This window comes from Mustelus asterias, chromosome 5 (genome assembly GCF_964213995.1).
Source record: "Mustelus asterias chromosome 5, sMusAst1.hap1.1, whole genome shotgun sequence".
Classification (NCBI taxonomy): Eukaryota; Metazoa; Chordata; class Chondrichthyes; order Carcharhiniformes; family Triakidae; genus Mustelus; species Mustelus asterias.
In genome coordinates, this window is record NC_135805.1 from 71053593 (window position 1) to 71630308 (window position 576716).

Below are 576716 nucleotides of genomic sequence, written 5' to 3' on the forward strand. Positions count from 1 at the left end.
GGGGAAGAAAACATCTGCTCCCCATGAACGGGAACAGTGTTGGCCTCGCCGGTGGAACCTGAGCCCATTGAGGCCCCCTGGGAGGCTGTGGGCAAGGGGCGGGGTTCCCCTTGGGAAGTGCCAGTTTGGCAGTGTCAACCTGACACCTTAGAACTGCCAACCTGGCACCTGAGCAATGCCCAGTGGGCATCTTGGCACTGCCCACTGGGGAGGGCAGGGCATGAAGGGGGCGGCCTGATTGGGGAGGAGGGGAGGCCTGCTGCTATTCTGCAATGGGATCAGGTCGGGGAGAGGGGAGGCATGATTGGTCTGGGCGGCAGGAGGGCAGCAGGGGCTAGATGCCCGTGTGTTGTGAGACTTGTGATCGGCTGCGGGTCCCTATGATTGCGGGGTGAGGAGGTTGGTTCAGGCTGGCTCCAGCATCAGGGGTCTGCCAGCTCTCTCTGTCTGTCAGACCCTTGCTGCTGAAATTGCTCATGTATAGCATCGGAGGTCTGCACATGCGCAGTAGCTCCCTCTACAGGCTAGCTGGTGAATTAAGCCCAGCCCACTGCCTGAAACAGCTAGAAACAGTTTGCACCATTTTTTCAATAATTACGTATGTAAGATTGGGCATGAAAACTCGCCCAAAAAACGGTTCAGAAACTCTCCCATTTTCATGCTAGCTGGACACTTAGAGTCATTCTTGTAAAATTCTGCTCACTATTCCTAACAAATGTCCCTAACAGACTTTTTATTCAAGTTAAAACTCAGAGTTGAAGACGAATTATTGTTTATGGTTAAGAAAATGGCTGAGCGACAAGAGACAGAGCGCGGATAATGGGAAGATACTTAATTAGCAGGATGTGACTGGTGGTGTTCTTCAAGAATCAATTTTGGGGCCTTTACTACATTGATTGATTGCTTAGACGATGGGATAGTAAGCCAAGTTTGCAAATGACACAAGAATATTTGCATTATAAACAATGTGGCTGGAAACATTGAATTACAAAAATGAAGTGAATGGACAAATTTGATGCAAGTGTATTTTAATGTAGGCAAATGTAAGGTCATCCACTTTGGACAAAGCCTGAATGTTGACTAGTTCTTGTTGCACATTGACACCAACTGCTTTAGTATCCGAGGAGTCACGAATGGCGCTGAACATTGTGTAATCATTAGAAAAAGTCCCCACATCTGATGTTGTGATGGAAGGAAGGTCATTGATGAAGCAGTTGAAAGTGGTTGGGTCTAGGGCACTACCCTGAGGAACACGAGTAGCATATGCCCTTGAAAACTACAGGCCTGCCTTCACTTATTTACCTCTCCAAAGTTCCTGAATACATTTCACTCCCAAATGTGTATTCATCTTTCATGCAAGTTTGTATTTGAATCTTTCCAATCATGTATCTGTTTCTGACAGAGGATCAAAACACACCTGAATCAGTCAAATTAAATCCCTTCTGACTGTACCCACTGAGTATTACCCCTGCTCATTCTCTCTGTAGCTATTTACATGCCTACCATGCCAGGCTCCTCGAGTGACTGTTCTTCTGTCCAACTCAGTGGAATTAGCCTTGGTTAGTTCTACTCTTATTTGATCATGGCCAGAGCATCTCCAGCAACGACTTATAATTCTACATTGCACCATTACCTCTGGAATCATCCAAAGATCTATCATTGGCTCCCACCTTTCCCTCATCTAATTGCTGCCCTTCAGAATCATCATTCAGATATGGGACCCAAAACTCATGGGGAGATGGAAAGATAATGTAAAGGTTTTTTTTCATTGGGTGTGGCGATGTCACTGGCTGGGCCAGCGTTTATTGTCCATCCCTAATTTAAAAGTCAACTACATTTCTGTGGATCTGGAGTCACATATAGGCCAGACCAGGTAGGGGTGGCAGATTTCCTTCCCAGAATGGTTTTACGATCATGATTAGACAATTTAATTCCAGGTTTTTATTGAATTCGAATCTCATCATCTGCCGTGGTGAGATTTGAACCTAGATCTCCAGATTACCCTAGTCTCTGGATTACTAGTCCAGTGACAACACCACTGCGTCATTGCCTCCCATATACCACTATGCCATATACCCACGATATAATTACACCATCGTACATTTGTCTAAAGAGGCAGTAAGAGAACCAAGGAATGTGGAGGAAACTCAGTAGGACCTCATTATCATAGTTTACTCCTACTTGTCAAGCAGCCAGAATAACCTGGGACAGGTGGAATGAGGTGGTGGTGGGGTATGGGTGGGTGTGGGGGGGGGGGGGGGGGGGGGGGTGGGGTGTAAATGGGAGTGCTTGTTGTCACTGAGAAAACCAGTATTACGGATAGCATGGAGGTCCTGCAAAATGTAATGGGAGGACTTTATTTGAATTTTTACTCCCTTTCTCAGTTTGCAGCATGACAGATGAAGGGGTTGAGCGGTGAATGGGAAGGCTATGGCCAGCAAGTAGTAAGAAATGTGATGTGGTGTTTGGGGGTATTACATGGGAAGTAGTTTGAGAGCTTATAACTACTTGAGGTGTATCAACTATTGAAAGTGAAATTTACCTTTGTGTTTCAAATATCCTTTGGCTGTTAATTAATGTTTAAATTATGTTGGTTTTAGTCGGTCTGTTACAGTAAAAGTTTTAAAAAGTAAAATCCTACCCCACAGTTATCTTTCTGTTGGCTTTGTTGGAATTCCTTTTGTTCAAAAGTTATCAGTCTCATGGGAATCATAACACATATTCCTTTGGACCGAACCAGGAAAGTTGAAAGGGGCTTCTGCTACTTAGGAAACCCAGGATCTTCATAAATTTTGCCCAGGCTTCCATCCTGGAGAGAATGCTCCAATTTTGCAATGGGGCATGAATACAAGAGCCAGCACTTATGGGTGATATGCCTAACTTGATTGACATAGAGCGAGGCAATGGCCAAATGGTATTATTGCTAGACTATTAATCCAGAAACTCAGCTAAATGTTCCGGGGATCTGGGTTCAAATCCCGCCTTGGCAGATAGTGGAATTGGAATTCAATTTTTAAAAAAAATCTAGAATTAAGAATCTACTGATGATCATGAAACTATTGTTGGAAAAACCCATCTGGTTCACTCATGTCCTTTAGGGAAGGAAATCTGTTGTCCTTACCTGGTCTAGCCTACATGTGACTCCAGAGCCACAGCAATGTGGTTGACTCTCAACTGTCCTCTGAAATGGTCTAGCCAAGGGCAACTAGGGACGGGCAATAGATGCTGGCCTGCCAGCGATGCCCATGTCCCACAAATTAATTTTTAAAAAGTGCTGTAGGCTGTGGGAGGGATTATTGTGTCCCACTGGTCAGCCAATGTCCACTTCAAGTTGGGTAGCCCCTGCCTAGTAGGATGGTTCCCAGAGGTTCACATATGTGCCAGGTGCGTGGAACTGCAGCTCTTGAGGGACCGTGTTAGGGAACTGGAGCTGCAGATCGCTGACCTTAGCCTAGTCAGGGAAAATGGGAGAAAAATTGACAGCAGTTATAGGCAACTAGTTACACCGGGGCATCGGGAGAATGACACGTGGGTCACAGTTAGGAGGAGTAAAGGGCAGAAGGGTAAAGTACAAGGGAGGACTCCAGTGGTGGTCTCTCAAAATAGGAAGGGCTTGGTGACAGGTGTGAGAGGGGAGGGGAGTGGACAGTTAGAAGAGGGGTCACCTGTGGTTGTCCCACTCCAAAACAGGTATATTGTTTTAGATAGTGTGGAGGAGTGTGCCTCTCCAGGGGTAAGACACAGTGACCAGGTCACTGGCACACAGTCGGGCTCTGTGGCCCGGAAAGGGAAGAGAGGGGTTAGGAGAGCGATAGTGGTGGGGGATGCATCAGTTAGAGGCACAGACAGGCGATTCTGTGGGGGCGAACTGGGCTCCAGGATGGTAGTCTGCCTACCTGGTGCTGGGGTCACGGATGTCTCCGAGCGGATAGGAGGCATATTAAAAGGGGAAGATAAAGAAACGGATGTCATTATACACATTGGTGGAAATGACGTAGATAGGAAGAGTAGGGGGGTCCTAAGAGAGCAATTCAGGGAGTTGGGAAATAGGTTAAAAAGTAGGGTCACTAAGGTGGCCATCTCTGGGCTGCTCCCAATGCCTCGTGCCAGTGAGGCTAAGAATAGGGAGTTGGTTCAAATGAATGCCTGGCTAAAGGACTGGTCCAGGAGGGAGGGCTTTATTTTCATAGAGCAATGGGAGGTTTTCAGGAGAGGATGGCACCTGTACAAGAGGGAGGGGTCACAACTAAGTTGGAAGGGCACAAATATCCTGGCTGGGAGCTTTGCTGGTGCAGTTCGGGGGGGTTTAAACTAGTATGGCAGGGGGGTGGGGATCAAACTATTAGGTCTATAAGTGTGGTGGCTGGGGACGAGCTTGGGGCTGGGACAAGGCTGGCAAAGAAGAAGAGCGCTCTGGGGGAGGACGACCTCACTGAGCCTGGGGGTCTGGAGTGCTTATACTTCAATGCAAGGAGCGTAGCAGGTAAAACAGACGAACTTGGGGCCTTAATGCGCACGAGGAATTTGGATGTGGTTGCGGTGACAGAGACTTGGTTGAAAGAGGGACAGGACTGGCAGCTGAATATTCCAGGGTACAAGTGTCTTAGGCGAGAAGAGGAGGGGCCAAAAGAGGTGGGGGAGTAGCGGTATTGGTTGGAGAGCATATTACAGCGGTGCAGAGGGAGGACAATTCGGAGGAGTCGTGTAGCGAGTCACTCTGGGTGGAGCTTAGAAACAGGAAAGGCGCAGTCACTATGTTGGGGGTGTACTACAGGCCCCCCAACAGCCCAAGGGAAGTGGAAGAATGGATATGTCAGGAGATACTGGATAGGTGCAGGAAATATAGGGTTGTTGTGGTGGGAGACTTCAATTTCCCTGGTATAGACTGGAAATCGCTGAGGGCAGGGACTCTGGATGGGGAGGAATTTGTAAAATGTGTACAGGAGGGTTCGTTGGAACAATATGTGGACAGCCCAACTAGAGAGGGGGCTATACTGGACCTGGTACTGGGGAATGAGCCCGGTCAGGTCTTCAAAGTTTTGGTTGGGGAACATGTGGCAAATAGTGACCACAATTCTGTTAGCTTTAGGAGAGTGATGGAAAAGGATGAGTGGTGTCCCAAGGGTAAGGTGTTGGATTGGGGGAAGGCTAACTTTATTGGGATCAGGCAGAAATTGGCAGCTCTTGATTGGGGGAGGCTGTTTGAGGGTAAATCCACATCTGGTATGTGGCAGTCTTTTAAGGAACGGTTGTTAGGGCTACAGGACAAGCATGTGCCTGTAAAAAAGAAGGATAGGAAGGGTAGGATTAGAGAACCGTGGATAACCAGGGAAATTGAGGGACTGGTCAAAGGGAAAAGAGAGGCGTATGTTAGGTCCAAGCAGCTAAAAATGGAGGGAGCTCTGGAGGAGTACAATGAAAGTAGGAAAATACTCAAACGGGGAATTAGAAGAGCAAAAAGGGGTCACGAAATGTTCTTGGCAGACAGGATTAAGGAGAATCCCAAGGCATTTTATTCATACGTTAGGAACAAAAGGGTTGTTAGGGAAAAAATCGGACCTCTCAGGGACAAAAGTGGGGACTTATGCTTGGAGCCCAAAGAAGTAGGGGAGATCCTAAATGAATACTTTGCGTCGGTATTCACAAAGGAGAGGGATGTGTTGACTGGGAGTGTCTCGGAGGGGAGTGTTGAACCGTTGGAGAAAATCTCCATTACAAAGGAGGAATTGTTAGGTTTGTTAGAGAATATAAAGACTGACAAATCCCCAGGGCCTGATGGAATCTATCCAAGGCTGCTCAGGGAGACGAGAGGTGAAATCGTTGGGCCTCTGACGCAAATCTTTGTCTCGTCACTGGACACAGGTGAGGTCCCAGAGGATTGGAGGATAGCCAATGTGGTCCCGTTATTTAAGAAGGGTAGGAAGGATAACCCAGGTAATTATAGGCCGGTGAGCTTGACGTCCGTGGTGGGGAAGTTGTTGGAGAAGATTCTTAGAGATAGGATGTATGCGCATTTAGAAAGGAATAAACTCATTAACGATAGTCAACATGGTTTTGTGAGAGGGAGGTCATGCCTCACTAACCTGGTGGTGTTTTTTGAAGAAGTGACCAAAATGGTTGACGAAGGAAGGGCCGTGGATGTTGTTTATATGGACTTTAGTAAAGCGTTTGACAAAGTCCCTCATGGTAGGCTAGTGAAAAAGGTTGGATCCCATGGGATAAAGGGGGAGATGGCTAGATGGGTGAAGAACTGGCTTGGTCATAGAAGACAGAGGGTGGTAGTGGAAGGGTCTTTTTCCGGCTGGAGGCCCGTGACTAGTGGTGTACTGCAGGGCTCTGTATTGGGACCTCTGCTGTTTGTGATTTATATAAATGATCTGGAAGAAGGAGTAACTGGGGTGATCAGTAAGTTTGCGGACGACACAAAACTGGCAGGACTTGCAGATAGTGAGGAACATTGTCAGAGGCTACAGAAGGATATAGATAGGCTGGAAATTTGGGCAAGGAAATGGCAGATGGAGTTCAATCCTGATAAATGCGAAGTGATGCATTTTGGTGGGAATAATGTGGGGAGGAGCTACACGATAAATGGAAGAACCATAAAGGGTGTAGAGACGCAGAGGGACCTGGGTGTGCAAGTCCACAGATCTTTGAAGGTGACGTCACAGGTGGAGAAGGTGGTGAAGAAGGCATATGGCATGCTTGCCTTTATAGGACGGGGCATAGAGTATAAGAGTTGGGGTCTGATGTTGCAGATGTATAGAACGTTGGTTTGGCCGCATTTGGAATACTGCGTCCAGTTCTGGTCGCCACACTACCAGAAGGACGTGGAGGCTTTGGAGAGAATACAGAGGAGGTTTACCAGGATGTTGCCTGGTATGGAGGGGCTTGGTTATGAGGAGAGATTGGGGAAACTGGGGTTGTTCTCCTTGGAAAGACGGAGGATGAGGGGAGACTTAATAGAGGTGTATAAAATCATGAAAGGCATAGATAGGGTGAACGGTGGGAAGCTTTTCCCCGGGTCGGTGGTGATGTTCACGAGGGGGTCATAGGTTCAAGGTGAAGGGGGGGAGGTTTAACACAGATATCAGAAGGACATATTTCACACAGAGGGTCGTGGGGGCCTGGAATGTGTTGCCAGGCAAGGTGGTGGAGGCGGACACACTGGGAACGTTTAAGACTTATCTAGACAGCTATATGAACGGAGTGGGAATGGAGGGATACAAAAGAGTGGTCTAGTTTGGACCAGGGAGCGGCGCGGGCTAATTGTTCCTTCTTTCTCGTTTCAAGGCTTCATTCTATGATCATCTTGCTGGTGCCAGTACAGAGCGAGACTGCGGATAGTTGGGAACCTGTCTCGGGGGCAGGGAATTCATATGGTGTTCGTGGAAGTGGAAATGACTAGGGTTGGGAAGCATTTTCCGATCGGGGCCATTGTGATCTTCTGGACTCGTTTCGATCGCCTCAGGGGGTCGGAGAGGAATTTCCCAGATTTTTTTTCCCCATATTGGCCCTGGGGTTTTTCACTCTGGGTTTTCGCCTCTCCCTGGAGATCACATGGTCTGGAATGGGGGGGTGGGGGTGAGTTAATAGGTTGTAATGAACAAAGCATTGTAGCTGTGAGGGACAGCTCGGTGGATAGGATATTGGTATGTAGATAGGCTGGAAAATTGGGCGGGGATCCTGGATTCAATCCTGGACCGGGGAGCGGCACGGGCTTGGAGGGCCGAAGGGCCTGTTCCTGTGCTGTATTGTTCTTTGTTCTTTGATGCTGCCTGTGACAATCCCATCTATCAATGGGTGCTTGGAGTTTAGTGTCTCTGCTCCACAAGTGGACTGAATCCATCGGACCAGGCAGACAAAATAAACAAAAAGAAGTTGCCAACTCCTTGGTTCACAAGCTGGAACATCAAGAAACTGTGCATGGATTAACAGATGAATTGGAGCTGGTCAATAATGTGTGATGGCTGTGAATGATACAGAACCTGATATGCTGAACATTGACATAACTTCCCAACAAGAGACAAGGCTTGCTGAGAGCGGATAACTGAAAGAAAAACATTACCTGTTCCTCTGGCAGAAGAACATGTGAGCAGGGTGCAGGCTTTGCTGTCAGGAATTTGTTACTCTCAATGAAAGAACTTTTCACACATGGTTCAGCACGTGTTCTCTCCATCCACTTCTTAACTCAAACAGGGCCAATTATCCTGACTATCTGTGCTCCACGCAGTGCTCCACTACAGAGGTGAAAGTCCTATGAGGAGCTTGACACTGCTATCAGCAGAATTCCTAAGTCAGAACATCTCTAACTACTGGGGAATTTCAGTGCAAGAATGGACATGGACCATGAATCCTGGCCTTCTTGCCTGCGACATCATGGTTTGGGAAAAATTGTTCTCTATGCCAATCAAGTTAGATATATCACACCAACTCTGCCTCCACTATGTTGAGAATTATCAGGGACTAGTTGGGATTCGCTGCTAACATGAGCTTTGTGTAACAAACATATTCTTTCAGAACAACTCATGCCTCAAGGTGTCCTGGAGACATCCAAGATCAAAGAATTGGCATCAACTGCATCTAACCAGATGCGGTTCTCTCCCCAGCATTCTCAACACCTGCAGCGACCAGATCACTGATGCTGATCACTCCCTGTTGTGCACCAGGGATAGAATGCAACCCGTGAAGTTTTTACATTGAAAACAGAATGCCATCCTCATATCAGGGTCAGCCATACCACCTACCCAGATAAAAACAACTGGTTCCTCAAATCAACTGATCAGACACTCTCTGTCATGCCCACACCGAGTGCACAAGCAAAATGGAACACCATTTATACCACATTGTCAGCATATGAGAAGCAAGAGGAGAAAAATGCTGACTGTTTAAGATTAACATCACTGAATTAAAAATTGTAATTGAAGCCAAGTAACCAGCTTTCATTCACTACAAGGGAAATCCGAACAAGTAAACTCTGAATGCACTAAGAGCTGCTCAAAGTAGCATCCAACATATTGCTAGGTAGTGCAACAATGACTACTGGTTGCAACTTTGCCAGAAACATCCAGATGTCCTCTGACAGAGAGACATGAATGATGGGATCAAAAAGGCAACAGCTCCAGCAAAAAAAAACACCAGCTCCATTGAAGACAAAGGCAGGGGAGGTCATTACCAACTGCAATGACAGTTGGAGAGATGGATGGAGCACTATCTTGAGTTGTACACCAGAGAGAACATAACTAAGGAAGTCTAGACACTTGTGAGCCATGGAAGAGATGAATATTGAACCCATAGAGAAGGAGCTTAGCAAAGTTATTACCTCACTTGCCATTGGCAAAGCTCCAGGTGCTGCTGCTATACGGCCTGAACTCATCAAGGACAGAAAATCGGAACTGCTGCTGCATCAGCATGAACTTCTCTGTCCTTGCTGGAGGGAGGAGGCAGTTCCACAGGACATACCTGATGCACAAATTGTGACCCTGTAAAGAACAAGGGCAACCACAGTAATTACAACAATGATCAAGGCATCTCCCTGCTGAGAATCAGGAGAAAAGTATTTGCCCTTGTCAAACTATATGTCTTGGCTGAATGCATTTATTCCAGATCCCAGTGTGGTTTCAGAATTAGAAAATCCGCAATTGATATGACCTTCTCAGCCTGGCAACTGCAAGAGATATGCCGTGGACAAAGGAAACCGCTATATATTGGCTTAATCGATCTCACTAAGGCAATCAAACATGTGAGCAGAGTAAATCTATTGAAGATGCTGGAGGAAATTGACTGCCCACTGAAGTTGCTTGTTGTGATCTCCTCTTTCCATGACATGGCAGGGGCGTAATTGGAACCCTTTGAGATCTGTGGTAGGGGTAAACAGGATTGCGTTTTGGCACCAGCACTTATTAACTTATTCTTCTCTTTGCTGCTGTCATACGGTTTCAGTTCATTTATTTACTTACTTGCTTATATACCAGGGCTGACAGAAAGCTGTCCGGCCCATCTGAGATCCAAGACAAAGGTGCACCAAGTCCTCATCAGAGAATTGCTCTATGTCACTGCTGCCACACCAACTTCCATATTGAGGAACAGCGGTAAGTGGACAGACTCTCGCACACCCATAAAGAGTTTGGTTTGACCATCAGCATCAGGAAGACAAATGTCATGGTCTAGGATATTGCCATACCACCATCTATAAGCGTTGACAATGTGAGGCTCGATATTATTGATAGTTTCACAAATCTAGGCTCCAAAATCACCAGCAATCTGTCACTTAATGGTGAAATCAACACGCATTGCAAAGGTTGCGGCTGTTTTGTCTGTACTGAGTAAGACAGTGAGGAACAACAACAAACTGAACTGAGAACACGAAACTGCGAGTCTACCAAGCCTATATCCGCAGTGCATTCCTCTACAGTAGTGGGGCATGGACAACATATGCTATGTGGGAGAAAAGGCTGAACAGTTACCAACTTCATTGTCTCAGATGGATCCTTGTCATCTCTTGGCAGCACAAGATCATCAGTTTAGATCCTGGAGCATGCTAATTCCATCAGTATACATTCATTGCTAAGCCAACAATGTCTGCACTGGCTCAGCCACATTTATTGGATGGATGACAGCCGTAAACTAAAATACCCTCTGTAAAGTGAATTGACCAATGGGCCATGACTCGCTGTGCGTCCATACATTCACTACAAAAACATCTACAAGTGAGTTATGAAGTTGGCAGACACTGACAACTGGGAGACAGTCACCCATAGCCGTGATCTATGGAAGCTGATTGTTTAGAGGGGCATTGGGAGAGGACAGGAGAAAGGGAAAGCTCATCCAGTCGAAGCAGAGGGCCCAGAGAAAATAGAGGTTTCATGAGTGAAAAAGGTCAGTGAATGCACCTTCAAAATGCCTATTCACGAACCTGACACACTATTCAATGCACCATGACCCTACCACTCATATAGAATCATAGAATCACACAGTTCAGGAGAGGCCCTTTTGCCCTTGAAGTCTGCACCAACACGTGAGAAACACCCGACCTCTGACCTAATCCCATTTACCAGACCTGAGCCCATAGCCTGGAATGTTATGATGTGCCTAGTGCTTATCCAGGTACTTTTTAAAGGATGTGAGGCAACCCCCCTCCACCACCCTCCCAGGCAGTGCATTCCAGACTGTTACCACCCTCTGGGTAAAATAGTTTTTCCTCACTTCCTCCCTAAACCTCCTGCCCCTCACCTTGAACTTGTGTCCTCTTCTAACTGACCCTTCAACTAAGAGGAACAGCTGCTCCCTATCCACCCTGTCCATGTCTCTCATAATCTTGCACACCTCGATCAGGTCTTCACTGCTCCAACCCAAGTCTCTCCAACCTCTCTTCTTAACTTAAATGTTTCATTCCAGGCAGCATCTTGGTGAATCTCCTCTGCAGCCCCTCCAGTTCAATCACACCCTTCCTATGATGTGGTGACCAGAACTGCACAAAGTACTCGAGCTGTGGCCTCACCAAAGTTCTATACAACTTGAGCATGGCCTCTCTGCTTTTATACTTCACCTGCTTTATGGTATCTTTTTATATTTCAATGAAGGTCTAGTTAGTTAAATAAGCTTGCAGTGGTGGATTTTATTATTTGAAGCACATAGATTTTTAAAAACATTTTCCATATTGCAAATCAATTCATAATCCAGGCTCACTATTGCAGTAATGAGGTAATGCTGTACTGTCAAACGAGGTCTGCTTTGGATGAATCATTGACAGGAAAACAGGATCTTTATTTAGTGATTCATGGGGGGCCATTAAAGATCTTTGCATCTCTATTCAAAGAGAGGCATAATGTTCTCTTGTGGTCTGGCCAACATTCTTACAATTTAACAAAAAATTAATTCACCTCATTGTGCTTTGTCTTGCTGGCACAGAATGGCCATCATATTTGTCATATTGCAAAAATAATTTATCGTGTACTTCTTTGAGACATTTTGATATGACAATTCTTGTTAAATGTAATTATTATAATAAATATTCCATCCAAATCAAGTAATACATGACTGGTAAATATTAAGTTTAGAAGTAAGGCATTACATTTCAACGGTGACAGAAAATTGCAAGGTGGTTAGCCTTAAAACCAGGATGTCATAGGATTGATCATGGTTTATGCTCAGTTAGGCCATTCTAGCTAATTTATGGACAGAGGGGCACTCCAACTGATCTCAGTGGGTGCACATGATAGATTCATAGCATAGTGAGAGAAAGGATAGTGTCCCTTTCATGATAACTAGTAGTAACCTCTGCTGGATGTACACATCTGTTAACAGCCAGCAGGCAAAGACAGGATGATTAAGCTAATCTAATTGAATAGGATGCTAACAGTTTTAAGCGTGCTCCTTTTTAGACAGCCACTTTGAAAATTTATAGGGTAAGGGAACAACATCAATAGAACTGCACACCAGGATAAGTATATTTGAATAATGTAGCACAAAATTTTCCATTAATTTCACATAACAATTCTCTAATTTCAATAATAGAACATAGAAAAACTACAACACAAACAGGCCCTTCGGCCCACAAGTTGCGCCGGTCATGTCCCAACCTACCTAGGCCTATATATAGGCTTACCTATAACCCTCAATCCTATTAAGTCCCATGTACTCATCCAGAAGTCTCTTAAAAGACCCTATCGAGTTTGCCTCCACCACCATTGACAGCAGCCGATTCCACTCACTCACCACCCTCTGAATTAAAAACGTACCCGACATCTCCTCTGTACCTACTCCCCAGCACCTTAAACCTGTGTCCTCTCGTAGCAGCCATTTCAGCCCTGGGAAAAAGCCTCTGAGAGTCCACCCGATCTATACCTCTCAACATCTTGTACACCTCTATCAGGTCACTTCTCATCCTTCATCTCTCCAAGGAGAAAAGACCGAGCTCCCTCAACCTATCCTCATAAGGCATGCCACCCAATCCAGGCAACATCCTTGTAAATCTTCTCTGCATCCTTTCAATAATTTCTACATCCTTCCTGTAATGAGGCGACCAGAACTGAGCACAGTACTCTAAGTGGGGTCTGACGAGGGTCTTATAAAGCTGCATCATTATCTCCCGACTCCTAAACTCAATCCCTCGATTGATGAAGGCCAGCACACCATACGCCCTCTGAACCACCTCCTCTACCTGCGAGGCCGATTTAAGAGTGCTATGGACCCGGACCCCAAGGTCCTTCTGATCCTCTACACTGCTAAGAGTCTTACCCTTGATATTATACTCCTTCATCCCATTTGACCTGCCAAAATGTACCACTACACATTTATCCGGGTTGAAGTCCATCTGCCACTTCTCCACCCAGTCTTGCATCCTATCTATGTCACGCTGCAGCTTCTGACATCCTTCCAAACTATCCACACCACCACCAACCTTCGTGTCGTCGGCAAACTTACCAACCCATCCTTCCACTTCCTCATCCAGGTCATTTATGAAAATGACAAACAGCAAGGGTCCCAGAACAGATTCCTGGGGCACTCCACTGGTGACCAACTTCCATTCAGAAAAAGACCCATCTACAACCACTCTGCAAGCAAGCCAGTTCTGGATCCACAAGGCAACAGCCCCTTGGATCCCATGCCCTCTCACTTTCTCGAGAAGTCTTGCATGGGGGACCTTATCAAACACCTTGCTGAAGTCCATGTAAACCACATCTACCACTTTTCCTTCGTCAACGTGTTTAGTCGCATTTTCAAAGAACTCCACCAGGCTCGTAAGGCATGATTTGCCTTTGACAAAGCCGTGCTGACTACTTTTGAGCATACTAAACTTCTCTAAATGTTCATAAATCCTGTCCCTCAGGATCTGTAAACTCAATAATCCAGTGACTCCTTTCATCTACCTGTGGAATTTTTTATTTATCTTTTTTGCCATACAGTGCAAAGCACATAGGCACAGTATTAAAGACAAGAAGAGCAGCAACATCAAACAATACATACATAGAAATCACAGTTTCTGACAAGTCTTCTAAAAGTTGCTACATTTTCAGTATTCACAACAAAATCAGGCAAAGCAATCCAAGTATCAACAACTTTATGTGAAAAACATATTGCAAATATCAAGACGTGAAACAAATTTCTGTAGTTTGGACTGATGACCACGCAAAATACAGTAATTGCCAGTAATGACTTTTTCGCCTTAGAGGTAATAAGGCCATTTACCAACTTATAAACTTCAACTAAATCAATAATCAGTCTTCTCTTCTTTAAAGATCGTAATCCAAGAACTCTTAAATGTTCCTCGTACGGTATTCCCCTCATGCCTTCCATTTTCCCGGTAACACGTCTTTGCATGTATATTTCTCTGAAAGTGTGGATTCCAAACTGTGCATGCATACTCCAGATGTGGGCATACCAGCTGCTTATAGAGTTTAAGATAAAAGCTGAGATTGCGATTCAAATGGATACACTCAGCACTTTTTCTGCTCACTGAGCTGCCTGAGCCACATGATTCGTAAACTTCAGATTACTTGTAACAAGTCACACCCGAATCCTTTTGAATAGTTAAAGGCCGACCATCAATGTTGGACTGTGAATTAGAATTATTGTGACTAAATGTAGAACTGAACACTTTGCCACATTAAAGGTAAGTTGCCACTCCTTGGACAACTGCATCATAGTAGAGCATTCACTCTGGAGAAGTGCATTTGAGAGCCCTGGATTATGTTTCTTAACTTCCAAATGAATTATAATGTCATTCGCATATTTCAAGACTGTACAATGCTGAATCTGGCCATCAATATCATTTATAGAATTCACAAATAAAAGGGGCCCGAAGACACTTCCTTGAGGGACTCCAGAAGTCATCATAGAATCCCCACAACGCAGAAGGAGACCATTCAATCTATCAAGTCTGTACCAACTCGGATCAACTGGCGGGGGTATTCACAGACATCTTCAACCTCTCTTTACAACAACCTGAGGTCCCTATCTGCTTCAAGAAGACGATCATCATCCCGGTACCGAAGAAAAACCAAGCAGCGTGCCTTAATGACTATCGGCCGGTGGCTCTGACATCCATCATTATGAAGTGCTTCGAAAGGTTAGTCATGGCACGAATCAATTCCAGCCTCCTGGACTACCTGGATCCACTACAGTTTGCCTACTGCCGCAACAGGTCCACAACAGATGCCATCTCCCTGGCCCTGCACTCAACCCTGGAACACCTAGATAACAAGGACACCTATGTCAGACTCCTACAGCTCAGCCTTCAACACCATTATTCCAACGAAACTCAACTTCAAATCCGTGGCCTGGGCCTCGGCACCTCCCTCTGTGACTGGATCCTGAACTTCCTAACTCACAGACCACAATTAGTAAGGATAGGCAACAACACCTCCTCTACGATCATCCTCAACACCAGTGCCCCACAAGGCTGTATTCTCAGCCCCTACTATACTCCTTATACACCTATGACTGTTTGGCCAAATTCCCCTCCAATTTGATTTTCAAGTTTGCTGACGACACACCATAATGTGTCAGATCTCAAAAAATGACGAGACAGAGTACAGGAATGAAATAGAGAATCTGGTGAACTGGTGCGGCAACAATAATCTCTCTCTCAATGCCAACAAAACGAAGGAGATTGTCATCGACTTCAGGAAGCGTAAAGGAGAACATGCCCCTGTCTACATCAATGGGGACAAAGTAGAAAGTGTCGAGAGCTTTAGGTTTTTAGATGTCCAGATCACCAACAACCTGTCCTGGCCCCCCCATGCCGACACTATAGTTAAGAAAGCCCACCAACGCCTCTACTTTATCAGAAGACTAAGGAAATTTGGTATGTCAGATACGACTCTCACCAACTTTTACAGATGCACCATAGAAAGCATTCTTTCTGGTTGTATCACAGCTTGGTATGGCTCCTGCTCTGCTCAAGACCGCAAGGGATTACAAAAGGTCATGAATGTAGCCCAATCCATCACGCAAACCAGCCTCCCATCCATTGACTCTATCTATACTTCTTGCTGCCTCGGCAAAACAGCCAGCATAATTAAGGACCCCACGTACCCCGGACATTCTCTCTTCTACCTTCTTCCTTCGGGAAAAAGATACAAAAGTCTGAGGTCACGTACCAGCCAACTCAAGAACAGCTTCTTCCCTGCTGGTGTCAGACTTTTGAATGGACTTACCTTGCATTAAGTTGATCTTTCTCTACACTCTAGCTATGACTGTAACACTACATTCTGCACTCTCTCGTTTCCTTCTCTATGAACGGTATGTTTTTGTCTGTATAGCGCTCAAGAAACAATACTTTTCACTGTATGTTAATACATGTGACAATAATAAATCAAATCAAATCAAACCAAACTCTGACAGAGCATCTTACACCCAGGCCCATCTCCTGCGCTATCCCCATAAGCCCACTAATCCCCCTAACCTACACATCTTGGGACACTAAGTTGCAATTTAGCATGGCCAATCCACACAACGTGAATATCTTTGGACTGTGGGAGGAAACTGGAGCACCTAGAGGAAATCCATACAGACAATGTGCAAACTCCACACAGTCACCCAAGGCTGAAATCAAACCCGGGTCCTTGGCGCTGTCAGGCTGCAGTGCTAATCACTGTGCCACTGCATCATATATGTTGGATTTGATAATTGACCACTAACAGTGGTCACTTCCAAATGGTCCAACATAAATGATTTAATCCACTGGTAAGGTTTGCCTTTAATCCCCAATGCCGATAACTTATTCAATAACCACATTTGTGGCATGGAATTAAAGGCTTTTGAAAAATCTGAATAAATTGCATCACACCATTGGCCTCTGTCAACTATTGCAGTCACATCTTCTAAAAATGTAAGTAACTGTGAGACACATGAACCCCAGGGATGAAGCCAAACTGGTTGCCCCCAAGAAGACCATGCCCCTTCCAAAAAGTCAGGATGGTCGCTGCAACACAAGATTCCATTAATTTTCTAATATGGCAAGTCAAACTGACTAGTCAATAATTCTCAGCTCTCCCTTTTTAAAAATAGGAACGATAAAAGCAATTTTTCATTTTTTTAGGTGTTTCTCTATCTTCCAAACAGTGTTTAAAGAGCAGACAAAGCAGATGCAATTAAAAAAAATTCTCCCTCTTTTCAGAATATAAGATATCTTATCTAGTCCTATAGAGGCAAAATTATTACATCTGACTAGCCTTTGTTGAAGACCATTAGAAGTGAAGTTTTTGGTCTCCAATCAGTCAGCTGTACATTACAAGGCAACCAAGACTTGATCTAAATCTTCAACAGTGCAAACTGTTGAATAAAAATCAATAGATATCTGAGCACATTGTTCGGGATTACTGGATTAAATAGTGGGCCAATAAGGTTTTTAACTTTCTGTTTGGATTTCACACAGTTCTGAGTTACTGGATTAAATAGTGGGCCAATAAGGTTTTTAACTTTCTGTTTGGATTTCACACAGTTCCAGAATTGTTTACTGTTCCCACTTTTGTGATACATTTACAGGTAGGAACATAATACACCACTCAAAATTGGGCAGGCACACTGATATGCTGCAAATGAGGAAATTACATAATACATCAATAATCACAAGTACAAAATACACTTCTGCAGCCCTAAAGTCCCATGTTGCTGGGGACAATTCAGGGACGTTTAAACATTTAAGGTTGTTATCATTACTGAAATTAAATGCAAAGTAATCAATTGTGTTTTGGAAAGCAGTCTTTTTTATTGAACTCCTTTCAAGGACATTGAGTCTAATTATGCTGTGACAAGATGCAGAAGTAAATTCCCTCTTGACTACTATGGAGATTGATTTCCATCTGAGGTATATAATCACAGAATTACAGAATTTTTATTGCACGGAAGGAGGCCATTCGACCCATCATGTCTTACAATGAGCAATTCACTTAGTGTCATTCGCCACCATGTCCCCGTAACCCTGCTCATTCCATTTTAAGCTCTTCAGATGAACCTGCCTCCACCACACTTAGGCAGTGCATTCCAGATCTTAATCTCTTGTTGCATGAAAACATCTCTTATATTCCTTTGCATCTTTTATGAATTAATTTAATTCTGTTCCTTTTCATTCCTGATCCATTCATGAAGGATGGTTTCTCCCCATCTACTCCATACTCATGATTTTAAATATCTCTTTCAAATCTCCTCTCAGCTTTTTTTTCTCTAAGGAAAACAGTCCCACGTCTCTAATCTTTCTTGTAACTGAAGTTGTAAATCTTTTCTGCACTTTCTCCAATGCCTCCACATCCTTCCTAAAGCGCAGCACCCAGAACTGAACACAGTACTCCAGCTGAGGCTGAATGAGTGTCTTATACAAATTCAACATAACCTCCTTGCTCTTGTACTCAAAGGGACATATGTTATTGAAGATAGCAGGGCATGTTGAAGTAACAGTTAATAAATCATATGGTATCTTAGGCTTTATTAATAGGGGCGTTGAGTATAAGAGTAAGGAGATCATGTAAAACACTAGTAAGGTCTCATCTGGAGTACTGCCTCCAATTCTGGGTGCCATACTTGAGGAAGAAGGTGAAGATATTGGAGAGAGTACAGAAGAGGTACACAAGAATGATTCCAGGGATAAACAGCTGTAGTGATGAGGATAGATTGGAGAGATTGAGTCTGTTTCTCTTGGAGAAAAGAAGGCTGAGAGGGGACTTGATAGAGGTATCCAAGATTTTGGGGGATACAGCCAAGGTAAATAGTGAGAAACTGTTCACTCACAAGTGTACATCAACAACTGGAGGGCACAAATTCAAAATAATTGGCAAAAGGAGTAGAAGTGATGTGAGAAAATTATTTTTCACCCAGAGGGGGATTGGATTTGGAACGAACTTCCTGAAGGGGTGGTTGAGGTAAGTTCGATCGAGATATTGGATTGGATCTGAAAATAAATAATGTTCCGGGGGTAAGGCAGGGGAGTGGGGTTAGGTAGAATGCTCTTTCAGCGAGCCAGTGCAGACTCGATGGGCTAAATGCCCTCCTTCTGTATTGTAAAGGTTCTGTGATTCCAGGATACTCTTTGACCCTTTTAATAAATATAAATATGTGCATATGTAATTAAAGGGGGCAGGACAGATTGAGAGCATACATTAATATCCTGAGCATCCTCTTTTTCTTACTTTCCTATTTTATCTGAACACTTTGAATCCAGGAATATTTTACATCCAGTCTTGCCCTTCTTTGAGCCAGGTCCCTGTTACAATCTGTTGTATTTCCACATAGCAATCTGCACCAGTAACTTACCAATTTTATTTACTACACTTAGTGCATTTTACATACATGCACAGTAAACCTGATTTAGACTTTATTACTTCCTTATGCTGACTCCACCTATTAATTTACTGTTCCTTATTTTAATGCTATCTGTAAGATACAAGGTATTTTGCTATTACTATTTAATATTATCTCCTGGTTCCCAAACCCCAATCCCAAAGTTAGTTTAAAACCTCCACAATAGCACTAGCAAACCACCCCTGATTTGTAAATATACCTAATTCCCGAAAACGGGTTTATCAATGACACAATAACAGTAAAATGGAAGACACACACTACTGAGTATTTGATGCCATTGTGGCTGAGAAAAGAATTGGACCTAGGAGCTTATTTTTTATGCCAATTTTTTTGGAATAGTTACAGTCCCGCGATGTCCACACCAGTTCTCTGCAAAAGCAGAGCAGCAAGTCTCACTCTCCAACTTTGTTCCCATAGCCATAGAACCATAGCAATGCTATGGCACAGAAGGAAGCCATTAGGTCCATGCCAGCCTGAGGGTGCCCTTTTTAATCCCAATTTTCTGCACCTGGCCCACAGTCCTGTAGCTTACAGCACTTAAGGTGCAGATCCAGGTAGCTTTTAAAGATAGAAACAGAAAATGCAGGAAAATCTCAGCAGGTCTGACAGCATCTGTGGAGAGAGAATAAAGCTAATGTTGCGAATCTGGATGACCCTTCCTCAGAGCTATGCTTTGTCCTGGATGGTAATGAGCTTCTTAAATGTTGTTACATCTATACTCATCCAGACAAGCGGAGAATATTCCGTCACATTCCTGACATGCCTTGTAGATAGTAGACAGGCTTTGGGGAGTCAGGTGATGAGTTTCTCTCTGCAGAATTCACAGCCTCTAACCTGCTTAATATTGTAGCCATAGTATTTATATGGTTGGTCTTCTTCAATTTCTGGTCAATGGAATGCCCAGGATGTTGCTAATGGGGCTTCAGTGATGGTAATGCCGTTGAATGTCAAGGAGAGATGGTTTGATTCTCTCTTGTTGGAGATGGTCATTGCCTGGCAACTTGTGTGGCATGAATGATACTTGTCTTTTATCTGTCCAAGCATGAATATTGCCAGGTCTTGCTGCATATGGAGATGGACTGTTGCCTCATCAAAAACTCAATCAAACTAGTTATCCTCAGTTTGTCTTGAACAAATCTGTTCTGGCTTTCCTTAATCAATCCACATTTGTTGGGTGATTGTTAACTTTGTCCTGGATTATAGTTTCTGAAGGTTGTCTTACCATGGAGGTTACATTAATTCGTCAGTAGTTGCTGGGTTTATCCTTACACTTTTTTAAACAAAGGTATATCATTTGCAATTTTCCAGTTCTCTGATACCAACCCTATACCTAAGGATTGTAAGATTAGGATCAATGCCTCTGCAGTTTCCTCCCTTACTTTTCTCAGTATCCTTGGTTGCACCCCATCTGGTCATGAAGACTTAACATTAAGTACAGCCAGTCTTTCTAATAATACCTCTTTATCAATTTTCAGCTAATCCAGTGTCTCAACTCTTTCACCATGAATTCGGTAGCAACTTATACCGTTAAAGACAGAAGTGATGTATCTTAGCCATGCCCTCTCTATCAATGCATAGATCCTCTTTCATTTATCCAAATGTGCCTATAGAAAATGTTTGGATTCCCTTTTATGTCAGCTGTTTGTCTCTTCTCATACTCTTTTTGTCTCTCTTAGTTCCTTTTTCACTTCCCCTTTGAACTTTCTATACTCAGCCTAGTTCTCAGTTGATTATCAACCTGACATCTGTGATACATACCTTATTTTTCATCTTACTATCTCTTTTGTTAGTCAGGGAACTCTTGGCTTGCTCTATACTTCCCCCTCATGGAAATGTACCTTAACCGCTCCTGAATTAACTCCTCTTTTGAATTTGTGCCATTACCTTCTAAGCCTTGGAGTTTTTTCCTGGCAATTTTCCTCCTCTGCTTCTGCTTCTGGAGCTTCTTTTCAGTTCAGAATGCTCTTTGAATTTTACCTCAATCTTCCAGCATTTTGGTTTGTCTCTGTATTTTCAGGAGATTTGGGCTTTTTCCAGGAGCTGCCACCATGTTGTGGGGTGTTGGGTTTTATCTCAATAGGTTGATGAAGTCTCTGCAGTCATTAGCAGGTTAATTGTAAGTCTTTTTTAACTACTAGAGCTACTTACAAACACTTAGGGTACAAACTAAGAGCTGTCTCCAACTCTGCTGCACGCAACTCTGTCCAATGCCACACTGCTCTTCTTGCAGATCATGTGCTCTCTTACATGACTGTGTGGGTGCTACTGCATTCAATCTCACAAGACCCTTATTCTACAAATTCATACTCCCATGTGGTTAACTGCCCTGCAGTCATCAATCTTATTTAAAAGGGTTTGTGCATTTAATATGTAGTTATGTCACAGCATAAATGATTGCAGGAATTAGTAATCATCTTTATTTCATGAATATACTTTAAAATCTGTTCTAAAAATATAAATCTGAAAATTAATGTTGGTTCTGGTGGACAAATATTTAATGCATTTGCACCACATTCCTTTACAATTTTAATTACAATATTAACTTTCTCAGTTCAAACTTAAATTGACCGAGGAATGTTATATGAATACATTGAGCAATTGTTCGTCAATTCATGCTAAAAGCTGCATTAATTAGCATTAATAATGAACAGATAACAGCGCTGCTTTTATGTGACTCATACAGACTTAATTACAAAGTACAAATCATTTACAATTAAGCACAGATTTCCATACTTTAGGATACGAGTGCAATGGGCTTTGGCTCCTGCTGCAACTGCATCTGACCCCATTAAATCTCGTAACATCAGGTCTAATAATATATTCCCCAAAATAAGTATGTCATCACAAGCTTACTGTTTGGTGGACGTGGCAGGTTATTGGTCTGGTTGGAGGAATTTGAGGGCTTTTAGTAACAGTTAAAAGGAAAAGTATCCTTGGATAAAAGTAATACAGTGATATAAAACACTGCCTCAGTGAAGTACAATATATGCAAATTCCCTGGTACGCTGATCCATCATGTAAGAATGCTCCTGTAGGATCTGCAGCAGAGAAAAAATAATTTATTTGGCACTGCAGTACAACACAGTTGCACCAAACAATAAATGTGCAAGAGATGATCAGGATCCAAATCAAAGTTTTTGCCACTAAGTTGATGATCTGTCTTCAAGTCTAGAACAGATTGCAGCTAATCAGCCAATTAATACCCACCATGAGCTTTTAACATGGGTGACAGAAAAACACCTATTCCATGAGGAGGTCCTCCCACTCAAATTACCCTGAATACCTTAAAATGCTTACCATGCTTTCAGAGGGCACATTTTACAGTCGCAACTTAAGCCCATTGCTATTGTATGATATCACAAGGCATTTGGAGCAACTAGTGTCTGCTGATATTTATGCTGTGGAGGTGCCAGCGTTGGACTGGGGTAAACACAGTAAGAAGTCTCACAACACCAGGTTAAAGTCTTTAACCTGGTGTTATGAGACTTCTTACGATATTTATGCTCCACATGAATCTCCTCCAGTTCCATCTACCTCATCTCGGCCTTTAGACATTTTTCTATTCCCTTTCTCTTATGTACTTGACTGGGTTCCCTTTGAAAGCGTTAAAGCTATTTGTCCCAATCACTTCCTGAGGTAGTAAATTCCACATTTTAACCAGTCTCTGCATAAAGACATTGTTCCTTACTTTACTATCGGATTTATTAGAAGCTATTTTGTATTTATGATCCTCTAGTTTTGGATTCACTGACAAGCGGAAGAATTCTCTCCACATCTACCATAATTCGAAAGACTTCGATCAGGTATCCTCTAAGATGTTTTTTCGAAAGAAGCAAAGTCTCAATTTGTCCAACTTTCCCATTAACTGCAATGTTGGTTGCAAATCTTTTTTCTTGTCTTGCTCCAGTTCTTCCATGTCCTTATTACGGGATGAAGACCAGAACTATGCACAGTATACAGGAATCTATACAAGTTCACCTTTTGAATTCAATACCTCTAGACATAAATCTGTTTTCTTTTAGCATTCTTAACAGTTTTGTTGACCTGCAATATTACTTTTAATGATTTGTTCATCTGTCTCATTGGATTTCTTGGTTTTTCTACTTCATTTGGCTTCTAATTTTCTAAAGCCTGGCTGATCTTTCTGTTTTTCCGACCAAAGTACATCACCTCACATTTATCTATGCTGATGATTGTACTGTATCACGTGAGAATGATGCGCAATTAGTTCCAAGCGAAGTTTTTGCTGAAGTTACAATCAGGTCTTCTAAGGTCAACGACAGCCACATTTCAGAATGTTGTAAACAACAAAAGAATAGACATCCACCTGATCAACTTTCTTATTGACTGCGTATAATGATGAACAGTGCACTGTACTGAGTCTAGATTATTGATCCTATGTATAACATCATAGTAATTTGTTGTCAGGACCACATAAGCAAAAGGGGGAGTGGATGTTATATATTTAAGATGGTTGCAGGTTATTTTAAGAGCTGATCACAAGATTTGATGGTGACATCATTAGGGTGTTGCCAGCGGCTTCTGTTTTACTTTCAGTTTGCATTCTATGAAGTGCAGAGAACATTTTTCAATGAAACCTGTTATGTTAGTTTAAATCTACGTGTTACAAACCATATTCTTTTCTTTTAGTTAAAACCCACAATCCCTAATGTAGTTAGGGCATTACAAGGCTCCTATTCAGGATTGAGGATTGCTGTAGTGCAGGAGGATAAAAAAACAAAAGCACACATTTATAAAAGGAAAATATTAATGGGGGAGAATTCACCAAGGATTGGTTGCCAATGATCATCACAGAATTTCCCAGTTTTTGCATGTCTAAATCCCACAGGCAATCACTTATAAATATATCTGCTTGATATTGCTGTTATTTCTGATTCATATTTACTTAAAATGTGTTTGTTTAAATGCTATGGAAATTTATGATTTCCAGTTGTTTGGTTTATGCTTGTATGGAGTCAACAATAAATTTGTTTTTGTTGCTGTTATTTGTAAGCCTTGCAGCGTTTTCTATAGAACATAATTATGAAATGTTAATACAACTAAATTGACTCAATTTCAGAATATTCAAAAAACTATCAATACTGACGATTTACAGCTCAATTATCTGAAAATGACAACTTTATGAAATAAGAAATTTATGCAACAAAAACATTTGATCAAAGCATTAATATTAATGGTCGTGATTCTCCCATCCTGCGGCGCTAAAAAATTAGTGCAGCAGGCCGGGAGAATCTTGCGGCGGGTGATGTGCAGGATTCGTGCATGCGTTCCCACCCCAACAGCATCTCCTAGTGCCAGATTTCCGGCGGATTTCTGCACCGGAACTTGGAGGTATTTCACTGCAGTAGGATTTACAGTATCTCCCCACTTTCAGGGAACTAGCAGCCCCCCCCCCCCCCTCCCTCCCGAATTGAAGGGCTGGCAATCTCCCAGAGGGTCGGGCACCGGGGATCAGGGGTTCACCCTGGGCATTGGCACCCTGTCAGTGCCAGCTTGTGCCCTCTGGCATTGCCCAAGGGGCAAAGTACCAATGCCCAGGAGGCATCTTGGCATTGTCCATCGGGCATGGGGCAGTGCAAAGGGGGTGGGGCATATGGGGGGCCTGATTGGGAGGAGCCCAGGGGGTGATCAGTGGGGGTGGGGGGTCCTGCTACCACTCTGCAGCCGGGATTAGTGGGGAAAGTAGGGAGGGCAGCGATTGGGGTGAGCTGGGGAGCAGCCAGCATTTGGATCATGGCGGGCAGAGAGCAGGAGTCGTGCTCTGGAGGCTGGAGACATCGGGAGGCTGTCCATATAGGGCCACTGTGCATGCTCTAATCACGGCACTGACAGATCTGCGCATGCGCAATGGCCCACCCAGCGCACTGATTTCAGCATCTCCAGTGGGGCTAGGCCTCGGCCCGCAGTTTTTAGCGATAGCTCTGCAGTGCACAGAGTGTGGGAGATTCTTCTCTGCACTCCCACTGAAAAAAACAGCATGAATTACTCAATTTTTCACGCAAATTCGACATGTAGAATTTGTTTGGGAGAATTCTGGCCAATATATTTAAACAAATATTCACAAAACAGAGCAATAATGCAGAAGAAACTCATTCCCTTTAATGTGGTTGGAATAGTGATTACTGAGGAATATTCTCCAACAATTTAAATTACATTAATTGGAGGCAGTTCATGTGGGAGAGATTGTGACTCTCTCCCCACAATCCATCAACTCAAAAAAAACTCCTGTACACTTTTAATTCTTAATTCAACAACCCCATATATATTATTTTACACAAATAAAATTTCCAGCCCATTTACAAGTAAAGAGATTCACCGAAGTCACATCAGCCACAGTCTTGCAAGCTTAGATCAATTAACAAATGCCTCCATAATTTCAGCGAAGGTTCATGGAAACTCCCGAGACAACTGTGGAGAACCATCATGAGGGCTGCAAAAATTGAGTCACACTGTGTCCAACATATCTGCTCTCACAATAACATACTACAGAGAAAATGATTTTGGTCAGTCTAAAGCAGAAAAAATTCAGATAAATCCTCCCAAAAATATATTTTATTTAATTTGTCGCAGAAAAATTGAAAGATTATGGTAGATTTATTCAAATCTTTGCAGAATTTCTGATAACATGCTTTTCATTCAATGAGAAGTTGTATTTATTGCACATATAATTAATTATCCAAACCCATACAGCAAGCACGATCCTATAGAGGATGTCATCCACCTCATGTCCAGGTGATTTCCCAGTGATTACTCACCAAGACAGACAATGCGTTGGTGGGCAGGGAGATTGTTTCTTACTCATGTTGCCCACTCTGCCTTCATTCTAGAAGATTCAGTAGTGGATTTAAAAAGCACAAAATGTGCAAATCTGTAACCCATTTACTTTACATTGTTCAAATAAGATATTTTGAAACAATTCAGTTATCATGGTGAAAACATAACACAAATAAGAAGTAAAGATGGTGGAGCTAGTAGGTAGTAAATAAATTTTTAAGTTGTTTTCACCATTTATGATTTAATGTTCTCCATTTCGGTCAGTATAGTAGTTCTGTAGGATCGTTCCAGATTGCCCATAAATTCCAGGTAACTGCCAACATGAAATCCATGGATTGCTTCCTCCTATAGAATCAAAAATGAAAGTAATTGAAAATTATTCTGACAGAATGCTGGAGCAGATAGTCAGGATTAAAACAACATATTTTCTCTGAAAGTATAAAAGCACCAATTGCAAAGGCTTCTGAAAATGTGTAGAATAACTTCAAACACACTTTTTTCTCATCACCACTGCTATTTAATATAGGGGCACAGTACATTACATTGCTGCTTTAAATATCATTATATACTAGTAATTTATGAAGGAATATGCTATAGCTATCTACAAGATTCTGTAAATAAGTTCAAAAGTGATAACTGAAGACTAAAGAAACTACAAATGTAGTCCCCATCCTATCTTACTGCTGGTAAACAAAAAACCCACTGAGTTTTAAAACCAGCACAAGGATCGGTGGGGAAAGTAGGGAGGGCAGTGATTGGGGTGAGCTGGGGGCAGCCTGCGGATCATGGGGGGCAGAGAGCAGGAGTCGTGCTCTGGAGGCTGGAGACATCGGGATTGCAAACTCCTACATGCTGCAATTACAGCACACCATCTGCCTTGCCATGACTGTTTAACTGTATTTATTTATTTGATTACTTAAAATATTTTAATGAATTGATTATTTTAGTTCTCTTAGTAATTGACATTAAATAGCATAACCATCGCTGAATCCACCACTAACAACATCCTGGGGACTATCAATGACCAGAAACTGAACTGGACAAGCCATATACTGTGGCTCAAGGGCAGTTTAGCAACGAGGAACTCTGTGGCAAGTAACTCACGTCCTGGCTCCAGGAAGCCTGTCCACCATCTACAAGGCACATGCCAGCAGTATGATGGAATACTCTCCACTTAACTGGATGAGTGCAGCTCCAACAACATTCAATAAACCTGACACCATCCAGGTAAAAGCAACCCACTTGATTGGCACCCCATTCACAAACATTCACTCCCACCACGACTGATGCATAATGGCAGTAATGTGCGTGATCTAAAAGATGCATGGAAGCAATTCATCAATACTCCTTAAACAACATCTTCTAAACCCACGACCACCAACAACTAGAAGGACAAGGACAGCAGACACATGGGAACACTACCATTTGAAAGTTCATCTCCAAGCCACACATTATTCTGACTTGATAATATTTTGCCGTTTCTTCACTGTCACTGGGTCAAAATTCTGGAACTCCCTTCCCAACAGCATTGTGGTCTACCTACACCACATGGACTGCAGTGCTTCAAGAAGGCAGCTCAGCAGCACTTTCTTAAGAGTAGTTAGGGATGGACAATAAATGCTGGCCTAGTTAGTGATGCCTCATCCCATGAGTGAATTAAAAGAAAACTTGATTTATCTAGCTTCTGCACCAAATTCCTGACTTTAATACTCTATTAACAAAACACTTTTTCAAGACCAACTTGTGTTATATACTTGTTGAATGGAGAATTTGGGTTTGTTAGATAGAAAAGGTGTTCACAGACAGCTCAGCCAGAAATGGGCTGTCAAGGCTGTCTCCTTGCTTCCTCCTCCTGCTCTTCAGTTGCTCAAGTATAGCTGGTGGCAAGAGCTGTGCCCTCATAATGACAAGCTTGTGCAGCACACAGCAGACAACTATGAATCTTGACAACCACTCTGCCAAGTACTGGAGGACACATCCAGAAAGGTACAGGTAAAGAAGCATTTTTCAGCATACCAATGGTTTGCACTATCATATTTCAGGTGGCAGCATGGCTTTTGGTTTATTCATGCTGTGCAAGTGTGAGAATTGTGCACTGACATCATGAGCCATGTTGTCAAACGATAGCCCCTGTTACAAATATGTCCAATTTTTGCCTGGAAGGAACCTGATGCATAAAAGTTCAAGGCCATGGTCACATTCACAACCACTGGCAATAGATTCCTCGTCTTATTCCGAGGTTGTCATTGTGGCTGCAGCAGATTTAAGTTGAGGACATTCTTACTGAAGTACAGATGTCTAATACATTATTCCTTGCTGAGGTTTAGGCAGGAATTAGCTCTTTGGACATCATGGCTGGATATGGCCTCCTGTTGAGAGCCCTTCCTCACTCTTATTCTCCTCTCTTTTCTGGCAGTTTGCGTTGCTCTGTGTGTTCTGCTCATTTTCCCAGTTATGGGGTATTCCAATGGAAATATACCTACTACAATGCACATATCAACACCTGATACACCACTCATTGTAGATTTTAGCTACTTTAAAGAACTGTTTAAGACACCAAACACGAGCAGAATCAGCTATTAGAAACCAATCAGGACCTGACCCCTTTAAATGGCATTTTCTTAAGTGGTCCTTCCTAATGTTAAACATAATTAAGAGAAGGCATTAGATGGAGTTTGACGTCCAAATTGGCAACACTGGCATCACATCCATGTTACAGCTGATTGATGTCATGATCTGTCTACTCTATGTACTTCCAAAAGATATTCACAGCATCATGGACTCCATTTTGAACCACTCAGTTAAACCGTCCAGAAAAAGAGTTATGCACCTGAATTTTGGGAATTAGTTTTTTTTAATTAATGAAAAGTGGAGAGGAACTTTAAGGCACTCCACTATGATAAATGACTTCCTTCCATCTTTTCTTGCATCTCAAATATTCTCCAAAACACAAATATGTAATTAAGTTAAGTGGGCTGAGCCTCAAGTATCGAGTCAGAGAGAAAATTTGAAGATTTTGGTTAATAATAATTTTTTTTAGAAACCACAAATCATTTTACTTACATTTTACTTACACAATGAACAATTCAATGCAGTTGGAGATTGGACTTTTAAGATATTTACAGTTTAGTTACATTCAAATTTAATTTACAGCACTCAACTTTAATTTAGAAAAGCAAAACAAGATTTAAATTAATAATTAATGTTAAATTAACATTAAAAGGAATGGGAATAAACTGGGAGTTATCCATATGCTGTAGATGGATGGTGATCTGCAAGGATTTTTATGGATTAAAAGAGTATTTCAATGAGAAAATATTTTGATACAACTTTAACAAATGTCTACTTCAAGTATATACTTACATTTTTATTCCACCTCGAGTACAACATGAATACCAATACATCTGTTACTGAATATAAAAATATAATACAAGGTATCCAACTTCAATCAGACTTTACTGGTTATCATCTGCCAAAATCAATACTATTCAGGATTAAATTACCGGAAAGGTACTTTGTTTCACCATAAATTGCCGAAACAGCATATTCTCTAAACAGAAAGTCTGCTGAATCCAAGGTAAATAATGAAGTATAGTTACTTTTCTGCTCACGTTTGGTTTATGGCTGTTCAATTACCATTAGTGCCACAAAATTCTGCCATCTGACCTTAACCTCATATTTTGCCATTGCAACTCCATTCTCTGATTAAAAAACTATTGTGCTGTTGAATAATAATACTTATGCCTCAGCGTATGAATGGATGCTTATGCATTTTTCATCCAGTTTATCTTCAGATTTGCAATGCAAGCTACTTGCTTGGAAATACACAATAGGGACAATTTTCTAAAAGCAAAATTATAAAATTTCATGGTTCATCTACCATGTTCTGTATCTAACACATCATGATTTTCTGTGGAAGAAAAACAGACAATGTGTGTCTTATACATCATGTGATCTGTCTAAAATGATACAATGGGCTAGAATTTGCTGTTAAATTAACAGTGAGGGTAATGGCACATGCCATTATTCATGTGCAAATGGCACAACTTCAGGTGAGGGACAGATGCAAGTTTAAAAGTGTAAATTCCCATCGGTGGGACCTTCTGGTCCTGCTGATGGTGAACATCTGCTGCAGGTTCCCTGGTAGTGGGGGTTGTGGGGGGGGGGGGCATGCTGTAATCTTATGGTCAATGTGAGCTAAATATGCCACAAAGCTAAGTCTTGTCCATTTCAGTCTTGAGTAATATTTTGCCGATGTGATAAGTATCAATTACTGCCGGATAACCTCACCGGCACAGATAATTAAGAATCACACATTGGCCATATTTTCAATTCTGCATCAGGATCCCAGGTTCCATCATTATTCTGGGTCCTGAGCATGTGTTGCCTTCATATCATAGATGTGAGGCAATTTGCAAATTTAAGTGAATTGACTGGCAATGAAGGAGGCTGGGTGATAAATCAGAGGTGCCTGAAGCAGCTGAGTGTGGACTTGGTTACCAAGGGACCTTTAAAGAGGCAAGTGGAAGCCATTACTGAACCCCAGATTTTCTAACCCCTCCCTCAGGTGGTCAATGATGGCATGACCAAGAGGCAGGAGATTTTTCTCCCGTTTCTTTGGCTGAAACGGAGTCCACCAGGAGGGAAAAATGGCATCACTTGAGTCAACAGCTGAAGCATCACAAGTGGAGCTGGGCGGGCTCAGTGGTGTAAGCGATTTAATAACCTCCCAAGCCGATGATAAAAAGGGAGGTGAGAATGTAAGTTGTGAGCAGGACACAAAGAAGCTGTAAAGGGATATAGACGACTTAATTCAGTGGTCAACAAGATAGCAGTTGGAGTATCATTTGGGAAAATATGAGCTTGTTTACTTTACAAGTAACAAAAGACAGTGGCTGGAATTCTCTGGCTGTTCATGGCCAACGGGATTCCCCCATCTCACTGCAGTGAACGGAGATTTGACTGAGCGCCGAATTCTCTGTCCTCTCTGGCAGTGATGGCAGGGTGTGAACAGCCGAGAGGTCCAGCCAATACTTCTTTAAAAGGCATGAAACTTGTAAATGTTGATGTTGAGAGAGACTTGGATGTACTCTTACAAGGAAAACAACGTTAGAATGGAAGTAAAGCAAGCAGAGCAAGCAATAAGAAAGGCAAATGGCATGCAGGCCTTTATTGAAAGGATACTGAAGTTTAAGAATAATGAGGTTTTGTCACAATTACATACACCTTTGGTGAGACTGCACCTGGAGTACTGTGTGAAGTTTTGGTCTCGATACCTGAGAAAAGCTGTACCTGCTTTGGAGGCAGTACAGCAAAGGTTCATTAGATTGATACCTGGAATGAGAAGACAGTCCTGTGATCAATGGCTAAGTAAGCAGCGCCTATACTCTCTGGAGTTTAGAAGAATGAGAGGTTGTCTTATTGAAACAAACACAATTCTGAAGGGGCTTGACAGGGTAGATGCAAGTAGTTGGTTCTCCTGGCTGAGGAATCTAGAACATTAGGGCAAAGTTTCAGGATAAGGGGCTGATCAATCCAGGGATCACAGATCCCTTACAGTGTGGGAGAACATTCTGCCCATCAAGTCTGCATTGACTCTATGATATCCCACCCAGGCCTTATTCGCATAACCCCACATATTTAGCCCACTAACCCTCCTAACCTACATCTTGGAACATTAAGGAGCCACCCTAATCTGCATATTCTTGGACTGTGGGAGGAAACTGGAACACCTGGAGGAAACCCATGTAGACATGGGGAGAACTTGCAAACTCCACACAGACAGTCATCCAAGGCTGGAATTGAACTCGGGTCCCTGGCGCTGTGAGGCATTAGTGCTAACAACTGTGCCACCGTGCCACCCAATGGAGAGTAGGCAGGAAAGTGGAATTGAGGCAGAAGATCAGCCATATTTATATTGAAGGGTGGAGGAGATACAAGGGGCCATTCGGTCTATTCTTGCTATTACTTCTGATGTGCATCTCCACCTAAGCCAGGAGTGGGTTTTCTCCGAAAGACGTGTTAGTAGGTGCATTGGCTATGCTAAATTCTCCCTCAGTGTACCCAGACAGGTGCTGGAGACTAGGGGATTTTCACATTGACTTCATTACAGTGTTAATGTAAGCCTACTTGTGACACTAATAAATAAATTTAACCAGTGTGTTCAGTTCCTGCAATTTACCATCGAGGTGGTCACAGAACTCGACCACCTTTTGGAACCAGACCTGCTATCTCACAGACAGAACATCACTGACAGTGTCCATGAAGGAGATCATGGCCCAGAATTTCTTTATGTTGGCATCCTTCCAGGCTGGAATAGGCGACATAGTTAACGTCTCCCAATTTACCTTCTATCGCTGTACGTATCAGAGAGGTGACAGAAACTTTGTATGTTAAGAACAGGGATTTCACGTTTGAACAGAGAGCAACAGGAGGAGATGCATGAAGAAAAGTGAGTTACCCCATGGGGCAGGGTATCACTGACTCTAAACATGATTTTGTTCATTTCACATCTCAATGGTGAGATGTACTGAAACAGTTAAGGTTCCATTCACTCATTATGGAAATAGTGTGTGAACATGCTCAGCACGATCATGCTGGTGAATGCCTGCTATCCTGGCAGCAATCATGATGTGTTCATCCTCTACCAATCCACTATCCATTAACCTTTCAGCCAACACATCAAACCAGAGGGTGGATGATAAGGCCCATCCACTCTACATCTGGATCTTGATTTTCATCTACAACTCAACTTCACCTTGGTTTCTTGCAATGACAGCCATTCCGACAAAAATAATATTATAGAGCACAAGATTTTAGTGCTGAAGCAGCAGTTTTACTATTTTAATCCTCTTGGAGGAAGACTCTAGTACTTTCTGGAGCAGGTGTTCAGATTTGTTGTAGTCTCCTGCGTCCTCCACAATCTGGCCATCAGGGTGGCACAGCCCTTCTCTCCATGATTGCATCTTAGTTAAAGAATGAAGTAGGGAGGAAAGAGAACAAAGAAAAAGATAGGAAGTGGTGGAGGCAGCTGGTACAACTACACTTCGTATGTGAGTGCAACATTCAATTCCAATTCCTTTGAATAAAGCCCGGATTCCTGTTGTTAAACAGTTCCAAACTTTACCATCCTTTTGTAATTGACCACCACAGCACCCTCTTAGTGACAATTTTGAACAAAAAGTCACCAGGAAATAATAATTCCACAGCAACTTTTATCGAATGAATCATCCAATAACCCATGCAATACTCATTTTATTAATTCCCTACGCACAGCTACTTCAGTGGCTGCAGCATGGCTGGTGGAAGGATGCACTGGAAAATCCGGCTTTGGACTGCATCACTTCAGCATGGGCAGAAGCATGGATTGTTGGCTCACAAGCAACAACAAGGGCACTGATGGCGTGGCGGGGGGGGGCAAGCACAACTACTATCAGTCTAATAGAGAACAGGAGTCTTGTGGCCATGTAGTCACTGCCATTCCCCTGAGAGGTTGCTTCAGCAATCCTCGTAATCTGTAGAAAGACAAGTTGTTGAACTCCAGTAAGTTTCTGCAAGCCACTTGGGAACACTGGTTTCTGCAGCTTTGATGAAAGCAGTCTGAGCCTGCACCAAGCTGGTCTTGCATAACAAAAGGTATAGATGTTAGAGACTGGTTAAAAAAAGAGTAGAGCTGCCTTGCTGTTCAATGTAACCATGGCTGATCTTCTGCCTCAACTTCAGTTTCCAGCCTACTCCTCATATCCCTTGATTCCCTGGGAGTCTAAAGATTTGTCTATCTTAGCCTTAAGTATATTCAATTATTAAATATGCAGAATGCTCTGGGGTAGAGAACAAGCTTAGCTTAATCATGCATCATGATTCACATGCCCAATTTTGGGGCTATCCAATTTAGTGTCCTATTTCTATGTCTACACTTTTGGCAAACTTTCCCAGTTCTTCCTTGCATTTTACTCCATAAATTTCACAACCTAGTTTTCTAAGTGAGGGCTTTTTAGAAATGTTAGCTGTTTTTCAAATGGGAGCAAGTGAATCGTGCTTTTAGAATGAGCAAGGGTCTTAATACCTATGAACTAAAATTCAATGATTTTACTGTATTGAAGTAGACTAATACATCAATTATTTAAAATAATTCATTAGAGGCACATAGGTAAGTGGCACAGTCTAAATATGACGATAGAAACAGAGTCCCTAGCGCACTATGTGACACCTCACTTGTGGCATTGGGCCTTGTAAAATTTATCTTTTCATAAATATGCATCTTTTAATCTGTCTACTAATTCAGCTCAGCGAATATGATTCATTCAAGTGGACCAAAAGCTATAAAGAAAATTGTGTACATGACTGTAATCATTTATTAGCAATATGGTATACCTTTCTAGGCATGGACCTGATTACATCGCCGGCAGCCGGTGGAGAAGATCTCAAACCGAGATCTCGCTGGCATAAATCCTATTAGAGCCCTCCTGCAAATAGATCTACTAAATCTCACCCATTATATAATAATTGGGACCTGATAGCAATAACGTTTGAAGTGTTTTCTTGTATGTAGAAGCAATGATCACAACAGTCAATTTCCCAATATGCACATCCATTACTGAACAGGAGTGAATATTCAGAAAATGGAATCTACTATGTAAAATCCTCATTGATAACTTTGCCTCCAAAAACAAAAATTCAGTGTCCCCTAACCTCCACTGCTTTCTCCCCAGTTAATAGCAAAAAATAAAATGATTCTAAACATTTTCTATATATTTATCAATGACCCAACATTGTCCCTGTTAAGATTTCTCATTTAGCAGGCAAGGACAAGGTAGTTTAGATAGCAAACTCCTCAGTAGCCATTGCAAACACTGGGTGGAATTCTCCCATTCTCCCACTGGGGAAATGAATTTGGCTGGAGTCCCAAAAATTGGGCGTGAACCTCATTATGTCAGCAAGAACATCCGGTAGGATTTTCTGCTGGTGTCTGCCATGGCAGATCAGGAAACCCACTAGAGGTCGGCGTGATACTCAGTTGCATCCCATTAATGGGATGCAGATAAAGGCTCGAGTACAATGTTCTGCGGTACCAGTGGGAAAACACGCCGGTGTGAAACACATTTAAAAAACACGGTGTGCAGATGTCGGGGCTCATCTGGACAATGCCTGGGACTGCCTCCAGAGTTCAGGATGGGAGCTGCTGGCAACCCCAGACCCCAGAACTCCACAGCAGTGGGTGGAGGGAGTATCTGAAAGTGGACTTTCCAGATTTGGAGTCCTGCAGGGGATCCACCTTACAGCCTCAGAATGTTCCTGGAACGTTTCCGCCCCATCATTGGACTTAGTCCCAGATGGTAGAATTCTACTGACTATTCAAGTCAAAAATCTTATAAAAGTATGGGACTTACACTGGAATGGTTGTAAGTGCAAGAGGTTTTGAAAAAAATACAGCATCTACTTTCTGTGTTTACCTTGAGAAAAACTTGGAGATCCTGAGTCTGCATGTGGTGAAGAATCTCTTGCTCTAAGTGTTTCAGCAAAGCTATACACATGTAAACTTGATAATCAGGGCCCAAGATAATACAGACAGCAATGTAATGACCGATCTCAGTCCAGTTTAAATAATTCCAGAAGCATTGTGCCAGCCAGTGTTGACAAATCTGTGTAGTATAAAGAGAAACAAACTATTTACACATTTCTACGTCATAATGAAGCTCAATCCTGAATTCAATCAATATACAATGTTACAATCTCGGTCGAGACTAATAACTTATTTTTAGAGAAGAAATCGCATTATTTATTAAACACATGAAGCCACAAGATTCTATGAAAACAGAGGAATTGTTATTATCCAGCAAAGCAAACACTAAATATTAACTCAATCACCTATACTCTAAAACCCCAAAGTCACCATGTGTTAAATAGGAATAGCAGGCAAATTACGGTCAATTATTAGCCATTAAATGGCAGATACAATAAAACAGATCTTACAAATGAGCTCTGCAGCCCATTCAGCATATATGTCATCAATTTCAGCCACAAAGTCATTCAAAACCATGCTTTCCTCACAAAGCATTTCAGCTTTTAATCTTCTTGGATTCAATTGATCCCTCAGCTGACAACAGTGCACAGCCAATCTGAGTTCCACTGCCTTCACCAAAAGTGGCACATGTCTGCAGAACCTCAACTCTGCTTATGACGGTCTAGATGGCATAGATTCATAACTGCAGCAATTGTGGGTGGAATTCTTCCATGCTCCCGCCGGTGGGATTAAAGGTGGAGAATTTGGCGGGAGGCCCAAATGCTGGTGTGAAATCAGTGGGAGCTTCCAATGCTGTCATCATTGTGGATCAGGAATCCCGCTGGAGGCTGGCATGAAACCGCTTTTCATCCCACGAATGGAATGCAGATGAAGGCCTGACTGGAATCTTCCTCCGGCATCTGAATCTCCGTGATACCAGTACAGTCACCAGTGGTAATTGAAGAGTCTTTGATTACTATTTCCAATGTGCTAGATTTTCAGAGCATTTATTCCTGACTATTAGCTCTCAGGTCAAGCATTGTACAATCACTTCTACATTGCTCTTAAAATATGATAGTGATTTAGCCATAGGGTCGTAGGAGATGATGCTGATCAAATATTCAAACTTACAAATAAACACAACCATTATTTTGCACCTTGCCCAGAAATATGAAACATTGCTAGAATCGGTCTTTTATTATGTTTTGTCATAAAATCTTCAATGTGCTGGACTTCTTGATTCTCTATGTTTGAACTTACAATTTAATGCATGAAGATAGGAGAGCTAATGTGGGCAATTGTGGACCCAGAATGTGGGGCCTGATTTTCCCATTGCGACCCGCAACTTTTCTGGTGGGTCCGGTCGGGAGAATCACGTGTCAGCCATTTCACGGGATTCGCACGTGCGCCGGAATGCATGCACGTCTCCCAAAGCCGGAAAACAGTCGCAGTCGAGACTGCGCTGGAAACCAGTGGGAAGAGAGGTAAGTCATTTGAATCTTTTTTTAAATGTAGTTTAAATATATTTTGCATGTGATTATCAGGCCTGGCACAGAACTTGCCGGGCCCAATAGCATCTCCCACCCTGCTAGGAGTATGTCATTCCGGCGGGGTTTAGAGTAGCTCCCTATGTTTGGGGAACTAGCGGGAGACCCCGCCGGAATGAGGGGGGCAATCAGGGCCCCCCAGAGGGGTGGGGGATGGTGCCCCCTGGGCATGGGCACCTTGGCAGTGCCAGTCTGTGCCCTCTGGCACTGCCCAAGAGGCAAAGTGCCCATGCCCAGGGGGCACCTTGGCACTGCCCACCAGGCATCAGGCAGTGCCAAGGGGGTGGGGCCTATTGTGGGCGGGGTCTAGGGGTGATCGGTGGGGTGGGGAGTCCCGCTGCCACTTTGCATGGCGATTGGTCTGGGCTGGAGGGAGGCCAGTGACTGGGGTGGGGGTGGGATCTGCTGGGGTGAAGGTGGGGGATGGGGAAAATCGCCACTGTTGGGGGGGGGGGGGGGGGGGCAGGGCTGACCCGGGAATTGTTGTGGGGGATGCGATCGGATTGTGGGAGGGGCTGGAGGGGCAGCACTGCGGTGGTCCCAGGCTGGCCAGCAAACGAGGAGGCTGACAGATAGGGACCACTGCGCATGCGCAGAGTTCCGGAGCTGTCAGACTCTGACGCGAATAGCGCCCCCCCCCCCCCCCCCCCACACCCCTGTGTTTTAATTATATTCATGATTGTGACCTCTGCATTGCACAGGGTGGGGAGAAGTGGAAGGAGAGTAGGAGGATGAAGATGTGGTGCCATTTGCCAGATATTATAATTACTCTGTTGCATGGGATGCCCTAACATCTCTAATTTCACCGAGTCTGAAATATAACAAATTCAAGCTTCTGGTCTCCTCCCAATATCAACCAGCTACAACTGTTTTGTCAACAACTTCAGCTGTTTCATCAATGACTTTCCTCCATCCTAAGGTCAAAAGTGGGGATGTTCGCTGATGATTACATAAAATTCAACATCATTCATGATGCCTCAGATACTGGGCCTGATTTTACCAAAACTTCACGCCCGAATTGCGGTAAAGTTGGGCGTCGGGCCTTTAACGCGATCTGCACCCGAATCCGAGCAGATCGTGGCTTTACCGACACCTGGTTCGGGCGGGGTCCGGCCTGCGCCTGAATCGGGTGGCCCGACGATTTAAATGCATTTGCATGCATTTAAATCGACTTAATGAACCGCGCGCCCAACTCTACCGCCAAATCCCACTTTACTGTCTTCTGGCCCGATCTGCGTCCGCGCTGTAATCGACCTGCCGAATAAAAGTCCAAAGTCGCCTCTGCAGCCTCCGAAGAGTGAGGTCAGAGACTGCAACGGCTGTGTGAGACCGATCATCCCCTGGGGGGGGAAGGACAGGGTGTGTGACATATCATCCTCTGGTCGGGGGTGTTCCGCTGCCAGTCTGTGGCCAATCCCTCCTGCCAGAGTGGACGTGCGGCCATGCCATCCCACAAAACCTTCAGGATGAAGCGATTCCTCGCTAAGAAGATGAAGCAGAACCGGCCGATTCCACAGTGGATCCGCATGAAAACCGGCTACAAGATCAGTACAAGTCCAAGAGGAGACACTGGAGAAGGACCAAGCTGGGCCTGTAAAGGGATACACCATCACTGGTACACTACCAGCCACAGCCATCTCTTCCGCTCTCTTGCCCCTGCAGGGAAGAGTAATCTGTGGCTGGTAGTGTACCAGTCATGGTGTATTCCTTTACACTGTGGAATCGGCCACTGTGGAATTGCATCTGGGGTTGGAAGCTTAGGTTGCAGAAAGGTGTTGAGGTTGAAATGTTGAAGGGTGTTCAGCTACAATCTTGGACAGTAGCTAGGGAGGCAGATTGAATTGATGGTGAGAGAAATTTTATGACAAGGGTTGAAGAAAACAATTTTGCCATATCCAATATTTAACTGTAATTCACTGTCATTCCTCTTGCAGTTTTCCTTCTACTGAATCAAGGCTGATTGGTTGAGAATTGTTTGGTGCATTGCTGGAGGAGGCGGCTTCACAAATATCCTCATCTTTGATTATGGGAGAGCCCAGCACATCAGTGCAAAATATATTTCTGAAGCGTTTACAACAATATTCAGACAGAAGTGCCGAATGGGTGATTTATTCCGACCTCTTCCAGAGGTCCCCAACATCACAACTATCAGTCTTCAGCCGATTTGATTCACTTTATGAAGAAACAGTTGAAAATGCTGGATAACTGATAACTTGCGCCCTCGAACTAGCTAAGCTGTTCCAGTACAGCTACAACACTGGCATCTATCTGGCAATGTGGAAAATTGCCCAAGTATGTCCTGCACATAAAAAGCAGGACAAACCTAACCCAGTCAATTACTACCCCATCAGCCAACTCTCGATCATCAGTAAAATGATGGAAGAGGTCACCAACAGTGCTATTAAGCAGCATTTGCTTATCAATAACCTGCTCACTGATGCTCAGTTTGGATTCCACCAGGGCCATTCAGCTCCTGACCTCATTAAAACAAGGGCTCAAACCAGGACAAAATAGCTGAACTCCAGAGGTGAGGTGAGAGTGACTGCCCTTGATATCACAGCTGCATTTGACTGAGTATGGCATCTTGGAGCCCGAGCAAAATCGGAGTCAATGGGAATCAGGGGAAAACTCTCCGCTGACTGGAGTCATACCTGACACAAAAGAAGATGGCTGTTGTTGTCGGAGGTCAACCATCTCAATTCCAGCACATCACTGCAGGAGTTCCTCAGTCTAGTGTCCTAGGTCCAACCCATCTCAGCTGCTTCATCAATGACCTTCCTTCTATCATAAGGTCAGAAATCAGGATGTTCGCTTGCACAATGTTCAGCACTCTTCATGACTCCAGACACTGAAGCAGTTGATGGTCAAATGCAGCAAGACGTGGACAATATCCAGCTTGGGTTAACAAACTGCAAACATTCAGGCCACACAGGTGCCAATGAACATCTCCAAAAAGGGAGAATCTAACCGTCACCCCATGACTCTCAGTGATATTCACTAAGAGTTTTAACAACACCAGGTTAAAGTCCAACAGGTTTATTTGGTAGCAAATACCATTAGCTTTCGGAGCGCTGCTTCTTCATCCGATGGAGTGGAAATCTGCTCTCAAACAGGGCACAGAGACACAAAATCAAGTTACAGAATACTGATTAGAATGCGAATCCCTACAGCTAATCAGATCTTAAAGATACAGACAATGTGAGTGGAGGGAGCATTAAGCACAGGTTAAAGAGATGTGTATTGTCTCCAGACAGGACAGCCAGCAAGTCCAGGAGGCAAGCTGTGGGGGTTACTGATAATGTGACATAAATCCAACATCCTGGTTTAGGCCGTCCTCATGTGTGCGGAACTTGGCTATCAGTTTCTGCTCAGCGACTCTGCGCTGTCGTGTGTCGTGAAGGCCGCCTTGGAGAACGCTTACCCGAAGATCAGAGGCTGAATGCCCGTGACCGCTGAACTGCTCCCCCACAGGAAGAGAACAGTCTTGCCTGGTGATTGTCGAGTGGTGTTCATTCATCCGTTGTCGGAGCATCTGCATGGTTTCCCCAATATACCATGCCTCGGGACATCCTTCCTGCAGCGTATCAGGTAGACAACGTTGGCCGAGTTGCAAGAGTAGGTACCGTGTACCTGGTAGATGGTGTTCTCACGTGAGATGATGGTATTCGAGTCGATGATCCGGCACGTCTTGCCAAGGTTGCTGTGGCAGGGTTGTGTGGTGTCGTGGTCACTGTTCTCCTGAAGGCTGGGTAGTTTGCTGCGGACAATGGTCTGTTTGAGGTTGCGCGGTCAAATGGTCAAACAGACCATTGCCACAACTCTGCCACAGCAACCTCTGCAAGACGTGCCGGATCATCGACACGGATGCCATCATCTCACATGAGATCATCTACCAGGTACACGGTACCTACTCTTGCAACTCGACCAACGTCGTGTACCTGATACGCTGCAGGAAAGGATGTCCCAAGGCGTGGTACATTGGGGAGACCATGCAGACGCTACGACAACAGATGAATGAACACCACTCGACAATCACCAGGCAAGACTGTTCTCTTCCTGTGGGGGAGCAGTTCAGCGGTCACGGGCATTCAGCCTCTGATCTTTGGGTAAGCGTTCTCCAAGGTGGCCTTCACAACACACGACAGCGCAGAGTAGCTGAGCAGAAACTGATAGTCAAGTTCCACACACATGAGGACGGCCTAAACCGGGATGTTGGATTTATGTCACATTATCAGTAACCCCCACAGCTTGCCTCCTGGACTTGCTGGCTGTCCTGTCTGGAGACAATACACATCTCTTTAACCTGTGCTTAATGCTCCCTCCACTCACATTGTCTGTATCTTTAAGATCTGGTTAGCTGTAGGGATTCGCATTCTAATCAGTATTCTGTAACTTGATTTTGTGTCTCTGTGCCCTGTTTGAGAGCAGATTTCCACTCCATCGGATGAAGGAGCAGCGCTCCGAAAGCTAATGGTATTTGCTACTAAATAAACCCGTTGGACTTTAACCTGGTGTTGTTAAAACTCTTACTGTGTTCACCCCAGTCCAACGCCGGCATCTCCACATCATCTCAGTGATATTGCCATCGCTAAAACTAGATTAGCCCTATAAATATTTGGCTACAAGAGCAAGTCAGAGGCTAGGAGTAACTCACCTCCTGACTTCCAAAGCCTTCCCATAGTATACAAGACACAGATCAAGAGTGTGATGGAATCCTCTCCACTTGCTCAAATGAGTGACACTCAAACAATGCTCAAGAAACTAGACACTATCCAGGATAAAACAGCTCAATGATTAGCACCCCAGCCACAAACATTTATTACTGTTGCATAGTGACAATAGTATATACCATCTACAGGATGCACTGCAGCAACTCACCAAGGCTCCTTAGACAGCACCTTTCAAACCCACAACCGCTACCATCTAGAAGGACAAGGGCAGCAGACACATGGAAACTACCACCTTCAATTTCCCCTTCAAGGCATTCATCATCCTGACTTGGAACAAAATTGTCATTCCTTCATTGTCGTTGGGTCAAAATGTTGGGACACCCTCCCTGGGTGCTCCTATACCACATCATAGAAACCCTACAGTACAGAAAGAGGCCATTCGGCCCATCGAGTCTGCACCGACCACAATCCCACCCAGGCCCTACCCGCATATCCCTACATATTTTACCCACTAATCCCTCTAACCTACGCATCTCAGGACCCTAAGGGGCATTTTTAGCATGGCCAATCAACCTAACCTGCACATCTTTGGACTGTGGGAGGAAACCGGAGCACCTGGAGGAAACCCACGCAGACACGAGGAGAATGTGCAAACTCCACACAGACAGTGACCCAAGCCGGGAATTGAACCCAGGTCCCTGGAGCTGTGAAGCAGCAGTAACCACTGTGCTACCGTGCCATCCCTAACATGGTTTGCAGCAGTTCAAGAAGTCAGCTTACCACATCTTCTCAAGATCAATTAGTGGTGGGGAATAAATTCTGGCCTAGCCAGCAACATTCGTATCCTATGAATGAATAAAAATAAATACTTTTTCTCCTGAATTCAGGTGTAATATTTGCCACTCTCTATTTCTTTGGCATATCTCGCATCTTGGTTAACTTGGTTTAAATTTCTCTGTTAACGCTGTGGTCACTTTTTCACAACTATTTTAGTTTTCTAATTATCATTTGATTCCGAATATTAATCAAATTGTAGCACTCAAAGCCCCTTAAGATCCATGTTAAAGGTTACGGTGAGATGCAAGATATTGATGAAATTCAGTACTCTCGCATTTATCACAATTATTTATTTTTACACCTGTAGAGTTAGTATTGTACTATTCTATGGAGTTTGATTTCCTCTTATTTTAATTAATCTATGTTAACAGATCTCAGTTGGTAGAGCCCTCATTGTTGGGTCAAAAAGTTGAGAGTTCATACTCAAGTTTTGAACTCTCAACTCAAACTCCAGTGCAGCACTAAAGGAGTAACTGTATTGGTAAAGGTGTTGTGTGCAAGTTGAAACATGAAACAGAAACCTTATCTGTTTCTTTTGGTGGTTCATGTGAACATAAACTTAACACAATTCAAAGAAGAGTGGTACCCAGGCCAACATTCCCTTCCGAATCAATTCCTGCAAAAGGAAACTAGCCAACCAGTCATTTGTCACATTGCTATTTGGGAGATGTGAGCCGGAAATCTCCGGCCGTTCACACCGGTGGGAATCTCGAGTCCTGCCAGCAGTGCACCCCATGTCATGCGACGCGGAGTGGCTTCCATGGGAATTCCCATTGACATCGGCGGCACCAGAGAATCCTGCTGCCAGCGAACAGCGCTGTTTCCCCCCCGCCAAGGAAAACATTGAGGGGAGCTCAGAGAATCTTGAGCATTGTTTGGCACTGATTATCTGGTCATTATCTCATTGTTGCTTGTGGGATCTTGTTGTGCATAATAACAGTGACCACATTTCAAAATTACTTTATAGGTGGCGATGTTCTTTAAGACTTCCAGATGTCATGAAAATCACTATATAAATTGAATCAATTAACTGATTACCTATCTTCTTAAAATAGTTTGAAATTTAACCACTTAAAATAAAACAAAATTGTATAAATTTTCATCTTCTCTGGAACAAGCATCCATGGAGGGTGGGGTTGCATTCCTGGCATGAGAGATTCTCAACCCCACCAAATGTTTGGAGGGGGGCACACACGACTTTCTGCTCCAACTTTCGGGAGGCAGGAATGGTGGAAGGGTGGAGAATTGAGCAGGAGATCCAAAACGGCTTTTACACCGGTAGGATTTCCCCACCCACCACCAATGACATAACTGGGATCCTGACTTTCATTTGCATCTGACTGCATATGCACAACAGGTGTTTGCTCCCCCCCACATTTGATCGTCCATTCACATTGGTGTATTACGACGGTCCCATGACATGCACTTGGCGAACAGAGCCCGCTGGAGGTGCATAGCTGAGTACAGCCCTTGGGGGGGGTGTCAAGCCCGGGCTGTACCGTATCATGGAAAATTATCTAAACATTAGCCTCAATTTTGTGACACGTTACAGTAATACTAATATAAAGCAATGTTCAATCCAGCAAAATTAAAACAGAAGATTGGAACAATCCTATCTTCCATGACTTATTATGAGTCCCTAGAAATTGGTAATGGATGTATTAATTTTATACCCAAACACACATAAGTACTGCAACAAAACTTCTTAGAAATATCATCAACCTATGAAATGAAATTTGAGCCTTTTCTAAAAGTGTGCGAACAGTCCACAGGTTATTAAAATATCATAAAATAAGTTATATCAATAAGCCTTCCAGATGCAGCTATGAAACTTTCACATGCATGCGTTTTATTTAAGTTAACATTTCACCTGTGAAGGAGTGAACCCTGACATGCGGAATGCTGAGAAGACAAGTGGCACCTCGGTCTTCAGTAACATCTCAATGTAATAAGCTGTGCAAGAATACACAGGATGAATACCGGACTCTGCATTTTCCACAGAAAGGTGGATCTGCCAAAGTGACAGCAAAAACAAAATAGGAACGTGAATGAGCATTGAAGAAAAACCAGAGGTGTCCTCCTTCTGGAAAATTTATATAAACATATATATTATCCACTTGATTATCTTAACGCATAACAAATAATCTGCAAATGAATCACCATAATCAAGCCAGAAAGAAACAATAATCTTTTAGTAAGTTTAAAATTCAGAATATGTTTGAAAAATGGCAAATAAAATCCAACTGTGATCATTTTGGAGCAGCAATGGGATGTATAATTCTGTAAAAGTTTAGGGGCCTTTTTGCTGCATTGACATCCCACTTTCACCAATTTAAGGAAAACAACATCCCATGGATTTATGCCACCACAATTCCTTTCTAAGAAACAACTATCCTCAAAATAGTTTGAAGATTCAAAACCATCTGATATTTAGGAGAAAATATCTCTCCATGTTCACTTCCTGCTAATGTCTGTGCACATTGAGCAGAGGGAGGCAGTAAAACCAAAGATTTCAAATTGAAGTAGTTCTGTTTTTTAAGAGTAGGCTTTGGGCTTTATTGCACATGGCTTAGTGTTTGATGCAGAAGGATCAAAATAGAAGGATCAGAAATAAACATAGGAACATATGAAACTGGAGCCCCTTGAGCCTGCTCCACCATTCAGTAAGATCATGGCTGATCTCAATATGGCCTCAACTCCACTTTTCTGCCTGCCCCATAATTCTAGACTCCCTGCGGATCAAGCATCTGTCAAACCCAACCTTGGATATATTCAATGGTTCGGTCTCCAATGCTTAGTAGGGTAGAGAATTCCAAATATAGATGATCTTATTAAGCAAATGAGCTTGTCCATCAAAGTAGCTTGGACCTCTCATCAATGACTCTCCGTGGGAAGCCTAATCATCCTGCCCATTGCCGGATTGAAACATTGCAAAAGTTAAAATGACACCATTCATTTTTTGCTCAGATATGGAGCTAGTCAACCTCTAGTATCTCATCGAAGTAGCCATTATTCGTAGGGAGTTGGTTCACTCAGTTGGCTGGATGGCTGGTTCATGATGCAGAATGATGCCAACAGCACAGTTTCAATTCCTGTACTGGCTGAGGTTATTCATGAAGGTCCGCCTTCTCAACTTTACCCTTGCCTGGGGTGCGGTGATCCTCAGGTTAAATCACCACAAGTTCTCCCTTTTGCGGGGCCCTATGGTCATCTGGGACTATGGCAACTTTATCTTTATTCACGTACGAGTGTTGACAGTAAAGGATGGGTTTTCCAGCACAGCAAGTTTATTGGATGAAGTGTGCCTAGATTACATTTTGACTCAAATGCAGTTTTTTTGGGTCACATTAACTCTAATAGTGAAGGCAGACTCCTTGTACTTGCATCTTTGTCCCAGAGGGAAATCAGCCATATTTTTATACTGAATTAAACTCTCAAAATACAATGATAGGAATGGCCATTATAAGCCAATGGCATAATGCCAATGAGCCCAGCTCTCAAAGTGGACTGTGCCTCCCAGCAGCCTGCTGCTGAAGTCCTCTGGGTGTGGTTGGATGGAGGATCTACCCCAGGCTTTTCAAAAACCTGCCATATAGAATGTCATAGTTAATGCCAGATTTTCCTTCTAAGCAGGAAAACATACAGAAGAATGCAGACGGGGCAGCCAGAGAAATGCAGAGACGAGAAGGCTTGAAAATTGTTGCAGAAATTTGAGAGTTCTCTCTCCATCCCCTGACATTATCAAAAATGCAGTGGAGGCAAACCAGTCATGCCCAACATAACCTCCCTGTAGACAGCCTGTAAGCTGCAGTCAAGGAAATCTGACAGCATAAATCAATTTTTAAAACACATCTTTGCTGTTATGTTTTCAGCACTGAATGTGAATTCGGGTCCCACATCTATTTAAGCGCAAAGCAATTGTGTTACGTAGATCTATAGAATGTATGTTTTTACATCATCTGTACATAACTATGGTGAAAAATCTGGTAAATATTCAGCAGCTTAAGTAATAGAACACGTAAAATATACATGTTCCATTAAGTAATGCATCAACTATAACCTGAATGTTTATCTTAACCTGAAGCATTATGCATCCATTTTCTGGTTCTTATCAAGTCATAGGTTTGAAGGAACTTACAATGTGCTGATATACCAACACAGTTTTAGGCACAATGGGGTTACTGCAGTGCCTCAGCTTGCTGGAGAACCAGCACAACATGTTATGAACTGGTAATGTACAAGTTCTAACCTGTGATCGCCTCACTGGTCAATTTCTGGAGGCCAAGCGTTTTGCTACAATGGGGGAGGAATAACGAGAGTAAAAAATTCCAGGATGCTCGTGTGCACCTCTTTGTCAACTAAGAACATCACAAGCAGAGGTTTGCCAACAGATTGCTTGACTATAATTCTTAGATAGTTTACAGAATACGAAAAAGTGCCTTGTTAATCATTTTTTTAAAATGCCAGTAGGTTAGCACAATGTTAGATTCTCAATAAAAATTATTTTGCACTCGGCATGTAAGGTCCTGATAATAGTATGGATTTCTGAAAGTTACAAGTAAAATGGCTGAATTCTCTTTGTAGCTGGAAGCAATTTTGTGTATTGCAACTGAATTGCATCATAAATTGATTCTTCAAAAATCAAATTCATACTGTATTTGCAACTGTCTAGGTCGAGATGAGATACAATATATATATTTTATATCTATATTTAATATATATAGGTCATCCAAAATATTCTTTTCTCGGTTTTTCAAAATTGACAATTGCTTAGCTGATAAAATGGCTTCAGGAAGTTTCTAAGCAGTTTGAATGGGAAGAAAGGCTCACACTTCACACCTGGAATATAACACTCCTTGTATCGCAAAATCATTCCTGCCAAGCCAACGCAATGGTCTCACAAATGTGATGTCTGTCCCAGCCAGCAATGAACAAAGGCAGCACCAGCAGTTTGCAGCTCCTAGTCTCCAATCTGGTGCCAATAACATAAGTGTAGCCTGTTCCAACACATTATGGCTTTCAACTAGGGGCTTTGTTTAGTCAAGCTGAAACCAGTCTTCTCCAAGAACAAAAGGAATCCTGACTCCTATTTAATACCTCAAGATTTCAGCCCTGAGAAATACATCCTTTGTCTAACATACAAGAGGATTGGTGGGAGGTATGTCACATGACCTCACCCAAGCTGCTAGAACTGGTAATCACCAGTAAGGAGTCTAACAACACCAGGTTAAAGTCCAACAGGTTTATTTGGTAGCAAACACCACTGGCTTTCGGAGCGTTGCTCCTTTGTCAGGTGAGTGGGAGATCTGCTAACAAACAGCAAACAGGGCATATAAAGACACAAACTCAAGTTACAGAATAATGAATAATGATTGGAATGCGAGTCTTTACAGCTAATCAAGTCTTAAAGGTACAGACAATGTGAGTGGAGAAAGCATTTAGCACAGGTTAAAGAGATGTGTATTGTCTCCAGACAGGACAGCCAGTGAGATTTTGCAAGTCCAGGCAAGTTGTGGGGATTACAGATGCTATACACTAGATACATCGATGACATTTTCTTCCTTTGGAGTCATGGTGAGCAATCACTGAAACAACTATATGATGACATCAACAAGTTCCATCCCACCATCAGACTCACCATGGACTACCCTCTGGAATCGGTTGCATTCTTGGACACACGCATCTCCATTAAGGACGGTCACCTCAGCACCTCACTGGACCACAAGCCCACGGATAACCTCACGATGCTCCACTTCTCCAGTTTCCACCCTTAACACGTTAAAGAAGCCATTCACTACGGACAAGTCGTCCGCATACACAGGATCTGCTCGGATGAGGAGGATCGCAACAGACACCTCCAGACGCTGAAAGATGCCCTCGTAAGAACAGGATATGGCGCTCGACTCATCAATCGATAGTCCCGATGCGCCACAGCGAAAAACCGCGCCGACCTCCTCTGAAGACAAACACAGGACACGGTGGACAGAGTATCCTGCGTCGTCCAGTACTTCCCCGGAGCGGAGAAGCTACGACATCTCCGCCGGAGCCTTCAACATGTCATTGATGAAGACGAACATCTCGCCAAGGCCATCTCCACACCCCCACTTCTTGCCTTCAAACAACCTCAAACAGACCACTGTCCGCAGCAAACTACCCAGCCTTCAGGAGAACAGTGACCACGACACCACACAACCCTGCCACAGCAACCGCTGCAAGACATGCCGGATCATCGACAAGGATGCCATCATCTCACGTGAGAACACCATCCACCAGGTATACGGTACATACTCTTGCAACTCGGCTAATGTTGTCTCCCTGATAACGCTGCAGGAAAGGATGTCCCGAGGCATGGTACATTGGGGAAACCATGCAGACGCTATGACAAGGGATGAATGAACACCGCTCGACAATCACCAGGCAAGACTGTTCTCTTCCTGTTGGGGAGCACTTCAGCGGTCACGGGCATTCGGCCTCTGATATTCGGGTAAGCATTCTCCAAGGCGGCCTTCACAACACACGACAGTGCAGAGTCGCTGAGCAGAGACTGATAGCCAGGTTCCGCACACATGAGGACGGCCTCAACCGGGATCTTGGGTTCATGTCACACTATCTGTAACCCCCACAACTTGCCTGGACTTGCAAAATCTCACTGGCTGTCCTGTCTGGAGACAATACACATCTCTTTAACCTGTGCTAAATGCTCTCTCCACTCACAGTGTCTGTACCTTTAAGACTTGATTAGCTGTAAAGACTCGCATTCCAATCATTATTCTGTAACTTGAGTTTGTCTTTATATGTCCTGTTTGCTGTTTGTTAGCAGATCTCCCACTCACCTGACGAAGGAGCAGTGCTCCGAAAGCTAGTGGCATTTGCTACCAAATAAACCTGTTGGACTTTAACCTGGTGTTGTTAGACTCATTACTGTGTTTATCCCAGTCCAACGCCGGCATTTCCACATCAGAACTGGTAATATCATGCTGTGGACCTTAACTCAGGTAGTTATGGATTGACCTCCGAAGAGAAATAGTAGCTCCAGCAGACTGCGTTGTCTACCACCATACCATCATTACTTGACAGCAGATAGAACTCTGGCCTCTCATCAAAACTGCAGACTACTGGAACCTTAGAACTTGTGCCTTCAAGACTAATTCAATTCTATGTGTATCTTTTCCCCTGTGGAAGTCTTCTTTCTGGAAAGATGGGTCATCTTGCAACAGTGAATCTCCCCTCTGAAGAAACATTTCATTAGACTTTTCATTCTGGGGCTGGACACACATAAACCCTAATTGGGACTTTTCTTGTGGTCTGCCCTGAAGCTCCTTCCTTTCCCTTATCCCTTTTGGTATTGTAAAAATGCAAAATAAATGGGGCAGACATTGCAAAACCTCTTTCCATTTGTTATGTGTATTTATGAAATAAACCAACTTCTTTTATTTTCTTTACTTTGAGTTTGCTGTGCAAGTTATTCATAGAGGATTACAACACTCCAAATGTGAGGATTGGCATAAACATGCTACCGTTTATAAAAGGGGGAAATCAAAACACCAGGGTAAGATTCTCTTTTGGAGAGTTGGTGCAGACACAATGGGCCAAATAGCCTCCTTCTGCTCTGTAGGGATTCTATGGAAAATCAGGGTTGTTTAAATTGACACCCTTCTGTCCGAAACACAACATAGTAAAGTACCGATAAGTTAATTTCACTCTTGAAGCTTGTTTCATGACTTGAGCGAACTCAATAGATGTCAGGAGTGTGATAAACATGGCATTACATCCATCATATCAAGTATTTCTTCTTTGTAATTTTCATTATGTATTTAATGTGCCAATTCTGAATGGTGTAGTTCCAATTCTGAATAGCAGAATAAAGGGGATTTTGGGTGAATTACCTATGTAAAGGATATTATTTCTGGCCAATGTGTGAATCAAGTTTTTAGTTTAAAAACTGAACTTAGATGTATCAGCCTGCTGAAGCTACAACACAGGACTACTTGCGTGTCAAGTAGCAGAAGCAGCATGCCATTGTCAGAGCTAAACACTCACAACCAACGGATCAGATTTAAGCTCTGCAGTCTTACCATATCCAATCATAAATGGTGGCGGACAATTAATCAACTCACTGGCGGGGGAGGCTCCACAAATATCCCCATCCTTAATGCTGGGGGAACCCAACACATTAGAGCAAAAGACAAGGCTGAAGCATTCGTAACAATCTTCAGCCACAAGTGCCAGTAGATGATCCATCTCAGCCTCCTCTGGAAGTCTCCAGCATCACAGATACTGGATTCAGTATCCAATGTCTTCAGCCAATTTGATTCACTCCACATGATATTAAGAAATGGCTGAAGGCATTGGATACTGAATAGGCTATGGGCTCCGCCAACATTTCAGCAATAGTCCTGAAGATTTGAGCTCCAGAATTTACTGCAGCTCTAGCCAAGCAGCTATAACACCAGCATCTACCTGACAATGTGAAAAATTGCTCAGGTGTGCCCTGTACACAAAAGAACTGGACAAATACAATCTTGATAATTACCAACCATCAATCTACTCTCGATCACAGCAAAGTAATGGAAGAGGTTGATGATAGTAGTTTCAAGTGACACTTACTCAGAAATAACTCCTCACTACCACTCAGTCTGAGTTCTGCAAGGTCCACTCAACTCCTGTCCACATATGGCCTTGGTCCAAACACAGAGAAAAGAGCTGAACTGAACAGTGAGTGTCCTTAACATCAAAGCTCAATCCCAGTTGGTGTTACTACTGGACAAGTCAGATTCTAGGGTGGAACTATGCCTGATAGATTTTTATTATAAATGGGGAGAGTGGCTACTGAACAGAGTCACTGAGTCCGCTGATGAACTTTTAACAAAGGAATAAAATATTTTTCAGAAAAAATGAACTATATTGCATTAATCCTTCACCCATAACTATATAGATATATACAGATTCATACGGATAACACAAATTACAAAATCTAGCTTATACTCTAATATTTACAGTAAGTACACAGTCCAGTAAACAAATAGGCAACCTGTGGTCAGACATGCCACATTCTAAAACTGTGACAGATGCAACCTCAAGTGCGTCTCTCAGCAATCCCCCCCGAGACGCTTGTCATACAGTGAGCCAACTGGTCTCACTGGTACCCTAGCTTTAACACATTTCCAACCTCAATGCTTTAGAATCTTCTCTCAACAATGCTTTCTTTTGGATGCTTTCCACAAGGGTCCACACCTCCAGGGTTTTGATCTCTCCTTGCGATGTTACTCTCCGCTGGATCACTACGTGTATTCAGGCTTCGCCTTCCACACACTCTCTAAGGTATACAAACATACCAACAGAACACCACTGCTTCACAGCCCCATAGTAAGGAGTTACCCAAATTGACTGTTTGCTTGAATCTCTGGCTGCTCACAGGCCTATTTTGCTTTAAGTCTGCTTCCTGCAGTTTTCTCACTTTAAATTTTGAGCCTTCCTCTGCTCCTCACTTTTAACTTCACGAACAGAATTGGTTCCAAACTCCTGTTCTGGTTCCCGGACTGACCTGTCTTCCTTTAGGCCTGCTCCCTACAGTTCCCTCTCCCAGTAGACTGCTGTTAACTTGGTATCTCCCTTGAGACCAAGAACCGACTCGACATTCACTGTTACTTTAACTTGAGAGTAACTCATCTAAGATTCTTAAACTTATTTTCCTCAATAATCTGTTAGCATACCCAGCTAGAGAGATTTAAACTGCTCCCTTCACCTTAAGAGCATAATCATCAACTGAATTAAAAACTGCTGTTCTGTGTCTATGGGTTCCCCTCTTTGGACCCATGTTGCCAGTCAACAATACAGTTTTTTCTTTGGCCCTTCTGAATTACTTCAAAAGTTGTAAAACCTCGTTAAAATGCAAGTATACCAATAGCTCCAGGCCTGTTGTCTTTACTGTAAAGTGAAACTAGACCCAGGTTTCAATCTTTTTAACTCACAAATTAAGAATATAAATTAAACATAAATTGAAGCTATAAATTATTTCTAATATCCACAAATACAAATATAAGTTATTTAACTATCTCCATTTCCTAACAAGGGAATCAAGGGAAAATGATCTACTGGCTGGAGTCATTCCTAGCACAAAGGAAGGAGGAATGGAGGTATAAACCATTTCCTAAATGGGGAAATGCTTAGGAAATCAGAAACACAAAGGGACTTGGGAATCCTTGTTCAAGATTCTCTTAAGGTTAACGCGCAGTTCAGTCGGCAGTTAGGAAGGCAAATGCAATGTTAGCGTTCATGTCAAGAGGGCTAGAACACAAGAGCAGGGATGTACTTCTGAGGCTGTAAAAGACCTTGGTCAGACCCCATTTGGAGTATTGTGAGCAGTTTTGGGCCCGTATCTAAGGAAGGATATACTGGCCATGGAAAGGGTCCAGAGGAGGTTTACAAGAATGATCCCTGGAATGAAAAGCTTGTCGTATGAGGAATGGTTGAGGACTCTGGGTCTCTACTCATTGGAGTCTAGAAAGATATGGGGGGATCTTATTGAAACTTACAAAATACTGCGAGGCCTGGATTGATTGGACGTGGAGAGGATGTTTCCACTAGTAGGAAAAACTAGAACCAGAGGGCACAATCTCAGGCTGAAGGGATGATCCTTTAAAACAGAGATGAGGAGGAATTTCTTCTGCCAGAGAGTGGTGAATCTGTGGAACTCTTGGCCACAGAAGACTGTGGAAGCCAGGTCATTGAGTGTCTTTAAGACAGAGATAGATAGATTCTTGATTAATAAGGGGATTAGGGGTTATGGGGAAAAGGCAGGAGAATGGGGATGAGAAAAATATCAGCCCTGATTGAATGGTGGAGCAGACTCGATGGGCCGAGTGGCCTAAGTCTGCTCCTATGTCTTATGGTTATGATTGTTGGTGGTCAATCAGTTCAGTCCCATCTTCAGCTGTTTCACCAAAGACCTTCCCTCCATCATAAAGTCTAAGGTGGAAATGTTTGCTAATGATTGCACAATGTTGAGCAACATTCAAAATTCTTTCGATTCTGAAGCAGTCCATGTCCATATGCAGCAAGACCTGGGCAACATTCGGACTTGGGCTGATAAGTGGAAAGTAACATTTGTGCCGCACAGGTGGCAAGCAATGACCAATACTGTTAATGGGATTTCCCTGATTCCACCTCCACTGCCAGGACACTTGCAGGGGATGGGTCCACTGTTGGTGTGACCAGAAGATCCCACTGGCAGGAAGAGCTGAAAGATTACCCCCCATAGAGCCATTATATATTCAAGAAAGAAAGAGGGATGTTATATTGTTACATTATTTGTTATTCATTCTCATGTGAACATATTTCTTGGGGTGCCACGTCTTACTGCTGCACTGCAGTCACATGCCGAGTAATAATGTAGCAATCCGCTAGCCACATGGAGAGATGAAAGAAATACACTTGATGAAACTCCGACAATTTGAATCTAAAGTGCAATTGTTTATAACGTATGGGAACCAGACGACATTAAAAAAAATCTACCTTTTTGGCCAAGCTTTTTGTCATTTTTAAAATGTGGTTCAGTAATAAATATTGTTATATAATAATCAGATAAAGTGCCTTCAGATACTGGCACTATGAAAGTTATTGTAAATGTCAGGTTAATCAGCATCTGCAAAAAGTCACCTTTTTGGTGGGAGGCCTTTTATCAGGACTGGCATGCTGATAAAGAAGATCTCCACCTGAAATGCTGGTCCATCACTTCTATTTTCAGATATTGAAAGGTTTACAAGTATTGCTAGTTCCTATTTCAGGTTTCTAGGATTTTCAGTTTTATCATTACGTATTCAAAATACCAAAGTACAAAACAATGCTGTGAATGGCATTTGCCAACAAAATTACATTCAAAGTTCAGCCAGAAAACTTGATGTCATTGAAAAAAATCAACAATTTGATTTTAAAAACTTTTTATCGAGCACTTTTGTGCAACAGATTATTGAAATTGCAGTGTTACAATTGCGTGTTATGTTGGTGCACTGGAGAACTAGCACGTTATGAAGAGCAAGGTGCAATGTGAAGAAATGTGGGGGGTGATTCTCCCATCCCGACGCAGTGCCCTTTGTGCAGTGGCGCAGGAGAATCGGGTGTGGGCTGATTCGTGCATGCGTTCTGGAGGCGCGCGCATCTCTGAGAGCTGGATATCTGGCACGGTCGGGACCATGCTGAAACTGCCGAGAAGAGCAGGTAAATTATTTTAATTATTTTTAATGTAATTTAAATGTCATAATCGGGTCCGGGACTGGGGGCGTCTGCTGGGGAGGGGGGGGGTCTGCCTCCTGTGGGAGAGGGGGTGGGGCTGGACATCCGAGTGCTCCGGGACAGGGAGGTTTTGGGCTGGCCCACAAATGGATGGCGGGGGGGGGGCGCGATCGGGCCGGTGGGGGGAGGGGGTGGGGAGCTGAGGGGGCAGCACTGTGAGGGTCCTGGATTGGTCAGCGATTGAGCTGGCCAGCAAACTGCAGAATGACAGTTTGGGACCACTGTGTATGCACAGGGCCCAGAACTGTCAGACTCTGGCATGAATAGACCCCACCCCCTGAGCTTTTAATGATATTCACGATTGTGATCTCTGCATTGCACAGAGTATGGGAGATTCGAGTATGAACTCCCACTGAAAAAACAATTGTGATTTACATCAGTTTCCTCGTGAATTCAGCACTTAGAACTTTTTTGGGAGAATCCCTTAATTTATGGCCCTGGTGAGTTTTTTAAAAAACTTTTATTCCATTCTTAAAGTTACAGAGCTAATGCGCAGAATGGACTGGGAAATACAGTCCATTCTTTGCTTGCTCCAAAAACCAAATTCAAAAACCAACTGAATCTAATTCAAGGTCCCTACAAGGGAGGTAAACAGGATCCAAGCTGACAAGATGAGGCATTGCACCGCATTTTGGGCTTGTTCTGATGCTTGATCTTAGCCAAAAGGCCGAGAAGCGATGAGATCCAGAATATACTGTCTGGTGATATAAGTTCATTTGATACACAGCACAACAAAACAAGAGTGAACAAATATAAACAGATTCCTGATTATTATTCCTCTAAATAAACCCACACCACTCTTTACTTCCAGTCACAACATTAAAAAAATCACTGGTTGAGTTATATTCTTGGGACTATTCTGATTAAATATCAAAATACAAATTAATAATAATGAAAAAAAACAAATAACTTGGCTTAGATTTGAAGTGAGATCTAAGATATGAAGGCAGAGTTTTGGGAATCCAAAATAATCAAATTTGTACAGAACATGTAACTCATAGTAATAAAAACAAGGATATAGCTCTACATATGCATTAAAAAGCCAAAGTAACAAACTACACAGAAGGATACAAAGTGAGGAGCTTATGGTAGTTTGTTGCTGTTTCATAAATCTTTCACAATGCATCAGCAGAACTGCAAGCTCCTGGTCAGAATCATCCTTTAGTAAACCAAGGGACCTGCCATATCTGAAACAGAGATTTTTTGAAACATATTCAATTATTAGAGTATTAGCCTCAGCATCCTAAAGAAGTGAGACTTGTGGATTGGTGTTTTTTTTTGTTATTTAAATACTTTGGTTAAGAACACCTATCAAAATGTACTACAGTGAAATCTGGCATGTGCAGGGAATGGGTGTTGCCAGATAATCCAAAATGTTGCTTACCAATGGAATACATCACAATACTTGAAGCATGAACTAATATGCAAATACTCAGGAAGTAAAGAACAGTATTCTTTTTCACTACTAATCTTCAGTGGTACATTAAACCATGAATTAAAGTATAAAATAACACAGTATACCCGTGCAGATAACTTTGTAATCGCTTCCTTGGTAAAGTGATGATTTGTAACAGAGACGCATCAGGAAATCTGTTTAGTTGAGAATTTCAGTTGTCGAGTGCCGGATAACAAGGTTTACTGTAGTTTTATTTGTTTTGTTCTACAAATGGTTAACTACAGTTGAGTGATGATACCAATATTAATTGACCTGTCAATGTGTAATATTATGAAATAGATATACCACTGGCCCATTGTAAAAAAAAAGTTAAAAGTACTAGACTTAAACATTACTATTGAAAATTTTACATTTTTTGTAATGGCTTAGTGCCACCTATTGTAAAAAAATACAGCAACACGACCCTAAAGAATTCAACATTCTACAGCTGAATTATCTGCACTTGTCCAATCTCACAGTTTGTAATTCAAAATGCTTCAGTCTTTGATCTAATAATGTGCTGATTTGAAAAAAAAGTTAAACACAATTTAAAAGATGTATAGAAAGTGCAAAATACCTTACAACCATCTTTATCCCAAGTTGCTGAATAGGAGAGTGGTTGAAATGTTTGACACTAGTATCAGAAGCTATGAAAAGAAAATAAGGAAATATTCAGTGCAACTTTCAGACGCAAGCCCAGCATCTCTACCCCAACACACTACAGCATAATTTCAAAATCCAAACAGCAATGGAATAAGAAAGCAAAGATACTGATCCGACCAATGAATGTCTTACCAATACTATTGCCCTTCCATTACTGGGAAAAAAAATAGAGGGGCAATGAGGAGAATTTTATTTTAGATAACCAAGTGTTTGGACTCAAAACACTTAGAATGCAATGTCTGAAAGGGTGGCAAAAGCTTATTCAATAACAATTTCATAAAGAAACTGGAAAAATATTTGGAAAAAGGAAAATCTGCAGCGTGATGGGAAAGGCACGAAGCTGGAACCAATTCTTTCAAAAGTTGGTACATGATGGGCCAAATGGTCCACTTCCATGATGCATGATTCTATATTCAATTTCTTATATGTAGAACTATTGACATTGTTCCCTATAGTAGTACATTAGATTTTGAGATCATTGACGTCTTATGTAATTTTGCAAAGTTCCATAAATTTGTTTGAGTTTTATTCTTTATCATATATCAAAGCACAGTAGTAGATAAGAGGGTCATATTTTAACTTCCTCCACTTTATGGACGTAAGCAGGAGAGTGACAACTAAAATGAAGGCTTTACTCACTTCCCACTCCAGTCTGGCTGAATGCAATATTAAGTTGCAGATGACAAGGATACCTGTCTGAAGAGGATATCATTGGACTCGATCTTCTATTTTGACCTGAACCCTGATTGGACTGCCACTTCTTGCTGTCCTCCTGGCCTTTTTGTGCAGAAAATTAGCAAATGATAAGCTAATGAAATTGGCCATTAAAATCAGCTAATCTTCCCTGTTGTCATTCACTCCCAGGTGGGCGTGTAGCTTTCAACTTCAAATTCCAAAATTTTGCTCATCAATTATTTGATTAACTCCACACAACTACTGAAGTTCATAGCATAAATTAGTTGTTCACTTGAGAAACGGATGCTGCTAATGTAGTGGTAAAGGAAAAGGCAGCGGTGTTGCTGGATAGGATCAAATTAATGAAGCTTTACTTAAAGAGTTGGCAGTCCTCAGAGTAAAAAGGTCACTGAGTGCAATCTTATCGGCTCGCCACGTTGGTCGATCGGCATGGTGAGCCGGTGTGAAAAATAGGGTTCAGGCACAGTTTCTTGCCTCTCCTGATCTAACTGGCAGTGTTTTACCGGCGAGATCAGTCTCGCGCTCTTTCTGGGCTCACTTAGCTTAGCCGGTCAACGTCCTCACCAGCGAGAATCACAAGTGAGCCCCACCAACAGGTACCACACGTGATGGCGTCACCAGTGGGACCAGAGGCCATTAAAAACCCCCTGGTGGTTGGGGGCAGGGCCGGACTGTGACCATGGGGCAGTACCTGGCATTGCCCACCAGGCACCCTGACAAGGGACAGGACCCAAAGGGGTGGGGCCTGAGGGTATGGGGCCCGAGGCCTGAGAAGGGGTGGAGCCTAACTGGAGGTGGTAGGGAGGCGGGGGCAGCTCCTTTGGGGAGGTGGGGGAGTGGAGGTTGATTGGTGGGGGTGGCGATCAGGGACGGGGGAGTGCGGTTACATCCGGGACAGTGATTGGGGGGGTGGGAGGGGGATGGAGGAGTATACTGGGAGATCAGGCACCTGCACAAAGGTGCCCCGAGAGCCCAGCTGCCTGCTTCACAGGTGAGATGAGGGTGCAACATCACCCTCCCCCCTTCTGGTGAGAATTGCATGACGGTTTCTGTTTTGCACAGAGGGTTGTAAGTTCGCATTATTTACCTCACTGCAAAAAACCTACTCAGTCCAGGTGGGATGCATATAGATTACAGAGGGGTTCTGGTCACAAGTATCCAAACCTCCTTGGATATGGATATGGTAGTCATGATGTGGAGATGCCGACGTTGGACTGGGGTAAACACAGTAAGAAATTTAACAACACCAGGTTAAAGTCCAACAGGTTTATTTGGTAGCAAATGCCACTAGCTTTCGGAGCGCTGCCCCTTCGTCAGGTGGAGTGGAGAAATGCTCACAAACAGGGCATACAGAGACACAAACTCAATTCACAGAATAATGATTGGAATGTAGTCTTACAGATAATCAAGTCTTAAAGGTACAAACAATGTGAGTGGAGGGAGCATTAAGCACAGGTTAAAGCGATGTGTATTGTCTCCAGGCAGGACAGCCAGTGAGATTCTGCAAGTCCAGACAAGCTGTGGGGGTTACAGATAGTGTGACATGAACCCAAGATCCTGGTTGAGGCCGTCCTCATGTGTGCGGAACTTGGCTATCAGTTTCTGCTCAGCGACTCTGCGCTGTCGTGTGTCGTGAAGGCCGCCTTGGAGAACGCTTACGCGAAGATCGGAGGCCGAATGCCCGTGACCGCTGAAGTGCTCCCCAACAGGAAGAGAACAGTCTTGCGTGGTGATTGTCGAGCAGTGTTCATTCATCCGTTGTCGTAACGTCTGCATGGTTTCCCCAATGTAACAGGCCTTGGGACATGAGGCATGGTATATTGGGGAAACCATGCAGACATTACGACAACGGATAAATGAACACCGCTCGACAATCACCAGGCAAGACTGTTCTCTTCCTGTTGGGGAGCACTTCAGCGGTCACGGGCATTCGGCCTCCAATCTTCGCGTAAGCGTTCTCCAAGGCGGCCTTCACGACACACGACAGCGCAGAGTCGCTGAGCAGAAACTGATAGCCAAGTTCCGCACACATGAGGACGGCCTCAACCGGGACCTTGGGTTCATGTCACACTATCTGTAACCCCCACAGCTTTTCTGGACTTGCAGAATCTCACTGGCTGCCCTGTCTGGAGACAATACACATCTCTTTAACCTGTGCTTAATGCTCCCTCCACTCACATTGTTTGTACCTTTAAGACTTGATTATCTGTAAAGACTGCATTCCAATCATTATTCTGTAAATTGAGTTTGTGTCTCTGTATGCTCTGTTTGTGAGCATTTCTCCACTCCACCTGACGAAGGGGCAGCGCTCCGAAAGCTAGTGGCATTTGCTACCAAATAAACCTGTCAGACTTTTACCTGGTGTTGTTAAACTTCTTACTATGGATATGGTGCCAGAGGACTGCAATATTACACCCCTGTTTATAGAAGGGGTAGGGATTAACCTAGTAACTGCAAACCAGCTACAATGATGGTGATTTGATTTGATTTATTATTGTCAGATGTATTGGTATACAGCAAAAAGTATTGTTCCTTGCGCACTATACAAAGCATACCATTCATAGAGTACATAGGGGAGAAGCAAAGGAGAGGGTGCAGAATGTAGTGTTACAGTCATAGCTAGGGTGTAGAGAAAGAACAACTTAATATAAGGTAGGTCCATTCAAAAGTCTGATGGTAACAGAGAAGAAGCTGCTCGAGTCGGTAGGTACATGAGCTCAGACTTCTGTATCTTTTTCCTGACGGAAGAAGGTGGAAGAGAATATGTCCTGGGTGTGTGGGGTCCTTGATTATGCGGACTGCTTTTCCGAGGCAACGGGAAGTGTAGGCAGTGTCAACAGATGGGATATAAAAGCCGATTTGCGTGATGGACTGGGCTCCGTTCACAACCTTTGCAGTTTCTTGCGGTCTTGGTCAGATGGACAATAGTTCTACCACTTCTAAGTTAGAGGGAACACAGCATAACTCAGTTTCCAGTGATCTCCCACTAAAGCTTTTAACTGAAAGGGCTGACAGGAAAGTTAGCACTCCTTTCATTTTTTATATCAATTTTCAGAAGCTGGAAAATAGAGCTCTGTGCAAGCATTTAAGCATGCGCTGCTTTACTAGAAAATTCCATGAACAGGCTGATTTAACTGCAGAGTTCTCATTCATGCTCGTGGAAGAGTGGGAGATCGGGTACAGAGGCCACTTTCTAATTGCATGAATTATAGGTATTAAGTTGACTCAGTTTCATGGTTTCACTCTGAATTTCCTGAGTCTTCAATTTTGCCTGAGATTTGTTCTCAGTCTTTCCTACACCCTGGGTGTGCAGAAGGTGAGGGACAAATTGCAAAAGATCTATCACAGCACTTTGCTACTTCCTGATTAGGTTGAGCAGGAGTGTGCACTATGCACCAGATCATGTTCCACAGATAGTTTACAACCTGCTGTGTCCCTCAGTTTCACCATCTTAGAAGGACTGGTCTTTGATATTGCTGGCACGGAGGAATTGGAGTTAGGAATGCATGGTAGAGGGTCATCAAAACCAACAATCAGAGGACACCCCAATGATTGCTACAAAGGATTTTAAAATACATCTATAATAAAGTCCACCTTTTACACCAATATCTTATCTCATTCTCCTCCATTTTCCAATAAAATGATATATTCCTTAATTCACTCCATGTCCTACTGAATTCAGAGTAGAGCAGTTGCTTCAGGCGTCTGGCATCAGGCATCCAAATTACAATCCCTGTCCAATGGAGCTGCTTTTGAGGTTTAAGGTCTTGATGCTGGGCATACTGGCTTTGGAGAGGCTCAATTCCGGCCTTCAGTCACTGTCTGTGTGGAGTTTGCATTTTCTCCCTGTCTGCATGGGTTCCCCCTGGGTGCTCCAGTTTCCTCTCACAGTCCAAAGATGTGTGGCTTAGGTTGATTGGCCATGCTAAATTGACCCTTGTGTCAGGGGGATTAGCAGGGTAAATGTGTGGGGTTACGGGAATAGGGCCTCGGGTGGGATTGTGGTCGGTACAGACTCGATGGGCCGAATGGCCTCCTTCTGTACTGTAGAGATTCTCTGATTCTACTGTTGGATTGCCTTTCTTGCCACTGGATTTGGGGAATCTTGCAAGTGGTACTGCAGTGGCACTTCCCAGTTGTTTGAAGTGCCTGTTTTAGGTTGTTCAAGATTCCAAAGCATGTAGTAGCACAAGGGTCACAGTTACCGGTAAACCTTGGTCTTAGTCTTGGGTTTGACCTTTCTCTCAGTTGGCTGAAGGCTGAGCTGGCACGTTGGAGGTGGTGATGAATTACATTGTCTATGTCTGCCTTTGTTGAGAGGAGACTTCCAAAATATGGAAGGGGCCCACATTTTCCAGGATCTCACCACTGACCTTAATGGATGGCGGGGGTGGGTGGGTCATAGTGTGGGAGCCAGTTGGAAGAGAACTTTAGCTTTCTGGGTGTTTAGTGAAAGACATGTTTTCTCAAATGCTTTGGAGAAGAATTCAACAATTATTTGGAGTTGTTTTTGACTGTGCACACATAAGCTTTATCAGTATACTGAAGCCCAATGGTTGAAGTTGGAGTGACTTTGATTTTGGATTGTCGGTGGCATAGGTTCAACAAGTTTCCTGTCCTGTAAATTATCTGCACATTTGTGGCTAATTTGGTGGAGACAAGGTGCGGAATTGCAGCAAGGGAGATGGAAAAGCAAGTTGGTGCAATGACACTGCTCTACTCAGAACTCAGTCATGGCAGGAGGCTCCCAAGAAGATGATTGAATTGCTTTAAGGATGCCCTCAAAACAACCCTGAAGGTGTTAAACATCATCCATCCTGACTCCTGGGAGTCCCTGGCTTGTGACCAAACAACACGGAGAAGGTTCATTTGGGAAAGCATCAAACAGAGAGACTTTGTCAACAACATGCAGGGGCGAAGTTGTACACTCTGTCTGATGCCTCAAACCTCCCATCAACTCATCTATCTGACCCTCCAAGAACAACGCCCTGCAAGTGGCAGGGTCTTCAGATTGTGCACTGATCAGCCATCTCAGAACCCAGTGAATGAGTGTGGAAACTAGTCATCATGATCCAAAGGGACAGGCTAAGAAGGAAAGCCGCATCCTTTAACATGATAGCACATTAGCTTTCTTTGTCCCTATATGCTTTTGTCAATGACCTGGATGAGATAATACCTACCAGTCACTGGAAACAGTTTCCCTTTATTGACCCTATCAAAACCATAAATAATTTTTAAAACTGTATTTCAATCAAATTTTTTCACCACCTTCTCAGCTCTGAGGAGAGAACCTTCAGCTTCTCTACTCTCTCCACGTAACTGAAGTCTCTTATTTCTGGTCTACTTGTTGGCAAACCCTCGCATCAGGGATGTTTTTCTTACAGATGGCTGGTTGGAAGTGAAATAGTAGTTTTGGCTATTGGTTTACAGATGACTTCCAAGCCCTACCTTGGCCTTGCAAGCTCTCTGACAGTGAAGACACAGTCGCTGGCCAGTGCAGATGGTGGCAGATGTTTGGCTAGAGCAGCTGTCCTTTCTCGCTCAGTCTGTTCTCTCAGCTATTCTTGCTGATTGGATGATCTTGACACCATCATTGATGATGAATAACCATTTACACCAGGATTAGCCTTCTGCTCACCTTGTGTTGATGTTAACAGATTAGATCTTCATGGAGGCTTTGCGGTTGCCTTGGAAACAATTATTTTGGCCCCTGTGTGAGCAGACTCCCTAACATATCGCCTAAAGAGGGCTATACTTGCCTTGAGAAGGAATGTAACGTGATTTATTAAATTGCTTCCTGAGATTAAGTGATTGTCCTCGGAGGCAAGATTCAGTTGACTAGCTGAGAATATATGTTCCCGAGAGTTTAGAGGAATGAAAGGACATCTCATTGAAAGCATAAAAAATTGAGGGAAAATGGAAAATTCCCTCACTTCCCATATCTTGGAAGCTATCTATCCAAAAAATCTGACATCAGTGGAGTGGAATCCCACTGAATCCAACTTGTCAGTTCTGCCTTTGATAAATTACATATTCGAGTTTTTGGAAATTGTCACCAATAACGAGTGGATGAGTCAGTGGTCTGTTCAGCATTCACAGCTGTAGCACATGTAATGCCCATATCTTTCAAACCTTGATCCTGACTATCCCATAGTCTATTATGTCTCAGTGCTTTAATCATGGATGTTGCTAAGATGTTGCCAGGATGTCTCAAAACATATTTTTGGTGGAAAAGAGTGCTATTGATCACAAGATCATGTGCAGCACACAGGATAAGGAGGCATATTATGTTGCAACTGGACTTTCCATCTCCATGGGTGGAACTTTACACCCTTGTTGTGGCAGGTGTGGGAAAATGTGGCAAATTGTTCAGAAATCCTTCAACTTCGGCAGGACCGGAAAGTCCCGCTGGCAGGAAGAGCCGTATAATTTCACCCCATGTTTTCTTGGTAATGTGCTTGCAAAGCTCTTTTTCATCCTCTTTTAGGCCTTGACATAGCTCCTAAAACATGGTGCCTTGAATTGGCTGGGGCCTAGCCAATGTTTCATAAACATTTAGTATAAATCCCTTATTTTTGCCCTCTATTCCTTAATTAATAAAGTCAAAGATTCCTTCTGCTATTTTTGCCTCTTCTCATTTTTCCTATTAAAGTGTATCACTTAACACTTCCCTGAATTAAATTTTGTGTGCCCGTCCATTTTACAATTTTATGTCCTCCTGAAGTATGTTGTTAATCGCATTGTTTAATATATTTACGACATTTCCAAGTTTCATATCATTTGCAAATTTTGAAATGATTCCCTGCAGCCCATCCAGGTTATATATTAATATATATTAAAAAGAGCAGTAATTCTAATACTAATTGCTGTTACTACATCAAAAAACTCTTATCAAGTTAAACATAATTTTGCTTTAATAAATCTATATTGATTTTAATTTATTTCTTCATGCTTTTTAAAATGCTAATTAGCTTTGTTACATAATCTCTTAAGGCGTTCTCATGACCAACTGGTGTATAGTTTATAGCCATTTTAAAAAAAAACAGGGTGTAATAATTGTAATTGTTCAGCCCTCCGATATTAGCCCCATCCAAGGGAAATTGTAATATTGTCTTCCAAACCTCTGAATTCTACCCTTACTTTCCTCAGTACGAAGCCTCCTAACCAGATTAGGTAACTTTTCTTTTTGAAGACAGCAAGCCTTATTTATTTTTATACCATCGAATATTGCTACTGCTTCCTCCTTTACTGCAACATTGCATTAAGTACTCTCTGAACACCACAGCCATGCCCTCTATCTCCACAAGAAAAGCTTCCTGCTTACAGGTTCCATTTTTTGATTACCCTCTTACTATTTGCGTGCTTATGAAAGACATTTGTGTTCCCTTTTATATTTGCTGCTGAACTATTCTTATATTCTCTTTGCCGCCCCTAATTTCTTTTCTTAGATTGCCTCTGTACTGTCTCTATTTAGCATTGTTTCCTACTGTATTATGAATCTTACAATTGTCATAAGTCTCCTTTTTTTACCTCAATTTAACCTCTAAATTGTTAGTTCTTCAGGGAGCTCTGGCTCTAGTCCAGATGACGGGACATTTTCTCAGTAGCGGGATGGGATGTAGAGCCACTTATTCCAACAAGTGAGGCCAATTAGCACAGTTAACTTAAGGGCATTGTTCTGACATCAGGTAGACAACCCACTCATTAGTGCCAAAGACTTGACTGCAAGAGGGGAGTGCATGCATGGAGGGCACCCATGGTGACAACTCTCCCAACTCCAGTGAGGTGTTTATCTCATGACTCTTAGCATCTGGATTTTAATTATTTTTCATGAAAACTTATCCATCTGAGCTCCTGAGGTCTCCTGACAATTGAGTCAGCAGCGTCAGGAGCCTGCTGTTGTCCTCAACTAGAATCTGGTTGCTTATGATTATTAATGAGACTAGCATTTTATTCCAGATTAATTAATTAAGTGAATTTTAATTCCCCTAGCTGCTGCGGTGGAACTTGAATTCATGTCTCTGGAGTTTAGCCCATGTCTCTGGATTACTGGTGCAGCAACATATGTTACATATAATGCCTTTAAAGATTTAGAAAATGACAGATTTAACCCAATAGGATCCTACTCCAAACAAATGTTATTGTATTGTCAACCAGTGGAAAGCATTCAACTATGCCAGAGAATTCACAATTACATCAATACTACAAAATAAACTTTGTGAACATCACAGATGGAATTTAGTTCCAGTGGCAGGAGTATTGCCACGAGTTGAAGACCCAGTGAGAGTCGCCTCTGTCAGGAGGCCTGACACAATTTAAGTGCACTCAGGCACTTACCTGGCTAGTTAGTATTGGAAATCCAATCCCTGAGAGCTGCTGGACAATCAGAGGCTGGCAGTTCTCCATTGCTGACATCTGGAATGCTGGCTGTTACTGGTAATGCGCCTGAAACCTTCATCAGGGTTCACTGCTGGATCTCTGGAGACAGGTGAGTGGGGCAGAACAGGCCCAAGGGGAGAGGGTAGTAGTGGGGAAAGATGGCTGGATGAAAGGGCAGAGGGGACGGTAGGGGTTGGCTTTTAGCAGGCCCAACTCTCTTCCCAATGTAGGGTCCCTTGATCAACCACTGAGGGCCAGTACATGAGGGATCATCTGGAACAGGATTTGATAGCTGGCTTTTGAGAGCCACGAGAGATTGTATGAATCCCATTAAACCCTGAGCCCACCATTAAATTTTAGTGGGCTCAGCATAATTATCTTTAAGTGGCTCATTAATGAGCCTAATTGACAACGACTGGCAGCCGGAGGAATTCCTGTTTTAGCCCATCCCACCACCTGCCACAGCCCCTAACTTGCCCCAACTCCAACTACATTTTCTTGACATCAAAACTTGAAGTGGGTATGCCAGTCTGATTCTTTGGCTTCCCACCATCATGTCTGTTCCACCAGGTTCCATTAAATATTGGCCCATGAGTGTTATTTCCTGCCTAGCATTAAATAGGTTCTAAAACTTATCAAAAATTAGAGCCACAATATTTTTCTCAGCATCAAAAATGTTATTTTCCTGCCTGTGGACTTCAAGCACTGTTACAAAGATGGATGAATTGAAACAGGAGTTAATGAATTGTTGGCAACTGGGACGTGAAGGTTTTCCCAGCCCAGTCTGGTTTAAAGAAAACTGATTCGTGCTCATTGAATTTGAAGAGATTACAAAGGTGGTTGGAATTGTCACTCTTAGAAAGAAGCCAGTCTTTTCTTTTCATTATGTTCTTATTTCTTGCCTCATAGAGCAAAGAAAACACAATCAAACATCCACATCAAAGCCACAATCAGCTGCTACTTTTAAAAAGGTTATTTTTGCCTTCATGAACAAAACGCCAACAATCAAGGAAAATTCATGTCGCCTTTAATGACACAGGTTCTTCACAGCAATAAATGAATCTATGTTGAAATACTATTCCCAGGATTTAATTTGGAAGTGAATGCTTGATAGCAATAGAGTGAGATAGCAATATTGAAGTATGGATCTGTGTCCCTTCTTTGTAACATGTTTCCCAATTATTCCCAGATCCTCACCGACCCAGATTGTAGTCTAGTTAAGGCAATGAATATAATGCCTATCTAAATAATTTTTGAAAAGGCTTTTCTTCTGTGTATTTGCAGGTAGGTTCTGATCCACACAGTCTAGCCACGGTAGCACAGTGGTTAGCACTGCTGCTTCACAGCTCCAGGGTCCCGGGTTCGATTTCCGGCTCGGGTCACTGTCTGTGTGGAGTTTGCACATTCTCCTCGTGTCTGCGTGGGTTTCCTCCGGGTGCTCTGGTTTCCTCCCACAGTCCAAAGATGTGCGGATTAGGTTGATTGGCCAGGTTAAAAAAATTGCCCCTTAGAGTCCTGAGATGCATAGGTTAGAGGGATTAGCGGGTAAAATATGTGGGGGTAGGGCCTGGGTGGGATTGTGGTCGGTGCAGACTCGATGGGCCGAATGGCCTCCTTCTGCACTGTAGGGTTTCTATGATTTCTATGAAATTGTTGTTACAAATCAATTAGTAAAGAACATAACAGGAGCATCTCTAGGTCATTATCATGGCTGATCTTCTAGCTCAATTCAACTGCCCAACACAATGTTTGTATCTTTTTGATTCCCTTAGTATCGAAAAATCTATCAATTTCCATTTTTTATTTATTCATTTCTGGAATGTGGACATTGCTGACAAGGCCAGCATTTTATCCCCCATCCTTAGTGGAACCTTGGTGAATTCCTGCAGTGCATCTTGCAGATGGTACATGTAGCTACCATTGTTCATCGGTGGTGGAGGCATTGAACGTTTGTGGAAGGACTGCTTTGTCCTGGATGGTGTCAAGCTTCTTGAGTGTTGTTGGAGCTGCACTCATCCAGGGAAGTGGAGAGTATTTCATTCAATCTGGCAGCTATGTCGTATAGGACCCGGCTAGCTTGGTCTGCGGTGGTACTACCAAGCCATTTTTGGTGATAGACATTGAACTCCCCCCACCAAGAGTACATTCTACATTATTGCTGCCTCAGTGCTTCCACCAGATGGTATTCAACATGGAGGAGTGCTGATTCATCAACTGAGGGGGGGGGGCATGGTATGTGGCAACAGAAGTTTCTTTGCCCATGTTTGATCTGGTGACTTCATGGGTTCTCAGAGTCAATGTTAAGGACTCCCAGGGCAATTCCGTTCTGATTGTATACCATTATGCCGAGGGAGTGGCACAGTGGCATACACCCCAAAAGGAAATTAGTGAACCAGTTGGTTTTTATGACAATGATTTCATGGTCATCATTAGGTGTTTTATCATTAGATGTTTTATTGAGTTTAAATTCCATCATCTTCTGTGGTGAGATTCGAACCTGGGTCTCCAGAGCATTACCCCGGGTCACTGGATAACTAGTCTAGTGACAATACCACTGCACCATGCCTCCCCCAAATATGCTTAAGGACGAGTGTCTACAACAGCCTGGAGCACAGAATTTCAAAGATTCAAAACTACTTGAGTGAACAAATTTCTGCTCATCATGTTCTTAAATGACACTTAGTCCTAGTTTCCCAGCAAAGGGAAACACTCTCTCGGCATCTATCGTGTTAAGTCCCTCAATTTTTTATGCTTTCAATGAGATGTCCTTTCATTCCTCTAAACTCTAGGGAATATATATTCTCAGCTAGTCAACTTAATCTTGCCTCAGAGGACAATCACTTAATCTCAGGAAGCAATCTCATGTTGTATTCCTTCTTAAGGCAAGTGTAGCCCTCTTTAGGCAAGAGGACAAATTAGTCCATATTAATCTAAAAATGAGATGTCAACAGGACCGAATGTAATTGCAGTAGACTCCTTAAGTGCAAATTTGGAAAAGGCCTATAAACAGGCATGGGGGAATATCACATACATGCCCATTGCCTCCCATACAGGGAACATACAAACTTCATGCTGCCTTGTGCTAAGAGCACTGTTGAGTAGCTGCATGCCTGAGCAGGTGTTGCCAAATAATGAGAAGCTAGCCTGAATTGCGCCAGCATGCACAATTAAGTCAGCCTACATGCCTTAAATATAAGGTAGTTGGAGCAAGTCATCGTTCTAAAAGCTGCCAGCGAGAGTGGAGAATTCAGTGCTTGGCCAAAACTCCATCCACTGCAGCGGCAGTGGAGAACCCCAGCTGTGGACGAGGTCGGATGTTTCTGGCAAATATAAAATAAGGGGTAAAATTCAGAAAGGGATGTGGGAGAAGAGGGATCTGGGTGTATATGTGATGGCAGGACCGGTGGAGAACAGTTAAGATAGCATATAGTATTCTGGATTTAATTAATAGGAGCATAGAGTACAAGAGCAAGGAGGTTATGCTGAACTAATACAAGATCTCAACTGGGATATTGTGAACAGTTCTGGACACCACACTATAGGAAGAATGCATTGGTGAAAGTGCAGAAGAGAGTGCAGAAGGGGTTTACAAGAATGGGAAACTTCAGTCTTGAGTATAGATATGAGAGGTTGGAACTGTTCTCCTTGGAGAGAAAGAGATTAAGAGGAGACTTGATAGGAATGTTCAAAATCATGACGGGTTGAACACTATAGATCAGAATAAACTGTTCCTACTCGTAAAAGGATTAAGAATGAGGGGGAACAGATTTTAATCGTCACAGCTCAGCTCAGAAAGACATTGAGATGAATCTTGAAAAAATTTGGTAAGTACTATACAAGCAGCTATGTAATGTCACAGAATTGGGAGCAGTAGCTGTGAGGTTAGGGGAGATAGAGGCACTAAAACAGGTTGCCTCCATTTTGGAGATTATAAAGTTCTTTGTGAGTTCTCAGTGCTAGTGGTGTGCCTCAGGGATCAGTGTTGGGACCGCAATTGTTTACAATTTACATAGATTATTTGGAGTTGGGGATCTAGTGCAGTGTGTCAAAATTCGCACATGATAAGATGAGTGGCAGAGCAAAGTGTGCAGAGGACACTGAAAGTCTGCAAAGGGATATCGATAGTCTAAGTGAGTGGGCAAAGGTCTGGCAGATGGAGTACAATGTTGGTAAATGTGAGGTCATCCATTTTGGTAGGAATAACAGCAAAATGGGCAATTACTTAAATGGTAAAAAATTGCAGCATGCTGCTGTGCAGAGGGACCTGGGTGTCCTTGTGCACGAGTCACAAATAGTTGGTTTGCAGGTGCAGCAGGTAATTAAGGCGGCAAGTGGAATTTTGTCCTTCATTGCTGGAGGGATGGAGTTTAAAACAAGCGAGGTTATGTTGCAGCTGTATGAGGTGCTGGTGAGGCCACACCTGGTGTACTGTGTACAGTTTTGGTCTCCTAACTTGAGAAACGATATACTGGCATTGGAGGGGGTACAGAGGGGATTCACTAGGTTGATTCTGGTGTTAAGAGCATTGGCTTATGAGGAGAGACTGAATAGACTGGGGCTATACTCATTGGAATGAGGGGAGATCTTATAGAAACATATATGATTATGAAGGGAATAGATAATATGATTCTATGATAATTTTTTGAACAGTAAAGGAATAAAGGGTTATGGTGAGTGGGCAGGTTAAGTGGAGCTGAGTCCATGAAAAGATCAGCCATGATCTGGGCTCAAGGGGCAAGATGGCCTACTCCTGCTCTAGTTCTTATGTTCTTATTATTTGACATGGTCAAGGCATGACAGGCAACAAATGGCTCGGACTTGTGAATCATGCTGCTCAAGCTTATAGCCCTTAGATTTGAGTTTCCTCTGAGGTCTGCTAGGAGTGCTAAATTGGGAGATTATTTGAGAACTGATCAGAATGAATGCATCAAAAGTGAGGATAAGAGAGTTGGGATGACAAAAAAACAGACTAAATTGTATTTATAGTGCCTTCACAACCACCGGATATCATAAAATGCTTCACAGCCACTGAAGTACATCTGAAGTGAAGTCATTGTTGCAATGCAAGTAGTGAAGAAGAGGAGAGGAAGCTGGGTGCTTGAGGATGCTGGTGAGGCAGCTCGGAGTTTTACTCCAAGGACAGAGACTGAAGGGAAATGGGATGGAGGAAGATTAGGGGATGTAACTGCTCAAGAACAGAAAGAAACACTTAGGGAAATTATCTGCTTTAGAGAAGGCTCAAGTGATAAAAGGGCCAAGGGCTATCTTTTTGAATGAGAGTTTGAGATTGGTTTTTCCCTGCCTCAGAGCACCAGGGACCCGGGTTCAATTCCAGCCTCGGGTCACTGTCTATATGGAGTCTGCGTGTTCTCCCCGTATTTTCCATGGCCAATCAACCTAACCCGCACATCTTTGGAGTGTGGGAGAAAACCTGAGCACCTGGAGGAAATCCTCGCAGCCTCTCATGTCCCATGTTCCACATGGGAGTCCGAGGATGCCCAGTAACTGTGATGGACAGAGTACCCGATCCCATAACCCCACCCCACCTCCTGCTTTTGAGCACAGCATTCAGGGAAGGAACAGTGACCAGTAGCAATAATGGAAATCAAGGAAGAAAATTGTGGTCAAGAGGTTGCAAAGATCCCACCACCAAATTTTCCTCATTCACCACTGCTATCCCATTCCACTTTCGGTGGAATTCCAGAAAACAGGCCAGCCCTTGTAACTTGTCATTTGTGAATGTTACTAATTTGCCAATTTCAATTGTCAATTTGACTAATACAATAGAGTTCCATTAATGGTCTGAACTGGTTACACAGAATCACATAATTGTTATGGTGCAGGAGGAAACTATTCGGCCCATTGGCCGGAATTTTACCACCCCTCCCGCCATGGGAATTGGAGCAGGCGAGGGGTGGACAATGGGAAGGTCTGTTGACCTCGGGTGGGGTTTTACGGTTTTGGGATGAGCAAGGCAGTAAAATCCCACCCATTGTGTCTGTACCTCATGTAATCTTGGCACAGTGTTTGCTGATTAAAGAGTGCAACAGTTTTGGGGTTTCTTTGAAAGCATGCTGCTGATATTTAGTCATTCCCTCCACACAAACATGAAGAGCACAAGAAGGATACCTCACTGGTCTATTATAAACTGACTTCAGCAAGTCAGAAAAATTGCATAATTTCAAACAAACATGTCATTTAAAATAAACACTGAATTGTACCAATTTTAATCAGATCAATTGCTTCAGATTTCTAACCATTTCATAACATTTTATATTCTGAACCACAAAGTGTACAGGTGCCATGTTCATGACAACTGTTTTAGAAACATATGAGCCCATTTTGTATTTGCTATAAATTAATCTCCTTTGTAAGAAATTACTCAAAGCATCTGGAAAGAATCTTTCCACAGAAATCACTCCACAGAGACATGCTGGGTATTCTCCTTCCCAAATGTGCAACTGCTTTAACATTAATCCACAGATTTATAATAAGAACAGTTGGGGTAATAAAATTTTGTTTGGAAAGACTTCTGAACAATCAGATTCTTCTCAAGAGTGAAGCGTATTTTAATTATCAATTGATTGATTACTTACCCATCAACTTATGAATTGTGATTTTGATTACATTATTCACAGCATTTTCTAGATCCATGTCAAAAATTGACTCACTGAATTAAATGCCTAATTACTAATCCTAAATAGAATTCTGGGAAAACATTATCTATAATTGGTTGCAGTAAATGTTCTTCTCAAAAAAAATCAGTGTTCCATTTGCACAATTAGCATTTTAAATTCAAAAGATTCTTGTAAAGCATAACAGCTGTCAATATCAAGTTGTGTTGCATTTAAATTATTGGGCAACAGATGAAAATAACTCACCTTCATATGGTGTGAAGAAACACTCTGATGGATTGTCAGAGAGATGATCCACAACTTTTTCCAACAATTCTATAAGAACTAAAATTTGAAGAAATAAATAGGACATTAAAAAGTCAGAACATTTTTTTGTTTGCAATTTTAGAAATTTTAGCCAACTTGGATTTTATCGATTTAATGTTGGAAAATAAAAGTGACCATGTTTTTACTATTTTTATGACATTTCAACAATAGCATTCAATCTGTTCGAGATAGCGCTAGAAAAGCATTCAGTTGAAAAGCAGAACAAATAGAAAAATATAAAGCAATGAAAACAGTGTGGAAAGAAAATTAATTAAAAAGTGACCACAACAAACTAAATAAAGGGAATTGTTTTCAGAATTAAATTTTGTTTACACTTTATCTTCATTTTATTTGGAGGAGTGCATTTTGATCAAAGATCTGTAAGATTAGTTGTTTGTCAATCGTCCTGCAGACTTCAAATCAAGATGTTTTGTTGGCAACGGCCATGCAGGGAATGAAGTACAGGAGTGGAAATCAGGAGCTATCCGAGCTTGCATTGAAGCAGAGCGTGGTTTAATTGGTGTTGTAATGATTCTGGCGTTGACAGACTCTCATCTTCCTTTTAATCTCATCCTTTCCTTAGTTAGAGTGAATCAGGAATTCTGAATTCCCAGAGAGCAGTACAGGTAGAGTCATTGAACATGTTTAAGGCCGAGAGAGATAGATCCTTGATTAACAAGGTAGTCAAAACGTTATGGAGAATAGACAAGAAAGTAGGGCTGAGGCCACCATCAAATGGTGGAGCAGGCTTGAGGTGCCTACTCCTGCACCTAATTTGTATGTTCATATGTATGTACACATTGAAACCAGGGCCAAAGAAAAGACTTGCATTAATATAGCGACTTTCAGAATCTCGGGACATCCCAAAGCATTTCATAGCTAAATAAGTACTTTTGAAGTGTATTTACTACTGTCACGTAGGAAACCTGGCAGTCAATTTACTTATCGAAGTACCACACAAACAGCAATTTAATATGACCAGATAATCTAGTTTTATTATACTGATTGAGGTATTTTTAAGTTTATTTATTCGTGTCACAAGTAGGCTTACATTAACACTGAAATGAAGTCACTGAAAATCCGCTAGTTGCCACACTCCAGTGCCTGTTTGGGTACACAGAGAGAATTTAGCATGGCCAATGCACCTAACCAGCACGTCTGTCGGACAGCGGGAGGAAGCTAAACACTTGGAGGAAACCCATGCACAGGGAGAACGTGCAAACTCTGCACAGACAGTGACCCAAGCCAGTAATTGAACCCGGGTCCCTGCCGCTGAGAGGCAGCAGTGCTAACCACTGTGCCATGATGCCGCCCTACAACTATTAGCTAAGGCATCAAGGATAACTCTTATTTAATATAGTGATCTCTTATGTCCAACTGAGGGGCAAATGGTTTGGTTTAACGTCTCATTCAAAATATGGCACCTTTCATGGTGCAGCATTTTCTCGTTAAAACAATTCTGCATTTAAATAGCACTTTTCATAACCACTGGACATCTCAAAACATTTTATGGCAAATAAAGTACTTTTGAATTGTAGTCACTATCATTGTGATGTATGGTATGCGGCAGCTAATTTGTGTACGGCAAACTCCTAAATATAGTAATGTGATTGTCAGCAGATAATCTGATTGTGTAATGCTGTTTAAGGGATAAAGTTTGGCCCAGGATGGTGGAGATAATTGCCCTGCTGTTCTTCGGAATACTGTTATGAAATCTTATACATACACCAGTAAATGGCGCCTCGGTTTGAGGTCTCCTCTGAAAGGCAAAAGTTCAAAACATGAAACACTCCCTCTGTACTGCATTGGATTATCAGCCCAGACATTTTTGCTTATTATCCTCGAGTGGGACTTTAACCCATCTTTCTGATTCAGCAGCAAAAGTGCTAACTGAGCCATGATTTATAAAGGGTCACCCATGTGTCTGTTTTCAAGTGTTTGCCAAATCAGAACACTTGGTGTAATCTGCAAGAAAAGGAAGTGTCTCAGAGGACAGAGATTACACTTTCTTTGGGAGATACATTCTAGCCATGTTAGCAGAAGTTCCTCTGTGAACTAATCTCCTTTTACAAAGCTACAGGTGTTCAGTAAAGATAACATCCATACTTTTACAATTTAGTAAAATATTGTACTAGCTTTTCAATCCAAACTGACAGATCAAAGTTATTCACTTAAATTATTTTCCTCAATTCTAACTTGAATTCCAATTCATTCTATTTTCCAAATTCAAATTGAAATCCATTGTCTCAATTCAAATTGACTTGTATTGTTAATTCAAACAGAGGTTCCAGTTCGTTTTATAATTCACTGTCAGTTCTAATTGAAATTCTAATCCTTCTTCTTAATCAAGTGCTGTAAAATGGAATATGCTTTTCTATTTCATTACCCACTCTCACCACTGAGCACTCCCAGGTAATATGTAGAATAGGCCTGACTATGCTCCAATGTGCTTTAGCTCAAATCCCGGTAAAGCATCTCTTACTGTGCCATTATGAATTTTCCATCAGCCATCCTTGTAGTTTGAGTAAGATTACTAATTTAGAATGAATTAGGATAATTGATTGTGCATTAACACAAATCACACAATCTATTTTACTTACGAGTTGCAGTGCAATTAGCTGCTTGAGTATCACGATTTTGCAGAAGTCTTTCATGCTCTGAAAAGGCAGGTTTCTGAGCAAGTTTATACATTTAAATTCTTGAATGCATGAAAAGCTGCAAAATGTTAAGTATTTAAAAAGAGAAAGGGCAACAAAAAATCTAGACTTAGAAATTTCAGGGGAAGTCTTTTGGGGATGGATCAGGAGTAAGACAGAACTTGTAGCTGCCCTCATAGATAGTTCCATCCATCACATGTTTTGAAATTTTGAAATCAGATGTATTTGCATACACCTGACAGATGTCAACACCATTTGCACATTGATGAAATATCTTCATTAGGTGGTTATACGAGGATGGTAGAGAGAAGGATTCAGCTGTTGCGCTTGAACACAATGTATATACAACCTTACTACCAGCCCAAGAGGATGGTACTACTTTTGTTTTCCACTAGTTACCGAAATAAAGTCATAGTTCAGCACTGACCCCCAAGGCAAAGCAATGTTTCAAACTGGCAAGCGCTAAAGATGGCATATCAATGGGAATTAATCCACATTTGGCATTAGTCAATGTTGAGGACTTTGAAGCTACCAGCTGAGAAATTTATAGGGAAGTGCTATAGCCAGTGATTTCCTAAGTTGCTGAACTGTTCAGATAGCTTAATACATTTGGAAAGTTGGGTATTGATGGCTAAGTCATGGTAAAACTCAGCGGTCATGTTGAGACCAATTCAAATGGTAGCAAAGGATTTTGTGCTGCAGTACTTATTTAGCTTTTTATCACATTTCTTTAAAAATGGATGCATGCCAACCCAGTGGAACTTTCCAACATTCATTGACTTCCTCTAGATGGCTGTCAGTATTTCATAATTCAATACAATGCCACTTTTAGGGTTTTGATAAGTACTCTGTTTCCTGAGGATTGTTTGTGTGGGACTTAAATTGATGTCAAAGTCTTGAATTCAGTTTGGATTATCTTCAAGTATGGCGGGAAAGAGGCATTTTACTGATATCCTTTTAATGAATATTTGGATAATGTTAGGGTGCTAGACCCAAACCCTCATGGTATATTATGAAGTCAGATTAGATCTCAACATTTTTTTAATTTTTGGCATAAACGCGAGGATAGGATGCTTCGCTCCAGGTGCGATCCTATTTATAAATTAAGATTATTTTAACAAAACAAGTTTTATTCATAACACAGTTTATATATAGCTAAAACAAAATGAAGTACCTTAACTTTTAATAGTTGAACAATGCTTAAAATGAAAGGAAACAATTCTAATTTATCACTATTTCAGTTCCAATTAAGCCATATTTTTCTTATAGACTTAAAACACTTTAACTATACTTAGCAATCACATATTTGCTTGCTCAGACTTGGGTAACAGTCATGAAGGTTCCAGAGAGACTTTTCAGAGTCATACTTTTCAAAGAGAGGGAGAGAGAGCAGCTTATAGACTTCTATCTTTTAACAGTCCCCTCCAGCATTGGAACATAAAATTACTGTTTTTCTGCTACAAACCTAACTCCTTCCACTTCTAGTATCACATAACCACATGACCCTCACATTCCATTACTTTAATCAAAAACACCAGGGCTTCTCTCCAGTTATAAACAAAAAGCAATTAGCTTCATTCTAAGTAAACACTACAGGGCTAAAATGAGTTTTGTGCTTAAATAATAAAGCAAGTTGACACACATGATCACAAAATGTTGGTAATTGTCCAGATCTGCATACTTACTGCTTCCCTTGATGATGTCAGGTTTGGATGTCATGATTTTACAGAAGTGCTTTTTGCAGTTCTCCAGCCAGCCTTGCTGCTTCTCTGAGTTTTTTAGCAACTTGTTAAATTCATTATCTAAATAATGAGAAGATCAGCAATTATTTACACTGCAAAAGATTATCCAAATATAAAAATATCATCCTCATTTGGTTTCAGGCAATATTTGTAGCGGACAGCTAGAATAAGGAACACAACTGCATTTATATAATGCCTTTTACAACCTCAGTGTTCCCAAAGCACATTACAGCCAATTAAACACTTTTGAAGTGTAGTTCATTTTCTAATAACAGAGAACATGGGAGTTGACTGGTCTCACATACAACTCTGAGATAATGATGACAATCTTTTGATGATGTTGGTTAAGGAGTAAATATTGACTATGGTACCTGGGACAACTCCCCTGCTCTTCTTTGAATAGTGCCACAGGATATTTTATGCCTACGTGAGAGGGCAAACAGTGTAGAACTCCTTCTGTTCTGTACTGAGCCTTGATTATAAGCTCAAATCTCTGGAGTGGAACTTAAACCCATAACTTCTAACTCACTGAGTTAAAGTGGAAAACCAAGATAGATACAAATGTAATCAGTCCACAAGGTTACTGAACTAAAAATAATAATTTTGGGAAGTTGACTTCGTTAACTTTTATATGGGTGAATGATATTTTTGATTGCATTATTACCTTTGTGAGCTATTTAAAACAGAAAAGTTCATTTTTGATGCCTCTGCATTCTTTCCAAGTCAGTTCTAAAGGGACTTTGAGCACAAAATATTGGCTCATGACGATGGAAATACAATGTTCTTACATTCAATACAAGGGCAATGAACTTACTAAACATGATTAAACCTGCTTTACTGACTTGGGGCCAAATGTTTAAAGACTTCCAGCTTAAAAGTTACATAAAAATGAGGAAGAATGACTCACCACCTAAATGTCATAAAAGTATGCCTTCTGTCTGATTTTACGCTTGGCTTGATGGCTCAAATTGTTCAGTTCAGAACTTAATTTATATGCAACAGTCACGCTAGACTTACTGTTGTGCACTGAAGGAGAACACTATTAAGTAGCAATTAATATTGTGGATGATTTTAAATTTCCCATCTCTCGTATTTTCCAGGTGTACTTAATTCTCCATTACATTGTGATAAGAATATTAGAACTCTGATTTTAAACAACATATTCAGTTATATAATGCAACACTCAAAAAGTGTGTTTCCATCTAGTTCATGGCAGGGAAGATGAGGTATTTCCACAAAGATGTAGGTTGAAATATGAGAGGTAAAGAATTTTGAGATTATATCATCCTTTTACAGTGGCTGGTAACAGAACAGTAAATCATAGAATCATGGAATGGTTATGGCACAAGAGAACAATATTTGGCAGTTTGTGTCTATGTTGGCTCTCTGAAGGAGCGATTTGTCTCGAGCCACTCCACTTTTCCCCATAGTCCTGCAAACTTTGCCTTTACAGGTTGGCCCAAATCTTCCAATCAGTGTCGGAACTGCTGTGTCTGATGCTGATCAGTCAGTAAACTGTGAATTTGCCTGGTTAGGTTTAAAAAGATCTGACTTTTGATCCATGGTACAGAAGAACTCCCTCAGCACGTGAATCGAGGTATAGGCCTGCAAAGAGAATCAGTGCCAAAGGCACATGCCGTTTTCATGGTATATTCTGTTAAGTATTTAAAGGTCCGGGTGCAGTTTAGTAAATTGATGAGTGAATGGGAGAAGTGAGAGTGGGGTGGTGAGAGAGTGGGTGTGAGAGTAGACGGGTGAGGTGGGCAGGAGGGTTGGTGAGTGGGTAGGTGTTTGAGTGGGTGAGTAGGTGAGTTGGTCGCTGGGTGTGTTAGCTTGGTGGGTTCGGTGAGTGCTTTGGGTCAGGGGTTAATACTCTGGTTGGGGGGGCATTAGTCGGGTTGAGTAAGGGCATAGTCAGAAGGTCGGAGGTAGTCGAGTAGAATCAGAGATGAGGGATGATAAGGGTTGGTGTTGGCGGGGTGGAATAGAGCTAGCCAGGGGCACTAATGTAAGGTCAGGTTTATTTAGGTGGTCTGGAGGTTGTCTGGTTGGGGGTGGCTGGGGAATTGGTTTGGGAGCAGGAGGAAACGTAGTCTGGTAGTCAGGGATAGTCTGGTGGTCCGGGGTTGTTGAGTACAGTCGGGGTATCAAATAGTAGGGGAAATGATTGGGGTGGTCAGGGGAGGAGTGGCAGTTGGAGGGTGGTCAGATGAAGAGTGGATGGGTTAAGGGAGTTATTGTGGGGATGCGGGGGAAATCAGTTGTGAAGTTACACTAGGTTTTAATCTATTCAACATTAGCGAACTAACTTAGAACCAGAGACATTTGCGCAGGGGTCCGGGGAACAGGGAAATTGCCAATCCAAGGTTTAAACCTCCTGGAAATTCCCACATAGTTTTGCATGTCAAGACTTCCACTGGGTTCTGACATGCATCTTTGGTTGCACGCCCACTCTTGGCCTTCGGCAATCTGGAGACTGGAAGATTCAGGCCAATGATCCCTGGAACCATTCAGCTGAACGTTTTCGCCACCTTCTTTCATACCTTTCATTTGGGTCCCAGACCAGAACCCCAAATTACATTAGCAAGCCAGACGAAATCCCAACAATTTTTCTATTTTGCCATAAATGGGAGGAAAATATGCTTCGCTCCAGGAATAAATTCACTAACAAATTAGGGATAATTTATCAAAACAAGCTTTATTCATAACACTGCTTAAGTATAACTCTAACAAAATGCAGCAGCTTAACTCTGAACAGTTGAGAAATCTTTAAACATGAAAAGAAACCACTCTAATTTCTAACTTATCACTATTTCAGTTCCAAAAACGCAACACTTTTCTTAGACTTAAGCCCACTTTAAATATAGTTAGCAAATATTTACAAATATATTTGCTATAATGAGTGTAGATAGCCTTGGAGTTTTCAGAGGTATATAGAGCTTTCAGAAGCCTTCAGAATTCTCCTAACTTCAACAAGAACTGTCAAACTCCAACCCCTTTCTCCAAACACCTGTTTCATTTTTCTACAGATGCAGGACTGCACATAATCCACAACATCACATGACCCTGTCAATCACTCCAATTGGAAATCCCAGGGGAACATAAGTAAACAAAAGTCCAGTAATTCTACTCAACATAACCACTTGCAAGGTTGAAATGAGTAATTATTCTGCTCTCCCAGCATCTGAGGTGCATTCCTCCCAAACATACTACCTGTAGAAAAAAGCTGAACTTTGACTGTTGCAACATTAAAAAAAAACACATTTTATATATATATATATATATTACAGATCACTTGTACACTTTCATCACACTTTGCATCCTTCCTAAAGTGTGGAGTCGAAAACTGGATACAATACAACAGTTGAGGCTAAACCAATATCTATATAAATTTAACATAACTTTCTTGTTTTGGTACTTGATGCCCCTATTGATAAAGCCCAGGATGCTGCATGCTTTGCTAACTGCTCTCAACTTGTTCTGACATCAATAATTTATGCACATATATAACCAGGTTCCTCTGCCCTGCAGCCCCTTTAGAATTTAACCCTTTATTCTATATCGTCTCTTCTGTGTTCTTCCTACCAAAATGAATCATTTCATACTTCTCTGCGTTAAATTTCATCAGCCACTTTTCCACTCATTCCACCAACCCGTCTTTGTTGTTTTGAAGTTCCATACTTCTGTCCTCATGTTTCACAATATTTCAAGTTTATATCATCCACAAATTTTAAAATTGTGCTCTTTACATCAAAGTCTAGGTCTTAATACATATCAGGAAGAGCAGCAGTCGTAACACTGAGCCCTGGGAAACTACTGAATAATTCAAAAGAGGGTAAATTAAAAGTAGGTAAATTGTTGTTGATGAAACAGGGCTATGGGGAAGTTGGTATAGAAGAATTAATTCTGCTCTAGCTAAGAGCTGATGCAAAAGGTAGACAGAAGGGATACATTCCCTCTGTGCTATGAATTTCTATAGTCAATCCTTAGCCCTCTCCTATTTCTCATCTTCATGCTGGTCCCTGGCAAGATCATTTGAAAACATATCAGTTTAATGTATATTGTGCTGACAACATCCAGCTTTATCTCACCCTATTTTTCTCAACTTCTTCACTGTGAATAAATTGTCAGACTGCTTGTCTGACATCAGGTAGTGGATAAAAAGAATTTCCTTGGTAAATATCGATAGGGCCGATGCTGTTCTTTTCAGTCCCTGCCACAAACTATTTCCTGGCCACCAACTCCATCTCTCTTACTGGCAACTCCCTGCAGCTGAACCAAATGGTTTGCAAACTTGGCATTATATTTAACCCCTAGAGGAACTTTCAATCACGTATGAAGCAAGATTGCACAAGTTGGGCCCATTAGTGTACAAAAGAATGAGAGGTGACCTTATTGAAACATACAGGATCCAGAGGCAATTTGATTGGGTAGATTCCAGGAGGATGCTTCCACTTGTGGGAGAGATTAGAACAAGGGGACACAGTTTAAGAATAAGACATCTAATGGTTAAGATGAGATGAGGAGAAATTTTCTCTCTCAGAGGATCACTAGTATGGGGATATCTCTTTCCCAGGAAGCAGCGGAGCCTTGGTCATTGAAGTTATTCAAGGCAGAGTTAGACAGATTTTTAGAAACATAGAAAATAGGAGTAGGCCATTTGGCCCTTTAAGCATGTTCCACTATTTAGTTTGATCATGACTGATCATCCAACACAATAGCCTGATCCCAACTTCAACCTATACCCTTTGATCCCTTTCAACCCAAGACCTACTTGAAAACATACAATGCTTTAGCCTCAACTGTACTTTCTGTGGGAGCAAATTCCTCAGGTTTATCATTCTCTGGGTGAATAAGTTTCTCCCCTTCTCAGTTCTAAAAGGCTTACCCCTTATCCTTAGGCTATGACCTGTACACTCTCACTCACTATTGTAAACATCCTTCCTACATCTACCCTGTCTAGTCCTGTTGGAATTTTATAGGTTTCGATGAGATCTCCCTCATTTTTCGGAACTCCAGCGAATATAGAAACAAAGAAACATAGAAAACTACAGCACAAAACAGGCCCTTCGGCCCACAAGTTGTGCCGAACATATCCCTACCTTTTAGGGCTACCCATAACCCTCCATCCTATTAAGTCCCATGTACTCATCCAGGAGTCTCTTAAAAGACCCTATTGAGTTTGCCTCCACCACCACTGACGGCAGCCAATTCCACTCGCCCACCACCCTCTGTGTGAAAAACATCCCCCTAACATTTCCCCTGTACCTACCCCCCAGCACCTTAAACCTGTGTCCTCTCGTAGCAGCCATTTCCACCCTGGGAAAAAGCCTCTGCGAGTCCAACCGATCTATGCCTTTCAACATCTTTTATACCTCTATTAGGTCTCCTCTCATCCTACGTCTCTCCAAGGAGAAAAGACCGAGCTCCCTCAGCCTATCCTCATAAGGCATGCCGCTCAATCCAGGCAACATCCTTGTAAATCTCCTCTGCACCCTTTCAATCTTTTCTACATCCTTCCTGTAATGAGGCGAACAGAACTGAGCACAGTACTCCAAGTGGGGTCTGACAAGGGTCTTATATAGCTGCATCATTATCCCCGGACTCCTAAACTCAATCCCTCGATTGATAAAGGCCAGCACACCATACGCCTTCTTAACCACCTCCTCCACCTGCGGGGCCGATTTTAGAGTCCTATGGACCCGGACTCCAAGGTCCTTCTGATCCTCTACCGTACTAAGAGTCTTTCCCTTTATATTGTACTCCTTCATCCCATTTGACCTGCCAAAATGGACCACTGCACATTTATCTGGGTTGAAGTCCATCTGCCATTTCTCCGCCCAGTCTTGCATCCTATCTATGTCCCTCTGTAACTTCTGACATCCCTCCAGACTATCCACAACCCCACCAACCTTCGTGTCGTCGGCAAACTTACCAACCCATCCCTCTACTTCCTCATCCAGGTCATTTATGAAAATGACAAACAGCAAGGGTCCCAGAACAGATCCCTGGGGCACACCACTGGTGACCGACCTCCAATTAGAAAAAAACCCATCTATACACACTCTCTGCTTCCTTTGGGCAAGCCAGTTCTGGATCCACAGGGCAGCAGCCCCTTGGATCCCATGCCCTCTCACTTTTTCTAGAAGCCTTGCATGGGGGACCTTATAGAACGCCTTGCTAAAATCCATATAAACCACATCTACTGCTTTCACTTCGTCAATGTGTTTCGTCACATTTTCGAAGAACTCCATCAGGCCCGTAAGGCACGATCTGCCTTTGACAAAGCTGTGCTGTGTATTCTTGAGCATACTAAACCTCTCTAAATTCTCATAAATCTTGTCCCTCAGTATCTTCTCCATCAGCTTACCAACCACTGAGGTTAGACTCACCGGTCGGTAATTTCCTGGGCTATCCCTATTCCCCTTCTTGAAAATAGGAACCACATCCGCAATCCTCCGGTACCTCTCCCATCTCCATCGACGACGCAAAGATAATCGCCAGAGGCTCTGCAATCTCTTCCCTCGTCTCCCACAGTAACCTGGGGTACATCCCATCCGGACCCGGCAACTTATCTATCTTGATGCCATTCAAAGATTCCAGCACAACCTCTTTGTTAAAGTCCACATACTCAATCTTTTCAGTCCACCGCAAGCCCACAGTACATCCACCCATGTCCTTCTCCTCTGTGAAAACCGAGGCAAAATACTCATTAAGCAGTTCTGCCAATTCTACTGGTTCCGTACTGATTTTCCCGCCTTCACCTTTTATAAGCCCTATTCCTTCACGTCTCATCCTTCTACTCTTCACATATTTATAGAACGCCTTAGGGTTTTCCTTAATTCTACTTGCCACGGCCTTCTCGTGACCCCTTCTGGCTCTCCTAATTTCCTTCTTTCGTCCCTTTCTACAAGCTGTATACTCATCTAGATCCCTATCTTCGCCAAGCTCTCTGAACCTTTTGTACGCTTTCCTTTTCTTCTCGACTAGGTCCCGCACAGCTTTCGTGCACCACGGTATATAATCCTAACTAACTCAATCTCTCCTCATCCCCAGTCCCGTCATCCCAGGAATCAGTCCGGTAATCCGTTGCTACATTCACTCCAAAGCCAGAACAATCTTCCTCAGATAAGGAGACCAAAACTGCACACAATATTCCAGGTGTCGCCTCACCAAGGTCCTGTATAATTGCAGCAAGATATCCCTGCTCCTGTACTCAAATCCTCTCACTATGAAGGTCAACATACCATTTGCCTTCATCACTGCCTGCTGCACCAGCAAGCTTACCTTCAGCGATCAGTGTTTGAGGACACCCAGTCTCTTTGCATATTCCCCCTCTCAATTTATAGTCATTCAGATAATCTGTTTTCCTGTTTTTCCCAAGAAAGTGGGTAACTTTGCATTTATCCACATTATACTGCATCTGTCACACATTTGCCCACTCACTTGGCTTGTCTCAGTCACACTGTAGGGTCTCTATATCCTCCTCACAGCTCATCCTCCCACCCAACATTGTGTCACCTACAAATTTGGAGATATTGCATTTAGTACCCTCATCTAAATCATTAACACATATTGTGAATAGCTGGGTCCTAGCACTGATCCCGGTGGTATCCCACTAGTCACTGCCTGCCATTCAGGAAAATGCCTGTTTATTCCTACTCTTTGCTTTCTGTCTGCCAAACAGTTTTCTATCGATCTTAATATAGTACCCCCAATCCCATGCACTTATATTTTCATGCTAATCTCTTATGGGGACTTGGTTGAAAGTCTTCTGAAAGCCAAAAAAAACATACATCCATTAGCTCCCCTGCCTCAACTCTACTAGTTACATCCTCAAATAATTTCAATAGATTTGTCAAGCATGATTTCCCTTTCATAAATCCGTACTGACTCTTATCTGATTTTGCCACTGTTTTTTTATGAGTTATCTTATAAAATCCTTGATAATGGATTCTAGAATTTTCCCCACGACTGATGTCAGGCTCACTTGTTTTCTCTCTACCTCCTTTTTTAAATAGTGGGGTTACATGAGCTACCCTCCAATCTATAGGAACTGTGTAAGAGTTTATAGAATCTTGGCAGATGACCACCAATGCAGTCATTATTTCTAAGACTACTTCCTTAAGTACTCTGGGATATAGATAGATTTTAATAGACAAGGGAGTCAAGGTTTTAAAAAAATATTTTTTTAATTTTTATTCATTCAAGGGGTGTTTGGCTTCGTTGGCTAGACTGTCGTTTATTGTCCATCCCTAATTGCTTTTGAGATGGTAGTGGAGAGCTACCTTCTTGAACCGCTGCAGTCCCTGCGATGTAAGTACACAGACAGTGCTGTTAGGGAGGGAGTGCCAGGATTTTAACCCAGTGACAGTGGAGGAAAGCGATAGATTTCCAAGTCAGGACAGTGAGAGGCTTAGAGAGAAACTTGCAGGCGTTGGTGGTCCCATGTAACTGCTGTCCTTGTCCTGCGAAATGTTAGTGGTTGCAAGTTTGGCAGGTACTGTCTATGAAACCTTGGTAAGTTCCTGTAGTGTATCTTGTACAAGGATCACATTGCTGCTCCTGTGCATTGGTGGTGGAAGGAGTGAAAGTTTGTGGACAGGTCGCCTATCAAGCAGCCTATTTGTTCCAAATGGTATCAAGCTTCTTGGACATTGTTGGGAGTTGCACTCTTTCAGGCAAGTGAAGAGTATTCCATCACATTCTTGACTTGTGCCTTACAGATTGTGGACAGGTTTGATGGAATCAGGAGGTGGATTACTCCCCGCATGATTCCTACCCTCTGACCTGCTCCAGTAGCCACAGTATTTATATAGCTAGTCCAGTTATGTTTCTAGTTAATGGTAACCCCCAGGAAGTTGATGGTGGGGAATTGAGCAATGCCATTGAATGTAAAAGGGTAGTGGTTAGATTCTCTCTCTTTGGGGAAGTTCATTGCCTGGCACTTGTGTCATGTAAATGTTACTTGTCACTTTTCAGCCCAAGCCTCAATGTTGCCCAGGTCTTGCTGCATTTGGACATGGATGGCCTCAGTGTCTATGGAGTCGCAAATGGTGCTGAATATTGTGCAATCATCGGTGAACATCCCCACTTATGACCTTACGACGCAAGGAAGGTCATCGATGAAGCAGTTGGACACAGATGGGCTGAGGACATTACCCTGAGGAACTCTTACAGTGATGTTTTGGAATTGAGATGACTGATGTCCAACAACCACAACCATCTTCCTTTATGTTAGGTATGACTCTAACCGGGGGAACAAAGAACAAAGAAAATTACAGCACAGGAACAGGCCCTTCGGCCCCCCAAGCCTGCACCGACCATGCTGCCCGACTTAACTAAAACCCCCTACGCTTCCGGGGACCATATGCCTCTATTCCCATCTCATTCATGTACTTGTCAAGACGCCCCTTAAAAATCACTACTGTATCCACTTCCACTACCTGCCCCGGCAACGAGTTCCAGGCACCCACCATTCTCTGTGTAAAACATCTGCCTCGTACATCTCCTTTAAACCTTGCCCCTTGCACCTTAAACCTATGCCCCCTAGTAATTGACTCTTCCACCCTGGGAAAAAGCTTCAGACTATGCACTCTGTCCATACCTCTCATAATGTTGTAGACTTCTATCAGGTCTCCCCTCAACCTCCGTCGCTCCAGTGAGAACAAACCAAGTTTCTCCAACCTCTCCTCATAGCTAATGCCCTCCATACCAGGCAATATCCTGGTAGATCTTCTCTGTACCCTCTCCAAAGCCTCCACATCCTTCTGGTAGTGTAGCGACCAGAATTGAACACTATATTCCAAGTGCGGCCTAACTAAGGTTCTATAAAGCTGCAACATGACTTGCCAATTTTTAAACTCAATACCCTGGCCGATGAAGGCAAGCATGCCGTATGCTTTCTTGACTACCTTCTCCACCTGCATTGCCACTTTCAGTGACCTGTGTACCTGTACACCCAGATCCCTTTGCCAATCAATGCTCTTAAGGGTTCTGCCATTTACTGTATATTTCCTATCTGTATTAGACCTTCCAAAATGCATTACCTCACATGGGGAGTTATAATAGGAGTTATGGAGAGTAGCCCCATAACTCCTATTATCTTGTATTGATGCTGTGGGGTGTAATAACAAGTACAGCTGTGCCACGTGAGGGTTTGGAGCAGAAACAGCAAACAGGTTTATTCAAGAGATGGTCACTGTATAGGGATAAAATCTGTAAAGCTCGTAAAGTAAAGTTGATTTATTAGTCACAAGTAAGGCTTACATTAACACTGCAATGAAGTTACTGTGAAATTCCCCTAGTTGCCACATTCTGGCGCCTGTTCGGGTCAACGCACCTAACCAGCACGTCTTTGAGAATGCGGGAGGAAACCGGAGCACCCTGAGGAAACCCACGCAGACACGAGGAGAACATGCAAACTTCACACAGACAGTGACCCAAGCCAGGAATTGAACCCCTGGCGCTGTGAAGCAACAGCCACTGTGCTACTGCGCCGCCCCTGGTGGGGGAACCCTGATGATGCCATGGTGTAACCACATGATCATTCTCTTAAAAAGACTAAACAACATTGTAACTACCTAAATATATAACACCAGTTGACTCCAGTTTTTTTAGAGCTCCTGATGCCACACTCAATCAAATGCTACCTTGATGTGAAGGGTGATTCTCACCTCACCTCTGGAGTTCAGCTATGTTGTCCTGGTTTGAACCAAAGCTTTAAATGAGGTCAGGAGCTAAGTGGCTCTGGCGGAACCCAAACCAAATGTCCACGGGCATGTTATTGCTAAACAAGTGCCGCTTGATAGTACTGTGGATGACCCCTTCCATCAATCACTTTACTGATGATCGAGAGTAGGTTGATGGGGCAGTGATTGGCTTGGTTGTGCTTTTTGTGGACAGGACATAACTGGGCAACTTTCCACATTGCTAGTAGATGCTACTGTTGTAGCTGTACTGGAACAGCTTGGCTAGAGGTCTGGCAAGTTCTGGAGCACAGGTCTTCAGTACTATTGTCAGAATATTAACAGGGCCCATAGCCTTTGCAGAATCCAGCACTATTGAGCTATTTAGAACATAGAACATAGAACAGTACAGCACAGAACAGGCCCTTCGGCCCACGATGTTGTGCCGAGCTTTGTCTGAAACCCAGATCAAGCTATTTCCTCCCTATCATCCCGAAGTACTCCATGTGCCTATCCAATAGCTTCTTAAATGTTCCTAAAGTTTCTGACTCCACTATCCCTGCAGGCAGTCCATTCCACACCCCAACCACTCTCTGCATAAAGAACCTACCTCGGACATCCTTCCTATATCTCCCACCATAAACCCTATAGTTATGCCCCCTAGTTACCGCTCCATTCACCCGAGGAAATAGTCTTTGAACGTTCACTCTATCTATCCCCCGCATCACCTTATAAACCTCTATCAAGTCTCCTCTCAACCTCCTCCGCTCCAAAGAGAAAAGCCCAAGTTCCCTCAACCTTTCCTCATAAGACCTACCCTCCAAACCAGGCAGTATCCTGGTAAATCTCCTTTGCACGCTCTCCAGTGTCTCCACATCCTTCTTGTAGTGTGATGACCAGAACTGCACACAATATTCCAAATGTGGTCTCACCAAGGTCCTGTACAGTTGCAGCATAACCCCACGGCTCTTAAACTCAAACCCCCTGTTAATGAACGCCAACACACTATAGGCCTTCTTCACGGCTCTATCCACTTGAGTGGCAACCTTCAGAGATCTATGGATATGAACCCCAAGATCTCTCTGTTCCTCCACATTCTTCAGAACCCTACCTTTGACCCTGTAATCCACATTTAAATTAGTCCTACCAAAATGAATCACCTCGCATTTGTTAGGGTTAAACTCCATTTGCCATTTTTCAGCCCAGCTCTGCATCCTATCTATATCTCTTTGCAGCCTACAACAGCCCTCCACCTCATCCACTACTCCACCAATCTTGGTGTCATCAGCAAATGTACTGATCCACCCTTCAGCCCCCTCCTCCAAGTCATTTATAAAAATTACAAATAGCAGAGGACCAAGCACTGATCCCTGTGGCACTCCGCTGGTAACCGGTTTCCAGTCCGAAAATTTTCCATCCACCACCACCCTCTGTCTTCTGTTAGATAGCCAGTTACCTATCCAATCGGCCAAACTTCCCTCTATCCCACACATCCTTACTTTCTTCATAAGCCGACCGTGGGGGACTTTATCAAACAAATTTCTTGATATCATGTGGACTGAATGAAATTGGTTGAAGAATGGCATCAGTGATGTTGGGGACCTCAGGAGGAGGAAGAGATGGAACATCCATTTAGAAACATAGAAACTAGAAGCAGGAGTGGGTCATTCGACCCTTCGAGCCTGCTCCGCCATTCATTTTAATCATGGCTGATCATCGAATTCAATATCCTGATCCTCCTTCCCCCTATATCCCTTGATTCCTTCAGCCCCAAGAGCTATATCTAATTTCTTCTTGAAATCAGACAACGTTTTGGCCCCAACTACATTCTGTGGTACTGAATTCCACACAGTCACCACTCTCTGGCTGAAGAAATTTCTCCTCACCTCAGTTCTAAAAGGTTTACCACCCCTTATCCTCAAACTATGACCCCTCGTCCTGGAGACACTCGACACTTCTGGCCGAAGATTGTAGCAAATGCCTTATCTTTTGCACTTATATGCTGGGTTCCCCCATCATTGTGGATGGGGATATTTGGAGCTGCCTCCTCCAGTGAGTTATTTAATTGCTCACCACCATTCACAATCAGAGCTTCGATCTGCTCCATTGGTTGTGGAATCATTTAGCTCTGTCTATCACTCGCTGTTTATGATATATGGTAAACAAATTGTCCTGCATTGTAGCTTCACCAGATTGACACCTTTTTAGGTTTGCCTGGTGTTGCTCATGGCATCTCCTTCTGCACTCTTCATGAATCAGTCCTGATCCCCTGGGTTGGTAGTAATGGTAGAGTGGGATATATGCTGGGCCATGAGGTTACAGGTTATGCTCGAGTATAATTCCGGTACTGCTAATTGTACACAGTGCCTCATGGTTGCCCAGACTTGAGTTGCTAGATCTGTTCAAAAGCTATCCCATTTAGCACGGTGATCGTGCCACATAATGTGATAGAGGGTATCCTCAATGTGAAGATAGGAGTTTGTTTCCACAAGGACTGAGTGGTGATCATTTATACTAATATTGTCAAGGATAGATGCACAAGTGGCATGCAGGTTGGGTGAGGATGAAATCAAGTGTGCTTTTCCCTCTAATTGGTTCACTCACCACCATCTCAGTTAGTCGGGGTACTAGCATGCCACTATTGGTGATGGACATTGAAGTCCCTCCATCAAAAGTACATTCTGTGCCCTTGTCACCAAATAGTGTTCAGCATGAAGGAGTACTGATTCAGGGGGGTGGTAGAGGATAATCAGCAGGTTTCCTTGACTATGTTTGACCTGATGCCATGATTGCATCAGATGAGTCCAGAGTCGACGTTGAGGACCCCCAGGGCTACTGCCCCCCAACTATATATGATTGCTGCTACTTCTGATGGGTTAGTCCTGCTGGTGGGACAGGGTATACCCAGAGATGGTGATGGTGCTGTCTGGGACATTATCTGTAAGGTATCATTCTGAGAGTATGGCCATGTCAGCCTGTTGCTTGATTGGTCTGTGAGATAGCTTTCATAATTTTGACACAAGCCTCCAGATGTTAGTATGGAGGACCTTGCACAGTTGATAGGACTGAGTTTGCCGTTTCCGATGCCTAGGTGGATACCGGGTGGTCTATCTGGTTTCATTCCTTTGAGACTTTTTTTGTGATTTGCTACAACTGAATGGCTTGCTAGGCCATTTCTATAATTCCTACCTATGTTAAGGGGTGTGGGTTTTAAACAAACTGATATGGTTTGCGCCCATAGGTTCAAAATAACAACAGATTTATTGTAGGAGCTGTTGTCAGTACCGGTAGAAATTGAAATGAAGCAGAAGCCTGTGAAATACCCCAGTGACATCGCCATCAAATCAAGTGACCAGCTTTTAAAGCAATCATGCAATCACTTGAATATATAACATTTCTCCCCCTTTACTTCAGTAATCATGATAACAATAATACACATAGTACTATGCATCATTAAACATTAGACACGATCAATAAGAGTCAATCAGGAGGACGTCTATTCCCTTTTGGTTGTATAAAACATTCTGTAATTTGGCTGTCCTTGACCATCGAAGTATGATTTGGAATTTCAGAAAACACTTCTGGTCTTGGAACTAATTCTGCATCATTCTCACATGGTATAGTAGCATAGAAACAATCATCAGGCAATTCAGATTCAACTGAGTTTTCTGTCATACTATTCACTGATATTTCTGGAGATGTTTCTGAGAAACCATTTCAAAATTACAACTATTTGGTCAGCGTGGTATCACCAAACTAGTTCATCCTCAGTTTGAACTGTGTAAGAAATTAGAACAGTTTTTGTTAAACCTTTGACTGGTACCCATTTCTCACTTGAGGCATAATTACATGTTAACCCTTGATCTCCTTGTTGAAATGAGTGTAATTTGGTTCTCACGTCTCATCTAGCAACTTGAGATTGTTGTTGATACTTTACAACTCTGAAGTTTCTGGAGGTAATAACAAATCAAACACAGTTCCAAACTTTGGGTGGTTGCACGTGTAGTTTTTCCAAAAGATACCAAAAAGCCAGTCACAGGACGTGATAACGAACTTAGCACTTTTGAAGCTTTTAAAGAATATTTTGGGGATTGTACAAATCTTTCAGCTAATGCATTGGTTGATGGGTGATGAGGAACAGATTTTATATGCTGAATATCATTTACTTTGAGATAATCCTCAAACTCATGTGAAGTAAACCATGAACCATTATTGCTAATGATCTGTTCCGGTTTACCAAATCTTGCAAAGCTTTCGTCAAGTTTTTCAACAGCTTGTTCAGATGTAGTAAATCTCATAATAACATCTTCTGGCCAGGGTGCATCAATTATGACTAAAAACATGTAATGCTCAAATAGACAGCAAAATCTACATGCAATTGTTGCCACTGCGTTTTAGGTCACTCCAAAGGGTGTAAAGAAGACAAGGGTGGTGTATTTTATATTCGTGTATAGAGTTAACACTATCCAACTTTTTCTTCAATCTGAGCACTCAGACCTGGCCACCAAAAATAACTGCGTGCTAAATCCTTCATCCGGACTATACTAGCTTGTCCTTCATGCGATTCTTCAATAATTCTTTCATGCAGACTAGGAGGAATGATCACTCGGATTTCCCACAATAGACACCCAACTTGGACGGTCAACTCAAGCATATGGTTTCAGAATGTGCTCAAGGCATTCAGCTTTCATTCCTTTTAATACCATATCCATCACCTTCCCTATCATGAGATAATTTCCGGTATGTCTTTGAACTTGAGAAGCTGTCACAGGCAAATTATTTACTAACGAAAAATATTAGAAAAACTAGTAGATGGCATCTGCTCAATATATAATGGTAAGCATGATAATGCATCAGCATTACCATGGCACTCTGATTGATGGTACCTATAAGGTAAGATCAATGACCATCTTTGTAATTGACTAGCAGCTAATGAAGATAAGTCTTTACACAGCCCAAAAATGGCAGTTAAAGGATTTAAGGTTGCCACAAACTGAGCAATGCTTTCACCTTCCACTTGATTCTTTCGGTAGAACCTGAAACATTCCGTGATGATTGGTGACTATTCACGGATCTTTGTCAAATCACTGTAAGTTTTGGTTCCTGGCTTTGCTGGACGAACCAAGCTCTGGAGCAAATTGAAGATTTTGCCTCCTATTGCACTGAGAAGATCTGGTACGAGTAGTTCATTTGCAATTTTATTCGACTGTACCAAATGCTGAAAATGTTCGGCATAGGATCTCCATGATTAATTTTCTTAATTGAAAGGATCCATGGCTCCTAATTGGCCCGCCATTTGTCTTGCAGGCATTAGCAATTTAAGACTCATCAGTATATTACTTTATTTTGTCATCTCAGTACTCCCCTTTTTACCGTGAGATCATTGACATGATATTTATTTTCCAAATGGCCCCAGGCGCACCAGCAGAGCATCCCTCCTTTTCAAGTATGCCTGATAGCGCCTGGAATCTGACCTTTTTATGACCAGAAAAATCCTCTCTTTTGAAACCACGCAGTGTGTTTCCATCCTTTTTCAAGTGTGTAGTGAATCTCCCACTCTGCTGCTACATACTTCAACATCTGCAGCTGAGAGCAATTTACCCAAATTTAAGAAACATATTTTTCCCCCTTTTTCTTCTTACCCGACACTTCAATCATTAATCTTATTGTTGATTTTCCTTATCCTTCTAATATTTTAAGTGCAAGGATCCACAATATTTTTTGCAGATAACAAAACGGAGTTGACACAACAAGAATAGCCACAATCTTACTGAATGATGGAACAGGTGCAAAGAGCTGAATGGGCTACTACTCCTCCCAAGTCCTATGAGAAGATATCAGTACCATCAAAAAGTTCACCTATTTCCATCTCCATTTGCTTCTGAAATCCTCACCCATATCTTTGTTTCTGTACCAAGTCTTGTTCACTCAGCACTCCCATGCTCGTGAATTACAATGGTATCCAGTGAAACAGCATCTCAATTTTTAAATTCTCACCTTTGTTTTCAAATGCCTCATGGCCTTGTCTTCTCCCACCTCCAATGTATTTGTGCTCCTCTAATTCTGGCACCTTCAGCACACCTGATTTCAATTGCTTCACTGAACATTTAAAGTATTTGTCTTGATATTTTTCAGTTCAGATAAATTGGTTAACATTTCGATTAAAGTAGCAGAGAAAATTTTCAGATAAATGATCCCATAACATAATGCCGGTTCATGGGTAAAAGCCAAACATGCACAAGTAAAAACAAAACATAAGAGTCTTGATTCTACTTTTCCCGAACATAATTGACTTTATGTTCATCTGAAAAGCCCACAGAAAAACTGTTTGAATTAGCAAGATGTATTGATGCAACTGCATGTTAATCCTTCCATCATTCCCACTACCTGGTTAGCATCATTTCTTTAGCTGGATTTCTGAATGCTGCCTTGAGAGGGTTATCAGGGCTTGACAAGGTTGTTTCAATGATATGGTCAGTTCAGACTTCAATATTCAGTTTTAGTTATCATTGTAGGAATTTTATCTTAAGATGTGCCTTGAAATCCAAAAAGAATGAAAGGATATCAGAGGCACAGAAAAGCAGACACTTACAATTTAAATATAAAACAAACAAGGAAAATGTAGAACATAGAACATAGAACAGTACAGCACAGAACAGGCCCTTCGGCCCACGATGTTGTGCCGACCTTCATCTGAAACCAAGATCAAGCTATCCCACTCCCTACCATCCTGTTGTGCTCCATGTGCCTATCCAATAACCGCTTAAATGTTCCTAAAGTGTCTGACTCCACTATCACTGCAGGCAGTCCATTCCACACCCCAACCACTCTCTGCGTGAAGAACCTACCTCTGATATCCTTCCTATATCTCCCACCATGAACCCTATAGTTATGCCCCCTTGTAATAGCTCCATCCACCCGAGGAAATAGTCTTTGAACGTTCACTCGATCCATCCCCTTCATCATTTTATAAACCTCTATTAAGTCTCCCCTCAATCTCCTCCGCTCCAGAGAGAACAGCCCCAGCTCCCTCAACCTTTCCTCATAAGACCGACACTCCAAACCAGGCAGCATCCTGGTAAATCTCCTCTGCACTCTCTCCAGCGCTTCCACATCCTTCTTATAGTGAGGTGACCAGAACTGCACGCAATATTCCAAATGCGGTCTCACCAAGGTCCTGTACAGTTGCAGCATAACCCCACGGCTCTTAAACTCCAACCCCCTGTTAATAAAAGCTAACACACTATATGCCTTCTTCACAGCTCTATCCACTTGAGTGGCAACCTTTAGAGATCTGTGGATATGGACCCCAAGATCTCTCTGTTCCTCCACAGTCTTCAGAACCCTACCTTTGACCCTGTAATCCACATTTAAATTTGTCCTACCAAAATGAATCACCTCACATTTATCAGGGTTAAACTCCATTTGCCATTTTTCAGCCCAGCTTTGCATCCTATCTATGTCTCTTTGCAGCCTACAACAGCCCTCCACCTCATCCACTACTCCACCAATCTTGGTGTCATCAGCAAATTTACTGATCCACCCTTCAGCCCCCTCCTCTAAGTCATTAATAAAAATCACAAAGAGCAGAGGACCAAGCACCGATCCCTGCGGCACTCCGCTAGCAACCTGCCTCCAGTCCGAAAATTTTCCATCCACCACCACCCTCTGTCTTCGATCAGATAGCCAGTTACCTATCCAATCGGCCAACTTTCCCTCTATCCCACACCTCCTTACTTTCATCATAAGCCGACCATGGGGGACCTTATCAAACGCCTTACTAAAATCCATGTATATGACATCAACCGCCCTACCTTCATCAACACACCTAGTTACCTCCTCAAAAAATTCTATCAAATTTGTGAGGCACGATTTGCCCTTCACAAATCCGTGCTGACTATCCCGGATTAATCCGCATCTTTCTAAATGGTCGTAAATCCCATCCCTCAGGACCTTTTCCATCAATTTACCAACCACCGAAGTCAGACTAACCGGTCTATAATTACCAGGGTCATTTCTATTCCCTTTCTTAAACAGAGGAACAACATTTGCCACTCTCCAGTCCTCTGGCACCATCCCCGTGGACAGTGAGGACCCAAAGATCAAAGCCAAAGGCTCTGCAATCTCATCCCTCGCCTCCCAAAGAATCCTAGGATACATTTCATCAGGCCCAGGGGACTTATCGACCTTCAGTTTATTCAAAACTGCCAATACATCCTCCCTCCGAACATCTATTTCCTCCAACCTATTAGCCTGTAACACCTTCTCTTCCTGAAAAACATGGCCCCTCTCCTTGGTGAACACTGAAGAAAAGTATTCATTCATCACCTCGCCTATCTCTATTGATTCCATACACAAGTTCCCACCACTGTCCTTGACCGGCCCTAACCTCACCCTGGTCATTCTTTTATTCCTCACATAAGAGTAAAAAGCCTTGGGGTTTTCCTTGATCCGACCCGCCAAGGACTTCTCATGTCCCCTCCTAGCTCTCCTCAGCCCCTTTTTCAGCTCATTCCTTGCTAACTTGTAACCCTCAATCGAGCCATCTGAACCTTGTTTCCTCATCCCTACATAAGCTTCCCTCTTCCTTTTCACAAGACATTCCACCTCTTTTGTGAACCACGGTTCCCTCACTCGGCCATTTCCTCCCTGCCTGACAGGGACATACCTATCAAGGACACCCAGTATTTGTGCCTTGAAAGGCACAGAAGGAGTAATAATAACACAAATTAAAATACTTTGAATAGTAAGTGTGAAAAGAAAGGAGATGGCTGAAGATAGCGTACATTTAAATTATTCAGCTTTGTTGTAAACATATACTTTACTGATCTAACAATAATAGTTATTCTTAACATCTTAGCAGCACTATTATTTTCATACCAAGTTTGATTTTCAGCATCAATATATGTGAGTTGAAGACTTATGTTTGGAAATAGCTGGTCTACCTCTACCCTTAGGATTATTTTTCTAGTTCTATAGTTATGGTTAGAATTCTAAAGCAATGGCAAAGCCAATGGTGTGGCAGTTCTGGTCAATTATGTTTATTCCACCTATAGCAATCCACACCAAATAATTCTCTCCTTTAATAATATGGGAACACCATGGTACCTGTAAAAAGTATGAAAGAATGTTATGTGCAATCCTTAGCTGAAGTGTTTGGCAGTTTGTTTCCATTACTTTAAACACGTGAAATGTGAACTCCATTGGTCACTGACGTACTCATTTCTGGCATCTTACCTTGTTTTAGAGCAAGATTTTTCAATGGCTCTCGAAGGTAGCACCTTGGTAAAGGGTAAGAGGAAAATAGCGGCCAACGATATGGGTCATTTCCCTGGAAAGAAGAGTGCAGTATGAAATTGTAAGAACAGATGTAAAGTAATGATTCCCCACATTACAAAGCACAGCTTATATATTTATTGATATTTTAAAACAGTATCATTGGTCTTTGATGTTTTCAGGGTTCACTACTTTCTCACTGAAGATAGTATATCATAATGCAATGCCACTAAATTGTAAAAAAAAAACGGAATGATAGATATCCTTTTCTTTCTCCATGAATGCAAAAGCTAACATAGTTATCCATGCAGGCACCATTCTTAGATCACACTGATGTCTATGTATAAGATGTTGAAGCCTCAAGGGAAAATAACTACTGTAATTTCAGCAGGATTACTAATATTTCTCTATGACAGTAATTTCCTTGTCCTTTGTATAAAGTTGACAGCTAATAGAAGCATGCAGAATACAAAGGAAACACTGCAGCAAATACTACAACCTGAGCATACTGATGAGCATCATCACAAAATGGGACTTAGTTTGTCTGAAAAATAAACGAGAAGAACAACTGCCACAGAAAGATTATAAACCACATCCATCATGAACTGCACACAGCTCAAATTATTTAATATTTTAAAATCCAGACTCTGCAGTGATGATGTACGTTTTATTAAAAGTGCAAATTCCAATAATTATGAATTGTCATAATTGATCATTAAACCATTTGAAGACTACAATACAATTTCTGTAACAAATTAAAAAAACATACTCGCATGGATCTTCAAACAATGCTAATTCAATTTTTGTTCCTATAATTTCTCAAGCTGAAAATTCATCACTACGATTGCAATCAGAAAGCTATAAAAGGCCCTAAGTGAGAAAAGACTTTGCTGTGGCTGTTGCATCATATCAATAGAAGTTTGAGAATGTTAAGTTCAAAGTAAAATTAATTCTTCAAAATCTTTGAATTGCTTATTTAATGAAATGGGTATTTAACAAAGCTTGTAATAAATATCATGAAAAAAATTATTAGGGAAAATTAAAAGCCACCTGGAAAATATTTTAGCTAATTTATTAACAAGACAAGGAGAAAGGGCATTTCAGTGGCAATGATCTGTTCGAACACTGTCCTTCTCAGTTTGAAGAAATTATGTAACAGCTCTCTCTGATGTTGTTAAAGATTCTAAGTTAAATGAATGTGGACAGTTTTAATCAGATTCCCAGTGAATAGAAATTTGTAACTCATCGTCTCCCCGATGAGGCACTTACTAGCATTAATTCGACAATACTGCTTGATAAGGCAAGATGTTAATAAATTCATGACCTAACTGTAATCCATGATTAATGAAGTTGTGCGTGGGCTGTGTCAGCCTGCTCGTGAGCTGAATATTTTTTCATTCAATAGTTCTCCAATGGATATTCTACTTTTAATACTAAAATGACAACAAAAAAATACTTTAAAAAAAAAATTGGCAATGATGGCAAAAATATATTTCTTTCCTATGTTGACCTGTCTTGATTTTTTTTAAACCAACGAAGCTATTCTAGAGATCATGCATTGTCATAAGTGTGGAAATACAGTGACCTACTGAGGTGACAGTTCCACACTCCTGAAGAGGTTGGATTTTTCAAAACAAAAGTGGTTCAGTGGTTTTTATGGTGATGCCTTTTCTGGTGCCAGTCCATTTTTTCCCCATTTCACAACTTGGCACAGTGTTGTGAATATCTAATTCATATGTTTTGGAATATAATTCCTAATATTAGTAATTAAAACTTTCACTGGAGATAAATGGGTAAGAAACTGATAAGCAACGCTGAAGCAAATGCAATTCAAACAAGTTTGGAGTCAATTACAGTTAAATACTAACCTATGTTTATCTCACAAGGTCATGGGCAGCGTTACAAAAGCAATAAACTAGAGGGGATCTGCTATCTTAGCATAATAGTCAGAAGATCTAGCCTTGCTTCAGGAGAAGACTTAAATTATGTATGTAGCTCACAGATCAAAATAAGGTAAACCAGGTTGTAAACAAGAGAGTTCCTTAACAGGGCCAACAATTCTGGGACAGGGGGGTTGTAAAACTCTATTAGCGATATAAATTATTCATATGGGTTACAGAATCAAAGAGTAGCATGGAAGGAAAATGATTTGTTTACTTTAATGTTTGAAAGCATCCAAGAGCATGCCATGTCATCAGGGAGACGAGATGTTAAGAGTGGAAGGTTCCTTTGTTTAATTTATCTGTGTGCATTTGCTGACAGAAGCAGATAGTGCAGTTTGGGTTTCATAAGTGAAAAGTAGCTGGAAGGTTCATTCTAGCTTGCAGCTAGTGGGACAAAATTAAAATGAACTTCACAGAGCCTTCTGGCAGAAAGCAGGCAGCTTGAATTGTCAGCTTAGAAAAAGCTATATAGAATTTGTGGGAGCAGGTTGGGGAAAATACAGTTTATGTATGTCCAAAGATAGGACAGGACCTCAAAACTTGTGTCTTCAAAGAAAATTTCAAGCTAACAAGAACTAGAGTTTAAGTCCTTATAATTTATCATGCTAAGTTGGCAGTGTTTGTTTTGTTCAGTTTCTCTCTGTCTATATATACAATAAAGTTTGTTTTTGTTAAAAAACATGAAATTTTGTGGCATAGTTCTGTTGGTTAATTGCGGGTTGTTTGATATCTTCAAATATTTGTGATACCTCACAGGATTGTAACAGTGGTGTAAGTTGGAACTCTTAAATTCTGAGTTGCAGGCCCCACAACCATAATGATTACACTATCACATTCCACACATAACTTGGGTGGCCAGGCAAGAGTCAGTCCTAGTTGAAAATCATGTAAGCAGTGATTTTCATTTAAAATGTTTTGTAAAATAACATCGGACGTACCTGTATGTGACCAACCCTATTCCTACACAAAATTATAGAAAGGCTTGCTTTGCCCTCCAGCTGTCCACTCATCCCCAGAAGGCTTTTCCTCAAAAACAAAATTATTCAATCATTTTTATATCTGACCAGTCTTAGGAGTTAGCTGAGTGTGCTCAGGATGTTCTATGAAATAATTCTGATAATGTTAACTAAAGTGGATAATCTTTTTTCTATAGATTGGATGTTCCACACACTGCTGGCGACTGACCAAATAACACCTTGAGAAAAGAGATTAATAATTCCCTCAATGATTACAAGTTTGCTATATGAACATTAGAATAAGTAAGCTATAGAAGTCTATTGAGAGTGATCACCCATGTGGACAGCAGTTAGCCATATGACATGGTATGCCTTGTTTTACAAAATGCTTTTCACAAGAAAGGTTATTAAATTAAGCTTATTTGGTGACTCCACACCTGAAGTATTGTGTACAGTTTTGGTGTTGTTATCTGAGGAAGGATGCTCTTGTTATAGAGGGACTGCAGCAAAGGTTACCAAGCTGAATCCTGGGATGACAGGACTGTCATATGAGGAGAGATTAAGTCCATTAGGATGATATTCATCTGAGTTCAGAAGAGTGAGAGGGAACCTCATAGAAACGTATAACATTCTAATTGGATTAGACAGGGTAGATTCAGAAAGAATGTTCCCAATGGTGGAGGAGTCCAAAACTAAAGGTCATAATTTGAGGATAGGGCGTGAACCTTTTAGAACTGAGAAATTTCATCACCCATTTTCTATGGAATTCACTACCGCAGAAAATAGTTGAGGCTAAAACATTGTGTGATTTTAAGAAAGAATTAGACATAGCTTTTGGGGCTAAAGGGGGTCAAGTGCTATTGGGGGGGGCGGGATCAGGGTATTGAAGTTGATAATCAGCCATGATCAAAATGATTGGCGGCACAGGCTCGAAGGATCAAGTGGCTGCCTTCTGCTTCTATTTTCTATATATGTATGTTGTGGGGGCGTGGGGTAAACCCTGGGAATGGATAAGAAACTGTTGAAGAGTAAAAAAAAGGATGAAATTGATCTACAACAGGAAAACAAAATGAACAATAACAGATTGTCAGCCCGCTTAACATCCCACCCAATTTTCTTTTCCAATAACTTTTATTGGTGTCAGAAGTGGTTCAGTGCAGACTTAATATGATGAACTGTGCATAAACCCAGCGATTATTTTTAAAAAAAATTATTTCATGGAACGTGGCATCGCTAATGTCATGGCAATGGATGATAGCCTCCTGCGATGCTTCCACTTCCCCTACCAGAAGTCCCGTGGGTGCCAATTGGTGCTGCTCTTTAGAAGTTATGGACTGACATTAGCTTAAGTCACAGTTCCTACATTGGCTGGCCTGTTCTAAGGAATGTGGTCACTCAACAGCAAGATGGTAGTGTTATGTTCAAGCCTGAGCATCCTACGGGCTTACTTGTTCGCCTCTGATGGCGCTTGTGCCGTCTCACATTCCTGCTAGCATTAAGCCTCCTATCAACTGTCCATCATCATTAATAATGCAGCTATGTCTTCATCCACAACCTCCAAGTTGGGCTCAGGGGAAGAGGCAGTTGTCGGCATGGTCTGAGGCTTGTGGTCCACGCATACTGAGGTCTCGTCTAGTGCCTCATACAATGGACCACATGGCAGCACTGATGGATGTAGGATGCATGGGGTCGCAAAGTGGCATCCATTTTAACCAGAAAACGAGCTGCTCCACTGCTGAGGAGGTGATGGGAGGCTGCCCCTGGTTGACAGGTCATTGACGACAATAAGGGACGCTGGGCATTATCCATGACTGTGCAAGTTAGATGATAAGAGTAGCAGCCCCTCAAGGCTGTGGTAGGAAATAGGAATAGTAAGGGTTGGGCTGGCTTCGTATGCAGGATGACAAGGGGAGTAGGAAGGAACTGAGGGTCCAGGCCTGAGTGGCCCAGCTAACTCCCCCGTCCTTCTCCATCTCCTCACAGAATTTCCATGAATCTTGCAATTCAGCCAGGCCAGGAGGCAAAATTCCTCATCACTGCTATTGAGGCAGAAAGGAAGCGTGGAGAGGATTCTGGGGCTTATGCTGGTTTCTGGGGTGTTGGATGGTTGTAAGGTGACATGTGGCGGGAGGGTTAATGGTCAGGGCTGGGAATGCTCCCGGGCCAGACAAGTGTGCACTCACCTTTGCAGCTCTAAGGAGATCATTCAACTTCCTGCGACACTTTAAGTCGGTCCTCCTGGTCAGGCCGCTGGCGCTTACTGCCGCCAACCCGCATCCCATGCTGGGTTGAGGGTACTGCCTGGAGGTCTTTTGCCCACATGTGGAAGAATGTGACTCTCCTCTCCTTCACTGCATTGTGCATCCGGTCTAGGTCCGAGTCTAGGAGCCTCGGGGCTGCCTTCCTTCCAGCCATCTTCTTGCCTGCAGTGGCAGGCAGTGCTATGGGGAGTGTATAAGCTCTCGCTCATCATGGGTCACAGCTGATTCTCAACTCCAGCGAATTAGGTGTCTGGGGAATCAGGAAATCAGTGTGGTTCCCATCAGGGAAGTGCTGACCCATGTGCACGTGCTGAATGAGACCACTTCAGCAAAGAACAAAGAACAATACAGCACAGGAACAGGCCCTTCGGCCCTCCAAGCCTACGCCGCTCCCCCTGGTCCAAACTAGACCATTCTTTTGTATCCCTCCATTCCCACTCTGTTCATGTGGCTCTCTAGATAAGTCTTAAACGTTCCCAGTGTGTCCGCCTCCACCACCTTGCCCGGCAGCGCATTCCAGGCCCCCACCACCCTCTGTGTAAAATACGTCCTTCTGATATCCGTGTTCAACCTCCCCCCCCCTCACCTTGAACCTATGACCCCTCGTGAATGTCACCACCGACCTGGGAAAAAGCTTCCCACCGTTCACCCTATCTATGCTTTTCATAATTTTATACACCTCCATTAGGTCACCCCCTCATCCTCCGTCTTTCCAGTGAGAACAACCCCAGTTTACCCAATCTCTCCTCATAACTAAGCCCTTCCATACCATCCTGGTAAACCTCCTCTGCACTCTCTCTAAAGCCTCCACGTCCTTCTGGTAGTGTGGCGACCAGAACTGGGCGTAGTATTCCAAATGCGGCCGAACCAACGTTCTATACAACTGCAACATCAGACCCCAACTTTTATACTCTATGCCCCGTCCTATAAAGGCAAGCATGCCATATGCCTTATTCACTACCTTCTCTACCTGTGACGTCACCTTCAAGGATCTGTGGACTTGCACACCCAGGTCCCTCTGCGTATCTACACCCTTTATGGTTCTGCCATTTATCGTATAGCTCCCCCCTATGTTAGTTCTATCAAAATGCATCACTGCAGCACAGCAAGTGCCAGCAGGAAACACTCCAATTTCCCCACTGCTGCAGCACTTAGCTTTTTTCTGGAGAATTGCGGCCGACAGCAGTGCCACTCAGCAATGCATTGGGCAAAAAACACAATTGGAAGTCCTGGGTGGAAACAGGCACCCAGTGATACAAATCTTCACTCAAGTTTCAAGTTGGTCACGTCTTTCATGCTTGCCCTCCTGGGAAATTAGAGTAATGAAAATCAGCTCTAAAATGCTTTTGAAGAAGTGAAAGGAGCACAAATTTCACTGTCCACTGAACAGAAAGAAAATCATAAATGTAGTGATCCAGCATCACACTGCATGAGGAAAGGTGGCTATTTTCTCTGGAGGATTTTGAATCAAGGATGAGAAAAAGCTTTTTTTTCACTTATAGATCCTGCACTAATACATTAATTCTGTGGCAAAAGCATCAGTCAGCATTTTGATTGTCCTAAATGTTTCTAACTCCACTATTCTGCATGACAATTTATTTAATTTATTTGATGCATTTATCACTTTCAGAAAAGATATTCTTCATAATACTGATTCTTTTTAGACGATTTTAAACATGTTGCTTTCTGTTCTATTCTTTCAAAATTATGTTCTTGATTTCACCTTGACTACCTGATTATTTAATATAGCTTTTTGACACCAGTCTTTTTAGTATGTACACCTCGAGTTTTTTAATCATTCACGAATCATCAGCAAAAAGGATTGGATGATTCATACAGGAGATTATTGATATGGAGAAGGTGAAGTCGTGCAAACCTAATTAGTTGACATGAAAAGGGTCAGGAGATATACCATGAACTGACAGCCATGAGCATAGCTTAGAGAAAGTAAGAATGACTTCAGCATGTGATAAAGTAGTTGGAGCTATTTATTCAGATGAATCTTCAAACTTGTTAACAACTGAGATGATAGGAGCAGCAGTACAAAATAGTTGAAAGCTGGAAATCCAATGCTCTGGTAATTGCAATGAAGATGTGGAGATGCCGGCGTTGGACTGGGGTAAGCACAGTAAGAAGTCTCACAACACCAGGTTAAAGTCCAACAGGTTTATTTGGTAGCAAATACCATAAGCTTTCGGAGCACTGCTCCTTCGTCAGATGGAGTGGATAACTGCTCTCAAACAGCGCACAGACACAGAAATCAAGTTACAGAATACTAATTAGAATGCAAATCTCTAAAGCCAGCCAGGTCTTAAAGGTACAGACAATGTGGGTGGAGGGAGCATTCAACACAGGTTAAAGAGATGTGTATTGTCTCCAGATAGAACAGCTAGTGAGATTCTACAAGCCCAGGAGGCAAGCTATGGGGGTTACTGATAATGTGACATAAATCCAACATCCAGGTTTAGGCCGTCCTCATGTGTGCGGAACTTGGCTATCAGTTTCTGCTCAGCGACTCTGCGCTGTCGTGTGTCGTGAAGGCCGCCTTGGAGAACGCTTACCTGAAGATCCAAGGCTGAATGCCCGTGACTGCTGAAGTGCTCCCCCACAGGAAGAGAACAGTCTTGTCTGGTGATTGTCGAGCGGTGTTCATTCATCTGTTGTCATAGCGTCTGCATGGTTTCCCCAATGTACCATGCCTCGGGACATCCTTTCTTGCAGCGTATCAGGTAGACAACGTTGGCCGAGTTGCAAGAGTAGGTACCGTGTACCTGGTAGATGGTGTTCTCACGTGAGATGATGGCATCCATGTCGATGATCCGGCACGTCTTGCAGAGGTTGCTGTGGCAGGGTTGTGTGGTGTCGCGGTCACTGTTCTCCTGAAGGCTGGGTAGTTTGCTGCTGACAATGGTCTGTTTGAGGTTGCGTGGTTGTTTGAAGGCAAGAAGTGGGGGTGTGGGGATGGCCTTGGCGAGATGTTAGTCTTCATCAATGACATGTTGAAGGCTCCGGAGGAGATGCCGTAGCTTCTCCGGTCCGGGGAAGTACTGGACGACCAAGGGTACTCTGTCCACCGTGTCCAGTGTTTGTCTTCTGAGGAGGTCGGTGCAGTTTTTCGCTGTGGCGCGTCGGAATTGTTGATCGACGAGTCGAGCGCCATCTCCTGTTCTTATGAGGGCATCTTTCAGCGTCTGGAGGTGTCTGTTGCGTTCCTCCTCATCCAAGCAGATCCTGTGTATTCGGAGGGCTTGTCCGTAGGGGATGGCTTCTTTAACGTGTTTAGGGTGGAAGCTGGAGAAGTGGAGCATCATGAGGTTATCTGTGGGCTTGCGGTACAGTGAGGTGCTGAGGTGACCGTCCTTAATGGAGATGCGTGTGTCCAAGTATGCAACCGATTCCGGAGAGTAGTCCATGGTGAGTCTGATGGTGGGATGGAACTTGTTGATGTCATCGTATAGTTGTTTCAGTGATTGCTCACCATGACTCCAAAGGAAGAAAATGTCATCGATGTATCTAGTGTTTAGCATCGGTTGAAGGTCCTGTGCGGTGAAGAAGTCTTGTTCGAACCTGTGCATGAAGATGTTGGCATATTGAGGTGCGAATTCTGTCCCCATGGCTGTTCCGTGTGTCTGGATGAAGAACTGGTTGTTGAAGGTGAAGATATTGTGGTCCAGGATGAAGCGGATGAGTTGTAAAATTGTATCTGGAAACTGGCAGTTGACGGCATTGAGTACTGAGGCCGTTGCAGCAATGCCATCATCGTGGGGGATGCTGGTGTAGAGTGCCGAGACATCCATTGTGACGAGGAGTGCTCCTGGTTCAACTGCTCCATGTGTGTTGAGTTTCTGTAGGAAGTCCGTAGTGTCGCGACAAAAGCTGGGGGTTCTTTGTACAATGGGTTTCAGGGTGCCCTCGACATAGCCGGAGAGGTTCTCGCACAGGGTTCCATTTCCTGAAACGATGGGACGGCCGAGTGTGTTTGCCTTGTGTATTTTTGGGAGGCAGTAGAGATCTCCAACGTGCGGAGTACGTGGGATGAGAGCACGGAGGGTGTTTTGAAGGTCCGGATCAAAGGTTTTGATCAGAGTGTTGAGTTGGTGGGTGTGTTCTTTGGTCGGATCTGTGGGTAACTGTCTGTCATGTTCCTCGTTGTTCAGTTGTCGGTACGCTTTTTTGCAGTAATCCGTTCTGTTCAGTATGATGATGGCCCCTCCTTTGTCTGCTGGTTTGATGACAATGTTGCCGTTGGTCTTGAGAGCGTGGATGGCGTTGCGTTGTGCTTGGGTGATGTTCGGTGCTGTCTTGTGAGTGCGGCTGATGAATTTGGTGTTGACGCACCTCCTGATGGCTTGGGCATACATGTCAAGTCGAGGGCAGCGGCCTTCCGGAGGAGTCCAATTCGACTCTTTCCTCTTCGGTTGCACTGCGGGTCTCTCTGTCTGCTGTTCCGGTTCATTAGCTGTCTCATTGTGTTCACTGTTGGCCTCTTGGGGTTTGTGGAATTGCAGTGAAAGCAGCTAATGAAAGTAGAATGATAAGTCAAAGTGGTATGGACCAGAGAATCACAGAAGTTTGCAATTCGGAAGAAAGTCATTTGGTCCACTATGTGTACCAGCTCCAGAGAAATTCAAAACCAATTTTGCATGCTTCCTCGAGCTCTAAGGTGGCAGCTAACTGGGAGACAAATGCTATGTTTGGATTGTATAGTAGGTCCATAGGTCCACATTAAATGAAAGATAAGAAACAGTGGACAGAAAGCTCATGGAAGGTTATGATTGTCCTCTGCAATTATGGTTGCGATCTTACGAAAAAAATTGGAAGTGCTAAAAAAGCAATAAAATGGGAGAGAATCTCACTGGCTTTTTGGGTGAACTGAGTGTCACAATCTGATGGCACTTAGTGCAAAAAAAAAGCACCAGGATGTGATTCTTGCCAGCAGGGGGTGGGGCAGAGTCTAAGCTCGCTTAACTCTGGAGGTGCCATTGCAATGTACTAGGTCTCCTGCCAATCTTCTCACCCCCCTCAAAATGGACATTGGAACCCTCCCTCTCCCACCACCAATCGTGCCCTGTACCTGCCCACCCCCACCTGTACCACAGACATCAGACCCCACCCTTCACCTACTGATTGACCCCGTCTGCAGAGTTCTTCCCTTCCCCCCGCCGATCGCCCCCATCTGCAGAGTTCTCCCTTCCATCCACAATCACCCCCATCTGCAGTGTTCCCCACCCCCCACCGATTGCAGAGTTCCCTCCCTCTCACCCCAATCGCCACCACTGCAGAGTTCCCTCCCTCTCTCCCTGATCGCCACTCCGGCAGAGTTCAGAGTTCCCGCCCTCCCACTCCTCTGAAGCTCCCCTTCCACACGCTCCCCCCACCCCCCCCATCATTGATTCACCCCAACTCTGGCTTTGCCCCTCTCAGGCCCTACACTGCTGGTACAGTTATGGTGCCTGGTGTGCAGTGCCAGAGTGCCCAGTGAGTAGTTCCATGGTTCCTGGTGGGCAGTGCCAGGTGGACACTGCGCCATGGGCATTGCCTGGCCCTGTCCCCAACCATCTGGGGGCTTAAATGGCCTTGAATCGACATGGTGAGGACATCACTTTTTGTCTCCCGCTGGTGGAGACCATATGTGCTTCTCACTGAAAGAACCCTGACTGACGAGGTGGTTAAGGTAAGTGAGCCTAGATGATGGTGTTGCCATGGCAATGATTGCAAATAGATTTCGCTGGTCCAGTTGAGGCTTACATGTTCTTCGCCATAACTGAGCAGGCCTGAGGATGTTATCACGAGTTATACTACATCTGAGCAAACCACTGAAAAACTTGACAAATTCTTTGCAAGATTTGGTAAACTAGAACAGAATCACCTCAAAATACATTGTATTCAAGCATATAAAATTTGCACCTTATCATCCATCAACCAAATCGATCAGCTGATTGTACATTTGCTCAGGACTTTAAAATACCCATCTAATCCTGTTGCTGAAGCTACTGACATGAGTGGTTCATTTGCCTCTGAACTGCTGCAGCTTTTATTTATTCTTGAAATATATCTATTTATTGCATCTCGTTTATTTATAAGATGTATATATAAAGATTTAAACTGTGCGATCCTTGAAACATTCTTTAAGAGCTCCAAGAGAGCAAGGTTCGTTATCAAGTCATTTGAAGAACTTTTTGGTTGCTGATAGAAACACTACTCATGCTACCCAAAGTTCACTGGCATTACTACTCTTAAAGAGAAAGTTGAGAACTGCATTTAATTTGTTATTACCTCCAGAAAGTTCAGATAGTAGAGCATCAACAATAATCCAAAGTTTCTAGATGAAACGTGCAGGCAAAACAAATCTCATTTCAATAAGGAGATTGATTGTTAGCATGTAATTATGAGACGAGTGATAAATAGGTACCAGCCATAATTTTAGCAAAAATAGATCCAATTTCTTACACGGTTCAAACCAAAAATGAACTCATTTGGTGAAGCCTGCTGACCAATTGTTAACTCGAAATTATTTCTCTGAATCATCTCCAGAGGTACCAACTTCTTTAGTCCCTAGTGTTATGAATACTATTATGGAAGAGTTGCCTGATGATTGTGTCTTAGCTATTATTTGCATAAGAATAATGCAGAATTAGTTTCAATAGAAGAATGAAGTTCCAAATCATACTTCTAGGGTTGAGGACAGCTGAATTATAGAACATTGTATACACTCAAAAAGGAATAGAGGTCCTCCTGATCGACTTTCTTATTGACCGTCTAGAATGATTAATTATGCATAGTATTGTGTCCAGAATATTATTGATCCTATTTGTAACATCGTAATAATTTGTTGTCATGACCACAGGAGGGGTAGGGATGTTATATATTTAAATAGTTGCATGGTTGCTTTAAGAACTGATCACATGATTTAATGGTGATGTCATTAGGGTATTGCAGAGGCTGCAGTTTTACTTCCAGTTTGTACTCTGTACAGGCAAGAGGATTGAGAATAAATCTTGAATCTATGTGTGCTAACCACAGCTTTTCTTCTTGTTTAAAACCCACAATCCCTGACATAAGACATTACAGGAACCTTTCCAAATCGAGGGAATTTTAGCAAATTAAAACCAATGCATTATCTATGGCATTAGCCACTTATTTCAAGACCTTAGGGCAGTGGTTCCCAAAGGGTGCGGCGCGCCACACTGGTGCAGCGAGAGAGGATGGCAAGTGTGGCAGGAAGATTCAAGGACAATCAAAGAAATGTTTAAACATGGTTTAAACAAGCATTGGTTTATACTTTCTGGATGTCCCATGATCATATTATAAAGTAGTTGTGTTCTATGTTATGAATCAAGCACTGCTAGTTGTTTTTTTTTGTTTTTGAATGTATTTCTTATCAATAAAAAATTTGGTGTGGCGCGAGCAAATTTTTATTCCAAAAGTGCGGCCCAGTGAACACCCGGACCAGGTGAATGAGAGAGTTAGTCATTCCCTTCCTCGTATGCCTGAAACATTTTATTCCCTTTGCACCCACCAGCAATGCCCTCTGCGTGTCTTGCTGAGAGGCCACCACCACAATCTGCTCCTACTGTTCCTGTGAGAGCAATAGCAGGCTACTGTCCCACTCTTAGAGGCCTGTTGATGCAGTCTGGTAATGGCCGCCTTGCCCCTCATTTCCATCCAATGTAAAAACAAATGAAGGCAACTATACTGTAGCTGACTTTGACAGACATACCTGAAGGTACCTGAGAAACAACTGACTATAAATGAATTGAAATTACCATTTAATCACTTCAATTGCATTTTCTCCATGGCTTAGCATCAATGCCACATTGGATGTTTTCTGCTGCTGGTAAAATCTGAATCATGCACCCATGGTTCCAATTCAGCAAGGACCCTCACAATTCTCTGCAGCAACACCTTCCCCAGCTCCCTCACTCCTGTGGGTTCATTAAATTCTGCCCTGTATGAGATTCTGACCACGTGGTTCAGAACTCCTTTGGGAAATTCCTGTTCTGATTCAGAGCATGCCCAATACATAGGTGACTTGCAGAAAACTTGGGGATCAAACAAAGAACCTCTGTTTAATGCACTTTAGGTACACATCATCTACAGAATTCCCCTGACCTATTTACCTCTCCAACGGCATTGGGGGAAACATGTAATTTTACCAAGACAGGCCAAGGAATACTTTTTCCAAGTATGATCAAACAAGAGTAATTTAAATCTATATCTCAAATTCAAGAGTCAATTGTCAAATATACTATCAATGGCTGCTGCTGAAAAGGCAGAAAACGAAGTAGTGGAGGGCGAGATACCAACATCCACTGAAACAGAAGCTAGTGTGGCCAGTTGATTTTGGGGACAGGCAGAGACTGGGCATTAGCCTTAACTACTAAAGATCTATGATACATCGTTCCTTCTCTTCGCGTATCTATTAGTTCCACATAGAGTGGAAAGAAAGACCAAGTGTAATCTTTAGATGAAGTAGGGCAAGCTGCAGAGGAATAATTGGATCAGGGCATGCAGATGATATTCAGTCCTTTTAAAAAATGCACATTCGATCATTACAGTTATATTCCCACTATAAATCCATACGTCCATATTTATAATGGAAACTGTATAAACGAATGTGTTATGCTATGCCAGTAGTGACACTATAAGAATATGTAATCGATAAAGTTGATAGGGAAATCAAACAAGTGCAACATATATATTATACCTCTTAAAAAAATGCTGAGTGAGTTGCAATATTCTCTCTCAAAATGCCAGTTTGTGACAATGTGAAAACATATTTTAAAAATGTCAACAATTACTTGATGTAGTTATGCATAGATGTGGTTCTATGATTGAGATTTTCAACTTGAAATGTCACAAGTAAAACATAACGGCAAATTTAAGGTACAGAATTCTGGATGAGTCTGTGTGTAGTTCATAACTGGATGTCAAGTAACACAGCCAATGAAGAACTTTCACACATGAATTTAAATCTATTCTTAAATCTTTTTTCATTCTTGGAATTCTCATTCCCCTGGCTACTTTTCCTCCTAGTACTTTGTCCTTGTTTCAGCCACATTCAATAACTATCACACTACATAGCCTTGACCAAGCCATGTCCTATATCCTGAGAATTGCTGCTTCTGCTGGCATTCATGTACCAGGCCAACTCGATCACTCTGTATCGTAGAGTTCTGCAATCTCTCTCCATTTAGGTAAATACTGTTTTTCTATTCTTCCTGCATAAGTGGACAAGTTCACAATTCCCCATATTATACATCACATGCCAATTTTTTCCCCACTCACTTATCACTATCCATTTACAGATTCCTTGGCCTACATTTTCACCAAGTTGAGATGACTAAAGAGCCCTTTAAAAATGGAGGCATATTCCCATTTTGGGATTCTCAACCCCACTCATGGGCTGTGCGAGTTTTAGGAGTGCCTTTTAAGGGTGCTGGCTAGTTTGGGTCGTGAGCCCAGACTCTGCACTTCTGACCTTGCTGGCTCCATTGTGGAGAAAGGCATGTCCTAGTTCTCAAAGGTGTCAGGAACCCTAGCCTTCACAAGGGGACATTTAAAAAGGTGAGTTCAATGGGTCCACTTCATGACCCCTATGCCAAGCTATGCTCCCACCCACTCCCCTGATTCCTCATATCAAGCCATGTGCTCCAACCACCTCCCCATGGTCCTTCATGGCCCCAATGTCAAAATATGTGCCTCCCCCACCTGCAAAGCCCCTTATGCCCTCCATACCAAGCAATGGCCCTCTAACCAGCCCCATGAACCCTTATGCCTCCTACCCCAATTACATGCCCATTGCTTCCATACAGTGTAAAGTCAATGAACCCAATATTGACAATAGGGTGTTGTTTTAAAAAAAGCCATTCATTCATTACCTTCCAGTATGTTAAAAAAGTCCCTTCACTACAGATTAATAAAGGTGTCATTCATCCAAAACCTTTAAAGTTTCACTCATAGAAACTATAGGCACTTGAAACTTCTTAACCTTGTGTAACTAAACATTGTGAAATTGACAGCAGAAATCAGAGAGCCCCAGTTCTAAATCAAGCATTGTTTTCTTTGAGGCTTAGGTGTTTCATCACAATAATCAATGCATGGGCTCTCAACCAAGCCTCATTACATAATTTATTGGGGGTGGGAGGGGGTTGGAGGGCCATATCCTACCTTCGGAGCATGAGTGGTGGATGAGTGGAGGCCATACCTTGACATTGAGGGCATGAGGGGCCAAAGGGGGTGGGTGGGAAGTAGAGCCTGACATGGGGGGTGCATGAGGTGGCACAAATGGTAAGTGTGCAGGGGCAAGGGGGTGAAGGCTGGAGGGTCTGTTTTTACTTTCACATGGGCAAACTGCCACAGCCCAGAGGTGCACATTTTAAACAGCCCATTTCGGTATTAGACTGCCTGTGTTTACTTCCCACCTCTTTCCTTGGTCAGCTGTATGACTGTAGCCTGCATGCGCCACTCCAGCAATTATGATCCTGTCTTTATGGGCACTTTCTTCCCAGGCAAGCAGGGCAAGCCTGAAATTTTTCCGACACTCGTTACCCACCTCAGTGTTGAAAATCCAGGCCCTTATGTCTGATCAAGCGTTTCATTTCAAGTATCCCCAACATTGCTACATTGCTTCCCAACCTAGAAGTGTCAGTCCGCAGTTTCAAAATTCCTCTATTTCCACTGAATTTCTTGCTGGCTCAGTTTGTTCCTGGACTTCAATTCAATAGGTTTCTTTAAGTTTCTCTTTAGGGTCGATGTTTTAAAATTGTGCTTTACATAGCCTTCCTACTTTGTTTTGAATGCTTCCATTTCCTTTCTTTTTTCTGCCAGGCCCACACTGCTCCTAACAATAGGAGCGACCAAAGATGGAACCTTGGGCATGTCAGATGTGTTTGTGCAGGCATAAAGATATGAGTCAGTGCAGCAATTACAGCAGGGCAGGTAGGAATGGATACAAGATAAAACATTGCTGCGGAGGTGGACCGCTAATGGAAAGTCAATGGAGGAGACTGAGTTTATTGAATATAGTAGAGCGCTAGGAAGATATTATACAATGGTTATAATCACAAGGATGTTCCTGGAAACTTTAACCATTCTCAGTGTATTCTCAATGGTTTCAAACTGAATGTGGTATGACAGGCAAACAGAGAACTAGATGACAATGCTAAAGGAAAGACAACTTAGAGAGATAGAGATAATGGAAGAAATCAAGAGTAGGGTTTTAAAGAAAATGATGATCATAGTAGTTTTGTGAGGGAGTAGGAAAACATCAATTGTTATAATTATGACTTTTATAAGATTTTTATGTTTTGGGACTGTGTCTTTAATTTAGAGTGATATGAAGGGAGTTTTGTGGCCTGTTCTGAAGTCTGCCTGACAACAGATCTGGATGACTCAGCTATTAAAAATAAAAAAGGGAGGCCCAGCTTGTTTTGTTGGAATGGAAGTATAAGGTATTACACTTGGAAACTATAGCATAAGAATCAGTGTTTACAATAGAATCCCCACAGTACAAAAGGAGGCCATTCGGCCCATTGAGTCTGCACCAACCGCAATTCCACCCAGTCCCTAATCCCGTAACCCTGCACATTTATCCTGCTAATCCCCCTGACACTAGGGTCAATTTAGCATGGCCAATCAACCTAACCCACACATCTTTTGACTGTGGGAGGAAACCGGAGCAGTGGGAGGAAACAGGAGCAGTCGGAGGAAACCGATGCAGACACGGGGAGAACGTGAAAACTCCACGTAGACAGTCACCCGAGGCCAGAATTGAACCTGGGTTCCTGGTGCTGTGAGGCAGCAGTGCTTACCACTGTGCCACCCAATAGTTAGACTGCTAGTCTCTGAAGTCCCAGGAATGTGTTGAGAATCTCAGTTATGCTGTAAATTGTACATTTACTTTCAAGATAAGAAAGTTGAGGTCTCAGATACAGCTAATCAGCATTTCTACCTGGGTACAAAGTGCTTCACATTGCCATGGAGATGGACATCGAAAGGGGGAGTGATTCTAAGGTATTCCTGAAACTCTCAGACAGACAGTCTGCCGGGATGTGGAAGAGAGGTAACAGCTAGAGTCTGAAAACCCCACTGGTTCACTGCACAGGAATGCAGGTGGGAAATTACGCTCAGATTAAAAAGATCAAATACGTAAGTATATCAAATGAGGCTTGAAGATCATTTACGCGACAGGAGAATCTACAGAACAAATTTTCATTGTAACAGATTTGTTAAGGGGTTAAAAGTTACCAGGCTGGAAAAGGAATTGATCGGAAGTAAATCCCTAAGGGCCAAAAATCATTTGGAAATTGAAATAACTAATTGGAGTAACTAGTGGGCGGCATGGTGGCACAGTGGTTAGCACTGCTGCTTCACAGTGTCTAGCACTGCTGCTTCACAGTGTCTAGCACTGCTGCTTCACAGTGGTTAGCACTGCTGCTTCACAGTGTCTAGCACTGCTGCTTCACAGTGTCTAGCACTGCTGTTTCACAGTGTCAGGGACCCAGGTTCGATTCCTCGCTTGGGTCACTATGTGTGGAGTCTGCACGTTCTTCCGGTGCCTGCGTGGGTTTCCTCCAGATGCTTCGGTTTCCTCCCACAGTCCAAAAGACGTGCTGGTTAGGTGCACTGGCCATGTTAAATTCTCCCTCAATGCACCTGAACAGGCACCGGAGTGTGGTGACATGGGGATTTTCACAGTAATTTCACAGCAGTGTTAATGTAAGCCTACTTGTGACACTAATAAATAAACTTTACTTAAGGGACAGTGTAAAGTATACCTGTGAAATGGATGTGTTAAAAGGAGAAAGTTTTGTTCTATTGTTTAAAGAAGTCAGAAGTGCTTTTAGTTTCTTTACATTCAAACATACAAATTAAGAGGAGTAGGCTACCGCTCTGCCATTGAATAAGATCATGGCTGATCTCATTTTAACCTCAACTTCACATTTCTGCCTACCCCTGATGAGCTCTGACTGCATTGCTTATCAAGAATCTAGCTATCTACTCCTGCCTTAAATATATTAAAAGACTCTGCCTAAACAACACCTGAGGAAGGGAATTCCAAAATTTCACAACCCTCAGAGAATGTTTTTCCTCATCTGTGTCTTAAACGGGCGGCCCGTTATTTTTAAACAATTGCCCCTAGTTTTAGATTTTCCCACAACAGGAAATATTCTTTCCACAACCATCCTGTTAATTCGCCACAGGATCTTAAGGTTGGTTATGAAGAGCCAGTATGGATTTCCAAAAGGAAAATAGTGTTTAACTAATTTGCTGGAGTTTTATGTGGAGGTAACAGAAAGGTTTGATGAGGGTAATGCTGTCGATGTGTTGTACATGGACTTTCAGAATACATTGGATACTGTGCCACACCAAAAGATCTGTGAGAAAAGTTATAGTTCATGGAATAAAAGGGACAGTAGCAATGTGGATACAGAATTGGTTGAATAATAGGAAACAAAGATATGTTTGGGCTGGAGGAAGGTTTGTAATGGTGTTCCCCAGAGTTCTCTATTGTGGCAGGAAACGGAGGTAGCTTTAAGTAATCTATATCTGTGGGTATTAGAAATAAGATACAAGTTAAGGCTTAATTTGTGTTTCTGTAATTCTATGTAAGGAAAGGTTGAAAATTTATTAGCTTCATGTTAAACAAAGGTGCTTGCACGTCTGTGGGTTTTGATCATTTTAATTGTGACTGCATTGTAATTAAAGGGTTTACGGCACGAAAACACACACGGTTTAAAGAAAGACTAGGCTGTTGCTTAGTAACCTTTAGTAACCTTTACAGGGTGGCACAGAAATATCAGTGTCACCCGCAAGTCGGTCAGGGCCCTCCAGGTCTCGGCCGCCCCAGGGGATGCCTGCCAAGGGCATCACAGGCAATGGGACGTGGATCACAGCTGGACACCTCCACCTCCGATGTGCATCCTGGGGGAGCACCGAGACGAAGCAGTAGGCCGCACAAGATTAGAAAGTTGTAGGGTCACTAAAAGGGCACAGGTGAAAGTCACCAGTAGTCAGGGTTAAGTTTTGGTTAATGTTAACAGCACTATTAAATGTTATTTGCACCTCACAACTGTGATTAATCTGTCTCTGATTCTCCCCAGCATTCTCCGGACCCTTAATCAAAAACCACTCCCTGGCATTTCACCTCCACCACGCACCCCACCCCCCCCCCACCCCCCAACTGGCCCAGGTGCCAATGTGCACTCAGAGAACAGGTAGGAGTCAGACTTGAGTGGCACCAGGGGCAGGATCACAGTGTGCGCGAGTTGTCATCATCCTCCAGCCTTCACCAAAGGCTACCATGGCCAGCCCAGGTTCATTAACCTGTTGTGCTGTTTCTCAAAGTTGGGTGGGTGTGAGAAAGGCTGGGTGCAGCCTGACCAGCACTTAGTAAAGGACCCCACCCCAATGGAACATTCCAGTGGCAGCAGACAGCAGCCTGACTAGCAAAGGACCCCACTCCACCCCACAGAAACGACATGGAACATCCCTGGGCTGGGGGACAGCACTTCCAGCTCTCCAGGAACTTCCCCACACCAAGCAGAAACTTTCCTGGCCCTGCCTCCAATCTCCCCTGCAGTCCAGAGGCTGCAGCTCTATAATACTTACCTCCTGACTCCTGTTCAATGCTGCCACACCAGGTCCCGACTTTTATGGAGCTGTTGTAAACCCTGCCAGCATGATGTCATGCCGTAAAGGGGGGAGACACTAGCGGGGGTGGAGATTCTAGTCCCAGACCCACAAATGGCATGCTAAGGTATGTTAACGGATGCAAATTGCTATTTCGCTGATTTTCAACTTGGACCCATCGATGTGAAAATACTTAGACAGGGAGCCACACAGAGGCCCAGATGTCCAGCGCAAATTCCATGAATCGGACACTGCTGATGTCTCCCGGCCCACTGCGCTACAAAAGCAGCGCAGTGGGATGGGAGAATCACCCTTCACATCTGTTTACATTTGATCCCTTGTCCCCACTATTTATTTCAAAGCCTCTCTATTTCCCTAGTTATGCTGGTTACAACATGGTTCAGGTGTAGACCAACAATACAGCCCCCACTTTCCACAGTAATGGTGCCAGTGCCCCACAAACCAGAACCCACTTATCCCCCACCAGCCTCTGAGCCATGTCTTCATCTTTTCAATTTTATGCACCATGTGCCATTTTGAATATGGCTCAGGTAATAATCCAATAAGTGTATTTATTAAGTTATTATTTATCAAGTTCATACAGGGTGAGAAAGGAAACAAACACCTCCATCCCCTTCTAAATCCCCCATTCAGCAAACTCTCAGGTATGCATTAAATTCTGCATTTACACTCGTCTACACTAAAGATTCCTGAATTTATAGAAAACTGAACTGGGGTTAGAGAAGTGAGAATCAACCAGTTATCTAATCAACTACTCAAATCTCTCAGCAGAGCGTGTTTACCTGTCTAAGGCTGGAAGAAAGAAACATTGTGTACTTATATAGTACTTTCCAGTTATTACTAATTACAGATGAGACCAGATTTATAAGAACAAGTTAAAAATATAAATTCCCCTGCTCACCAAACTCTCAGGTATGTACTCAGTTCCTCAGCTGCATCTGTTTGTTAAAGCTGTACTAAAGAATCGTAATAGTACAATAAAAGTTCTAAACTGAAATCCTGTTGTGTCATTCTTTTAGCTATCAACTGGAAGTTTGAATTTCTATTTTTAAAGTTATCGGTATCTACAGACATCATAACAGAATAGAAAGGAAGCTAGTTATGATGTCTATGAAGGATTCAACGGAGGTGCAGTGTGTTGCTTGGAGATGAATCTTAATGAGGGCTAGATGCCGAAGAGTTGAGTCAGGTAGAAGGGACAGCAGAAGAAGAGGAAGCAGATATTATCAATGCTGGAGTCAGCAGTGATCAGTAAAATGTGCACACATCATTCCATTTGTATTAAGGAAACTACAAATCAAATAGAAGAAAACAATATTTTTCTAACCTTCTGCAAAACTCTTTGAGGTAAAATCCGTTCTGATGGTCCCCCTATCAGATTCATGCGGACAAGTATATGATTCCTCTCCACTGAGAGACCATCAATTATGAAATCTCTGAAATACATAATCATAATTACTTCAGGAAAAAAAAAGTAACTTATTTTTTCAATGTAAATGATATGGAATGTTACGAGTACTACCAGTTCCTTACCCTGGATTTTCTAAGTTTTCTCTAACATTTTCTTTTTGTGCATTCAAGAGAATTTCTGATACATGGTACTGGGATTCTAAAAGTAAAAGAATATCCAGATTGCAGCACATAACACTCAGTAGCCTTGGGGGGGAAAAAAAAACAAAGACAGAGGTTCATCAGTAATAAATGAGTAATACTTGTTTGGTACAAATGAAATGCATGACTAATAAATTTGTTTAAACTTACAGATGAGGAAAAATCACGTGAAAAAAAATACAGCTTTGCCAAGTGGGTACTTGCATCAAGAGTTGTGGGCAGTGTGACCATAATTTTCTGTCTGTTTAAACTTACCTCTGTACTAAAATTCTCAAAATATTCTCCCATTGTTTAAAGCCCTATGTCAGGAATGCAGCAAATTGTGTAATTTATCCTGCATTAAATCAAGATTAAAAACTCCACTGACATTATTATGTAACTAGGTTGCAAATAAGTGTTTCATTTTATAATCAATGTAACAAAATAGATTGTTGGATGATTTTGTTTGCAGTTTTAAAGAAAACTCAGGAGTTGCATCCCTTACACCCTTGCGAAGTGTCAGGAGTTCTTCTGTGACTCTAGGTAAGGCTACAGAAGATATCAAGTTAAAGATAATCAAGCCTGGCAACCTTCATATAAAAAGAATATTTGCTCCTTTAAAGTGTTCATACTTGCCTTTGGCCTGGGTTATGACATTGAGTGGCAGAGATAACTCTCACAAGGGACACCAAAGTACTACTTTGCCTTCTGTGAGCACCATTTGAAGTAAAGAGCCAAGATTTATTAACCCTGAATGGATAAGAAAGAGATACTGTGGAGGAAAACCATTTGCTAAGTCGGCAAATGACTTGGATTCAAATACCTGTGCAATTAATGATTTTATCAAAGAGAGGTGGAACATAATTAAAAATAGAGGGGGGTGGGGGGGCACAGTGGTGGGCAAACTCGCCCCAGAAATTTAATTTAATTTCATTGCCAGCCTAGATTCAGCTGCCATTTGTGGAGATGACACCAGGGTTCTTGGCTAACCTACGCCTTTCTGAAGCGGCAGAGTCTGATGAATTTGCAGGATGACATTTTGAAAGGAGGTGAGAAATGAAGAAAATCTCCAAAGCACTGGGGAATGGGAAGATTGGGGTTTCAGGTCTGTTGTTCATGAAGAAGCTGCTGGTCAATGAAAGTGTGTGTGGGTCCTCATAGAAGCTGTGTGCAGTAAACATAAACTTTATCTCCTTTATGTTTCCTCAAGTCAATCCCGCAAATTTTTTTTTGAAATATGAACAGTAAAGCTTTTGTTTAAAAAGGGAAAAAGTTGGTATCGACACGTTAATATGATAGCTTTATAATCACTGAGTTTGATTTGATTTATTATTGTCACATGTATTGGTATACGGGTGGCACTTGAATCCCAGGGGGACCAATATCCTGGCGGGAAGGTTGGCTAAGGCTACTGGGGAGAGTTTAAACTACATAGGTTGGGGGGAGGGGATCGAGACGAGGAGACTGGGAGCGAGGAAGTTAGCTCGCAAACAGAGAAGGGTTATAGATAGTGCAAGAGGGAGGATGGACGGGGGATAGAGAAGGGGAGAGCTCAGACCAAAGCATTGAGATGTGTTTACTTTAATGCCAGGAGTATAGTGAATAAAAGGGACGAGCTCAGAGCGTAGATCGATGCCTGGAAGTGTGATGTGATTACGGAGACTTGGATGTCTCAGGGTCAGGACTGGATACTCCAGGTGCCGGGATTCAGATGCTTCAGGAAGGACAGGGAGGGAGGCAAGAGAGGGGGTGGAGTGGCACTGTTGATCAGGAATAGTGTCACAGCTGTAGAGAAGGTGTATGCTGTGGAGGGATTGTCTACAGAGTCTCTGTGGGTGGAAGTTCGGAGTGGGAAGGGGTCGATCACTTTGCTGGGAGTTTTCTATAGGCCGCCCAATAGTAACAGGGAGGTGGAGGAGCAGATAGGGAAACAGATCCTGGAGAGATGCAGTAATAGCAGAGTTGTAGTGATGGGAGACTTTAATTTCCCAAACACAGATTGGAATATCCCTCGGGTAAGGGGATTGGATGGGGAGGAGTTTGTTAGGTGTGTTCAGGAGGGTTTCCTGACACAGCATGTGGACAAGCCTACAAGAGGAGAGGCTGTACTTGATCTGATACTGACCAATGAACCTGGACAGGTGTCAGATCTCTCAGTGGGAGAGCATCTTGGGGATAGCGATCATAACTCTATCTTCTTTATGTTTGCATTGGAAAAAGGGAGGATCAGGCTAGCTAGGAAAGCGATTATATGGAGTAAGGGGAAATATAGAACATAGAACATTACAGCGCAGAACAGGCCCTTCGGCCCACGATGTTGCACCGACCAGTTAAAAAAAAAACTGTGACCCTCCAACCTAAACCAATTTCTTTTCGTCCATGAACCTATCTACGGATCTCTTAAACGCCCCCAAACTAGGCGCATTTACAACTGATGCTGGCAGGGCATTCCAATCCCTCACCACCCTCTGGGTAAAGAACCTACCCCTGACATCGGTTCTATATGAAGACATATGGCAGCAAATTAGAGGAGTAAATTGGAAGGAGGTATTCTCGGGGAAATGTACTGAAGAGAGGTGGCAGTTTTTCAAGGAATGTCTGTCTAGAGTTCTACAGGACAACGTTCCGAGCAGACAGGGAGGTGTTGGTAGGTTAAAGGAACCGTGGTGCACGAAAGCTGTGAGGGACCTAGTCGAAAAGAAAAGGAAAGCGTACAAAAAGTTCAGAGAGCTTGGCGAAGATAGGGATCTAGATGAGTATACAGCTTGTAGGAAGGGACTAAAGAATCATAGAAACCCTACAGTACAGAAGAGGCCATTTGGCCCATCGAGTCTGCACCGACCATAATCCCACCCAGGCCCTACCCCCATATCCCTACATATTTTACCCGCTAATCCCTCTAATCTACACATCCCAGGACACTAAGGGGCAATTTTAGCATGGCCAATCAACCTAACCCGCACATCTTTGGAAATTAGGAGAGCCAGAAGGGGTCACGAGAAGGCCTTGGCAGGTAGGATTAAGGAGAACCCTAAGGCGTTCTATAAATATGTGAAAAGTAAAAGGATGAGACGTGAAGGAATAGGGCCTATAAAAGGTGAAGGCAGGAAAATCAGTACGGAACCAGTAGAAATGGCAGAGGTGCTTAATGAGTATTTTGCCTCGGTTTTCACAGAGGAAAAGGACCTGGGTGGATGTACTGCGGGCTTGCGGTGGACTGAAAAGATTGAGTGTGTGGACTTTAAGAAAGAGGTTGTGCTGGAATCTTTGAATGGCATCAAGATAGATAAGTTGCCGGGTCCGGATGGGATGTACCCCAGGTTACTGTGGGAGGCAAGGGAAGAGATTGCAGAGCCTCTGGCGATGATCTTTGCGTCATCGATGGAGACGGGAGAGGTGCCGGAGGATTGGAGGATTGCGGGTGTGGTTCCTATTTTCAAGAAGGGGAATAGGGATAGCCCAGGAAATTACTGACCGGTGAGTCTAACCTCAGTGGTTGGTAAGCTGATGGAGAAGATCCTGAGGGACAGGATTTATGAGCATTTAGAGAGGTTTAGTATGCTCAAGAATACTCAGCATGGCTTTGTCAAAGGCAGATCGTGCCTTACGAGCCTGGTAGAGTTCTTCGAAAATGTGACTAAACACATTGACGAAGGGAAAGCGGTAGATGTGGTTTATATGGATTTTACCAAGGCGTTCGATAAGGTCCCCCATGCAAGGCTTCTAGAAAAAGTGAGGGGGCATGGGATCCAAGGGGCTGCTGCCCTGTGGATCCAGAACTGGCTTGCCCAAAGGAGGCAGAGAGTGGTTTAGAAGGGTCTTTTTCTAAATGGAGGTCGGTCACCAGTGGTGTGCCCCAGGGATCTGTTCTGGGACCCTTGCTGTCCATTCAAAAGTCTGATGGCACCATAGAAGAAGCTGTTCTTGAGGCACTTGGCACATGATCTCAGACTTTTGTATCTTTTTCCCAATGGAAGAAGGTGGAAAAGAGCATGTCCAGGGCGCATGGGTCCTTGATTATGCTGGCTATTTTGCCGAGGCAGTGGAAGTATAGACGGAGTAAATGGATGGGAGGCTAGTTTGCGTGATGGACTGGGCTATGTTCACAACCCTTTGTAGTTTCTTGCAGTCTTGGTCAGAGTAGGAGCCATACCAAGCTGAGATACATCCAGAAAGAATGCTTTCTATGGTACATCTATAAAAATTGGTTAGAGTTGCAGCGGACATGCTGAATTTCTTTAGCCTCCTGAGAAAGTAGAGGTGTTGGTGGGTTTTCTTAACTGTAGTGTCAGCATGGAGGGACCAGGATAGTTGTTGGTGATCTAGATATCTAGAAGCTTGAAGCTCTTGACCATTTCCACTTCGTCCCCATTGATGTATACAGGGGCATGTCCTCCACTGCACTTCCTGAAGTCGATGACTTTCTTCCTCATTTTACTGACATTGACGGAGAGATTATTGTCTTTGCACCATTTCACTAAATTCTCTATCTCTTACCTGTACTCCGTCTCATCATTGTTTGAGATCTGACCCACTACTGTGGTGTCATCAGCAAACTTGAAAATGGAGGAGGAGTGGAATTCGGCCACAGAATCATAACTGTATAAGAAGTATAAGGGGCTGAGGACACAGCCTTGTGGGGCACCGGTGTTAAGGACAATTGTGGAGGAGGTGTCGTTGCCTATCCTTACTGATTGTGATCTGTGGATTAGGAAGTCTAGGATCCAGTCGCAGAGGGAGAAGCAGAACCCTAGGCCAGAGTTTGGAGATGAGTTTTGTAGGAATAATGGTGTTGAAGCCTGAGCTGTCATCAATAAATAAGAGTCTGACATAAGTGTCTTTGTTATCTAGGGTTGAGTGTAGGGCCAGAGAGGTGGCATCTGCTATGGACCTGTTGCAGCGATAGGCAGCGAACTGTAGTGATCCAGGCAATCTGGGAGGCCGGAGTTCATCTGTGCCATGACTTAACCTTTCAAAGCACTTCTTAATGATGGATGTCAGAGTCACCGAGTGATAGTCATTAAGGTGCACTGCCTGGCTTTTCTTTGGTACAGGGATGATGGTAGTCTTCTAGGTCGGGACCTCAGATCGGTGTAAGGAGAGGTTAAAGGTGTCTGGTGAATACCCCCTCCATAGCAGATCCACGCAGGATCTGAGTGCATGTCCAGGTACCCCATTCAGGCCAGTCGCTTTCCATGGGTTAATTTTCAAGAAGGCTGATCTGACGTCTACGATGGTCACCTCGGATATTGGTTCAGCTGAGGTTTCCAGGGCAGAAGACGTTCTTTTGCTGACCTCTTGCTCAAAACAGGCATAGAATGCTTTGTGCTCATTAGGAAGGGGTGCATAGGTGCAAGTGATTCTACATGCCTTCATTTTGTAGCCTGTTATGTCTTGCAGACCTTCCCATAATCGGTAGATGTTTGTGTAGCTAACCTGGGACTCTAGCTTGGTCCAATACTGGTTTGGACACAAGGTGGCGCCGGAGCAAGGCAACTGCTTGAAAACTGCCCTTCATACCCTCTAATTCTACCTTTTCAATGCTTTTAAAACTCTACTCTAACTCCTATAAACTCTGGAATAATGCTTTATTAAATTGATCTTTCTCTACACCCTAACTATGACTGTAACACTACATTCTGCACCCTCTCCTTTCCTTCTCTATGTACGGTATGTTTTGTCTGTATAGCACACAAGAAACAATATGTTTTACTGTATACTAATACATAGAACCATAGAAAATTACAGCTCAGAAACAGGCCTTTTGGCCCTTCTTGTCTGTGCGAACCATTTTTTGCCTAGTCCCACTGACCTGCACTTGGACCATATCCCTCCACACCCCTCTCCTCCATGAACCCGTCCAAGTTTTTCTTAAATGTTAAAAGTGACCCCGCACTTACCACTTTATCCGGCAGCTCATTCCACACTCCCACCACTCTCTGCGTGAAGAAGCCCCCCCCCCTCTAATATTCCCTTTAAACTTTTCTCCTTTCACCCTTAACCCATGCCCTCTGGTTTTTTTTCTCCCCTAGCCTCAGTGGAAAAAGCCTGCTTGCATTCACTCTATCTATACCCATCAAAATCTTATACACCTCTATCAATTCTCCCCTCAATCTTCTACGCTCCAGGGAATAAAGTCCCAACCTATTCAAGCTCTCTCTGTAACTCAGCTTCTCAAGTCCCGGCAACATCCTTGTGAACCTTCTCTGCACTCTTTAAACTCATTTACATCCTTCCTGTAACTAGGTGACCAAAACTGTACACAATACTCTAAATTCAGCCTCACCAATGCCTTATATAACCTTACCATAACACTCCAACCTTTATACTCGATACTCCGATTTATAAAGGCCAATGTACCAAAGGCACTCTTTACGACCCTATCCACCTGTGAAGTCACTTTTAGGGAATTCTGTACCTGTATTCCCAGATCCCTCTGTTCAACTGCACTCTTCAGAGTCCTACCTTTTACCCTGTACGTTCTACTTTGGTTTGTCCTTCCAAAGTGCAATATCTCACACTTGTCTGCGTTAAATTCCATTTGCCATTTTTCAGCCCATTTTTCTAGTTGGTCCAAATCCCTCTGCAAGCTTTGAAAACCTTCCTCACTGTCCACTACACCTCCAATCTTTGTATTATCAGCAAATTTGCTGATCTAATTTACCACATTATCATCCAGATCATTGATATAGATGACAAACAACAATGGACCCAACACCGATCCCTGCGGCACACCACTAGTCACAGGCCTCCACTCAGAGAAGAAATCCTCCACAGCCACTCTCTGGTTTCTTCCATTGATGTGGAGATGCCGGCGTTGGACTGGGGTAAACACAGTAAGAAGTCTCGCAACACCAGGCTAAAGTCCAACAGGTTTATTTGGTAGCAAATACCATAAGCTTTCGGAGCACTGCCCCTTCGTCAGATGGAGTGGATATCTGTTCTCCAACAGTGCAGAGACACAGAAATCAAGTTACAGAATACTAATTAGAATGCAAATCTCTACAGCCAGCCAGGTCTTAAAGGTACAGATAATGTGGGTGGAGGGAACATTAAACACAGGTTAAAGAGATGTGTATTGTCATGGTGAGCAATCACTGAAACAACTATATGATGACATCAACAAGTTCCATCCCACCATCAGACTCACCATGGACTACTCTCTGGAATCGGTTGCATTCTTGGACACACGCATCTCCATTAAGGACGGTCACCTCAGCACCTCACTGTTCTGCAAGCCCACGGATAACCTCATGATGCTCCACTTCTCCAGCTTCCACCCTAAACACGTAAAAGAAGCCATCCCCTACGGACAAGCCCTCCGAATACACAGGATCTGCTCGGATGAGGAAGATCGCAACAGACACCTCCAGACGCTGAAAGATGCCCTCATAAGAACAGGATATGGCGCTCGACTCATCGATCAACAGTTCTGACGCGCCACAGCGAAAAACCGCACCGACCTCCTCAGAAGACAAACACGGGACACGGTGGACAGAGTACCCTTCGTCGTCCAGTACTTCCCCGGAGCGGAGAAGCTATGGCATCTCCTCCGGAGCCTTCAACATGTCATTGATGAAGACGAACACCTCGCCAAGGCCATCCCCACACCCCCACTTCTTGCCTTCAAACAACCACGCAACCTCAAACAGACCATTGTCCGCAGCAAACTACCCAGCCTTCAGGAGAACAGTGACCAAGACACCACACAACCCTGCCACAGCAACCTCTGCAAGACGTGCCGGATCATCGACACGGATGCCATCATCTCATGTGAGAACACCATCTACCAGGTACACGGTACATACTCTTGCAACTCGGCCAACGTTGTCTACCTGATACGCTGCAGGAAAGGATGTCCCGAGGCATGGTACATTGGGGAAACCATGCAGACGCTACGACAACGGATGAATGAACACCGCTCGACAATCACCAGGCAAGACTGTTCTCTTCCTGTGGGGGAGCACTTCAGCAGTCACGGGCATTCAGCCTTGGATCTTCAGGTAAGAGTTCTCCAAGGCGGCCTTCACGACACACGACAGCGCAGAGTCGCTGAGCAGAAACTGATAGCCAAGTTCCGCACACATGAGGACGGCCTAAACCGGGATGTTGTATTTATGTCACATTATCAGTAACCCCCACAGCTTTCCCACTGATCTTGCAGAATCTTACTAGTTGTTCTGTCTGGAGACAATACACATCTCTTTAACCTGTGTTTAATGTTCCCTCCACCCACATTATCTGTACCTTTAAGACCTGGCTGGCTGTCGAGATTTGCATTCTAATTAGTATTCTGTAACTTGATTTCTGTGTCTCTGTGCACTGTTGGAGAACAGATATCCACTCCATCTGACGAAGGGGCAGCGCTCCGAAAGCTGTTGGACTTTAACCTGGTGTTGCGAGACTTCTTACTGTTCTTCCATTGAGCCAGTGTCTAATCCAATTTACTACCTCCCCATGTATGCCCAGCGACTGAACCTTCCTAACTAACCTCCCATGAGGGACCTTGTCAAAGGCCTTGCTGAAATCCAGGTAGACAACATCCACCGCCTTCCCTTCATCCACTTTCCTGGTAACCTCCTCAAAAAACTCTAATAGATTGGTCAAACATGACCTACCACGCACAAAGCCATGTTGACTCTCCGTAATAAGTCCCTGTCTATCCAAATATTTGTAGATCCTATCCCTTATCACACCTTCCAATAACTTGCCCACCACCAACATCAAACTTACTGGCTATAATTTCCCGGATGTGACAATAATAAGTCAAATAAATATGTCTCTCAAGTTCCTTTTGTTTCTGATTTCACTGAAGATTGCTTTTCCCCAACCAGTTTTATTGAGAATAAAACATCTGACCTTTATTTTTAAAATGGGTAAAAATAACCAGAATTAATGCTCCTTTGATCCATCCAATCTATGTCTCATTAAAGTATGAATGATCACTCAAGGACATGCAGTAGCTTGGAAATGAGAAGTATATGTGAATTAAACCACTCATTATCTGATAGTTAACTTGGTGCTAAAGTATTGATTTGTATGTATTCCCCTTGTTGCCTAGTTGGACCTTTGGAAGTCAGTACCCTGATGTGTTTGCCAGCACACACTTTAAATAGAAATATTAAGGGGGAAGAAACTTGAAATTGGGACAACAAAACCAAAGAATGCTGGAGAGTGTTAAATGTTTACAATTAATTTGTAAAAAAGGCCTGCAGATGTGAGACTCCTAAAATGGAATAAGGAAGACTGCTGAGAAACTACAAATTTGACGAAAAAGCAACCAGGCAAAATAATGGTGGAGAAAATTTATTGGACTGGTAGCAACACCTATTTTCCTGAGAATTATGAAGAAAGACACAACAGCAAAAGAGAATTTTAGATAGTGTATTGGCAATTTTACCCCTGAACACAAAACCTCTGAAGTTTCTTATGACTAAGAAACAGCTTGATATTGTAACTCTTGAATTCAAATGCAGCTATGAATATACTATCCAAATGGCTTGAAGCAAAGTAATTGTCCTGTACTCTTATTCAACTTGCAAAGGCCTAACATGGAGCAGAAACCACCTGCATGAAATAATAGTCTTAAATTAGTTATAATCTTTTCTAGCCATACATTTTTAAGAGTATATCTTCATCTTGTCTTTGCCAAGAACTCGATACCCACAAATTGATTTTACCCCTTAATATCAGAGACTGAACCAAACTGTTAGCAACTTTATATGTTCTATTCAACCCCCAAGCTGAGCTTCCAATCCCATGTCCTCATCACCCCAAAAAGCACCAACACTTCCATCTCATCAATGCCTTTTGATATAGGAACCCTAATATCACCACTAGACAGGCAAGGAAAGACAGTGATGAACCCAAGCGTATTAGAGAACATACTCCAGAAAGGTGCAGTTGCCAGATGGCAGATTATTGCAAGCACTGTCAAAGCGAACAACAAAGCGAAGTTTCAGAAACAAACAAACCGCATGCTGCCCAGTGAAAAAACTGAGGCCAGTACCTGATAGTACTATGCAGGTATCCCCTCTTCCAGAGTCAGAGACATTACAACTGAATCGTATCATCACAACAGAAGTTGCCCCAATATTGGTAGAATTACTGATGAATGACCATCCCTTGAAGATAGAGGTGGACATAGGGGCTGCAGTCTGTTATCAGAAAACAGACATATAAACGTCTCAAATCTGGCATCCAATTCCTGAGGTTGGAAGATACAAAGATCAGACTAGCAAGCTACACGGGGGAACCTTTACAAATAAAAGGCACCACAATGGCTCCAGTAACCTACAGGCAGCAATCAGCTTATCTCCCACTCATTATTGTATGGGGGCATGGACCAAGCCTTATGGGAAGAGATTGGCTCCAGCAGATCAGCAGAACTGGTTGGAGATCTTCAGGCTAGGCGCGGGGACTGTACAAAGTTACTAATAGATATCTTGGAGTTTTCCAAGGAGGTCTGGGAAAAACAAAAGGGGCCAACGTCAAGATCTGCATTGACCCCGATGCTACACCTAGGTATTTCAGAGCAAGACCACACCTTTACTGCATGCCAGAGAAGGTGGAAACCGAACTAGAGCGCATTAAAATTTTAGATATGCTAAGGCCAGTGCAATTTGCAGAATGGGCTGTGCCATTAGTCCCTGTTCTTAATCTCGACAAATCAGTTGGTCTTTGTGGGGACTATAAACTAACAGCCAATTGGGTCTCCAAACCCGATGGATACCCCACGTCTCATTGGACACTCATCTAATAGGCAGCAAGACATTCTCCAAGTTGGACATGAGCCATGCCTATCTTCAGTTTGAATTGGATGAGTCCTCCCAGAAATATGTGATGATTGACGAACATAAGGGACTCTGTGAGTATACCCACTTGCCTTTAGGGGTCTCATTAGCATGTGCCATTTCCCAAAGAGTTATCAAGAACATCCTTCAAGAACTACCCAAGGTAAAAAGGTAAAGTTGCCATAGTTCCAGATGACCATAGGCTGCTTTCCCCTTTGAGGGAGAGAGCTGACTAGTTGTAATTTAACCTGAGGATCATCACACCTCAGGCAAGGGATAAGATTGAGAAAGCGGGCCTTCATGAATAACCTCAACCAGTATGGGAATTGAACCCACGCTGTTGACGCCACTCTGCATCACAAACCAACTGAGCTAACCAGCTGATTGAGAAAGAAGGGTTGACGGTTCTATTTGGTGTGAAAAAGTTCCATCAATACGTCTGTCGTATTTTTTTTTATAGTTACTGACCATAAACTCTTATTGGGCCTTTTCAAAGAGGGCAAGGCAATCCCTGGTATTTCCTCTGCTCGGATACAGCACTGGGCCTTGTTATTAGCGGCCTAGGAACATCTTCTAGAACACTGCCCAAGAATCCGGATAGCCAATGCTGAATCGCTGAGTCGTCTCCCGTTGTCCACAAGACCAGCTCCTTTACCAGCATTGGAAGTTGTGATGACTCTAAATCTTTTGGAGACTTTGTCAGTGTCCACAAGGCAGATTAAGGACTGGAACACAAAAAAATCCAACCTTATCTAAAATAAGGTACATGATCCTACATGGTGGATTCCAAGGGCAACCCTCCGAAGAAATGAAACCCTGCCTTATTAAGAAAGATAAACTTAGTGTTCAAGGTGGGATCATTCTTTGGGGGGTCTCAAGTGATCGTTTTGCGCCCTCCCCCTTGCAGAACAACATTCAATATTAACTGAACTAGATAATGGCTATCCTGGAGTATCAAAAATGAAAATGCTGGCGAGGAGCTATGTCTGGTGGCCCAGTCTGGACTCTGACATGAAAGACTTGAAGCAATCTGACCTGTGCCAGGAAAATCAAAAACATCCTTCCTCAGCTGCTCTGCAACCATGGGAGTGACTTGCCAGGCCATGGGTGCATGTACATGTGGACTTTGTGGGGGCCCTTTACGGGCTCCATTTTGTTAATCATGATAGATGCACACTCCAAATGGGTGGAGGTACACCTCGTGGGTTTCACAATTGCTCAGGTTATGACCGAGAAATTATGACAAAGCTTCAGTACACCCAGAGTATCATGTGTCCTGGTTTCTGATAATGGCATGGCCTTTACTAGTGGCGATTTCCAGAACTTTGTGTTTTCTAATGGTATCTGACACTTCTGAATACCACCCAGCATCAAATGGACTGGCAGAATGAGAGTTCAAACTTTCAAAAATGATATGTAGAAACAACTGGTGGCATTCATGGAGAGCAAACTGACACTATCTTTGTTCAATTATAGATCCACATGGCACACAACACCAGGTGTTGCCCCAGCAGAGCTATTATTGGGTTGATGGCTTCATACCAGATTAAGCCTACAATTCCCAAACTTAGTAGGGAGGGTGGAGTCCCAGCAAGAAAACCAAAAAAAGAAATTACGATTCTGCAATGTGAGAAAGAACTTTTGCACCGGGTGATCTTGTACATGTGAGAAACTTTGGGGATGGTCCCAGTTGGGTCTCTAGAATTGTTACGGAGAAAATGGGGTCAGTATCATACAAGGTCAAAATACAGGGTGAAACCTTAAAGAAACACTTGGACCATCTTAGGGCCGGGGTGTCCATGCCTGAGCATGCATCACTACTGGCCATGAAGGTAGCCACTTCCAATGTCAGCCCTCAGGGGGCTCTGCATTAGCCCATCCGGATACTGAAGGTATGGACTTGGAGATGGAGGCTGAAGAAGTCGGTCTCTGGGCTGAAACAGAACCTGAGGAGGAACTCACATTGGTAATACTGTGGCCCTCCCTCCGGAAACGAAGGTCCGCTGTTCGGTTTACACTGCCTGGCCCAGCCCCGCTTTCGACAGACCTTCTTGTGAGCTTCATAGAACGTGAGCTTTCTTATTGAGCAAGCAGAGTTCGCCCAATGAGAAGCAGACAATGGGGGCTCATAAACCTGCTGCTCAACTCAGTCCGGCGTTGTAGCCCCCAAGATGTAGATTGTCCAGCTGCAAGTTGCGTGTGTGGCCCTTCTCTTTGGTACACAATAAAGGGTCTTTGGTGACAGGAAACTGGTGTCTGACTGAATTACTACAGTTGCAATGATCCTTTGCCAAAAACTCAGCTAAAAATGCTGAGTTGCTGGTCGTCAACCTAGGCTTATTCAAGCAGTGCATTCAGAAATAAAAACTGAAAATGCTGCCAGACCTGCTGTGTTTATCCAACATTTTCTATTTTCATTTCAGATTTTCAGCATCCGCAGTGTTTTTCTTTTACTTGAGTGCATTCAGAATGTTTGAATGAAGAGGAAGTAAATTATTCTTTAGAAGGGATAAAGGCAGAAATAATGTTATCTTGTGGAATGATAAAAACAATACACCAATGTATCATGTTGTAAAGCACACTAAACATAGCTAGACTTAGTGAGTAAACTCAGCCTTGAAAAGGAAACATTGTCACCGTTTGATAAAATATGGAAATATTTTAGAAGATAGAAATCCTAGAACTCCCTACCTAATGGCAGTATCGGAATACCTACGCAACATGATTGCCGCGGTTGTGACTTACACCACCTTCTCGAGAGCAATTAGGAATGGGCAATAAATGCTGGCCTTGCCAGCAAAGTCCACATCCCATGAACAAATAAACAAAAAAATGAATGATGCATTCGAAGGAGTATTAGGAATTTATTTTCATTCCACATTGTTCTCTAGGTGACAAGACCAAAAGTGACACTAATCAAATGATCATAAATATTTGAAACACAACGCCTGCTGCACAAACTGAACATTATTTCATACAAGAGATTAACATATCCATAATTGATTGAAATTAACAGTACAACTCAGTTCTCCCCATGGTTCATTTACTTTATCCAGTGAGTGGCTGAATTATATACGTCTCCCAGACGCGGTCCCTTGTGCACGCTAAGTTGTTTGATCTCTCTTGGGATGATCATCAGGATGTTATGATTAGTTTCACCACCCATTTGAAATTAGGGAGGGAGGAATAACAATTAAGGATTTCCAAGGACAGGTTATTATTGAAATGATCAATAAAAAATTCCAGTACAATATTATCTAATATTTGAAATGAACAAGAAAATTGCTTTCAAGAACAGGATTTCAGCTTACCTAACACCAAACATATGGGAATGTTCATAGTTAAACAGAGAGTGTATTTTGGCATTTGAATTCATAATTATCAGTCGATCAATTACATCCTTTAAAGAAAAAAAAGCAAAATACATCAATTTTAATTATTATAAACACTTGTTTAAAAGTATAACTGATAGTACACAATGACTAGGTTCATAAGTTTACTTTATATATTTTGTAGACGTACTTAGGCAAATTAATCTTTCAATGAGTCTGTGGGGAGGATCTATGTACAATCGTAGAATATACAACCACATTTTGCAAATAGTATATTGTTAAATTAGTATTCTAGCAGATAAACACAGCATTGGGGCAAAAGGCAAATAGACCACAGATGCTGGAATCTGAAACAGAAAATGCTAGAAAAACTCAGCAGGTCTGACAGAATCTGTGGAGAGAGAATAGAACAAATGTTTCGCGTCTGGATGACCCTTCGTCCTCTGATCTCAAAGAAACCTATTACATTTCGCACGGTAGCACAGTGGTTAGCACTGCTGCTTCACAGCTCCAGGGACCTGGGTTCGATTCCCGGCTTGGGTCACTGTCTGTGTGGAGTTTGCACATTCACCTCGTGTCTGCGTGGGTTTCCTCCGGGTGCTCTGGTTTCCTCCCACAGTCCAAAGATGTGCGGGTTAGGTTGATTGGCCATACTAAATTGCCCCTTAGTGTCCGAGGATGTGTAGGTTAGAGGGATTAGTGGGTAAATGTGTAGGGATATGGGGGTAGGGCCTGGGTGGGATTGTGGTCGGTGCAGACCCGATGGGCCAAATGGCCTCTTTCTGCACTGTAGGGTTTCTATGAATTTGAACAGGACTAGACAGGGTAGATGCAGGAAGGACTTTCCTGATGGTAGCGTTATTCAGAACCAGAGGTCATAGACTAAGGATATGGGGTGAACCTTTTAGGACTGAAATGAGAGAAATTTCTTCACCCAGAGAGTAGTAAATCTGGGAAATTCACTACCGCAGCAAGAAATTGAGACCAAAACATTTTATGTTTTCAAGAAGGAGTTAGATATTGCTCTTGGGAAGAAGGGGATCAAAGGATATGGGGGGAAAGGGGGAATCAACTGTTCAGCTGAATGATCAGCCGTGATCATAATGAATGGCAGAGCAGGCTCGACGGACCAAATGGCCTACTCCTGCTCCTAGTTTCTTTGTTTCTATTATGGCCACAATAGAAGATCAGAGGCTGGGTATTCCGAGATGAGTAACTCACCTCCTGAATCCCCAAGGTCTTTCTCCCATCTATAAGGCACAAGATCTGAAGGGTGGGGTGGAATACTCTCAACTTGCTTCGGTGAGTGTAGCTCCAACACTCAAAAAATTCCACACCATCCAGGACAAAGGCCCCACTTAATCGACACCCTCCATTACTTTAAACATTCACTTTCTCCGTCAGCAATACACCGTGACCACACTGCGTACTATCTACAGGAGAGCATACCAACATCCCCTTGACAGTCAATGACAATACGATTACCAAATTCCCCACTATCAACCTCATGGACCAGTAAATGAACTAGGTTTGCCACATAAATGTGATGCTTAGATCAGGTCAGAAACTGGGTATTTTGCATCAAGGGGCTTTCCTCATGCCTCTCTATCTGTACAAGGTACATCAGGAATGAAACTGGAGTTCAATGTCACAAAACAAATGAATGACCTGCTATGATTTGCAAGGATAAGTGCCCCTGTCCCTTCTTATCTCCACTTGTCTGGATAGATGTAGCTCCAACCCCACTCAGTAGCCTGACACTGACCAGAACAAAGCAGTCTCTTCATCAATACCACATCCACTGACTTAAAACATTCACTCCCCTTCATCACTAACATTTCATTGTTGCAGTGTGCACTATCTATAGGATGCATTACAAACAACATGCAAGGGATTCTTCAGCAGCACTTCCCAAACTTTTAACCTCCATCACCTGATAGGACAAAGGCAACAGGTGCATGACAACACCAGTGTGTCCAAGCTGCCCTCCAGGTTATACACTATCCTGACTTGGACATACTATTCCTTCATTGTCACTCTGTTAAAATCCTGGAACTTGTTCCTAGCAGCATTGTTCATCATCCAGATTGTGGCATAAAGAGGTTCACCACCACCACCTTGTCCAGGGCAACTACATATGGACAATACATGCCTACCTTTTGCCAGTGACACCGCTGCCCAAAAATGAATTTTAAAAGAAGAAAACTGTCACTTTGACAAAACAAAGCTCCTATTGTTAAAGTTTAAGGTAAACAATTTTATGTTTAAAAATTATTATGCAGATTTTTAATTTGCAATAATAAATCAACAACTATCATGTAATTGCAAGCAAAAGCTGTTACACTTACCACAATTGAGGTAGGCACTTCACGCAAGGAGTATGATGCCTTGTTTGGCAATGGTAGATTGCCAATTAGTTCATATACAGCATAGAAAGATGAGAGCAGGTTTACCAGAGCTAGGAATGACTTGAAAGTACACAAAAAAATTATATTAATATTTATAAAACTTAAACGGGTTTCATAATAATAATGAAGAAAAATTATCTAACATGTAACACAGAACATAAAACCATAAATACTGCATAATGATTAGAAGGGGTTTGGTTCAGATTTATTATTTTGTTTGGAATACAAATTGCAACCTAATATTCAACAAAACCATGACTCGTTAATTGACCCCAGCCTAAATACACCCAGCAGTCATACCTTTATATGGAGAAAAATCCAATGAAAAGTGTTCCTCTTAACTAATCCAACCATTAAGAACTTTTTCCATGGTGATTACAACATCCACAAAAGTGACTACTCTCAAAGTACTTCAGAGGCTGTAAACTGTTTTGAGACATTTAGTAGTGAGAGAAACTATAATAAATGCAAGTCTTTCTGCCCTCAACCTCCCCGGTCCCGCCCCCACCATCTCCACACAAGGCTAAATATGATAACTAGCAGACCTGTATTGGTCAATGGACTGATAGATATTTTAAATAGTTGCTAATATGCACTTATAAAACTCAAATCACCTTGGCTCAGTGAACAGTTCCACCTTAGTCAGGAGGATTTCAGTTCAATCCTCACTCCAGATCTAGATGATAGGCGGAATTTTCCAAAAAAAGACAACGTATCATTTTCGGTCCAGACCGACCGGCCCGGGAATGCGTACCGGTCCCACCGGCCCGGGACGTCGCTCCAGTCCGACCGGCCCGTGACATGGTTCTGGTCCGACCTGCCTGGTAATGCGGTCCGGTCCCACCGGCGCTGGGCAATTCGCACTGGCCCCCAGAGCACAAACCAGATCGCGATCTTGAGACACTTTAACTTTCTCCCTGCTAAGTGATAAACACCACTCCTGAGGCGCAAAGTGTCCAATTTGCCCACCCCAGGAGGTCAGCTGAGCACTGCAATCAAGGGGGCATTGCATTTAAACAGCTCCAGAGCACTCAACTCACTCAATGCAGGAGGTTGGCAGCCAGAAAACCTGCATTAAGATTCTCTGAGGGGGTCCTAATGCAATTATTGAATGCTGTGGAGGAGAGACGGATCACTACATACCTGCGGGTTTGCAGGAGGCCCTCCAATCAGGGTCATCATTCCCGCCTGGGAGGTGGTGGTAACACTGCTCAGTACCAGCAGCCTGATAAAGAGGATGGGAGTTCAATGCCGCAAAGAAAGTGAATGACCTGCTATGATCTACAAGGATAAGTACCCCTGTCTTCCCTTGGCACTCAAAAACCTGTCTGCTATGCTCAAGGTGTATGTCTCTGCGCTGATGGATGGTGCGGGTGATAGCTGTGACACTTCCTCCATATCCTCCTTGGAGAATGCCTCCGAGGCGCTGTCGAGGGTGGAAGAGGGGGCTCTGCTTGTGGAAGGATGAGGCTCTTTGGTTGATATTCCACCCTTGTGTCAACACCGGAATGTCAGCTTGAACCCACATGCTGCCATCTCATGGGTGCCCAGCATCTAGAGTCATAGAGGTTTACAGCATGGAAACAGGCCCTTCGGCTCAACTTGTCCATTCCACCCTTTGTTTTTAAAGCCCCATAACTAATCCCAATTGCCCGCATTTGGTCCATATCCCTCTATACCCATCGTACCCATGTAACTATCTAAATGCTTTTAAAAAGATAAAATTGTACCCGCCTCTACTACTACCTCTGGCAGCTTGTTCCAGACACTCAACACCCTCTGTGTGAAAGAATTGCCCCTCTGGACACTTTTGTATCTCTCCCCTCTCATCTTAAACCTATGCCCTGGGCGATCATAGCAAACAAGCTTTTGAGTCATTCTCTGGTGAGCACCACAGCTGTGAAGCACATCAGGTGGAGGCAGGAACATCCAGGGATTGGACAGTCGGATGTCTGCTGGACCCCAGGACTCAACTGTGACCCAGCGAGGTGCCGTGCCTTGGGAAACATTTGTCCCACAGCTGCTAGTAATTTGTCACTAAAGCACAACTCACCTAATTAACCTTATTGTTGTTCATATAACTGCACACTTTCTTTGATCCTTCTCCCACTGGGATAGGTATTTACCCTATCTGGATAAAACCTTTTCCCACAAACCTGTAAGTTAAGGCAAACAGTAAGGCCCACTGAAATCGAGATGGACATACATCCTGGAAGGACTCTGCCATTAATCACTGAACCCTAGACCTTGTCCCTGTTCCCCCTGTAGAGCCATAGAACAAAGGGACGTGGGCCTCCTCAGTCTCATCACTCCCTGCCACTAATCTCATGAGCCCCACTCTCCCAAGTGGACCACACCACCAGGCCAACAGCAGCTGAAAACTGTGCGCTCATTTTCACTTCTAATTTGATTTGATTTATTATTGTCACATGTATTAACATACAGTGAAAAGTACTATTTCTTGTGCGGTATACAGCCAAAACATACCATACATAAGGAAGGAAGGAAGGGAGTGCAGAATGTGTTACAGTCATAGCTAGGGTCTGGAGAAATACAGGTCCATTCAAAAGTCCAATGGTAGCAGGGAAGAAGCTGTTTTTTTGTTGGTTGGTACGTGATCTCAGACTTTTGTATCTTTTTCTCGATGGAAGAAGGTGAAACAGAGTATGTCCAGGGTGCGTGGGGTCCTTGATTATGCTGGCTGCTTTTCCGAGGCAGCGGGAAGTGTAGACAGTGTCAATGCAAAGGAGGCGGTTTGAGTAATGGACTGGGCTTCACTCACGACCCTTTGTAGTTTCTTGTAGAGTCTTGGACAGAGCAGGAGTCATACCAAGCTGTGATACAACCGGAAAGAATACTTTCTATGGTGCATCTGTAAAAGTTGGTGAGAGTTGTAACGGACATGCCAAATTTCCTTAGTCTCCTGAGGAAGTAGAGGCATTGGTGGGCTTTCTTAACTACAGCGTCCGCATGGAGGGACCAGGACAGGTTAGAGTCATAGAGTCATAGAGGTTTACAGCATGGAAACAGGCCCTTCGGCCCAACTTGTCCATGCCGCCCTTTTTTTAAAAAAAACCCTAAGCTAATCCCAAATGCCCGCATTTGGCCCCTATCCCTCTATACCCATCGTACCCATGTAACTATCTAAATGCTTTTTAAAAGACAAAATTGTACCCGCCTCTACTACTACCTCTGGCAGCTTGCTGCAGACACTCACCACCCTCTGTGTGAAAAAATTGCCCCTCTGGACACTTTTGTATCTCTCCCCTCTCACCTTAAACCTATGTCCTCTGGTTTTAGACTCCCCTACCTTTGGGAAAAGATATTGACTATCTAGCTGATCTGTGCCCCTCATTATTTTATAGACCTCTATAAGATCACCCCTCAGCCTCCTACAGAGAAAAAGCCTCCTCCAGAGAAAAAAGTCCCAGTCTATCCAGCCTCTCATTATAACTCAATCCATCAAGTCCTGGTCGCATCCTAGTAAATCTTTTCTGCACTCTTTCTAGTTTAATAATATCCTTTCTATAATAGGGTGACCAGAATTGCACACAGTATTTCAAGTGTGGCCTTACCAATGTCTTGTATAACTTCAACAAGACATTCCAACTCCTGAATTCAATGTTCTGACCGATGAAACCAAGCATGCCGAATGCCTTCTTCACCACTCTGTCCACCTGTGACTCCAATTTCAAGGAGCTATGAACATGTACCCCTAGATCTCTTTGTTCTGTAACTCTCCCCAACGCCCTACCATTAACTGAGTAAGTCCTGCCCTGGTTCAGTCTACCAAAATGCATCACCTCGCATTTGTCTAAATTAAACTCCATCTGCCATTCGTCAGCCCACTGGCCCAATTGATCAAGATCCCGTTGCAATTGGAGATAACTTTCTTCACTGTCCACTATGCCACCAGTCTTAGTGTCATCTGCAAATTTACTAACCATGCCTCCTATATTCTCATCCAAATCATTAATATAAATGACAAATAACAGTGGACCCAGCACTGATCCCTGAGGCACACCGCTGGTCACAGGTCTCCAGTTTGAAAAACAATTCTCTACAACCACCCTCTGGCTTCTAAGAAGAAGCCAATTTTGTATCCATTTAGATACCTCACCCTGGATCCCGTGAGATTTAACTTTATGCAACAACCTACCATGTGGTACCTTGTCAAAGGCCTTGCTAAAGTCCATGTAGACAACATCAACTGCACTGCCCTCATCTACCTTCTTGGTTACCGCTTCAAAAAACTCAATCAAATTTGTGAGACATGATTTTCCACTCACAAAGCCATGCTGATTGTCCCTAATCAGTCCTTGCGTCTCTAAATGCCTGTAGATCCAGTCTCTCAAAATACCTTCCAACAATTTACCCACCACAGATGTGAGGCTCATTGGCCTGTAGTTCCCAGGCTTTTCCCTGCAGTCCTTTTTAAACAAAGGCACAACATTTGCCACTCTCCAATCTTCAGGCACCTCACCCGTGACAATCGATGATTCAAATATCTCGACTAGGAGACCCGCAATTTCCTCCCTAACCTCCCACAATGTCCTGGGATACACTTCATCAGGTCCCTGGGAGTTATCTACCTTGATACGCTTTAAGATTTCCAGCACCTCCTTCTCTGTAAAATGTACACTCCTCAAGACATCACTATTTACTTCCCCAAGTTCCCTAACATCCATGCTTTTCTCAACAGTAAATACTAATGAGAAATATTCATTTAGGATCTCACCCATCTCTTGTGGATCCGCACATAGATGACCTTGTTGATCCTTAAGAGGCCCTACACTCTCCCTTGTTACTCTTTTGCCCTTTATGTATTTGTAGAATCTCTTTGGATTCTCCTTTGCCTTATCTGCCAAAACAATCTCGTGTCCCTTTTTTGCCCTCCTGATTTCTCTCTGAACTCTTCTCTTACACTCCCTATACTCTTCAAGGGATTCACTTGATCCCAGCTCCCTATGCATGTCATGTGCCTCTTTCTTCTTCTTGACCAGGGCCTCAATATCCCGAGTCATCCAGGGTTCCCTACTTCTGCCAGCCTTGCCTTTCACTCTAAGAGGAATGTGTTCACCCTGAACCCTGGTTAACACACAGGTTGTTGGCGATCTGGACACCTAAATACTTGAAGCTCTCAACTCTTTCTACTTTGTCCCCGTTGATGTAGACAGGGGCATGTTCTCTTCTATGGTTCCTGAACTGCCTGAGAGGGACCTGGGTGTGCAAGTCCACAGATCCTTGAAGGTGACGTCACAGGTGGAGAAGGTGGTGAAGAAGGCATATGGCATGCTTGCCTTTATAGGATGGGGCATAGAGTATAAAAGTTGGGGTCTGATGTTGCAGATGTATAGAACGTTGGTTCGGCCGCATTTGGAATACTGCGTCCAGTTCTGGTCGCCACACTACCAGAAGGACGTGGAGGCTTTGACGTGTAGGAGAGAGTACAGAGGAGGTTTACCAGGATGTTGCCTGATATGAGGAGAGATTGGGTAAACTGGGGTTGTTATGGAGGAGAGATTGGGTAAACTGGGGTTGTTCTCCCTGGAAAGACGGAGGATGAGGGGAGACTTAATAGAGGTGTTTAAAATTATGAAAGGCATAGATAGGGTGAACAGTGGCAAGCTTTTCCCCAGGTTGGTGGTGACGTTCACGAGGGGTCATAGGTTCAAGGTGAAGGGGGGGAGGTTTAACACAGATATCAGAAGGACATATTTTACACAGAGGGTGGTGGGGGCCTGGAATGCGCTGCCAGGCAAGGTGGTGGAGGCGGACACACTGGGAACGTTTAAGACTTATCTAGATAGCCACATGAACGGAGTGGGAATGGAGGGATACAAAAGAATGGTCTAGTTTGGACCAGGGAGCAGCACGGGCTTGGAGGGCCGAAGGGCCTGTTCCTGTGCTGTATTGTTCTTTGTTCTAAGTCGGTGACTATCTCCCTTGTTTCATTGACATTGAGGGAGAGATTATTGTCGTCACACCAGTTCAACAGAGTCTCTATTTCTTTCCTGTACTGTGCCTCATCATTGTTTGAGATCTGACCCACAACCGTGGTGACCTCAGCAAACTTGAAAATCGAGTTGGAGAGGAATTTGGCCATACAGTCAAAGAACAAAGAAAATTACAGCACAGGAACAGGTCCTTAGGCTCTCCAAGCCTGCACCCTAGAACCCCCTACCCTCCAGGGACCATATCCCTCCATTCCCATCCTATTCATATATTTGTCAAGATGCCCCTTGAAAGTCACTATCGTATCTGCTTCCACTACCTCCCCCAGCAGCGAGTTCCAGGCACCCACCACCCTCTGTGTAAAAAACTGCCTCGTACATCTCCTTTAAACCTTGCCCCTCACACCTTAAACCTATGCCCCCTAGTAATTGACTCTTCCACCCTGGGAAAAAGCTTCTGACTATCCACTCTGTCCATGCCTCTCATAGTCTTGTAGATTTCTATCAGATCGCCCCTCAACCTCCGTCGTTCCACTAAGAACAAACCAAGTTTCTCCAACCTCTCCTAACTAATGCCCTCCATACCAGGCAACATCCTGGTAAATCTTTTCTGTACACTCTCCAAAGCCTCCACATCCTTCTGGTAGTGTGGCGACCAGAATTGAACACTATATTCCAAGTGTGGCCTAACTAAGGTTCTATAAAACTGCAGCTGACTTGCCAATTTTTAAACTTAATGCCCCGGCCGATGAAGGCAGGCATGCCGTATGCTTTCTTGACTACCTTCTCCACCTGCATTGTCACTTTCAGTGACCTGTGTACCTGTACACCCAGATCCCTCTGCCTATCAATACTCTTAAGGGTTCTGCCATTTACTGTATATTTCCTATCTGTATTAGACCTTCCAAAATGCATTACCTCACACTTGTCCGGATTAGACTCCATCTGCCATCTCTCCGCCCAAGTCTCCAACCGATCTATATCCTGCTGTATCCTCTGACGGTCCTCATCGCTATCCGCAAATCCACCAACCTTTGTGTCATCCGCAAACTAACTAATAAAACCAGTTACATTTTCCTCCAAATCATTTACATACATTACAAACCACAAAGGTCCCAGCACTGATCCCCGAGGAACTTGTCACAGTCCTCCATTCAGAAACGCACCCTTCCACTGCTACCCTCTGTCTTCTTTGACCGAGCCAGTTTTGTATCCACCTTGCCAGCTCATCTCTGATCCCATGCAACTTCACCTTCTGCACCAGTCTGCCATGAGGGACCTTGTCAAAGGCCTTACTGAAGTCCATGTAGACAACATCCACTGCCCTACCCTCATCAATCACCTTCGTCACTTCCTCATAAAACTCGATCAAGTTAGTGAGACACGACCTCCCTTTCACAAAACCATGTTGCCTCTCGCTAATACGTCTACTTATTTCCAAGTGGAAATAAATCCTGTCTTGAAGAATCCTTTCCAATAATTTCCCTACCACTGATGTAAGGCTCACCGGCCTGTAATTACCTGGATTATTCTTGCTACCTTTCTTAAACAAAAGAACAACATTGGCTATTCTCCTATCCTCTGGGACCTCGCACTTGGAATATAGTGTTCAGTTCTGGTTGCCACACTACCAGAAGGATGTGGAGGCTTTGGAGAGGGTACAGAAAAGATTTACCAGGATGTTGCCTGGTATGGAGGGCATTAGCTATGAGGAGAGGTTGGAGAAACTTAGTTAGTTCTCACTGGAGCGACGGAGGTTGAGGGGAGACCTGATAGAAGTCCACAAGATTATGAGAGGCATGGACAGAGTGGATAGTCAGAAGCTTTTTCCCAGGGTGGAAGAGTCAATTACTAGGGGCATAGGTTTAAGGTGCAAGAGGCAAGGTTTAAAAGAGATGTCTGAGGCAGATTTTTTACACAGAGAGTAGTGGGTGCCTGGAACCCGTTGCTGGGGGAGGTAGTGGAAGCGGATACGGTAGTGACTTTTAAGGGGCATCTTGACAAGTACATGAATAGGATGGGAATAGAGGGATATGGTCCCCGGAAGGGTCGGGGGTTTTAGTTAAGTCTGACAGCATGGTCGGTGCAGGCTTGGAGGGCCGAAGGGCCTGTTCCTGTGCTGTAATTTTCTTTGTTCTCCTCTGTAGCCAGTGAGGATACAAAGATTTCTCTCAACGCCCCAGCAATTTTCTCCCTTGCCTCTCACAGTATTCTGGGGTATATCCCATCAGGCCTTGGAGACTTGTCCACCTTAATGTTTCTCAAGAACCCCAATACCTCCTCCTTTTTGATCTTAACATGACTCAAACTATCTACACACCCTTTCCCAGACTCATCATCCACCAAATCGCTCTCTTTGGTGAATACTGACGCATTTAATACCTCGTCATTTCCTCTGGTTCCATGCATAGATTCCCTCCCCTGTCCTTGAGTAGGCCAATCCTCTCCCTAGCTACCCTCTTGCTCTTTATATATGTATAAAAAGCCTTGGGATTTTCCTTAATCCTGCTGGCCAATGCTTTCTCGTGACCCTTTTTAGCCCTCCTTACTTAAGTTTCTTTCTACTTTCCTTGTATTCCACACTTGCTTTGTATATTCCAAGTCTTCTAGCTTTGACAAATGCTTCCTTTTTCTCTTTGACTAGGCTCACAATATAACTTGTTATCCAAGGTTCCCAAAACTTGCCATAATTATCCTTCATCCTTACAGGAATGTGCCGGTCCCGAATCCCTATCAACTTACACTTGAAAACCTTCCACATGTCAGATGTTGATTTGCCCTCAAATCACAGGTGTATAAGGAGTATAGTAAGGGGCTGAGGACACAGCCTTGTGGAGCACTGGTGTTGAGGATGATCGTGGAGGAGGTGTTGTTGCCTATCCTTACTGACTGCAGTCTGTGGGTTAAGAAGTCTGGGATCCAGTAGCAGAGGGAGGAGCCGAGCCCCAGGCCCGGAGTCTGGAGATGAGTCTCGTAGGAATAATGGTGTTCAAGGCTGAGCTGTAGTCTATGAATAGGAGACTGACATAGGTGTCTTTGTTATCTAGGTGTTCCAGGGTTGTGTGTAGGGCCAGGGAGATGATGACTGCTGTGGACCAGTTGCAGCAATAGGCAAACTATGGTGGATCCAGGCAGTCTGGGATTTGTGCTATGGCTAACCTTTCAAAGTATTTCATAATGATGGATGTCAGAGCCACTGGACAATAGTCATTAAGGCACGCTGGCTGGCTTTTCTTTGGTACTGGGATGATGGCCATCTTCTTGAAGCAGGTAAGGATCTCAGATTGGTGAGAACAGAGGTTGAAGATGTCTGCGAATACCCCTGCCAGCTGTCCGCACAGGACCTGAGTACTCGCCCGAGTACCCCATCTGGGCCAGTTGCTTTCCGTAGTACAAAATATCTGAAGACCTCAAAAACAGGGTTTCCACAGGCAAGATTTCAGAACGCCGTATTTGTAGGCCCTCCACTATGACGCCATCAGGTTCACACCCAGGAAGGGTGAGAACCTGATCTGAGTGAATTTTAATCTCATTAGCAAGCTTGCAGTCGAATCTTCAGACATCATTGAATGTTCCTGCCCCACAGTGTGATGTCACGTGTGGGTGCAAATCACTACTGCCTTTTAAAAATGAGAACCAGCTGCCATGGCCTCCGAGAAGGAGGGGGGAGCTGAATAGCAGTGCCGGATACCCCATCTGGGCCAGTTTCTTTGCTACGCAGCCAGAAGAATTATTCATGGCAGTGAAAAGGTTTTAAAACACAGAGTCTTCCACTATAATATCTCAGGGCAGTGAACAGTTGTGAAATCAGAAAGCCTTTACATTCATTCTGGGATGTGAAAGGTCTATAAGGCAGACATACTGCAGAGTAGCCTGTGCTGTAAAGGGTTTTTAAGACCGAGACACTCTTGAATAGCTCTGGGCTGTGAAGTGTTTAAAAGGCAGGCTGAAGGCTTGAGGACAACACACACCAGCCGCGACTCCCATCCTGAATAGCCCCCCTCACCCCCTCCTCTCCTCCCCTCGCATCCCTGAACTAACCTCCCTCTACCTCTCTCTATAGCTGGCCAGCGGATACTGCCTCCTTGCTTACCATGGTACGAGGTGGAGAGGGCTACTCAGCCTTAAGGGGATTTGTGCCAGGGAGATCACAGAATGAGATCTTTCCCTTCCCCCGCCAGCTATGTAATCGGGTTCACACACAGTGAGGGTGTGAACCTGATTATCATCAATTTGCATGGATTTAAATATTCCTAAACAGCTTAATGCCATAGCTTCTGGGGGCTCAGATGTTCTGTCACACTGGCTCGGTGTTGCTCTTCAACAGTCGGAATGACCGCACCAGTGATGGAGAGGCCAGTGTGGTCTCTGGCATTTTGAGATCGGGGCAGCCTTGGAAAAAGCACCTGAATCTCTATGGTCTTTAGGCTCTGTCCTTCAAGAATGGCAGTGTAAAACATGCTCCCCTGCTTTTTTTTGACGAAGTGTCAGAAAATCTGGAGAGAAAACATGGCTGTTTCTCTGGGGAGAAATATGCCGGTTTTCAGTCAAAACATGGCCAGTTTTTAAGAAAATTCCACCCCAAGTCAGGATATTTCTTAAATGTGAGAGAAGTTGGGAAGTGTTGGGGTCCAAAGGATCCTTGGTGCCCTTGTTCATGAGTCACTGGAAGCTAGCAAACAGGCGGAACAATCAGTAGGAAGGCAAATGCTATGCTGGCATTCATCACAAGGGTATTTGAATCCAGAAGTAAAGATGTCTTGCTAAAATTGTATACAACCTTGGTGAAAACACACCAGAAGTACTGTGTTCAGTTTTGATGTCAGGAAAGGCATGGTGGCACATTATCAAGTGAAGGCATGGTGGCACAGTGGTTAGCACTACTGTCTCACAATGCCAGGGACGCAGGTTCAATTCCGGCCTTGGGTGACTGTCCGTGTGGAGTTTGCACATTCTCCCTGTGCGTGCATGGGTTTCCTCTGGGAACTCCGGTTTCCAGCTTGGTCCAAATATATGCAAGTTACGTGGACTGGCCATGCTAAATTGCCCCTTGGTGTTCAAAGGTGTGTTGATTAGGTGCATCAGCCATGGTAAATATGTGGAGTTATGGGCATAGGGCAGAGGGGAGTGCCTAGGGGATGCTCTTTCAGAGAGTTGGTGCAGATTTAGTGGGCCGAATGGCCTCTTAATGCACTGTAGGATTCTATGGTAGTGCAACAGAGGTTCACTAGACTAATCTGATTGTCTTACAAGGAGAGATTGAGAAAACGGGGCCTATTTGCTGGAGTTTCAAAAAATGAGAGTGACCTCACAGAAATTTACAAAATTCTTACAGGGTGGATATATGTAGGATGTTTCCTCTGGACGGCTAGTTTAGACAATAAGAAGTCTCACAACACCAGGTTAAAGTCCAACAAGACTTAAAGTCCTGTTGGACTTTAACCTAGTGTTGTGAGACTTCTTACTGTGTTTACCCCAGTCCAACGCCGGCATCTCCCCATCATGGTTAGTTTCGAACCAGGGGACATAGTTTGAGAATAAAGAGTAGGTCATTTAAGACTGAGATGAGGAGTGATCTCTTCACTCTAGAGTGTGGTGAATCTTTGGAATTCTCTACTCAAAAAGGTTGTGGAAGCTCAATAATTGAGCATTTTGAGCAGTCCATGTCAAATATAGGAAGACCTGGACAATATCTAGGCTTGGGCTGACAAGTGGCAAGTAATATTCGTACACAGAAATGCAGTCAATGGCCATCTCCAACAAGAGAGAATCTAGAGAAGGTGACATGGTGGCACAGTGGTTAGCACTGCTGCCTCACAGCACCAGGGACCCGGGCGGGAGGGGTGGAGGGCGTGCTGGGTGGGACCTGACTCCCCCAAAGCCTCTCCATAACCTATAAGGCACAAGTCAGATGTAATGGAATATTCTCAGCTTGCCTGGATGAGTGAAGCTTCAACAACACTCAAGAAGCTTGACAATATTCAAGACAAAGCAGTCTGTTTGAATGGCACTCCATCCACTTTAACACTGACAGCCAGTAACAGTAGTATGCCATCTGCAAGATGCACTGCAGGAACTCACCAGACAATCTTGCAGATTATACATCAGTCACTGAAAGTAAGCATACAGGTGCAGCAGGCAGTGAAGAAGACAAATGATATGTTATCCTTCATAACGAGAGCATTCGAGTACAGGAGCAGGATGTCTTGCTGCAGTCATACAGGTCCTTGGTAAGACAACACCTGGAATAATGTGTGCAGCTTTGGTCTTCTTATCCCAAGAAGGATGTTCCTGCTATGGAGCGAGTGCAGCAAAGACTTCCCAGACTGATTCCTGGGATTGTGGGACTGATGTACAAGGAGAGACTGAGTTGGATAGGATTATATTCACTGGAGTTCAGAAGAATGAGGGGAGATCTCAGAAACCCATGACATTTTAACAGGACTAGACAGGGTAGATGCAGGAAGGATGTTCCTGGTGGTGGGGTGCCCAGAACCAGGGGTGATAGTCTAAGGATATGGGGTAAATGGATGAGGGAACCTGGGTGAAACCCACAGACACACGGGGAGGATGTGCAAACTCCACCCAGACAGTCACCCAAGGCCAGAAATGAACTCGGGTTCCTGGCGCTGTGAGGCAGTAGTGCTAACCACTGTGCCACCATGTCACCCTTGTTTCAATATAAATCAAACTGCTATAACTTTGAAAATTTAACATTGTCTTAAGATGTAGAAGAGATAGATTTCTACTTCATGTAAGTTAATGAAAACATTTGTGTTACACAGAATTGCATACAAGATACAATACAGAAACAGGCCATTTGGCCTTATGAGCCCATGCTGGTGCTTATGCTCAACTCAAGCCTCTTCCATCTTTCCTTATTTAACCTCATCAGCATAACCCTCTTTCTCATACTTATAGCTAGACTTCCCTTAACCACAGCTATACTATTTGCCTCAACTACTCCCTGTGGCAGTGAGCTTCACATTCTCACCACTTTGGGTAAACATATTTTTTCTGAATACCCAGTTTGATTTCTTGTTAACTCTTTTATATTGATGGTTATAGTTTTGTTCTTCCCCACAAGTAGAAAGAGTCTCTGGATCTAATTTATCAGATCAGAACCTTTCATAATTCTGACTTTTTGTTTGGTTAGTTCAGTATTGGGCTTTCTGTACTGTAATCTTAGACTAATGAATTGAAAGTTCTTCCTGGCTACAGGGTCTTTTGTAAAATAAGTGTAGACAAGTTAAACAATGTGTATACAGCAGAAAACTCCCTTGGTCCAATTGGAAATTGGCAGTCTAAGACACCAGATAATAGTTGGTGTGAGACACAGAAAGCTTCTGATCAGATTACTGTACTGTATCTATCTAACCTGGAATAGTTTGGCTCTGACATGAACCACCTGAAATGAAAAGCACATCACCTACCTTCTGACAGCTTCTGTCTATGGGTTCCACTGGTGTTGGTTTGGGGTTGATCATTCTTGCATCGTCTCTTCCACATTCCAGAACAGACCACAACTCCATTACAAGGGCTTTAATGAACCCTAAAAGAAAAAATAGATTTTATTGTTCAAATGATGACACACTAAAAGTACAGTACATCAAAATCTGACAGCTAACATGTATCATATTAACTAATCAGATATTCGATGTCAAATAGTTTGTCAGAGCAGCTGAAGTTACTCACATATGACTTACTACCGAGTATATTTTCTTCATCCTGTGGCTAAGACTAGTAATCTCATTACCTGTAGCTTACATTTGTCAAAAATGTGAAAAGCCAATGTCAACAACAGTAGGAAAGAAATAAGACCTGAATATTTGGCAACATTCATTTAACGAAATATACAAAAGTGCTGACAGGAAGAACAATGGGATTTAAAAATATTATTTGCAGTTGGCAAAGCTGGATTCTAAATTTTCAGCAGCAAACTGAGGTTCCCCCTCATTGTTCCACTGGAGCAAGCTATGAGGGAGTGATTGGAGGCAGGAGTGCTGGTGAGAGATTGATTGAATTATTTATTTAATTAGTCAGATAGTGTGTGTTTTTTTTTGGCCTTTACTTTTGCAGTAGTATTTTTCTTAAGTTTAAAGTGAAAACTGGAAGTGGGCTGCTAAGGAGTCTGGGAAGGGTTTTTTAAGCATGCGAAGTATAAAAGGTAGGCTGCAGTATACAGCGGGCAGCGTCGGGAGCAGGCAGTGGAGTGCGTGGGAAGCAGAGTGTGAGCTATAAGGCTTTGGCTCACAGGGCTTAGGCAGAAAGGGCGAGCAGGGGTGAGTTTAATTCATTTTTGCACTTTCTACCTGGTACTGGCAAGGTATCTAGAGGGGATGGGTGTGCAGGCAGTGCTATGTTCCTCTTGCACTATGTTTGAGGTGAGGGACGACGTCAGTGTCCCTGCTGATTACATCTGTGGGAAGTGCACCCATCTGCAGCTCCTCCAAAACCGTGTTAGGGAACTGGAGCTGGAGTTGGATGAACTTAGGATCATTAGGGACGTAGAGGTGGCCATAGACAGAAGCTTTAGGAATACAGTTACTCCGAGGAATGAAAACAAATGGGTGACGGTGAGAGGGGCTGGGAGGAAGCAGTCCGTGCAGGGATCCCCTGTGGTCGTTCCCCTTAGCAACAAGTATTCCGCTTTGGATACGGTTGAGGGGGATGACATACCAGTGGTGAGCCGCAGTGAGAGGATCTCCAGCACTGTGTCCGTCTCTGTGGCTCGGGAGGGTAAGGGGGCAGAGCGGGAGGGCAATAGTTATTGGAGACTCGTTAGTTAGAGGGATAGATAGGAGGTTCTGTGGCAGCAAAAGAGACTCACGGATGGTATGTTGCCTACCGGATGCCAAGGTCCGTGACGTCTCAGACCGTGTTTTCCGGATTCTGAAGGGGGAGGGGAAACAGTCACAAGTCGTGGTACACATTGGTACCAACGACATAGGTAAGAGAAGGGACGGGGATTTAAAGCTGGAATTTCTGGAGCTGGGCTGGAAGCTGAGAGCCAAGACAAAACATGTGGTCATCTCTGGTACGTTGCCAGTGCCATGTGATAGCGAGTTGAGGAACAGGGAGAGAGTGCAGTTAAACATGTGGTTGCAGGGATGGTGTAGGAGGGAGGGTTTCAGATACGTGGATAATTGGAACACATTCTGGGGAAGGTGGAACCTGTACAAACAGGACGGGGTGCACCTGGACCAGAGGGGCACCAATATCCTAGGGGGGAAATTTGATACAGCTCTTCAGGGGGGTTTAAACTAATTTGTCAGGGGAGTGGGAAAAGGAGTTGTAGTCCGGAAGTCAGTGAGGGTGGTGAGGTATTGGGGAAGATATCAGGGTCAAGGGTGGATACCAGTAGACAGGAAGGTGGGTTGAAGTGTGTCTACTTCAATGCAAGGAGCATCCGGAACAAGGTAGATGAACTTGGGGCGTGGATTGGTACTTGGGACTACGATGTTGTGGGGGAGAGGTCATTATGATGCGATTAGGCAAGAATTAGGGGGCATAAGTTGGGAACAGAAACTGTCAGGGAAAGGAACTAATGAAAAGTGGAACTTTTTCAAGGAACAAATACTGGGTGTCCTTGATAGGTATGTCCCTGTCAGGCAGGGAGGAAATGGCCGAGTGAAGGAACCATGGTTCACGAAAGAGGTGGAATGTCTTGTGAAAAGGAAGAAGGAAGCTTATGTAGGGATGAGGAAACAAGGTTCAGATGGCTCGATTGAGGGTTACAAGTTAGCAAGGAATGAGCTGAAAAAGGGGCTTAGGAGAGCTAGGAGGGGACATGAGAAGTCCTTGGCGGGTCGGATCAAGGAAAACCCCAAGGCTTTTTACTCTTATGTGAGGAATAAAAGAATGACCAGGGTGAGGTTAGGGCCGGTCAAGGACAGTAGTGGGAACTTGTGTATGGAGTCAGTAGAGATAGGCGAGGTGATGAATGAATACTTTTCTTCAGTGTTCACCAAGGAGAGGGGCCATGTTTTTGAGGAAGAGAAGGTGTTACAGGCTAATAGGCTGGAGGAAATAGATGTTCGGAGGGAGGATGTCCTGGCAGTTTTGAATAAACTGAAGGTCGATAAGTCCCCTGGGCCTGATGAAATGTATCCTAGGATTCTTTGGGAGGCAAGGGATGAGATTGCAGAGCCTTTGGCTTTGATCTTTGGGTCCTCGCTGTCCACGGGGATGGTGCCAGAGGACTGGAGAATGGCGAATGTTGTTCCTCTGTTTAAGAAAGGGAATAGAAATGACCCTGGTAATTATAGACCGGTTAGTCTTACTTCGGTGGTTGGTAAATTGATGGAAAAGGTCCTTAGAGATGGGATTTACGACCATTTAGAAAGATGCGGATTAATCCGGGATGGTCAGCACGGATTCGTGAAGGGCAAGTCGTGCATCACAAATTTGATAGAATTTTTTGAGGAGGTAACTAAGTGTGTTGATGAAGGTAGGGCAGTTGATGTCATATACATGGATTTTAGTAAGGCGTTTGATAAGGTCCCCCATGGTCGGCTTATGATGAAAGTGAGGAGGTGTGGGATAAAGGGAAAGTTGGCCGATTGGATAGGTAACTGGCTGTCTGATCGAAGACAGAGGGTGGTGGTGGATGGAAAATTTTCGGATTGGAGGCAGGTTGCTAGCGGTGTGCCACAGGGATCAGTGCTTGGTCCTCTGCTCTTTGTGATTTTTATTAATGACTTAGAGGAGGGGGCTGAAGGGTGGATCAGTAAATTTGCTGATGACACCAAGATTGGTGGAGGAGTGGATGAGGTGGAGGGCTGTTGTAGGCTGCAAAGAGACATAGATAGGATGCAAAGCTGGGCTGAAAAATGGCAAATGGAGTTTAACCCTGATAAATGTGAGGTGATTCATTTTGGTAGGACTAATTTAAATGTGGATTACAGGGTCAAAGGTAGGGTTCTGAAGACTGTGGAGGAACAGAGAGATCTTGGGGTCCATATCCACAGATCTCTAAAGGTTGCCACTCAAGTGGATAGAGCTGTGAAGAAGGCCTATAGTGTGTTAGCTTTTATTAACAGGGGGTTGGAGTTTAAGAGCCGTGGGGTTATGCTGCAACTGTACAGGACCTTGGTGAGACCACATTTGGAATATTGTGTGCAGTTCTGGTCACCTCACTATAAGAAGGATGTGGAAGCGCTGGAAAGAGTGCAGAGGAGATTTACCAGGATGCTGCCTGGTTTGGAGGGTAGGTCTTATGAGGAAAAGTTGAGGGAGCTAGGGTTGTTCTCTCTGGAGCGGAGGAGGCTGAGGGGAGACTTAATAGAGGTGTATAAAATGATGAAGGGGATAGGTAGAGTGAACGTTCAAAGACTATTTCCTCGGGTGGATGGGGCTATAACAAGGGGGCATAACTATAGGGTTCGTGGTGGGAGATATAGGAAGGATATCAGAGGTAGGTTCTTTACGCAGAGAGTGGTTGGGGTGTGGAATGGACTGCCTGCAGTGATAGTGGAGTCAGACACTTTAGGAACATTTAAGCGGTTATTGGATAGGCACATGGAGCACACCAGGATGATAGGGAGTGGGATAGCTTGATCTTGGTTTCAGATAAAGCTCGGCACAACATCGTGGGCCGAAGGGCCTGTTCTGTGCTGTACTGTTCTATGTTCTAAACATAAATTTTGGGATGCAGGAATACTTGTTAAAATGATGGGGGTTGAGGAATCTGGAAATTGTATTTGTAAAGTAGTGATGGTAAGGGGAGTCTGAATACTGAGAGTATTGAGAAATTAGTTTTATAAAAAAACAGAGGGGTTGCTACAAGCAGATCAGACCAATAGACTTGAGGTATGAGGACAATGAGAGTAGCTGCAACATGCAGACTGTGGGATGGGCTGGACTGTTGAAGACTTGGGGGGACTGCACCTACTGGAGGGCCCAGCAAGTAATGGAAGCAGTAAACCTGAAGCAATCAAAACTCCCTGTCTTCAATCACCTTCACTACCCCTTCCCATGACCTTTTCATTTCCATTGCCTTCTCCATCCTTTTACACTACCCTTCAACCACTTTATTCTCCCATTTCCTTCACTCTTTTTTTATACCCAACTGAAGAGCATTATCATTGCACTCCAGAGACCAAAGGGAAAGGTAAGAAGCAAAAGAAGGGCTGCTAAACATTTTCTATATGTTGCACTGGGAGCTGAAAGCTGACATTAGGTGAATAGGAAAGTAGGCCTAATGCAGCCCAGTAAAGCAAAGGTAATAAGATGGCCATTGTCGATTTTCGTAAAAAGCCATCTGGTTCACTGCTGCCCTTTAGGGAAGGAAATCTTCCGTCCTTTCCAGATCTGGCCTTCACGTGACTCCAGGTCTGGCCTACACGTGACTCCAGATCCACAGCAATGTGGTTGGCTTTCAAATGCCCTTTGAAATGGAGGCAGTAAGGGATGGGCAATAAATACTGGCCCAGCCAGTGATGCCCACATCTCTGGAATTAAAAGAAAAGGATGTGGAAGAAGCGTAGAGAGAAGGGTTTAAAGCAGCGCTGTTATGAGCTGAGGTGGTAGCAGGAGCTATGAGAATTAGAGAAGCAGCTCCTCAATCTCAGTGACAATTTTAAATTGATGAACATTTGTCACTGACTCCATAAACAGAATAAATAGTTTTAATCAATTTATTCTGTTGAAATCTCACATTAAAAATCTAGTATCCCAAGTCTTTCCTGACAATCAAGTTTATCCTGGTGACACTACTTTTATTGGTTTTAATGATCTTTCTACAATTAGCTGCTTTATATTGTACAAGGTACTCTATGTCTTGTAAAATGTTATTAGCTCCTTTCTCTTCTAGTACAGATGTCTATGTGACAGACCTTTTTCTGTCTTTATATGTTTGCATTTGTACTTTCAGGGAATTGATGTGGCTGAACCTATCTACTCATCCATTTACTCCAGTAACTTTCCAGCAGTTGAATGTTTACTCAATGCATATATTACTTTTTGATTGACAATATATTACTGTATATTTCTGCAAATAAAGACAAATCTCCCAGCCATGTGATAAATTCCGTCCATTAAATGTATTGGCCGGGATTCTTCCAAAAAAAATTCTAAGTTCCCAATGTGTGGGAAAATGGGAGTAAATCCTGCTGGTTTTTTTAGCGTGATTTTCAGAATGAATCTCCAACACTTTCAGAGTGTCCTAATGTGAATTACTCTGGAAGTCTGTGATTGGGGCCTATTCCTGCCCAAGAGGCTGGCAGAACAGCGCTGAGCTGGCCACTGTGCATGCACCGATCTGTCAGAGTGGAGATCGGCTCATGCGCAGTGGCCTCCCGATCGCCTCCCGATCACTGGCCAGCTCTACATCCCCCATTGCTGGCCTTCCAACCCCACAACCACTGACCTCCTGGCCCTCCCCAGCCAGCCCCTATATCCCCCCCTTAACCCTGGCCAGTCCCGATCGCCACCTCATCACACCCGATGTTCAGTGGGCAGTACCAGTTGGTCAGTACTAAGATGCAGGTGACACTGCCCAAGGGGCATCCCCTACCCCTAACCTCCCAGGGGCCTCAATGGCCTCTCTTCAGTCTGGGGGGGGGGGGCGATCAGGCCACCTGTTCCCCTGAAAGTTAGTGGGGTGCAGGAGTAAATCCCGTTGGAGAGAACCATTCCTGGCGGGGTTGGGGAGGTGGGGGGGTGGGGGGAAGGACAGACACTATTGGGCCTGGAGACTTCAGTCTTGGGCCTGCTAACCAGATGCAAATTGCGGTTTCCATATTGCTATCAGTTCTGCGCCGATTTCCGGCACGGAGCTGATGACGCTGAAAAACTTGGTCCCGGAGACGTGCGGAGGCCATGATGTCCAGCGGGAAGCCCGCAAAATGGACCCGCTGATGTCTCCTGGCTTGCTGCAATACTCAAGCAATGGGCTGGGAGATTCACCCCAATTATGTATATAGTCACAGAAGGCTGAATTTTAACACATTGCACCCAGCGGAAACAGGGTAGAGGTGGGAAGTTGAAATGAGTGTAGTCACTTAACTACTTAAATGTCATTGCCTTCTCCCCTCCCCCCCATTTCTTGTATTAATTTTCTTTCTTGAGAAAAGAGGGAAACTAAAAATCAGAAGGAAAATGCCCTTGGGATTCGCACTAAGATTTCTCTTATTTATATAAAATAATTTCTACACAGATACAGCAAGTTTGTTGTGATTCCAAACTGGAGACCATGGCAAACTGTGGGGATGAACTTAGAACTTGTAGTGGGCAGATGCTGTTCAATTTAGAAAATTGAAAACTGGTATATTTCGATAAAAATAACAGTAATCCTAAATGGTAAGATTCTTAACAGGATGACAGACCAGAGATTACATTAAATTTACAACATAGAAACTGCTCATTTGGCCCAACAGATCTATGCTGTGTTTATGTTCCATTATCTGTAAAGGTGGAAGCACAGGTAGAAAAAGTTAGAAAAAGACAATTGAAATTCTATCTTTTATATAAAAGACAAGACAATGAACATAAAGTCAAACTGAGTTTAGACATTAAATACTGTATGACATTTGGGCATTTCAAAGGATATGCCAGTGATGAAAAGCGTATGGTACATAATTGATAACATAATATTATAAATTAGAAGTTATAATTATGAAGAAAGGCTCAAATTGTTGAATTTTACTCACCTGAAAGTGGACAGTTAAGAGTGAATATAGTAGCGATAATCAAAATTAAGAAAAGTTTGGAGAGAGTAAGTGGCGAAAGTTTGTTGCCACTGATTGACATAATGATTACAAGGGAACAAAGAAACTTATGAAAATATTAAGGCAATTATATATTTTAGTCACACAGAATTATTAGAATAATGCAGAAAAGAGAGATGCTTTACCAAAGCTTTTCATCCTGCACTCATCAGGACCAGCTGCATGAAGTAAACCAACAGTAAAGAGAACAATGTATACAACACGAGAAGAGAGCGCTGGGTGGTTGGTAAGTGCTCTCTGATTGGTAGAAGTATTGCCATGGAGAATGCAGTAGAGAATACTTACTTAGCTGTTCACTGCCAAGCTTTTGTTCAAATCAAACCAGGCAGATTGACTCTGATTAGTCAAACATTGCCACGAGGAATTAAATTGGGAATGGCAGTTCAACAAGGTTTTATTTACTTGGACAAGGGGTAATGCTTGGACATGCTCCTTCCGTCTGCAAAGTACAGGTCCTGTGTGCAAATACATGTAACTTCTAGCATGTGTAAATGAGCCATACTGAGAGTTTGACTGATAACCATAAATTGGTTTTCAGTGTAATTCTTAGCACAAGCAGGATTGTTTAGCAAGTGTTGCCCAATTGCGGAACCACATCTAATGTTGGACATTAGATTTTGAGTTTTGCAAGCATGAGCTGATTGAGTACGGTCAGTACTTTGCCTGTTGCAAACAGCCGAAAGGACGTGCTGTTTGATATGATCAGGGTCATTAAAACATAGGCCCTACACACCAGCACCAAAATTCATAAACCAGCTCACTGAATTGTGTGATGGTCAGAAGTCTTCCTGGTTTGATGGTAGCATCCTGTTAGTGAAGAATACCACTCGTGTTGCTAATGCACAGTAACAGCATGCAACGGCTAGCTTCAACCGTTGTTCAAGTATTTGAGACACCTGCCCTTCCAGGGTAATGCAAGATAGACTGGAAACTTTTCAAGGCTGGAAGTGACCACCCGAGACCCATTCATTAGTTTGCACAACAAACAGCAATCTAATAAGGGTATCCATTATTCCACAGAATGCCTTTTTGTGCCCTAAGCTTGCACGGTGAGAAAACGAGGTTGCAGATAGGCTGCTAATAAGACAAATCATATAGCTCATTTGAATGTTCCATTTCAAAGGTGAATTTCAGCATAGGATGGAGTCCATTGAGATGTGTAAGGAAGTTTTTGCACGCAGCTGCACGGACTCAAATGTATCATCTTTGTACTGGAAATATCAGCTCACTTAGACATGCTAGAAGCCACGAATATCCACACTCAGGGTCCTGTCCTTTGCAAACAGAATAATGTATTTCTCAGCTAAAAAAAACTTGGGGACCACCATTCCTTGGTTCAACCCCATGGCAATGCCTTGACCAATCAGAGTCAACCTGCCTGGTTTTAATTCAAAATGAAAGCTTGCTGATTAACTATCCTCAGCTGTATTTTCTATGATAATGCCTCTACTAATCAGACTCCATTTGCCAACCAATTAGCACTCTTCTCATGTAGTATAATTTGCTGTTCTTTTTACTGTGGTTTATCTTGTGTAGATGTCCTGACGAGTGCAAGACAAAAAACTCCAACAGCATGTCTCTATTTCAGCAATACTCAAGCTCTGTACTAACCAATGACTAATTATTAGAATGTGAAAGTTACTACTGAGCTATTGAGCCATAAAAATTCTAATATCATCTGAAAGGGAAAGGGATATGTATTTGGAATGGAAAATATAAAAAGGACAGAGGGAAATCACATAAATATGATATTAAGAGTTGATGGCTCTTTTTGAAGCATTAACAACAGCACAAGTGTGAGGATCAAATAAGGTGCAATTATTATTTTACTGTTACACAAAATTCCTAGCAACGAGTTATAGAAATATTGGTTGAAGCATATAAACAGACCTTCTGTTCACTTTGACATGGGAATTACATGGGAATAGCCTAAATAATAGACTTTTTTGATGATAATGTAAACATATATCAGAATAGTGTTCAACTGTCATTCTAAAGATTAATGTATTACTTATAATGCCTGTATCTTTCACTGTATATTGCAAAAGCAACATATAAAACCATTCTATGGTTCTAAATGGCGAAATATACTCAATTTGGTAGATATCTCTTCAATTAATATTTACCTGAACTTTGCAATGCCACAATGCCAGGAGCTGTGGCAGCTACCTGCGTAACCATTACTCCATATCCAAACTTTTCACATTTGCTGACCTGGCAAGTTAGAGGAAAAGACAAAGTAAGTAAACACTATGCATATAATTCTTGTTTCGCATTATATCACTTACCATATTAATAATGCTATCCAGGCAATGTTAATAGACGATTATTTGAAGAAAACAGGTCTGCTGATTTGTAATTGGATTCCAGTGCTTTTGTGCTGTATTTAGTATCAGAGTTCACGGTGAACACTTCATACCAATATGAATGCCATTTTGCTGGAATTTCAAATGACTGCAATGGTGATTGTGGCAGAGAATACGCTAGTAATTAGTAGCAGTAGAATCTTTAAAATGGCAAATTGTTGTTAATTTGCACACATACAAAATAAAAAAAGATAAATTTACTCTAGCAAGTGTAACCGGATTAAAAAAAGACAGCAATGAGTTCAAGAACGAGATTGTCCTATTGTTTGGATGGTTAAGGGTGGTACACGGCACATTGGTTAGCACTGCTGACTCACAGCGCCAGGGATCCGGGTTCAATTCTGGCCTCGGGTGACTGTGTGGAGTTTGCACGTTCACCCAGTGTCTGCGTGGATTTCTTCCGGGTGCTCCGCTTTCCTCCGACAGTCCAAAGATATGCAGGTTAGGTGGATTGGCCACGCTAAAGAAAAATTGCCCCTAAGTGTCAGAAGGATTAGCAGGGTAAATATATGGGGTTGTGGGATAGGGCCTGGGTGGGATTGTTTTTGGTGCAGGATTGATGGGCCAAATGGCCTCCTTTATACTGTAAGGATTCTATTCTAACTATGAGGCCTTGAAAACCAACAACCAAAATGATGCTAGTTAACCAAGTATCTTTGAGTTTGGGGAGAATGGGAAACCACCAAGGTTCCGCTGGAATTCCTATTTGTAAAAGATGGTTAGGGATAGAACTGATCTTGACTCTGGCAATCTATTCAATTGAATTGATGATTGATATTCATAGTCTGGTCTGACTCATGATGTTTGGCCACATGGATAAGGTTTAGGGCGCAGCACTCATAGGACAATATTTCACAAGTGGCAAGGCTTCTTGCCCTGCTCGGAAAAATCGACAGTGAACACAATCCTGCTACAATGGGCTACTCTGCAGCCATTTAATGCTCAGAGGGGCATTCAGTGGCTAGGGATGAGACTTCTGCCTCCATATGGGAGTGGTGGCCACTGTCAGAACTGTAATTGACCCAGCAAAGAACAGCCAGGAGCCAGATGACAGTTAAGTTGGGGGTTTTGTGGTGGGGCGGGGCCCAGAAGAGAAGGCCTCAGGATGGATGAGTAGGTAGGGAGTGCATCGATCAGCAGACACCGGGAAAAGGGGATTGGGGAAACCTTGGTGGGACTTCTTAACTGAAAAGGGGGCCTGTGAAGGAGGCACTCGACTCTATTCCCACCTTGTACTTGTTGGAGATTTTCTCTAGTTAGCCAAAAGATTTACTTTTAAGAGCCACAATTGGCATGAGGGCAGATGGACTACCTAAATCCTTGACAAATGGCCGTTAAATCACAGCCAGGTCCGGAACAGGCAGGAAGGCAGCAGGAAAGGCATTCACAGAATTTAACGGAACCACAGCCTGCAAATCCATCCGCAGTCTGTCCATAGGCTTGTAGATAAGTTGAAGTTTGTTAATTATTTACAATTAGTAGTTTAATTATGTGTAGTAATTAAGTAGTCGATATATTAACCCAATGTGATATCATGGTGAACTGTGGTACACTAGTACATCACATGACTTGGTCTTGGTTAGCAGTCTCACTCACACTTGATAAGTGAGAAAAGCTACATGGCCCCAAGGCAGTGATGCAAAATCATCAAAATTGAACAGTTCTGGTCTGGGGCCATCAAACTCCCTAGCAATTAAAACTTATCAGTTTATATTTCCTAAATTCAAAGGTCTATTGTGCAAAGGGGAAAAAACAGGTGTTAAAACATTGAGCCTTATTTTAAATTAGTGCAGTTTAACTTGGGGCCAGGACTTTACGTGGTTTGGCTGTTTACACGCCGGACCTGGAAGTGCGTTAAATCAAATGAGAAGACATCAGGAGCATTTCAGGTCGCCCCTCAACCTCCGTCGTTCCAGTGAGAACAAACCAAGTTTTTCCAACCTCTGCTCATATCTAATGCCTTCCATACCAGGCAATATCCTGGTAAATCTTTCCTGTATCCTCTCCAAAGCCTCCATATCTTTCTGGTAGTGTGGCGACCAGAGTTGAACACTATATTCCAAGTGTGGCCTAACCAAGGTTCTATAAAGCTACAACATGGCTTGCCAATTTTTAAACTCAATGAAGGCAAGCATGCCGTATACCTTCTTGACTACCTTTTCCACTTGTGTTGCCACTTTCAGTGACCTGTGTACTTGTACACCCAGATCCCTCTGCCTATCAATACTCTTAAGGATTCTGCCATTTACTGTGTACTTCCCATGTGTATTAGACCTTCCAAAATGCATTACCTCACATTTGTCTGGATTAAACTCCATCTGCCATCTCTCTGCCCAATTCTCCAACAGATCTATATCCTGCTGTATTCTCTGTCTGTCCTCATCCCTATCCGCAATTCCACCAACCTTTGTATCATCCGTAAACTTACTAATGAAGCCAATTATTTTCCTCCAAATTACATATATATTACAAACAACAAAGGTCTCACCACTGATCCCTGAGGATCAGCCCTCCATTTAGAAACGCACCCTTCCACTGCTACCCTTTGTCTTCTATGACTGAGCCAGTTCTGTATCCATCTTTCCAGCTCACCTCTGATCCCATGCGACTTTACCTTCTGGTGGTGGAGATGACCATCAAGTTGCTCAAGATGTGCTTCAGATCCCTTGACCGTGCCAGGGCTTCATTGTAATATTTGCCAGACTGCGTCTCCCTCATAGTTGTTATGTGCTCTGCCCTGCACGGTAACGTGACGCTTGAGGAGGGCTGGATATTCCTTCCCAGCTGAAACTAACTCAGGTTCCGATGGCCAGAGGACACCCACCAAGGCCATCGCAACCATTGTGCTCTGCCCTGCACAATCTAGTTCTAACAAATTGAGACCGAATGGAGGCTGAGGAGAGCAAGGCAGGACCACTGGCCAGAGAGGATGACTCCAGTGATGGATTGGAGGATGAGGCTAGGAATGCACAGGGTGAGGACTTCGAGGCAGACGACAGGAACATTCAGGGAGACAGGGACGCGAACAATGTATTGGTCCACAAATCCTTCAGCTAAGCAGCCATGACATGGAGGCTGGCTCAATTCAATGGCCATGTCTCACTCACAATAGAGCTTAACCCAGAAATTCCCATAGAGCTTAACCCAGAAATTCTGCACCACACCAAGTCCTCCGCTTACAAACCCGTGCAACATCTGGCCAATGTACAAAGCATGCAGCCAACTCAGAAAATGTTTATGTGACTTCACATTAACATAAAAACAGCATACAAATATTCCAAACCTAACAGAAAACCTGAAGTAATGAATGCAAATAATGTCATCTGTGATATGCCCCTGTTGTGCTTTTGGGGTGCATGTCTGCGGTGCTGCATCTTGGTGCCCCCAATGCACTGGCAGCGGCATTGGAGGCAGCATGCTGACTTTGCTATCATGGTTGCGATGGCCTTGGTGGGTGTCCTCTGGCCATCGGAACCTGAGTTAGTTTCAGCTGGGAAGGAATATCCAGCCCTCCTCAAGCGTCATGTTACCGTCAGATGCAGTGTCACAAGCAAAGGGGCGGAGGAGCTGCTGCCCTGTTTCAGAGCACCCTTAAGGGGAACCCACAAAACAACAGGCAACGCATCCACCGGCATGAGGTGCATTCGAATGTCCCAGTTCAGTACTGATGGACGGACACTTAGCAGAGAGCCGAGGTGCCTCATCACCTCCCACACCGGCAGTGACCTTCAGAGGTCCGAGCTGTTGTGCTGGCTTGCAGGTCTGAGGCAACCCCTGGAAGACTTGAGGGTGTCCCTGAAGCTGCTTCTCCACCAGAGTTGCCACTCTAACAGATGAGAATGATGTGAGCTTGATGCTCATGCAGTGCTCATGGTCTGCACAGACCCCTCAATGACAGATGCCATGGCATACAGACCCTCATGAATCTCTGTCACACATCCCGCTGGACATATGACAATTGCCACCTGATGAACGTCTCCAGAGGCTTGTCATTTGCTTCGGACTCAACATGGTCCTGACCTCCAATAGTACTCTCACTGTTGGCGCCCCGCGACCTGTCTGTCTCTGTCTCTTCAGGCAAGTGTAATGTGCCCTCACTACTGTGCACTATTTGTGGAGGTGACAACCTAATGCCTACCAACTTGTGAGTATCTGCACTAGTGTCTGGTACCAAAAGACAATGTGATACAAATGCAGGAGCAAAGTCGCCTGGGGACCTGATGGGGGTCACCTGCAGCTAGTGTGGTTGGCTCATCTACGGCAGGAAGGCACAACATCAGTGAATTCAATCACCATCGTCATTTTACATGCCAGGTGTCCTGCTGAGACAATGGAGAGATGCTGCATGGGGACATCTGAATTGGAGCTTCAATGGGCACTCTGGCTGATAAGCAGGGCCTGTGAACTCTCCCGTACCCACAGCACAACTTACCTTCATCCCAGAGTTCTGTCACACCAGGTGCGGAGCAGTGAGCTAGTAAAGTGGCAATCCAACTCCAGAGCATCACAGAATCCCTACACGGCAGGAGGAGGCCATTTGGCCCATCAAGCCTGCACTAACAATAATCCCAACTAAGCCCGATCCGTTTCACAGCATGTCACCACCTTGCTAATCCTCCTGACACTAAGGGGCAATTTTCCATGTCCAATTAAAGTAACCCGCACATCTTTGGACTGTGGGAGGAAACCGGGACACGCAGAAAAAACTCATGCAAACACAAACAGAATGTGCAAACTTCACACCCGAGGCCAGAATTGAACCCGAGTCCCTGGCTCTGTGAAGCAGCAGCACTAACCACTGTGCCATGTGCCGTCCATTCTCGCTCGTGGTCAGGAGCAGCAGATTGGGGACTCCCCCGACAGTTAGATGGCACTCCTCATTATTGTTACTTGCCTTCTCGTTACAGGGAATGAAAAGACTTATTGGTGTTGCATCATCCTTGAGGACCATTCTAGATGTCTCCTCCCCCCACACGGGCATTTAGCATGCCATTTAACTGTAACACACCTTCCCCTTCCTATGTGTTGTGGCCTATTGTCAGTCCAGCCTTGGTAGGGCAGACTTCAGTGCCAGTTGGCACACACACTCAGATCCGATCTGTAATCAGACACCTGACTACACCTATACACACAGTTCCATGTCATCTCTGCACTTATCATTGCTGACCGCAGAAGATCATTGAATCTTCTACGGAACTGCAGCCAGGTGCAGCATACAATGTCAAACCCACTGACTCCGGCAAGTACCTCAGTTCAGATCTTATTAGTCAAGCGGAATAGCCTCCTCTTCCTGTCCCTGGGTATCAGGGATATTGTGCTTGGCAGTGACATCCTGCAACAACACAGAGAGACACTCTTTGATTCTTGAAATGGGGGACATTTAGCCCATTTGACTTGCCCTCCCACCTTCCATGGCATGGCATCCTGGCGCTGATAATATTCTTGAGACCAGTAAAGTTCTTGGTCTTCAAGTCCTCATTGCACCCAGTGCCCAATGCATCCCTATATCCATCCAGTGAGAGCCTAACAGCATGGCCTTACATGCTTGGCTGGCCTTAATTGGCCACCCCCCGTAATATCATGTTAACAACACAATCTCGGGTGGGAGCAGGCACATCTGCTCCCACCCACACCAACTTTGTGCCCGACCCAAGGGTTAAATTCAGGCCATGGTGTTTTAAAATAAACATTCACTTTCCTTCACATTACGTAGTTGTCTTTGATTCTGTAAGTTTAGAAAGAAGTTTTATAATTAGCTTTTGTAATGATCTAGTTCTCTTGACTTGAATATGGCACGTTATATTTCTAAACAAATCCTGTTGCCTCCAATTTAGCACACCAACACTTTTAAGCATTGATTATATAGACTTTGTGTAATTTCTCATCCGAGTTTTTGTAAGGTTATGCACCATTCTGTATTTTAATTAACTGATACCAAGCATTGGCTGATACAACAAAACCATATAATGGCAAAGCAATACTCTCAACCAAAACATCCTGATAAGGGCCTGTCTTAATGAGAGTTCTACGGTACATACAATATTGATACCTATAATGTGAGTCCAGCGTTGATCATGAGAATTAAATATCATTTACTAGATTTACTGGGATGCTAACAGGACTTGATGGTTTGAGTTATAAGGAGAGGCTGGATAGACTGGGACTTTTTTCTCTGGAGCGCAGAAGGCTGAGGGGTGATCTTACAGAGGTCTAAAAAATAATGAGGGGCATAGATGAGCTAGATAGTCAATATCTTTTCCCAAAGGTGGGGGAGTCTAAAACTAGAGGTCATAGGTTTAAGGTGAGAAGGGAGAGATACAAAAGTGCCCAGAGGGGCAATCTTTTCACACAGAGGGTGGTGAGTGTCTGGAACAAGCTGCCAGAGGTGGTAGTAGAGGCGGGTAGAATTTTGTCTTTTATAAAGCATTTAGACAGTTACATGGGTAAGATGGGTATAGAGGGATATGGGACAATTGGGGCTAGCTTCGGGATTTAAAAAAAGAGCGGCATGGACAAGTTGGGGCGAAGGGCCTGTTTCCATGCTGTAAACCTCTATGACTCTATCATATGCTCTCGTATCTCAGATAAGCAGACAACAAAATTATCCTAAGGCCTGCCATTAAATTTGACAACTTCTAAGATAATGAAATAACAGAAAAGCTTTAATGAGGGACTAACACCATAGAAGGTCAATCAGGAGACAATAGGAAATTATATTAGTAAATGACTAATCACCATCAATAAACCAATTAGAAAGTGATCATGCACCTTAAACCATCAGGGCCTGCTCTCGAGAGTCCGACAGTTTGAGACCCCGTGTTGCCTCATGCCGTAGGTTGAATCAGGAAACAAGAACCATGTTGAGCCGGTAAAGTTGCTTTGCTGTCTAGCTTTATTATGTATAACTTTAGTTGCTTGATAAATGTTTCCAGAGTTACATCACTAAATTGTCTCCTATTGCCTGAAAAGCTAAAGTCTCAAGATTGAATTTGCCAGGCAGAAAAAAAAATAATTGAACTAAAAATAACACAAGAATCTCTCATTTGTCCTAGTAAATGAACTTTCATTAAAATAAAAAATAGGCTGTAGCTAATCACATTTCAGAATTTTTCCAAATGAATTACATGATTGAATTAGCATTGTTACATTAATAAAAGAGATTGCCATTTCTCACACCTGTATATCTCAAACAGTAACGTGATAAATGCAGGATTACAAATTCTTTGGTGTTGGCTGAGATAAAGAGATGGTGGACAGCACAGTGTGAAAATTATCTGCTCTTCTTCACATCACAATCATCTGAACCACCAGACAGGCAGGTGGAGTTATAGGTTAATTTCTCACCTGAGAGCTATTATTCAGGTGTCTGTCAATTCTGCACTGAGGTGTCAGCCATGCACTGGTCCGTCAGCCTAGATTATGGGATGAATTTTCATTTTAGAGGCAGGAATCCGGAGTCAGGGATTTCCCAATGTAACAATCCAGCCTCCTGACCGGCAGTGGCCATCATACAATTTTAACAGCAGGGTAGTGGGAAAGGGCAGGAGTCGAGGATGCCTCCTGCAACAATCTTGAGTTAGGGATGGAAGTTGAAATGGAGACGAATGGATGCCAAAGTGACCAGGTTAAAATGTCCACCTGGTCACTTGCTCATTTCTGGAGATAAATGTGAGGCTCCCTACCTCTGCTATCTATCTCACTCCCTTGCCCACCCTCATACTTTGTTATCCTTCCCTTACCCTCCAACCCTCCTTACATTACTCACCCACTTTATCCTACCCCCACTCACTCAAACACACTCTCAGTATCTACTACATACAGAACTCAGGATAATGACATTGGGAAGTCTTTAGCGGTGAATGCCAAACATAGAACAGTACAGCACAGAACAGGCCCTTCGGCCCACGATGTTGTGCCGAGCTTTATCTGAAACCAAGATCAAGCTATCCCACTCCCTATCATCCTGGTGTGCTCCATGTGCCTATCCAATAACCGCTTAAATGTTCCTAAAGTGTCTGACTCCACTATCACTGCAGGCAGTCCATTCCACACCCCAACCACTCTCTGCGTAAAGAACCTACCTCTGATATCCTTCCTGTATCTCCCACCATGAACCCTATAGTTATGCCCCCTTGTAATAGCTCCATCCACCCAAGGAAATAGTCTTTGAACTTTCACTCTATCTATCCCCTTCATCATTTTATAAACCTCTATTAAGTCTCCCCTCAGCCTCCTCCGCTCCAGAGAGAACAGCCCTAGCTCCCTCAACCTTTCCTCATAAGACCTACCCTCCAAACCAGGCAGCATCCTGGTAAATCTCCTCTGCACTCTTTCCAGCGCTTCCACATCCTTCTTATAGTCAGGTGACCAGAACTGCACACAATATTCCAAATGTGGTCTCACCAAGGTCCTGTACAGTTGCAGCATAACCCCACGGCTCTTAAACTCCAACCCCCTGTTAATAAAAGCTAACACACTATAGGCCTTCTTCACAGCTCTATCCACTTGAGTGGCAACCTTTAGAGATCTGTGGATATGGACCCCAAGATCTCTCTGTTCCTCCACAGTCTTCAGAACCCTACCTTTGACCCTGTAATCCACATTTAAATTAGTCCTACCAAAATGAATCACCTCACATTTATCAGGGTTAAACTCCATTTGCCATTTTTCAGCCCAGCTTTGCATCCTATCTATGTCTCTTTGCAGCCTACAACAGCCCTCCACCTCATCCACTACTCCACCAATCTTGGTGTCATCAGCAAATTTACTGATCCACCCTTCAGCCCCCTCCTCTAAGTCATTAATAAAAATCACAAAGAGCAGAGAACCAAGCGCTGATCCCTGTGGCACTCCGCTAGCAACCTGCCTCCAGTCCGAAAATTTTCCATCCACCACCACCCTCTGTCTCCGATCAGATAGCCAGTTACCTATCCAATCGGCCAACTTTCCCTCTATCCCACACCTCCTTACTTTCATCATAAGCCGACCATGGGGGACTCTTGGAGCTCTTCTGAATTTACCATGCAGGTAAGGAGAAGAAACCAAGCTATAATGGGTCAGATAGCAATGTAAAGACATAAGGATAGTTCCACAGATGGACAAAGCAGAAGGAATCATGTAAAAAGAGTTGTTAATCATGTCAAGTGCTGGAATGGTTAAGAAGCACAAGAAGAAATACAGTTCCATGGTCAAGGCTATTAATGGGTTCAGGATGATACGGGAAAGAATGATCAACGGATAACAGTCCAGAATCCTAGACACAAGTTAGGAACTGAAAAAATAACAGTTTATTGTAAAAGGGACAAAATATACATCCCTTCGTTCTCAAAAGATGTTTTACACATACATACCTGCAACTTTTTAGTGAATCTGCTGAACATGAAAACCACACACTCGTTGAGTGCTCCTGTTTGCTGCAGAAGTAACAACCCTTTTGGAGTAGCAGCAAAGTTTAGCAGATTGTCCAGCAGCATTTCTTCCAAGATCATCCTGACAAGAAAGTTACAGGGTTTCATTTTTTATGATACCTAAGAAATGATGATAATTTATGCAATAATGATGACAATAATATACCAAAATTAGGATCCTTTCTAATGACATTGTAGTACTAAAGACGAGCAAGTGAAAAAACAATAAAACAACATACTCTATTACACTCAAGTAAAAGTCGAATTTCTGTTACCAATTTTTAAACAAAATGTTAAGGGGTCGACTTTTGCACAAGTAATGTTTTCAAGTGGCGTATGTTGAACTAACACACATTCACTTGATACACCTAACATAGTTCAAAAGAATCCATAAGGTAATGGAGGAAGCGTAGCCCATACCAGCTGTTACTCCCCTTCTTACTCTGTGTTTTTATTAAGGAACCTTCCCCACATCTGACCACCAACCCCCACGTTCGGGGAGAGGAACCAGCAACATTCGCTCATCATGTGGTTTTAATGCTGCTCAGGGGTTAAGGAAAAGAATGGGCCCTTGATGGCTCATGCTGATAGTTCCCAGTCCTTGTCCTAAACCTTACTGCAGAGCAATTCCTCTTCTTTGACATTTGCAAGGGCTCGATTGGCAAGACCAGCCGCTTCCCTCCCCAAAAAGGCTGAAGGCGGTGACTGGGGACACAAGACCGAGAGTTCATTTATGAGATGATCCCTACAACTGCTTCCATCTACATTGTTTATTACTCTTTTCTGATCGGTTTGTTTCTTCCCACAAAATTCAAAATCAATCGCCATTCTATCCACCTTAATTGACAAGAATGAACTGGAGGAACTTTGGTATGTGTAACTATTTTAATGAATAATTAATGCAGATTTTTGAAGGATTGTAGAGGTTATACTAGGGCTCTGAGATTTTTGGGCTTTGATTCCTGAAAAAGTAGGGTCAACTTTTACATGAGGATTTTTAGGCCAAAAATCATGAGATTGACTTTTATACAAGTATGTATGACATATAAGGATAAAACATGAATTTGTAAACTTTTTTTTAAACCAACTTCACTAATATGTTTAAGTATATGTAACACTGGCTTTCTCTATGATTCATCCAGTCCCACAAATATACATTTTTTTGTGCCTTAAAAAAAATGTTTTGTGCTGAATTATTCCTTTGGATTCCAAAGCAAAATATATCTTTTCAAGGTAAGGAAAATAATATATAAAACAGGGTTTTTTTGTGGTCATAAACACATACGATTTTCATCTTCACTATCATCCATGAAATCCAGCCAAATTTTACTGTTCAGGCAATGAAGATGAAAATGAAGTACACAATATTAAATCCAATATCTGGCAAGTTAGAAGAGTGGCCAAAAGATATTAGGAAGGGCATTTTATTTTTAAAATTTGGTGAAGATGCCTTATGGGTCAAGGCGAGTACTCCCCCAAGCTCCATAAGAAATCTGTGGGCCTCCAAAGCTTTGGCCTTTCTTCCTATTTACATAACCAGAAGAAGAATCTTTCAGACGTTCTCATCCAGGAGAAAGGCTCATATCTGATATTACCACTTCAGCCTGCTGGCCTGACAACACTTCCATTGTTTTTGAACAGGATCAGTTCTGACACATTAAAGTGAGGCAGAGTTTAGAAATACCTGGGTCACACATTCAACTCAATGCAGTGGCTTTCACCCAACCTCTCACCTAATGTACCCCAATTTTTGTCTATCCTAAGTTACAAGCAGAAGCTTCAAAATCATTGGCCAGGATTATGTCAGGATTATATTTTCGCTCATTGGTTGGAGAGCCCCCATCGGTTCTGTGAAGAAGCCCAAATGGAATCAAGCGCCTTACAGGCACCTACATGGCCATTGTTGGGCCTTTCCTATGATTGTGATTCCCAGTGGTGAAAGCTCTGCCTGGTGCCAGCTCCTCATGTTGCCAACACCAGCGGAAGAAATGGCAGCTGGTAGCATTACACCCATCAAAGGCCCAGATTTATCATGATATCCCAGGACAAAGGTGAGTGAAGGCAGGTAAGAGATTGTGGGGAAGGGAGGTATGGTCACGGAAGGAAGGCAGGGGGCAAAGTAGGTCGGAGCCAAGGGCAGCGAAGTGGCTTTCAGAAGCCACACCCCTGTCCAATGTGCCCAATTTGAGGGATCTGACAGAGTGACTGATAATGAGGAAGGCAGCTAGCAAACCTGACAGGGTTTGCTGGGCAGCCTTTTAAGGAGTTTTAATCCCTGAGCCAGTATGAAATTGTGGTGAGCTCAAGGATAATGAGTGTCAACTGGCTCATTAGTTGGCCTGTGAATCCTATGTCAGCCCCTTCTGCCTTTTCACAGGACTTAATCAAGAGAGGTTTCGCCACTGCCAGGAGACTGATGTGAGGCATCTCCCACAATTAAATGAGACCAGATGCCATGTTCCCTCTTCAATGGGCTGCATTAAATCTAGCCCATTGTCATCAACCAGCATGATCACACACAATTGCAAAACAACAATGCAGGTACACCTACGTATTTTGTAATTCCTGAGCAGTTGAAGAGTCTGATTCAGTTCCTGCTATTGGAGTAGGTATTCGCTCAGAAAGTAAACAGGCCTAGTTCACAAAAAAATTAAAATTGAGTTATGAAAATTACATAATTACAAAGATTTTGTCTAATCCATGTCTTAAAAAATGATAGAGTGCATAAAATATATTTGAATATGAAGTCATACTCAACATCAAACGAAAAATATGGGCAAATACTCATCCGTCCAGAAAACAAAAAAGCTGTATTCATTTTAAGAACTACATGAATATTTTTACAACTTGAAATAAAATCAGCAAGGTCATCATACCAGTGTTTTTCAAACTGTTTTTCCAGAAGCCATTTTGCCAATTGGCCAACCTTCGGGACCCACACCACGTTCCTTTAATAGGACAGGTGAGCCTACTTGGTACTCACAATCTAATTTCAATCATGTTCACAGGATGAGGAGGCAATATGCATATCAGGTGTAGAGTTCAGCTGGTTCCTTTGTGCTGTCTTCACCTTTGTGGGAATGTAAAATCCCACCTTGCTCATGTCAGTCATCATGAAGGGAATAGCACCAAGATGCTTGTTTTACTCAGCACTGGATACTCCTGGGAGATGCTGATTCAAAATGATGACACCCTCATGGACTTATGGAGTGTTTTTAACAAGCTGTCACAGGTCAGGTGTAGCAGCTCAATCTCCTCATTTGGAGTCAACTGTAAATTAATAACTGACTCTGCACTCTCAAACTCAAAGGGATTTTTCACCCACTTCTTCTATTTCAGAATCTGAAACTTCTCCTCTGGAAAATAGTGACAAAAGCTGTCAATCAGTGCAGCCAGATGCGATTAAATATAGCTCGTCAGTCTATTGACAGTTCCCTTACTAACACTGTTTTCTTCGATGTACTGTAGCAGTTTGGGGAACATGTAGTAGTTTTGGCTTTTTACTCGCACTTGCCAAACTTTTAATGGCTTGTGGAAAGCATCTATTTGTTCCTAGTGCCGAAAACAATCATCTTTTCCTTGCAATTTTAGGTACCGTTGGTTCAGAATTGAAAAGATGTTTTTTATTTATTAATATCACAAGTAGGCTTACATTAACACTGTAATGAAGTTACTGTGAAAATCCCCCAGTTGTCACACTCTGGCACCTGTTCGGGTACACAGAGGGAGAATTTAGCATGGCCAATGCACCTAACCAGCACGTCTTTTGGACTGTGGGAGGAAACCTGAGAACTGAGAGGAAACTCACGCAGACACGGGGAGAACATGCAAACTCCACACAAACAGTGAGCCAAGACGGGAATCGAACCAGGGTCCCTGGCGCTGTGAGGCAGCAGTGCTAACCACTGTGCTACCGTGCCGCCCTTGCAGATGTCTGCAAGGTAAGACTAAGTTAGCATCCAACTTTCATCACCAAATGAATCAGTCAAAGGGGACGATTCTCAAGGACAGCATGGATTTCACACCTCAGTTCGTAAACTTTGCCAAGCATCCGACCCCTTGACAGCCAACGTATCTCTGCATGGAATAATAAATATGTGGGCTTGGCCCCCATTTCAGAACACAGAGACTCAAAAAGTCTGGTATTGAGTGCGTTGTGTTTAATGAAATTCACGACTTTCACAGTTCCTTCAAACACCACTTAAAAGATCGTATGGAAGTCCTTTCGATGCCAATGCCTTGCAGTGAATAAAGCAATTATTCCATACAATGTCCTGACCAACTGCTTCCTTAGTCCTTATTATAACCGTGACAAGTATGAAAAGAGAGGTGGTCAATGCAGGACAATGTTGTACCTAAATGCATACAGTATACGGAACAAGGTAAATGAGCTTGTTGCGCACATTGAAATTGGCCGGTATGATGTTGTGGGCATCATAGAGACGTGGCTGCAAGGGGATCAGGGCTGGGATCTAAATATCCAAGGATACGTGTCCTATCGAAAAGACAGGCAGATGGGCAAAGGGGACGGGGTTGCATTGTTAGTAAGGAATGAAGTTAAATCAATAGCAAGAAGTGGTATAGGATCAGGAGGCATAGAATCTCTGTGGGTAGGATTGAGGAATCGCAAAGATAAAAAGACCTTAATGGGAGTTACGTACAAGTCCCCGAGCAGTGGTCAGGATGTGGGGCAGAAAATAAATCTGGAGATAGAAAAAGCATATAAAAAAGGCAATATTACAATAATCATGGGGGACTTCAATATGCAGGTGGACTGGGAAAATCAGGGTGGTAGTGGAGCCCAAGAAAAGGAATTTGTGGAATGTCTAACAGATGGTTTTTTTGGAGCAGCTTGTGACAGAGCCTACTAGGGAACTGGCAATTCTGGATTTGGTGATGTGTAATGAGGCAGACTTGATTAGGGAACTTAAGGTGAAGGAACCCTTAGGGGGCAGTGACCATAATATGATAGAACTTACCCTGCAATTTGAGAGGGAGAAGCTGGAGTCAGATGTAACGGTGTTACAATTAAATAAAGGTAACTACAAAGACATGAGGGAGGAGCTGGACAGAGTTGATTGGAAAGGGAGCCTAGCAGGGGAGACAGTGGAACAGCAATGGCAGGAGCTTTTGGGGTTATTCGGGAGGCACAACAGAAATTCACGCCAAGGATGAGGAAACATGCTAAGGGGGGCGCATGGGATCCATGGCTGACGAGGGAAGTCAAGGACAGCATAAAAGCAAAAGAAAAAGCATACAAAGTGGCAAGGATTAGTGGGAAGCCAGAGGATTGGGAAGCCTTTAAAAGCGAGTAGAGGGCAACTAAAAAAGCAATAAGGGGGGAGAAGATGAAATATGAGTGTAAGCTAGCTAGTAATATAAAAGAAAATAGAAAGAGTTTTTTTCAATATATAAAAGGTAAGAGAAGCAAAAACAGCCATTGGACCACTGGAAAATGAGGCTGGAGAAGTAATAATAGGAAACAAAGAAATGGCAGAGGAGCTGAATAGTTACTTTGAATCAGTCTTCACGGTGGAAGACACCAGTGGGATGCCAGAGCTCCAGGAGAGTCAGGGGGCACAGGTGAATGTCGTGGCCTTCACTAAGGAGAAGGTTCTGGCGAAACTGAAAGATCTGAAAGTGGATAAATCACCTGGACCGGATGGACTACACCCCAGGGTTAGAAAAGAGATAGCTGAGGAAATTGTGGAGGCATTGGTGGTGATCTTTATTGAATTACTGGAGGCAGGGAGGGTACCAGAGGACTGGAAAGTAGCTAATGTAACACCGCTGTATAAGAAGGGAGAGAGGCAACAGATGGGAAATTATAGGCCGGTTAGCCTGACTTCAGTCATTGGCAAGATTTTAGAGTCCACTATTAAAGATGAGATCACAGCGTACTTGGAAATGCAAGACAAAATAGGACTGAGTCAGCATGGCTTCGTCAAGGGGAGGTCATGTCTGACAAATCTGTTGTGATTTATTTAGATTTCCAGAAAGCCTTTGACAAGGTGCCGCATTGGAGACTGTTAAATAAATTAAGAGCCCATGGTGTGAAGGGTAAGATCCTGGCATGGATAGAGGATTGGCTGACTGGCAGAAGGCGGAGAGTGGCGATAAAGGGGTCTTTTTCATGATGGCAGCCGGTGACTAGTGATGTGCCTCAGAGGTCGGTGCTGGGACCACAACGTTTTACAATATACATTAACGATTTGGAAGAAGAAACTGAAGGCACTGTTGCTAAGTTTGCAGATGAAACAAAGATATGTAGAGGGACAGGTAGTATTGAGGAAGCAGGGGGGCTGCAGAAGGACTTGGACAGGTTAGGAGAGTGGGCAAAGAAGTGGCAGATGGAATTCAATGTGGAAAAGTGCGAGGTTATGCACTTTGGAAGGAAGAATGGAGGCATAGACTATTTTCTAAATAGAGAAATGCTTCAGAAATCAGAAACACAAAGGGACGTGGGAGTCCTTGTTCAAGATTCTCTTAAGTTAACACACGCAGGTTCAGTCGGCAGTTAGGAAGGCAAATGCAATGTTAGCATTCATGTCGAGAGGGCTAGAATACAAGAGCAGGGATATACTTCTGAAGCTCTATAAGGCTTTGGTCAGACCCCATTAGGAGTATTGTAAGCAGTTTTGGACCCCCTATCTAAGAAAGGATGTGCTGGCCTTGGTAAGGGTCCAGAGGAGGTTCACAAGAATGATCCCTGGAATGAAGAGCTTGTCGTATGAGGAACGGTTGAGGACTCTGGGACTCTGGAATTTAGAAGGATGAGGGAGGATCTTATTGAAACTTACAGGATACTGCGAGGCCTGGATATAATGGACGTGGAGAGGATTTTTCCACTAGTAGGAAAAACTAGAACCAGAGGGCACAATCTCAGGCTGAAGGGACGATCCTTTAAAACAGAGATGAGGAGGAATTTCTTCAGCCAGAGTGGTGAATCTGTGGAACTTTTTGCCGCAGAAGGCTGTGGAGGCCAGGTCATCGAGTGTCTTTAAGACAGAGATAGGTAGGTTCTTGATTAATAAGGGGATTAGGGGTTATGGGGAAAAGGCAGGAGAATGGGAATGAGAAAAATATCAGCCATGATTGAATGGCGGAGCAGACTCAATGGGCCGAGTGGCCTAATTCTGCTCCTATGTCATATGGTCTTATGGTCTAAGAAGTTTGATATATACTATTAATTTTAATTTGGCAGGCAACTAGTATACTTTATTTTACTAGCAGATTGCCCATAACTCTCCTGATGATTCAAATGATAGCCTGCTTTATAACAACGTATGTCATGAAGCTGGTAAGATCACGGTCTTGTTTCACAGCAAATGGACAAATTAAATTTCATTTTAACAAGGCATTCTGATATTTTTTGCTTGTGCTTTGGGAGTTAAATTCCATCACTCTGTTCATTAGCTATGAAGACAGTAAATGAGTGACCTTTACATTTATTAGTATTCATACATCTGTATTTAATTTTTATTCAGGCTTAAAGCTGAAAATACACAATGGCTAGGATGAACACGATAGAGCAAGATCTTTGGTATTTAGTACTGCTGGATAGAATGCAGTTTCATGCGTTTAGATGAGCACTTGAAACGCCATACCACATGGAGCAAGTGCTGGAAAATGGGATGAGGATAGGTGTTTGATGGCCGGTATAGACACGATGGGCTGAAGGGCCTCTTTCTATGTCATAATACTCTATTACTGGGGTGGGGCTGCTTGGGAATTGATTGTTGAATAAATCATGACTTCTGTTTATATGAGGGAGTACCACTATAATACGATGGTGGGCAATCAATCGTTAGTAAATGTTAACATAAAAGCTTCTTCAGAAATCATAATAGAAAGAAGTATGCTTTGTGGCGAGATGTGCACAAATATGCCAAACCTTCAATCATATACTCGTCGATTGGATGTGGAAGGAAGTAGAGGAATCAAAGGCTATACTGTCTAAAAATGTTTTTAGTTCACATAAAATACATCCTAAAAATATGGATAACAGAAAACACTACAATAGCACAAAGTTGTCAATAAATAATATGAAAATTTAAATTAGAACTAAATGATTTCACACCATACACTTCCAACAGAAATACTGATCTCACAGGTACCAACACAAACTGCATTCTTCACAATTCACTGACATCAAAAAGATACTGATAAATATTACAGTATAATTCAATAGTCATAGAGTCATAGAGGTTTACAGCATGGAAACAGGCCCTTTGGCCCAACTTGTCCATGCTTTCTTAACCCCTAAGCTAGTCCCAATTACCCGCGTTTGGTCCATATCCCTCTATACCCATCTTAGCCATGTAACTGAACATAAAGAACAAAGAACAAAGAAACCTACAGCACAGGAACAAGCCCTTTGGCCCTCCAAGCCTGCACCGACCATGCTGCCCGACTTAACTAAAACCCCCTACCCTTCCAGGGACCATATCCCTCTATTCCTATCTCATTCATGTACTTGTCAAGACACCCCTTAAAAGTCACTACTGTATCCGCTTCCACTACCTCCCCCAACAACGAGTTCCAGGCACCCACCACCTTCTGTGTAAAACATTTGCCTCGTACATCTCCTTTAAACCTTGCCCCTCGTACCTTAAACCTATGTCCCCTAGTAATTGACTCTTCCACCCTGGGAAAAAGCTTCTGACTATCCACTCTGTCCATGCCTCTCATAATCTTGTAGACTTCTATCCCCTCAAAATCCGTCGCTCCAGTGAGAACAAACCAAGTTTCTCCAACCTCTCCTCATAGCTAATGCCCTCCATACCAGGCAATATCCTGGTAAATCTTTTCTGTACACTCTCCAAAGCCTCCACATCTTTCGGGTAGTGTGGCGACCAGAATTGAACACCATATTCCAAGTGTGGCCTAACTAAGGTTCTATAAAGCTGCAACCTGACTTGCCAATTTTTAAACTCAATACCCCGGTCGATGAAGGCAAGCATGCCGTATGCCTTCTTGACTACCTTCTCCACCTGCATTGCCTCTTTCAGTGATCTGTGTACCTGTACACCCAGATCCCTTTGCCTATCAATACTTTTCAGGGTTCTGCCATTTACTGTATATTTCCTATCTGTATGAGACCTTCCAAAATGCATTACCTCACATTTGTCCGGATTAAACTCCATCTGCCATCTCTCCGCCCAAGTCTCCAAATGATCTATATCCTGCTGTATCCTCTGATGGTCCTCATCGCTATCCGCAAATCTACCAACCTTTGTGTCGTCCGCAAACTTACTAATCAATCCAGTTACATTTTCCTCCAAATCATTTATATATATATTACAAACAGCAAAGTCCCCAGCACTGATCCCTGAGGAACACCACTTGTCACAGCCCTCCATTCAGAGACGCACCCTTCTACTGCTACCCTCTGTCTTCTTTGACCGAGCCAGTTTTGTATTCACCTTGCCAGCTCACCTCTGATCCCATGCGACTTCACCTCCTGCACCAGTCTGCCATGAGGGACTTTGTCAAATGCCTTACTGAAGTCCATGTAAACAGCATCCACTGCCCTACCCTCATCAATCATCTTTGTCACTTCCTTGAACAACTCGATCAAGTTCGTGAGACATGACCTCCCCTTCACAAAACCATGTTGCCTCTCATTAATACGTCCACTTATTTCCAAGTGGGAATAAATCCTGTCTTGAAGAATCCTCTCCAATAATTTCCCTACCACTGATGTAAGGCTCACCGGCCTGTAATTACCTGGATTATTCTTGCTTGCCTTCTTAAACAAAGAAACAACATTGGCTATTCTCCAATCCTCTGGGACCTCCCCTGTAGTCAGTAAGGATACAAAGATTTCTCTCAAGGCCCCAGCAATTTCCTCCCCGCCTCTCTCAGTATTCTGGGGTATATTCCATCAGGCCCTGGAGACTTGGCTACCTTAATGTTTCTCAAGAACCCCAATACCTCCTCCTTTTTGAAGTCAACATGACTCAAATTATTTACATATCCTTTCCCAGACTCATCATCCACCAAGTCCTTCTCTTGGGGGAATACTGGCACAAAGTACTCATTTAATACCTCGCCTATTTCCTGGTGTGAAAATTTTAAACTGTCGAATCACTTTAAAAGACAAAATTGTACACCCTCTACTACTACCTCTGGCAGCTTGTTTCAGACACTCACTACCCTGTGTGTGGAAAAATTGCCCCTCTGGACCCTTTTGATCTCTCCCCTCTCACTTAAATCTATGCCCTCTAGTTTTAGACTCCCCTACCACTGGGAAAAGATATTGACTATCTAGCTGATCTATTCCCCTCATTATTTTATAGACCTCTATAAGGTCACCCCTAAGCCTCCTACGCTCCAGAGAAAAAAGTCCCAGTCTATCCAGCCTCTCCTTATAACTCAAACCATCAAGTCCCGGTAGCATCCTAGTAAATCTTTCCTGCACTCTTTCTAGTTTAATAATATCACTTCTATAATAGTGACCAGAACTGTACACAGTATTCCAAGTGTGGCCTTACCAATGTCTTGTACAACTTCAACAAGACATCCCAATTCCTGTATTCAATGGTCAATAATCATCAGTAAAATAAATTAATGCAGCAGTATGAAGAATTCAGGCAACAATTTCACAGTCCTGGATTTTGCAGGATGTGGCATCCCCTGGCTATAAGGTTAGGAGGGAGTTTGCCCATGATTCAGACCACTGTCCCACAATATTACACTTCTGGGAGCAATGCTATTTGCTTTAAGGCGTGATTTACTTCCTCATCTCAGGAGGAAGTCTTGCCTTAGAAAGCTGGCAGCCAATCAGATGGCTGGCGGCGTAGCAGTCCCAACAGCACCAGCCAGGAGTGTTGGCCACAGCTGAGACTAGAAGCACTTCTGCCGCACTGAGGATCCCAGGTAAGTCAGGGGTCTCAGTAGGTAAGAGGGTTCAAGCAGAGGATGATCTTGGGGTGGGGGCAGGACGTACATCCAGTAGGCTGAGAGGACCCGCAAAGGAGATTCCACCCATACCCTTCATCATCCAACACAATCACGTGCAGTTGAAGCTGCTGAGTTTCCCAAATGTGTTGGGTTGACCCCATCATGGTTAAAATACCAACAATAGTAGGATGAGTCCCTTAAATGGCCATTAGTTGGCCCCTTGAGGCCCTCAATAGGCCAAGGGTGGGCAGCCTAATGCCTCCCTGCCTGCAACCACTATAAAATTTCAGACATATCAGGGGTGGACAGGCAAGTGGCAGGAAGGTCAACCATTGGATTTTACATGAGTTAACAACATGGGTCTACAGTCACATGTAGGCCTGCCAGGTAAGGACAGCAGATTTCCTTTCCCAAAGGGTTTTTATTTGAATTAAAATTGACAATTGTTTCATAAGCTTTAGATTTATTAATTGAATTTAAATTCCACCAGCTAATATGGTGGGATGTGAACACCCTTCCCAGAGTATTAGCTTGAGTCTCTGGATTACTAGTCAAATAACATTACTCTTACGTCTTCCCCCTCCCCTACCTGTGTTGTTGGTACCAACCTGGACCACAGCAACTAGACCTTTTTTCTCCCACTCCAAGTTCCTCTCTAGCCATCAGATAATGTCCTTAAGCCTGGCACGAGGTAGGCAACACAGCCTTTGTGACTCGTCCACTCAGCTGCAGAGAGCAATATCTACTCACCTAACAATACGGTTTCCTGCCAGTAACATTCCTTTCACTCCCCCAACTTTAATGGCCCCCTGCACCACTGTGTTATGGTCAGCATGTTAATCCTCCTTGCAGAACCCACTCTTTGATTTGATTTATTATTGTCACATGTATTAGTATACAGTGAAAAGTATTGTTTCTTGCGTGCTATACAGACAAAGCATACAGTACATAGGGAAGGAACAGTAAGAAGTCTCACAACACCAGGTTAAAGTCCAATGGGTCTATTTGATAGCATGAGCTTTCAGAGCGCTACCCCTTCATTAGGTGAGTCATTCACCTGATGAAGGGGCAGTGCTCCAAAAACCCGTGCTTCAAATAAACCTGTTGGATTTTAACCTGGTGTTGTGAGACTTCTTACTGTGCCTACCCCAGTCCAATGCCGGCATCTCCACATCATAGGAAAGGAAATGAGAGCGTGCAGAACGTAATGTTACAGTCATAGCTAGGGTGTAGAGAAAGATCAACTTAATACGAGGTAGGTTCATTCAAAAGTCTAATGGCAGCAGAGAAGAAGCTGTTCTTCAGTCAGTTGCTACGTGTCCTCAGACTTTTGTACCTTTTTCCCGATGGAAGAGAGTACGTCCAGGGTGCATGGGGTCCTTAATTATGCTGGTTTCTTTTCCGAGGCAGCAAGAAGTATAGACTCAATGGGTGGAAGGCTGGTTTGAGTGATGGACAGGCTTCGTTCACGACCCTTTGTAGTTTCTTGCAGTCTTGGACAGAGCAGGAGCCATACTAAGCTGTGATACAACCAGAAAGAATGCTTTCTATGGTGCAACTGTAAAAGTTGGAGTCGTAGCGGACATGCCAAATTTCCTTCTCAGCCACACAGACTACAAGAACCTCTTTCCTGTTGGATTAGGGCAAAGGCTATGGGTCCTCCGCCTTTGGATCCCTATACTTGGCTCACTGATCAATTCTCAAATATTTAATCTAAGCAGTGTTTCCTTGAAGAAAGGATCCAGATAACCTTATCCCTTCCTGGTGCATTGCAAGGCAGAATTTGTTTTTTAGCTCAGGACCAGAGATTGGGTTAAAATGGGTTTCCAACTCTGCACTGTGTGAGGAACTAGGGAGTGATTTTCCCTGAATTGGCTATTCAGTGATCAGAGGACATATAATTGCCATTCGATTAAGGACAGTGGGCGGGCTCTCAAATCTGGATGGTCAATAGGAAGCAATTCACCACAGAAGGAACTTGAGCCTGCTGTTGCAGGTAAGGGAAAAAGAGTGAAAGTGCCTCAATTGTGAGGCACCCTCTCAGCAACTTTAAAATATTTTGGATTAAAAATACTGGCCACAACAGCTGAGCCAGCACTCTGGAAGGGTAATGCCTTTACAGAGCAACCAAAGTCCACTAGCAATGACCAAGCAGACGGGGACAGCCCTGAAACCTGCATGGGGAAGTGGGCACTGATCTGAAGCGAAACTTCAATACTAGCAAGGCCGTGTGTTCATTCTATTTGCTGATCTTTGGAAAGAATGCAACACATTTCCTGTTATTGCAGAGGCCAGTGTCAGTGACTTCCACAACATAACAGCACACAGCAAACTGTAAAAAGTTAGTTAGAGATGTCACCTACTCCAGCCTGGAAGGAGCCAAAAGCATAGAAGATAATGGCTACGGTCACCTTGACAGCCACTGGCAAATGACTTTCTTACTCTGCTCTGAGACTGCAGACATATTTCTGTCAGGACTTACTAAGTAAAACGCAAATATTACACAGTGTTCATCATTGAGGTTGAGATAGGAGAAATGTCCCCTTAAGAACCTGGGTAGATAAGGCTCCATGCTGACAACCCTTCTCTGCACCCTCGTCTTTCCTCCTAAGTCAGTTTAGAACATAGAACATTACAGCGCAGAACAGGCCCTTCGGCCCACGATGTTGCACCGACCAGTTAAAAAAAAAAACTGTGACCCTCCAACCTAAACCAATTTCTTTTCGTCCATGAACCTATCTACGGATCTCTTAAACGCCCCCAAACTAGGCGCATTTACTACTGATGCTGGCAGGGCATTCCAATCCCTCACCACCCTCTGGGTAAAGAACCTACCCCTGACATCGGTTCTATAACTACCCCCCCTCAATTTAAAGCCATGCCCCCTCGTGCTGGATTTCTCCATCAGAGGAAAAAGGCTATCACTATCCACCCTATCTAAACCTCTAATCATCTTATATGTTTCAATAAGATCCCCTCTTAGCCGCCGCCTTTCCAGCGAAAACAATCCCAAATCCCTCAGCCTCTCCTCATAGGATCTCCCCTCCATACCAGGCAACATCCTGGTAAACCTCCTCTGCACCCTCTCCAAAGCCTCCACATCCTTCCTGTAATGTGGGGACCAGAACTGCACACAGTACTCCAAGTGCGGCCGCACCAGAGTTGTGTACAGTTGCAACATAACGCTACGACTCCTAAATTCAATCCCCCTACCAATAAACGCCAAGACACCATATGCCTTCTTAACAACCTTATCTACTTGATTCCCAACTTTCAGGGATCTATGCACACATACACCTAGATCCCTCTGCTCCTCCACACTATTCAAAGTCCTCCCGTTAGCCCTATACTCAACACATCTGTTATTCCTACCAAAGTGAATTACCTCACACTTCTCCGCATTAAACTCCATCCGCCACCTCTCGGCCCAACTTTGCAACCTGTCTAAGTCTTCCTGCAAACTACGACACCCTTCCTCACTGTCTACCACACCACCGACTTTGGTGTCATCAGCAAATTTGCTAATCCACCCAACTATACCCTCATCCAGATCATTAATAAATATTACAAACAGCAGTGGCCCCAAAACAGATCCCTGAGGTACACCACTTGTAACCGCACTCCATGATGAATATTTACTATCAACCACCACCCTCTGTTTCCTATCCGCTAGCCAATTCCTGATCCAATTTCCTAGATCACCCCCAATCCCATACATCTGCATTTTCTGCAGAAGCCTACCATGGTGAACCTTATCAAACGCCTTACTAAAATCCATATATACCACGTCCACTGCCTTGCCCCCATCCTTTGTGTTGCCACTGCTCATTCTCCATTTCATGCTGCAGGTCAAGAGTGACACAAAGCACTGCATTCATATCTGGGAGCAAGTGTTGTGAACAAAACCCTTGAAGTGCGAACGAAGATTTTCAGCATGCGCCGTCGCACTACCTAAAGACGTTAACGAATTTAAATAGCAGTACAAACCTCCAAACACCTTTACCAATTCAGCAAGAGCCAGTAGAAATAAATTAGCAATTAAAGTGAAAGTGATTGATCATTCCTTTCAACACTGCAAGGTTCCTTCCTGCTGCTGAACTCATATTCAGGTAGGCAAGATGAAGAAATGGTGCTAACCGCAGTGGTGAAATCAAAAATGGCACCGCTAGAGTTAAATCAACATTAACCACTGACGAATGTCACAAAGCGCTGACTCTGTGTGCTTTTGGTGCAGGCTCCCAGCGCCATCTTTTCCTGTGAGAAAACAGCCTCTACGTAGCGATGCTTCTGCAGTTGCATGCAGAGCCTAGGCCAAAATAGCACCTGGCATGACCTGGACTAGTAATGTGAGCATTATACACTTGCATCAATTATTTCCGTCTGCTAATTTAACTGTTTTGTTTGCCTGGTTTATAATTTCGTAATAGTTTCTGGATGAAGTATTTTTCCAAGGGCATTAATTTGCACAGAGAAATATAATTAGTACACTAAATGAATAAAGATTCCCTCAGTTCAATCATTAGCTTATCCCTGAAGGATTTTTCATAATGCCTAAACATTTTTTTTAAAAAAGGGTTAGACAATAGTGAAAAAAAGGTGTGTTGCAGCTATTAATGCTCTATTTGTAATCATTACCTTTTTCCATGCTTTCGAGATGGCTTCATGCAAGCCGTAAGGCATCAGTACCTCTAGACCCTCACAAGTATTGTACATCTGACGACAGACAAAGATGAAAGCCCCCTTTAGAGCAGGGGATGGTTCTGTGGAAACTAAAGTAGGGAGCTCCCCATCAAGTAACCTTTTGGTGAACTCAGCAATTACTTGTGCAGAAGAGCTGGAAAGATAAAAACAAAATATAACTCTTATGATACATGGCTCATTCAAAATTCATCTTTTAAATTGTTAAACATTTGAACGTCTTTCTGTTGCCTGGTTACCTACCACCATTCTTCACTGGATGTAGTTAGAGTAAAACTTTGTAATCCAACTGTTTGGGATTGCTTAGCTCTGTATATTGTCTGCTGCCTTTAGTGTTTAGCATGAAGATAGCTCTGCGTAGTTCAGGCCACATCCTAAGATACCCCAGACATGCCACTTTACATTTTGCACTGAATTAGGGTTCATCTCCTGACTTGATCAATAGGGAGGTAAACGATTCTGCTATAGCTAATGGCCCCCAATGCCTCCGTTTTGGAATGCTCGATCAGTCCTTACTTTGTCCCCTTAGCATGATGATAGTGACAGAATACATAATAGACTGGGCGGAGAAGTGGCAGATGGAGTTCAACCCAGATAAGTGTGAGGTGGTTCATTTTGGCAGGTCAAATAGGATGGCGGAATATAATATTAATGGTAGGACTCTTGGCAGAGTGGAAGATCAGAAGGATCTTGGGGTCCGAGTTCATAGGACGCTCAAAGCAGCTGTGCAAGTTGAGGCTGTGGTTAAGAAGGCGTATGGTGTCCTGGCCTTCATCAATCGAGGAATTGAGTTTAGGAGTCGTGAGATAATGTTGCAGCTATACAAGACCCTGGTCAGACCACACTTGGAGTACTGTGCTCAGTTCTGGTCACCTCATTACAGGAAGGATGTGGAAGCCATAGAAAGGGTGCAGAGGAGATTTACAAGAATGTTGCCTGGGATGGGGAGCATGCCTTATGAGGATAGGTTGAGTGAGCTCGGCCTTTTCTCCTTGGAGAGACGAAGGATGAGGGGTGACCTGATAGAGGTGTATAAGATGTTGAGAGGTATTGATCGAGTGGATAATCAGAGGCTTTTTTCCAGGGCTGAAATGGCTGCCACAGGAGGACACAGGTTTAAGGTGCTGGGGAGTAGGTACAGAGGAGATGTCAGGGGTAAGTTTTTCACTCAGAGGGTGGTGGGTGCGTGGAATGGGCTGCCAGCAATGGTGGTGGAGGCGGATTCGATAGGGTCTTTTAAGAGACTTTTAGATAAGTACATGGAACTTAGTAAGATAGAGGGTTATAGGTTAGCCTAGTAATTGCTAAGGTAGGGACATGTTCGGCACAACTTTGTGGGCTGAAGGGCCTGTATTGTGCTGTAGTTTTTCCATGTTCTATGTTTCTAGAAGATGGCCGGAATTCCCCCCAAAAATTTCTAGGTGTTGAATTCGCAGGAAAACTGGAGAAATTCATGCTGTTTTTTTTTTAAGTGGGAGTTCAGACTAGAATCTCCCACACTCTCTGCACTGCAGAGGCCTACAGCATGAATATCATTAGATTTCAGGGGGCAGGGTCTATTCCCGCCCGGGAGGCTGAAATCAGCAGGCCACTGCGCATGTGCCAAGGGCCCGCACTGTCAGCCTCCCTATTGCTGGCCAGCGAGTCTCCCCGACCATTCCCGGGCCAGACCCAAACCCCCCATCCCGGCCCCCCACTTCCCTCTGCAGTGCAGACACCCCCGCAGGCAGACCACCCTCCCTCCAGCTGACCCCCCCCAATCCCCATCCTGCCCCAATTGCTGACTTCCTTCCTGTCTCCTTCGATCCCAATGCAGAGTGGCAGTGGGAGCCCATATCCCCACCGATTGCCCTTAGGCCGCACGCCCATCAGGCCCCAACACACATGGGCCCCGCCCCCTTGGCACTGCCCCATGCCTGATAGGCTATGCCAAGGTGCCCACTGGGCATTGGCACCTTGCCCTTGGGCAGTGCCAGGGGGCCCAGACTGACACTACCAGGGTGCCCATGCCCTGGGCCACCACACCCCCACCACCCGGCCCCCTGGGGGACCCCGATTACCCCCCAGCAGTGTCGGGCCACTAGCTCCCCAAAAGTGGGGAGTTACTCTGAACCCTGCTAGAGTGAAATACTTTGAAGGGGTGGGAGAGGCCAGTGGGCCCGGAGAATTCAGTCCTGGGCCTGCTAATTACATTAGAATTAGATGTAAATAGGGATTTAAATTACTTATTTGTCTTCCTGCCAGTTTCCAGCATGGATCTGATGGCTCCAGAAATCTGGCGCTGGGAGGTGCACACGCAGTGGGAACGCATACGTGAATCCCATGCATATCCGCCCACGAGATTCTCCCATCCTGCTGCACTAGAAAATTAGCACGACAGGGTGGGAGAATCACCCCCCGATATCTTTAGAGAGGTGATGAGACTTTGTCCGCATCAGAAATATGTGTTAGTTGCTAAATTCTCCAGGACTTGGATTGGTAATATGGCCAATCCACTTTTAATGATGGGCATTATAACGTTCCAGGCAGAGTATATTTTGCATTTCGCTTTCCACAATTTCCTCCAAATTACATTCAGCATGGAACACTGCTGATTCTATAGCTGAAAGTGGAAATCTGTTTTTGGGTCTGGAATCACATCAATGTTGACGACTCACACAACTTCCACATGACTATACATTACTGCTCCCCACATATGATGGATCTATCCTACCATTAGGAAAGGGAGCACCAAGATGGTGATGGAAGAGTCTGAAATATTGACTGAAGACTTTAGCAACTAGACTGAAAGCACCATGACTTATTTCACTTGTGAAACTTAGTTGTCAAAAGGGAATTAAAACTTGCGTCCAAGGGATAAAAAAAAACATATTTTAACCACAGGCTAATTATACTCCTTTTATTTTCTCTTGAACTTTAAGTATATTCTCACCAGTTCCTTGCAGCTTCTTTCTTATTTTCACCAAAAAGGAGCAGTGAAAGTCCTCGGTCTGTCGAGGCTATCCTTGCCAAAATATCCGCTGTATTTATCAGCACTGTTTCAATACCAGTAACTATCATCTATTCAATGTAAATAAGTCAGTATGATTATCATTGCACTTTTACTTAAGAGCAAAATAAACTAACTGGTATAGCATTTTCACAAATAAAAATGTTTAACAGATTTATTTGCAAGGGTTGTTTCCAGAAAAATTTCGCTGTAACATTTTGTGACTTTTTATAACTGAATTTCTGCACTTGTCCTCAGGATGAGGGATGCAAGTACTGGGAGTGCCATGTTTGACATAATAAGAGTAGATGGATGGTAAGGCACTCTCTCCTTTATTCCATTGAGGTACCTCAGTGAAAGATCTTAACAGTATAAATTTTGACATGAACTATTCTCATCATTTCTGAATTAGATTACTAACCTCTGTCAAATTGCACACAATTTGGCACTATCCATACACATTCCTACATTAAACTATGTTGCAATTACCCAAATTCATCTCATCAAGGATCCTGACTGTTGATAAAGTCAAGAAATAATCATCCCACTAATCTCATAAATGAAAATTACAGCATTAAGCAGTGTTCCTCTATTTCAAAATTAAACATAAATAAAATAAACCACTTTTGGATATCATATTCTGTATTGGATGTTCCGGTGTAATGCAACAAACTTACTGTAATATCACATTATTACCATTTAAGTAAAAATATTCAATAACTTAATGATATTGAAAGGTACAGACCTCAGTATCACAAGGCCCAGAAATTCAGGCACAAGAGTGTGCAATTTCTCTATCTGAATGATGAGGCTACCAGAATATCGGGCTACAGACCTAACGTTCATGGAGTCAGTGAGCCATGTAGTATTGCTGGCAAATCATTGTTGACCATCAGCTCACTGCTGGCTTCACAGTAGCCCTCAGGCAAGTGAGTTAGGGTGGGTAAATGGACATCAGGCATCAGCAGCTATGAAGGCAGAGCAACAGGATGAAAAGAAGCAATTGAAAGCCTGAGAAGTTCTGACGATGAAAGCAATCAGTGGGACTGATTGTGGGAGGTGAAAGCAGGTATGGAGGGAAGCAGAAGGACAACAACTACTGTTCTCAACATCATATTCAGTGAAGTACGGTGGCCCTCCTGATGGTTCATACCACACTACTGTTTTGAGTTAAGCATGTGGCAAGCGAAACATAAGGGATTAAAAAATTGAAAACAAGTACATCAACAAATACAGCAATTACTCTGCATTTATTCTGCCCAACGGGGGTTCCAACCAGCAGTTGATCCATCCTACCTAATACAATAAGAGGTACCCTTCCAGCTTACTATATTGGGAGCATAGTAAGCCATTTAGTGCCCAAAAAGTAAAATTAGTATAGTACTTTTTTGGGTTTGAAAATGTTCAGGCTAAATGCAAGTTAAAAACACACACAAAAAAGTTATAATTATAACCACACACCTAAAACACTGACAAAATTTGTTGAAATTACCCCACCTGTTCTCCTTTCAGCAATGTGGATATTGGAAAGAGAAGGGAATCTATAACAATGCTTCTGTAGAGGCACTCAGTAGCACATTCTTTTCGGCCACATAACATGCGCAATACTTCCATCACAAGATTTGCAGGAGCATAGGAATCTAAAAGGAAAGTGTTTGATACATATTTAACTTAACAATGCTCAACTGTTGACTTAAAAATTTGATGGAAAACCACAGTAGGTCCAGCAGCACTTGAATAGGGAAGAGATAGTTTTTCATTTCTAGCAAAGTTTTGACAAATGGATTTCTATTTGTATGATGAACTTGACATTTGATGTTGAGACCTTTTGTCAGAACCGCTATGGAAATAATAAAATATCTTCACTTTTCAGATACTGGCAGATCCCATGTGTATTTCTATTTTTATTTCTAATTTTCAATTGCAGTCTTATACCTTTTGGCTGTATGGAGCTTTTGTAAAGATCATATCACAGTGTTTGGTTATTACCTGTTTGTGTAATATTTCCATTCTGTGCTGATTTTGGGTGCTGGTACATCATCCGGATTAACAGTACTAACAAGTCCATTAGAGATACTGGTTCTGGTTTAAAACAAAATATTGGTCAGTTTTTGGAATCATCTTTCCCGAATACATGGCTCTTGGCTTCAATCCTTATTGCATTATACATGAATGATCTATCACAAGAAGTGCATATAAAGTTGTTAATTGGAACCTTGCCTAAAAGACAAGACTTTCTGTACAATCTATGCATCAGAATAGTATTTAAATCAATGCCATTTTCAATTCAGTTGAGGAGTGTAGTTTCAGAGGTCAGAGCAGTATCCATATAAAGAATATAGGAAGTTCAAACAAAGTACTTAATATGCAGTGTAGTTACCATTTTCTGGTGAACAAATAAAGTGGTTGGAGTTAAAATGAAAATTCAAAATATTCTCATGATAGGTGTCAAAGTTTCACTTTTTCTGGATAATTTCTGTTGTTTCCTGGCTGCAAAAGCATATTTCATTATTCATTTAGTGTTTTCTTTTATCTCTAATATTTTTCCAACCTAGCAACTTAGGAATACAAGGTAGAAAGAAAGCTTCAGTGCTTAAAACATCTACTTTGTGTTTAAACTTGAACAAACACTTTTTGACAGAATAGCAGCATGTCACTGCTGAAAGGAATCTACTTCTGAGGTGTCAGTTACAATAATGCTCAATTTGAGCTCAGGGCTTAGTTAAGGAATAACTATTTTGATATCTTTGTTCATTATATCTCAGCATGTTTCTTATGCTCTCCAACACTTTTACTCAGGTTCATAAAACAGGTGCTTACTGATACTGACAGGACATTTAATCCATGCCTAGATACCTTCCCATGGTAATGCAGCTCTGCTTTAGAAAATGTGTTGGTGTGCTTAGATGCAGTACTCTGAAGCCTCAACCTAAACTCCTTTAGGGACATGTCACTAAAGATATGCCAAGCATGACTGATTTCACCAAATTTTGCTGCAAGCAGCAAACATACACTTTCCAGCCTTTCAAAAATAAAATCTGTAAAATTTTAAAATCTGAAAAGGGTTGTTCCTTTCATCAGTTAAATATTCTTCTTCTTGACCAACTCACGGGAAACACACGCCATATGCCCCAGAAACAGAACCAAATAAAGATGGATACACACAGACCAATCAGCATCTGTGGGAAGAACAGGCAGTGTCATCAGAAAAATAAGAGGTGGAAGGTCACGTGCTGCAAGCACGGGAATAGTTGTGTTTCCGTGAGCTCTGGCACCACTCAGCCCATAATCCTTTCTTTTACTGCCTTTACGCAGCTCATACTTACCTAATCTAGGAATGAGAACTCCATATTATGTCCTTGGAAAATTTCTGGTTCGATGTTAGTGATAAATGCCAAGAAATAGTAAGAAAGTCATCGGCAAAAGAGAGCAGTCAGAAGTAACTGGGGTGAAGCCGACTCCTCAACTTGGCAAGTTAATGAACAAATAGGCTTTTGATCTGTCATACTCAAAGGCAATACAACTGATGACTGCTAATATTATTAGGATCATTGATAAGAAACTCGGTCTATCAGTGTAAAATATCAGTGCTCATATTACAGAACTGCAGGATACTGACAAAAGGCTTGATGGAGTGGAGAGAATTGTTACTGTCAAAAATGCAACTTCCTCAGTTGAGGCCTGCTTACAACCTTGACAAAGCAACTGTGTGCTATGTCAGAATTTCTTGACAATCTGGAGAACCAAAGCCAGAGGAAAATATTATTGGTTTGTCAGAAGTTGCTGCGGGCAAGCTCCCAGTTAAATTCTTTGAGAGCTTAATTTAGAAATGAAAGCTGGGCGCATTAAGTTAGAACGGGCACATCATATCCTGTCTCTGAGGCTTAGGGATAGTCATCGACCCCGGCACTCAATCATACGTTTTCATAACTTCAAGGATCACTAAAGCGTATTCGAGACAGCGAGATGTAATGGGGTCTTGCTCAATCATGGAGTGAAGATCTCTTGCTTTCAGGGCTTCTCAGTGGCAATAAAACAGAGGCAGAAGGGCTTAGAAGATGACTTAAGGAGATTGAAGTGCAATATGTCCTACTGTATCGTGCTACACTGAAGGTAACATTTGACAACTCTACAAAGACTTTCGACAATCCGGCTAAAGCCATGGCTTTTGTGAACTCTGTAGAAGGCAATAATTTGGAGTAGCAGACTATCGTTCACTGTAAAATCCAGACTCTATCCCCTGTCATTATAATTCCTTCTGAATCTTGTTGGTATTTATCATTCAGACAGGGTTGATCTAGTATTTGGGCACTACAGTGAATTTTTATCCAGAAGATTGGCTGGGACTTCCATTTGTCCTCAATGGAAAACATTCCTCATTGTGAGCCTTCTAGTTAAAGAATACAGTGTAGATTGTACAACACTATGGTCATGTAAAATTATCCTTCTTCCTTTCTTTACATTTGTACATTTATAACAGTGGTATATGTTTTGTGGTCTCCTTTCCTCCAATCATGAAAAGCATGAATAGTGCCACTGCTGGGAGATGGGCGAATGGCTTAAACCTTAATAGGAAGGGTTAGAATGCAGAAAGGGTATTCTGTACCAGTCCTTTTTCTGGCATATCTTGTCTGTTCTTTTCTGGTGAGAAAGATTCCTTGGTGCAATTATGTAAGGTTTGTAAATATAGCCCTGCAGGGCCTCACATTTGGTGGGGAAACCCTCTTTGTACTAATTGCTTCACTTTTTTTAATTCTGCGTTAAAGAATTGTTAATTAGTTCCTGCAAGGATACAGACAAGTCTCATGCTCTAAAAAAAGACTTTATAATGTGTCACTGGTGCTCCTGGTGTAGCTGGAGATGGGGAAAGTATGTTTTGGTGCACGGGAAATTCTTTGGCGGGTAAACCATTTTCTTTGCGTCAATAGCTACTATGAAACATGGATCCTATTAAAAGAAAAAATATTTTTTTGGACTGGGGTCCTAAAGATGCCGGCAAGGCTGACTTCTTGGTGATCATGATGCCCTTTATCTCCAGTCAACTCTGACACACAACCCCCCTCCCCCTACTCGCTGGCTAAGGGCACTTCCCAGCTATTTCCTCGACCACCTGGGGGCCTCAATAGCCTCCGAACTCCCCCGGCGTGGCCACCACGCCTGGTCTCCGTGTGAAATTGACTAAACGTATTTAAATAAATCAGCAAGAGTGGGAATCAGGTGACGTCCAGGCCAGGGTTGGGGGGGGTTAGGGAGAGGAATCCCAAAGGGATCCTAAACACACAAGGCCCCTCCCCCGCAATTCTCCATCCCCAGTACAGGAGAATCCAGCCCATTAACTTTAAATGCATAACTCTGCACAAATGACATTAATTCCATTGCTCATCTCAAGCCATTATCTGAGGCAAACCCGACTGTTCATAACCTTGCATCTTATTTCAGCCCAAATTGAGCTTGTGACTCCATATTCTCGGCATTGCAAGTTGTCTGTGAAAATTGTTAGAATTTGTGGCACAAGTGAAAGACACTGTATAAATTGAAGTTCTCTTCTAATGCGAGTAAAACCTGACAGTCAATATCCCTAACATTGCACATCTACATTTGTGAAAGATAAATGTAAGCACTTTACAATGGAATTTTCCATAGGGCATGTTGATGCAAATGTTTCATTTATGTTTTAAAATGAAACAGTGTGCATCATCTAACATTGTTAGCATATGATAGATCTTTAATCTTACATTTTTAAAACCCAATTTACAACATCAGCAGCATTGGAAGAGAGTTCCTGGGATGCAGGAGTGGTAGAAGAAATATTTTAAAATCTGGGAGCACTGGTGTGCGTACCTCGGGTCTGGGAGCAGGGAACAGGTGTCCCCATGGTGCAGCAGGATAGGAGAGAGAGGTATTGGCAGCTGATAACAACAGAGTGAAGGACAGAGTATGGTTGCAATGGGAAACTGATGATAGGGGTGGGGCAGAAGTGGGGTGGCTGGATCAAGTTGCATGAAAGGAAAAGACGTGTGAGGATACTGACAGTTTTTGTTTTCTGCTAAATCCAAAATGTTTTTTCTTCCTATTTATCCTGTACAATTTCTTATCCATCAAAAGAAAAATTAAAAGATCCCATCACATGTAGTATGCGTTTAGTAAATGATACTTTAGTGCCTATCACAAAATATTTGCCCATTTTAACAATTCAAATTTCATACAGAGACCAATAAATATGTACATTAAAAGCATAAAGCTGTTGATATGCTAAAGCAGCTCAGAAGAAAGTATCCTGTCATATTTTATAATTCAACTTGGTAACTAATTTTGATATTTATTACCTTTTCTGTTTTTCACCTTGACAGGAAAGAGTTTTCTCCCATGAGTATACATCAACAATCTTCCCAGAAGACAAAGTGAATGCACAAAGTAAATATACTGCAATTCATGTCCTGTATAATATGTCCTCCGGTCACTGTCTTTAGAAACAAAAGAAAAATTAAAATTACTAGAAAGCAACCTGGGAACAAAGAAGGAAAAATAAGTTTTCTTAATGACATTCAGCTTGGCAAATAATCCCTTCATAAAACATAAGCTGGTAAAGGCTTTGAGCGGGATACTCTGGCCATTCACAAAAGTGGGATTCTCTGGTCCCATGAACAGAGATTTGACTGAGTGTTACATTTTCCGTCCTCGTTGGCAGCGGCAGGGCATGAATGGCAAGAGGATTACGGCCATTGTTTTATCTCATGAATTATATGTGAATACTTGACTTAATCTTTTTCAGTGCATCACTGTAAAGATGTGAATACAGCTAGAAAAGCTACTTACTTAGGTGATACAGCATGGTAGATAAATTGTCAGTACCATCATCTTCTAAATTTTTTGAATCAAAGTAATTTAAGCACTGGCGAACTGCAGCATTTATCTGTACAAAAGTATATAATGAATATTTTAAATTTTCCTATGACACTTCATTTTATCTTACGACTTCAGCATTGAACATTTTCTCTGTAGTTATCATATACAGACATATCAAAGAATTACAAAATTGTTACAACACAGATTTGGTACAACACTGGAGGTTGTGTCTGTGCCAGCTCTTGAAATGAGCCTTCTCCCCATAACTTGCAGTTTTGCTTTTCAGTTAATAATGTAATTCCCTCTTGAATCGATACAGTCTTGATTGAACCTGCATGTCTTCAATACACTCAGTAATAACTGAATATATTTTCTTTTCTAATGCCAATTATAAAACAAAACTGCAATATCATATTTGGAACCACACATTTCCTTATTCTTAACAATCTTTGAAGACAGAAAAATGCTAATGATTTTCTTATCTCAATGAAATGCTCTTGGAACTGTTAAAGTGGTAGTAACACAAACATTTTCTAAATCAAGGCCCTTCCAATAATTAAAGAAATGTCACTACATTTCAGGTTTTCTATGCACTAGCTGGTGTAGTTTATTGCATCTGTAAATTGCATCTGTAATTGGAAAAGAATGTGTTGCAAATTGAATCAATAACTCCGTCTTCAGCTTTTTGAAAACAAAAGGGATTCCTTATGAAATAGTATAAGGAACACCTTATACACCGGCCCATATTATAAGCTTTCATGTTTCTACTTTCCAACTGGTCACTGTTATTTAGCAATCATTTATGCCAATATTCCTTCACAATCTCTCTCTCGCTCTATATCACATACTAAAGTACAGTTTTCATGACAATTTCCCAGATATTCCTAGAAATAAAATGTATAACAAGATATTAAAAGCACAAACTTGCCTAAAAATAAACATCACTAAAATCTTTAACAATTTCCTATTTAAAGGTGCTTGATGCATCCTTGCAATCTAATGTATACATCCTCCTCCCAAAATTTAAAACTTAGCCTGTCCATCTTAACACCCTGGGTATTCTGAACCATAAATCTACAACTCCCCTGTGCCATGTGGCTCCACTCCTAACACAAAACACGCACAAAACAACATAGCAATGTTGTGAGGCTGACGTGACCTATCGACAAGTAATCGTACAACAACAGCAGAAGCCATGGTGTATTTCCAGATTCTGGGCATCAATACTCTTTCTATTTAATCCTTCAAAATCCCCAAACTTTCGTGTTACTTCTTAGATGTAAGTAAAAAATTCAGTTTCCAAGTGTACAAAACTTACCAAGGACTTGTATTTATTTTCAAGGAGCCTTAGAACCACAGTTCTGCTGTAGTAACCATGCTATGAAATAGGAACAAATTGTATTAATCTCCTGAAAGATCTAATTGTTGATTCATAAAGCAAAGTTTATACAAATTTTATGCAAATAATGTCTTAAGTATGAAAAAACAGTCGTGAAAGGCAACTTCGTATTATCAACATTGTTCGGCACAGTTGACTTTCATTACTCCCAGCAACATTGAGATCCATAACGTTACTTCCTATTAGGTATAATTCATAGCTGGACCATGACACTTTAATACTGATTGGTTTGAAATTCACATTGGACATGCTAAGTATGATACATTGTTCATGTATATATTCTCTTATCTTAAATTTTATATGTCTGATATTACATATTAATGCTTTGCTCTAAAGGATTATTTTGTTTCCTACAAATCAATGTTGTTGAATTTTTTTTAAATGTTGAACTTCTACACAGTTGAATGCTTTGCAGCATCTTAGGAAATTATAACTTTTGGAAGAGGAGCAGGAGTCTTGGCTAAAATAATATTAAATAACCGCCTAAAGTCGGAGAATGATTGTTGACCCTTAGTTTAGCCAAACTGATCAGAACAGACAACAGTTGGCAAAGTGGGCTCCAAACAGAGGGCAAGTGCTTTGGCTTGTACCTTGTAATGTGTGTTTAGCAGAGAAATAAGGTGATAGGAGCTGCACCCTTACCATTTTTCAGAAATAATGAGATATTATCCTGATTTAAAGTAGAAGATTACCAAAAGAAACCGATTCTGAGAAGGCTAAGCTAAGCATGGGAGATAAACGGGAGGCAAATTTCTTTTAAAAAATCAACAGAAAAACCATCGGGTCCTGGAGTCTTATGGCTTTGTAGCATCTTGATTGCTTGATCTATTTCTAGAATTGAAAGGGGATTACCTATTGTGGACCTATTAACAAGGCACAAGGTTGGAATATCATGCTTCTCAAAAAATGAATGAAAACTAGAATTGTTTGTTCCTCAGAGGAATAGAGGGTAGACTAGAAAGCTTGAAATTGGTTGTTTATACACTTGGGATCTAACGTGGAAGTTCCAAATTCATTGTGAATTTCTGTGATCAGATTCGAGGTCGCTGACTTGTGAAGTTTTTTCTTCATTTCATGGGACATGAGCGTCACTGGCTGGCCTGCATTTATTGCCCATCCCTAGTTGTCCTTGAAAAGGTGGTGGTGAGCCACCTTCTTGAAACACTGCAGTCCATGTGTTATGGGTTGACTCACAATGCCATTAGGGAGGGAATTCCAGGATTTTGGCCCAGCGGCTGCGAAGGAACGGCAATTTATTTCCAAGTCAGGATGGTGAACTTGCAGGTGGTGGTGTTCTCATGTATCTGCTGCCCTTGTCCTTCTAGATGGAAGTGGTCGTGGGTTTGGAAGGTGCTGTCTAAGGATCTTTGGTGAATTGCTGCAATGCATCTTGTAGCTTGTACACACTGCTGCTACTGAGCGTCGGTAGTGGAGGGAGTGGATGTTTGTAGATATGGTGCCAATCAAGTGGGCTGTTTTGTCCTGGATGATGTCAAGCTTCGCGAGTTGTTGGAGTTGCATCCATCCAGGCAAGTGGGGAGTATTCCATCACACTCCTGACTTGTGCCTTGTAGATGGTGGATAGGCTTAGGCGAGTCAGGAGGTGAGTTACTCGCTGCAATATTCCTAGGCTCTGACCTGCTCTTGTAACCACTGTGTTTATGTGGCGAGTCCAGTTGAGTTTCTGGTCAATGGTAGCCCCAAGGATGTTGACAGTGGGGAAGTCAGTGATGGTAACATTATTGAATGTCAAGGGGTGGTGGTTAGAGTATCTCTTATTGGTGATGGTCATTGCCTGACATTTGTGTGACGCGAATGTTACTTGCCACTTCATAGAATTCTTACAGTGCAGAAGGAGGCCATTTGACCCATCGAGCCTGTACCGACAACAACCCCAACCAGCCCCTATCCCCATAACTTCACGTTTTTACCCTGCTAATTCCCCTAACCATCACATTTTGGGACACTAAGGAGCAATTGAGCATGGCCAATCAACCTAACCTGCACATCTTTAGACTTTGGGAGGAAACCGGAGCACCCGGAGGAAACCCACACAGACACAGGGAGAACGTGCAAACTCCGCACAGTCACCCGAGGCCAGAATTGAACCCGGGTCTCTGGTGCTATGAAGCAGCAGTGCTAACCACTGTGCCACCATGCCGCCCTATCCACTTGTCGCACAAACATGGATATTGTCCAGATCTTGTTGCATTTGAACATGAACTGCTTCAGTATCTGGGGAGTTGCAAATGGAGCTGAACATTGTGCAATCATTGGCACATATCCACACTTCTGACCTTATGACGGAGGGAAGGTCATTTGTGAAGCAGCCGAAGATGGTTCGGCCTAGGACACCCAACTTGAGGGACTCCTGCAGAGATGTCCTGGAGCTGAGATGACTGACCCTCCACAACCACAACCATCTTCCTGTGAAGAAGGTATGACTCCAACCAGCAGAGAGTTTGCCTCTTGATATCTACTGATTCGAGTTTTGCTAGGGCTCCTTGATGCCACACTCGGTCGAATGCGGCCTTGATGTCAAGGGCTGTCACTCTCACCTCATCTCTGGAATTCAGCTCTTTCGTCCATGTTTGGACCAAGGCTATAAATGAGGGTCTGGAGCTGAGTGACCCTGGTGAAATCCAAACTGGGCGTCACTGAGCAGCTGGCTGAGAAATAATTTTACTAGCTTTTTCACATGCTCATAGTGCTATTGTCTTGATTTCATAAAAAGTTACTTAGCCTGGTCGGAGGATAAAATATTAAATTTTGTCTGTAAAGTAAGTCGTTCTTAAAAAGCTCAGGAGTTGGAGTAGAAGTGTACTGGCAGTCAATTTGGAGTATAAGGTCAACTATTTCGGTAGGCAATTGGTGCGCTGCTTATTAAAACTTGTAATGGTAATGCCATTGAATGTCAAGGGGAGATGGTTAGATTCTCTCTTTTTGGAGAGAATAATCGTATGGCACTTGTGTGGCAAAATTGTCCAAGCCTGAATATTGTCCAGGTGTTGCTACATTAATACATGAACTGCTTCAGCATCTAAGGAGCCATAAATGTTTCTGAACATTGTGAAATAATCTGTTAACATGCATACAAAGAACAAAGAAAATTACAGCACAGGAACAGGCCCTTCGGCCCTCCAAGCCTGCACCGACCATGCTGCCCGACTTAACTAAAACCCCCTACCCTCCCGGGGACCATATCATAGAAATCATAGAAACCCTGCAGTGCAGAAGGAGGCCATTCGGCCCATCGAGTCTGCACCGACCACAATCCCACCCAGGCCCTACCCCCACATATTTACCCACTAATCCCTCTAACCTACGCATCTCAGAACTCTAATATCCCTCTATTCCCATCCTATTCATGTACTTGTCAAGACGCCCCTTAAAAGTCACAACTGTATCCTCTTCCACTACCTCCCCCGGCAACGAGTTCCAGGCACCCACTACTCTGTGTAAAAAATCTGCCTCGTACATCTCCTTTAAACCTTGCCCCTCGCACCTTAAACCTATGCCCCTTAGTAATTAACTCTTCCACCCTGGGAAAAAGCTTCTGACTATCCACTCTGTCCATGCCTCTTATAATCTTGTAGACTTCTATCAGGTCTCCCCTCAACCTTCGTCGCTCCAGTGAGAACAAACGAAGTTTCTCCAACCTCTCCTCATAGCTAATGCTAATACCTATGACCTTCTGATGGAGGGAAGGTTGATGAAGCAGCTCAAGATATTTGAGCCTAGTTCACTTCCCTGAGGACCTCCTGTAGTGATGTCCTGAGATGATTGACTTCCAACAATCATGAGCATCTTCATCTGCACTAGGTATAACTCCAATCAGTGGAGAGTTTTCCCCCAGATGCTGATTGACACCAGTTTTGCTAGGACTCCCTTATGCCACACTCAGTGAAATGCTGCCTTGATGTCTAGAACAGTCAGCTTTACCTACCCCTTTTGTCCATAGTCGAACGAAGGTTGTGATGAAGTCTGGAGCTCAATGGCCCTGATGGAACCCAAACTGAGCCTCAGTGATCAGGTTATTATTGATGAGTAATTGCCGCTTGATCACACTATCGAAAACACTTCCCATCACTTTGCTAATGATCAAAAGTAGATTGACGGTAATTGGCCACATTAGATTTGTCCTGCTTTTTGTATACAGGACATACCTGGGCAATTTAGCACATTGTCAGGTAGATGAGAATGTTTTAGTTGTACTGAAACAGCTTGGTTAGGGATGCAACTAGTTCTGGAGCACAAGTCTTGAAGTCTTCAATACTATTGCTGGAATGTTGTTAGGGCCCATAGCCTTTGCAGGATCCAACACCTTTAGCCATGGGAGTTAATTGAATTGGCTAAAGACTGGCTTCTGTGATGTTGGGGATCTCAGAAGGAAGCCAGGATGGATCATCCATTCAGCACTCCTGACTGAAAATGGTTGCAAATCATAGAATCCCGACAGTGCAGAAGGAGGCCATTTGGCCCATCGAGTCTGCACCGACCACAATCCCCATAACCCCACTTATTTACCCTTCTAAACACATAAATGCTTCAGCTTTATCTTTTGCACTGATGTGCTGGGCTTCCCATCATTGGGAATGGGGATATATATGGAGTAAGCTCCTCCAGTTAGTTGTTTATTTGTGCACTAGTATTAGTGACCGATAGTGGCAAGACTACAGAGCTAATACCTCATCCGTTGGTTGTGGGATCGTTTAGCTTTGTCTATCACATACTGCTTCCACTGTTTGGCATGGCGGCACGGTAGCACAGGGGTTAGCACTGCTGCTTCACAGCTCCAGGGACCTGGGTTCGATTCCCGGCTTGGGTCACTGTCTGTGTGGAGTTTGCACATTCTCCTCGTGTCTGCGTGGGTTTCCTCCGGGTGCTCCGGTTTCCTCCCGCAGTCCAAAGATGTGCGGGTTAGGTTGATTGGCCATGCTAAAAAATTGCCCCTTAGTGTCCTGGGATGCATAGATTAGAAGGATTAGCGGGTAAAATATGTAGGGATATGGGGTAGGGCCTGGGTGGGATTGTGGTCGGTGCAGACTCGATGGGCCGAATGGCCTCTTTCTGTACTGTAGAGTTTCTATGATTCTTCTCTATGTATTTTAGTTTCACCAGATTGACACTTTATTTTTAGGTATGTATGGTGCTGCTCCTGGTTCCAGCTGAGGGAAACTTGTGACTTGCAACCTCAATCTGAGAGTGGAAGGTAATGGCAACCCATCACTGAGAACTGCCATGAAAAATGGCTCAGGATGAAGAATCAGCAGACAACAGGCCAAGTACGTGCTTTCAGGCAGAGCACACATGAGGAATGAAATAATATATCTCAGAGAAGTGCAAAAGAAAATCAAGAATGAGACTTGTATGCAATGTTGAAGTGGTAACACAGTCTTAAAGTACATGGAGCTAAATAATGTATGTGATTAAAATGGGGAGGGAGTCTTAAAGTGCATTCAAGGAAGAAGTTGCATTGTTAGATTTGGTTCTCAATAATAATGTAAATAAACTAAGTGTCCTGAACTTTGTCCTGTAGTTGGGTAATAGTGACCAAAAATCCAGTTAAATCTGCTGATAATAGTGCAGTCCAAGATTGTGACTGTAAACTCCATTATTCTATTAATGTCAAAAGTCTGCCCTACAGTAGAATTATTACTGCTGTTTTAAGGTTTACTGTTTGCTAATATTATGGTTCTTTTATATTAATTATTTTTACCATCCACTTATTGAACCAGGAAGCTTTTGTATCCAACAATGCCAGAAAATAGATAGGTTCCAGTACATGGCACGAGGTTTCAGTTCTGCGGTTCTGTTCATGAGTTACTGACAGCAATGACAAAGTGCTCTCCACTATCTCCTCCATAAACCTTTAGAAAATTGAAAATCAGAGATTTACAACTGCTGTTAATGCCGTGGCAAATTCTTAGCTGTGAATCACATAGATATGCAATACAGTATTATTCATGCTACTTTTTAAAGTGACAAGCTAAGCAATATATTTTACTTTTGCAGGAAAAGTTGCATAAGCAGAGTATTTCAAGGTTTCTCTTCTGTCAAAATTTTTCTCAGATATATATGATGAAGCTCTCAGCATGATAAACCACAAAAAGTAAATAAGTCTTTAATTATAATGCAAAATAATGCCCATTAGTTCTAACCCATAAAATCTCAACAGATTTTAAAATGTACTTCTCTGGATGGCGTATCCAAAACGATGGAACTTCTTTCTGAAACTCATTAAGGAGGCGAAACTGTAAACAATATTAAATTAATAACAATATTAATTTTAAATATGTTTACAAAAGATTACAAAATATAATTACTACAACTTGCATCAACAAACATTAAGGCTACCTTTTTAAGTAATTGTACAATTTCAGGGCTTGTTATATCTATGCCAGCAAAAAGAGTAGGAACTGGACTTTGCTGTGAAGTAAAGCAGGTCTCCAAATGCTTTGCTACAAGAAAACAGATATAACAGTAAGATACATATTATAAGAATAGCACTGCATTAAGATACAACACAAATTACCAAAAATAATGTGTAATGTAGCAAGTAAATAATTAGTGATAAATTCAAAATTTTAGATAAATTAAGAAGATTCACCTACATTGTGCTACCGAGTCACTCTTGATGAATAGTAAAGTCCCCTACCCAGAACCCATTCTGTGCCCTTGCCACATTCAGTGTTTCCTACAAGTGGTGTTCAACATGGAGCAGTACTGATGGATCAGCTAAGGGCCGAGTGGTAGGTGGTAACCCACATGAGGTTTCCTTGCCCATGAGGCTTCACGGGGTCCAGAGCTAATGTTGAGAATTCCCAGGGAACTTCCACCTGACTGCACACCACTGTGTCACAATCTCTGCTGTGTCTGTGCTGATGCGACAGCATATACCTAGTGATGGTGGTGTCCCGAACACTGGCTTTATTATATATGGTTCTGAGAGCAGGAGCATAAAAATACTGGAGCAGGAGTAGGCCATTTGACCTCTCAAACCTGTTCCACCATTTAACTAGATCATGGCTGACCTTTTACCTGAACACTATCTTCCTGCACTATCCCCATATCCCTTAATATCTTTATATCTAGAAATCTATCGATCTCTGTTATTAATATACTCAATGACTGAACCTCCACAGCCATCTGGGGATAGCGAATTCCAAAGATTTACCACCTGACAGAAGAAATTCCTGCACATCTTGGCCCTAAATTGAATAGCTCTTATTCTGAAAATCACCCCTGGATCTAGACCCCTCCAACAAAGAGAAACATCCCCCCTGCATCTATCCTGTCGAGCCCTGTAAGAATTTTATACACTTCACTGAGATCACCTCTCATTTTCCTAAACTCAAAAGAAAACAGGCTCAATAATCCTTGAGATTAGCCGATGACTATGTCAGCCTGACGTTTGACTGGACTTTGGGACAGCTCTCTCAAATTTGGCACAAGCCCCCCACATTAGCAAGAAAGACTTGCAGGATTGGGTATTCCACTTTCCTTTCCGGTGCCGCTGTCTGGTGATCCATCCAGTTTTATTCTTTTCCAAATTTTCTGCAGCATTTTGGTACAACTGAATGGCTTACTAGGCCATTACAGAGGGTAGTTAAGAGTCAACCACATTTCTATGAGTCTGCAATCATATGTAGGCTGGGTCAGGCAAGGATAGCTGATTCCCTTCCCTGAAGGGCATTCATGAATCGTATGGGTTTTTAATGACGATCAATGATAGTTTCTTGGCACCATTACTGTTACTAACTTTCAGTTTCAGATTTTTCTTTTGGTTAATTTATTTTTAAAATGTATTAATCAAGTTTGAATTTCACCAATTGAACCCGTGTCCCCATGGCATTAACCTAGGCCTCCAGTTTACTGATCTGGAGATCGTCTCCCCTCACGAGTAACTTATGGATTCACAAATAATTTATAAAGAAAGCTAATCCAAAATGGAGACAAGTTCTTCTCTGTCACAAACATACTACAAAAAAGACTCAAAACAGCAGATATTATAATCAAATATCTAAAGAACTGGCCTCAATTTTGAACATCAATAAAGCCTCTGTTGTCTCACTTCCCATCCTATCAAACATACATAGAAAAAACGTGATGGAGATGTAATGAATCACAGAACTGGCTCACAAACAATTTGTCACTTTATGACTCAGTTAACACACAAACGTTACGGTACTCCTCCATATATTTGGTTTCTATATAGTATGTTAGTTAAACAATTAAAACAAAAACTCATTACAAGCTATTTTAGATATGACTATAATCTGGTGATGTCCACTGTAATTTTCCTTTATTCATACCCCTCCTCCATCTTGCTGTTATTTACTCAATTATTTGATTTGATTTATTATTGTCACATGTATTGGGATACAGTGAAAAGCATTGTTTCTTGCGCACTATACAGACAAAACTTCGGATTAGATACTTCTGCATTTATACGTGAAAGAAAGATCAGAGACGTTTCCTTATACAACCCTCTTGTTTGATTTTTTTCTATATGCTACACCTATACAACCCAATATAATCAAGTACAGCAACAGGGATATTTTTGCCACGATTATCAAGAAATTACAAAGGGCGGCATGGTGGCACGGTGGTTAGTACTGCTGCTTCTCAGCGGCAGGGACCCGGTTTAGATTGATTGGCCATGCTAAATTGACCCTTAGTGTCAGGGTGATTAGCAAGGTAAATAAGTGGGGTTACAGGGATAGGGGCTGGGTGGGATTGTTGTTGGTGCAAGTTCATTGGGCCGAATGGCCTCCTTCTGCACTGTAGAGATTCTATCCAATGAAATGCTAGAAATGGTGTTCCATGTAAAAAAAATATAAAAATGAAGGCAGGAACACTGCTAATCACCCTAATTGCTCATTAGTTCTCCATTACAGATACCATGAGAGGTTATGGCTGATGTGTTGAGGAGCAACTTAATTTTTAACGGCTTGATAATTGCTACCAAACCAACTCTTTGGTGCTGAAAATTTATTTTTTTACTTTTGGAATTGTGGAGTCTCATTTCCTCTGAAATTGATTAGTATTTTATCTGTTTTAAATATTCTGTCCCTTCCAATTTTTATTTTGTTTCTGTGCATAATTTCAATCTGAAGAATACATTCTTGTTTGGATTCTGTGTAGTTGTGGGATTCTTTGATTTGATTGTTTGAAGAGTTGCAGTGTTTCTTTCAAACAACAAATTATCTTAAGAGTTAAATCAGAAGTATTGCTTATTCATACTTTCAAACTTGGCAGATGGGCACAACATTTTACACATGCACACAGGCATAAAATAAATGTAGTGGAGGACATGCTCCTGTTTACATCAACAGTGATGAAGTGGAAATGGTCAAGAGCTTCAAGTTCCTAGCTGTTCAGGTCACCAACAATCTGTCCTGGTCCTTCCACGCTGATGCTATAGTTAAGAAAGCCCACCAATGCCTCTACTTTCTCAGGAGGCTAAGGAAATTTGTCATTCTCACTATGACTCTCACCAATTTTTGCAGATGCACCATATGTATCATAACTTGATATGGATCCTGCTCGGAACAAGACCGTAAGAAATAACAAAAGGTTGTGAACACAGTCCAGTCCATCACACAAAACAACCTCCCATCCACTGACTCCGTCACACTTCCTGCTCCAATGGGAAAGCAACCAGCATAATCAAGGACCCCAAGCACCCCAGACATGCTCTCTTACAGCTTCTTCTGTTGGGAAAAAGATACAAAAACCTGAAAACACGTACCAACTGACTCAAGAACAGTATCTTCTCTGCTGCCATCAGACTTTTGAATGGACCTATTACATATCAAGCTGATCTTTCTCTTCACCCTATCTATAACTGCAAAAGTATATTCTGCACCCTCTCCTTTCCTTCTCCCCAACATACTCTATTAACGATATGTTTTTGTCTGTATAGCACATAAGAAACAATACTTTGACAATAATAAATCAAATCAAATCAAAAGAGAAGAAAGAGGTTTTTTAACAATTATGAATACTTTAAAAGAAGTATTAAAAGAAAAAGAACCATAAATATGGATCTTAGTTCCTATGACTACCTAAAAAGTCAGAGTCCAGTGATGGTTCCTTTGCAGAGGATTACAGTTCAGGTGGGTTCAGCCAGCTGAAGCAGGAGTAGCAGAATTCCTTTAAAGTTGATGTTGATGCAGTAAGATGATGGTGGTACTTTGTCTGTTTGGCTGGCATCTCCCAAAGAAGCAAACTATGTGGAGGCTTAGACTGTTGGTCAGCCTTGAATCCTGCTGTGGTGTTTGCAACTGGAGGTTAAACAGTAGACTGAGTTGCAAGTCTAGAAATGTAATATTAATGCTTTCCAAAGACAAGAAGCTTAAGTCATGTGATGTTGCCCATTAATGAGTCAGTGGCAGGCTGACAAACAGTGTCTATACCTCTGGTCAAAATCCATTGTTCACCTTAGGAGGGAAATAGTGGCTATTGGTGCCTCTACAGGTGTAATGCATTTTGATAGCTCTCCCTTTGTTATAGGACTAGGCCAGGATACAGATCACCTACTTGTCCTTGGTTTTGTTGATTGTAATGTGTCCTCATGATGAGGGGTATGAGATTCCACAGAATGAAGGTTGAACTTTTGTCCTGTAACTGCCATTGGAATTTTCCAGCAAGTGTAGCCAACTTGTGAATCATGTGACCTGTAGCAGCCATGTTTTAGCTCAGCAAAATCTATTTTTTTAAATAATCAAAAAAGTAAAGTGTAATTTAAACAGTGTATGATCTCTTTGATGTCTTAGGGACATGCGACATGAAAATTACCTCATGTTTGAGGGTGCTCGTGAGGGAGAGTTGAACTGTTGGTTTGTGGGACTTTGCAATGTAAAAAAAAGCTGCCACTTTTAAACATACGAGTGACTACAGTTCAAAGTTGAATAGTTGATTGTAAGTGCTTTAGAAAGTCTGGGAATCTGATATGGCTCCAAATAGGTGAAAGTTATTATTTCATTAATATTAATTTCTTAAAAGAATCCAACCACTTTTGATAATTTTGCATTAGTTTCCTGAATGAATATGACTTTGACAATGGAATGTTGAGCTGAACCATTTCCACATAAGTCAGACTGTGAATGAGATGAATAACCAAATAATTTTATGCTGTTGGTTGAGAAAAGAGTGTTGATCAAGACTTCAGGACTGCATGCTTTTTATATACCATCACAGGATATTTTACTTCTACTTGACCAAGGAGGCAGAACTTTAGTTTAATGCCTCTACAAATGCAGCAATCCTTCAGTAGAACACTGAAAGGTCTACATTATCTGCTCAAGTCACAGATTGAGACTTAAACTCTCAACACTCAAATTCTGAGAAGACTGTGCTGTGAACTGAGATAAACTGGCACCTCCTAAAGGTTTTCTATTATATAAATTTCATTTTCCATTTGCCATATTTTTCAAGTTGAGAACAAATATCTTCATTTTTCCAGAACTATGCTTATTTCTCTTCCTGTCAGTTCCAGGTTACATTGTTGTTTAACAATTGCTAATTAGAGTCATAGAGTCATAGAGGTTTACAGCATGGAAACAGGTCCTTTGGCCCAACTTGTCCATGCCGCCCTTTTTTTTAAAATCCCTAAGCTAATCCCAATTGCCCATGTTTGGTCCATATCCCTCTATATCCATCACACCCATGTAACTAACTAAATGCTTCTTAAAAGACAAAATTGTACCCGCCTCTATTACTACCTCTGACAGCTTGTTCCAGACACTCACCACCCTCTATGTGAAGAAATTGCCCCTCTGGACACTTTTGTATCTCTCCCCTCTCATCTTAAACCTATGCCCTCTAGTTTTAGACTCCCCTATCTTTGGGAAAAGATATTGACTATCGAGCTGATCTGTGCCCCTCATTATTTTATAGACCTCTATAAGATCACCCCTCAACCTCCTATGCTCCAAAGAAAAAGGTCCCAGTCTATCCAGCCTCTCCTAATAACTCAATCCATCAAGTCCTGGTAGCATCCTAGTAAATCTTTTCAGCACTCTTTCTAGTTTAATAATACCCTTTCTGTAATAGGGTGACCAGAATTGCACACAGTATTCCAAGTGTGGCCTCACCAATGTCTTGTACAACTTCAACAAGACGTCTCTTTACTAAACCTTTTCAATTTCTTTTTCCTTCAGAGTGTCAGAAATCACCTTATAATAGTGTACTCCACCTGTGCTTTCACCAAACTGAGTGCAGCAAACATATGCATTAAATGCTTCAAATCCTAAATGTGTTTAAAGACCAGAACAAATTAAGTGGCAAAACTGATGACAGTTAATCTATGCTAACAAAGCAAATAGAACTAACCAAGGTAACCAAAATCTGTGAACCAGTCAAATGTAACAAATCAAAAGCAGGTACAAGTCAAAGAAGGCATACAGATCAGAGAAAATCAAAAGGATTCATATGATCAAATTAAAATATTGTAAAAATCAAAATGGTTGATTTAAAATGTGCTGTAAATAGCACTGTGTAATGAACTGTGTAAGGTTCATTGCACAAACATTATATATAAAGTGACCAAATGAGATGGCCATATAAACTATTTTATTTGCAGTGGTTGCAAATGAAACAAATGAGAACCATAAGAAATGGCTGCAAAAGTGGTGCCTGTAAGCCAGAGTTCTTTTACCTGACAACTAAAAGATTATTGAAATACACTTCCCTTAATGAAGAATAAATCAAGTGACAACTATAAATCACCTACACCCATCTAAATATATTTAAACGGCTAAGGAAATTATCTTTACATATTCAGTTAAGGTACATGAACAATTTGTATTTTTTGTGGAAATTTCCCCTGATTAGGACAATATTGTGTCATCACACTGTGCAATAGCTTCAACTCATTAACCAATTAACTTTCATAAAGACCAGCTGCATTAAAAACATTTTGTTTTACCGTGAACATCCAAAATTAATCCATTTAAACAGATCATAAAATTGGAACAATAAACAAAAATTAAAAATATAAATACCATAAACTATTCATATCAAGTGGGCTCCAAATTATATACCAGTTAAATAATTGTACATGTGATACAATTACATTATTTTCCCAAAATTCAGTTGGATTTCACTTTACTTCCAATAAGTGAGGCCAGGAAATATACTACTCTTTTAACAATCCTAAGTACCAGAGTTTGTTGTTGTTGTATTTTTTTTTACAAAACACTACAAAGGAAGACGGTTGTGGTTGTGGAGGGTCAGTCATCTTGGCTCCAGGACATCTCTGCAGGAGTCCCTCAGGGTAGTGTCCTGGGCCCAACCATCTTTAGCTGCTTCATCAATGATCTTCCCTCCATCATAAGGTCAGAAGTGGGGATGTTCGCCGATGATTGTACAATGTTCAGCACCATTCCGGACTCCTCAGATACTGAAGCAGTACATGTTCAAATGCAACAATATCTGGACAATACCCAGGCTTGGGCTGACAAGTGGCAAGTAACATTCACGCCACACAAATGCAAGGCAATGACCATCACCAATAAGAGATACTCTAACCACCGCCCCTTGACATTCAATAGTGTTGCCATCACTGAATCCCCCACTGTCAACTTCCTTGGGATTACCATTGACAAGAAACTCAGCTGGACTCACCACATAAACACAGTGGCTATAAGAGCAGGTCAGAAGCTCGGAATACTGCGGCGAGTAAATCACCTCCTGATTCCCGAAAGCCTGTCCACCATCGACAAGGCACAAGTCAGGAGTGTGATGGAATACTCCCACTTGCCTGGATGGGTGCAGCTCCAACAACACTCAAGAAGCTTGACACCATCCAGGACAAAGCAGCCCACTTAATTGGCACCACATCGACAAACATTCAATCCCTCCACCACCGACGCTCAGTAGCAGCAGTGTGTACTATCTACAAGATGCTCTTCAGCAATTCATCAAAGATCCTTAGACAACACCTTCCAAACCCACGACCACTTCCATCTAGAAGGACAAGGGCAGCAGATACATGGGAACACCACCACCTGCAAGATCCCCTCCAAGCCACTCATTATCCTGACTTGGAAATATATCGCCGTTCCTTCACAGTCACTGGGTCAAAATCCTGGAATTCCCTCCCTAACGGCATTGTGGGTCAACCCACAGAACACGGACTGCAACGATTCAAGAAGGCAGCTCACCACCACCTTCTCAAGGGCAACTAGGGATGGGCAATAAATGCTGACCAGCCAGTGATGCCCATGTCCCACAAATGAATTAAAAAAAGAAGACACCTTCTTATCATTAAGCCATAAAGAACAGATTTAAACTTCAGTAAGATTTTAAAAGTTTAAGGAATTTTTAATCCATACCCAGACTTGTGTAGGTTTCTCTTGTAGTGGTGAATGTTGATGATGAAAATGTTTTTGCGTAAAATCGTAGACTTTTGTCCTAAGAAAAATGAGTACAACGCATCATTTTTAAACAATTGAAAATCCCATCACTATTCTGTGTCTAGAAATTTTACGGACCATCCAGTAAAACATGAATACTTAGAATTTGCTCCACTGAACAATTAAAATCAAGCAGTTATGATGTATAGGGGAATGGATTCTTATTAAGACCAAATCTATACAAGCAGTTTTTCTTAAGAAACTAAACTAGCTTTGAACGATAATGCTTTGCAAAAACTTAAATTTTGCCAAATGTCAGATTTTGAAAGTTGGTGAGCCTTTTGTATGTATATATATAGATTTAACGAGCTCATCCACTTTTGATGGTTTACACAGAGACAACACAAGTATCTGTTAAATGTAAATTATTTTACCACTTAAGTCTGATCCACCTGTACCCCAAATACCTTGAATAATAAGCTATTTAGCCCAGGAAACATGCAGCAGCCGCCCATGTGGATAAGTATTTCTACTTTTTGTCTCTGTCACCCCAATTGTTTCTACTTACTCTTTTGCTAGTACAAGCAAAGATCACTAACAGAGCAAAGAGCAAATTTTGAAGCCCCATTTCTCTACGTTATGGCATTACACATGAGACTGTGCACAAAATGCAATTCCCTTTATCATGTAAACGGAATGATAAAATTCTATTTATTCTTAAATCTATAATTATTTTCCTACTTTACACCATTGTTGCTTCCTTCATATTGGGGAGATGGTGGTGTGGTGGTAATGTCACTGGACCATTAATCCAGAAGTCCGGGCAAATATTCTGGGGACAGGGATTCAACCCCACCATGTCAACCAGTGGAAATTTAAATTCAATTAATAAATCTGGAATATAAAACTAGTCTCAATAATAGTGACCACGACAACTGTAAAAACCCATTTGGTTCACTACTGCCCTTTCAGAAGGAAATCTGCCATCCTTTCCTAGTCTGTCCTACATGTGATTACAGATTTACGGTGACCAAGCAAGTCACTCAGTTCAAAGGCAATTAGGGATGGGTATCACATACCAGCCTTTCAGCGACAGCAACATCTCATGAAAGAATAAAGAAAACAAAATCCCATTGCATTTTTTTGCCCCTTCCAAATGCATTGTCATAAGAAACAGAATTAGGCCATACAGCCTCTCAAACTTTATCAACGAATCAAAACTATTATGGCTGATCTTCACCTCCAATTACACTTTTTCTGCCCAATCTCCATACCCTGGATTCTAAAAATCTTCCTGTTTCAGCCTTGAATATAGTAAATATCTGAGCATCCAAAGTCCTCTGGTGTAGAGAATTCCAACCATTCAAAATCATCTGAATGGAGAAATTCCTCTTCATCTCAGTCTCAATTGATCAACAGCTAATCCTGACCCCTAGTTTTAGAATCTCCATACAGGGGCACAAACCTGTGTCTGGCCTGTCAAGCCCCTTCAGAATCTTAAGTTTCAATGAGGTCACATCTCATTCTCCTAAACTATGGAGGATATTGGCCCAAACTACTCAACAAAATCATAGGACGACCCTTTAATCCCAATAATCAATCTAAAGAATCTTAGCTGCGCTGCTTCCAAGTCAAGTATATATTTTCTTAGGTAACATGACCAAAACTGAGCACAGCACTCCAGGTGTGATTACACCAAAACCCTGTACAAATGTAGCAAGGCCTCCTCCTTCTTGTACTCCAAATCCTCTTGTAAAAAAGGCCAACATGGCATTTGACTCCCACAGCTGACACTTCAATTCCCTGCCTTGAGCTCCCTTTCTGGTGATAGACTGACCAGCAATATTCATTACAGACACACAGAATCCCACAGCTACCTCAACTACAGCCCCTCACACCCCACTCCCTGTAAGGACTCAGTACCATTGTCCTAGTTTCTCCACCTCTGTCGCATCTGTTCTGATTATGTCACTTTCAAAACTGACATGTCTGCTTTTTTCCTTTAAGCGAGGTTCCCCCCCACCTGTTGGGTGAGGGGGAACCCCAATGGGTGTCATGGAGGGAGCAGTCGCTGTGGAATGATGACAAGGGGCTGAGGGTAAGTTGTGGTTTGTGGTAGCATCGTGCTGAAGTTGGTGGAAATGACAGAGGATGATCATTGAATGTGGAGGCTAGTGGGGGTTCAATCCATCTGCCCTACTCCATCTCCTTCCTCCCAGAACCATGATAGGATCCCCCTTGTCCTTCTACCCCACTGGCCTTCACATTCAAAGATCATCCTCTGCCATTTCCACCAACTACCACGAACCACACCTTATCCTCACCTATTAGTTATATCCTCAACTCTCCCTAATTTTTCATACACAATAACCCCCAATTTCACAAAACCCATGTTGACTTTGCCTAATATAATTATAATTTTCTAGATCTATTAACACCATTAATAATTGATTCCAGCATGTTTTCAATAACTGATGATATACCAAGTGGCCTGTACTTCAGGTTTCTCCCTCCCCTCTTTCTTGAATAGCAGTTTTACATTTGCTAACTTCCACTGGATCTATTACAAAATCTAGGGAATTTTGGAAGATCCACTCCCTCTGCAACCATCTATTTTAGCTCTTTAGGACATAGGCTATCAGGTCAGCGGGATTTGTTGACTCTCAATTCCATTCATTTCACTAGTATTTCTCCTCGACTAATATTAATTACTTGGTGTTTCATTCTCAATAACCCCCGGCTCTCTGCCATTTTTGGAATGTGTTTTTGTATCCTATGATGGGAAGACAGATGCAATATAATTGTAAAATAATTGAAACTCCCGATAATTTTGTTATCCCCCATTATAATTTCTCCCATTTTAACCTACAACCGACCAACATTTACTTTTGCTGCTTTTACTTTTTTTTTTACATTTCTTGCCAGTTTACTCATTTTATTTTTTCCTCTGATCAATTTTTTGGTCATTCTGGATTCTAAAACTTGATCATCAGGCTTATTACCATTATTCACAACATCTAAGCCTCTTTTAATCTAAAATTATCAATTTTTTCCGTCACACAAGGCTGGATCATTTTTCACATGAGGTTTTTGTTCCAGAACAGAATATGGTTTTGCTGATAATTTGGAATTATTTCTTTAAAGATTTGCCACTGCTTATGCAACTCCAAACCATTTAGTATATTTCCCTCTTTAACTTATCCAATCTGTCCCTAAAAAACACATAATTTGTTTCACTTAAGACTCTTGTTTTGGATTTAACTATGTGATTCTCAAACTTAGTGTGAAATCCTTGAGACTGATTTTGGCAATGGTATAATCAGCCAAAATCAACATGAATTTACAAAAGGGAAATTGTGCTTGATGAATCTATGGGAATTTTTTGAGGATGTAACTAGTAGAGTTGACCAAGAACCAGTGGATGTGGCTTATTTAGACTTTCAGAAGGCTTTCAACAAGCACATGAGATTGCAGGCAATGGCTTGAGATGGACAGAAAGTTGGTTAGAAGATAGGAAGCAAAGAGTTGGCATAAATGGGTATTTTTCTGATTGGCAGGCAGTGACTAGTGGGGTTCCATAGGGATCTGTGCTAGGAACCCAACTGTTCACATTATATATTAGTGATTTGGAAGAGGGAATTGAATGTATTATCTCCAAATTTGCTAATGATACGAAGTTGGGTGCGAGGGTGAGCTGTGAGGAGAATGCAGAGATGCTTCAGCGTGATTTGAACAGGCTGAGTGTGTGGGCATTTGCACAGCAGATTCAGTATAATGTGAATAAATGTGAGGTTATCCACTTTGGTAGCAATAATAGGAAGATAGATTATAACTTGAATGGGCGTAAATTGTGAGAGGTGGATACTCAACGAGACCTTGGAGTCCTCATGCATTAGTAGCTGAAAGTAAGCACGCAGGTATAGCAGGCAGTAATGAAGGCAACTGGTATGTTGGCCTTCATAGCGAGAGGATTTGAGTGTAGGGAGAGGGATGTTTTTGCTGCAATTGTATAGGGCGTTGGTGAGGCCACACCTGGAGTAGTGCGGTAGTTTTGGTGTCCTTATTGGAGGAAGGATGTCCTTGCTATAGAGGGAGTACAGCAAAGGTTTACCAGACTGATTCCTGGAATGGTAGATCTGTCATATGAGGAGAGACTAAGTCGGTTAGGATAATATTTACTGGAGTTAGAAGAATGAGAGAGGATCTCTAGAAATTTATAAAATTCTGACAGGGTAGATTCAGAAAGAATTTTCCCAATGGTGGGGAGTCCAGAACTAGGGGTCATAGTTTAAGGATAAGGGGTAAACCTTTTAGAACTGAGTTGAGGAGAAATTTCTTCACCCAGAGGGTGGTGAATGTGTGGAATTCACTACCACAGAATGTAGTTGAGGCCAAAACATTGCCTGATTTCAAGAAGAAATTAGATATAATTCTTGGGGCTAAAGGGATCAAGGGTTCTGGGAAGAAAGGGGGATCAGGATATTGAATTTGATGATTAGCCATGATCAAGATGAATGGCAGAGCAGGCTCAAAGGACCAAATGGCCTACTCCTGCTTCCAGTTTCAATGTTTCTATCCTATCGTAGTATGATCAGTCTACCCCATAAAATCCTTTGCCAAGAGATTACAAATTAGTACCATTTCATTACTGATACCAGATTCTAAGTCTCCAAGATTTTTAAAAATCAGGCGTTGCTGGCAAGGCCTAATTGTCCTTGAACTGAGTGGCTTGCTAGGCCATTTCAAAGGGCGGTTAGAGTCAATCACATTGTTATGGGTCTGGAAAAACATGTAGGCCAGACCAGGCAAGGATGGCAGATTTTCTTCCCCAAAAGATATTCGTGAATCAGATGTGTTTGCACAACAATTGCTGATAATATCAGGTTTACCATTAGTGAGACTAGCTTTAAATACCAGATTCATTAATTGAATTTAAATTCCACCAGCTGCCTTTTTTAAAAAATTCATTCATGATATGTGGGTGCTGCTGTCTAGGCCAGCATTTATTGCCCATTATTTGCCCTTGAACGGAGTGGTTTGATGGTGCATTTCAGAGGGCACTTCAGAGGACATTTAAGAGTCAATCACATTGCTATGGGTCTGGCGTTACATGTGAGGTGACCAGGCAAGGATGGCTGATTTCCTTCCCTAAAGGACATTAGTGAATCAGATGGGTTTATACGACAGTCGACAATGGTTTCAAGTTCATCATAAGATTTTTAACAATTCAAATTTCACTACCTGCTGTGATGGCGTTCGAACTGGGCCCCCAGAGCATTATCCTGGATCTCTGAATTACAATGATGCCACTATGCTACCAACTCCCCATTTATAATCAGAAACAAGCATCACTATCAATGGTTTATCTTCTTTCTCCCACACTGTTACTTCTCATGTCCCCCAGAATACATCCTTGGCCCCAGCCTATTTCTCATCTACACGCTGCCCCTTGGTGATGTAAGTTTTCACACGTACGCTGATGACAGCCAGCTCTGCTTCACCACCACCTCTTTCAACTCCTCCACTGTTGATTAATTATCAGACTGCTTATTTGACATTCAATAAGCAGACTTTTTTTTCCAATTGAGTATTTGGAAGACTGAAGTCACCATTTTTAGGTTCCTGCTCCAAACTGCATGTCCTACCTACCTGCACCATCCCTCTCCCTGACAACTGTGTAAGATAAAACCGGTCTGTCCAGAATTGTAATGATGGTGCCATGTTTGACACCGAGATGATCGGCCAACTACATATTTGCAACGTCACTAAGATCATCTATTTCCACCACTGTAACATCATTCAGCTTTGCTCCTGCCTCAGCTCATCTGCTGCTGATACCCTGATCAATGCCTTCATTACGTCTACACTTGACAATTCCAGTCTATGCTGGCTGGCCTCCCATATTTGACCTTTCATTAACTTGAGGTCATTCTAAACTCTGCTGTCCATGTCTGAACTTGCAGCAAATCCTGTTCATCTACCACTTTTGTGCTCGCTGACTTACATTTGCTTCAGGTCAAGTAACATCTTGATTTTAAAATTCTAATCTTAGTTTTCAAATCCTTCTGTGACCTTCCAATTCTCCATCTCTGCTTTTGTTTTGGAGAAGATTACAATTTGAGATATCTGCATTCATCAGATTCTGGCCTCCTGAGCATCCCCATCGTTAATTGTTCCATCACTGGTGACCATATCTTCAGATCACTAAACCCTAATCTCTGGAATTCCCTTCCTACTACAATTCTCTATTTTGCTTTTCAAGACACTTCTTAAAACCTGCCTCTTTGGCCAAACCTTTCTCCTTACACGGTTTGGTGTCATAGTTTGTTTTGTAAAATTTTTGTGAAGCATTTTGGGTTTTTCATGTCATAAGGCGTAGTAAGTTGTCATTGTAATATCAAGTCATTTCTCCACATCAGAGGTAAAATGGATTTTCCTCATCCTTGAGTGTCCTTCTGAAGATTTATTTTATATGAGAAATTGTGGACGGGATATGCATTTTTTTTTACAAAAATCCAAGTTTTTAATATTTTGATTTACGTAAGCAGGAGGACTGTATCGCTAATAGATCCCAAATCATCTGAGCAAATGCATGGCAAAGGAGAGAGTTTCTGATCAATAAACACAAAGGTTTAACTATGAAGTCTTACTGTATTCCTAAATCTAATAGTTGCTTAAAAATACTTAGTAAAGTGGAGTGTTTATTATTAATTAATTACATTCAATGTAGGATCTGGGTCTGAAAGAGCCGTTGCAAGGTGCTTGCGGAGAGTAACCCAACATTCACAATTCAGTACATCAGATGGAGGAGCACAGCAGAGTGTCTGCAAAGCCTCTCGTCGAACCTAGAAAAAGGATCAATTTCTGATAAAAGTTTATTGGAAATTCTAACATGTTAAAGATAAAGCAAATGAATGTTAAAAATACAATATATATGTATTAATGACAAAGATCTTAAGATCTCAGAGTAGTGTTACATATGCCTACATGGGCAACTGAAAAACTGTGTAAATAATTTACTGTTAAGTCAGATGAGAACAAAGGGAGTTTGCTAAGAAAAGGTGGCATTTTTCCAGCGCTAAAAAAACTGAACTGCCCATCTTGCTAGTTTTCTTTCCTATTTGTTGAAGCCAGCCAAAACATTCACTTATGCAATTTATTCTTCACCTGCCACTACAACAGAGAACTACAACAGAGAAGTACAACAGAAACATTGGCATCTGCAATAAAATAGTGGACACCAAATAAAACCCACAAAAGAACTCTTACCTCCTTTGGTTGACTTGGATCCATTTTTCCTACAATAATCTGTAACTGTTCCTGATTCATAAATGTGTAGCTCTGCAGTAAAATATTAAATCACACTTATTAATTTTCTATTATTTACAGTTTTGTTAAAGGCGTTAATTAACAAATGCTTATCCGCAACACATGATGCAAAGAAATCTTTCATAGAAAACTTCCATGTAACATGGAATCCATTGATTTGAACATCAACTGGGCTTTGCTTATGTTGATTAAAATCCTCAGCCAGTTGGACACTTGTAAATGCACAACACCTTCTGAATACATTTTTGCTACTGGATTTCATGCAACATAGAATCATAGAAGATTGGAGCAGGAGGAGGCCATCTGGCTCTTCGAGCCTACTCCGCCATGGCTGATCATCCAACTCAATAGCCTAATCCTGCTTTTTCCCCATAACCTTAGATCCCATTCGCCCCAAGTGTTATATCCAGCTGCCTCTTGAATACATTCAGTGTTTTGGCATCAACTACTTCCTGTGATAATGAATTCCACAGGTTCACCACTCTTTGGGTGAAGAAATGTCTCCTCACCTCCATCCTAAGTGGTCTACCCTGAATCCTCAGACTGTGACCCCTGGTTCTGGATTCCCCCACCATTGGGAATATCCATGTACTACATGGTATATTAAGTATATGTTACATATAATAACTCGAAGGGCTGAATGGCCTCTTCCTGCTCCTATCTTCTATGTTTTTATGTTTTGATGTATATATTAGTTACTTCAGATTTGTGTTCCTCTGACTATAAGCTTACTACTAACTTCACGAGTGTCAAAAATGCAGTCATGGGACAAGATGTGCAATCTCCACCCCAATCATGCTTAAATAACACAGCATTGAGAGTTGTGAACTAATTCTGCTACCTTGGGTCCATGATGACAGACAATCTACCCTTTGATGCAGGCATAGGGAAAGCAGCTACCACCTTTGGCTGACTCGTGAAACATGCATGCAATAACATCAAGCCGACCCTTAGGGTCGAGCTGCTGGTTTATAAGGCCGATGTTCTCAGTACCTTGCTCTATGGCTATGAAACATGGACTACTTACAACCAACAAGAAGTTCAAATGCTATGTAGAGTAATTATATTGATCCTTACGAAGTTAATGAGCAAATAACAGGATAAGTGTGCAAATTTTCCAAAGATTCTTGACACATGAAATACTCAATTAGCAGCCACCATCCATTATTATTAGCCGTGTAATACAGGAAATGCAAAATGAGAAAATACCATATACAATTCTCAAATAAAAACAGAAAATTGAGATACGACTAAATCTGTTTTTAATTCCGATTTTCAGCATCCACTGTATATTGCTTTTGCACCCACATAATTCTCATTCGAACAGCCTAATAGATCATAAAATCCCTACAATGCAGGAGTTCATTTGGCCCATCAAGCCAGCATTGACAACAATCCCACCCTGGCCCTATTCCGTAACCCCACATACTTACCCTGCTCATTCCAATGACACTAAGCCGGTGATCTTACCAAAAATATTCTTAAGTGCCGAACGAGCATAAAAACGTGAGTGAATCGCGCCCATTTTTTGGGCGAGCTCCTGGACATAATCAAATAACACTTAGGAAAAAAAAGCTCAAATGTGATTCGCGCCAGCCGGGGGTGGGGGCAGAGCTTATTCAAGGCGGGAAGCCGACTGCTGAGCTCTAGGGGCGGCATTGCGCATGTGCCCCAATGTCTTCCCCTCCCCACTGATATCTCCCTGACCGATTGCCGTTAACCACCCCCCCCCCAATTGCCCCCAGCCAATCCACAACACCCCCCAATGCAGAGTACCCTCCCTCCCTGCCTGCCTCCCAGTCATGGTCCCACCCCCTTCAGGCCTCACCCTCTCCCCTTGGGCTGTCGTTCCACCAGTGAGGCTATCATGTCAGGTTCCTGTTGGTGAAGACCATACATGATCCTCACTCGTGAGGACCTCCACGGTTGTATAAAAGTCAGTTAGTTGGGGGGATAGTCCTCTTTGTTGCTTTGGAGAAAGGCAGAGGTGTGACTGGTGACAGGATTTTTGGGGTAAGATTTAATTTAAAGTACTTTTTCGCGGGTGTTATTTATTTATTTTAAAATTTTGGCGCGAAACCGGCAGTGGCCACGGGGTTTACTGGGAAGGGTCTTTCGAGTTTTTTTTAGTGCACGGGAGGTTTAAAAGGCAGGCCCCACTATCTAACGGGCAGCTTTGGGAGCGGGCAGCGGAGTGAGAGGGAGCTCAGTGAGAACTGAAGGGCTTTGGCTCATCGGGCTTAGGCAGAAAGGGCGAGCAGGGGTGAGTTTCTTTTTTTTTTTTATTTATAATTTACTTTTCTCTGTGTACCTTGGAAGAAAGGGTGAAATATGAGTGTTAAGCCAGTGTGTTGCTCGCAGTGCAGTATGTGGGAGGTCCTGGAGGCACCTGGCCTCCCGGACATCCACATCTGTGAGGGGTGTGTCGAGCTGCGGTTCCTGAGGGCCCGTGTTAGGGAGCTGGAACTGCAGCTTGACGATCTTAGGCGGGTGAGGGAGAATGAGGAGGTGATAGACAAGAGCTATCATCGGAGGAGGCCAAGTGGGTGACAGCCAAGAAGGGTAAAACACGGGTGATTGAGAGCACCCCGGTGGAAGTGCCCCTACATAACAAGTACTCCTGTCTGAGTACTGTTGGGGGGGACAGCCCATCTGGGGGAAGCAGCAGTGGCCGTGTCTCCGGGGTGGAGTCCGGCCCTGTAACTCAGAGGGCTAAGGAAAGGAGGAGGAAGGCGGTATTAATCGGGGACTCGACAGTCAGGGGGACGGACAGGCGATTTTGCGGAGGCAGGCGGGAGTCTCGCACGGTGGTCTGCCTCCCTGGGGCTGGGATCCAGGATGTCGCTGGGCGAGTCCCAGAAATCCTGAGGTGGGAGGGAGAGGAGCCGGAGGTAGCGGTACATATTGGTACCGTTGATGTGGGTAAGAAGGGGGAAGGGAACATGAAAAAAGAGTATAGGGAATTAGGGAGACAGCTGAGGAGGAGGAAAGCAAAGGTAGTAATCTCAGGATTGCTGCCTGTGCCACGGGAAGGTGAGGAAAGGAATGGAGTGAGGTGGAGGATGAATGTGTGGCTGAGGGAATGGTGCAGGGGGCAGGGATTCAGGTTCCTGGACCATTGGGACCTCTTTAGGGGCAGGTGTGACCTGTATACTAAAAACGGGTAGCACTTGAATCCCAGGGGGACCAATATCCTGGCAGGAAGGTTGGCTAAGGCTACTGGGGAGAGTTTAAACTAGATAGGTTGGGGGGAGGGGATCAAAGTGACGTGACTGAGAGTGAGGAAGGTAGCTCGCAAACAGAGAAGGGTTATAGGCAGTGCAAGAGGGCAGGTGGACTGGGAACAGAGAAGGGGAGAGGTCAGACCATAGGATTGAGATGTGTCTACTCTAATGCCAGGAGTATAGTGAATAAACAACTAGCTAAAGGAGGAGAGGGCTTGGGAGATGTTAGTAGCGCTTCAACAAACCGGGTCCAGATAAAGGCTGGCATAAAGACACTTTGCCTGAATGCACGAAGCATTCGAAACAAAGTAAATGAGTTGATGGCACAAATCCATACAAATGAATATGATCCAGTGTCCATCACAGAAACGTGGTTGCAGGGTGACCGGGACTGGGAACTGAATATACAGGGTTATCAGGCATTTAGGAAGGATCGACAGGTAGAAAAAGGAGGTGGGGTAGCTTTGTTAATAAAGGATAATATCAGGACGGTAGTGAGAGATGACATAGGCTCTAAGGAGCAAAACGTGGAATCGTTGTGGGTGGAGATAAGAAATAGTAGGGGGAGAAAGACACTGGTAAGCGTGGTCTATAGGCCCCCAAATAATAACTTAGAGGTGGGGAGGGCTATAAACAAGCAAATAATGGATGCGTGCAAAAGTGGAACGGCAATAATCATAGGGGATTTTAACCTACATATTGATTGGTCTACTCAAATTGGACGTGGAGGGCTTGAGGAAGAGTTCTTGGAATGCTGTCGGGATTGTTTCATTGAACAGTATGTTACAGAACCTACGAGAGAGCGAGCTATCTTGGATCTGGTTCTGTGCAATGAGACAGGTAGGATTAAGGATCTTCTTGTGAAGGATCCTCTTGGAATGAGTGATCATAATATGGTGGAATTTCTGATACAGATGGAGGGTGAGAAAGTAGGGTCCCAAACCAGTGTCCTCTGCTTGAACAGAGGGGAGTACGATAGGATGAGGGTGGAATTGGCTAATGTAGACTGGGCGAGCAGACTGGTAGGTAGGACAGCTGAGGAACAGTGGAGGATTTTTAAGATTTTTTTAAGTACTCAGCAAAAATATATTCCGGTGATAAAGAAGGACTGTAAGAAAAAGGATAACCGGACGTGGATAACGAAGGAAATAAAGGAGAGTATTAAAATAAAATCAGATGCGTACAGAGTGGCCAAAAATAGTGGAGAATTAGTGGATTGGGAAAGCTTTAAAGAAAAACAAAGAACGACTAAGAAAGCAATTAAGAAAGGAAAGATAGATTATGAAACTAAACTAGCTCAAAATATAAAAAATGATAGTAAAAGTTTTTACAAGTATATAAAAAGGAATAGAGTAGCTAGAGTGAATGTTGGACCCTTGGAAGATGAGAGGGGGGATTTAATAGTGGAAAACGAGGAAATGGCTGAGACTTTAAATAAGTTCTTTGTGTCGGTCTTCACAGTGGAAGACACAAATAGTTTGCCGAATATTAGAGATCGAGAGTTGGTGGGAGGGGAGGTCCTTAATACAATTACTGTTACTAAGGAGGTGGTGCTTGGTAGACTAATAGGACTGAAGGTAGACAAGTCCCCGGGCCCGGATGGAATGCATCCCAGGGTACTGAAAGAAATGGCTGAGGTAATAGCAGATGCGTTAGTAGTAATTTATCAAAATTCACTGGACTCTGGGGTAGTGCCGGCTGACTGGAAAATAGCTACTGTTACGCCGCTGTTTAAAAAAGGAAGTAGACAAAAGGCGGGTAACTACAGGCCGGTTAGCTTAACGTCCGTAGTTGGGAAGATGCTAGAGTCCATTATTAAAGAGGAAATAACAGAGCACCTGAATAAGAATGGTTCGATCAAGCAGACGCAGCATGGATTCATGAAGGGAAAGTCGTGTTTGACGAATCTACTGGACTTTTATGAAGATGTCACTAGTGCGGTTGACAGAGGGGAACCGGTGGATGTGGTGTTTTTAGATTTCCAGAAGGCGTTCGATAAGGTGCCTCACAAAAGGTTGCTGCAGAAGATTGGGGTACACGGAGTTAGGGGTAAGGTGTTGGCGTGGATTGGGGATTGGCTATCTAACAGGAAGCAGAGAGTTGGGATAAATGGGTGCTTTTCTGGTTGGCAGTTGGTGACCAGTGGCGTGCCGCAGGGATCGGTGCTGGGGCCTCAATTGTTTACCATTTACATAGATGATCTGGAGGAGGGGACTGAATCTAGGGTATTCAAGTTTGCTGATGACACGAAGGTGAGTGGGAAAGCGAATTGCGTGGAGGACGCGGAAAGCCTGCAGAGAGATTTGGATAGGCTGAGCGAGTGGGCGAGGATCTGGCAGATGGAATATAACGTTAGCAAATGTGAGGTTATCCACTTTGGAAGAAATAATAGTAAATTGGAATATTATTTAAATGGAGAAAAATTACATCGTGCGACTGTGCAGAGGGACCTGGGGGTCCTTGTGCACGAATCGCAAAAACTCAGTCTGCAGGTGCAGCAGGTGATCAAGAAGGCGAATGGAATGTTGGCCTTTATCGCAAGGGGGATAGAATATAAAAGCAGGGAGGTCTTGCTGCAACTGTACAAGGCACTGGTGAGGCCGCAACTGGAGTACTGTGTGCAGTTTTGGTCCCCTTATTTGCGAAAGGATATATTGGCCTTGGAGGGAGTGCAGAGAAGGTTCACCAGGTTGATACCGGAGATGAGGGGTGTAGCTTATGAGGAGAGATTAAACAGATTGGGTCTGTACTCGTTGGAGTTTAGAAGGATGAGGGGTGATCTTATAGAGACATATAAGATAATGAAGGGGCTGGATAGGGTAGAGGTGGAGAGATTCTTTCCACTTAGAAGGGAAACCAGAACTAGAGGGCACAGCCTCAAAATAAGGGGGGGCCGGTTCAGAACAGAGTTGAGGGGGAACTTCTTCTCTCAGAGGGTAGTGAGTCTCTGGAATTCTCTGCCCATTGAAGTGGTGGAGGCTTCCTCGTTGAATATGTTTAAATCACGGGTAGAGTTTTCTGATCGATAAGGGAATTAGGGGTTATGGGGAGCAGGCGGGTAAGTGGAACTGATTCGCTTCAGATCAGCCATGATCTTGTTGAATGGCGGGGCAGGCTCGAAGGGCCAGGTGGCCTACTCCTGCTCCTATTTCTTATGTTCTTATGTCCACTGGCAAGCAGGTAAGGACAAGTGAGCCCAGACGATAGCGTCCAAGATTCACTCTTTAGATTAAAAGAATCCCTTGAATATTTCACCAGGCGGGGCAGGCATAATCGTGAAAGGCGAGAAACTGGGTGCAAACCCGATTTTCCGCCTCCTGTCTGATCTTACCAGCTCGCCATGCTGATCAACCAATGGAACGACCTGGTAAGATTGCCCCCCATTGGTCAATTTAGCATGGCAAATCAACCTAACCCACACATGTTTGGACTGTGGGAGGAAACCCACTCAGACATGGGGAAAACATGCAAACTCCACACAGTCACCCGAGGCCAGAATTGAACCGGGGTCCCAGGTGCTGAGAGGCAGAAATACTAACCATTGTGCCACTATGTCACCCTGCATGATGCATGATATAATGACATTGGAATCGGAACAATTAATTTCTACCAATTAGTCTTCAATAGACGCAGAAATAGAAACACAGAAAATAAGAGTAGGCCATTCAGCCTTCGAGCCTGCTCTGCCATTCAGTATGATCATGGCTGATCATCCAACTCAAGAGCCTGATCCTGCCTTTCCCCCATATCCTTTGATTTCTTTCACTCCAAGAACTATAACTTCTTCTTGAAAATATTTTGTGTTTTGATCTCAACTGCTTCCTGTGCGAGAGAATTCCACAGGCTTTCCACTCTCTGGGTGAAGAAATGTCTCCTCTTCTCAGCGCTAAAATTATCCTTGGACAATGTTAAAGTTTATTTATTAGTCACAAATAGGCTTACATTAACACTGCAATGAAGTTACTGTGAAAATACCCTAGTTGCCACATTTCAGCACCTGTTCGGGTACACTGAGGGAGAATTTAGCATGGCCAATGCATCAGACCAGCACATCTTTCGGATTATGGAAGGAATCCGGAGCACCGGGAGGAAACCCACGCATGCATGGGGAGAACATACAAACTCCTCACAGACAGTGGCCTAAGCTGGAAATCGAACTCAGGTCCCTGGCGCTGTGAGGCAGCCGTGCTAACCACTGTGCCATCATGCCACCCATATGACTCCTGGTTCTGCACTCCTCACCATTGGGAACTTCTTTCCTGCATCTACCCTGTCTAGTCCGGTCAGAATTTTATAGGTTTCTGAGATTCCTCGTCATTCTTCTGAACTCCAGCAAACGTAATCCTAACCAACTCAATGTCTCCTCATACATCAGTCCCGCCATCCCAGGAGTCAGTCTTGTAAATCTTTGCTGCACTCCCTCTACATCAAGAATGTCCTTCCTCAGATAAGGAGACCAAAACTGCACACAATATTCCAAGTGTGGCCTCATCAAGGCCCTGTATAATTGGAGCAAGACATCCCTGCCCCTGTAGTCAAATCCTCTTGCTATGAAGGCCAACATACCATTTGCCTTCTTTACTGCCTGCTGCACCTGCATGCTTAACTTCAGCAACTGGTGTACGAGGACACCCAGGTTTCATTGCACATTCCACTCTCTCAACTTATAGCCATTCAGATAATAATCTGTCTTTCTGTTTTTGTTGCCAATGTGGATAACCTCACATTTATCCACACTATTTTGCAACTGTCATGCATTTGTTCCCTCATTCTGCTTGACACGTGGAAGCCCAGTAGTAGAGAACTTTGGGAATTAAGACCAAAATCACCTTTTGCTTCACAAACATGCACAAATTGTGTCTTAAATTACTCATATACTGTATTCCAAAATTTTATTTTCTGAAATAATCAATCTAATTTGCACTTCCGAATATCAAAAGAGCTGAATATCATGGGGCCTCAAGGTTACACATCATGTCAGAACCATAAATCACGTAATTAGCAGGGTACCTGTGACATTAATTGCTGGTCCAAAATGACTGATTAAGGTAGGATTAATCTGCATCAACTTCATAAATCTAGCCACTTCTTGACACATCATAAACCCATGACTGTAAGATGGTAACCTTGTCAAGGCTAACAACAGAGTCCCACAAATCACCCAGCAATTGGTGGAGAATTGGAACTTGTGGCACATAACTTCTTCACTGCAAATTGATGCAGTTATGAATAAACAATGTCAAACATTATTTTTCTAACAATTACTGGCCAATTGGGTTTTTTGATCAACGTTCTCTTTTTTTCAAGAGTGAGAAAGAGAGATGCGCACAGATACACAAATGCAGACAAGGCAACTTCTTCCTTCATTTCAGAAGGAGAAAATCAAATTAAGGTGATAGGTCACTAGCCTTTGGCATCCACCCTTGGGAGAACTGAGTGGAAATGGATGGAGGATTAAGGATTAGCTGAGTCACCATAGAGTAAGGGAAGAGAAGGATACAACATTGAGTGGGTCAAAGAAGATGAATTAGGAAGAGAAAGCAGTAAATAGGATAGGGTATTTAGTAAGAGTAGTAGTAGTAGTGTGACAGATACTGCGGCTTTCAATTTTGTGGCCGCAATCAGCTCCCAAGATGACTGAGTAAAGAGGCCCAAGCTTACCAGGGTGATTCCCACCCTGTTCCCTGATTAGTTCCCTGGGTTACATGGCTCTTACTCAGCTGATGGATCCTTCAAGGGGCTATCACCATACCCCTCCTGATTAAAGTCCTTTTACACAAATGTCTATAATTAATTTACATAGTCCAAGATAATTAAACATTTATGCCACCAGAGCGAGATGTCTTATTGTGATCTGTCCCCAGCATGTCCTCTAATTTTTTTATTCTTGTTCTATGCTTTTAAAACTGTACTCTACACTCTTGCTATGACTGTAACACCATGTTCTGCACCCTCTCCTTTCCTTCTCCCCTATGTACTCTATGAATGGTATGCTTTGTATGTGAGCAAGAAACAATGCTTTTCACTGTATTCCATGTTATGGCTCAAGTTAGAAACTCCAAAGTGTTTTATGAACTCCGCCTGAATCATAGGTTTTGCATCTTGAATTTGGCTAGGATAAGCATGATATGTTCCACTTCTGTTCTCTCTGGAGCGGAGGAGGCTGAGGGGAGACTTAATAGAGGTTTATAAAATGATGAAGGGGATAGATAGAATGAACGTTCAAAGACTATTTCCTCGGGTGGATGGAGCTATTACAAGGGGGCATAACTATAGGGTTCATGGTGGGAGATATAGGAAGGATATTCAGAGGTAGGTTCTTTACGCAGAGAGTGGTTGGGGTGTGGAATGGACTGCCTGCAGTGATAGTGGAGTCAGACACTTTAGGAACATTTAAGCGGTTATTGGATAGGCACATGGAGCACACCAGGATGATAGGGAGTGGGATAGCTTGATCTTGGTTTCAGATAAAGCTTGGCACAACATCGTGGGCCGAAGGGCCTGTTCTGTGCTGTACTGTTCTTTGTTCTATGTTCTGTTGTGATTCAAAAGACTCACTAGGGAGCTTTTATCAAACAATTTTATTAAAGAATATAGTTAACATATATGGAACGAAAATTAGCAACAACCTTTATCAATTACAAGCAAAAACAAAACAACCACAATAATGTATAACCCTTAACCAATATATATATATCACGTTTGAATCAAAACCAATATCCAATAAACAAAACCCTTTAAACAGATTTATTACTGCACAGGCGAAAGTTCACATGATTTTGGAATCCAGTTCCCTGGGTTGAATGCTGATTTCAAATGATCTTGAAAACTCAGAGCAAGTTGTAGTCAGAACAGTTCCCCAAAACACTAAAGCACAGATTTTTTACTGCAGCAGAGCAACAAGACCTTCTTTCATCTAACTGGTAATATTTTCAAAGCAAAACAGAAAGAGACATATTTTCCAGCTTGCTTTTAAGACTGCTTCGAACACTGCGGCCAAAACAAAACTTAAAGCTGAAAAACTTCAGACACCTGACCTGCCCAGTTTCTTTTTCCTCCTTCCAACAATGACATCACCCAAGACTGTGACCATGATTTAAAAATCCTCTTAATGGTACACTAACTTCACTAAGTACACATGACAATAATAAATCAAATCAAATTTAGTCAATTATAAATTAAGCCTTTCAGGAGGTTTCCAAATCCTTGCTGAACAGCATAATTTTTTTGTCTGGGATGTTTCCACAGGATTGCTGCCAGCCGAAAATAGAATGACAGATGCCTCTTCAGGCACAGGCAGTTCAGTTTTATCAGTTTCCAAGGAGATGTTGGTTGTGCCTATCACAGGATGACCAGGTACTTTAGTGCTAAAACAGTCAGCAACATTTCCTGATGACAATATACTTCCTGATGGCAAAACTGGCTGCTGAGGCATCTCTCTCATTTTCAAATGGTTTATGAATTTTTGGACGATCCTTCCTTCTATGTCCACTGGATAAGACAGGGGGCCAATTTTTGAGACAACGATTCAAGGGACCCAACTCAAACCACTACCAAAATTCCTCACCTACACAGCGTCCTCCAACATGAACAACAGTGTTGACTAACATCAATCATGATTTGCTTTCTGGCTGTTTTGGCATGCCTTTACCCTCCCCGGCAAATTTAGAAACACAAGGCTCAGTCTCGTTCTGAGATGATGTTTCATTAACAGCTTTGCTTTTGGGAATCCTATTGTTCCATGTGGAGTGGTCTGGTAACCAAGAAGGAAGTATGAGATTGTGGTCTCCAGCATTCTCCTTACTGCTTCTTTAGGCCAGATTTATAAGTTTGGATGGCTCACTCAGCTGGTCCATTGGATGCTGGGTGGTAAGGCACAGTCCTCATGTGATTTATTTCACTGAATGTGAAATTTTGAAACTCAGCACTTGTGAAGACTGTTTCATTGTTAGACATTATGAGCCCGATTTTACCATTGTGTTGCGCGTGTTTTTGGGCGCGAAAACTTGGTAAAGTCGGGTGTGAGGTGAGTAGCGTGATTCACGCCCGCCTCCGTACCGGTTCCCTCTTTACCAATGCCCGAAAATGGCCGCGATCAGGACATGCATGCATTTAAATTGACTTAATGGTCTGCACGCCCAACCCTTAGTTAGCCCGCACTTGGAATATAGTGTTCAATTCTGGTCGCCACACTACCAGAAAGATGTGGAGGCTTTGGCGAGGGTACAGATAAGATTTACCAGGATATTGCCTGGTATGGAGGGCATTAGCTATGAGGAGAGGTTGGAGAAACTTGGTTTGTTCTCACTGGAGCGACGGAGGGTGAGGGGCGACCTGATAGAAGTCTACAAGATTATGAGGGGCATGGACAGAGTGGATAGTTAGAAGCTTTTTCCCAGGGTGGAAGTGTCAATTACTAGGGGGCACAGGTTTAAAGGAGATGTACCAGGCAAGTTTTTTTACACAGAGGGTGGTGGGTGCCTGGAACTTGCTGCCAGGGAAGATAGTGTAAGCAGATACGATAGTGAGTTTTAAGGGGCGTCTGGACAAATACATGAATAGGATGGGAATAGAGAGATATGGTCCCTGGAAAGGTAGGAGGTTTTAATTCAGTCGGGCAGCATGGTCGGTGCAGGCTTGGACGGCTGAAGGGCCTGTTCCTGTGCTAGAATTTTCTTTGTTCTTACTGGCACTTTCCCCTTTACCACCACGTTTGCCCATCCAGAATCGCCGAGAAACAGACATGCTCCACAAAAGTCCAATTCGGGCGCTCTAGTTTGTGACGAGCTAGGTGCCTAGTGTCCGACGGCTCTCTGCTTGAGGTCAGTGGAGGGACGTGGGGGTCCACTGCCACTCTGCCTGAGATCAGTGAGGGGGAAGGGGACCCTGTTGCCACTCTGCCCAAGATCAGTGGGCGGGGATGGATCATTCTGCCTGAGATCAGTGGGAGGGAAAGGGGGGAGGGGCCCGCGATCGATTTGGGTGGTGGGGGGTTGGAGGGATAGGGGTGTCAGTTATGTTGTGGGGTGGGGCAATGTCTGTGGAGGCCAGGAAGAAGCATTATCTGGCCCAGGACGGATGTGGCTGAAGAGTGTTATTCTATCATTCTTTTTTCTGCACATGCGCAGTTGGAGGCGCCGAACGGAGCTGCAGGGTTTTGGGTGTGTTAAGCCCCACCCACAGGCTTGTGCAGCACGATTCAGAATCGCTGATATTTTTGTAGGCAGAGTGTGTATGGGGGTATCTGAGAACGGGTTGAAAAGTCGGATCTAAAACACTTTCAAGTCCGCCCAGCACTAGAATCAAAATGGTAAAATAAGACAGATTTCAGGTATTCCGTGGGTGGAAGAATCATTGGCGTAATCTTTCAATGGTGTGTGACATAGGAGACTTCACCTCAATGACTTAATGTGCATCAATGAACAGAAACATTGTGCCCATTAATGGACCAATCAACATGGACTATTATTCATGGCCATTCCCGAAGGTGGAAAGGTAGGCAGCTATGTGCATCCGCATTTGCTATGGGTGTTCAATAGATACACTTACAGTGCAGAAGGAGGCCATTCAGCCCATCATGTCTGCACCGGCTCTCTGACAGTGCATCTTATCCAGACCCTCTCTCCCATGCCCTATCCCTGTAACCTCAGACATTTACCATGGATAATCCATCTAACCTACACATCTTGGGGAAGCGATGGCCTAGTGGTAGTACCATTCAACTGTTAATTCAGAAACCCAGATAATAGTCTGGGGATCTGGGTTCGAATCCCGTCATGGCAGATGGTGGAATATGAATTCAATAAAAAAAATCTGGGATTAAGAGTCTACTGATGACCGTGAAACCATTGTTGACTGTCGAAAAAACCCATCTGGTTCACTGATGTCCTTTTGGGAGGGAAATCTGCCATCCTTACCTGGTCTGGCCTACATGTGACCCAATGTAGTTGACTCTCAACTGCCCTCTGAAATGGCCTAGCAAGCCACTCAGTTGTAACAATCACTGTAAAGTCTCAACAAAGAAATGAAACTGGACGGACCACCTGGCATCAACCTAGGCATCGGAAAAGACAATGGCAAAACAAACAGCCCTGTCGACCCTGCAAAGTCTTCCTCACTAACATCTGGGGGCTAGTGTCAAAATTGGGAGAACTGTCTCACAGACTCATCAAGCAACAGCCTGACATAGTCATTCTCTAGGAATCATACCTTACAGATAACACCCCAGGCACCACTATTACCATCCCTGGATATGTCCTGTCCCACCAGCAGGACAGACCTAGCAGAGGTGGTGGCACAGTGGTATATAGTCAGGAGGAAGTGGCCCTCGGAGTCCTTAACGTTGACTCCGGACTCCATGAAGTCTCATGGCTTCAGGTTAAACATGGGCAAAGAAACCTCTTACTGGTTACCACATACCGTCCTCCTTTGGCTGATGAATCAGTATTCCTCCATGTTGAACAACACTTGGAAGAAGCACTGAGGGTGACAAGGGCGCAAAATATACTCTGGGTGGGGTATTTCAATGTCCGCCATGAAGAGTGGCTCGGCAGCAGCACTACTGATAGAGCTGTTCAGGTCCTAAAGGATATAACTGCTAGACTGGGTCTGTGGCAGATGGTGAAGGAACCAACAAGAGGAAATAACATACTTGACCTCATCCTTACCAATCCGCCGGCTGCAGATGCATCTGTCCGTGATAGTATCAGTAGGAGTGACCACCACACAGTCCTTGTGGAGACAAAGTCCCGCCTTCACATTGAGAATAACCTCCATTGTGTTTGTGGCACTATCACCATGCTAAATGGGACAGACTTCGAACCGATCTAGCAACTCAAGACTGGGCATCCATGAGATGCTGTGGGCCATCAACAGCAGTGGAATTGCATTCCAGCACAATCTGCAACCTCATGGCCCGGCATATCCCCCACTCAACCATTACCATCAAGCCAGGGGATCAACCCTGGTTCAATGGAGGGTGCAGGAGGGCATGCCAGAAGCAGCACCAGGTATACCTAAAAATGAGGTGTCAACTTGGTGAAGCTACAAAACAGGACGACTTGCATGCCAAATGGCAAAAACTGCAAGTGATAGACAGAACTAAGTGATCCCACAACCAATGGATCAGATCTAAGCTCTGTAGTCCTTCCATACCCAGTCGTGAATGGTGGTGGACAATTAAACAACTCACTAGAGGAGGAGGCTCCACAAATATCCCCATCATAAATGACGGAGGAGCCCAGCACACCTGTGCAAAAGATAAGGCTGAAGTATTCGCAACAATCTTCAGCCAGAAGTGCCGACTAGATGATCTATCTCGGCCTCCTCCAATGGTCCCCAGCATCTCAGATGCCAGCCTCTAGCCAATTCGATTCACTCCACGTGACATCAAGAAACGGTTGGAGGCACTGGATACTGCAAAGGCAATGGGCCCTGATAACATTCTGGCAACAGTACTGAAGACTTATGGTCCAGAACTTGCTGCTCCCCTAGCCAAGCTCTTCCAGTACAGTTACAACACTGGCATCTACCCAACAATGTCAAAAATTGCCCAGGTATGTCCTGTACATAAAAAGCAGGACAAATCCAACCCGGCCAATTACTGGCCAATCAGTCTACTCTCGATCATCAGTAAAGTGATGGAAGGGGTCATCAACAGTGCTATCAAGCAGCACCGATTCAGCAATAACCTGCTCAGTGACGCCCAGTTTGGGTTTCGCCAGGGTCACTCAGCTCCTGACCTCATTACAACCTTGGTTCAAACATGGACAAAAGAGCTGAATTCCAGAGGTGAGGTGAGAGTGACAGCCCTTGACATCAAGGCCGCATTCGAGGACAATCTGCAACCTCAGGATCAAGGAGCCCTAGTGAAACTGGAATCAATGAGTATCAGGGGCAAACTCTCCGCTCATTGGAGTCATACCTGGTACATAGGAAGATGGTTGTGGTTGTGGAGGGTCAGTCATCTCAGCTCCAAGACATCTTTGCAGGAGTCCCTCAGGGTAGCGTCCTAAGCCCAACAATCTTCAGCTGCTTCATCAATGATCTTCCCTCCTTCATAAGAGCAGAAGTGGGGATGTTCGCACAATGTTCAGCACCATTCGTGACTCTTCAGATGCTGAAGCAGTCCATGTTCAAATGCAACAAGATCTGGACAATATCCAGGCTTGGGCTGACAAGTGGCAAGTAACATTTGCACCACACAAATGCCAAGCAATGACCATCACCAATCAGAGACATTCTAACCACCACCCCTTGACATTCAATGATGTTGTCATCACTGAATCCCCCACTGTCAACATCCTTGAGGTTACCATTGATCAGAAACTCAACTGAACTCACCACATAAACACAGTGGCTACAAGAGCAGGTCAGAGGCTAGGAATACTGCGGTGAGTAACTCACCTCCTGCCTCCCCAAAGCCTTTCCACCATCGACAAGGCACAAGTCAGGAGTGTGATGGAATACTCCCCACTAGCCTGGATGGGTACAGCTCCAACAACACTCAAGAAGCTTGACACCATCCAGGACAAAGCAGACCACTTGATTGGCACCACATCTACAAACATCCAATCCCTCCACTACCGATGCTCAGTAGCAGCAGTGTGTACTATCTACAAGATGCACTGCAGCAATTCACCAAAGATCCTTAGACAGCAACTTCCAAACCCACGACCACTTCCATCTAGAAGGACAAGGGCAGCAGATAAATGGGAACACCTCCACTTCCCCTCTAAGCCACTCACCATCCTGACTTGGAAATTATCGCCGTTCCTTCGCAGTCGCTGGGTCAAAATCCTGGAATTCCCTTCCTCACAGCGTTGTGGGTCAACCCACAGAACATGGACTGCAGCGATACAAGACAGCAGCTCGCCAGCACCTTCTCAAGGACAACCTGGGATGGGCAATAAATGCTGGCCAGCCAGCGACGCCCATATCCCACGCATGAATAAAAATACTAAAAAAAACTAAGGGGCAATTTATACAGACAGAATATACTCGTTTCTGACTTTGTTCCTTAGAGAGGCATAGCTTAGGGCCTAGGTAGCGGGAAGACACTCAGCCGAAAATAAATTTGCCATGGTGTAGCACACAAGGAGTCAAGTCCAACAGTTGCATTTAGCAGCATGATATGGCAGAGGAATAGTTAGACCAAGGTATGTCAGGCAAACGGGAATGGGGTAAGAGAAAAAATGGGGAGACAGACTGAAGTTAAAAACATTGACGACAAAGGAGGGGAAGAGGAGTGGGATGAGGGGTGAGAGTTACATGGAAGTTACAAATCGGAAACAGGCACTCAACATTGTTGTTCATTCTCCAAATACCTAACTTATTTCTATTACTTTTATCATCAAACAAATCTATTTTTTTTAAATGTTGTCATGTAGTCTGCCTTAAATATATTATATCTAATCTTATATACATTCTAGGTCTCTCAAACACTAGAAAAGAGTCTGTTTGTGTTTAGTTACTCTGTCTCAACCTTCAGTTTTGAATATCACAAATTATGCCGTAATTTTACAACAAATAACATAATGCAGAAGTTGGAAATCTGATATGAAAAACAAAAATGTTAGGAATACTCAGGAGGTTTAGCTGCACCTGTGGAGACAAAAATTCAGTTAATATTTCAGACCCATGACTTTTCAAGGACATTGACAGAACATATTAACTGTTTCTCTCTACAGATGCTGCCAGACTTGGATATTTCCACCCCACAACTTTATCTGTTTTAACAAAAACAGCACCAATTTTTCAATCTTTTTGTATTTTATTCCCTGATATCAGGCATCATTTCAATGAATTCATGATGTACCATCTCTATTGCTTCAACATCCTTTGTATCATGTAGATTGTATACTCTTAACTGTGGTGTTCTGAAGATTTTACGTAGATTCATTTTGGGGGGATGGGAGGTTAGAGAAAGGAAGGATTGAACTGGGAAACATGTTGGGAACATCTAATCACAATGCACAAAATGCTACTCAGTCAGTGGCAGGAGGTGGGGGGTGGTGGATGTGGCTGTGAGATAGGATCCAATTCACTACAAATCAGTTCATGAGGTGAAGGCAAGGAAGTTCTGATATGTCTTCCATTTTCCTCACCAAGGACTTCCCCCTCCCACCAGCCAACACAACCCTACCCGACAACAGGGCTTTCAATTGTGACCCATTTCCTGCACTTCTGCTCTCAATCCTTCCCCTCCTTCCCAAAATCACGGTACAGTTCCCTTTGTCCTCACCTTCCACACCATCAGCCTGCCGTAATCAATAGATCATCCTCTCCCATCTCTACCAGCTCTAGCGTGATGTCACCACCAAACACATCTTCCCCCTTTCCTCCCAGTATTCCAAAGGCACTGTTCACTCTGCAACACCCATTCCTCAAATCAGCCCAAAAAAAACATCCTTTCCTTTTCCCTTCTCTTATCCTTTCTCAGGGAGACTAATATCTATACTAATAATTATGGAGGAGAGTAGTAGCCATATTAACAAATCTCCAGTGAAAGGGTTTAAACAGGCAAACCACAAAAAACCTGCACACAGTTTAACTGTACAGGGGAATTTCACAGTAACTTCATTGCAGTGTAAGCAATAAGCCTTACTTGTGACTAATGAATAAACTTTAAACTTTAGATATGCATATCAGGATAGTCGGCTGATAGTTCCTGACAAAGAAAGACTGTCCAAGTGACAGATCTGACCTTCAGGTGGTATGAGATTGTTTAGGGAAAAGCTATTAAACCAGACATTTGGATGTGGGAGGATTGATTTGTGATCTAAAATTCAGACACAGCTGGCTTGTCAAAAGATAGTTTGAACAATTCGATTCACTCCATGTGATATCAAGAAATGGCTGAAGGCAATGAATACTGCAAAGGCAATGGGCCATGCTAACATTCCGGCAACAATACTGGAGATTTGTGCTCCAGAACTAGCTACGCCATTAGTGAAGCTGTTCCAGTATAGCTACAATATTGGCTTTGCCCCAGTAACATGGAGAAATGCCCAGGATGTCCTGTTGACAAGAAGCAGCACAAATCCATCCTCGCCAATTACCATCCCATCAATTTACCCTCAATCATCAGCAAAGTGATAGAAGAGATCATCAACAGTGCTATTAAGCAGCACCTACTCAGCAATCAGTTTGGGTTCTGCCAAGGCCACTCAGCTGCTGACCTCATTATAGCCTTAGGCCAATCATTGACACAAGAGCGGAATTCCAGAGGGGAGGTAAGAGGCTTGACACAAGGTCACATTTGACCAATGGCATCGAGGAGCCTTAGCAAAGCTATAGTCAATAGAAATCGGGGGAAAACTTTCCACTAGTTGGAATCATGTCTGGAACAAAGGAAGCTGGTTGTGGTTAAGAACATAAGAACATAAGAAATAGAAGCAGGAGTAGGCCATCTGGCCCTTCGAACCTGCCCCGCCATTCAACAAGATCATGGCTGATCTGAAGCGAATCAGTTCCACTTACCCACCTGCTCCCCATATCCCCTAATTCCCTTATCGATCAGAAAACTATCTACCCGTGATTTAAACATATTCAACGAGGAAGCCTCCACCACTTCAATGGGCAGAGAATTCCAGAGATTCACTACCCTCTGAGAGAAGAAGTTCCCCCTCAACTCTGTTCTGAACCGGCCCCCCCTTATTTTGAGGCTGTGCCCTCTAGTTCTGGTTTCCCTTCTAAGTGGAAAGAATCTCTCCACCTCTACCCTATCCAGCCCCTTCATTATCTTATATGTCTCTATAAGATCACCTCTCATCCTTCTAAACTCCAACGAGTACAGACCCAATCTGTTTAATCTCTCCTCATAAGCTACACCCCTCATCTCCGGTATCAACCTGGTGAACCTTCTCTGCACTCCCTCCACGGCCAATATATCCTTTCGCAAATAAGGGGACCAAAACTGCACACAGTTATGGTTATTGGAGATCAACTATCTCAGTCCCAGAACATCATTGCAGGAGTTCCTCAGGATTGTGTCCTGGCCCAACCATCTTCAGCTTCTTCATCAATGACCTTCCTTCCATCATAAAGTCAGAAGTGGGGAAGTTCACTGATAATAGCCTAATATTCAGCACCATCCACGACCCCTCAGATATTGAGGTATATGCAGCAAGACCTGAACAACATTCAGGCTTGGGCTGATAAGTGGCAAGAAACATTCGCACCATACACGTGTCATGCAATGATCATCTCCAACAAAAGAGAATCCAACCATTTCTTTTTGATATTAAATGACAGTACCATCACTGAATCCCCCACTATCAACATCCTATTGGCCAGAAATTCATCTAGACTAGCTATAAAAATAATGTTTAAAGGAGCAGGTCAGAGGCTGTGAATTCTGCAGAGAGCAACTCACCTCCTGACTTACCAAAGCCTGTCCACTGCCTACACAGCACAAGTCAGGAATGTGATGGAATACTCCCCATTTGCCTGGAAGAGTGCAGCTCCAACTGCATTCAAGAGGCTTGACACCATCCAGGACAAAACAGCCTGCTTGACTGGCATCCTATCTGCCGCCTTCAACATCCACTCACTCCACCATCGATGCACAGTGGCACCAATGCATACCATCTCCAAGATGCAATGCAGCAACTCAACAAAGCCCCTTTGACAGCACCTCTCAAACCTAACAACCTCTACCACCTAGAAGGACAAGGGGAACCGATGCATGGCAACACCACCACCTCCAAGTTTACTGACTAGGGGATTTTCACAGCAACTTAATTGCAGTGTTAATGCAAGCCTACTTGTGACACTAATAAATAAACTTAAACCTAAAGTTCCCTTTGAAGCCTCTCATCATCCTGTCTTGCAACTATATTGCTGTTCCTTCACTGTCGCTGGTGGGTGTAACTACATGCACCACATGGACTGTAGTGGCTTAATAAGGCAGCTCACCACCATTTCCTAAAGGCAATAAAACTGGGCAATAAAAATGCTGGTCTAGCCAGTGAGGTCTAGCCCACATCCTGTGAGAGAATGAAAAAAACACTATTTGGATTAGAAAATGAAGCATTGCTGACCTGTAATTCACGATTGCCAGCTCCCATGTACAACCTCATATTATTGGAAATTATTAATGACTGCAGTTTTCTTTTTGAACACTACAGCACCTTTACATCAATTACAGTAATTAAACTTATTGTTTCCAACAGAAAGTTCATTAACAGCCAAGTGTGTGATTCACAAAGTCATGTGATGCATGGTTAGCACTTATACTGAATCAGCAGAGGCAGTAGTCTGTCCCATCTCCTTTAGGAGTTCTGCACAAGATCTAATTTCAACTTCATAATTCTTATTACTGAGCAATTTGAGACAACAAAACAATTCCACAGATTTGCTGACTTTGAGAGTTTGCCAAGAATCACTGATTGCACCAACTGATTGCTATTTGGCTCCTTGTGCACAACATTATGCCTCACGTTATGGATTTTGAACTCAATCTCTTGCTGGTATGCAATTATAATTGAATAATGCAATGAAATGTCCCATTTCTGGGGAGCTCCTCTTCAGGTCTTCATCTTTCCCTTCCTTATTTGAAGGGAAGTTAGTGTAGAAAGAAACATGTCTACTGGACAGAGCAGGGATATGCTTTGTAACCATGTCCAAGTTACCTTTACACCAACGTAAACACAAGTAGGACAAAAGTACAACTAAATTCATGCTACAAAATAATTATTCATGCTACAAACAGATGGATTATCAATTAGGTTACTGATAGACTGATTCACAAATTCAGATCTTGTGGAGGAAGAAGTGAACATCTTAGTACACAACTCTCCATCTGCATGCTCTAATTCAATCTGAAAAGAATAACAGACTGATCAGAAGTTAGTTGTGGAATCAGCAATACAGCAAAATAAACTAATTCAGCAGGCACTAATTCATAATGGCTTCCAACATATGTCACAGCTAAATCACATCTGCAAAGTAATAGCACCTTAACTATCTTCTCTTACCCTTTCAGGTTTGATCCTTCCAATTCGATGTACTGCAATTTCCAAGTTTAACAAAGGCATTGACAAATAGCCAGCGCAATGTTTAAATCAAGTTAAATTAATTTATTTTACCCATTGTATCATTTGTGAATCTTGTCAGCTTAAATTCTTCTTCATTTGCTGGCCCATTGTGAGGGGGTTGTAGCTAATGCTTTAACCCACGTGCTGAATACAGTAAAATCATGTAATAAATGGTCTTTGTAGCCCTTAAAAACCAAAATGAACCTTCAGCTAGCCCCTTCGTAGTACACACACAGCAATTTCCAGAATTTAATACGTAATGAAACATTACTTGGGGAACAAAATGCTTTTGTCAGAATGAAAGTAAAATGATCCAGATATTCAGTTTTTAAAAAAGTTTTAAGTGATTGACAAAGATGATTACTTTTAATTAAAAGTATTATCAAGCAGGAAAAGAAAATTAGAAACCCATCTGTAATACATCTATAGCTGCCTTGGATAATGGGTGCATTTGTCACTCTCTAGAAGAAAAATAACTCAAATGAGTTTTTGATTCATCGAGTAGTTTGAACAGCCATTATACAGGTGATTCCAAAACTCATACACTGTAACAGCTCAATTGGCCAAGACTGCGCCAACTGTCAGGGTACTTGTAACATGATGGAAGAGTTCTGAATGAGAATGGCAGTAAAAATGGAAAAGGCAAATAGAACAGCTGACAGCAAAAAAACTTTGCAACTCTTAAATGAGCTTTTGAAAAGAGAAAGTGAAAAAAAAATCAGTGGATCGGAACTAGCAAAGGGCAAGAGCGGAAGAGAGAACAATGGAGGGGGAAACCAAGTTTGGCACAGGTGTTTTAATTTGAGAATTTAAACTTAGCTTTTTAAAATCTGAAAATTACAAAGCTAGTACCAGTAAAAATGACCTTACTGGAAGTTCCTGGATTGTCATAAAAACCCAACTGGTTCACTCATGCTCTTTAGGGAAAATAAATGCCATCATCATTTGTTCTGATCTATATGTGACTCATCACCAAAATGGCTGGCTCTTAACTCCCCTCTGACAAGGCTTGCACGCCATTCACTGGTATCATGATTTAATGAAGAGTACAGGAGAGCATGCCAGGTGCAACACCATGAATTCCTAGAAATGAGGTACCAGCATGGCGAAGCGACAACAAAGGTCCAACATACATAATGGAAGCAGCATGTGATAGAACTAAGAGATCCCATGACTACTGGATTAGATCAAACGCTGCAGTCCTGTCACATCAAGTTGAGTGGTGGTGGACAATTAAACAATTAACTGGAGGAGGAGGAGGCTCCACATCAAAACAATCTTCAATGATTGGGGAGTGAGCACATCCAAGCAAAAGGCAAGACCAAAACATTTGCAATCTTCCTTAACTAGACATTCCAAATGGATGATCAATTTTGGCCTCCTTCTGGGGTCCCCAACATCACAGATACCTCTCATCAACCAATTCAATTTACTTCACTTTTTTAAATTATCTGTTCATGGGACGAGGGTATTGCTGGCTGGATCATCCTTGAGGGCATTTAAGAGTCAACCATATTGCTGTGGATCTGGAGTCACACGTAGCCCATACCAGGTAAGGGTGACAGATTTCCTTCTCCAAAGGACATTAGTGAACCAGATAGGTTTTTACAACAATTGACAATGGTTTCATGGTGATCATTAGATTTTTAATTCCAGATTTTTATTGAATTGAAATTTCACATCTGCCAGGGTGGGATTTGAACTTGGGTCCCCAGAACATTACCCTGGATCTCTAGATTAATAATGCAGTGGCAAGACCACTACTCCCCTTCCTTCTCTATATAAAGAAAATGATGAAAGGTGCTGAATGCTGCAATGGCTATAGGCCATGACAATATACCCAGTTGTAGTACTGAAGACTTGTGCTCCAGAGCTAGCTATGCCCCAGCTACGTTCATCCATAATACAAAAAATTGTCCAAGTATGCCTTGTCCACAAAAAGGACAAATCCAATCCTGCCAATTACCCCCACACCAGTCCATTCTCAACCAAAGTAAAGGAAGGTGTTACTCAGTGTTATCAAGCAACACTGGCTCAGCAATTACCCAATCAACAATGCTCCATTTGGGTTCTGCCAGAAGCACTTGGCTCCAAATCTACTTTCAGCCTTGGTCCTATAATAAGTAATTAGCCATTGTCCACAAAGGACTCTCCACATCCACCCTGTTAAGACCACTCAGGATCTTCTTGGGAAAATTTAAATTTAAGCAAAGCTGTACAGCCCATCAGACAGGCTGTGGAGCAGAAGCGAAATAAGGCTTTTAAGTTTTAAGTGTAAGTTCATGTATTAACGTCACAAGTAGGCTTACATTAACACTGCAATGAAGTTACTGTGAAAATCCCCAAGTCGCCACCCTCCGGCACCTGTTCGGGTACACTGAGGGAGAATTTAGCATGGCCATTTCACCTAACCAGCACATCTTTGGACTATGGGAGGAAACCAGAGCACCCGGAAGAAATCCACGATCCACACAGACATAGGGAGAGCATGCAAACTCCACAACTGAGTCATCAAGGCCGGAATTGAACCCGAGTCCCTGGCGCTATGAGGCAGCAATGCTAACCACTGTGCCACCGTGCCACCCCTTTGTTTGAGGTGCAAAGGAAATTTACCAAGAATAGCTTGATTTAGTGCCAAAACCATAGTACGGCAGAAGCAGGAAAACGTCCCGAAAAGGTGGCAATCATAATTTTTCAATGTCCCCGTTGCAGTGGGAAGAAACTCCACAAGCAGGAAGAATGACCTGCCTGAACTGTGCAATGCCATAGCTGTGGTAAGTTATGTCATTTTAAACTGATCTGTAATTTCATGTGTTTACAAGACAAAGGAGAACTCTAAAGGAACCTTCTTCCAAGAAATTCAATACCTTGACAACGTGGAAACAACAAAAATTATTATAATGAAACAAAAATTATTTATAATGAAAACCAATCTTGGAGCGCTGATATTGAGATAAGTCGGCATCTATACAAATTCTAACTACACACTAGAGCAAGTGTCTCATTATGAAGTATTGTTATGAAGTGCTTTGAAAGGTTAGTCATGGCACAAATCAATACCTTCCTATCAGACTGCCTGGATCCACTACAGTTGCCTATCGCAGGCAACAGGTCCACAGCAAACGCCATCTCTTGGCCCTACACTCAACCCTGGAACACTTGGCTAACAAAGACACCCATGTCAGACTCCTCTTCATAGACTACAGCTCAGCCTTTCACACCATTGTTCCTATGAGACTCGCCTCCAAACTGGGGCTCCGCTCCTCCCTCTACAACTAACCCTCTCCTAACCCACAGACCACTGTCAGTAAGGATAGACAACATACACCTCCTTCATGATCATCCTCAACACCAGTGCTCCACAAGACTGTGTCCTCAGCCCCTTACTATACTCCTTTAACTGTGTGGCCAAATTCCCCTCCAACTCAATTTTCAAGTTGGCTGATGACACCACCGTTGTGGGTCAGATCTCAAACCATGACGAGACACAGTATAGGAAAAAGATAAGAGAATCTGGTGAATTGGTGCGACGACAATAATCTCTCCCTCAATGTCAACAAAACGAAGAGAAGCGTAATGGAGGGCATGCCTGTCTACATCAATGGGGACGAAGTAGAAATGGTCGAGAGCTTCAGGTCCTGGCCTGGTCCCTCCATGCGAACGCTGTAGTTAAGAAAGCCCACCAGCACCTCTACTTTCTCAGGAGACTAAGGAAATTTGGCATGTCTGCTACAACTCTCACCAACTTCTACAGGTGCACCACAGAGAGCATTCTTTCTGGTTATATCTACTTGGTATGGCTCCTGTTTTGTCCAAGACTGTAAGAAACTACAAAGGATTGTGAATGAAGCCCAATCCATCACTCAAACCAGCCTCCCATCCATTGACACTGTCTACACTTCCCGCTGGCTCGGAAAAACAGCCAGCATAATTAAGGACCCCACGTATCCCGGACATTCTCTCTTCCGTCAGGAAAAAGATACAAAAGTCTTAGATCATGTACCAACCAACTCAAAAACAGCTTTTTCCCTACTGCCATCAGACTTTTGAATGGACCTACCTTGCATTAAGTTGATTTTCCTCTACACCCTAGCTATGACTGTAACACTATATTCTGCACTCTCTCCTTTCCTTCCCTATGTACAGTAGGCTTTGTCTGTATTACATACAAGAAACAATACTTTTCACTGTATACTAATACATATGAGAATAATAAATCAAATCAAATCAGTGCTATCTGACACAGTTTCATGATTGAATGCAACCTTCCTCCAAGCAACTTCAAGGTGGGGGAGAAATCACATTAAGAGTGCAAAGACAGATGTAGGCTCTCCTTCATTATGGGAGAAAGATCATTGGTACATTGTATGTTCTTCCAAATCAGCAGTGTCCTTTATTAAACAGTCACACCTATGTATCTTTGAACGTTTTCTACTCCGGCTGCAGCAGAAATTGGAGCTGAAGCATTATGCAGTGAACCAGTCTTTATTGAAGAAACCACCATCCTTAGGATCACAGGACGATAATACAGATCTTTCACTTTTCTTTGGAAACACACCAGAAGCAACAGAAACAGGATGCACCAATAATGATGGTTGACCACTCACCAAGTGAGATTCTAGACCTTAATTTACACTTTCAGGGACAAGTTCCAGTGAATGAAGCTGTCATAGAGACAGATAATCTGTTAGAAGAAGAGGTCCTAGACCTTCGTGTACTTTTGACTCTACTGCCAACAATTGAAGAGTCTTTGTTGGCTCTTTTGAGGAGAATTAATCTTCTGTTAAAGAAGGCAATAGTGAATGTGTCTACTTATTCCACTGAATCCACTAACATGCAACAACAATTGCAAGCAGCCAACAAAAGGTTATCCAAGGCAACTGAGATGCTTAATTCCAAATTGGATCAAGCCAAGTCAGGACAGCATAGTGGCTAGCACTGCTGCCTCACAGTGCAAGGGACCCGGGTTCAATTCCAGCTTCAGGTCACTGTCTGTGTGAATTTTGCATGTTCTCCTCATGTCTGCATAAGTTTCCCCTGGATACTCCGGTTTCCTCCCACACTCCAAAGATGTGCGGATTAGGTTGATTGGCCATGCTAAATTGCACCTTAGTGTCAGGGGGACTAGCTAGTGCAAAAACGTGGGGTTAGGGGATAGGGTCTGGGTGGGATTGTTGTCGGTGCAGGCTTGATGGGCCGAATGGCACTGTAGGGATTCTATGATAAAAGTTCTGTACAAATGTAAGATGGAGCCCACACTTGAATCTGATCAGCAAGCTTTCTTTGAGCAAACAAGCAGAGGTCCATACTACAAAATATTAAAATTAAGCAAGAGATGGAGAAGTCAAACTATCTAAGAGAATGCTGAACCAGAAACCCAGCTATTAACAGTTACACACCACTAAAAAGCCACAGAGAGGGATTTATACATTAGAAACGATGCAGCAAAAGAAAGTGAGCATACTGCCGTACAGGGGTGTAGAAATGCTGTATCATATCTAAGGAAACTACCACAACATCAGACGAAAGCATAGCTATAGAGCAACCATTTGAAATAGTGGCACTAGCTGTTTTTCCTATTACTACTGAGACTATTGTAGTACAACACTTGATGCGGATGTTGAACTTTCAAGCAAGTCTGCAGACCAGAGTACCATGAAGGATCATCCAATAGATCTATTGTACACACGCGCGTGCACACCTCCCCCACCGCATGTGCACACACCTCCCCCACCACGCGTGCACATGCACACACAGGAGAAGGACTTGGTGAATGGTGACTCTAGAGAGGGTAATGTTATATTCTATGGTGTGTCGATATAAAAAAGCATGTGGTGTTTTGAAAAGCATTAACGTAGACAAGTCCCCAGGACCTAATCGGACCTATCCCAGAACACTGAGGGAGGCAAGGGAGGAAATTGCTGGGGCCTTGTATCGGACAAATGTGAGGTAATGCATTTCAGAAGGTCTAATACAGATGGGAAATATACAGTAAATGGCAGAACCCTTAAGAGTATCAATAGGCAGTGGGATCTGGTGTACAGGTACACAGATCACTGAAAGGTGAAGGTGGTAGTCAAAACGGCATAAGGCATGCTTGCCTTCGTCAGTCGGGGCACTGAATTTAAAAATTGGCAAGTCATGTTGCAGCTTTATAGAACCTTAGTTAGGCTGCACTTGAAATACAGTGTTCAATTCTGGTCGCCACACTACCAGAAAGATGTGGAGGCTTTGGAGAGGGTACAGGAAAGATTTACCAGGATGTTGCTTGGTATGGAGGGCATTAGCTATGAGGAGAGGTTGGAGAAACTTGGTTTGTTCTCACTGGAATGATGGAGATTGAGGGGTGACCTGATAAAAGTCTACAAGATTATGAGGGGTATGGACAAGGTGGATAGTCAGAAGCCTTTTCCCAGGGTGGAAGAGTCAATTACTCAGGGCATAGGTTTAAGGTGCGAGGGGCAAGGTTTAAAGGAGATGTACAAGGCAAATCTTTTTACACAGAGGGTGGTGGGTACCTGGAACTCACTGCCTGGGGAGATAGTGGAAGCAGATACAATAGTGACTTTTCAGGGGTGTCTGGACAAATACATGAATAGGGTCGGAATAGAGGGACATGGTCCCCGGAAGGGGGTTTTAGTTCAGATGGGCAGCATGGTCGGCGCAGGCTTGGAGGGCCAGAGGGCCTGTTCCTGTGATGTAATTTTCTTTGTTCTTTGTGTTCTTTTCAGTCACAGGAAAGGTCCAAGAGCTTCCACTCCAGGGCCCACATTGACACCACCTCCTTCACCCCCACACATTTTGGCTCCCACTTAGAATTATATTTCAAAATCCTCTCTCCCCATCACTCCGCTGTACATGCCACCCTAAACACGTTAAAGAAGCCATCCCCTACGGACAAGCCCTCCGTATACACAGGATCTGCTCGGATGAGGAGGATTGCAACGGACACCTCCAGACGCTGAAAGATGCCCTCATAAGAACAGGATATGGCGCTCGACTCATCGATCGACAGTTCCGACGCGCCACTGCGAAAAACCGCACTGACCTCCTCAGAAGACAAACATGGGACACGGTGGACAGAGTACCCTTCGTCGTCCAGTACTTCCCCGGACCGGAGAAGCTACGGCATCTCCTCTGGAGCCTTCAACATGTCATTGATGAAGACGAACATCTCGCCAAGGCCATCCCCATACCCCCACCTCTTGCCTTCAAACAACCGCACAACCTCAAACAGACCATTGGCCGCAGCAAACTACCCAGCCTTCAGGAGTACAGTGACCACGACACCACACAACCCTGCCACAACAACCTCTGCAAGACGTGCTGGATCATCGACACAGATGCCATCATCTCACGTGAGAACACCATCCACCAAGTAGACGGTACATACTCTTGAAACTCAGCCAACGTTGTCTACCTGATCCGCTGCAGGAAAGGATGTCCCGAGGCATGGTACATTGGGGAAACCATGCAGATGCCAAGACAATGGATGAATGAATACCGCTCGACAATCACCAGGCAAGACTGTTCTCTTCCTGTTGGGGAGCACTTCAGCGGTCACGGGCATTCGGCCTCTGGTCTTCACGTAAGCGTTCTCCAAGGCGACCTTCACAACAGCGCAGAGTCGCTGAGCAAAAACTGATAGCCAAGTTCCGCACACGAGGACGGCCTCAACCAGGATCTTGGGTTCATGTCACACTATCTGTAACCCCCACAGCTTGTCTGGACTTGCAGAATCTCACTGGCTGTCCTGTCTGGAGACAATACACATCTCTTTAACCTGCGCTTAATGCTCCCTCCATTCACATTGTTTGTACCTTTAAGACTTGATTATCTGTAAAGACTGCATTCCAATCATTATTCTGTAAATTGAGTTTGTGTCTCTGTATGCCCTGTTTGTGAGCATTTCTCCACTCCACCTGACGAAGGGACAGCCTGTTCCGAAAGCTAGTGGCATTTGCTACCAAATAAACCTGTTGGACTTTAACCTGGTGTTGTTAAACTTCTCACTGTGTTTATCCCAGTCCAACGCCGGCACCTCCACATCATGCTCATTCAATTAGATTTTTAAAATGCTGCTGAGTTGCTTGTCCAATGTGTCTGTCTCCCAAAGAGCCCTGTGTTCTGCACATCCCTGTATGGAACCCTAATCTAGAGCAAAGATTTAACTCTAAAAAGAGCATACTGAGCATGTGAAAAAGGAAGCTGTGTCAGTGTTGTCATTCTTACAGAATGTCTGAGTACCATCTCAGAGGGCAGCTCTAGCTACACAGTTTGCACACAAAAAAAATATTTTTGAACATATTGCCTCTAGCAAGATGTCTTCTGGAATAAGACGACAACGATTCCCAACTCAAATCCATCCTAACAGGTGCACAAGAGACCAGAATTAAAGGAGCAGTAACATCTCAGTGGATTGTGCAGCTGGAGAAGATTACAGAGATAGTGAGGACTGAGGCCATGAAAGGACTTCAAAAGGATGAGAATATTAAAACCAAGACTTACTCATCCAGAAGTTAATTTAGGTCAGGGAACGCAAGAGTAATATGGGAACAGAAAGGACTTGTTCAAGACATGGGCAACAGGGCTTTGGATTGTATGGATGTGTCAACTATGGCTGAATAAAGAAGGATTTACCAAATTGAAAGAAACACTACAAATCTGCAAGAATAGTGGTAGGTCAGATTTTAAGAACCTGGAAAGAGGTTGCATGCAAAAGAAAAAATAGTGGGATTGTTGATCAAGTGCAGAAATATATAAAGAGATAGAGATCAGGACCAGAGTGAGAGAAAGAATTGGGGATTGTGCTGGGAAGAGGGAAAAAGAAAATTTGATGACAAAGGAAGATGGTGGGCCAGCAAGAGAGACTGGGGAAAAGCATACCAGGCAGATTACAATGGAGGACTTCATAGAGTGAATGAGGGTGCTTGTGATCAAGAGAGAGAGAGAGACAGAGAGAGAAAGATGTAGAGGTAGAGTGATCAGAGGAGAAAGCAAGATTGAGTGATAGTGTACGATCAGAGGACTGAGAAAAATTGGAGAGCAAAAGAGAGAGATCAAAGATGTGAGAGATATACTGGGAGAAAGCCAGAAAGACATAGTTTGAAAGATTCTGTGCAAGTGACAAATTAAGAATAGAGAGAGAGAGAGAGAGAGAGAGATCTGGAAACTGAGAAATTTGGGAAGAATAAATGGTTTCGCGACAGAGAAATATTCATAGAAACAGTGAATGAGAGATGAAGAGAAGAGAAATTGGCTGATTGAAAGAAACCGCAATGGAGTATAGCCAGATTCATGCATTTATCCTTCCAAACAGCTGTTCATAGATGTGATTATAGTACATTGACAAGAAAACTAATAACTCCTGAATTTCTATGCCCTTTTCTTTTGCAATTGATGTTTAATGGAATTATTAGTGCTATTTTGCAAATTTGAATAATTTTCTCAGTTGTTTAAATTGGTTGTTTCTAAGCTTTTTAATTTCAAGTCCTCCCATCCCAGTTTAAGAGCCTTTTACGAGTAATTACATATGTGTATATTAATCTCAAACTTGATTACTGCCTATTCTACATCCAGATCCTTTGCCTCTCCCCTTCTTTTACAAATATCACCTTATTAAACCAAGGCCCATCAGCCCTCCCAGGTGGGCATACAAGATCCCGGACACTATTTCGAAGAGCAGGGGAGTTAACCCAGTGGCCTGGGCAATATCCATCTTTCAACCAACATTACAAAGATCAGATTATTCAGCCGTTAGCATATTTCCCTTTGTGAGAGTTTGCTGTGCACCCTACATTACACCAATGACTGCACTTCCAAAATACTTCATTGCCTGTACAATGCTTTGGGACACTTAATAGTTGTGATAGGTGTTAGGTAAATGCAAGTTTTTAAAAAATCTATTCTTATGCTTACATGTATTTAATTTTTATCTATCGCCATTTTAAGTGGAGAATAAATAGTAAGATATGCAAGGCTATTTGGATATAGGTGGCTCAGAGTCAATCAGAAGATGTGTTGTTTAATACTACATGTACATAGCACTTCCGATGGGATTGGGACATTGATCAACAAAGTACAATATACCATGATTAAATAATGTGATTGGGTAAGTAAAATCATGTTTTACCATAAGCACATGGGGAGTTACTTTCTAGTTCAAATGTGATTGCATCCATTTTTTTGTGACAATTGTATATGCTGCAATTGTATTAATTATTTAGCTATGTTTTTGGTGTTACGTTTTAACTTTGTTAACAGTACAAGATGCACAAAAGGTTATGAAGGATGCAGGTAGGTCAGAGTGTAGCAGATGTAGTGATCTATAGTGTGGTATTGAGTGTAGTCATAGGGTAGTATGAGGAGTGTGTGGTGTGGGAGAAATGAATGGTGGTTTGAGTTTGGAAGAAATCATTGGAGTTTTGAAGAAGCAAGAAGATTTACCTTTTTGCTCCTTCAAAACTCCAATGGTTTCTTGCCACTATTGAGGCAATAGTGCCTCAGGATCAAATTTGAATAAAATCGGGCATCTTCCTAGGGTCAGGTAGAAGTGGTATGTTAGGTCCACAGAAGTGGTGGAAATTCTGGAATAGCAGTTCAAGATGTGGAAGCATTGAAAAAGAGCAGGTTGCTTGTTGTGTGATGCACCAAGAGGATGATTTGAGGTTAATCATACTTAACATAGTGTTGACAGGTTTGGGAATATCGAAAGTAACGTATCAGGCATCTGGGACTAATAAAAAATTAGGTTTATGCTCATCTTCAAAATATTGAAGAATCATAGTATAGAATCCCTACAGTGCAGAAGAGGCCATTCGGCTCATCGACTTTGCACAGACCCTCTGACAGAGTATCTTCCCCAGGCCTTACTCCCACCCTATCCCTGTAATCCCACATATTTTCCATTGCTAATCCATCTAACCTACACAAATTTGGATACTAAGGGGCAATTTAGCATGGCCAATCCACCTAACCTGCACATCTTTGGACTGTGGGGGGAAGCCAGAGAAACCGGGAGAAACCCATGCAAACACGGTGAGAATGTGCAAACTCCACACAGTCACCCAAGGCTGGAACTGAACCCAGGTCCCTAGAGCTGTGAGGCAGCAGGGACGGGGTCTCGGTTTAATGAAGTGCTGTTAGTAAGAGAAGGAGAGAGAGATAAAAGATCTGGATGCAAAACAGGCAGTAATCACACCACAAGGAATAATACTTGGAATGCGTGGGTTGTCTTATGAGGACAGGCTAGGCTTCTTATCCACTGGAGTTTGGAAGAGGTAACTTAATTATAAGATCCTGAGGGGTCTTAACAGGGTGGATGTGGAGAGGACGTTTCCTCTTGTAGATGGATCTAAAACTAGGGGGATTACTTGTCACAAGACAAGTAAAATTAAGAGATCACCCACTTAAAACAAAGATTTGGTGAAATTCTTTCCATCAGAGACATGAGTCTTTGGAACTCTCTTCCTTACAAGATTATGGAAGCGGAGTCTGAATATTTTTAAAGGTGGTAGATTCTTGTTAAGCAAGAGGTGATAGGTTACCAGGGGTAGGCGGAGGGCAGATTTGAGGTTACAATCAGATCAGCCATGATCTTATGAAATGGCGAAGCAGGCCTGAGGAGCCTAATGGCCAGGTCCAGCTCCTTTTTCGTTTGTTCGTACTCATGTTCATATATGACTAGCCACATTTCTGATCATGATCCAGGAACTAGTTTTAACTTTCTTAAAGCTAAAAATTAAGTGATGCTAAGATAATGCAACATTGCTATGTTTTCCTTAGGGATGGGAAGAATGGGCACTGGGGCAGAGACCTTCGAGAAAGCAGTGAATGACTATTATAGAAATCATAGAAACCCTACAGTACAGAAGGAGGCCATTCGGCCCATCGAGTCTGCACTGACCACAATCCCACCCAGGCCCTACCCCCACATATTTACCGCTAATCCCTCTAACCTACGCATCTCAGGACTCTAAGGGGCAATTTTTAACCTGGCCAATCAACCTAACCCGCACATCTTTGGACTGTGGGAAAAAACCGGAGCACCCGGAGGAAACCCACGCAGACACAAGGAGAATGTACAAACTCCACACAGACAGTGACCCCAAGCCGGGAATTGAACCCAGGTCCCTGGAGCTGTGAAGCAGCAGTGCTAACCACTGTGCTACCGTGCCGCCCCAGGGATTACCTTCAGGGATGCCCAGTACAGACTAGAGTATTAGGGAGCTGATGGGTGAGAGGGAAAATAATCACGGCTTGGAGACAATAACTTAGTTCAATGTCCCATCTGATGGAAGGAACTCTAATAATGTAGCACTCCAGTACTGTCGTAGTGATTTGTTGCCATTTTAGAAATCCAAGTTTCAATCAATCAAGCCTCAAGTATGCAAGAAATTTGAATAAGTTAGAATGTGATATAGAAATTAACACAAGAAAAATGCACGCAATGTCACAGGATATAGTTTTAAAAGACAAGATTATGATGCAAACAAGATACATTATACTATTAATGGTAGGTGCACATCACTTCTAAATTAGACTTTACAGGATTTGAAGTAAACATTGGTTGGGTTCACGGATAGGTTAAATCAGACAAATCTGGAGATTAGAACCTAGATTTATTGATGAGAAAGTCAATCAAGAGACTTCAGATTGATGACATGAGTATTTTGTGTTCACTGAAGACTTTTTCTGTAACTTGCAACCTTTTGTTTCCTTTCTTTAAAGTATGACCTGGAAGTAGTACTTCAGGAAATCAACATTGATGTATTTATGGGGAGGCTAGATTATTCTGCTCACCTATCATCATTGTGCAAGTAACTTCATCACATGGACTGCAAGTTAAGAAGGTTCACTACTGTGCTCAGTTCTGGTCGCCTCATTACAGGAAGGATGTGGAAAAGATTGAAAGGGTGCAGAGGAGATTTACAAGGATGTTGCCTGGATTAAGTGGCATGCCTTATGAGGATAGGCTGAGGGAGCTCCGTCTTTTCTCCTTGGAGAGACGTAGGATGAGAGGAGACCTAATAGAGGTATATAAGATGTTGAGAGGCATAGCTCGGGTGCACTCTCAGAGGCATTTTCCCAAGGTGGAAATGGCTGCTACGAGAGGACACAGGTTTAAGGTGCTGGGGGGTAGGTACAGGGGAAATGTTAGGGGGAAGTTTTTCACAGAGGGTGGTGGGCTAGTGGAATCAGCTGCCGTCAGTGGTGGTGGAGCCAAACTCAATAGGGTCTTTTAAGAGACTCCTGGATGAGTACATGGGACTTAATAGGCTGGAGGGTTATAAGTAGGCCTAAAAGGTCGGGATATGTTCGGCACAACTTGTGGGGCCGAAGGACCCATTTTGTGCTGTAGTTTTTCTATGTTTCTTCTACTATCACCTTTTCAGACAACTAGGGATGGGCAGTAAATTTCCAGCTATGCACCCACCCAAGAATGATCATTGTCCAAAGAATATAGTTTTTATTTGGGCCACAAATATTTGTACAACCATTGCTAAATCAATGCAATTGTAATTTCAGAGAATACATATTTGGTTGAGCTCTTCATGACAAAGAAACTTAGGTAAGCTAAAAATGAAATCAACCTTTTTGGCAATATAACTCAGCTCGAAATTGTCCAGCAGCCTGACCAGATTGTGTTTTAATACAACTTTTTACTATGTTCTGGAGTAACAGAGAAACATAGAAAATAGGAGTAAGCCATTCGGGCCTTCAAGCCTGCTCCACCATTCAATATCACCATGGCTGATTCTCTATCAGCACCATACTCCGAAGCTCCCCCCATACCACTTGATGCCTTTAGTCCAGAAACCATCTATTTTCCTTCATATTGATTCAGTGATTCAGCCTCTACAGCCTACTGTGGTGGAGAATTCCCCAGGATCACCACCCTCTGAGTGAAGTAATTTCTTCTCATCTCAGTTCTAAGTGGCCTACCCCATATCCAGGGACTGTGACCTCCTTGTTCTAAGTGCCCCTTCACAGCCAGACGAAACAACAACCCAGCCTCCAGTCTGTGCAGCCCTGTCAGAATTTTATACATTTCAATTAGATTCCCTTGCATTCTTCGGAATTCCAGTGGATAGAGACTTGGTCGACCCAATCTCTCCTCATACGACAGTCCAGAAATCAGTCTGGTGAAATTTTGCTGCACTCTCTCCATGGCAAATATATCCTTTCTTAGCTAAGGAGACCAAACCTGCAATTGATATTCCAGGTGTGGTCTTATCAAGGCCCTGTACAACTGCAGTGCAGCTGCAGTACGGCATCCTTGCTCCTATCCTCTTGCAATGAAGGCCGACATATCATTTGCTTTCCAAACTGCTACTGCACCTGCATACTTGCTTTCAGTGACTGGTGTACAAGGATATCCAGGTTCTTTTGTATGAAAACATTACCTAATCTGGCAGCATTTAAATAATATTGTGCCATTATATTTCTCAATCTGAAATGGATAACTTCAAATTTATCCAAGTTATACTGCAGTGCCATATGTTTGTTCACTCACTCAACTTGTCTAAATCACTTTCAAGCCTCTTAATATTGCCCTCACCAAAGAACAAAGAACAGTACAGCACAGGAAACAGGCCTTTTGGCCCTCCAAGCCTGTGCTGCTCTTTGGTCCAACTAGACCATTCGTTTGTATCCCTCCATTCCCAGACTGCTCGTGACTATCCAGGTAAGTCTTAAACGATGCCAGCGTGTCTGCCTCCACCACCCTACTTGGCAGCGCATTCCAGGCCCCCACCACTCTCTGTGTAAAATACGTCCCTCTGATATCCGAATTATACCTCGCCCCTCTCACCTTGAGCCCGTGACCCCTCGTGATCGTCACCTCCGACCTGGGAAAAAGCTTCCTACTGTTCACCCTATCTATACCCTTCATAAGTTTGTACACCTCTATTAGGTCTCCCCTCATTCTCCGTCTTTCCAGGGAGAACAACCCCAGTTTACCCAATCTCTCCTCATAGCTAAGACCCTTCATACCAGGCAACATCCTGGTAAACCTTCTCTGCACTCTCTCTAAAGCCTCCACGTCCTTCTGGTAGTGCGGCGACCAGAACTGGACGCAGTACTCCAAATGTGGCCTAACCAGCGTTCTATACAGCTGCAACATCAGACTCCAGCTTTTATACTCTATACCCCGTCCTATAAAGGCAAGCATACCATATGCCTTCTTCACCACCTTCTCCACCTGTGCTGCCACCTTCAAGGATTTGTGGACTTGCACACTCTGTGTTTCTATACTCTTGATGGCTCTGCCATTTATTGTATAACTCCCCCCTACATTAGTTCTTCCAAAATGCATCACTTCGCATTTATCTGGATTAAATTCCATCTGCCATTTTTCCGTCCAATTTTCCAGTCTATCTATATCCTGCTGTATTGTCTGACAATGGTCATCGCTATCCGCAAGTCCAGCCATCTTCGTGTCATCCGCAAACTTGCTGATAACACCAGTTACACCTTCTTCCAAATCATTTATATATATCACAAATAGCAGAGGTCCCAGTACAGAGCCCTGCGGAGCACCACTGGTCACAGACCTCCAGCCGGAAAAAGACCCTTCGACCACTACCCTCTGTCTCCTGTGGCCAAGCCAGTTTTCTACCCATCTAGCCACCTCTCCTTGTATCCCAAGAGCCTTAACCTTCTTAACCAACCTGCCATGAGGGACTTTGTCAAATGCCTTACTGAAATCCATATAGACGACATCCACGGCCCTTCCTTCGTCAACCGTTTTTGTCACTTCCTCAAAAAACTCCACCAAATTTGTAAGGCACGACCTCCCTCTTACAAAACCATGCTGTCTGTCACTAATGAGATTGTTCCGTTCTAAATGCGCATACATCCTGTCTCTAAGAATCCTCTCCAACAACTTCCCTACCACGGACGTCAAGCTCACTGGCCTATAATTGTCCGGGTTATCCCTGCTACCCTTCCTAAATAACGGTACCACATTCGCTATCCTCCAATCCTCAGGGACCTCACCTGTGTCCAATGAAGAGACAAAGATTTCCGTCAGAGGCCCAGCAATTACATCTCTTGTCTCCCTGCGCAGTCTAGGATTTGAGCGCGCAAGGGGCCAAGAGAGAGGGGGAGCACGCGAGGGGCCAAGAGAGAGGGGGAGCGTGCGAGGGGCCAAGAGAGAGGGGGAGCGTGCGAGGGGCCAAGAGAGAAGGGGAGCGCGCGAGGGGCCAAGAGAGAGGGGGAGCGCGCGAGGGGCCAAGAGAGAGGGGGAGCGCGCGAGGGGCCAAGAGAGAGGGGGAGCGCGCGAGGGGCCAAGAGAGAGGGGGAGCGCGCGAGGGGCCAAGAGAGAGGGGGAGCGCGCAAGGGGCCAAGAGAGAGGGGGAGCGCACGAGGGGCCAAGAGAGAGGGGGAGCGCGCAAGGGGCCAAAAGAGAGGGGAACGCGCAAGTGGCCAAGAGAGAGGGGGAGCGCGCAAGGGGCTGAGAGGAAGAGTGCGCCAAAGGGGTCAAGAGAGAAAGCGTGCGAAGAGTCTCTCCCTCTGGATCCCTCGCGCATTTAATCATGCTCTCTATATTTAAGTCTAAATCACTGATATATACTATAAATGTGTCCAAAATACTCAATGGGTCAGGCAGCATCTGTGGAGAGGTAAATGAAAAGCTGGCAATGTGGCATAGTGGTTAGCTCTGCTGCTTCACAGCACCAGGGACCCGAATTCCATTTCAGCCTTGGGCAACTGTGTGGAGTTTCCATTTCTCCCCATGTCTGCATGGGTTTCCTCCGGGTGCTCTGCTTTCATCCCTCACTCCAAAGATATGCAAGTTAGGTGGACTGACCATGAAGTGGTGGCGTGCTGTTTCGGTGGTTTGGTGCAAACTTGATGGGGCAAATGGCTTCCTTCTGCATTGTAGGGATTCTGAGACATTCAAGAGAGTGTGCAGGAAGAGTCGAGAGAGGGAGAGCATGCGCAAGGTCGAGAGAAAAAGAGGGAGAGAGCATGCGCGGGAGGTTGAGAGAGAGGGGGTGGAAGGGGCCGAGAGAGTGGGATGTTGAACGAGAGTATGGGGGCGTGTGGTCAGAGTGCAGAGTAGAATATATCCACAAGCCTTGCTCACTTCTAGTACAAGGATTCTCACTCACCTTCACCCACAGTTATCATACACTCTCATCAGTGAGTGAGGGTGACTGAGTAAGCACCCTGAGCTTGGGAGCAAGCTGGAAACACATACCCTATTACACTCTAGTACTCATTCTATTTATTACCCATGCTTTTTTCAGCAAGTTATTTTTTGTCATACCTCTGCTTTTATTTTGAAATTCATGTTTAAGGTTGTACCAAGCTTTATCATACTGAAAGTTGCTCATCAGCCCCTCGAGTGAGTTAAACCTTGAAAAGTGGTCACCCCTCATGAAAAGGTTGGGCAAGAATGAGCTAACCAGTCTGTAATTCCCTGTTCTCTCCCTCCTTTTTTAAATAGCAGGGTTACATTTTCCACTCTCCAATCTGCCACGACTGTTCCAGAATCTACAGAATTTTGGAAGATGACAACCAATGCATCCATTATTTCCATGGCCACTTCTTTTAGTACCATGATTAGGCCCTGGGGATTTATCAGTTTTCAGTCCCATTAACTTATCCAGCACTATTGACATACTTATAGAAGCTTTTACAGTCCACTTTTACGTTACTTGCAAATTTATTCTCATACTCAATCAATCTTTCAGTCCTTCTTTGCTGAATTCTGAGCTGGTCCCAATCCTCAGACTTGCTATTTTTTCTAGCAACTTTACATGACTTTCCTTTGGATCTAATACTATCCTTAATTTCTTTTGTTAGCCATGCTTGGGCCATTTCTCTTGTGTTTTTGCGCCAAAAGGGATGTATTACTTTGGCAATATATACATTCTTCCTTAAATATTAGCCATTGCCTATCCACCGTCATGCGTTTTAACGAAGTTCCCCAATCTATCTTAGCCAACTCACACCTCATACCTTTGTTGTTTTCTTTGTTTAGATTTAGGACCCTAATTTCAGATCAGACTTCTTCACTTTCCAATCTAATGAAGAATTCTATCATGTTATGGTCACTGACCCCACACAACAGATTATCAATTAACTCCTTCTCATTGCATAATACCAAATCTGGGATAACATGTTCCCTAGTTCCTCAACACAGTGGACTCAAAAATTCCAGGAATTCATCCACAACATTAATATTGCTAATTTGGTTGGCCCAATCTATATGTAGATTAAAGTCACCCATGACTATTGTCACACCCTTGTACATGGATCTCTAATTTACTGTTTAATGCTATCCCCTATCTCACCACCACTGTTTGGAGGCCTATAGACAACTCCTACGAACAGTATCTGCTCCTTGTTGCTTTTTAATTGAGTCAATATCCTCTCTCTCTATTGCACTAATTTCATCCTTAACTAACATCAGCCCATCACCTCAGGTTCAGTAGATTAATTCCAGTGATTAAGGACTTGTTTTATGAAGAAAGATTGAGCAGGTTAGGCCTATACTCACTGGAGTTTAGAAGAATGAGAGCTGATCTAATTGAAGTATATATGACTCTAAACAGGATTGAGAAGGTAGATGTCGAGCAGATGTTTCCCCTTGTTGGACATTCCAGAGTAAGAGACCATAGTTTTAGGCTAAGGTGTGGCAGACCTATAACATAAATAAGGAGAAATTACTTCACTCAAAGGGTCATGAACCTGTGGAATTCTCTACCCCAGAGTGCTATGAACGTCAGGACTCTAAACAAATTTGAGGAGATAGATAGGTTTTTAATTAGTTGCGGGATGAAGGGTTATGCGGGGCAGGCAGCAAGATGGAGATGAGACCAAGATGAGATCAGCCATTGAATGGCAGAGCAGGTTTAAGGGGCTGATTTGCCTACACTGCTTCTAGTTCTTATGTGCTTATGTTCTAAGGTTCTTCCTAAATATCGAGTACCTTGGATCTTCAGTTCCAAACCTTGATCACTCTGCAGCCATGTCCCCGTAATCACAATCATATCATACCTGTTTACATCAATTTGCGCTGTTAATCCATCCACCTTATTGCGAATGCTTCACCCATTCAGAAACAGTGCATTTAGACTTGTCTTAACATTCTTACACATAAGTTTTTGTAGTATGGCCCGATTTGTTGCTAGCCCTTGTTTCCTCTGCCTTCCACTTTTGCTTTCTACTTTGTCTTTCATTTCCATCTTTGTTTCCCTCTCTTGTGTCTCTTTGCTTAGGTTCCCACCCCTGTATCACTTGTCCTGCTGGGGTGCAACCCATCCAGCTTGTACCCATCCATCTTCCCTAGAATTGATCCCAATGTCTCAGGAATCCAAATACCTCCCTCCTCCAGCATCTCTCCAGCCACGCATTCTCCTATTCCTGTTCTCACTAGTACTTCATTCTTATAATTATACTTCTCAATATTTAACACTATGATGCAAAATGTGCCGAGTTTGTAAGTTGTAAAGGATATTCTCTACCCAAAAGTTAAAACAGATGATGAGAAAGCCAACTCCGCATATACAGATAAGAGACTGAAATCTTGTGATGAAAATAGCATCCTTCTCTGTCAACACCAAAGGACAATTAGAGTGGATGTGGAGAAGATGTTTCCAGTAGTAGGAAAAACTAGAACCAGAGGGTACAACCTCAGGCTGAAGGGACGATCCTTTAAAACAGAGATGAGGAGGAATTTCTTCAGCCAGAGAGTGGTGAATCTGTGGAACTCTTTGCCACAGAAGGCTGTGGAGACCAGGTCATTGAATGTCTTTAAGACAGAGATAGATAGGTTCTTGATCAATAAGGGGATCAGGGGTTATGGGGAAAAGGCAGGAGAATGGGGATGAGAAAAATATCAGCCATGATTGAATGGCGGAGCAGACTCGATGGGCCGAGTGGCCTAATTCTGCTCCTATGTCTTATGGTCTAACTAGTTTTACTCACTGAAACAAAATAAAAGTGAAACATAACATTATTGTAACAAATTTAAAACATATTTCTTACATCTTGGGACTGTAAAAAGATGCCAGGTTTTGGTGATGCTGTAAAAATCATTGTACAAATTCTCCATTGCAACTACACAGTATTTAAAAGGAAGCATTTCATAGAATAGAATCCCTACAGTGCAGAAGGAGACCATTCAGCCCATTGTGCCTGCACCGACAACAATCCCACCCAGGCCTTATCCGCATAACTGTGTATTTACCCCACTAATCTCCTAAGGGGCAATTTAGCATGGCCAATCCACCCTACCTGCACATCATTGGAGTGCGGTAGGAAACCAGAGCACCAGAGGAAACCCACGCAAACACAGGGAGAATGTGCGAACTCTACACAGTCACCTGAGGCCGGAATTGTGAAGCAGCAGTGCTAACCCACTGTGCCACCCACTTTGAAGTCAACTTGATCTATTTCATCATGTTTGATTGTCATGCTTCAAAAGCATCATTCCTTTCTTTAAAATCAGAATGAATATGGCATCTATTGCAAATTATAAAGATTTTTAATACAACCTATTTGCTTTTGTTTGCTATGCTTCAATTTAAAAGTCAAGCATCCAGTATGCTTTTTATTTTTTTAAAATCAGCTTCATCATCATGTCCTGTCATGTTCACAGATTTCTATGTGAACCACAGATCTTTGTTCCTGCATGCTTTAAAGTTGTACTATTTAGTTTATACTGTCTCTCCTCATTCTTCCTTTCAAAACGCATCACTTAACGCTTCTTGGAAATTCTGTCATGTCTTAGCAATTCACTTGTCTGCCCATGGCAGCTTGTTCTCTAATAAATGGTATCTCCTCTATGACAGCCTTTGTCTATTCTACCAACATTATTTATATGATCCTGGTCGGTCCACATCACTTCCTTCCGTCCTGTAATTTCCAAAGCATTAATTGCCAACTGTTAGCAATTCATTCTTTCCCTATATTTCTCAAAACTACAGAATTCCTTACCTCCATCAGTCGTGCTTCTTCTGACAACCTCCAGGGTTTTAAAATAATATAAATGCTACTTCCTGATATAGCTGTTCTTCACTTACAATGTGTATATCACTATGGGTCTTTGCCTGCCACTGTTATTTGCCAATTATTTTAGTTTATCTCATAGTTTCCAAACTCCCCAAAGAGAGATGTCACATTAGCAAATGGTTTGCATATTATTATTATTTTTCACATTCTACTTTTCCTGTAAAGAAAATGAGAGAGTTCCTGGCTTATGATGAATATCCCTACTATAAGATTTAGATCATCAGAAAAAAACATCTGATTGTGAATAACCAACTTCGCCCCAGCTAGTTTCTCTACTGCCCCAATTTGAAAAGGTTTGAAAGTGGTTAAAGGAGTTTTAAGTGTAATCACAGTATTGAATAGAAACAAAAATCTTTTCAGAGTCAGACCTCATGTCTCCAGAGAACACTAAGTGGTTGGGGGCCAGTGAAGGGGAGAGAGCAGCCACTAATAGAACAAAGAACAGTACAGCACAGGAAACAGGCCCTTCGGCCCTCCAAGCCTGTGCCGCTCCTTGGTCCAACTAGACCAATCGTTTGTATCCCTCCATTCCCAGGCGGCTCATGTGACTATCCAGGTAAGTCTTAAACGATGTCAGCGTGCCTGCCTCCACCACCCTACTTGGCAGCGCATTCCAGGCCCCCACCACCCTCTGTGTAAAAAACGTCCCTCTGATATCGGAGTTATACTTCGCCCCTCTCACCTTGAGTTCGTGACCTCGCGTGATCGTCACCTCCGACCTGGGAAAAAGCTTCCCACTGTTCACCCGATCTATACCCTTCATAATCTTGTACACCTCTATTAGATCTCCCCTCATTCTCCGTCTTTCCAAGGAGAACAACCCCAGTCTACCCAATCTCTCCTCATAGCTAAGACCCTCCATACCAGGCAACATCCTGGTAAACCTTCTCTGCACTCTCTCTAACGCCTCCACGTCCTTCTGGTAGTGCGGCGACCAGAACTGGACGCAGTACTCCAAATGTGGCCTAACCAGCGTTCTATACAGCTGCATCATCAGACTCCAGCTTTTATACTCTATACCCCGTCCTATAAAGGCAAGCATACCATATGCCTTCTTCACCACCTTCTCCACCTGTGTTGCCACCTTCAAGGATTTGTGGACTTGCACACCTAGGTCCCTCTGTGTTTCTATACTCCTGATGACTCTGCCATCTATTGTATAACTCCTCCCTACATTATTTCTTCCAAAATGCATCACTTCGCATTTATCCGGATTAAACTCCATCTGCCACCTCTCCGCCCAATTTTCCAGCCTATCTATATCCTGCTGTATTGCCCGACAATGCTCTTCGCTATCCGCAAGTCCAGCCATCTTCGTGTCATCCGCAAACTTGCTGATTACACCAGTTACACCTTCTTCCAAATCATTTATATATATCACAAATAGCAGAGGTCCCAGTACAGAGCCCTGCGGAACACCACTGGTAGTCATGATGTGGAGATGCCGGCGTTGGACTGGGGTAAACACAGTAAGAAGTTTAACAACACCAGGTTAAAGTCCAACAGGTTTATTTGGTAGCAAAAGCCACACAAGCTTTCGAGGCTCTGAGCCCCTTCTTCAGGTCACCACTGGTCACAGACCTCCAGCCGGAAAAAGACCCTTCGACCACTACCCTCTGTCTCCTATGGCCAAGCCAGTTCTCCACCTATCTAGCCACTTCTCCTTGTATCCCATGAGCCTTAACCTTCTTAACCAACCTGCCATGAGGGACTTTGTCAAATGCCTTACTGAAATCCATATAGACGACACCCACGGCCCTTCCTTCATCAACCGTTTTTGTCACTTCCTCAAAAAACTCCACCAAATTTGTAAGGCACGACCTCCCTCTTACAAAACCATGCTGTCTGTCACTAATGAGATTGTTCTTTTCTAAATGCACATACATCCTGTCTCTAAGAATCCTCTCCAACAACTTCCCTACCACGGACGTCAAGCTCACCGGCCTATAATTTCCCGGGTTATCCCTGCTACCCTTCTTAAACAACGGGACCACATTCGCTATCCTCCAATCCTCAGGGACCTCACCCGTGTCCAAAGAAGCGACAAAGATTTCCGTCAGAGGCCCAGCAATTTCATCTCTCGTCTCCCTGAGCAGTCGAGGATAGGTGCCATCAGGCCCTGGGGCTTTGTCAGTTTTAATGTTCCCTAAAAAACCTAACACTTCCTCTCTTGTAATGGAGATTTTCTCTAACGGGTCAACACCTCCCTCCGAGACACTCCCGGTTAACATGCCCCTCTCCTTCATGAATACCGATGCAAAGTATTCATTTAGGATCTCCCCTATTCCCTTGGGTTCTAAGCATAACTCCCCTCCTTTGTCCCTGAGAGGTCCGATTTTCTCCCTGACAACTCTTTTGTTCCTAACGTATGAATAGAATGCCTTAGGATTCTCCTTAATCCTGCCTGCCAAGAACATCTCGTGACCTCTTTTTGCCCTTCTCACTCCCCGTTTGAGTTCTTTCCTACTCTTTCTGTATTTCTCCAGAGCTCCATCTGTTTTCAGTTGCCTGGACTTAACGTACGCCTCCCTTCTCATTTTAATCAGATCCTCAATTTCCCTGGTTATCCACGGCTCTCGAATCCTACCTAATGTACAAGAATCCCAATTCAGGCAGTTCGATTATCAGGATCCAATGAAAAAAGAGCCAATTCAGGTTCAATGGGCCAGATGTCCTCCTCCTGTGCTGTAATCCTCTATGATTCATGCGGTGCTGTATACAGTAAATCATGAATATAGATTTTTCTACTGTCCCTGTGTTGTAACTTCTCTATTTCCTCTTCTGCCTCTTTCCTTTTCATTTCTGTCTCTCTCTACTCTTGTTTCTCTCTCTGCCTTTCTTTCCTTTCAGGTGGAGGTCATAGGTGACATGTCATAGTGTGAAAAAGGGATCCACCAATGGCTGCAGTCTGCATTCTGTGGTTTTGAGGAAACTGTAGCACTCAGCAACTCCCAGCCCAATACTTCCCTCAATTACTCATGCTTGTCCCTATCCTCTTATTCCCAATGCAGAATCCAACCCTTTACCTTCCCAATATGTTCTTCACTTTACTTGATCAATACCCTCAGTTTTCCCTTGAAATAACTGATGAAACTTCATACTCTTCCCTCATCCTTGCTCAAGCGTCACACTTAATCATCTATCTAATCTATTCCCTCCTTCCACTAACAATTGCTCCTCTCCAAAAGGCAAATGATAAGAGACCGCATCACCCTCAACCTATCAGTTTCTTTCCTAACCTCCCTTCCTATTAGTTCATGAGAAGAAATCAACAGTATGAATAAAACTACTTTGTCAGCTGAAATATATACCTATGAGCCTCCCTCTGTCTAATGAGGTCTATCTCATAGGTGAGCAACTAAGATCGGCTTCATAAGTGTAATTAATTAACAGTTAAAGTGACGAAACATCCACAACCCTCTGGGGTAGTCAAGTCCAAAGTTTCCTCAGTGAAGACATTTTCCCCCATCTAAATGATCAACCCTAGGGTGACCAAACATAAATGATCAATCCTGAGACAGTGCCCCTTGTTCTAGTTCCCCAGCCAGTGTCAACCAACTGCTGCGTGTACCCTATCAAGCATCTTCAAAATCTTGTACATTTGAGGTTACTTCTAATTCTTCTAATATTCTATAAAATTCTAAAAGAAAATGTATGCCCAATTTACTCAACCTTTCATTCTAAATCAATCCCCCTCATCCCAGGAAACAATCTAGTGAACGATTACTGGATGTCTCCAAGGCAAATACATCCCTCCTTAGAAAAGGAGACCAAAATTATGCTGAGTACTCCAGATCAGCTCTCACTAAAGCTGGATACAACTATAGCAAGATTTTCTTGTTCTTATACAGAAGTCCCCTTGTAATAAAGGCCAACAAAAAAATTTGCCTCCCCAAGTAGTCACTGCACCTTGTTATGATCCTAGCTGTTGTTATTATTGGACAAGTCAGATCCCAGAATGGAACCTGGCTTTATATAACTTATTTATTTTAAACTGTGGAGGGTTTTACTGAACAGATTAATCTGTTGAATTTTTAACAAAACGATAAAACATTTATTAAACAAAAAACATTAACTTTCTTACACTAGACAATAAAAAGCTTGGAAAGATTTCAACATAGGCACCAAGAAAAAGGATTCAACTGATGCCATCTCTTTTATCCCAGCAATACCTTTACAGAACCAATACTCCAGTGAAAGGGTACTACTATTTCCACATCAAAGGTAGACTCGTTCAGTTGCAAAGAGGTTTCTTTTCCAGTAGACTTCTGAATATTCACTAAAAATCCTTCCACAACTGGCAGCTCCCTTGAAATCCAGAAAATTCACTCTAAATTTATTACTTTAATTTCACAGTAATACACGCAAGTTCCTTAAACTTACTTCTTTAGCAGTCTGGTGTCATTTTCAACTACAGTCTTAGACCTTTATGGCTTCACTCTTATGGCATATCCATGCTAACTAAAACTGGTTTCCTTGTCTCAACCTGTTTGTGTGTGGATCTTTTCTCTAATCCCCTGTTGTGAGACAACAGTGATGTGGAGATGCCGGCGTTGGACTGGGGTAAACACAGTAAGGAGTCTAACAACACCAGGTTAAAGTCCAAAAGGTATATTTAGTAGCAAACGTCACTAGCTTTTGGAGCGTTGCTCCTTCGTCAGGTGAGTGGGAGATCTGCTCATACACAGCAAACAGGGCATATAAAGACACAAACTCAATTTACAGAATAATGAATAATGATTGGAATGCGAGTCTTTACAGCTAATCAAGTCTTAAAGGCACAGACAATGTGAGTGGAGGGGGCATTAGCACAGGTTAAAGAGATGTCTCCAGACAGGACAGCCAGTGAGACTTTGCAAGTCCAGGCAAGTTGTGGGAGATGCAGATAGTGTGACATGAACCCAAGATCCTGGTTGAGGCCGTCCTCATGTGTGCGGAACCTGGCCTCATATGTGCGGAACTCGGCCAACATTGTCTACCTGATACGCTGCAGGAAAGGATGTCCCGAGGCATGGTACATTGGGGAAACCATGCAGACGCTACGACAACGGATGAATGAACACCGCTCGACAATCACCAGGCAAGACTGTTCTCTTCCTGTTGGGGAGCACTTCAGCGGTCACGGGCATTCGGCCTCTGATATTCGGGTAAGCATTCTCCAAGGCGGCCTTCACAACACACGAGTTGCTGAGCAGAGACTGATAGCCAGGTTCCGCACACATGAGGATGGCCTCAACCGGGATCTTGGATTCATGTCACACTATCTGTAACTCCCACAACTTGCCTGGACTTGCAAAGTCTCACTGGCTGTCCTGTCTGGAGACAATACACATCTCTTTAACCTGTGCTAATGCTCCCTCCACTCACATTGTCTGTACCTTTAAGACTTGATTAGCTGTAAAGACTCGCATTCCAATCATTATTCAGTAAATTGAGTTTGTGTCTTTATATGCCCTGTTTGCTGTGTATGAGCAGATCTCCCACTCACCTGACGAAGGAGCAGCGCTCCGAAAGCTAGTGGCATTTGCTACCAAATAAACCTGTTGGACTTTAACCTGGTGTTGTTAGACTCCTTACTGTGAGGCAACAGCACCATTTTTTCTACTTTTTGTTTGTTTTAACTTCCCCAATTGTTCCTAACAAACTGCATACTAACTTGCCTTTGTTATGCAAGTACACTTGCGTTTCTCTTAACATAAATATTTAAAAGTTGCAAAAGTTTATAAAATAATTGTTTTCCAATTCTTACTGCCAAAGTGAATAACCTCATATTTCCCTCACACGATATTCATTCTCCCACACACACTTGCAGAGTGGTGCTCTTCAAGCTAGATATAAGCAATTATCTCTCTTACTCTAATGAAGAAAGGTACCCTTAGTCCTTCGTGGATTATATCCAATTACTTATCACCTTAATGTTCATCACTGAACCTGTCTATATCTTTGTCGCCTCTGTGTCTTCACAGCTCACATTCTGACCTAGCTTTGTAGGTCCCACATATTATACCTTTTCTAACAAGACTCAAGTGATTTAATCTAATTTAAATGATATAAATTGAATTTCAAAATTCAACTGGTGTCTTTTTTTGAAATTGATCTAATGTTACTATGAAGGCTCTCCCTCACTATTCCTAGTGTCTCTATTTCTTTCTCTCTCTACTTAATATACAGGTGTGTAACCAGATGTTTTCCCTCACTCTTTTACAGACATAGCCTTTGCTTTAAAAACTGCTCAATATAAATGTTCCCTCAAAAACAATCTTCAAAAAATTTGTCCTCCTATTTTGTAAAACTATTTGAAGAAAGCAGCGGTGTAGAAAGTGGAAGAATTTGCCGAAAGGTATTCCATTAGTGCAGCTGCCTGAAATGTGCTGTTACACCCTGGGACACTGTACATACTCTCTAGCTATAGGATATAAATTGAGCTCACAGTGTTACAGCTCTGGGCTAAAATAATGCCTATAGAAGAATTATAATGAAAACATTAATACAGAAAATACAACTCAGTAGATAAATGTAACCATTTAAAAAATATATATATTGTTTTGGAAATTTTATTTTGCTTAAACTCTTATTTTTAACATTAAATGTTTCAGTTACTATGAAAAATGATAAACAAAGAAAATAATAGAAACCATTTAAGCAATTTCCAGAAATCTGGTGACCAGATTATGCATTCACGAAGTGATATGCTATACAAAACAGCAGGGGTTGTGTACCACATAACACTGAAAAGACCTGTCACAGCACCACCTAAAGGAGTAACAAGGAATACATATATTTATTAGATTTTTGAGAACAATTGCTTTGAACAGAATCAGCTAACAGGCTGATTCGTAAATATTTATGAAAAATTCTAACCATTTTATACAGATACATAGAACATGAAAATACTTTAAACACTCCTTTATTTTTCGCCAGTTTTCTTAACTCTTCCTTCTAAAAAAATTTTAATTTCCTTTTCTTATAAAATTTCACAAGTAGGGACAACCTGTAATGTTTCCCAATTGGCCACTCACTACACACAAGTCAGTGTGATTACTGGAAGGCTATTTATCTGTTGTGTTAATTTGTAGCAGATTATGATCTCATACAATATCAAATATGGTGCCGTACTAATCAACTGAACAGTAGGAAGTAGGAATAGAGGACAAATTTCCCCCTCAACTGCTCTCTTATGCAGCTTCCTCGAAGTCAATCATGGTTCAGGGATTGAACCCAGGCTGTTGGTGTCATTCTGCATTTTACTCTAACCACCTAATCAAGTGAGCAAACCGGCCCACTTTTCCCACTCACTAACAGAGAAGAAATCACCTCTAGTCCATTGAACTCACCACCACGAAGATCCAAATTTCACAATGCACAATCTGTACAGCCCCTTGATATATTACATTGATCGGCAACTAACTGGGAGACATTAAGAAAAACTTAAATCATCCAGGATAGGATATTTTTCAGAAATAGTTATATTTTTGTAATTTATGTTATATTACTGAAGTGGATTTTACAGCTAACCACTGCTGATACGGTGAATAATACAAAATGTTTTTAAGCATAATGTGTCAAAAAATGATGGAATTAATCCAGAGAGATATGATGATTTTTAACATTACTTAAAATTTTAAATTATAAAAATCAGACAATGGATAGAAGTATTTTTAAAAATAAAATAGCTCAATAACCTGGCAGATCAGTGCACGACTTATAGTAATGTAGCCAATACATACTAACCAAAAAGGTCCTAAATTAATCTGTTGGTTGGTATTAGTTACATCATTTTTTGACTAATTATGCTTAAAAACATTTTGTATTATTCACCATATCAGCCGTGGTTAGCTGTAAACGTCCATTCATGAGTAATATAACATGAGTTATAAAAATGTAACCATTTCTTAAAAATATCTTATCCTGGATGATTTAAGATTTTTTAAAAATGTGTCTCCTAGTCAGATCAATGCAATATATCAAGGGGCTGTACAGATTGTGCATTGGGAAATTTGAATCTTCATTGGTGAAGAGTTCGATGGACTAGAGGTGATTTCTTCTCTGTTAGTGAGTAAGAAAAGTGGGCTGGTTTGCTCATTTGACTAGAGCTAGAGTGTGATGACATAAACAATGAAACACTTCAATTTGAATATTTTTACTCAGGTTTAAGGAGAGAAAGAACTCGCTAAGGTCCTTGCACTTTATAACGAGCAAACAACCATAATTAGTGGCCAGATTGTTAACACTCAGTAATATGAAACACTCAAAGAAAGCCCACTGAACAAGAAGCATGTTATCTACCTGATTGAATGAGGATCCACTATCAGAACAACTGTCCATGCAGTAACTAGTGTGCTGCTCATGCTGTTTTCTTCGGTGTAGTTCTTCTTTCTTTAGCTGATCTTCTTCAAATTTATTAATCAGAGATTCAACTACTATCATCATAGTATTTTTCAATGATTTCATCATCTCCTTGTATCTGTAACAAAGCATGACAAACTAACATTTTACAAAGTAATAAACTTTAGCTTATTATTAAACCAGTAATACTGTACTTATCCTTTAGTAATTTTACAAAGCAGAAATTTGATCCTGTCGGCTCAGTATGTTGAAAACACCATAAATGAGAAAGTAAATTTAAAAACCAAGCTGATAAAGATGGTCCCTGCCCTGACCAAGACTTAAAGCAACAAACATATATCCAGTTGCACATAGAAAGCTGCATGAGACAGATTAGGATCTCAATCGTCTAAACAGACAACAGTATCCTCGTTCCAGAAGCAGATGGTAGTGAGAGTCATTGGAAAACAGGCATCAAGCTCATCACACAGGCATCCATCCATCACACTCAAGTAAACATGTCATCCATAAAGCCGCACAGTAAGGTAACTGGCAGAAGAATTTATCTCAGCACTGCCAGGAAAGGCACTCTGATAGAGTGGGAGAATTTTAAGACTATTTAATACTTCCTGTGTGTGGTCATGAACTGAGGATGCAAGACTAGAAGTCATTTGGATCATTGCTATTAAATTTTATAAAACAATCTTCTCCCAGAATGCATGCCATTACTGGATTGCAATGAGAGGTATCACAGTCGGCACACAGGTGCTGTCTGTTAATATGAGGCATTTGCAGCCTTCCATTACAGATTACCTGCACATTAAGGAGTGGACTTCCTTTTGGTTTCAAATTCTTAAATGGGAGCCTTGAATTACATAGTAATATGATCAATTGCACTAATTATTGAAAAAGCCAGTCACTCTATAAACTTTGTGGTTTCTGTCTTTGCTTGTCTATCAGATCTAAAGGTGATAATCTTCCAGCCCTATGGAACAGGGCATCAGTCATCCTTTGAATGCATTTTCTTACTGCTACTTAATCAATCAGCACAGGTCCCCACTGGATGTCTGGAATGTTCCACATATGTAGGGATGTGTAGTTGAGGATTTGCTAACATTCATTTCCGTGAAACTTCAGATCATCTCAGAGCAGGTCTAAGCACGTCACACGGTGTTACATCAATATTTATTGCCCATCCATAACTACCCTGAAGAAAGTGGTGGTGAGCCACCTTTTTAAACTTCCGCAATATATAGTGTTTAGATACTCCAAAGGATTGACCTAGCAGCAGTAAAGAAACAAGTCAGCATGATATGCAACTTGGAGGGGAACTTGCAGGTCATGGTGTTTAGATACATTTGCTGCCCTTGTTCTCAGTGGTACAGGTCACAGATTGAGAATGTGCTTTTGGAGCCACCTTGGTAAGTTGCTGCAGTGCATCTTGTAGGTGGTGGACGTTGTTTCTACTGTGCATCAGTGGTAGAGGGCATGAAAATTGAATGTGGTGAATGATGTGCCAATCAAGTGAACTGCTTTGTCCTGGATGGTGTGAAGCTTCTTGACTGTTGATGGAGCTGCACACAGCCAGGCAAGCGGAGAGTATTCCATCACACTCCTGACTTGTGCCTGATAGATAGCCTTTGAGGAGTCAAGAGGTGAATTATTCTCCATAGAGTTCTCAGCCTCTGACTTACTCTTGTAGGCACAGTATTTATATGGCTGCTCCAGTTCAGTTCCTCATCTATGGTAACCCCCAGAATGTTGATAGTGGTCTACTGAATGATACTACTGCCATTGGATGGAAAGGGGAGATGGTTGGATTCTGTTTATGGTCATTATCTCGCACTTGTGGTAGCACAAATGTTATTTGCCACTTATCAATCCAAGCATGGATGCTGTCTCGGATGGACACAGAAAGTTTCAGTATCGGAGGAGTCACGAATGGTACTGAACAGCCTCCAATCATCAGTGAACATCATCACCTTATGTCCAAATACCTACAATCTTTTAAGTTACAAATATTATTCATGTCCTAATTGAGTGTTTTTCTGGGTGCAAATGCAGGAAACAATTTTGACCATAATTTATGCAACTTATTCTTTATACAACTTACTCTTCAGATTCCCGAGTTTTTCTTGTAACTTGTTGAACAAGTGTGTCTTGGCCAGAACCTGGAGATCGGCCCTCTGCAGAAGTACATTTCTCAGTCTCCTCATCAATCACAGAGCCCAATGCAGTGTCTATATAATTCCGCAGGTACTTCACCAGCTCATAACTAAGAAAAAATCAGAAATTTGAAAAGAAGAAATTAAGGTTCTAACTGAAAGAATGAGTGATATGTTCATCAATTTAGTTTAAGCCATTTTACAAATCTGCTCAAAAGGTTTTTTGACTAAAATGTTAAGATGAACCAATGGATGTACAAAAACGTTTCATTTGTTGATTTTCTTCACAAATTTGTTCACTTAGTTCAAATGAAAGCAAAGGAACTGCTGATCATAAAAGTCTTCGGGCTTTAGTTCTTAACTAGATTTCCCCATCTTGTCACTGAATCAGTAAAGTGAATGAGGCATCACAGTCAATTTAATTGCTCAACTATATTCCAAGTTAAAGGTTAAACTTTGAAGTGCATCTGGAGAATAATGGAAACATCTATGGTTAAAGATTTTCACTGTGCTTTGTTTCAATGGAATCATAAATAAATTTTGCACAAATATATTCACAATTTCTCTAAATAGTAAGCAGAATAAATCTGCATTATTCACTGGGAATAAAAATGTAGTCAACTAGAACATAAAAATAAGTAATAGGAGATGTAGGTCATTTGGTCCTTCGAGCCTGCTCCACTACTCAAAAAGATTGTGGCTGAACTTTTACATCAACAACCAAAAATCTATCAATTTTTATTAGAATAGAAAATTAAGTTGGTATAACCAAGGTAGCACTGGCTCATATATTTACATAATAACATGATGGGTTACTACTCTCACCGGCAACATCGAAGTCAATGCAACGCCCACACGGGTCCTCGGGATGTGTGTGCGTGTGGCCTTGGAGAGGCAATGCAACATTTGAGAATCCCCCACTGAACTTTGAGAGATATAAGCTAATACCGACCACTCTCAACTGAGAAGTGGTGCAGAGTGGAGAACATAGGGGAAAAAAAAGTACTTCTGAAATTATTAATAATATGTTGTCAGTGTTTAGGCTGTCAAATTCAGCTGTTACTGGCTAAAGTTTATTCTTAATTTCTTCTATCTTCAGGCAGCATGGTAGCACAGTGGTTGGCACTGCTGCCTCACAGCACCAGGACCTAGCTTCTATTTTGGCCTTGGGTGACTATCTCTGTGGAGTTTACATGTCCTCCCAGTGTCTGTGTGGGTTTCCTCTGGGTGCTCCAGTTTCCTCCCAAATGTCCAAAGATGTATAGATTAGCTGGATTAGCCATGGTAAAATGCATGGGGTTATTGGGGTAAGTCAAGGAGAGGCCTGGGTGGGATGCTCTTTTGAAGAGTCGGTGTAGATTTGATGGGTCGATCGGCCTCTTTCTACACTGGAAGGATTCTATTCTATTCATTTGTAATGTTATTTATAAATGGTTTCCAATACTTTCTTTCTGCTTTTCAATCATTTCATCATCTTTTTCTGATGGGAGAACTTCACAGCTTTGTATTTTGCTGAAGTTCTATACACTGACACCACTGGTAGTTCAGAGAACTGATGTGGTCCAAATCTATCTTCTGTTCTCCTGACTATATATTTCACATTTCTCCAGGTAAGTGTTATGGCTGTTTAGGTGCAATAATACTAACTTCTGGCTCAAAATATTTGTTTGAACTGCATTAAAACCCAGACTAAGTCTTTACAGTCCAAAATGAAGAATCAGAAAAATAGTACACACATAAGCAGTTTAAGTTGGTCATAAAAAGTATTTTGTAAGAAGTTAAGGATAAATAATCACAACAATCAATTTAATTATAAGAGAGAAACTAATATCACGCTTTATAGTTTGGCCTCTAACGGGCGATACTGAAAGTTGAGATCACTACAGTGGCATGTGACAGTACAGAAAGTAAATGGAATGCTCCCAATTATATCATTCAAAGAACAAATTCATTAGAAATTTTTTTGCTTTCCCATATTCTCAAATAACATCCTTTCAATGAAACTATTAAAAACTTTCCCACATTCTGCATTAAAGTCTTTTCAACTTATTTTTGTAATTTTTACACTTCTCACCTTGATCCATGCTATCCTCTATTGTTGGGATAGTAAGTGAAGTTTGAAAAGGCCAATATTGAACTTAATTCATCGATTCCCCTGACGAGAAGTCATACAGAACTATGGGAAAGCTATCAGCTATTTCTTACCACTTTCTAGATCAATTTTGCTCTAGGAAAACCAGTGTGTGAATGCTAGTTGCAACTATAAATTAATTTTGGCCTCTTAATTGAGGATCAACCTCAATTAAGCATCTAAATCAACCAGTGATGGCATTTTCTTAACATACTTATGAAAATTTTCATCAGTTTCCTCCAAGTGTAGCAAGATCTCTTCAGCACATTCAACCGAAGGTGCCCCTGAAATTCTCTCCTTTATGCTCTTCAGTAGTTGTCTAAGCAAAGGCTGAAGTTCTGATTCAACCTTGCTGGAAAGATGGGACATTTTGCTGTAAAGATAATAAGAATGATTAAACTTCAGAATGTGACAATACAGTCTATTCTAGGAAAGATGTACTTGCACTAAAAAATGAATTAATCAACACAAATAAAGGAAATCAATAAAAGGGGACAGTAGCAGCACGGATATGAAATTAGCTTGGTGAAATTGGCAAGGTGTAAAAGTAACAGGGTTGTTGTGGTGGGAGATTTTAACTTCCCCTATATTGACTGGGACTCACTCAGTGCTAGGGGCGTGGATGGGGCAGAGTTTCTAAGGAGCATCCAGGAGGGCTTCCTGAAACAGTATGTAGATAGTCCAACAAGGGAAGGGGCCATACTGGACCTGGTATTGGGGAATGAGCCCAGCCAGGTGGTCGATGTTTCAGTAGGGGAGCAGTTCGGGAACAGTGACCACAATTCAGTAAGCTTTAAGGTACTGATGGATAAAGATAAGTGTAGTCCTCAAGTTAAGGTGCTAAATTGGGGGAAGGCTAATTACAACAATATTAGGCAGGAACTGAAGAATGTAGATTGGGGGCAGATGTTTGAGGGCAAATCAACATCTGGCATGTGGGAGGCTTTCAAGTGTAAGTTGATGGGGATTCAGGACCGGCACATTCCTGTAAGGATGAAGGATAAGTATGGCACGTTTTGGGAACCTTGGATAATGAGAAATATTGTGAGCCTAGTCAAAGAGAAAAAGGAAGCATTTGTCAAAGCTAGGAGGCTGGGAACACACGAAGCAAGTGTGGAATACAAGGAAAGTAGAAAGAAACTTAAGCAAGGAGTAAGAAGGGCTAAAAGGAGTCATGAAAAAGCATTGGCCAGCAGGATTAAGGAAAATCCCAAGGCTTTTTATACATATATAAAGAGCAAGAGGGTAGCCAGGGAGAGGGTTGGCCCACTCAAGGACAAGAGAGGGAATCTGTGTGTGGAGCCAGAGGAAATGGGCGAGGTATTAAATGCGTACTTTGCGTCAGTATTCACCAAACAGAAGGACTTGGTGGATGATGAGTCTGGGAAAGGATGTGTAGATAGTTTGAGTCATGTTGAGATCAAAAAGGTGGTATTGGGGTTCTTGATTAAGGTAAACAAGTCCCCAGGGTCTGATGGGATATACCCCAGAATACTGAGAGAGGCAAGGGAGGAAATTGCTGGGGCCTTGTGAGAAATCTTTGTATCCTCACTGGCTACCAGGGAGGTCCCAGAGGATTGGAAAATAGCCAATGTTGTTCCTTTGTTTAAGAAGGGTAGCAAGAATAATCCAGGTAATTACAGGCCGGTGAGCCTTACATCAGTGGTAGGGAAATTATTGGAGAGGATTCTTCGAGACAGGATTTATTCCCACTTGGGAATAAATGGATGTATTAGTGAGTGCAACATGGTTTTGTGAAGGGGAGGTCGTGTCTCATGAACTTGATCGAGTTTTTCGAGGAAGTGACGAAGATGATTGATGAGGGTAGGGCAGTGGATGTTGTCTGCATGGACTTCAGTAAGGCCTTTGACAAGGTCCCTCATGGCAGACTGGTGCAGAAGATGAAGTCGCATGGGATCAAAGCTAAGCTGGCAAGGTGGATACAAAACTGGCTCGGTCAAAGAAGACAAAGGGTAGCAGTGGAAGGGTGCATTTCTGAATGGAGGGCTGTGACAAGTGACATTCCTCAGGGGTCAGTGCTGGGACCTTTGCTGTTTGTGATATATATAAAAATGATTTGGAGGAAAATGTAACTGGATTGATTAGTAAGTTTGTGGACGACACAAAGGTTGGTGGATTTGCGGATAGCGATGAGGACCATCAGAGGATACAGCAGGATATAGATCTTGGGCGGAGAGATGGCAGATGGAGGTTAATCCGCACAAATGTAAGGTAATGCATTTTGGAAGGTCTAATACAGATAGGAAATATACAGTAAATGGCAGAACCCTTAAGAGTATTGATAGGCAAAGGGATCTGGGTGTACAGGTACACAGGTCACTGAAAGTGGCAATGCAGGTGGAGAAGGTAGTCAAGAAGGCATACGGCATGCTTGCCTTCATCGGCTGGGGCATTGAGTTTAAAAATTGGCAAGTCATGTTGCAGCTTTATAGAACTATAGTTAGGCCGCACTTGGAATATAGTGTTCAATTCTGGTCGCCACACTACCAGAAGGATGTGGAGGCTTTGGAGAGGGTATAGAAAAGATTTACCAGGATGTTGCCTGGTATGGAGGGCATTAGCTATGAGGAGAGGTTGGAGAAACTTGGTTTGTTCTCACTGGAGTGACGGAGGTTGAGGGGCTACCTGATAGAAGCCTACAAGATAATGAGAGGTATGGACAGAGTGGATAGTCAGAAGCTTTTTCCCAAGGTGGAAGAGTCAATTACTAGGGGGCATAGGTTTAAGGTGCGAGGGGCAAAGTTTAAAGGAGATGTACGAGGCAGATGTTTTACACAGAGAATAGTGGGTGCCTGGAACACGTTGCTGGGGGAGGTAGTGGAAGCAGATACGGTTGTGACTTTTAAGGGGCATCTTGACACATACATGAATAGGATGGGAATAGAGGGATATGGTCCACGGAAGGGTAGGGGGTTTTAGTTAAGTCGGGCAGCATGGTCAGAGCAGGCTTGGAGGGCCGAAGGGCCTGTTCCTGTGCTGTAATTTTCTTTGTTCTTAGCTCAGTGACAGGAAACTGGTGAACAGTTGTTTTTTGGATTGAAGGAATATTTATAGTGGAGTTCCCCTGGGATCCGTGTCAAGATCTCCGATCTTCCTGATACATCTTGAATGACAACGGTCTTCATGTCCAAAGCACGATTTCAAAATTTGCAGATGATACATTATGAACCATGAGGATAGTAGAAATTCAAAAGGACATCGACATGTTAGTGGAATGGGTGGACAAGCGACAGATGAAATTTAATGCAGAGAAGTGTGTAGTCATTCATTTTGGTAGGGAGAACATAGAGAATTTAAAACAAAGGATACAATTCTAAACGGAGTGCAGGAGCAGAGGAGTTGGGTGTGCACGAGCATAAATCACAGAAGGTGGGAGAACATGTTGAAAGCACGGTTAATAAAACATATGGCTCCCTGGGCTTTATCAATAGGGACATCAAGCACATAAACACAAGGAAGTTATGTTAAACCTGTATAAAACCTGGTTCAGCCTCAACTGGAGTATTGCGTTTAAATCTGGGCATCACAATTTGGGAAGGATGCAGAAAAGATTCAGGAAATAGTTCCAGAGATGAGGAACTTCAGTTATATAAAGACTGGAGAAAGTGGGCCTGTTCTCCTTGGAGACAAGATAGTTCAGAGATTTAATAGAGGTATTCCAAATCATGGACAGAAGAGATAGAGAGAAATTTTTCCCATTGTTTTGTAGGATCAAGAACCAGAGGGCACAGCTAAGGTAATTCACAAAAGAAACAATGGCACCATGAGGAAAAACTTAAGCATCAAGTGGTTGGGATCTGGAATGCATTGCCTGATAGTGTGGTGGAAGCTTGATTATATTATGTATTTCTAAATGCTCTGCTGTCCTTTATAATGGACTTTAGCATTTTCTCAATGTCAGATGTTAAGCTAACTGGCCTACAGTTATCTGTTTTTGTCTCCCTTCCTTTTTGAACACATTGGGAGTTTTCCAAGCCTCTGGGACTTTGCCAGAATTTAAGGATTCTTGGAAGATTACTACCAGTGCATCCATGATCTCTGTAACTTCTTCCTTTATTATCCTGGGGTGCAATCCATCGGGTCCAAAGACTTACTGGCCTTTAGCCCCATTAGTTTTCTGTAACAGTTACTGTATTTATTTTACCTGCCTCATTCCTGCCCCTTGATCATTTAGTAGTTTTGGAATTTTATTAGCGTCTTCCACCATGATGATTGATACAAAGTATCTGCCATTTTCTGGTTCCCCATTGTTATTTCCCCAGTCTCATCCTGGGATAAGAGGGGCAATTTCAGGAGGGCACTTGTAACTAGTGGAGTGTGGCTGGGGCCACAATTATCTGCAATATATATTAATGACTTGGATGAGGGAAGTGAATGTACAATTGCTAAGTTTGCAAATTACACAGAAATAGGTGGGAAGGCAAGTGGTGAGGAGGACACAGAGTCTAAACAGGGATAAAGACAGGTTAAGTAAATGGGCCAAAAACTTAGCAGATAGAATAAAATGTAGGAAATGTGAAGTTATACACTTTGGTAGGAAGAAGAAAGGAGCTAAATATTATTTAAATGGAGAAACATTGCAGAAAGCTGCAGCACAAAGGGATTTGGGGGTCGTTGTGCATAAATCATAAAAAACTAGCACGTGAGTTAAGCAGGTAACAGGAAAATGTTAGGGACCAGGACCAGAACCCCAAGGTACATTAGGGTACCAGACTAGACCACAACAATTTTTCTATTTTGGCATAAAATGTGAGGAACTTCCATCCAGGAATGATTCCACTAACAAAGTAGGCATCTTTTACAGTAAAACAGACCTAATTTAATAATAGTTTAAATACAACTCTAACAAATGAAGCAACTTTACTAACAGTTGAACAATTTTTAAAAATGAAAAGTAAACAACTTTAATTTATAATTTTTTCAGTTTCAAATAAACAACATTCCTCTTCCGGACTTAAATCATAGAATCCCGACAGTGCAGAAGTCATTCGGTCCATCGAGTCTACACCAACTCTTCGACAGAGCATCCTACCCAGGTCCCATTCCCGTAACCCCACGTATTTACCCCGCTAATGATTCTATGATTCTAATGAATTCTATGATTCTAATGCCTCTAACCCACACATCCTGGGACACTAAAGGGCAATTTAGCGTGCCAATCCATCTAACCGGCACATCATTGGACTGTGGGAAGAAACCGGAGCACCTGGAGAAAACACATGCTGACACAGGGAGAACGTGCAAACTGCACACAGTCACTGAAGGCCGGAATTTAATCCGGGTCCTTGGTGCTGAGAGGCAGCAGTACTAACCACTCTGCCACTGTGCCACTCTATGCTTTACTAAATTCTCTTTTTATTCCCTAGATTCTAGAACTAGCTGCTCTTTAGTTTCTGGGACGTGTTTACTTTCCCATTACTCCATGGTTCTGCTTCTGGCAGAGCTGAGAGAGTTGCCTTCTCTCTCACTACCTAATTCCAAGTGTCTTGGTCCAGTTAAAATTAAACTCAAAAGGTCTTTCTAACTTAAAGGTGGCCCCTGGTTGCTAAGTAACAGCTCAGTCTTTAAGCTCTTCTTTGCTTTTTTCATGTCATAAATCTCTAAACACAATAAAGATACAGCTTGAAATGAAACCAACTACCCATTCAGGCATGAATGTAACGCGAGCGTTACCTTTTCTTACACAGAAACACTAAATGAAACTCACTTAAATCTATGTCTTATTTCTAATATCCAACAATACAAACATAAATTACTACTTCTGCTTCCTGACACACATGAAGATTTTGATCATGCTCTTCCTTAGCAGATCACTGAATGCAATTTCATTCACTAGACATGTGCAACCTGGAACGTTTTTGGTAATCTAATGTTTGGTAATCCATGTTTTTGGAATAGAGCTAGATTTACAAATGGTAACCTCTGAAAATAATATCTCCAAACTAGTGTTCTAAATGTGTTTAATTCCTGTGAGCCTTCTGATAAATACACTGACCACCAATAACCATGTTTCAATCTAATTTAGAAAAATAATTTTGCTCTAGCAAATCTTGCGTTGAGCTCATCCATGGTAGGAACTTTACAAGAATACCTTTGTGTTCATCTTGGATCCAAACACAATAATACCATCTTTATTGATCACAGTGATTATAGAGAGTTATGTATTTAAGTAGGTGCATGATTGCTTTAAGAGCTGGTCGCATGATTTGATGGTGATGTCATTAGCATGTTGCACAGGCTGCTGTTTTAGTTTCAGTTAGTGCACTATACATGCAACATTGCTTTGAATAAACCTGTTATGTGTTACTTTGAATCTACGTGTGCAAACCACATCTTTTCTTTTTGTTTAAAAACCCACAACTCCCAACACAGTTAGGACATTACATAGAGTTGCACAAGTGTGTTGTTAAGCACGACAAATGATTCCATGACATTTCATACTGTCCAGTTAAATCTTCAGTTTGTCCTGGGTGTCTACACTACTGCACTTCCTAGGTGAATCAATTGTAGAATTGCATCATCTTTCAAGTGCAGATTAGTGTCTCCTCTGAAACGTTCCACAACATCAAACCTGTCTGAGTACTTTCTTTAACTGACGCAAATGGGGGAGGGTCATGCTTGGCATTATCTTCAAGTACTGGTGCATTGTTGGCGTCATGAATTAACATGATTCTGAGTTTCCTTCATGTTGGTAATCCAGCTACTGTTGGGCAATCTGTGTTTATTACATAGAAGACATATGACGACCATTTCTATACTTTAGTACTAGTACTCCCACCCAATGGATCGCTGAACCATTAATGAGCTATACATCAATTCCTATTTGTCCAGATACATGTCCTTATATATTCTCAACGGTAGAATATTGGCACTACCTCGCATCAAGATGAAGAGTATGGCTGCCAGTCTTGTTTGAACAGATTATATAAATTATGGTGCATGACTCCAACTGAGTGATCCACACGTTTTGCTGCTATGCCATGGAAAGCCTGTTTGCTTTAAGAGTTCAATAACTTCTTCCTATTTTCTACTTGATCTAGTTTGCTACCCACTTCGTGGATACTTTTAGACTGACCTTTGACTTAGCTTTCTTGTTGCTGTCACTGTGCAATGTCTGCTTCTTATTTGATCGTGGCTTGCCACACTCTTTCAAAGCTAGATATTTCTGCATTATCATGTTCAATGTCCCTTCAGACTACACGCCTTGCAGTAGTCTTGAAATGCTGGACAATTCCGTGACTCATGTCTAAGATTGCATCTCCCACATTTCCTGCCCTGTCTTGGCACTTTGCTACGCCCAGTGCTTGTAGGTGTTGCCTACTTACAACTACGGCTTCATATTTCCTCCATGCTGGAGTTGGGTGTTGATATTATGTCCTTTTTTCTTCTCACAAGTCTTTCTGGAACTCTGATCAGAACGGATGTAATAACAGGCTCCATGATTCTTTCTGACAACTCTGCTTCTGAAAAATCAGTGTCTGCCCTTAATGTGGCACCGACTCACAAATTAATCTATTGACTTGAGTATATTAGACTGTTTTATGAATGCCATTAACTCTAGTTAGTGGATCCTAAAATTCATCTCAACTTTGGACTATGTTTAAAGATCAGTTCTGAGTTTCAAGGATCTTTTCACCTTTATCAGAGCATCCTGATATATTAATGCGATGTATCCTGCGTTGTCAATTGCTTTTTTAATTTTAATCATCTGCCTGTCAGATTTAGTGAATGCCAGATCCAAAAAGCATAACTCCATTGTTTGGCAAAGGGTACTTTGTAACCATGGTGTTAATGTTCCCTGTTCTTCATGGATTTCTCATTTTTTAAACTGAATTTTCCTCAATGGAAAGCAGTGCTGCAAATCTGCTGTGTCTACAGCATAAGCCTCCACCACACCGAACTCTGTAGCACAGAATTTTTGTTAGTTCTGCCCACTAAGCAATTTCGGTAGGAAAATTCATGATGCCCTCACAGTTTTGCAGTCTCGCAACTCTGATCCAAATCAATGCTTGTAGACAAATTCCACCAGACACCAATCTTTTCATTACCCTCTCCTTCAGTTACTCACTTATTTGAGTCCCTATCCCCAAGGGTGCAATACTAAATGAGTATTTTGCATCTATCTTTACCAAGGAAAAAATTGTCCAGTCCTATGGCATCATCCAGGATCCAAGGAGAATTGGGAGAGTACGGCCAGCATTTCCACAATTTCGATCTTTACATCCCTCAGTATCCTTAGATGCATCTTTTCCAGTCATGTTGATGTATCCACTTTAAGCATAACCAGGATATCTAATACTGCTTTATCAATTTTTAACCCATCCAGCATTTGGTATCTTCTTCCTCTTTGGTAAAACTGATGCACATAACTCATTTAGTATCTCAGCAATGCCCCTGTGTTGCTGAGAAGCGTAGTAGAGGTCATGCCCCTGTCTACATCAACAGGGATGAAGTGGAAATGGTTGAGGGCTTCAAGTTTCTAGGTGTCCAAGGCCTACCAACGCCTCTACTTTCTCAGAGGCTAAGAAAATTCAGCATGTCCGCGACGACTCTCACCAACGTTTACAGATGAACAATAGAAAGCATCCTTTCTGGTTGTTTCACAGCTTGGTATGACTCCTGCTATTACCAAGACCGCAAGAAACTACAAAGAGTTGTGAATGTAGCCCAGTCCACCAGACAAACCAGCCTCCCATCCATTAACTCCGTCTACACTTCCAGCTGCCTCGGAAAAGCAACCAGCATAATCAAGGACCCTACACAGCCCGGAGGTACTCTCTTCCACCTTCTTCCATCGGGAAAATAACACAAAAGTCTGAGGCCACGTATCAACTGACTCAAGAATAGCTTCTTCCCTGCTACCATCAGACTTTTGAATGGACCTACTGTATATTAAGTTGATCTTCCTCTACACCCTGGCTATGACTGTAACACTACATTCTGCACACTCTTCCCTTATCCATGTACGGTATGCTTTGTCTGTATAGCGCGCTGGAAACAATACTTTTCACTGTATACCAATACATGTGACAATAATAAATCAAATCCCTCCATGTGGGGCATCCTCTTTCAGGTCCATAGACACGTCAATAGAAGACTTTGGATTCCCGTTTATGTTAGCTGCCATCCCTTCCCTACTGACTCTTTTCTTCTAATTTTCCCATTTCGTCTCTGAATCTTCCATGTTCAATTTGGTTCACAATTGTATTATTAACCTGGCATAATTCAGGTACCCTTTTTCAGATTCATCTTACTCTCTATCTCCTTGGCCATAAAACAATAGGAGCAGGAGTAGGCCATTTAGCCCATTGAGCTTGCTCCATAATTCAAGAAGATCATGGTTGATCTGATTGTAGCCTCAACTCCACTTTCCTGCCTGTTCCCCATAACCCTCAACTCACTCGCCAATCAATAATCTATTTGTCTAAGCCCCGAATATATTCAATGACTGATGGTCTCTCTGGAAGAGAATTCCAAGACTAACACAATATAATATGGATAAATGTGAGGTTACCCACTTTGGTGGCAAAAACAGGAAGGAAGATTATCTGAATGGTGGCAGTTTAGGAAAAGGGGAAGTGCAACGTGACCTGGGTGTCATGGTGGAACAGTTGCTGAAGGTTGGTGGCATGCAGGTACAGTAGGCAGTGAGGAAAACTAATGCATGCTGGCCTTCATAGCAAGAGGATTTGAGCATAGGAATAAGGATGTCTTGCTGCAATTATACAGGGTCTTGCTGAGGCCACAGCTTGAGTAGTGTGTGCAATTTTGGTCTCCTAGTCTGAGGAAGGACATTCTTGCTATTGAGGGAGTCCAGCGAGATTCACCAGACTGATTCCTGGAATGGCGGGACTGACATAAGAGAGACTGGATTGACTGGGCTTGTACTCACTGGAATTTAGAAGAACGAGAAGGGATCTCATAGAAACATAAAATCCTGATGGGACTGGACAGGCTAGATGCAGGAAGAACGTTCCCGATGTTAGGGAAGTGCAGAACAAAGGGTCACAGTTTAAGAATAAGGGGTAAGCCATTCAAGACTGAGATGAGGAAGTACTTCTTTACTCAGAGTTGTGAATCTGTGGAATTATCTACCACAGAAAGCTGTTGGGGCCAGTTTGTTAGATATGCTCAAGAAAGAGCTGGATGTGGCCCTTGTGGCTAAAAGGATCAAGGGGTATGGAGAGAAAGCTGGAGTGGGATATAAAGTGCACGATCAACCATGATCATATTGAATGGTGATGCAGACTTGAAGGGCCGATTGACCTACTCCTGCACCTATTTTCTGTTTCTAGGTTTCTATGAACCTCAGAAAAAATTCCACCGCATCTCCAACTTAAATGGGAGATTCCATAGTTTTAAGCCGTACTTCCTAGCTCTAGATTCACCACGCTTCCAATACAAATATATTTCTCATTACGTGGACTAAAATGATACATAATATTTGGTGTAGTCTCACCAATGTCCTATACCTGCATTCATCTTTTTGTGATTTTCACGTACCAGGGCAGACAGATCACTCTATACTGCAGCATTTTCAGTCTCTCTCCATTTGTTAGATCCCCAAATGACTAAAATTTTCAAACACAATTTCCAGAGAGCTTGGGGTCTGTTTCCCCACTTTGAACATACCAGAGATATCCCCTTTGAAGGTAGTGCATTGTTTCATTTTAGTTTTGCCTGCCAATCCTGACTCCAATTAACCCGGCCCAGATCTATTCTTGCCCCATTAAAGACAGGAACCATCTTTGTTGACTTATCCTGAGCCTATTACACAGTATGGTGCACAAGCAAGCTACCGAATCCACATCCTGGCCCAAATCATCTGCTGTGTGAAAACCCTACAACTAACCAGCTTCATAATCAGCAACTTAAGGTTATGTGTGCATAGTTGGAGATTAAATCAGCTGTCCGAGCATAACTAACAGTGGGCTCCCACAGAGAACAGTTATCGTAACTGTGCTCTTCAACAAATATACCAATGGCCACCCTCCCACAAAGTCACGGCTCTTTGCATTTGCTGACAACTTGGCCCTATCTTTCCAGGCTGAAGACCTTCAAGATATTGAAAAAACACTCCTAAATATCTAGGTTATCTGGAAGCCTACTTCAGAAAATTGAGACTTCAACTCAGCACTACCATGGCTGTCATTTCAGCCTTCCACTTAAACAACTTGAAGACCACAGGAAAACCTCACGGTCAGTCTGTAGTTATTCAACCTCTACCCAACACAAATACCACAGCATCAACTCTTAACCACACATTGATCTACTGGCAAAACCTCAGGAACACGGAGCAAAATTCCAGCTTGTAAAGGGCCCTTCTCCCCCAGAACTGGTCCCAATGTTCTAGGAATCTAAAGCCCTCCCTCTTATACCATCTCTCCAGTCACACATTCATCTGGTCTATCCTCCTATTTCATTACTCATTTACATATTGCACCAAACGTAATCCAGAGACCTCCCCCGCTTGCTAGTTCCATTCCCTAGCTCCCTAAACTCTGTTGTCAGGGCCTTATACCTCTTTCTACTTGTGTCATTGGTACTAATATGCACCACGACCACTGGCTGCTCACCCCCACCCCACAAGCGTGCTCTGCAGCCACTAAGTAACATCCATCACTCTCGTACCAGTGAGGCACACACAATCGTACCAGTGAGGCAACAGAACATCTGGATTCATGTCTGCAACCGCAGAAGCATCTGTCTGTTCCCCTATCGAATCCCCTATCTGCTCATCTCACTATCGAATCCCTCAACATCATTTCTTTTCTAATCTTCCTCCTGCCTTCCTGTAAAAATGAGTCAGCCACGGTGCAATGTACTAGGCTCCAGAAACCAACACAAGTTGCTGGAAGCTTTTGTTAAGGAGGTTATTGCAGGGCAATTGAAAAATCTCAATACAGTCAATCAGAGTCAACATGATTTTGCGTTGGGAAAATCATGTTTGACTAATTTATCAGAGATCTTCAAGGAAATAATTGCAACGTGAGTAAAGGGGGCTCTGTGGGTGTACTGTGCTTAGATTTCCAGAAGGTATCTGACAAGGTGTCACATCAAAGGCTACAATGCAAATTAAGAACTCATGTTATCAGGATAACATATTAGCATGGGTAGAGGATTGGTTAGCCAAAAGGAAACACTAGGAAAAATGGGTCATTTTTAGGTTGACAAAATATGACAAGCAGAATGCCACAGGAATTAGTCCTGTGGCCTCAAATATTTACAAATCATATCAACAATTTGGATGAAGGCACTGAACGTGTGTGTGGTTGCTAAATTTGCTGATGACACAAAGATAGGCAATGTTGCCTGTGAAATATTCTATACAGACACTTCGACCAGTTTATTACATGTACTCAAGTGCCTTTACTTTATGATGTGGAGATGTTGTTAAAACTCTTACTGTGTTTACTTTATGAGACAGACAAAGGACTGTGGTTCAAACTTAGTTTTATTAAAAACACTCATGGAATAAAGAAACAATTCTTACACAATAGGTTGTTAATTTTCTCCAAAGTAGGCTAATTGCCTGAGAAATGTATATTACCTGGTCTGGTGAAATTGATTGGGCTGTTCGATTCAATTCACTAAGCTCATAGCAACAGATGAACTCAGGGTCCTCGAGCACAAAGGTGGATCTTGCACGCCCACTTGCGCGTCCTAGGTCACAGTAGGTTTGGTCGAGTGTTAGCTGGTGTTTGGCTTCAAAATGGCTGTTTTTATTCCCCCCCCCCCCCCGCTTCTTCGAATGTTCTCTGGTTTTCGGCCAATGGTATGACAGGGGGAGGGGGGGGTCTCGTCACAACACCCAATGAGGTTAGGTCAGGTCATCCTAGTTGTACGTATCTCTTTAATAGCATGGAGTCTGGCTGAATCATAATGTCTTCTGGCTGAGTACCTCCTGCTAGGTTTCGGCCCATAACGACTCTTCCATTGTAAAGTTTGAGCCTCCCTATTCAATATGTAAAAGATCTAGGTTCTGGTTTCAGGTCATAATGACTGCCCTATTGTTAAGGTGAAGCACCCCTGTTCAATATGCGAGACAATTCTGGTATGTGTCCCTGTTGGCTTTTGACCTGTGGTATCCTCATATTAGCTATATTAATTTAAAGTGTCCAGTTTTATGTTGGGCCTAATTTTTCTGGCCTTGTCCATTTAATAAGTTGTGAGAGGGACATAATGAATCTGTAAAAGGGACATAGGTCAGGTGAATGGGCAAAGGTTTGATAGTTCTTTTTAGTCTTTCATGGGATGTGGGTATCGCTGGCAAAGCCAGCATTTGTTCCCAATCCTTAATTACCCCCGAGTTGAATGGCTTGCTAGAATGTTTTCAGAGGGCAGTGAAGAGTCAACCATATTACTGTGGGTCTAGTCACATCTAAGCCAGACTAGGTAAGGATGGCAGATTTTCTTCCCAAAGAACATGAGTGAACAAAATGTTTTTTTTACAACAATCAATATGAGTTTCTGGGTCATAAAAACATAGAAAACAGGAATAGGCCATTCAGCCCTTCGAGCCTGTTCCGTCATCCATTATGATCATGGCTGATCATGTAATTCAATAGCCAGATCCCCCCTTCCCCCCATATCATTTGATCCTCTATGTCCAAGAGCTACATCTAGCTCCTTCTTAAAAAGATACAGCTTTGTCCTCAGCTGCTTTCTGTGGTAACAAAATTCCAAAGGTTCTCTACTCTTTTTCCTCATCACAGTCCTAAATGGTCTACTCTGTATCTTAAACTGTGACCCCAGGTTCTGGACTCCCCCACCATCAGGAACATCCTTCCTGCATCTACCCCATCTACTCCTGTCAGAATTTAGAATTTTATAGGTTTAACTTATTGGATTAACTTATGCCTGAAAATGCCTCTGGAAAGCTCTCAAATGCAAATGGATTTCTCAGAAGCAAATTACTAGCTCAATGGAAGAGGTTTAACAAACAGTGACTGCCAGATATGTTATAGCCATGAAATTGCGGTCAGTGAGCGAACCACAGTTGGCACGTTGATGGGCTCTCAATCATTCCCCTATTATGCATCAATCATACTGGAAACATTGAAACTTGCCATCATGTGGCCACAAGCAGCTGCAGATAACAGAACTCTCATCTCAAGAACAATTGGAAACCTGGGCAGTCTGTAAAGAACATCCAGAGCAGAATAACTGTTGCAGAATAGGGCAGTAACACCTCTCTGCCTATTTAATCCCGGGGAGTTCTGTATCATAAAAGTCTCCCAGTTTGATTCATATTACAAGTCCACTTGTAAAGAAACTTGGCTTCTGCAATGTCCTACATTAGGTGTTGTGGATTTTAACCAAAATAGTAATATGGGTTGCATATGTAGATTCAAAACAACACCCATGTTTTATTGAAAGACATGTTCTCTGAACAGAGTACAAACTGAAAGTAAAACAGCAGCCACTGCAAACACCCCAAAGACATCACCATAACATCATGTGATCAGCTCTTAAAACAACCTACATCCTTTTAAATATACAACATCCCTCCCCCTTTACTGCTGTGGTCATGATAACAAATTAAAATGATGTTATACAAAGGAGCAATAATACTCTTGATAGTACAATGCACCATTGATCAATAAGAAAGTCAATCAGCAGGTCTATGGTTGGTTGTATACGACTTTCTGGAATTTGACTGCCCTTGACCCTAGAAGTACAATTTGGAACTTCAGTAAATAGCTTTTCTTTTGGAACCAATTCTACATCATTCTCACATGGTTTAGTAGCTAAGAAAGAGTCAGGTAATTCAGACTGATTAAATCTTCTGGAGTCGTATTCACAATACTCGGGGCTAAAGAATTTGGTACTGCTGGAGATAATTCTGAGAAATCATTTCGAGCTGATAACAATTGGTCAACATGGTGTCACCAAACTAATTCATCTTCAGTTTGAACCGTGTAAGAAATTAGACCAGTTTTTTGAACCATTTCTCACTCACTGCATTATTATGCACCAACATCCTATCTGTTTGTTGAAATGAGCCTTGTTTTGCCCTCACTTCTCATCTAGCACCTTGGATTGTCTACTATCTCTGAAGTTTCTGGAGGTAATTACAAATCAAATATAGTTTTCAACTTTATCTTTAAGAGTGGCAATGTAGGTGAACTTTGGGTAGTTGCATGAGCAGTGTTTTATAAGGTGCCAAAAAGTTATTCACACATGATATCAAACCTTGTTCTTTTGAAACCTTTAAAGAATGTTTTAATGATTGTATGAATCTTTCAGCTAATCCATTGGTTGATGGATGATAAGGCATGGATTTTAAATGCTGAATACCATCTACTTTGAGATAATCCGCAAACTCTTGTGAAATAAACAGTGAACCATTATCACTTACAGTTTACCAAATCTTGCAAAAAAGTAATCAAGTTTTTCAATGGTTTGTTCAGATGTAGTAAATCTCATGATAACTTCTGGACACATTGAACACGTAACCCTCAAACGGACCAGCAAAATCCACACAAGTTCGCTGTCATGTCGATTTAGTCACTCCCAAGAGTGTAAAGGAGACACCGGTGGTGCATTTCTTATTCATGCACAGAACTGACACTTACACATTTCCTTCAATCTGAGCATCCATACCCAGCCACCAAAAATAACTACATGCTTATTCCCTCAGTCAGACTATAAAACATCAAACAAAGGGCTATAGGGCACAGGCAAGAAATAGCTGCTCAGGGCACAATCAGATGATATTGAAAGCAGGCTCAGTGAAGTGAATGGCCTACACTTGCTCCTTTATCTTATGAACTCATGTTCACACCTCCACATAACCTAAAAGGATAAGATTCGTAGATGCACAAGAACAGCACCATATTCAAGCTGCAGATTTGATTTTGATTTTATTAGTCACATGTATTAACATACAGTGAAAAGTATTGTTTCTTGCACGCTATACAGACAAAACATACCGTTCATAGAGAAGGAAACGAGAGAGTGCAGAGTGTAGTGTTATTGTCATAGCTAGGGTGCAGAGAAAGATCAACTTAATGCAAGGTAAGTCCATTCAAAAGTCTGACAGCAGCAGGGAAGAAGCTGTTCTTGAGTGGGTTGGTACGTGACCTCAGACTTTTGTATCTTTTTCCCGACAGAAGAAGGTGGGAGAGAGAATGTCCGTGGTGCATGGGGTCCTTAATTATGCTGGCTGCTTTGCCGAGGCAGCGGGAAGTGTAGACAGAGTCAATGCATGGGAGGCTGGTTTGCGTGATGAATTGGGCTGCATTCACAACCTCTTGTAGTTCCTTTGCGGTCTTGGGCAGAGCAGGAGCCATACCAAGCTGTGATACAACCAGAAAGAATGCTTTTTATGGTGCATCTGTAAAAGTTGGTGAGTCATAGCTGACATGCCAAATTTCCTTAGTCTTCTGAGAAAGTAGAGGCATTAGTGGGCTTTCTTAATTATAGTGTCGGCATGGGAGGACCAGGACAGGTTGTTGGTGATCTGGACACCTAAAAACTTGAAGCTCTCGACACTTTCTACTTCGTCCCCATTGATGTAGACAGGGGCATGTTCTCCTTTACGCTTCCTGAAGTCGATGCCAATTTCCTTCGTTTTGCTGACATTGAGGGAGAGATTATTGTTGACGCACCAGTTCACCAGATTCTCTATCTCATTCCTGTACTCTGTCTCTGCACGGTCTGGATCCTGACCGTTTGACCAGGTATCAGAGGACAGAGTCAGTGGGCACCAGGATCATAGTGCATTTTGCTTCTCAATCGGCATTGCGTGAGGGCATCATTCACATTGGCTGCAACAGAGCCTTAGCAGTAGGAATCATGGTCCTGGTGTGACTGGAAAGCGTCGTAATGCTGATGAGAGCAGGTCCTGTCATGGTAGATTTGGTAGGCTGAAGCATACAGAGTAGTAGCCCGTGTGAACTCCGCGCACGTTTCTCTAAAGAAGATGCTTTGCTGAGCATACCACCTGTTCCACCAAACCGTTTGAACGTGGATATAGGGGTCTGCTCAAAGTCCCATGTACATTCAAACTTTTTCATTTTAGTGGAGACGTATTGGCGAGTGTTGTCTATCATGAGTCTCTGCAGGATGTCATGTATGGCAAAATGCTTCTTGAGCTTGATGACTATGTTACCCTCTAATCATCAAATCAACTAAGACAAAATGTTGTTTATCATTCCACTCGAAGACGTCAGCTGCTCTGCATGACCATGGGAGGTCCTGGCCCTTCTTCAAGTGCAATGGTTCTTTTGCTTGGTGTGGTTTTGGTGTATTGTGTGGTGCACATCTGGAAACTTCCCTTTCCATGTCTGCATAAATGGAGGGCCAATACAGTGCATCCTCGGTTTTGTATCTGATTGCTTCCAATCTGGAGTGCCCCTGGTGAAGTTGTTGGGTGTAGTACCTCTGCAAAGTAGAGATGATGAATCACTGGCCATGCAGTATCAGTCCATCCTGTATGATTAGTTTATCTCCGCTGGTGAAGAACATGCAGAACTCATAGGGTAGCTTCCTTGAGGCCTCTGACCTCCTCAAGATGATGCAGTTGTCTGCATGGATGTTCGCCTATAAGGCTTCTTTGAGTTCCTAAATTCTATGAGAGGATATCACCTCTAGTCATGATATATACGTCTTCCTATTGATTTGCCTGGTTTGTAGTGGGTAAGGTGGCTCTGGAGAGGGCATTGGGCAAGTACAGGTCCTTAACACATTTGTAGGCCACATTTGAGTTTGCAACATTGATTTAGTATCACACTTTGCAGCCGTGTAGATGCAGTGTGGAGAGGCCATTTTAGAATAGTTATAAATGGCTGATGATGTTTCAAGAATTGCAAGGAGACCATATGAAGTCATGAAATTTCTGACAGGCATTCCTTTTCACTTCGTGCCTAACGAGTCTCACAGTGTCAGTGAGGGCCCGTGAAGTAAAGGCTGCGGTCTGCCATTCTAGATGCAGATTGGACCAAGACCATGCTGGGAGGTGTTTGCTAATTTAAGTAAGGGTGTTCAAACATCAAAGTATTGTAGCACGGGGCAGGGGTCTGTCGTAATGCCATTGTCTTGTCTGGATAAGGCTTCACATCATCGTCTGCGAGTAGCCGACCCACATAAGGAACCTGGTTGACCTTGCATCTGCATGTCACAGCTTTAGCTGCATGAGACGAAGATGTGCATCATGTTCTCGCAAAGTACAACCCCAAACCAGGATGTCATCAACAATGATTTTGGGAGGTTGGCCTGTAAAGAGCAACTCCATACATGCTGGCAGACCTCGCTGCCAGTGTATTACCCATAGGGCATATGAAGAAAACAATATTAGCTTACCAGAGATATGAATGTGGTTAATTTCAAGGATTTTTCATTAGGATCTGCCAAAACCCACATTTCACATCGAAGATGCTGAACAACTTAGCATTTAGCATGTCTACCATCACCTGTTCCACTATCTTCATAGGGTGATGAGGTCTGAGCAGCACCTTGTTCAAGTGCAGTAGGTCAGTACATATCTTGACCATGCCATCTTTCTTTACTGTGGCCACCATTCTGTGGCCTCCTCTATCGGAGTTATAACACCTAGCGTTGTCAACCAATGTAGCTCATCTACTACTTTCTGCTTCACAAACTGTTGGTACTTTATTGGAGCACAGAATGTTGGTGGCACTAAATCATGTAGTCTCACGTTGTATACAACTGGTAGCTTACCAATAATGTCACAGTTGAAGAGGTCTTTGTATGCTATCATTCATGGGCCTGGTGTTGTAAAGCATGCACTTTTGGACCAAGTTGAATGAGCTCCAATGTCATTCTGTCCCGAAGACCTAATAATGCCCTTACAATCAGGTCAAGTATATGAAACATGAAACTGTCCTGTGTGAATGCAGAGTGGCCACATCTTTGTGTGGAAGGTTTGTCCACCATAAGCCATAAAGACCAACTGGGTGGAGTCTGGTGCTGCATATGGGTCTAGCTCCCATGATATTCGTCTGGACACTGGTTACACTTTGCTCCAGTGCCAATCTTTACTTTCAGTCTTACGTTATTGCAAATGATGTTCAGGGTGGTGAAGATTTCACCCTTTTTTGTGAGTGTTGACACTCTCGCAGTAGTGTTGTTGGACGCTCTGTAGCTGTGCTGCTTTGCCCGAGCTCTAGTTCATTCACCTTGCTGACACCCATGGACAACTGACCAGCTGCTATAGTGCTGACAGCAGAGGGATGCTATTGTGGTTTCAATCTGCAGCATTTAGCAAAGTGATTCAATTTTCCACATTTGTTGCATATTTTACCATATGTGGAAAAAAGCTGTTCTGCTCTGAGGATGATAGCCACTGCACAGTGGTTAGTACTGCTGCCTCACAGCGCCTGGGACCCAGGTTCGATTCCCAGCTTGGGTCACTCTCTGTGTGGAGCTTGCACATTCTCCCCGTGTCTGTGTGGGTTTCCTCCAGGTGCTCCAGTTTCCTCCTAATGTTCAAAGATGAGCTGGTTCGGTGGATTGGCCATGCTAAATTGACCCTAGTGTCAGGGAGAATAGCAGGGTAAATATGTGGGGTTATGGAGATAGGGCCTGGGTGGGATTGCGGTCAATGCAGACTCGATGGGCCGAATGGCCTCCTTCTGCACTGTACGGATTCTATGATTCTATGCAGTTGAAGTAGGACGTGGCCTGTACGTCAAATACTTCTGTTTCATGCCTAAAATCTCTATTTTTTTCTCTCATTATTTGGTTAACATGTAGATACTAATGGTTGATGTAAATCTTTCTATCGCAGCAGCTGCTTGCGGACTAGATTGGTGTAAATTTCACAAACTATTCGATCCCTAACTAGTTAATCAGCGAGAGCTCCAAACGCACATTTCTTTGCCAAGTTATTCAGGGTTGGTGGTTGCATAAGATTGTATAGACTCAACTGCTCTTTGATTTGTTTAATTGAATGCATGCCTGTAGAGGATATTATTTTTAACTGGAAGACAACAAAGAACAAAGAAAATTACAGCACAGGAACAGGCCCTTCAGCCGTCCAGGTCTGCACCGACCATGCTGCCCTACCTTTCCAAGGACCATATCTCTCTATTCCCATCCTATTCATGTATTTGTCCAGATGCCCCTTAAAACTCACTATTGTATCTGCTTCCATTACCTTCCCTGGCAGCGAGTTCCAGGCACCCACCACCCTCTGTGTTAAAAACCTGTCTTGTACATCTCCTTTAAACATTGCCCCTCGCACCTTAAACCTATGCCTCTTAATAATTGACTCTTCCACCCTGGGAAAAAGCTTGACTATCCAATATGCATACCCCTCATAATCTTGTAGACTTCTATCAGGCCACCCCTCAACCTCCGTATTCCAGTGAGAACAAACCAAGTTTCTCCAACCTCACCTCATAGCTAACGTCCTCCGTACCAGACAACATCCTGGTAATTCTTTTCTGTATCCTCTCCAAAGCTTCCATATCTTTCTGGTAGTGTGGCGACCAGAATTGGACACTATATTCCAAGTGCGGCCAAACTAAGGCTCTATAAAGCTGCAACATGCCTTCTTGACTACCTTCTCCACCTGCATTGCCACTTCAGTGATCTCTGTACCTGTACACCCAGATCCCTCTGCCTATCAATACTCAAGGGTTCTGCCATTTACTGTATATTTCCTATCTGTGTATTAGACCTTCCAAAATGCATTACCTCACATTTGTCCGGATTAAACTCCATCTGCCATCTCTCTGCCCAAGCCGCCAACTGATCCATGTCCTGCTGTATCCTCTGATGGTCCTCATCGTTACCCGCAAATCCACCAACCTTTGTGTCGTCCGCAAACTTACTAATCAAACCAGTTACGTTTTCCTCCAAATCATTTATATATATTACAAACGGCAAAGGTCCCAGCTCTGATTCCTGAGGAACGCCACTTGTCACAGCCTTCCATTCAGAAATACACCCTTTCACTGCTACCCTCTGTCTTCTATGACCAAGCCAGTTTTGTATCCACCTTGCCAGCTCACCTCTGATCCCATGTGACTTCACCTTCTGCACTAGTCTGCCATGAGGGCCCTTGTCAAAGGCCTTACTAAAGTCCATGCAGACAACATCCTACCCTCATGCATGCCCTACCCTCAATCATCTTCGTCACTTCCTCGAAAAACTCGATCAAGTTCGTGAGACATGACCTCCCCTTCACAAAACCATATTGCCTCTCACTAGTACGTCCACTTATTAGAATCCTCTCCAATAATTTCCCTACCACTGACGTAAGGTTCACCGGCCTGTAATTACCTGGATTATTCTTGTTACCCTTCTTAAACAGAGGAACAACATTGGCTATTCTCCAATCCTCTGGGATCTCCCCGGTAGCCAGTGAGGATACAAAGATTTCTCTCAAGGCCCCAGCAATTTCCTCCCTTGCCTCTCTCAGTATTTCGGGAGATATCCCATCGGACCCTGGGGACTTGTCGACCTTAATGTTTCTCAAGAACCCCAATACATTTTTGATCTCAACATAACTCAAACTACCTACACCCCTTTTCCTACATTCATCATCCACCAAGTCTTTCTCTTTGGTGAATACTGACGCAAAGTACAACGATATTCACAAACCTTTTAGAATTATTTCAGGGTGCTTTTTCCTCTGCCATCTCGAAAACAAAAAATTCAAATTTCTCCGTAGCCTCAGGGCCACCTAAGCTTAATGAGGTGTAAACCTGAACCTTTTTTTGACGTGTCAGACAATGCAGCTGCCGTCGTAAATACACCACTCATTCTCAAACTGTTCCCAACTGTCTGCAATGCTTTCATCAAAGATGTACAGGTCGATGCAGCAAAATTCTGTGCCATACTGCCAACTCCTGATACTGTGTAAATGTGCGGGATTTCCGAAACACTGGCAACAAGGATTTCTAACAGATATTACTTTATTCACTAGCTTTGCAGCTACATATTAGTACTCTGCCTGTACTCCTAGGGAGAATTCTCGCCCTTCCGACCCATAGTTGTGTCATCATGTGGCCACGCAGTCAAACTATCGGTGTAAACATAAAATGTAAAGTAAATAAAGTTTATTTATTAGTCACAAGTAAGGCTTACACACTGCAATGAAGTTACTGTGAAATTCCCCTAGTCGCCACAGTCCAGCGCCTGTTCGGGTCAATGTATCTAACCAGTACGTCTTTCAGAATGTGGGAGGAAACCGGCACACCCGGGAGGAAACCCATGCAGACACGGGAAGAATGTGCAAACTCCACACAGACAGCGACCCAAGCTGGGAATCGATCCCAGGTCCCAGTGAGGCAGCAGTTACCGTGTTACTATGTTACCATGCTGCCCATACAAAGTATTATTTACATTCAAGTTAAATCTGAATTTGCTGTGTAAATGTGTTATTTGTTTGTTCCTAGAAAATAATTAAAATGCAAGATAAACACAGTCAAATCAATATTTTCATGTGGGTATATATATAAATAGGCCTTAACTAAAGCAATATACCAAAATTGGCACAACTCCATTAAGTACGGTAAACATGTTGGTTTCCAATTACCAGGTAACCAACAATTAACAATGGAAAGCAGAGAATTAAGACTACTCTGCCCATAGGTCATTTACAACTTGTGGACTGTCCCCACATTTACTCGCTCAAGGAAAGGGTCTACAGAAGTTTCTTCCAGCCTCTGCCCTCAGAAGTAAACATTCAAAAACTTACCTAAATACAAGCGCACATCGCATTTAGATACCTGTCAAAGTTGCCTTCTTTTAGTTTGCCTCTAATCACGGCATCTGATCGTCAGGGCATTTATTTCCTTCCTTCCCCCTGTCCCTGACTGAGGATTCCCTGTATCCGCTGTATTAACCCCTCAGTGTCTGCAGTCTCACGGGGTCCTGGGGGGAGGGGGGAATTCAGTGGCCTGCAGCCGCTCAGCCCCGCGCCGCCGCCGCCAGGTTTCTTTCCCAAAATGGTCGCTAATCGGGGATTCCAGGCACGCGCTCGTGCCGAGGCCGTTAGGACGCGCGCTCTGGGGCGCGAGGCCGTTAGGACGCGCGCTCCGGGGCGCGACCCTGCCGCCTCCGCCGCCCACCCCCCCCCCCCCCCGGCTACGCGCGCGCAGGACATGTGGGGAAAATCCTTCTCACTGGCTGCAGGAGAAAAACAGTTCAGAAAATAAATGGCTCTGGAGTCAGTGTCCTTAAAGAATTGTTTGTTAAATAATCGGGAAATGGTGGTGGTCATTGTGGTCACAGGTGTGGCTGTTGCTGGGATCATTTGTAGAGCTAACTGGGGATAATTGATAAGAGGTCTGGGGTAACTGATAGGAGTGACTGGGGGCAATTCTCGGGGAGGCGATGGCAGAGTGGTATTATCCCTAGACTATTAATCTGGAAACTCAGCTAATGTTCTGGGGGTCCCGGATTCAAATCCCACTACGACAGATGGTGGAATTTGAATTCAATAAAAAATATCTGGAATTAAGAATCTATAACCGTTGTCTGATGGCCTAGTGGTATAATCGTTAGACTATTAATCCAGCAACTCTGTTAATGTTCCAGGGACCTCAGGTTCGAACCCCGCCACAGAATGGCCGGGGGGGGGGGGGGGGGGGGTTGGCGAATGATTGGAGGTAATATATAGGTCTTGAGGTAATCGATAGGAGTTACTGGAGGTAATTTATAGGAGGTCTAGGGATAACTTATAGGAGTGTCTGGGGGTAAGTTACTTAAGATCTAGGGGTAATTTATAGGAGGTGAGGAGGGGACAGAAGTGAAGTGGATCATCCACTGGGCACTTATGGCTGAAGATGCACTGATGTGCTGAGCCCCACCATCATTGAGGATGGGGATATTTGTGGAGCCTCCTCCATCTCCAGTGAGCTGTTTAATTGTCCACCACCATTCATGGTTAGATATGGCAAGACTGCAGAGCTGAGATCATTTGCTCGTGGGATTGCTGAGCTCCATTACTTGCTGCTTCTATTGTTTAGTATGCAAGTAGTCTTGTAGCATCACTAGGTTGACACCGCCTTTTAGGTATGCCTGGTGCTGTTTCTGGCATGTTTTCCTGCACTTTTCATTGAACCAAGTCTGATCCCTTGGCTTGATGGTAATGGGAGTCGAGTGGGGGATATGCCAGGCTATGAGGTTACAGATTGTAGTTGTGTAGAGGGTTGCTACTGCTAGTTCACAGCGCCTTATGTATGCAGTTTTGAGTTGCTAGATCTGTTCAAAATCTACCCCATTTAGCACAGTGGTAATGCCATACAAGATGGAGTGTATTGTTACAATCGCAGTTGATAATACTGAACAAGTCATCCCAGATTAAAACTGGCGAAGGAGCAGCGCTCCGAAAGCTAGTGGCTTTTGCTACCAAATAAACCTGTTGGACTTTAACCTGGTGTTGTGAGACTTCTTACTTGATAAATCTACACATTTTTTGAAACCATGGAGGAACATTACTGAATAAATTCACAGGAATCTGCTGATAAACTTTTAACAAATAATAAAACATATATTAAACAAGAAAAATGAACTATATTACACCAAAGATTGGAAAGATCTCAATACAAAGAGAAGACTATGCTTCAAATATTCACTATTCCTTCACCCAGCTATATATTTACAGAATCATACAACCTAAGATAGATAAAACAATATTCCCTTATATCTTGCACTCTATGCAGTACATGCGAACCAACTGCCGAATTGTCATAAACACTATACTCCAAAGTAAATGACAGATGTGACCAAAGCAGCTTCTGTGGATTTCTCAATAACCCACCCAGACACTTGTCACACTGTCAGCCAACCGGTCTCACTGAAACTCTACCTTTCTCACACAGGTTTCCAACGTCCACGTTTGAAGAACTCGCCTTGGAATTTTTCTAAAACTTGCTCCAACTCGGATGACTTCAACCAGCATCCACTTCTAGGGTTTCAATCTTACCTTCTGAGACTCCTTTCCCCTGGATCTCTGCATATTCTTATGCTTCACATTCCAAGCACACTTTCAGATATTTGGCTGTGCCAAGCAGAATACCACTGCTCCAAAAGGTCCACAGTCCAGAGTCACTGACCTTCGGCTGCCCTCCCTTGAGCCCAGTATTCTTTAAATCTGCTCCCCACAGATTTGGGAGCTCGGAGACCTTTTCGCTGCTCGTGTCATTTATCTTGATTCAATGGGATCCATCTCTGATCCCTATCTTTGTTGTTGCCTGGGACCTCTTTCTGTCTTGATTTGGGATCTTCAGCCTGTCCCTTCCCTGTATCCTACTCTCGGAGACATCTCTCTAATGGCACTCTGACCTGCCATTCTGTGCTGTTTCACTTTTTTTCTTCCATGCATGCGCATAGGGTCAATCCTCAGCTTGAAGGTGGACAACCTATGCATGCTCAGCCCTTTCCCAGCTGGTGCATGCATTGAAGACCCAAGTTCCCAACCTGAAGACAGTAAAAGACACCACCTATGGTGTGTGGTGCAATCTTTAGGCTGACACGTGAGCAGAGGTCCTGAGGCCCAGCAGGAACTGTAGTTCCTGAACCGCAGCTTCAATTTAAACCCAAGGTAAGCATTAGAGTTTGTTACAGTATCTTCAATGAGAAGACAAGTCTTTGCCTTGTCATGAATTTGCCTGGTAACAGCAGGACTCAGAATTAATAGAGCAACTGATCTGCAATCAGTTTCTCCAATCTACCCAGCAACAGGGGAGAATGTGCCTGGTGACAGCAGTAGCCAACATTCAAAGTGGATGATGAGATATGTCCTTTTCTCAGTAATGGGATTAACAGACATCTAGATAAGATCAGATGTAAATTGCCGTATCATCAGGAAGCAATTAACCTAGATGACTGAGAGATCAATGGAAGATCAATGAGAGACAGATTGCCTAATATACAGTAGGCAGAATCAAAGAGAGAACCAAGGTATAATTGTCAACAGGATAAAAGCAAATTACTGCGGATGCTGGAATCTGGAATCTGAAACCAAAACAGAAAATGTTGGAAAATCTCAGCAGGTCTGGCAGCATCTGAAAAGAGCTGACGTTGAGAGTCCGGACGATCCTTTGTCAAAGCTTACAGATGCTGCCAGACCTGCTGAGATTTTCCAGCATTTTCTCTTTTGGTTATAATTGTCAACTCCTGCAGAAGCAGACAGGCCAGTTTAACATCCAATGGAAGGCCAGTTTATTATTAACAGCAGAGGCTCCTTTCAGCCAAACTAGTGCAGAAATCTTCATAAAGGCAGTTTAAATATCTTTGCTGTACCGGGCAAAGATACGTCCCAGATTGGATCATCCTCCTGGTATTATGTGATAACTAAAAGCTGGATTTGACTTATGAATTTGTTTAAGGTGCATGTTGTTTGGGGCACGGGGAACTTATGGAGTTCAGGTATCATAGATATAGTTTGGAACAAGGAGGAATTTCTAAATAAAACTGTGTACATGTTTATTACTTCTGGTGTTTACTTGTCTTATAGTATTATAGTCCTGTTCGAGGGTATTTGTAAATCTTGAGTAACTGTAACACCATGACTGGGCTGCTTATTCTCACAGGTGATTTCATGCAACTCCTCACACAAATCCAAAACAAAGCTATACAAGTTTATGAATACTCGCAGAGTCGCTGAGCAGAAACTGATAGCCAAGTTCCGCACACACGAGGACGGCCTCAACTGGGATATTGGGTTCATGTCACACTATTTGTAACCCCCAAAGTTTGCCTGGACCTGCAGAGTTTCACTGGCTGTCTTGTCTGGAGACAATACACATCGTTTTAGCCTGTCTTGATGCTCTCTCCACTCACGTTGTTTGTTTCTTAAAGACTTGATTAGCTGTAAGTATTCGCATTCCAACCATTATTCCTGTAAATTGAGTCTGTGTCTTTATATGCCCTGTTTGTGAACAGAATTCCCACTCACCTGAAGAAGGGGCTTGGAGCTCCGAAAGCTTGTGTGGCTTTTGCTACCAAATAAACCTGTTGGACTTTAACCTGGTGTTGTTAAACTTCTTACAGGGAGAGAAAACACAGGGCATTTGTAAAATAGACACATCAAGCTATAGTAAAGGAAGCAAGTCAGAGTGAGTTCAGTTATGTTGAGTGTGAAGAGAGGTAAGGCAAGGCTGGATGGTCTTTACTTTAAGGCCAAAAGTATAACAGGTAAAATTGATGAGTTAAGGCGTGGATTGACATATGGAAGCGTGATATTGTTGCCATCACAGAGACATGGTTGAGGGAAGGGCAGGATTGGCAACTCAAAATTCCAACGTATAGGAACTTTAGATGAGGCAGTGGTGGGTGTAAAGGGAGGTGACTGTTGCACTATTAATTAAAGAGACAATTAATGCAATGAGGAAAGATGCCATCTTGGAAGGATCTTCAAACAAGGTTTTGTGGGGAGAACTCAGGAATATAAAGGAGCCACCTACAATACTGCGAATGTATTATCAGCCCCCAAAACGTAGCAGGAAATAGAGGAGCAGATATGTAGACAATTCACTGAGGTGTGTAAGAATAATAATCGGGTAATTATACGAGGGAATTTCAACATCAATAACATAAATTGGGACAGTCATAGTGTAAAGGGTTTAGAGGAGGCAGATTTATTGAAATGCATCAATACTTAGAAGGCCCAACAAGAGATGGAACAGTGCTGGATCTGGTTTTGGGGAACAAAGCCGGACAAGTGTTTAATGTGCCAGTGGGAGAACATTTTAGTGATAGCGACTACAACACTCTGTGGTTCAAGGTTGTTATGACAAGGAAAAAGGTGGCCTGTGAAAGATGGTTTTAATCTCCACTTGGAAAGGCATGGATTGATTAAAGATAGTCAGGATGGCTTTGTCAGAGGAAGGTGATGCCTAACAAATTCAATAGAATTTTTTGAAAAAGTGATCGAGTGTGTGGGTGAGGAAAGTGCAGATGATGTCATTTATATGGATTTTAGCAAAGTTTTTGACAAGATGCCACATGGAAAGCTGATTTAGAAAGTTGAAGCACATGAAATTCAGTGAAACCTGGCAAAATGGATCCAAAACTAGCTTAGTAATAGGATACAAAGGGTAATGGTGGGAGGCTGTTTGAGTGATGGAGTCCAATGTCCAGTGGTGTACCACAAGGTTCAGGTCTTGGGTCCTTTATTGTTTGTTATGTACCAAAATTATACAGATGAGAATGCGGGGGGATTGAGAAGTTTGCAGATGACACCAATATTGGTAGGGTGATCAATAGTGAAGAAGGTTGCAGGAAGATATAGATGGGTTGGTCAGATGGGCAGAGCAGTGATAGATGATATTTAAACCTGATGAGTGCAAGGTGGTGTACTTTGGAAGAAGTAATAGGACAAGGGAATTTTAATGAATCTTAGGGCACTAGAAGCTCAGAGAAACAGAAGGATCTTGGGGTACTTATTCACAGATCCCTGAAAGTGGCAGATCAGGTGAATAGGCTAGTTAAGGCGGCACATGGGACACTTGTCTTTATCAGTTGTGTCATACTGAGCAGGGAGGTTATATTGGAGCGATACAGAACATTGGTTAGGCCACAGCTGGAGTACTGTGTGCAATTCTGGTCACCTCACTATGGGCAGGATGTGATTGTACTAGAGGGGGTACAGAGAAGATGCTGTCTGGGATGGAGCATTTGAGCTATAAGGAGAGACTAGATAGGCTTGGATTGTTTTCTTTAGAGCAGAGTAAGATGAGGGGGACATGTTTGAGGTGAATAAGATTATGAGGGATTTGGACTGGGTGAATAGGAAGCAGCTATTCCCTTTGTTTGAGGGGTCAATCATAAGGGGGCATAGTTTTAGGGTGAGGGGCAGGGGATTCAAAGAGGATTTGAGAAAAAAAATACTCAGGCAGTCAGAATCTGGAATGCAGTGCCTGGGAAGGTAGTTGAGGCTGATGAGTACTTGAAACACCATAACATTCAAGGATATGGGACAAATGCTGGAAAATGGGATCAGTGCAACTTTAGTGGTAGTTACTGTTGGTGCAGACTCAATGGACCGAAGGGCCTTTTCTGCACTATACGACTATGATTCTGAGTATCTCCAGCATTTTCTATTTTTATCACTAGAATGGTGCCTGTTTCAAGGAACTACAAACAAAAGACAAATTTCAGGTGTGTTCCATCTGATTAGTGCCCAAAGGCTGCAGCAGTGTTGACTTCCGGAGGGGAAAGAAGAACATTGTCCCCTTGTTTACTATATTGTGTTCCTCTTCATTATATCTTCAATAGTTTAAAAATAAATCTTGTGAATCTTAATATCTTTTCAATGGATCTTATACAAAATAGGATCAGTTACAAAATTGAAACACTGAAATGTGCTTATTTTTGCACTCAATGTGTATTTTAATATATTCCAGTTATTTGCAACAAACTCCACACCAGAACATCAATAAGATAGAGTTGCAGATCTTTCAGGATAGCAGATTATTTAAAAGAAAACTGTACCATAAAAACTCAAACCATAATAGACCACCTTACCTCACGTTACTTTTAAACACTCAAATTCGACTGAGTAAGACTCAAATGAGCGCAAACAAGTATTTACCTGACATCAACTTGCTTGAGAAGCCAGTAAGATTGGTATTCCAGGAGGATGTGATCAAATGGATTGAAGAGCACACCTCACCAAAAAGTTGTGGCAATGTAATACACAATTTGATTTATAGTTGAACACTCGAGTGTCCTACACAGCATTAACTGTTTATATTCAAAATTTGCGATACCACAAAGTAGTGCAACACCTATGAACATTGTTTATCTGCATTTCAATACTGAAACATTCCCAAATTACTGCTGAAAAATAGTAAATATATAAAACAGTTCATATGCACTATGATGCCCTGGAAAGATAGAAGACTGTTAGCAAAATGAAGTTCACTAATAAATAAAGCCAGCGAAAAAAACATTATGAAACTTACTAACAGTTTATAGCCCAATAACTATTTTTTGGCATTGGTATGGTATATGTAGATAGATAATAAAGGTTAAAACAAATATGGCAAGTGTTTGAATGTAAATTAGAGACAATACTCAATAGTTAATCAGGAGCTTCATGAATTCATGTATATTCAAACAGAATACAAACCCCAATAAATAATTCTTCATATTTTCAAACCACAAGTTTAAAATATATATTTTTAATTGGATATTGCTGGGGATGAATAGAAGTATGGTGTGTGCTCCAATACTTTTTTAATAGTTATCCACAACTTTTAGTTTCTTTCAGAGGTATTTCATGACTGTAATTCTACGCAGAGCAGCTTTTATAGCTGAGTATAATTAGAATTGTTGGGGGAGGGGGAGGGAATTTGGCCCAAAAGGAATTCATATTTTGATTACAAATACTACTTGGAACTTTTCCTCATCAGTATGGTTCATCCATTTACAAGATTAATTCAGTGAGGCGACTAGTCATTTTGTGAATTTAAAAATTAAGTTGTTTATGTGGTTGCGTTAATTGTGGGTGACAATAATGATGCCTGCCCTGATCTTATTGATAGACATACTATTTTGATTTTGAGAGTTTTGAAGATATACAAGTGGCATCAAGTTGTTAGATGCTTGCCCGTGACACTTCCAATTAAGTAAGTTTCAGAGTGAAATGATTAACATTTTATAGCCACAAAAAAAAACACGACATCATTTCATCCTGCTCACAGGGTGTAGGTAGGTTTGCACGCAAATATGATTTGCCGCCAGTCAACGTCTTTGGTTATGATGTGCATGCTGCCTTTCTGCACGATCTGTTGTTCATTAGAGTCGCTCCCCATACCCACAGCCATTCAGGCATGTACTGGGCAAATAAAAACTGCAAAAGAAAAAAAGAAAATCACAAAAATAATTTCACACAAACAACAGACTGCTTTAACTTCACACAATAGATTTCGTTCATTTAAAGATGTTCTGTACCTCTGCGCATATCAAAACAATTTAGCAGCCTAATAAAGTTAGCTAAGTTCATTAGCATTTGCACTTAGCAGTCAGGTTAAGATCATTAAGGAAAATAATTTTATGTCTTTGAAAGGAAATGTAGCACATCAATGATGAAAGTAAATAATCATCCTCAAGTGATTCTGGCTCATTTCTGCATCTCTTAATAACAGTGTCGTGTATTTCCCTCTTCAATTCTGCATACTATTGCCCATTAAAGATAAGGCTGAAAGCATTTGCTACAATCTTCAGCCAAAAGTGGATAATCCATCCCAGCTTCCTTCGGAGGTTCCCAGCACCACAGATGCCAGTCTTCAGCCAATTTGATTCACTCCACATATCAAGGAATGGCTGAAGGCACTGGATACTGCAACTGCTATTGGCCCTTATAATATTCCAGCAATGATACTGAAGACTTGTGTTCCAGAATTTGTAACGTCCCTAGCCAAGCTATTCCAGTACAGCTACAACACTGGCATCTGTCCCGCAATGTGGTATGTCCTGGACACAAAAAATCAAACCCAGCCAATTTCCGCTCCAGCAGTCCACACTCGATCATCAGTAAAGTATTCAACAGCACATTGAGGCAGCACTTGAATGGCAATAAGCTGCTCACTGAGGCTCAGTTTGGGTTTCACCTGGGTCATTTCAACTCCTGATCTCATTATAGCCTTAGCTCAAATATGCACAAATGAGCTGAATTCGAGAGGCAAGGTGAGAGGGACTTCCTTGACATAAAGGCAGCATTTGTGCAAGTATGGCATCAAGGAGCCCTAGCAAAATTAGAGTTAATGGGAGTCAGGGTAGTGTCCTAAGCCTAACCATCTACAGCTGCTTCATCAATGCCTTCCATCCATCACCAGGTTAGAAGTAGGGATGTTCACTGATGATTGCATAGTGTTTAGCACCTTTCATAACTCCTCAGATATTGATGCAGTCCATGTCCAAATGTAGCAAGACCTGGACAATATCCAGGCTTGGGATGACAAGTGGCAAGTAATGTTCATGCCACATAAGTGCCAGGCAATTATTAACTCCAACAAGAGATAATGTAACCATTGCCCTTGAAATTCAATGGCATTACCATTACTGAATCCCACATTATCAACATCCTGGAGGTTACCATTGACCAGAAACTCAAACAGGACGAGCCATATAAATATTGTGGCAACAAGAGCAGGTCAGAGACTAGGAATTCTGTGCTAAGTTACTCACCTGTTGCTCCCCAAAATCTGTCCACCATCTACAAGACACAAGTCAGGACTGTAATGGAATGCTCTCCACTTGCTGGATGGGTGCAGCTCCAACAATATTCAAGAGGCTTGACACCATCCAGGACAAAGCAGCCCACTTGATGGGCATCCTTCCACAAACATTCAATCTCTCAACCACTGACAAAGTGTGACAACCGTGTACCATCTACAAGATGCATTGCAAAAACTCATCCAGGCTCCTCAGGTAGCACATTCCAAACCCATGACCACTATCTAGAAGGACAAGGGCAGCAAATACTTGGGAACACCATGACCTGGAAGTTCTCCTCCAAGCCGCTCACCATCCTGACTTAGAAATATAACTGCAGTTTTTTCACTGTCACTGGGTCAAAATTCTGGAACTCCCTCCCTAACAGCATCATGCATGTACCTACACCACATGGACTGCAGTGGTTTAAGGCAGCTCATCACCACCTCCTCAAGGGTAATTAGCGATGGGCAATAAATGCTGGTCTAGCCAAGGATGTCCACAACACCTAAATGAAAAACAAATGTGGCTCATGTGTATCCTTCTTTTCCTCCTCCTTTTTCTTCTGCCATCGACCTTTCTAACAACTTTTCCCAACATCATGTCAGCACATGCCAATTCAATTATTTTGGCTTTTTCTGATAGCATCAACCAAATAACATTCTTCTTGTACCACTGCCAATATTTCCTTATTTTTCCTATTGTCTCCATGCTTTTCAAAACTATTTTGAAGCCTCTCCTCTTGTTTTGGCATCACACTACATACAAAACCATTCACTAGTTGTTTTTGCAACTCTCTATTCAGTTGGCCACTTAATATCCTCTTCTTTCTATTAAATGCAACATTCAATATGGTAATTCTAGCTCACACCTTCTTGGTACCCCCAGTTTTCATACTTCCCAGGTATTTAAATGGTCTCAGTTGATCAAGCCACTTCTTTATTAAAATGCTCACTCCTGATACCCCATTCCAAGAAACATTCATTACTTAAGTCTTACACACTTTGTCTAGACCTTCATTCTTTAATCCATTGATTACAGCATTCAGGCTATCAACAATCTCTGACATAATTCTCACACTAAACACTTTCATTTGGTGAGAGAGAGAGATAGCTAACCTGCTTTCTTGTTACCAGTTAAAGGGAAGAAACTGGGCACAGCCTGGTAAGAACAGACTTCTCTTTTACATCATATAATCTTTATCATATAATGTAGGCTATACACTTGTGGAAGTTAAAATTGTTAAAATTAAGCTTCCATAAATCTCTGTCAAGCAATGGAAAATGCTTATCAGCATACAGGTCTTCAATGGGGTCAGTGCTTGCGTATTTAGCAGGAATGGCGAATCTTCACCTGCATAAGTCCCATAAACATTCTGTTTTCGGCCTTCACCCCGAGGATAAGAAAAATCAGAGTTTTCCATAACAGAATACCAAAGGCAAGATATGGGGACATGCTATGCAAATGAAGGATTAGCAGGAGACAGTTTTTCATTGAATAAGAAAGGGCAAAAAGCTAGTGTATGAATGGTGAAAATGTATGCAAATGAAGGATTAGAAAAATTGCTTGTTTCTCATTTGCTGTAATTAACTATAATTGCCAAGTTGTTTGTACGTAACTTCAGAAACACTCTCTACAGAGGGCTGCAAGTCTGTTTCTCCTTGTGCACAAGTAATTAAACTTGTAAGATCGACTACTCAGTGTCTAGTACTGTTTGTACCCAAGTCGACTATAGTACCTAATAGTGCCTAATGTTGCTGGTACTCTAGATCTCACACACACATACATACAATAAAAGCAAAATACTGCGGATGCTGGAATTTGAAACAAAAACAGAAAATGCAGAAAAACCTAAGCACGTCTGATGGAGGGTCATCTGGACTCAAAATGTTGGCTCTATTCTCTCCCCACAGATGCTGTCAGACTTGCTGAGATTTTCCAACGTTTTCTGTTTTTGTTGCTATACACTCATATCTTGGTGAGGCTCAGATCCACAAAATGTTGTCTCGCAACAAAGGCTTGTGCACTAGCATAAGCTGATATTGCAAAATAGTCGTAAGAAACCTCTGCACGTCAGGTTTGCCATCTATCAGCTGGGTGTAAAAGGTCTATGGAACTCTTTAAAACGAAAGAGCAGAATTCTTCCATGTGCTAGCCAACATTTATCCATCAACCAACACTAAAATATGTTCTTCCAATTCACTTTTTTTTTGTGGCACCTTGCAATTCAACACATCCCTACATTGTAATAGTGACTGGCAACACTTGTGATAAATTGCATTAGCTGTGAAAAGCTTTAGGATGCTCGAAGGTTGTGAAAGGCTCTATATAAATTTAAGTCCTTTATTGTCATTTTTGGATCTCAACAATTCCAACATTATAATCACCTGTATTGAATGCATCCAATAACCGGAAGTCCTGTGGGAAATTCCAAGGGTAGAAATTGCATGACGTGCATAAACATTAGCTGATGGTGCTATCCAGGAGTAGATGCAGAATCCATCGCTGTGTGAGGCAGAGTTGTTTTTTACATAAAATGGCAACAAGCTCTGAACAAAGATTCCCTTAGATGCATATTCAAAGTGCAAAGCTCTACTAAAATGGTCCAAATATGTCTGAAAAACAATAAAGTTATATCTCAAAATGCATAATTCATGAAAACAGACTCAGACTAATTCTGAATTAACAAAGCCACAAAATTAACTTTTTCATTAAAAGTCAAGATAACAGCCCTGGAATTAGTAAAAATACAATTATTTTCAGCAGTTTATTGTTCCAGTTTTCCTGGTGAGAAATATTGCTGGCAGAAAGTCAAAGGTTGACAAGGCTCTTATGAATCCTGTTAATTTAGCAGTCAAGCCTTGCCCCACCCATCCCTGCTGTGAAGTGCTGTGATGTTTTGCACTGGGTTTCTTGCTATCCTCATTGTAGATAATCACAAAGAGAAAATATTTTTTAAAAAGAGGAAATAATTTGCAATTAACATTCATTCTCATTAAAACCAAAAGGTTCAAATGGGTGATGCAGACAAACAGAAAACCCTGAATATCTAAATGACAATTTCAAGCATTTCTTGTGCAAAATCCCAATATAATTAAACAATTGTGACTCATAACTCACATTATTCTCATTTATAGGGAGACAGCACTTACAATTTTAGATATAACACCCAGAGTTAAACATTTCAGAAGGGTTGTAAACATGGTAGTTTTGAGAAGCTTTCTGAAGCTTCCAGCAAATAATGTTCTCTCCTGTGGGTACACTGTTATAGATAGAGCATACGATAATTGCAGCAATCATGAGAGATACCTGAGTGCTTGAATATGTGGCCATCTGTGGTGTGGGCTTACAACAAGACCCTGAGGAAATGTTAACAATAGCTCCCTTCTTCCTCTGTATCATTCCTGGTAACAGAATGTGGATCATCATGTTGGTTGCAGCGATATTTACATTTATGAGATCCCAGAGTTCATCCTCAGATGCATTTAAGAAAAACCGTGGGTGTTCATAAGGCACATCCACACTATTCACTAGGATGCCTATTTCTTTATCCTTCAAAGCTTCTCGGATTGGCTGGTACATCTCTCGCCCTTTGGTAAAGTCAGCTTCAATTATAATGGTTTCAATATTAAAAGTCTCCGAAATGGCGATGGCTGTAGCTTCCAGCTTGCTTCGGTCATGGCTAATGAGAATCAGATTAATGCCTTGGCTAGCCAATTCCTCGGCATAGGCCTTGCCAATCCCATCTGCTCCACCTAAGCAAATAATGATAAATCTGTTACTATCAATTTAATGGAGGCTGATGGGAAGATTTAACTCAGTCCTACCTACTAACACACAAAAAGTATGAATATGCTTCATAAACATTTTCAAAAACTCATCTGGAATGCCGAGAAACTACCTAGGATTAAACTATGGCTTGAAAGCTTCACTCAATACAATGAACGTCAGCACTTTTGTTGTACAGAGAGTACTTTCAAGATTAGCATAGGCACTGGTTCCACAAAAGCAAAGTAGAGTTCAAAATAGTCAAGAAATGTGTCTAATCTCTGCTGTATCTATGGTTGCCACAGTTATATGCCGCTTCAAGACAGTGGTAATATTCTTTTTGCAGAAGCTTTCAATTATTAAAAACATGCTTTAAATTATTCAAAACATTGTTGGCATAAACTTTGAGGTGGAGATGGTGGCGTTGGACTGGGGTGGGCACAGTAAGAAGTCTCACAATACCAGGTTAAATTCCAGCAGGTTTATTTGGAATCATGAGCTTTTGGAGCGCTGCTCCTTGATGTAGGGATCTTCCACTCCACCTGACGAAGGAGCAGCACGCTCCGAAAGCTAGTGGCGTTTGTTACCAAATAAACCTGTTGGACTTTAACCTGGTGTTGTTAGACTTCTTACCTTGATGTAGGAGTAGTGCTCGGAAAGCTCGTGATTCCAAATAAATCTGTTAGACTTTAACCTGGTGGTATAAACTTTGTGTAGATCGTAAAATAAAAAAGACTCAATTCTCAATTTTGGGAAATAAAATATAAGTGGACAAAATACTCAAAAATCATGCTAGATATGTTCAGATATGTGTTCAAAAGACAATCATTGACAAACATAGCAAATTAGAAGATCATCCCTGATCCAGTGCAATGCGAGTGTTAACGAAGGATCAAGCGATAAACTACTTGGTTATAATGGTCATTTTTGTATGGTAATAGTGGCCAACACATGGTTCACAAGCCATGTGTTCCATTACTCGAGTGTGCCTCTTTCAGGCACTCTTTGGGTTGTTTCAGGCATCTCTTTGGGTTGTTGCCTAAAGCAAGTTATGGGCACACTCAGGAACCAGAAAGCACCATTTCCTATGGGAGCAGAAACTTAAGAGAACACAACCAACATTTAATGCGGTGCATGACCAGAAGATAACCGAACTAGACTGCAGCTAAGAGAGGAATGGTGATCAGAAGTGACCAGCATTTTAAGCAGAGTACAAAGCAGCAAGAAATAAGAGTGGGCAGCAGCACCCAGAAAACAATGGTGTCCACAAGATTTAGGAGCAGAAATGGGCCATTCGGCCTATCATGTCTGCTCCGCCATTTAATACGATCATAGCTGATCTGATATGATTATCCTCAACTCCACTTTCCCACTTGATCCCCACAACTCTCAACGCCCTTACCGATTGAAAACTTGACACAGCCTCTACAGCCCGCTGCGGTAAAGAATTCCACAGATTTACTACCATCTGAGAGAAGAATTTCCTCCTCAGCTCTTAAATGGACAACCCTTACTCTGAGATTATGCCCTCTGGTTCTGGACTTTCCCACAAGGGGAAACAACCTCTCAGCATCTACCCTGTCAGGTCTCCTGAGAATCCTATTTGTCTTGATAAGGTCACCTCTCATTCTTCTAGACTCCAATGAGTACAGGCCCAACCTACTCAACCTCTCCTCATAAGAATATCCCTCCCTACCCAGGATCAACCTAGTGAACCATCTCTTACTGCTTCCAATATCTGTATATTTTTCCTTAGATAAGGGGACTAAAACTGTTCACAATAACTAGTGCCTTGTTTAGCTTTAGCAAGACTTTCCTATTCTTATACTCAATTCCCTTTGAAATAAAGGCCAACATTCCATTTGCCAGTCCATCACATAAACCAGCCTCCCGTCCATTGACTCTGTCTGCACATCCCGCTGCCTCGGGAAAGCAGCCAGCATAACCGAGGATCCTGCACCTCAGCCATACTCTCTTCCACTTTCTCCCATCAGGAAAAAGATACAGAAGTCTGAAAACATGTACCAACTGACTCAAGAACAGCTTCTTTCCGACTTTTGAATGGTCCTATCACACATTAAGCTGATCTTTCTTTTATCTATCGGTAATTGCAACACTATATTCTGCGTCGCAGAATATAGTGTTCCATAAGTTTCCATTTGTTTCCCCTTTTGGGAGAGTCCAGAACCAGAGGGCATAATCTCAGAGTAAGGGTTGTCCGTTTAAGAGCTGAGGAAGAAATCCTTCTCACAGATGGTAGTAAATCTGTGGAATTCTTTACCGCAGCGGGCTGTAGAGGCCGTGTCGTGAAGTTTTTTTTTCAAGGCTGAAATAGACAGGTTTTCAATCGGTAAGGGGGTCGAGAGTTGTGGGGATCAAGTGGGAAAGTGGAGTTGAGGATTATATCAGATCAGCTATGATCGTATTAAATTGCGGAGCAGACATGATGGGCCGAATGGCCTACTTCAGCTCCTAAATCTTGTGGACACCATTGTTTTCTTGGTGCTATATTCCTTCTCCCCTATTACTCCATGAATGCTATGTTTTGTCTGTATAGCTCACAAGAAACAATCCTTTTCACTGTATCCCAATAGATGTGATAATAATAATTCAATCTAATTCTATGACTTGCTGAATTGCATGCTAGCTTTCTGTGATTTATGCATGAGGACCCCCATAGCCCTCTGTGTTGCAGCTTTTAGCAATTTTTCTCCATTTAAATAACATTCAGCTCCCACTAAAGTGCATAACTTCACATCTTATGACGTTATGTTCCATCTGCCAAATTTTGTCCACTCAATCTGTCCATATCCCTCTGCAGATTCTGTCATCCTCACCACTTGCCTCCCCACCTATTTTTGTGTCATCGCAAACTTTGCAATAGTACATTCACTTCCCTCGCCCAAGTCATTAATATATATTGTAAATAATAGTGACCGCAGCATTGATTCCCTGTGGTACTCCATAGAAAAAAGGTCAAATAAAAAGTGATGAATTCACTTTGAATCAAGGTTAAGATATTTCTACCTTCAGAACAATGGCTACGTTTTGGTAATGGTTTCTGAATGTTTCTGATTTAATGCTGCTGAAATACCAAAACTTCTTTGGATGTCATGTGCTCATTAAGTTTATTTTATTTTAATGAAACAAGGACTGAAATCAACCTGCAGGCAGATATAACTTTTCCAAGGTTTGAACTGCCATCTTTAGGGTAATTATCATTTGGGTGCATAGCTTCATACTCAAAATACATAACAGGAGTACGCTCTCTGTCTATGTTAAAGATAATAATGTACCATTTCCTATTCCAGTATTACTTCTCCTTAGAATCGAGATGAGAGAAGGAATGACAAATGGAATAAGGAACACGGAGCATGCCATACAGATGCTTCATTTATTGGTTCAGAGTTGTACCTGCTCTCTTCTAGACTCTGAGGCTCAGGATGTTGCACAATGTCTGAGAATGTTGGTGCTGAGTTAAATTTTGAGAATTGTGCTCTACAAGACTGGACTGTTTTGTGAATACTGAGAATAATATAATTTAGTTCATAAGTTTCCATTTCATTCCAAATTATTCAAAGAGAAAAAAAATGAGGCTGTTTTATCCTAATACCAAGTATCAATGCCACTAATGCGTGTGTGAACTTGATTATTTCTATATATGTATTTAAAAAGGAAAATGGATGAATTCCTCAGTGTGATCAACACTACTGCATGATTGGGGGATTTGTTTCCGAGTTACCGTAGTCTCCTGGAACGTGGTTACCTTCAGACGTTGGAAAAGTTTTTCTTGAGATTTTTTACCAGAATTGGAATAAGATTATTTTTGCTCTGTTTATTTGCCTCTCCTGGGAAATTGCATGGTTGCTGGAGGAGGGGCCTGGAGGAGGGAAGAGAGAGAGAGGCAAATATGCAGGTTATGTCCTGACAGAACAGGATTAATGCAGCTGATCTTTCATTCTTGACTGTTCTAATGCCCATATATGAAAGTACAGCTCCACTATGACTGTCACTTACTTACATGTCTGAGCTGATTCCTGCATAACTACATAGAAACCAGATGTTGGGAACAGAGTGAGAAACAACCTAGGTTAGAAGTCACATTCATTTTCATGCTTCACTGTACCTTCTGCAGTATAAACATTTGTGTTGCAGTTACAGTGAAAATATCTGAGTACATTAATGTTACTCTTATTTTTGGTTTATTGTTGGGATTAGTAGCTTTGGAAACTATTAATTTTTTTAAAAATGACTGGAAAGTGCTCATTACAATTCTCTGCAATAAAGAAATAATGCTGTGGATTACACTGAAATGATCTCAAATAATACGTTTTAATTTAATGCCTCTTTACCATAATGGAGTGCCACGTACTGCAGATTCTTGATTTTCTACACTGTTGACAGAACACTAAATATAATTTAAAATATTAATGAATATAAATGGCTTTATTTCTGGAGAGCCACAGTTGGACATCCCCTACATCCAAAGCTGTGATGTAAATCGCCTGCACATGGGAATCTCAGAAAATTGTTTCTTTCCAGCTCAAGATTTGAAGGTTCAAGTCAATCTACAATGTACAGACTGGATAAGCTAGGGTAGCCAAACATGTGCAGGTTAGGTGGATTGACCATGCTACATTATCCCTTAATATCCAAAGATGTGTAAGTCAGGGGGATTAGCAAGTGTGGTGAACCATCGTTGGTTCACCATTGGGGGTTGTTATTATGTTACTGTTGGGCTAGGGTGTTGTTACTGTGGGGGTTGTACTATGTTGTTGGGTTAGGGTGTTTACCTGTTATAAGTGTTATCATGGCACATTCCAGTGGGGTCCCACCTCCGGTGGCGAGGTATAAGACCCTCTGCTCCGGCAGGACCCCTTCAGTCTGAACTGGTGTATTCGTGTTAGTAGTTCCATTGTTACACAATAAAAGCCTTCAATATCGAAGCCTTGGTTCCACGTGCTTAATTGTCGCGCATCAATTTTATTGTGTAACAGAAAACTCGCAGCTGTACAAAAAAAAGAGTATGGAACAGATCTTAAAACCGGATCGTCTGGCACTGGACCCACGTGCGGTCGGTGCCGCTAACACATTCGACCATTGGTGGAAGTGTTTCGAGGACTACCTGGCAGCCTCTGTAGCTATCACTACAGATAGTGATAAACACCAGGTCCTCCACGCAAGGGTAAGCGACACGATTTATCTCGCCATTCGTGCAGCTCCCACTTACCCGAGGGCCGTCGAGCTCCTAAAAAAACGATACACGAAGCCACCCAACGAGATACACGCTCGTTACCTCCTCGCTACACGACGTCGGCAGTCGGGCGAAACCATGGAGGACTACGCCAATGAGCTCCTGCAGCTTGCCAGGGGTTGCGATTGTAGAGACGTATCAGCCGAACAATATATGTACGACCTCGCCCGAGACGCGTTCGTAGCAGGGGTAGGGTCCTCGTACATCAGGCTTCAATTGCTGGAAAAGGGGAACCTCGACTTGACCCAAGCAATGGAGATGGCTGGGATGCTGGAAGCGGCGTCGAAGAGCTTGGCACTGTACCCCGAGGACCACGTGCAGTCAACGTGACAGGAGCAAGCTCAGCTCCCTCCTCGCCCCGCTAACCCGCGCTCCCAGATCAATCCGACGACGGCGGCAGCTCCAGGTGGCCAGCGATGCTATTTTTGTGGTGGGGCCAAGCATCCACGGCAACAGTGTCCGGCGAGAACGGCAATCTGCAGCCAGTGCGGTAAAAAAGGCCACTACGGCAAAGTCTGCAGGTCAAAGTCTAAAAACGGCAGTGCAGCTTGTAACCCTCCAGAACGGAGACAATCTCCTTCGGCGTTGCAGTACCCACGAGGTCCGACCACGTGCGAACCCAGGACGGCGCCATCGTGGCTGACGGAGGAGGAGGAAGACCACCAGGAGTCGCTGCGTTTGGCGCCCTCGCCCACGTGCGATTCATGGGGGCGGCCATCATGGTCCACGACGACTAGGAGCGACCAGCAGGGGTCCTCAGCATCAACATCGGCGACATGCAGTGACGCCCAGGGGCCAACGGTGGCGTCGATCTCCCTGGACCAGACCAAGCACTACAGGCTTGAGAATTCCATGATGGATATAAAGGTAAGTGGTCGAACTGTGAATTGTCTGTTTGACAGTGGGAGCACCGAAAGTTTCATACACCCTGAAACTGCTAAAAGGTGTGGACTCCGGGTTCTCCCTGCCAAGTAGACAATTTCCATGGCATCACGGTCCCGGTCTGTACCGATCCAAGGACGATGTATGGTAACTCTTGAGGTACAGGGCACAATTTACGAGCAATACAGGCTCCTTGTGTTACCTCACCTTTGTGCGCCAATTCTCCTCGGACTAAATTTTATGGTCCACATGAAGAGTGTGATCCTACAGTACGGTGGGCCACTCCCTTCACTGGCAGTAGGGAATCAGCTGCAGCCTCCAAATTGCCCAAAGCGCCCCGCATGCAATCTATCCACCTTGAAAATCACTACACCGTCCCTCTTTAAGAATCTGGTACCTGGCTGCAAGCCCATCGCTACTAAAAGTAGGCGTTACAGCGCTGAGGACCGGATCTTTATTAGATCTGAGGTTCAGCGGCTCCTCAAGGAAGGGATCATACAGGCCAGTGCTAGTCCGTGGAGAGCGCAGGTCGTGGTAGTCAAAAGTGGGAACAAAGCTCGGATGGTCATCGACTATAGTCAGACCATTAATCGTTATACGCAGCTGGATGCGTATCCTCTCCCGCACATTTCTGATATGGTCAATCAGATTGCGCAGTACCGAGTGTTCTCTACCATAGACCTTAAGTCCGCCTACCATCAACTCCCCATCCGCCCAGAGGACCGACAATATACGGCTTTTGAGGCGGATGGTCGTCTATACCAATTCCTCAGGGTTCCATTTGGTGTCACCAATGGGGTCTCGGTCTTCCAGCGTGCTATGGACCGAATGGTGGACCAGAACGGGTTGCGGGCTACCTTCCCGTACCTGGATAATGTCACCATCTGCGGCCATGACCAGCAGGACCACGACACGAATCTCCAACACTTTCTGCGCACTGCATCTCGCCTGAATCTGACCTATAACAGGGAGAAGTGCGTATTCCGTACGCGTAAGTTAGCCATCCTCGGATACGTGGTGGAAAACGGGGTCATTGGCCCTGATCCAGACCGTATGCGCCCACTTACAGAACTTCCCTTGCCCGCTAGCACGAAAGCACTGAGGAGATGCCTCGGGTTCTTTTCGTACTATGCACAGTGGGTCCCCAACTATGCGGCCAAAGCTCGTCCGCTCATTGAGTCCACGACCTTCCCACTTACGCCGGAGGCCCAATTGGCCTTCAAGGTTTTGAAAAGCGACATCTCGAAAGCCACGATGCACGCGGTGGATGAATCCATCCCTTTCCAGGTGGAGAGTGATGCATCTGATTTCGCCCTAGCCGCCACACTAAACCAGGCAGGCAGGCCCGTCGCGTTCTTTTCCCGCACCCTTCAAGGCCCCGAAATTCGGCACTCAGCGGTGGAGAAGGAGGCTCAGGCCATTGTGGAGGCAGTCAGACACTGGCGCCATTACCTGGCAGGGAAGCGGTTCACCCTGATCACAGATCAACGATCCGTGGCGTTTATGTTCAGCAACACGCAGAGGGGCAAGATCAAGAACGATAAGATCTTGCGGTGGAGAATTGAGCTCTCCACCTATAATTACGATATTATGTATCGTCCAGGGAAGCTCAATGAGCCCTCGGATGCCCTCTCGCGCGGAACATGCGCCATCATGCAGGAGGACCGCTTGAAGGCTCTCCACAATGATCTGTGTCATCCTGGAGTCACCAGACTCTACCATTTCGTCAAAGCCCGCAACCTGCCCTACTCGGTGGAGGATGTCAGGTCAGTGACGAGAAGCTGTCGGATTTGCGCTGAATGCAAACCACACTTTTATCGACCAGACCGGGCACAATTGGTCAAGGCCACTCGCCCTTTTGAGGGCCCCCTTCCCTCAACGGACCGGAATGTCTATTTCCTCAACATAATAGATGAGTACTCCCGGTTCCCGTTTGTTGTCCCCTGTGCGGACACGTCGACTGCCACCGTCATCAAGGCATTCAGTGAGCTTTTTACCCTGTTCGGGTACCCCTACTACATTCATAGCGACAGGGGCTCGTCGTTCATGAGCAACGACTTGAGGCAATTCCTGCTCTCATTCGGGATTGCCTCTAGTAGAACCACGAGCTACAACCCTAAGGGTAACGGACAGGTGGAAAGGGAGAATGCTACAGTCTGGAAGGCTGTCCTACTGGCACTGAAATCCAGGGGCCTTCCAGTCTCCCGTTGGCAGGAGGTCCTTCCAAATGCGCTCCATTCTATCCGCTCCCTCCTGTGTACGGCAACCAATGCTACTCCCCACGAGAGGATGTTCTCATTCCCTCGGAAGTCGTCCTCGGGGATCTCATTGCCAGCCTGGTTGACGTACCCAGGACCCGTCCTTCTGCGGCGACATGTGAGGGCTCGCAGGTCCGACCCCTTGGTCGAACCGGTCCAACTCCTCCACGCCAACCCTCAGTATGCCTATGTGGCATATCCTGACGGGCGAGAGGACACTGTCTCCATTAGAGACCTGGCGCCCGCAGGGGACGTAGCAACTCCTGTCGCTCCTATTCCCCCAGTCACGAATCCACTACTCCTCATTGCTTCCCCAGACGTGGCGCGGTCAGCACCGGGACCAGTGCATAACACTTTTACTCCCAGGTACAGCTTGCCTGAGACTCGGAGATCGGCGCCACCATCACCACCACCACCACCAAAGGTTCCAGGATCCCCTGCACCATCGCCTCACCAGGGCCACCCGGCCCGGGAGTCCTTGAGGGGACAGCCGGACGTTGTTTTGGAGAGAACGCCACCGCAAGCACCTGCTCCGGTTTCGCAACCGGTGTTGAGGAGATCACAGCGTCGGTGCGGTCCTCCAGACCGTCTGGACTTGTGAATTCTGTTTATATGACCTGTTTTTCTTGCACCCCGCCACCTTTTGTTTTTAAAGGAGGGGTGAATGTGGTGAACCATCGTTGGTTCACCATTGGGGGTTGTTATTATGTTACTGTTGGGCTAGGGTGTTGTTACTGTGGGGGTTGTACTATGTTGTTGGGTTAGGGTGTTTACCTGTTATAAGTGTTATCATGGCACATTCCAGTGGGGTCCCGCCTCCGGTGGCGAGGTATAAGACCCTCTGCTCCGGCAGGACCCCTTCAGTCTGAACTGGTGTATTCGTGTTAGTAGTTCCATTGTTACACAATAAAAGCCTTCAATATCGAAGCCTTGGTTCCACGTGCTTAATTGTCGCGCATCAGCAAGCTAAATATGTGGGGTTATGGGGATAGGGCCTGGGTAAGATGCTCTGTCAGAGAATCATGCAGACTTAATGGGCTGAACTGCCTCCTTCTGTACTGTAGGGATTCTATGATTCTACTGCGATCAGAAAAAAAGAAACGCAATTTCATGCATGCAGGCAGCACAATTTGACTGCCCTCTGAGTGAGAGTAAGTAGTCTCACAACACCAGGTTGAAATCCAACAGGTTTATTTGGTAGCACGAGCCACTAGCTTTCGGAGTGCTGCCCCTTCATCAGGTGAGTGGGATTTCAGTTCACAAACAGGGCATATAAAGACACAAACTCAATTTACAAAATAATGGTTGAAATGATTCCAACCATTATTTTGTAAATTGAGTTTGTGTCTTTATATGCCCTGTTTGTGAACTGAAATCCCACTCACCTGATGAAGGGGCAGCACTCCGAAAGCTAGTAGCTTGTGCTACCAAATAAACCTGTTGGACTTTAACCTGGTGTTGTGAGACTTCTTACTGTGTTTACCCCAGTCCAACGCCGGCATCTCCACACTCTGAATGAGACACAATGTTGTTTTGTTCAACTCATTCTTGTTGACCACCTAAAAACAATGAGAAATATATTCTTGAATTGCATCAAAATTTACTATTCATTTAATCGATTTTATAACACTTGATGGAAAAATTCTCCATCCCTTGCTTATTCCACATCACTGGTTCTCAGCTGGAGCAACAATGCGGATATGCAAATAGTTCCAACATCACTAAAACAAAGGTGGAGGACGAAAAGAGGATAAATCCACATGGATACCAATGGACAGAGAGCAACTGGAGTATCATGCAAATATAGCAAAAATAGCTAATGAACTGACACAATATTAAATTTATCTCACGTCAACTGGCAACAGGACTAAAGAATGTATGGACCATAAGTGAAATACTGAAGTTGATAAATCTTTTCAACAGACAACAGCATTTGTCTATCCAATTGATCACAATAGAAAGATAAACATTCATTCATCAAACATGACTGGGCCTAGGCAAGAAAGAAAGTAAACTTCAAAAACTTTCAATGAAAGTTGCAAGTATGGTTACTGATGGTAAAATGGAGTTTGAGGGCAAAATAAATGAAAAAGAAACACAAGAGGTGTCATAACATAATTCCATCTTCCATTAAATTTTTCAGTTTCCAAAGAAAATGAAAACCCACGTTGTAAACGTTCACCTTCTGAACCTCCAGAGCTTGTCCACCATCATTGGGCTGCACGGTGGCACAGTGGTTAGCACTACTGCCTCACAGCGTCAGGTAACCCGGATTCGATTCCTGGCTTGGGTCACTGTCTGTGTGGAGTTTGCACGTTCTCCCCATGTCTGCATGGGTTTCCTCTGGGTGCTCCGCTTTCTGCCCACAGTCCAAAGATGTGCGTGTTAGGCGAATTGGCCATGTTAAATTGACCCTAGTGTCAGGGGATTAGTAGGGTAAATATGTAGAGTTATGGGAATAGGGCCTGGGTGGGATTGTGTTCGTTGCAGACTCGATGGGCCGAATGGCCTCCTTCTGCACTGTTATGACTTAATGATCTATAAGTCAGGAGTATGATTGAATATTCTCCACCTGCCTGTATAAGTGCAGCTCTAACAACAATCAAACAGCTCAACACCACCCAAAGAGAAAGTAGCCCACTTGATTGCCACCTCATTTACGATTTTAAATATTTACTCCTTCCCCAACGTCACATCTTCCAAACCTGTAATCACTATCACCTAGAACAAGGGTAGGAGACATGGGAACACCACCATCTGAAAGCCCCCTCCGCATCACACACAATCTTGACTTGGAATTATCCTTCACTATCTTTGGGTCAAAATCCTGGAGCTCCCTCCCTAACCATGTGATCTGCAGCAGTACATTTTAATGAAATCCTTCACCACAGTGGAACACAATGTCCCCATATTTCTATGCTGATGATATCATCTGAAATTCAGGTAATAATGAGATATGCTAATCCAGTGTCTGCACATTAAAAACATTTGATTTGTCATCAAGATACTATACATTTCAAGGCAAAATGCACTTATTACTATTATGTTAAAGACTTAGAGCTAAATTTGGTCATAGTTCAGCAGTTCATGTCATAGAATCCCTACAGTGCAGAAGGAGGTCACTTGGCTCAAACTCTCCGATTACCTAGGCCCACCGTTCCCTATCCCTGTAATCCTATGGCTTTACCAAGGCTAATCCACCCAACCTGCATGTCCTTGGACAATAAGGGGCAATTTGGCAAGGCCAGTCCACGTAACACGCACATCTTTGGACTGTGGGAGGAAATCAGAGCACTTAAAGGAAACCCACTCAGACACAGGGAGAGCGTGTAAACACCACACTGAGTTTAGGGTCCAAGACCAGAATTGGACCATGTCCCTGGCACCAAAAGGCAGCAGTGCTAACCACTGTCCATAGTGCCATGTCACGTGTGCTTTGTCTATGTGCTGTTTGCATTACCCTGAACCACACATTCACCATCTAGCGAACTGAGCAAACTAGTCCCCATTGCAGCAGTTTGGGGCCAAAATATATCTGATTTTGTGGCACAGACCAGTTCAGCCAGTCTGCTTCCCCACACTCCTCAACCTCCACAAACTGAATCTGTTCATATCAAATTTTATGGATTGATCATTCTCCTGATTGTTTTTAATGGTGTGTCAGTATCGCTATGTTTGCTATATTAAATGCTACTTACAATGAATTGATATAATGCACTGTTACTAGAGTTTCAGTTGTAGGTGCATAACACTTCATATTTAGCACACCCAAAGTGCAATTACAGGTGATGATCTTCCATATTTTGATTATACCTGTCAAAAGAATTTTGCGCAGTGGCCCACAAAGGCAAAGGCTTATTTTTATATTTTACACGAAATAGAAACTATGCAAAATATAACATTGATAAAACTAAATGGTGAAAATGTCTCTTATATGGTGCATTTGGTTTTGGTTTTGCACCAGCATTAAACATTCTGAATGTAAATCACACGTCAAGGCCAAAACGAAAGAAAATGGGAGTGAGATGGAACCAGCGAATCTCGCTCTTTTTCATTCCGATGTCAGTTTATGCCACACTTTTGGATTTAAAAACATGGTTAGGGACATGGTGATGCTTGCAAGACATTCGCTGATTATCTATTCCTAATAGACCTCAAGAGGACACTGGTGGGCTGCTTCTTGAACATCGACATTCCATATAAAGATAATCCCAAAATACTATAAGAATCATAGAATCCTTACAGTGCAGAAGGAGGCCATTCGGCCCATCGAGTCTGCACCGACCACAATCCCACCAAGGCCCTATCCCCATAACTCCATGCATTTACCCATAGCTAGTTCCCCTGACACTAGGGGACAATTTAGCCTGGCCAATCCACCTGACCCGCACATCTTTGGAGAGCACCCAGAGGAAACCCACGCAGTCACAGGGAGAACGTGCAAACTCCACACAATGACCCAAGCCGGCAATCAAACCTGGGTCCCTGGCGCTGTGAGGCAGCAGTGCTAACCACTGTGCCATCATATTAGACAAGGAACTCCAGAATTTTGAACCATGACGACGAAGGATCTGCAATATATGTCCAAGTTGGGATGACTTGAAGGTTATGTTGTTCTTATGCGCTTGCTGTTCTTTCCTGGGTAGTGGAGCATGCAGGTTTTGGGACTTGCTACGAAAAAAGTCTTGGCAACTTGCTGCAGTGCATCCTGTAAATAGTAAACACTGCAGCCAAAGTATGTTGACAGCAGGACAATTGAATATTTAAATGAGCAGATGGGATGTTGATCTAGCCGACTGCTTTGTTCTGAATGGTTTTTAGTTTCTAGTATAACTGCAGCATTAGTGCAAATAAAACTACTTTGCATCACCACTACTGTTCAATTGATCTAGCCAGTGCCATTCACATAAAGACTGAGAAAAGGAACGTACCAGTCACCAAGGCCCATTTGCCGAAGTGTTTCAGCAGATCTCTTCTGCTTACCAGTCTCGGGATGAAATGCAGTCGGACTATGCTGTAGAAATCACAGATAAGGCAGATACTTTTCTTTGTCACATACCATGCTCCCACAACGGCCAGCGCATCTATGTAGGTATTACATGTCCTGGCAATCTGTCTGTACAGTAATTGGAAACTGTCCACTGCTGCCATGGTATACAGTAGAGATGACCTCTATCCTCAAAGAAGGACAGCGTAATAATTGGTCACAGCATGAATTTCTGACTTCAGTGCAAGTGTTTTAAGATAACTGTCTGACTTTCAGAATGAGCTGCCAAATAGAGTTTGCTGGAAAATCATTCAACACAAAATCCAACAGTTAGTTATGGAATAGTGTTTCACAATGCTGCAGTCCTTGAAGACAGTCTGTCTCAATCCTCTCGCAAAGTTTCTGTTCTTTTTACCTGCTGGAAGCAAGCAAACAAGACTGGTTTTTACAGCATACAGAAATTGCTTGCAAAAATGTATTCTTAGCTGCAGCTTGCACTTGGTTTAAACTGTTGATGCAGATTTGTGTTTGTTCATTCTGCTGAACATGTCCTACTACACAAATTTATAGAGAAACTGAAATAGACTCTACCTGAATTCAGTTCACAGGCCTGCTGAAGCGTTACTGTTTGCAAGTTACAGACAGTGACCTCTGAAGGCCCCCTATTAGAGTGTTGAGGAGGAGCTTAAAGAATTTAGGTGTTCAATACTCTGCCTTACAAAAACAAATCCTTCAACCTATTACTGTAATTTTATTTGATATGACAAATAGTAGACAATTTAAGGTAACAAATATGACGATTAAATTTTATTTAATTCCATTGAAATCATGTTTCTAGTTTTGTTTTGTCCTGTGCCTTGAAGAGTCTGATTAAAACTAAAGTCTCCTGTCTGTTGCAATTGTCCAAGTTTTAACAACACCAGTGATGCGCGATATAACACACGAGAGGCAGGATGTACTCGGGAAATAAAGGCTTTTATTGCCAACAATAACAGAGCTACTATATACAGTATACGATCCCAGACTAAAGGGTCACCAGGCAGAGCAGTGACCTTTATACCTCTCCCAGGAGGCGGAGCCAACTGGGGTGTACCATAGGACTATATTAACAGGTAGAACAGCCCAACCCTAACCCCAACAGTAACATATCTACAGACTCATAGTACTGGCCAGACCATGGCTCAGCACTACCTGGTGGGAACCAACAATGGTTCACCACATTCACCCCTCCTTTGAAAACAAAGGCCGGCGGGGTACAAAACACAGAACAATTGTTCATCTGTCTATAAGTTCAAACGGTCTGGGGGAGCCCCTATCGCTTTGGATATAACAGGGGTAACCGAACAGGGTGAAAAGATCACGAAATGCCTTGATAACCGTGGCAGCGGTCATATCAGAACAGGGAATGACAAAAGGGAATCGTGAGTACTCATCAACCACATTGAGGAAGTACACGTTTCGATCTGTCGAGGGAAGGGGGCCCTTAAAGTCCACACTCAGTCTTTCGAAGGGACGAGTGGCCTTAACGAGGTGTGCCCTGTCAGGTCGGTAGAAGTACGGTTTGCATTCCACGCATACCCGGCAGCTTCTGGTTATGGACCTGACATCCTCCACCGAGTAGGGTAGATTCCGGGCCTTTATGAAGTGGAAGAGCCGAGTGACCCCTGGATGGCAGAGGTCATTGTGGAGAGCCTGCAATCGATTCTCCTGCATACTAGCGCATGTTCCACGCAACAGGGCATCCGAGGGCTCGTTGAGCTTCCCTGGACGGTACATGATATCATAATTGTAGGTGGAGAGTTCGATTCTCCACCTCAAGATTTTATCATTCTTGATCTTACCCCATAACGTGTTGTTGAACATGAACGCCACGGACCACTGGTCCATGAGTAGAGTGAACCGTTTTCCCGCCAAGTAATGGCGCCAACGCCGAACGGCCTCCACAATGGCCTGGGCCTCCTTTTCCACTGCCGAATGTCGAATTTCAGGGCCTTGGAGGGTGCGAGAGAAAAAGGCGATGGGCTTGCCCGCCTGGTTAAGTGTGGCGGCCAGGGCGAAATCAGATGCATCACTCTCCACCTGGAAGGGGATGGACTCATCGATAGCGTGCATCGTGGCTTTCGCGATGTCGGCTTTTATTCCTGCAAAGGCTAAGCGAGCCTCTGTTGCTCGGGGAAAAGAGGTAGACTTGATGAGCGGACGGGCTTTGTCCGCGTAATTGGGAACCTACTGTGCATAGTATGAGAAGAAGCCTAAACATCTTCTCAGTGCTTTGACGCTAGTGGGCAGGGGGAGTTCGAGGAGAGGACGCATAGGGTCTGGATCAGGGCCAAGGACCCCGTTTTCCACCACGTATCCGAGGATAGCTAGGCGGCGCGTGCAAAATACACACTTCTCCCTGTTGTAGGTCAGGTTCAGGCGAGATGCAGTGCATAAGAATCTAAGAAGGTTGGCATCGTGGTCCTGCTGGTCATGGCCACAGATGGTGACGTTATCCAGGTACGGGAAGGTAGCCCGCAGCCCGTTCTGGTCCACCATTCGGTCCATAGCACGCTGGAAGACAGAGACCCCATTCATGACACCAAAAAGAACCCTTAAAAAATGGTACAGGCGACCATCCGCCTCAAATGCCGTGTATTGTCGGTCCTCTGGGCGAATGGGGAGCTGGTGATAAGCAGATTTTAAGTCGATGGTGGAGAACACCCGGTACTGCGCAATCTGGTTGACCATGTCAGATATGCGCGGGAGGGGATACGCATCCAGCTGCGTGTATCTGTTAATGGTCTGACTATAGTCTATGACCATCTGGGGTTTGTTCCCATTCTTAACCACCATGACTTGCGCTCTCCAAGGACTAGCGCTAGGTTGGATGATCCCTTCCTTGAGGAGCCGCTGAACTTCAGATCGAATGAAGATCCGATCCTCAGCGCTGTAACGCCTGCTCTTTGTTGCGATGGGCTTGCAGCCTGGCACGAGATTCTGGAATAGGGAGGGTGTGGTAATCCTAAGCGTTGAGAGACTACATGTGGAGCGCGGTGGGCAATTTAGAGGCTGCGGGTCTCCCACTGAAAGCGGAGGGAGTGGCCCATCGTACTGCAGGGTTACACTCTTCAAGTGGCCCATAAAATCTAGTCCTAGGAGTATTGGCGCGCAAAGGTGCGGTAACACAAGGAGCCTGAAGTTCTCGTAAACCGTGCCCTGCACCGTCAGATTGACCACGCAGCTCCCTAGCACGGTGACAGACCGGGACCTTGATGCCATCGAAATTGTCTGCTTGACAGTCCGAATCCGGAGACCACACCGCTTCACGGTGTCAGGGTGAATGAAGCTCTCCGTGCTCCCGCTGTCAAACAAACAATAAATCTGGCGTCTGTTTACCTGTATGTCCATCATGGACTTGTCGAGTCTGTGAGGCTTGGCCTGGTCCAGGATGGTCGACGCCACCGTGGGTTCATGGGTGCAACTGCAGGCAGCTGAGATGGTTGATGACGACCTCTGCTGGTCATTCGCGGTCGGTGCCGACCAAAATGGCTGCCCCCATAGGTCGCACGTGGACGATGGCGCCAAAACCTGCGGCCCCTGCAGGTCGCACGTGTCTTGCGACTCCGTCGTTCGGAATGGCGACGTCCTGGAATCGCACGTGGTAGAAGACCTTGAAGACGCAGAAGACAAGGAGGCCGGCTCCGGGGAGTCACACACCGCACTGCTGTTCTTGGATGGAGGTTTGAACCGGCATACTTTGGAATAATGCCCCTTCTTGCCGCAGGCGGAGCACAACACCGCTTTAGCTGGACATCGCTGCCGGGGGTGTTTCACCCCCCCCCCCCACAGAGGTAACACCGCGGGCCACCTGGAGCTGCTGCCGTCATCAGGTCCGAGGCTGGGAACGCAATCACGCAGTTTTTCGGTCCCGCTGAATGAAGTGGAGTCTGCGACTGCCCCTGCCACACTGTCTCCACGTGGTCGTCGGGGTACATCGCCAGACTTTTGGAGGCCGTTTCTAGAGCATCAGCTAACTCTATGGTTTTAGTGAGATCGAGGTTACCTTGCTCCAACAGCCGAAGGCGGATGAACGACAAGCCGATTCCCGCCACGAACGCATCTTGAGCTAGGTCGCTCATGTACTGGTCTGCCGACACTGACTTGCAGTTGCAGGCTCTGGCGAGCTGCTGAAGCTCGCACGCGTACTGTTCCGTCGTTTCGCCGGGCTGCCGCCATCGAGTGGCTCGAAGGTATCGAGCATGGATCTCATTCAGCGGTTTGTTGTATCGCTTCTTGAGAAGCTCGAGGGCCCCTTTGTAGTCGGTGGCCCCACGGATCGCTAAGTATACAGCGTCGCTTACCCTCGCGTGGAGGACCCGGAGTCTGTCGGCGTCATCGGTGACCACTGTGGAGGCGTCGAGGTAATCTTGGAAACACTTCAACCAGTGGTCGAAAGTGTTCGATGCTCCCGCCGCACGTGGGTCCAACGTAAGCCGTTCGGGTTTAAGCATTTGCTCCATGTTTTCTTTTGTCGTTTTTTTTTCAAAAAAAAGAATTTACTTGTTGGCAATAAAATTGATGCGCGATATAACACACGAGAGGCAGGATGTACTCGGGAAACAAAGGCTTTTATTGCCAACAATAACAGAGCTACTATATACAGTACACGATCCCAGACTAAAGGGTCACCAGGCAGAGCAGTGACCTTTATACCTCTCCCAGGAGGCGGAGCCAACTGGGGTGTACCATAGGACTATATTAACAGGTAGAACAGCCCAACCCTAACCCCAACAGTAACATATCTACAGACTCATAGTACTGGCCAGACCATAGCTCAGCACTACCTGGTGGGAACCAACAATGGTTCACCACAACCAGGTTAAAGTCCAACAGGTTTATTTGGTAGCAAATACCATTAGCTTTCAGAGCGCTGCTCCTTCGTCAGATGGAGTGGAAATCTGCTCTCAAACAGGGCATACAAAGACACAAAATCAAGTTACAGAATACTGATTAGAATGCGAATCCCTACAGCCAACCAGATCTTAAAGATACAGATAATGTGAGTGGAGGGACAATCACCAGGCAAGACTGTTCTCTTCCTGTGGGGGAGCACTTCAGCGGTCACGGGCATTCAGCCTCCGATCTTCGGGTAAGCGTTCTCCAAGGCGGCCTTCGCGACACACGACAGCGCAGAGTCGCTGAGCAGAAACTGATAGTCAAGTTTCGCACACATGAGGACGGCCTAAATCGGGATGTTGGATTTATGTCACATTATCAGTAACCCCCACAGCTTGCCTCCTAGACTTGCTGGCTGTCCTGTCTGGAGACAATACACATCTCTTTAACCTATGCTTAATGCTCCCTCCACTCACATTATCTGTATCTTTAAGATCTGGTTGGTTGTAGGGATTTGCATTCTAATCAGTATTCTGTAACTTGATTATGTGTCTCTGTGCCCTGTTTGAGAGCAGATTGGGTGGCACGGTAGCACAGTGGTTAGCACTGCTGCTTCACAGCTCCAGGGACCTGGGTTCGATTCCTGGCTTGGGTCACTGTCTGTGTGGAGTTTGCACATTCTCCTTGTGTCTGCGTGGGGTTCGTCCGGGTGCTCCGGTTTCCTCCCACAGTCCAAAGATGTGCGGGTTAGGTTAATTGGCCATGCTAAAAAATTGCCCCTTAGTGTCCTGAGATGTGTAGGTTAGAGGGATCAGCGAGTGGATATGGGGGTAGGGCCTGGGTGGGATTGTGGTCGGTGCAGACTCGATGGGCCGAATGGCCTCCTTCCGCACTGTAGGGTTTCTATGATTTCTATGATTTCCACTCCATCTGACGAAGGAGCAGCGCTCCGAAAGCTAATGGTATTTGCTACCAAATAAACCTGTTGGACTTTAACGTGGTGTTTTTAAAACTCTTACTGTGTTCACCCCAGTCCAACGCCGGCATCTCCACATCACAATTGTCCAAACCAGCTCAATCTTATTTATTTGTTTTGCTTTTAAAATGTAACTTATTTGGATGCACGTTGAAATAAAATAAATTATTGTCCTAAGATTAAATGTGTTTTGACATTTCTCTCACTCTCAGAATTAAACACAAATAAATAAAAGTATCAGTTATATTTGAACCAAATAAACATGGTTTTAAGTGGCAAACTATAGGTCACATAGTCTATAGGCATCATGCACGTGGTTTTAATGCATTTTTTCTCCTCATGCTTTTTGCTGTATCTCGTACTAACCATGTAATAATCTCGCCGAGGCCAGTTTTCCATCACATTATCCTTTGTTATGAAGTACCGCTTCTGCGGCTACAGCGTACAGGTCAAGCTCCGGAGTCCTTCAAATGCCAGCCCGTGTAGAGCCAGCTGGTTTCAAACTCCCGCTTTGCTCCTTCCCTATTGGGCAAGCTTCCACTTGCTCATACTCTATGAAGCCCACAGGGAGATTGTGATAGTTAGGTGCTTTGACCTGAACACGTGCCGCGCTGTACCGACTAGGGGAATTTCACTGTAACTTCATTGCAATGTTAATGTGAGCCTTACCTGTGACTAATAAATAAACTTTAAACTTTAAATTGTATGTTGAGGTTTGGGATGCGGAAATGCCCCTTTAACAGTACGGGTCAGGTGACCCCTGGACAATTAGCTCCTCCCAGTGGGGGACCCTGAGGGACAGTGAATCAGTGCACATCGCAAATAAAGAGCTCCCAGTGTTTAAGTTACCAAGCCTACCTTGTGATTCTTTACGCACCCTTAGTCCACAGGGTTATACTTAACAACTGGCGACAGGCCTGATTCATCGCCTCCGCATTGTGCTTGCATTCTGCGCTGGCGAAGGAGAAGGAGATCGAGCAACACTCCAGACTTCATAGGACGGCGCTGGAAAGGAACCGCAGCTTGGCAACCTCACAAAGAGTGGTTAGGAATGTTCCGACTGCCGTTACTTTGTTTTGAACAATCCATTTAGGGGGAGGCTGGATTTGCCTGGGAGCCGGCTGAAGACATCGCGGGAAGTGACACTAAGGGGACTCAGGCTGCGAATGGCTATTGGCGACAACGGAAGGAGGTTTTGAGCCTAGGCACATGCGGATGTAGGTGCTGGGGGGTCTCAGGAAGTGGACGCCAAGGTGACTTGGGCTGCATATGGCTGCCAGAGAGGATATGGACACGAAAGGCCCAGTCGCAAGTGCAAATGAATTGGTCACTCTGCCCAGAATTGCCAGGTCAACTAAGTCCAGAGAGAGGAATAGAAAAAGTCCATGTTGCCAGCCATGGAGAGGACAGGGAGTCAGCCGGGTCTGCAATGGAAGCAAACAGTCCAGAAAAGCAAGAGTTCTGTCGGTACAAGGTGAAGCCAATCAATTCTGAGGGCTCCCTAAACTGGAAGGGAAAGCTGTGAAAATGGAAGTTGATACAGGGGTGGCTATGTCCTTGATACCTGAATCAACATACAGGGAGAAGCTAAAAGCCCTGCCATTGAAGCCTGCAAAGATCACAGTACAAACATGTACAGAACAAATAATTCCCCTCAAGGGTTATGTACTGGTGACGATATAGTTGAGGGACCAATGTGCAGAATTGCCACTATATGTTGTGAAAGGCATTATCTGGAAGCTCTTGGTTACAGAAGTTGAAATTGAACTGGGGCGTAGTTAGTAGGCTGGTGGACGTGAACACAAGAACAAAGAACAAAGAACAATACAGCACAGGAACAGGCCCTTCGGCCCTCCAAGCCCGCGCCGCTCCCTGGTCCAAACTAGACCATTCTTTTGTATCCCTCCACTCCCACTCCGTTCATATGGCTGTCTAGATAAGTCTTAAACGTTCCCAGTGTGTCCGCCTCCACCACCTTGCCTGGCAGCGCATTCCAGGCCCCCACCACCCTCTGTGTAAAATAGGTCCGTCTGATATCTGTGTTAAACCTCCCCCCCTTCACCTTGAACCTATGACCCCTCGTGAACGTCACCACCGACCTGGGGAAAAGCTTCCCACCGTTCACCCTATCTATGCCTTTCATAATTTTATACACCTCTATTAAGTCTCCCCTCATCCTCCGTCTTTCCAGGGAGAACAACCCCAGTTTACCCAATCTCTCCTCATAACTAAGCCCCTCCATACCAGGTAACATCCTGGTAAACCTCCTCTGTACTCTCTCCAAAGCCTCCACGTCCTTCTGGTAGTGTGGCGACCAGAACTGGACGCAGTATTCCAGATGCGGCCGAACCAACGTTCTATACATCTGCAACATCAGACCCCAACTTTTATACTCTATGCCCCGTCCTATGAAGGCAAGCATGCCATATGCCTTCTTCACCGCCTTCTCCACCTGTGACGTCACTTTCAAGGATCTGTGGACTTGCACACCCAGGTCCCTCTGCGTCTCTACACCCTTTATGGTTCTGCCATTTATCATATAGCTCCTCCCTACATTATTTCTACCAAAATGCATCACTTCGCATTTATCAGGATTGAACACCATCTGCCATTTCTTTGCCCAAATTTCCAGCCTATCTATATCCTTCTGTAGCTTCTGACAATGCTCCTCACTATCTGCAAGTCCTGCCAATTTTGTGTCGTCCACAAACTTACTGATCACCCCAGTTACACCTTCTTCCAGATCCTTTATATAAATCACAAACAGCAGAGGTCCCAATACAGAGCCCTGCGGAACACCACTAGTCACAGGCCTCCAGCCGGAAAAAGACCCGGAAAAAGACCCGGAAAAAGGTTGCAAGACATGTTGGAAAAATATAAAGATGTCTTTCAAGGAGCCCTTGAAGAGATGAAGGGTGTCAAGGTCAAATTACGGCTGAAGCAGGATGCTTGTCCAAGGAATTTAAAGGCACATCAAGTACTGTATGCCATTGAGCCTAAGGTGGAGGCTGAACTGGAACACCTGGTGGATCTGGGCACATTGGAGTCTGACACCCAGTGAATGGGCCACCCCAATTGTTCCAATTTTGAAATCAGACGGATTGGTGAGAATCTGGGGATTTAAAAGTGACTGTAAACCCAGCCCCGTGTGTAGACCAATACCCGTATCCTCTCATAGAGAACCTATTTCGTGACCTGGCAAGGGGAAAGAATTCTCCAAAATGGACCTATCGCAGGCCTATTTGCAGATGGCGGTACTGAAGGATTAACAGCCGCCGCTAATGATAGTCACACACAGGGGCCTGTTCCACTATAAGTGGCTTTCTTTTGACATTATATTGGCTCCAGAGGGCCATGGACCAGATCTTGAGTGGATTGACAAGACTTCAATGTTACCTGGATGATATTTTGGTCATGGGTTTGACACAGGAGGAGCATTTAAAGAACCTGGAGGATACCTTAGAGGTAGCAGGAGCACGGCCTACAAGTCAAGAGAGAGAAATGTGAGTTCTTTAAGGACTCCATTGAATAGCTGGGTCATGTAATTGACAGTGATGGGTTACACAAGCCACATAAGAAGATGGAGGCCATCGTGAAGACCCTTAGACCAAAAAATGTGTCCCCAATTGAGGTAGTTTTTGGGATTTATTTATTACTATAACAAGTTCATTCCGGATCTGCCAACAGGAAAAAGGCAGCCAGGGAAGTGGACAAAAGATTGTGAAGAGGCCGACCGGGACGTCTCGCCCTATGGGGCTGTGGCTGCCCTGTCCCATATTATGCCAAATGGGAGGAAAAGAGTCATAGCTTTCACTTCAAGATCATTGACAAAGGCTGAGGAAAAGCATGCTCAGTTGGAAAAAGAAGGCTTGGGCATCGTCTTTGGTGTCAAGATGTTTTAGTACTTCCTATATGATAGGTATTTTGTACTTCTAACAGACTATTGGCCATTGATGTTCATCTTAGGACCATACACTGGGATATCATCCGTGCCAGCAGCTCGATTGCAAAGGTGGTACAAGATCCAGTACCATCAGTCAGTGAAACACGGCAATGCAGATGCTCTGTCATGGCTGCCTTTGCCTGGAGATAAAGGTGACCTTGGCTGGAATCTGAAGATAACGTACTTCACACAGGAAGACAAAATTCCAGTAACCACTAACCAGGTGCGGAATGCCATCCAGAACAATCTGATTATAAGCCAAATAGTGGATCTGGTCCTGAGAGGAAGATCAAGTAGTAGAAACCACCCAGAGTTTTGTCCATATATGTCCTGAAGATGGGAGTTGTCCGTATTGGATGGATGTTTAATGTGGAGTATGAGAGTCGTCATTGCCCATCATTAAGAGGAAAAGTGCTGGAATAGATGCACCAAAGGCACCTGGGGGAGCTGCGAATGGTAGAAATAGCAAGAAACTATTTTTGTTGGCCGATTGTTGACGCACAAATTGAAGAAAAAGCAGGATCATGTGAATGCTGCATTTTGCTATGGAAGGCATCACCCTTGTCATAGAATCCCTACAGTGCTGAAGGAGGCCATTCGGCCCTCAAGTCTGCACCAACCACAATCCCACCCAGCCCCTATCCCAGTAGCCCCACATATTTACCCTGCTAGTCCCTCGGACACTAAGGGACAATTTAGCATGGCCAATCCACCTAACCTGCACATTGTTGGGCTGTGGGAGGAAACCGGACCACCCAGAGGAAACCCACGCAGACACGGGGAGAACATACAAACTCCACACAGACAGTGACCCAAGCTGGGGATCGAACCCAGGTCCCTGGTGCTGTGAAGCAGCAATGCTAACCACTGTGCCACCGTGCCGCCCACGCCTCTTCTTCCATGGGAATGGCCCCAATCACTATGGCAGAAAATCCACATTGACTTTGCTGGGCCAGTAGAAGGGCAGATGCTCTTAGTGATAGTGGATGCCCACTCCAAGTGGCCGGCGCTCGTGGCTATAAAGTCCACATCGGCTGAGTCAACACGAGTCAAACTCGATGAAATACTTGCCCTGTTTGGCAATCCAGAACAAGTGGTCAGTGACAATGGACCCCAGTTTGTGGCTCAAGATTTTACTAAATTCATCGAGTACCATGGAATCAGACACGTGAGGTCTGCACCATATCAGCCGGCAACGAATTATCTGGCAGAACTATTTGAAACAGTCTCTGAAGCCTTCACAAAGGGAGGGGTCGCCAGGGCAGCGCATAAATAAATTCCTGAATATGCACCGCAACATGCGACATGCGACAACCCAATGCTCGCCGACTTCACTGGTGTTCAATTGAAAACTGAGAACCATGTTCTACCTGCTGCGGCTGGAGGAGACCCGAGCGGTGGTTGAACGGAACCAAGAGGGACAGGTGGCCAGAAGAGCAGGAAATATGATGTCGAGGACTTTTCAGAAAGGGGAGTTCGTTCTGGCCAGGAATCATACTTCTGGAGAGAAGTGGACACTGGCTACCATTGACGCACAAAACGATCTTTGTCCTACACAGTACAGACCAGGAATGAGTTGGTTTGGAGAAGACACGCTGACCAGTTGGTTGCAGCACTGCTTCAGAGGTGGGAAGCTCCACAAACAATGGAACTGTCCACATTGGTCCCAGTGACTTTGCCTGAGCCTAATATTTCAGAGTCAGAGTCGATCATCTAAAGGGAGGAAGCAGCATTTGTGGCACCTGCGGTCCGTCAAAGGGAGCATCATGCTGAGCAGCAGGATCTTCCAGAATCCCTGGGACTACTCTGGAAGAGAAATAAGGAAACAAAACCTCCATGCCCCTATGCCCCTGATAGACTCATTGGCCAGAATTCTACCGGCACACCAGCCCCCAGAATCGATGTCGACGAGGCTCGGAGAACGGCATTCACCATTGGCCTTGGGTGGAATTGTACGAATCTTGGGCGGACATGCCGGTAAAATTCCGCCCATTATGTTCATGTGAACTATCTGAAGGGATTTTATGTTGGGGACCGTGGTAGTTTGCAATGCTCTATACAAATTAGTATCTATATCATTATTATGTGTATATATATTTCTTACGTGTTTGTATATATGTTTCAGTTGGGGAACTTTTGGATTTAAAGGGGAGAGGTGTGATGGGGTTTGGGATGCAGACTGTCCCTTTAAGAGTGTGGGTCAGGTGACCCAGGGCAACTAGCTCCCCCTAGTGGGGGACCCAGTTGGGCAGTCTTAGACCTGATTGTGAATCAGTGCACACATCAAATAAGGAACTCCCAGTGTTCAAGTTATCAAGCCCACCTCGCATTTCTTTATGCACCCTTAGTCCATAGGAGCATACTGAACAGAGGTCAATTGATGATCCCCTGCAGCCATCATAACAAACCAGTTGGCTCTATATACAGATTATCAAACAGCACCATTCCATCGATCTCTTTCCAGAAACAAAAATGACCTGTCCTGTGTAGTCATTTACCAGCTAGTGCTTCGACATAATGTTTCCCCTCTGCAGTGATTGGAAGATTGCTGAGCTTAAGGGCACTTTATAGAGGGGCGTGGTAAATGACCGAAAACAGTTCTAAGTCTTGTGAGTCCAGCTTCAGATTGCAGCTCTCAGCATGGTTAAGCTGGTTTTGTGGCACAAATGAGGGTACTGCCGGAGTGGGCGCTGCCATCTTAACAGAGTATCTGCAGCAATTAAAGTGGGAGTAAGTGCATTCACGGTGAATTGTGTCAGCTTTCCTATTTTAACTATTTAAACACACCTCTATACGTTACTCCTGTAATGTCTCTCCTATCTTTTAGGCAGGGGGAGGATGGTAAATTCCCCACCATGGATTAACTTGATGGTTCTTCTCTGCTGCATCTCCATGGTCTGAATGTTCCAACTGTCCTAATTCTCAAATTCAGAGATGACTTTCAAGGTGATTTTTTTTTCAACTACACTATATGTTTCAAACATGACATTTCCAGACCATCTCCAGCGACTAAACAATATGTTTCAGCAATTTATTCGCCTGATTTGTTGCTGCTGCAGATGATTAGATGAGTTAAGTCTGAATATATTATCATTCTAGATTCCTTTCAAACTGACCTTTACATTCAGAATGTTGGCACGAAAACCATGACACTCATTACTTCGAGAGCTTTTGGTCTCAGAAGGACATATGACATTTTTAAAATAGGAAAGGCCAAAGCCTATTTTAATGCAATGAACACAAAAATAGAGCAAATGAATCGAAAATTAGCACACCTCAAATGGCATGTGAGATTAGGTGGGTTTGTTTTCCTCATTTAGGATATCTGCAATGTGCTCCCTGCAAAAACAATTAATCTTACATCGATTCGCAACTTTGAAAAGAGTTGGATTTATCTGCATGGGATTGAAGGTTATACAAAGAACAGTACAGCACAGGAACAGGCCCTTCGGCCCACCAATCTGTGCCGACACAGATGCCTCACTAATCTAATATCTTCCTACCTCTACATGGCCAATATCCCTATATTCCTTACCTATTCACATATCTATCCAGATGCCTCTTGAACGTTGTTATAGAATCTGCTTCCACCACCTCCTCTGGCAGCACGTTCCAGGCATTCACCACCCTCTGTGTGGAAAAACTTTCCCCTTACATCTCTTTTAAACTTTCCCCCTCTCACTCTCAACCTATGCACCCAAGTAATTGAACCTTCCACCCTGGGAAAAAGACTCTGACTACCCACTCTATCCAAGCCTCTCATAATCTTGTAAACCTCTATCAGGTCCCCTCCCCACCCCTCATCCTCCGACGCTCCAATGAAAACAATCCAAGTTTGTTCAACCTTTCTTCATCAACTATATCCTCCAAACTAGGCAACATCCTGGTAAATCTCTTCTGCATCCTTTCCAATGCATCAACATCCTTCCGGTAGTGTGGTGACCAGAATTGTAAACAATACTCCAAATGCGACCTTACCAAAGTCGTATACAGCTGCAACATGATTTTCCAATTGTTATACTCAAAACCCCGACGGATGAAGGCCAGCATGCCATATGCCTTCTTGACCACCTCGTTCACCTGAGTTGCCACCTTCAGGGAACTGTGGATCTGCATGCCTGGATCCTTCTGTATGCTATTATTTCTAAGGGCTCTACCATTTACTGTATACTTTCCTTCTGCAGTAGACCTTCCAAATTGCATCACCTCACGTTTGTCCGGGTTAAATTTCATCTGCCATCTTTCGGCCCAGGTCTCCAGCCGACTTATATCCTGCTGTATCCTCTGACAATCCTCCTCACTATCTGCTACCCCCCTAATTTTTGTATCATCTGCAAATTTACTAATCAGATCACCTACATTTTCCTGCAAATCATTTATATGTATTACAAACAACAGAGGCCCCAGCGCTGATCCTTGCCGAACACTGCTTGTCACAGACCTCCAGTTAGAAAAGTACCCTTCTACTGCTACTCCCTGCTTTCTGTGCCTAAGCCAGTTTTATGTCCATCTTACCAGCTCACCTTGGATTCCATATGACTTCACCTTCCGTATCAGCCTGCCATGAGGAAGCTTATCGGAGGCTTTATTAAAGTCCATGTATACAACATCCACTGGACTGCTCTGGTCAAATTTACTTGTCACTTCCTCAAAGAACTCAATCAAATTTGTGAGACCCGACTTCCCTTCACAAAACCATGCTGCCTATTGCTAATAAGCCTATTTTTTTCCAGATGTGAGTACATCTTGTCCCTAAGAATCTTCTCCAATAATTTCCCCACTACTGATGTTAGGCTCACAGGCCTGGTAATTTCCCAGATTGTCTCTTCTGCTTTTCTTAAACAGAGGAACAATTGAACAATGTTAGCAACTCTCCAATCCTCTGGTACCTCACCTGTGGCTGAAGAGGATACAAAGATTTTGCCCAAGGCCTCAGCAATTTCTTCCCTCGCCTCTCTCAGTATTCTGGGATAGATCCTATCTGGCCCTGGGGACTTGTCCACATTAATGTTTTTTAAAACCTCCAATACCTCCTCCCTTTTTATCTCAACATGTCCTACAATGTCAACATCCTCCTTTCCACACTTACCATCCACCACATCCTTCTCCTTTGTGAATACTGATGCAAAGTACTCGTTAAGGACCTCACCCACTTCATCTGGCTCCACACACAAATTCCCTCCACTGTCCTTAGAAACCCTCTTCCTCCTTATATATGCATAAAAACCCTTGGGATTCTCCTCAATCCTGCCTGCCAAGGATATTTCATGGCCCCTTTTTGTCCTCCTAAGTCCCTGTTTAAGCTCTTTCCTGTTATCTTTGTATTCCTCAAGAACCTTATCGGTTTTCAATTTCCTGAAATTTATGTAGGCCTCCTCCTTCTTTTTCACTAAGCTCACAATCCCTCTTGTCATCCAGGGTTCCCGAATCTTGTCATCTTTATCCTTCATTTTTACAGGGACATACTTGTCCTGAATTGTTAACAACTGACTTTTAAAAGACTCCCACATGTCAAATATTGATTTACCCTCAAACAGCTGCCTCCAGTTTATATTCCCTCGCTTCCCTGGCTGTTGGGAGGTCTGTAGTACAATCCCGACAGTGTGATTGCACCGCTCCTGTTCCGGAGTTCTACCCATAAGGCCTCACTGCATGATTCCACCAAGGTGTCCTCCCTCTGTATAGCTGTGACATTCTCCATAATCAGTAAAGCAACACTCCACCTGTTTGTCACCCTTTTTGTCTCACCTGAAGCATCTAAATCCTGAATGCTAAGCTGCCAGTCCTGCACTTCTTTCATCCAAGTCTCCGTAATTGCCATAATATCATAGTTCCATGTAGTGATCCAAGCTTTAAATTCATCCACCTTACCTATCATGCTCCTTGCATTAAAGCAAACACTTCTTAGACCATCTGTCCTGTCACGTTTTGTACACTCTCCCTGTTTTTTTGTTTCTCTTAGCCTTATTGGACCATTTCACTGGGTTCTCCATGGTCTTTGTCTCTGTATTGTGGCCCTTTTTGATTTTTGTCTTTGGTTTTTCTGCCTTCCACTTTTCCCCTCACTGCCTTTTGTTTTTGTCCCCACCTTACTTCCCTCTGACTTCCTGCATTGCTTCCCATCCCCCTGCCACATTAGTATAAATCCTCTCCAACAGCAAACACCCCCCCCCAGGACATTGGTTCCAATCCTGCCCAAGTGCAGACCGTCCAATTTGTACTAGTCCTACCTCCCCCAGAACCGGTTCCCATGTCTCAGAAATTTAAATCCCTCCTTTTTACACCATCCCTCAAGACATGTATTCATTTTAGCTATCCTGACATTCCTACTCTGACTAGCATGTGGCACTGGTAGCAACCCTGAGCTTACTACCTTTGAGATCCTACTTTTTAGTTTAACTCCTAACTCCCTAAATTCAGCTTGTAGGACCTCATCCCATTTCTTACTTATATTGTTGGTGCCTTTATGCACTACGACAGTTGGCTGTTCACCTTTCCCTCCAGAATGCCCTGCAGCTGCTCGGAGACATCCTTGATCCTTGTACCAGGAGGGAAACATACCATCCTGGAGTCTCGTTTGCATCCACAGAGACACCTGTCTATTCCCCTTACAACTAAATACCTTGTCACTATTGCTCTTCCACTCTTTTTCCTGCCCTCCTGTGCAGCAGAGCCAGCCATGGTGCCATGAACCTGACTGCTGCCACCTTTCCCTAGTGAGCCATTTCCCCCAACAGTATCCAAAACCATATCCCTGCTTTGAAGGGAAATGAACAGAGGAGAACCCTGCACTGCCTTCCTACTCTTCCTCTGTCTGGTGGTCACCCATTCCCTATCTCCCTCAGTAATTTTTATCCGTGGTGTGACCAACTCCCAAAGGTTGGGGAGTCTAAAACTAAAGGGCATAGGCTTAAGGTGAGAGGGGAGTGATACAAAAGTGTCCAGAGGGGCAATTTTTTCACACAGAGGGCGGTGAGTATCTGGAACAAGCTGCCAGAGGTAGTAGTAGAGGCGGGTACAATTTTGTCTTTTAAAAAGCATTTAGATAGTTACATGGGTACGATGGGTATAGAGGGATATGGGCCAAATGCAGGCAATTGGGATTGGCTTAGGGGTTTTAAAAAAAAAGGGCGGCATGGACAAGTTGGGCCGAAGGGCCTGTTTCCATGCTGTAAACCTCTATGACTCTATGACTCTACGTGAAGGAACCAGGGACATCAGAGTTCCCTGAATTCCCACATCGCACAAGAGGAGCATGACACAGTTCTGGGATCTCCTGCCATGACGTAATGCTCAAGTTAACTTACAACAACAACTACAATGCCAAGAGAAAAAAAGAGAAAAAAGTAAAAAAAAACTACTTACCAATCACTTACCTGCTGGCTGTGACGTGATGGTTCAATTTCTCTCTATCTCTCACTTGCCCTCGAGTCTTCCTCACAGGTCCGCCTCTCTATTCCTCCCGAAAATGAGCACCTCTTTCCCCTCAGCTCTGAAGTCCTACTCAGCGCCAAATTTATTTATCTATTTCCGATGCAGAGAAGTGTACAAAGCTGTAATAGAATGTTACGTGGAATATTATAGTTCATGAACTATTTATCATTCATATGTCAGCCCTTAAAGGCATTAATCTAGAAATTAGCTCTGCAGAACCCACTCTTAGACACTGTATGATGTCCAAAACTTTCAGTATGATGGGTAGACAACATGCCCATGTTTCCAGTAGAGGTGCACCACTCACCTTATACACACAAAACACAATCTAAACAGATCCTGTCAACTCCACTGCCATTTTCTACCGATGTGTGAGAATGATAACATCATGGAATTGTGTCAGCAAAGAAGGAGATAGTTTGGCCAGTCCTGTCCATGCAGCTTCTCTTTAAGAGCAACTGAGCTCCCCACCCTGTTCCTTTCCCCACAGCCCGGCAAATTTTCTCTCTTCAGGTGTTTATCCAATTCCCTTTTGAAAGCCACAATTGAATCTGCCGCTACCATGCTCTCAGGCAGTGCACTCCATCCAGATCCTAATCACTCACTGCGCAAGAAAGGTTTTCCTCTTGTCATTTTCAGTTATTTTGCCCATCACCTTAAATTGGTGTGCTTGTTCTCCCATTCTACCAAAGGGAACAAGTTCTCTATATTTACTCTAACTGGGCCCCTCATGATTTTGAACATGATGTGGAGGTGCCTGCATTGGACTGGGGTGGGCATAGTAAGAAGTCTCACAACACCAGGTTAAAGTCCAACAGGTTTATTTGGAATCACGAGCTTTTGGAGCGCTGCTCCTTCATCAGGTGAGTGGTTGAAGTGAAGAGGTCTTGCTCGAACCTGTACATGAAGATGTTGGCATATTGAGGTGCGAATTTGATCCCCATGGCTGTTCTGTATGTCTGGATGAACACCTCTGTCAAATCTTCTCCAAGAAAATAACCACAGCTTCACCAGGCTACTCACATTACTCAAGTCCCTCATTCCTGGAACCATTCTCATAAATCTTTCCTGCACCTCTGTAAAGCCTTGACATCCTTTCTAAAGTGCAGTGCCCAGAATTGGCAGCTGAGGCTAAATTAGAATTTTATAAAGATTCATCACAACTCCTTTTGCTTTTATACTCTATTTTTAAAGTCCATGATCCTGTGTGCTTTTTAAATCACTTTCTCAGCCAGGCCTGCCAACTTTGACGATTTTTGCCCGATAAAACCCAGGTCTTTGTCCTATTAAGGGGCTGCCAATTTGTTATTTTATTTATTTGGTTTGTTAATTTGATTACTTGCTTGATTCAAAAGAGCATAACCCCAGGTCTCTCTGTTCCTGCACCTTCTTTACTGGAAAGACGAAGGCCGAGGGGAGACCTGATAGAGGTTTACAAAATTATGAGAGGCATAGAAAGGGTGGATAGTCAGAGGCTTTTTCCGAGGGGGCACAGGTTCAAGGTGAGAGGGGGAAAGTTTCAGGGAGATGTGCAGGGGAAGTTTTTCACGCAGAGAATGGTGGGTGCCTGGAATGTGCTGCCTGAGAGGTGGTGGAAGCAGGCACTTTACAACATTTAAGAGGCATCTGGATGGGTACATGAATAGAGAAGGAATAGAGGGATTCGGACCGAGTAAGGACAGAAGGTTTTTTTTAGTTTAGTTAGGGCATTATGATCGGCACAGGCTTGGAGGGCCGAAGGGCCTGTTCCTGTGCGGTACTTTTCCTTGTTCTTTGTTCTTTACAATTGTACTTTTTAATATAAAATTTCCTCTCCTCATTCTCGCTACCAACTTCACACTTATCCGTATTATCTGTCACATACCCTTCCGTTTCACAAGCTTGTCTATGCCTGTTGAAGGTTTTCACAATTTTCTTCACAGTTCATAAATATTTCCAAGTTTTGTGTCATCTGAAAATTTTGCAATCTTGTCCTGTATACCCAAGTTGAGGTTATTAATTTAGATCAAGAAAAACAATGGCCATTTGGGAACCATTCCAATAAACAACTGTTCACCATTATTCTTTGTTTCCTCTCACTCAATCAATTTTGTATCCATGCTGTTCCTGTTCTTTTTGTTCAACTTCAACTTTGCTGAAAAACTTATTGCATGCCATTTCATCAAAGGCCTTTTGCACATACATGTATACTGCAGATTATCTTCATCAACCTTTTCTGTCACCTCATGGAAAAACTCAATCATGTTAATTAAACACAATTTGCCTTTAACAAATATTTGCTGGCTTTCCTTAATTAATTTGCAATTGTCCAAGTGACTGTTAATTGAATCCCAGTTTATCATTTCTGAAAGCTTCCCCAGTACCGAGGTTAAATTGACTGACATGTAGTTACTGGGTTATTGTTACTGAGAGTAGAATCTTCTGTCAACTCATTAATTATGCATTAGTGAGCAGCTCAGTGAATCTCATGGCAGGGCAGGCAGGAAGTCACCTACTCCGCCATTACCTCATGGTCATGAGGATCCTATCACCATTTTTAAACAGCAGCCAAACAGTATTCCCTCGGTGCAGGCCAGGAGCTCTGAATTACTCCTCCAGGATCCTTTCAGCCTCAGCCCACACTGGAGAAGCAGGCAATGTGAGAAAACACAGTGGGACATACATAGGCACCTTTGGCATTGCCTTTTGCTCCTCTCGGGATAAGAAAACTGCTTGCGATACACCCATAGCTGGGCCAATGCTCATTGTTACAGTGTACCCTGTTCACCAGAACCTTGACCTTCTTGAGGCTCCATTACCAAGAGCCATTACCAAGGCAGGGTTGCCTGCCACCTACTTCTTCAACGCCTCAGTGGATGTCTGAATGAATTGAATTGAGTGTGTCCTTTACAGGTTTTGCTCCATCTCAAAGACAGCAGGGTTTGCTGGCCACTGTCTAGACATGGCATCCTCTCACTATCCCTTCCAGGTAAAGGACATCCTGAAAGACCAGAAATAATTGTTCCTCCATTTATATGAATGCATATGGAGACATTGGGGGTGATTTTCTGACTCTTCCCGCCAGCAGGATCTTCTGGTCCTGCCAACGGCGAAACCCTGCTGCAGGTTTCTTGGTGGTGGGGTTTGGATTCAATGGGAAATCCCATTGACAGCAGCGGGACCAGAAGATCCCACCACTGGCCAACAGTAGACTGCCTCTGGCCACCAAGAGAAACATCACAAGGGGTGTGGAAAATCCCCTCCAATGCTCATTGACCAGGGTGATGAGAGCTATGTGTGAGATGCCTCACAAGGACACTTTTCTGCTTGTCTTCAGCTCGCTCCCTTCTTCTTTTCATCCCTGTCTCTGACTGCAGCCGATGGTTAATGGCACAGAATGAATGGCAGCTCCACACCTTGCTGAGATCTCAATGTTACGAGACACATGATGTTATGTTTTTGGTCCAGTACCTTTCAAGACTAATAAGTACATGTGTAGGCACAGGAGGTGATTGGCATTGCAACTGTTTTTTATTGTTTCAGCAATGGAACTAACAAGAAAACATGGATCCTGAAAACATGGAGGGCTGTGACAAGTGGCGTTCCTCAGGGATCAGTGCTGGGACCTTTGCTATTTGTAATATATATAAATAATTTGGAGGAAAATGTAACTGGATTGATTAGTAAGTTTGCGGACAACACAAAGGTTGGTGGATTTGCGGATAGCGGTGGGGACAATCAGAGGATACAGCAGGATATAGATCAGTTGGAGACATGGGCGGAGAGATGGCAGATGGAGGTTAATCCGGACAAATGTGAGGTAATGCATTTTGGAAGGTCTACTACAGATAGGAAATATACAGTAAATGGCAGAAGCTTTAAGAGTATTGATAGGCAAAGGGATCTGGGTGTACAGGTACACAGGTCACTCAAGTGGCAATGCAGGTGGAGAAGGTAGTCAAGAAGGCATACGGCATGCTTACCTTCATTGGCCGGGGCATTGAGTTTAAAAATTGGCAAGTCATGCTGCAGCTTTATAGAACCTTAGTTAGGCCGCACTTGGAATATAGTGTTCAATTCTGGTCGCCACACTACCAGAAGGATGTGGAGGCTTTGGAGAGGGTATAGAAAAGATTTACCAGGATGTTGCCTGGTATGGAAGGCATTAGCTATGAGGAGAGGTTGGAGAAACTTGGTTTGTTCTCACTGGAACGATGGCGGTTGAGGGGCGACCTGATAGAAGTCTACAAGATTATGAGAGGCATGGATAGAATGGAGAGTCAAAAGCTTTTTCCCAGGGTGGAAGTGTCAATTACTAGGGGGCATAGGTTTAAGGTGCGAGGGGCAATGTTTAAAGGAGATGTATGAGGCAGATTTTTTACACAGAGGGTACTGGGTGCCTGGAACACGTTGGGGAGGTAGTGGAAGCGGATACGGTAATGACTTTTAAGGGGTGTCTTGACAAATACCTGAATAGGATGGGAATAGAGGGATATGGTCCCCGAAGGGTGGGGGGTTTTAGTTCAGTCAGGCAGCATGGTCAGTGCAGGCTTGGAGAGCCGAAGGGCCTGTTCCTGTGCTGTAATTTTTTTTGTTCTTTGTTCTGCATTCACATAATGCATTGGCTTGCAAAGTACGGTAAGCCAGACAAAACATACAGTATGTAACATATTCCTCCCTGACTACTGGAAATGTAAGTTTAACAAATTATTTTTTTCTGAATCAGATAAAGAAGGTAGACGACCTCAATGAAAATACAGGGGATTATCTTAACTATAACTCAAACACTCAGGAAATCTTCTCTCCTATTGTGGACTTATGGTGCTTTTCGAGTAATATTCATTGGAGACTGATGACAATTTCGGACTTGTGGCCAAATCTGAAGTCGTGTCTAATGCCAGTGAAGGTGAACTGACTTCAACTTCAGTTGAGCTAGACTGAGGAGGTGAAACTGGAGTCAGCATTCCTTGATTTAGAAATGCCTCACCTGAAGTTGTGAAAACAGACTCTTCCATAAAAGGTGTATCCTTGGATTGTGCTAGACTTGGCAAAAATTGGTCAATATGGCTCAGTAAGGGTTTGCTGTCCTTATTCACAAATAATCTCCCAATATGCTGTGATGGGATGGGACTGCTGGCCAAGGATAATTGTTTGCTGGGGGTGGGGTGCGGTGGTGTGAGTGTTGGGTGTGTTTGCTAGCCTGATGGGGGAGCGACTTGTGGTCAAATGGTCAGGCAATTAAGTCTTTGGTCAGGAATAGTGTAGTGGAGGAGGGCTGGGGTCATTGATTGAAGGCTGAGCCAGAGGGCTCACTTGGAAATATATCACAGTTCCTTCATGGTCGCTGGGTCAAAATCCTGGAACTTCTTCCCCAACACCACAGTGGCATGTACCTATCCCTCAGGACTGCAGCAATTCAAGGAGATAACTCACCACCACTTTCTCAAGGGCAACTAGGATTGGGCAATAAATGCTGGCCTTGCCAGCAAAGCCCACATCCCAGAAACAAACTTTAATATATTATGGGCGGGGGAATATTGCTTACCCCCGCACTGCACCCCCCCCCCCCCCCCGCCCCATAATGACCAATGGTGCCCCACAATATTTAATTGGCCAGCAGTGCTAGCAGTCCCAGCAGCACCAGAACTCATGAGTGGGTGTTGCTGGGACTGCAAGTAGGCCCCTAATGATGTGGATCCCGGTAGCTAAGGGATTTCTGAGTGGAGGCAGACATGGCACATGAGGGATAGGGGGTAAGAACACTGGGGCAGGTGGTCTTGAAGGTCTGGCAGGGATACGTAAAAGGTGGTATCATCTTGGGGTGAGAAGTTGCCCCCAATGCACACATTCCCCAAAGGATGTAACAACCCCCCCTTCTTCTTGCTTTTTCAACTTCAGATGGTGAAAAGTAGACTCCTCACTCTCACCTACCTGTCCACAGCAACTGCATTATGGTATAGGCAGTGTAATATGTGGGTCAACAAGTTCCATTGCACATTATTGATTTACTAATATACGGTGTGTGCACCGCTGATGTTGGCTCTTCCCACCTGCCATATTATGGGAAGCCGGCTTATTGAGGTTGGGTTTGCAAACTGACTTAATCACGCAGGATTTAAAACTGCCAAATTAATCCAGTCCACGGTTTTGGGAGAGATTGTGGAGCAGAGTGGCCGCATTCTTGAGTTCTGGTGGATACTCCTGAAATGTCTCCCTGCACAAGGAATGCTATAAATTATTGTCGCTGAACTCCAAATTAGCAAGGAAATCAACGGGGTCACGGATGAACACGCAAATGTTGATAACAGCTTATGGATTTTTATCTCTGAGAGATCCAGCTTGCTTTCATTTACCTTGGCGTGAGGAAGAGATTTTGCTGACACTGTACTCAGCAGAGATAACAGGTTGCGTAGAGTTCAAGATAAAATTTATTTAAGTGAAACATGGAAGGAATTTGATTCGTGAGCCAAATGGATATTCCTCATTCAAGTCCTCCTTGTTTTTGGCCTTGCCCATCCAGTTTCTTTAACCTTTTCTATCTCCTTCAGCGCCTCTTTCTGAACTTTCCTCTAACTCAAATATACACCCACTCCTTCTTTGACACTTTTGGCAGCTGTGACTTCAGCTGCCTAGATCCTAATCTCTGGAATTCTTTCCCTGAACCCATCCATTTCTCCACTTCAATCTTCTCTGTTGAGACTCCTGTTAAAACCCTCCTCTGCAACCAAGCATTTTTCTAACCTCTCTTTCATTGGCTCAGCATTGTGTTAGTCAGATTTGTATGAATCATCCTGGGATAGTCTTTTATGCTGAAGGTGCTCGATAAATGCAAATTATTTTTATGTTCTTATCACGTACAGGGTTGGTTACCTCCAGTTAATAAGGTGAGTGAGAAAATGACCTTGAACTGTACACCATGTACTGAGGCAGGTTTGAGGACAAATGGCTCAGCAGCTAAATTAGTGACATGATAGTTCTTTGACCTGTGGCTCAAATCCAGAAAACACACATGCAATCAAACCACAAACATTCTGGATAAAAGTAAACTTAGTGACCGTTTATCAGCTGTGAAACATCCAGCACTATGCAACAGAATCTCAGTGCCACATAATGCTCATCGTTAAATGTCTAAAAACATTGCAATGTTAATGTAAATTACAACATACAAGGTTGAATAAAATGTGTAATTTATGAAGGACAACAATAGCCAATTTTAGAATAGGCACCAACAAAATAAAAACAAAGCATCCAATCTGTAAACATTTCATGCAAAACAAACAATTTGCATTTATATTATGCCTTTCACATAGTGAGACGTCCCAAGCTCCATCGCAAGAACGTTATAAAATAAATTTGTCACTAAGCCACAAAAGGAGATATTAAGACAGATAACCAAAAGAGGTAAATTTTAAGGATGATTTTAAAGGCAGAAAAAGAGACAGAGAGGCGGAGCGCTTAAGGGAGTGAATTTAAATCTTAAGACTCACCTGATGAAGGAGCAGCGCTCCAAAAGTTCGTTATTCCAAATAAACCTGTTGGACTTTAACCTGGTGTTATGAGACTTCTTATAGAGAAGGAAAGGAGAGGGTTCAGAATGTAGTGTTACAGTCATAGCTAGGGTGTTGAGAAAAATCAACTTAATATGAGGTGGTTGCCAAATCGGTAAGCGATTGTAAGAGAGCATTGTTAGAGAGTTTAAAAGAGTTAGAATGGAGTTTTAGAAGCATGAAATGAGAGTAAAAGATAGAATTAGAAGGTATGTTGGTCACAGCTTGCAAGAAGCCGCCTTGCTCCGGTGCCATCTTGGATCATCCAAGATCAAATGTAAGATGAAGTGCGAGACCAGGTGTAATGCCTGTGCTTGTCAATCTGGATCTAGTATGTCCCTTTCAGGAGAACCATGAATTGAATTCAATTTGAATTTGAATTGATTTTTGGAGCAAGCAAGGGGATGGATTAAGTCTTGCTCTATCTTTGATTTGATTTGATTTGATTTATCATTGTCACATATATTATCATACAGTGAAAAGTATTGTTTCTTGCACGCTATACAAACAAAACATACTGTTCATAGAGAAGGAAACGAGAGAGTGCAGAATGAAGTGTTACAGTCATAGCTAGGGTGTAGAGAAAGATCAATTTAATGCAAGGTAGGCCCATTCAAAAGTCTGACAACAGCAGGGAAGAAGCTGTTCTTGAGTCAGTTGGTACGAGACCTCAGACTTTTTCATCTTTTTCCCGAAGGAATAAGGTGGAAGAGAGAATGTCCGGGGTGCATGGCGTCCTTAATTATACTGGCTGCTTTGCCAAGGCAGCGGGAAGTGTAGACAGTGTCAATGGATGGGAGGCTGGTTTGTGTGATGGATTGGGCTACATTCATGACTTTTTGTAGCTCCTTGCAGTCTTGGACAGAGCAGGAGCCAGACCAAGCTGTGATACAACCAGAAAGAATGCTTTCTATGGTGCATCTGTAAAAGTTGGTGAGAGTCGTAGCTGACATGCCAAATTTCCTTAGTCTTCTCAGAAAGTGAAGAAAGTACTCTGTGCATTAGCTTTGTAACTTTGAGAAAGGATTTTAAAAAAGTTATTATGGCAATCTGGGAATTGCCAGAGGCCAAAAATGGAGGAGTGCAGATATCTTGAAGGCTTGTAGAGTTGGAGGGGGTAAAAGATAGAGAGGGGCAAGACCATGGAGGGATTTGGAAGCAAGGATGAGAAGTTTGAAGTTCACACACTTCCAAAGAGTGAATTAATGTAGGTCAACAAGGGATGGTGGGTGAATGGGACTTGTGGGAGCTAGGACTAGAAATCTTGTTACCCAGGCCATTACTTTGGGGACATAAGTTCAAATCCCACCACAGCAGCTGGTGGAATTTACATTCAATTCAATGAAAAAAAATCTGGTACTGAAAACTAGTACCAGTAATGGTGGCCATGAAACTATCAGTGAGGGTCTGGATGCGATGCTGCAAGATATTCAATGACCTCACATGAGTGGACAAAGTCAGTACCATCTTTAAATGACATATCTTACCCTGTACCAGTAGCCTCAGCCACTGTGCAATCTACCATACCCTCATAACCCGCCTACCAACATCCTCCATAAATCAGGACGAATACCTAACGTTCAACAACAATGACAGCAGCTTATATTTATATAGCATATTTAACAAAATAAAACATCCTAAGATGCTTTACAGGAGCATCATGAAACAAAATTTGAAACTGAATCACTCAGGGAGATATTTGGCTAAATGACTGAGAGCTTGGTCAAAGAGGTAGGTTTGAAAGGAGGAAGGAAAGCTAGAAAGGCAGCAAGAGATAAGGAGTGAATTCCAGAGCTTATGGCTCAGGCAGCTATAGGCGTAGTTGCCAATGGTGAAGTGATTGCTGTCCTGCTCCCACCTTGGCCTGGTCAACATTGCCGGTGCTGGGAACAGCGTCCTGAAACTGACAGGCCGTCTGCCATTGGTATTTTTGAGCCCCTCCCACCTGCCTCTGTTCAAACCTCTGGGGGGCCTGAAAATTCAGCCCATGCTCTCTGACCCGTCTGATGTTTCAATGTACACCACGTCCCACTGATCCAGTGCGTTCAGTTTCAGACCCCTGTGGAACTTTCAGGTTGTCACAAATACTAAATCAGCATGTAGCAACGCAATCATCGTTTGGAAAGAATATTGCACAAGTTTGAACTTTAATCTGCAAATCAGAAAATGAAATGGAACTAATCAATGACAAATTACCAGCAAAAAGAAATTTATGCAAAGGGGAAAGATATGCACAGGAAATCAACTGTGTTAGAAACAACAATAATTAAACTCAGCCAAGAATATTTATATGGAAAACAAAATCAGCTGAATCAAATTGAGAAAGGCACAAAATCAATACTGCAGATGAACTGTCACAAGTTGTTATTGATCAACTTTATCAGCACAAACTACTTGACCCTTGCTCTCTTCAATCTGTCATCAACAATTAAATGACATTTACAACATGAACCAATGAAAATCCCCAAAAGAAAAGTAAAGAACATGCAGCACAATGAACCACAAACGTGCTTGGTGACTGTGTAGAACATACACAGAAAACATGGAGTTTCAAAAGCAAAACAGAAGTGCAGATTGCAAAAATAAAATTGGTTTGATCAATATTTTAAAAGTTAGTATAACTGTAATAATCTTAAAGTAAAGGAAACCAACAAGCTGCTGTACATAATCATGTTACACAAAAACTTAGTGACTAAATGTCTAAGAGAAACAACGCTGAAATGAAAACAGATTTCAGGCCAAAGGAGGAGCAAGGGCATGGTGACAACCAGGCGTAGCCAGTAGATGAGGAGGGGGTGTAAACCGCAGCTGGTAAAAGCAGAGATAGGGGTCAGAAGTTAACTGAAGTTGATCCTCAGGCGCACAGAGGCAGAAAAGCTGATTGAGCAAGGAGAAAGGTTGATCAAGGATGTCAGCGATAGAGAAGAAAATGACCCAAGAATGCAGTGGAGAAATAAAGGTGCACCCAAAGAAACCAGACAAAATGTGAGCCCCAGAGTGTGGGAAAAGTATGGTTGGGGTCAGAAGATGAAAGAAGAAGAAAATGTAGTAACTCAAAACAAAAACAATGGTTGATTCCAGGACAGCAGTGGGAACCAAGGAACCGGGAGTTACGAGTCAACAAAAGAATGCCAGATTAATGAGATCTAACCCAGTTTCACAAGTTAAAGAAGAAATTTGCATTTACGAACATACAAACATATGAATTAGGAGTAGGCCACTCAGCCCCTCAAACCTGCTCCACCATTCAATAAGATTGTGTACAGTTTTGGTCACCTAGTTACAGGAAGGATGTAAATAAGATTGAAAGAGTGCAGAGAAGGTTCACAAGGATGTTGCAGGGACTTGAGAGGCTGAGTTACAGAGAGAGATTGAATAGGTTGGGACTTTATACCCTGGAGTGTAGAAGATTGAGGGGAGATTTGACAGAGGTGTATAAGATTTTGATGGGTATAGATAGAGTGAATGCAAGCAGGCTTTTTCCGCTGAGGCTAGGGGAGAAAAAAACCAGAGGGCATGGGTTAAGGGTGAAAGGAGAAAAGTTTAGAGGGAATATTAGGGAGGGCTTCTTCACGCAGAGAGTGGTGGGAGTGTGGAATGAGCTGCCGGATAAAGTGGTAAATGCGGGGTCACTTTTAACATTTAAGAAAAACTTGGACGGGTTCATGGATGAGAGGGGTGTGGAGGGATATGGTCCAAGTGCAGGTCAGTGGGACTAGGCATAAAATGGTTCGGCACAGACAAGAAGGGCCAAAAGGCCTGTTTCTGAGCTGTAATTTTCTATGGTTCTATGGTTCTATGGTTCTAAGATCACGGTTGATCTAATTTTAACCTCAACTTCACATTGTTGCCTACCCCGGATAACTTTTCATCTCCTTGCTTATCAAGAATCTATCTACTTCTGCCTTAAAGATATTCAAAGACTTTGCCTCAACCTGGGCAGCTTTGGGCAGCATGGTGGCACAATGGTTAGCACTGCTGCCTCATAGTGCCAGGGACCCAGGTTCGATACCCGGCTTGCGTCACTGTCTGTGTGGAGTTCACACATTCTCTCCGTGACTGCGTGGGTTTCCTCCGGATGATCCGGTTTCTTCCCACAATCCAAAGATGTGTGGGTTAGGTGGATTGGCCATGCTAAATTGCTCCTTAGTGTCACGGAGACTAGCTAGGGTGAATGCATGGGGTTATGCGAATAGGGCCTAGGTGGGATTGTGGTCGGTGCAAACTCGATGGGCCAAATGGCCTCTTTCTGCACTGTAGGATTCTATGAACCTCCTTTTGAGGAAGAGAATTCCAAAGTCTCACAACCCTCTGAGAGAAACAAAATCTCCTCATCTCAGTCTTAAATGCCTAGCTTCTCGCACAATTTATTCAATGTTTTTCGCAACCTCAGCATTTTCCAAAGGTTCCATTGCCAAGGAAGTCCCTTTGAAGAATAATCACTATTTTAATTAAAGCAAATGTAAAACGGTATACCCAGTCCTGTCAACCCTGCAAATTCCTCTTTAATAACATAATGGTTTGTGCCAAAATTGGGAGTGCTGACCCACAGACTAGTCAAGCAACAGCCTGATATTGTTTTCTAAATGCTTTTATTCATTCAAGGGATGTGGGCATCACTGGCTGGGCCGATATATTTCCAAGGCAGGATGGTGAGTGGTGTGGAGGGGAACTTACAGGTGGTGCTGTCTAATGCTCTTGTCCTTCTAGATTGTAGTGGTCATTGGTTTGGAAGGTACTGTCTCAGGAGGCTTGGTGAGTTCCTGCAGTGTATCTTTAATGTAGATGGCATCAGTGTATCTTTAATGTGGATGGTACACGCTGTTGCCACTTATTCGGTGGTAGAGGGAGTGAATGTTTGTGGAAGAGGTCCAACCAAGTGGGCTGCTTTGCCCTGGATGGTGTCAAGTTTAGAACAATAGAACCATAGAAAATTACAGCTCAGAAACAGGCCTTTTGGCCCTTCTTGTCTGTGCCGAACCATTTTTTGCCTAGTCCCACTGACCTGCACTTAGACCATATCCCTCCACACCCCTCTCATCAATGAACCCGTCCAAGTTTTTCTTAAATGTTAAAAGTGACCCCGCATTTACCACTTTATCCGGCAGCTCATTCCACACTCCCACCACTCTTTGCGTGAAGAAGCCCCCCCCGAATATTCCCTTTAAACTTTTCTCCTTTCACCCTTAACCCATGCCCTCTGGTTTTTTTCTCCCCTAGCCTCAGCGGAAAAAGCCTGCTTGCATTCACTCTATCTATACCCATCAAAATCTTATACACCTCTATCAATTCTCCCCTCAATCTTCTACGCTCCAGGGAATAAAGTCCCAACCTATTCAATCTCTCTCTGTAACTCAGCTTCTCAAGTCCCGGCAACATCCTTGTAAACCTTCTCTGCACTCTTTCAACCTTATTTACATCCTTCCTGTAACTAGGTGACCAAAACTGTACACAATACTCCAAATTTGGCCTCACCAATGCCTTATATAACCTTACCATAACACTCCAACTTTTATACTCGATACTCCGATTTATAAAGGCCAATGTACCAAAGGCACTCTTTACGACCCTATCCACCTGTGAAGTCACTTTTAGGGAATTCTGTATCTGTATTCCCAGATCCCTCTGTTCAACTGCACTCTTCAGAGTCCTACCATTTACCCCGTACGTTCTACTTTGGTTTGTCAATATGATAGTTACCCAAGAGTTAGAAGTGGTTTTAATTTTTCCAATTTCTTTCTGGGTAACTATTCATGTACAACAGTCAGAACCATCTGAAGACTGCAATTTAATTTCAAGTATTAGATGGTTCCCAGATCCCTTTCATAACATTCTTGGAATGTTGTTGGAGCTGCACTCATCCAGGCAAGTGGAGAATATTCCATCGTACTTGGGGGAGTCAGGAGGTGAGTTATCACTGCAGGATTCCTAGCCTCTGACCTACTCTTGTAGCCATGGGATTTATATGGCTAGTTCAGTTCAGGTTCTGGTCAATGGTAACCCTCAGGATGTTGATAGGAATTCAGTGAAGACCATGCCATTGAACGTCAAGGGGTGATGGTTGAATTATCTCTTGCCGGAGAATTTCATTGCCTGGCACTTGTTTTTTGTGAATATTACTTGCCACGGGATTTTAGAGACCCCAGAGAACTGCAATATTGCTTCACCTACGTCCAGAGTCCAGAATCAAAGTCCAGTGAGTTATATGTTCATGGAGGTCAGTGAGCTGGCAACTGATGCTGGTTACTTCACTTTTCTGGTGCTGTTGATTTCACACAATGAGATAGATAGGCAGAGATGAATCACTCTTATAGGCAATGGTATAGAATTTACAGTGGAACCAACCAGGGCCACTGCTCCTTGTCTGTGATGCTGCTGGTTAGATGGTAAAATGGCAGACTGAGACTCTGCAGTACAGCAAGGCTCCACAAACCAGGGGTTCATGTCACATGACTCCCAACTCTTCACACTGTCTTTGATGAAGAGTATCTATCCCTTGTTTCGGTCCCTGAGATTGTTAAATATCTCAAGCATTAAGAATTGAAAGAAGGTTTCTGAGGTCTGTGGTCCTGGTAGGTGAATAGCCTCCGGTTGACCAGCCTGGATTATAAAATGTAGATGGCCTTTGTATAGCTCTCTTTGAATTTGGGCTGTGGCGAGGGGATCGGACATGGGGGGTGGAGGTCTCATTGGTGTCCCTTCAGGAATAACAACGTGCCAATTTATCCAATACTGCCAGGTCGCTCTTTCTCTTTGGAGTCACAGACAGACATAGATTCAGTTTTGAGGCAGCAATGAGGATATCCCAATATATATTTTATAAAAAATTAAACAGAGTGAACTGTAGGTTCCCTCACACTGCAACTACTTTTAACACTTAAAGCTGCAATTTTGTGAAGCCTGAGGGTACACCACTTTATGGCATATGTTAAAATTGCCCAGGTACGCCCTGTCCAGAAAAAGCAGACAGACACTACCTGGCCAATTACCACCCCATTTGTCTACTCTTGATTATCAGTGAAGTGATGTAAGGGGTTGTTGGCATTGATATCAAGCGGCTGTTACTCAGCAATAACCTCCTCAACAATACTCAGTTTCAGGCTGCCGAGGGCACTCAGCTCTTGACCTCATTACATCCTATGTACTAACATGAGCTGAACTCCAGAGGTGATGAGGAGTGATCTCAAGGTAGGAATTGACTGAGAATGGCATCAAGGAACCTTACCAAAACTGGCATCAATGGGAATCGGGGGGGGGAAGCTCTCCATTGGTTGGAGTCATACCTAGCACAAAGGAATTTGGTTGTGGTTGTCGGAGGTCAATCATCTTAGACCTGGGATATCACTGCAGGAGTTCTGCAGGGTAGTGATCTAGGCCCAACCATCTTCACCTGCTCCATCAGTGTCCTTTCCTCCATTGCAAGGTCAGAAGTGTGAATGATCGCTGATGATTGCACAATGTTCACAGCATTCGCAACTCTTCGGACACTGAGGCAGTCCATGTCCATAAATAGCAAGACCTAGACAACTGTCAGGCTTGGGCTGACAAGTAACATTCATGCCACACAAATGCCAGGCAATGAACGTTTCCAACAAGAGAGAAACTAACCATCTAACCATAACATTCAATGGCATTACCATCTTTGAATCCAACACTATCAACATCCTGGGAGTTACGGGCTGGAAAGTCAGGAGATGGACTGCTAAAATAGATACCATAAAATAGGATACCATGCATTCGGTGGTGTGTCTGCCCTAGCCTGTTCACCCCTGCCTCAATTTTATGAGCAATGGTGAGGCATCAGGTTGGCTTCCCACCTGTGGACAATGGGAGAGGCCTGTGCCTAACATGCAGCCTGACAAGTTTGACCGTGTTGGCTGCTGGCCAGTGAATGGGGGAGGAGGGGGCCTCTTTTCCAGGTCCTCAGTGCCAATTGGAGGTTCTCCTATTGTTTTCCCTCCCCGTGCCCACTGATATCCCCTTCCATGGTCAACATGCCCACTCACCCCTCTCACTAGGCCCTGGAGAGGTTCTGATCTTACTTAGAGTACCAGTCCATCGCTGAACACCCACTCAATATCCTCGGTGCATACTGGCAATGGCCATCGCGCCTTGTTCCCCAAAGATGCACTGAGAGATCACAGACTCCTCCCCCTGCTGCCACCACCAGGGAAACCCCCTTAGGATTGCATGGGAATTGCCCAAGAACTTTAAACTTCCGATGAACAATTCCTGTGCACTGGGAACCATTTAATACTTGAAATTAAATTGCAGTCTTCAGATGGTTCTGACTGTGGTACATGAATAGTTACCCAGAAAGAAATTGGAAAAATTAAAATCCCTTCTAACTCTTGGGTAACTATCATATTGACATCCCCAAAACTCCATGAACACCCCAATTCTACCCTCCAAACCCCCCTTGATAACCCCACCTAACCATCCATCTAACCCCATGAGACCCCCTCAACTACACCCCACACCCCGACTACCAACCCAACCCCTTGACCACCCTGCTGACCTCCCAACTATCCTCCCTCCTCCTGATTACCCACCAATGACCCACTACCTCCCAATTATGCCCCCCCTACCATCCCAACTACCCCATAACCTCTGACTACTCCCTTCCCCTAACTACCATTCCGGCCTCCCAACAATGCCCAGCCTCCCCACACCCTCTCCCCCCCACACCATCCCTGACTATCCCCATGCCCCTAACTACACAATCCCTTCCTGACCACCCAGCTCTCCCTCACCATCCGACTCAGCACACTGACCACCCTACCCCCCTACTGACCACCCGTATCTCCCACTGACCATCCAACCCACCACCTCCCCACCCCCTGCCAGCTCCAACCATCTTGTCCCCCCTTTTCCTTTCTACCCACTTACCTTGCACACTTACTTTCTCCCTGGCTTATCAACATGGCTGGACCTTTAAACTTTTCTGCTTTTCAGCAGCTAGTGCCTGAGTTGGAAGACTGTGCGTGAAAAGTGCGGCTGCATTTTAGTGTTAGTAAGTAGGAGTCAAGTGGCAATCTGATTGTGATTGCCAATCCACAGATATTATGGCCTGAGATATCAGGCCTCTACTTCTTTATGTTCCAGAGGATTTCTGAAGCCCCTGATGAGAGGGGTCCAGCACATTGGATCTTTGGAGCGCTTCCATACTTGAAGGCACCTGCAAGAAAGACAGACAGTACGCTGGCCAGTTCACAGGTTAAATTATGTCACATATAAGCAGTGCCAGTGCTTATAACATATAAACTTCAAGGGGAGGGAGCATTTACACTTAAAACAGGCACGGGCATTGAAATTGTATGCAAATAAGAGTGGCCTGGAAGCAGTTCCAAACTTTCTTCTTACTTTTCTTTGCATGCCCATAAAAGAAGATGTTGCTGATTTGATTTATTATTGTCACATGTATTAGTATACAATGAAAAGCATCATTTCTTGCATGCTATACAGACAAAGCATACCATTCATGGAGTACATAGGGGAGAAGGAAAGGAGAGGGTGCAGAATGTAATGTTGCAGTCATAGCTAGGGTGTAGAGAAAGATCAACTTAGTATAAGGTAGATCCATTCAAAGGTCTGATGGCAGCAGGGAAGAAGCTGTTCTTGAGTTAGTTGATACGTGATCTCAGACTTGTGTATATTTTTCCTGTTAGAAGAAGGTGGAAGAGAGTATGTCTGGGATGCCTGGGGTCATTGATTATGCTGGCTGCTTTTCCAAGGCAGTAGGAAATGTAGACGGAGTCAATGAATGGGAGGCTGGCTTGCATGCTTTCTATGGTGCATCTGTAAAAGGTGGCGAAAATCATATTGGACTTGCCGAATTTCCTTAACCTCCTGAGAAAGTAGAGGCGTTGGTGGCTGGTTGGTTGGAGGCTGTCATAATGTCAGCGTGGTAGGATCAGGACAGTTTATTAGTGATCTGGACCCTAGAAACATGAAGCTCTCGACCATTTCCACTTCATCCCCATTGTTGTAGAGAGGGGCATATCCTCCACTACGCTTCCTGAAGTCAATGACTATCTCCTTCGTTTTACTGATATTGAGGGAGAGATATTGTTAGAACATAGAACAGTACAGCACAGAACAGGCCCTTCGGCCCACTATGTTGTGCCTATTGTTGTTGGAATTATATACCAGTAACAACTTATATATACCAGTAATTGCAATATGTTGCAATTGTATCAGGTGCTGGTGAGGTCACACCTAGAGTACTGTGTACAGTTTTGGTCTCCTTACTTGAGAAACGATATACTGGCACTGGAGGGTCCACAGAGGAGATTCACTAGGTTGATTCCGGAGTTGAGAGGGTTGGCTTATGAGAAGAGACGGAGTAGACTGGGGCTATACTCATTGGAACTCAGAAGAATGAGGGGAGATCTTATAGAAACATATAAGATTATGAAAAGAATAGATAAGATAGAAGCAGGGAAGTTGTTTCCACTGGCTGGTGAAACCAGAACTAGGGGGCATGGCCTCAGAATAAGGGGGAGCAGATTTAGGACTGAGTTGAGGAGGAACTTCTTCACACAAAGGGTTGTGAATCTATGGAATTCCCTGCCCAGTGAAGCAGTTGAGGTTACCTCATTGAATGTTTTTAAGGCAAAGATAGATAAATATTTGAACAGTAAAGGAATTTAGGGTTATGGTGAGCGGGTGGATAAGTGGAGCTCAGTCCACGAAAAGATCAGCCATGATGTTATTGAATGGCGGAGCAGACTCAAGGGATCAGATGGCCTACTCCTGCTCCTAGTTCTTATGTTCTTATGTTGCACCAGTTCACCAGGTTCTCTCATGTACTTGGTCCTTTCACAGGCCTGAAAAGATATGTACTTTTTCTATCTGTACTTTTGCTCTTTGGATCTGGTGTAGCCTGAAAACCTCTCAGCTGGTGATATTTCTGCTGTCATAGGCCTCTGATATGGGAGATAGATAAACACTATGGGTGCAATTTTCCATTAATTTTTAATGCAGACTGTCGCAGTGGGTGGGAAAAATGGTGTTGAAGCCGTTGGCCCTAATAGTGGGTTTCTCTATCATATTGCTAGTGACACTGAAAAGAAATCCAAGGGGCAGGATCCACAACATCAATTTAGTTTGTTAAAGATCAGGGTGCCATTTTTAAAGGCCACTGTGAAACAAAAATGTAAAAGTAGAACACCTTCTTCTCATGTACCCATCCCCCCATGCAACTCCTCCCCATGAAACACACCCCTTGGCGCTGTCCCCGGCACTTCCAGGCAGTGCCAGGATGCAGCTGGACCAAGACTCTCTCCCTGCTGAACAAATTCACTTTGGCGTGAGGGCATGCTGTTGTGAATGGATAGTGTAATGGTGGGGTGGATTATCAGGCTTTGAAGGGTCAGATAATTAGATGCAAATTTATTGTAATTGTTTTCCCAACATTGAACGTGGGAATCTCGTTATGTCACTGGCACAGGGTGGGGACAATCGCATCATGCCTTTATGTCGGCATGAAATACGATTTGGGCCTCTTGCGGAACTTTCTGTTCTCGTTGCCAATCCCGCCTGACAAAAACAGAAAATCCGCCCCCTCCCCCCCATGTGCAACATTTTACATAGAATCATTGAAGTCCTACCGTGCAGAAGGAGGCCATTCACCCCATTGAGTTTGCTCTCTGAGAAAGCATCTTACTCAAGCCCATCCCCGCCCCAGTTTACCCCATGAATCCATCCAACCTACACATCTTGAGACACGAAGGGACAATTTTAGCATGGCCAGTCCACGTGACCCACACGTCTTTGGCCTTTGGGAGGAAACCGGAGCACCCGGAGGAATCCCATGCAGTCATGGGGAGAATGTGCAAACTCCACACAGACAGTCACCCAAAGCTGGAATTGAACCCAGGTCCCTGATGCCATGAGGCAGCAATGCTAACCACTGTGCCATAAGACCATCCTGCAGATCAGTGTAAGTTGTGCATCCAGTCCAGCTGGTGAATCCTTTCACAGGAAAAGTAATGAATGTGCTGAATGTCAGTACAGCATTTGTCCCTTGTTTGGTCGAGGTGTGCGTTATACAGCTTCTGGGACAATTTATAAAGATGAACAGTTGAACAGTCAAAGCTTTGCTAATCTTCACACCACAGGAAGAGCCATCTCCATTTAAAATATTATCTGCTAAAGGGGGTGAAATCAGTCTACACTGGTAGCCCAAAATAGGAAAAAGGGAATTGGCATTTAACACCCTGCAGAATTTCCTCTTCCATTGGAACTGTAAACATGCTACCAATTCATTATATCCCATTCTGCATTATAGCCTTTTCACCCAAAACATGAACAGGCAAATGTGGAGGAGTCATCAAGCGTGTGCCCCAAGGTTACATATGGAGTGCACAAATTGCTACAGATATCAATTAACCTCCATTTGGTGATCCTTCATCAAGTTGTCTTCCTCAGCAGAATTCGATAAGGGTTAGTCATACTCAGCACAATGAAATGCTTAAATAGCTGCAGCAACCAAGAAATCATGGATGAAATTACTGGCAGATAGAATAAATAATCCAACATGCAAAGATTCCTGAGCCTCCAGCAAAAGCAACAAAGGCTTGCAGTACCATTCAGCAGAAACCTTTCAGTGACCACGTTATAAAAGAGGCTGGATAGACTGGGACATTTTTCTCTGGAGCGTAGGAGGCTGAGGGATGATCTTATAGAGGTCTATAAAATAATGAGGGGCACAGATCAGCTAGATAGTCAACATCTTTTCCCAAAGGTAGGGGAGTCTAAAACTAGAGGGCACAGTTTTAAGGTGAGGGGGGAGAGATACAAAAGGGTCCGAGGGGCAATTTTTTCATTCAGAGGGTGGTGAGTGTCTGGAACGAACTGCCAGAGGCAGTAGTAGAGGCGGGTACAATTTTGTCTTTTAAAAAGCATTTAGACAGTTACATGGGTAAGATGGGTATCGAGGGATATGGGCCAAATGCTTAATGGTCAAAGCTGGGCGGCATGGACAAGTTGGGCCAAAGGGCTTGTTTCCATGCTGTAAACCTCAATGACTCTATGACATGAACTTGTCAGGCCCTAGGAACTCTGATGCAACATGTTAAATGGGGAGGTTCACACATTCAACAGTTCAACAACAGTTGACAATTTAGGCAAGAGACCACATAAATTACTCATTTAAATGAACCAGAGCTTACTGGCATTGAAACCTCAATGTTGCAAGAAAGTTTTGGAAGCTGAATTCATTTGCTGTGGGAAGTGATGCATTTTGGAAGAACTAATGTAGGGGGGAGTTATGCAATAAATGGCAGAGCCATCAAGAGTATAGAAACACAGAGGGACCTAGGTGTGCAAGTCCACAAATCCTTGAAGGTGGCAGCACAGGTGGAGAAGGTGGCGAAGAAGGCATATGGTATGCTTGCCTTTATAGGACGGGGTATAGAGTATAAAAGCTGGAGTCTGATGTTGCAGCTGTATAGAACGTTGGTTAGGCCACATTTGGAGTACTGCGTCCAGTTCTGGTCGCCGCACTACCAGAAGGACGTGGAGGCTTTAGAGAGAGTGCAGAGAAGGTTTACCAGGATGTTGTCTGGTATGGAGGGCCTTAGCTATGAGGAGAGATTGGGTAAAGTGGGCTTGTTCTCCCTGGAAAGACGGAGAATGAGGGGAGACCTAATAGAGGTGTACAAAGTTATGAAGGGTATAGATAGGGTGAACAGTGGGAAGCTTTTTCCCAGGTCGGAGGTGACGATCACGAGGGGTCACGGGCTCAAGGTGAGAGGGGCGAAGTATAACTCAGATATCAGAGGGACGTTTTTTACACAGAGATTGGTGGGGGCCTGGAATGCGCTGCCAAGTAGGGTGGTGGAGGCAGACACACTGGCATCGTTTAAGACTTACCTGGATAGTCACATGAGCAGTCTGGGAATGGAGGGATACAAACGAATGGTCTAGTTGGACCAATGAGCGGCACAGGCTTGGAGGGCCGAAGGGCCTGTTTCCTGTGCTATACTGTTCTTTGTTCTTCCTTGGGTGATTCACTTTGTGTGCCAAGTTCAATTGAGGTGCTTTTCAATTAACATTTCATTGGCTTTAGTGTGTTGAAAGAAACTTCCCGCTTTCAGTCCTTAATATTTTATATTTTATGTCTACATCTTCTCATTTTAGACCCTGTACCCATTGAAAACATTTTGGGGGTGATTTTGAGTCTGCATTCTCTGTCAGCGGGGATGGCAGTGTGTGCTCAGATTCTGGAGAGCATGATTCGTGCACGTGAGTTTCTGAGTTCCGATCTGACTGGTCTCTCGCTGGTGGAGTGGTGTGAAACACGCCATGGAACCACAGAAAGCTCCTTTTCATACATTAGCATGTCATTAGTGAGCACTGTGTCCAGTGCTCCACTCTTCACCGGATATTTAACGGGCACTCGCGTGCCCTCATACCAGCACCCTTTATGACAGCTCTACAAAAGCATGAACCTGGCACCTTCACCTCCGAAGGGGATTTTGGAGGAGAGAGTTAAGGCAGCCAGCACCCTCCATGGTGTGCACTGCTCAGAGGCACCGGAGAGGACTTAGGGGACACAGATAAGTTCAATTTGGGGAATGGGTGGGGGTCCCAGAATTGCCATTTCAGGAACAGGGGTTGGAAGGTGACACTTGCTTTAAAGGGATTTAGAAGGCTGGAATGCAGGCAGAGCTTCCTGTGTCCTCCTTCCTAGGTTCCTGTCCATTTCGCAATTGAGGGAATGGTGATTGTGTGAGGGAGCGGGGAACCTGATGCTTGGTGTTAGCAAAGGTCAAGGTGGCTGATTGAGAGAAAGGATTGGGGGTGTGAGCTGTGTGTGAGGGGGTTCATTTGAAGACTGGGGGTGGTTCACTTACCCTGGCTGAGAATAGAAGATCATTCACCTTCTTCTGACACTGCTACCCCTCCTCTTCTGGAGTGCGCTTGTACTGACCAGGGCTGTCACTGCATCCCAGGTGGGGGTGATGACCCTGCTGGAAGGACATGCTCTGGAGTGAGGGTCGATTGTGTCCTGCCTCTGCTGCACTCCATCCAGCATTCTGATGAGGGACCCCTCTGAAAAGTGCAGTGTTGCCTTCTTGATTGCCATCTCTTGCAGTTGTTGTGGAACAAGTGCTGGGGAGCCGTTTATATGGAGCTCCCAGTGCTTGCAGCAGCTAAGTCATTGCAGGTCAGGTGAATCAGTGGGAACACGCCGCTGGAGTGGCATGAAACTCGTGGGAATAAAATTATCACTAATGACGCATAAGATTCAGCTCGAAAACACGCCGGCGCCATTGGCGGGAAACATTTTGTTTCTTATGACAGAACCAATACTTTGCAATTGTTCAGTAAGATTCCACCCTTTGCTTTGAGTTACTCTGGACATTTTTCATAATTTAAATATGCTTATTAAATTAGACCACAATCGCCAAGTGAAAACAATTATTTTTATTTCAGGTCCTTATATTTTTATTTCTTCAATATCTGGGTCACTATACACTGAAATATTTATTTCCACTTCTGTGCAGTTTGCAGTCAAGATTCTGTTATTGTTGCAAAGTCTCTATCTTTCTGTGATATAACTATGGTAAATATGATATATAATCTTTCTCAGTTTATTTCCTACACTTCATCATTTCAATACTTGTACATTATCTTTTAGTTTGTTCACTATTAATGCTGCTCTCTATTTTTGCATATGGTATGTTATGGGAAGAATGTGCAGTTTATCTAGTCCCACCACTCCACAGGTTGCAGTATTAGCTTAAAAGTTTAATTCACTCACCAATTTGGCCAATTATTTACCTTTACCACCATTAGACACAGAATAAAAGGGACCTTAACCAGGCTTCTTTTGATAAACTCATTGATTGATTTCTTATTAAACTTATTTTTTAAAACAAATATTGCAGAAATATAGACACTATAAACACTAACAGAACCTTGACTTCAAGAACTGCTATACACATTTACTCTGTAAGTATAACTATCTATCCCTTTTAAAAAATACCCCAGCACTCAAGTGCGCAACCACACCCATACACACAAACACATGTGCACACATACACACATACAGGCACACACACAAGCAAACAAAAGACAAACAGATAGGGTCTCTGCAGATGGGGCTTTGGAAGATAGGCTTTATAAATTAAAGGATAAAGTTCACAGGGTTTCAATGCTGTCAATCTGGCACTCCCTCATGTGAAGATGGGCCCATTGGTCCCAATAGATGCCTGGGGTTTCAGCACGGAAGAGAATATAGAGCTACATCAATTTTTCTTGTCTCAGTTTTTCAGTTTCCCAAATACAGACAAATTATACGAAGATGAGGATTCCCTGGCTGCAGGTTGATAACCACACATGGAATGTCAGGCAAGGTAGGAAGAGAGCGAGTTAGGGCAGCCTTCCTTCTTGGCTTATCTTAAAACACATGGAGTTAAAAACAAGTCCAAAATGTAAAGCTTGTCTCTATCATGTAATTTCCAGTAAACTGCTTGCTTTTGCCTTCACCAGTTTCTACCCCATCAATTAAAGTGATTGCATAGAAATCATAGAAACCCTACAGCGCAGAAGGAGGCCATTCGGCCCATCGAGTCTGCACCGACCACAATCCCACCCAGGCCCTACCCCCATATATTTACCCGCTAATCCCTCTAACCTCCGCATCTCAGGACTCTAAGGGGCAATTTTTAACCTTGGCCAATCAACCTAACCCACACACCTTTGGACTGTGGGAGGAAACCGGAGCACCCGGAGGAAACCCACGCAGACACGAGGAAAATGTGCAAACTCCACACAGACAGTGACCCAAGCCGGGAATCGAACCCAGGTCCCTGGAGCTGTGAAGTAGCAGTGCTAACCACTGTGCTACCGTGCCACCCAGTTCAAAAAAAAACTCTTTCTCCTCAAGTACCATGCAGATCAGATGATTTCTTCTTGAAAGTTCCAAGGTGAACTTACAACTTTAAAAAAACTCTGGGTCAGGTCTACGTGTCCTTCCATATATTAAAATAAAAATACAGCTTTCCCCACAGCTGAAATTTTGGCTGCAAAATTGAACATGACCTCATTGTTGACGCAGATAGTGGGAATCAGGAAAATTCCTGACTCAGTCTGTCTGCCTTGGGAGAAAACGCCCACAAGGGTGGAATCTTCATTGCCACATGTCAGGCCAGCTGCCCGGAGACAGCCACATGACTACCAGGTGGTACCAATTATTTGAAAGCCCCACTTCAGCCTGTGAGATATTGTCTCACTTAAGATAAAGATGTTTATCCCTCACTGTCCACACCCCCACAAAGTCTCCAGGCCCCATCCATACCACCTCATGGCCCTAACTAACCCACCGTCATGGCCTCTCAAGTCGCCCATCCATTGGGAAGGCAAGGGGCTTTTCAGACAGATTTTGTGAAGGTGAGGCAGCACATGAGTTCTGCTGCAGAAGATTCAAATGAGGGCTTCAATAGGCCAGGTTACAGAAGAAGGTTGATGAGTCCAGACAGCAAAATATTTAGTCAGAGAGCTTATGGTCAATGTCAAGCAGCAAGGAGGAATGCAGCACTGGGCTTTGCACAGAGCTTTTCCAAAGCGATGGCTAATCCACGGATCCAACCATGAAGGTCAGTCTGATGGCTGACATCTCAGTTTCCATTGCAGAAGCCACCTGATGCCTGGGTGCAGCTATGAAAGCTCAGACTGAAATCTGCAAGCTCAGATTACGCAAACTCAGACTACAGATCTCAGACTCAGATGATGAATCTGGGAAAGGGTGTGTAGATAGTTTGAGTCATGTTGAGATCAAGAAGAAGGAGGTATTGGGTTTCTTGAGAAACATTAAGGTATACAAGTCCTCAGGGCATGATGGGATATACCCCAAAATACCGAGAGAGTCAAAGGAGGAAATTGCTGGGGCCTTGAGAGAAATCTTTGTATCCTCACTGGCTACAGGGGAGGTCATGATGTGGAGATGCTGGCGTTGGACTGGGGTAAACACAGTAAGAAGTTTAACAACTTATTATTGAGAGGGGCTTGGAGCTCTGAAAGCTTGTGTGGCGTTTGCTACCAAATAAACCTGTTGGACTTTAACCTGGTGTTGTTAAACTTCTTACAGGGGAGGTTCCAGAGGATTGGAGAATAGCCAATGTTGTTCCTTTGTTTAAGAAGGGTAGCAAGAATAATCCAGGTAATTACAGGCCGGTGAGCCTTACATCAGTGGTAGGGAAATTATTGGAGAGGATTCTTTGAGACAGGATTTACTCCCACTTGGAAATAAGTGGGAGTATTAGCGAGGGGCAACATGGTTTTGTGAAGGGGAGGTCATGTCTTACTAACTTGATCAAGTTTTTTGAGGAAGTGACAAAGATGATTGATGAGGGTAGGGCAGTGGATGTTGTCTACATGGACTTCAGTAAGGCCTTTGACAAGGTCCCTTATGGCAAACTGGTGCAGAAGGTGAAGTCGCATGGAATCAGAGGTGTGCTGGCTCAGTCATAGAAGACAAAGGGTAGCAGTGGAAGGGTGTGTTTCTGAATGGAGGGCTGTGACAAGTGGCGTTCCTCAGAGATCAGTGCTGGGACCTTTGCTGTTCGTAATATATAAATGATTTGGAGGAAAATGTAACTGGTTTGATTAGTGTGGTGAAGCATTGTTGGTTACCACCAGGAGTGCTGAGCCATGGTTTGGCCAGCACTATGAGTCTGTAGATATGTTACTGTTGGGGTTAGGGTTGGGCTGTTCTACCTGGTAATATAGTCCTATGGTACACTCCAGTTGGCTCCGCCTTCCGGGAGAGGTATAAAGGTCACTGCTCTGCCTGGTGACCCTTTAGTCGGGGGTTGTATATTGTATATAGTAGCTCCATTATTGTTGGTAATAAAAGCCTTTATTTCCCGGGTACATCCAGCCTCCCGTGTGATTTATCGCGCATCAATTTTATTACCAACAAAAATTTTTTTTGACAAAAACAAAAGAAAACCATGGAGCAAATGCTGAAACCCGAGCGGCTTACGTTGGATCCACGTGCGGCGGGAGCGTCGAACACTTTCGACCACTGGTTGAAGTGTTTCCAAGATTACCTCGACGCCTCCACAGTGGTTCAAAACGATGCCGACAGACTGCGGGTCCTCCACGCGAGGGTAAGCGACACTGTATACTTAGCGATCCGTGAGGCCCAAGACTACAAAGGGGCCATCGAGCTTCTCAAAAAGCGATACAACAAACCGCCGAATGAGATCCATGCTCGACACCTTCTAGCCACTCGACGGCGGCAGCCCGGCGAAACGACAGAACAGTACCTGTGTGAACTTCAGCAGCTAGCCAGAGCCTGCAACTGCAAGTCAGTGTCAGCAGCCCAGTATATGAGCGACCTAGTCCGAGATGCGTTCGTGGCAGGAATCGGCTCGTCGTACATTCGCCTTCGGCTGCTAGAGCAAGGGAACCTCGACCTCACTAAAACTGTAGAATTAGCTGACGCTCTAGAAACGGCCTCCAAAAGTCTGGAGATGTACCCCGACGACCGCGTGGGGACATTGTGGCAGGTGCAGCCGCAGACTCCAAATTATTCAGCGGTTTCGAAAAACTGCGCGATTGCGTTTCCAGCCTCGGACCTGACGACGGCAACAGCTCCAGGAGGCCCGCGGTGTTACTTCTGTGGGGGGGTGAAACACCCTCGGCAGCGATGTCCAGCTAAAGCGGTATTGTGCTCCGCCTGTGGCAAGAAGGGGCATTATTCCAAAGTCTGCAGGACCAAACCACCTTCCAAACATAGCAGTGCGGCGTGTGATTCCCCGGAGCCGGTCTCCCTGTCTTCAGCGTCTTCGAGGTCTTCCACCACGTGCGATTCCAGAGCGTCGCCATTCCTAACGACTGAGTCGCAAGACATGTGCGACCTGCAGGGGCCGCCGTTTTTGGCGCCATCGACCACGTGCGACTTATGGGGGCAGCCATTTTGGTCGGCACCGACCGCAAATGACCAGCAGGGGCCGTCATCAACCAGCTCAGCTGCCTGCAGTTGCACCCACGATCCAACGGTGGCGTCAATCATCCTGGACCAGGCCAAGCCTCACAGACTCGACAAGTCCATGATGGACATACAGGTAAACGGATGCCAGATTTATTGTTTGTTTGACAGTGGGAGTACGGACAGCTTCATTCACCCTGACACCGTGAAGCGGTGCGGTCTCCAGATTCGGACTGTCAAGCAGACAATTTCGATGGCGTCAAGGTCCCGGTCTGTCACCGTGCTAGGGAGCTGCGTGGTCAATCTGACGGTGCAGGGCACGGTTTACAAGAGCTTCAGGCTCCTTGTGTTACCGCACCTTTGCGCGCTGATACTCCTAGGACTAGATTTTATGGTCCACCTGAAGAGTGTAACCCTGCAGTACGATGGGCCACTCCCTCCGCTTTCAGTGGGAGCACTGCAGCCTCTAAATTGCCCAAAGCGCTCCACATGTTGTCTCTCGACGCTCAGGATTACCCCACCCTCCCTATTCCAGAATCTCGTGCCAGGCTGCAAGCCCATCGCAACAAAAAGCAGGTGTTACAGCACTGAGGATCGGATCTTCATTCAATCTGAAGTTCAGCGGCTCCTCAAGGAAGGGATCATCCAACCTAGCGCTAGTCCATGGAGAGCGCAAGTCATGGTGGTTAAGAATGGGAACAAACCCCGGATGGTCATAGACTATAGTCAAACCATTAACAGATACACGCAGCAGGATGCGTAGCCCCTCCCGCGCATATCTGACATGGTCAATCAGATTGCGCAGTACCGGGTGTTCTCCACCATCGACTTAAAATCTGCTTACCACCAGCTCCCCATTCGCCCAGAGGACCGAAAATACACGGCCTTTGAGGCGGATGGTCGTCTGTACCACTTTTTAAGGGTTCCTTTTGGTGTCACGAATGGGGTCTCGGTCTTCCAGCGTGCTATGGACCGAATGGTGGACCAGAACGGGCTGCGGGCTACCTTCCCGTACCTGGATAACGTCACCATCTGTGGCCATGACCAGCAGGACCACGATGCCAACCTTCTTAGATTCTTACGCACTGCATCTCGCCTGAATCTGACCTACAACAGGGAGAAGTGTGTGTTTCGCAAGCGCCGCCTAGCTATCCTCGGATACGTGGTGGAAAACGGGGTCCTTGGCCCTGATCCAGACCGTATGCGTCCCCTCCTCGAACTTCCCCTGCCCACTAGCATCAAAGCACTGAGAAGATGCTTAGGCTTCTTCTCATACTATGCACGGTGGGTTCCCAATTACGCGGACAAAGCCCGTCCGCTCATCAAGTCTACCTCTTTTCCCCTAGCAACAGAGGCTCGCTTAGCCTTTGCAGGAATAAAAGCCGACATCGCGAAAGCCACGACGCATGCTATTGATGAGTCCATCCCCTTCCAGGTGGAGAGTGATGCATCTGATTTCGCCCTGGCCGCCACACTTAACCAGGCGGGCAGGCCCGTCGCCTTTTTCTCTCGCACCCTCCAAGGCCCTGAAATTCGGCATCCTGCGGTGGAAAAAGAGGCCCAGGCCATTGTGGAGGCCGTTCGGCATTGGCGCCATTACTTGGCGGGAAAACGGTTCACTCTGCTCACGGACCACCGGTCCGTGGCGTTCATGTTCAACAACACGTTACGGGGTAAGATCTTGAGGTGGAGAATCGAACTCTCCACCTACAATTATGATATCATGTACCGTCCAGGGAAGCTCAACGAGCCCTCGGACGCCCTGTCGCGTGGAACATGCGCTAGTGTGCAGGAGAATCGATTACAGGCTCTCCACAATGACCTCTGCCATCCGGGGGTCACTCGGCTCTTCCATTTTATAAAGGCCCGGAATCTACCCTACTCGGTGGAGGATGTCAGGTCCATAACTCGAAGCTGCCAGGTATGTGCTGAATGCAAACCGCACTTCTACCGACCTGACAGGGCACACCTCATTAAGGCCACTCGTCCTTTTGAAAGACTGAGTGTGGACTTCAAGGGCCCCCTGCCCTCGACAGATCGGAACGTGTACTTCCTCAATGTGATTGACGAGTACTCACGATTCCCTTTTGTCATTCCCTGTTCTGATATGACCGCTGCCACGGTTATCAAAGCATTACGGGATTTTTTCACTCTGTTCGGTTACCCCTGTTATATCCACAGTGATAGGGGCTCGTCGTTCATGAGCGACGACTTGAGGCAATACCTGCTCTCATATGGGATTGCCTCTAGTAGAACCACGAGCTACAATCCTAGGGGTAACGGGCAGGTTGAACGAGAAAATGCTACAGTCTGGAAGGCTGTCTTACTGGCGTTGAGGTCTAAAGGTCTTCCAGTCTCCCGTTGGCAAGAGGTACTCCCTGATGCGCTCCATTCCTTCCGCTCACTCCTGTGTACGGCAACCAACGCTACTCCTCATGAGAGAATGTTTTCATTCCCTAGGAAGTCTTCCTCTGGGACCTCATTACCGTCTTGGTTGACGTACTCAGGACCTGTCCTCCTGCGGCGGCATGTTAGGACCCGCAAGTCCGACCGTTTGGTTGAACAGGTCCATCTCCTCCACGCCAACCCTCAATATGCCTATGTGGCATATCCTGACGGGTGAGAGGACACGGTCTCGATTCGAGATCTGGTGCCAGCAGGGGGCTTGGAAACCCCAGTCGCTCCCACACCCCCAGTTAGGGACCCCCCGACCATTATCTCTTCTCCTGACACTGCGCGGGCAGTATCGGGACCACCACTTAATCCTCTTACTCCCGTGTACAGCTTGCCTGAGTCCAGGAGATTGGCGCCACCTCGAGGTGTGCTCGAGTCCAGCGGATTGTCACCACCTCATGGTCTACCGGCCCGTGAGGAATTGGAGGAGCTACTGGACACCGCCTTGGAGAGAAGGTCACCGCGATTGCCTGAACCGGCGTCATCGCCAGTGTTGAGGAGGTCGCAGAGACGGTGCGGTCCCCCAAAACGATTGAATTTATAGACAGATGAACAGTTGTTCTGTTTTTGTGCCCCGCTGGCCTTTGTTTTTAAAGGAGGGGTGAATGTGGTGAACCATTGTTGGTTACCACCAGGAGTGCTGAGCCATGGTTTGGCCAGCACTATGAGTCTGTAGATATGTTACTGTTGGGGTTAGGGTTGGGCTGTTCTACCTGTTAATATAGTCCTATGGTACACTCCAGTTGGCTCCGCCTTCCGGGAGAGGTATAAAGGTCACTGCTCTGCCTGGTGACCCTTTAGTCTGGGATTGTATATTGTATATAGTAGCTCCGTTATTGTTGGTAATAAAAGCCTTTATTTCCCGGGTACATCCAGCCTCCTGTGTGATTTATCGCGCATCAATTAGTATGTTTGCGGATGACATAGGTTGGTGGATTTGCGGATAGTGATAAGGACCATCAGAGGATACAGCAGGATATAGATCGGTTGGAGGCTTGGGCGGAGAGATGGCAGATGGAGTTTAATCCGGACAAATGTGAGGTAATGCATTTTGGAAGGTCTAATAAAGATAGGAAATATACAGTAAATGGAAGAACCCTTAAGAGTATTGATAGGCAAAGGGATCTGGGTGTACAAGTACACAAGTCACTGAAAGTGGCAACACAGCTGGAGAAGGTAGTCAAGAAGGCATACTGCATGCTTGCCTTCATCGGCCGGGTCCTTGAGTTTAAAAATTGGCAAATCATGTTACAGCTTTATAGAACCTTAGTTAGGCCGCACTTGGAATATAGTGTTCAATTCTGGTCACCACTCTACCAGAAGGATGTGGAGGCTTTGGAGAGGGTACAGAAAAGATTTACCAGGATGTTGCCTGGCATGTAGGATATTAGCTATGAGGAGAGGTTGGAGAAACTTGGGTTGTTCTCACTGGAACAACGGAGGTCGAGGGGCTACCTGGTAGAAGTCTACAAGATTATGAGAGGCATGGACAGAGCGGATAATCAGAAGCTTTTTCCCAGGATGGAAGAGTCAATTACTAGGGGGCATAGGTTTAAGGAGCAAGGGGCACGTTTTAAAGGAGAGTCCAAGGGCCTGTTCCTGTGCTGTAATTTTCTTTGTTCTTTGTTTTTGTTCTTTGCTCCCATTATTACTGCAGATAACAGTACTTAGGGAAATTAAATTGTTTAAGCATCTGAATGAGCTGCTCTGTCATATTTTATGCCCTTCCACCATCCAACATTATCGCACATGCCCCCATAAAAAACTGTGGCACTCAGCCCATCCCCCATGGCCCTTCAGGCCCCATTGGGCAAGCCATGGCACTTCCTTGCTCATTGACAGACTGTACAATGCATAGAACCAATTCAGACTATTATGACAGAAGGATTTTTAAAAAGATCTTTAAAAAAGGAATTCGTTCATTACTTTTCACTATGATAAAAAAGTTTAGTTTTTTTATTGCCCTGACTACAGGGCAGTAAAAGTGTCAATTATCCAGACCCTTTTTTAAGTATTAATAACAGAAACCACAAACCCTTGGAACTATTTAACCTTGTGTAAATAAACATTGTGAAATTGACAGCAGAGTGCAGAGAGTCAGAGCCGTCAATCAAGCAATATTTTCTCTGGTATCTTAGCAAGAGTAATGGATTTCTGGGATCTCAGTTAAGCCTCATAAAGTAATGGGAAAGCATTGCATGATGTTGGGTGGGAAGAGGGGTGGATGGAGTGCCATAGCTTGGCATAGGGAGCATGGAGGGCTATGGTGGATGTGTGGAGTGCCATAGCATGGCATAGGGTGTATGATGGGCCATCACACTTGGCTGAGAGGCCTTACTTGGCATAGGGGCAGTTGCTAAAAGTTAGTCTACACGGATTTTGACCTGGGAAAGAGAGAATGACATAACATGGCAAGATTTTTCAGTGCTGCACTGGAAGCTTTGGTACAGGATGTGGGAAGCAGGAGAGACATCTTTTATCTATTGGGAGGCAAGAGGCTCTCCTGACAGATTTTGTGAAGGTGAGGTCGCACATGAGTTCTGCTGCAGAAGACTCAAATGAGGGCTTCAATAGGCCAGAAGAAGGTTGATGATTCGAGACAGCAAAATATTTAGTCAGAAAACCTATGGTCAATGTCAAGCAGCAAGGAGGAATACAGCACAGGGCTTTGCACAGAGCTTTTCCAAAGTGATGGCAAGTCCATGAACAGATTCACAGATCCAACCATGAAGATCAGTCTGATGGCTGACATCTCAGTTTCCATTGCAGAAGCCACCCGATGCCTGGGTGCAACAATGAAAGCTCAGACTGAAATCTGCAAGCTCAGATTACGCAAACTCAGACTGCTCCCATTATAACTGCGGATAACAGTGCTTAGGGAAATTGAATTGTTTAAGAATCTGAATGCACTGCTGTATCATATTTTGAGTAACAGCTTGGCTCTCACAATATTCAAGCTGCCTGAAATCCTTGTAAAGCCATGTGCTCACTTTGCCTGCTCTCTGGCTTGGAATTCTGTGGTGAATAACTCAGCTCCTGACTCCCCAAAGCCTATATACCGTCTATCTACAAGGCAGGAGTGAGATGGAATATTCTCCACTTGCTTGGATGAATGTAGCTTCAACAACACTTAAGAAGCTTGACACCATCCAGGACAAAATAGCCTGTTCAACTGGCACTCCATCAACCACCTTCAACATTCATTTTCTCCACCACCGAAGCACATTGGCAGCAGTGTGTACCATCTGCGAGATGCACTGCAGAAACTCACCAAAGCTCCTTCAACAGCACCTTCCAAACTCATAACCTCTACCACCTAGAAGGGCAAGGGTAGCAGTTGCATGAGAACACCACCACCTGAAAGTTCCCCAAGCCACGCACCATCCTGATTTGGAACTATATTGCCATTCCTTCAGCATTGCTGGGTCAAAATCCTGGAACCTCCATCCCAACAGCACTGTGGATGTACCTACATCAGATGGACTGCATCTGTTTAAGAAGGTGGTACACCAACAGCTTCCTGAGTGCAATTAGGGATGGACAATAAATATTGGCTTAGAGAGCAAAGCATACAACTCATGGAAGAATAAAATTTAAAAAATCACTGTTCTTATCTGAGGTTTAAATAGAATAATTGCTTCATTAACATCCTGATTCCAATTGTCCTGCTGCTGAGTCTTCCTCCTCTCTCTTCCAGTAGCTTGTGCTGCTCTGTGTCACCTCTGCTCACTCTCCCTATTGTGCTGTATCCAAGAAGAATACAAACTATTATATCCATGTCTGCAAGAAATTAGTTTGTGTAGAACCATTGAAGCCAGGACAAGGCCCTTCAATATGTGCCATACCACACTCTGTGTTCTTCAACAACTTTGAACACCTCCATGAAAATTTTACACTTCTACAATTGTAGCAAGAATCATTAGGAATGAATCAATCAGGACCTAATTGATGAAACCTTCAAAGAGCACAGGTGGTGTAGCGATGGAAGTGGCCCTTTCTGCACATATATTTGGTTGTGCAAGAGTAGAAGAGAGCATTAACTGGAATATTGATCTCCAAAATGCCAATTCTAGCATAAAATCAGCATTAGACACTGGTTGATGTCACAATCTGAATCCTTCCAGTGGCCACTCCCGTTACATGCAATTGCCTTGCCTCCATTGTGCCTAATACCAGGGCCTTAATTTTAAGGATGGCAGGGGTTTGGAACACATCCCTGCCAACTCCAGCAGCCCTAATGCCATATTATGCCCTAATGAGCATTATTTTGCAATCAGATTGGCTGGCAACTCTCCAATCCTTTCAGACACAGAACTGTAGAGGCCAGAAGATGCACTAAGGGGAGCAGCCTGGCACTAAGTCATGGAAACCAGAGGATTGGTAGGTGGGGAGGGCCTGGTGGCTGGCGAGGGGGCAATCAGGGTCTCAGGGGATAGATTGAGGTGCAGGGGAATTCCGGAGGGCTTAAGCGGATGGATTCCTCCCCCGGCGCCACCCTCATTCCCACTGGAGAACCAGCTTTGTTTTTGTGTTCTGTTCCACCAAGAGCACTCCCCCCCCCCCCCCCCCCCACCCCCCCCACCCTGTCCACTTGTAGCAATGAAAAAAGATAACAAGCTGGATTTTTTAGGCCTTTTTTTCCATTTACCTTGGTCTTTTCCTTCTTGTAACTGGTTGATTTGATATTTTTCCTTTATTCTCTTTATTTCTGCTTTATGCTAAACTATTTTGTACTAATTTCATCTGTTTCCACCTTCTCAACATGCTTTTTCTAATGATTTTTACTTACCTTCTTGTCTAGTTTAAATAACTCTTACCGTTTGACAGAAAGGTCCCAAGTTTATCTGGCGTTTAAAATGATAAGATTAGACCAGGCATGCTTCCCAACATTTTGTCACTGGGACAACATTCTATGATCCCGATTAAAACAGCCTCATTGTCACAACTGATATTCTCCACCCAAGAAACAAAACCAGCATTATTCAGAAGTTTAATTTTATTTTTCTTAAATAGAATTATTTTAAATATTTATTATAACAGATGCCCAGTTAACATGTTCAATCACTGTTCGGCAAGACTAACCTTTAAAGCAGAGGTAAATAAACTTTGTGATTACAACATTTTGGAACAGCAAACATTTGAAATTCTTACGTAATACCCTGTTTACCAGCATTATTTTTAAACAGCTACATGTTTTAGAAATCGTGCTATGCTGTTCGAAGCTGATGGTCTTCCTTTTTCTCTGAGTTAGTTAAAGCAGGTCAGTGATTCTGTTTCCATTCAATGTTATTCAAATAACGATGCTCTTTCATGAAATGATTCTTATTTGATATGTGGAAGAAATAATTTTGCTCACTTTGAATTTCCATATTGCACCTTTGAAAACATTTATATTGTTCTAAATGTAAAGGCAATTTATGAATCTTTAATAGTCCTAGGAATATTAATTATGTTTCTAAATTGATTATCCTCTCATTTTCTTTTTTCTCTTGCTGATTTTTTTCACTCTGTTAAATACATTTTTTTAATGTAGGGGTATGTGTGAGCCATGATTGGTGGGGATACTGCAATTAACCCTGATGTACAACTTTTTAGTGAAGGTCACTAAATATGGAATCAATCTTAGCTGTATTCTGCTCCCCTGACTGGCTCACTGGGGCCATGTAATCTTGAAATGTTCTTACCATTAAACTAAATGAGATCACCTAACAACAGAGATTGAAGATCAAAGCAGTTGTGTTTAAAATCACTTTCAAATTAACCTAACATAAATTGTACTGTATATGCTATCGTACTAGAAGGGACCAGTGCTTACTGAGAGAGTTTGTCAGCACTGGGTTATACAGACAGGGTCAGTAACATTCTCTAATCTGGAAGGGGAGTGCTATGCATTTGCGCTTACATACACTGCTCACTAGACCCTAAATGCCGGTTGAATTTTAATGTTGGATGAGTCTGCAGAACAGTACTGCTTATCAAATGGCTGACAGGATAGCGGATTTATTATCAGGAGGTTGACAGAAAAGTCAGTTTGTACTAACATTCAAAAAATCGAAACAGCTTTAAAAGGTTCTCAGGTGGCAGTGTTTAAGCTTTGCAGCAACTGCAGTTATATTACAGCATGGATGAAGCTGAAATGATGTAAGCATCCTGGCAAATTACACTGCACATTTTGCTAAATCAATGTTAGACTGATCTGGTTCAGCACAAATTGTCTATCATAGTACAATAATCCTATAGCTACAGGAAAGAAAAAGTTAACTTCACATTGTACCTTTTCAATTAGATTGCTTATACATATATGTCCCGTTTCTTCAAAAATCTGTTGAAGATTGGTCAATTGAAAATTGCTAAACTGAGATTGACAGATTTTTGTTAGATAAGGGGGTTAAAGGCTATGGAACAAAGGCAGGTAAATGGAGTTAAGATTCAGATAAGTCATGATGTAGCAGAATGCAGCACATGCCAAAGGTCCTCAATGGTCTCGTCCTGATCTATGCGCTTCCACATCTTTACCCTTCAGGAATTAACCCCAACTTTAGAGTATGGCAGACAATCTGCTCTTCTGCTTCGCCACTGTTGCTGTAATGGTTACCTAGTGCACAAGCTTGATTGAGAGAAGTTAGACACTTAGAAGCAAAAAAAGTTTCTTGCCATCTTTTAAAATACAACCTTTAAGTGTGAAGTATAAGTGGGAGGATTTCTTCTGTTTGCTATGTGTTAGCAAAATTGTAAACACTTTGAGATGATTTATGTGAGTAATGTTGACTTTGGTGAAATAATCAAATGGGCAATATCAATTCATTTGCACTTATCATTTGACACAGCTAGGAGTTTAACTTTTGCTTTTATTCAGAACAACCATTTTAGCAATGAAATATTGAGTTTATTTCACAATAGCAATGTTTTCTGCATGTTATACACTGTTGATTCTGTTGTGTAGTGAAATAATGGACTCTGTCGAACATAACATTATTTTGTCATCAATTATAGTGAACAGAGTTTGCCAAGTATTTTAATGCCAAGCATTCAGCTAAGTGACCTGGATTAGAATAAATGTTTTCATTTCTGTTCAAGCTTCCTAAAGGGATGAATTTACCAAGTGTCTGGGAGAGGGTGAAACAGATAGATTGACCAGTGAATAATGATCAGACAGTTGACGTTCAAAGACTGGATCCTTTTGATTTAGTAGCATAATAAGGATGCATAATAAGACAGGACAGAACTGGATGTATTTTCGGAATTATTTGCAAAGAGAAGATTGAACAGTGGAATTGTTTGTAGGAGGGAAGAAACCTGTCGGAAAAAAGTTAATCACTTGGTTCAGGGTGAAGCAAATTCAGGCAGGATTCCTAACTTTGTTTGATGTCAAGTGAGCTACACTGGATAATGTGCATGTATGAATAATGGGTAAGAACCAGATTGTGTTTGTTTGTGATGTTTTCCACAACTCAGTGCTATCACTAATGATCCCTTGCGGAAATGCTGGGGGGCTAATCATTGGAACTGCAAAATGTTGCACCTTCAGTAAAGAAAGAATGGGGGAGAATAAACTCTGACATTAATGTCACAGAAACAATGGCTGGAATTCTTCGACCTCACCCGTGACTGGGATTCTCTGGTCCCAGTGCAATTAATGGAGTTTTGGCTGAGCAAGTTTCTTGAGTGCTGTTGGAGCTCAACTTATCCAGGCAAGTGGCCAGTATCCCATCACACTCCTGACTTGTGTCTTGTAGATGGTGAACAGACTTTGGATGTGAGAAGGTGAATTACTCTCCACGGGATTTCAAACCTCTGACCTACTCTTGTAGCCACAGCATGTATATGGCTAGTCCAGTTCAGTTTCTGGTCAATGGTAACCTCCAGGATATTGATAGTGAAGGATTCAGCAATGGTAATGCCATTGAATGTCAAGGGACAAAGGTTAGATTCTCTCCTGTTGGAGATGGTCATTACCTGGTACTTGTGTGGCATAAATGTTACATGCACATGTCAGCCCAAATCTGGATATTGCCCAGGTCTTTCTGCATTTTGACATGGACTGTTTCAGAATTGCGAATGATGCTGACCATTGTGCAAACACCAATGACTATCCCCACATCTGACTTTAAGATGGAAGGAAAGTCATTGATGAAGGAACTGAAGGTAATTAGGCCTAGGACACTCTCCTGGGTAACTCCTGCAGTAATAGCCTAGAAATGAGATGATTGACCTCCACCACCACAACCATCTGCCTTTGTGCCAGGTATCAGGTTTGCTCCCGATTCTCACTGATTTCAGTTGTGCTAGGGCACCTTGATGCCATACCTGGTCAAATATTATCTTCATGTAAAGGGCTGTCACTCTCACCTTATCTCTGGGTTTCAGAACTTTGTCCACATTTGAAGGAAGACTGTAATGAGATCAGGAGCTAAGTGACCCTGACAGAACCCAAACTGAGCGTCAGTGAGCAGGTTATTGCTGAGTAAATGCAGCTTGATCACACTGCTAATGACCCCTTTCATCACTGTAGTCATGATCGAGAGTAGACTGATGGGGCAGTAATTTGCTGGGTTGGATTTGTACTGTTACTTGCATACAGGACATACCTGGGCAATTTTCTGTATTGCTGGGTAGATGCCACTCTTGTAGCTGTGCTACAACAGCTTGGCTGGAGGCATGGAAAGTTCTGGAGCACAAACCTTCAGTACTGTTGCTAGAATATTGTCAGGGCCCCTGGCCTTTGCAGTATCCCGTGCATTCGGCTATTCCTTGATATCACATGAAATGAATCGAATTGGCTGAAGACCGGCATCAGTAATGTTGGGGATCACCAGAGGAGGCTGAGGTGAATCATCCATTCGGCACTTCTGATTGAAGATGTTTCAGCCATATTTTTTTGAACTGATGTGTTGGGCTTCTCCATCATTGAGAGTGTGGATATTTGTGCATCCTCCCCCTTGGGTGAGTTGTTTAATTGTCCACCATCATTCATGGCTGGATGTGTCAGGACTGCAGAACTATGATCTAACATGTTGGTTGTGGAATCACTTAGCTATGTTTATTACTTGCTGCTTATGCTGGTTGCACAGTGGTAATGTGATGGAAAGTACTTTCATTGTGAAGATAAGACTTCTCTACAAGGACTGTGCGGTGGTCACTCCTACTGATACTGTCATCTAGTCAGGATAGGGTCAAGTATGTTTTTCTCTCTTGTTGGTTCCCTCATCACCCTCAATAGGTCCAGTCTAGTAGGGCTTTTAGTCTTTTAGGGCTCGACTAACTTAGTCAGTGGTTATGCTGCCGAGCCACTCTTGGTGATGGATATTGAATTCTGCACCCTTGGCACCCTCAATGCTTCCTCCAAGGGGTGTTCATCAGCTGAATGTGTGGGAGGGTGGTTAGTGATAATCAGCAGGAGGTTTCCTTACCTAGGGATATTTGGTGATGGTGGTGATTCTATTTTGCCATTGTCTTTTCAGGAGCTGAGATTGATGCCATCTGGTTTTATACCTTTTTATTGACTCTGTAGTGGTTTGATACAAGTGGGTGGCTTGCTAGTCAACCATACTGCTGTGGGTCTGGAGTCACATGTAGGCCAGATCAGGTGAGGCAGCAGATTTCCTTCCCTAAAGTGAACCAAATGGGTTTTTGCGACAATTGTGGTGGGATTTGAACCTGAGACCCCAGAGCATTACCCTGGGTTTCTGGACTACGAGTAGAGTGACAACACCATTGTGTCACTGCCTCCCATTATATCAAATATCTCCTTGTTATCAAATGTTAGTGGTTCTAGGATGATGCCCATGACAGGAATTTGGATTCCTCCAGATTTGTAAAATCGCTTGTAGCCAGAGGTCTCTCAGCCATGGTTCCTTGCCTGGGAGGACTGTAGCACTATCAAGTTGAAGATAGCGAGGTGACCGTTTACTGCGATTTCTGCATTCCAAAAATGAAATCCAGGATCCTTGGCCTTAACCGAGAAACATGGTTGGGTGTCTCCCTGGTTTGGTACCTCAATCTCATGGGCGTCTTGGGATGATGCACCTGTCTGCGCGTTGTAGCTTTGCACTTTTCCAAAGTATCTCAGGCAGTTGATGTTGAAGCATTGCACTGAGATTACTGGACATTGCTCTCACCTGTGAGGTTGTTTGGCTTCACAGCACTAACATGTTCATCCACCCTCCTGTGGTCAGTTTGGATGTTGCCTACCTTGTCCTGGAATCTCTCTGCCCCTCTGTTGTATTACGAGCTGGATATTTGGGGTTGTTCTCCACCATGGCTTATTGTCACTATCTAAAATAATTCAGTAACTGTTGGTGGATTTTAGACTGACTATTTGGATGGCTTTTTCTTGAGTCAAATCTTCCTTGGTCTGTAGTATGTCTGAAAGGGCATTGTCTCTGACAACAATCCTATCCCTTATGAGTTCTGATCTGTGGTCACCATAGTCACAGCCTTCAGCCAGTCCGTATAATTTATTCAATTGGTTCTCCAGGTTGTTGGACACATTTGTTGAATTTTGCTCTCTCAAAGTTTTGTTGCTTCTTCGATTAAAATATGCATTAAATGATTTTAGAACGTCATCAAATTTATCTGAGGATTTTGTTTATTCCTTGCCTCATAATATCATTGGCTATCAGACCCATTGAATCACCGTTCAGCTTCTGTTTTTTTCTAATAATGAAGCTGTCATGTACCTTAACAATTTTTTTATGTCAAGGTCTGCAATTGTGTGTGTGGACTGGCCCTCAGATCAGTCCAGATTGATCTGGTAATGTTGATTTATGATCCATAGTTCCAGCTTTGAACGCTGTACATGTTTTAAAGATGTCCTGAATTCTTTGGAATTTAGTGTTTTGCAGAGATTTGTTAAATCAACAATTTGGGGCCTTTCTTTCGATATCAGAGGATTTTATATTTTACAATTGATTCCCAGCTTTGGCTGAGGTTTTTAAACCTTCCGCTTCATTTTTTTTTTGGCATTGAGCTCAGCAGCCATGTGGCATGGTGTCAATTCTGAAACCAGGCTGGCCACTGTGCTTTTGGAAATGGGCTGCTCTGACTTCTATTTTACATCACTGAAGCTTTGTAAACTAGCCCATGACAAGTGAATCCCTAGCTCACTCTCGCCATGTCCTTTGACTCCGCACTCTGTGGCCATGGACAATGAATCTCCACCAGAGCTTGTGGAGTCCTCAGCTGCACAGTGGAGTTTTTTTTTCTTCTGCCTTTCTGCTTCTAATTCTGAAATTAAGTTTTTCTCAGGCGATTCGCCCTCTGTATCTTCACCTCAGCTGCTTTCAGTCAGGCCAGATTTCTGCTCCTTTAGCTTTCAAGCTTTTGAATTTCTTCTCTAGCTTGTTGGTTTTTTCATTAGCTGCCACCATGTTGTATGTTCAATAGGTCTCACACAGAGATTCTGAGTCTTGCAGGTTTGAACATTAATTGTTCATTGATAACACATAACTATGTACATATAGAGTATAGCCCAAGCTGTGAGTTAATTCCATGTTTGCTTCTACACAAGTATTGGACTTGAAACAGTAACTCGGTTTCTCTCTCCACAGATACTACCAGACCTGCTGACTTTTTCCAGCACTTTGTTTTTATTTCAGTTCTCAAGCATCTGTAAGATTTTGCATTTATCTCAGGTCACGTGGCTCTTTATAACGCACTGTGAGCAGTACTGTTTCCCAGACCCACATTAACCCCTGTGCCAGATTCCCTTATACTACAGAATCCTAATTACTGTTAAATGTTGCTCATTTTCAACAAACCCACTCTATGGTGTTCATCCGGCAGGAAGAATACTCCAGCAGCAAGCAATAAAAAAAAACAACTTCACAAAGTAAATTAAAGTAAAGATTTAATAAAGAAACTTGATTACACCATCACTTGGGCCATGTCCTGGGTCACAAAAGCTCCCCATAATCCCCATCTGCTTTCTATTTATACCTGGTCAGCTGACCACCACAGAACGTTAACAATGGTTACATTGAAACATACGGGATATAATCTTTTGCAAGGCATGCAAACTGGTAATATTATTCCCATCCAAAGAATGACTTAATTGCAAAACTGCCGCCTCGAACATGAACTCTGATGTTATGGACTGCATATGTGAACAAGCAAATGATATATCTAGTTGTTTCTTTGTTACCATTTTTTTCCCAAATGCACAGCAATGTACTGTCTGACAAATGTGCAAATTTGGAGAACCAGAATTCCAGGAGAAAATTAAACATCCTGCAACAAATTTATGGCAGGAAAATAATTACGTGAACGAAAATGTCATCTGACAATTTTTGTTTTAGAATCATAGAATCTCTACAGTACAGAAGGAGGCCATTCGGCCCATCGAGTCTGCACCGACCACAATCCCACCCAGGCCCTACCCCCACATATTTACCCGCTAATCCCTCTAACCTACACATCTCAGGACTCTAAGGGGCAATTTTTAACCTGGCCAATCAACCTAACCCGCACATCTTTGGACTGTGGGAGGAAACCGGACCACCCGGAGGAAACCCACGCAGACACGAGGAGAATGTGCAAACTCCACACAGACAGTGACCCAAGCCGGGAATCGAACCCAGGTCCCTGGAGCTGTAAAGCAGCAGTGCTAACCACTGTGCCGCCCCTGTTTTGACGAACATAACTTACAAACACCTGAAATAAAAACAGAAACACAGCAGCGTCTGTGGAGAGAGAAATAAAATGAACGTTTTGAGATCAATGTAACTTTTCTTCAGAACTTATGAGCAATTGAATAAGTTGCCAATACATTTTCAGAGTTTAATGGGGTCAAAATCTAACATTGCAAAAACTTTCCATAAGATGGAACTTGGAATGAACAATAAATTCGATATGAACTGTGTAGCTTGACCCTTTGAATAAGCCACCTTAATTTGCTATTGCTTGTGTTGGAATGGCTAATACTAAAAATCTACTTCCTCATACATAATCACCATTTTGTATCTAAACAGGCTGAATAGATCCTCCATGGACTTCTCCAGCTGGACACTGATGACTAAATGACAGTGATAACTACCAAAATAATAAGGGAAACACTTTTTTAATCACATGGTATTTTAAGATCAACTTTTTAAAAATAAAGCTATGTCCCATGCAAATTAGTATGTAAGTAACTTATATAAAAGTAAACAACCTTTAACATTAGAAAAACAAAATCCCTTTTAATAGTCAAAACTGAAAACATTTTCCTCTAATCTCAAGCATGAGACCTATGCAGTAATAGGTCTTCTTGAAATTTTAAGGTCCTTCCTGTTACTAATTTTGTTTAACTATCCTTAATCTCAAATTAAATGGCACAGCTTCATCTCCTCCACTCAGTTCCCTGAATCAGAAAATGTGTAGCGGTACACATTGCCGATGCATTTTACATTCCCTTGATATCCTGTTTAATATTTGAAATTTACTCTATCGCGATTGTGGATTTAAACTCTCATCCTACAATTTTCACCACACAAACAAAAGCATAACTCTATGTATTTAAGTCAGCAGTTCTTCTTTAAGATTCTATCCTATCTGTTGGCCGGTGATCTGTGGTAGGTTTAAAACATTTGAGCTTGAGGACTACACCTCATTGAGAGGCCATTTCAAGTATAAACACTCATCTGATGTTAATGGAGCAACATCTCTCTGTGTCACAGGTTCTAGTATGATTCAGAATCACCACAAACACATCAGCCTGAGATTCTAGGAATGATTGAATTGTTTAGCAGATTGGTTCATTATGCCCATTAGGTCAAATTTAATCCACCTGCTCCATATTGTCTATGAATGATCTAGAATAAACAGTGCATAAAATGTACAATGAAAGCACAGTACCAGATTTCACTGCTAATTGCCAGAAGCACCAGACAAACATCATTTAGCAGCAAATGAGCCCATTGCAACACATTTTGAAAATATTTTTTAAAGTAACCATGAAATCACATAGAAAATATTATCCGGGGGTTAGGATGAATTTTCTTTTTAAACAAGTCAGAAATAATAATTGAAGTCATATTGAGTCTTGAATACTTTGACTCTGACCTATTTCTCAGGGTGGGAGTTCAGAGGTCCAAGACAAGCTCTGGAGTCCAAGATCACAACCTCCATGTTGCTGCAGTGAGGATGCAAATACAGTAGCAGAAGAACCAAAACTTGACTAAAAGGAGCAAAAGGATCTTGAAGATTCTTCCTGCTATTCTACTGTGGACTGAAACTAAGCCCTTCACCAGGTCTATGCTAGACTGAGTGGGAAAGGAAGCAGTTATGTCTATTCTCACTATGGAGGGGTCAGGGCAGGAGGGAAGGGGTGTGGGTGCGGTTTAGGGCGGACAATGGTGGTACCTCTGGGCTGTTAATGTGGCTTCCCATGGTTAGGTGTTCCAAGCCACTAAACAGTGAAAATGGACACCTAAAGAAAAATGGAGTTAAAATATGTATATAATATATATTTATATATAAAAACAGTCACTTGCTGGTCCAGAAGTAGAATTTTGCTGAGAAGGGAGACATGTCGCTGAAGCCTTTCATCTTGTGCTCATCAGGATGCGTACAAGAATACCAAATTTCAAACAATTTATAATACAGGTTGGAAGTGGCATGAAAATAAATCAGGTCACTTTCCACTCAATTATAATGGCTGCTGTTGTTTTGGTGGAGGCCTTCAAATGTGGATGGAGGCTACCATTGATATTTAAATTATGGATACGAAAGTTCCAGATCGTAAATGACCATGTGCACCTATTCACTTGCACTAGGCATTAAATGACCTAGCCAGCAATCTTTGAAGAGGCCACGGATGGCTATTCAAGAATAGCCCAAAACCTTTTCCAAATGATACGGTGAGTAGCAGGAATTCTTCCCCTGGCCTCAGATAAATATTTGGGTCCAATATTAGCCTCGGCACCTTTCTTGTTGCACCTCTCCATCAACAACGATCATTTGTCTCTTTTTTCCTGCTGACTGCCTTATTGGGGCCAAATGTTAAAATTGGAATTGTAATCCATTGCAATTTTGTTTCAATCCTTTGCTTGAATGTTAGCCAGATTTTCCATACTTAATACACAGCATTACATTTTACTTGCAGCACGGGAACAAGCCCACCCTCCACCGAAGCCTCCTCACTCCTTACTTCACTTACCCTATCAACCAACTGTTAGTTTCATGAGTTTCCTCAATTATTCCATGTGGTGTTAAATTGTACATTCTCACGCCTCTGAATAGAATAATTCTTATGGAATTAAATCATAACTAACTAATAATAATGACCTCTAGTTTTGAACTTTACGACAGGTGGAAATATTTTCTCATTTGAAAATAATACATCAGGAACCTCATGGACTTTGGCGACACCCAGCTCTACCTCACTCCCATAACTGTTGAACCCTCCACTTTCTCTGATTTGTCACACTGCTTGTCTGATATCCAGAATGAGATGAGCAGCGATTTCCTCTAATTAAATATTAGGAACACAAAAGCCATTGTCCTCAGTTCCATCACAAACTACTGACAACCTCCCTCCCTAACTAATGACTCCATCCTTTCTTCTGGCAACTATTTAAGGCTGAATTAGATCCGTTGCAATCTTGGCGTTTTGTCTGACCAGAAGCATTTGACCTCATATCCACTCCATAACTAAAACAGTCTATTCCCACCTCTGTAACATTGTCCCACTTCGCTCCTGCCTCAGCTGAGCTACTGCTGAAATTTATAACCCCGCTCTTGCTACCACTAGAATCTGCTATTTCAACATGCTGTCCTCCGATCTTCTACCCTGCATCACTTGAGCTCATCTAAATCTCTATTGCCCATAATCTAATTTGCCCCACATTCTGTTCACACTTCCCCTTGCTTACTTACATAGGCTTCCTGTCCAGGAACACCTCGATTTTAACATTCTCATTCTTGCTTTCAAATCCCTTCATGCCTTGCCACTACCTCTCTGTAATCTTTTGCATTATTGCAACCTGCTAAGATAATTCTGTTTCTCCAGGCCTCTTACTCATTTCCACTTTTAGTCATTCCACCTGATGAAGGAACAGCGCTCTGAAAGCTCGTGATTCCAAATAAACCTGTTGGACTTTAACCTGGTGTTGTGAGACTTCTTACTGTGCTCCACCATTGGCAGCCCTGCCTTCAGGTGTCTTGGCCTTATGCTGTGGAATTCTCTCCCTTAACCATTCCACCTCTCTCTCCTCCTTTATGACATTCCTTAAAACTTCTCAAATTAACTACAACTTTGGTCATTTTTCCTACCATCTGTGGTTAGGTGCCAAATTTTATTTGATAATGCAAAGTGCCTTCGGACATTTTACTACACTAATTACAAACTGATGTTGTTGTTCTGCATTTCTACCTTATCCAGAACATATCTTTTTTTAAAAACTCTATTCTGTCATTTGCTAGTCTCCTCTTTTCGAGGAAAAATAACCACAGCCTGTTCAGTCTTTTCCAATAGTTGTAACCTCTTAGTTCTGATATCATCTTCGTAAATTTTTTTTGCCCGTTCTCCAGTGTCACGTATAGTTTTTGTATTATTGAAATTAATCTATGATTTCTATGATTTCTATTATGGGTACCGGAATCTATAGCTGGACCTTTCTACTTGGGTTGGATAGTTGCCTTCATACTTGCAAGACATATTACAATTCTTCTTTTGCTTGAATTGTGCACTTTCTCTGGGCGGTATTCAACTTCCATGGGTCCAAACTCAGAGGGGTGGTTGTGTTGCTCACCCAAACCTGGTCCCTGGAGGCCCAAACTATATTTGGGCTTGGGTTCATTTAAATGTAGCTAAAGGAGCACCCTGTTGCTTATTGGGTGTGGGAGAGCAAGAAATCGGCCAGCTTGTCGTACTGTTTTTCAGCTTCTGAGCTTTTGTTTTTCAGGCAAGAAATGGTCGTCAGCCAGATGAAAATTAGCCTCAATGAGATGGTGCTGCAGTTTGTGGTGTTCATAGTGAATCATGGACATTTGCTACTTTAAGTTAGCCCTTGCATAAACCACATTTTAGTTGATGATAAAATGTCCATTAAACTTTCCCATCATCGTGTCATGGCTTTCACTGCCACTGTCTGTCTGTCTGCATCCTGTGAGAATATTGTCTGCTTTATTATCTGTACAGTAAATCATCGTGTTTCCTTGTCTAATGTTCCACTCTATCTGCTCCACTTGACACATTTCCAATGCTCCTTCCAGTTTGGCCATTCCTCAAGCTTGAAAAATTCAATTTCAGTTGAGGAATGACAGGGATATCATCCTCTGTCATATTTAGTTTCGGACATTTAACAAACATTTTAAAGTGTTTTGACAGTATTTCACCTGCATCTCTATCATCTCTGACTTCTTTGCTTGATGCGCACATTGGCTCGTCTCCTTTTGTTTACTGAGAACAATTCCATGTTTAAATTAGAAGCATAATTTTGTTTCTGAATAGATACAATCCACCTTCTGATCAGGGAATAGATTTTCACTGGTTGGTAATCTGAGGGGCACAGGTATATTTTATGTCCTCCATAGAAATGCTGAGCCAAGTCTGACACCAATGTATGCAATGTAACAAAGTGCTGCAAGAATATAGATCAATTTGGATCTCACAGCCCCTAAACAGAAGAGCAATGCATCCTTAGCAGTTCTGTCAGGATTACTATAGAGTGCTACAGGAAGAAGCTTCTTCCAGCTGATTGAAAAAAAATCTTTCAATGTTTAATTTTATTTCCATTACCCTGCAGTACTCCATAGATCACGAAGATTCAGTTCTGTTCTTAGCATAATAATGTAAAAAAATATTTATGGAGGAAATACATAACACAGGCACCCTCATTACTGTCACATCGCTGGATCTTATAGACTGACTTCAATCTTGTTCATTCCTACAGCCATAAAAGAAAGAAATACAAAAGTGCATTTTATCTTAAGTTACAAAAAAATGTTACCAATATAAGAGACTACCCTTCAGTATTTTTGATCATGTATGGGATGTGGGCACCAGTGACAAGGCCAACAGTTATTTTTCATCTCTAGTTACCCTTCAGAATGAGAGGTCACAAGACACCAGGTTATAGTCCAACAGGTTTATTTGAAATCACAAGCTTTCGGAGCTCTGCTCCTTCATCACTTCACCTGATGAAGGAGCAGCACTCTAAAAGCTTGTGATTTCAAATCAACTTGTTGGACTAAAACCGGGTGTCGTGTGACCTCTCATCTTGTCCACCCCAGTCCAACACAGGCATCTCCACAGTATACCCTTCAGAAGCTGGTGGCGAGCTGCCTTCTTGAATCTCTGAAGTCCATGTGGTTTAGGTCCACCCACAATGCTGTTAAGGAAGGAACTCCAGGAATTTGAACTAGTGACAGTGAAGAAGGAACGGTGATATATTTTCAAGTCAGGGCGGTGAGTAGCTTGGAGAAGAACTTGTAGTTGATGTTCCCATGAATTTGTTGCCCTTATCCTTCTAGGTGGCAGAGGCCAAGGGTTTGGAAGATGCTGTTGAAGAAGCCTTGGTGAGATGCTGCAGGATAGTTTGTATATTGTACACACTGCTGCCATTGTGCGCCTTTGGCAGTGAATGTTTAAGGTGATGCTTCGGGTGTCAATGCAGGAAGGTATTGAGTGTCTTGAGTGCTGTTGGAGCTGCACTCCTCCAGGCAAGTGGGCAGTATTCCATCACACTCTTGACTTCTGCCTGAAGTTGATGGACAGACTTTGAAGGGTCAAACAATTAGTTACTCAGTTCAGAATTCCAGTATCTGACCTGCTCCTGTGGCCATATTATTTATAACGGGGGTCCTGTTAAGTTTCTGGTCAATGGAGACCACCAGAGTGTTTTATAATGGGGATTCAGCGATGATAATGCCACTGACTGAAAAGAGGGGATGATTAGCATTACTTTTGTTGGACAAAGTCATTGTCTGGCACTTGTGTAATGCAAATATCACCTTTCTGCCCAAACCTGAATGTTGTTCATGTCTTGTGTAAAACTTTATTTATTAGTCACAAGTAAGGTTTACATTAACACTGCAATGAAGTTACTGTGAAATTCCCCTGGTCACCACACTCCGGGTACACTGAGGGAGAATTTAGAATGGCCAATGCACTTAACCAGCACATCTTTCAGGCTGTGGGAGGAAAGTGGAGCACCTGGAGGAAACCCACGCAGATACGGGGAGAACGTACAAACTCCACACAGACAGTGACTCGAGCCGGGAATCGAACCCTGGCGCTGTGAGGCAGCAGTGCTAACCACTGTGCCACCGCGCCGCCCCTGATGTATGCATGGAGTGCTTCAGTATCGGAGGAGTTGCAAATGGTGCTGAACACTGCAATCATCAGAACCATCCTCCTTCTGACTTTATGTTGAAGGGAAGATCACAGATGAAGCAGCTGAAGATGGTTGGACTTTCGACACTACCCTGAGGAACTTCTGCAGTGATGATGGGATGATTGATCTTCAACAACCAGAACAATACTAATTTATGCTAAGTATGATTAATGAAGTCTGGAACAGAGTGGGCCGAGTGAAACACAAACTGAGCATATGTGAGAAAGCTATTTGTGAGTAAATGCCGTTTGTTAGCATTATCATAATACAAAAACAGATTTAAAGTGAATGTATGCATGCCGGCTACGCTTGGAGATCACCAGATTTATTCACCACACAATGTGTGTTGAATAAATCTGGTGATCTACAAGCACAGCCGGCATGTGGGAATATGGTGCAATAGCAATATTGGAAACATGGCGTAAAAATGATGAGGGCTGGATTCCCAAAATTCAAGGTTACAAAGGGCAGGATTTAATCTCAGTGGCACAGAACCTAGCAGCAGACTGAAAGTGGAAAGCTTTCCTGTTTGGAGTGGAGGTGGTTCACCAGTGTGATTACATGACGGCCAGCCAATTAACAAGGCAGAGGCAGGATTTCCAGCAAATTAAATATCAGGGCTAGGCAGAAAGGCACCGACTGGGGCATCAGGTGATGGCAGCGCAGGTGTTGGCACCATTTTAAAATGGGAGCCAGATCTGAATGAACTGTTTCGGAGCTTCCCACATCATCCTGCCAGCCACTGTGAGGACTCACCTGTTAGAACAGCCCAAAAACCTTCAATGCCCAGGCCAACAGCCTTCACCTCCCAGACCAACAACCTTTGTCTTCTGGGCCAATCTCAATACCTCTCAGAACAATACTCTTCAAAGGTTGTATCTGCAGGGCTTAGGCCAAGGAATGGAGCAGGAGGCAGTTAGCAGGAGAATGTCACAGGGCATTGATGTAACTACTTAAGTAACTTTGATGCAATGTTACATGATTACATAACTGAGGTCTAGTGGGAAGACATGTATAACCTCATGTAGAATACTGTGATGTATGTAGAATCTGTAAATAAACATAGAATGACAGTCTACGGTAGCATTCTTAGGGTAACAGATAAACCCTAAAGAAATCCCATCTAGATCCTGAACAAAACAAAGCATAGAATCCCTACAGTGCAGAAAGAGGCCATTCAGCCCATCAAGCCTGCACCAACAACAATCCCACCCAGGCCCTATACCCCCATATATTTACCCTGCTAATTCATCTCACACTAAGGGGAAATTTCGCATAGCCAATCCACCTACCCCGCACATCTTTGGACTGTGGGGGGAAACTGAAGCACCCAGAGGTAATCCACGCAGACATGGGGAGAACTCCACACGGTCAGTCACCCAAGGTCAGAATTGAACCTGGGCCTCTGGTGCTGTGAGGCAGCAGTGCTAACCACTGTGCCACTGTGCCGGCCATCTTCTATATCTGTTTCTACTGATAGCTTGTCAACATCCTCTTCCTTGGTAAATATTGACACAATGTACTCATTAAGTATTCTAGCCTTACCCATGACTTAGAGATAGAGGATATGATATTAGAAAAAATAATTGGGGAAAAAAATCAACTGGAGCTTGGAGAGGTTTAAGTTGATTAAGTAGAACCAGTACAGACTTGTAAAAGAGAGACCATGCTTGGTCATTCTGATTGATATTTTTGATGAAGTAACAACGAATATTGACAAAAGGAATGCAATGAGTATTTTGGCAGCACGGTGTGGAGGCCGACCATGGGCCTTCCTGCCCAGAACATAATTCTGGTGGAGATGGGAAGGTGACAGGGTCCTGGTATGCCATAATTCCCTGCTAAATACATGCCCTTTCCACCTGAGCTCGGTACCAGTGAGGACACAACATTCCACTTCATGTCTCCAAAGCATTAATCCCGACCTCCAGATCATTACTGCAGTAACATTAGAGGAGGCAATGGCGTGTTGTCACTGGACTAATAATCCAGAGACCCAGAGTAATCCTCTGGGGACCCTGGTTCAAATCCCACCACGGCAAATGGTGAAATTTGAATTCAATAAAAATCTGGAATGAAAAGTCTAATGGTGACCATGAAATCATTGTCAATTGTTGTAAAAACTCACCTGGTTCACTAATGCCCTTTAGGAAGGAAATCTGCAATTTTACCTGGTCTGGCCTACATGTGACTCCAGATCCACAGCAATCTTAAATGCGCTCTGAAATGGCTGGACAAGTCCTCAGTTCAAGGACAATTAGGGATGGGCAATAAATGCTGGCAATGCCCACATCCCATGAACAAATAAAATAAAACATTGCCAATATGCCACTGTGGCATCCACCATTCAGGATCTTTATTAAATATTTGCAATTCATAAGTGAATATCTAGGTCTTGAAGAACTACCGATAGAGCCTTACATTAATAATTGATTCATCCAACCATATATAAATAAACCTTCAAAACAGTGGAAACGTTCATTTGTGTTTGACTCTTTCTGAACACTGATGGGCCCATGACTTTGATTTTATTAAAACATTCTAGCAGTAAAATTCAAGAGGCTTAAATACACATTCCTTAAAAAGATGTTCATGATCAAAGGCTGGGCACAACACCTCACCTCATGCATGCTAAACTGTGATTACAGGAATGACTGCACTGCAGAAACTCCAGGTCTCGATAGTTGTGTCATCCAATTATTAAAATGGCATCTATAGGTTGAAGAACACATATTAATATTAATTTGCAAGTAGTCTTTCCGCCTTTTGTCCTTGATTGTTTTTAATTTTTGTTCACTGCATACCACTCAGGAATACATTTTCACTCTTGCTTTTTAAATTAGTAGCAGTTTTAAAGCCTAATACTAATTGCACAACGTTTAAGAGAAGTGAGATAAACCATGTCACAAATACAATTTTCAGTCAAAAACAATGCTGAGGTAGAATTTTTGCAGAGGTTCTCCTCATCTCTCACAGTTCGCTGTTTTACAGATGGGAAATAGCATCCCCCCCCCCCCCCCCCTGCCCCCCCACCACCACAAGGGCAACCATCAAAAGCTTCATTTTAACAACTATTTAAATATAGCTTTTGATTGTTTTGGTATTAATTTTCTCCCAGACCAAACGTTTTCATTATTTCATTGCAATAAAATTGCTTTTACATTAAAGACTGCATATAAATTGTAATGGTTTTAATATTTCAAAAACATGTTTACATTTTTACGGACAATATCTCGAGGGGTGGGGGGTGAGGGTGAAATTCCATGGAGGCTAAGCTCTTAGCTACTCTCTTGAAGTTAGAGCAAGTAAGTGGGGGTGCTCTGACAAAAATCCATCCTGTGGATTCAGCAGAGCAGGCTGAGGGGTGGACCAGAAAGAAGTGTACAAAATTATGAGGGCATAGATAGGGTAGGTAGGAAGAAACATTTCCCCTTAGTAGTGGGGTGAATAACCAGGGGGCATAGATAAGGAGCAGGTGATTTAGAGGGAATTTGCAGAAAGACTTTCACCCAGAGAGTGGTGGGAATCTGGAACTCGCAGCCTGAAAGGGTGGTCAACGTGGGAACCCTCAGTACATTTAAGAAACACTTAGATGAGAATTTGAAATGCTGTAGCATACAAGGCTACGGACCAAGTGCCTGATAATAGGATTAGAATAGGTAGGTGCTTGATGGCCGCACAAACATGATGGGCCTTTTTCCGTGCTGAAAAGCTCTATTAGGGTGACACGGTGGCACAGTAATTAGCACTGCTGCCTCACAGTGCCAGGGACCTGGGTGCAATTCCAACTCCATGTGGAATTTGCACATTCTCCCTGTGTCTGCGTGGGTTTCCTCCGGGTGCTCCGGTTTCCTCCCACAGTCCAAAGATGTGCGGGTTAGGTGCATTGGCCATGCTAAATTGTGTTAGGGGGATTAGTAGGGTAAATATGTAGGGTTACGGGGATAGGACCAGGGTAGGATGGGCCAAATGGCATCCTTCTGCACTGTAGGGATTCTATGATTCTATGACCCTATGACTCAAAGAATTGGTACATTGTCATTTCAGCAATAACCTAAGTGAATTATTTCAAATTTATAATTCAGTCTCTGTTTAATTTGACAGACATCATTTTTGAAGAATGGGAGACTGGACATTTCTTGGAAGACTCCTGGATAAAGTTCAGTCACAATCTACAGTGATTGGGAAAATCTGGCTCACTACATTGTTTGTGTTCAGGATCTTACTGCTTGGGGCCGGAGCAGAGAAGGTTTGGGGTGATGAACAGTCTGGCTTTGTTTGCAACACGCGCCAACCTGGCTGTGAAAATGTCTGCTACGATAAAGCTTTTCCAATCTCTCACATTCGCTTTTGGGTTCTTCAGATCATTTTTGTCTCAACTCCAACCTTGCTATATCTTGGACACGCTTTACACGTAATCCACAAGGATGGGAAAAGAGAAACCAATGAAACTGAAACCACATTCAGAAAGGTCAAGAAGACGAAGCACATTATAACTCATGGGAAAGTAAAGATAAGAGGGATCCTATTATTCACCTACTTACTGCAAATCTTGTGTAAAATTATATTTGAAGTTGCTTTCATTATGGGTCAATGGTACCTGTTTGGATTTTCTTTGGGTCCCATTTATGTATGTGACAGATATCCCTGTCCACATAAGGTAGATTGCTTTATTTCACGCCCAACAGAAAAGACCATCTTCATTATTTTCATGTTGGCAGTGAGTGGTCTGTCCCTTGTTCTAAATTTATCTGAAATAATTTACCTAATTTTCAAACAAATTACCTTTTCCACACGTAAAAAGTATCACTATCAAATTCATTCTGGAACTGTTCTTGATAAATCTGTTCTGCTTGAAGATGTGTCTCCATCAGGTTCTAAATCTGAGCTTTTAAAAGGAGAGAAACAATGCCAGGACCCTGATTCTCAGAATAAGTTTAACTATAATTTTGAAAAATCTACAGAGAAACCGAAGAACGATCAAGAAAAATCTTCTAAGGGAGAATGAGCGTATATATTATTTCTCAGAAGAGGAAGCCTAGAGAGTGCCAAGAATGCAAGATAGGAACAAGAGTAGACAAAGGTAATAATTATTGAGTGCATTGAGTGTATTAAATGCATCAAAGTGATAAAGTAATTTCTAGTTAATTATTGTAAAACAATTTCTGCTGGCACTGGAAGAGGCAAGAGATCTACATAAAAGACTTCAGGGGCAACTGAACCGAAACATATAACTTTGACAACTAGATCTATTTTTCTCTGACATCCTGAAGATCTCCTAGCTGTAGCAGTGATTTGCAGGAGGTTTTGCCAAATATCATTCAGCACACATGTGCATAGATGCATCTCAATGCAACAGCATTTTTCAAACTGCCACAATGTTTGCCAATTGACAGATGACAGTGCATTGTTACAATCACATAGACAAGTGACGATGACAACTTATACGGATCATATTTCAGATTGTGTGTATGGATGTTATCAGAAACTGATGCTTGCAAGGACGCTATGCTGGATATTGAAATGTATAAGATGCATTCTAGTCATACATACGGTAGATTATAAAATCATAAGAGTTTGACACGAAATGCTATTCACCATGTTCGTCTTATTCATGACTTAAGGACCTGAAAATATTTTTATTGTTAATTAGTATTGCTACACGATAACTCAATTACCTGAATGTTTCAAATTTGCAAATTGGAATAGAGGATAAATAAATGATTTTTAAAATTTAAATGTATGTTATTTATTTTTTGAGAAAGATACAAAAGAGAACTGCATTGGGGCTACTGTTAATGTTTCTGTAACAATTATTTTTTAGAATCTAAGAACACTTTCTGGGACAGAGAAAGGTGAATATTAAACAATAGTTAGGTGCTTTGGCCATGCTAAATTCTCCCTCAGTGTTACCCGAACAGATGCCGTAGTGTGGCGACTAGGGGACTTTCACAGTAACTTCATTGCAGTGTTAATGTAAGCCTACTTGTGAGACTAATAAATAAATTTAAAACTTTAAGAAGTAAAAAAGAAATGGACCATTCAGCTTGAGAGGGATCGAAAGCAAAATCAAAGTAAAGGAGGCTGCATGTTCGACTCTTGGTGATGGAAAAAGTATTCCCTTATAGTGAGGGGTGGGAACGGCCCAGCATGGAAAATCCACATGCTGGCAGTGGGATAGCATTTAGGTTTGTTAACGAGTCAACTAAAATCAATTATTCCTGAGCTCACTGGGGAGTTAATGACTGCCTAGGAATTTGACTGGACCGTATGGGTCCGCCAGTGCCCACAGAAGACTACCGACCAAACGTTGGCAAATTTGGCAGTGGCCTAATGAGGGTCCCTCTTTCACAGCACTCAGTGTCCAATTGAGGGGTCCAGCATAGGGTGAGGGTAGATGCTGAAAGTTCCCCACTTGTCCTTGCATCTGACACCCCACTAGCCACACCTCACTCACGACTCCCGCCCTGTGACTCTCATCCTGACTCATTCACTTCTCTCTCGGAATCCAGTAATAATCCATGGTGAAGTCCTCAGTGCGTTACTGGAAACTACCACTCCTGGGGGCATGTCTGCTAATGTAGAGCTGGTGGTCTCTAATTGGCTGGCAGCTGTCAGGTGCAGGATTTCCACCCTAACGTGGACTTGATCAAATGGGAGGCCGGAAGCTGTCCATGTAAGTGTGCAATTTCCCTGCAATAATGTCCAGTCTCCTGGGAAAGGCGAGACAGGGTTCCTACCTAGTTCTCCAATTGGAGAGAGGGACCTCTGTCACCGGAAATAAACTGCACCCATAAAACTGTTTCAGTGAGCAGAAGGATCATGGCTGGAAGAGTGACCTTTGACATGGAGCAAAGGGTAGAAGGACTGCAGACTGATCTAATGCTGGAGGAGCAAAAGACGGATTCAAGGATATATAATTGGAGGACATTACTGAGATAGATGAAGCAGAAAAAGAAGGCCTGTGATTGAATTTTCAGTGACTCTGAAGGGAAGATGATATATTTCCAAGTCAATATCGAATGTGGCTTGAAGGGAAAGTTGGGAGTGGTAGTGTTCCCATGTGCCTGATGCTCTTAGCCTTCTAGATGAGAATCTAGAATGAGGGGAAACAGTTTCAGGGTAAGGTGGTGATCATTTAGGACTGAAATGGAGATGAATTTCTTCATTCAAATGGTTATGAGTCTTTGGAATTCTTTATCCCAGAGGGTTGTGGATGTGCTATCATTGAGATAGATAGATATTGGAATCTCAGGGAATCCAGAGATATGGGGAACAGGCAGGAAAATGGAGTTGAACCCCAAGATCAGCCATGAATGGTGGCTCAGCTTTGACAGGCCATATGGTCTTCTTCTGCTCCATGTTCTTCGAGAACCTATTCTATGGTTCGAAGGTGTTGTCAAAGAAACGTTGTCAAGTTGCTATGGTGCATCTTGTAAATCATGGACAGTGATTTTCCAGCCTCGCTGAGCTTGACACACATCGTGTCGATCCTGGAAAATTGCATGTGGGTTTCACACCTGGTGCCAAACGGTTTGCAATCTTCCCGATCGCTTTCTGCTGCCGTAAACCGGATCTCACCCAGAAAGGACGCGAGGCTGATTAGCATGACATAGACTTGATTTCAATCTAATCAGCGAGTTTGGCACAAGATCATTCCCCCCTCCCAGAATGTTTCAAACTCCTCAGCAGGAAGTCACACGGGCACAAATCAATACTGGTCCCTTGAGGTATGGTCCAGGCCTCACAGTTGCAAGAGTGAACAAGAAGGTGAGTATGGCTTAACACCAACTTCCAGGGTGCAAAAGGGGGCAAGTCAGCCAGTGTCATGGTGCAAGGTGGGGTGGGGGGCCTTCAAGGATACAAGAGTTTGGGGAGACTCAGGCCAGAGGTCCTCAGATTGGAGCTCACTGTTGGGTTAGGGCTTGTGTGGCAAGTATTCTCCCTGCCTGCTGAGGGGTTTCACATGAGGTTGAGTTCAACCCCACTAATGTCGCACTGGTTACCCACCTACTCTGTCTGATGGAAAGGCTCTGTGGTTTACTGAAGATATTCCATCCCAGGCCCCACTAACACGAACCAGGTCTGGTAGCTGCTGACTCAGTCAATGGAGCTTGGCAGGTGTTCACATGGCTTTCACCCAGTGCTTTCTGGAAGGGCAGCTTTGCACTTCACACCAGTGATTATGCAACTGCACTGGGAGCGCATAAGGCATCATGCTGCATCATGTGAAGGGAGAATACAGCCGTGTGGAAGGCCATTGGTGACCATGAGGGGGCATGGGAAGTGTCCGTAGCCATTGAGGTGGTGATGAGGTCACAGTTGGCAGTCAAATGAGGTGGCGCATGGCACCAGAGACAGTGTTGGGTTGACAGCTTCCAGGATCATGAGCACGTGCGGTGCTGGGATGGATTGAGGGATCTGGGATGGATAAGCTTATGGACTGTCTCTCCCTTTCTCCTTTCCCTCCTGCCAAAGGAACCATGAATGTTGGGATTGAGCCAGTAGAGCTGGCAGTAATCCTCATTGCTGTTGTGGCGGCTGACAGGCAAAGCTGCCTGTGCCAAGGCCAACCCAGGCTGGAGGCCGCACCAGAATAACTGGGGGCTGCTGATCAGGGTCAGGACCCAGCCGTCCATCAGCCCGAGGAGGGGGCGAGAACATGGCGGGGAAGGAGACACCAGCTGTACAGGACTCGCCTGTGCTATAACAAGCTGCCGGACACCACATGCTACTGCAGACTCCGCCTGAGCAAGGTGCAGCACCTGTGCCAAGTCCTCACAGATCTGGAACCTCGTGAGGAGGAGGACACTGCTCTCGGTGACCATGAAGGCCACGACAGCCCTGGACTTTTTCACCACCAGGTCATTCCATGGTTTGAGCAGGGACTTGTGTGGCATCACTCAGTCACCAGCCCACAAGTGCATCAGGAGATAACAGATGCCCTGTATGCCTGGGCATCCCACTACATCCATTTTGACCTGGGCCAGGCCCAACAAGATGCCCAGGTTGCAGGTTTCGTTACCATTGCTTGTATTCGTCAGGATGTGGAGATGCCGGCGTTGGACTGGGGTAAACACAGTAAGTGTTTTAACAACACCAGGTTAAAGTCCAACAGATTTATTTGGTAGCAAATGCCATTAGCTTTCGGGCACTGCTCCTTCGTCAGATGGAGTGGAAATCTGCTCTCAAACAGGGCATACAGAGACACAAAATCAAGTTACAGAATACTGATTAGAATGCGAATCTCTACAGCCAACCAGGTCTTAAAGATACAGACAATGTGAGTGGAGGGAGCATTAAGCACAGGTTAAAGAGATGTGTATTGTCTCCAGACAGGACAGCTAGTGAGATTCTGCAAGTCCAGGAGGCAAGCTGTGGGGGGTTACTGATAATGTGACATAAACCCAAGATCCCGGTTTAGGCCGTCCTCATGTGTGCGGAACTTGGCTATCAGTTTCTGCTCAGCGACTCTGCGCTGTCGTGTGTCGTGAAGGCCGCCTTGGAGAACGCTTACCCGAAGATCAGAGGCTGAATGCCCATGACCACTGAAGTGCTGAACTCCTGGACTTGCAGAATCTCACTGGCTGTTCTGTCTGGAGACAATACACATCTCTTTAACCTGTGCTTAATGATCCCTCCACTCACATATTTAAGACCTGGTTGGCTGTAGAGATTTGCATTCTAATCAGTATTCTGTAACTTGATTTTGTCTCTCTGTGCCCTGTTTGAGAGCAGATTTCCACTCCATCTGACGAAGGAGCAGTGCTCTGAAAGCTAATGGCATTTGCTACCAAATAAACCTGTTGGACTTCAACCTGGTGCTGTTAAAACTCTTACTGTGTATTCCTCAGGTGCAGGGGACTATAGAAAGCATGAATGTTGCTTTGCAAATCCTATGGCATCAGAGACTGCCCTTCATAAACTGCCAGGGATTCCACTCCCTGAATGTACAAATTGTCCACCCACCTATTGAACGTCTTGCACATGTGTGCACTACACAGGAAACATGCATGACAGCCTCATCCCTGGGCACTCAGATATTCCCAGGGTCTTCAAGGACTAACCCAAGGTGCCGGGATGGCTCGTGGGGGCCAAGGGCTATCTGCTCAGGTCATGGCTGATGAAGCTAGTGCGGAGGCCTGAGACCAAGGTGGAGACCGGCTATAATGAGGCACACACTGTCACCCAATCCATCATTGAGCGGTGCATTGGCATGCTCAAGTTGGGGTTCCACTGCCTGCATCACTCTGACAGTGTTCTGCAGTATAGCCCCCAGAGGGTCTCCCGCATCGTGGTGGTCTGCTGTGTGCTCCACAACCTGGCGCGGCAGTGAGGTGATGTTCTGGAGGAGGAGGACCAGGCAGATCCCTGTGAGGATCCCTCAATCATCCAGACTTTTCAAAGTATCAATAACAGAGACCAGGAGCCCTTGAAATCACTTACTCATAAACATTCTGCAACTGACCGCAGTGATCAGAGAGCTAGAGCTGTCAATCAGGCAATATTTTCCCAAGAGTCTCAGACTTTTCAACAAGAGTAATGGAAGTCTGGGCTCTCAGCCAAGCCTCATTATGTAGTCCTGACGAGGGAAGAGATTTTGAACGCTCTGACTATAAATTCCATTAAATTCTGTGGGAAGTTAATTGTGTCAGAAGATAATTGGGGAACAAATGTAACTTCTTCAAAGAAGGAAACAGTGATAATCCAAGAAATGAAAGGCCTTACTTCAGTTGTTGGTAAATATCAGGGATAGAATTCCTTGAGTTCCACTCTATAGCTCCACACTATAGTTAAGAAAGCCCACCAACGCCTCTACTTTCTCAGAAGACTAAGGAAATTTGGCATGTCAGCTCTGACTCTCACCAACTTTTACAGATGCACCATAGAAAACATTCTTTCTGGTTGTATCACAGCTTGGTATGGCTCCTGCTCTGCGCAAGACCGCAAGGAACTACAAAAGGTCGTGAATGTAGCCCAATCCAACACACAAACCAACCTCTCACCCATTGACTCTGTCTACACTTCCCGTGTCTCGGCAAAGCAGCCAGCATAATTAAGGACCCCACGCACCCCGGACATTCTCTCTTCCACCTTCTTCCTTCGGGAGAAAGATACAAAAGTCTGAGGTCACGTACCGACCGACTCAAAAACAGCTTCTTCCCTGCTGCCGTCAGACTTTTGAATGGACTTACCTTGCATTAAGTTGATCTTTCTCTGCACCTTAGCTCTGACTGTAACACTTCATTCTGCACTCTTTCGTTTCCTTCTCCATGAACGGTGTGTTTTGTCTGTATAGCGTGCAAGAAACAATACTTTTCACTGTATGTTAATACATGTGACAACAATAAATCAAATCAAAATCAAAAATCTGCTGGTGTAAGTACTGCACGATTGGACCTCTGTCTCCAGTTCCTGGGAGTGTATCATTTCACAAAGTTATAAAGTGGATAGGACTGATGCCATTAATGACATTCCCTGGAATTCTGGTGGGTTAGGGAATTAAGTCAAAGATGATGGCACATCACATTAAGGGAATTGTTTCCGTATGGATAGGGAGAAGTATAGGATAAAGGATCATTGGGTTTGCCAATGCATAAGCAAGGCGTCAATGTTGAATGTGTGCAAACCCATTAAGCTGCAATTGGAATATTATAAGTATTGTTAGAAAAGACATGCAATAGCTTCACAAACAAAACTTTTAAGAATGGTGTTGAAGAATAAGCAGACTGAAGGAGAACCAATGGCGTCCCCCAGTGGTGAAAACTGGGTTTCAAGCTTTTCTTTATAAAACCTGGTTCATATCAATTGAAATACAATTTTGTCAGTAAACTACCTAGCTGTCAAATTGTTAACAAATAACACATCAAAGCAGCAATTCTTCAGTAAAAGACTTAAATGCAAGACTTGCTAAATAAAGAATGGATGGGCCACACTCTGTCTACCTCTCCACCTGTGCTAATGGGCAAAGAGGTTCCATAGACATTGCATGACAGCACTACGGATGAAGGTGTCAAGCAAATGTGAATAACCCTTCTCTATTTATACTCCCAACGCTCTCATCCTAGTTTTAGATAAAACATTTTTTAAAAATGCTTCATTTTTAAATCTGATGCAGGCGGCATAAAACCCTATCGAAATGTTCAAGACGAGGGTCTGTATGCATCACAAATTCTTTCCAAAATATTTCAGTAGTGAACACTTAATAAAAATGTGAAATCCCACCCCAGTGCCCAGCAGGCTCCAGCTGCCACATTTCACTGCTGATGTCCTCATCCAGCAGCTGATCAACCCCTCAATCTGACCATTGTCAAGTGGGAAATTGAATTTAAAAAGATCGTACAAGCTCCTGCTGGTATATTCAGTAAGACCTCTTGCTTTCCAGTATTTCTGGGTTTCCCAGTCACTGATTGGTGCACCCCTGCCCACCACTTGCCCCAACTTCCCCATAAATATCAGGGCCTTCATGTCTTTTCCCCTCATTCACTATGCTCTTGGCATAGGTGAACTTCCAGGATTCAATACAGTCCATGTTCAATGTTTAGATATCGAAAAAGGGCGATACAAGCAGCACTATTATCCATGTTTGACTGTTCTTGGGGAATTGACGCCAATCTACACATGATCAGCCTGTGTATACTAGTTCATCGAGAAATTGCCAACTAATGCCATCAAGAAGATGCCAGAATGCATGGAAGTGGCCAACTGCTCTGAAAAGCATGGAAGCATCCACTGTAGTGTGAGTATCCAAGCTGATGCAGCCTACATGACAGTTGTGATGGTGCACCCTCAGAGTGAGTGACCTCCTTACGGGAAACATAGAATCATAGAATCCTGCAGTGCAGAAGGAGGCCACACGGCCCATCGAATCTGCACCGACCACAATTCCACCCAGGCCCTATCCCCACAACTCATGCATTTACCCTAGCTAGTCTCCCTGACATTAACAGGCAATTTAGCATGGCCAATTCACCTAACCCACACATCTTTGGACTGTAGGAGGAAACCGGAGCATCCGGAGAAAACCCACACAGACATGGGGAGAATGTGCATACTCCACACAGACAGTGACCCAAGCTGGGAATCGAACTCGGGTCCCTGGTGCTGTGAGGCAGCAGTGCTAACCATTGTGCTACCGTCATTGCTGAACTCCCAGATCACCATCTCCTGCAACACACCTGATGGCCACTGGGAAGATTAAATGCATAACTTAAAGCTGTCAAGGTAAAAATGTTTTTTTTATTTGGCGATGGATGTGAGCATTGCTGACTGGGCCAGCATTTATTGCCCATCACTGAGGGCAATTAAGAGTCAGCTACATTGCTGTGGATCTGGAATCACGTGTAGGCAGACCAGATAAGGATGGCAGATTTCCTTCCCTAAATGACATTAGAGTACCAGATGGGTTTTTACAACAATCAACAATTGTTTCATGATTATCATTTAGATTTTTAATTCCAAATTTTCATTGAATTCAAATTTCACCACCTATAGTGGTGGGATTTGAACCTGGGTCCCCATAGCATTAACCTAGGTCTCTGGATTACTAGTCGAGTGACAACATCAATACGCCACCACCTCCCCTTAATATTTTATGGATCCTGATGCACATGATCATTTTTCACTGGCCAATGGCATCAAATCAATATGACTGAGTGTTGTATAACATGTGTCCGTCTGAGATTAATTCTGTCACTGATCGGCTGGAAGACCCATCTCTGGTGGCCATGCCCATCAAGAATCCATTAATCTCAAGCACCATCTCCTCCGCAGATGTTAATTGTGATACTGACCATCTCGGTCTCTCTCTCTCAACCTCTCCCTGGTTCTGTGGTTGCTTCTTCAGCAAAGAGGGAAAGAAGGCATCTATTGATTGAGAGTAATAGAAAGAGTTGGATAGATGGGCAACATTTGCTGAAGGATCTATGAGGGAGAGGCATGTCATTGCACAAAGATGAGGGCGGGTGGACAGATAGGGATGTGGGGAAGTGCATAGAGAAGGATGGGTGTACGTGCAAGGTAAGTTGGTGTGGGGAATGATGTTCTGGATTAGACTTGAGATGGCAAAGTGAGGGATTTGGGGTGATACATACATTGGAATATAGCTGAATGTGCCATTGTACTCATATGTCCTTGCTGCTTAGGTCATCAAACTGCTTTTTGCACTGAATCCAGAAGCAATGGACCACACGCCTGCTGCTGACTTCATCCAATCCCTCCAGCTATATCTTCTTTCACCTTCTGGCAGAATTCTTGGAACATTGCAACTTCATTCTGATAATTTATTTCTTCAAGAATCCAACTACTCATTTTTGCATTATCCGATTAAGTAATGGAGTTGAAATTGTGCCCATTCGGCCTAATTGTGCAATAAATGAAGAGGTCAGATACGCACAGTGGTTGGGTGAAAAATCCTTGATGATACTGGTTTCCGCTCCACTACTAGAAAACACCCACTTGCCCCGACCCACTTCCAAAATGTTATTAAGTTAAAATACTCCCATTGAATCATAGAATGGTGCAATACAGAGGGCTAGTTCAAAGTATTGCAATGGATGTCTGTAGTAATTATTGGATTTACGGATCTTTTAAGGTATGAGCAATTTCTGAAACAGCAATTGACAAATCGGGATTCACATTGGAGACTTGGCATTATTAGAACTGAGAAATCTAATTATGATTACAGCCGGGAATGTTTCAGTTTGTAGATTGAAAAGATCACTGGGTGATTATAAAGACATATTTCTTGCTTTCTGTTCTGCATTACTTGCAGACGCATACATCTGTTATGGAAGCAAAATTAGGTTGCTGGTTCAGAGGAAGAGGGTGGGGAAAGAGTTCCTCCATCTGCTGAGTGCAATAAAATCATAAACTTCGAATGAGTTTATTTACAATGTTGCCCACAGAGGAAATCATCTTCCTCAATAACGTAATATAGTGGAGACCAGCAGTTCTATCATTAAATATTCAGTGCTTTTTAAATAGGGAGATAAAGATCCTGGCATGAGAAAAACCATGAGTTATATTGTCATAATTAACTTTTTAAACAGCAGATGAGGCAATGAGAAGGCAATGACATAATGGTATTGTCATTGGATTATTAATCCAGAAACCCAGAACCCAGGGTAATGCTCTGGGGACCGAGTTTGAATGCCACCATGGCAGATGTCGAAATTTGAAATCAATAAAAGTCTGGAATTAAAGATCTAATGATTACCATGAAACCATTGTCCCTGATTCATTAACGTCCTTCAAGGAAGGAAATCTGCCACTCTTACCTGGTCTGGCCTACACGTGATTCCAGAACCTCTGAAATGGCTGGGCAAAACTCTCAGTTCAAGAGCAATTAGGGATGGGAAATAAATGCTGGCCCAGCCAGCGATACCCACAGCCCATGAACAAATATGACCAAATGTGTTTTAGGGTACATTTATATTTAAATGATGCATTTTTTTAATTCAGGAGATGTGAGCGTCACTGGCTGGGCCAGCATTTATTGCCCATCCTTAGTTGCTCTGGAAATGACCATATTAAAAGACGTTTAAAATTCAACCACATTGCTGAGGATCTGGAATCACATGTAGGCCAGACCATGTATGGGTGGCATATTTCCTTCCCTAAAGGGCATTAATGAACCAGATTGGTTTTTACGACAATCAACAATGGTTTCATGGCCATCGTTAGACTTTTTAATTCTAGATTTTTATTGAATTCAAATCTCACCATCTGCTGTGGTGGGATTCGAACCTGGGTCCCCAGAACATTACCCTGGATTTCTGGGTTGCTCGTCCAGCGGCAATACCATTACACTACTGCCTCCCCATTGCTGGGGCTTCCTCTTTATATTAATGTTATGTTCGAGTGCAACCAGAGATGTGTCCTCCCATGACTCAGACAGAAGAGCTGTTAGGCTTCTGGGAGAAGGTCGTGTGTGTTGTTTGGGTAGAACAAACTGGTCTAAAAAGTGCTCAGGAGTTCTGTTTGGTGTTAACTTTCCTGGAGTCAATATAAATGTGTGCAATTATACATGACCAGAGACTCCAGGGCAGGAGAATTGCAATAAGGGTCAGGCAGCTAATTAATCTGTAACTTTCTCGGAGTGGCAATCAATGGAGGATTGCCGCTGTGTAGTGACTTACTGCACTTGAATTGTAGAGAGCCTGTCTTGTCCAACCTTCTGATACAGGCTGAAGAAATGAAGCATGCCCCCAGCTCCAGCAGAAAGTGCAAAAGGAGTGGAACAAAGGAGGACACACCATCTTTTTATGGCACTAGCTGAAAGGGAGAAGGTAGATTTCTAAGGTTAGTGCACAGGATGTGGGGGAGTATCCAGACATGAGAGATGGGGGCATGGAACATCGGGTGGAGAGGATCCAGACATTGGGGTAGGGTCAGGTGGATATTTGGTCGGGGGGGGTGTGTCATCCGGGTCAGGGGGTGTTGTTCAGATCATGGAGGTATCACGGCGGCGCGCGGGGTGGTCAGGTCAGAGGGGTTGGGTGAGCAGGGTCAGATCGGGGGATGGGGGTAGTCTGGTCGGGAGGTCAGGTCAGTGGTGTGGGTATCTTGTGTGGGTGGGGGGTTGTCCTTTGTGCGACTCTGTCTGGTAACTTAAAAGTTACTCTGAAGCTAGAAGTGTTTTTTTCCCTTCTGACTCTTTCAGAATACGTATGAGTGTAAAACTGGCAGAACCATCTGAAGTTAGTGATTTAAATGGCTTTGCCGGATGGTTCCCAGCCTAGTGCAATTGTCTAGGGAAAGTTAGCTCTTCTGGACAATTGCTGGGTAAACCCTTACCTGGCAACTTCCTAGAGGGATTTCCCAGGGCATCATTGGGGTACAACTCATATGTGATGCAGGGGAGCCAGGAAGTTTTGGCCCAATTATTATCCTTTCTCATTCAGATGGTCATTCCAGCATTTTGTCCTTCCAGCTTTTGGCATTTATTTCCTTACAACTTGTTTGAATGCCTAAACATGACTGTTTTTTCTTTAATCATCCCATTTATAGTTCTTTCACTTTTTAAACTCAATGTGCCCATGACAGAGAGATCCATGATTTTAACATTAAGAAAGTCAAATTTACAGTTACACTATATAAAGTTTTGCTCTGAAAAAGAGCAATTTTCATCTTAAATAGAATTCCTTCAAAGATTGATAGGCTTCAACATCTGAGACAACATATTCCACTCATCAGCTGGAATAATGACTGGAGGATGTAGTTACATCTATTGTGTTTGTAAGAGGTGAGTTCATGTTAACATTCTGACTGTGCAGAATGGATGGTAGTGTGTCTTTGAGTGAAGGTATCCAGATGCCACTGATGAGAAGGCATTGGCTTGGGGGACGGTGTGGTATTCTTAACTCTCCTGACGATCTTAAATGCCAGTGTGTGATGGATGATATAAGTTCAAGGCTGGACCACTGAATGTGGTGATTATTGAGTTAAGAATGTTTGACAATAGCTGACTTGCTCATAAACTCTGTTTGAACTTTTCCTTAGGTTTCGTATGTTAGCTGCAGCCTTTATCTCCGATGTAGATGAGTCTGCAATTTTATGGTACACTGTAAATTTCTAGTTTATTATGAGATGATTTCTAATCTTTGTGGGGATGAAAAATGGAGTGGAGCTTCTTAGTTGGCATGTGCTAGACTTCTATGCCCACTAACTTGAGTATATTCTGCAATTTATGCAAGGTGGAACCATTGCACAGGATGCTAACTCTTGTCTTAGTGGAAGTAATTGTTATGGAGCGAGAAACTGGTGGGTGGGTGTTAATTTTGTGTGGAGGGAATCCATTGAGCTAAGTGTAGACTTAATATGGCAACATTCTTGTAATTGCTTTTTGTCATTGATGGATGGGCTGTTCTAATGAGGGTGGTGGAAACCAATTGGAAGATGCAGGGATGATAGAAAGATTGGTAATTCAGATAAGTGGGCTTATAGTAGACGATGCAATGGTGTACCACATTGAGACTTGCTGATGAGAACATTAAGAAATGGCAAAGAGAGTTGTCTAAATAAATGGGACAAGTCAGCTATTGTCAAACACATTGTTGCATACTACTGTCTTGCAAGGTGATGGTTTGTGCTATGCTGCTCAACTCCATATTAAACATCAACTGGTGTAGCTCACGAATCCCATTCTGGCGTGGTAATCTCTGTCATACTTGCTGCAGAGGAAGACAATGGACTGAGAAGGTGCTTGATTCAATGCCTCACTATTTTCTCTGAGCTTTCTTCTCGGCCAACTGAGCTTTTTGTTTCTGCTTGCCTCTTCCACTATCCCTCCAGCGACCATGGCGACCACTATCTCCTAGTGGCAGTGCCAATGTCCGCCATCTTGATATCTCATGTGCAGGTGAACTCCTACCGGAGGTATAGATGCCCAGAAGATCATGACCCTGTGGTCAATTCACCATACAGAAGATCTTTTAGCATATGACTGTCATCCATCCAATGATTGTGGCCAGGACAGTGCAGAACTCGCCACTCATGATAGTAGAGCTCCTCCCCCCCCCCCCCCCCCCAATAAACAGTTCAAAACATGTTCTCTCTATCCATCTCTCAATTCAATCAAGGCCAATGAATCTCATGAGTATCTAGGTTCCAACATTGTGCTCCACTACACAGGCAAAAGACCAGTTCTACCAAGACCTTGACACTGCACAGGGCAGAATTCCTAAGTCAGAACATCTTTACATGCTGGGAGATTTCAAAGCAAGAATGGATGCAGACAGTGAGGTCTCACTCATCATAGCCTCGGAAAGATAAATGAGAATGGACAGAGACTACTTGAGTTTTGCTTCTGCCATGAACTTTGGATGGCCTGTGTATCCTTGAGCCAACTGTAGCCCTTAAGTGGCCAATTTGATTGGTGCTAGTTTTTCTGCGCAAATATATTGTAATCAGATCCATGTGTGGATTTCAAAATGTTTGAAAATATGATGTAGCGAGGGTTTGTTACATGCATTGCAGACTGCACTAATATGGTGATAGATGTCCATCTTAGTTGCGAATTGCTATGTTGAGGCTAGGATAATATGCGCACTACCCATTTTTAAAATATTCAGAATGATATTTAAAGTTGACTTCAGTCCTCGTTAATTTAACAGCATAGGATTTCTCTTCAAAGCTGACTTGCTTTGTTTGCCAAATATATAATCTGCCTCATGGCCAAAGTCATGGTGATCATATTTTCTGTATTACTTTGCCAATGTAGACCGAGTGGTCATGTGATGATGTGATGATGTGGCTACTTAAAGGGCGATGTATCAGAAGCGTAGGAGTTCTTCTTGGAGCGCAGGCAGAGTGGGAACATGTAAAAGCTGCTCAGAGTACTTAATAAACTATTGTTGTTAAAATAATAGTAGATGTGTGGATTAAGTTAACAGGCCACGCTAAATTGCCCCTTAGTGCTAGGGGGATTAGTAGGGTAAATGCGTGGGATTAGGGGATAGGGCCTTGGTAGGATTATTGTCAGTGCATGGGCCAAATGGCCTCCTTCTGCACAGTAGGGATTCTTTGATTCTATAATCTGGTCCAACCCAGCATTTAAGCAGCTAAATTAAACAACGTCATTCAAAGCTATAACTTTGTAAATTATTTGCTTTTAGATCGAGAGCTAAAACAATCTTGCACCGGTGCATTGGAAATGTTGAGGCTCCAAGGCGAGATTTTAAATCCACCGATGATGTTACAGGTTTTAAACGAGAGGGCGCAATAACACCACAATTTTGAGACTGTCCATTTCACATCAATTTCAATGCCGGAATATTCCTGTGTAAACCGCTTGATGATTATTCTAGGCAATCTTCGAAAGCCAGAAAACGAAATCCATTGTCGAGGCTGGTTACGTTTTCGGGAAGGCGGAAAACTGCTTCCTATGCGGTCAATACATGTCCAGCGGATTTGACAAGTGGCTGAATTATTGCCCAGGAATATGATGAAATGGATAATTTCATGCGAGTTTAGTCTTCTCCAGCAGATAATGTTCCAGCCATACTTTCCATTAATCCAAAGAGCCACTTAAATGTAGGAATGTAGGAATAGCATTGAATGTAAATTAGCAATTGCCAAGTTTTAAAGTTTATTTATCTTCATTTGGGATTTAATACATATTTATTTCCCTGCGCCTTGTTGGTGAAATTACCCCTATGTTTATGTAAGGGAATCCTTTTGGTCGCTATGATGACTTTACCAAACTGTCCTTTTAGAATGTATTTCGCATGAGCACTACACCTAAACACCAGAGTAATTCTTTCCCATTAGCAGTTAGAGTTTTCACTTTTAACAATCATCGCAAGATGTGATTGTAACGGCATCAGCTCTAAATTACTCTTTACATTATTGGGGAGGGGGGCGAATCTTGAAAAACTCCTGGAATTTTAACATCTCGGGTTTTCTTCTTGGTCCGTAGTTTATTTGCTGGAGCGGGGTCAAAAAAACCACACTTTTTTGTTGGTTCATGGGTCGCTAGCTGGGCCAACATTTATTGCCCATCCCGGAGGACATTTAAGAGTCAACCACAGAGCTGTGGATCTGGAGTTACGATTAGGCCAGACCAGGTAAAGATGGCAAATTGCCTTCCATAAAGAGCATTTGTGAACCTGATGGGATTTTTACAACTATCATTAAGAACATAAGAAATAGGAGCAGGAGTAGGCTATCTAGCCCCTCAAGCCTGCTCCGCCATTCAATAAGATCATGGCTGATCTGATAGTGGGTTCAGTTCCACTTACCCGCCCCCCATAACCCTTAATTCCCTTAATGGTTAAAAATCTATCTATCTGTGACTTAAACACATTTAACAAGGTAGCCTCTACTGCTTCATTGGGCAGAGAATTCCAAAGATTCACTACCCTCTGGGAGAAGAAGTTCCTCCTCAAGTCTGTTCTAAATTGACTCCCCTGTATTTTGAGGCTATGCCCCCTAGTTCTTGTTTCCATTGTAAGTGGAAATAACCTCGCTGCTTCTACCCTGTCTAGCCCCTTCATTATCTTATATGTCTCTATAAGATCTCCCCTCAACCTTCTAAACTCCAATGAGTACAGGCCCAGTCTACTCAATCTCTCCTCATAAGCTAACCCCCTCATCTCCGGAATCAACCTGGTGAACCTTCTCTGTACCCCTTCCAAAGCTAATATATCCTTTCTTTAGGCTTTTAATTCCAGATTATTTTATTGGATTCAAATTTCACCATCTGCCTTGGTGGGATTCGAACCCAGGTTACTGGATTACGACTCCAGTGACAATAACACTAAAATTAAAAATGAGAAATGGGCAGTGGCTTTACTTGTTATTTATGAATCTTTAAAGTTAATGAGATAAGAATACTTCAAATCGTTTTGTGACCTTCCAAAATGTAACTGAAACGTTTGAATCATTTTGAAAGACCCCTGACCAGTCGATATCTTAATGGAAAGGTCAAAAAAAGGTTTTGACCATAAAATCTAGTTTACATTGGTGATATCAAATGACTTACTATTCATCTTCCTTTTGAGATATGTTTCCCCCTTGTAGACTCTATTTGCTCTTAAACTACCTTTTTAGCCGGGTTCTGGTCTGGTTAATTTCAACAAGAAGTCTCACAACACCAGGTTAAAGTCCAACAGGTTTATTTGGTAGCAAATTTGTTGGACTTTAACCTGGTGTTGTGAGACTTCTTACTGTGCTTACCCCAGTCCAACGCCGGCATCTCCACATCATAATTTCAACAAACCATCGCATTTATATCCCAGACAGCAAATGATGAGATTGATGGTTAATTCTCGAGGGATTCTGTTTATACCTTGAACTAACTGTATATCATAACGAAAAGTTCAAGTGGATTGCCACAATGGTGGATCAACTCTTTATTCAATCTCGATGTCTCCAAATATCAGCATGCGTTTATTGGAACTCACCCGTGAACGCTACTTTTCCTGAAAGTTTGTATTATTGATAGATTACAGAGCTTCGCTCGTGGAATCACAAATTCGTGCATTAAAACAACCAATTTATTATTTAAAAATACACTGCTCTTGCCGGAAATCAGAAATCAAATCGGAAATTGGTGGGAAACACTATTAATAAACATATATACCGGGTCTCCGTGTATTTAAATTGCGGATTTCTGAGTCACTAGATAAGAAATCAAAGCAAACAGCCAGTGTGTACTTTAATAGTTCATAGTTTAAAAGTTATTTGAAGTAACTATTGGGTTAGTGGCAGAAGACTGTACATCCCATGAATCGCAGCACTTTTTTTCAGAAACATGCTCAGCAGCTTGCACCATCACACTGTGTCAATGTGCTGGTAACAACTAACCGTACATATGGAAGTTCTGCGTCTCCAGCTGAGATAGACGGGCCAGCCGGAGGCTGCCACAGCCAATCCTTCCATGAGCCGTGAGGACAAGCGGTCGCTTACACCCTCAAAAGTTTCTCGAGTTCATCAGGAACCGTGACGTAAGAGTCAGATGACTCTTTAAAAACTTTTTTTCAGCTAAAAGAGCTTTAAATCGGCCAGCGCTGATTGCACGGGCTGGAGAACGGTTCCTCCTTCACCTAGAAGTGGCAGAACACTCGGCTGATTAGCTTCACTCCCTCCGACCTCACCAATTCCACGGTTTCTTCCAAGACTTCGCTGGTAAGTTGTGAAACTTGTTTTCTCCCTCTCCATCAAAGCAATTCTGAGGAGTTCAGATCCATTGCTGTGGATATGAATTATTCGAACTGTTGGAAGTAACTCTCTCGTCCACGTATCGTGTGTTTTTTAAAGTGATACCGTCCTTTTTAAAAGAGGTTCATAGTTTCAAAACTGTTTTTCACAACAGATATTAAAGGAATGTAAACTAATATGAAAGGATTGAAGGAATGCACCCCAGCTGTACAAGGTAGATAGATCGCTGCTAATATGTACAGAGAAACACATCACAGTTCAGAGGATTAATCATCCAAGGTTTGAACTTAGACAACTTTACTCAGTATTCACTTATCCCAACCAACTTTTGGTTTTGAGAGCAAATGAAGGAGGGAGATAATACTGTTTTTTTGCAATCAGTGGGTGAGTTCCTGGCATTGTATGCACGTAGTTCGATACTGCAGCACCTTTGCGTGAACTACTTTTAAAGTCAGTATGCAAAGCAGCCAGCATAATCAAGGACCCCACGCACCCCGGACATTCTCTCTTCCACCTTCTTCCTTCGGGTAAAAGATACAAAAGTCTGAGGTCACGTACCAACCGACTCAAGAACAGCTTCTTCCCTACTGCTATCAGACTTTTGAATGGACTTACCATGCATTAAGTTGATCTTTCTCTACACCCTAAGCTATGCCTGTAGCACTACATTCTGCACTCTCTCCTTTCCTTCTTTATGAACGGTATGTTTTGTCTGTATAGCACGCAAGAAACAATACTTTTCACTGTATGTTAATGACAATAATAAATCAAATTTAAATAAATTCCCTGAAAACTTCGAAAAGGCAGCTTCCTCCTCTTAAACTTCAGACTTTTCTTCTTAGCTAACCAACCGTTTTATTTTAGTTTGAAATAGCTAGCGGCTACACTAAATTTGGCTAGGTTGAAAAAACAAATCCTCCGTCAGATAAAGTGGTGCAATTTTAACACTTGCGCTGAAGTGAAGTGGAAATTTCACCGTCGCCGGGAAAGGTGTGCGGCAGGTGCAGCCTCAGTGAAGAAAACTACCTTTTCATTCTGTGCTTAGGAAGTCCTAGCCATGTTAGTAAACTCACAAGGAATAAACCGATATTCAAGTTACCTCAGTGATTAAGTACTTACTGTAATACCTGCATATGAATCATCAAAGACATAGCAGGAATACAGAGCACATTATGAAGAGCAGTGCCAAACAGGACATGTATGAGTTAATGTTAGTGAAGAGGTTAGTAACGGGCCGGAGCAGATTTCATATCAGAATCCAGTACGGATCCAAACAGATCTGGAGAAAGAAGTGGTCGGGATTTCACCTCTGGTTAGCGGCAGAAAGTATAACGCCGCAATTTGAAAAGTACACCAAAATCATCACGCGCATTTTGATATGAAGTCAAAAGATGTTATCTTTTAAAAGGATATACCACTTCTTGGAAAACACTTCATAATAGTGTATATGTTGGCAAATCATTTGTACAAATATTACACTGATATTGGGCACGGACTCAGTGATCGGGTTTTAATTACAACACTCATTGTACATTTGCATTATTTCACACCAGGAGTGTCTGAATATCAAAGAAACAAGAAAAAAGGACTTTCAGAATAATACTGTTCACAAAAATGGACTGAAAATGGCAGAGAGTATGGTCACTCAGTCTAGAGAGTATGACATGGTATATATTGAATAAATCAAGCAAGATTTAGTTAAGAAATCGCAGACAGTAAACTCCGGAGCGGAAAGAATTGAATTGCAACTTTAAATCAAACATTCCCAAAGAATGCAACATCAAAATAAAGACTGTAATTCCATCAACAGCGTTCTGGTGACTCTTTAAACCATTTTTTGCATAATGGTTCAGATTTCCTTCCCCCCCTAAAAACCCTTTTTTATATACAAAGGAATATTATTCCCAGTAAAACTGTAAGAGGTATAAAATTTGAGTCAGAAGCTAACACTTCAACAACTAATCATGCGCTTTTAACAGGATGGGAAGTCCCAATGAACTTCAAAATATGACACCGAGCCACATAAAGTGATCGGCTCGGTCAGGAGATAGCTTTTAAGGAGCACCTTAAAAGGAAGAAAGCAATATTGGGGTAATTAAAATCGGGGATTCACACGAGGCCAGGATGGAAGGAGTGCTGATACCTCAGAGGGTTGGTGGGCTGGAGGAGATTACAGAGATAGGGAAGAGCAAAACTGTAGAGGGACTTGAAAACGCGGATGAGAAATGTAAAATCAAAAGGATATTTGACTGGGGCCCAATGTTGTTAGTGAGCATAGGGTTGATAGGGGAATGATGTCTGCTGGAAGTTATGATATGGCAGCAAAGTTTTGGATTATTTCAAGGATAGACTTGGTAGACCAGCCAGGAGTAAAATGATCAAGCCTAGAGGTAACAAAATGGCCAAGTCTAGAGGATCATTATTTGCTTGGAGTTGAGCATGGCCTGGCCTCCAGCAATCACCCCAGTGTCAGAGACCTTGGCTGTCACTTCCTCCGCCAACTGTAAACCTGTGTCAATGATACGCTCACCAGACTGTGATCCCTGAGCCTAGTCTAGAACATGGATCCACCAAGGTGAATGTCACTGTGTTGGAGAAGGGTGCAGCTGAACTCTCAATATTCTGAGTCATCCTCAGATGTGGGGTTGGGGTTAGAGCTGTGGGTAATCTGCCTTATTGTTCTCTCCCTTTTCTTGCTGGTGCCTAGAGTGGAGAAGAGAACCATTTAGTGGACGCCTGAGTAGACTCATTACTAAAACAATGTCTCATTCTGTTGGCGCATCTGACAGCTGCAGAACGGAGACATCCTCCTGGCATTCTGGGAGAGTCCTGTCTCACCTATGGCACAGGAATGGTCCTGGTCTACCTTGGCTAATTGTGTGACTTCCTCCTCAAATGTGGTGAGGACTCTAGCATTTGTAGTCTGCTGCCAGTCTGAGCCCACTCCCTCCTGTTGTGAATGTTTTTGTCGTGAAAGATTGAGGCTGGAATTCTCCCAAAAAAATTCTAAGTGCTGAATTTGCATGAAACTTGGAGTAATCCACGCTGTCTTTTTTCGGTGGGAGTTCATAGAAGAATCTCCCACACTGTGCACTGCAAAGGCCACCAGCATGAATATCATTACATTTCAGGTGGTGGGGCCTACTCCCGCTGGAGAGGCTGAAATCAGCACGCTGAGCGGGCTACTGCGCGTGCGCTGATCTGTCACTGCTGAGATCAGTGCATGCGCAGTGGCCCCGCACTGACAGCTTCCCAATTGCTGGCCAGCTCAATTGTTGACCAACCCCACGACTCCTGCATCGCTGGCCCTCCATCCCCCCACGGCCTGATCACTGGCCCCTGCCAACCATGCCCAGCCCAGACTCCACCCTCCTGGCCCACCCCGATCTCCTGTCCCCCCGACAACGAACCCCCCTCCGCAGTCCTGACTCCCCCCACCCAGCCCGCCCTGATGCTGACCTCTCTCTTTCCTTCACCAATCTCTATGCAGAGTGGCAGTGGCACCCCCCACCCCCAGGGATCGTCCCCTAGGCCCCGCCCCATCAGGCCCTGCCCTTAGCCATGCTCCCATGTGCCATACCCCTTTGGCACTGCCTTATGCCTGGTGGACAGTGCCAAGGTGCCCCCTGGGCATTGACACCATGCCCCTTGGGCAGTGTCAGGGAGCCCAGGCTGGCACTGCCAGGATGCCAATGCCCAGGGGGCACCCCCCTGTGCCCAGCCCTCTTGGGGGTCCTTGATTGACCCCCCTTCCCTCCAATGGGGTCGGGCCGCTAGCTCCCCAAAAGTGAGGTGCTACTCTAAACCCACTGGAGTGAAACACACTGCCAGGGAAGGGAGATTTTAGTGGGCCCAGAGACTTCAGTCCCGGGCCTGCTAATCACATTCAAATTACATTAAACCCCCCCCCCTGCATTCCAATGCTGCTCTGCAACTATTTCTGGTGTGGAGCTGATGGCACCAGAAATCTGGTGCTGGGAGAGGCATTAGGGGCTTGCCGCACAGCGCGGATTGCGCTAATCCGGCCTGGCTGAAATCTCCCGGCATGCTGCACTAATTGATTAGTGCAGCAGGATGGGAGAATTACCCCTTGAGTGTCACCCAAATGGGTGTTTGAGTAGTTTGGGAGTGTGCATGCCCATGCCAGCTTTTGAGCCCTCCATCGTAGGTGATTAACAAGCATGGTGCCCTGCAACTGATAGAAACTTGACAATAAGAAATGACTGCCTTTCAGTACACATGTCCCATCTGCTGCTGAGTCCTGTGACACACACTCCTGTCTGACATCTCTGCACTCACACAATTACACTGCCTGATGCCCTTCTGAGTGCCATTTTGAAATGGCACTCAGATGGGCATCTTAAGGGCACTCAGAAGGGCAGACAGTGCCACTTAATCTTTTTGATTTGATTTATTATTGAGTCACATGTATTAGTATACAGCGAAAAGTATTGTCTCTTGCATGCTACACAGACAAAGCACACCGTACGTAGGGAAGGAAAGGAGAGAGTGCAAAATGTAGAGTTACAGTAATAGCTAGAGTGCAGAGAAAGATCAACATAGTGCAAGGTAAGTCCATTCAAAAGTCTGATGGCAGCAGGAAAGAAGCTGTTCTTGAGTCGTTTGGCACGTGATCTCAGACTTTTATATCTTTTTTCTGATGGAAGAAGGTGGAGGAGAGTGTGGCATGGGGTCCTTAATTACGCTGACTGCTTTTCCAAGGCAGCGGGAAGTGTAGACAGAGTCAATGGATGGGAGGCTGGTTTGCGTGATGGATTGGACTATATTCATGACCCTTTGTAGTTTCTTGCGGTCTTGGGCAGACTAGGAGCCATACCAAGCTGTGATACAACCAGAAAGAATGCTTTCTATGGTGCACCTGTAAAAATTGATGAGAGTCGCAGCGGACATGCCAAATTTCCTTAGTCTTCTGAGAAAGTAGAGGCAGTGGTGGCAAAGTGCAGCGGATCAACCAGCATTTTTCTGCACTATCAACCAGTTCTGGAGCGGGCCTCACAGGCACTAATCTCTACTACAACCTCTGCCCAGGCCACCTTGGTTACATGGGAGGGCCTCCTGCTGACATCCCTGTGAAACAGGACCTCCTATCTTTCCTGAATAGCCTAGCGGAGAACCTGCAGGTTGGCATTGCTGAGTTAGTTGTATGGTCACACACCTGCTGTTTTCTGCAGAACCTAGAATGGTTGCCAGACTGATACTCTCAGTGAGTGGCTGTTCAGGTGCTTTTTAAGCATGATGCTAGGAGCTTCGACCCCTTGAGCCATTGAGGCAGGCATTGTGACTTCTTGACTATCCTCACCACAAGGTTCGCCGGGTCCTCATGCATGCAAATATAATGAGTTGAACCGTGCAAGATCGAATGGAGTCAATGATCCTGCTTGCGAGGACAAGACACTCTCATTTCCACTTTCATCACACAACTTATGCTTAGAATGAAAGATTCAACCTTATCTGATTATTTTAATGCATGAGAATAGTTTTTAATAAAATTAGACTGTTATGATAGTGTAATTTATTTATTTTTATTATTTTCCATTTAAATGTAATTCTTGAATGAATGAGCAGTGTATCCAAAACACATTTCCATACGGACAGTAAAGTGAAATTAAATTGAATTATTCCTTTTCAAGTCCACAAACACAGAAAAATGACTTCAGCTAACAAAACTACATACAACCTGCCGATAGGCCATCTCTTCGAGAGAATCCTGCAATGACTTTGGTATATGACTTCCACTATTAAATTCACCCAACTGCACTTTGGGACTAGAAACCCTCTTCTTCAGCAGGCCTGCACCATCTGTTTTTCAAGATGGGCCAATAGTGTGAATTACAAACCTTTTGCCAATAACTTGTAAAACTGCACTATTCACTTTCATTGTATTTTTCATGTGAGTGTTTTTTTAAATTCATTCGCGGGATCTGGATGTCACTGGCTGCACCAGCATTTATTGTCAATCCCTAATTGTCCTTGAACTGAGGACATTTTAAGAGTCAAACCCATTGAACAAAGAACAAAGAACAATTGCTGTGATTCTGGAATCGTATGTAGGTCAGACGGCAAAAGGACAACAGATTTCCTTCCCTAAAGAATATTAGTGAATCAAATGGGTGTTTATGATGATTGATAATTCTTTCATGGTCATCATTAGGTTTTTTAAAGAATTCCAGAATTTTCCAGATTCAAATGTCACCATCTGCTGTGCTGGGATTCAAACCCAGGTCCCCAATGTGCTTATGTGTGTGTGTGTGGTGTATGTCTCTGTATTTGTTTGTGTGTGTATGAGAGAGAGAGTATGTGAGTAAATGACGTTGGTATTAGATTTTTAGAGTGAACATGTGAATAAATGATCCTGTTCATCATGAAAAGCTTGATGCTGGTTATTCAAATTGTTCACACACTCAGAAGTTAAGAAACATACACCTCTCTCTTCCTTTTCAGACAAACACACTGACTACAGACAACAAGGGAAGGGACCAGGGGTTTTGGTTCTTTCTGATCCCTGTCCGTAACATTAGAGTTGAACACATGTCTATGGAGTATATCTCCAGGGCTTTTGATTACTAGTTCAGTAACATTATCACTATGCTACCATCTCCTTGATTGCAATTTTTCAATAATATTCCTTCCAGTTATTCTTTATCACCTTCCTTTTCTTCACCTTGAATATATTTTTCTTACCTTATTGTCTGTGCCTTCCAAGGTGGGAATCCAATTGCATCCTTCTAGCATAGAAAGCTTGTCTTCTAATTGTCTCAAAATCAGCTTGAGGGATACATTTCTCAGTAGATTTGCCAGTGCTCTATTTGATTGTGTCAGGTTAAATTCTGAGCTGATTTCATAACAAACTGGGAAAAGTTGCTGCATACAAATTATTTTCTCTCCATACAAGCACGCTGATTATAGCATGCTGTAAACTGTTAAACTTAAACCATTTGTGCATACTGAGCTTTATAGGAAAGCATATTGCCCAAATTTTCCAGCCGTTCATGCTTCACCGTCGCTGCAAGCGAGGACGGAGAATTTGATCCTCAGCCAAATCTCCGTTCACTGCAGCGGGACCAGTGAATCCAACTTTCCGGCCGTTAACTTTCATATTAAATATTAAGCCTGTCTATATATCGGAAGATACTTGATTTGATTCTAACAGGTATTTTTGAAATAATAATGAATAATGGTAAAGATTAAATGAAAGCAATCTGCATGAACGTGTTTTGAAAGCTCTTTCATTTGCTTTCTTTGCATCATCAGGCTCTTTTTCTTCCTTTATAAGAAATGGCACAAATACAAACACTGGCTGGAATTCAGCACCATTTTAAATTAGTGTCAGTTGGCTGGACATTAACTTGCGTACACTTATCGATACATTCTTCTTAATTGATTAGACATGTTCAAGTGTTTCAACTATTTACAGTATGATGTGATTTAGAAACAATTGTATTGGGAGGGTATACAATTGTAAAACTACTGTCTTAAAAATACTGATTTACTCAATCTCAAATTAATAGTGGTAATCATAATTTTTGTATCTGTTGTACAAAAACAACTTTATACATGGAATATTGCTCGGGTTTCCAGACACAACACTGGTGGGATAAAGACTTAGAAACATCACAAAGCTCTCAGTTTTCCATCATGGGGTATGGCATTGCTGGCAAGGCCAACATTTGTTCCCCATCCCTAATTGCCCTTGAATTTAGTGACTTGCTTGGCCATTTCAGAGGGCAGGTAAGAGTTAACTACATTATTGTAGATGAGTCACATACAGACCAGACCAAATAAGGACAACACATTTCCTTCCTTAAAGACCATTACTGAATCAGATGGGCTTTTGCAACAATTGATGATAGTTTCCTATTACCATTGCTGAGCTAATAGCATTATTAAAGGAAATACGCAAATGTAAAATAAGCTTTGTTTTAAAATGAATGAAAATCATAAGAAAGTTTGAATTCTCCTTACACAATTGTTGTCTTATTTTTATTGCTAAGGTTGAAGCAGAATGGGTGACTGGAGTGCTCTAGGAAGACTACTGACTAAAGCACAGTCTCATTTGACTCCGGGAGGTAAACTATGGCTCTCGGTGCTTTTCATCTTTCGTCTCCTGGTCTTGGGGACTGCTGTTGAATCTGCCTGGAGTGACGAACAATCTGCCTTCAAGTGCAACACGCTGCAACCAGGTTGTGAGAATGTCTGCTATGACAAATCCTTCCCGATCTCTCACATTCGACTCTGGGTCCTTCAGATTATTTTTGTCTCAACACCCACTCTGATCTACCTGGCCCATGTCTTTCTCATCTCTCATAAAGAAAAAAGAATATCTAAGAAAGAAAAATATTTAAAGCTGCTCCAAGAAGAGGGTGAAGATGTTGGCCTTGCCTTGAAACAGTTAGAACTAAAGAAAATCAAATATGGTCTTGAGGAGGAAGGCAGAATTAAAATTAAAGGATCTCTTATGCATACTTATGCAGTCAGTATCGTCTTTAAAATAATTTTTGAAGTGACTTTTATCTTAATTCAGTGGTGCATTTATGGTTTCAAATTCATGCTGGATGCAATTTATACTTGCGAGAGGTACCCATGCCCACACAGAGTAGACTGCTTCCTCTCGCGACCCACAGAGAAGACCATCTTTGTCATATTCATGTTGGTGGTATCCGTTGGTTCAGCTTTGCTGAACCTGATAGAGCTGTTCTATATTATTTTCAAAACTTTAGCAGATCGAGTTAAACACAACAGCCATTTATTTCAGGGTTCTCAAAAAATGGGCTTGAATCCTCTCAAAGACTCCTCCTCTTCAAAGTATGCCTATTATAATGGGTGCTCCCCACCAACAGCTCCCATGTCCCCTCCTGGATACAAGCTTGCTACTGGGGACAGGAATATGTCCTCCTGCAGAAGCTACAATAAGCAAGCTAATGAACAGAACTGGGCAAATTACAGCACCGAACAAAACAGGATTGGACAGGCTGGTAGCACAATCTCCAACTCCCATGCACAGGCATTTGATTTTCACGGTGAACATCCAACCATACAAAAGCTACCATCGGTAACAGAGATGCAGCCTATTGGTCTAACGGAACAGAGACCACCTAGTAGAACCAGCAGCAGAGGGAGTAGCAGGCCACGACCGGATGACCTTGAAGTCTAGCCCAGCTTATTAATTCAAGATGTTGCCTCACTTCTACAGTATGAATAGACACATTATTTTTTCTGGAAGTGCACCCTAGATGTTGGTACCAAGTAGTTATGAGGTATGCTCAATACCAACTAACAATTCAGTGGCATCTCCTTTTAAACATGACCATGCTAAGACACAAAACCTTTATTTTTGAAGATGTACACTCCAGTAAAATCACTTAAGAAAAACCCAGTTGAAAAATTTCGGAAATCCTTCCAGTGAAGACATTTTGCTGATGTTACACATTCTTTCCCACATTCTCGCATTTTGCCAAAGTATTCCTTCTTAAGCCCCTTTCAAATTTGATCTCGAAGCCCAGTAATAACATTCCAAGATACCATCCTGCACTTTGAAGTTTTCCTTCGTTCAGAATGAAATATCTCTTTTGCAGCAATGGTTTAACACAACAAAATAGTTCAATTCTAGACATACTTCAAAATAATTTGGACAGAGGTTATGTTGCAGAGTTAAATAAAAATCAGAAACCATGGAATTCCATTCCAATTCATACCTATCAGACTCCTCACTGCATTTGGAATTATTTATCCAGTAAAACACTTTTCCATGCACCTTGTAAAAAGTGAATGTTTGATATTTCATCTAACTTTGTGTCAAATCACAAATCTGGCTGAACACTTCTCCAATACTGGCCCATTTTTTGACTGTTTATAAATAAAAATATGCTCAGCTGAATAAAGAGGAACTTCATTTAGTTAACACAATTAAAATCATGATTAATTCTTCGGGGATTTTAAACAATCTTTGTAGATCAAATAAATGTTTTATAGTCTTTAACAAAACTATCAATTATTTTGTTCAAACATCCTTTATTTAAAGTAGATCTTAATGAATAGCAAGTGTTAAGTATCCTGGGAAAACGTTGCATGTTGACAATTCCTAAATATTTGTATGTTTCTGAAGAATTTGTCTGATAATGGAGCCTATTTGGTGTGTGTTTCTTTAAATATGTGTAAGTATGGCAAGTCTAGTTCCACTGTCTGCAATACGAATAATTATGTATCCAGGGAGGATGCTGTGGTTTATCTGAGAAAGGTAAGAATGATTGTTAATTTGTGCTAAGCAATAGTAACTCGGTCCTTGGTGTGAATGGGAAGTTAAAAATATATATATTTAATCATTGCTGTGATAGAGGTTGTAGTACTGTTTTAGTACTTTTGAAGTGAAGTTATCAGTAGTATGAGAAACCTATAGTTAATGTGCTTAGTGCTGGACTAATATTTAGTCAACAAGTAATAAAGGTATTCGCCAATATAGCATCACAAATATCTGTGTTCACTAAACCATATTATTCTGATCTTGTAAATAGCTTATCCATTATGTCACATAAGCAGTTCTAAAATTCCAGTTCTAAGGTTTGACTTGGTTCTCATGCATCCAAGTTTTGTTTATTACTTTAGCTATAATGGCGTTTGCACTGAAACTTTATATTTGCTTAGAATGCACAATGACGCTGAAAGGTGTTACAAGTTGTCAAGTAGTGTGCATGTAACTATTTATTTTGAAGCAGAAGATTCGTGTCTCCTTCCAATAGTTCACCCAAATTACTTAAAAACGGTTGGATCCATTATCAGTTGCATTTATCTTTTTAAGGCAATTATTGGAAGATCCCCAAGTTTTTTTGACCACTTTGTAAATAAATGAGAAAGCTCACTAATTTGTGCTCAGAATGCTGGAGTGTCAAGTGGTCGTTTGTTGCCTGTTTTGGCAGGATGATCCATAGAGTCACCCATGCTACTGGCAAACATTTCTTGGAGGAAAAATGATCATTACAGATGTGCTCACTTACTAGAATTGTTATTATAAAGTGCTGGTCAGTGTTTTCTGGTTTTACATTTAACATTCCATGTTAACACACTGACAAGCAGCCCTACCTGTACTGAGACTTATACAATTCTTGTTACCATACATGTGAGCAATCTCCTGTTCATTAAAACCTGATAACTTAAAACAATAAAGTGACTTTTTCCTACATGGCTGTTTGTTGATTTTGCTTCATGATGTTAATTTTAAGGATGTTGAAACCTTCAAATGTTTTAGTGTGAGATTCACATCATGTTTTTCTGCACTCTCATCCAAATTACAGTTTTTTTTGATTCATTCGTGGGACATGGTTGTTGCTGGCTCGCCAGAATTTATTGCCCATCTCTTGTTGCCCAAAGGTAGTTGAGAATCAACCACATTGAGAGGTTCAAAACCAGTTTGCATCTGCTCATCTAGTCAGGTTTACTTTTTTTTTGCCTCTTCGGGAGATGAATGATGTTTTTTAGCCAGTAAAGTGTATTGTAAGCACTTAGGGCACATATTCCCCTCATGCCATTCGGCAAATTACATACAAAGTTTAACATTTTAAAGATTATTAGTATCACAAGTAGGCTTACATTAACACTGCAATGAAGTTACTGTGAAAATCCCCTTATCACCACACTCTGGCTCCTGTTTAGATACATTGAGGGAGAATTTTAGCATGGCCAGTGCACCTAACCAGAACATCTTTCAGACTGTGGGAGGGAACCGGAGCACCTGGAGGAAACCCATGCAGACATGGGGAGAATGTGCAGATTCCAAACAGACAATGACTCAAGCCAGAAATCAAACCCGGGTCCTTGGCGCTGTGAGACAGCAGTGCTAACCACTTTTATTTTGTAGGTGTTAAGAATAACTTATGAAGCATTATCCACAGGAATCCTCCAAGGTGTTAAAAGATGCCAAACAACAAAGAGAAATGTCACGATAAGAAAAATAATCTTGTCAGTACTTCTTTCTTATTCCCTCATTCATGTAAAACTTTGTTCTTTTCATGAATTAAAAATATAAATCACAATCCAAAGAAGGAAGTATTTCAACATTTTCAAGTAACAGTTAAGGTGTAAGCCTAGGTTTCCTTTAAAGTAATTTTTGTGAAAGAATGTGCATTGGTTTACTTATTGGTGTTGTTGCAGTGCATCTTCATAAAAAGGCATGACACTGAGAGATGTTCCAAGTTGTCGAGTAATGATGCAGGTGTTAATGGTGCTATGTTTAACTTTCATTTCAGAAAACACACAAGTTGCTGTTAAGTATGCATAGGTGTCCTACTTCCAGTAGTTTTTTTTCTTCTTTCATACATTTCAGAAATATAACAATAAATATTAAATAATAACATCAAAATATTAAATATAAATACAACCCATTTTACTACCAACCTTTCCATATTTTCTTCTTGAACTGGTGAATGGCTGAGGGTTGTCAGGGCTTCTGTTGAGGACTGTCATAGACATCTGAACTGAGGAAATGTAACGGAATTTGGATGAAGGTTGCATACATTTACATGAAAGAGAACATACTTGTTTGCTATAAGCAATCAACAAGAACGATACAGAACTTCTCGCAGCAATATCATTTTAAAATTTTTGACCAGTCTAATCTAAGCTCATTTTTGGGTTCTGTATCAGATAAGTGATTAACCACACTGCTCAGGAAATGAAGTCAGCAAAATGGCAAGTGGATCCAAATTGAATGCATTTTGCTTTATGCATTTAAAAGTCTGTCATCCACAGGTGAGAAGCAGAGAAAAAGAGATGACGACTCTGTTATTTATACTCAAATATTCTTAGAAGGAAAATATGGGCCAGAATGACAAATGTGTCCTTTTAATTAATATTCCCGTTTTCTTTGTTTTTGACACCCTACTAGACAAAATTTCAACACTACGAAATTACATTTTAAACAAAAGTCCTTTTTAGTCTTTTAGAAGTTTAGAGGTCATTAAATATTTAGTTTAACACAATTGTTGGAAGGCTGCCATGCATTTTATCGCAGAGCTGAAAAGTGAAATTAAAAGTGAATATTTATATTAGTAACACTACAATAAAGGGAGGCACATTTTATGCATGCTCTTACATTGGCACGTTGTTACAAAGCAGTTTTTATTTTTCGAGACATGAAAAGAGAATGTCTGTGGACTCAAATCCTGCCAAGAATCCAAGGAGAAAGTTGGGAGATTATGTGAAGAAGACAGGTTCTGTATCACTTATGTTTGGCGTTATCTAATTATAGCTCCAGTATCAAGTCAAAGTTAATCTTAAAAAGTGAGATGACTTAGATCTCCTATGTACTTTATCAACTTACAGAGCATTGTTTTGCAAATGTCAAAGCTGCTGCTCACACTTCCAGGAGTGGAGTTTTATATATACGAAGGAACTTGATGTGGAGTTAGGCAGCATAAATTCGGTTTCGTCAGGCTAGAATTGATTTTGTAGCTACTAGTTTTCGACCTGTAGCTACAGTCTAAACACAGTCTAAAATACATAGCCTTTAGTGATTAGCAGGAGAAAAACAGAAGAAAATGTTGTATGCTTCATAATGACTGTAAATTGCAGTGCTTTAAGAATTGGAAAACAGACATCTTCTAAATTTGCATTTTCAAGCTGTTAATCTATATTGCAATGCCTCTTATTCTTCACATGACGTATCCTTTTGATGAATGTAAAAACTATCAACATTAATATAAAGATACACTTTTGGTTGACTATAATTGTTCCACAGTCATTGTTAAGATTTTAAAAAATATCTTTTTTCACGTGCTTTTGGAACATTGGAATCAATCATGGAGTCATCGTGTCATAGAGTTGTACAGTGCAGAAAAGGCCCTTCGGCCCATTGAGTCAGAATTGCCAATAATTACCAGTAAAGTTGCACTAATCCCATTTTCCAGCACTTGTCCCATATCCTTGAATGTTATGATATTTCGAATGCTCGTCCAAATACTTTTTAAAGGTTGTTAGGTTTCTAGTCTCCTTAACATTCCCAGGCAGTGCATTACAGATTCCCACACCCGTCTGAGTGAATTTGTTTTTCTCAAATCCCTTCTGAATTTCCTGCCCCGCACCCTAAAACTGTGGTAATTGACCCCTGAACCAAGGGCAACAGCTGCTTCCTATTCACCCTGTCCATACCCTTCATAATCTTATACACCTCAATCATACCCCCCCCTCAGCCTTCTCTGCTCCAAAGAAAACAGTAAGTAGTCTCACAACACCACGTTAAAGTCCAACAGGTTTCTTTGGTAGCACGAGCTTTCGGAGCGCTGCCCCTTCATCAGGTGAGTGAAGAGTTCAGTTCACAAGCAGGACATATTTAGACACAAACTCAATTACAAGATAATGGTTGGAATGCGAGTCTTAACAGATAATCAAGTCTTTACAGATGCAGACAATGTGAGTGGAGAGAGGGTTAAGCACAGGTTAAAGAGGTGTGAATCGTCTCCAGCCAGGACAGTTAGTGAGATTTTGCAAACCCAGGTGGGGGTTACAGATAGTGTGACATGAACCCAAGAGCCTGGTTGAGACCATCCTCATGTGCAGAACTTGGCTATCAGTTTCTGCTCAGCGATTCTGCGTTGTCATGCGTCGTGAAGGCCGCCTTGGAGAACGCTTACCCGAAGATCAGAGGCTGAATGCAGGTACAACAGGTGATCAAGAAGGCAAATGGGATGTTGGCCTATATTGCGAGGGGGATAGAATATAAAAGCAGGGATGTCTTGATGCACCTGTACAGGGCATTGGTGAGGCCGCAGCTGGAATACTGTGTGCAGTATTGGTCCCCTTATATGAGGAAGGATATATTGGCATTGGAGGGAGTGCAGAGAAGGTTCACCAGGTTGATACCGGAGATGAGGGGTTTGGATTATGAGGAGAGGCTGAGGAGATTGGGTTTGTACTCGTTGGAGTTTAGAAGGATGAGGGGGGATCTTATGGAGACTTATAAGATAATGCGGGGGCTGGATAGGGTGGAGGCGGAGAGATTCTTTCCACTTAGTAAGGAAGTTAAAACTAGAGGACACAGCCTCAAAATAAAGGGGGGTCGGTTTAAGACAGAGTTGAGGAGGAACTTCTTCTCCCAGAGGGTGGTGAATCTCTGGAATTCTCTGCCCACTGAGGTGGTGGAGGCAACCTCGCTGAATATGTTTAAAGCGCGGATGGATGGATTCCTGATCGGTAAGGGTATTAAGGGTTATGGGGATCAGGCGGGTAAGTGGTACTGATCCACGTCAGATCAGCCATGATCCTATTGAATGGCGGGGCAGGCTCGAGGGGCTAGATGGCCTACTCCTGCTCCTATTTCTTATGTTCTTATGTTCTTATGAATGCCCTTGATTGCTGAAGTGTTCCCCGACAGGAAAGGAACACTCCTGTCTGGTGATTGTTGAGCGGTGTCCATTCATCCATTGTCATAGCGTCTGCATGGTCTCTCCAATGTACCATGCCTCGGGACATCCTTTCCTGCAGTGTATCAGGTCGACAATGTTGACCGAGTCACAAGAGTATGTACCGTGTACTTGGTGGATGGTGTTCTCATGTGAGATAATGGCATCCATGTTGGTAATCCGGCACACCTTGAGGAGGTTGCTGTGGCAGGTTTGTGTAGTGTCGTGGTCACTGTTCTTCTGAAGGCTGGGTAGTTTGCTGCGTACAATGGCCTGTTTGAGGTTGCGCGCTTGTTTGAAGGAAAGTAGTGGAGGTGTGAAGATGGCCTTGGCAAGATGTTCGTCTTCATCGATGACATGTTGAAGGCTCCGGAGAAGATGTCATAGCTTCTCTGCTCCAGGGAAATATTGGATGATGAAGGCTACTCTGTCCGCCATGTCCCGTGTTTGTCTTCGTAGGAGATCTGTGCGGTTTTTCACTGTGGCACGTCGGAACAGTCGATCGATGAGTTGAGCACCATATCCTGTTCTTACAAGGGCATCTTTCAGCGTCTGTAGGTGTCAGTTGTGATCTTCCTCATCTGAGCAGATCCTATGTATACGGAGGGCTTGTCCGTAGGGGATGGCTTCTTTAATGTGTTTAGGATGGAAGCTGGAGAAGTGGAACATTGTGAGGTTATCCATGGGCTTGCGGTACAGTGAAGTGCTGAGGTGACTGTCCTTGATGAAGATTCTGGAGAGTAGTCCATGGTGAGTCTGATAGTGGGATGGAACTTGTTGATGTCATCATATAGTTGTTTCAGTGATTGTTCACCATGAGTCCAAAGGAAGAAAATGTCATCAGTGTATCTAGTGTATAGCATCGGCTGAAGGTCCTGTGCGGTGAAGAAGTCTTGTTCGAACTTGTCCATGAAGATGTTGGCATATTGAGGTGCAAATTTGGTCCCCATGGCTGTTCTGTGTGTCTGGATGAAGAACTGGTTGTTGAAGGTGAAGACATTGTGGTCCAGGATGAAGTGAATGAGTTGTAGAATCGCATCTAGAGATTGGCTGTTGTCGACGTTGAGTACTGAGGCAGTTGCAGCAATGCAGTTGTTGCAGGAGATATTGGTGTAGAGTGCCACACACATGAGGATGGCCTCAACCATCACACTATCTGTAATCCCCATGACTTGCCTGGGTTTGCAAAATCTCACTAACTGTCCTGGCTGGAGACAATTCACACTCCTTTCACCTGTGCTTAACCCTCTCTCCACTCACATTGTCTGCATCTGTAAAGACTTGATTACCTGTTAAGATTCGCCTTCCAACCATTATCTTGTAATTGAGTTTGTGTCTAAATATGCCCTGTTTGTGAACTGAACTCTTCACTCACCTGATGAAGGGGCAACGCTCTGAAAGCTCGTGCCACCAAATAAACCTGTTGGGCTTTAACCTGGTGTTGTGAGACTACTTACTGTGTCTAACCCAGTTCAACGCCAGCAACTCCACATCATGACCAAAGAAAACAATCCAAGCCTATCTAGTCTCTCATTATAGCTCAAATGCTCCATCCCAGGAAACATCCAGGTGAATCTGCTCTGCACCCCCTCTAGTGCAATCACATCCTTCCTATAGTGAGGCAACCAGAACTGCACGCAGTACTCCAGCTGTAGCCTAACCAACGTTCTGTACAACTCCAAAATTACCTCCTTGCTCTGATACCCTATGACATTGGCAGATAAAACCAAGTGTCCCATATGCTTTCTTAACTACTCTATTCAAGTGCTGTCGCCTCCAAGGATCTGTGAATAAGTACCTCAACATCCGTATGTTCCTCTGAGCTACCTAGTGTCCTACCATACTCCCTTGTCACATTACTTCTTCTGAAATATTCATCCTGGAGTTCAGTTGCTAGTGGTGTACCGCAAGGATCTGTTTTGGGGCCACTGCTGTTTGCCATTTTTATAAATGACCTGGATGAGGGCGTAGAAGGATGGGTTAGCAAATTTGCGGATGACACTAAAGTCGGTGGAGTTGTGGACAGTGAGGAAGGTTGTTGCAGGTTACAGAGGGACATAGATAAGTTGCAGTGCTGGGCTGAGAGGTGGCAAATGGAGTTCAATGCGGAAAAGTGTGAGGTGATTCACTTTGGAAGGAGTAACAGGATTACAGAGCACTGGGCTAATGGTAAGATACTTGGTAGTGTGGATGAACAGAGAGATCTCGGTGTCCATGTGCATAGATCCCTGAAAGTTGGCACCCAGGTTGATAGGGTTGTTAAGAAGGCGTACGGAGTGTTAGCTTTTATTGGTAGAGGGATTGAGTTTCGGAGCCAGGAAGTCATGTTGCAGCTGTACAAATCTCTGGTGCGGCCGCACTTGGAGTATTGCGTACAGTTCTGGTCACCGCATTATAGGAAGGATGTGGAAGCATTGGAAAGGGTGCAGAGGAGATTTACTAGAATGTCGCCTGGTATGGTGGGAAGGTCTTATGAGGAAAGGCTGAGGGACTTGAGGTTGTTTTCGTTAGAGAGAAGAAGGTTAAGAGGTGACTTATAGAGCCATACAAGGTGATCAGAGGGTTAGATAGAGCCTTTTTCCTTGGATGGTGATAGCTAGCACGAGGGGACATAGCTTTAAATTGAGGGGTGATAGATTTAGGACAGATGTCAGAGGTAGGGTCTTCACTCAGAGAGTAGTAAGGGCGTGGAATGCCCTGCCTGCAGCAGTAGTGGACTCGCCAACATTAAGGGCATTTAAATGGTCATTGGATAAACATATGGATGATATTGGATTAGTGTAGGTTAGATGGGCTTTAGATTGGTTTCACTGGTCGGCACAACATCGAGGGCCGAAGGGCCTGTACTGCGCTGTAATGTTCTATGTTCTATCTTCTAAAATGCATCATCTCGCACTTATCAGGGTTAAATACCACTGCCACTTCTTTGTCCTTCTGACCAACCCATCTATATCTTCCTGTAACCTACGACCTTTTTCTTCATTATCATCCACCCATGGATCGCCCATTGGTTCATAGCTCCAGAGAACCAGGTTCAATTCCAGCCTTGGGTGGCTATCTGTGTGGTATTTGCACATTCCCTCCATGTTTGTGTGGGTTTCCTCCGGGTGCTCCAGTTTTCTCCTGCAGTCCAAAGATGTGCAGGTTAGGTGGATTGGTCATGCAAAATTGCCCCATAATGTCCAAAGATGCATATGTTAGATGGAATAGTCATGGGCAATGTGTGGGGTTATGGGGATAGGGTGGGGGAGAGGGCCTGGGTAAGATACTCTGTCAGAGAGTCGGTGCAGACATGATGGTCCGAATGGCCTCTTCTGCACTGTAGGGATTCTATGATTCTATCAATCTTGGTGTCAACTGCAGATTTGCTTATCATTCCCCCGACATTCTCATCTATATCATGTATACATATATACATATATACATATATAAATACATAGTATGTATATTCCAAACAATAAGGTATCTAGCACTGAACCGTGTAGTATGCCTTCGATAATGGTCTCCAGTCACTGAAACAGCCTTCTACCACCACCCTTTGTGTCCTATTACTAAGCCAGTTTTGGATCCATCTCACCAAGTTTCCCTGAATTCCATGTGCTTCAACCTGCTCAATCAGTCTCCCTTTGCTAAAATTCATATAAACTGCATTTCCCTCATCCACACACTTGATCACATTTTTGAAAAATTCTATCAAATTTGTTAGCCATGACCTTCCCACGACAAAGCCATGTTGACTATCCCTAATAAACCAATACCTTTAGAAATCATAGAAATCTACAGTGCAGAAGGAGGCCATTCGGCCCATCGAGTCCACACCGACCACAATCCCACCCAGGCCCTACCCCCACATATTTTACCCACTAATCCCTCTAACCTACACATCCCAGGACTCTAAGGGGCAATTTTTTTAACCTGGCCAATCAACCTAACCCGCACATCTTTGGACTGTGGGAGGAAACCGGAGCACCCAGAGGAAACCCACGCAGACACGAGGAGAATGTGCAAACTCCACACAGACAGTGACCTGAGCCGGGAATCGAACCCGGGACCCTGGAGCTGTGAAGCAGCAGTGCTAACCACTGTGCTACCGTGCCGCCCGAAAGAAAGAAAAGAAGTTCCTTCTTTCACTTCCAATATTCCTCTAAGGCCACAGTTGAAATGCTTCCTTTCGACTTAATAAAATCAAGCTACTTGCTAATCTGAGCATCACTTTTCTGCATTTATTCTTGTCATTTGAAACCTTTACATAAATCTAACACCAAAACATATGTTTGAAAACATTTTTGTGACCACATGTGGATTTTGAAATCAAATCTGCTGCCTTTCATTTAGTGCTAATGAGTTGAATCTGCAATGATAAATTTAATTTTATCTACTCCATGTTTTATGGGATGCAATTTTGATTAAACCAGGGGCAGAATTTTTCCAAGTGGAGATTAAGGGAATGATTCTCCCATTCTGCTGCACTAATTTATTAGTGCAGCGGGCCGGGAGATTTCAGCGGGGCTGGGTTAGCATGATCCACGCTGGGTGTCCGGCCCTGAGAGTCTCTCCCAATGCCAGATTCTGGCGCCGTCAGCTCCGCACTGGAAATAGGTGCAGAGTTACATTAGGTATGCGGGGGGGGGGGGGGGGGGGGGGGGGGGGTGGATTTTAATGTTATTTAAATGTGACTAGCAGGTCTGGGACTGAAGTCTCCGGGCCCCCTACCATCCCCCCCCCCGACGCCAATCCCACCAGAGTGTTTCACTCCAACGGGGTTTAGAGTAGCTCCCCACGTTCGGAGACCTCGTGGCCTGACCCCGCTGGAATGAAGTGAGATAATTGGGATCCCCCCAGTGGGCCGGGCAGCAGGGAGAGTGCCCCCCTGGGCATTGGCACCCTGGCAGTGGCAGCATGTGCCCCCTGGCACTACCCAAAGGGCAAAGTGCCAATGCCCAGGGAGCACCTTGGCACTGCCCACCGGGCATGGGACAGTGCCAAGGGGGTGGAACATTTGGGGGGGGCGTGGTCCCACTGCCACTCTGCATAGGGATCGGGGAAGGAGGGAGGCCAGCGATCAAGGCAAGTTGGGGGGTTGGTCAGCCGGGGGGGGGGGGGGGGTGGGGGGCGGGGGGAGAGAGTGGGGGTCGGCACTGCGGGAGTGGGGGTGTCAGGACTGTGGGGCGGGGGTTACTGTCAGAGGGGGGGAATTGGTGGGGGGGAGAGCTGGGCCCAGGAATAGTTGGGGGGCCAGCGATCGGGCTGTGGGAGGTTGGAGGGCCGGCATTGCAGGGGTTGTGGTGCTGGCCAGCGATCGAGTTGGCCAGCAATCAGGAGGCCATCAGTGTGGGGCCAGTGCACATGCGCCGATCTTGGCACTGATAGATTGGCACATGCGCAGTGGCCCACTCAGTGCACTGATTCCAGCCTCTCCAGCAGGGGTAGGCCCCACCCCCTCAAATCTAATGATATTCACACTGTGGCCTCTGTGTGCACAGCATATGGGAGATTCTTCTCTGAACTCCACTGAAAGAAAAAACAACGTGAAGTACTCCAGTTTTCATGTGAATTTGACACTTAGAATTTTTTTGGGAGAATTCCGCCCTAATTCTCTCCTTCAGAATTTTCTCCAGTAGTTTCCCTACCACAGATTGAGACTCACCAGTCTGTAGTTTCTTGGTTAATCTCTACAACCCTTCTTGAAAAGTGGAACCATATTAACCATCCTCCAGTCTCTGGTACTTCCCCTATGGCCAGAGAAGAATTAAAAATTTGCATCAGAGCCTCTGCAATTTTCTGCCTCACCTCCAACAGCATCCTGGGATGTAATTCATCCAGGCCTTGGGTATTGTCTATTTTAAACCCTTAAAGTCTCCAATACCTCTTCACTTCTTAAGTCAACTGTTCAAGGTCCACACAGTCCACACAGTCCCTTTTCCTAAATTATGTAACTATGTTCTCCTTTTCTTGAATGAAGATTGATGAGAAATGTTAATTTAACACCCTTCCAATGCCCTGCAGCTTCACACACCGATTGCCCCCTTGGTCTCTAATGGGCCCTATTCTTTCCCTGATTAACCTCTTCCCCTCAATGTATTTATAGAATATTTTAGGATTCTCTCTAATCTTGTTCGCAAATCCTTTTTATGCCGTCTCTTTTCTTTTCTAATGGCCTTCTGTTGGAGAGCCGATGGAGTAGTGGGTATTGTTGCTGGACTAATAATCCAGAGACCCAGGGTAATGCTCTGGGGACCAGGGTTTGAATCCCACCACAGAAGATGACAAAATTAATAAAAATCTGGAATTAAAAGTCTACTGGTGAAACCATTGTCTTTTGTAGTATAAATCCAATTGTTTCACTAATGTCCTTTCGGGAAGGAAATCTGCCATCCTTGCCCGGTCTGGCCTACATGTTACTCCAGACCCACAGCAATGGTTGACTCCTAAAAGCCCTCAAAGATGGGCCCAGCCAGTGACGCCCACATCCCATGAACGGAAAAAAGAAGTTCCTTCTTTCACTTCCAATATTCCTCTAAGGCCACAGTTGAAATGCTTCCTTTCGACTTAATAAAATCAAGCTACTTGCTAATCTGAGCATCACTTTTCTGCATTTATTCTTGTCATTTGAAACCTTTACATAAATCTAACACCAAAACATATGTTTGAAAACATTTTTGTGACCACATGTGGATTTTGAAATCAAATCTGCTGCCTTTCATTTAGTGCTAATGAGTTGAATCTGCAATGATAAATTTAATTTTATCTACTCCATGTTTTATGGGATGCAATTTTGATTAAACCAGGGGCAGAATTTTTCCAAAATTGCAGAGTGCTGGAGCAGCTGAGAAAAACAGTGTGAAACTCGTTGGTTTCGCAGTTGCCTTTTCTTGCCTAATCAAACAGCACTCTGTTCAATTTCAAAGTTCAAAATGCCAGCTGGAAGCGTGAGGCCTAAACCCACCAGCAAAGCTGGCATTTAGGGATTGGGGCACTGCTTTTAAAATGCGCTCTGATCTCAAAGTAAAATGAAAGCCCCCCCACTCCCCAACCAGGACATTGTCTCCCCCCCATAAACACTGGGACCGCCCCATGAACATCGGGATCCCCCACAGAATGGGGAACACTTCCAACCCTCGCTCATGGATGGGCAACCCCCCCCCCCCCCCTGCCCCCATCACTGAAATATCAGAGCAGATCTGCCAAACTAGGCGAGCATCAGAGTGACCCGACCCCACTCCCCCCAAACGTTGGGGCATCCCCCCATCACAGTCTCCATCCCCCACCCCCAATGCAAGCACATGCCTCCTCCCATTATCCATCAGGGGCCCCTCCCCCATAAATAAGATAACCATCAATGGGGTAACACAGAGGTGCCACCCCTGCCAATGCCAGCCTGGTGGTGCTAACCTGGCACTGGCAACTGGAAAATTCCAGGTTCCTACTGCCAGGTTGACACTGCTGGGATGCTAATGGATAGTGCCAGGGCACTGTCCTACCATGTCCCTCACCACCCAGGGACTATACTGACATCCACAATCCTGGTGTGGTCATCATGACTGGTTTTCATTTTTGATGACTCGTGCTGAGGGAGTGCAATTAACGACCTGGAAACAATGGCGTTTAGCCATTTAATCAGAATAAACTGCATTTAAATTCATGAAAATCAGGTTCATGCCCTTTCTGGGTGGGGAAGATCTCAAACCATTGCCAACCTGTGCCACGAGGCAGGCCCCAATGGAAACCTCGTGGCAGTGGGAAGGAGGTGGGGTGGTTAATGCTGCTGTGTTTGCAGGCCGGACCGGTCTGACCAGGTGAGGATACCTGATAAATAGTGAGGTTTTCTCACCCAAAACGATCTTTTTTGGTAAGATTTCACCCAAAGTGTCAGCTTCAGACTGAAAGTCGTTGTTTTTCTCAAAGAAACACAGCCAGATTTTCGCTCCAGACCTTCTGACACTTTGTCAAAACAAAAAGCAGGGGGACGTGTGTTGCAGTGCCAGTCTGGTGGGATGGGGTCTGATAGAGCTGGCAATGCCAGCTCCACAGAGATTGATATCAAAGAAACGTTAAAAGCCCCTTTCCCCCTCTCACCCTCACAGACATCGGGACCCCCAGCAAACAAGGGGAACACTCTCAACACTCAAACACAGGGGGCCAACCTCTCCCTCTGCCACTTAATGGTCAGGTCACCACCCACCCACCCACACCACGCAGGCATCAGGTAACTCAACCCCATCTTCACTGGCATCATGAGGTACCCACTGCCCATTTTCAGTGTCTGACCCTCACCCTCCTGACTTCCATGCAGGCTTGACCCAAACTCCTTACCATCACCCCTTCCCCCCAACATAATGGGAGCCCTCCCACCCCATGGGGTACCCTAGAAGGCCCCCACCTAGCACTGCACAAATGCCACTGCCCTGCCATGTCCCTCATCACCTGTACTTATCTCTGTGCCCCCAGAATGCTCATCATGACTGTTTTTTCAAAAAACAGCTCGCATCTGTTTAATGGTGTGGGATCATCTAACACCCCCAGAAACAATAGAGTTAAGCCATTTAGTCATATTTAAAAGCATTGAAATGCACGGTAATCAGGTTTGTGCGCTGTCTCGGTGTCAACCTGATTACATTGCCAGTGAGTCGGGGAAGATCTTAAATTGAGATCTCACCACCACAAATCCCGTTGTGGCCCTTGTGAGAGTTTGCAGCTGTACCAGGATTTATTTATTGGTGTCACAAGTAGGCTTACATTAACACTGCAATGAAGTTACTGTGAAATTCCCCTAGTCGCTACACTCCAGTTCCTGTTCGGGCACGCTGAGGGAGAATTTAGCATGGCCAATGCACCTAACCAGCACGTCTTTTGGACTGTGGGAGGAAACCGGAGCACCCCTGGACGAAACCCATGCAGACACGGGGAGAATGTGCAAACTCCTCACAGACAGTGACCCAAGGTGCCTGGCGCTGTGAGACAGTAGTGCTAACCATTGTGCCACCGTGCCGCCCAGCATATCCCACTTCTGGGACTTGTGCCCATGGCTGAGAATCACTGCCAAGGTTTGGCAAACTTTACACTGAATTCCAAACAAAAAAGCTGAGGTATTAAGAAACAATGGCCGAGCAAAAATAAAGCATAGGAATAAATTGTTTAGTTAAAAACCGAGTAAATGATAAAAATGACCAGAATGTGAGAGGGTCCAAACATACTCCCAGCCTCAGGGTGCTCAGTCACTTACCCTCACCCAGTGTGAGCAGATGTGTTGTGTGTTGTCATGTGATGGTGACAGTACGTGAGAAACATGAGACTGGGAGTGAAGCAGACACACACTCTAACCCTCTCACACTCTGGTGTGAATCAGCAGCAAATGTAGGAACGGAACGGCCTGTGGTTGGAGGAGCAGCTGCTGACAGAATCTTCCACTCCAGCATCCCTGTTTGACCAGCCGTTTGAAAACGGGCTCGGAGGAGGGTGGGGTGGCGTGTGTACAGAATGGCCACAGGGGCCGCATTTGATGCACGTGCCACCTGTTGGACAAGCCTGTTTTCGAGGTTAGAGGAATGAGAGCTGGTCTCATTAAACGTTAAGCAGCTTGATCCAGTCTCTGGTGATAGTGCAGAAAAGTGGATTTGATGTAAAAGATCAACAAAGATTTTATTGAATGGGGGCAGGCTCAAATGGCCAAAACACTTACTCCTGCTGCTATTTCTTATGTTCATATGTGGTTAAAAGAATTCAGGGTAATCTTGGTCTCGCAAAGACACTTACATCAGACTCCCATTTATTGACTACAGCTCAGCTTTTAATACCATTATTGCTACAAAACTGATCTCTAAACTCCGTGATCTGGGGCTCAGCTCCTCCGTCTGCAACTGGATCCTAGACTTCCTAACCCACAGACTGCAATTGATAAGGATCGGCAACAACACCTCCTCCACAATCATCCTCAACACCAGTGCCCCGCAAGGCTGTGTCGTCAGCCCCTTACTATATGTTTCTTATACACCTATGACTGTGTAGCCAAATTCCCCTCCATCTCGATTTTCAAGTTTGCTGATGACATCACTGTAGTGGGTCGGATCTCAAACAATGATGAGGCGGAGTACAGGAATGAGAAAGAGAATCTGGTGAATTGGTGCAATGACAATAATCTCTCCCTCAATGTCAGTAAAACAAATAAGATAGTCATTGACTTCAGGAAACATAATGGAGGACAAGACCCTGTCTACATCAATGGGGATGACTTGGAAGTGGTCAAGAGCCTCAGGTGTTTAGGTGTCCAGATCACCAACAACCTGTCCTGGTGCCCCCCGTGCCGACACTATAGTTAAGAAAGTCCACCAATTCCTCTACCTCCTCAGAAGACTAAGGAAATTTGACATGCCCTCTATGACTCTCACCAACTTTTACAGATGTACGATAGAAAGCATTCTTTCTGGTTGTATCACAGCTTGATATGGCTCCTGCTCTGTCCAAGACCGCAAGAAACTACAAAGGGTCGTAAATGAAGCCCAGCCCATCACGCAGACCAGCCTCCCACCCATTAACATTGTCTACACTTCCCGCTGCCTCGGAAAAGCAGCCAGCATAATCAAGGACTCCATGTATCGCAGACATACTTTCTTCCACCTTTTTCCATCAGGAAAAAGATACAAAAGTCTGAGGTCATGTACCAACTTACTCAAAAACAACTTCTTCCCTGCTGCCATCAGACTTTTGAATGGGCCTACCTCATATTAAGCTGATCTTCCTCTACACCCTAGCTATGACTGCAACACTACATTCTGAACCCTCTCCTCTCCTCTATGAACAGTATGCTTTATTTGTATAGCGCACAAGAAACAATAATTTTTACTGTATGCTAACACATGTGACAATAATAAATCAAATCAAATCAAATCGGTATGGGAGGTGTGTGATGTTAAATTATTTAGTACCAAGGTATATCTTCAAGAAATCACTCCGCGAACAGACATCAGGGAACACTTATTGCAGATCCTTACTGCAGTCTTACTCACTCCACACTCCAAACAACAACTGCCCTCTCAGGACAGTCCCCGAGTTGACCACCCAACACTGCGGGTCACCTGACCCGTTCCCTTATCGGGCTATGCCCCCAACGTACATAACATTCTTCCCCGCTAAACAACAATAACAGCAACAGCATTTTAAAACTGTTTACATACAATTATACGTTTCTTGCTTTTACATGATTTGAAAATACATTGTGAAGAATCCACTGTCTATTTACAATGTGATACAGTCCATTCTTTAGTTCCACACCCATACATCCATCCCACATTGACATGATCAATCTGTCAGAAGGACGACGGTCCCATGGGAATTGTTTCTTGAGAACTGGAACTGGCCTTTGGTTCCTGTCTGGTGACTGTGGTCTGGACAAAGCCACCATTGGTGACCCTTCTTCCCACACATTGTCAGTCGCCAATGCCAGCCCCCCAGTTTCTTCTGTAGAAAGAGGAGCAATTGATTCCACCCGTCCCTCTCCTGGGTACCTCCACTGGCACTGTCTGGAACACCTCTGAAATTGTAGATGGGGTCCGCACCCCTTGATCTGCATGGCAATGCCAAACTAACTCATGCTCAGTTTCAATTCCCATATGGGACAATAGCCCTTTCTTGGCTACAATTGTGGCCAGAACCTACTTTTCCCTGACACATAGTTCCTGACAAGTACCAGCTCACCATTCTGAAATGCTCATTAAAAAAACGATCTTGAAAAAATTAAAAGAACACAACATTTTTATTATATGAATCTTGATATTTCCTTGATTTTGCACAGAGGGTGACTTGAGCATCTTTGCATTGTCTACAAATATTATCATACTTTTTCTGAGGCAGAAAGTTATACAATTCAACAAAATTATATTGATTTTTTCCTAAGGATTCTTATTATGAATCATTAATAGTCAACTATTGCCAGAGTTCCTGTGAATGTCCATCACGCATTGTGTTTTTGACTGTCTATACAATCCCCAGAATCCTTACAGCGCAGAAAGGCCATTTAGCCTATCGAGTCTGCACTGACTCTCCGACATGGCATCTTAGCCAAGCCCACCACTCCTGCCTGATCCTTGTGACCCCACACATTTACCATAGTTAATCCACCTAACCTACACATCTGGGACACTAAGGGGCAATTTAGCATGGCCAATCCACCTAACCTGCACATCTTTGGACTGTGAGAGGAAATTGGCGAACCAAAAGGAAACCCACGCAGACACGGGGAGAAATTGCAAACTCCTCACAGATAGTGACCCACCATGGGAAGCGAAACTGGGTCCCTGGAGCTGTGAGGCAGCAGTACTCACCACTGTGCCACCATGCTTGCTTTTACATTGCCTAGTTATCTATTGCATTGCAGGTTGGATGCCATTGGCTAATTGAAGAATGAGCTTATCTGTCTTTTTATGGTATTTCCTCCAGACTATTAACTCTCAGAACAGAAACAGAAACCCTTAACACTTTCTTGAGTTGGCTAACATGATCTGGCATTCAGTGATGACCAAGTTACAGGTGGCACTGTCGTCACATGAGCAACTTTAAACAGCTGTCATGACACCATTATTATACATGGGAAAGGAGTGCACTAGAAATAATAATACAACAGGTTAAAGTTACAGTTTTGTATCCGGCAGAATATCCCATTTATCTCAATAGAAATAATAATCACTTCACACGGATACTCAGTTGATTTAGACACTCGGATACTTAGTTGATTTAGACACAAGTTCTTCTTAAGTTTTGGCTCCACAATCACAGGAAATTTAAACCTATTTGAAATGTCGGTTAATGCATGAAACATAATCCAACAATCATTATTCAATTAGTGCTCTTCCACAGATACAGGAACTGCAAATAGTTTTACATTACTCAGCCCATTGTCAAAGTAACATATGTCTTCTAGAGTAACTTCTTAATGGATAAACTAATATGAGCCTTATTCTATTTTTAACGTATTCAAATTTTAAAACGACCAGTAGAGTAATGGTAACTATAAGAATCATTGGGAAATTTGGCTCCCACCCACCCGCTCCACAGTATGATCAAGAGGAGGCAGTGATAATGACACTGGGCTAGCAATCCAGAAGCCCAGGCAAATGCCCTGGGATTCGAATCTCACCACGGTAGCTAATGGCATTTAAATTCAGTTAATAAATTGGAATTAAAAAGCTAGTCTCAGTAAGAGAGAGCATGAATGGATTGTCATTAAAAACCCATCTAGTTCACTAATACCCTTTAGACAAGGAAATCTTGTCCTTACCTGTTCTTGCCTGCATGTGACTTCAGATCCACAGCAATGTGGTTGACTCTTAGCTTCCCTCTGAAATGGCCTAGAAAGCCACTTAGGTGTATCAAATCACTACAAAGTCTAAAAGGAATGAAACCAAATGGACCACTCAACATCAACCTAGGCACTGGAAACAACAATGGCACATCCAGCCTTGTCAAACCTGCAAAGTCCTCCTTATTAATAGCTAAGACTTGTACCAACATCTGGAGAGCTGACATAGTCATACTCATGAGATCATACCTTACAGATGGTGTACCAGACACCAGCAACATGTCTAATCTCACTGATAGGGCAGATTTAGCAGAGGCGATGATGTAGTTGAATACAGTCAGGAAGGAGTAGCCCTGTGAATCCTCAACATTAATTCTGGTTCTCATGATGTCTCAGATCAAACATCGGCATGGAAACTTCCTGCTGGTTACTGTCTACCATCCCCCCCCTTAGCCAATGGAGCAGTACTTGTCCATGTTGAACCACTTGGACGAAGCACTGAGAGTGGCTAGGGCATGGAATATACTCTGGGCGGGGGACTTTAATATCTATTATAAGAGTGGCTCAGTAATACCACAATGAGTTGTTGGATCATTATTTTTAGAGATAGTGCAATACTGATTTAGTTCATAAATATATTTATTTGGATGTATATTTCTATATGCTTTGTGCACTTCTACATGTAAGCCTTTCCAAACAAAAGTAATTTGATTGTGCTATGCAGGTTATAGGCACAAAATTGACATTCTGCATACCAATTCTGTGTTGGCAATTCCTATGCTGAAAGTACATAAGCAATCTGACAGCTGCAGTTTTGGTTAAGGCGCAACTTAGATGTTGCTAATGGCCATTTCAAATGAAACTGGACTCAATAAAATATTTAAACTGGGCCCCGTGCTTGTTATAAGACCACCTTTTTGGAGGAATTGGAATTGGTGCTTGGGATAATTGGGATATGATAAATTTTGAAATCACCCAGAAAGACATGGTGCAAACCCTCATGAAGTATGAATATTTAAATAAATCTTTACTTCTGCTATGATACGTTCCTAGCTTGTTATTTCTGAGTGCCAGGGATTTTTGTAGCTGTTCTTTGGCTGCTTTAGCTGAGTTTGGAAAATCTTTAATATGGAGAGCAAACCTTTGGCTGCAATTGTATTCTTATCACTTAACAGGCAGATGCAGCACTGAAAAGATGGGAATATTGCTGAGATTGCCATTGCAATTGCCACATTAGGGGGAACAGAAGCAGCAAGCACAGCAGCACAGACCTGTAAAGACCAAAAATAAGTGTGGATAAAAGCCTTATAGCATGCTTGCGATTTCCAAATATGAGCTGCCAATAGGTGTGGTGCTCCGCCACAACACAAGTTCAAGGAGAAGGCCTTCATAAGCCAATGTCCAGTCAACATTTCTTTAATTCAACAAGTGGGGTTTCTTAATGATTTGTAGAAGAGGTACGTTATGATAGAATTACCTTTTCTATCATGTGGTACAAAAGGCTCATTGGCAGCAACTGCACATAACTGGACCCTCGTTCCCACATAATTGTTCTGACTAGATCCAGGTGAGACTCTGGAAACATTGATTCAAATGAGGCCCACTCATTAAGATTGCAAGTCCACTCCCCAGACGTATCATCCACTTTGTGACTCATTCGTAACATCTGCACCTTCCCCTTAAAATCTCAAGGCAAATGTAATAACATCTGAATATTCTGATTGCTGTGATAAGATGGCATGCTATCCTTTCCTAGTTTGTATCTTGCTGTAACTGATGAAGTCCACATAGAACCACATCTCTGTTTTATCTTAATCTTCAATTACAGAACGTTCAGTACTTGTCTAAAGGTCTGTTATGTCTATCATGGGTGAAGAAATCCAAAACTAACAAATAACTAACATAGTTGCTGCATTTTGCAGTTCAATGGAAGATGTATGTTTTCATTTTGTCTTTGATGTACATTTACATATTTTAAATACTCTTGGTCAGCATGGTGGCACAGTGGTTAGAACTGCTGCCTCACAGTGCCAGGGACCCAGGTTTAATTCCCAGCCTGGATCACTGTTTGTGCAGAGTTTGTATGTTCTCTCCATGTCTGCATGAGTTTCCTCCGGGTGCTCCGGTTTCCTCCCACTGTCCGAAAGACATGCTGGTTAGGTGCGTTGGCCATGCTAAATTCTCCCTCAGTGTACCTGAACAGGCGCTGAAATGTAGTGACTGGGGGATTTTCACAATAACTTCATTGCAGTGTTAATGTAAGCCTACATGTGACACTAATAAATAAAAACTTAAAGAAATTTAATGGTGTATGTTCAGTTAACAGGAGAGCTTTGTAGATCTCAAAGACTTCATCAAATTGTTGAAACGAAGGTTAACTAATCACTTAGTTTCAAAATATAAGATTTGCCTCAATCATGCGACTAGAATCTTGTTGTAAGCTATATCACCACCTACTCAGCTGTGATTACTTGTCAAAAGAAATAGTCAATAACATAACAACATGGAAAAAAGGCATAATTTTTAGATCCGTAGAATTAAGGGACTTTTCATACAACATTCCCATGATTGGAACCAAAAGAGAAAATGCTGGGAAATCTCAGCAGGTCTGGCAGCATCTGTAAGGAGAGAAAAGAGCTGACGTTTCGAGTCCAGACGACCCTTTGTCAAAACATTGATTGGTATTGAAATGAGGAAATTTTGACTTCACACTATCATCAAAGTTTTCAAATTTCCATTAGGTGAGGTGCTTCACATTTTCAGCAATGGTGGAGATATATAACTACTGATGATTTGGAAAGGTATTTACACAAGAAAGTTTGCTAAACCAGGTCACTTATTCACCCTTTCGAAGAGCCATCTCATAAAGTCTGTGGAAAACAGGTGAACTCTGTTGGACTGCATTGAGTGTAGCTTTTATAAACCCAGTTTTGACTGAAGATTTCAACGTAGAAGGCTAACAACAGGAGAAGCTGGCATCCTTCTGTGACCCAAGCTGGGAATTGAATCCGGGTCCCTGGTGCTGTGAGGCAGCAGTGCTAATCACTGTGCCACTGTGCCGCTCTTTAGATTATTATTTATGTTAATGATGTTCGCAATGTTCAGCGGCAGGAAACGCAATCCACCATTGACAGCTGAATAGCATAATTGCTTCCTCATTTTATATCATCGTAAAACCAATTCTGGGCCTTCTTGCAAGATTTAGCTCTCGTGCCTGCTAGGATGTTCGCTGCGATCAGGAGCAGAAAATCCCAGCAATGTGGAAGAGAAAGAACTGAGCCACAACTATCTCCTTTGAATCATAATGAGGGTGATAAGGATAAGGATATATAGAAAAGATATTATTAAACTAGAAAGAGTGCAGAAAAGATTTACTAGGATGCTATCGGGACTTAATGGATTGAGTTATAAGGAGAGGCTGGATAGACTGGGACTTTTTTCCCTGGAGCGTAGGAGGCTGAGGGGTGATCTTATAGAGGTCTATAAAATAATGAGGGGCACAGATCAGCTAGATAGTCAATATCTTTTCCCAAAGGTGGGGGAGTCTAAAACTAGAGGGCATAGGTTTAAGGTGAGAGGGGAGAGATACAAAAGTGTCCAGAGGGGCAATTTTTTCACACAGAGGGTGGTGAGTGTCTGGAACAAGCTGCCAGAGGTAGTAGTAGAGGCGGGTACAATTTTGTCTTTTAAAAAGCATTTAGATAGTTACATGGGTATGATAGGTATAGAGGGATATGGGTCAAATGCAGGCAATTGGGACTAGCTTAGGGGTTTTAAAAAAAAGGGCGGCATGGACAAGTTGGGCCGAAGGGCCTGTTTCCATGCTGTAAACCTCTATGACTCTATGAACATAAGACCGAGGAGCAGGAGTAGGCCATCTGGCCCCTCAAGCCTGCTCTGCCATTCAATAAGATCATCATGGCTGATTTTTTCGTGGACTCAGCTCCACTTACCTGCCCACTCACCATAACCCTGAATTCCTTTACCGTTCAAAAATTTATCTATGATGAAGAAAAGAGCAATGAAACAGGTGAAGTAAGATTAAAGTTCTTCATCCATAGGTTTCTACAGATATCGCTTGTCCTATGTTTCACTGAACCCACCGATGTGCAACTTGCTTCTTCATTCCTATGTACCAGTTCAGATGCTTTCACATGGGAGGATTAGGTGGTGTTTGTGAAGATATAACACAATCCTATCCCAAAGCTCCCTGCTGCTATTCCTAATGCCATTTCCTCATCTTACCACTCAGAATTGTCAGCTCAGAAACTTCCAATAAGGAGAATTAGATAGTGTTCATAGCATGTTACACCAGGAATTTACAGAATACAAGGAAAGCAGAAGAGGAGACTGTGGCGTCTTCTTCCTAACAGAGACTGAAGTCAAGACTGCCAATGGCTTTAATGTCATGGGTCCCAAAATACATGGGTATTTTCCTGGAAAGATGGATGTTTGGAACACTGCATGTGATGATTTTGAAGACAATTTCCAAGATGTGTTGAGTTTATAGTTCTTATTTATGGTAATATTTTGTCCTGATTGTGAGCATAACATAACCTATTTGGAACCTGCAACAGGTCCCCACCTCAGAACTGGTCAAGGATCATTCAGATCTAAGTATGGACTGCAGTTCAGAAGGCAATAGAGGAGAGAATAAATAGGACATTGTATATGAGCTTCTGGAGCACACATGCTGCTGTTGCTCATAATCAATGGTATCACAGAAACAGGGTCCAGTGGAATGGTGATGGCTGAAGACCACCAACATGATGTTACCATCTCTCTATAGGTACATGTCAGTCATCCAGCTCCATTTGACTTGAAACTGCCAAGGAACAAGCGCCTAAAATATGATTAGCAGCAGCTCCCTGCTAGTAGCAAGCTGCTAAATCAGGAGGACTAATGCAGTATATGACCCATTTTCAGACATAAACAGCCTGTCACAAAATAACCACTCATGTGAAGCACCAAATTAACTGAAAAGAAAGGCATGCGTAGACACCTTAGGGAAGCATGGTGTTAGGAAAGAGTAGGAAGTCTTGTGCTCACTGTCATAAAATTGAATGTGCAATATATGATGATTTGTCATTCACAGAGCTTAGATTCAAAGAGGAAAGAGTGCTCTAACTCAGTGCTGCAATATTCAATCAGGTGATGATTATTCATTGGCTGATGAAGGGCGAGAAATGAAATGCTGTCACATTGTTGGATGGGTAGCTAAGAACATAGAACATAGAACATAGAACATTACAGCGCAGAACAGGCCCTTCGGCCCACGATGTTGCACCGACCAGTTAAAAAAAAAAAAAAAAACTGTGACCCTCCAACCTAAACCAATTTCTTTTCGTCCATGAACCTATCTACGGATCTCTTAAACGCCCCCAAACTAGGCGCATTTACTACTGATGCTGGCAGGGCATTCCAATCCCTCACCACCCTCTGGGTAAAGAACCTACCCCTGACATCGGTTCTATAACTACCCCCCCTCAATTTAAAGCCATGCCCCCTCGTGCTGGATTTCTCCATCAGAGGAAAAAGGCTATCACTATCCACCCTATCTAAACCTCTAATCATCTTATATGTTTCAATAAGATCCCCTCTTAGCCGCCGCCTTTCCAGCGAAAACAATCCCAAATCCCTCAGCCTCTCCTCATAGGATCTCCCCTCCATACCAGGCAACATCCTGGTAAACCTCCTCTGCACCCTCTCCAAAGCCTCCACATCCTTCCTGTAATGTGGGGACCAGAACTGCACACAGTACTCCAAGTGCGGCCGCACCAGAGTTGTGTACAGTTGCAACATAATGCTACGACTCCTAAATTCAATCCCCCTACCAATAAACGCCAAGACACCATATGCCTTCTTAACAACCTTATCTACTTGATTCCCAACTTTCAGGGATCTATGCACACATACACCTAGATCCCTCTGCTCCTCCACACTATTCAAAGTCCTCCCGTTAGCCCTATACTCAACACATCTGTTATTCCTACCAAAGTGAATTACCTCACACTTCTCCGCATTAAACTCCATCCGCCACCTCTCGGCCCAACTTTGCAACCTGTCTAAGTCTTCCTGCAAACTACGACACCCTTCCTCACTGTCTACCACACCACCGACTTTGGTGTCATCAGCAAATTTGCTAATCCACCCAACTATACCCTCATCCAGATCATTAATAAATATTACAAACAGCAGTGGCCCCAAAACAGATCCCTGAGGTACACCACTTGTAACCTGTCTCTTTATTTTAAAAGTGAGGGAGAAGGAGGTAAGGCTCTGGCATCAAAGGTAGATTGTGCTGAACAGAAGAAAAGATTTGCATAATGAAATGTTTTCTGATGGCCCTGTCACCAAGGACTCCTTTGTATACAGGTCATCGTGATGCTCTCTTCCATGTATTTCTGGCTCCAACACAGTCAACAATGTCACCTTCTATTTCTGTCTGTATGATGAAGCTGTACAGGGAAAACTAGGTTACGACAATGTGTAATGCATGCTTTGGAGCATATTTCATGATCTGCTTAGGCAGCAAAAATGAGCCTTTGAAACCCTGAATGAGACCAATCTTGTAAAAGCATATGTCTCATTGCAGCACTTCTCACTAGCCGTATACCACCTGTTTTAGTTTAGTTAAACCAGTGGTTCCCAAACTTTTTTCACTGGGCCGCACTTTTGGAATAAAAATTTGCTCGGGCCACACCGAATTTTCTATTGATAAGAAGTACATTCAAAAACAAAAAAAAACAACTCCTAGCTGTGCTTGATTCATAACATAGAACACAACTACTTTATAATATGATCATGGGACATCCAGAAAGTATAAAACAATGCAGCTACATAAAAATATCTATCCATGTTTAAATGTTTCTTTGATTGTCCTTGAATCTTCCCGCTACACTTGCCATCCTCTCTCGCCGCACCAGTGTGGCGCACCACACCCTTTGGGAACCACTGAGTTAAACCTTGGTGAAATCATGAACAGAGGTGTGTGTGATGTCCAATGGATCGAAGATCAGGTGAAAGAGTGTTTTTCATCTTTTACCCCAGCATTACATTGTGAAGTAGATCTACATAACACATAATGGAGAAGACAATCTCATCTTTGCACATGTTAACATGAGGTATGAGAGGTTCTGTAGCCCAATGGAGGTCTCTAATGTATATAAAGTATGAAAAATCTGATTTTAAAAATCTGATATGCAGTACACTATTAAAGCTAAAACATAGCACAATGTATCTCTGATTGTGATTAGATTGATTTTTATCGCTTTGACCTGCTGTTCACAAATCCACACTGCATTGTAGCTGAAAAGAGACTGATGAATCGGTTTAATTAGCAGACTGTTATTGGAAGAAAATGTTCTAGATAATTATAGACTTCTGATAAAATGTAGATGCCAGTTTGGAAAGTCATACAACAAATTAAATGATAGAATCAACAGATGTTCAGTGTTTTAAAAGTGGAACTGATTTAGTTGTTAAAGTTAAAGTGATAAAATAATCAAACTCTTCTGCTACTTGTGGTGCCGAGAGAACACTCTACATACTTGGATGGTCTAACACTTAGCAGTTACATATCTGCAATATTTTTAGATCTGTTTACATAGTGACACAGTAAAACAATTAACACGTACTTTGGCTCAAAATGGCACCTTTCATTTCTCCATGCTGCCCATACATTCCATTAGTTTTATGTCATGTGCGTACCATATAATTACCATGCAGGACTGATATTTGTCAGTGAATGTTCACAGTGTACAGAGTAACACACATCATAATGGTATAAACTTTAACAATTCAGCACATTTCATTCACACACTTTCCAACTTGAATCTCTCACTGGTTAGTGATGCGTCACATAATTATAAGCTAAATATTTGCTAACTTATTTTAAGAATATAGAACATTTATATGTCATAATGTTGTGCAAAGTGCCACACAGACGCTAATTCGCAAGCACCCTATCTTTATGCTGCAGGCTTTCTCCTCACTGAATCACAATTGAGATTCCAATTATTCCCTTCCTGTGAATGACACATCTACAGTCAAGTATTTCTTCATTTAGATTTGACAACACAGCATGGGTACTTTTGTTCATGTGTCTATAAGTTCTGAAGCCACACTGCTGTTGTATATTTATGGACTGAGAAGAACTTTGCAAGAAGTTGCTCTGAAAGTTCAATTGGTGTCATTCAGATTCAAAGCCAAAGAGCAAGCTCCAGTAATGGAAATATGAGCAACAACAGCATGCACTGCCTAAAAGGAGGATTTTACTTGGGAATTGACCAGAGAATGGTCAGCGAAGTCGATAACGTAAAATATGTCTTTTACTCTTACTGTGTAAACCAATAAACGACTAATATAAAGTTGTTAAAATGAAAAGGTGGCAGCTAGTGATTGATTATTCATGAATTACAAATTGCTTCTTCACTTTGTTAGAAGCAGAAAAAAATGCCAAATTCGTAATTAATGTACCAATCTAACAGGTGAATGAGGGAGAATGGTTACAAATCACAGGTAGGTGCATGAATAAAGTTCCTAGGTCCTTCTGAAATGCTGTCAGACAGGTTTAATTAGGGAGACAATGCAGTGATTGTATTTGATATTAATAAGACACATCTAAAGGTCTAAAGGGCTTCGGACAGATGAAGCCCTTGAAGAATAGAAAGAATGTAGGAAGGAACTTATGAAGGAGTTAGGAGGGCTAAAACAGGTCATGAAAAGTCCTTGGCAAACAGGATTAAGGAAAATCCTAAGGCATTTTATACATTTGTAAAGAGCAAGAGAATAGCCAGGGAAAGGGTTGGTCCACTCAAGGGTAGTGGAGGGAATCTATGCATGGAACTGGAACTAGAGGAAAAGGGCAAGATACTAAATGCATACCTTGCCTCAGTATTCACCAAGGATAAGGACTTGGTGGATGAGGAGCCTAGGGTAGGATGTATAGATATTCTGGATCATGTTGCTATCAAAAAGGAGGAGGTGTTGAGCGTCTTAAAAAAAATTAAAGTAGATAAGTCCCCAGGGCCTGATGGGATCTACCCCAGAATACTGAGGGAGGCAAGGGTGGAAATTGCTAGGCCCTTGACAGAAATCCTTATATCCTCATTGGCTACTGGTGAAGTTCCAGGTGACTGGAGAATGGCCAATGTTGGTCTATTGTTTAAGAAGAGCAGCAGGGACAATCCAGGAAATTATAGGCTGGTGAGTCTGATGTCAGTGGTAGGGAAATTATTGGAAAAGATTCTTAGGGACAAGATTTATTCACATTTGGAAACAAGTGGACTTGTTAGTGATAGACAGCATGGTTTTGTGAAGGGGAGGCCATGCCTCAGTAACTTGATCGAGTTTTTCGAGGAAGTGACGAAGATGATAGATGAGGGAAAGGCAATGGATATTGTACACATGGACTTCAGTAAAGCCTTTGACAAGGTACCTCATGGTACACTGGTACGAAAAGTGAAGTCACATGGGATCAGAGGAGAGCGGGCAAGATGGATACAGAACTGGTTTGGCCATAGAAGACAGAAGGTAGCAGTAGAGGGGTGCTTTTCTGAATGGAAGTCTGTGACTAGCAGTGTTCCACAGAGATCAGTTCTAGGACCTTTGTTGTTCATAGTACATATAAATGATTTAGAGGAAAATGTAGCTGGTCTGATTAGTAAGTTCTCAGATGACACAAAAATTGGTGGAGTTGTGGATAGTGAAGAGGATTGTCAGAGGACACAACAAGACATAGACAGGTTGAAGACTTGGGCAGAGAAATGGCAGATGGAGTTTAATCCAGACAAATGTGAGGTAATGCATTTTGGAAGGTCTAATGCATGTAGGAATTATACTCTAAATGGTAGAACCCTTAGCCGTGTTGACATGCAGAGAGGTCTGGGCGTACATGTCCACCGATCACTGAAAGTGACAATGCAGATGGATAAGGTAGTCAAGAAGGCATACGGCATGCTTGCCTTCATCGGTCGGGGCACTGAGTATAAAAATTGGCAGGTCATGTTGCAGCTGTACAGAACCTTAGTTCGGCCTCATTTGGAATATTATGTACAATTCTGGTCGCCATACTATCAGAAAGACGTGGATGCTTTGGAGAGAGTACAGAAGAGGTTTACCAGGATGTTGCCTGGTCTGGAGGGTATTAGCTATGAGGAGAGGTTGGATAAACTTGGTTTGTTCTCACTGAAATGATGGAGGTTGTGGGGTGACCTGATAGACGTTTACAAGATTGTGAGCGCCATGGACAGAGTGGATCGTCAGATGCTCTTTCCTAGGATAGAAAAGTCAAATACTAGGGGACATAGGTTTAAGGTGCGAGGGGAAAAGTTTAGTGGAGGTGTGCAAGGCAAGTTTTTTACACAGAGGGTGGTGAATGTCTGGAACACGCTGCCCAGGAAGGTGGTGGGAGCAGGTACGATTGCAGCATTTAAGGGCCATCTAGACAAATACATGAATAGGATGGGAATGGAAGGATGTGGACTCCGTAAGTGCATACGATTTTAGTTTAGGCAGGCATCATGATCGGCATAGGCTTGGAGGCCGAAGGTGTCCAGATCACCAACAACCTGCCCTGGTCCCCCCATGCCGACACTATAGTTAAGAAAGCCCACGAACGCCTCTATTTTCTCAGAAGACTCGGGAAATTTGGCATGTCAGCTACGACTCTCACCAACTTTTACAGATGCACCATAGAAAGCATTCTTTCTGGTTGTATCACAGCTTGGTATGGCTCCTGCTCTGCACAAGATCGCAAGGAACTACAAAAGGTTGTGAATGTAGCCCAATCCATCATGGAAACCAGCTTCCTATCCATTGACTCAGTCTACACTTCCCGCTGCCTCGGCAAAGCAGCCAGCATAATTAAGAACCCCAGACACCCCGGACATTCTCTCTTCCACCTTCTTCCATCGGGAAAAAGAAACAAAAGTCTGAGGTCACGTACCAGCCAACTCAAAAACAGCTTCTTCCCTGCTGCTGTCAGACTTTTGAATGGACTTACCTTGCATTAAGTTGATCTTTCTCTAAAGCCCTAGCTATGACTGTAACACCACATTCTGCACTCTCTCATTTCCTTCTCTATGAACGGTATGTTTTGCCAGTATAGCGTGCAAGAAACAATACTTTTCACGTAAATTAATACATGTGACAATAATACATCAAATCAAATCAAAATCCTCTGCTGGACTGTTCTTTGTTCTTGTTCTTTGAAAGACACACTGCGCCGATTTGTGTGCTTGCACACATTCTGGAGTGTGTTATTACTTTGCCATCAATTCATTTTATGGCACACAAGAGATTAAGATGCTCCCTCCCTAATGTTTTCCCCTGAAACTGGATTCTATCAGCATAAGATGATGTGGCTAAGTGTATTTTTGGAGCGTAAAATGTACACCAATTTTGGTCACCCAATGGTTACTTCTCTACAGGTTTGTTCAACCAATGGTGACTGCGCTGCAAATTCCAGTTTTCCATAGGGTATTGTTCCCTTCCTGCTGGAAGACTTTTGTACTTTCATTCATTTTAATGGAGTTGTGGCCATTCCAAAAGCTTTATGAAAAAATTGAATATCGGGTGAAAACAAATCTCCCTAGAATTTCGCACTTTATACAGAACACTTGGGATGAGTCTGGGATGCAAAACTGTGAAATGCATTACAAAAATACAAGATTTGCCCTCCACCCTGGAAGCCCTGGATGAGCCTGTATTTGGGGTCACCATTGCAGATGTCAGAACAGCTTTCTCGAAGGTTAACCCACGAAAAGCGACTGGCCCGGATGGGGAACCCGGACGAGCACTCAGATCCTGTGCGGATCAGCTGGTGGGAGTATTCACAGTCTTCTTCAACCTCTCTTTACAACAATCTGAGGTCCCTATCTGCTTCAAGAAGACGACCATCATTCCGGTACCTAAGACAAACCAAGCAGCGTGCCTTAATGACTATCGGCTGGTGGCTCTGACATCCATCATTATGAAGTGCTTCGAAAGGTTAGTCATGGCACAAATCAATTCCAGCCTCCCGGACTACCTGGATCCACTACAGTTTGCCTATCGCAGCAACAGGTCCACAGCAGATGCCATCTCCCTGGCTCTGCTATCAACTCTGGAACACCTAGATAATAAGGACATCTATGTTAGATTCCCATTTATTGACTACAGCTCAGCCTTCAACATCATTATTCCTACAAGACTCATCCCCAAACTCCGTGGCCTGGGCCTCGGCTCCTCCCTGTGCGACTGGATCCTAAACTTCCTAACTCATAGACCGCAATCAGTAAGGATAGGCAACAACACCTCCTCCATGATCACCCTCAACACCAGTGCCCCGCAAGGCTGTGTTTTCAGCCCCCTACTATACTCCGTTTACACCTATGACTGTGTGGCCAAATTCCCCTCCAACTCGATATTCAAGTTTGCTGATGATACGACTGTAGTGGGACAGATCTCAAACAATGATGAGACAGAGTACAAGAATGAGATAGAGAATTTGGTGAACTGATGCAGCGCCAATAATCTCTCCCTCAATGTCAACAAAACGAAAGAGATTGTCATTGACTTCAGGAAGCGTAGAGGAGAACATGCCCCTGTCTACATCAATGGGGATGAAGTGGAAAGGGTCAAGATCTTCAAGTTTTTAGGTGTCCAGGTCACCAACAACCTGCCCTGGTCCCCCCATGCCGACACTATAGTTAAGAAAGCCCACCAATGCCTCTACTTTCTCAGAAGACTAAGGAAATTTGGCATGTCAGTTACAACTCTCACCAACTTTTACAGATGCACCATAGAAAGCATTCCTTCTGGTTGTATCACAGCTTGGTATGGCTCCTGCTCTGCCCAAGACCGCAAAAAACTACAAAAGGTCATGAATGTAGCCCAATCCATCACGCAAACTATCCTCCCACCCATTGACCCTGTCTATACTTCCCGCTGACTTGGCAAAGCAGCCAGCATAATTAAGGACCCCATGCATCCCAGACATTCTCTCTTCCACCTTCTTCCATTGGGAAAAAGATACAAAAGTCTGAGGTCACGTACCAACCGACTCAAGAACAGCTTCTTCCCTGCTGCCGTCAAACTTTCGAATGGACCTATCTTGCATTAAGTTGATCTTTCTCTACACCCTAGCTATGACTGCAACACTACACTCTGCACTCTCTCATTTCCTTTTCTATGAATGGTATGCTCTGTCTGTATAGCGCGCAAAAACAATACTTTTCACTTATGTAAAAACATGGGACAATAATAAATCAAATCAAATCAAATCAATTTTTCTTTCTTACTTTCTTAATATTTGCTGGTATAATTTGAACTAGTAGAAACTCAGTTCCTTGTTTTTAGCTTGAACTTACAACTTTTTGTAAGGAGCGAGGATACGATCCACATTACTTTATCTCCCTCTCTCATGCTAGTCTTTTGTTGAAGGCAAAACCATCGTAAGATGCAAACCTTTAAGTTGGCACCTATTAAAGACTGAAACCAACTACTTACCGCCAATCATTAATAATTAGTACCGAGAGGTCTGGGAATACTATTTACCCCACCTACACCACAATGGAAAAATGCACAGTTGAAAAGCATTCCATTTAGTTTTCCAGTGAAAACTGATGAACTTTATCAAGTGGAGGAAAGCGTGTTTTCAGGGAAAGCAGGCAGACATGGAGCTTAAATTTACACCATTCCAGTGGAGAGTGCCAATAAAACCAAAAAAATCCATAGCACATTTGAAACGATTCCATAAATTGTCTGCTTCGTTTTAATCTGACACTCAACTATTTCTGTTTTTTAACACACACACACGCACACACACACACGCACACACGATTCATGTTCCAAATGATTGCTTAGAATACAAATAAATGTTAATCCTGTGGAAAAAAGTTACCATTTATAGTAATAAAGGCAGCAGAATTACAAAGGTGCTGAAAGTTTGGTAAAGTATTTGTAACTCAGGGTTGGGCTTTTAATATGATGATAAATGAAAAACAGAAAATGCTGGAAATATTCAGCTGGCCTGGCAGCATCTTTGGAGAGAGAAATAAGAGTTAACAGGAGCAATTTTTTGCAGAGGCAGTGGCCCAGCCTCTGATCTTAAAAGTTGGGATAGAACCCGCCTCCACTTGGTTAGATTTCCCTTTTAATTGGCTTGGAATGGAACTTGTGTCCTCATCCAAGAGGAAGTCCATGCCCGTGAGCTGCCAGATAGTCAGAACAGATGGCAGCTCTCTAGCCCCAGCAATATGACTGGGAACAGTGGTCACTGCTGGGACTACTGCGTCCTGCCCCCAGTACTGAGAAACCGGAACCGGAAACACAGGTAAGTCTGGGGATTTACTGGGGCCAGGCTGGCAGGCATCGGTGAGAGGAATGGGTGTGCTGGGTTCAGGAGTGCAAAAAGGGTTGGGGGGGGTTACCTTGGCAAGGGCCTCTTTATGGCACAGGACACAGGGTGCCTGAACAGGAAGGAACACCTCTTCATCGGCAATAAGACCGCCAGAATTTGCCTTGCCATTTATCCTTAGCATGGCAAGAGGATGTCCTCATGTAGCCATTAATTGATCCAATGGGGAGCAGACATCCTCATGTCTCTTGTGCTGCTGGTAAAATACCAGCAGCGGTGGGTAAGCAACAGGTACGGTGCTGCCGGCAAGGCACGCGATTTTACAAACACTCCCCCACCTACCAACCTGCTCTCATGAGGCCTTGTGTAAAATTTCTCTCAGTGTTTTGGGACCTTTCATTAGAACTGCTAGATTTTTAATCCCTGATGGAGGCAAGTGTGGAGGTGGGTGGGTGGGTGCAAAGAATTATGTTGCCGGTCAGTGTGCTGATTTTCCAACCTATCCCCTGGGCCATTTTCCCAGAGGCAAGATGAGATGACGGAGCTACCTGCCAGAAAACGGGCCTTAATAAACCTTTCATTAAAGTTTATTGAGGACTATAGTCAGAAGCTGACTGGAATTTTCCACTAATCTTCTGAGCCATCTTAAGTGCCAGAAACAGACTGTCTGCCTGGAGACAGCTTCCTGGCTGCAGACAAGGGAGTCAGTGCTTCTGGCAGCTTTTGAGGCTTTCCCTACCTGCCTGTAGCTCCAGGTCTCTCCGTACACTAGTTTTCCTCTTCAGAATAGGACATAAGTTGCTAGGGGCATCTTTTATTTTAAAGTTTGGAAAGGTGGAGGGAGAGCACCTCCTCTCTCTCTCTCACCTCTATTATCTAAAAAAGCAGTCTGGTGCTTCTTCAGCACTGGATGTCCTCCTATTGTTCTCCCAGCTTTGAGAACCTACCTGTGACCCTTAATTGGCCAATTCAGGAAAAACAGCTGCAAGGTGACTGTTTCCTCCACAGTGCAGTGACTGTGATACTGGGTTGACCCTGAAGTTGGGCTTTCAACCCTAAGAGCAAAATTCTGCTACAAGAATTCTCTTTATTGTTTCAAGTTAAGGGATTTTATCAGTTTGTAACCAGCATATAATGATAATTACTGAGTTTAACATACCTTCAAATATACAAGCTGTAGACAATGTGCCTATGTTAATGGTCTAATGGGAACTTGGAGTCCTGAGAATGGTGTCTGATTCATTTCCTGCTAATTCCAACTTGGCCAGAGTTTTGTGATGCTCGTGTGAGAATTTGCCTGACTTAGAAGAACGTGAAATCGGGGGATAAGATATCAGGCACTCATTTTTAAAAATCATTCATGGAACATGGGTATCGCTAGCTGGCCAGCATTTATTGTCCATCCCTAGTTGCCCTTGCAATTTACTTTAGCAGAGAGATAAATGACTAGGGGCATAGATTTGAAGTGATTAGTAGGAAGATGAGGACATTCTTTTCACCAAAAGGTTGTGGAAGCTGGAACCCACTGTCTGAAAGGCCAGTGGGGGCAGAAACCCTCTGAAAAGTGTTTAGCTATACACCTCAACTATGTTATTGGTCCAAAGGGAACTGGGTGGCATGGTCAAGTTGGGCCAAAGGGCCTGTATCCATGCTAACTGCTGTAACCTGCCGGGCTGTGGGCCAAATGCTGGAAAGTAGGATTAGACTGGGCGGCTCGTTTTTCGCTGGCACCACCCTGATGGGCCAAGTGGCCTCTTTCTGTGTTGTAAGTTTTCTATAATTTTATGGAGGACCTCTTGGCCCCCTACAGAAGCCTGAGCTCTCTTCTCCTTTCTAAGGCTTTCATTGCCACATCAGAGAGACTGGGAGTTCTTCCGCTCCCTCTCCTGCTGTTGTAGTGGCAGTCTTATTCCTTCCTTGAAGTACTCATGGAGACAGTCCCACCAGCTGCTGAATCTTAAATGCACCTCCCCTATAGGAGCTGCAGCCATCTAAAAGAAATGCAGCCGGACTCTGCCTTGTGCTAGTGACAAATGCACTGGGCCCCCTGCTGAGTGTGAAAGTAGTCCAGATCACATTCAGTGCCGAATTGCACACCATAGTCATTTATATTAACAGGCAGCACAAAATTTGCATGCTGTCTTTATCACCTTGACCAGACCTGGAACAATCAATTGCAGCTTGAGCTACCCTAATGGGCCTTATCAAATTGTCAAATGATATAAATTCATCTTACATTTCATCAAGACTTTTAAACAATGGCTGCAGAGAATGCAAAATATATTTCTACCTGAGAGAATAATAACATGCTTCAATTTTCAATATTAGTTTCCCATTTTTTCTTTTCCTCTTTCTTTCATTGAGCACTGTTTTGATAAGCTTTGGCAAATATTCCCTTTGCAAAGATCAACACTCCATCTACAAGTGCATTCAGATGGAGGAACAACTGTGGTATTGTGCATGCATGGTAAGTAGTGCTGGCAATTCAAATGAAGTTGGATCAAACTGCTACATCTCGATAATTTGGAGAATTCATTAATTTTAATGATTTTGCCAAATGTATCACAAAAGGCCATTGTCTAAAACAGTATGTTACTTTATAACTCCATAAAATGAATCTATACCTATTAAATTTAAACTGAAGCTAGGATTAAACTTCATTCACTCTCATGCCTGGTCCAATTTTTTTGAAAATAAAGAAACAACATACTTTGAAGAGTGACAGGTTATTAAAGAGTTTTATGTCTATTAACTCATTCCTAATCCTACATTGTGATTCTCCTTGCTGCATTTTACAAGTACTCGGATAGTCACCACAGTGTTAACATCTGACTCCTGCCTTGGAGTGGGGATAGCATCATGAGATCTTTAACAGTGAATAAGTGAAGTTTCAAGTCGAAAGCTTCAGCAGGAATTATCTTCTACTCTGTGAGTATTAAAACTTCTTGCTGGCACAGAATACTTCAGTCATCAATACAAAGTAGCAGCCTTTGACCTGTCCTTTGGGACATTGGCATAGTGTACTCATGAGTTGTGTTAAGGATAGGAAAGATGTTCATGTTTTTTTTTATTCATTTGTGGGACATGGGTGTCGCTGGCTGGCCAGCATTTATTACCCATCCCTAGTTGCCCTTGCGAAGATGGCGGTGAGCTGTCTTCTTGAATCGCTGCAGTCCATGTGCTGTGGGTTGACCCACAATGCCGTTAGGGAGGAAATTTCAAGATTTTGACCAGGGGACTGCGAAGGAATGGCGATATTTTTCCAAGTCAGAATAGTGAGTGGCTTGGAGGGGAACTTGCAGCTGGTGGTGTTCCCATTTATCTGCTGCCCTTGTCCTTCGAGATGGAAGTGGTCAAGGGTTTGGAAGGTGCTGTCTAAGGATCTTTGGTGAATTGCTGCAGTGCATCTTGTAGATGGCAAACACTGCTGTTACTGAGCGTCGATGGTGGAGGGATTGAATGTTTGTAGATGTGGTGCCAATCAAGCGGCTGCTTTGTCCTGGACGGTGTCAAGCTTCTTGACTGTTGCTGGAGTTGCACCCATCCAGGAAAGTGGGGAGTATTCCATCTCACTCCTGACTTTGCCTTGTAGATGGTGGATAGACTTTGGGGAGTCAGGAGGTGAGTTACTCACCGCAGTATTCCTAGCCTCTGACCTGCTCTTGTAGCCACTGTGCTTATGTGATGAGTTCAGTTGAGTTTCTGGTCAATGGTAACCCCAAGGATGTTGACAGTTGGGGATTCAGTGATGGCAACACTATTGAATGTCAAGGGGTGGTGGTTAGAGTGTCTCTAATTGGTGATGGTCATTGCTTGGCATTTGTGTGGTGCGAATGTTAGTTGCCACTTGTCAGCCCAAGCCTGGATATTGTCCAGATCTTGATGCATTTGAACATGGACTGCTTCAGTATCTGAGGAGTCGTGAATGGTGCTGAACTTTGTGCAATCATTGGCGAACATCCCCACTTCTGATCCTATGATGGTGAGAAGGGCATTGATGAAGCAGCTGAAGATTGTTGGGCCTAGGACACTACCCTGAGGGACTCCTGCAGAGATGTCATGGAGCTGAGATGGCTGACCCTCCACAACCACAACCATCTTCCTATGTACCAGGTATGACTCCAACTAGTGGAGTGTTTGCCCTCTGATATCAATTGACTCCAGTTTTGCGAGGGCTCCTTGATGCCACACTTAGTCGAATGCGGCCTTGATGTCAAGGGCTGTCACTCTCACCTCACCTCTGGAATTCAGTTCTTTTGTCCATGTTTGAACCAAGGTTGTAATGAGGTCAGGAGCTGAGTGACCCTGGCGAAACCCAAACTGGGCGTCACTGAGCAGGTTATTGCTGAGCAGGTGCTGCTTGATAGCACTGTCGATGACCCCTTCCATCGCTTTACTGATGATCGAGAGTAGACTGATTGGGCTTTAATTGGCCGGGTTGGATTTGTCTTGCTTTTTGTGTACATAGAAAGCCACAGCACAAACAGGCCCTTCGGCCCACAAGTTGCGCCGATCACATCCCCACCTCTAGGCCTATCTATAGCCCTCAATCCCATTAAATCCCATGTACTCATCCAGAAGTCTCTTAAAAGACCCCAACGAGTTTGCCTCCACCACCACCGACGTCAGCTGATTCCACTCACCCACCACCCTCTGAGTGAAAAACTTACCCCTGACATCTCCTCTGTACCTACTCCCCAGCACCTTAAACCTGTGTCCTCTCGTAGCAACCATTTCAGCCCTTGGAAATAGCCTCTGAGAGTCTACCCTATCCAGACCTCTCAACATCTTGTAAACCTCTATCAGGTCACCTCTCATCCTTCGTCTCTCCAGGGAGAAGAGACCAAGCTCCCTCAACCTATCCTCATAAGGCATGCCCCCCAATCCAGGCAACATCCTTGTAAATCTCCTCTGCACCCTTTCAATGGCTTCAACATCTTTCCTGTAATGAGGTGACCAGAACTGCGCGCAGTACTCCAAGTGGGGTCTAACCAGGGTCCTATAAAGCTGCAGCATTATCTCCCGACTCCTAAACTCAATCCCTCGATTAATGAAGGCCAGTACGCCGTACGCCTTCTTGACCGCATCCTCCACCTGCGAGGCCGATTTAAGAGTCCTATGGACCCGGACCCCAAGGTCCTTCTGATCCTCTACACTGCTAAGAATGGTACCCTTCATATTATACTGCTGCTTCATCCCATTGGATCTGCCAAAATGGATCACCACACACTTATCCGGGTTGAAGTCCATCTGCCACTTCTCCGCCCAGTCTTGCATTCTATCTATGTCTCGCTGCAACTTCTGACATCCCTCCAAACTATCCACAACACCACCTACCTTGGTGTCGTCAGCAAACTTACCAACCCATCCCTCCACTTCCTCATCCAGGTCATTTATGAAAATGACAAACAGCAAGGGTCCCAGAACAGATCCCTGGGACATACCTGGGCAATTTTCCACATTGTTGGGTAGATGCCAACTGTACTGGAAGAGCTTGGCTAGGGGGGTGGCAAGTTCTGGAGCACAAGTCTTCTGTACTAAGTTTATTTATTAGTCACAAGTAAGGCTTACATTAACATTGCAATGAAGTTACTGTGAAATTCCCCTGTTGCCGGAATGCTATCAGGGCCCATTGCCTTTGCAGGATCCAGTGCCTCCAAACGTTTCTTGATATCACGTGGAATGAATCGAATTGGCTGGAGGCTGGCATCTGAGATGCTGGGGACCACTGGAGGTTACCAAGATCATGGAATTTCCCAGAGGCTGAGCTCTGGATTTCCACATGAACATCAGGACGAGGGACCAAATAGATGTCAGACTTTTTAGCAAAGAGTTAAAATCCAACAGTGGCTCAACTTTACTAGATTTGTTTACCAAACCATGGCAGAGACTTGGGAGCAGGTTAATAGTCTTCTTTCCTGCCTGAGAAAAATATAATTAGCCCATTGAGGTGAGCGATAGGAGATGGAGGACAAGTCCAAAAGTTGAAAGGAGCTATGATTATAGTTGCGATGACAGTAGTGCAATTGATACCGATATATGTTGAAAGGGTTAAAAATCACACAAGTCTAAAAATCACATAAGCTGCAAGCTGAATCTCAGTCAAACACAAAAAGCTATGTGCAAATGACAGGTTTTGATTAAATTAAGCCCAGATAATGCTCAAGGACTATCTAATCCAATGATGTGCAGCTGCAGTTCATATCTGCCCATTAGAACAAGGAACAGTGGAAAGGGAGGTTGAGATACCATTGGTCAGAGACATAGCTATCATTTCGTGATGATATAACATGCATAAGTTTTAAGTGGAAATTATACCCTTATGTATGCATGATGTAACCACAACTATGATTGGATAGGGATAATTCTTATTCTGTTATTGGTATATGCTAATTACTTGTAATCAAAACTGAGTCTTTAATTACCTTTGTATTTCTGAATTTTTCACTCTGAATGCCTTCAATGGACATTCAGGATCCTGTAGCTGGCTGTAGTAAGGTCCATCTTGGAACCACTCTGTTACTTTGCTACTTGAGGGGAACAACAGATTTTAAAAACAAGAAAACCATCGTAACAGCCCCTAACATATATATACATATATATATATACATATATATACAATATTATGTTTCAGGGAAATGTTTAAATGTTCAGCTTTATTCTACAGGCAGTTGGTATGTCTGGGGGGAATGCAGCTCAGATGCTGGGAGAGCAGGATAATTACTCATTTTAGCCATGTAGTGTTTACTTAGGATAGAGCTAAAGAATTTTTGTTTATAGATGGAGATTTCCCCTGGAGTTTTTGATTAGGTTGTCTGAGAGGGTCATGAGTTATCAAACAAGTGCTGATGTGGTAATGGGAAAAGCTAGGTCTGCAGCTTTTTAAAAATTCAGTTGCAGCTGAAGCCTCGTTGAAGTTAAAAGGATTTTACTTGGTTCTGGAACTCGACCTCTTTCTGAAAGCAAGTATGCCTGGGCTTGCTAGTTGTATTTATTTAAATTGATTTAATCTATGCATGGATGGGGCTCATTTTGAACTGGAACAGTAATATGCTAGAAAATAAAGATATTTCCTTTCATTTTTAAATATCATTCAATTGTTAATGGTTAGGCTGATTCATTTGTTAAAGTTATATTTAAACTGTTTTATTAAATAAATTTTGTTTTACTATAAAAGATCCATACTTTGTCAGTGGAATCATTCCTGGAGAGTAATATCCTATCCTCACATTTATGCCAAAAATAAAAATTGTTGGGGTCCAGGCTGGCTTCCGAATGTAACTTGGGGTTCGGATTCAGCACCCCAACAAACAATATAGACAAGCAGGAACAAAAAATAGACACCAACCTTCACTGCATTGGAAGCGGCAATGTCAAGGTAGCTGTGTATGGGCTCATGACCCCACAACCTTATCCCATACTGTTCAGAATTGCCAGTGATGGGAATGGGGTGGGAATCCCAGAATCGGCTTCTGTCCATCATTTCTGAAGTCTGCCCAATGCGAGTCGGAGCCGTGTTGGGATTGGAAAATCCAGCCACTTTTGTCATTTTGTTGTTTTTATCAGTTTCATGCACAAATTATTATATTAGCATTACCTTTTGTTATCTTAAGACAAATAAAATTCAGCGTTTTTGTTTACACTTTGCTTCAGATATTTCTATTGCATACTGATAATTGGGCTACAGTGGACTGTTGGGTGGGAGTGGGCAGTATGATTCTTAAAACAAATTCTTTAAAGGGTGTGAAGGAAAGGAGGATTCTATCTTAGAGAGCTGCCCTTTGTTGATCAGGGGACATTCCCCGAAGATAGAGCCATAACCCTTCCTTCCTGTCCATCCACAGCTTTAAATCCGATCCCCCACCCCCATTCCTGACCTGCCCAAAGCCTCCCTGCCCAAGACTCTGGACATACCTGTTTCCAGGATTTGTGGGACTTCTTCCTCCTCCTCTTGCAGTCCCGGCAGCGTCCACTAACTTGATCTTGGCACTGCCAGGTTGCCAGGACTGACGGGGCTGCTGGCCACTGAGGGTGGGACTTACTCCCCAATGAGGGGTGAAAGTCCCACACTGGCCCTGTTGAGCCCACCTGCAGCACTTTATAGGTGCAGGGTGGTGTGGAGCAGGTCATTGCCATGCTACCTTTACTTCCGGGTCAAGTCATTCAGGAAGAGTATTTCAGCTTCTCCCTCAAAAGGTAATGCATATGGCATCAATCACCCTCTGTACCTCCCCCTCCCAAGCCCCACCCATACCCACCGCCCTATGACTTTAGGAATCAGAAGGGCTACAAATCTATCAATGTGCAGTTGGTGTGTGACCATACCAGCGACATCATGTTGGTGATTGCTGCCTATCCAAGCAGCAGCCACAATGCATTCATGTGCTAGTGATGCATATTCACTATCTTCTGACCTCCACAGAGAACCACTGGCTGGTTCCCAGTAAATGTGGCTGATGTATTTTTATCAGTTCAAGAAACATTCCTTCTACATCCTCCTGATGACTAACATTAGAGCTTATTATAGATATAGGAAACAAATGGGGCGGCACGGTCGCACAGTGGTTAGCACTGCTGCCTCACAGCGCCAAGGACCCAGGTTTGATTTCCAGCTTGGGTCACTGTCTGTGTGGAGTTTGCACATTCTCCCCATGTCTGTGTGGGTTTCCTCCCACATTCTGAAAGGCATGCTGGTTAGGTGCATTGACCTGAACAGGTGCTGGACTGTGGTGATGAGGGGAGTTTCACAGTAACTTCATTGCAGTGTTAATATAAGCCTTACTTGTGACTAATAAATAAACTTTAACTTTAAAAAATAGAAATAAGGACAGTTGACCAGATGCTGAACTTTCTTGTGTCATTAATAGCGCAGTTATGTGTTTGAAGATTGATTGCTCAGGTAATATCAATATCGTTGTGCATGTACTCATGCATAAATTAAACCCCTCCAATTATAAATTTTAAACTTATATCATGCATTTCCAGGATCTGAAATTTTTTGTAGTTGTAGGATGCTGCTATTTCTAGTTACAGATGGAATAAAAACCAATGATATTTTAGTAGATTTTTAGAAATGTGAAGTAAATGTTTTACTTTTATTGTCATTTGTGTAAATCATTGTCTACTTTGCAAATTCAAGGAAATGGACAGAACCGGGACCGGATGGAATGTGCCCCAGGTTACTGTGGGAGCCGAGGGAAGAGATTGTTGAGCCTCTGGCGTTGATCTTTGCGTCATCAATGGAGACGGGAGGGGTTCTGGAGGATTGCGGATGTGGTTCCATTATTCAAGAAAGGGAGAAGAGATAGCCCAGGAAATTATAGACCAGTGAGTCTAACCTCAGTGGTTGGTAAGTTGATGGAGAAGATCCTGAGAGGCAGGATTTATGAACATCTGGAGAGGAATAGTATGATCAGAAATAGCCAGCATGGTTTTGTCCAAGGCAGATCATGCCTTACGAGCCTAATTGAATTTTCTGAAGATGTAACTAGACACATAGACGAGGGAAGAGCAGTAGATGTAGTTTATATGGATTTCAGCAAGGCGTTTGATAAGGTGCCCCATGCAAGGCTCATTGAGAAAGCGAAGGGGCATGGGATACAAGGGGACATTGCTTTGTGGATTCAGAACTGGCTTGCCCACAGAAGGCAAAGAGTGGTTGTAGATGGGTCTTTTTCAGCATGGAGGTCGGTCACCAGTGGAGTGCCCCAGGGATCTGTCCTGGGGCCTTTGCTCTTTGTGATTTTTATAAATGACCTGGATGAGTAAGTAGAAGGATGGGTTGGCAAGTTTGCTGATGACACAAAGGTTGGTGGGGTTGTGGATAGTGTAGAGGGATGTCAGCAGTTGCAACGAGACATAGATAAAATGCAAGACTGGGCGGAGAAGTGGCAGATGGACTTCAACCCAGATAAGTGTGTGGTGGTTCATTTTGGCAGGTCGAATAGGATGAAAGAATATGGCAGTGTGGAAGATCAGAAGGATCTTGGGGTCCGGGTTCATAGGACGCTCAAAGCAGCATGCAGGGGGAGGCTGTGGTTAAGAAGGCGTATGGAATACTGGCCTTCATCAGTAGAGGAATTGAGTTTAGAAATCGGGAGATAATGCTGCAGCTGTATAGGACCCTGGTCAGACCCCACCTGGAGTACTGTGCCCAGTTCTGGTTGCCTCATTACAGAAAGGATGTGGAAGCCATAGATAGGGTGCAGAGGAGATTTACAAGGATGTTGCCTGGATTAGGTGGCATGCCTTATGAGGATAGGTTGAGAGAGCTAGGTCTTTTCTCCTTGGAGAGGCGAAGGATGAGAGGTGACCTGATAGAGGTGTATAAGAAGTTGAGGGGTATTGATAGAGTGGATTCTCAGAGACTTTTACCCAGGGCTGAAATGGTTGCCACAAGAGGTCACAGGTTTAGGGTGCTGGGGAGTAGGTACAGAGGAGATGTTAGAGGTAGGTTTTTCACTCAGAGGGTGGTGGGTGCGTGGAATCAGCTGCCGGTAGTGGTGGTGGAGGCGGATTCGATAGGATCTTTTAAGAGACTTTTGGATAAGTTCATGGAAGTTAGTAAGATAGAGGGTTCTCGGTAAGCCTAGTAGGCAGGGACATGTTCGGCGCAACTTGTGGGCCGAAGGGCCTGTTTGTGCTGTAGCTTTTCTATGTTCTATGTTCTAACCCCTGAGGAGTATGGTAATACATTTAATAAATGCACATTAATACATAGAAATTGCATGCCTTCATGACAAACTAACTGCCCATACATTTGCCCATGTTGACAACATGTCTTCAGGGAGGAGGGCATTTGTGACGCAGAATAATGTGTGCTTTTAATATTAATCAATTGTTAAAACTTGATAAAATAGCTTCATGAATATGACTCATACTTGCTTACAAGGATCAGTGTCATATTTTTGTCTGGTAATTGCTAACGTGAAGTGTTTAGGGATGATATATAAACACAAATTGTTATTAGATATGCATTTTGCATTAATTGCTCTGAAACAAAACTGAAAAGAGCAGAGCGAAGCTCCCAGGCATATTGCACAGGGCATAGTCCACATTAGAGGCATTGCTGCACTGGGTTAGGAACAGTAATTCTCATTGAAATTAATATGGGGAAACGCAGCTTCCATGACTTTGATGGAAACCTTTGAGAAAGGTAAATAACATTTGTAGGAAAGAAGGGTATTAAATTGTTTCCTCCAGGACCTGGTCACAATTAGTGGTTAGTGCAGATATTGAAACAAAGTCAACTTCTTGTGACTAACACAGTGTTTACAGAGCCAAACGCTCATTAAGGAAACTGATAGGTTTCATCCCTGGAATAGTTAAGCGCAGTTCTGCCACTGGCAGTGAAAGTCAAGGATGTTTCGAATTTTTGTGTAACAAACTCCATTCTTTCATGTGCAGGAGGTAGTTGTTAGCCAATTTTCAACATGCTCAGGATATGAGGGATTGTCTAAGGATATGAGGTGATGCTCTTTGGACTGAGATGAGGAGAAATTTCTTCACCCAGAGAATGGTGGGCCTATGAAATTCGCCGCCACAGAAAGCGGTTGAGGCCAAAATGTTGCTTGTTTTCAAGAAGGAGTTAGATATGGCCCTTGGGGCTAAAGGGATGAAAGGATATGGAGAGAAAGTGGGAGCAGGTTACTGAGTTGGATGATCAACCATGAGCATAATGAATGGCGGAGCAGGCTCGAAGGATCTATTTTCTGTGTTTCTGTGTTTCACTGCTCCTCCCATTCTGGCCCCAAGTGATTATGACAATCTGTAACATTTCTCTATTTCCATCCTGGCACTAAAGATGCTAACTTCCTGCACCTATTCCCAAATTTGTATCTGAGTACAACTTATCCCACTTGTACCCTCCCAGTGGAGCCATAGTCCTGCAGCTTCTTCCCTTGCCCGGGGCTAGTTGCTTCCCTTCTCCAGTACAGCCCTAGCCCTGCTGCAAAATGCAAGGTAGGCCAACTAACCTTGAAGTGACGAGTGAATTGCAGGTTGGTTGGTGCATGTCGCTTATCTGCTGTTATGAAACATAATTGCTACCGATGTGCCCAGATGACCCAGTGTGGGGGTGATTCTGGTGGGCAGGGCTTATTATGAGATTCAAATATATTAAAATGATGTTCCCGACATGTTGTGGTAGGAATCACAACACGCCATTGATGGCTGGAGTACATAATTGTGGTCTGCTTTTACAATGATCTTACACCAATTTTTTGGCCTTCCCCTGATATTTTTCACTCCCATTCGTCCTGGTGCCGGCCGCAGATGGGAACAGGAAATCCCGGCCATAGACAGATTTACAGCAATGCAGGAGGCCACCTGGTCCATTGCGTCTATGTTAAGGTGTATGCTATGAAAGGAAGAATATAATATGTAAGAAAGAATCCAATAAACAATCCATCAAAGACTCAACAGTTTCTGAGTGCATGTTCATTTGTCCATTACTTGCAAAACAATCAAATTCAGAGAAGACTGACAATGGCCGGAATTTTATTGCCTCGCCCACCACGGGAATTGGAGCGGGTGAAGGGCCGGAACATGGAAAGGCCCACTGACCTTGGATGGGATTTTACTGTTTCGGGACGAGCGAGGCCATAAAATCCTGCCCAATGTGTTAAAATAAACAAGAAAAAGGAATTAACTCTCAATTTAGCAATCATTTTTCTGCTGGTATTAAAAAGAATCTTCGGATGAGGCTACAATGTATGGCAATTATATAAATATTATTCACAAGTAATTTAAAAATACACTTTGGATTTTTCTACTTTCAGGAAAGTGATATTCTTTGAAGTTCAACTTTGTTTTGGAATATTCTGTTCAGTTGACCCAGTTCAATCAAATTCCATTTAAAATTCAGTCCAAAGAACATATTTCTTCTTTGTTGCGACTCAAAACTTTGGCTCACTGACAGATTTTCATCGCTACTATGTTGTTTCACTTTTCCCTCTGCACAATGCTGTTCAAATTTTCATCTTTATTAAGTTGATTTACGTTTACTGTTTGTAGTTCCAAACTTCCAATGGCTTATTTCTGCTGCATGTATTTTTGATTAAAACTCTAGCTGCAATTTTACAGTTCACTTTTTGCCTTTTTTTTAGCAATTTAGTTCTATCTTTACTCATTCCCTCCATTAGTCTGCTGCCGAGTACTGTAACCCGAATTGCTTAAAATATCTGCGTTCCTCTTAAAATATAAGTTGGGCAGGATGTTCAGCCACCCCTCCACCCCTCCACCCCCCCCACTTCCCCCACTCCCTCCACCCCCCCAGGGCAGGAAAATATACCCCAGGGTACATTTTTCAAGACTCTATTCCCATTGCAGAGGTTCACTCAATGGGCGAGTGAATGGAAAAATAGACAGAGTTAGTATAGTATACCTACTCATGATGTTACATTTATTAAAATAAATTCTAAAAGATGTGCTGGTTAGGTGCATTGGCCCGAACAGGCGTCGGACTGTGGCAACTCGGGGAATTTCACAGTAACTTCACTGCAGTGTTAATGTAAGCCTTACTTGTGACTAATAAATAAATAATCTTTAAACTTTACTAAAATCACTGGGACAGGAAATCAGAATTCCATGTTGGGAGTGGAGATTCCCAAAATTTGCCTTTATTAGTTAGTTCTTATTACACAGTTACAAATTATTCCTTTGGTGAGTCTGCTCTGCAGAACGTAAGAACTAAGCTTTTACCAAATAATTTTGTATTACGTCAAATGTAATATGCTCGCATCACCTGTTTTTAACTTTACAGCTGGAGATATGGGAATCTCCAAGTGAATAAGGAGTCAATTTTCCCATAATTAATGCTGAAAGCGTGGTTATTTTTCAGGAACTGAGCACGGGAAACAAGGCAGTGACCTTTGCTGCTAAGCCTTCACCTTGATGTTGCTCCAGGATTTCCAGAGGTTTCCCCTAAGGACAATTGATGACTACTTGCAGCTGTAATTAGCACAGGCTGGAACAATCAACCAAATAAGGCAGGATGGAGCAATCGTGGCTCTCCACTTCATTTCCCCTTTCATAGAATCATAGAATCATACAATCTACGGCACGGAGACAGGCCCTTCAGCCCAAACTAGTCCATGTCAACCAAAATGCTCATCCAGGCTAACCCCATTTGCTTGCATTTGGCCCATAGCTCTCTAAACCTTTTCTATCCATGTATCTGTCCAAATGCCTTTTAAATGTTGTCTATGACTCTGCCTCGATCACTTCCTCCGGCAGCTCATTCTACATATGTACCATGCTCTGCATAAAAAATTGCTCCTCAGACTCCGATTAATTATTTCTCCTCTTAACTTAAACCTATGCCCTCTAGTTCTCGATTCCCCAACCTTGGGAGAAAGATTGAGTGCATTCACCCTATCCATACCTCTCATGATCTTATACACCTCGATAAGATCACCCCTCAGTCTCCTACGCGCCAAAGAAAAAAGTTCTAGCCTGTCCAATCTTTCCCTATAACTCAGTCTCTTGAGTCCTGGCAACATCCTTGTAAATCTCTTCTGCACTCTCTCCAGTTTAATAACATCTTTCCTATAGCAGGGCGACCAAAACTGAACACAATACTCTCGGTGCGGCCTCACCAATGTCCTGTACAAGTGCAACATAACTTCCCAACTCAATGCCCTGACCAATGAAGGCCAGCGTGCCAAAAGCCTTCTTCACTGCTCTATTTATCTGTGACTCCACCTTTTTTAGATAGATAGATACCCTACAGTGCAGAAAGAGGACCTTTGGCCCATCGAGTCTGCACCGACCACAATCCCACCCAGGCCCTATCCCCATATCCCTACATATTTTACCCACTAATCCCTCTAACGTACACATCTCAGGACACTAAGGGGCAATTTTAGCATGGCCAATCAACCTAACCTGCACATCTTTGGACTGTGGGAGGAAACCCGAGCACCCGGAGGAAACCCACACAGACACGAGGAGAATGTGCAAACTCCACACAGACAGTGACCCAAGTCGGGAATCGAACCCAGGTCCCTGGAGCTGTGAAGCAGTAGTGCTCACCACTGTGCTACCGTGCCGCCCATGTTTAGAGAACATTGAACCTGAACTCCAAGGTCCCTCTGTTCCACGATACTCCCTAAGGTCCGACCATTCACCGTGAAAGTCCTACCTTGATTTGACTTTCCAAAATGCAATACCTCACACTTATTTGTATTGAACTCCATTTGCCATTTCATTGCAGCCTGGTGCCCAGTTGACAGACTTGTGAAGGAGGCTGAAAGTCTTACATCAGCCCCAACCTTCAGGGGTATTTTGCCACATGAAGCCTTTTGGTTGCTGTCTTGGAGGTTTTCAGGCCTGCATCAGAATTAACTTTCCCTTCTAAATCCAGGCAGTAGTCTCTGCCAAATTAGGGGGCTATACCAGGAAATAAAACGACTGGTCCACCACATTTACATGTTCAGAGGTTTGGCCAATGTAATAAATTTCCAGCATGCTGAGCTAGAAATTTGTCAGTGATGTGGGGCGCGATCATATTGGCTCACCATGCTGGTCGATCGGCGGGGGAGCCATTAAGCGAGAGGCGAAAAATCAGGTTTGTGCCCAGTTTCTTGCTTCTTGCGACATTGCCAGTCCCGTTTTGCTGGTAGAATCAGCCTCAGGTCCAGGTAAGACTATTTAAATATTGATTACATGTTTTACATGTCAATAACAAGCCCAGGATGCAAGCATTCAGGCTCGCTTAACTTAGTCCCCTCCCCTGTCAAGGTCCTCAGTGACAAGGATCACAGATTGCCCCCACCAATGGGGGTGGGGAGGTGGTGTCAGATGTGATGGCCTCATTGATGGGACTGAGGCCATTGAAGCCCCCTGGTTGGTTGGGAGCATGCTGGCAGTGCCCATGGAGGAGTGCCAGCCTTGCACCCTGGTAGTGCTAAGGGGCTGGACCTGATGGAGGCAGAGTCAAAGAGGGGTGGGTCCTGACAGGGGTGGGGGCTAATGGGCGTGGGGCCTCGCAGGGGGATGTGGGAGCAGAGGGGTTCATATCCTAGGGGTTGGTGGGCTCATGCTGGGGGCGAGGCATTGACCTTACCTCTTTCCACCAGGATGGGGGTGTGGTGGTTGGACTGCCCCCTCTAGCCCTGGCAGACCTGAGGATCACTCCTGGCATGGTGATTTCAGGAAGAAGTCTCACAACACCAGGTTAAAGTCCAACAGGTTTATTTAGCAGCACTAGCTTTCGGAGCCTCAAGCTCCTTCTTCAGATGAGTGAGGACTTGTGTTCGCAAACAGGGCATATAAAGACACAAACTCAATTTACAAAATAATGATAAAATTGAGTTTGTGTCCTTATATGCCCTGTTTGTAAACACAAGTCCTCACTCACCTGAAGAAGGAGCTTGAGGCTCCGAAAGCTAGTGCTGCCAAGTAAACCTGTTGGACTTTAACCTGGTGTTGTGAGACTTCTTACTGTGCTTACCCCAGTCCAACGCCGGCATCTCCACATCATAGTGATTTCAGGCAGCCTTGTGATCAATTTCTGCATTCCTGCTCATCAGCTGTGCAAATTCTGAAGTGGCCAGGTCACTTTAACCTCCATGCATCCGGTCACCTGGCAGAATTTTAAATTATTGCAGTACTCCATTCTGCAGCAGAGATTTCCCTTTCTCCCTTTCAGAAGCTGCAGGTGAGACCAGACCCCTTTGAAGTCCTCTGACAGAGAGGAGATGTCTATTTGAATTGGCGGTAGGGGTATTTTATACTGCACAACTGTGCACTCAACCCAATGTATTTACACAGCTTTGATTTGAAGTTCCTGTGGCTTCCCAGCAAGTTGAATTCTTTGAAACCTTCTTGATTCCAATGGAACCTTTGATCTCTAACGTTCAACATGTAGTGCCTTGAAAGAGATTCACTGACAGCTCAATAGATTTCTGTTCCAGCCACCTGTGTTGATGTTCATTTCCCTTCATGCTCGAATGGATCTTAAGAACCCCATTGCTCCTGACTGCAATGCTGACAGAGTCTAAGCCTGATTGACAATCTGTGGTTTCACTTCCTCGTTTGCAAGCCACAATCGTTTTGAAGAAATTACAGGCTGTTAATGGAATCCCACTTGAATCCCACCTGAAAGACGTTGCCAGCGCCAGTGGGAAACAGTCCCATTTTCTCGCCAGTGTGGGCAATTATTCTTAAAATGGGAGAATCAGGCCCAACATCATCCAATAGACCAACAACTATTATATAGCACCTTCAATATAATAAAACATCCCATGGTCCTTCACAGGAGTATTATTAATTAACATATGACATAGGAACAGAAACATAGAAACTAGAAGCAGGAGTAGGCCATTCAGCCCTTGGAACCTGCTCCGCCATTCATTTTGATCATGGCTGATCATCAAAATCAATCTCCTGATCCCACCTTCCCCTCATACCCCTTGATCCCTTTAGCCCCTGGAGCTGCATCTAATTTCTTCTTGAAATCACACAATGTTTTCACTTCAAATACTTTCTGTGGTGGTGAATTCCACAGATTCACTATTCTCTGAATGAAGAAATGTCCCCTTACCTCAGTCCTAAAAGGTTTACGTCTTATCCTCAAACTATGACCCCTAGTTCTAGACTCCCCCACCATCAAGAACATTCTTTCTGAATCTACCCTGTCAAATCCTGTTGGAATTTTATAAGTTTCTATGAGATTCCCCTCTCACTCTTCTAAACTTCAATTAATACAATCCTAACCGACTTATTCTGTCCTAATATGACAGACCTGCCATCCCAGGTACAGCCTGGTAAACCTTCACTGCACTCCCTCTATAGTAAGGACACCCTTCCTTGGATAAGGACACCAAAACTTCACACAATACTCCAGGTGTGGCCTCATCAATGCCCTGGACAATTGCAGTAAAATATCCCTATCTCTATACTCAAATCCTCTCACTATGAAGGCCAACATCCCATTTCCCTTCTTTACTGCCTGCTGTACCTGCGTGCTTACTTTTAACAACTGATGCGTGAGGACTCACAGGTCTTGCTGAATATCCACTTCTTTCAATTTACACCCATTCAAATAATAATCTTCCTTCCTAGTTTTGCTGCTGAGGTGAATACCCTCACATTTATCCACATTATACTGCATCTGCCATGCATATGTCCACACACTCAACCTGTCCAAATCACACTGAAACAACTCTGCATCCTCCTCACAGCTCACCCTCCCATTCAACTTTGAATCATCTGGAAATTTGGAGAAAATACATTTAGTTCCCTCTTCCAAATCACTAATATATAGGGGCGATTCTCCCAGCCCACTGATTTGATTCAATTTGATTTGATTTATTATTGCCACATGTGTTAACATACAGTGAAAAGTATTATTTCTTGTGCACTATACAGACAGAACATACCATTTATAGTGAAGGAAATGAGAGAGTGCAGAATGTAGTGTTACAGTCATAGCTAGGGTGTAGAGAAAGATCAACTTAATGCAAGGTAAGTCCATTCAAAAGTCTGACAGCAGCAGGGAAGAAGCTGTTCTTGAGTCAGTTGGTATGTGACCTCAGACTTTTGTATCGTTTTCCCGAAGGAAGAAAATGGAAGAGAGAATGTCCGGGGTGCTTAATTACGCTGGCTGCTTTGCCGAGGCAGCGGGAAGTGTAGACAGAGTCAATGGATGGGAGGCTGGTTTGTGTGATGGATTGGGCTACATTCACAGCCTTTTGTAGTTTCTTGCGGTCTTGGACAGAGCAGGAGCCATACCAAGCTGTGATACAACCAGAAAGAATGCTTTCTATGATGCATCTGTAAAAGTTGGTGAAAGTCATAGCTGACATGCCAAATTTACTGCGCTGCGCAGCGGGCCAGGAGACTCAAGCAGAGGCTGTTTTGTAGGCTTCCTGCTGAGCGTCACAGCCTCCGCGAGTCTCTGGCAGCTGGATTTCCGGCATCGTCAGCTCCGCGCCAGAAATCAGCACGGAGCTGTATAAATTATTCACATTAGCATTTAAATATATTTTACATCTAATTAGTGGGCCCGGGACTGAAATCTCTAAGCCTGGTAGTGTTCCCCCCACCACCACCCCCCACCCCCTTTCCCCCACCAGGAGTGTTTCACTCCAGCGGGGTTTACAATAGCTCCCCACTTGCAGGGATCTGGCAACCGGACCCCGCTAGAGCGAAAGGGGGCCATCGAGAGCACCAAGAGGGTCAGTGGTAAGGGAGGTGGTGCCCCTGGGCATTGCCACCTTGGCAGTGCCAGCCTGGACCCCCTGGCACTGCCCAAGGGGCAAAGTGGCTATACCCAGAGGGGGCATTGGGCAGTACCAAAGAGGTGGGGCCTAATGGGTGTGGGGCCTTTGGAGGGAGACTGGTGGGGGTGGGGATCCCGCTGCCACTTTGCATAGGGATCGCAAGCAGAGGGAGGGAGGCCAGAGATCAGGGTTGGGCATTGGAGTGGGATGGGAGGGGGGGGGGGGGGGCTGACCTGCCGGGGAGGGTCGGGACTGCAGAGGGTGGTCGGAACTGCGAGTGGGTCTCTGCCAACTCTGTCCTTCCTATCTGCTAACCAGCTTTCGATCTACCTCAAGACACTACCCGTAATCCCACAGGCTTTAACTTGACACAATAGTCATAATGAGATATTGGGTCAGATGACCAAAAACCTGGTCACAGAGGTAGGTTTTAGGGAGTGTCTTAAAGGAGGAAAGTGAGTTATAGAGGTTTAGGGAGACAGATCACCTTTGGAAGAATATATTGGCCTTGGAGTAAGTACAATACAGATTTACAAGAATGATATCTGGACTTCAGAGGTTGAACAATCTGGAGAGTTTATACAAATTAGACCTGTTTTCTCTCAAACTTAGAAGGTTATGGGGTGATCTGATTGAACTGTTCAAAATACTAACAGGAAAAGACAGGGTAGATAAATATAAGCTATTTCAACTGGTTGGCGATTCTACAATTAGGGGGAATAGTCTAAAAATTAGGGCCAGACCATTCAGGAGAGAAGATTGAAAGTATATCTGCACACGAAGGCTGGTAGAGGTTTGGAACTCTCTTCCACAAAAGACAATTGATGCCAGATCAGTTACTGTCTTTAAACCTGAGCTGGATAACTTTTTGATACGCAAAGGTATTAAGGGATCTGGGCCAAAGGCAGGTGTATGGAGTTAGGCCGCAGATAAGCCATGATCTCATTACATGCTGGAACAGGCTTGATGGGCTGAATGGCCAACTCCTGTTCCTATGTTCCTAAATCAGAGCTTGGGGGCTTAGGCAACTGAAGTCATAGCCACCAGTGGTGCAGCAATTATAATCGGGAATGTACAAGAGACTAGAATTAGAGGAGCACAGATAGCTCAGAGGCTGTGGTGTTGGGGGTGATTACAGGGATAAGGAGGGGCAAAGCCATAGAGGGATTTGAAAACAAGGATCACAATTTTAAAATCATGGCGTTGCTTGACAAGGAGCCAGTGTAGATCAATGAGCACAGGGATGATAGAGGAATGATACTTACGGCGAGTTAGGACAGAGGCAGCAGAGTTTTAGATGGACTCAAGTATACAAAGGTTGGAATGTGGGAAATGAGCCAAGAGTGTATTGGAATTGCCGAATCTAGAGGTAACAAAAGCTTGAATGAGGGTTTCAGCAGCAGATGAGTTGAGACAGGAGTGATATCAAGTTATGTTGTGGAGGTGAAGAAGGGGATCTTACTGATGGCGTGAATATGATGTCGGAAGCTCATCTCAGAATCAAATGTGACACCAAGTTTGCAACCAGAGAGGCATAATCTCAGACTGTTGTCGAAGAGAGCAATAGAGTCAATAGCAAGGGTTTGGTGTGGAGACCGAAACTATCTTCTGAGTGTTTAAATTGGAGGAAATATCTACTCATCCAGTGCTTCAGGACAGATAAGCCGTCTGATAATTTAACAACAGTGAAGGAGATGGTGGTGAAGTAGAGCTGGGTGTTGTCGTACATGTGAAAACTAAAACTGTGTCTTCGGATGATTTGGCCATAGGGCAGCATGTAGATGAGAAATGGATGGGGACCAAATATAGATTCTTGGAGGACACCAGAGATAGCAGTGTAAATAAACAAAGGACAGTACAGCACAGAAATGGGCCCTTCGGCCCACCAAACCTGAGCCAACACATGATGCCTTTCGAAACTAAAGTCCTTTTGCCTCTACGTGGTCTGTATCCCTCTATTCCCTGTCTATTCATGTATCTGTAGAGATGCCTCTTAACCATTGCTACTGGATCTTCTTCTACTACCTCCTCTGGCAATGCATTCCAAGCACTCACCACTCTCTGTGTAAAAAACGTACCTCTCACATCTCCTTTAAACTGGTGCAGGTTGGCTTTGAAAATTGTGGTCCCAGAAGTCATCTCAGAATTCCAACAGTTTGGAAGGACTGGTGGGGGCAGGGGGTGAGGGTAAGGTGTGGATATAGTGAGGGAGGAGGGAACACATTCACCCTCAATTAATGGACCCCGAAGGAGCTTGTTAAGGTGCGAATCCCTACCTGAATGTAGTCTCCAGGTTCTTTTTCTGGCGAGTTGAACAGCCGGTGCACAGTTGCTGGATTTGCCGCAAATCCCAAATAAATTTTTGTGGAGTTGTCTTTGAAACAAGTCTGTGGAGCCAACAAGCTCTAGGACAAAAGCTGGTCCCAATCATTTCAGCTGTGTCCCACCTCCACGGTTTTCTGTGGAGCTGCCTGCTCCAATTGGCAAGCCAGTAACATAACTCCTGCCTTTGCCGTGGGTGCCAGCCAGGCAGCTTCCACCTTCTGCAGGCACTCAGTGAAGCTCACCTCCTGGCCAATTCAGCCATATACATTTAAAAATGGTGCCACAGGCAAAACAAATGTTTGCACCAAAAATAAAACTAAACTCCTTAATCTATTCAATAGCTATGCACTCTTCCAGCAGAAGGGAAAGAAAGATTTAGGCATCTTAAATTATAATCATGGGATATTTGTTAGCAAAATTCCTAAGCTAAGCCTCAGTCACCTTGGAATTGTAAAGGTGGTTCATGCAATAGTTATGTAGTTAGAGATGGAACTCTTTAGATAGGCAAAATGTTTTCTTTTAAGTTGATTACTGATGTTGGATTTTAACGTGCCTTTGCCTTATCAAGAAAATATATATTTTTGTAATTGCTAAATTCTTATAAATATTCACTCTTCTTGTAAAACTTAGGAATAAATTTGTATCAGCGTATGTTGGGTGAACTCCAGTGAACATTATGAACAATTAAACACAAGTTTGTTTGTGCATGCCTAATTGGTTAAGTCCACAGTCCTTAAAGGGAATCGCTGAAGGCTGCCTCCTGGAAGGCAATTTAATATTTATTTTACTTAACTTATTGTGGAGCAGACTACACAGGATGAAAATTACAGGTCGGCTTAATGAGTTAAAAACCAGTATGGTAGCTATTTAGTTAGACAAACACAAATTTCATTTACCTTTTAGTGATTTTACAAATGGGAAAATGACTTGAATAAAGAGTGGTTGCACATCCCTAATGCTGGGATCGTTTAGCTTTGCAAAACAGGCTGACAAAGGAACAGCAGCAAACTGGTATATGTATGGTGTTGTTAAACAGAGTTTCAGAGAAGACAAAATTATGTTTAAAAATTGCAGTTATAGGAAACAGCTGATAAAAGAATGATGACATGAAGTGCGTATTTCAGAGATACTGATCATCACAAGTAGCAACATTGACATTCATCATACTCATTGGAAATGGCAATATGTCTGAAAGAGACTAGGGTGGCTTTTTACATGGTACAGTAGCTAAATTGGCCCAAGTCCATGTCAATGTGTTATTTTTTCCCTATAATGGAAATGACTGAAGAGAAACATTGCATTGATTCTTCCTTCCTCTGTGGCTTGGATCTCCTCCCATGTGCACAGTTAAGGGGATAAAAAGATTTTCTGCCCATTCACTGACACACATTGTTAATGTTTTGCTCAATGTAAGCATTATGTTCTTATTTGGCTGCATTGGCTGACTGCAGAGCACTTAGTTGCAACTTGAGGAATGTGCAACAGATGACAATGAAGGTGCTTACTTAAATCACTGCTCTTGCAGAACGTGTGATTAGATGGACATCAGGAAGAAGATATCACAAAAAAGAAATGCAGCATTGCTGCTTTGCTACTGATTGCTGACGTAAGCAATGCTGTTGATGTGAAGCGAGTTAGAATATGTATGGTATACATTACAAGCGATGTATATACTCTGCTGATTGTTGGACCTTGAAATAATATATTGGCAGTAGCAATTAAGGCAATGCTTGCACTGAGCCCTAAACTAAATATTTAGTTGGGTTTGAGTTTTTACTTCCTTGGGTCTAAGTTGAAAGTATTTACACTGTACTTTGACATAAATGAAAATAAACTGGACTAGGTAGGTTAGCTGTAAACTGGACTTTCACTCACAATAAAAATATACTCCACAATACTGGAATCTATACCCTGACATGAATATTAATCCTTGGCATCAGACAAATCCTTAACCCTTCACTTTAACTCCTCATAAGATCACAAGAGCATAAGAATGGAGCGGGATCAGGCAATTCAGCCCCGCAAGCCTGCTCTGCCATCTAATACAATCATGGCTAATCTCATCTTGGCCTCAACTCCAGTTACCTGTCTGTTTCCCATAGCCCTTCAAACCATTACTAATTTAAAATCTGTCCACCTCTTCTTTAAATTTACTCAAAGTCCCCACATCCACCACACTTTGGAGTAGTGAATTCCACAGACTCACCACCCTTTTAGAGAAGTAGGATGAAATTCTCCGGCCTCCCAGCCACGTTTCCCGCCAGGCATTGTTTGCTAGTGGTGGCCATGCTGGTGGTAAACCCGTGGGCGGGGGTGTGCTGCCAGCAGGACCGGAAAATCCCACCGGCATGAATGGCTGGAGAATTCCAATCCTAGTTTCTCCTCGTCTCTGTTTTAATCATGGAATTATCTGGAGTTTACCACTCAGTTTATGCCAAGGAGATAATGATCTTAACCTAACTTTGGAACTATCTTACATGAACCAACTTTGATTATATTGGCAGTTACACTGCCACCCTCCCATCAGAATGCACGCAGTTAAGCTACTGACTTGATGAATTAACTTTTTATTTCCAATTATCAAAGAAGCGAGACAACAAAATAACAAAAAGTTGTATTTGGCTGATTTTAACTTCTTTAACTGAGCTCTTTCTCTGTTTCTTTCAATTTTACAGACACCCTTCTACATACATGAAACAAAGATCACTATAAAAACTACCAAATAAACCAGAACTAAACTAAGATGTATGAATTGAGGACTGAAGATTGAGCTTGTGTCAAATGTCTCCTCAGTTTCCAAAAAACCTCCTTAATTCTGTTGACCAATCTGAGGGACATGTACGTTAGAAGAGTTTAACATTAGAATCATTCTTAACGGTACTTAAACATTGAGTAAACAAACTGCTAATAGATAGGGTTAATTGAAGAAAAAAGAAGTTTAAAAAAGCATTATAAATTAACGTGAAGATCAATATCTGAGATTGATATAAATTGATACAATTGATTGTGTATTGGACATATGGAGAGTTACCAATTACTGATTTTAGACAACCACTCTGTTGAAGACATGATGGTTTACATACTTGGAGTTAACGATGTTTCCAGAACTTATACAGTTACATCTTGTGAGCTGGTGTGAATGAACTGGTTGCCACAATTTCCTCTTTGAGGATAGCATTAACTTACTAAGATATTAGAGTGATGAAACTCTGTTGGTAGAAATGGCATCTTGATTTTTCTGCTTTTAGATAAGTTCAAATTCCTACTTGTAATTGCTGGCTTAAATTCCATCTCCTGCAGTTTCAGTGAATTTTGTGTTTCCATGTGATGCAGTTATGTCTGCTTATATTTGACTGGTATTAACTTCTTTAACTGAGCTCTTTCTCTATTTCTTTCAATTTAACAGACACCCTTCTACATACATGAAACAAAGATCACTAAAAAAAACACCCAATAAACCAGAACTAAACTAAGATGTATGAATTGAGGACTGAAGATTGAGCTTGTGTCAAATGTCTCCTCAGTTTCCAAAAAACCTCCTCAATTCTATTGACCAATCTGAGGGACATGTACGTTAGAAGAGTTCAGTCTTGTTGGTGTCAACATGGAAACAGAAAGCAGGAAACTATAGGCCAGTTAGCTTAACATGTGTCGTAGGGAAAATGTTAGAAGCTATTATTAAAGAAGTAATGGCAGAGCCTTTGGATAAGTTCAAGGTAATCAGACAGTGTCAGCTTGGGTTTATGAACGGGAAATCATGCTGACCCAACTTATTGGAGTTCTTCGAGGAAGTAACGTGCTGTAGATAAGGGTGGTTGCACTGTACTTAGATTTCCAGAACGCATTTGATAAAGTGTCACATCAAAGGTTATTGTAGAAAATAAAAGTTCATGTTATAGGGGGTAATGTACTGGTATGGATAGAAGATTAGTTGGCTAACAGGAAACAGAAAGTAGGCACAATGGGTCTTTTCCGGGGTTGGCAAGATGTAATGAATGGTGTGCCACTGGGATCAGTGCTGGGACCTCAACTTCTTACAATTTATATAAATGACTTGGATGAAGGGATTGAAGGGGCAGTTGCCAGATTTGCTGATGTCACAAAGATAAGTCAGAAAGTAAGTTGTGAAGAGGAGATAAGGAGGCTCCAAAGGGGCATAGATAGGTTAAATGAGTGAGCAAAGATCTGGAAAATGGAATATAATGTGGGAAAATATGGAAATGTCCATTTTGGCTGGAAGAATAAAAAAGAAGCAGATTATCTAAATGGTGAGATATTGCAGAGCTACTGAGGTGCAGAGGGATCTGGATGTCCGAGTGCATGAATCACAAAAGGCTAGTATGCAGATACAGCAAGTAATTAGGAAAACTGATGGAATGTTATCATTTATTGCAAGGGCCACTGAATACAAAAATAGGGATGTCATGCTTCAGTTGAACAGGGCAGTATTGAGGCCACAGTTGGGGTACTGTGTACAGTATTGGTCACTTTCTTTATGTAAATGCATAGGAAGCAATTCAGAGAAGGTTTACCAGACTAATATACGGAGTGGGTAGGTTGTCTTATGAGGAATGCTAGACAGGCTAGGCTTGTATCTGCTGGAGTTTAGAAGAGAAAGATTGAAACATTTAAGATCCTGGGGGGACTTGACAGGGTGAATGTGGAGAGGATGTTTCCTCTTGTGGAAGTATCTAGAACTAGGGGTCACTGTTTAAAAATAAGGGGTCATGAATTTAAAGCAGAGATGAGATGGGTTTTTTTCTCTCAGAGGATTTGGAACTCTCTTCCTGAAAAGGTGGTAGAAGCAAAATCTATGAATATTTTTAAGGCAGAGTTGGAAGATTCTTGTTAAGCAAGGGGCCGAAAGGTTATTGGAGTTAGACAGGATGCAGGTTTGAGTTTACTATCAGATCAGCCATGATCTTATTAAAAGGCAGATCAGGCTCAAGGGAAAATATAATCTCAAGCTCCTTGTTCATTTGTTCGTATGTCCATGTGGCCGATAGGTCCAGATGCCATAATGTAGGCAGTCACAGCAGAATGCCTTCCAGATGCAGTACAACACACAGGTTATCAACAGCTCCCTGAGGCTCCTCAATATCTGATCCCAGGGAGCTCCCGAACAACTTTTAAAACTCCCACCCGCATTGGGCTTGGCGCCTGAGCTCTTCCCACCCCTGCCGGCGATGATAAGCCTGTCTCAGTGCGTGTTTCATGCAGGCCGCCAGTTAATTGGCCGGACAGAGTGAAATTGAAGTCGGATAACGATAATGTGTGGAAGCAGATTTCACATCTGGGCCCACCGATCATGTTTCTGTGCCACATTGAAAATTCAGACCCAAGTTTTATATTAAAAATTGTAGATTGGGCTAAAACTGCAGGATAAGTAAAAAGACGGTAAACAGCATTTTAAATAACTTAAACAGCAGCATCTAAGATGGCTGAACATTTGCATGTCTTCACCCTACAAACTCTGAAGCCATCAAATTGAAATTAGCCTGTCTAGAGATAGCCTTGGTGAGTGTGAATGGCCCATCTCCTGAATCATTAACAAAACATCCAGACATCAGCTTGGCATTCAGCTGGGTGTGTAACATACCATTAAATTCAATCACTTTGGACAATGTACCCTAGCTGAAAAAACAGATTCCACCAACTATAATTCTACACAATGGACCTGGAATCAGCTTGCTATGGCCTTGTTTAGGTGACTGGTTAGTTTTTCAGGAGAGATCATATGATGAGTAAACTAACCCCCTTTGTGTTTTAAGAAATAGTTTTTTTCCCAGGCCAGGCAGAAGAAGCGAGTGAGGTTAGAGATTCAGGCTAGAAAGAGCCTAAATGAGCACTCTCTCTCTTTCCAGCCACCCTGCATGTTTGTGCCCTGCATATTGTTTGACTAGCTACATGCCCAAGTGGAGCATCTAAAAAAGTCAACCCGTCAGCTGTGACTCCTGAAAAAAAAGATAGAAATTGTCCATAAACATCTTTAAATTCATAGAATGCCTACAGTGCAGAAGGAGGCCATTCGGTCCATCGAGACTACACCTACCACAATCCCACCCAGGCCATATCCTGATAACTCCACTTATTTATCCTGCTAATCCGCCTGATACTAAGGGACAAGTTATCATGGCCAATTAACCTAACCTGCACATCTCTGGACTGTGGAAAGAAAGCGGAGCACCTGGAGGAAACCCACACAGACACGGGGGGAACATGCAGACTCTGCACAGACAGTGACCCGAGGCCGGAATTGAACCTGGGTCCCTGGTTCTGTGAGGCAGCAGCGTTAACTATTGTGCCACTGTGCCGCCTCACGCAGTGAAACCAACCAAGCTATCAATCTACAGGTTTCAAATACAATTGACTTTTAACCTATCTTCCCACTGTTCAACTTACTTCTTTGTAATTGTAATCTCTTGAATGCATATGTGTGTGATAGTTGGTGTGACTTTATTATTTTAATTTGGATCAGATGTTAATTCCACTAAATAATATTTCTTTTCATTTAAAAAACTTAAGAAAACATGTCTTTGTGTCTTTTACAGTCACAGAACTGAAAGAGTTAAACACTCACTGAATTCCAAAGTGAATTTTTAAAAACACTTGTTGCAGCCAACTGAAGGGTGGAAAGAGAGGGAAGCCATGTTATATCACTTCTCACCTGACTGGAAGACTCTGGGAAAGCATTGATTGCGGGTAAAAACTCTGAAATATTGAAATGATTAAGGGACTATTCTATGCTGTCAAGACTGATAAATTGGACCAGATACATGGCGCTCTGATGAAGGGTCATCTAGACTCGAAACGTTGGCTCTATTCTCTCCCCACAGATGCTGTCAGGCCTGCTGAGATTTTCCAGCATTTTCTGTTTTTGGACCAGATACAACTGGAAAAAACAAAGGGTCATACGTATAAGCAGTGCATGCATTGATCTAGATTAGATATCATGAAGTTTCTCTTTAAGCAATAGTTAATTTTTTTTACGTTCTTCTTCTTTCCTGTACATTTTTAACAAAATTGAGAGATAATTTATGTCCAGTGTCATGACTGGCCTTTACCTGACCCTTTCTGCATTCCATAGAATTAACAAAATCAAGTTATAATACGATTTGTATGTTGAGAAGCAATATTGCAGCTGACTCCATGTGCAAAATGTGGAGCTTTGCCATAAGGGAATAGAAAGTTTGACAGCCAGTACTGCAAGGAAAACTGATCCAGTGAGCTATGCTTCTCTGAGGGCTCTCATTTGACATTTGAGAAGCCAAAAGTGTACACCATGACAGCTGAGAAAGTAAAATTTCTGTATGGTTCACAATATTCACTTTAGTCAACAAATCATTAACTTACCTCTCCTGAATTAACTTACTGCAGCTTTGTTGTTTAAAAAAAGGTCAAAATTGACGTACTTATGGATGGAACATCATGATATCAATATTTATATTTTAGGCTTTAAATGACTGTAAAATCATATTTTGGATTTTGTTTTCCCAAGATAAACAGGAGAGTATTTTAAAAAAAATTAAAAGGCACGAAATGTTAAATTCTGAATTAAGAACATGAATGGCAGGAAAAATAAATAGATTATAATCAAAACCAGAAAGAAAAAAATAAATTTACAAGCTATAAAGCTGGGTTATTCTTCATGATAAAGAGCTGAGAATGATGAAAATATTGGCACTGATGTCTACCTCTGTGTAAAGCCTGGACTGAAACCTGTGGCAAGCTAACTCCAATTTGACTGCCTGAACTCAAGAGTGAACACCAAATAGTCCCACAGAGTGTTACAGCACAGAGGGATGGAATTCAGTCCGTTATGTCTGTGATGGATCTTTGCCAGAGCAATTCAGGATTATTCTGTTCACAAGGAGTTTCAGTCCTGTAATGAATTTTAGCTGTGGACAACTTCAACAGTACAGTTTTAGAAAGTGCCAGCATGTGGGAGTGATTAATTAATATATTATCTTGATTCATTAAGTAGTGAGGATCAACAGAAGGTCGAGGAATATAAATGTTTGGCAATGTCAATAACTTGAGGTGAATAAAGACAGTTGTATGTCTACATAAAATAACTGGAATACACAATCTTATACATATTGGTGTCCCTAGTGTGATGCATATGTTGCTAAATAGATCTTCTCTACAATGGAGCAAATGAAACTTTACACAAGAAATGTTGCTCTTTACCTTGTGAAGCCAAGAAAATAAAATGATTGTTAAAAGTACTCTGACTGCAGGAACATTAGCTGCTGTGGAGGCAATAAAATGGGATTCCATTTGTTAAAAGTTTGAGTCAAGTTCTGTACAATGAGTATACCTATTGAATGTTTTGTGGCTAATCATTCTTTATGGGAAAATATATACTCCATGAAAAGTGTGAACGCAAAAGGTTACAATTGACATTTCTGGCTTGATGCAAATGGTAATGGGAAACAAAGTCTCAATAATTAAATTGTTTCAATAAAAAATTAGATGTACAAAGAAATTTATAGCAGTGGGGAGTTGGGACATCTTGCAATATTGGCCTGAATTTTTACGATGGCAGGGTGTCACTTCCTGCCACCTAAAGAGTTGCCGAGCAAAACAATCCCACCACTCTGAGTGCCTGAAACCATTTCATGCTCTTAACAGACATTATGTGACTTCAGGTGGAACTTCCGCCCCTCACTTAGGGAGCTGATGAGCTCTGCAGTCCCTGCAGCAACAGCACCGCAGCAGACAGAACAAGGATTACAGGATGATGCTTGAGACTAAGTCCAGGTAAGTTCAAGGGATGCAGGGCAGGGAGGGAGAACAAGGTCTGGGGGCTGGAGTGCGTGAAGGGTCTACAATCAGGATCTCAGGGGAGAGGCCGAGGGGGGGAGATCTGGAGGTCACTGGAACTTTAGGTGGCGACTTCAGAAGAGAACTACTGATGAAGGCACCTCCTCCCCATCCCGACATGGCCACTTCCCACCTGAGGTGTAACTATATTGATTTTCAGCCTTCCCCCAGGCAAGTTCATTCTTCCGTCAGCCTCAAGAAAGACGCTGAGTGGGAAATGGCAAAGTGGTCATTAATTGGCCAATTAAGTGTCTGAACTGGGGCAAACCAGCTGTGTGGTAGGAATGGGTGGAATCCCAACCCTTCAAATTCATTCTTCTACCCCAGCTAAAAAGCCACAGGTGGGAAGCGCATATTTCTGGTCGTTGTGTTTTCTACAGGATATGGAAATATTAATTTGTTTTTGTTTGATTGCATAATTAACTCTAATTTCTATTTATAAGCCAAGATTCTCTGGGTCCGTTTGCCCAACCATGAGTCTCAATGGCCCATTGAATTGGGCGATAGGACCAAATGGGGATTCCCACCGGGTGGTCAATCCCGTACCCAATTCCACCCACCCACCCACCCACCCACCCACCCCCCCTCCCCCCTTTCCCACCTGCCCCCCATCACCCAGTCACCTCCACTGCTGCCATGGAAATCAGGTTCTCGCTGATCATAAGTTATTTAAATTAATTTTCATGTCATTAGTGGGCTTGAAGCCTGATTCAATGAGCTTCCGCATTCTTCTTTCCCCTCCCACCGCACCCCTAGCTTGAAGTCCTGCGGATGCCAATTACAGAAGCGTGCTCCTGGCGCTGTTTACTCCATGGGGCAGGAGTGCAAGGAGGGAACCCCAACCTCCAACTGTTCCCCTGTGTCCCTCTGCTGCTGCCAGGCTGCAGGGGAGTGGGGGTTGATCCCTCAGAGGGACATGAGGAGTTGGGAGCAGAGGTCAAGTCAGGTCAAGTTGTGGAAGGGAGTCACCTCAGTTGGGTGAGGGGGAAATCCGGTCTTGTTGGGTTGGAGTGGGGATGGGTCAGACCTACCTGTGAGGGTCCCAGCTCGGATCAGGAGTGGGCAGATCGGGGCTGTATGTGGCTGGGGTGGGTTGGGTCCGGCTGGGTTGGGTCAGACCTTTAGTTGAGAGCTGGTCCCATGTGGTGGGAGGAATCCCATGTGGAGTGTGGAGAGGAATACCATGAAGGGGTCACTGGTAGAGGAGGTGGAGGGTGTCACCTGGGGGTTCAGGGCTCTGTGGGCATCATGTGCCGGGGTCAGTCTAGATCTTTACAATAGGTACCCAGAAGCTAGAAGTGGTTGCAATTCTTCTAACGTTTTCTGGGTAACTATTTGTGTAACACAATCTGAACCATCGTATTTTCAGATGGTTCCCAGCACAGGACAATTGCCCAGAGGAAGTTTACACTTCTGGACATTTGCCGTGTAAACCTTTACCTGTGAGGTTCTGAGAGGGATTCCCCAGCACATTTTTGGGGTACCCCCCCTCCTCCGCCAATCAGAAATTACAATAGTAACAGCATAGAAATAAAGAAGCCAATGAGCAAACACATTATTAAGGTGTGTGTGTGTACTACCAGATTCTCCCAGCCTCGTATTGATTTTATTTGCCCTGCATTACAATATCATGCTACATTTGTGCAGGTATTTGCAACTGCCTTAAATACCACTTAACTATTCTATTTTGCATGGACCATTGTTAATCATATGGCAGCAATTTAGAGGCATCATTATCCTGGACAAAAATCACCCTTTGTGTGTTTTTCAACCCTGGTTTCTGAACGAGTGGAGAATCATCGTAAGGGTAAGTTAACCAATGTTATAATCCCAATAATAGGAAGAACAAGTCCTGGCAGAGCAATAATTGTTCTTCCTCCAGGCTTAGCTACATTTTTCATGTTAATATTGACTCTACAGGTAGAAAGTCATATTGAAGCATCAATTAGTAAGTGCACCTAGCTATATGACAACTGTGGTTTATATTGCTCGGACTTTTTAAAAACATGTTGTTATGCTCGACACAGCTATATCAGTTTGATGACTACTTCATTCACCATTTTTCAGAGTTTATTTTGCAGTATTAATATTTACTGCGTAATAAAGAATGCAAAAGAAAGATGATAAAGAAAGCGAATGAAATGTTGGTATTTATAGCTAAAGAAACATAATATAAAGGTAAGGAAGTATTGTTGCAGTTATACAATGCTTTGGTGAGACCACACCTGGAATATTGTGCACAGTTTTGGTCCCCTTATTTGAGGAAAGATGTAGTGCCATTGGAGGCAGTTCAGAGGAGGTTCACTAGATTGATTCCAGAGATGAGGGGTTTGTCGTATGAAGAGAGATTGAACAGTTTAGACCTACACTCTCTGGAATTTAGAAGAATGTGGGGAGATCAAATTGAGGTATACAAGATGTTAAAAGGTATGGATAAAGTGGAGCAGATGCTTCCATTTGTGAGGCATTCCAGAACGAGAGGTCATAGTCTTAGGATAAGGGATAGCAAATTTAAAACAGCGTTGAGGAGAAACTGCTTCCAACAAAAGGTTGTGAATCTGTGGAATTTGCTACCCCAAAGTGCAGTGGATGCTGCGATAGTGAGTAAATTTAAGGAGGAGTTAGACAGATTTTTAATTGGTAATGGTTGAAGGGTTATGGGGGGAAGACAGGAAAATGGGGATGAGGAGCATATCAGTCATGATCGAATGGCGGAGTGGACTCGATGGGCTGAATGGCCTAATTCTGCTCCTATATCCATGAACTTATCACTGTCTGTGGTTTTCAGACATTGTTAATCATTAAAACCTTGCTGATTTTATTTTCCTTTTATTGATGCTTGCTTTCGTTAAATTTACTACTTTAAATGAAACCAAGCTTGGTACATTCAAAATGCTGGTTCTAGAAATCTGGATATACTTAATAAATTAAAGCTGCAATAAATTCAACAAATATAAAATAAGGAACTTTTCTTCTAACTCTATCGGGCTAAATATTTATCATTGGCTGATTTCTTATTATAATTATTTGACTTATAATGTTCACCAGTGCCAATTTTGTGATATTATGGCTGAACTTAATGTTTTAAATGTTTGTAACAGTAGTTCACTCTGTTTTATTTCATCATATTGTCAGTATTTGTAACATGATTTATGACAGTATTACAGCTTTGCATTCTACCGTGGTAATGTCAAATATCCAGAAATCAGACATAGTTGACTCTGATTTACAAAGTAACGCAACAATAACTCTTGATTTCAGTTTTCTTTTTAAAAGTTGATGCTTTAAATTATAAAATCTTTGTGCGCGGAGCCTATTAATCTACAACAAAACGCTGCATTCCTGTATCAATAGGCTTATGCAGCTGAAGCTTGTCTATAAGACATAGTTGAATGTAATTCAAGAAGGCTTTCGAAAAGGAAAAACAATGTTTTCCATATGTATGCACCATTAGGGATATCCATACCCATTGACCCATACCCAAATCTCTAAGGAGTTAGATAATGGTTCAAATACCATTAAACACCATAATCCAGAGATCCTTCTTTGTTGGCAGGGACTGGTTCCTTCTTCCTCTCTGAAGGTTACATTATCCTTTCCTCACTGAACATTTTGGGATAAAATGTCAATTTTGATGATTACAACAGGAGAGAAATTCAGCAGACTTGCCAGCGCATCTGTACACATATGCTGCATGTTACATAAAGGAATGAGCACCTCCAACTTAAAATCTTCAACAGCGAGCTTCTGTTTTGCCTCAGACAAATAGTGAAAGTATTCACATTACCAAATACCCTAACATCTGAAAGATTGGAAACATGTATTTTTGGAACTCGTTTTCGGTTTCAGTTTTTATAACTCATAGTTTATAAAGATCGATTCCAGTGCATTAATCTTCATGTCTGAGTGCTTGAATTTAAAACCACAGCAAAAGACAAAAGGGTTTGATACTTTGTAAATCGGGACATAGCAAAACAGGAAAAGGAGAAAAACTTGCATGTATTGGTACATTGCAATCTTCATGACATCAGAGCATCTCAAGGTACTTTCTAGGCAATTAAGTAATTCTTTGCAATATAGGGGGCGATTTTGAACCCACACTCTCCGTCTGCACGAATGGTGGCGCATGCGCAAAATCCGGAAAGCGTGATTCGTGCCGGCAAGAAGCGAGTTTCTATCTTACTGGCCTCTCGCTGGAGTGGCGCGAAACGCGCTGCGGGACTGCAGAAAACTCATTTTAATACATTAGCATGTCATTAACGAGGACTCGCTCTGGGACTTCCGCCTCACTGGATTTTCAGCGGTGGCACCTTCACCTTTGAAGGGGGCTTTCAGAGGTGAACGCTCAGGCAGCCATCACCCTCTGCGGTGTGCACTGCTCAGGGGGCACCGGACAGGACCCAGGAGACACAGATCAGTTCAACTCGGGGCCGGGGATGAAGGTCCCAGAATCGCCATTTTGGGGAGCGGGGTTGGGAGGGATCACTTGCAGGCCTCACCTTCCCTTCATGTCGGGGAGCCCCTTGCTTTAAAGGGGGTGTGAAGGCTGGTATGCAGGCAGCGCTGCCCGTGCCCTCCTTCCTGGATTCCTGTCCATATCAAAGCTGGGACTGCCCTTTCTTAGTGGGGGCTGGCCAGAGGATGGAAGGACTAAGAGGCTCAGCACTGCGCGTGACTGTGAGTTTTGGGTGAGATCTCATGACAGGCTGAGATGTAAGGGTGGATTGTGGGATTCAGGATTGGGCTGCATCTCCTCTCATGCAGCCTGCACTCAGGAGAGGATGACTGCAGTGTGATTGGAACCCACACTCAGGCAGTGATGTAAGGAAAAGGGAAGAAGCTGTCCAGCAGGCAAAACCAATTGTCAGGGGTGCTTGCGTGTAACATTAGATCTCAATGGATCATGGCAGGCTACATCTCTTGTGACCTGGGGAAACAAGGTGCCCTCTGGGAATGTGCTGGACATGCTAATTGCTGGCCTCACGATTCAGCTGTGCCTTGTCTGCCACAAAAGGCAGATACTTGGCTGAACAGCCACCCCACCTCCCCTTACTCATGGTTAAGCCAACAAATGCTGCACAGCCATTTAGTGGAAGCCACCTTTTAACCCTTTGCAAGCTGATGTCCCAAGCATTGAGCTGACATTCCCAAAAAGGCTTCAGCATCACATGGATAACACTGATGTGCCCCCCTATGCAAGGCATGATGGTGATGTCTACCATCACACAACCAATTGAGGTCATGACTGGGTGCATCGGCGGGGTTTCCCATCAGGAGGCAAACATTGAACCTCTCCCTTAAGAGGTGCACGCTGCCGATAAGTAGCACCAGCCACTCACGATATTGTGCTCAGCTGATCTGTGCCCTGGCTAAATAAATACCCTGGGTAACACTGGCCACACAAAATAAACATATAAAACAGTAGTTGGGATGACCTGTAACTAGCAATTGTACTCCAGCTGTACCAATTTAATGTTTCGCAAGGAATGGGCAGGGAGTAATTGCATATTGTGAGCCACATGCCAGATTTCTGGTGTTTTATTGAAGAAAATTGCAGCCCATCCGGGTGTCAAACAAGCAGTTTGAGAATGGGAACAGTGAACAGGTCAAGAGAGATAGTGGTGAGATAGAGCCGGGTGTCATCAGCATTCACATGGAGCCTAAGGACATGTCTTTGGATAATGTTGCAGTGGGGTGGCATGATGATGAGAAGTGGAGGAGACGAAGAACAGATCCTTTGGAGATTCCAGAAGCAACAGTATAGGGACGAGCAGAAAAGAAAATGCAGGAGGTTCCCTGGGTAGAGAATAATGGGCCCAGACAGGGGAGGATCCATTCAGCTGCAAAACAAAAGAAAGACGTTGGAGGAGGATGGCGTGGTCGACACTGTCAAAGGCTCCAAATAGACGGGGAAAGATGAGAAGGGATAAAGAAGGGATACAGGTATGCAGGATGTAATTTGTGACTTTGATTAGGTTTGTGACAGAGATGGAAATCTAATTGGAGAGCACACAATCCAATTAAGGACCTATAATTAAAAATTAGGAAATGAATCCCAAAGAGCAGATATTAGTACTTTATGTTGCTAGTTTCTTAAATCTTCACGCTCACCTTTAACCACTTTAATGCTACTGAATGTCCATCACAGTTCTTGTATAAAGCAAAACATTTCATTTATTATAATCTACAAGGGTTTCTTTGAATTTTTATGCATAAGTGTGTACTGTGAAAGTGAATTGTAAAAAAACATGCAGAATGATAGAGCACATCTTAATGCAGGGCAAGTTCTCAGTGAAGTCAAACCTGCCATCTGGTTCTATTTTAAAACCTAGCAGATGAAGAGAGCTGTAGTTTTCAAGGTTTTAAATACATAAAACACTGTAGTTTTAATTTAGACTTTCACATGCAAAGAAAGGTCAAACAAGTTTCAGCCAAGAAGTGTTTAATCTCCAACTAGAATGCCGTACATTGGTCACAAGGTGAAACCTTGCCAATTAAGTACTTTTTCAGGATTAAGCTTTGTATTACATTATCAAGATGGCAAAGAAAATAATTTGAGACAATGTTGCTCTGCTTTTAAGAAAACAAAATTTTTCTGTGCTTATCTTTGACCTATTTTAATCACAGAGAACTGTGCAATCTTCAAGAACTAAGGGTTTTCCGCAGAGGTTACAACCATGGCCGCACAGTGGCACAGTGGTTAGCACTGCTGCCTCACAGCGCCAGGGACCCAGGTTCAATTCCAGGCTTGGGTTACTGTCTGTGTGGAATTTGCACGTTCTCCCTGTGTCTACGTGGGTCTCCTCCGGGTGCACCAGTTTCCTCCCGCAGTCTGAAAGATCTGCTGGTTAGGTGCATTGGCCGTGCTAAATTCTCCCTCAGTGTACCTGAACAGGGGCTGGAGTGTGGCAACTAAGGGATTTTCACAGTAACTTCATTATAGTGTTGATGTAAGCCTACATGTGACGCTAATAAATAAACTTTAAAATATCGAGAATATTTTTCTCAGCTTAAACGAGCATTGAGCTATGAAGTGCAATGATTTCTCATCCAAAGCTGCAGTATTTAAAAAAAAATCAATATTTTCTCCTGGCAGAATCCTGGATTTCAATTCCTGGCAAAACGGGAAGACCTTAAACTGCCAATAGAAAATCTTTGGCAAACATCAGTCAAAACCATTCTGGTTATACACACAACCTAGAGAAATATTTATTTAAAACAAACTGTGCCATGCCAGTCGGAATTCATGGAGGATATAATTATTTCTTAACCTCAATTCATTTCACTACTGAGTACTGATTTGTATTATATGTGGATTCAGGGGGACTAATTTAAAGTAACACCATTGTTATTCACACAGATTCACACAAGTGCTTTAATTTCATTTGTTTTACTTGGGTTGTATGTCCGGTGTCAGTCTGCTCTCAGAGGTCAGTGTCTGCAGGGACTGTGGTAGGTCTTGAAGAGTGCCAAAGTCTTCCTGGAAAAGTGAAAAAATATGCGCTTGTGATAGGGCCAACTTTAAAAAATTTATTACCCTCAAATCTTTGGGAGTCAAGGCCACAGTCCTTAGATTTGTGCCACTTCAGTTACTTGTCAGCCAGGTTCATTGAGTATTCTGTTGCTATTGCTCTGCTGATCTTCTGAAAGACAAGGAATATTCATCCCCTCCCTACTCTCCCAGAACCAGGATAGGGTCCCCCTTGTCCTCATTTTTCACCCCATCAGCCTCCACATTCAAAGGATCATTCTTCTCCATTTCTGCCAACTCCAGCATGATGCTATGACTCAACACATATTCCCCTCACTCCCCCGTCAGACATCCGCAGGGACCGTTCGCTCCGGGACACCCTGGTCCACTCCTCCATAACACCTAACACCTCACTCACTACCCATGGCACCTTCCCATGCAATCATAGATGATGCAACACCTGCCCCTTCACCTCCTCCCTGCTCCTTTCAGGTCAAGCAGCGCCCCACATCACCCTGCCCTCTGTAAATAGGACACAGCTCGGGAGGTGGGCAGGAAGGCGGAGGGCAGGCCACATACTGCAGTGTACCAGTCTTCCCGCTTTCAAACCCACCAGCAGTGGCCTGTAAAATTCAGCCCAATGTTTCTGCACAAAACACTTACCCAACCATGCAGTCTTTTCCTGGCCCAATGGGTTACAGTATGAAAAAAGGCTACAAGGCACAGGACACGCTGCTTGATTAGAGAGGAGCAAGAGGCTCTCAACAGGAGGCCATATCCAGCCAGATGATCAAAGAGCAATTCTGTTACCTGAGGAGAATTGAACAGTCTGTCAGACATTTCCCCTTCATTAAGGGGTTTCTCATTGAAATCTGCTGCAGTCACAACTTGGCAAGGATGGCTTTGCCACTGGCTGTAAGTTGACCATGATCTTTTATCGGGATTCTTTGTTCTGAGTGGAGCCGGTGCTTTCTGCAGTATTTCTCAGTTTGCCATCCACTGGCCTGAATGCAAGGACAGCTAATAATTTCATTCCCTTTAAGCAGAGACAAACAGAGGAAACATGCATTTCCATGTTCATGGCAATTAGCCTTCTTCTGTAGGCCTCCCTATTAAAGTGCTCATCTGAATCCTTTGCAGTGTAACTCATATGTGATCCCACCCTCTGGTGAGCAGACATCTGTACTACCCTTTGAACTGCATTGGTTGCAGTACACTTGTGCATGGTGTCACACCATGTGCAGATCCCACCTCCAAGATACCCTCTAAAGTTATGCATGCTGTCAGTATCCAAGCGGGTGGTTGTAAGTGTACGAACAAGTGTTAATGTTTCCACTTCATCATGTCTTCCTGCTCTTCCACTGCTTCCATCAATATTGTTCAATGTTTCAGTAGTGTGGTGAATGACATCTTAAAAGATGTCCTCAAAGTGTCTGTTTTAGGCATTTCTGAAATGTCCACAACTTCACTGATAATACGATGTTTCTGTTCAACTCGCAGAAGGAACTCTTCTAATCACCATCATTTTCAACTTCAAAAATAGCAGTAGAGTCAAAAATGCTGAAAAATGTACCAAAGAAATTTCAAAAATTAAAATTGCCGTTGGGCAAGCTTTTAGGTCTGGTCTTGAGAAAATATATTTTGCACGATCACGGATCACTTATTCCTTAAAAATGTTGAAATCTCCCATTAAATTTGGTACATTTTATGTATTTCAACTTTTTATTTACATTACAATTGATAGAATATTTGGTCTAGGCACTTCTTTAATTCATAACAATTTTACATTCCATGGCAATCCAACTGGAAGTAATTCTTTTCATATGTCATACATGAGACCATTGGTTTTAATTTTCACAGGAAAATGAACTTTATGAAGAATCCTATCACAAGATAGGAGTAAAACTCCTAAAATCCAATAAAATCAAAACTTTAACTTGCTCACTTGCATTACTTGTATTACAATAGGTGAAACCTTAGCAAAAAATGGCAGAGAGTTGATTCCAGTGCGAAAAACGGAATGATTCCCGTCCCCAGCCCCGAGTTGTGTCCCCTGACTCCTCTCTGGTGCCCCTGAGCAGTACACACCGTGGAGGGTGCTGGCTGCCTGAATGCTCACCTCCGAAATCCTCCTTGGAGGTGAAGGTGCCAAGTTCATGTTTCTGTAGACCTGTTGTAAATGGCTTTGGCGTGCTGTTACGCCGTCACCCGCTAAATACCTGGTGAGGGATCAAGTCCCGGAGAGAGTGCTCACTAATGATATTAAAATAAGCTTCCTGCAGTCCCATGGCATGTTTCACGCCACTGCATTGGTGAGGGGCTGGTAAGATCGGTACTCGGAAACTCACTGGCACGAATTGTGCTCTCAAGTTCTTTAGCACATTCCACCATTCCCGCAGACAGAGAGTGCAGGCTCAAAATCGCCCCCAGAAACTTGCAACCCAAAATTGAGTGGAGAATCTGGTAAGTGTCCTATGTTCCACCTCCATAGTGCCCTAGCTACCAGCATAGAATTTATCTTCTTTTAACCAGCATAGGAATTGAGCACAGGATAATTAACAATTTTAAAAGCTGACAAAACCCCAAAAAGCAGAAGGCTCAAAATTAGTTCTGCATATTTCATCATAAACATATGAGATTAAGGAGCTAAACTGGAAGTGCTAGGGGACCAGACACCCTCTTACCCAGAGTTGCAAGTATACCCAATCATTTCTCTTATGGTGAAAGAATATATGAAGTAACAAAGGAACTGTTGATTTTAGAAATTTACTGATACAGAATGTTAGGATTGAAGGTGTGAGATTTATATTCTAAGGATTGTTAGGGACATGACAAGATAGTTTTGTTTATATTTTTGCTGCTTACCAAATATTTTCTGGCACTTTTCGTAACACAATCTTTCAAGCCCAAAATTATTTAAGCTGAAAATACTATATTCTTTTTTATATGAAAATAAAAATGATTTCAAGATTTCATGATAACTGTTCCAACATTCAAATCCTTCAGTTGTAATCTAAGCGTTATTGTAGCATTAGTTCTCCTACTCTTGCTTTTGCATGAACTTGATGCAGAACTCAAGAGATCACCCTTCAACATTTCTACATGGAACCAGCAGTGAGGATATTTTCTCTTTACCACCTGCGGCATCAAGTATTGTTGGAGCGGGTGTAGAGAGGAAGGGTATTGCACGTCACAATCAAGAAATAAATTTTAAAACAATAGACAGGGTTGCATTGCAACTTCACATAACCCAATTCAGGAATTCAGCAGAACCCACCAAGTTACCTGGTTGCACTGGGTAACCATTGATACAGGGATTTCCCTGGCAGCTTTGTGAGGAGTGCTGTTGCCCTTTAAAAAGCCAATGATGTCATGTGTGGCCCTGTAGTTAAAGTCAGAGTAAGAAGTCTCACAACACCAGGTTAAAGTCCAACAGGTTTACTTGGTAGCAAATACCATAAGCTTTCGGAGCAATGCTCCTTCGTCAGATGGAGTGACAGAGACCACTCCATCTGACGAAGGAGCATTGCTCCGAAAGCTTATGGTATTTGCTACCAAGTAAACCTGTTGGACTTTAACCTGGTGTTGTGAGACTTCTTACTGTGCTTACCCCAGTCCAACGCCGGCATCTCCACATCGTTAAAGTCAGAGGCAGGGACTTCCTCTGGTAGGAGTTACACATAATGAAAATCTAGTTTATATTGCTTCATAGCATTGCACATTGTTGGCCAAGAGCTTTCTGTTTGCTACTAAATACTGTATAAGCACATAAATTTTCCTTTTAATGATTCATTTTTGTTTAAACTTGACGCGTGTGTGTACAAGTAACAATAAATGAACAATTGTGTGACTTACAACCATTTGAGATTTAAAGTCCTGTAATGTTAGAATGGTAATTACAAGCATAAAGTAAATTTTCCAACAGGCTAGACATTTCCTATTTATCCCATTATGTGTGCCAGTGAGTGTATGAGTATAACGCATGTCACATAATGAATCATTTTCAGTCTCCACATCCAGTGAACTCCTGCTTTAATAGTTCGGCTTTCAAAGTTGCTCTCATTAAGTGTATTTTACATAATTTAATATAAAAATACACCAGGATAGAAGCTTCAATTGCTCACTCCTGTTAAGTGGAGATAGGGTGGGTGTAACCAGTCGGAAAATGTACAGAGATTTATCATGCTGGATTTCAGTCCGTTTAGTGAACAATGAAACTTTGGGTTGGGCTTTTTTACTGTCTGTTAACTATTTGTCATATTAAACTGAGGCCCTGATGGCATCTTTTGGATTCCCACACAGTGTGTCAATGATTTACTCACTTATATAAACTGGCTATCTAACGTTGTCGGATGCGATGTAAAAAGTCTTGTTGTAAGGTTTGCAGCAGAACTTTTAGGCTCTTTTTGAACAATTTCGCTTGTGATTTTCAGTTTCTTTGCTCTTTTTACTTCAGTTCAACATCTCTTAATGCCAGCCAGCACCACTTCAAGTCAGCTTGTGCCTATTAATGCAGAGGTATCTTCTGGCTGCAGCAGACACAAGAAGTCATTGTGGAAGAATGTCTGACCCTCAGGAAGAGGGAAGATGATTCAACATGGTTGATTTTCTGATGCAATTCTCAAGGCCCTTGTGCATGGGGTGGACAGGAAGAGAAGTGTATTCTATTCATAGAGAGAAGGGAGGTTTCGGACAAGAACTTAGAAGGTAATGGGAGCGGATAGTCACAGAAAACAATGCAAACTGCATCATCCTAAGAACCTAGATGCTGCACGTTTAATAGCTACATAAGAGTCAATAAAACCACTGAATTAAGTTTAAAATGCCATAATCCTGTCAATTCAATCATTAACTTTACACATTGTTTAATTCACCATGCTGGGCCCGATTTTACCATTGCGTCGCGCCTGTTTTCGGGCGCAAAAACGTGGTAAAGTCGGGTCGATCCGTGCCCGTGTCCACGCAGATCGCCACTTTACCGAAACCCGGGAATGGCGGCGATCCACTTCACGCCCAAAACGGGAGCAATGCATTTAAATTGAATTAATGAACTGCCCGCCCAACTTTACCAGCATTTCCCCCTTTACCATCGCCTTTGCCAATCCGGAACCGCGCCGTGATGGACCTGCTGAATAAAAGTCTGAATCGGGTGCTCCAGCTTCTGAAGAGCGCGTTCAGAGATTCCAACGGTTCTCTGACTCAGATTGGTGGTGGGGGGGGAGGAGGGAGGTGGGTCAGATCATTCTCTGGTTGGGGGGGGGGGGGAGTGAGGTCAGATCGTTGTCTGGTTAGGGGGGGTGAGGAGGAGGAGGCGGGTCAGATGTATCTCTGGTGGGAAGGGGGGGAGGGCCGATCGTTGTCTGATGGGGAAGGAGAAGGAGGCGGGTCAGATGTTCCTCTGGCGGGGGGTGGGGGGGTGAGTGAGGCCAGATAGATGTCTTGGGGGGGGGGAGGGGGAGGAGGGAGCCAGGTAAGATGTATCTCTGGTGGGCGGGTGGTGGGGGGAGGCCCGATCGCTCACTGGTGGGGGGGAGGAGGCAGATGGATCTCTGGTGGCGGGAGGGGGGGGGAAGTTGGATATCTGGTGGCGGGGGGGTCAGATGGATCTCTGGTGGGGGCGCGGGGGAGGCAGGGGGGTCTGCTGCCACTCTGCGGGCAAACAGTGGGGGGGAGGGGGGCAGGGGTCGTGATCGGTCTGGGTAGTGGGGGTGGGGGGTGGTTGGATAAGGGGACAGTGATGTGTCTGGGTAGTTGGGGGGGTGGTTAAGGGGGACGGTGATGTGTCTGGGTAGTGGAGGGGTGGATAAGGGGGACAGTGATGTCTGTGGGTAGTGGGAGGGTTGATAAGGGGGACAGTGATGTGTGTGGGTAGCGGGGGGTGTGGATAAGGGGGACAGTGATGTGTGTGGGTAGCGGGGGGTGTGGATAAGGGGGACAGTGATGTGTGTGGGTAGTGGGAGGGTTGATAAGGGGGACAGTGATGTGTGTGGGTAGCGGGGGGTGTGGATAAGGGGGACAGTGATGTGTGTGGGTAGCGGGGGGTGTGGATAAGGGGGACAGTGATGTGTGTGGGTAGCGGGGGATGTGGATAAGGGGGACAGTGATGTCTGTGGGTAGTGGGGGGTGTGGATAAGGGGGACAGTGGTGTGTGTGGGTAGTGGGGGGGGTGGATAAGGGGGACAGCGATGTCTGTGGGTAGTGGGGGGTGTGGATAAGGGGGACAGTGGTGTGTGTGGGTAGTGGGGGGGGGGTGGATAAGGGGGACAGCGATGTCTGTGGGGGCCATCGCTCCAGCTTTTTGCTCCCGGGCTGCTTTCTCTGCTTTCTGCGGCCCGGGAGCGATCTGATTCGATCTTTCTCGAATTCTTTTCTAAGTGCGCCTGCGCAGTTCAGAGCTCCAATCATTTGGGGTGCGCTAAGCCCCGCCCAGAGCGCGAGTGGGACCCGCGATTTATTTTCAGTCTGAGTGTGTATGGGGGCGCCTGAAAGCAGATTTCTAAGTCGGATCTGCATTACGCCCAGATTCAGCACTTAGAATGGAAACGGTAAAATCGGGCCCACTATCTTCATGCACTTACAAACAATCTTTATTAAACACAACTCATAAGTAAGGATGATAGGTTCAATGTAACCTTAAAAAACATACACTGCTTCAAATCTCACACCCACACCTCACTGGCTCCACACACTACCAGCTATTCCAATACGATGGTTACATCAGCCAAACACATTACACACACTTAATGACAATTTCCCTCTTTCTTGCCAGACCAGCATTCAAAGGCAATTTGAATCTCACAGCAGTTGAGTAATCTGACCTTCAGCAGCTTGCAAGGATTTCTGAGGCACTGCCCAGGGTGGTCGCAGTGACTCCATGGGAGCACAAGCATGTTGCCCTCTCTCAGATGACTGTGTTTATCTTCTCACCACTGTCATTGTGCAAGTGATGTTGCCTGTCAGCCAGCCGGCCTACACTACTGCGGCCCATGCCAAGGTAGTGCAGTCTGCTGCTAGGCCTTCACGGAACAGAGCTACTTGATGTTGTTCTGAAAGGCCATCTGCTGTCTCCCGAGGGAAAGTCAGCAGCCTTCCACCAGCCATATGTAGGATCACGAGGACAGACAAAGATATCCGCAAGATAGGTACTGGGGTAATTGCTTAAGTTTTGGATGAAATATTGTATGTTTTGTTGGATAAATTGGCATGGAATGTTTATTTTGTGGTGGTTTTTACAATCAAAAGGACACACCAATTGTCCATCCAAAGGGATATTACAGTGTGGGACTGTTGTACAATGGGAATCCAAGGTTGTGATCATGGAAACTGTAATTGAATAAAGCAATTAAGGTAGCCTGATGTCAGTGTGAATTTTCTGTTTGCTTCCCCATTCCTCCTCCTCTTGAGGTGTTCACTGCATACCTGATTTTGGAGGATAAAGCAGACCACAATGAGTTAGGACACATCCTGTGGAGAGTAAGGAGACTCTTCAGCGCGCCCATCTCCCTACCACTCCCATCACCAGTGGTCTGCTCAATGAGGTTTTGCGTGGTTCTCATTGTTTGCATGCTGACCACACGTGGTTACATTGTGAAGTGGAGTCACAAGCCTAGTGTAAAGCGCATCTCAAACAATGACGAAACAGAGTACAGGAATGAGATAGAGTATCAGCTGAACAGGTGCGACGACAATAATCTCTCCCTCAATGTCAACAAAATGAAGGAGATTGTCATCAACTTCAGGAAGCGTAAAGGAGAACATACCCCTGTCTACATCAATGGAGATGAAGTAGAAATGGTTGAAAGCTTCAAGTTTTTAGGTGTCCAGATCACCAACAACCTGTCCTGGTCCCCCATGCTGGCACTATAGTTAAGAAAGCCCACCAACACCTCTATTTTCTCAGAAGACTAAGGGAATTTGGCATGCCTGCTACCACTCTCACCAATGTTGTGCCTGCCGCACAGTCTGTTTTAACCCTTATACAGTGGACAAAGAATTGCGAGTAGACTTCTTGTTACTACAACAATATTTATTTAAATACACAATCAATAATCACCCACCCAACCAACAATAAGTTATCTTGCAGAAATATTAAAGTTCAAGTCCAATACTAGACCTTGACTTAACTTTGCGTTAATGGCAAGTACCCAGGCAGATATTGGCCTTTATCTATGTGCTGGTCTCTGTAGTCCTCTGTGTAGTCTGGTCCTTTGGTCTGGCCTGACACTCTGGCTCTGGCCTTCTTTCCTTCATGGGTGTGGTGGCTCTCCTCGTGCTGGTCGTTGCTGGCGATGGTCATCTGATCGAATCAGATTGAATCAATCCGGCGGGTTGTAGCTCGTTCGTGGGCTCAGAGAGAGAGAGAGATCTTCTGTTGTGCAGCACCTTTCATCCCTCTTTGGTTTCGTGTCCTTTTGAGTGGTCTCCTGATTCTTGTCAATCAATCGATCAGGGCTTGATCACCCTGATCGATGAGTCCAATCAGGTGCTGCCACACCGATCTCTGGGTGTGTACCCAACGGCCATGCCTGTAGGTGCAGGAGGTACTTAGGTCACATACCGCCCTCCCAAATAAGGGGTTAAGGCTCCCCGTTGTCTGGTAAACAAGTACGTTTGACCAGAGAGTGTCCATTGTCGTTGGGATAGCCTATTTCCTGGGTATTCAGTCGTCTGAGCTGTAGCCTGTTTATCTCTGTCTTCTAAACTGCAGCCTGCTGTTGTCCAATTATCCCTTCATGCTCTGCAAATCGCCATTTTAGGTGGTCCGTTTGGCCACAGTCCCTCCTGTTGATCCTGAACGCGAAGCGCGATGGATCACAGACTCAGGACCAATATCTGTCAGGAATTCCCCAGTCACTGAACAGTCAAGCAAGACCTAGGTATTGGCATGTACAGTAATAACACATCCCTACAACATATTTACATTCCAGAAGCTACAGACAGCAAACATTCTAGTGTTAACCATGAATTACAAATAACCACACATCGTAAAATAAAATTATTATAATAAGCCAATTGCAAACAACCAAACATTAAAAAAAAAACATTACAATAAGTATTCGCGAATCCAGGATACATTCCGATATTACCATTTTCAGCTGTCCATTATTGTCCATTAGTGCAAAGAGCAATCCGGCAGGTTCTCTGTAAACATTGTGCTGATGAATTAGAGGGGACCGTGATTCGAGGGCGGACCCCACATTGTGTCAAACCACAAATAGCCAGGATATGAAAAGTTCATCTTGCTTGTGATGTCCTGTGTGCTTATCCTGATGATGAGTCCAATGAGGTAGATCCTAGGTTGCATCTTTGACGTCGTCCGTCGTTGTCCTGAGGAGATCAATGTAATTTCTGCTGTTATCGCATCTAATATTTGATGTATATACATGTATTTAAACTGTCCATGCCCTCCCCCACCACCCGTTTTTTTTTCTGAAGCTGCATTATATTCAGATAATCCACTGGCAACAGATTTGACTCCCAAGTGGCAACGTTCTGTCCAAAGGACCATGCCAGCTGATGAAAGTATAACAAATGACATTTGCTTTTTAAAAATCAGTATCCAGTTTTCAAGAAATTAGTTTTAAAACAAAAGACCATCAGTTTCCTTCCAAAGAGTCTTGTAATAAGTTACAGGAACAAGCTGCTGTGTAGGGAGATCTTTCATTACTTTTCAGTGGCAAGGAAAATGACTCAAAAGTACATTGCTGGCAATATTCAACTTGCGGTCTCCATCCAGCGACAGATGTTCCATGCCAATTTTCCAAGTGAAGACATTTAAATTTGTTAAAAGCCACAAGGCTTTATTTTTTAATGAAATGTTCAATCCTCATAATGAGTTAACCAAGTCAACAACTGGATAACAAGATTAATCATGGTAAAAATGGTCTTCTAGCATTTTAACATAACAGGCAAATCAAATTTCATCAGAAACTGCTTTCTATGGCTCCAGGAGCCATTTTAGGAACAAGGTGGGAGGTTGATCCTGAATCTGGCAGAAATTCTTCTCTTGCTTTGATCAGTCATAGTCCCTGTATGAGCGGCCTCCGTAACCACCACCACCACCACCACCGTAATAGTATCCACCTTGGCCCTTGTACCCACCCGAATAGCTATCCCGGTCTCCTGTATCGTACTGGCCTTAGCCGTTATAGCCGTCTCTCCTGTCACCATCCCAATAGCCACCTCTTGCTCCTCTCCTGTGGCCACTGTTGCTGTAGCTGCTGTTGTAGCCACCTCCATCATACCTGCGGCCGCCTCCAGACCTTTTCTTGGCATGACCCACCCAGATCTGGCACCCATCAAGGGATATTCCGTTCATCGCCTGCAGCGCGTCCCTGGCGTCCTCTGGGTTTTTGAAAGTGATGAAGCTGAAACCGCGGGACAACATGGTGTCTTTGTCTTTAATCATTTTCACCTCAGAGATCTGCCCGTACTTGGAGAAAACCTCTCCCAGGGATTGCTCATCTGTGTCGGAGTTCAAGCCACTGACAAACAACTTCCCTTCTTCAATCATGGTGGAGGGATTGCTGCGCACTTGAGTGTGTGAAGCTGTAAGATCTGGCCTAACTGGTCAAGCCAGTGTTCCTGGTGGTCTTGGGGACCTTGTATATGCTGGTGGGGGTCTCCTACAATCTCGGGTGAAGTGACCTGGCTGCTGTAATTAAAACATGTCCTTCTATCTCTCCCCGGGGCTGTGTAAGGTGGAGCTGTACCTCTCTGGTGTTGGTGATCCCCTCTATCCTTGTTCCTCCATACCGGACCCTGGCTAGCCTTCATCGGAAGCATTCTCGCTTCCCTATCTAACCGTGACATTGGGGGTCCCTGAACTTCCTGTTCCTAGACTCGAGTTAACAGTCGGAGAACCCATGCTTCATTGTTGTGGTCTCTGCAGGGTCAAAATTAGCGCAGGCTTTCTTGCCTTCCTCTGTGGTGTGCGAGACTAATGTCTGAGCTCATTTGGATGAATCGGCTTCATTTAATCTAGCCCGAACTAGTTCCCCATGTACTCCCATGAAGTGGATCCATAAACGACCAGCAAAGGCAGTCGGATGTTCCCTTTCCCTCTGTCTATATTTATTTAACCCATCTACAGGATCCTCTTTATTAAACCCTACTGCAGTCAATATCGCTTTCTTGATCTCGCTTAAGGCTCCTTCCCTGACATTTTGAGGGGCTGACAGGGCAGACCGTACAGACTTGTTTAAGCACTTGACTTTTAGCTTTACTTCTTCCCTTTCATCTAGCCCGTGCATTATCTTTTGCTGCCTAACATCCTCAAAGAAACTGAGTGGGTCAGCGATGGCTCCAAAGTTGGGATTTTATTTGCGATTTTGGCCAATTGTGCCACCGTAAACGGGGTTGTGTATGTAACAGCTGGGCCCTGAGCCTCTCCGACCCGACCCTACGTTCAGTTGTCACTGGGTGCATCGGTACAGGAGATGAATCTGGGGGCGCGGTGGGTATGACTTCCCCTGGAAAAGATGGTGGTGGACCCCAACCCTCGGTTCGCATAACATACAGTTTAGCATTCTCTTTTAACTCTCCCCAATCCGCATTCTCTATCTCCTTTTCCCCTACTGTCCCCAAGGTACACATAAATCCATTCTGAACTGATAATAGGGATTCCAGCCGTGAAATTTCTCGCTGGCATTTGGAGTGGTCAGCGGTTCCCTGTCTCTGTTCTTTACTGGCTTGATGTAACGCTTTTAGTGCCGCCTGCAGATCAGTGCACTTAGCTTCCAATCGTGCTACCGCCTGCTTGGCTTCACCTATGGCCAAGACAACGCGCTGGGCATCTTGTTCGGCTGTCTCATACTGGGTTTGAAAATTGCCCAGATGTAATAAATTTGCCTGGTTGGCTCCTTTTATTTCATCTACCTCTCTGTCCTTTTCAGCTCTTATTTGTTCTATCCTCTCCTGCTGCTGTTCCTTTAGTTTTTTAATCTCCTCCTCCTTTTCCTCCTGTGCCCGCTTCGATTCCCATAGGGGCCACCCTTTCTTCCTAATGTATTCTCAGATTTTTGTTTCCCATATGGGACACTTCTCTGTCTCTGTGCTGTTTTCTGCCATTCTATGTTCAACGACAAGGGGTAGGGAGTTGATTGGACTGTGGGTACAGCTTTGGGCTATGTTCCGGTCCTAATCCTTCCGAATTCTAATGTAAACCTATGGAGCTTACCCTATCCTCCTTGTTAGTCATAACGCATGCACAATATACAATTTCTCCAAAGCAATAATTTGTCTAATAAGGACTTTACACCTGTTGGCTCTGAGTTTTAAGTAATCGTTCAATATAGATTCTGTGGGAATCGATATCGGAGCAACAAAGTTACTTCTTGTCGATGTCCCATCTGGGGTGCCAATTTATTGTGCCTGCCGCACAATCTGTTTTAACCCTTATACGGTGGACAAAGAATTGCGAGTAGACTTGTTACTACAACAATATTTATTTAAACACACAATTAATAATCACCCACCTAATCAACAATAAGTTACCTCACAGAAATACTAAAGTTCAAGTCCAATACTAGACCTTGACTTAACTTTGCGTGACTGGCAAGTGCCCAAGCAGATATTGGCCTTTATCTGTGCACTGGTCTCTATAGTCCTCTGCGTGGTCTGGTCTGACACTCTGGCTCTGGTCTTCCTTCCTTCTCGGGTGTGGTGACTCTCCTCGTGCTAGTCATTGTGTTTGAATTCTGCCAAGGTAGCTGGAGTGGATTTAAATCAAATTAATACATCTGGAATATAATGCTCGTCACATTAACTATGATCATCAAACTACTGAACTGTCATAAAAACTAATCTGATTTCCTCAGGGAAGAAAACCTGCCATCTTACAACAGTTAACCTACACCCCACGGATTTCAGGCGTTCAACAAGCTGGCTCGTCACCTTCTCAAGGACAATTACAAATGGTCACCTTGCCAGTAATGCTCACACCCCAAGGTTGAAATTAAAAAAAACCTGTCCTCTATTCCTGAAGACTTACTATGATTCAAAATATCAATTATTGTCACATCCTGCAGCTAGGCAGTAAGTATTTCTTGTGGGAACATCCTTTTGTTAAGATCTCACAGCAGAACATAGGATGTGAGTATACAATGTTCTGGCACAGAATGTTGTGGATCAATTGGTCTCCCAGACTACGTGAGAACTGCACTTTACCAAGCTAAGGCATAACTTGTAAACAGGAAGAAATGTGACGGATCAGAATAGCTGACCACTTATGCCAATTTTTCATGTTTAGAAACCTTGTTGCCTTATACAAAAAGCAGGTAAAATACTTCAGCAGAGAAGAATAATTTGAACAACAATAATTTTATATCAATTCTCTGTAGCATTTTTCAGCATTTCTTGTGTACATTTGTGAAAAACAAATTGAATATAATTGTGAGTGGAGAAGTTTTAATTATTATTTTTACCATTAACATTAGGGATGTTTAAAAACTTTTGCATTAATGCAAGAATCACTGGCTGTTTCAAAAGTTTAATTGTTACCAATTTGCTTTTGGCGATGGAGGCTCCTTCAAATTGATGCACTTTATGCACCAGTCTGGAAGTTATTGGGATAACTTCTTCGAGACAGATCTGTGAACAGAGAACAGAACATCAATTTCTCTGTGCATACGTCACTGTCCCTTTCTACTATCCCAATCTCTGGGGTTAGGACATTTACAATGTATGGGTATCTACACCATTTATAGCTCTCCTGGGACACCTGCCTCACTGGGGTGGTGTAGAGGGAGGACGGAGCAATGGTATGAGTGATTTCATTATGACACTTGTCACAGTTCATAAAAAAAAACAAGCAATGTAGACTGATAGACTTTAAAAGTTCCCTTCTTAGCTCCAGAGAAACACTGGAACTCTCATCACTTGTGGTTGTGCCTTCCCACTTGCCGTACCGCACTGTGCCCTAGGACTTAACAGAGTGTTGGCACACAATCAATTTGGAGTGCAGCATGGGCCTCCATCTTCAGACTCATTTCAAAGCCGCAACTCTTTTCATGCCAACTCCTACAGCAAAATCTATTTTCGCATTTTAACTTGAATTGGTAGATGAGGGAGGATATCAATTCAAACAAGAATCTGCCTGGACTGAAGGGCTACTATTGCCGCATTGCGAAAAGATACTTCCCACCTGGTGGATGTGCAGCTACACAAATGAACAAGTATGAGAGCCACAGATGCAGCCTTGCATAGCTGGAGGAGGTGATGAGCTACATAAGTATAGCGTGTGATATTTGAATCCACAACATTTACACAATTGGATGTTGGATCTGTCAGAGCTACAACTGGAACACCAGTGAAGCAACAACCCAAGGTTCGTTTCTGCAAATCAGCAAGATTTGAACCATTCCACGCTGTGCTGATATTGTCCCATAATTTGTTGCTGCTAATTATGTGGGGCTGCAGTGGAGATCCTTGTACTTATTAGTTTCAGCCAATCTATCCTCCTCGTGGCCCCAATGACCTCATCGCACATCTCTCAGGGGAAAGGGTAAGTTCCTGGTTTATGAATTCCTGCCCAAGATCATCTTCATATTCCAAAAATGTGAAATAATTCTTTGCTCCCCAGTCCTTGTTGGATAGTTTGCTTTGATAGCCTGTTGCCACCAGGCAGATGTCCTCTCTGCTGCTGATCTTCTCCACCTTTTTCTGCATCACCTGTTCTGAAAAATGAGGAGGCCTCTGCTGTGACTGCCATTATCAATAACCTTCAGTGGCGATAGCCTGCATTGAAAGTTCACTTTCCCTTTATGGTGTGCAGGTTGCATTTAAATGGAGTCAGCAATATTGATGCAAGACAAGGCGTCAAGGCAAGCAGCCAGTATATAGAACAGCAGGCGTATATGGAACTATTTGGGCTTTAGTTTCATCCACAGCTATGCGTTTTGAATGTGGTAGCCATTCTGTGCCTGGGCACTAACCTATCCCATCAAGCTTTGCAGGTTGGTGGGGGCAGCGGTGTTAAGTGAGTGAGAGTGAAGGTGATGTAATGGTGGAGGTTTGGATGACTTGGAATTGATGGGCAGCAGATCTTGGAATGTCAGTAAGAAGAGCATGGGAAAAGATTCTGGAACTATTAAAACTATGGATAAGGATAAGGAAGACGAAAAATATATGGAACCTCTTTATTAATATTTCTCTGCCAACCAACATAACCAAAAATTGATTAGCCAGTGATTTATTTAATTGTTATTTTGTGACATTTTGCTGTGCTTATGAAGATTATTGTGGTTATCAATATGACACTAACCAGTGTATTTCAAAACAGTTATCGGTTTGGTTGATTCCATGGTTTGGTTCTCCCTTAGAGGAGCAATGTTCACAGGGATCACTGGTCTCAATATAATGGGATGGCTTTGTCTATTAATTTTCATAGGAAGTGATAATGGGGGAACTTGCAGTTGATCGCTCGTCTGTTATGAAAGATATTGCTTTACATTTAATTGATTTAATTGGTGAAAATGAATATCAGGTGACTTCAAGGGGCTAAACTGTGACACTAGCTTTATGACCAGGTGGCATGTTGCAAAGGTACACCAAGAACTGGCGAAAGGTCATTGATCCAAGATATTGGGAGGGATTTTCTGGCCCTCCAAGCTTCAGTTGACTTTTGGCTACCCGTCAATTTTTCCCATTCTGCCCATGTTGATGCCCCTCAGCACATCCTATTTTTATTTCAAGTTTTCCTGCATTTGCATTATTTTTCTTTCAAAGCAATTTGTATAAAAATCTGGCCACAGATAGGGCACTGTGTTGAATTCAGGACACCATAACACAGCAAGTAGAGGCACTGAAGAAAACGACAGTCAAACATCTTAAGCCATTTGAACTTTGTGGAGAGATTGGAGAGTGAGATTACTTGCACTGGAATTGAGGAGATGCAAAGAAAAATATTGGCTTGGAGTTTGCTGAGTCGAACTCTTTAAAAACGGTGTGGATGTGTTTTTACTGTAGTTATTGAATGTAAGTTTCTGTTCTGCAAAGGTAAGTTGACTATTACATTGATCAACATTGTGAAAGTGTTGGGAAGCATTCAAGCACTTTTCTCATTTGTAAAATGCATTTAATGCTATAATGCATTAAAAAAGAAGGGGCAGTATGGTGGTACAGCGGTTAGCGCTGCTGCCTCACAGCGCCAAGGACCCAGGTTCAATTCTGCCCTCGGTTCACTGTCTGTGTGGAATTTGCACATTTCCCTGTGTCTGGTTGGGTTTGCTCCAGGTGCACCGGTTTCCTCCCACAGTCCAAAGATGTGTGTGTTAGGTAGATTGGCCATGCTAAATTGACCCCAGTATCAGGGGGATTAGCAGGGTAACTATGTGGGGTTATGGGAATAGGGCTTGGCTGGGATTGTGGTTAGTGCAGACTCGATGGGTCGAATGGCCTCCTTCTGCACTGTAGGGATTCTATGATTCTATGAAAACAGTGTTTCGGAACTATCATGTCTTGGTCTGCAGTGATTTAAATGTTTACAGCTCTTTAAAATTGAAACATAATTATTACCTGCAGCTTTAATTTAGAGGAAAAACTTACGCCTGCTCCAAGACTGCATTAATTGACAGACCACCTTACTTCTTTTAAAATTTAGTTATTAGTGTCACAAGTAGGCTTACATTAACACTGCAATGAAGCTACAGTGAAAATCCCCTAGTTGCCACACTCTGACACCTATTTGGGTACTGAGGGAGAATTTAGCATGGCCAATGCACCTAACCAGTATATCTTTTGGATGTGTAGCTTAGAAAACTGCAGCCATCTGTTTTTACAGTTTCATTAGACTTCATTGTTGCATTCGTAATAGTTTACTTTGACCATTGGGGCCGTTATGAATGGTTGGCTAAGTTTTAAATGTTACAGAATAATATATCTTAGCAGGGGACTGTTTCAACAGTTTCATTGAGTTTTAAGAGGTTATTAAAGGATTATTTGATGTTGGTATGGTTACTGAATAGATGTTTGATTTTACAATAGACTGACCACTTGAGGGGATTTAACTCTTTTTTTAATGACTTCTTTGAATGAATGTTTTTCTCAGTCCGGTGTGTGTTTGATTCAGAGATTGTCAGAGATTGTTTTCATGTCCATTTCAAAGACATGGCTCCAGAGGACTGACCATGGAGGATATATATGGGGCATAGAAGGGGCATGGAGGAACATGAGAATATGGGGGGAGGGGGGGAGGCAGAGGGTATGGGTGCATGGGAGTATGAGGGAGAATGAAGAGATGTTGGGGCATGTGGGGTGGATGAGGAGTTGAGGGGTGAGGGTTTGAGGGCTTGAAACCCATCATGACAACTAGGTCAAAGCCCCAGTGAATGAAGCTGGCTTTGCTAATTGTCTGCCTCCATTACCCACTTTACATTCATGTCTGGAGGCACCGGTCCTGACTCCATCCCACCCACCTCTGTCTCCCCAGAATGAAAATATTTTAGATGGGGGACTTTTTAAAGGAGATGAACCTGCCAAGTTGGATGGTTTCCCGACTCGACTCCTTTCACAATAACCCAACCCATTCTTCAACGATTCAAGATTTTTCAGGGAATTAAAAATTGAAAGCTAATAATATGGGTGGGATTTCCACCCCTGTCTCATGGCGTGTCATTGACGGGTGCAGAGGCAGCATGTCATTGACGGGTGCAGAGGCAGCGTGTCATTGACGGGTGTCGGGATCTACTGGTCCCACCGCTGTCAACGGGATTTCCCGTTGTTCGCACCTTCTGCAATTGGGGAATGCACCACAGTGGGTCGCCATTGGCGGAACCGGTAGATCCAGCCAGTGGGAATGGCTGGAAAATACAGCCTGTATTTGAGGTTGGCATAAACTCTAGAATCAAGAGACTCAGCTCAAGCTGAGGGAGGGGCGGGGGGGGGGGGGGGGGGGGGAGTGTTACACAGATAACCTCGATTTAATTGAAACTAGAAAATGCTGGAAATATCCAGCATATCGAGGCAGCATCATTGCAGGTAAACACAGAGTTAACATTTCAGTTTGATAACCTTTCATCAGAATACCATTCTTCATTTCTGTCCTGACCACTGAATACTTGTGCCCAATGTTCCATCGTATGCAAATCGCTCAGAGCTTCTAAAACATGTTTCAGGTGAATCATAGAATTGTAGAATCATACAGTGCAAAAGGAAGCCATTCGACCCATCAAGCACCAACCACAATCCCATTCAAGCCTTATCCCCAGAACGCCATGCATTTACCCTAACTACCCTAACACTAAGGGGCAATTTAGCATGGCCAATCCACCTAACCTGCATATCTTTGGACTGTGGGAGGAAACCGGAGTACCCGGAGGAAACCCACACCGACATAGGGAGAATGTGCAAACTCCACACAGTGACCCAAGCCAGGAATTGAGCTTGGGTCCCTGGAGCTGTGAGGCAGCAGTGCTAACCACTGTGCCAACGTGCCGCCCCATGCTGCGACACTCAGTCCTGTTACCCACAGCACTAACATATCCACATGGTTTTTTTATTGTTTGGGACAGTTACCACGGATACCACAAAATTCGCTGGACTCTGGGGTGGTTCCCGCAGATTGGAGAACAGCAAACATGACGCCACTGTTTAAAAAAGGAGGTAGACAAAAGGCAGGTAACTATAGGCCGGTTAGCTTAACTTCTGGAGTAGGGAAAATGCTTGAATCTATCATCAAGGAAGGAATAGCAAGACATCTGGATATAAATTGTCCCATTGGTAAGTCGCAGCATGGGTTCATGAAGGGAAGGTCATTTTTGACTAATTTGGTGGAATTCTTTGAGAACATTACATGTGCAGTGGACAATGGGGAACCTGTGGATGTGGTGCATCTGGATTTCCAGAAGGCATTTGACAAGGTGCCGCACAAAGACTGCCACATAAGATAAAGGTGCACAGTGTTACGGGTAATGTATTAGCATGGATAGAGGATTGGTTAACTAACAGAAAGCAAAGAGTGGGGGTAAATTGATGTTTTTCTGGTTGGCGATCAGTGACTAGTGGTGTGCCTCAGGGATCAGTGTTGGAACCGCAATTGTTTACGATTTACATAGATGATTTGAAATTGGGGACCAAGTGTGTGTCAAAATTCGCAGATGACACTAAGATGGGTGGAAGAGCAAAGTGTGCAGAGGACGCTGAAAGTCTGCAGAGGGATATAGATAATCTAAATGAGTGGGCGAGGGTCTGGCAGATGGAGTATATTTGTTGGTAAATGTGAGGTCATCCATTTTGGTAGGAATAACAGCAAAATGGACTATTATTTAAATGGTAAAAAATTGCAACATGCTGCTGTGCAGAGGGACCTTGTGCAGGAATCTCAAGGAGTTGGTTTGCAGGTGCAGCAGTTAATTAAGAAGGCAAATGGAATTTTATCCTGCATTGCTAGAGGGATGGAGTTTAAAAACAGCAAGGTTATGTTGCAGCTGTATAAGGTGCTGGTGAGGCCACACCTGCAGTACTGTGTACAGTGTTGGTCTCCTTACTTGAGAAAGGATATACTGGCACTGGAGGGGGTGCAGAGGAGATTCACTGAGTTGATTCCGGAGTTGAGAGGGTTGGCTTATGAGGAGAGACTGAGTAGACTGGGGCTATACTCATTTGAATTCAGAAGAATGAGGGGAGATCTTATGGAAACATATAAGATTAATGAAGGGAATAGATAAGATAGAAGCAGGGAAGTTGTTTCCACTGGCGGGTGAAACTAGAACTAGGGGGCATGGCCTCAAAATAAGGGGAAGCAGATTTAGGACTGAGTTGAGGAGGAACTTCTTCGCACAAAGGGTTGTGAATCTGTGGAATTCCCTGCCCAGTGAAGCAGTTGAGGCTACCTCATTGAATGTTTTTAAGGCAAGGATAGATACATTTTTGAACACTAAAGGAATTAAGGGTTATGGTGAACAGGTGGATAAGTGGAGCTGAGTCCACAAAAAGATCAGCCATGATCTTATTGAATGGCGGAGCAGGCTCGAGGGGCCAGATGACCTACTCCTGCTCCTGGTTCTTATGTTCTTATGCTCCGTTCGATGTTCAGGTGAATCATGTTGGTGATCTTGAAGATCAGCTCAGTGTCCACTGGAGCTCCTCACTTGCTTTGAAAGATTTCCTCTTTCAGTCCAAGTGCCAGATCTGGTACTTCATACCGGATCCGGTATCAAGTCTGTGAGCTTTCATCAGAATACATTGAATTACTTTGTGCAGAAGGTGGTGAATGTATGGAATGGTTTATTTAAGGTTGCAATGAATGGGGATAATGTGGAAAAATCTGACAAAGATAAGAGAAATTGAGTGGTTTTAGTAATTGGGACTGGCTTTAAGCGATGCAATCTTTTCTGTTCCTACGCTGATTGAATAGGTTGGGACTTTATTCCCTGGAGCGTAGAAGATTGAGGGGCGATTTGATAGAGGTGTATAAGATTTTGATGGGTATAGATAGAGTGAATGCAAGCAGGCTTTTTCCGCTGAGGCTAGGGGAGAAAAAAACCAGAGGGCATGGGTTAAGGGTGAAAGGAGAAAAGTTTAAAGGGAATATTAGGGGGGGGCTTCTTCACGCAGAGAGTGGTGGGAGTGTGGAATGAGCTGCCGGATAAAGTGGTAAATGCGGGGTCACTTTTAACATTTAAGAAAAACTTGGACGGGTTCATGGATGAGAGGGGTGTGGAGGGATATGGTCCAAGTGCAGGTCAGTGGGACTAGGCATAAAATGGTTCGGCACAGACGAGAAGGGCCAAAAGGCCTGTTTCTGAGCTGTAATTTTCTATGGTTCTATGACCTGTGTTCTGATCTTCTACCAGAAGAGGATATAGAGTCTATCAGGGACAGTGGGTGGGACTTTTTGGCCATGTTCGCCCCCAAAACCGGAAAATCCCACCCAAGGTCAATGGGTCTTTCCATGGTCTGCCCCTCGTCCGCTACGATTCCCGTGACGGGCGAAACGGGAAAATTCACCCCAGTATGTTTTATGATAAAATAGGTGTATGTTTTCTTATCCTCAGAGAGTATTTCACAATTAAATCATTTCAGAAGTAAACTTTTGTGAGTTTTAAAATAAAGATTTTGTTATTCTCCAATACTTTGAATTAAATGCAACATCTCACACACACTCTTCTACACAAAGAGTAGATACAGGTGAAGATAATGTACATTTACAGTTTATAATTATTTCAGCCTTTTATTATTCACCAGCTTCCACTTGGCAGGCCTGTGGTTTCTAGAATGGTTTTGGTGTTTTAAGATTGAAGTGAGGGTCTTTTAAAGGGGAGGATTCTCAGTGGGCTGTGAGTTTCGTGTAGTTGAAATTCTAGGAGGTCAGCTCTCAGGTGAACTTGAAATTGGAACATGCTGGGGGGCATCTTTCCCTCTATTTGGTTCTTCTGCTTTCAAGGTATTGCTGTAATTATCTTGGCTGCTTGGTGACTTGCAATTAATTCATCATCTGGCTTTCTGACCACAGGTTGGTTTCATGCCTTTCTGGTGGAATTGTCTGTAAACAACTGCTAGCTTTTTCTTTAAGGAATCCTGAGAAACAGATGGCTGTCCCACCATGTGACTTTTACAAATTAAACATCCTTTTCAGAATAAAGGCTGGTGTATTTGTCAATTCCAACACCTTAGGATGGGTAAGATGTTTCTTTGGACAGTTAGTGCAGTCTCGATGGGCCAAATTACCTCCTCTGCACTATAGGAATTCTGCAGGATTCTGTGATTTGCAGCGGCCATTTCAATAGCTTGTTGTGTCCAGTTTTTAAAAGTGTTGCCAGAAAGTCCATAATATGATGTCTTTATACTTGACCTGATATGCCACTGGTACAGAAGAATTACAAAGAAGTTACCGGAACTGCGAGGCTATACTGATCATCTTATCTCTTGACAAGAGAAGTCTGAGAAGTGACCTAATAGAGGCCGTTAAAATTACAAAAGGTTTTAATAGAGTAGACGCATCGTGAATGTTTCCACTTGTGCTGAAGAGCAAAAGTAGAGGCCATTAATGTAAGCGAGTGATCAACAAATCAAATAGGGGATTCATAAGGAACTTTGTTACCCAAAGGAAATGTAAAATTTGCTTGCACAGAGAAAGGTTAGGACAAATAATACTGATGCATTTAAAGAGAGGCCAGATACATAGACAAGAGAGAAGAGTAGATGTTTAAACTGATAGAATTAGATAAGGAAGGATGGGAAAGGCTTGATTGGGACATAAACAGGGGTACAGACTGTTGGGCCAGAAAACCTGTTCTATGCTGTATATTCTATGTAATCCAATGAGTCTTTCAGCTGATTCATAATCCTTAACAAAATAAAAATTGCCTTCCACATCCTGCAGATTTATCAGTTAAGTACTAATTAGATTTAGCTTTTCTATGGATTGGTTAATATAGAGCCCTCTTACCCACTTCCACTGAGGGTGTGGAACGTATTGGCTGGTGCTAGTGGAACGTTGCAGGGTCAGGGCCTAAGTGAGAGGACATGCAGGTTCTTGGCTGTGGCACTGATGAAGGAGACCCAGAAGAAATCATAGAACCTTTACTCAAAGTGGGGTAGGGGGGAAGGTCATCACTTTGTCAATTTATCCAAGAAGCACCTTTAGCAATGCCCGCGATTAACAACTCCTTTTTTCCTGGTCACTCCTTGACAGTATCAAATAAACTGCAGCAGCATAGATTTTATCTTTCTTACGTGCTGCTGAAGTGTTGATGATGTCTTGACAAAGTCTCCTGATTTGTTTTGGATGTCCTCTTAACACTCCAGCAGCAATGGCTATGAAATGATCAGTATCCCTTTAAGTGGAATATCCCTTTAAATAGTACTTGAAATCAACATCAATGTTATTGGTCACTGTAAGATAAGGGCATATGTTGAAGTTCTAGCCAACAAAATGCCAAGCAGTCTGCCGTCAGTATTAGCAAACGTTTTGGGCTGGATTTTCCAATCTTGCCCACAGCTGGGAATTCTCTAGTCCCGCTGCAGTGAATGGAGATTTGGCTGAGTGCCAATCCTGAATGGAAGGAACTGGCAGCAGCAGAGGGCGTGAATGGCTGAAGAACAGGATGATGAATTCCAGCCTTTAGGTGGCAAGTGTTTGGTTAGCAAGCCTTCGGGACAGTTGTTCCCAGGGCTAGCTTCGACTACCAAAAGCAGGCTAAACCAGCATTTCAGATTAACACCCTATCTAGGCCATCTCGCCACCTTCTCAGCACCGAAAGCATTCAGTGAAAATCGCCACTCTACATTTAATCCTTTCTAAACATCCTTATGAAAACATACACAGAAATATTTTGAGCTGTGCAGTGTTAAATGTCTGCAAGATAGGTATTTGCTATGCCAACACTTTGGCAAGGAACAAAGATTCAAATTAGGTGTTAAATAGTTGATGCTCTAAATTTTTAGACAATTGCATCACCCACCACTTCCAAGTAAGGAAAACTACTTATTGTTTATTTATAGAATATGACCATAACTAAATAAGTATGAATTCTCGTCTTATTTTCAGGTTAACATCCACAGCATAAGTTTTTATTATATCAATTGTAAAAATAGAAAATATGCTTTTGTTCTGCAAGCTGCTCTAAAGATTAAATACTTAATGGAACAGCAGTGTAAGAACTAGCGATGAAATCTTCTACCCACAATCATTCCATCTCGTCATTGTTCATTTTTACCTTGTCAAATCTTCTACTTTGTATGATTATCTCTCTAGAGATGAAAGATCGAAACACATTAAAATATAAGCAATGAAGAACCCAATTATTTCAGAAATTATCATATACTAGATGTGGTAAGCCATATTTTAAGTATATTTTAATAATTTCTAAAACTAAAATTGCTTACAATTTAACATCAACTTTTGTCAACTTTTATGCTTGTTGCCAAATCCCTAAAGAACAACAAATAACCTTTGACCGAGTCCAAACAATGCTAAAGTTAAGTCATGGCTAACTTCAACAATCCAAGAACAAACTGTATCAGTAAGAGTGGGGAGGTGCATCAATAAAACTCAATAATGTAACTTCTCCCCCATAGTCCTAACAAAGTAGAGTACCAGAGAGTGTAGTTGGCCCTGGTGTCCAGTCTTCCTAAGGGTGCACACAAGAGAAATATGCCATTTGCTGTCTTTCATTTGTTTACTTTGGAGTGTGTTATGCCTACCCCAAATGAGGAGCTTAGGAGCATCCCCAAAGTACTGAAGTTTCCAACAGGACAAAAAAGGATAAAATCCTGCGAGATTTGGGTTTAACCCAAAATTGCAACATTTCCTCCCTGGGAACACTGTTCCCAAATCTGTCTTCTCTGGCCCCCAGAATTTCAAGACCATTGTTTTTTTAATAGTCTTTGTTCTGGGAATTTGCAGTTATAAATTGGTTGGTACTGCATAAAGACAGCAATTATTCTATTGTTATTCAGGTACCTGATGAGAGAAAGTAGATAGCCATGTAAGCAATCATATTTCAGGAGTTATTATGGTTATGACGACTGGTGGAGAAAAAACCAGATTAACACCCTATTGTTTTGACATTTTGAGCACAGAATGAAGTTTGTAATTAATATAAGGATATGCATGTGAATATTGTTCATTACCTGGTATAATGGGCAAAAACTTACCTGGGGGTTTCTAATTTGAACCATAATCTGATAAGTTGTATGTTCTCATGCCAATCAAAGACAAAACAGTCACATTATGGCTTATGATGTGTTCCAGTAAACAAGAGTACAAGAATTCTCTGTGGGATAGTAGGGTTAGAGTTTTCCATCCCAAAGCAGACAGAAAGGGAGGTGAGATGGCAATTTTTTTAAATCTGGGATGCTTTAGATCACAACATGGACTACTAAATGTTTCTGGGAGAACATGTTAACTGTTTTTGGGCCTTTTCTAACCTTATTTGAAGTTATTTGGGTATTTGTAACTTATGACAATTTGATAGGAAATTCCATCCCTTCAGGATTGTCTACTCTTGCCTTGAGACTTAAGTAAGCTTCCATTATATTACCTGGGTAATGAGTAGCATAACCTAACAGGGAATTAATATTAAGCTATTGGAAAATAATATAGATCTCTACAGGGCTCTAAGCGGAACTGCAGAAATTACAATTTCTTAGAGGACTTCAGGAGGACATGGACAGACTGCTGAAATGGAAAGACATATGACAGATGAAATGTAGTGCAAATGAATGTGAAGTGACACATTTGAAAGGAAAAACAAGAGGCAATATATACTAGACAAATACCACAAAAGGTGCAAGAGCAGAAATACCTCCTGGTTTATTTGCATAGACCTTGGAAGTGACAGGAGAATTATTGAGGCCCCCAAGAGAGCATATGGGATCCTTGGTTTTATAAATGGAGGCATAGAGTAGAAAAGCCAGAAGTTACAGTGAACCTTTATTGGATCAGAGGTTAGATCTTTGGTTGGAGAAGTGCACCCAATTCTGAGTACCACACTTTAGGAAGGGTTTCAAGGCCTTGGAATAGTCATGGAAGAGTTTACTGGAACAGTTTCAGAAGAGGAAGGATTACTTACATTGGAGAAGCTGGGCTTGTTCTCCATTGAGAAGAGAAGTTGAAGAGGAGATTTACCTGTAACAGCGATGTTTAAATGATGATGGGTTTTGATGGGCTAAATTAGGAGAAATTGGCAAGAGGATTCGTAACCAGAGGACAAGGTTAAAGGTCATTGGTCAAAGAACTAGAAGGGAGATGACGAGACTTTTTTTGATGTAGTAAGATGTTATGATCCGGAATGTACTGCCTGAAAGGGTGCTGGCAGCAGATTCAACGGCAACTTCCCAGAGGATATTTGATATAAACTTTAAAAGGGAACATTTTCAGGGCTATGAGGAAAAGACAGGGAAGCGGGACTAACCAGATAGCTCTTTCAAAAAGCTGGTACAAAGACAAATGTCTCCTTCTGTGCTGTGTGTTTCTACCATTTTAATATCCAGTTGTTCTGAATCACTTTGAGGTGAAATGAATAAGAAAAGTTCAACTTTTGATCCACTTAGCCCTGGTTTATTTCCAAACAAGACGACAGAGCATGATTGGTGTTGAAGCATTGCTGACGGGAATGGTGGATGTAGGCGTTAAAATTAACTTTGTGAAGAAACTGCTTACAGCACCTGGGATTTTAGTTGGCTATTTTTGCTTTAGAATAAGCACCAAACTCAGACAGCAGGGCTTAATTATATGATGGCAAAATTGGACTCAGGTCAGCTGGATGTATTCGTCATTTTAATTGCAGATCAACAAAGAGACCTGGTTCAATAACAGAAATCCAAGCCAGTCTATGCTCCTGAATAGTATGATCTGAAGCACATCTAACCGGTTAGACACTGTACCCAGAAGATGGCCAGGTAAGTATTATTTTTGATGATATATTTATAGCTTTCCTTGTGGGGTGAGAGGAGTGGGAATGTCTGTGTCCTCAGTTCCTCACCCCTTTTCGCCGGAAATTCTGCCCACCAGCATCTGCGTCATTTCTGCCAGTTTTGGTTGAAGCTTCTTTAGAATCATTCAGGTAGGGCCAGGATGATAAGAACTCCTTTTGTCCTGGCCCCTGTTCACTGCGAGCCTGGGTTCAAGCCAAGACTCATCGTTCAATAAATAAAATCACTCTGAGTTTTGCAAAGTAAAAAAAAATGTCAGCAAGACACAAAGGATTCTTGTGACATAATTCTAATGTTGGCAGTAAATTATTATGCTGTCCTCCGTTGGCCAATGTGTAATAAAGATGATATCTTAATTACAGAAAAATATTTACATAATCAATGCTGCTCAGCTCATCAGAATCCTGGATCTGGAAGAATTTAATTGTTCCAAACATCATGGGAAGTTAAGCTGTGTTGCAGCATGAAAATTACAGTAGATAAAAGCCACTGCCTTGGAATTTCATGCTATATTAGTGACTCTTTTTAAAATTTAGTATTGGACCATGGATGATATGATCAGAGGAAACAAAACAGCAAGATTGGTTGGTCTTGTGGCAGTAGTTGGCCTGCACTCAAGGTTGCCAGCTCTATGTGCAGTCCAACCAACAGTCCTTCAAGTGACTGCCCAACATTAGGTGTGCCTCAGATCATACTATTCAGGAGCACAGACCGGCTTGAATTTCTCGGTAAATGTATTGTAAATGTCAAAGGAAATGAAGTCATATTGTCTTAGAAAATACAATGGGCCCGATTTTATCAAAATTTCGCGCCCGTTTTCAGACCCGACCCAAGGCCAATCGTACCTTTACCAATGGCCGATCTGGACGCCGATCCAGCGCGCACCCGAATCGGCCAACGGGCAGGAGGAGAGGAGAGCGAGGGGCTGGGAAAGGGAAGTGCCAAATGAGGGGTTAGGAGAAGCAGCAAGCAAGGTGGTTGGTGGAGGAAAATGGCGAGCAAGAGAGTTGGCGAGTGAGGGGGCATGTGCTTGGAAAGCCAGACTTAAGCATGTGGGGTTACAATGTAACTCTTGGGATTGGTGCAGTAACTAGGCTTAAATGAAAATGGGAGTCAATGTTAATTGGGTAAGTTCTGTTATTTGCATACTTTTGCAAAAATTGAAATGTGCTATTAGTGCATGTGGTAAATAGGGACCTCTACTCAGCTGTTTAGTTCAAATAAAATAATCTTCTGGCAGCACTGGTCATTGGAGTAGCTGTGAAGCTGCTAGTTAGCAAGTAATAACATTAGGAAGAAGTACACAGAGATGGCAGAATGGGTCATTATACTGTCAAACTTAGGTAACAATGAGGAAGATGTTTGTGAGGGTTTGAATGCTGTTATAGTAAGACTACCCAGCATTTCCAGAGATAAAGTAAATGGGTAAAGTATACAGGCTGTGATTATGCTGTGCCTTTATGAAATGTATTTTTGTTATGTTTCTTGTAAGGAGTTAAGGACTATGTTTGAAAGTCTGCTCTGTTTTATATGGTGCCAATTTGTCTGGGTAGCAAGCAGCTCAAATACTGAGAATGCAGGATAATAACTGATCTTAGCTGGGGATGTGTTTGTTTAAACAGAGTTAATGCATTTTTGTTTACTTAGGCTTCCCTTGGCATTTCAGAGCATCGTTTTGATTAAGGCAAAATACTGCGGATGCTGGAATTTGAAACAAAAACAGAAAATGCTGGAAAATCTCAGCAGATCTGACAGCATCTATGGAGAGCGAATAGAGCCAACATTGAGTTTGGATGACTCTTGAATCTTGTCATGTTTAAGTATGTTTAAATGTTAAACTGATTCATCTGTTATTGTTAAACTGTGTTGTTTAGGAAAGTTTGTTTGAGAAAAGCTTCCTAGTTTGTCAGTAGAAATGCATCTGGAGTGAAACGTCATATCCACACATTAATGCCAAAATAGCAAATAGTTGGGGTCTAGTCTAACTTCACAATATACCTTGGGGTTTCTGATCCCGTACCCTAACAAAACTGAGCTTCTCCAAATCTGTCACATTGTTACTAAAAAGGAGAACCACTTTGCCTCTCTTCACCACCTGAAACAAATTGCCAACTATTCACTCGATCAATGTCTCACTCAGCTGTAGTCTCTTGTTGGCCTGCCCCTTTCTCCCTATAAATTGCTCACCTTCACAGCCAGTGACCTGCTACGTCCCAGCTATTAACTTTGTCTGTCCTTCAAATTCCATCTTACAGAACAACTGAGTCACTACTCGGTTACTACTTCCCCGTAAGTAAAGCCTCCAAAGGCAGTCGTGCCTATGTCTATATGCATGTTTCCAGAGGTAAGGTGAGATGTAATTAATCTACTTCTGGCATAACTGTACCTGCTTCACATCCTTCCTTCTGATCTCCTCCTCTATCTCCAGTAAACTTTAAAAGTATGCAAGATCCTCAAATTATTAGGAGTTTGGCTTCCCCCCATGATAGATCTAGTGGGAGTTTTCAGATACGGTAGCAGAGTTTAGGTATCTGGCAGATCACTGGTTGCCTTTTGAGAGAGGGTATCTCCAACTACCCCATACAATTGATAAATAGCTGTCAGGGTGTAGGGGTGGAAATCTCTAAGCATGGAATTTCTGATACTGATGCAGAACAGAAACTTGGAATCAATGGAAGTTGGCACAGCAGATGGGTGAAGATTCACCTTCCTCTATAGGGGGATATCTGGATCTACCCAAACAGGGGGAGATGAATTTCTAATAAAAAACAACTCATGATCAGCTCCCTTACTCAGGAGGCCAATAGACATATGGTTGTCCTCCGTGTGTTAAAAAATATACTAACAACCAATTTAAGAATGACAGTTGGGTTCGCAGTGTGGCAGCACATTTGCATGTGCTAGAAGCTACATATATTAATACACAGGTCCCTATTGTTTGCAGACAGAAAGAACAAGTACAGTGTGGTATCATGGCCTCTTTAAGGGGCAGGCATTCATGGGTTAGGGGACCCTCCTGGGGCCTATCAGGAGGAAACACGCGAACCGGCACCTATCGTGTGTTAGGGCGCCAGTCCTGATAGGGGAGAATCTTTTGTATGAGACTGGGTGCCAGTGGAACTAGATCTGTACCTGCATTCAGCTTGTTTGTATATAGTTTTATCTTTCCTTCAATAAATCACTGTTGTGATTCAAGGCTTCCTCATGCTACAACATACGCACATCGCGTTGTTTCAGCGAAACAAAATAAATGATAGCCATTCGCTGGTTCATTCTGCAGGGCAATGTGTTGACCAATTAGAGTCAAGTTGCCTGGTTTAAATTTCAAACAATGTTTGGCAGTTAACTATTAGTCACCATCAACTGGTGCATTTTCCATGGTAACAGCTGTACCAATCAGAGCCCACTTGCCAACTGATCATTACCCTCTTCTCATTCAATATAAAATTGCTGTTTCCCCTGCCATTGGCAGGCTTGTGATTGTCCTGATGAATGCAGATAAAAAGCTTTGACAAAATGTCCTTTTTCAGCAATGTATGGCTGTGTTTGTGGAGGAACGATGGTTAAATGATTTCAATAATTTCCAACAGCAATAGGTTGGCAGTATGTGCCCCTAGTGGAAGACATGGTTGTCTGCCCCATAGCTGATCCGATGCCCTTCCACTGACTGAACAAATTCTGTTGGGATCGATACTGGAAGGCAATAGTGAGCATGATGCTATGAAATGTCTAGGATTGCATTATGATTAACCATAGGACGCAGAAATGAATCCAATACCCATTTAAGCCAAAACAATGAGTAATTCAGTAATGCAGCTTTAAGCACTTGAAAGTTGAGAACAAGACTACTCTTTATTTTACATTTTATACGGTACGATGAATAGAACAACATATTCACAATAAGAGCATCTGGAAATCTTGACTTCAGTTCATGTGATTCACACATTTACTGAAGCTCCCATACATTTTACACAAGAGCTCTTTGAGCCAGCCTGGGTATGGATCTGGCAAATGTGTCCTTGCCAGATTATCTGATGTTTTCACACATGCACATTGGAAGATCTCACCTATGCTGTCACACATTACAAAAAATATATATATTAGAAATAGATAATATCTCTAAATGGTACAGGGAAAGAAAACAGAAGTCAATTTTAATAATTGCTAGTGGCAGTCATAGGAGGCTTGTAAATTTGTTGGATGCTTTATCTGTTTTGCTGAGACATTTACTGCAATAGTCATGTTGCCTCTTATCTGCCGCACAGTCTGTTTTAACCCTTATACGGTGGACAAATAACTACGAGTAGACGTCTTTTTGTACAACCAATATTTATTTAAACCCACACAATCACCCACCGAACCAATGATAAGTTATCTTACAGGAAAATACTAAAGTTCAAGTCCAATATAAGACCTTAACTTAACTTTGCATGACTGGCAAGTACCCAAGCAGATATTGGCCTTTATCTGTATGCTGGTCTTGGTCGTCCTCTGCGTAGTCTGGTCCTTTGGTCTAGTCTGGCACTCTGGCTCTGGTCTTCCTTCCTTCTCGGGTGTGGTGGCTCTCCTCATGCTGGTCGTCGCTGGCGATGGTCACTGTTGTTGTAGCCCGTTCATGGGGTCAGAGAGAGAGAGCGAGAGAGAGAGAGAGTGAGAGAGCGAAAGAGAGAGCGAAAGAAAGAGAGAGCTTCTTCTGTTGTGCAGCAGCTTTTATCCCTCCCTGGTTTCGTGTCCTTTTGTGTGGTCTCCTGATTCTTGTCAATCAATCGATCAGGGCTTGATCACCCTGATCGATAAGAGCCCAATCAGGTGCTGCCACGCCGATCTCTGGATGTGTACCCAACGATGTGGAGATGCCGGCATTGGACTGGGGTGAACACAGTAAGAGTTTTAACAACACCAGGTTAATGATAGCCTGTTGTTGGACTTTAACCTGGTGTTGTTAAAACTCTTACTGTGTACCCAACGGCCATGCCTGTAGGTGCTGGAGGCACATAGAGTTCACACCTTCCCCCCAAACAAGGGGCCACGGCGCCCTCATGTCTGGTACACAACCCAGGGTGACCAGAAAGTCTCTTTCATCCTGGAGATGACCCATATCCTGTGTATTCACTCATCAGGGTTGCAGCCTGTTTATCTGTCTTTTAAACTGCAGCCTGTCGTTTTAGTTCTTGCCCAATTGTCCCAGAGTGCTTTGCAAAGCGCCATTTTAGATGGCCCATTTGGCCACAGTCAACATGAATTATAGGATCAACATAACACTGTCTTATGTGTATTTGTACTATTTTTGATTCCACGAGCAATCATTGACAAAAAACTAAATCATTCACTATCAGTTCCCATCGAGAGCTCTAATTTTATTATATCACAAGTGGTTGTATGGAAAGGAAACATTAACACTACTTCAGTTCATGGTTGAGGTATTAAACTGGCAAGCAGCCAAGGATACTACAGTTATCTTCAAGCTTTAAGTGTAAAATCACTTAAATGGGTTGTACTTCACTGTAGGCATGAACTTGATCATGTGCTTTGGCTCTCTGAGATTTCAAGAAAATTCGAATACTTATACTCTGTGCCTGGTGCCTTGGTTTAACTAACCAGACAGGTTTAACAGACCTGGAGTCAAACTCAGACTGGTAAATAAGTAGAGCTGTTTTACAATGCAGGGCATGATGCACATTAGAGCATGGAGTGCTGTTTTGCCTTCAATCTCTGCATGGGATTTAGGACAATGCTGTTCCTTTATCAGTCTATCAGCTTAGCTTGCTAGTGACAGAGCAACTGGACTGGTCTGAGAATTAAATGTTCTATTGTGAGATATTTTCTTTTACTTGAGTTCACTTTGTAATTGCCATGAATTTGGAGCACAATTCAAGTTGAAGCTTGAAATCCTTTCCAAGCTTTGGTCCGTTGCCGTTTTCCAGAGTTATTCCTATAAAGAATTGTGTACGAGCCTATTTTCATGTGTGTTTGCTAATGAGACTGGTTGCTTACTGCTGAGAGCAGCATGTTAGTTTTGGCAGGCATGCTAATTTTAGCACAATTATTACCAGGTTGTATTTTCCACGTAGCTTGAGACACACTATTGTGTTGTTCTATATTGGTTACAAACATTAATTGAGTTATAAGACAGCAAATCTAATTCAAATAACTCAGTCTATGATTTTATACATTTTTAGAGGTGTTAAACATAGGTGCCAGGGGTCCAATTTTACTTTTTGATATTCTTCAGTAGCATACATCAGCACTTTGTATCAAGAAAAAGATAGGATTCTGAAGTGATGAAAGAAAAAAATAACAATTAAATAAATAAACAAAGGATGGTGGAGTAAAAGAAACATAATTAATGGAACAACTAACAAATAAAATAAGAAAGGAATGTAGCTGCCAATATCTGCCTTTTTACTTCACTGTCTGTGTAGCATATGCACGTTCTCCCTGTGTCTGCGTGGTTTTCTCTGGATGCTCCGGTTTCCTCCCACAGCCCGAAAGACGTGCTGGTTAGGTGCATTGGCCATGCTAAATTCCCCCTCTGTGTACCCGAATAGGCGCTGGAGTGTAGTGACGAGGGGATTTTCACAGTAACTTCATTGTAGTGTTAATGTAAGCCTACTTGTGACACTAATAAACTTTAACTTTAAAAACTTTTAAAAGTTGATTTGAAGGTGAATGCTGCTTATGAAGGTTTATGGTTTTAATGTTCAGATATGTCCTGTTAAGGAAATGGGATCCTGTGCTGTATGACTTGATAATACTGAATAACACGAATAACATACAGGGAATGAAAGCTGAGGCGTGAGTGAAAACATCCCCAGCATGACTGAGCGTAATGCAGATTGTCTGGGTGAAACTGTTTAACATCTAAGTTTAGAATGAGCAAGAAACAGCACATAAACCGCAGTGACACATTTGTGCCTGTAACCCACTAGGCTGACCTTCAGGATGCACCGAAGAGCAACATGTAGAGAGCTATTTCTCAGCTGCAGGAAGGATTGCTGATTTCAGACCAGTGTCAGTGGGTAATCAACTAGAAACTTAACCAATTCTAGGAAGTATGATGGAAGCCAGATTGCTGAGTGTCAAAAGCAGTACATTCTGTCCTTGCGGACATTTGTCTGCCATATGATCTGGATATGGAGTTGGCATTGTTGAAGATATTTCCTGATCATTGTCCTTTATGTCCTCTTTCATATTTTCCTTATGGCCAAATGCATGACCATACTTGTGGAAGAAATGACCTATGGGGGAAAATGGAAATGTGGCCACTTTTTTCAGCCATTATTGCACCGTAGAACATGACTGCCTCGTGGTTAGTTGCATCTTGTATTTTGTGATCTTCTGCTGCATCCTCATTAAGTTCTTTCTCCGAAAATCACCAGTCATTCATTAGTGGAAAAAAATGATTTGCAGCATTGTGAAGCACTGGTTTTGACTACATTATCCGAGGAGCTTTTTAACCCTGATTGCAACATAAGCTACGGTATTAATTTTTCCAAATCTTCTATTATACAGATATTATTACAATCTGCCTCATCCAGAGAAAAGGGGTGGGGTTGGGGGTGGGGGGGTGCAGGGGGCAGGGGGCAGGGGTGGTGGGGGGAGGGGGTGTGGTTTTGTGGGGGGTTGGGGTTTTTTCTCACAAGCAATTGAGTGCGATTCAGTTAAAAGTGGATGTTGGTTGATTCCATCCTGTTTCCTGACAAATTGTCAATTTCAGCCCAATTAGCCTCCACCTGCCCGATCGTAAACCTACTTACGCTGTTCGGCTAAAATCCTTCCCAAAGTTTCAGAAATTTTGGGTCATATCACTTCCTTTCTTCAGAAATGCCCAACAATTGAAACACAGTACCTTAAAGGGTTTAAGATTTCCATCATTAGTTTAGCCTGGAGGTTATGCCCTGTGTAATTAACACATCAACTTTTCACACCGTTGGAGGAAATTGCTGGTTTAATAGACGTATTAACCCATTTATTTTCAATGTGTTAACACCTCCATGAAATGAACAGTCACTTCATATGAAAACTTAACCACTTGTATGATATTTCACAGCATGACTGCTAGCTAGGATATGAGAACTTTGTGCAATAAATCAAACTGATTTAAAATGAATAAATGGGTCATATCAGTTTACTAGTGACCTAAATAATATGTTTACAATAATTTCCTTTGATGGATCTTTACTTGTTGCTGTGTAAACAGCTTTGTGGTTATGTAGAAACTGGCAGTCTTATAGATGTGTTGTAAATAAGTATAGTTATGTTGGTTTAATGTCAGTATTTGCCATTTACTATTAAACCAGAAGATAATCTGTATCAAAAGTATGTGCTAACATTTGTTTAGGCATATAGTTCAAACACAGAGGCTGGAATTTTACCGTCCCGCCACGGGAATCGGAGCAGGCGAGAGGCGGACCATGGAAAGGTCTGTTGACCTCGGGTGGGATTTTCCAGTTTTGAGGCGAGCGAGGCTGGAAAATCCCGTCCACAGGCTGGAAACACCCTACTGCCAGTGAGAGTGGAGAATTGGGTGCTCAGCTAAATCTCAACTCACTGCAACAGGACCAGAGAATCTCAGCCGCAAGCGAGGTTGGAGAATTCGGCCCTTAATCTTAGAATTAGAAACTGGGATTCTTCCCCATGGCCTGTTTCTGGTGACAGCGGTGGTTCACCATTGGCTGTCAGCGGGATCATTCGGTCCCGCCAAAGTACACAGTGTTTTGTATGGCTCGCCTACTTTGCTGCCAGGGAATCTGCTGTGGTGGTCGCCTTTGGCGGGGTCAGAAGATACCGCCGGTGGGAAGGCCTAGAAGTTCCCATTCATAGAAGTCCAAAGCATGATGGCACAGTGGTTAGCACTGCTGCCTCACAGCACTGGGGATCCGGATTCAATGCCGGCCTCAGGTGACTGTGTGGAGTTTGCACATTTTCCCCGTGTCTGCATGGGTTTCCTCCGGGTGCTCTGGTTTCCCTCCACATTTCAAAGAGGTGCAGGTTAGTTTGATTGGCCATGCTGAATTGACCCTAGTGTCAGGGGTTAGCAGAGTAAATATGTGGGGTTATGGGGATAGGGCCTGGGTGGAATTGTGGTCGGTGCAGACTCAATGGGCTTAATGGCCTCATTCTGCACTGTAGGGATTCTGTGATTCTGTGAAAGCAACAAAAGAGTTGCTTGGCCCCTCATGTCTGCGACAGCTCTTTGGAAAAGCAGTTGTGCTTAGTCACACACCCTCATAGACCTCTAAACATGTCCACTTCTTACCCTCAATTTTCTGATCAACTTGCTTTCAAAATCATTTATGACTTTCTTCTGAAACTACTTCTAAAATTATGTGCTACATAATACTACGTATAATCAAGAGCAAGTATATTTTATGAGTCCAGTGCAATGCCCATTACCTTATTTTATGGATTACATGACTATCTAATTAAGTATTGGGTATGTTTCCCTGTCCTGAGCAGCTGTGAGTGAAACCAAGAACCATTTATTCAAGCAATTACATTCTTGAGTGGCAACAAGAAATCTACTCATTTCCTGCACTATTAGAAGTGGTGGTTCAATGAGCCTCAGATGCCTATCACATATTTTGTTTAGATGAAAGGTTGATTAAACCCTTTTGTGAAAATGTGTTGCAACGACTGCCATTGGGTCTCAACCACTCTTGTACAGTGTACTTTGTAAGTGAAGCATAGAACAAAGGTAAAACATTTTTTCGGATGGATGCCCTTAATCATTCACTGCTGCATGTAACTCCAATATAAGTGGCTATGTCATTAAAGAGTAAATTAAACTTGCTTTTGCCCCAGCTTGGATTTTTGTTTTCACCATCTGGCCAACGAACTGGAAGAATGAATCATTCATCCATTGAAGGATTTGCATGATTTTCATTTCCATTGCAAAGAATGGGTCCAAAATCAGTCATGTTCAATAAATAGGTGAGCAATCCAGTTGTATAGATTACTACTATCCAAGAGTTGAAGACCAATATCTGTTCATCCATATCTATTCAGCCATTCAATTACACATCAAAATCTGTCAAATCAATAGTCACTAGATTTTGCAACATAAATATAAAAATGGCATGAATGCACTGAACCATGACTACTTTCTGGGGTTGAGAATTCCACAGGCTCACCACTCTCTGGGTGAAGAACTTTCTCCTCATCTCAGTCCTAAATGGTTCACCCTGTATCATCAGACTGTGACCTCTGGTTCTGGACTCCCCCACCATCGGGAACATTCGTCCTGCATCTATGCTGTCTAGTCCTGTTAGACTTTTATTGGTTTCTATGAGATTTCGCCTCATTCTCCTAAACCCCAGTGAATATAATCCTAACCAATCCGATCTCTCTCATTCATCAGATCCATCATCCCAGGTATCAGTCTAGTAAATCTTCGCTGCTCTCCCTCTAGAGCAAGAATATCCTTCCGCAGATAAGGACACCAAAACTGCACACTGTATTCCAGGTGTGGTCTCACCAGAGTCCTCTGCAACTGTTCAAGACATCCCTGCTCCTGTACTCAAATCCTCTCACTATCTAGGACAAGATACAATTTATCTTCTTCACCACCTGCTGTGTCTGCATGTTTACTTTCAGCGACTGGTGTATAAGGTCACCCAATTCTCATTGCACATTCCCCTCCCTCAACCTATAGCCATTCAGATAATAATCTACCTTCCTGTTTTTGCTATCAAAGCGGATAACCTCACATTTGTTCATATTATACAGCATCTGCCATGCATTTGCCCATTCACTCAATTTGTCCAAATCACACTGAAGGATCTCTGCATCCTCTTCACAGCTCACCCTCTCACCCAGCTTTGTGTCATCTGCAAATTTGGAGATAATACATTTAGTTTCCTCATCTAAATCATTAAGGTATGCAGTGAATAGCTGGGATCCGAGCACCAATCCCTGCGGTACCCCATGAGTCACTGCCTGCCACTGCCTATTGAGAAATGTTTGGTTGCTAGTTTTAAAATTTAATGTAAAATATGTTTCTAACTGTGCCAAAACTGCAGAAATGAGCATTAATGGAAGATTGTTAACCAAATGAATGGAACTCCAATGTTTGAAGATGTATTTTTTATAAATTTTAAGCTACACCTTAGTTTAAGAAAAGGAATAATACCTATTTATCACTAAATAATGACCACTCCTACATTGTAGCACTTCATGAATGATTCATTAAAAAACTGTAACAAGTTGTGAATAAGAGTACAGCATCTCTTTGTTGGGAATCAATATCATCGACTCTTTGTTTTGTTATGAGTTTGTGACCCCTGCTTAGCTTTAATCTTGAGAACAACAATGAATTCTCACATTGTCAACTCAGAGACAGGAATTTGAAAATTACTTTTCTATGGTAATAATGCTTTAACTCCCTAAAGATTTTGCTGACGGAGTGGCAGCGTGAACAATGCTATAGCTGTTTTCCCATAGCCGTTACTGTTCCTGACAATTCTGATAGTTACAAAGTAACAAAACATCTGCAGATGAGTTACATCCTGAGGTCTCAGAATTCACTGTTTCATGTTCTTACAAGTAAGGGAAGAATTGTGTGAAACTCCATGGCACCTTTAGTGTTTTACACACTGTGGGAGGCTTGTTGGAAAATTGAGTACCATCTATGTTGCCAGTCCTACCCAATATTTTTGTATCCCAGTATCGCCTGTTCTGGCTTCCATTGGTGAAAATGGATATAAAATTATAGTAAGAGTTTTAACAACACCAGGTTAAAGTCCAACAGGTTTATTTGGTAGAAAATGCCATGAGCTTTCAGAGCGCTGCTCCTTCGTCAGATGGAGTGAATATCTGCTCTCAAACAGGGCAAGCACAGTAAGAAGTCTCACAACACCAGGTTAAAGTCCAACAGGTTTCACGACACACGACAGCGCAGAGTCGCTGAGCAGAAACTGATAGCCAAGTTCCGCACACATGAGGACGGCCTAAACCGGGATGTTGGATTTATGTCACATTATCAGTAACCCCCACAGCTTGCCTCCTGATCTTGCAGAATCTTACTAGCTGTTCTGTCTGGAGACAATACACATCTCTTTAACCTGTGTTTAATGTACCCTCCACCCACATTATCTGTACCTTTAAGATCTGGCTGGCTGTAGAGATTTGCATTCTAATTAGTATTCTGTAACTTGATGTTGTGTCTCTGTGCACTGTTGGAGAACAGATTTTCACTCCATCTGAGGAAGGGGCAGCGCTCCGAAAGCTTATGGTATTTGCTACCAAATAAACCTGTTGGACTTTAACCTGGTGTTGTGAGACTTCTTACTGTGCTTACCCCAGTCCAACGCCGGCATCTCCACACTCAAACAGGGCACACAGAGACACAAAATCAAGTTACAGAATACTGATTAGAATGCGAATCTCTACAGTCAACCAGGTCTTAAAGATACAGACAATGTGAGTGGAGGGAGCATTAGGCACAGGTTAAAGAAATGTGTATTGTCTCCAGACAGGACATCCAGTGAGATTCTGCAAGTCCAGGAGGCAAGCAGGAGGCAAGAACACCATCTACCAGGTACACGGTACCTACTCTTGCAACTCGGCCAACGTTGTCTACCTGATACGCTAATAATGATACGCTGCGGGAAAGGATGTCCCGAGGCATGGTACATTGGGGAAACCATGCAGACGCTACGACAACGGATGAATGAACACTGCTCGACAATCACCAGGCAAGACTGTTCTCTTCCTGTGGGGGAGCACTTCAGCGGTCACGGGCATTCAGCCTCTGATCTTCGGGTAAGCGTTCTCCAAGGCGGCCTTCACGACACACGACAACGCAGAGTCGCTGAGCAGAAACTGATAGCCAAGTTCCGCACACATGAGGACGGCCTAAACCGGGATCTTGGGTTCATGTCACACTATCAGTAACCCCCACAGCTTGCCTCCTGGATTTGCAGAATCTCACTGGCTGTCCTGTCTGGAGACAATACACATCTCTTTAACCTGTGCCTAATGCTCCCTCCACTCACATTGTCTGTATCTTTAAGACTTGATTAGCTGTAAAGATTCGCATTCTAATCAGTATTCTGTAACTTGATTTTGTGTCTCTGTGCCTTGTTTGAGAGCAGATATCCACTCCATCTGACGAAGGAGCAGCGCTCCGAAAGCTAATGGCATTTGCTACCAAATAAACCTGTTGGACTTTAACCTGGTGTTGTTAAAACTCTTACTGTGTTTACCCCAGTCCAACGCCGGCATCTCCACATTAGAAAATTATAGCCAGCATATCCATCACTTTCCAACAAATTACTTTGCTGGTGATGCCATGTGCCTTCCATGCCATTTATCAAATGAACCTTTCATGGATGCCAGGGCCATGAAGAAACATGTAACCTGATCTACACAAGGTTCACTCAACAATAATAGGTGGAATTCTCCCATTTTGTGGCTAAATGCAGTGGCGGGACAGCTCTAGCAGCTCCTTTCTTGCTGGAAAGAATGACAGAATCCTTCACCAGATGCTGCAGTTGGAATCTCATTAATTATGCACAGGTGACTTCCCCTCCAAATCTCCTGGCAGGCCAGCTGCTGATTCACCTGCCCGCTGTCAGGTGGTGGGTTCGAATGTCCTGGTGTCATATCGACATGCCAGTCCAGCACGCTCATATCACTTCCACCAGCCCACCTATCTTCACCAGACTGTGCAGGATGTCAGCAACTCAATGGCAAAAGGCTAGCAGCCTCAAGAATAAGGCAGCACCAGCTTTCAGCACTAGGGTCCTCGAGATCCTTATTTGGGGAGTCAAGGCCCACTAGCTTGTGCTCGAACCAAGGAATTTCTCGAGAAAGCACCCCAACCTCACCTCTTCGACCTGGGACGCCATTGCCCGGGAGGTCAGTGCAGCTACCACCTGCCTGCGATGTGCCATTCAGTGCAGGAAGCGGATGAATGATCTCTCGCTCAGCCAGCCTAAGTCCTCTCTCAGTACTCAAATGGCTACTCTCTTCACCGATCTCACACAGCAATTAGTGAGGGACATGCATCAACACTCACTCTCTCGCCAAGACTTTCACAACACCACCAGCCCATCTGCCTTGTTGTTCACACTCCATTTTCTGTCCCTTCTGGGAAGGGCACATCACACACACAGGAAACCTGCATTTCACCTAACCTCTGCTTCTACCTTTCAATTTTACCTCTCTTCCACCCATCTCCCCCCACCCTCCACATCTTCATCTGTCACAGTTTCCCTCTGATTTCAGCTTCTCTGTTGTTTGGCCATTCGCACCTTCTATTCTCTTTATGGACTGCCATTAGCACCTCTTAGCCTTTCCCCTTGTTTTTGTGGCTATGACATCTTTCATTCCCTCACCTTACAGTATAAATATCTCCCACTTTCTATGCCTTTTAGCTTTGACAAAGGGTCATCTGGACTCAAAACATCAGCACTTTTCTCTCCTTACAGATGCTGCCAGACCTGCTGAGAGTTTCTCTTTTGGTTTCACTCCTGTGGTGACACAGCATGACACAGCACTTGTCCTGTCACAACACCCTAGTCCTATCATTTCACAGAATCTTGCAATTCATACTATGTGTCATGTACTCAGAAATACTGAAAAGACAATGGGCCCTGACAATATTCCAGCAATAGTACTGAAGACTTGTGCTCCAGAACTTGTGACGCCCCTAGCCAAGCTATTCTAGTACAGCTACAACACTGGTATCCACATGGCACGGTTTTTAAACTATCGCTTGTAGCACAGAACTTGAATGTTGCTAAAAAGAGAGACATATTTAGTGGTTAATAGTGGCTGGAGCTTTTCATCTTGTACTCATCAGGACAAATGCAAAAATTCCAAATTTCAAACAATCACAACAATTTATACTATAAGACAGAAGAGTGCTGATCGCTTGGCAAGTCTGATTGGCTGAGGCATTGCCATGAGCAATAGGTTTCTCTAGCTCCATGGTAATTCAAAAAAGGCACATGGCTCGAACATACTCCTTTAGGTGCAGAGAATAGGTCCCACAGCCTGAACTTTAGACCACTATCAACAGGAAAATGTCTTGTCGATCTATCATCATTTCCTGTGGAGAAATTTGTGGAAATTCCAGCTGAAGCAGATTTGAAAATTACTTAATCCACAACAGATATTTTATGATGTCATTTTGATATTGATATGATTTCCCAACATCTGTATTTGCCAAACAGTGAGACAGCTCCCAACCCCTCTGAAATGGGCAATCAGGGATACTTGATATGGTGGAATTTGTTAAAGTTTATTTAAATAGCATTGAAAGAAGATTTCTCAACGCAGGATTTTTATATGACCTAACATTTTTGGGTTTTTTTGCTGCTGTGACTTAAGTTTTCATGAGTCTTTGGCAATTGCTGAACAGCTGCCCTTTCCCTCAACATTTGCAACAATGGCACTATTGGTTTCCCTGTGTGACTCCCTCATATCTGTGCCTTTTAAGAGGAAAGAGAGGAGCATCACTAGTAGGATAGTAGGTAGATCAGGATGTACCGCAGGCTTCCTGCATCCAAACTTAGTATCCCCACACTCGAATTAGCAGCAGATGTCCCCACCTCCAATTTTCAGACCAGCAGAGCTTGCAAAACATATGAATCATGACAGATGCCATGAATGAGTCATGTCACAGACCTCAAGTACATCTGCAACTAAACTCGACACGAACAGAAATTGCCAAGGCCGTAATTGCCATTAGATTTTATATTTTGAGGTAAATTTTGGGGGTGCCAAGAACAAGGATGATGATGTTAAAATTAGAGGTAGACCATTCATAAGTGAAATCTGGAAGCAGTTTCTCACACAAATTGAGAACACTCTCACAAAAAAAGTTTGCTGATGAACGACTGGGATTTAAGCTCCCGACTGCCACTCACAACCGGAGCAACATAAAATTAGGAAACCAAAATGTTTTAACAAAATAGAAAATCATACATAATAGCAGTAACATGGTTGCAGTTGAGTTGAAGATTGCCAATTAAATATTCTTGTATATAAAACATTCAGGGGACAGAGAGAAAGGGAAAAAGAGAAGGACTGCTGCACTAATTAATTGCAATGTCATCTTGATTGAGGATAAGAATGTATTTTGAAATTCTGAATGTGGAGATGGGGGCCAGTCATTGAATCATTGGATGATTGATTGGAGGCAATGAAGGGTTTAGCAGCGGCTGAGTTGAAGTATGTGTGGGTGATTTTGCGGATGTCAAAGAGAGGATATGGGATTGACAGCTTAGCTCCAGCTGAAGTGGACATTGAGGTTGCAAAAATCTGGTGCAGCTGATGTGATGAGATATCTTGGCTTATTAGCTGGCTATGACAGTACCCATTGCTTCAAGTGTCAGCCTACTGGAACAGAAGATATGTTAGAATGCTGTTTGTAATACACTGTTTGCCAAACAGTGTTTACAAGGCAATGTGCGGAATGCTATTATGCTTGATTATACCCCTCTGTGGTGATAAGTGAGTCAAATTAATGCAATTGAAGGACATAACAAAAGAAACATGGTTGTACTGCTCAGCTGGGATAAGGCCTCCAACTTCACCTAGCACCACTAGGGGCAGAATTTAATGTCCTTCCCTGAGAAGGGTTTGGTGACTGGGGGTGTAGAAGGGGGTACCTTCTACACCCCCCCTGGGATTTTGAAGATCATTTAGAATAGGGATCACAATGTGCCTTATATATACAACAAGGAATCACAAAGTGCCTCATATAGATATATATATGCAAAGTTGTTGTCTGCATCGACACATATATAATCATTGTTAGAGAACTTTGAATAAGTATTGTAGATTTAAAATGTATTTTCAAATGTCTTGTAAGCTTTGGCCAAGATGCAACCTGCCCCAAAGCATAATGGGCAACGAGCAGAACTAGACTGGCCACATTTTTTGGAAATAATAAGGTACAGAATATATTCTATATTATCAGTAGGAGACCCTGCAGCTGCAAGCATTCATTTTTTAAATGAATGGAGGTATTTAGCTTCTAGTTGCAGTGAACTAGTGGCCCAAGTGGCAGTGTGGGAAACAAAGCCAATCAGGTGCAAGGGCATGCATCCCGGGTCGAATTGGAGCCAGAGAGCAGAAGAGAGTAGCCATGTATTGCAGTAATGTAGACCATCGCTTGTACATATATAAATGTCATTGGTAATAAACTCTTCATAACCTGGAGCCACAATGAGCTGCGCTCGAATATGTTACACATGTGTAAACTGATGCTGCGTTCTCCAATGATATCATGGAGGGACAGAGTGTAGATGAGAAATAGGAAGGGGACAAGAGTAGATGGAAAAAACCAGAGGTAATGACATGGGAGTGGGAAGAAAAGCCATTGCAGATGATTTTCTGATTACAATTAGGAACGGAGCCAAGCATGTCCCACTCAGTTAGATGAAAGGAAGATGGTGTGGTCAACTATGAGAGAGAGTACAGACAGGTCAAGAAGGATGAGAATGAATAATTTACCTTTCTCACAGTCACATAGGGATGGGATTTTATGGCCTTGCTCATCCCAAAACCTTAAAATCTTGCCTGAGGTCAACGGACCTTTCCATGGTCCGCCCCTTTGCCCGCTCCGATTCCAGTGACAGGCAGGGCAGTAAAAAAACAGCCAAGATGTAATTTGTGACTGTGATAAGAGCCGTTTTGGTGATGTGGCAGGGGCAGAAACCTCATCAAATGCCGAGATCCAGGGAAGATGGGAACAGATTTTGGAGGCAACATCTTTAAGGACTTTATTGGAAAGGGAGTTTGGAAATAGGACTGTAGTTTGCAAGGATGGAGAGTACAGAATTTGAATTTTTTGAGACGAGGGGTGATGATGGTAGATTTGAAGAGGAGAGGGACAACCGTGAAAGATAAATTTGTTAATGATATCAGTTAAGATGGGAGCCAGGAAGGGTGCTGGGTGGGCAGCAATTTAATGGGAGTAGGTTTGAAGGAGCAGGAAGTGGGTCTCATGGCTGGCCATTTAGGACTGAGATGAGGATTCATTTCTTCACTCAGGTTTGTGAAACTTTGGAACGTTCTACCCCAGAGGACTGTGGAAGCTCACTGATTGAATATGTTCAATGCAGAAATCAATAGATTTTTTGAGACATCAGGGGAGATGGAGATAGTGCGGGAAAGTGGATGACCCAATTGAATGTTGAAGCAGGCTCAATGGACCAAATGGCCGACTTCTGTTTCTATGTTCCTATGGTAAAGATGAGCTCAGAGAAAGCATGGGGGGAGATAGGATCGAAACTAGAGAAATATATAAGGTCAAGGCTAGGGCAGGGGAAAAGTTTAGAGGGTGGTTATTTTCCAGTGGGCTAGAAGAACGGAAGAGGCAGATGCAGGTATCTAAATTATCTTCAGTTTAGTGATAAAGAAGTTTGTGAGCTCCTCGCACTTGCTATTGGACGTAAGGGTAGATGAGAAGGGTTTTAAATAATTTACTTTAACATTGATAATTTTGTCTTTCATAGGTTATTTGAGCAATTGGACAAGGGCAGCAGTGACCTGGGAACATCACCACCTGACAACTCACCATCCTGACTTGGAAATATCTCGCCATTCCTTCACTGTCACTGGATCAAAATCCTGAACTCACTCACCATCAGCGCTATGGGTGTACTTACCCTTCAGGGACTGCAGTGATTCAAGAACCATAGAATCCCCACAGTGCAGAAGAAAACCATTCGGCCCATCGAGTCTGCACCGATTCTCCAAAAGAGTATTTTACCCAAGCCCACTGGGTTGCTCACCACCACCTTCTCAAGGACAATTAGGGATGAGCAATAAATTCTGGACTGGCCACAGTACCCACGTCCCATAAAATGTTTTTTTTTAAATGCTGTTGTGATAGAAATGTTTGAAAAGAGAAGAACTGATAAGGTATCTTCAGTTGAAGTTCATGCTAACTTTACAAGGTCTAAAAAAAAACACATTGACAAAGTAAGATTGCTTAATAACAGAAGATGATGAAATCGTGAAAACAAGCAGTTACTTATGTGGTTGCCTTGATGCCATTTGCATCATTACTTAGACTTACTGCCTGTGGTACAGCTTACTGGCTGCCACTAAATTACTAACATATGTTTAGACTGAAGGGGGAATGTGTTTGAAGTTTAAGAGAAGATGTTGACCAGCTGCCAGTAACTCTGTGCAATGGTGCAATTGGTTATCAGCATTGATGCATTCAGAAACTATTCCCTTTTGTGATTTCCATGTGGTGCTGAAATCTTTGTTTCTCTGCTGCTTCTTCATCCATGGAGCGTCCTTTTCTTTTATCTCAAGTTGGCACATAAAAAGGAATGCCACAAAGAAAATTTCAATATTTCAGGGCTTAATTAGCTAAGCAAGAAGTCTCACAGCACCAGGTTAAAGTCCAACAGGTTTATTTGGTATCATAAGTTTTTGGAGCGCTGCTCCTTCATCAGGTAAGTGCCACTTATCTGATGAAGGAGCAGCACTCTGAAAGCTTGTGATACCAAATAAACCTGACAGACTTTAACCTGATGTTGTGAGACACCTTACTGTGCCTACCCAAGTCCAACGCCGGCATCTCCACTGAATGAGGCTAAGGCATGAGATGGGCACAAGTATTCCAGCTCACTAAATGCTAGAAGCCACAAAGCTGTAAATAGAAAATGAGCGCAGGGCCAGCACTGTGTTCTGTGATCCATACTCACCTACTCCCCACCCTTATAGTGGCTGCAACCTGTTACTGCAGGAAACAAAATTTACAAAATGTAAAGGTGCCATTAAAGGGCTTGGGTTGCGTCCAAACCCCTATTTTACATAAAATTTGGTGGCAAGCAAAGAAACTCCTTAAAAGATTCAAACTGCAGGTAGCAACTGCTGAAACAAAGGATTTTAGATGTTCTGTTATCAACAGCCCATGTTGGTGATTATGCTGCCTTTTCTATTATGAGTGGGTTAAATTATAAAAAGACAGAATCTTACATTTTAGATATTGTTGTTTGCAGTTTCTTACGTATAATCTGGGAATTCTTTACAATCAAGAGTCCTTAAAACACAACATGTAAGTTTCCTTTAGACAAAACATTCACTAAGATTGAACAAGTTTCCTTTTCATCGGTAAGAAAATGTCATACGGAACGTGTTCTCTTTCTCTCTTTGTGTCTCCGAACCTACGCCCTCATTATTCAGAGACTAAACACAAGTATGTTGCCTTCGTTTAGTTTGAAATCATTTCCCTAAAATGTTCATAGAGCCATCATTGGTCGTCCCATTATTATCCTTGTCATGTGGATTTTGCAAAGAATGTGCTGATGAGCTAAGTCTAGCAAAACACTTGCATACTTCCCATTCAGCGACTGGAAGGAAACGTAATTAGTACAGATCAGAGATGTCTGCAGACAAGTGAGTGGTACACACCCAAACTGAGTTAAAACTAGGCTAAGCAGCTTGACCTTTGGGTCAGCATCAGAATATACAAACAGCAAACATATTTTTCAAATTTATATTAGCCACATAATTCCAAAAACTAAAGAGAATTGCTGAATTAAATAAGCCTTGACCTAGTTACAAAAGTTCTAATTGTAATCAGGAAGCTAGGATAGACTTTAGCATTGATTACCCAGCTGAACATCCCAATCACTGTATGGAAATACTTTTACTGAAGTTTCTTCCCAGAGATCATTTTAAACAGGGGTAAGCATAAATATGAAACAAACTCAGGTTGATCCAAATGTTTCAGGTTTGGTGGAATCAAGCTGAAACAGAGTAATGCTAAATTCGGCAACTGATCTATTTTTCTATTGTTTAATATTTGGCTCAGACTCAATGACAGGCAGTATGCTTATCTTTCACTATTTTGAAAGCCAGCACTGATCAGCTGCTTCCCAGATGGGAGTTGGTGATTCCAGATTAAAGCTGAGGCTACTTGTCGTGAACTCACTTGGTAAAGTAACCAGGAAAAGCCCCACCTTATGTGAAGAAAGAAATAATTTTTATTTACATATAGTGCCTTATCACAACCTCAGGGCAACATTAAACCAAAGGTTTACTATTAAAGTACAGTCACTGTGGTTAAATAGACACAGTAAGAAGTCTCACAACACCAGGTTAAAGTCCAGGTTAAATAGACAAACAGGGCAGTCAATTTAAACACAGCAAGGTCCAACAAAAGAAATTAATAAGCATATAATCTTTTTGTTAATGGAGGGAACAATTTTGGCCAGACACCAGGAGTATTTTCTGCTCTTCTTCATTAGTCTCATGGGATCTTTTGCATCCATGTGAGATCTTTATTTAACATCTCATCCAGAAGGCAGCACAATTGACCACGTATTATTTCCTCACTTCTAGATGGGAATCCCAGGTTGTGTTCAAATCAATTGTGAGCTTCTACATTTTGATTCATAGATTCATAGAATCTACATTACAGAAGGAGGCCATTCGGCCCATCAAGTCTGTACCAACCACAATCCCACCCAGGCCATAATACCCCTGACACTAGAGTCAATTTAGCATGGTGGCCAATCAACCTAACCCACACATCTTTGGACCGTGGGAGGAAACTGGAGCACCCAGAGAAAACCCACACAGACACAGGGAGAATGTGCAGATTCCACACAGACAATGACCCAAGGCTGGAATTGAACCTGGATTCCTGACGTTGTGAGGCAGCAGTGCTAACCACTGTGCCACCGTGCAGCCCCATTATCATTCAAAGAGTAGAACATTATTCACTAAACTAAGATGATAACAACATGGGCAAATATTAGGCAAAAAATGGACTATAGGACAGATATATAACACTGAAAATATTCTTGGGTGGAATAAACATTTCATGTGGAGGCTTCAGGATAGATTTTCTTCCACCGTTACCAGGTTCTGAAACCTGATAAAAGCAAATTACTGCGGATGCTGGAATCTGAAACAGAAAATGGTGGAAAATCCCAGCAGGATCTGATAGCATCTGTGGTGAGAGAGTAGAGCTACCCTCTCGAGTCTGGATGACCCATCGTCAGAGTTGAAGACAATAGAAAATAGGATGAGATTTATACTGTTGTGATGGTGGTGGTGGTCGGGAGGTTATGGGTGTGGGGGGTGGGCTGCAGGAGCTGAATAGAGAGCCAGTGGTTGGTGGAGAGGGGAAGAGATTGACAAAAATATCATACACAAAAAGACAAAGGCAATGTAAATGGTGGTGATCATGACTAAGAAGGGTGCTGATAGTGGCCATTAAGAGATCAGAATGTGTAAATGGCAGAGCAAAATAAGCAAAGTGTCAAACAACAAGCTGCGATGTGTAACAGATGGCCCTAGTAGGGTGGGGGCAGGAGAGACAGTGGTAAGGGGGAAAAGATGGAAAGCAAGATTTTCAAAAAGTTGGAAAAATGAAACATTGGAAGAAATAAAAATAAATTTAAAAATAAAATAAATTGATGGAAATGGGGTGAAGGTGGAGGAGAGAGTCCATGGTCTGAAATTCTTGAACTCAGTGTGAAGTCCAGAAGGTTGCAAAGTGCATAATCAGAAGATCAGGTGCTGTTCCTCCAGTTTGCATTGGTCTTCATTGAAACATTGCAACAGCCAAGGATGGACATGTGGGCATGAGAGCAGGATGGTATGTTAAAATAGCAAGCGACAGGAAGATCTGGGTCCTACTTGTGAATGGACCAAAGGTGCTCTGCAAAGCAGTCGCCCAGTCTGCATTTGGTCTCTCCAATGTAGAGTAGGCCGCATTGGGAGCAGTAAATGCAATAGAACAGATTAAAGGAGATGCCCGTGTAGTGCTGATTCACCTGAAAAGAGTGTTTGTGTGGTGATTAGGGAGCAGGTATAAGGGCAGGCATTGCACCTTCAGCAAGTGCACAGAAAAGTGCCATGTGAAGGGGTCTAATGGAGGTGTTGACCAAGGTATCTCGGAGGAAATGGTTCCTGTGGAATGCTGACAAGCGGAGTGAAGGGAAAATATGTTTGATGGTGGCATCACGCTGGAGTTGACGGAAATGGTGGAGGATGATCCTTTGAATGCAAAAGCTGGTGGGGTGAAAAGTGAGGAGAAGGGGGACCCTATCCTGTGTCTCGGAGCATGGGGAAGGAGTGAGAGCAGTGATACGAGAGATGAGTCAAACACGGTTGAGAGCCCTGTCAACGACAGTGGGTGGGAAACCACGATTAAGGAAGAAGGAATGCATATCAGCATCAGAACACATGCAATGGAAGGCACTGCGAGAATGTGATGGAGTCCTTACAGGATGTGGGGTGTGAAAAGCTGTAGTCGAGTTGGCTGTGGGGCTTGTAATGGATACTGGTGGACAGTCTATCACCAGAAATGGAGACCAAGTGGACAAGGAAGTGAAGAGAAGTGTTGGTGATGGACCATGTGAAGGTGATAGAGGAGTGGAAATTGGAAGCAAAACTGATAAACAATTCCAGGTCCTGACAAGAGCATAAAGTAGCACCAAAATAGCTGATGTACAAATGAAGAGTTGTGGAGGGAGCCGGAGTAGGACTGAAACAAGGAATATTCCAAATATCACATAAAGAGTTAGCAAAACAAGGACCCATAGCTACACCTATCTGACAAAGGGTATTCCAGACTTGAAACACTGGAGGCGATTCTCCCAAAAAAGTTTTAAGTGCTGAATTTGCGGGAAAACTGATGTAAATTACGATTGTTTTTTCAGTGGGAGTTTACACTCAAACCTCCCACTTTCTGTGCAATGCATAGGCCACAATCGTGAATATCATTAAAAGCTTGGGAGCGGAGCTATTCGCGCCAGAGTCCGACAGTTCCGGGCCTCTGTGCATGCGTACTGGTCTTGAACTGTCAGCTTCCCGTTTGCTGGCCAGCGATTGAGCTGGCCAGCCCGGGACCCCAGCAGTGCTGGCCCTCCAACCCGCCCCCCCCCCCACAGCCCGATCGCGGCTCCCACAAGCATTCCCAGGCCAGCCCTGACCTTCCCCCATCCAGGAGCGTCCCCATCTCCAGCTTCACCGCCCCCCCCCCTACCCCCAGCAGTGACGATCACCCCCCCCCGCACAGGAGGCAGACCCCCTCTTCCTGGCAGACATCCCCATCCACCTTCAGATCCCCCCCATGGGAGGCAGACCCCCCCCGGCAGACCATCCCTCCCCCCCAACCCACCCCGATCGCTGACCTCCCTCCAGCCCCAATCGACCCAAATGCAGAGTGCTAGCGGGGCCCCCGAACCCCACCGATTGCCCCTAGGCCCTGTCCCCTTGGCACTGCCCCATACAGTGGGCAGTGCCAAGGTGCCCCTTGGGCATGGGACTTTGCCCATTGGGCAGTGCCAGGGGTTACAGGGTGGCACTGTCAGGGTGCCCATGCCCAGGGGCCACTCCCTCACTACCCGACCCCCTGGGGGGCTCCGGTTGCCCCCCTTCACTCCAGCAGTGTCAGGCCACTAGTTCCCTGAAAGTGGGGAGCTAGTCTGAACCCCGCAGAGTGAAATTGTATTGGCGGCGTGGGAGATGCTGTGGGCCCGGAAACCTCAGTCCTGGGCCCGATAATCACATTTCAATAAGATTAAAAATAGATTAGAGTGACTTGCCTGCTGTTCCCGTTGTTTCCAGTGTGGTCCCGACTGCGCCGGATATCCGGTGCTGGGAGATGCTCGCGTGTCGGGAACACATACGCGAATCCCGCAAGTTGGTCGACACGTGATTCTGTCGGACCATCGCACTAAAAAAATTAGCACGGCGGGATAGGAGAATCACCCCCATTAGCTCTGTTCTCTCTCCACAGATGCTGTCAGACCTGCTGAGATTTTCCACCATTTTCTGTTTCTATCCATCTGACACTGCTTTGGCTATTTCTCTTCAAAAGTGGCATTGGATATAAAATGTACTCATTGAAATTTAGCAAGCATATTGCAAAATGTCACAAATAGTGAGAGTTACACTACCCTAAAAGGCACATCATTTCCACCATAGCAACAATTGGCATGAGGAATATTGTTATGTTCCTGCATATTTGTGAAATCAGCAGAGGGAATTTTGAACTTTAAAGAACAATCTTGGCCAGTGACAAAATGGATGAATTAAGAGGGTGAAAACATATTATGTTATGGACCATAAACTACGATATGCTGTGCCAAGCACTGCAGTAATTCCCCTCCCACTTCAGATGGATAAACTGGCAGTGGCAGAGATGTTGCCAAGATCTCAGCAAAATTGTCAATGATCCTGACTTTGGAAATCACCCATGGTCAAGAGTATAGCCACGGACAAGGGAAATCTTCAGCTGAAGGTACATTGCCACAAGGAGGCAAAAGGTGACCTGCTCTGTGTGTTTAATAATTATGTAAGTGACAAATTAAAAATGTCCTGGACAGCGAAGTAATGAATCTGTCTTTGTGTGAACGAAAGAAAAAGGATCCAGTCTTCGGCTGCGTTATATGTAACAATTCATTTCCGATTCTACAATCAGAGAGAAAAAAAGGTTTTGCTGCTGGATCAGATGGAATTGGCAAAGACAGCCTTTCTCCTGGTTGCCAGGTTTAACAGGGAACATTAGGAACTGATGATATTCATTAGACATGTCATTGGTTGATTCTAGAGTATTAGTACTTTGATCCAGAATTGTGGCTCCAGCACCAAAGGCTTTTTTCAATTTTAATTTTACGGATTGCGTGACACCTTTTAACTTTTCAAATGGGATTTCTGACATACAGAGTTGGGTTTCGGAGACAGATGCTTCCTGACTAACAAGAATCCTTATGGTACAGATTTAACTCTGATCTACTGTTTGTCTTTTCCATTGTAATTCTCAAAAAAGAAGTTAGGCCAAAATTTGAGTGTCACAATGAAAACTCACACCATATCTTTCACAGAAATACCCAAATTACCCTTCGGCTGTTTGGGAAAAAGTAAAATGTTTGGATCATTGCACATTAAAATATGTCACTGCTGATAGCAAAGGAAATGTAATTGGAGCTACTATGATTGCAAAGGTTTGTATGAAGTAATTATTTTTCATGCTTAAGTAACTATGGCCGGAACTTTACAGCTGTTCGTCCTGCCGAGGGTGTCCCACCTGTGGCGCACCTGCACCACGGATTTCCCAGTGGCTTGGGTGGAGCCAATGAGAAATTCCATTGACAACAGCGGAAGCAGAAGATCCCACCACCAGCTAATGGCACACCACTTCCTGCTGCAAGAAAGATGCTGCGGGGAGAGCAGAGAATCCCACCCTATAATGAAAAACAAAGTAAAAAAAAATCCTTGTAAATTTTTATGTGGAGAAGTTAGGGTCCTGTAGAGTGGGTTTCCTCTCTTTCTATCCCTCCAATTATTATAGCAGATTTTCTTTTAAAGAATTTGCTTGCCAATTCAGTGAGTATTTAACTGTTTAAGTTCCATGACTGCAACATACTGACACAGACAGGTTTTCTTGCAAGTTTTAAAATAAAAGAGAATATTATTTATCGTGCTTAACAAGCAATCCAAATCAAAAAATAGAAATGCTCCAATTCTTACTCACAAACGCACTTAAGAATACACACACACAAAGCATAAAGAAATAGGTTACAAAGTGGGAGGGTAGGTTAAATTGTTTAAGAATTTAAAAAAGTCAATTGTATACAGATTGCATGCATTAATGGCTTGCTAATTTCAGACTGGTCTCAATGGTCTTTCTGGATTCTGCATCCAGCTGACATAGTTATGTTAATGGATCATTTGTGTCTTCTATTCTGGAGTTAGCAGCTACTGTGTTGGTATTTAAGATATTGCCAGCAGCCTGTGGATGGTTAAAAATTAGACAGAGCCAAAGCTTGCAGGATTTAAAAAAAATTCATTTGTGGGACAAGGGCATCGCTGGCTGGCAAGTATTTATTACCCATCCTTAACTGCCCTTGAGAAGTTGGTGGTGAGCTGCCTTCTTGAATTACGATGTGGAGATGTATTGTCTGTATCTTTAAGATCTGGTTGGCAGTAGGGATTCGCATTCTAATCAGTATTCTGCAACTTGATTTTGTGTCTCTGTGCCCTGTTTGAGAGCACATTTACACTCCATCTGACGAAGGAGCAGCGCTCCGAAAGCTAATGGTATTTGCTACCAAATAAACCTGTTGGACTTTAACCTGGTGTTGTTAAAACTCTTCTTGAATTACTGCAGTCCATGTGCTGTGGGTTGGCTGAAGAGAGAGAGTGAGGGAGAGAGTGAAAGAGAGAGAGTCAACTCAGGTTCTTTCTGGTGTCACTCTGTCCTGAACAGAAGCCATTTCCTGTAGCATGAAGAGGATTAGCTTATTCATCAGATGACCTCCTCTCACAAACTTACCCAAACATGGGCATGGTAAGATGGTTCCAGACCCACTGCTTAAGAATGATTGAATTATATGGCTGGTAATTTTTCTGTCTTAGCCAGGATCTGTTGTCCAAAGTAATTGAATCTAATGGCTTGGTCCACACCCAGATGAATACACAGATTGGGTTGGATTTCCATGGAGTCGAGGAGACTTCTCTGACTTTTAAATATGGCAGGCAAGATCCAATTCTGGGATTCCTTACCCTCTATGCCAACTAATGGCACATCCATTCCCATTCACTCAGTATACACTCTGTACAGAACCAATGAACCCTACTGTAACAATGGCTCATGTGCACAAGCTTTAAAAAACTGTAATTAATTCATGACTTTCTTTAATGAACTACTTTTACTGCAACCTTATATATGGTGTCAATCAATCAGACCTGTAAAGCATCAATACAGAAATTACAAGCTCTTGATTCCTCTTTATCTTGTGCAAATAAACATTGTGCAAATGGCAAAACAGATTCAAGAGATAGATTTGTCAATAAAGTAATATTGTCCTTGAGCACAACTGTTTCAATAGACTGGTGGATGCCTGGGGTTTCAGCCAAGAATGTACAATAAGGCATGGCTCCAAACTGGGCTACCTTTCAACTGTTTTCAGGGCAGCATGAAAATCTCACCTTTGAAGGCATTGATCAAAATGCAGTTCATTATGCCTGGATGTTCACACTTATCTAAGTTGATTGTCTCTGCTGGGCCACTTCTAAAGAGCGCACCTCTTTGCTGATGGCTTCGGAATTTATAGGGTACCGTTATGTAAATGTTCAGTCTTCTTAGGAACTGCTGTTTAATTCACATAAAGTGCTGTTGTTCAATCTTTTTAAACTTATCTGGTGGTTTCAGTTTACTCAATAAATAATCATTTTCAATTTAAAACGATGGTTTCAGAACAGTCCAGTGAGGGAAAGACCAAAATACAAAAATAACAATTTGTTTGCACCTTTATCAATCTATTTGACTCACTGATTGAAAGTCTTCCTGTGCTTTTAATTCTGCAGCCCAGTGGCATGGGATTTTGTGGACTATTGAAAGAATTAATTATTTCCCTTCCTAGTGTGATTTATCACTCCATCAGCTTTCTGTCTAACCACAAGAGTGGGCAGTGAAACGTCATGATTGTTACTAATGTCAATATTCATACAAACTAAAGTCAGCAAGGACTTTTATATTATTTTGATTATATTTGTTCTCAGGAAGTGGTCAGCAAATGGCAAACAAGGCCACATTAATTGACAATCATGCTTCTTTCAGAGGTGGATGGAATCTGCCCTTTCAATGCTGTGTGCACATATACCCACAGCTTCTTTTATTGTCACATCTCTTTTAGGATTGCATATTTTATTTAATAGTGACTCTTCTTATTCCCCCAACCAATTTACAGCAGCACTTCACACTTCTCTTCATAAAATTCATCTGTCAGATGTCCACTCACTCCACCAGCTTGTTTATATCCTCTTGAAGTTTATCATCTATCTCCTCTCTATCTCAATCATCCTCATAGTTCGCAATATGTTCAGGTTTTGTGTCAACTGCTCATTTAAAAATTGTGCCCTGCACACCAAGCCTAGGTCATTAATATAGATCAAAAAAAGCAGTGGTCCAGTACTGACCCATGGGAAACCTCAGTATATGTCTTCCTCCAGTCTGAAAAGTCAACTGTTCCCTGACTGCTGTCTTTCAGTCAGTTTCATATCCATGGTGCAATAGACTTTATACTCTATAAATGAAATTATTTCCTGGAATCATTCTCTAAATCTTTTAGATTTTTTCCATTAACTTCACAAACTGTGGTGAAGTGTGGTGTCTAGAATTGGACACATGCCAGTTGAGGCTCAGGAGAGAAACTTCTCATGAGCAGAAGTGTTGGGAAAAAGGGAACATCAATTTAAGGTGAATTGCAAAAAAGGAAAGAACTTTAACTTTGCTGATAGAATATGATGTGACACTTTATGAAACACATTTTGGAAGTCCATATGCTATCTCAACAACCCTCTCTTCCTTCATCAAAAAACTCGATCAAGTTGGTTCAACATGATTTGTCCCTAACAAATCCATGGAAACTACCCTTAATTAATCCACTTTTGTCCAGGTGACTGTTAGTTTTGTCCTGGTTTATTATTTTGAAAAGCTTTCTCAGCATAATTTGGCAATGAGCTGCTGACTGACTAAGGTCATCAGAGGTCACATTGACGCATCTGAATGTGTAAAAGCTATGCACTAATGTCACTTTCTCAGCCTCAGGCAAGGTTGTGCCCCTGATAAGAAGCTACAAGTCACATTCAAATAGCTAGCATATTATTGTGATGGTGTCGGAGAAACATTCAGCCTTGTCACACAGTGCATATGTGAGAAATCCTGCTAGGCCTTCCTTGATCTGTAGCCACTGTGGTCACATGTTGCCTATGTTCACTTTGCCATTCTCTCCATGCAGTATTTATTTTATTTACTTATTTATTAGTCACAAATAAGGCTTACATTGCACTGCAATGAAATGACTGTGAAATTCCCCTAGTCGCCACACTCCGGCACCTGTTCGGGTAAATGCACCTAACCAGCACATCTTTCAGACTGTGGGAGGAAACCGGAGCACCCGGAGGAAACTCACGCAGACACGGGGAGAACGTGCAAATTCCACACAGACAGTGACCCAAGCCAGCAATCGAACCCAGGTCCCTGGCAGTGTGAGGCAGCAGTGCTAAACACTGTGCTACCGTGCCGCCCATATCAGTATCATCATCCCCTTCAAAGTACAAGAACAATCAAATCTCCAGAGAGAAATCTATTATTTCATGATACTGTTCTTAGCATCTTTCACACAGAGTACCAGATAATTTTAGAAACTGCTCTTTCAAAGAGGTGTATATTATGGTATAAAGGGTTAATAGGTATTAGCTAATAGCCAATATACATCATCAGTCCAGTCACAATAGACCAAAGCTCAGAGAGAGTTGGTTCAGAAAGGAACCTCCTGCTTAACTAGCCCTGCATATTGCTTTTTATCGTGAATAAATGTTTGAAAGTTCCTGGAAGCCTTGCTTCCAGCAGCCTCTGTTAAACACACCCTGGGGCTGTTTGCAATCTTACTTCAGAAATGACTTCAGAACTGCAAGAATCTCACGCCTGTGCGATCATCCACTTCCCAATCAGCTCCTCCTGACCGTGGGCCATTGCAAATACCCGGCATTATTGATCATTTTCAAAGGTGGAACTTGACTAGATTGCAGGGAAATCTCAGGGGACAATTGTCACAAGCACCATTCTATTTAAATATAGCAGGGTGTCCATCTTACAAGTGGAACAGTGTGGCATTGGAGTCATTAGAAGCCAGTTTTTGGATCAGAGTTTTGGCAAAGGGCCTCTCCTTCCTAATTTACTTGCCAGATCATTACTACACCACCCAAACATGACTAATTTTCTTTAAAAATCCAGGCTGAAGAGTGAAACTTTTATTGTGATTTGAATGTTGTGTAAACCAGATGAGACCAAGTCAGTCAGCAGACCCATTTTTACTTAAGGGAATTAATGAATCATTTGTTTATTTTATGATAATCTGGCAGCTCTCGTAATCATTGTTTCTATACCATCAGCCCACAAATGATCAAACAAATTACATGCAATTTCTCAACTTTCCATGATATTAATTTTTGATCGTGTGTGTTATACTTTCTCAATGGGAAAACACTACTCACCAAATTGCAGCTTTAAAAGTTCTGGGCTCCAGGGACAAAGTGATTTGCTTGCTGCCCAACACCATTATAGGTAATAAAACATGAACACTGCACGATGAGTGTTAGGAACATACTGTACAACTGATCATTATTATAGGCAAATAAAACTTTTGTCTTTTCTTGAGAATTGTGGCTCAGGGAGATATGCTGGCCACAAAATTTGAGCTGCGTGGGGTGCAGAATTTGAAGCGCCAGTTTTTGAAAATTCTCTCATCTAAATATCTGTTGTGCTCTCAGATCTTAGGAAGTGAAGATTGTTGCCTCTTTCAGTCAATACTTCATTGAATGACAGAATTCAAATCTTGCAGGTATACAGGGGTAAGGACTCTATAATCAAGTATCTGAGGAGGGAAAATGGGCTGGAAGTTGTCTTGCTCGTCGTGGTTCGGAGTACCAAGTTTAACTTTGGTTTCTTGTATGCCACGATACATGACAATATAACAAGATGTGATAACAATCAGCTCCCAGTGTACTCTGAAGAAAGTCAGATGGTCAGGTTATATGAGCTTTAGAGTTGTCTTTGTGTACCTAGATGGTTTAATGATGTGGAGATACTGGCGTTGGACTGGGGTAGGCACATTAAGAAGTCTCACAACACCAGATTAAAGTCCAACAGGTTTATTTGGTAGCACGAGCTTTCGGAGCACTGCTCCTTCATCAAGTGAGTGCAGGATTTGGTTCACAAACAGGGCAAAGATAGGCACAAACTTAATTACAAGATAATAGTTGGAATGCGAGTCTCAACAGGTAATCAGGTCTAAGAACGTAAGAACATAAGAACTAGGAGCAGGGGTAGGTCATCGGGCCCCTTGAGCCTGCATTTAATAAGATCATGGCTGATCTTTTTGTGGACTCAGCTCAACTTACCCGCCCGCTCACCATAACCCTTAATTCCTTTACTGTTCAAACATTTATCTATCCTTGCCTTAAAAACATTCAGTGAGGTAGCCTCAACTGCTTCACTGGGCAGGGAATTCCACAGATTCACAACCCTTTGTGTGAAGAAGTTCCTCCTCAACTCAGTCCTAAACCTGCTTCCCCTTATTTTGAGGCCATGCTCCCTAGTTCTAGTTTCACCCGCCAGTGGAAACAACTTCCCTGCTTCTATCTTATATATTCCCTTCATAATCTTATATGTTTTTATAAGATCTCTCCTCATTCTTCTGAATTCCAATGAGTATAGCCCCAGTCTACTCAGTCTCTCCTCATAAGCCAACCTTCTCAACTCCAGAATCAGCTCAGTGAATCTCCTCTGTACTCCCTCCAGTGCCAGTATATCCTTTCTCAAGTAAGGGAATCAAAACTGTACACAGTACTCCAGGTATGGCCTCACCAGCACCTTATACAGCTGCAACATAACCTCGCTGTTTTTAAACTCCATCCCTCTAGCAATAAAGGACAAAATTCCATTTGCCTTCTTAATTACCTGCTGCACCTGCAAACCAACTCCTTGAGATTCCTGCACAAGGACACCCAGGTCCCTCTGCACAGCAGCATGTTGCAATTTTTTACCATTTAAATAATAGTCCATTTTGCTGTTATTCCTACCAAAATGGATGACCTCACATTTACCAACATTGTACTCCATCTGCCAGACCCTCGCCCACTCACTTAGACTATCTATATCCCTTTGCAGACTTTCAGCATCCTCTGCACACTTTGCTCTGTCACTCATCTTAGTGTCATCTGCGAATTTTGACACACTACACTTGGTCCCCAACTCCAAATCATCTATGTAAATCGTAAACAATTGCGGTCCCAACATTGATCCCTGAGGCACACCACTAATCACTGATCGCCAACCAGAAAAACATCCATTTACCCCCACTCTTTGCTTCCTGTTAGTTAAAAAATCCTCTATCCATGCTAATACATTACCCGTAACACCATGCACCTTTATCTTATATGGCAGTCTTTGGTGTGGCACCTTGTCAAATGCCTTCTGGAAATCCAGATACACCACATCCACAGGTTCCCCATTGTCCACTGCACATGTAATGTTCTCAAAGAATTCCACCAAATTAGTCAAACATGACCTTCCCTTCATGAAGCCATGCTGTGTCTTACCAATGGGACAATTTATATCCAGATGTCTCGCTATTTCTTCCTTGATGATAGATTCAAGCATTTTCCCTACTACAGAAGTTAAACTAACCGGCCTATAGTTACCCATCTTTTGTCTATCTCCTTTTTTTAAACAGTGGCGTCACATTTGCTGTTTTCCAATCTGCGGGAACTACCCCAGAGTCCAGCGAATTTTGGTAAATTACCACTAGTGTATTTGCTATTTCTCCTGCCCCTTCTTTTAGTATCCTGGGATGCATTCCATCAGGACCAGGAGACCTGTCTACCTTTAGCCTCATTAACTTGCCCAACACTACCTCTTTCATGATAATGATAGTTTCTATGTCCTCACCTGCCATAGCTTCCTGTCATCAATTTTTGGCATGTTATTTGTGTCTTCCACCGTGAAGACCGACACAAAATACCTATTCAATGCCTCAGCCATTTTATCATTTCCAGTTATTACATCCCCCTTCTCATCCTCTAAAGGACCAATGTTTACTTTAGCCACTCTTTTTCGTTTTATATATTTGTAGAAACGTCTGCAGGTCTTTACAGGTACAGACAGTGAGAGTGGAGAGAGGGTTCAACACAGGTTAAAGAGGTGTGAATTGTCTCAAGCCAGGACAGTTAGTGAGATTTTGCAAGCCCAGGCATGTCGTGGGGGTTACAGATAGTGTGACATGAACCCAAGATCCCGGTTGAGGCCGTCCAATGGTTTAATGCCTGAATGGTTTATGCTTTATAAGCCCAAGTCAATCAGACACATATTTGTAAGTATAATCCATGATTAATAACTAGCAATGTAAAAAATATTGACAAAAAACATTAATGCAAATAACAGTTATTATTTGGTGTGTGAACTTCCTTGATGATTTCAATTTCATTTTAGTGATGAAATTTGGTGTGAGCCATTTCTGCAACTTATATGCTGTTCAAACCCTTTCCTTGAGTTTCTTTAGAACTTTCCTGCTGATGATCCACCAAGTCCCTGCTAACCCTATTGGCGTATATCACAGTATGAGCAAATTGTGTGCTCAGACTGAGCTTCCTGGATTGCAATCACATTTTGGGTAACATAGATTGAGATAAATGAGATAATACATGATCGTTGATCAAGGTAGAAGTGAGAAGTTTGTGGGCAGAATTTAATGCCCTATCTTGTGGCGAGTTTGGTGGTGGAAGGGGGTTTAATAAGGTTAGAGGGTGGCAACCATGGATAACCACCCTGCCCTGCAGTTACTTGAAGTCCTTAAGTGGACAAATAATGCCTCTGATTGGCTGGCAACTCTCATGGGGCCAGACTTCCGCACCCAGGCGCTCCTTAATCCCAGGAAAGGCCCATCACTGCCCAGTTAAATCACTGAATGGCACTTAATTCATGGACCCATCCCCAAAGCAGGCAATGAAGGGCTCTCACTGGCACTCCAGCGAGTGGGCAGGACTTCTGTCGATCCACTAAATACTGCCCCATGAAGTGTTAATTGCCCATGTAGGGCATGAGCTGCAGGTTGGAAAGGCCATCCACTGGTGCCATCCTCCAGCTGGATTAAATGCTCCACCAAACTCCACTCACAACACCTTTCATTTCTGCCTTGATCAACTGATCATTGCTCATTGCTCTCAGTCTATGTTATCCAATTGCAATACAAACCCAGGAAACTCATTCTGACCACTGCCCTGTGAGTCTAAAGAGTCCAGAAAATGGACTTCACCTTTTTTGTATTCTTATCTTGCCATGCCTGTACTGGACACTCACAGCTCTCATAGGCTCAGCTCTCTAGAAGATTTTTAACCATCCTAACTTTCATCCCCCTCTCTGTACCCTTCTCCCTGTCATCAGGACATCTCAATATAGTTTTCCCTGTGGGCATAATGTTGGAGTCATATCAAACACAAAGGAAGATTACTGTGATTGTTGGAGGTCAATAATGTAGACCCAGGACATCACTGCAGGAATTCATCAGGGTAGTGTCCATTCGCAACTCCTCAGTTTCTGAAGCAGTCCATGCCCATAAGCAGCAAGACCTGGACAACACTGGGGTTTGAGCTGATAAGTGGCAAGTAACATTCACACCATACAAGTGCCAGTCACTCACTCAAATTACAGATTTTTGTAGAAAGGTGTTGGTAAGTTGTTAGGGTAGCACTGCTGCCTCACAGTGCCAGGGACCTGGGTTCAATTCCGGCCATTGGTGACTGTCTGCGCGGAGTTTGTACATTCTCCCTGCATCTATGTGGGTTTCCTCTGGGTTCTCTGGTTTCCTCCCACAGTTCAAAAATGTGCAGGTTAGGTTAATTGGCTATTGTTAAATTACCCCTGAATGTCAGAGGATTAGCAGGGTAAATACATGGAGTTACGGGGATAGGGCTTGGGTGGGATTGTTGTTGTGGAGGCTCGATGAATCGTTCTGCACTGTAGGGATTCTGTGATTCTATAAATCAACAGTGCATCAACATGTTCATCAATAAGGATGCAGATTGCTCTATCAATGTAAAGACCTGTACAAGCGCAGTTCAGTGACATACTTCAAACAGAAAGCATAATTCAATTGAAAACCTGCTCTGCTGAGGCATGAATAATGTGTGAACAAATGGACTGAATTGACACATATCTGGTTAATATATGTACCATCCACACACTGATGTAACGGAACACATGACCCACACCTGGGAGCCAGTCTAATGTTGGACAGAGCCGTGTGCAGAAGCAAGCACGGAGAAAGCAGCTAGCTTGAACCCTAATACTGTATCTGCACATAATTCTTGTTGTTAATACATACAGTGTTTGTGACATGCTATTTAAGACTACAGGGACTTCATTAAGACCTGCCAAACGGTATCCAGTGCCCTGCAACACGGTGACAGCTCCTGGAGCAACCCAGAACCTCAGAGAAACTGCAGCAGAAATCCAAAAGCTGGAAAACTAAAGGAACAGCACTCTGACATGACTGAAAGCACCTGAGGGGAAGACACAAAGGGAGATAGCCTGAGAGAAGCTTCATGACAGAATTGGAAGCAGAGGGCGGAAGAAAAAAACAAACTCCATGGTGCAGCTGAGGGCTCCAGAAGGTCGCCATTGAGGTTCAGATTGAATACCCACATTGTGCAGCGTCAAATATCCTAGCAGGGGTGAGCTAAAAAATTCAATTCTTGGCAGGAAATAGCTTAAAAATGTTTTCAGTCTTTTAAAAGTCAGAGTAGACTCTTTCTGAAAGCACCGTGGCCAGCTGGATTCACAAGTCAGCGTCTGAACATGTGGTATCCGAGCTTGTTCAGGAAAGAAAAATTATTAATTAATTAATTTGGAAAAATTATGATTAAAAATCAGCTTTAAATACTTTAAAGAATCAGGTTTCGAGGCTCTTAGAACCCTAAAGCAAAGTGCTGAAATGGGAAGTCTGCAGCTCGTCGATCCAGACAAGTTTAAAATTATTTTCAAGGCTGAATGCAAGCTCCATTGCAGCGGGGACTCTCCAAAACCAGGAGGAATGTCAGCCGTGTCCTACCTGCTACGATTCTCATGGTAACCGAGACGGGAGAATTCTGCCCTTTGTCTTCAAGTGAACGGCGGAGCCATCTTGAATATCAGCAACTTCTTCAAACCAAACCGACACGAAAATATTTTTCAATCACGGATCGGAAATCCACTCTTCCAGATCAGTCACATAATGAGAGCTTTGGAGGAAAGGATTCCTTAGATGTATGATTGCTTCAGGTTTGGATAAAAAGACAGGGGTCGGAATCTTACCTCCATTCACGCTGGTGAGATTTTCATAGAATCCCTACAGTGCAGAATGAGGCCATTCAGCCCAGTGCTTGGTCCTCTGCTCTTTGTGATTTTTATTAATGACTTAGAGGAGGGGGCTGAAGGGTGGATCAGTAAATTTGCTGATGACACCAAGATTGGTGGAGTAGTGGATGAGGTGGAGGGCTGTTGTCGGCTGCAAAGAGACATAGATAGGATGCAAAGCTGGGCTGAAAAATGGCAAATGGAGTTTAACCCTGATAAATGTGAGGTGATTCATTTTGGTAGGACTAATTTAAATGTGGATTACAGGGTCAAAGGTAGGGTTCTGAAGACTGTGGAGGAACAGAGAGATCTTGGGGTCCATATCCACAGATCTCTAAAGGTTGCCAGTCAAGTGGATAGAGCTGTGAAGAAGGCCTATAGTGTGTTAGCTTTTATTAACAGGGGGTTGGAGTTTAAGAGCCGTGGGGTTATGCTGCAACTGTACAGGACCTTGGTGAGACCACATTTGGAATATTGTGTGCAGTTCTGGTCACCTCACTATAAGAAGGATGTGGAAGCGCTGGAAAGAGTGCAGAGGAGATTTACCAGGATGCTGCCTGGTTTGGAGGGTAGGTCATATGAGGAAAGGTTGAGGGAGCTAGGGCTGTTCTCTCTGGAGCGGAGGAGGCTGAGGGGAGACTTAATAGAGGTGTATAAAATGATGAAGGGGATAGATAGAGTGAACGTTCAAAGACTATTTCCTCGGGTGGATGGAGCTATTACAAGGGGGCATAACTATAGGGTTCATGGTGGGAGATACAGGACGGATATCAGAGGTAGGTTCTTTACGCAGAGAGTGGTTGGGGTGTGGAATGGACTGCCTGCAGTGATAGTGGAGTCAGACACTTTAGAAACATTTAAGCGGTTATTGGATAGGCACATGGAGCACACCAGGATGATAGGGAGTGGGATAGCTTGATCTTGGTTTCAGATAAAGCTCGGCACAACATCGTGGGCCGAAGGGCCTGTTCTGTGCTGTACTGTTCTATGTCTATTGAGTCTGCAGCAACCACAGTTCCACCCAGGCCATATTCCTGTAACCCCACATATTTACCCTGCTAACTCCCCTGACACTAGGGTCAATTTAGCATGGCCAATCAACCTAACCTGCACATCGTTGGACTGTGGGAGGAAACCAGAGCACCCGAAGGAAACCCACGCAGACATGGGGAGAACGTGCAAACTCCACACAGACAGTGACCCAAGGCAGGTATCAAACACAGGTCCCTGGCACTGTGAGGCAGCAGTGCTAACCACTGTACCACTGTGCTGGCCCTGGTCCTGCTGCAGTGAACAGAGATTTAGCTGAGCGCCAAATTCCTATCCTTGCTGCAGTTGGGAGTGGGCATGAACAGCCGGTAAGATCGCACCCAGGAACTTAACAACTTAATGCATTACTTTACTCGGTATGGCGGATAGTGAACAACATTATTTCTAGGCAAAGAATAAAAAAGTCATCCAATAAATTTGAAGTATTAAAATCATTCGGGGTGGGACATTCCACACAATCTGTCATGTTTTGCATGGCAGCGGAGGTGGCCTGTTATTGGCCAGCAGTGGGATCTTCTGGTGCTGCCGTTGTCAGTGGGGTTTCCCGTTGAAAACACCCCTTGCTGCCATGAAACCTGCGGCAGGGGTGAGTGTGCCGTCGGTGGGATCCAAAGACCCTGCCAGTGTAAAAGGAGGGAAAGTTCTGGCCTTGATGCTTACTTCAACTTAGGAAGCAACAAAATCCTCGAAAGGGTTAAATACCAGGAGAATATTGACTCATTCATTAATGATTTGTACAGGATGTCTGAATGCTGCAAGTATGGAGACCTAATATTTAAACTTGTCAGGGATAGAACAATTGTAGAGGTAGCGAATGACGCACTCTCAGACACTCTCACGGATGGTATGTTGCCTCCCGGGTGCCAGGGTCTGTGACGTCTCGGACCGTGTTTTCAGGATCCTTAAGGGGGAGGGGGAACAGTCACAAGTTGTGGTACACATCGGTATCAACGACATAAGTAAGAGAAGGGACGGGGATTTAAAACAGGAATTTAGGGAGCGAGGGTGGAAGCTGAGAGCCAGGACAAACCATGTTGTCATCTCTGGTTTGTTGCCGGTGCCACGTGCTAGCGAGTTGAGGAACAGGGAGAGAGTGCAGATAAACACGTGACTGCAGGGATGGTGTAGGAGGGAGGGTTTCAGTTACATGGATAATTGGAGCACATTCTGGGGAAGGTGGGACCTGTACAAACAGGACAGTTTGCACCTGAACCAGAGGGGCACCAATATCCTGGGAGGGAAATTTGCTACGGCTCTTTAGGGGGATTTAAACTAATTTGTCAGGGGGATGGGAAAACGAGCTGTAGTCCAGAAGCCAGTGTTGAGTGTAGTGAGGTACTGAGGAGGGTATCAAGGTCGCAGAAGTGTACCGGCAGACAGGTAGGTGGGTTGAAGTGTGTACTTCAATGCAAGGAGCATCTGGAATAAGGTAGGTGAACTTGGAGCGTGGATTGGTACTTGGGACTACAATGTTGTGGCCATTACGGAGACATGGTTAGAACAGGGACAGGAATGGTTGTTGGACGTTCCGGGGTATAGATGTTTCAGTAAGAGTAGGGAAGGTGGTAAAAGAGGTGGAGGAGTAGTATTGTTAATCAAGGATAGTTTAACGGCTGCAGAAAGGCAGTTCGAGGGGGATCTGCCTACTGAGGTAATATGGGCTGAAGTTAGAAATAGGAAAGGAGCAGTCACGTTGTTACGAGTTTTCTATAGGCCCCCAAATAGTAATAGAGATGTGGAGGAAGAAATTGCAAAGCAGACAATGGATAGGTGTGGAGGTCACAGGGTAGTTGTCATGGGTGAATTTAACTTTCCAAATATTGATTGGAACCTTTATAGGTCGAATAGTTCGGATGGGGCAGTTTTTGTACAGTGTGTGCAGGAGGGTTTCCTGACACAATATGTGGATAGGCCGATAAGAGGTGGGGCCACGTTGGACTTGGTACTGGGTAATGAACCGGGCCAGGTGTTAGATTTGTTTGTGAGAGAGCACTTTGGAGATAGTGACCACAATTCGGTGTCTTTCATTATTGCAATTACGGCAGGGCAAGATTTATAATTGGGGGAGGGGTAATTATGATGCGATTAGGCAAGAATTAGGGAGCATAAGATGGGAACAGAAACTGTCAGGGAAAGGCACAAATGAATAGTGGAGCTTGTTCAAGGAACAAATAATGGGTGTCCTTGATAGGTATGTCCCTGTCAGGCAGGGAGGAAATGGCCGAGTGAGGGAACCATGGTTCACAAAAGAGGTTGAATGTCTTGTCAAGAGGAAAAAGGAAGCGTGTGTAAGGATGAGAAAACAAGGTTCAGTTGGGTCGTTTGAGGGTTACAAGGTAGCAAGGAATTAGCTAAAGAAAGGGCTTAGGAGAGCGAGGAGCAGGCATGAGAAGTCCTTGGCGGGTCGGATCAAGGAAAACTCCAAGGCTTTTTACTCTTATGTGAGAAATAAAAGAATGACCAGGGTGAGGTTAGGGCCGGTCAAGGATAGTAGTGGAAACTTGTGCATGGAGTCAGAAGAGATAGGAGAGGCGATGAATGAATACTTTTCTTCAGTGTTCACCAAGGAGAGGGGCCATGTTTTTGAGGATAAGAGTGTGATGCAGACTGATAGGCTGGAGGAGGTAGATGTTCTGAGGGAAGATGTATTAGCAATTTTGAAAAGCCTGAGGGTCGATAAGTCCCCTGGGCCAGATGGGATATATCCTAGGATTCTTTGGGAGGCAAGGGATGAGATTGCAGAGCCTTTGGCTTTGATCTTTGGGTCCTCACTGTCCATGGGGATAGTAACAGTTTTAACAACACCAGGTTAAAGTCCTGTGAAACTGTGTTCACCCCAGTCCAACGCCGGCATCTCCACATCTACTCACTTAGTTACCTCCTCAAAGAATTCAATCAAATTTGTGAGACAAGACTTACCTTATGAGGAAAGGTTGAGGGAGCTAGGGCTTTTCTCTTTAGAGCTGAGGAGGATGAGAGGCAACTTAATAGAGGTTTATAAGATGATGAAGGGGATAGATAGAGTGGATAATGCCAGAGGACTGTAGAGTGGCGAATGTTATTCCTCAGTTCAAGAAAGGAAATAGGAATGACCCTAGCAATTATAAGCCGGTTAGTCTTACTTCGGTGGTCGGTAAGTTAATGGAAAAGGTTCTGAGGGATAGGATTTATGACCATTTGGAAAGATGCAGCTTAGTCAACACGGATTCGTGAAGGGTAAGTCTTGTCTCACAAATTTGACTGAATTCTTTGAGGAGGTAACTAAGTGTGTAGATGAAGGTAGAGCAGTTGATGTCGTATACATGAATTTTGGTAAGGCATTTGATAAGGCTCCCCATGGTCGGCTCATGAAGGAAGTAAGGAGGTGTGGGATAGAGGGAAATTTGGCCAATTGGATAAGTAACTGGCTATCTCATAGAAGACAGAGGATGGTGGTGGATCAAAATTTTCAGACTGGAGACCAGTTACCAACGGTGTACCACAGGGATCAGTGCTGGGTCCTCTGCTATTTGTGATTTTTATCAATGACTTGGAGGAGGGGGCTGAAAGGTTGGTCAGTAAATTTGCTGATGACACCAAGATTGGTGGAGTAGTGGATGAGGTGGAGGGCTGTTGTAGGCTGCAAAGAGACATAGATAGGATGCAGAGCTGGGCCGAAAAATGGCAGATGGAGTTTAACCCTGATAAGTGTGAGGTGATTCATTTTGGTAGGACAAATTTGAATGCGGATTACAGGGTCAACAGCAGAGTTCTGAGGAATGTGGAGGAACAGAGAGATCTTGGGGTTCATATCCACAGATCTCTGAAGGTTGCCACTCAAGTGGATAGAGCCGTGAAGAAGGCCTATAGTGTGTTAGCGTTTATTAACAGGGGGTTAGAGTTTAAGAGCCATGGGGTTATGCTGCAACTGTACATGACCTTGGTGAGACCACATTTGGAATATTGTGTGCAGTTCTGGTCACCTCACTATAAGAAGGATGTGGAAGCATTGGAGAGAGTGCAGAGGAGATTTACCAGGATGCTGCCTGGTTTGGAGGGTAGGTCTTATGAGGAAAGGTTGAGGGAGCTAGGGCTTTTCTCTTTAGAGCTGAGGAGGATGAGAGGCAACTTAATAGAGGTTTATAAGATGATGAAGGGGATAGATAGAGTGGACGTTCAGAGACTATTTCCTCGGGTGGATGTAGCTGTTACTAGGGGGCATAACTATAGGGTTCATGGTGGGAGATATAGGAGGGATGTCTGAGGTAGGTTCTTTACTCAGAGAGTGGTTGGGGTGTGGAATGGACTCCCTGCTGTGATAGTGGAGTCGGACATTTTTGGAACTTTCAAGCGGTTATTGGATAGGCACATGGAGTACACCAGAATGATAGGGAGTGGATAGCTTGATCTTGGTTTCGGACAAAGCTCGGCACAACATCGAGGGCCGAAGGGCCTGTACTGTGCTGTACTGTTCTATGTTCTATGTGCAAATGAGGAAGGTCTAACCTTTCAGATAGCTATCCAGATTGTTAAGCTGTCTGAACTCCGTGTGCAGCACAGGACCATTTTAATAGGTGTAAATAACCCATGGTACAAAGGCAACCCTACGGTCCAGTTAGATAATAGGCATAGAAATAAGAGCAGTCCAGGCCAAGGGAAGCAATACCCTAACAGATCAGTAGAGCAAGCATACCAGCACTGTGGAGCAAAGCACCCCGACAAGTGAAATCATTTGGTTGCATTTCAGCCCAATGTTGCAAACTACAAGGCCAAAACATATAAATGCAATGAAAAGCCAAAGATGATTCACGAGGTAGAGGCTGCACACCAAGAGAGCACTTAATGATGGTTCTTGGGTGAGGTTAAATATCTAGAATTTTGTATTGGATGTAGACATTTCCACTAACAATCATCTCACAAACTTTAAATTGGAGACAGCGGTCAGTCTTATGGTCCTATTAGACAAAGAACTGTGGCTGAGAGGCCTCTGCCTTTGAACAACAGATACACCACTCTATGTACTCAGAGGCGAGGGGGAAACATCCGGGAGGGAGGAAGATGACATCCTGGATGTGCTAATTGGATTGAAATTAGGTTAATCCTATGCAAATCAGCTTCGCACCTTTGCTGGGCGCAAAGTCAAGCTCGTCGGCAAAACAGGGCTGGGAACATTTAGTGCGATGTGGGGGCAAACTGGATTTTTGGCCTCACATGCAATCTTAAGATTGTGCCCTGTGTTTCTGGAGCATCTGGCGATGTTAATGTTCGCACTAAATTGTAAGTCTTTGGGCCACAGATTGTAAGCAAAATAACGTTTCACTTTTCTTTAGTGGTTATTTCATTCATCACAAAGGAATAACACAGCCTTTCTATGTATTATCCTCAGTTGTCTACTTTGGGGTTAGATAGTTTGATATTTTCTATCATAGGCAATGCTAAGTGAGCATACCTTAGTTCTTCTTATTCTTAATGCTCAAGTCTTCTGCCCCTCCAACTGGACTCTGTGATCCCCGAGGAATTCGATGATTTGCCTCGTCATCAATGTAATCGACCTAGGGCGACACAATGTGGCTTTAATCATCAAAGGTTGTATTGGCAAATAAAGAATAATGCATACAAGTTCAGACTAAATTACAATGTAACTGTTCTGCTCGACTCCCTGGCTCAAACTGCGAGTCCCTTCTCAATTTGTGGTACCTGCCCCCCTACCGATTGGCTCAGCTTCCCACCGGGATGAAGTAGAGGCGCCTCACTGATCATGTGACCCTTGGGAAATGCCCCTCCCCTTAAAGGGCCACGCAATGACAAGGGAATTTTGGAAGATCATAACCAATTCATCCATTATCACTGCAGCCATTTCCTTTAAGACTCTTGGATGCAGCCCATCAGGTCCAGGGGACTTGTCAGCTCTTAGTCCATTAGTTTGCCTGGCATTTTTCTTCAGTAATAGTGGTTGTTTTAAATTCCACCATCTCTTTTGCCCCTTGATTTTCTACCATTTTTGGGATGCCTTTTGTGTTTTCTGGCATTAAGCCAGTTACAAAATACTTGTTTAAAGTCTCCGCCATTTCTTCATTTCCCATTATTATTATTAATTTCCCAGTCTCACCTTCTAAGGGACCAATGTTTACTTTAGCTACTTTCTTTCTTTATATCTACTTAGAGAAGCTCTTACTCTTTTATGGGAGAAGGTTCTTTTGGTACATTTCTTCGGTGCGATAACCTGGTGTTAGTGAGGAGCTGCTAACATCCTCATTTCCCACAGCATAAGCTGAGTGAGTACTCACAAGCTGCATGCCCCTGATCTTAGGGAGGAATGAGGGGTTTGAATGCTGGATGGCTTCTCAAGTGTGGCAATTATTTGAGAAAACAAAGTAAAGAAAGATAACGCTAGCAGTTGAAGGGCCAGGTGGCAGGGGTGAGATGAAGTAAGAGATATGGTTGTTAAATTGGAGGCGGATGTTTCTGGGTACTTCCTGGCTGTTTTTGGTTTTAGAGAAGATGTGTAGCCATCATCCAGAACATGTAGCTAGTGCCACCCTTAACCAGAGCACTGTGAGGATAGTCCACAACATCTGATGGAGACTGAGGCTCAGGACCGCTATCTGGTGGCGGGGGAAGGCTGATTTATATGATTATATGGAAACATGACAGCATGGGAACAATATTGGTGGAGGTAACCAACACTCAATCGACTGCCCCCATCCAGTTTCTGCCAAGAAGAGACAATTATAGTGCGTGAAGGTTCAGTTGTGAAAGTGCTGTTTTCAGAAAGTGATGTGTGCTGCTGTTCAGATGAGGTAATGGAGAAATGGAAAGAGTATCAGTGTGTTACCTTGCTAGTGAGGTTGCTGAACTTTTTGTGACACTACCTGCAGTCCTGAGGGTAAGAGAGTGAACACTGCGTGCCAGCGCCTTCCTAAGAGAACAAGGAACTACAAAAGGTCGTGAATGTAGCCCAATCCATCACGCAAACCAGCCTCCCATCCATTGACTCTGTCTACACTTCCCGCTGCCTCGGCAAAGCAGCCAGCATAATTAAGGACCCCATGCATCCCGAACATTCTCTGTTCCACCTTCTTCCTTCGGGAAAGACATGAAAAAGTCTGAGGTCACGTACCAACTGACTCAAGAACAGCTTCTTCCCTGCTGCTGTCAGACCTTTGAATGGACTTACCTTGCATTAAGTTGATCTTTCTCTACACCCTAACTATGACTGTAACACTACATTCTGCACTCTCTTGTTTCCTTCTCTATGAACAGTATGTTTGGTCTGTATAGCGCGCAAGAAACAATACTTTTCATTGTATGTTAATACATGTGACAATAATAAATCAAATCAAATCAAAGAGTTACATTTCTGATGGTTTGCCATCAACCCCAGTCAGGAGTCTGTGCCTCCTGCCTCCCACCTCTTCAAGAAAGCTTTGGGAGGGTTTGATGCAATTAAAATGTGTGTCCTTTTTCTGTGACTTGTTGCCACGTCTTGCTGTCCTCTGCATCCTGATGGTGTGTGCATCACCATAATTATGCACAAGTGCAAAAAAAATTACTAAATCATGTAATGATACTATTAGATAGCAAAATGGAAGAGCCAATTAGGTTCCTCTCTGTTCCCCAATGTGCTGCTGGAATGCAGGCTGAACTGTGTTTTTTTAAAGATTCCACAGGAGTTTACAAGCAGTTCTAGTTATGTCTACACATGGTGTGACGCATGTTTTACACAATAGCAATGTGAATGAGTAGACCCAGGAAACACGTGTGTAAATGTTTCACAGGCTGCTGGCAGCTGCAATTTATTTTGACAAGTGCATCAGTGACCTAAGTTATAGGAAGGAAATTCTAGGCTCAAGTGCCGGAAGAACAGCTACAGAAAACTGTCATCTGATTCAAGGATACAAACCTTAAAAATAAGACAGTCAAAGTGGTCCTTATCTTACTGAGATTCCTCTTTTGATTATGTTATAACCAGCTGGGGCCTCCAAACAGTTTGGAATAATGAAAGGTTTGTAATAATAATAACTTATTATCAAAATATTCACCAGCAATTTTCTTAAAATATGGAGCGGTAAAGGAGCTTAACTGAATCTATTATTATTTTCTCACCACACATCCTTGGAGCAGTAGTTGTGTTGTAAAATAACAATATTTCTTTCCTGGTACCCTTTGGTTGGGGCAAGCTATGTGCTTTGACATGGATGCTTTGCAATTTGATTGACTTAATACTTGAATCAAAACACATATTCATGTAGATATTGCAGACAAGTCAGGCCCTGGACCCTATATAGAAAGATAAGACATGAAGATGGGGAGGCATGGTGACACTGGTTAGCATTGCTGCCTCACAGCGCCAGGGACCAGGGTTTGATTCCCGGCTTGGGTCACTGTCTGTGCGTTCTGCACATTCTCCCCATGTCTGTGTGGGTTTCCTCCAGGTGCTCCGGTTTCCTCCCACAGTTCAAAGGATGTGCTGGTTAGATGCATTGGCAATGCTAAATTTTCCCTCAGTGAACCCAAACAGGAGCCGGAGTGTGGCAACAAGGGGATTTTCACAGTAACTTCATTGCAGTATTAATGTAAGCCTACTTAAGACACTAATAAATAAACTTTAAAAAAGAATAAACACAAATATTGCCCTAATTATAATTGTCTCTTCTTGGCAGGCTGGATGGAGGCAGTCGATTGAGTGTTGGTTACTTCCACCAATATTGTTCCCATGCTGTAATGTTTCCATATAATCATATCATTCACAGTAAAGCTCAAGACCCCACAAATAATCTAATTTCCTGAATTAACCGGTACCCCTCCTTGCCTTTCCCGCCCAGGATTGAGGTTATTAACTTTTTTTCTATTTGACACTCTGATCCAACCGGTGCCAGCCTAAAAATTGAGACTGGATGGAAAATGGCACATAAGAGGCTTACTAGGAAGATGGGCAGACTTCCTGTTCAAGGCCCTACCCGGCCCATCCTGAAATTGTGTCTAGGTCAGGGCAGGCAGGATTCCCGAGGGAATCCAATCCATGCAATTTTATGCCCTCCCAGCCCGTCTCGGATCCCATCGGTGCGCGAGAGCATAAACTTCTGGTCTCTGTCACAGGTGGAGCAGGCAGTGGTTGGAGGAGTGGGTGGGTGGGGTGCCCAGGGTTGCCATGCACTGTCAACATTTGGCTACAGCTTGTTCTTGGCGGTGAAGCTCGAGATGTTTAGCTCCTTCCTGGATGCTTTTCCCAGTTGTCGTGTCACCTATTTTCTGAAATAGACTGTACCCACATGACCCGGTGCATGTGGACTGAGACCAGGTTAAATCAACATGCTCCTAAAATTGTTTGGCATGTCAGAAACCAACCTCGTCGATTTATATATGAAGGAAATTGGGACCAGGTGACAAAGCACACCAGATATAACTTCAAAACCTCAAAGTACAGGATATACTGAGTGCAGAACAAATGCTTAAAAATCTGGAAGCCTGAATCTCAGTTCACCACTTAAATGGCCATTGTTATGAGGACAGGGAGCTGAGTCAAGGACTGCCGAGATTGGGAGTTCCCTTACCCTGTGCCTTCAATATGACCTGGAATGTGGGCAACACAGCTCCAGTGGATAGTGTACTGGTCAATCAAGGGGCAGATGTGGGACCTATCTGCTTTGGGGGAGTGGGGGAGGGCCAAGCCAGGTTAAAAAAGTGTGTACGTTTTTTTGGAGAATGATTTATTCGTGTAGGGTGTTGCCAGCCCGTGCTGGGGTCACCTTCACTGAACATTTTGTCTTGAATGCTTTAGGTGTGCTCCGAGTGCCACATGAATTCACCAGTGCAAGGTAAACAAAGGGACCACTCCCTGACCCTAAAATCCTTACATTAATACATGCTGCCCTGTGCAGTTTTAGGGCTGATGTGGAGATGCCGGCGTTGGACTGGGGTAAACACAGTAAGAAGTTTAACAACACCAGGTTAAAGTCCAACAGGTTTATTTGGTAGCAAAAGCTACACAAGTTTTCAGAGCTGCAAGCCCCTTCTTCAGGTGAGTGGGAATTCTGTTCACAAACAGAGCATATAAAGACACAAACTCAATTTACATGAATAATGGTTGGAATGCGAATACTTACAACGAATCAAGTCTTTAAGAAACAAAACAATGTGAGTGGAGAGAGCATCAAGACAGGCTAAAAAGATGTGTATTGTCTCCAGACAAGACAGCCAGTGAAACTCTGTGGGGGTTACAAATAGTGTGCCATGAACCCAATATCCCGTTTGAGGCCGTCCTCGTGTGTGCGGAACTTGGCTATCAGTTTCTGCTCAGCGACTCTGCGCCGTCGTGTGTTGTGAAGGCCGCCTTGGAGAACGCTTACCCGAATATCAGAGGCTGAATGCCCGTGACCGCTGAAGTGCTCCCCAACAGGAAGAGAACAGTCTTGCCTGGTGATTGTCGAGCGGTGTTCATTCATCCGTTGTTGCAGCGTCTGCATAGTTTCCCCAATGTACCCGCTCGACAATCACCAGGCAAGACTGTTCTCTTCCTGTTGGGGAGCACTTCAGCGGTCACGGGCGTTCGGCCTCTGATATTCGGGTAAGCGTTCTCCAAGGCGGCCTTCGCGACACACGACGGCGCAGAGTCGCTGAGCAGAAACTGATAGCCAAGTTCCGCACACACGAGGACGGCCTCAAACGGGATATTGGGTTCATGGCACACTATTTGTAACCCCCACAGAGTTTCACTGGCTGTCTTGTCTGGAGACAATACACATCTTTTTACCCTGTCTTGATGCTCTCTCCACTCACATTGTTTTGTTTCTTAAAGACTTGATTAGCTGTAAGTATTCGCATTCCAACCATTATTCATGTAAATTGAGTTTGTGTCTTTATATGCTCTGTTTGTGAACAGAATTCCCACTCACCTGAAGAAGGGGCTTGCAGCTCCGAAAGCTTGTGTGGCTTTTGCTACCAAATAAACCTGTTGGACTTTAACCTGGTGTTGTTAAACTTCTTACCCAGTTTTAGGGCCACAAAGTAGAATTGCTGTAAATCCTGAGGCCGGAGACAAGAAAGTGTCGCTGGTGAGGGAAGTTTTCAGATGAAATACTACTTTCCCAACCCTTGATCACAATAAACCTCCATGAAATGGCTTTCTTTCTTTCTTTCTCTTTGTTTATTGATTTTTTTGACATTGTGGAGTGTGGAGCTTGAAATTTAGTGGATATGAATGAGATGGAAAAGTTTTAAATGGTTATTTTTTAATGAACGCTTGTCTGAAATTCTTTGCCTGAATTTAGATTGGGATGTTATAGATTTCATTTTATTGCCTGTATTCTATAAAACACTCATTCACAAAGCTCAAGGGACTAATGTCCTTTATCTCAAGCAGTAAATTCTTATTATTTCTACTAAGTTACTAATAAATAGTATAAATTACCATGGCCACCCATAAATTACCTTACGACAACCCAGTAAATGCTAATCTTGTGGCTCAGCAGTGTTGCACTCACATGCGCTCACACTACAACCTCTATGCATTCATACTACAAAATTATTGATGCAATCTTCAGCTGGTGATGTAGCAATCAGCCTCTAGCTTTGCTTAAATTGTAGAACTAAAAAAAGTAGATTAAATAAACCCATGTATTCATTAATAAAGCATTCAAACACGCTTGATAGCTGTTTCCCTTGTTCTTTTCAGATTCACATGCAAGGATTTGGAAAAATGCTTATTGTTGCTTAACAAGATTTTTTCCCCCCAAATCTTTAAAGGCAGATCTCAGAAAAGGGATAAAGTTCTTGACTGCCCCATAAACGAGTGCATGGACTTATGCTGTTCTGTGGAATTAGACTAGTACATGAACATAAATGCACTGATAATTAGCCGGAAGGAAATGGCTGGGCTCTATTCATGGGACAAGCAAATGGCATCATTGGTTGCAAAAAATATTTTTCTATCACCCATTGTTAATGATGTGGACATAGCTTGAACCCAGAATATGCCTGTTAACCTTTGAGGACAGGAATGACACTTTTGCTCTAAGATTAAAAGGAATAATGAGTTGCGAGTCTATTATGAGTCAAAGAATACAATTAATTAAGAATACATTTGGTTCTTCTAATTTTTTTTCCATATTGGGCATCATTGGCACTATTGGGCCCCATTCTCCCCTCCTGACGCGCACGTTTTTTGGCACGTCGGAATGGGAGAATCACGGGTCAGCCATTTCGCGGGATTCACGCGTGCGTTCCCGACGCATGTGTGCCTCCCATAGTCGGAGAGCAGGCGCAGTGGGGACTGCGTGGGAAACCGGCAGAAAAAGAGGAAAGTCATTTAAATCTGTTTCTCATGTATTTTAAATCTCATTATAGGGCCCGGCACGGAATTCTCCAGGCCCGATAGCATCTCCCACCTCACCAGGAGTAATTCACTCTGGTGGGGTTTCGAGTAGCTCCCCACTTGTGGGGAACTAGCGGGAGATCGGTCGGGACTGGAGGGAGGCCAGTGATTGGGGCAGGCTGGGGAGGGTGGTCTGCCTCCTGGGGGGGGTGGGGGTAGGGGGGAGGGGCTGCCTCCTTGTGGGGGGGGGTGGGGTCAGCAGTGAGGGTGGGGTCTGCTGGGGTGGAGGTGGTGGGGGGATTGTCATGGCTGGGGGTGCGGGGGGGGGGGGGGGGGGGGGCGGTGCTGGAGATTGGGACACTCCGGAATGGGGAGGCAGTCAGAGCTAGCCTGGGAATGCTTCCGGGGGCCGTGATCGGGCTATGGGGGGGGTGTGTGTGTGAGTTGAGGGGGGCAGCACACTTAGATACAGAGTTGGTGGGAATTATTGGCTAGTTTGTCAAAACAAAGGAATATTAATTGACCAGTGGATAAGTCTGTCAGGCAAGGGTGAGCTAGTTGATATCATGGCTCCATATTAGTTATTTACTCAGCCATTTACTCATTGGGATCTGCCCCCCCACCTCCCTCAAAGTTGTTGCATCATACAGGCCTTGTCTGCTGGGCCCTGGCTGGCTTTAGGGATTCGCATTCTAATCAGTATTCTGTAACTTGATTTTGTGTCTGTGCACTGTTTGAGAGCACATTTCCACTCCATCTGATGAAGGAGCAGCGCTCCGAAAGCTTATGGTATTTGCTACCAAATAAACCTGTTGGACTTTAACCTGGTGTTGTGAGACTTCTTACTCTGTTCATCCCGGTCCAACGCCGGCATCTCCACATCATGGCATTCACTCACTCAGCCCGTAGACAATACTTCCCAGCCCATTGCCAGGGCCCTTCGAGAAGGCAGAAGTCCTTCAGTTCAGAATTTCAGACTCAGGGTGAGTGAAGATCAAAAGCGGCCCTTGAAGGGCAAGATCCATTCTGCTTCTCCAAGACAGACCACTGCCGGGACCCCTCCTCTGCCCTTCCACTTATTAGCCCATGTGTCAGGAGAGCACAACCCCAGAGAAGGGTTTCAGGGACACTCTACCCAGCTGAAGAACCATGCAGTATTTGCACATTGTAAGTCACATAGGCAAGGCATTACTTATGTTCCAACATTGTCCAACAGGTTTTACATTAAACAATTTGCGGATGTTCATAAAGCAAGGTGTCTACTATCCGAAGAACAATCTGTTTTTCCTATCTCTCTTCAGCTCCTTGTATTCTCTTCCCTATTGCTTGTTGCTAGCAGGTTCTGCTTTTCACTGCTCGCTTTGTCTGCTAATTCAGCCCATATAAGTATTACAGAGGTCTCAAGACATACTAGCAAGCTGGTCACCCATGTAAACAGTCTTTATTTACATCAACATGTTCTTTCCCCAGATTGTAGAATTGTACTTAAACTTTTTAACAGTTTTACATAGATTCCCTTGTCCCTTATGATGAGATAGTTAACCTTTATAGAGATCCCTTCATAACCCACACTCGCTATTTGCCCTAAGAAATTATTGTAATAAACTATATTCCTTATTTCCCTCTAACAACCCTAATTACATTGTCATATCCAATTTGCATGTTTGCCTCTTGCCCAGTAAAACAGATGAAAATCGAAGACTGTGGGAAAGGAGTGGGATATTGGTGGGTGAATAGCATCAAACTAAATCATTGTGTGTTTGGAGGAAAACTGCTTTGTGGAAATTGAACTGCCCATCTTTCAATGGGCAATTCGATTGAAGTCATCAAAGATCTGCATGGAGGATTGTGTAAGGGTTTACAGATGTGGCATCAATAGTTTTGCTGTCTCCACCCAATCTTCCTTATTGGTGATTCTTCAACAGTCCTTTTTCCTTTGGATGCTATTTGCCAGCTAAAGTGAGGAAGAGTCTTTGTTTCTTTATGAATTCAAGCTGTATGTTACAAGACTGATTTCCCCCATAAAAATATTTCTGTAATTAAACTTAACCTTCTTTTTATAAAACACAATCTGGTTTACCAGTAGGAGGGTAATCACTGGAATAAAATTGAATGTGGACTGACTACTGTATATACTGCAATCTGTAAAACAGGAAGGCATATTATGCTGATGTGACTCACATGAATTAAATTACTTCAGTATGGCTGTTATAACTGAATGACTTGTCCAAATCCCCTTCTTGGCCATTCTGTCATGCCACCCTATATTGCAAACTCTTTCCATGTTCTGTTCTTCCTCAGCAGCTGTCTTGATCAGGCCGGTTCTGTGCCATTCATTATACATTATAAATGCAATGGAAATTGTTTCCAGAGAGGCATTTTGCTTGGTTTTAGTATGGCCAAACGACAGTATCTGTGCTGTGTTCTAATCCTTTCTACAAGACACACAACATCTGTCTCTATGTGCTGTCATTATCCAGAAGTTCTAAAGAGTGATAAGAAGGCTGACCTCCGGGGAAGAAAAAACTCTTCCTTTATGGTGCTGCCTGCTTGACTTTATCTCCTTGTCATTCACAATGATTAATAATTTTATGAGAAGCAGGAGATAAAGCATTGTCGCCAGCAGTCTGCCTGCCCAGAGCCACCCGAAGTACTTGTGATTTTCCCTCTGAAGCATTGGCATGGTTCTTGAAAACCTGAGGCAGAAATTGGACTTTATTAAACCCATCAGTGTAAAACATACACAATGAGGACCAACGTCAGGAGCCAACATACTGCACCCCAATGGTGCCTTAAATGATGTCAGGCCAGATGTAAGGTTGGGTGGTTTTTCTTTTTAAAATGTGTCATGCTGACACAACAACAACCATTTTAATTTATATAGGGACTTTAACTAGTAAAACATCAGAAAGAACAGCGCAAACAAATTGCAAAACCAAACCACGTAAAGAGATAATACAACAACTGACCAAAAGCTTGATCAATGATGCAGGTTTCAAGTGTCTGAAAGAAGCAAGGAGAGGTCAAGAGGCAGAGAAGTGTACGGAGGGAATTCTTCAGCCTAGGGAATTGGAGTGATGATATTTGTTGATGCACAAGAAGCCAGCACTGAAGATATTCAGAGGTTTTTTAGAAGGTTGTGGGGCTGGAGGAGGTTACAGATAGGATTGTTGTGTTTTTATAATGATATCTAAGCAGCAACCAATCATAAAGGATTAGCTAAATACACAAATGATGTCAATGTTTTCGGGTATGGAAGGTTCATCTCCTACGTTTTCATGGAAAACTGCTGCAGGAAGGAAACCAGGGTGGCTGAAGACAGGACCAGGGTATCACAGAGGGAATGGTCCCCTTGGAATGCTATAAAGGGAGGGGAGGAAAAGATGTGTTTGGTGGAGGTGGTGAAAATGGCAGAAACTTATCTGTAAATGAGGTGGGATAGTTTACCATAGTTGCTATCACATAATATGTTATTTTGTTCATAATTTGTCCCTGAACTCCAGCTGATTCTTCCACTGAGTGGTGTGAAATGTGGGTAAGGAGCTGGGTAACAATGGATTCAAGAGAGTTGTTGGGCTTTGTATTCAAGATTAATTTGTTCATAGTATTGGGAATGTGGAGAACAAGAATCTTTGTAGTTAGAAGTGGTAAACAAAAGACTCAAATACATCAGTTTATGTTGCAAATCGTATGAGCCTCCAACTAATTAAAACTAGATGTGCAGCCAAGTTTTATCATGACTACATACTTTAAAATTGTAATTTCAAATGTGACCCTATGAAACCAATTTGCTGCTGGCTCACTCAATCCTCACCCCAAGTGACTTCTTAAATCGTCGTGTGCTCTGAGATTCCCAGTGAATTATTTTCTTGTTATTTCAGAATTTACAAATCGTAAAAGATCACCTATGTCCCCTTTTCTCTAATTTCTTTAAATTGCATAGCAACTTCTCTATGAATAATATTGTCCTCCCTGACTTTGTGTTTACAGAGCAGAACTAAAATACTCAAGAAACCACATTTTCAAAACCTTATTTTCTCTATGTGGATATTGAAAATCTGCTGTGTGGCTGATCTGAAAAACCTGCATCCTTCTTTTTGGTTGCACAGATTGCAATTTTTTGCAACACAAATCCCACACACATCCTGTAACACAGATCTCAGCTGGACCACAGATTTCCTGGTAATTTTAAAAACATTTCAAATGCTAATTGACGGGAATAAACAGTCTTAAATATGGTTGTTCCTTTGAGTGCATGCTTTGAGAAACTCATTCAATGATGCGTGGAAGGGAATTTTTGTGTGTCTGATTCTATTGGGTGCCGAGGCCAAACATTGTAAATCCACCAGTCCCCCAATTTTCATGGTTGGGCTTCATTTAAATCAGCTCAATGAGCTGCCTGACACTTCATAGACAGCTTGCTGATCAGTAGTAGACAGAGTTGCTCTGTGGAGCTGAGCTGGAGGTAGAGTCTTCAAAATGGGGTGCAGGAGGTAATCCTGGTTCAGGTTCCTACAGAGGGTCAAAGCAGCAAATGGGAAGATTTCTGTGAGCTGGGGGAACATTCCCAATATTACTAGAAGTGTTTTGAAAAGTTTCACTTTCTATTGTTGAATGGCTTCCTGCAGTACTTCTGATTAGACTTCTGTACAGCAAGCATCAGCTTGCAGAGTATGTGAAGGACAATCCCCCAGGTGGTCCTGGGCCCAACCACCTTTAGCTGTTTCATTAATGACCTTTCTTCCATCATAAGGTCAGAAGTGGGGATGATTGCACAATGATCAGCACCATTAGTGACTCCTCAGCTACTGAAGTGGCCCATGTTCAAATACAGCAAGACCTGGCTTTGACTGACAAGTGACAAGTAAGATTCATGTCAGACAAGTATCAAGCAATGACAATGATATTGATACTTATTGATCTTTATTTGGTGACCTTGTCCAGACGTTCCAGGCAATGACCATCTTCAACAAGAGAGAATCTAACAATTCCCCCTTGACATTCAACGACATTACCATCGCTAAATTCCCCACCATCAACAGCCTGGGGGGTTACCATTGACCAGAAACTGAACTGGATAGCCATATAAATACTGTGGCTACAAGAGCAGGTCAGAGGCTAGGAATCTTACAGCGAGTAACTCACCTCCTGACTCCTCAAAGCCAGTCCACTATCTACAAGGTACAAGTCAGGAGTGTAATGGAATACTATGCACTTAAAGTTAAAAGTTAAAATTTATTTATTAGTCAGAAGTAGACTTACATTCACACTGCAATTAACTTACTGTGAAAATCCCCTAGTCGCCACACTCCAGCGCCGGTTTGGGTACACTGAGGGAAAATTTAGCATGACCAATTCACCTAACATGCACATCTTTGGACTGTGGGAGGAAACCGGAGCACCCGAAGGAAACCCACACAGACACGGGGAGAATGTGCAAACTCCACAGAGACAGTGACCCAAGCCGGGAATTGACCCAGGTTCCTGGCACTGTGAGGCAGCAGTTCTAACCACTGTGCCATCGTGCCACCCCTTGCCTGGATGAATGCAGTTTCAACAACATTCAAGAAGTTTGACACCATCCAGCTCAATTGATTGCTATCCATTCCACAACTGTTCACTCCCTCCACCACTGACACAGTGGCAGCCGTGTGTGCTATCTACAAGATGTATTGCAAGCACTCACCAAGGCTGTTTAGGCAGCACCTTCCAAATCCACAACCACTACCATCTAGAAGGACAAGGGCAGTAGATACTTTGGAACACCACCAGCTGGAAGTTCCCTTCCAAGTCACTCACTATCCTGACTTGGAAATATATCATCGTACCTTCACTGTGACTGGGTCAAAATTCTGGAGCTCCCTCCCTATCAGCACTATGGGTGTACCTACACCACGTTGATTGCAGCAGTTCAAAAAGGTAACTCACTACCTCCTTCTCAAGGGCAACTAGGGATGGGCAATAAATGCTGGCCCAGCCACCGATGCCTACATCCCATAAAATTAATTTTTAAAACTTTAAAGTTTTATAATGTTTTATTTATTATTATCACACATAGGCTTACATTAACACTGCAATGATGTTACTGTGAAAATCCCCTAGTCGTGGCACTCCGGCGCCTGTTTGGGTACACTGAGGGAAGATTTAACATGGCCAATGCACCTAACCAGCACATCTTTCAGACTGTGGGAACAAACTGGAGCACCCGGAGGAAACCCACGCAGACACGGGGAGAACATGCAAACTCCAGAGACAGTGACCCAAGCCAGGAATCAACCCTGGCCCCTGTGCTGTGAGGCAGCAGGGTAACCACTGTGCCACCATGCTGCCCATACACTGGGTGGAATTGGCAATGGGAATGACAGGAAGTATGATCCTCTTGCTATTGTGTTGTCCCATTCCCACCCAAAATCGGACAAAAATCAGCCCTATGGTCTATGGTTTACCAACAAAAGACAATGGCTGGAACTTCCCGGCTGTTCACCTCGGCGGGATCATTAGTCCCGCCAAGAACGCACCTCTGCCCCAGGTTTTCCAGCAACGTGGGATGGAATCAATGGGAAATCCCAGTGCACCACCTCTCACCATGGAAAGGACACCATGAAGAGGGCAGAGAATCCCACCCAAAATTTTCCTCTAAATATAAAGTTGGTTTTAAGCAAAAAGTGGATCAATGGATGTAGGAAGTGTTAAGAGTCATATATTCATTTTACAGCTGTTCTGACTCCTGCCGTCTTGCACGCAACAAGTAATAAAAAAAATATTTGCTAAGTACCATTAAATATTTGTTGAGCAGAGCTGGATGAAGAAGTATCGTGGCTTTGCGCTCCATGAACATTCAGGGGCCCTCACACCTCAGCAGTATTCCAGAGATTAATCTTTAATTCCTTGAGATTCCGGAGCAAAAAGGAAAGCTGGGAGCCTGAATGACAGCGACTGTTACACCTGAAACATAAAATTAGTACAAAGTGGATGACCTGCACATTGAATTATATTTGCCAAAGTTTTTAGACTTCTATTTATTGACTGCAGCTCAGCCTTCAACACTATTATTCCCATGAAACTCATCTCCAAACTCCGCAGCCTGGGCCTCGGCACCTCCCTCTGCGACTGGATCCTGAACTTCCAAACTCACAGACCACAATCAGTAAGGATAGGCAACAACACCTCCTCCACGATCATCCTCAACACCGATGCCCCACAAGGCTGTGTTCTCAGCCCCCGACTATACTCCTTATACACCTATGAGTGTGTGGCCAAATTCCCTTCCAACTCGATTTTCAAGTTTGCTGACGACACCACCCTAGTGGGTCGGATCTCAAACACTGACGAGACAGAGTACAGGAATGAGATAGAGAATCTGATGAACTGCTGCGGCAACAATAATCACTCCCTCAATGTCAACAAAACGAAGGAGATTGTCATCAACTTCAGGACGCATAAAGGAGAACATGTCCCTGTCTACATCAACGGGGACAAAGTAGAAAGGGTCGAGAGCTTCAAGTTTTTAGGAGTCCAGATCACCAACAACCTGTCTTGGTCCCCCCATGCCAACACTATAGTTAAGAAAGCCCACCAATGCCTCTACTTTCTCAGAAGACGAAGGAAATTTGGCACGTCAGCTACAAATCTCACCAACTTTTACAGATGCACCAGAGAAAGCATTCTTTCTGGTTGTATCACAGCTTGGTATGGCTCCTGCTCTTCCCAAGACCACAAAGAACTGCAAAAGGTCGTGAATGTAACCCAATCCATCATACAAAACAGCCTCCCATCCATTGACTCTGTCTACACTTCCCGCTGCCTTTGCAAAGCAGCCAGCATAATTAAGGATCCCACGCACCCTGGACATTCTCTCTTCCACTTTCTTCCTTCAGGAAAAAGATACAAAGTCTGGGGTCACTTACCAACTGACTCAAGAATAGCTTCTTCCCTGCTGCTGTCAGACTTTTGAATAGACCTACTTCACATTGAGCTGATTTTTCTCTACGCCCTAGCTGTGACTGTAACACTACATTCTGCACTTTCCCATTTCCTTCCCTATCAACGGTATGTTTTGTCTGTATAGCGCGCGAGAAATAATACTTTTCACTGTATGTTAATACATGTGACAATAATAAATCAAATCAAAATCAAATCAAATCAAAATTTTGCCCTCTCACTCAATCTATGTCCCTGTGCGACTTCATGCTCTCATCTGTGCTGTCCCTTTTCTTTTAATGTCACCAGCAAACTTGGATCTACAACTCTCTGGGGGAAGAATTTGATTCCTGGGCAGGCAGTGGCTGAGATGATAACCTGCCCCATTGGTTTCCTCATTGATATCTGGATGTACACAATGAGGTGTTCTCTGCCCCCAGGGAATCCATGTGAATCTTCAGAGCAGAGATACACTAACTAATCTCTCCTCTCATCAATGAGTTAGGCACTTAGAGACAGCACAGAAAGAGGACTTCCAGCCCACCGTTTCTGCGCCGGCCATCAAGCACCTATCAATTCTAATCCCATTTTCTGACACTAGGTCTGTAGCTTTATGTGCTATGGCATTTCAAGTGCTTATCTGAATGTATTTTAAATGTAGTGAGGGTTCTTGCTTCTACCACCCTTCCAGATTCCCATCACCCTCTGGATGAAAAAGGTTTTCCTCAAATCGCCTCTAAATCTCCTGCTCCTTACCTTAAATCTGTACCCCCTGATTATTGACCCCTCTACTAAGGGGACAAGCTTCTACCTATCTACCCTATCTAGGGCCCTCATAATTTTGTACACCTCAATCAGGTCCCCCCTCAGCCTTTTCTGCTCTAGGGAAAACAACCCGGATTAACCAGCCTCCCTTTACACCTGAAATGCTCTAACCCAGGCAACACCCTAGTGAATCTCCTCTGCATCCTTTTGTAGTGCAATCATATCCTTCCTGTAATGTGGCAACCAGAACTGCACACAGTACTCTCGCTGTGGCCTAATGGGCATTTTATACAACTCCATCATAACCTTCCATTTATTATATTCTATGCCTCAGTTAATAAAATCAAGCATCCCACATGCTTCCTTAACCACTGTCCTGCTGGCTTCAGGGATCTGTGGACATGCACTCCATGGTCCCTCTGGTCCTCTGTACTTCCTAGCACCCTAGAGCTCAGTGTGTATTCCCTGGCCCTGTTAGTCTCCCCAGAATGCATCACCTCACAATTTTCAGAGTGAAATCCATTTGCTAAAACTAAAGTTTTAAAGTAAAATATATTTATTAGTCACAAGTAAGACTTACATTAACACTGCAATGAAGTTACTGTAAAATTCCCCTTGTCGCCACAGTCCGGTACCTGTCCGGGTCAATGCACCTAACCAGCACATCTTTCAGATTGTGGGAGGAAACCGGAGGAAACCCATGCAGACATAGGGTGAACGTGCAGACTCCGCACATTGACCCAAGCCGGGAATCGAACCCGGGTCCCTGGCGCTGTGAGGCAGCAGTGCTAACCATTGTGCCACTATTCTGCCCATCTGACCAGCCCATCTGTATCGTCC

General features: G+C 43.2%; 4 protein-coding genes and 1 pseudogene across 9 annotated transcripts; 2 read left to right on the forward strand and 3 right to left on the reverse strand.

Moving 5' to 3' along the window:
• Positions 1–21692: 21692 nt before the first annotated feature.
• tbc1d32 (TBC1 domain family, member 32) lies at positions 21693–294188 on the reverse strand. 3 transcript variants are annotated; one of them, XM_078212743.1, is made up of 36 exons: positions 293973–294188; positions 271463–271621; positions 269066–269227; positions 266914–267091; positions 216279–216350; positions 215729–215854; positions 208989–209067; positions 201004–201107; positions 200839–200900; positions 200366–200516; positions 194566–194625; positions 193218–193314; positions 192728–192865; positions 188391–188483; positions 187899–188041; positions 186345–186472; positions 183350–183548; positions 170361–170443; positions 167753–167891; positions 158163–158250; positions 148741–148859; positions 135294–135413; positions 132925–133013; positions 118764–118886; positions 118558–118666; positions 97377–97470; positions 77395–77511; positions 75653–75709; positions 72993–73070; positions 56951–57020; positions 56010–56125; positions 46291–46445; positions 44518–44658; positions 35544–35732; positions 26323–26436; positions 21693–22334 (listed from the first exon to the last, which is right to left on the reverse strand). In XM_078212743.1, exons 2-35 carry the CDS (start codon positions 271615–271617, stop codon positions 26326–26328), a joined length of 3945 nt encoding a protein of 1314 aa, XP_078068869.1. In that variant the 5' UTR covers positions 271618–271621; positions 293973–294188; the 3' UTR covers positions 21693–22334; positions 26323–26325. The 3 variants fall into 3 exon arrangements, with proteins under 3 accessions (XP_078068869.1, XP_078068868.1, XP_078068870.1); XM_078212742.1 differs by lacking the exon at positions 21693–22334 and having other exon boundaries at positions 25397–26436; XM_078212744.1 differs by lacking the exons at positions 21693–22334; positions 75653–75709 and having other exon boundaries at positions 25397–26436.
• A 6345-nt stretch (positions 294189–300533) lies between these two features.
• On the reverse strand, positions 300534–347264 carry hsdl1 (hydroxysteroid dehydrogenase like 1). Of its 4 annotated transcripts, none has more exons than XM_078212751.1 (6): positions 347176–347264; positions 337734–337910; positions 320505–320978; positions 306721–307166; positions 305799–306026; positions 300534–302047 (listed from the first exon to the last, which is right to left on the reverse strand). In XM_078212751.1, the coding sequence occupies exons 3-6, from the start codon at positions 320722–320724 to the stop codon at positions 301952–301954; spliced, it is 990 nt and encodes a 329-aa protein (XP_078068877.1). In that variant the 5' UTR covers positions 320725–320978; positions 337734–337910; positions 347176–347264; the 3' UTR covers positions 300534–301951. The 4 variants fall into 4 exon arrangements, with proteins under 4 accessions (XP_078068877.1, XP_078068876.1, XP_078068875.1 ...); XM_078212750.1 differs by having other exon boundaries at positions 337723–337910; XM_078212749.1 differs by lacking the exons at positions 337734–337910; positions 347176–347264 and adding an exon at positions 321152–321232.
• A 25625-nt stretch (positions 347265–372889) lies between these two features.
• Positions 372890–392774, forward strand: LOC144493603 (gap junction Cx32.2 protein-like). Its single transcript, XM_078212752.1, has 2 exons — positions 372890–372979; positions 391140–392774. The coding sequence occupies exon 2, from the start codon at positions 391156–391158 to the stop codon at positions 392041–392043; it is 888 nt and encodes a 295-aa protein (XP_078068878.1). The 5' UTR covers positions 372890–372979; positions 391140–391155; the 3' UTR covers positions 392044–392774.
• Positions 392775–409544: 16770 nt separating this feature from the next.
• On the forward strand, positions 409545–420888 carry gja1b (gap junction protein alpha 1b). Its single transcript, XM_078212738.1, has 2 exons — positions 409545–409664; positions 417710–420888. Exon 2 carries the CDS (start codon positions 417721–417723, stop codon positions 418867–418869), a length of 1149 nt encoding a protein of 382 aa, XP_078068864.1. The 5' UTR covers positions 409545–409664; positions 417710–417720; the 3' UTR covers positions 418870–420888.
• A 79711-nt stretch (positions 420889–500599) lies between these two features.
• LOC144494116 (RNA-binding protein 3 pseudogene) lies at positions 500600–501097 on the reverse strand (annotated as a pseudogene).
• Positions 501098–576716: the final 75619 nt, after the last annotated feature.

Coding starts and splice junctions, on each gene's coding strand:
- tbc1d32 (XM_078212743.1), bottom strand. CDS start 271,617: ATGTCCCATCTTTCCAGCAAGGTTGAATCAGAACTTCAGCCTTTGCTT. Junction 209,068..215,728: donor ACCCAGATCCTACATTGAAT/GTAATTAATTAA, acceptor CATTTTTCTTAG/GACAAAAGTCTACGATTTTA. Junction 77,512..97,376: donor AAATCTTGCTCTAAAACAAG/GTAAGATGCCAG, acceptor CTCATTATTTAG/ATAATGAATTTAACAAGTTG.
- gja1b (XM_078212738.1), top strand. CDS start 417,721: ATGGGTGACTGGAGTGCTCTAGGAAGACTACTGACTAAAGCACAGTCT.
- LOC144493603 (XM_078212752.1), top strand. CDS start 391,156: ATGGGAGACTGGACATTTCTTGGAAGACTCCTGGATAAAGTTCAGTCA.
- hsdl1 (XM_078212748.1), bottom strand. CDS start 308,807: ATGAGAGGTGACCTTATCAAGACAAATAGGATTCTCAGGAGACCTGAC. Junction 307,167..308,581: donor CTGTGTCAAGTTTTCAATCG/GTAAGGGCGTTG, acceptor TTATTTGCTTAG/GTGGAGCAGATGGGATTGGC. Junction 302,048..305,798: donor ATTGGATGCATTCAATACAG/GTGATTATAATG, acceptor TTTCTTTTGCAG/TTTTTATTTGCCCAGTACAT.